The 576,716-nt window shown below is 44.3% G+C and overlaps 5 protein-coding genes and 4 non-coding genes across 14 annotated transcripts; 2 read left to right on the top strand and 7 right to left on the bottom strand.

The window, feature by feature from the left end:
- The first annotated feature begins 16,738 nt into the window (after positions 1 to 16,738).
- Positions 16,739 to 86,350, top strand: MAP6 (microtubule associated protein 6). The gene is made up of 4 exons (XM_060771252.2): positions 16,739 to 19,359; positions 63,174 to 63,387; positions 68,377 to 68,579; positions 86,126 to 86,350. Exons 1-4 carry the CDS (start codon positions 18,539 to 18,541, stop codon positions 86,253 to 86,255), a joined length of 1,368 nt encoding a protein of 455 aa, XP_060627235.2. The 5' UTR covers positions 16,739 to 18,538; the 3' UTR covers positions 86,256 to 86,350.
- A 46,327-nt stretch (positions 86,351 to 132,677) lies between these two features.
- KLHL35 (kelch like family member 35) lies at positions 132,678 to 147,680 on the bottom strand. The gene is given in 7 exon segments (XM_067466460.1): positions 132,678 to 132,989; positions 134,907 to 135,095; positions 138,293 to 138,481; positions 139,306 to 139,362; positions 140,789 to 140,907; positions 143,449 to 143,633; positions 146,752 to 147,680. Coding segments are annotated over 7 exon segments (1,857 nt in total). The 3' UTR covers positions 132,678 to 132,800.
- A 3,954-nt stretch (positions 147,681 to 151,634) lies between these two features.
- TRNAP-UGG (transfer RNA proline (anticodon UGG)) lies at positions 151,635 to 151,708 on the bottom strand. Its single transcript has one exon. It is a non-coding gene; the product is annotated as a tRNA-Pro (tRNA).
- A 7,533-nt stretch (positions 151,709 to 159,241) lies between these two features.
- Positions 159,242 to 459,472, bottom strand: GDPD5 (glycerophosphodiester phosphodiesterase domain containing 5). Of its 3 annotated transcripts, none has more exons than XM_067466461.1 (17): positions 459,176 to 459,472; positions 354,008 to 354,182; positions 260,823 to 260,926; positions 247,870 to 247,963; positions 241,417 to 241,476; positions 235,610 to 235,708; positions 227,931 to 228,024; positions 225,884 to 226,029; positions 205,905 to 205,987; positions 203,007 to 203,157; positions 197,266 to 197,484; positions 191,286 to 191,443; positions 186,684 to 186,831; positions 181,254 to 181,336; positions 174,963 to 174,977; positions 169,302 to 169,414; positions 159,242 to 159,834 (listed from the first exon to the last, which is right to left on the bottom strand). In XM_067466461.1, the coding sequence occupies exons 2-17, from the start codon at positions 354,122 to 354,124 to the stop codon at positions 159,719 to 159,721; spliced, it is 1,800 nt and encodes a 599-aa protein (XP_067322562.1). In that variant the 5' UTR covers positions 354,125 to 354,182; positions 459,176 to 459,472; the 3' UTR covers positions 159,242 to 159,718. The 3 variants fall into 3 exon arrangements, with proteins under 3 accessions (XP_067322562.1, XP_067322563.1, XP_067322564.1); XM_067466462.1 differs by lacking the exon at positions 459,176 to 459,472 and adding an exon at positions 400,796 to 400,869; XM_067466463.1 differs by lacking the exon at positions 174,963 to 174,977.
- Positions 459,473 to 521,031: 61,559 nt separating this feature from the next.
- SERPINH1 (serpin family H member 1) lies at positions 521,032 to 546,046 on the top strand. 4 transcript variants are annotated; one of them, XM_060771254.2, is made up of 6 exons: positions 521,032 to 521,274; positions 530,921 to 530,964; positions 536,468 to 537,159; positions 539,731 to 539,829; positions 540,035 to 540,267; positions 542,957 to 546,046. In XM_060771254.2, the coding sequence occupies exons 3-6, from the start codon at positions 536,490 to 536,492 to the stop codon at positions 543,257 to 543,259; spliced, it is 1,305 nt and encodes a 434-aa protein (XP_060627237.2). In that variant the 5' UTR covers positions 521,032 to 521,274; positions 530,921 to 530,964; positions 536,468 to 536,489; the 3' UTR covers positions 543,260 to 546,046. The 4 variants fall into 4 exon arrangements, with proteins under 4 accessions (XP_060627237.2, XP_060627236.2, XP_060627240.2 ...); XM_060771255.2 differs by lacking the exon at positions 521,032 to 521,274 and adding an exon at positions 524,772 to 524,849; XM_060771253.2 differs by lacking the exon at positions 530,921 to 530,964.
- Positions 546,047 to 547,230: 1,184 nt separating this feature from the next.
- On the bottom strand, positions 547,231 to 564,733 carry RPS3 (ribosomal protein S3). The gene is made up of 7 exons (XM_060771258.2): positions 564,625 to 564,733; positions 560,625 to 560,755; positions 559,870 to 559,963; positions 554,978 to 555,072; positions 551,681 to 551,868; positions 549,288 to 549,485; positions 547,231 to 547,303 (listed from the first exon to the last, which is right to left on the bottom strand). Exons 1-6 carry the CDS (start codon positions 564,652 to 564,654, stop codon positions 549,292 to 549,294), a joined length of 732 nt encoding a protein of 243 aa, XP_060627241.1. The 5' UTR covers positions 564,655 to 564,733; the 3' UTR covers positions 547,231 to 547,303; positions 549,288 to 549,291.
- LOC132772437 (small nucleolar RNA SNORD15) lies at positions 548,665 to 548,813 on the bottom strand. The gene has a single exon (XR_009631171.2). It is a non-coding gene; the product is annotated as a small nucleolar RNA SNORD15 (small nucleolar RNA).
- LOC132772436 (small nucleolar RNA SNORD15) lies at positions 552,229 to 552,378 on the bottom strand. Its single transcript, XR_009631170.2, has one exon. It is a non-coding gene; the product is annotated as a small nucleolar RNA SNORD15 (small nucleolar RNA).
- LOC132772435 (small nucleolar RNA SNORD15) lies at positions 559,664 to 559,812 on the bottom strand. The gene has a single exon (XR_009631169.2). It is a non-coding gene; the product is annotated as a small nucleolar RNA SNORD15 (small nucleolar RNA).
- Positions 564,734 to 576,716: the final 11,983 nt, after the last annotated feature.

Raw genomic sequence — 576,716 nt, 5'->3', positions numbered from 1 at the left:
ATGAAGAGGAAGCAGGCCCACACTTCCCACTAAAATACTAATAAGTTTATATTGGTTAAAATTGTTCTTCATTTTAATTATTGTATTGTTTTAAAGTGTTTCTTGCACTACAACTAAGATATGTGCAGTGTGCATAGGAATTCATTCATGTGTTTTTTGTTTCAAATTATAATCCAGCCCTCCGACAGTTTGAGGGACTGTGAACTGGCCCTCTGTTTAAAAAGTTTGAGGACCCCTGGATTAACTCATTGCGTGACTGGAGGCTGAGGCTAAGGAAGAACAGGGGCAAACTCTCAGGGAGAAAGGAAGGCAGCACTTTTCAGAGACAGCTAGAACCGCCATGTTTTTGGAATGGGGAACCTGTTCTGGGTTTTAGTTCAAATCAGTTGCAGAATAGAGCTCTACTATGGGCCCTTTAATACAAGCCCTGTATCCCAGGATCTGATCTCAGGTTTTCTGCATTAAACTGGATTATATTCGTCCCTACTGCCAGATAAACTGGGATAAACAGAAAAACTGGCAATGCTGCTGCATTTGGTGGTCCCTATGTATCCCTGTCCATAGCTGCATGGTATACAGTACAATAGACTCCTGCAGAGGTGAGAGGATCCCTCTTTTCTTTTGCTGAATGTAGCATTTCTTGGATGTTCTTTGTGCACCTCTAGATAGTTTGTAGGTTGTGTTTCTTCAAGAGCTTCCTGATGTGGTCATTGGTTTTCCTGATGTATGGCAAGAATACTTTTCCTCTGGGTGGATCTTTGCCTTTACTCTCATGGCTTGTTCTTGGTCTTGCAGCTCTTCTGATGTTTGTGGTGGAGTCTCCATTGGCCTGCAGAGCCCTGTTTAGGAACATGAAAGGCATGAACCAAGGAACATGAAAGGTACTGCAGACTACTTCAGTCAGAGAAGTCAGCCATAGCAAAGCACTTAATGAAACAACCTAGACACAGCAGATTATTTGAGAGCACAGAAATGCTGGACCACTCTCACAACCATGTCAGGCTACACAGAGAAACCACTGAAATGCACAAGTTTGTGGATAATTTCGATAGAAAGGAGGAAACCATGAAAATGAACCAAGTCTGGCTACCAGTACTAAAAAAAAACCCTCTAAAATCAGGACAATACATAAAAGACACCACTCAAAACACAGGGGAATTCCAGGCAGGACACATTAAGGGCCAGTTAACACCTCCCAACAAAAGATTCCCCCAGACAGGAAGTAGCCAGGCTTTGAAGCTGCAAGGCTATTCAGTACTAATCAAGATGGCCAACTGCAACATGCACACTTGCTTCAAGTTCTTTCTCTCACCCTGGACATTCCACAGATATATAAACCCCACTTCCCTAGTTTCCAACAGACCCCACAACCTCTGTATCAACAGAGCATTACCTAAGCACTTTCCTATCGAGTTGCACATGATTCAGTTGGCCAACTCTAGCTGGGACCAACATTAGGATTTTCCAAACAACCCTCTGTGCTGGGTTGCTGTGAGTTTTCCAGGGTGTCTGGCTATGTCCTAGAAGCATTCTCTCCTGACGTTTTGCCTGCATCTATGGCAGGCATCCTCAGAGGTTGCATTGAAATGGGAACCCTTTTCGCATTTGAATGGGAAGACTAGCAAGCATACTCCCAGACTGGGTGGTATGGTGCAACTTGCACATATCTAGGTGAAGTTAGATTTCATGACTCAAGTGCAATGTAAGATCTCAAGCACAGCTTTTATCTGTTGCATTTAAGTGTGGAGTTCACACTCCTGCTCAGATGCAACAATGAACATTGTGAAATTGCTGACAATAAAAGGCTGATTGCAGCAAAGCTTAGCTAAGTAACAGTGGTGCTTTCTGATAAGAGGTTGATGACTATTCCTCAGATCCCAAAGTCCGAAGGTTCATCCACTCTGTTCAGTACCATTGGAAGATATGCTCTTGGCAGCAGGCCTACAACTAGGCTTTAGCACAAGGAACCAAAAAAAGAGACAACATTGGAGCGTGAAAGGCAGGTCAGAGGAGCTATGAATCAGTTTCACGCATTCATTGGTCTTAAAGGAGCTGTCCACAGTGCAGGCCCCATTTAAGAATAGGGTTCATAGAATCATAGAGCTGGAAGAGACCTCGTGGGCCATTCAGTCCAACCCCTTTCTGCCAAGAAGCAGGAAAATCACATTCAAAGCACCTCCGACAGATGGCCATTCAACCTATGTTTAAAAGCCCCCAAAGAAGGAGTCTCCACTATACTCTAGGGCAGAGAGTTCCACTGCTGAACAGCTCTCACAGTCAGGAAGTTCTTCCTCATGTTCAGGTGGACTCTCCTTTCTTGTAGTTTGAAACCATTGTTCCATTGTGTCCTAGTCTCCAGGGCAGCAGAAAACAAGCTTGCTAGCTCCTCCCTATGTCTTCCCCCAATTTAAAACCAGGATTATATTTATTTATTTATTTATTTATTTATTTATTTATTTATTTGCAGTATTTATATTCCACCCTTCTCACCCCGCAGGGGACTCAGGGCGGATTACAGTGTACACATATATGGCAAACATTCAATGCCAATTTGACATACAATGTATACAGACATACACAGAGGCTATTTAACTTTTTCTGGCTGCCAGGGGAGCTGTTGCCTTCATCGTCCATCTGCAATGCTGATGAAGTACTTCCGCATTCCCCACATGCTTTTTGCTGGAGTGCTTTGCTGGAGTCTTTTTTATAGCCTTGTAAATTAGTTAATTTAGCCTCCCCGCACAAGGTGGTACCCAATTTTCCTACTTGACAGATGCAACTGTCTTTCGGGTTGCAAAGGTCGACAACAGGCTACACAATTGATTGGAAGCCCACTCCAACCGTGGAGTGGATTGACTGACTCTCTGACATGGGGACAGATGAATGCCACAGGAGGAGGAGAACTACAAGGCAATAAACCAAGGCAGAAAAATTCCCTTAAAATATTTATAGTTGTAAATATTCATGGCAGAATGAAATGAATGAGGTAAACTGTTTCTCTTTGGGGGTTGGTGGCTATCTTTTGGGGGTTCACTAGTTGTATATTCCTTTTGGCAGGAGGTTGGACTAGATGACCCTTTGGGTCCCTTTTAAATCAATTATCCTATCCATGTTTGTTTGAGCACTCTCATTTTGTGGGGAAAAGTTATGTACTTTGACGAATCCAGGGAGTCTTTGAAAGCCTTTTAATAGCATGCTCTTTTATGGACTTTTATCTTCATAATGGATTTCTTTTAACGCTAAAGATAGCTTCACTGCCTTTTAACACTGTCTTTTGGAGTGTTTTTAATTAATTGTTCCTCTGTGCACTTTTATCTGAATATAATACTGGTAAGTGATCTAGCTTACCCCTAGCCCTAGCTTCTGCCAACCTAGCAGTTCAAAAACATGCAAATGTGAGTAGATCAATAGGTACCGCTCCGGCGGGAAGGTAACAGCGCTCCATGCAGTCATGCCGGCCACATGACCTTGGAGGTGTCTGTGGACAACGCTGGCTCTTCGGCTTAGAAATGGAGATGAGCACCACACCCCAGAGTCAGACATGACTGGACTTAATGTCAGGGGACTACCTACCTACTAAGTGATCTAAGTGATCTTGAATCCAGCTTTGGGGCACAAGCAGGATATCTTGGGGATAATAATAACAGTTTTAATTCGTATTTCTTGCATAGCCTTCTAGAACAATAATGAGAACAGTGTGATGTAGTTGTTTGGACACTGGATTATGACCCCGCAGAACAGGATCTGATTTGTTTATTTCATATCAAAAGCATTGCATAAATTAGTATAAAACTGATAAAAATAGAAGGTGCACAAGTGGCTAAGCATCTTTTGACCAAAAACGGGCAATAGCAACTACATCCTCACTACCTCTGAAGATGCTTGCCATAGATGCAGGCGAAACGTCAGGAGAGAATGCCTCTAGAACATGGCCATATAGCCCGAAAAAAACCTACAACAACCCAGTGATTCTGGCCATGAAAGCCTTCGACAATACATTGTCTGTAGCCTCCAACAATTCTTTCTCTGGGTTGTTGTAGGTTTATTCGGGCTATATGGCCTTGGTCTAGAGGCATTTTCTCCTGACGTTTTGCCTGCATCTATGGCAAGTATCCTCAGAAGTAGTGAGATCTATTGGAACTAGGAAAAACCTGGACACAGCATATTATTTGAGAACACAGAAATGCTGGACCGCTCTCACAACCACCATGTCAGACTACACAGAGAAGCCACTGTGATGTGGCGGCAAAAAAAGCCAATGGGATTTTGGCCTGCATCAATAGGAGCATAGTGTCTAGATCTAAGGAAGTAATGCTACCCCTCTATTCTGCTTTGGTTAGACCACATCTGGAATATTGTGTCCAATTCTGGGCACCACAATTCCAGAGAGATATTGACAAGCTGGAATGTGTCCTGAGGAGGGCGACTAAAATGATCAAGGGTCTGGAGAACAAGCCCTATGAGGAGCGGCTTAGGGAACTGGGCATGTTTAGCCTGAAGAAGAGAAGGCTGAGAGGAGATATGATAGCCATGTATAAATATGTGAGAGGAAGCCACAGGGAGGAGGGAGCAAGCTTGTTTTCTGCTTCCTTGGAGACTAGGACGCGGAACAATGGCTTCAAACTACAAGAGAGGAGATTCCATCTGAACATTAGGAAGAACTTCCTGACTGTGAGAGCCATTCAGCAGTGGAACTCTCTGCCCCGGAGTGTGGTGGAGGCTCCTTCTTTGGAAGCTTTTAAGCAGAGGCTGGATGACCATTTGTCAGGGGTGATTTGAATGCAATATTCCTGCTTCTTGGCAGAATGGGGTTGGACTGGATGGCCCATGAGGTCTCTTCCAACTCTTTGATTCTATGATTCTATGATTCTATGATTCTGTTTCACAAGCCACCAGGTGTTACTGGCAGGAGTTTCGGTCAATTGATAATTCAACTGAAACTTTTAGGGATCATAGAGTTGGAAGAGACCTCATGGGCCATCCAGTACAACCCCCTGCCAAGAAGCATTCAAAGCACCCCTGACAGATGGCCATCCAGCCTCCAAAGAAGGAGCCTCCACTACACTCCGGGGCAGAGAGTTCCACTGCTGAATGGCTCTCACAGTCAGGAAGTTCTTCCTAATGTTCAGATGGAATCTCCTTTCTTGTAGTTTGAAGCCATTGTTCTGTGTCATAGAATCATAGAATCAAAGAGTTGGAAGAGACCTCCTGGGCCATCCAGTCCAACCCCCTGCCAAGATGTAGGAAAATTGCATTTAAAGCACCCCTGACAGATGGCCATCCAGCCTCTGCTTAAAAGCCTCCAAAGAAGGAGGCTCCACCACACTCCGGGGCAGAGAGTTCCACTGCTGAACGGCTCTCACAGTCAGGAAGTTCTTCTTAATGTTCAGATGGAATTTCCTTTCTTGTAGTTTGAAGCCATTGTTCCGCATCTTAGTCTCCAAGGCAGCTCCCTCCTCGCTATGACTTCCTCTCACATATTTATACATGGCCCTCTTCATGTCTCCTCTTCTTCAGGCTAAACATGCCCAGCTCTTTAAGCCCCTCCTCACAGGGCTTGTTCTCCAGACCCCTGATCGTTTTAGTCACCCTCTTCTGGGCACAGTAAGATTTCAGGTAATAATGTGGCATCTTCCATCTCTGTCTATATTCATTCATTGATAGGTGTTGTATTGTTGTGTTGTGTTTTGAGGCCTCGGCCTTTGTAAGCCGCATCGAGTCCTTCGGGAGATGCTAGCGGGGTACAAATAAAGTTAACAATAATAATAATAATAATAATAATAATAATAATAATAATAATAATTTGTGTTTTTTTCATTATCAACAGCAACATCATCATTCTAGCCTGGAATTCATGACTCCATCCCTAGAGTTACACACACAAAACTGATTTATATTCACAATCCCAACTTTTTCCAAAAGTGTAGAGAATGCATAGGGTTCATAAAATTTCCCCAATCCAGATGTAATGACAGCAACCACTGTGAGCAAGAGATGTCTGTTCTCCTGTTAAGTGGAATTCAGAAGACTGATATTTCCACCTCCTTCTGCCATTGGTCTCCAATTTGAGAATCAGAAGCAGGATCCCTGTGGAAATCCTCCTTGCACTATGGAGTGTTGATCAAAGGGAGTGGAGACCTCAGCCTGCTGCTCCTTGATTGGCAGGAGAAGAGACCCCCATCACTGTCAGGAGCTCATACCAAGTAAGGCAGGATTGGGAGATGTTTATAATCCCTGTATATTATACACTAGTACCTGATTATGTACCTGAGCAATGACCAATCTTGATAAAATAGTGAAGAGTAGAGACATCACACTGGCATCAAAGATCCGCATAGTTAAAGCAATGGTATTCCCCATAGTCACCTACGGATGTGAGAACTGGATCATAGGGAAGGCTGAGCGAAGGAAGATAGATGCTTTTGAACTGTGGTGTTGGAGGAAAGTTATGAGAGTGCCTTGGACCGCCAGAAGATCCAATCAGTCCATACTTCAGGAAATAAAGCCCAACTGCTCATTGGAGGGAAGAATAGTAGAGGCCAAGATGAAGTACTTGAGAAGAAAGGAAAGCTTAGAGAAGAGAATGATGCTGGGGAAAATAGAAGGAAAAAGGAAGAGGGACTGACCAAGGGCAAGATGGATGGATGGTATCCTTGAAGTGACTAGATTGACCTTAAAGGAGCTGGGGGTGGTGATGGCCAACAGGGAGCTCTGGTGTGGAGTTGTGCATGAAGTCACGAAGAGTCGGAATTGACTGAACGAATGAACAACAACAAACCTGATTTATTGTCGAAGGCTTTCATGGCCGGAATCAGTGGGTTGTTGTAAGTTTTTTCGGGCTATATGACCATGTTCTAGAGGCATTTTCTCCTGATGTTTCATCTGCATCTATGGCAAGCATCCTCTGGGATGCTGCTAACTGTGAGAGAAATAAGGTTGAACCCTGTGAAAGCTACCCACTACATGGCTATCGGCCTCCTCTCAGTAGACTCTAATCAAGGAAAAGCTTCATGAGAACCACCACTCCTCTTGGCATCCCCCCAGCAACAGCAAGAGCATCCCTCTGGGCAGCTCAACCAGGAACCCCAACTGGATGGGGAGGGAGGGTCTTCCTCCAGGGGCAAACCAAGAATGGGCAACTTGGAAACTTTGGAAACAGACTCAGAAATGGAGTGGGCAGATCAAAAGACAAACCTGGCAAAATGGCACTACCTAAAAAAATCCCTCACCTTGTGTGACTGTGGAGCAAAATAGACAATTTCACATCTGTATGCTTGTCCACAATGTTCTGCTTCATGTACAGAGAAAGAATTATATTGTCGAAGGCTTTCATGGCCAGAATCACTGGGTTGTTGTAAGTTTTTTCAGGCTATATGGCCATGGTCTAGAGGCATTTTCTCCTGACGTTTTGCCTGCATCTATGGCAAGCATCCTCAGAGGTGGCGAGGTCTGTTGGAACTAGGAAAAAGGGGTTTATATATCTGTAGAATGACCAGGGTGAGACAAAGGACTCTTGTCTGCTGGAGCTAGGTGTGAATGTTTCAACTGACCACCTTGATTAGCATTTGATAGCCTGGAAGTGCCTGGAGCAATCTTTTGTTGAGAGGTGATTAGATGTCCCCGATTGTTTTCCCCCTGCTGTTTTGCTGTTGTAATTTTAGAGGTTTTTTTATACTGATAGCCAGTTTTAGTTCATTTTCATTGTTTCCTCCTTTCTGTTGAAATTGTCCACATGCTTGTGGATTTCAGTGAATCATAGAATCAAAGAGTTGGAAGAGACCTCATGGGCCATCCAGTCCAACCCCCTGCCAAGAAGCAGGAATATTGCATTCAAATCACCCCTGACAAATGGCCATCCAGCCTCTGCTTAAAAGCTTCCAAAGAAGGAGCCTCCACCACACTCCGGGGCAGAGAGAAAGCAGAATAGAGGGGTAGCATTACTTCCTTAGAAATGTAGTCCTCCAGTCTATTTTTTCAAAAATCCAGTCTAGACAGCATTTATTATGTGAGCTGCATACTTCATTCTTAATAGCTTTTCTACCTCCTTCAAATAGCTTCTGAAGGCTAAAATATGACATTGAGGAATAGAATCTGGTCATTCCCAGAAACACACAGCTCTGGAGACTTTATTTAAACAGATAATGCTTTTTTTTAAAAACGGTTTACAGTATCTCTTTCTAAGACTACCAAGATTTATTCATTCTTCTCAATTCCTTCCTACTTTGCTCTGTGCTGATTTCAGCTGTTTTCCCTCCAGCTCTCCAAGGATCTGTCCAAATTTCTGAGTACTGAAAATGCTTATCAGAGGGGTACAGAACATCAGCAGTTCCAGAGCACTAACTAGCACAGGGGTCCTCAAACTTTTTAAACAGAGGGCCAGGTCACATTCCCTTAAACTGTTGGAGGGCCGGATTATAATTTGAAAAAACCATGAATGAATTCCTATGCACACTGCACATATCTTATTTGTAGTGAAAAAAAACCCACTTTAAATGTTTCTTCATTTTAATTATTGTATGGTTTTTAGCAAATATAAACATTAGTATTTCAATGGGAAGTCTGGACCTGCTTTTGGCTGATGAGATAGGATTGTTGTTGTTGTGTGCTTTCAAGTCATTTCAGACTTAGGTTGACCCTGAGCGAGGGCCACATAAATGACCTTGGAGGGCCGTATCCAGCCCCCGGGCCTTTTGAGGACCCCTGATCTAACATTTGTGTATTTATTTATTTCTCGTGTCAGATTAACCAGTCAATTATATTACATTTCTAACAGAACAAAGCAAACAAACAGATAAAATACAACATTTGTGAATTTGGTAGTTGGTTAGATGTCCTTTGACCAGTATCTGGCCCCTTGGAGTGCTTCTGGTGTCGCTGCAAGAAGGTCCTCCATTGTGCATGTGGCAAGGCTCAGGTTGCATGGCAGCAGGTGGTCAGTAGTTTGCTCCTCTCCACACTCGCATGTCATGGATTCCACTTTGTAGCCCCATTTCTGAAGGTTGGCTCTGCATCTCGTGGTGCCAGAGTGCAGTCTGTTCAGCGCCTTCCAAGTCACCCAGTCCTTTGTGTGCCCAGGGGGGAGTCTCTCATTTGGTATCAGCCATTGGTTGAGGTTTTGGGTTTGAGCCTGCCACTTTTGGACTCTCGCTTGCTGAGGTGTTCCAGCAAGTGTCTCTGTAGATCTTAGAAAACTATGTCTGGATTTAAGTCGTTGACGTGCTGGCTGATACCCAAACAGGGGATGAGCTGGAGATGTCTCTGCCTTGGTCCTTTCACTATTGGCTGCTACTTCCCGGCGGATGTCAGGTGGTGCAATACCGACTAAGCAGTGTAATTTTTCCAGTGGTGTAGGGCGCAGACACCCCGTGATAATGTGGCATGTCTCATTAAGAGCCACATCCACTGTTTTAGTGTGGTGAGATGTGTTCCACACTGGCCATGCATACTCAGCAGCACAGTAGCACAGCGCAAGGGCAGAAGTCTTCACTGTATCTGGTTGTGATCCCCAGGTTGAGCATTTGTGTAGAAGTGTGGTGATGGTGTTGTGGGTGTTACTGTACTTTACTGTGTAGGAAGAAGCTACTGGAAAGCGCTGAAGTTGTGCAACTGATCTGCTGCTGAATTGTGAAATTAATCTCAACAATCCTCAATATGCCCAAATGTGAACACTGGCGGAGTTTGGGGAAAATAGACTTTGGGAGTTGTAGTTACTAGGATTTATAGTTCACCTACAATCACAGAGCCTTCTGAACCCCACCAATAATAGAATTGGGCCAAACTTCCCACACAGAATCCCCATGACCAACAGAAAATACTGTGTATTGTCGAAGGCTTTCATGGCTGGAATCACTGGGTTGTTGTAGGTTTTTTCAGGCTATATGGCCATGTTCTAGAGGCATTCCCTCCTGAAGTTTTGCCTGCATCTATGGCAAGCATCCCAGGAGGTATGCTTGCCATAGATGCAGGCGAAACTTCAGGAGGGAATGCCTCTAGAACATGGCCATATAGACCGAAAAAACCTACAACACAGAAAATACTGTGTTTTCTGATGGTCTTTGGCAATCCTCTGACACCCCCTCACAACCCCCCCCCCCCCGAGGGGTCCTAACCCTCAGGTTGAGAAAGGCTGCACTAAGAGAATGTTGGATTGAGGTCTTTATTGCTATTTAAATGGCATTGAATGGTTGTAGGCCTCTATGGTTCATTTACACCACCTGAACTACCAGAGCTCAATGCTATGATAGTATGGGACTTATTTTCCAAAGCCTTTCCAATTCTCTACAAGAAAAGTGCTGGAATATCACCAAACTACAACTCTCAGGATGCCATAGCATTGAGCCACGGCTTTCTAAAATATTGTCCAACTGCATTAATTCAACAATAGAGATGATGATGATGATGATGATGATGATGATGATAATAACTAGGTTGTTGTAGGTTTTTTTGGGCTATATGGCCATGTTCTAGAGGTATTCTCTCCTGACGTTTCGCCTGCATCTATGGCAAGCATCCTCAGAGGTGGCGAGGTCTGTTGGAACTAGGGAAAAGGGTTTATATATCTGTGGAATGACCAGGGTGGGACAAAGAACTCTTGTCTGCTGGAGCTAGGTGTGAATGTTTCAACTGACCACCTTGATTAGCATTTGATGGCCTGGCAGTGACAGGGGCAATGTTTTGTTGAGAAGTGATTAGATGTCCTTGTTTGTTTCATCTCTGTTGTTTTGCTGTTGTAATTTTAGAGTTTTTTAATACTGGTAGCCAGTTTTAGTTCATTTTCATTGTTTCCTCCTTTCTGTTGAAATTGTCCACATGCTTGTGGATTTCAATGGCTTCTCTGTGTAGTCTTGCATGGTGGTTGTGAGAGTGGTCCAGCATTTCTGTGTTCTGAAATAATCTGCTGTGTCCAGGTTGGTTCATTAGGTGTTCTGCTATGGCTGACTTCTCTGGTTGGATTAGTCTGCAATGCCTTTCATGTTCCTTGATTTGTGTCTGGGCAATGCTGCTGCATTTGATGGTCCCTCTGTAGACTTGTCCACAGCTGCATGGTATACGAGAGACTCCTGCAGAAGTGAGAAGATCCCTCTTGTCCTTTGCTGATCATAGCATTTGTTGGATTTTCTTGGTGGGTCTGTAGATAGTTTGTATGTTGTGTTTCCTCATCAGCTTCCCTATGCAGTCAGTGGTTCCCTTGATGTATGGCAAGAACACTTTTCCTCTGGGTGGATCTTCATCTTTACTCTCATGGCTTCTTCTTTGTTGTCTTGCAGCTCTTCTGATGTCTGAGGTGGAGTCTCCATTGGCCTGGAGAGCCCAGTTGAGGTGGTTCAGTTCATCTTGAAGGAGGTGGGCTTCGCAGATTCTTTTTGCACGGTCTGCCAAGGCTTTAATGGTGCTTCTTTTTTGACTTGGGTGATGGTTGGAGTTTTTATGTAGATATCTATCTGTGTGTGTGGGTTTTCTGTAAATGGTGTGACCCAGTTGTTGATGTGGTGTACGGATGACTAGGACATCTAGAAAAGGCAGTCTTCCTTCATTTTATTTTTCCATGGTGAACTGGATGTTTGGGTGGATGCTGTTAAGCCTTCGACAAAACAATAATAATAATGGCATTATTCGCCGATACATCCCACAGTCCTAGACACTTGGGAAGTGTCCGACGTTTTTAATACTGGTAGCCAGTTTTAGTTCATTTTCATTGTTTCCTCCTTTCTGTTGAAATTGTCCACATGCTTGTGGATTTCAGTGCCTTCTCTGTGTAGTCTGACATGGTGGTTGTGAGAGTGGTCCAGCATTTCTGTGTTCTGAAATAATCTGCTGTGTCCAGGTTGGTTCATCAGGTGCTCTGCTATGGCTGACTTCTCAGGTTGAAGTAGTCTGCCTTTCATGTTCCTTGATTCATGTTTGGGCAATACTGTGTTTGGTTGTCCCTCTGTAGACTAGTCCACAGCTCCATGGTATACGAGAGACTCCTGCAGAGGAGAGAGGATCCCTCTTGTCCTTTGCTGAATGTAGCATTCGTTGGATTTTCTTAGTGGGTCTGTAGATAGTTTGTATGTTGCGTCTCCTCATCTGCTTCCCTCTGCGGTCAGCTTCCCAATGTATCAGCTTCCCAATGTATCCCATGTCAGTGTTTTGAGGAGTCCGCTCCAGGTTTTATTACAGACTCTAAAGGGGCTGGACCCAGCTAACCTGTTCTGGGATTTCAGGACATTGGACAGCTCCTTCAATGTCTATGGTAAAACCTGGAGTGGAATCTCATCATTTCTGAGATGAAAGATGCCGGCTTTCTCTGATAAGTGTAATCTTAAAAAAAAAATCCTACTACAACTGTGAGGTATCTCATCCCTTCAAGACTGTCCTTGTTGCTACTAGTATTTTGTTAACAGCTGCTGTTAAGGGAGAGAGCTGTGCTTGCATTACAGTTTCCTGTCACCGCCTATAAATCGCCCACAAAGCCTGTATTGATCTGCCAGGCTAGACAGCAACGCGGCAGACAAAATGAAAGCTAAAGCCATCATCAAGCCAGATCATTTTATGAGAGGTTCCAAAAAATCTGAGCTATTTTGACTACAGAGAGTGTTCACAGTGCATCCCTCCCATGGCCTGAAGTGGTACAGCCCACAATCACAACACATCCACATCATATCAGTGCAAGGTGGCACAGGCTAAAAGACCATTTCCCCCTGTAGTCTGAAATGGTGCAGCCCACAATGGCATTCACCCCCTGCAGTCCTCAGTGGTCCAGTCCAAAATGGCATCCTGTCAAGAATTCCCCACCTGAGCCCCCCAATAACACCCACCCCCTGCAGTCTGAAGTGGTACAGGCCTAAATAGCAATTACTCCAATCTGTACTGACAGTCCACATGCATTCTTTTGGCAGAGAAGGCTAAAGACCTTGTAAAACTACAATTCCTCCAATTCCATATCATTGAGCCATGGTACTTTTGGCTGTCTCCAGCTGCATTCATTCTACAGTGTAGATCAGGCCTAGGCAAACTTGGGCCCTCCTGGTGTTTTGGACTTCAACTCCCACAATTCCTAACAGCCTACCGGCTGTTAGGAATTGTGGGAGTTGAAGTCCAAAACACCAGGAGGGCCCAAGTTTGCCCAGGCCTGGTGCAGATGCACCCTCCATCAAGTAAACCATGACTACCTTTCAAATAAGTGATGGAAGCTGCCTTAGGAAAGGAGACTTATGAGTGTAACAATGAGCTGGCATGGCTCAAAGCTGTGGAATCCTGGGAGTTGTAGTTTGACAAGATCTTGAGCCATGCCTGCTAAAGAGAGGTGGGGCTTCACCAAACTACAACTCCCACGATTGTGATTGAGCCTTAGCAGTTTTGTGTGTTTGTGTGTGTGTGTCAGGAGTTACTTGTGAAACTGCAAGTCCCTTCTGGTGTGAGAGAATTGGCTGTCTGCAAGGACGTTGCTCAGGGGACACCCAAATGTGATACTATACTGTGGGATGCTACTCTCATATCCCCACATGGGAAGCTAAAGCTTTTTTGTGTGTGTATCAGAAGTGACTTGAAAAACTGCAAGTCGATTCTAGTATGAGAGAATTGGCTGTCTACAGGGACATTGCCCAGGGGATGCCCGGGTGTTTTACCATCCTGTGGGAGGTTTCTCTTATGAGCCCTCATGGGAAGAAGCTGGAGATGACAGACAGGAATTTTTTTTTTCATATCAGGAGTGGCTTGAGAAACTGCAAGTCGCTTCTGGTGTGAGAGAATTGGCCATCTGCAGGGACGTTGCCCAGGGGACGCCTGAATGTTTTAGTATCCTGTGGGAGGCTTCTCTCATGAGCTCTCATGGGAAGAAGCAGGCCCGAACTTTTTACATGTCAGGAATGACTTGAAAAACTGCAAGTTGCTTCTGGTGTGATAGGACATTACCCAGGGAACACTATCCTATGGGAGGCTTCTCTCATGCCCCTACATGGGAAGCTGGTGCTTCTTTCGTGTCAGGAGCAACTTGAGAAACTGCAAGAGCAGAATTCAAAACGATCTTAACAGATTAGAGAGATGGACTAAAACTAACAAAATGAAGTTCAACAGTAACAAATGCAAGAAACTCCACTTACGCAGAAAAAATGAAATGCAAAGATACAGGCTCGAGAGCAGTATGTGTGAAAAAGATCTTGGAGTCCTTGTGGACAACAAATTAAACATGAGCCAATAAAGTGATGTGGGGGCAAAAAGGCCAATGGGATTTTGGCCTGCATCAATAGGAGTCTAGTGTCTAGATCCAGGGAAGTCATGCTCCCCATGCTCTATTCCGCGTTGGTTAGACCACACCTGGAATATTGTGTCCAATTCCGGGCACCACAATTGAAGGGAGATGTTGACTCTAAGCTGGAATGTATCCAGAGGAGGGTGACTAAAATGATCAAAGGTCTGGAGAACAAGCCCTATGAGGAGCGGCTTAAAGAGCTGGGCATGTTTAGCCTGAAGAAGAGAAGGCTGAGAGGAGACATGATGAGAGCCATGTATAAATATGTGAAAGGAGGAGGGAGCAGATTTGTTTTCTGCTGCCCTGGAGACTAGGACACGGAACAATGGCTTCAAACAACAGGAAAGGAGATTCCACCTAAACACGATGAAGAACTTGCTAATGGTAAGAGCTATTCAGCAGTGGAACTATCTCTCTTCCCTGGAGTGTGATGGAGGGTTCTTCTTTGGAGGCTTTTAAACAGAGGCTGTCCGGGCTGCTTTGAATGCAATTTTTCTGCTTCTTGGCAGAAAGGGGTTGGACTGGATGGCCCATGAGGTATCTTCCAACTCTATGAGTCTATTCTATTCTATTCTATTCTATTCTATTCAAGTTGCTTCTGGTGTGAGAGAATTGGCCATCTGCAGGGACGTTGACCAGGGATGCCCATCCTGTGGGAGGCTTCTCTCATGTCCCTGCATGGGAAGCTGGGGCTGACAGTCAGAAGCTCAACCTGCTCTCCCCAGATTCGAACTGCCCCCTTTCGGTCAGCAGTCCTGCCGGTACAAGGATTTAACCCAGGTATGGGCAAACTTTGGCCCTCCTGGTGTTTTGGACTTCAACTCCCACCATTCCTAACAGCCTCAGGCTTCTTCCTTTCCTCCCTCAGCCGGGGGAAAAGGAAGGGGCCTGAGGCTGTTAGGAATGGTGGGACTTGGAGTCCAAAACATCAGGAGGGCCAAAGTTTGACCAGGCCTGGCGTAGAGCCATATAATGCAGCTTACCTGCATTGAACTGTATTATAATGGTCATATTGACCATATAATGCTGTTCCAAACTGTTTAAGCGGCTGAGGGGGAAAAGGAATAATAGAATCATAGAATCAGAGAGTTGGAAGAGACATCATGGGCCATCCAGTCCAACCCTTTTCTACCAAGAAGCAGGAATGTTGCATTCAAATCACCCCTGACAGATGGCCATCCAGCCTCTGTTTAAAAGCTTCCAAAGAAGGAGCCTCCACCACACTCCGGGGCAGAGAGTTCCACTGCTGAACGGCTCTCACAGTCAGGAAGTTCTTCCTCATGTTCAGATGGAATCTCCTTTCTAGGAGTTTGAAGCCATTGTTCCATTGCATCCTAGTCTCCAGGAAAGCAGAAAACAAGCTTGCTCCCTCCTCCCTGTGGCTTCCTCTCACATATTTATACATGGCTATCATGTCTCCTCTCAGCCTTCTCTTCTTCAGGGTAAAGATGCCCAGCTCTTTAAGCCACTCCTCATAGGGCTTGTTCTCCAGACCCTTTGTCATTTTAAGTTGACCTCCTCTGGACACATTCAAGCTTGCCAATATCTCTCTTGAATTGTGGTGCCCAGAATGGGACACAGTGTGATTCCAGGTGTGGTCTAACCAAAGCAGAATAGAGGGGTAGCATGACTTCCCTAGATCTAGACACTCTGCTCCTATTGATGCAGGCCAAAATCCCATTGGCTTTTTTTGGCTGCCGCATCACATTGTTGGCTCATGTTTAACTTGTTGTCCACGAGGACCCCAAGATCTTTTTCACACGTCCTGCTCTTAAGCCAGGCATTGTCCCCCATTCTGTATCTTTGCACTTCATTTTTTCTGCCTAAGTGGAGTATCTTGCATTTGTCCCTGTTGAACTTCATTTTGTTACTTTTGGCCCATCTCTCTAGTCTGTCAAGATCGTTTTGAATCCTGCTCCTGTCCTCTGGAGTATTTTTTTCTGCCTAAGTGGAGTATCTTCCATTTGTCCCTGTTGAACTTCATTTTGTTACTTTTGGCCCATCTCTCTAGTCTGTCAAGATCGTTTTGAATCCTGCTCCTGTCCTCTGGAGTACTTTTTTTTCTGTCTAAGTGGAGTATCTTGCATTTGTCACTATTGAACTTCATTTTGTTAGTTCAACAGCGAAAAATGCAAGAGACTTCACTTTCGATCAGCAGTCCTGCCAGCACAAGGATTTAACCGGGTATGGGCAAACTTGGGCCTTCCAGGTGTTTGGACTACAACTCCCACCATTCCTAACAGCCTCAGGCCCCTTCCTTTCCCGCTTAAGCGGCTGAGGGGGGAAAGGAAAGGGCCTGAAGCTGTTAGGAATGGTGGGAGTTGTAGTCCAAACACCTGGAAGGCCCAAGTTTGCATATACCCGGGTTAACCCATTGCCAAACTGCATTCCTTCTACAGAAAAGGCGCATCCCTGCAGGCAGCAAAGGGTTAAAGCGATGGCTTATGCTCCCCCCCCCCTTTCCAGATACACACACTCCCAAGGGCGCCTGCGCAGTGACGGAGGCACCGCATCCCTCCTCCGCCTTCCTCCTCCTCCTCCTCCTCCTCCTCCTCTCTCCTCCATCCTGGGTGTGGCCGCCTGTTTGCGCTCTGCTGCAGCTGCTGCGGCGATGCCGCTGCTGCCTCTCTCTCCCTCTTCCTCCTCCTCTTCTTCCTCTTCTATCGGCTGAGCCCAATTTTCCTGGATCGGGACCCGGTGCTGCTCCTGTCTTCAGCTTTTCGGGGGGTCCGCTTTCCGGAGAGGGAGCCAGCCGTGCGTAAAAGCGCACCGGGAGACTTTGCCGTGCGTAAAAAGCGCCGAGGGAGACCTTCTCCAACATTGGGGCTGCTTCCAGGCGAGGACCGGGCCCTTCTCCCTCCCCTCCTCCTTCCCCAGGCCCTCTTCCCCTTCTCCGGCCATGAGGTTTCCCCCCTCGCCCCTCTCCCCCAGAAGACGCCACTCGGGAAGCCTCCACGACCTGCCTTGCGCATCCCTCTCTCTGGCCTGAGCCTGGATCTTCTCCTCCTTGAGCTTGCGTCCATCCTCTTCTGGGATTGCGAAAAGAAGGATCAAGGAGCTGCAAGGAGAAAGGGGAAAGCAGCCTCTCCCCATCCCTGAAGACCTTCCCTTTCCTTAGCTCCATTATTGTCCTTCTCTCTTCCCTCCTTCCTCTCCTCCCTTGTTTCTTCAGGAGGCGGAATGGATCAGTTCTGAATCCTTCCCAGAGATTTCTTTGGCCTCCCTTGAAGAACAAAATCCAAGTGCTTGGGGCTTAATTTAAGGGGCTGTTCAGACTTCAGAAGTGGGGAGAGATCTTTCTGGATCCACAATCCCTTATATCTTCTCATAGGAAGAAGGGATACACTCTGAACCCTCCCTGGAGATTGCTAAGGAAGAGGCAGACACATTAATTGCTTGGGTTGCTTGGGTGTTTTGGGGGGTTCCTTGTTGTTCACATTTCAGAAGTGGGGAGAGATCTTTCTGGATCCACAATCCCTTGTATCTTCTCATAGGAAGAAGGGATACACGCTGAATCCTCCCTGGAGATTGCTAAGGAAGAGGCAGACACATTAATTGCTTGGGTTGCTTGGGTGTTTTGGGGGGGTTCCTTGTTGTTCACATTTCAGAAGTGGGGAGAGATCTTTCTGGATCCACAATCCCTTATATCTTCTCATAGGAAGAAGGGATACGCTCTGAACCCTCCCTGGAGATTGCTAAGGAAGAGGCAGACACATTAATTGCTTGGGTTGCTTGGGTGTTTTGGGGAGGGGTTCCTTGTTGTTCACATTTCAGAAGTGGGGAGAGATCTTTCTGGATCCACAATCCCTTGTATCTTCTCATAGGAAGAAGGGATACACTCTGAACCCTCCCTGGAGATTGCTAAGGAAGAGGCAGACACATTAATTGCTTGGGTTGCTTGGGTGTTTTGGGGGGTTCCTTGTTGTTCACATTTCAGAAGTGGGGAGAGATCTTTCTGGATCCACAATCCCTTATATCTTCTCATAGGAAGAAACTATACACGCTGAATCCTCCCTGGAGATTGCTAAGGAAGAGGCAGACACATTAATTGCTTGGGTTGCTTGGGTGTTTTGGGGGGTTCCTTGTTGCCACCTGGTTTGGGGGAGATTATTCCTCCAAAGTGGATGTTTTAGGCCTCTAATGTAAGCTTGGAAGGAGGAGGAGAAGGAGAAGGGGTTGGGTGGATAGGAGACAGAGGGAGGAGGCTCATTGTCTGCCTGGCAGAGAGAAGGAGGGAGGGGAGGGAGGAAGGGCAGGTACTCCGAAGTGGAGGGAGTAGGAGCAGGGCTGGACCCGGCTGACAAGATGGCCTGGCCATGCATCAGCCGGGCATGCTGCATCGCCCGCTTCTGGAACCAGCTGGACAAAGCCGACATCGCCGTGCCTTTGGTCTTCACCAAATACTCCGAAGCCACCGAGATCCCCGGCACCCACTTGGTCCTCCAGCAGCAGCCCGTCCAGCCGTCCTTGGCCCTGCCACGCCCGTCTTCGGCCATCGAGACCCAGCCCTCTGCTGCATCCCATGCGGGTGATGACTCTGGAGCTGGGGAACATGCGGCCACTGCGGGGTCATCCGGGGCGCTCCACAAAACCAGCTCCAAAGAGCCCCTGGCCCCCGACTCGGTGATGCGCCAGGACTACAAGCCTTGGAAAGTCCAGCGGCCTGAGCCCAGCTGCAAGCCCAAAAGCGAATACCATCCGTCGGACACGCCTTTCAATTCGGAGAGCCAGTACCAGAAGGATTTCAGGGCCTGGCCCATCCCCAAAAGAGGGGACCACCCTTGGATCCCCAAGCAGATGCCCATCCCTCCAGTGGACCTGGACAGGGGCTCCAAGGAAAGGTCTGGAAGCCAAGAGAGGAGGAAGAAGGCCTCAGTAGGACAGGAGCCAGAGAAACCCAGCAAAGATGCAGAGGCCAAGCCAAGCAGGCCTGAAGAAGCCAGGGTCAAGAAGGTCAAGAAGCGAGTCCATGTTGTGGAGGATGGAGCTGTCCAGCAGCAACAGCAGCAACCACAGTCGGGCTCCTCCGCACCACCAGAGAGCAGCAAAGGGAGAGCGGCGGTGGATGCCCTCAACCAGCAGATCAAGAAGGAAGTCACCGCCCGGGTGAGCACATCCTCCTACAGGTGAGCGCCATGTTCTTCTCTACTATAGACCCAGTGGGACTTCCAGCTTAATGAATGTCTTCTTCTTGTCTTCTGGGTGTCATGAGGTCCATAGTGTCACAACATTGTGTTGAGGGTGTGGACCACATAGGGTTACACTATCAGGGAACGGCAACCTCAGTGAAGCCACTGAATGAGATAGATATTCTGGAAGGAGCATTGGGTCCTGACCAGAGGTGTGTATGGGCACAATCCACCAAAAAGACCACAAGCTTTGTTGATGGGGTATTTATTCATCGTATCAGAAGCAAACCAAGGGTACAGTTGTAATGTATTTTTAAAAACACAAAGTTTTAAAACTTGGCATTATATTAAATATCCTTTGACCAGTAGCTGGCCACTTGGGGTGCCTCTGGTGTTGCTGTGAGAAGGTCCTCCATTGTGCATGTGGCTGGGCTCAGGTTGCATTGTGGTAGGTGGTCTGTGGTTTGCTCTTCTCCACATTCTCATGTCTTGGACTCCACTTTGTGGCCCCATTTCTTAAAGTTGGGTTTTCATCTCATGGTGCCAGAGTGCAGTCTGTACAGCACCTTCCAAGTTGCCTAGTCTTCTGTGTGTTGATGGGGGTGAAGCTCACCAGAAAGTGTATCTGAACGGTTTGGGACCCGCCTATCTTCGTGACCACATCTCTGTGTACGAACCCATGCGATCTCTTCAATCATCTGGAGAGGCCTGGTCACACTCCTACCTGCATCGCAAGTGCGATTGGTGGGGACGAGAGAGAGGGCCCTTTCAGTGGTGGCCCCTCGACTCTGGAACTCACTCCCTAAGGACATCAGGCATGCCCCAACTTTGGCAGTCTTTAAGAGGAGCTTGAAGACATGGTTGTTCCAGTGTGCCTTCCCAGAATAATGATCCCATAGCACTTCGTCCTTCAAAGCACTTTATATTGTTTCAGGTCTGCTCGTATGTTCCCACAAACTGCCCCATCATTTTCACCCATGCCCAGCATTATTTTTTAATCTTTTAAATTTTAATTACATTTGGCCTACCTATAGATTTTAATGTGTGTTGTCCTATTGGTAATGCTTATGTTATTGTTTTATTGTTTTGTTATTTTAAATTGCTTTTATTGTTATTGTTATTGCTTGTATTGTTGTATTTTGGGCTCGGCCTCATGTAAGCTGCACCAAGTCCCCTGGGGAGATGGTAGTGGGGTATAAATAAAGTGTTATTATTATTATTATTATTATTATTATTATTATTATTATCTACATCACAGAATTAATGCATTGTGACACCACTTTAACTGCTGTGGCTCAATGCTATCAAAGTTTGGGGAGGCACAGGCATTCTTTAGTAGAAAAGACTGAGGGCCTTGGAAAACGACAACTCCCACAATCCCATAGTATCCAGCCATGGCAATTAAATTGGTGTCAAACTGCATTCATTCTACTGTATAGATGAACTTGAAGGGTGCATATTTTATCCAGGGAGGTTCCTGGATTGAGTTACCAGCTTCTCCTCTAAAAAGGAACTTGACTTAACAGCTAAGAAAGCTTTCCAGGGATCTTGGTTTTGTGTATGTGTGTCAGAAGCGACTTGAGAAACTGCAAGTCGCTTTTGGTGTGAGAGAATTGGCTGTCTGCAAGGACATTGCCCAGGGGATGCCCGGATGTTTTGATATTTTACCATCCTTGTGGGAGGCTTCTCTCATGTCCCTGCATGGGGAGCTGGAGCTGACAGAGGGAGCTCATCCGCACTTTCTCCGGATATTAACCTATGACCTGTCGGTACAAGGATTTAACCCACTGCACCACCAGAGGCTCCTAGGGATCTTGGTGAGCCTCTGCTAAGCAGAATAGGTTGCTTTACTCTAGTGATCTGAGAGTAAGTTGGCCATATTGGTTCATGTAAACATACCCCTAGATGCAGGCGAAACGTCAGGAGAAATGCCTCTTGAACATGGCTCTATAGCCCGAAAAAACCCACAAGAACCTAATTCTCCTGCTGTTCATAAATGTGGAGATCACACAGAGATGGACATTCTCTTGGATAGATCCAACTGGACTTGATCCCTTCTATCTACTGATTACTCAGCCTATTGGTAAATCCCATACATTCAGAGTCTCTATTTTGATCTAAAGAACAGGATTTAAGCCACAAATTCCTTATGGATTTTGTCCCTGTTAACAAGTGCCAGGGTGAATGCATTGTCAAAGGCTTTCCTGGCTGGAATCACAAGGCTGGGTTGCTGTGAGTTTTCCAGGCTACATGGCCATGTTCCAGAAGCATTCTCCCCTGACATTGCACCCACATCTATGGCAGGCATCCACAAAGGTTGTGAGGTCTGTTGGAAAATAGGCAGTTGAGGTTTATATATCTATGGAATGTGCAAACACGAATCAAGGAACGTGAAAGGCACTGCAGACTAACTCAACCAGAGAAGTCAGCCATAGCAGAGCACCTGATGAACCAACCTGGACACAGTGTATTATTTGAAAACACAGAAATGCTGGACCATTCTCACAACCACAGAGAAATCATTGAAATCCACAAGCATGTGGACAATTTCAACAGAAAGGAGGAAACCATGAAAATGAACAAAATCTGGCTAACAGTATTAAAAAAAACTCTAAAATCAGGGCAGTAAATTAAGAGCAGCACTTAAACAACAGTGGAATTCCAGATGAGAAACAATCAGGGCCAGGTAACACCTCCCAACAAAGGTTTCCCCCAGGTAGGCAACAGGTAGGCTTTGAAGCTGCAGGGCCATTCAGTGCTAATCAAGGTGGAAAGTGTAAATGTGGCAATTGGTCACCTTGATTAGCCTTGATTGGCATTGAATGCCCTTGCTAACATCCCCCAAAAGGGATTCCCCAGGAAGGAAGCAGCCAGGCTTTGAAGTTGCAAGGCTTTTTGATGCTACTCAAGCTGGCCATTTGCAACATTCACACTTTCCTCCAACAGACAAGAGTTCTTTCTCCCACCCTGGACATTATTCCACAGATATATAAACCTCACTTGCCTAGTTTCCAACAGACTTCACAACTTCTGAGGACGCCTGCTGTAGATGTGGGTGAAATGTCACAAGAGAATGCTTCTGGAACATGGCCATACAGCCTGGAAAACTCACAGCAACCCAGTGTCATGGTGAATTTTGTATTTTTCATCACAGAAACAAATTGGATGGGTGCAAGGCCAGGTCCAAATAACATATTATGGGTTGTTGTAGGTTTTTTGGGGCTATATGGCCATGTTCTAGAGGCATTCTCTCCTGACGTCAGGAGAGAATGCCTCTAGAACATGTCCATATAGCCCAAAAAAACCTACAACAACCCAGTGATTCCGGCCATGAAAGCCTTCGACAATACATTAAACATATTATGGTCTTGTTTACCTGACTTCTAAAATGCAATCAATGTCTTGGTTTCTAAAATAGGAGGTTTAATTCTGAAATTTTGCAGTGAGGATCTGACATTTGGAGTCTTGGCAACCCTGCTCCTTGCAGCATTGAAATACAAACATTTCCACATCTAAATCTGAGAAGGAGTTAGAGCTGAATATTAGTATTTGGAACAACCATCTCCACCTGTTAGCTTTCTCCTTCAATTGTTTTGGCTTACAAATCCCATAACACTTTGTTGGTGTTATTGGTTGGGGATGATGGGAGTTGTTATCTAAATCATTCAGAGAGTACCAAGCTGAGAAAAGCTGATCCAAAGAGGCAGAGATACCTCATATTTGGTATTTATTCCTGGGCTATCATTGTGTCCATTCCAGACGACATTTTTATTGCACTATGATTCCATTATAACTGCCATGGCTGTGTTCTATTGAATTCTGGTGGGTGGTTGTTGTTGTTGTTGTTGTTGTTGTTGTTGTTATTATTACTATTATTATTGTAGTGGCTTGTAGTAAAACATATATTTTAGGCTACAGCAGTGGCAGCTTGTAGCTAATGCTGTGTCATTTAGATGGTCCTGTTGGGCCCGGTCCTGTTCAACATCTTTATTCATGACTTAGATGAAGGGCTAGAAGGCAGGATCATCAAGTTTGCAGACGACACCAAATTGGGAGGGAGAGCCAAGACTCCAGAGGACAGGAGCAGGATTCAAAACGATCTTGACAGATTAGAGAGATGAATGGCCAAAACTAACAAAATGAAGTTCAACAGTGACAAATGCAAGATACTCCACTTTGGCAGAAAAAATGAAATGCAAAGATACAGAATGGGGGACAATGCCTGGCTCGAGAGCAGTACGTGTGAAAAAGATCTTGGAGTCCTCGTGGACAAGTTAAACATGAGCCAACAATGTGATGTGGCGGCAAAAAAAGCCAATGGGATTTTGGCCTGCATCAATAGGAGCCTAGTGTCTAGATCTAAGGAAGTAATGCTACCCCTCTATTCTGCTTTGATTAGACCACATCTGGAATATTGTGTCCAATTCTGGGCACCACAATTCAAGAGAGATATTGACAAGCTGGAATGTGTCCAGAGGAGGGCAACTAAAATGATCAAGGGTCTGGAGAACAAGCCCTATGAGGAGCGGCTTAGGGAACTGGGCATGTTTAGCCTGAAGAAGAGAAGGCTGAGAGGAGATATGATAGCCATGTATAAATATGTGAGAGGAAGCCACAGGGAGGAGGAGTGAGCAAGCTTGTTTTCTGCTTTCTTGGAGACTAGTACGCGGAACAATGGCTTCAAACTACAAGAGAGGAGATTCCATCTGAACATGAGGAAGAACTTCCTGACTGTGAGAGGCATTCAGCAGTGGAACTCTCTGCCCCGGAGTGTGGTGGAGGCTCCTTCTTTGGAAGCTTTTAAGCAGAGGCTGGATGGCCATCTGTGAGGGGTGATTTGAATGCAATATTCCTGCTTCTTGGCAGGGGGTTGGACTGGATGGCCCATGAGGTCTCTTCCAACTCTTTGATTCTATGATTCTATGATTCTATGGTGAATCCACCCTGAATCTCAGTCTGAATTTCAAAGGAGCTGGCCATGGTGCTAATCCGAATGGAGTTTAGTTTTAGCATGTTGGAGAAAGTCTTTCAAATTCAGACTAAACCAAATACAGATAAACAATTTCATTAACATGACAGCTATTAGTTGCTGCTGGACCTTTAAAACCAAAAAAAAAAAAAGGCTAGTTAGTAGCCATAGGAAATACAGATTGGGCGTACCCTTAGATCAGTGGTTCTCAACCTTCCTAATGCCACGACCCCTTAATACAGTTCCTCATGTTGTGGTGACCCCCAACTATAACCCTAACATTATGAATCGCCATGTAAATAATGATCTGCAGGATGTATTTTCATTTACTGGAGCAAATTTGGCACAAATACTCAGTATGCCCAAATTTGAATACTGGTGGGGTTGGCGGGGGGATTGATTTTGTCATTTGGGAGTTGTAGTTGCTGGGATTTATAGTTAACATGTAAACAAAGAGCATTCTGAACCCCACCAACAATGGAATTGAACCAAAGTTGGCACGGAGAACTCCCATGATCAACAGAAAATACTGGAAGGGTTTGGTGGGCATTGACCTTGAGTTTGGGAGTTGTAGTTCGCCTACATCCAGAAAGCACTGTGGACTCAAACAATGATGGATCTTGACCAAACTTGGCACGGATACTCAATATATCCAAATGTGAACACTGATGGGGTTTGAGGAAAATAGACATTGACATTTGGGAGTTGTCAGTACTGGGATTTATAGTTCACCTACAATCAAGGAGCGTTCTGAACCCCACCAATGATAGAATTGGGCCAAACTTCCCACACAGAACCCCCATGACCAACAGAAAATACTGTGTTTTCCGGTGGTCTTTGGCGACCCCTCTGACACCCTTTCGCGACCCCCTCAGGGGTCCCAACCCCCAGGTTGAGAAACACTGCCATAGATGGTGAATCCAGCCTGAATTTCAGCCTGAATTTCAAAGGAGCTGGCCATGGTGCTAAACCCAATGGAGTTTACTTTTAGCATGTTGAAGAAAGTCTTCCAAATTCAGACTAAACTAAATAGAGATAAACAACCTCATTAACAGGACAGCCATTAGTTTCTGCTGGGCCTTTAAAACCAGGAAAAGGCTAGCTAGTAGTCATAAGAAATACAAGTTGGGCGTACCCAAATTCTGGGACCAGAAGTGGTTTGGATTCTGGCTTTAAAAAAAAAACAAACTTCTGGATATGCAAATATAATGAGGTATCTTGGAGACGGGATTCAGAAAATGTATTTATATCTCATATGAGTTTATTTATTGTTTTGTATTACTGTTGCTATTGTTTATTGTTGTATTGTGGGCTCGGCCTCATGTAACGACTGTGAGAGCTGTTCAGCAGTGGAACTCTCTGCCCCGGAGTGTGGTGGAGGCTCCTTCTTTGGAAGCTTTTAAGCAGAGGCTGGATGGCCATCTGTCAGGGGTGATTTGAATGCAATATTCCTGCTTCTTGGCAGAATGGGGTTGGACTGGATGGCCCATGAGGTCTCTTCCAACTCATGGATTCTATGATTCTATGATTCTAAGCCGCACCGAGTCCCTTGGGGAGATGGTAGCAGGGTACAAATAAAGATTATTATTATTATTATTATTATTATTATTATACACATAGCATAAATCTATATAAATAAAAATGTAATGTTAGTTCGTACTACCATCAGAACTCAAAAACCACTGGGGGAATTGACACCAAATTTGGACACAAGACACCTAACAACCCAATGTGTGTCCTCCACTAAAAAAAAAATGATTTTGTCATTTGGGAATTGTCATTGCTGGGATTTACCTACAATCAAAGAGCATTCTGAACACCAATGATGGAATTAGGCCAAACTTAGCACACAGGGCTCCCATGACCAACAGAAAAAACTGGAAGGGTTTGGTGGACATTGACCTTGAGTTTGGGAGTTGTAGTTCACCCACATCCAGAGAGCACTGTGGACTCAAACAATGATGGATCTGGACAAACTTGGCACGAATATTCCATATGCCCAAATATGAACACAGATGGAGTTTGGAGGAAATAGACCTTGACATTTGGGATTTGTAGTTACTTGGATTTATAGTTCACTACAATTAAAGAGCATTCTGAAACCCACAAATGACAGAACTGGGGCAAACTTCCCACACAGAACCCCCATGACCAACAGAAAATACTTAAGGTCATCCAGTCCAACTCTCTTCACCAGGGCAAGAAAATGTAATCAGAGCCGTCCTGACAAAGAGCCATCCAGTCATAAATATAGATAGATAGATATGATTCTCTCTCACACACACAGATATAGTATCATAGATTTGAAAGAGACCTATAAAGAAGGACTATGATATGTTGCATATTCCAGAGTAGGCAAACCAGACACTCTCCACATCAACACTGACAAAGAAACAACAAGAAATACTGTTTACTCACAAGCAGAAAGGAATTGCATATATTAGAAACCAACACTTTCTCATTACTTTATTTTCCAGATCACCAGACTGGGCCACAGCAACGCCTGGCAGGGGACAGCTAGTTTTATATAAGTCTAGCTGTACCTGGAAATGAGTTGCTGTGGCTCAGCCTGGTTAAATGGAAAAGAAAGAATAGAAAGAGCTGGTTTCTAATATATGTAATTTCATAATGCTTGTGGGTATACAATATTTTTGTTGTTTCATTGCCTGTGAAATAATAATATAATGGAGAAAATAATAATAATGCTGGCCTATATCATCTATATAATAATAATAATACTGGGGTATATAATAATGATAATGATAATAATAGCAATGATACTAGTCTATATAATAATGACCAGTGTGTTTTGGGGAAACCCTTTCTTTTCTTCCCCTCCTATCTGTCTCTTCCTTCCTACCATTCAATCCTTCCTTCCTTCTGAGCCTCCTGATGGTGCGGGCATGAGATGGTGCCAGGCTAGGCCAGGCAGACCGTGAGGCTACAGAAACCTGGAGCTGGGCCTACCTCCTTGCCCATGCCCCACTCCTCCCCTCTCCCCAGCCGGGATTTCCCTTCTTTCCCTATCACATTTTTCGCCACTCTTCTTCTCCCGGTTCTCCTCCGGAGAGAGGCAGGCAGGCTCGGTGGGGCGCGACTAAGTCGTGGATCCCTAATCAGCTCCAGTCCTGATGGGTTCACATCGTGATGTGTTGCTTGGACCTCCAGTAGATGGCACTGTTTTTGATGCCAAGCATATTTTTACCTGTCACAGGTGTGACATCCATATATAATAGTAGGTATGTGAATACATAAAAACTTTCAACTGTTCGAATGCTATGTTGTGTCCAAATTTTAAAGCGATCGGTGAAGTATTTTGGAAGTTTTGAAGTCATTCACAAACGGACATTTACATTTACAGCACACGTACTGCCTGGCTCGAGAGCAGTACGTGTGAAAAAGATCTTGGAGTCCTCATGGACAACAAGTTAAACATGAGCCAACAATGTGATGTGGCAGCAAAAAAAGCCAATGGGATTTTGGCCTGCATCAATAGGAACATAGTGTCTAGATCTAGGGAAGTCATGCTCCTTTGGTTAGACCACACCTGGAATATTGTGTGCAATTCTGGGCACCACAATTCAAGAGAGATATTGACAAGCTGGAATGTGTCCAGAGGAGGGCGACTAAAATGATCAAGGGTCTGGAGAACAAGCCCTATGAGGAGCGGCTTAAGGAGCTGGGCATGTTTAGCCTGAAGAAGAGAAGGCTGAGAGGAGATATGATAGCCATGTATAAATATGTGAGAGGAAGCCACAGGGAGGAGGGAGCAAGCTTGTTTTCTGCTTCCCTGGAGACTAGGACGCGGAACAATGGCTTCAAACTACAAGAGAGGAGATTCCATCTGAACATGAGGAAGAACTTCCTGACTGTGAGAACTGTTCAGCAGTGGAACTCTCTGCCCCGGAGTGTGGTGGAGGCTCCTTCTTTGGAAGCTTTTAAACAGAGGCTGGATGGCCATCTGTCAGGGGTGATTGGAATGCAATATTCCTGCTTCTTGGCAGAATGGGGTTGGACTGGATGGCCCAGGAGGTCTCTTCCAACTCTTTGATTCTATGATTCTATTATTTTTATTTATATAGATTGTAATAAGCTTTATACCATATTGCAATAATTTTGAGCATGAAGCAATGTTTGTGAACAATGAGCTATTGGGAAGTCAAGGTTTCACTGTTTCTCAGCCACACAGGTGAAGAAATTTTGGATTTTGGGACATTTTGAATATCAGAAGTTCTAATAAGGGATGCATATCTGTAATGAAAGGACCACATCACAAATGGAGATGATGTCCACTTGGTGGAATAGTCGTTATGCTCTTGGGTAAATCTTTGAGTGTGTTAGCAGCAAGCATTACTATTGTAGTTGCAGTGGTCAAACTGATTTTATCAAGAGGTATATTGGGTTGCAATTTCAATTTTGGATGGAGGCATCTAATGTGTGTAGTGTAACAATACTTGCATGATTGATGGCAAGTTAAAGGCTGAAAAAATGAAAGATGGAGAACATGAAATGGGATTTTCAGTCTGTATGCTTTGAGGAAGTAAGAGTCAGGGTGCTATTGTGGTCTGCAGGTTGGATTAGGATCTACACTGCCATATAGTGCAGTTCGAATCTGCATTATATGGTCAGTGTAGAACAGGCATTGGCAGACTTTGGCCCTCCAGGTATTTTGGACTTCAACTCCCACAATTCCTAATAGGCCCGGGACCTTTCCTCTCCCCCCCCCCCCCCCCCCGTTGTTTAATCAGAAAAGCAAAGGGAAAAGGAAGCGGCCTGAGGCTGTTAGGAATTGTGGGAGTTGAAGTCCAAAATATCCGGATGGCCCAAGTTTGCCCATGCCTGGTATAGTCTCATATAATGCCATTTGAACTGCATTATATAGGTCTACACCAGAGCTTTCCAAACTGTGTGTCGTGACACTTTAGTATATCAGCTGCCCTGTCTAGGTGTGTTGTGCCAATGTAATGAGAAACCTCTGAGAAGTAATTGTTTTATTAGTGTTATAAAAAACCCAAATCTCTGCACATATTTACATTTTGGAAATCTTGGAAATGTATGTTATTATCTTACAAATCATGTATGTGTGTGTATATATGCACACACATACATACACACAATTGCTGCCTTAACAATTTATGTTTTATTGCTGGTTTTAATTCTAGTTGTTATTTTGGAAGATCTGTTTGTTTGTTGGGCATTGAATTGTTGCTGGTTGTGAGGCCACCCTGAGACCTCTTTCATTGGAGTAGCTGAAAACTTCAGCTCAATATTTACAAGTATGCTTTAGGCATTCAGAGAAAAGGGGCAGAAAAAGGGATTGCAAGTTGTAATCATTTGTTTTTATGTGTGCTCGTGTGTGTACACACATAAAAACTATATATGTAACATAAACACATATATGTAACTATATATGTATGTACACCTATATGTGTAAGTGTACACACAAATATGTGTATGTATATATGGTTTTAATGTGTATATGTGGCTCACACATGCATGTAGATAAGGAAATTATATGTATACACACAGATACATATACACACTGCAATGCAAAAAAACAAAATTACAGACTGGAGGAAAATTTACAAACTGAAGGAAACTTTCCATGGAGGATAGAATCTTATTCAGAGGAGCAGTGCACTAATTTTGCCTCTTTCCATGTGGATACCTTCTTCTGGACATATTCCAACTTGTCATCATCTTTCCCAAACTATAGTATCTGGGCTATTCCAGGTGAGGTCTGACAAAGGAGGAGAGAATGGGACTGTGACTTCCTATTGATCAGCCTAGAATCACATTGGCATTTTTAGCTGCTGCATTACACTGTTGACTGATATGCAGCTTGTGTTCCACTAAGACTCCTAGATCCCTTAAACAGATACTGGTTTTGAGACAAGTTTCACTCATCCTATATCTGTGCATTTTGTGTTTATTGCCAGAATAATGTTGGTTTCATTTTGTTAGTTTTGTTCCAGCTCTTTGATCTGCTGTGGTCATTTTGGATTCTGATTGTATTATCCCTCCCTTCCATTTTGGTGCCATCTGCAAATGTTATTGTCTTTATTCCAGTGTTCAACTTCTTGTTGAAGATGTTGAATAGCACCAGGCCTAGGACAAAAACTTGGGGCAGTCTAGTCTGCTTTTGACCAAAGCAAAATAAACTGATACTATTGCTTTCCTTGGCCTGGACACCGTAGTTCTGTTGATGCACAACTCTGCAGCTTTTCTGTCTCTTTTCCATAAAGATTTGTACTCAGCTTATGTTTCTTCTTACCTTTCTTCGTCTGGGTACAATGGGACCAGAGCTGAACTCAAATATCACCAAAGTGCTGATCTTCTGTTTACGTGCTCTTGTTTCCATGGCTGCCCTTGTGATACATTTGAGGATAAGTGAGCTTCTGCTTGGAGAAGGCAATGGGTTTTCTTCCTGCCTTCCGATCAGCATCACATAATGCTTAAAGTGCTATGGAGGAAATAAAGTCTGTGACCTGAAATGGAATTGTAGTTTGTGATTGTATAGTGTTCCATTGGTAGCCATTGGAGTTTGGTTCCAGGATGCTCCATGGATGCCAAAACCCATGAATACACAAGTCCTATTATATACAATGGTATAATAAAATGGCATCATTCATATATATCTATAGCTATCTATCTATCTATCTATACACACACACACACACACACACGAGGCCCCTGGTGGCACAGTGGGTTAAACTGCTGAGGTGCTGAACTTGCTGACCAAAAGGTCACCAGTTCAAATCTGGGGAGAGGGGTGAGCTCCCGCTGTTAGCCCCAGCTTCTGCCAACCTGGCAGTTCAAAAACATGCAAATGTGAGAAGATAAATAGGTACCAATCCAATGGGAAGGTAACGGTGCTCCATGCAGACATGCCAGCCAAATGACCTTGGAGGTGTCTATGGACAACACCAGCTCTTTGGCTTAGAAATGGAGATGAGCACCACACCCCCAGAGCCGGACACAACTGGACTTAATGTCAGAGGAAACCTTTATTCACACACACACACACACACACACACACACATGCATACTCACTTTTGAGGGTTAATAAAATATATATATTCAAGCTGTGTTTGGCTGAATCCGTAGGCACAGAAACTGTGGATATGGGAGGCCAACTGCAATTGTATTTAAATAAAAGGGAAAGTGGGAATAATTTCTCTGATGAAAACAGAGAGAGAGAGAACTGTTGCTCACTTCTATTTAATTAGCTCCGGTTGTGTGCAGTGACATTTTGAACAAATATGTCAGTGTCACCTCCTAATAACTATCAAGGGCACCATAGTGTTTGGGGACAATGAAAGAAAAGCTGAGACAATGGTCCCAGTCATTCTGCATAATTATTGCACATATTCTACTTCAATTTCCATGGCAAAATCCTGCAGAATCATTGGGTTTGGAGTTTCTTTAGAATGTCCTGCTGCTTCCCAAACCCCAGGATGTTTAACCATAGTGCTATAATTGTGACATGTGAAAGGTCTTCCTGTTACTACTCTTCATTCCAATGAATGAAATTAAAGGATGCAGGCAAACTGTACGTTAATGGGTATTTGATTGTTGTGTGGTTGTAAGCACAATGTTGTTATGTGCCTCCATGTTGATCCCATCTCACATCAATTTGAAATATTTCCTTGGCAAGATGCAGTACATCTTGAGGCCCTCCCTGTATTCTCAAAGCCATGATCCTTTTGTAGGGTAGGACCTAAATTATTGAGGAGGAACTCCGTCAGACTTGCAGAATCATAGAATCATAGAATCAAAGAGTTGGAAGAGACCTTATGGGCCATCCAGTCCAACCCCATTCTGCCAAGAAGCAGGAATATTGCATTCTAATCAACCCTGACAGATGGCCATCCAGCCTCTGTTTAAAAGCTTCCAAAGGAGCCTCCACCACACTCCGGGGCAGAGAGTTCCACTGCTGAACGGCTCTCACAGTCAGGAAGTTCTTCCTCATGTTCAGATGGAATCTCCTCTCTTGTAGTTTGAAGCCATTGTTTCGCGTCCTAGTCTCCAGGGAAGCAGAAAACAAGCTTGCTCCCTCCTCCCTGTGGCTTCCTCTTACATATTTATACATGGCTATCATATCTCCTCTCAGCCTTCTCTTTTTCAGGCTAAACATGCCCAGCTCCCCAAGCCGCTCCTCATAGGGCTTGTTCTCCAGACCCTTGATCATTTTAGTCGCCCTCCTCTGGACACATTCCAGCTTGTCAATATCTCTCTTAAATTGTGGTGCCCAGAACTGGACACAATATTCCAGATGTGGTCTAACCAAAGTAGAATAGAGGAGTAGCATTACTTCCCTAGATCTAGACAGTAGGCTCTAGGCCTGGGTAACAACGGAAAAATTTGTTTCTAAAATCGATTCGTTTTTTGGGGGGTTTTGCGTTTCGTTATTTAAAATAATTACAAAATTTTCCTTTTAAAAAGTTCGATATTTACGAAATTTCGTAAATGTGAAAAAAATTACAAAACAATAACGAATCGATTTCCGAAACAATAACGAATCGATTCGTTAATGGCGGACGCGACCGCGCAATACGCTAAAAAACCTCCAAATGGGACAGGGGGAACTTCTGAAGCTTAATTAAACCAAAAACAACTATTAAAACCCTTAGAAAACCAAAAACAACTATAAAACTTGCCTCAGACATGTGGAAATAATAACGAAACGACCTCAAAACGATAACGAAACGAATACAATAACAAAATACAAAACATTTACGAAACGATTTAAAAATTCGTTTTTTAAAAAAATTGCTCCAGACTGGTTTGTTATCGTTTTGTAATTGAAAAATTAACGAATTTTTAAACGAATTACGAATTAACGAAACGAAACCGCCCAGCCCTAGTAGGCTCCTATTGATGTAGGCCAAAATCCCATTGGCTTTTTTTGCCGCCGCATCACATTGTTGGCTCATGTTTATCTTGTTGTCCACGAGGACTCCAAGATCTTTTTCACACGTACTGCTCTCGAGCGAGGCGTCCCCCATTTTGTATTTTTGCATTTTGTTTTTTCTGCCAAAGTGGAGTATCTTGCATTTGTCCCTGTTGAACTTCATTTTGTTAGTTTTGGCCCATCTCTCTAATTTGTCAAGATCGTTTTGAATCCTGCTCCTGTCCTCTGGAGTATTGGCTCTCCCTCCCAATTTGGTTTCATCTGCAAACTTGATGATCCTGCCTTCTAGCCCTTCATCTAATCCACTTATTATAGTTTGGTGTGACTTGGAGGAAATGGAAACATAAATATAGGGTTGCATGCTATCTGGAGTGCTCAAAGTGCATTGCTGGCAGATGCTGCAGACTTTGGTGCATGGATCAGCAAAGGAGCTGGAAAAACTTACCACCAAGAGCTCCTGGCTTGGCACAATGCCACATAAGAAAAATACATTAAGGTACAGCTGGTGAATATATACAGGTTCAGTATCTTTTATCTCGAATACCCAAACCCCAAATCCTCCAAAATCCAAAACTGTCCACATGGGTAATAATTTGCTTCCTGATAGTGCCTTGTACACAAATGTTTTTCATTCACAAAACTGTTAAAAACATTTCACCTGCTGAGAGCTGTTCAGCTGTGGAACTCTCTGCCCCAGAGTGTGGTAGAGGCTCCTTCTTTGGAAGCTTTTAAATAGAGGCTGGATGGCCTTCTGTCGGGGGTGCTTTGAATGCAATATTCCTGCTTCTTGGCAGGGGGTTGGACTGGATGGCCCATGAGGTCTCTTCCAACTCTTTGATTCTATGACCTCCAAGTTATTTGACGAAGATACATAAGAAGCATTACTGAACATTGTGTTTAGACTTGGGTCCTTATATTCAATATATCACATTATGTACATATCTGCAAATTTAAGTATTCCAGAATTCAAAATTGAAAACATTTCTGGTCCCAAAGCATTTCAGGTATGGGATATTCAACCTGTATTTCGAAAACTCTCTCTTTAGCTGTGCTGGTACAGCTGTACCAGGAGCTCCAACTTCATTTTCTTTCTGTTATCTGTTTGCAGTCATAGGGCAGGCCACCTGTCCATCATAATTAAGCTTTGGTTCTGCCCCTTGTTCAGGGCTCTGGGAGGGAAAGGAGCCATTTTTTGGGCAGTCTCACATAAGGAAGCTAAACGATAGGACGTAGACCAGCTCGTCCCATAGAAAAGCTTCTTTTCTCAAGAACATCCGGGGAAACAGAAATTCCAGGGGAAAGGTCCCAAGGCTCTGGCTGAGAGCTCACAGCCTCACAGCCTCACAGCAAACAGAGGGGAAACAGCCCTGAGGTTTTCAAAGAATTCTCGGAGGGAGGACAGCATTACAGATCCACGGACCTCCATCTGAAATATCTACAAGCCTCGGCTGGTAGGTCTACTCGATACCCAGACGCATTTGGAATCGGTAGTAGGACCCACACCAATGAGGCATACATAGTAAACAGCCTGGGAGAGGTTAAAAAGGGTTTTTTCTTACAGAGAAAGTACATTTAATCAAAGTCAGGTACCAGTCCATTGAGGACTAGACTAAGAAAACCTTGAAGTGTTGTTTGAACCATTGAAGATTTGTTGTTTGTTCCATAATAAAGACTTTGTTGTATCATTAAAGACTCTAAAGAATATTACATCAGAAAAATCCCTGAGAATCTCTCTTTGAGGCCCCCTGGCTTTCCGCTGGGCTTAAAGTATACGTCCTATAGAAAAGCGCGCGACTGAACATTAGCTTTGTTCTATCCCAACTTCCAGGGTTCTGATAGGAAGAGATGCATTTATGACACATTTTTGAGGATGTGCATATATCAGTAGGGCTTGAAATCTGAATAAAGTTGAAGTGTAGTACTGCAGAGTTAATCTTGGTTGGCAATCAATTTAATTGCCATGGCTCCATCGAACAGAATTGTAGGATTTGTAGTTTGGTGAGGTCCTTAGAAATCTCTGCTAGAGTGTTAAGGTTTGAATCTAGCTATGAGGGGCGTTCATTAAAAATTTCCCCTGACCCACTCACTTCCTGTGGACTGTGAACAATGAACTTTGGCCCAGTTCTGAGTCCTTCTCACTATGGATGCTACTGAGGGACACACACTTCTCCTATCTTTTTAAGCAACTGTAAACACCTCGCTTGTGGAAGTCAACAGGTTGCTCCAAAAGCCATGTTGTGATTTCGGAATCAGAGTCCCATCATCTGAAAAATGCTTGCACTTCAAAAACAACTTCATTGTTGGAAAGAGGTGGAAATCCGATAATGCAAGTTCAGGTGAATAAGGGGGATGAGTACAATTTCAAAGTCACAAGAGCATGCTTCCATTGGGCAGCATGTGAGTTGTGAACGGGTGCATTGTCTTGCAGAAGGCTGGTGAGCATGTCACGTCTGTCTCTTGGTTTTGATGCCCCCCTGCAATTTCCACAGCCGTCAATTATAGTATACCCCAGTGATCATGGTATTCTTTGCTAGGAAATCCATCAATACTACTCATTGCTGGTCCTAAAATACTGTGAGCATGACCTTGCCTGTCAAGAGTTAGATACGTACCTTCTTTGGAGGTGGTGAGTCATGTTGCTTCCATTGCATCGACTGAACTTTAGTCTCAGGATCAGAGTGATGGACCCAGCTTTCAGCCTGTGTGATCAGTCTGTTGGAAAAGTCCTCCTGGTTTCCATGGCACATCATTGTCAATAGAGCTTGAGAGCATTCGACTCGTTCCTGCTTCTGGGAAGATGTGAGCAGCCAGGGGACCCAGCAAGTGGATACCCTATGCATGTGAAGATGGTCTTGGATGATTTTTACCACAGGCCCCACACTAATCCTGACATTTTGGACTAGGTGGTGAATGGCTAAGCAGTGATTTTCCAAAATGGCAACCTCCATTTGCTGGATGGTGTGTTCATATCAGAATGAGGTCACCCTGGAATTAGAGCTGTTTCCACCAAAGTCCGACCACATTGGAATTGGCAGTGCCAGTTCTTGACTCCATCATAAAGTGGGGAATCATCCCCATCAACCTCTTTCATCTCATCGCATGTTTCCTTTGGTGTGCGGCCTTTCAAGGAAAAGAACTTGAGGACTAATCTGTATTCCACTGGGTCCATGATCAAACCTCACACCAGCACCTGTAAAATCAAGACCATTATCAGTTCTGAGTTGTAAATTGGCACGTAAGCTATAGAGATGTATATCATTACACATGTGCAGTTTCAGCGTCCTGTGATAAATAGAAGCGGTAAGGGGAAATTTTTAATGAATGCCCCTCACACCTTAACTACTTACTTACTTAGGTGATCCCTCGTTGGCCAAGTAGGATAGTCTTCCAGGATCAGTGTTCTGATGGGTCCGTAGGTGACTTTTGGTGCCCTATTCTTGATCTGCATCTTCTCCCGCAGTGAGGGCATTGGTTTCCAGGTGGAAAGCGGTCTCTGTCGGGGTTGGCTTGACGCACCTTCCTCTTGGCATATTTCTCTTTTTTACCCTCCATTCATACCTCTTCAAATTCTGCAGCACTGCTGGTCACAGCTGACCTCCAGCTGGAGTGCTCAAGGGCAAGGGCTTCCCAGTTCTCAGTGTCTATGCCACAGTTTTTAAGGTTCATTTTTCAATCTTTCAATCTCTTTTCCTGCTCACCAACATTCTGTTTTCTGTTCTTGAGTTCAGAGTAGATAACATAGAATAATAAACCTGTTGAGTGAAGAGGGTTCCTAGAATGAAGGCCAGTGGCATCTTTTGAGAAACACCTGATTAACCTTGGAACTCTCTGCCACAAGACTGTATTGTGGAGCAGGATTCAAAACGATCTTGACAGATTAGAGAGATGGGCCAAAACTAACAAAATGAAGTTTAACAGTGACAAATGCAAGATACTCCACTTTGGCAGGAAAAATGAAATGCAAAGATACAAAATGGGGGATGCCTGGCTCAAGAGCAGTACGTGTGAAAAAGATCTTGGAGTCCTCGTGGACAACAAGTTAAACATGAGCCAACAATGTGATGTGGCGACAAAAAAAGCCAATGGGATTTTGGCCTGCATTAATAGGAGCCTAGTGTCTAGATCTAGGGAAGTCATGCTCCCCATGCTCTATTCCGCTTTGGTTAGACCACACCTGGAATATTGTGTCCAATTCTGGGCACCACAATTGAAGAGAGATATTGACAAGCTGGAAGGTGTCCAGAGGAGGGTGACTAAAATGATCAAGGGTCTGGAGAACAAGCCCTATGAAGAGCGGCTTAAGGAGCTGGGCATGTTTAGCCTGAAGAAGAGAAGGCTGAGAGGAGATATGATAGTCATGTATAAGTATGTGAGAGGAAGCCACAGGGAGGAGGGAGCAAGCTTGTTTTCTGCTTCCTTGGAGACTAGGACGCAATGGAACAATGGCTTCAAGCTACAAGAAAGGAGATTCCACCTGAACATGAGGAAGAACTTCCTGACTGTGAGAACCGTTCAGCAGTGGAACTCTCTGCCCCGGAGTGTGGTGGAGGCTCCTTCTTTGGAAGCTTTTAAGCAAAGGCTGGATGGCCATCTGTTAGGGGTGATTTGAATGCAATATTCTTGCTTCTTGGCAGAATGGGGTTATTATTATTATTATTATTATTATTATTATTATTATTATTATAAATTTATTTGTACCCCGCTAGCATCTCCCGAAGGATTCGATGTGGCTCACAATAGGCCGAAGCCCAACAATACAACAATACAATATCTAGCAAATAAAAACAGTTAAGCAGAAAAACAATAACGATAGCAATACGACAAGACATTATTAAAAACTGAGTCGGCCGGAGTAGGGGTACAAGGTTAAAAGTGCTGATGTATCAGAGGGGTGTGGGATTATGATATAAGTGCAGTGTGCAGTGTGCGGTGATTTGGTACTAAAGTGCTTCTGGGATTTGGTAGTGGGAGATTCCTAATCTGAAAAGGCACATTGGAACAGCCAGGTTTTCAAATTCTTTCTGAAGACTGCCAGTGTAGGGGCTTGTCTGAGATCTTTCGGGAGGGCGTTCCAGAGGCGGGGGGCCACCACGGAGAAGGCCCTGTCTCGCGTCCCCACCAAGCGCGCTTGTGACGCGGGCGGGATCATGAGCAGGGCCTCTCCAGATGACCGGAGTGAGCGTGTGGGTTCGTAGACAGTGATGCGGTCACGCAGGTAGGGTGGTCCCAAACCGTTCAGGGCTTCAGGGTTGGACTGGTTGGCCCACGAGGTCTCTTCCAACCCTTTGATTCTATGATTCTATGATTGCTGTGGTTAGTAGTACTGGGGACTTTCAAAAGGTAATAGATAGTGTCACTCTTTGCTAAATTGTGATGGCTGACAGTGAGTCATGGGAGATGTAGTTTTAGATTGTTTGGCCTTCTCTTCCAAAGAGTGTGGGTGCCTCATCAAACTTATTGCATCACGGCACTTAAAATGTCAAACTGCATTAAGTATAGGCACATCCTTAAGTACCTGGCACAATGAAAGGCCTCATAAAACCTTGACATGCACCAAGAATCTGGACCGTCCCTGCATCGATCTTCACTTTTACCTGAAGATGGTTTCTTCGTATCCAATCAGTCATATTCCCAGTGCGTTTCGCTGGATGGCGCTTTCAGAAGTAACCCTTGGTCAAACGCAACATCATGATGAGCCTAATTTACCAGCCTCCCTTATCGATTTCGTGCTTGCGGTGACCTTGACAGTCCTTCCTTCTTCCTCCTCATTCTCTCCAGGGGCATCAAGCAATTATAATTTTAATAGAAAGTGCCCAGTGATGGATGGATGTGAGAGCTGCCCTGATTCAAATTATCCCGATGGCTTTTCCTGCTCCGTAATTATTACGGTCTTTCTCCCTTTTGCCATTCGCTCTGCCCCACCTCTCCAAATGTCGATAAATATTGCAGGAGCCACTCAGCAGGGTTTCTGTTGATATCAGCATCTTCCCGAAAGATCTATAAGCAGCTCTGGACCAGCTGCCTTCCTTCCAACTAGCTGCTGCAGACAGAAACATCTTTGCCCTCCCAGAGGGACCGACTGAGAGGTTTGCCCTGCAATGCCGTAGATGGTAATGAGGGGCATCATGTTTGGAGCACGTCTTTATTGATGCACCGCAGCATTATAATGCAGAGATATCTGATTATAATGCACCAATATAGGATAAGTGGCATCTGGCTTGAAAACAGACCATGTGAGAGGCATCTATCCAATCTAATTACCTCTAGATTGGACTATTGCAATGCGCTCTACATGGGGCTGCCCTTGAAGACGGCCCGGAAATTCCAACTGGTCCAACGAGCGGCCACAGCAGAAACCGCTGCTGCCTCGGAGTCCAGTGGAGTCTCCTTGTTGAGAGGATTTTAAACAGAGGCTGCATGGCCATCTGTAAGGAGTCTCCAGAGAAGGATTTCCAGGCAGCATATTCCATTGCCAAATGATTCTTACCATCAGAAAGTTCTTCCCTGGGAGCAATGGGTTAAACCCTTGTGGCAGCAGGACTGCTGACCCAAAGTCATCAGTTTGAATCCAGGGAGTGGGGTGAGCTCCTATCTGTCAGCTCCAGCTTTATTTATTTATTTATTTATTTCGGTTGCTTCTACCCCGCCCTTCTCACCCCGGAGGGGACTCAGGGCAGCTTACAAAAGCAAGGCACAATTTGATGCCCGCATCACATAACAGCAATAAGACAAAATAACATCAATTAACAGAAAACAGCAATTCTAGCAATAACATCAATTAACAGAAACAACAATTCTTGCAAGGCGGTAACAACCATAAAACCAGTAAAAGCAATAAAACCAATACAAACCATTTCTCCTCATTGACGGTCAGCGTTTCGCAATCTCATAGTTCAAATTCCAATTCCACAATTGTCAGTCCTGTCAGTCCTATCCATCTGGTTGTCCATATCTAGTTGTCATATTGCCCGAAGGCCTGGTCCCACAACCATGTCTTTACCTTTCTCCTGAAGGAGAGGAGGGATGTTGATGCCCTAATTTCCCCCGGGAGTGAGTTCCACAGGTGAGGGGCCACCACTGAGAAGGCCCTGCTCCTCGTCCCCACCAACCTCACTTGTGATAGCGGTGGGGTCGAGAGCAGGGCCTCCCCAGATGATCTCAAACTCCGGGGTGGGACGTAGAGGGAGATACGTTCTGACAGATACACTGGACCGGAACTGTAAAGGGTTTTGTAGGTGAAAACCAGCACCTTGAATTGTGCTCAGAACTGAACCAGCAGCCAGTGGAGCTGACGCAGCAGGGGGGTGGTGTGCTCCCTGTATGTCGCTCCGGTGAGCAATCTGGCTGCTGCTCGCTGGACCAGTTGAAGTTTCTGAACAGTCTTCAAGGGCAACCCCATGTAGAGTGCGTTGCAGTAGTCTATTCAGGATGTAACAAGAGCGTGGACCACTGTGGCCAGATCAGACTTCCCAAGGTACGGGCTTCCCATGCGGGTTACATGAGAGCAGCCTCCCACAGGATTTTGAAACATCTGAGCGTCCCTTGGGCAACGTCCTTGCAGACAGGCAGTTCTCTCACACCAGAAGAGACTTGCAGTTTCTCAAGTCGCTTCTGACACGGAAAAAAAAAATTATTCCCTAATATTCAGGTGGAATAATTTCTTCTGCAGTTGGAATCCATTACTCCATTGTAGCCTGGTCTCTATAGGAACAGAAAACAAGCTTGCAGGGAGAAAAATAGCATATTAGATAGATAGAGAGATAGAGAGATAGAGAGATAGAGAGATATTTTGCGAACTTGACCAAACTTGATGCCATTGACTGTACCTGTCCTGGTTTCCACCTGAGAAAGGTTTGGGACTGTGTTCCATGTTGTTGGGAGAGACTACTGTCCTTCAAGAATCAATGGCTATAGAATCATAGAATCATAGAATCAAAGAGTTGGAAGAGACCTCCTGGGCCATCCAGTCCAACCCCCTTCTGCCAAGAAGCAGGAATATTGCATTCAAATCACCCCTGACAAATGGCCACCCAGCCTCTGCTTAAAAGCTTCCAAAGAAGGAGCCTCCACCACACCCCGGGGCAGAGAGTTCCACTGCTGAACGGCTCTCACAGTCAGGAAGTTCTTCCTCATGTTCAGATGGAATCTCCTCCCTATTTTAAAATGTGTAGAGGAATTTTGTCCCCAAATGTGTGACCCTATGTAGTTAAGCTGCATTATATGAATCTGAACTGAGCAAAGTGGATGGGATCTGTGTCAGTGCAGACCCTTCCACACAGCCATATGACCCAGAATGTCAAGGCAGACACAGTAATCCACAATATCTGCTTTGAGCTGGGTTATTTGAGTCCATACTACCATATAATCCAGTTCAATGTGGATTGTATTTATTATTCATTATTTTATTTACGTCACTTCTATCCAACCCATATCAGCCCGAAGGCGAATCAGGGCGGCATACAAATCGTCAACAATTATTTATTATTATTATTTACAGCATTTATATTCCGCCCTTCTCACCCCGCAGGGGACTCAGGGCGGGTTACAATGTACACATATATGGCAAACATTCAATGCCAATTAGACATACAACGTATATAGACATACACAGAGGCTATTTAACTTTTTCTGGCTGCCAGGGGAGCTGTCGCTTTCATTGTCCATTTGCGACACTGATGAAGTACTTCCGCATTCCCCGCATGCTTTTTTGCTGGAGTGCTTTTTGCTGGAGTCTTTTTATGGCCTCATAAATTAGTTAATTAGCCTCCCCACACATAGATGGTACCTAATTTTCCTACTTGACAGATGCAACTGTCTTTCGGGTTGCAAAGGTCGACAACAAGCTACACAATTGGCCGGACACTCACTCCGACCCAGGCTGGCTTCGAACTCATGACCTTATGGTCAGAATGATCTTAATGTGGAATGTGTCCAGAGGAGGGTGACTAAAACGATCAAGGGTCTGGAGAACAAGCCCTATGAGGAGCGGCTTAGGGAACTGGGCATGTTTAGCCTGAAGGAGAGAAGGCTGAGAGGGGATATGATAGCCATGTATAAATATGTGAGAGGAAGCCACAGGGAGGAGAGAGCAAGCTTGTTTTCTGCTTCCTTGGAGACTAGGACACAATGGAACAATGGCTTCAAACTACAAGAGAGGAGATTCCACCTGAACATTAGGAAGAACTTCCTGACTGTGAGAGCCGTTCAGCAGTGGAACTCTCTGCCCTGGAGTGTGGTGGAGGCTCCTTCTTTGAAGCTTTTAAGCAGAGGCTGGATGGCCATTTGTCAGGGGTGATTTGAATGCAATATTCCTGCTTCTTGGCAGAATGGGGTTGGACTGGATGGCCCATGAGGTCTCTTCCAACTCTTTGATTTTATGATTCTAATGCAGCTGACACTCACCCAGCTGCGCCACAATCCCGGTGCATCGGTTAAAAGCAAAAATCACATCACAATACATTTAAAAACCATAAAAGCAATAAACAATAAAAATTATAAAAACTATGTCTTCTTGCTCAATTCCTCAACCGTTCCATTGTCTTAGCCATTCCTTGTTCATATTCCAATTTGATTTTATCTGGTCATGCTGAAATTCCAAACGCTTGCTCAAAGAGCCAGCTTTTCACTCTTTTTCAAAAGGTCAAGGGGGAGGGGGCCGATCTAATATCCCTAAGCAGGGAGTTCCACAGCCAAGGGGCCACCACAGAGAAGGCCCTGTCTCTCGTCCCTGCCAGACATGCCTGTGAAGCAGGCGGGATCGAGAGCAGGTCCTCCTCAGATGATCTCAACTTCCTGGAAGGTTCATAGGAAGAGAAGGGATCTGAGTGAATGCTGTAAAGAGGTGGTAGTTAAGCCTTGTGCTTCTCCATCTTTCCCTTTTGAGTTTCTTTTCCAACTTTCATGTGTTGTGAACACAATGAGATCTTTGTAAGTTTTTGCTTCTTCTTTATATGTATTTAGTTTGCCATGTTTACCAAACTCAGATAGACTTTAGTGGTCATAACAAAGATAAGTAGATGCATGCCAAGTTTGAAAAAGTTTATAAAGGTGTATTGTCAAAGGCTTTCATGGCTGGAATCACTAGGTTCTTGTGGGTTTTTTCAGGCTATAGGGCCATGTTCTAGAGGCATTCTCTCCTGACGTTTCGCCTGCATCTATGGCAAGCATCCTCAGAGGTAGTGAGGTCTGTTGGAATTAGGACAATGGGTTTATATATCTGTGGAATGGCTGGGGTGGGGCAAAGAGCTCTTCTCTGCTGGAGCTAGGTGTGAATGTTTCAACTGACCACCTTCATTAGCATTTGAAGGCCTGGCTGAGCCTGGGAAAATCTTTTGTTGAGAGGTGTTAAAATGTGCCTGGTTGTTTCCTCTCTGCTGTTTTGCTGTTGTAATTTTAGAGTTTTTTAATACTGGTAGCCAGATTTTGTTCATTTTCATGGTTTCCTCCTTTCTGTTGAAATTGTCCACATGCTTGTGGATTTCAATGGCTTCTCTGTGTAGTCTGACATGGTGGTTGTTGGTGTGGTCCAGCATTTCTGTGTTCTCAAATAATATGCTGTGTCCAGGCTGGTCATGGGGGCTCTCTGTGGGAAGTTTGGCCCAATTCTATCATTGTTGGGGTTCAGAATGCTCTTTGATTGTAGGTAAACTATAAATCCCAGCAAACACAACCCCCAAATGTCAAGGTCTATTTTCCCCCAAACACCACCAGTGTTCACATTTGGGCATATAGAGTATTCATGCCAAGTTTGGTCCAAATCCATCATTGTTTAAGTCCACAGTGCTCTCTGGATGTAGGTGAACTACAACTCCAAAACTCAAGGCCAATGGCGACCAAACCTTATCAGTATTTTCTGTTGGTCATGGGAGTTCTGTGAACCAAGTTTGGTTCAATTCCATAATTGGTGAAGTTCAGAATGCTCTGTGATTGCAGGTGAACTATAAATCCCAGCAACTACAACTCCTAAATGACAGAATCAATTGTCCCCTTTAACCCCACTAGTATTTAAATTTGGACGTATTGGGTATTTGTGCCAACTTTGGTCCAGTGAATGAAAATACATTCTGCATATCAGATATTTACATTACAATTCATAACAGTAGCAAAATTACATTTATGAAGTAGCTACGAAAATAATTTTATGTTTGGGGTCACCATAACATGAGGAACTCTATTACAGGGTTGCAACATTAGGAAAGTTGGGAAACACTGCACTGAGACCTCTGTAAACACAGAATACGCATACATGATGTCACTTATCCAATATCAGGGAGAAAATGTGCTATATCATTCAGGTAGATCTACTATGCTGTCACATGCTGGGCCTATAGCAGTTGGCTTTTGAACAGGACGTGCTCTTTGTGCCCAGCGGGAAGCCGGGGTGCCTCGAGTGAGAGGCCCTAAGGATTTTCCTATACAGAGTCTTTAGAAGCTTGAAAGGTTTAACAAAGTCCTTTATTATTGCTTAAATCTTCAACAAACAATCAAATACTTCTTCGATCTTCAACAAACGAAACAAATGCTTCAAGGCTTTGAATCAACTGGTGGCTTTCTTAATCTTGTCCACAAGGGACAGGCAACTGGCTTCGTGAACTGTTTCTTTTCTTTAAGAGGAAACCCCTTTTGAACCCCTCCTTGGGCAATCTACTTTCTAAACTTTGCTGGTGTGGGCTCTGCTCCCGGCTCCAAACTGCTTCTTGGGTCCCGAGTAGACCTACCAGTCAAGGCTTTGTAGATTCTCCAGCTGGAGTCCTTTGGAATTGTTTTCCCGCGGAATTTCCCCTGGATGCTGTGAGAAACGAAGCTTCTCTACAGGTGGAGCTAATCCACATCCTGTAGCTAAGCTTTCCAATGCAAGAGTGACCTAAAATGGCTCCCTCTCTTCCCAGAGCCCTGGGGAAAGGGGTGGAACTAAAACTTAACAATGATTTTTGGGTCATTGGCCCTATAATTAAAAAACCAAGGGAAGCCACCTTATTGCAAAATGCATGGAACTTTGGAATACATGCAAACACTCAAAGAATGTTGGGGTTCAGCCTGATCTGTGTGAACTGATCTGTGTGAACCTGATTCTTTGATAGTATTTCCAACTGAGCAAGCCACTGAACATGTAGTTTTCCCTGACAATGTGGAAACTGGTGTTGATGCTGAGTTCAGCGGCGGGGAAAACAAAACTGAACAGCCGGATGAAAATGTTTTGGAATTTAGCCGTGATAGCTCTCCACCTGGGTTTTTTTTAATGAGGACCGAAGGGAACAGATAACAAGAGACAGGAGTGATTCACAGTTCCTACGAAGGTCAAATAGATTACAGGAGAAACAGGCTCAGGCTTCAAAGTCAAGGGGCGTTTCAAGGAATAGTTTCTTTGGTATAAGGGCCGCCTGCCGGGTGCCTCCTTAGATCAAGCAACGTTTGTGCCTTGGCAGAATTCCTGTGTTCCATGGCCGGTAATCCCAGAGGTTTCTAGTTTTTCAAGTACATGGTTAGGGAGAGGCTAACAGGTTCCTGGTTCTTGTCTTGTGTTTTTTGGAATTTTGCTCAAGTTCAGAGATTTTCCTGACTGCTGTGTTTCTATGGTGGCTTTTTGACTTTGCATTTGCCTTTCTTTTGTAACCACTTTTTCATCAATAAAAAAGGATTGTTTTTCCTGCAGTCCAGTGTGGTGGATTTAATCTTATGGTCTCGTTCCTTGGTCTGGGATGCAACAAAGAAAGAAAAGGAAGTTGGAGCTTTTGGTGCAGCCGTAACAGCACAGTTTACTTCCCCTTTAAGTTGCCAGGAGGTTGCATTGAATGACCTAGGATTTTTCTCCAATGAGTCTCTACAGTTATGCCTGAATTCAATCATTGTTCCAGCCCATTGTAACACATGTCTTTGAATGAGTCCCAAATTCAAGTGCACCCATAGTTTGGCATTAGATTTCCGATCTCAAATACCAATTTGGACTCGATCTGCAAGAATAGTTTGGCGTCACCTCTGAATAGCATTAGAGATAATGGGTTTATAACTAGTCTAAATTTAGCAAGTCTGCTTTGAGCATCTGCCTCTATAAATGGAGAAGAATGTGTGCGCACGCAATAGCAGAGACATAAATCTTCTGTTTCTTTACTTGCACACAGTCCCCATGTTTTAAATCAGGTCTTGGCACGAAATAAGGAGCTTGCTTTTTGTGACACTGAAACAAATATTTTCACTCTCATTGGAAGGCACTCTTGGGCAGAGAAAGTGAAAGACCTTGTGAAACTCGGAACCGCTCCAAATCGCCTCTGTGGTGAGAGGGGTGGTATATAAATATGGTGGTATATAAATATTGGAAGCTTTTAAGCAGGGGCTGGATGGCCATCTGTCAGGGGTGATTTGAATGCAATATTCCTGCTTCTTGGCAGGGGGTTGGACTGGATGGCCCATGAGGTCTCTTCCAACTCTTTGATTCTATGATTCTATGGTAAATAAATAAATAAATAAACTATACATCTTCACATGTTTTATATTGTAAGTCAGTGGTTCTCAACCTGTGGGTCCTACAACTCCCAGAAATCTCAGCCAGTTTACCAGCTGTTAGGATTTCTGGGAGTTGAAGGCCAAAACATCTGGGGACCCACAGGTTGAGAACCACTGTTGTAAGTTTTTGGACTACATGTGGCTGCCCTTGAAGATGGCCCAGAAATTCCAACTAGTACAACGGGCGGCAGCCAGGCTCCTAACTGGAGGTAGCTATAGGGAGCATACAATGCCCCTATTGAAACAGCTCCACTGGCTCAGCCCCTTGGCCCACCTGCAGATTGGGGAGAGGAGAGGAGGCGGGTGGAGCGCTGGGGGATCGGGAGAAGGAGCTGGTCATGGGGAAGGGATCGAACGTGGAGAACGATTGAGCAGCGGCTCTGCTCGTGTACCCGGTGGCCAGGTGGAGCAGGAACAAGAGGGGCAAAGGCGAGGCTCAAGGGCCCGGCCCCTTTGGGAAGAGGATCGCCCGGCAGCGAGACAAGAAACCCGAGGTTCCCCCTGAACTGTTAGGGCTGTTGTGAGCTGAGGGAGCACTCCTCAAGTGGCGGTCGAGGGGCATTTACAGCGGCACCCTACGCCCCTGGCAAAAAAAAAGTGTTCTGCGACCACTTACTTCGCATAATGGACGAGCCGCCCCTGGTTATACTGCTGTATGGAAAGGCACTCAGAATAAGAGAATAAAAAACATGTGAATATTCTGTTATATGTATTCTTGGGTTGTTGTGAGGTTTTGGGGCTTTATGGCCACGTTCCAGAAGCATTTTCTCCTGACGTTTCACCTGCATCTATGGTAGGCATCCTCAGAGGTTGTGAGGTTTGTTAGACCTCAAACAGACAAGAGTTCTTTCTCCCACCCTGGATATCCCACAGATATATAAACCCCACTTGCCTAGTTTCCAGCAGACTTCTCAACCTCTGAGGATGCCTGCCATTGATGCAGGCGAAACATCAGGAGAGAATGCTTCTAGAACATGGCCATACAGCCCAGAAAATTCACAACAACCCAGTGATTCCGATCATGAAGGCTTCGATAACACATATATACTCTTTTTCTCCAAAAATTGGACTGAACAAACCAACCAAAGCATGAGTCGCAACATCCTAATTTTCAGAAGCATCACCTTTTTGGAACATGGCTCCCAATATCCCTTCAGCAGTATGTGTCTCCTGGGCGAGAGATTCTGGGTGTTATGGTCCAGAATGATTGAAATCCTAAAACCAGGAATTATCCCTCAAAAGCAATCATTGTGAACAAGAATATTATTAGAAGCTTCATTTTGGAATGGAGAACTTTTGAGTGGATTCTGGCTGCTTGGTATATTGTAAGGATTTTACTGCTTTCCGTTTGGCACCACCTGGGATGCTCCAGACTGGCTTTCTGCATCCAGCTTGGCTCCCCGATGTTTTCATCAGAGGACAGCAATTAAAGGAAGCTTCCCAAGCTTTCCATCTGTTCCTCATGTGTCATCCCTGCCCTTCAGACTCCCTTGAGACCCAAAAGGTTGGCCTTGATGTTTTTAAAGTGGCTTGGGACAGCACTGAATTTGTTGTTTACAGGAATCCTTTGGTATAAATTATCAGCAATGTGCAAGGGGAAGAGTGGGGTTAAATGAGAAGGAAGCCCACTTAAAGAGGATTATTATTATTATTATTATTATTATTATTATTATTATTTTACTGACACAAAAGCACAGTATGTCACAGCAAATGAGATCTATATGCTGGATTTTGTATCACAAAATCTCAAGTCTGGATTCGAAAGTCCCACAGTATTTTTGCATGTTCATTTTCCACCACCTTTGCAGGTTTATGATACCACCAATTCTTTACTGCTGGCAATTGGTACATGTGACATAAGCTCCAGTTAATCATTTGAGCCACAAAGTTGTGCCTTTGTTTGTAGTCCGTCTGTGTGATTTTTTTGCAGCAGCTGAGGAGATGGTCCATGGATTCATCAGTTTCCTTGAGCAGTCTGCATTTTGTGTCACCTGCTGATTTTTCAATCCTGGCCTTAATGGCCTTTGATGTGATGGCTTGCTCCTGGGCTGCAAGAATAAGATCTTCTGTCTCCTTCTTAAGGGTTCCATTCGTGAGCCATAACCACGTCTTCTCCTTATCAACTTTTCCTTCAATTTTGTGATGGAACCTCCCATGTAATGCTTTGTTGTGCGAGCTGTCAGCTCAGGTTTGGAGTGCAATTTTCTTGTACTGGTTCTTTGTTTGCTGTGCTTTGAAAAGTTTCTGATTATTGACTTCAATTAAGGCAGGTTCTTGGCTTTCCTTGACATCTTCTGCCAGTGTGTGTTTTACTTCCTCGGCTGCTTGTTTTACTTGTACAAGTCCTCTGCCACCAGACCTTCGAGGTAGATAGAGCCAATCAACCTAACTGTGAGGATGTAGTGAGTTATGAATGGTCATGAGTTTTCTTGTTTTTCTGTTCAAATTGTCGAGTTCTGCCTGCGTCCAGTTTATAATGCCAGCAGTGTTTCTTCTTTTCTCCTTCTCCTTCTTCTTAATATTATTTGAAACGCAGCAAGATTAGTACACAGTAAACAAATTCACTCTGCTGGCTCTTATATTGGATCACACATCAGACCCTCCCCAAGTGTCTGTATGATGTATTGGCGAATCATGTGTGCAGATCCCAGTAGGGTGGCCTTTTGCAGCTGACAGATAGTAATTTTGTCAGCTCCAGTTGTGTTTAAGTGCAGGCCAAGGTCTTTAGGTACTGCACCCAGTGTGCTGATCACCACTGGGACCACCTTTACTGGCTTGTGCCAGAGTTTTTGCAGTTCGATCTTTAAATCCTCATATCGTGTCAGCTTTTCCAGTTGTTTCTCTTCAATCCTGCTGTCAATTGGGATTGCAACATCGACAATCCATACTATGTCTTTTAACATGATCATGAAGTCAGGAGTATTGTGCTCCAAAACTCTGTCTGAATTTGGAAGTCCCAGAGGAGTTTGATGTGTTCATTCTCTGTAACTTTTTCCGGCTTGTGATCCCACCAGTTCTTTGTCACAGGCAGATGGTGTTTGTGGCACAAGTTCCAATGAATCATCTGAGCAACAGTGTTATGCCTCTGCTTGTAGTCTGTCTGCGTGATCTTCTTGCAGCAGCTGAGGATGTCATGTATTGTTTCATCTGCTTCCTTGCAGAGTCTACATTTGGGATCTGTTGTCGACTTTTCAATTCTGGCTTTGATGGTCTTGGTTCGAATGGCTTGTTCTTGGGCTGCCAGAATAATTATTAATCCAAATGATGATGATGATGATTATTGATTGATTGATTGGTCGTGTCAGGAGTGACTCCTGGTGTGAGAGAATTGGCCGTCTGCAAGGACGTTGCCCAGGGGACGCCCGGATGATTTGATGTTTTTATCATCCTTGTGGGAGGCTTCTCTCATGTCCCCGCATGAGGAGCTGGAGCTGACAGAGGGAGCTCATCCACCTCTCCCTGGATTCGAACCTGTGACCTGTCGGTCTTCAGTCCTCCCGGCACAGGTGTTTAACCCACTGTGCCACCGGGGGCTCCGATGATGATGATGAGGATGATGATGATGATTATTATTATTCAGGGTCCTTCCAGGCAGGCCCTATGTCCCAGGATCTGATCCCAGGTTTTCTGCTTTGAACTGGATTATATGAGTCCGCACTGCCACATAATCTGGGATAAACAGAAAACCTTGGATCGGATTCTGGGATATAGGGCCTGTCTGGAAGGAACCCCAGTAGAATCTTATATAGTAATTATAATTACCTCAACAACAACAGCAGCAGCAACAACAACATGAAACTACACTTGACTGGCATATACCAGACCCCAAACCTATGGGTGGGGGATCAGTATATGGAGCATAAATGTAGTTTCTGGTTGTTTTCCTGTTACTATTAAAAATAAGACTAACGAATACTATACTAATTCTCTCGCCTGCGTGCCGAGAGGGGCGGTATATAAAAACCCTATTCTCAATTCCAACTAAAGCAGTTCCACCGATTCTATTCTAGAGTATACTCAATTTGAGATTACCGTATTTTCTGGCATATAAGACTACTATTTAACCCAAGAAAATCTTCTCAAAAGTCAGGGGTTGTCTTATACGCGGGAGTCGTCTTATACATGGGAGTTGTCTTATACGAGGGAGTAGTCCTATGTGTGGGAGTCGTCTTATACGCGGGAGTACCCTTAAACATGGGACTCATATGTGGGAGTAGTCTGATACGCCAGGAGTTGTCTTACAGAGCGGGTACTGAAACTTCCAATCTGGATTGGAGAATCTGTGGTTACTGCATATTGTGGGGGGAGCTCAAAAATAGCAGTGGTTGCATCCCTGCCGTATGCAGTGACTGTATGAACTCATTAAGGGCGACGCTGTACAAGTACGTTTGAAGAAAATCCATTCATCAGGATTCGTGGACTTAATGCGGTCCCGATGGTGAGGTGAACCAGTGTCTCACCGGGGAGGTGTAAGTGAAGGGCGGAGCAAGCTGCAGGTGTCTGGGGTACCTGGAGTATGGAAAAAAGAGAGAGAGAGTGGCTCTGGGCCCAGAAAAAACCCACCTCTTTTACCTGTCTGGCCTGCCCTTGTATTCTATTACTGTCCCTCCTCCTCTGCCTCTCAGATCTCACCCCTGAAGACTGCAGTGAAGTGATGCAGGTGCGCATGTGCGAGATCTGAGAGGCAGAGAAGGAGGGACAGTAATAGGAAAATTACCATATTGAAATCAAATCTGATGCTTTTAAATTTTTATTTGGTGTGTGTTGGAAGAGGGGTAGTCTTATATGATGAGCATAAGACTACCCCTCTATATATTACCTGGAAAAATTAGAGGTTGTCTTATATACCCAGTCATCTTATATACCGGAAAATACGGTAATTTTTATAATCTTTGATTGTGATATCTGTGGGCCCTTCCCCACAGCCAAATAACCCAGAATATCAAGGCAGATAATCCACAATATCTGCTTTGAACTGAGTCCACACTGCCATATAATCCAGGTCAATGTGGATTTTATATGCAAGATACTCCACTTTGGCAGGAAAAACGAAATGCAAAGATACAGAATGGGGGACAATGCCTGGCTTGAGAGCAGTACGTGAGAAAAAGATCTTGGAGTCCTCGTGGACAACAAGTTAAACATGAGCCAACAATGTGATGTGGCAGTAATAAAAGCCAATGGGATTTTGGCCTGCATCAAGAGGAGCATAGTGTCTAGATCTAGGGAAGTCATGCTCCCCATGCTCTATTCTGCCTTGGTTAGACCACACCTGGAATATTGTGTCCTATTCTGGGCACCACAATTCAAGAGAGATATTGACAAGCTGGAATGTGTCCAGAGGAGAGCGACTAAAATGATCAAGGGTCTGGAGAACAAGCCCTATGAAGAGCAGCTTAAGGAGCTGGGCATGTTTAGCCTGAAGAAGAGAAGGCTGAGAGGAGACATGATAGCCATGTATAAATATGTGAGAGGAAGCCACAGGGAGGAGGGAGCAAGCTTGTTTACTGCTTCCTTGGAGACTAGGACGCAATGGAGCAATGGCTTCAAACTACAAGAAAGGAGATTCCATCTGAACACTAGGAAGAACTTCCTGACTGTGAGAGCCATTCAGCAGTGGAACTCTCTGCCCCGGAGTGTGGTGGAGGCTCCTTCTTTGGAAGCTTTTAAACAGAGGCCGGATGGCCATCTGTCAGGGGTGATTTGAATGCAATATTCCTGTTTCTTGGCAGAATGGGGTTGGACTGGATGGCCCAGGAGGTCTCTTCCAACTCTTTGATTGATTGATTCTATGATTCTATATAGCTGTGTGGAAGGGGCCTATGTTTTGGGAATTGCTTTTCAGCATGACCTAGCCTGTCTCAATCCAGGCTTGCCACAGAGGTGTCTCAGTCAAAGTTCAACATAAATGTAGGTTTTGGGGTTTTTTTAAGATGGCTGCGTTTGCTTTTTCTGGGACTTGAACCACAGAGATGCTTGTTCTTGCCTCGGCTGTGGAAGCTCTGCGTGGGTTGCATTTATTCTGAGCTCTTCATGCTTCCCGTTGCATTATTCATACGCCTTTTATCTTTTTACGAGGCTCACGAGATGAAGCTTTTAATGAAGGCACACTAAACGGCACATCTCAGCTGGCACCCCTCCTCTCATGTATTTTTTTTTTTGTTTTTGCATTTGACCCAGACATAGCTAGGAGTTCCCAATGGGAAAAGTAGGTTGCAATTTCTATTGCAGCCTACTGAACTGCTGCAAGCTCAGGCTTAAAACCACTGAGAATAGCCTTCCTCCTTCAGAGCAAAGGTCCAGAAAGTCCTGTGTCCAACCAGACACTGCATGTGGGAATAATGGCTGGGATTTCTAATGGTGCCTTGTGCATAGGTAAAGGTAAAGGTAGTCCCCTGACATTACGTCCAGTCATGTCTGACTCTGGGGTGTGGTGCTCATCTCCATTTCTAAGCCGAAGAGCCAGCGTTGTCCGTAGACACCTCCAAGGTCATGTGGCCGGCATGACTGCACGGAGTGCCGTTACCTTCCCGCCGGAGCGGTACCTATTGATATACTTACATTTGCATGTTTTCAAACTGCTAGGTTGGCAGAAGCTAGGGCTGACAGCGGAAGCTCATGCCACTCCCCGGAATCGAACCTGCGACCTTTCGATCAACAAGCTCAGCAGCTCAGTGCTTTAACCCACTGCACCACCGGGGGCTCCTAATATATATGATATATGATATATTATATATGCCTTGTGCATATATCATATATATTCTCCTCTGTAAATAGCAGTTGGATCTTTATTTTCTGATTCACTATTCATTCTGTTCCATTGGTGATTATCACACAAATCTGTATGCCACATTGAAGGCTCCCGAGACATAAATGAAAACCCTTAGTACTGCACTTAGTAAACTTGTCCCAAACCAATCTTCAAGTTGTTTAAAACTAGTATTTAATGAAAACAGTTTCCTCCCATCTTTTGTCTTCTGAAAGCACTTTCAAAGAGCTTTAGAAAGTGGATTTTACAATATCGTATGCGAAATTCATTTTAGCCACAAGTTTTAGGGGCTGTGACGTCTCTTGTGGTTTATCCTTCTTGGCAACACAAAAAAGACTTAGTTCACATCTACACTGCCATATAATTCAGTTTGAAATGGCATTGTATGGTCAGTGTAGACCAGGCATGGGCATACTTCGGCCTTTCAGGTGTTTTGGACCTCAACTCCTACAATTTCACAGCCTACCATTTTGCTGAATACACCACCATTCCCCCTTGGAGAAAGAGGCGGGTGTCCAGACGCTGCTGTCTGCCACACTTTTGGATAGTAAAAAGATCTCTTAAATTGAATATTTCTTGATATTGTTATTCCAAAAAGTTACAGCTACAACTTCTGATTCCATCAGTTCTGGACAGATGTTGGGTTTTCTTTTTTCACTGATATTGGTTTAAGTAAGGAACATTGTTTGACTTCTTTAACTTAAAGAATCATTGTCTTTGGCTATGTAAACATGTTGTTTTCAACCCAAATGTGAATCATTGTCTCTGGTCATGTCAGCAGTCCAGCAGTTCATAAATTCCTACCGGCTGTTAGGAATTGTGGGAATTGCAGTCCAGAACACAGGGGGGGGGGGGGTGTGTGAAGTTTAACCATGCCTGAGATAGATAGATAGATAGATAGATAGATAGATAGATAGATAAAAAGATACCCCTATTTACTTGAGTCTAATGCGCCATTGAATCTAATGTACACCTTAATTTTCAAAACCCTGCCTACTTATACTTCTTTCTCTAAAAATAAAAGTGTCAGAATACCAAGGCTTTCAGCAATGGAAAAGAAAATATTGGAGTCAGGGCCGTAGCCAGAAAAAAAATTCGGGGAGGGTTGACAATTTCAGGGAGGGTTGAAAATTTTTTGGGGGGGGGGGGGGTTGAAACCTGCCTCCTAGCTCACGCTGAAGCAAAGAGCACAGCAGGGGGCAGAGCAGCCTTCAATAGCCTGCAGCTCTGCCCCTGTCAACCACCTCCACCAAGTCTGGCCTCCTTAATGAGAGCATTCAACACACACACACCCAACTTGGTTGCTTCACTACATCAGCTATTGCTGCAGGTAGTGTGAATAAATTGTCAATATTTGCTTGAGATAGTGCTTACAGTTCTGGAGGGACTCTTAATTTTTTGCATCTCATAGACTTAGCATGGGGATTTGGTTAACCAGTTAAAATTCATGAGTAAACCAGGTTTTTAAAAAAAATCTGAAACATTTCGGGGAGGGTTTGAACCCCTAAAACCATCCCCTCGCTACAGGCCTGATTGGAGTGCATCTGTGCTATAGAATGGATCCTCTTTCACTGCTCTGGATCAATGCTATGGGATCATGAGGGCTGTCGTTTGGGATCATGTGGGCTGCAAAGAATGCTGATGCCTCACCAGACTACAAATCACAGCATTGCATTGAGCCTTGGCAATTAAATTAGAGATGACGTCCCTCAAATAGGAGCTCCAGATGCAGCTCCTGAAGTAGTTTCCCCTTTTGCTTTGGCTTAGTGCTATGATGACCACATTATGCGAAACGAATGCACACCGTAATTTTGGGAAGATAATTTAGCCAAAAAGGGGAGCAGTAGATTTGAGTAAAGATGGTATATGGAGTCCAAAGTGTCCCAGGCAAGACAGCAGAAGCTGTTTCAGGAGATGCATCTTCGATCATCTGGAGAGGCCCTGCTCGCGCTCCCATCTGCATCACAGGCACGATTGGTGGGGATGAGAGAGGACCTTTTCGATGGTGGCCCCTCGACTCTGGAACTCACTTCCTAAGGACATCAGGCATGCCCCAACTCTGGCAGTCTTTAGAAGGAGCTTGAAGACGTGGTTGTTCCAGTGTGCCTTCCCACTTTGTCCTCCAAAGCACTTTACATTGTTTTAGATCTGCTTGTATGTTTTTCACAAACCGCCCCATCACTTTTTTTGCCCATGTCCAGCATTATTTTTAATTTCAATTTACATTTGGCCTTCCCATAGTTTTAATAGTGTGTTGTCTTATTGTTATTGCTTACGTTATTGTTTTATTGTCTATGTTTGATTTTAATTACGTGTATTGTTGTTATTTTGCTTGTATTGTTGTATTTGGGCTCGGCCTCATGTAAGCCGCACCAAGTCCCATGGGGAGATGGTAGCGGGGTATAAATAAATTATTATTGTTGTTGTTGTTGTTGCTATTATTATTATTATTATTATTATTATTATTATTATTATTATTATTATGGGGATCACAACCAGACACAGTGAAGACATCTGCCCTTGCGCTATGCTACTCTGCTGCTGAGTATGCATGCCCAGTGTGGAACACATCTCATCACACTAAAACAGTGGATGTGGCTCTTAATGAAACATGTCGCATTATCACGGGGTGTCTGCGACCCACACCACTGGAGAAATTACACTGCTTAGCCGGTATTGCACCACCTGACATCCGCCGGGAAGTAGCAGCCAATAGTGAAAGGACCAAGGCAGAGACATCTCCAGCTCATCCCCTGTTTGGGTATCAGCCAGCACGTCAACGACTTAAATCAAGACATAGTTTTCTTAGAACTACAGAGACACTCGCTGGAACACCCCAGCAAGCGAGAGTCCAAAAGTTGCAGGCCCAAACCCAGCACCTCAATTCATGGGTGATACCAGATGAGAGACTCCCCCCTGGGCACTCAGAAGACTGGGCGACTTGGAAGGCGCTGAACAGATTGCGCTCTGGCACCACGAGATGCAGAGCCAATCTTAAGAAATGGGGCTACAGGGTGGAATCCTCGGCATGCGAGTGCGGAGAAGAACAAACCACTGACCACCTGCTGCAATGCACCCTGAGCCCTGCCACATGCACCATGGAGGACCTTCTTGCGGCAACCCCAGAGGCACTCCAAGTGGCCAGATACTGGTCAAAGGACATTTAACCAAATACCAAATTTACAAAATCTGTGTGGTTTTTTTTTCTTTTTCTTTTTAATCTCTGTGTTTGTTTTGCTCTGTTAGAATTGTAAAACAATGGTTGCTGATGACACGATAAATAAATAAATTATGCATGGGATGATGTCCATACTATAATGATCTGAAACTACTACAGTTGTCTTTCTATATTTGCAATTCTGAAGTATTCATGGATTTGATTATAATATTCTCTTAAGAATCCCTTGGTCTTCCATAGCAATCAACATATTAATTAAATTCCCAGATAATCCAACCCACAAAGATCTGATTGTACTTTTGCACTTTGAATGCAGTTTACACCAACTGGAGTAAGCTGAAGATGAAGCTGCAAAGTGCGCAGAATGGAGAGAAACTGGGACATTTTGAAACCAGTTGGAAAAGTGGGATGACAGAGGATTAAATAGGGGTGCGTCTACACTGTAGGAGCCCCCTATGGCGCAGTGGTTTAAAGCACTGAGCTGCTGAGCTTGTTGATCGAAAGATCGCAGGTTCGATTCCGGGGAGCGGTGTGAGCTTCCGCTGTCAGCCCTAGCTTCTGCCAGCCTAGCAGTTCGAAAACATGCAAATGTGAGTAGATCAATAGGTACCGCTCCAGCGGGAAGGTAACGGCGCTCCATGCAGTCATGCCGGCCACATGACCTTGGAGGTGTCTACGGACAACGCCGGCTCTTCGGCTTAGAAATGGAGATGAGCACCACACCCCAGAGTCAGACATGACTGGACTTAATGTCAGGGGACTACCTTTACCTTTACCTACACTGTAGACTTAATGCAGTTTGGCACCACTTTAACAGTCATTTACAGGGAGCGGTCAACCCTCCTGTTTAAGGAGCTCCATTGGCTGCCGTTCATTTTCTGGTCCCAATTCAAGGTGCAGGTGCTTACCTACAAAGCCCTGAACGGTTTGGGACCCGCCTACCTGTGTGACCGCATCTCTGTGTACGAACCCACATGATCTCTTCGATCATCTGGAGAGGCCCTGCTCACGCTCCCACCACCATCGCAAGCGCGATTGGTGGGGACGAGGGAGAGGGCCTTCTTGGTGGTGGCCCCTCGACTCTGGAACTCACTTCCCAGGGATATTAGGCAAGCTCCAACCTTGGCAGTGTTTAGGAGGAGCCTGAAAACATGGCTGTTTCAGTGTGCCTTCCCAGAATAGGGAAACTCCCAGCAAGATGTCCTTAAATGCACTTTAATAATGACTTTAGATTGTCTGCACATTTCTTCCCTCTCCAAAACTTTATCCCAATTACATGTTACCTGTCTATGCCCAGCATTATTTTTTAATATTTTAATTATTACATTTGGCCCAGCCATAGGTTTTTTAATGCATTGTGTTATTGTTATTGTTTTTTGCTTATTTTGTTTATGAGTTATGTATTGTTTTTGTATTATTGCTGTTATTGTTTATTGTTGTGTTGTGGGCTCGGCCTCATGTAAGCCGAACCGAGTCCCTCGGGAGATGGTAGCGGGGTATAAATAAAGTATTATTATTATTATTATTATTATTAATGCTATAGATTCCTGGGAGCTTGGCGAGGCATCAGCACATTTTTGGCAGAGAAGGCTGAAGACTTTGGAAAATTACAACTCCCACTATTTTCCAGCACTGAGCCATGGCAATTAGAGTGGTATTAAACGGCCTTATATTTACAGTGCAGAAGCACTCCGGGACTGTCCCAGCTTGGTGCACATTTTCGTCTTATTACCAGATTAGCCGTCCCCTGCCACACATTGCTGTGGCCCAGTCTGTGTATATGTGTTTTGTATGTATATATATATATATTTGTGTATATGTGTATATATGATTGTTTGCATATATGTGTGGGGGCGTGGTTTTGTGCATGTGTTGTAATGTATTTTCTATTTTTTGGTCTTTTAAGTCTCTTCTGCTGTGTTTTTTCAGTGTTTTTATGAGTGATGGTCACTTGTTGGCCTGATAGGTGTCTTGTGTCCAAATTTAGTGTCAATTCAACCAGTGGTTTTTAAGTTATGCTAACCCACAAACGAACATTACATTTTTATTTATATAGACTAGCCATCCCCTGCCACGCGTTGCTGTGGTCCAGTCTGTGTATTTGTGTATATATGTGGTTATGCACATGTGTTGTAATGTATTTTTATTTTTTCGCTTTTTCGCTTTCAAACTACAAGAGAGGAGATTCCATCTGAACACAAGGAAGAACTTCCTGACTGTGAGAGCCGTTCAGCAGTGGAACCAGAGTGTGGTGGAGGCTCCTTCTTTGGAAGGTTTTAAACAGAGGCTGGATGGCCATCTGTGAGGGGTGATTTGAATGCAATATTCCTGCTTCTTGGCAGGGGGTTGGACTGGATGGCCCATGAGGTCTCTTCCAACTCTTTGATTCTATGATTCTATGTCTCTTCTGCTGTGTTTTCCAATGTTTTTATGAGTGATGGTCACTCGTTGGCCTAATAGGTGTCTTGTGTCCTAATTTGGTGTCAATTCATCCAGTGGTTTTTGAGTTATGTTAATCCCACAAACAAACATTACATTTTTATTTATATAGACTAGCCGTCCCCTGCCACACGTTGCTGTGGCCCACATGGGGGTTCTGTGTGGGAGGTTTGGCCCAATTCTATCATTGGTGGGGTTCAGAATGCTCTTTGATTGTAGGTGAACTATAAATCCCAGCAACTACAACTCCCAAACGTCAAGATTCTATTTCCCCCAAACTCCACCAGGGTTCACATTTGGGCATATTGAGTATTCATGTAGAGTTTGGTCCAGATCCATCATTGTTTGAGTCCACAGTGATGTCTGGATGTAGGTGAACTACAACTCCAAAACCAAAGGACACTGCCCACCAAACCCTTCCAGTATTTTCCGTTGGTTATGGGAGAACTGTGTGCCAAGTTTGATTCGATTCCATCATTGGTGGGATTCCGAATGCTCTTTGATTGTAGGTGAACTATAAATCCCAGCAACTACAACTCCCAAATGACAAAATCAATTTTTTTTAGTGAAGGACATATATTGGGTTGTTAGGTGTCTTGTGTCCAAATTAGATGTCAATTCATCCAGTGGTTTTTGAGTTCTGTTAATCCCACAAACAAACATTACATTTTTATTTATATAGATTTTAAGCATTGTCCTGTTCTGCTGGCTGGAAATGATATGACGGCGCGAGTGGCACCACCTATGTATAGAACTGTTAGTTGTAAGATTTAAACTGTTGTATCATGTTTAATCCTGCCCCTTTTTACCCTGCTTATGTATAGTTGTATGGATTGGTTGCTTGTAGCTGTCAATTGGTACTGTTTGGCTCCACCTCTTCCCGCAAGAGGGGAGAACTTTCTTTTTTCTTCTTCATTCTGCCATCAGAGTTCATACCACATGGATATGAGTAAAAGACTTGATTCTAAAGGACCCTGATTTAAGTTACCTCTTAGCACCAGTTCTGAGGTTTTTTACCCCTGGGACTCATGCTTTATGTCCAGATCGTCCTGGACAATTATTATTCAAGCCGGTTCTTTTGGCACCAGAGGAAGATCCTGAGTCTTCAAAGCATAGGCCATCTGAACTGGGGTTGTGGTTTGCTCCGGCATTCACAGCCATTGAGGAAAGAGGAAACTTGGTGAGGCTTCTCAGCTTCAAACCCCTTGGACCCAGGACTAATTGAGACTGTAACGTATGTTTTCCTTCACCCCTCTAAAGTTTTCCAGCTCATTGCTTTGAAGAAATGACTTTGTGATCAATAAAACCTATCTTGAGCTATTTACAGCATTTTGGGTTTTTGGGAGTTCCAGTTTCCTATAGGAGGGCAAGAAGCAATCCCCTGGGGGAAAGGTGCCACATCCATCCCTCCTTTATTGAGAATAATAGCCCCCAGGCGCGACGGCATAAACGACCAGTTTCTGCCTGCAACAATAAGTGACAAAAATAATACAATCCACACCAGCACTTTTAAACTTATTTTCTGGGCTAGAGTTCCAGATTTGTCATATAGGGCTTTCTGGAAGTTGTAGTTCAAAACAGAGAGAAAGGAACTTTACAAAACCTCGGTCTATAGATGTGAAGGACATTCCACAGAGCTTTGCTTCTACTTGTGAATTTCTCTTCCCAGATCAGAGAACCAGCCTGGATACCAAGAAAATTCATTCTGATGCCTGCACAATTTGCCAATTAGTTGCAGCCCCAGAGCCCCTGGTGTTTCTAGGGCAGTCTTCAGTGACGAACAAGCGGTTTGTTGCTAGTCTGGAGTGTGCCTTGAATATTAACGAGCTGCTGGGTTTTAATTAATGGGTGTGTTCCTTCCCGGGGGGGGGAGGGGGAGGCTGTCACATGGGATGACCCATTGATGGCTGTCATTCACATGGACGGCCAAGTCGGTTGACTGGTTAGAATGGAAGGCATTTTGTGGAAGGTTTATGCTGCACCTTTCAAAGTAATGTGTTGTGTGTGCGCGCGTCCCAAGAAAGCTGGAATGCAACAAGTTGAAATAGCCATTGGCTACCGTGCTATTTGACTGAATTTTCCTACATCAATGGTTCTCAACCAGGAGTCCCCAGATGTTTTTAGCCTTCAACTCCCAGAAATCCTAACAGCTCGTAAACAGGCTGGGATTTCTGGGAGATCATAGAATCAAAGAGTTGGAAGAGACTTCATGGGCCATCCAGTCCAACCCCCTGCCAAGAAGCAGGAATGTTGCATTCAAATCACCCCTGACAAATGGCCATCCAGCCTCTGTTTAAAAGCTTCCAAAGGAGGAGCCTCCACCACACTCCGGGGCAGAGAGTTCCACTGCTGAACGGCTCTCGCAGTCAGGAAGTTCTTCCTAATGTTCAGATGGAATCTCCTCTCTTGTAGTTTGAAGCCATTGTTCCCTTGCGTCCTAGTCTCCAGGGAAGCAGAAAACAAACATGCCCAGCTCCTTAAGCTGCTCCTCATAGGGCGTTGTCCAGACCCTTGATCATTTTCATCAACATTCCAGCTTGTCAATATCTCTCTTGAATTGTGGTGCCCAGAATTGGACACAATATTCCAGGTGTGGTCTATGGATTGGTCAATGGCCCAACTTCTTTGCAGTTCCCGGATTGATCCCTTTTCTGACTTCACCCCACTGGAGACTGTTCAATCCAAATTCTTAAGATCAGCTCTCCAGGTACCAAGGTGTGTCTCCAATGCCACCAACTCGAGGCCAGGATTTGGGTGGTAATGTTGACTTACTGGCTCAGACTATCACCCTCTCCTCTGGGCTTTGCATGTCTCATTATGAAGGACAACTTTCAATCCAGTTGGCAAAGAGAGATAGTAGGCAAAATTGCATCTCTGGGTCTATCCCCAGAGATGCAATGAGATATGAGATATGACCAAGCCAAATCCCAGATCAAACACCCCTGTGCTTTCACGCACTGGGCCTATAGCAGTCAGCTTTTGAACAGGACGTGCTCTTTGTGCCCAGCGGGAAGCTGGGGTGCCTCGAGTGAGAGGCCCTAAGGATTTTCCTATACAGAGTCTTTAGAAGCTTGAAAGGTTTAACAAAATCCTTTATTATTGCTTAGGTCTTCAACAAAACAATCAAATACTTCTTAGATCTTCAACAAATTAAACAAATGCTTCAAGGCTTTGAATCAACTGGTGGCTTTCTTAATTTTGTCCACAAGAGACAGGCAACTGGCTTCGTGAACTGTTTCTTTCCTTTAAGAGGAAAACCCTTTTGAACTCCTCCTTTCTACTTTCTACTTTCTACTCCTACTTTCTACTTTCTACTTTCTACAATCTACTTTCTAAACTTTGCTGGTGTGGGCTCTACTCCCGGCTCCAAACTGCTTCTTGGGTCCTGAGTAGACCTACCAGTCAAGGCTTTGTAGATTCTCCAGCTGGAGTCCTTTGGAACTGTTTTCTCCTGGAATTTCCCTCGGAATTTCCCCCGGATGCTGTGAGAAACGAAGCTTCTCTACAGGTGGAGCTAATCCACGTCCTGTAACTAAGCTTTCCAATGCAAGACTGACCTAAAATGGCTCCCTCTCTTCCCAGAGCCCTGGCGAAAGGGGCTGAAGCAAAACTTAACAATGATTGATGGGTCATAGGCCCTATAATTGCAAACCGAGGGAAGCCACCTTATTGCAAAATGCATGGAACTTTGGAATACATGCAAACACTCAAAGAAAGAAAAGGAAGTTGGAGCTTTTGGTACAGCCATACCAGCACAACCCCACTAATCACTTCTCTCCAGGATTGAGAAGAGAGGCCATTGGGAAGCACCCTTTGGGTTCAACCAGCAAACCAATTCCCAATCTGGTCCCTCATTGACTTCCGGGCACCTCTATCTGAACCATAGGTTACCTGGCAACCTTATGTACATCAATAGACGCTTTGTCAATATTTTGCCTGGTTACTAGTGGAATGCAACCTCATCTCCCCCAATCTTAAGGTTTTCCTCCCTCTCTATTTCTATTTTAAATTTTGCATTCTCACCAATCCTTCCTTTCCCCAGAAATGAATTCCGACCCTGGACAGATAGCAAGCCTGCGAAACCCATCAAGGCGAAGCCGCAGTACAAACCTCCAGCAGAGAAGATGCTTCACCAAACAAGCTACAGTGCCCAGTTCACTGCAGAAGGTGCCAAGCCCGGGCCATCGGATAACAAATTCCTCGAACACAGGAGGATACGCAGCCTCTACAGCGAGCCCTACAAGGAAACAACGAGGGTGAGTAACATGGAGAAATAGGGGAAGGGATGATCTGTCTATGGCATTATTATTTCGGCTAAAAATATGAAACGAAAGAGGCTATGTTCAGGAAGGAACCCACTTCCTCAATATGGGTTGTTTAAAGTAGGTCAATGCATCTGTTCTGTGTCAAAGGGAATGAATGGTTCACTCTTCACTCTGTAGGTCACCATGTCCTGAAACCAAACCATACTTTTGAGAGTGTTTCCTGAAAGGCAAGCCATGTTTTTAGGAAGGTTTTTTTTGCAGGAGCTTCTTGTTTGAAGACAAAACTTAGAGTCCTTTTTTCTGGTGGCCAAAACATCATTTTGGAAGGCATTTCTAAGGGATAAACCTTACTTCCAAGAAGCATTTTTGGGAGCTGAACCCCATTCCAGGACTCAACTGCTAAGGGGAGCGCAGGTTCAAAACAAAGGCAGGTGTTCAGGGTGTGTCATGTTTTAAAGCATTGGTTCTCAAACTGTGGCCCATGGACCACCAGTGGTCCACAAGAATGAAAATATGTATTGTCGAAGGCTTTCATGGCTGGAATCACTGGGTTGTTGTAGGTTTTTTCGGGCTATATGGCCATGGTCTAGAGGCATATTATCTTGACGTATCGCCTGCATCTATGGCAAGCATCCTCAGTATGGTAGTCACCTCACTACCTCTGAGGAAGCTTGCCATAGATGCAGGCGAAACGTCAGGAGAGAATGCCTCTAGACCATGGCCATATAGCCCGAAAAAACCTACAACAACCCAATTAAAATATGATCCATGGTCTCACCATTACTACACCATTGCCTCTAAACCATGCAGCAACGAGAGTGACTGATCTTGCAAAACCCTCTTGTTGTGCCAAAGCAACAGGGATTTATATTTATTTGTGTCAGAAGCAAGTTGAGGGTATAGTTTAAATGCATTTAAAAACACAAACAAAGTTTTTTAAAACTTGGCATTATGCTAAATTTCCTTTGACCAGAAGTTGGCCACGTGGAGTGCCTCTGGTGTTGCTGCAAGAAGGTCCTCCATTGTGCATGTGGCAGGGATCAGGTTGCATTGTAGTAGGTAGTCTGTGGGTGCTCTTCTCAGCACCCGCATGTCATGGAGTCCACTTTGTCATGCAAAACCCTCTTATAGTGCCGAGGCAACAGGGAGGTCGGGAGGGGAGAGGCTGACTGCCTACAAAAGATTACTATGACCACATCAGCTCTAAATTATTAAATATGGTTTTCTGTGGGCAAGCAGATGGTGACTACTGGATGGCATATGTTCCCAACTTGTGGTCTGTGGACCACCAGTGGTCTGCGAGAACTAAAATATGGTCCACAGCCTACACCGTTGCAATGAGAGCAACTGGTCTCACGAAACTCTCTTATATTTATTATTTATTTATTTACTTTATTTGTATACCGCTCTTCTCAGCCCTTAGACGACTCAGAGCAGTTAACAACACAGTTTCAATATACATGGTACAAAATCATTGGACATTTAAAGCAATAGTAAACAATTAATTATCCTTATTCTGTGTTCCAATAATTGATTGCACTGCCTAGTCAAATGCCTGTTCGAAAAGCCAGGTCTTCAATTTCCTCCGTAATACCAACAGGGAGGGGGCCGATCTGATCTCTGTAGGGAGGGTGTTCCACAGCCGAGGGGCCACCACTGAGAAGGCCCTGTCTCTCATCCCCGCCAGGCGCACTTGTGAAGCCGGCAGGATCGAGAGAAGGGCCTCCCCAGACGATCTTAATGTCCTAACTTTTATATGGCTTTTATATGGCTTTTTTGGGTGAGCCGATGGCAACTACTGAATGGCATATGTTCTATATCAGAAACTAGAGCTGATGTGGTCTATCCAATGCAATTTTCTGAATCAGCCCCCCAAATAACCAAACCAAATCTAAAGTTGACCAAATACTGATTCATAACCCTTTTGGTACTACTGTTGGAGAGTGGTCCCTGGTCAAAAAAAGTTTGGGAACTACTGGTATATACAATGAGATCTTTTGAAGATGGGACCCAGGCCAAAACAGAACACTTACAGTATATTCTGGCGTATAAGACTACTTTTTAACCCAAGAAAATCTTCTCAAAAGTCAGGGGTCGTCTTATATGCAGGTGTAGTCTTATGCATGGGAGTCGTCTTAACTCTATATTTTAACTGGAAAAGTTGGGGGTCGTCTTATATGCCCAGTCGTCTTATATGCCGGAATATACGGCATGTCTCATATACACCTTATACACATAATTTGAAGGTAATGATATACTATATAGTTATGGATTGATAGGTTAAGGGTCCATAATGGCATAACATTCAGCAAAGCAATGTAGTCTTGTTGGAAAACTACTTGATGTCCACTCCAGCCCACCTTCAGAGACAGCTGCTGATCAGGGAACAAGGAAGAGGATGTCTCCACCTCCTCCTTTAAGGAATAAGGCTGAGACAATCAGAAGCAGGGACCTTATTATAAAACCTTCTTGTAACCTCACTTACTTATGAAAGGGAGCTGGATATATCATCCCAAAATTGAAACCAAACAGGTCTCCTTTTTCTCCTATCTGGCTTCATAGTGGTCCTTGGTCAAGTGGTCCCTGGCCAAAAAAAGGTTGGGAATTACTGCTTTAAAGGAAAATGACGTTCCTATCTACAGTAATTGTAATTTTATTTTGCTGCTGCAATTCTACAATGCAATGGGAAATGTAAGGAGTGGGATGCAGAATTATGAGGAGCTCATGTGGGGAGCAACACATGTGTAAAACTTGTAGATTGCCTACTTTTGCCATAAGTGGAATTGTGAATCAGTGCAGGATCAGGAAGATCTGTATGGGCCACTATAGGTCACATTCACACTCTCCTTTGGTCTTGCAAAGGGATTGCCTTCCTTGGTTTTAGGTGGGTTCAGCTATCTAGGATCAATCATGACCAGAACTCTGGACTGTACTATTTCAAAAAAAGGCCACTATTGATGCCACTAATTTTAAATTGCCCCCAAAATTGATGGAAATGCCTCCCATACGGAGAGGTCACTTTGAAAGAAAAACCATGGTCTGGAGAGGAACAGTTTCTCCCCGTAGAGATGTTCAATGTATTGTCGAAGGTTTTCATGGCCGGAATCTCTGGGTTGTTGTAGGTTTTTTCGGGCTGTATGGCCATGGTCTAGAGGCATTCTCTCAATTACCACTCAACAAAAGTTTGCTCCAGGCACAGTCAGCCCATTGTATGCTAATCAAGGTGGTCAGTTGAAAGATTCACACCTCGCTCCAGCAGACAAGAGTCCTTTGTCTCACCCTGGTCATTCCACAGATATATAAACCCTTTTGCCTAGTTCCAACAGACCTCACTATCTCTGAGGATGCTTATCATAGATGCAGGCAAAACGTCAGGAGAGAATGCCTCTAGAACATGGCCATATAGCCCGAAAAAACCTACAACAACCCAGTCATCATCATCATCATCATCATCATCATCATCATCATCATCATCTCTACTGTTGAATTAATGCAGTTGGACAACACTTTAGAAAGCTGTGGTTCAATGCTATGGCATCCTGGGAGTTGTAGTTTGGTGACATTCCAGCACTTTTCTTGTAGAGAAAGGAAAAGGCCTTGGGAAATGATAATTTATTTATTTATTTATTTATTACAGTCGCTTATACCCCGCCCTTCTCACCCTGAGGGGGACTCAGGGCGGCTTACACAACAAGGCACAATTCGATGCCCGCATTACATGACAACAAAACATAACATCAATAACAATAGCAATTATAACAATGATAACAATTAACCTAAGCAGTCATTATTATCGGCGACACATCCAAAAAACCCATAAAGTAAAAGCAATTAAAACAATTAAAACAGTAAAAGCAATACAAACCTCATTGCTGGACAGCGTTTAACAGACTCATAGTTAGGTTCTACTTTCCGCACATTGTCAGTCCTATCCATCTGGATTCCATATCTAATTGTCAGGATGCCCAAAGGCCTGGTCCCATAGCCACGTCTTTACCTTTCTTCTAAAGGCAAGGAGGGATGTTGATGTCCTAATTTCCCCCGGGAGTGAGTTCCACAGGTGGGGAGCCACCACTGAGAAGGCCCTGCTCCTCGTCCCCACCAGCCTCACTTGTGATAGTGGTGGGGTCGAGAGCAGGGCCTCCCCAGATGATCTCAAATTCCAGGATAGTATAACTCCTATACTATCATAGCATTGAGCTCTGGTAGTTTAGTTGGTGTAAATGAACCCATGGAGGCCTACAGCCATTCAATGACATTTAAATAGCAATAAAGACCTCAATCCAACGTTCTCTTAGTGCAGCCTTTCTCAACCTGGGGGTTAGGACCCCTGGGGGGGAGGTTGTGAGGGGGTGTCAGAGGATTGTCAAAGACCATCAGAAAACACAGTATTTTCTGGGTTGTAGGTTTTTTCGGGCTATATGGCCATGTTCTAGAGGCATTTTCCCTTGACGTTTCACCTGCATCTATGGCAAGCATACCTCCTAGGATGCTTGCCATAGATGCAAGCAAAACATCAGGAGAGAATGCCTTTAGAACATGGCCATATAGCCCAAAAAAACCTACAACAACCTACAACAACCCAGTGATTCCGGCCATGAAAGCCTTCGACAATACACAGTATTTTCTGTTGGCCATGGGGATTCTGTGTGAGAAGTTTGGCCCAATTCTATTATGCAGGCAAAACGTCAGGCAAAACGTCAGGAGAGAATGCCTCCAGACCATGGCCATACAGCCTGAAAAAACTTACAACAACCCATTGGAGACCTCACGCAATCTCACAAGGCCCCACAGATGGCCCTACCTTGTCCATCCCTGACTTACATGAACCTCAGAACTGCTCCACATACATGTCATACAAACGACCGCCTTCTGCTGCTTGGCCATTCCTCTCTAAACCTCCCTTTCCGCTCCCTCCCCGCCTCTCCTTGTGTGTTGTACGTATCTCTCTTTTTTTCCTCGGCGGCTTGTCGGTCGCAGGTGGAGAAGCCGAGCCCGCAGCCTTCCAAACCAAAAAAGATGACCACAAGCCATAAACCGCTGAAAAAGGCCAAAGATAAGCAAGTGGCGTCCAGCCGGGCATCGAAGAAGAAGAGCGCCGAGGGCTCCGGAGGAGCGAACGTGGCGGCCGAGGACAAGGAGAAGAGCAAAGAGATGAACAATAAACTGGCCGAGGCGAAAGAGTAAATTTCACTGCACTTAATTGCTCTCTTTCTCTCTCTCTCTGTTTCTCTTTCTCGCCCCACTCTCCCCCTTTTTTAGTTCTTTTTTTTTCTTTGTGAAAATAAAGGCCACAAAATTAATTAGAGGCTTCTAATCTGCTTGTGTTCTGATTGTATTAGAAGCTCTGGTTTTTAAGGAGGATTAGGAAGCCGAGTTTCAGGGAGTTGGAAACAGAGAAAGGCGTCAGAAAAGGAAAGTGAGGCAAGAACAAAGCATTGCGGATTACAGGGCTTTTCTGTTCAATGTGCACTGTAGGGATTATTAGGAAAGGGATGGAGGCAGACGGGAAGGAAGGGCTTTCAGTTCACTTAGACCCATGCCAGGGATGTTGTCGGAATGATACTTCCAGAAGCGTCAGCCAAGTTAAATACCAGCAGAGCACTGTTGGTGGTGGCTCCCATGTCCCGGAGAGCTGCAAATCCACTCCATGCTTCAGTCCTGGCTTTAAAGGCATTCTCATTATCCCAAATATGAGAGTCATATTTCTTTAAAGCGAGCCGAAAATGGGCATGGGAGTCTTTGGCCACCATCAACACAAAAAAGGCCTGAATACTGCTTTGCTGTGTATCATCTACTTTGTCACTTATAGGATCTCATCACGCTAAAGAATGAATCCACTTTAAATCTCATTTCTATTTCCTGCAGAATTCTGAGGTTTGTAGTTTTGGGAGGAGCCTTTAACAGCCTCACTAAACTACAAACCCCAGAACTCTGCAGGAGGCAGAAACCGGATTTAAAGTGGATTCATTCTCTAGTGTGATGAGGTCCTTGCTGCCAATAAAGATGATGCTTGCAGTGGTCCTCAACCTGGGGTCCCCAGATGTTTTTGGCCTACAACTTCCAGAAATCCCAGCCAGTTTACCAGCTGTTAGGATTTCTGGGAGTTGAAGGCCAAAAACATCTGAGGACCCCAGGTTGAGAACCACTGTGCTAAAGCAATGCTGTGTGTCCAGCCCTGGAACTACACCAAGTTCTGGAACTAGATTAGCCAACAATAGTAACTGGACTAAAATGGAAAAAGCTGGCATAGGTAAGACCAAAGTACAGTTAGACCTCCCAAGCCTTTTCCTTTCCCCTTCAGCCACTTAAAGACTAAGGCTGTTAGGAATTATGAGAGTTGAAATCCAAAACACCCGGAGGGCCCAAGTTTGCCCATGCCCGAGTTAGACCCATTGAATTGCTAGAAGTTACCTAAGTGTTGATTTGTCAACATCCCAGTAATCCATTGGCTCTAGTTGAGCTGAGACTGACAATTGGAATGTGACCCATTATATTTAATTGCTGTTTGGCAATTAAAAAGTACCAATTAGTTTTTGAAATTGCACCAACAACATTGAAAGACCACAAGGGATGGACAGAAGGCCAGGGACCTGATTGGTTTGGAGACGTTTGAGAAAGGAGCCCTGAAAACTTTTCAAAATTCTCAATGATTCTTCTTTTTCTTCTCTCTCTAGATTATAAGATATTTTTTCTCCCCCCTAAATTTTTGGAGATAGTTAAGAAACAAGCAGAAAGGTCATTTGCCAGAATGCCAGGCTTGGGGAACATATCGTAGAAGAAAAAAGAGGGGGAGGGCACGGAGCTGTATGATAAAAGAGGTAGCAAATATTGTTGACTTAATTTAACCGAGCTGAATGCAAACCAGAAAATGTAGTGTATTGTGCGTGATGTGTTCTCTATGGCTCGTGCCTGAATGCTTTTGAACTATAAAGTATGTGTAATGAATTCCGTGGTGTATTTCCAAGTGTAGCCGTGTTAGAAACTGTAGAGTATGAAGTGTAGCCAGGATTGCGTGTTTGTAGGGAGGGGGGAAAACGTAGTGGAGGCGACTGACCTCCAACGCTCCGGAGGAGGAATTCAGGAATAGCTGTCAGGAAGCAGCAGCGTAGAAATAATTACAAATGTGATGCATTGGTTTTTTTCCCCCCCTGCATGCTTTGTGGAAGAGCGCCATCGGTTGATCCATAATTGTCCATTTGCTATTCAGAAATGCTTTTGTTGGAAATTGCACTGCATGGATATTGCTTGATTATACCGTTTTTCCAGCTCTGAAAAGGGGCTGTGTGTGGAATGTCTTGAGATGCTGCAGCTTCCATCCGTGATGTATCCAAGGAGAACTGGACATCCATGAGTTGGATATATTTAAAATTTGGGAGAATTGGTCTTCTCCAGATCCAAACCTACCACCAACCGACCCATGGAATCCCCAAATGTAAAACTGTGGTTTAGTCTGCTCAAATGCAGTTTCGTAAAAGTGGTCCTATTAAAGCAACTTGATCTGCCATCTCCCTGTTGCATTTCCTCCAGTGGGCAAAGCTCCGGCTTTCAACTGACGTAGAAAAGTCCTTTTTCTTGCCATTGTATTTAAATGTGGGGTGCACAGAAAGAGTTTATGAGCATGAGGAATAGGGAGAGTTGGCTGCGTCTGCTCTTGATAATGATGGAAAATGCCACAACCATTGTATTTCTCATTCACATGACCAGTTTCCAGCCTTGTATCTGAACACAGGTAGGATCATTTAAGCTGGAATGAGAATGAGACAACAAAATAAAAGCCTCCCTTCTGGGGAGATTTTCATCAGAGGCGTGGCATGAAAGGAAATCATGAATCCATCTCCGGGACCACTCATGATCAATGACAGCCATGTGAGGGGTCTATGTGAATTCACTTTGATGGCTAATTAGTTTCTGAAGAGCTGTCCAAGGTACTGAATGCCTTTTAAAGGAGCTGTCCATGGTACTCACCACTACCCCTAAAGAGGTTCAGTACCTTGGATAGCTCTTTTAAAAGTTAGATGAAGACTTAGACCCGCCGCAAACTAGGCTCCTGCGGGAGCAAACCTTGCCAGCACGTCCCTGACGTCATGAGTCTCTGCCTCTCGCCCCGCCCCTTTCTCCGTGCCAGCGTGGTTTTTCCTTTGCTAGGGCAGCATTGCCAGCATACTCTCTCAGTTGGCAGAATTCAACTGAGAGAGAACGCTGCAATGCTGCCCTAGCAAAGGAAAAACCAGTGGTTTTCTTCTCTAGCATGGAGAAAGGGGCGGAGAAAGGGGCGGAGAGAGAGGCGCAGTCTCATGACGTCAAGGACGTGCTCGCAAGGTTTGCTCCCGCAGGAGGCTAGATTGCGGCGGCTCTTAGAGCAGTGGTTCTCAACCTATGGTCCCCAAATGTTTTGGCCTACAACTCCCACAAATCCCAGCCAGTTTACCAGCTGTTAGGATTTCTGGGAGTTGAAGGCCAAAACATCTGGGAACCCACAAGTTGAGAACCACTGACTTAGAGTGTATTCATCCATCATAGAACCTACCAGCTGCCATCGAACTGCCTAGAACCCTCTGCTCTTGGTTGAAGTTTCAGTTTCAGTTCCAGAAAGTAGGAACATTATATCCTGTTGACATACCATGGTGTGATATTGATTTACCCTGGTGTGCATCCTTTTGTGGTCATTTTAGAAGGGGGTATTCAGTACCTACTTGCACAATAACCCCACCCATGCATATGAAGAACTCGCTTTCTTCTTGAGGGAACTTCCTAATTGAGAATAAACCTAACTATCATACTTTGCTCCCATATCCGGACACATGACAATAGCATTGCCCTTCAGGATTTCCAGAAGACCCCTGGAATAAGCTCTTGTCAGGATGTGCCATGCATCAGGTTATGTCCCCACAGCCAGACCCAAGGCAATGGCACCAACATCCAGAAGGCCCCTAGAAGATGCCTTTGTAAATATGTGCCATGCCTCCACAGCCAAACACATGAGAAGGGCACCCTCCTCCAGGACTTCCAGAAGATGCCTGGAATAAGCCTTTGCCAATACTGCCATGTATCAGGCTATGTCCCACAGCCAGACACAAGTCAAGGGCACCATCTTCCAGGAGCTCCAGAAGACCCCTTTGTTATCCTGTGCCTAGCTGAGGAAACATAGCTAGATACTCTCTAGCTGCACCTTCTTCTCTCCTGCCTTCTAGATCAGGGGGAGATAAGAGGCATTCTTCACTTGGGAGGAGAAGGAAAGTCCTGCCTGGAAGACCTTCATCCTCCAACAGACAATCCAGGTTCTAGCAAATTGGCTGGCATCCCATTAGTTAGTCTGAACTATAGTAGAACCCTTCAACAATGAATCATCATGTAGGAAAATTCCATGGAATCAATGGGATAACACTAGGATTGGGGCCATTCGATGTACATGTCCCTGAGAAAGAATGACAAAAGGTTGCCCATACTTTCTGCAGAAGTCTGAATTGCCCATTGTGTATGTATTACATAAATGAAGGGGAGCCTCATGGGTTGAAGAAGACGCAATGGGCGTCTGCCAACTTTGTTGTTTTTTTCTCTGGTTAACACCCAAGTGTCTCTTTCGAAACCAACCACCAGGCATTTGCAATCTCTCATTTGTGTTGGATGCCAACATTATTCTTTCAAACCCACAATTCAGATCTGTTCGGAGTGTATAAAGACTTATTTATTTTCCATTTCCTATCCAGATGTGTTTTCTTTTTTTGGTAAACTTGTATAGCACATTTCTTTCGATTCCATGTACAAAACAATGGCTTGCTGGTTTTCTCTCTTCACTGGTCTTTGGAATATTTTGCCTCTTGTCTGCGCCTTTGCATCCCATTCACTGTACCTCCTCCTTGTACTCTTTGCTTTCCCTTCTTTGCAAAACGGTGCTACAAGACCTTTCCACAGCTTGTTTTCTATACCCCACCTCTACTTGGCTTTGCAAAAAAGAAAAAAAATAAATACCACAATCACTTGCTTTGCTCACATCTGTTTCTGTTGGGATGTCTATAAAAAGGGTATATATGTACAAAAGAAAAGCTCTCCTCCATAAATCCATCTATGCTCATAAATCTGGGAGACAGAGGTATGGAAGTGGAGCAAAATGAGGGCATTCCCCCCTCAATAAGGATTCAGCGATATACCCCAATTATATTTCAATTTCTGGATTTCTAGCATTGCAAAGTGACACTCTGAAGTCATTCCCATTTAGAACACTTCTATTTGCTATGTACTTATATCCCCTTGACCACTTTGTCTTTGTAGCGTGCCTTCAAGTCATCTTGAACTAAAGGCAACCCTAAGGCAAAACTGTCATGGCATTTTTCTGGGGCAGAGAGTATACGACTTGCCCAAGGTGGGTTTCCATGGCCAGGTGAGCAATTCAACCCCATGTGAAGACATAGTCTAATACACTAATACGCTGGACACTTGGCTCACCCTTTCCTTGAGCGTCTGGCATTTAGTACAGTCACTCCTCCACATTCACTGGGTTTAGGGGCATAAAACCCCCACAAGAGTGAAAAAAGGCAAATGACGGAATTCAATCAAATCCACAAAAATCAAAATCGCAAATATGAAGGGATGACTGTATATACTAATGGTTCCCAACCTGTGGTCTGTGGACCACCAGTGGTCCGCAAGAACTAAAATATGGTCCGCAGCCTACACAGTTGCAATGAGAGCAACTGGTCTCACGAAACTCTCTTATAGTGTCAGGGTTTATTCAATATGGTTTTCTATGGGCGAGCAGATGGCAACTACTGGATGGCATATGTTCTATATCAGAAACTAGAGCCGATGTGGTCTATCCAATGCAATTTTCTGAATCAGCTCCCCAAATAACCAAACCAAAACTAAAGTTGACCAAAAACTGATTCGTAACCCTTTTGGTACTAATGTTGGAGAGTGGTCCCTGGTCAAAAAAAGTTTGGGAATCACTGGTATATACAATGAGATCTTTTGAAGATGGGGCCTATGCCAAAACACAACACTTATGTCTCATATACACCTTATACACATAATTTGAAGGTAATAATATACTATACGGAGCCCCCGGTGGCGCAGCAGGTTAAACCGCTGATCTGCTAAACTTGTTGACCGAATGGTCGCATGTTCGAATCCAGGGAGTGGCATGAGCTTCCGCTCTCAGCCCCAGCTTCTGCCAACCTAGCAGTTCAAAAACATGCCAATGTGAGTAGATCAATAGGTACTGCTTCGGCGGGAAGGTTACAGTACTCCATGCAGTCATGCCGGCCACATGACCTTGGAGGTGTCTATGGACAATGCTGGCTCCTTGGCTTAGAAATGGAGATGAGCACCACCACCCCAGAGTCGGACATGACTGGACTTAATGTCAAGGGAAAGCCATTATCTTTAATATACTATACAGTTTTGGATTGATAGGTTATGGGTCCATAACGGCATAATGTTCAGCAAAGCTACGTAGCCTTGTTGGAAAACTATATGAGTGTCCAATCCCAGCCCATCTTCGGAGACAGCTGCTGATCAGGGAACAAGGAAGAGGATGACTCCACCTCCTCCTTTAAGGAATAAGGCTGTGACAATGAGAATGGACCTTATTATAAAGCCTTCCTGTAACCTCACTTGTGAAGGGAATTGGATATATCATCCAAAAATGGAAACCAAACAGGACTCCTTTTTCCCTCTCTGGCTTCTGGCTCCCAAGGTGAATTGGAGGGGACAGGCCAGGAAATGTGATTGATTGACATGGTTATAAAGAAGTAGCTGAAGGAGAGTATTCTTGTATATTTATAAATGCTCAAATACAGTTTTACGTTTTCGCAGTGTTAGAAATTTGGGAACTGAAGGAAGGTTTCCATGTGGATCCAGGATTCCTATGTAGGAGACAATGCCTTCATTCTCCCCTCTTTAGTTGCAGCCCTGGTATTTCTGTAGCCAAAGTTCAGTGCCTATCACATTCCCCAGTTGATAATGTCTTTCCTTAAAGATCTAATCCATGCTTGGATTCACCTTCTGTCCTACCAATGCCTTCAATTTTGCTGTTCGTGTGATTCACCACAACCCGGCAAATATCAATGTCATTGTCACCTGCTTGTGGATTTTGTTGCTTAAACCGAGGTCACTTTCTTTCCTGGACAATTATAAATAAACACTGAAGATGAACACCCACGTCCTGGATTTTTTTCTCTCTCACCAACTGAACATGGAAAAAAGGCTCTGCAAATTTAATGCAAGAGGCTCTGGTTGCCTTGAGCGGAAACGACAAGAATGCATTAAAGATCTCTTGAGATAGAATGGGAGTAGAAAGGCTTTGCAAAGCTGGAAAATGAATGAACGGAACGAACCAGGTCACACATTGCTTAGGCGCTTTTTTTTTTAGGATTCCCCCTTTTGATTGAAAGAACAGTCCTGTCTTAACTTGATCCTGTGTCTGTAACGTTAATTCACCTCTTGACTAAAAATCCTAGCGTTGAAAGAGATCCCAAGCCCATCCAGTTTAACCCTCTCCAATGTAGGAATACACAATCAAAGCGCTCCCAACATACAGTCTCTGTTTAAAAACTTATGGTGACCCCATGGATTTTAAAGGGTTTTCTTAGGGGAGGAATAACCAGAGATGCTTTCTCTAGTTCCTTCCTCTGACATACAGCCCACAGCACCTGAGAATATTGGCAAACTCCCATTGAAGTACTGATGAGAGTTATTCTGTTTGGAAGACTCATCGTTTTTCATAGAATCCTAAAGTTGAAAGACACCTCGTGGGCCATCCAGTCCAACCCCATTCTGCCAAGAAGCAGGAAAATTGCATTCAAAGCACCCCCAACAGATGGCCATCCAGCCTCTGTTTCAAAGCCTCCACCACAAAAAAGGAGCCTCCACCACACTCCGGGGCAGAGAGTTCCACTGCTGAACATCTCTCACAGTCTGGAAGTTCTTCCTCATATTCAGGTGGAATCTCCTTTCCTGTAATTTGAAGCCATGGCTCCATTGTGTCCTAATCTTCAGGGCAGCAGAAAACATGCTTGTTCCCTCCTCCCTATGACATCCCCTTATATATTTATACATAGCCATCATGTCTCCTCTCAGCCTTCTCTTTTCAAACATATTCTCAAGATGCCCCTTGCTGCAGCACCAACAAAGCTTACTATTTGAGTTGGAGGTGGCAAATTAAAGAGCAAGTGTCAAGCATTGAAAACAGAACACTACACAATTTGCTTCTACCTCATCACCTTATGGCATCCTTGAAGTGACTGGACTGACCTTGAAGGAGCTGGGGGTGGTGACGGCTGACAGGGAGCTCTGGCGTGGGCTGGTCCATGAGGTCACGAAGAGTCGGAGACGACTGAACGAATGAACAACAACATCACCTTACAAATCAATTAAGACAAGAGAGAACGTTTCTTCATCAATGTATATATTTAAGAACGAAACAAGATATTATCCATGCAATCGTTCCAACCTTTTCACTGGGTGTATCTCTCCACTAAGTGCCATTTACTTTACAAGTGAAGAGCATGCAGAAAAGTTCTGGTATTCCAGATGGAAAAGCTTCTATGGAAGTCTAGGATGACTGTTTCTGGCAAAACTACTCCTTTTGCCTACAAAAGCCCTATAAAATGTATGGGGTCACCATAAGCCTTTCCTCACATTCTCCCAACAGCAGTTGTCATGTCCGGCTTTCCTCTCAATGCAGCCATCTTGCTCCTTCAGTTTAGATTGTCTTCCTCCTGAATAACCTCTACCGTCTTGACCACACTACCTTGCTTGGTCATAAATCTCTCCGATGTCACTTGTGAAATTTTGGAGGGTATCCTTAGACTGTTTAAGCCTAAATATACCCCAAAGGCACCAGGTGGCTAAGCAGAGTCAACCATGATTAGTATTTGGATGACAGGCCACCAATGAATACAAAGTTCTGTAGGCTATATTTCAGAGAAAGCAGCTAGAAAGCCCACTTCTGGGTATTCCTGGCCCAAAAAGCTTCTAAGATAAGTTGTATATAACTTGACTTGAAGTTATATACACTTTTCCATTAGCTCTGCCAGTGATGGCAAAGACTGTTCCTGGGACTTGGCCAGGCCATGGATGTGAATGTCCACTTATCATCCCATGGAAGGTGATCACATGGAAAGTGCTTCCTAGACCTCAAGGTTTTGTCAACAGGACAACTCCTCAATGTATTTTGACTTTACACTTCTGAATGGCTTCTCCACTTTTGTTTTATGAGATCTACTGAAGACGGAAGCAATTCTATTGACGTTTGAAGTTGGCCATCACTCATGGATTGCAACGCCTGGTCAGAAAGAAGACTATGTGAGACTATGTGAGAGAATTGCTGAAATGTTCCACTTGATAACATCTTGCTCTCAACCAGGGATGAGGAACTGCATAGACGGCAGGGGTCAATTTCCACCTCATGTCCCCTTCAGCCATCCACAGCAGTGAGTAGCCGACAACCCAAAAATGGTGTCACTTCTTTCCAGTTTTTTTTTTTGTATAGTAGCTTTTATGGGGTTTGAGAGGTTGTAGGGAGCAAGCAAACTAAATTGGGACAGTTTTGAAGCAGCTTGGATGGTTTTTAAGTTCTGGAATGGATGGAGACTGTTGGGTTGTCCTGGATGGAGACCACCAAAAGAAAGTTTGAGGAGAACATGACTTCATGACTGAACTTTCTCCATTCCTCTTTCATAGATATAGCAACATCAAGTTTTGGACTTCAAAGGTGTCCTTCTTTGATAGAACCTGGAGTCTTGCTGTTACAATTTTCATGTGTAAATATTCCAAAAATCGGTGTCCACGTTCAAAATGCAACATTGTGACCTCAAGATGCCACTGTCTAAAGTTGCCTAGATTTCCCTCTGGACCATTGTTTCACTCTTTAATGGTAAAAAGGGACACCATGGGGTACAAGATCAGAATATAGAAAAGTTGCTATTTTGGACTGGAGTTCCCCAAAGTCTTCAACCAGTATAATCATTAGCTATGTTGACTGGCCCATACTGGGAGCTGTAGTCCAAGAAAGTCAATGTTCCAAACTCTGATTATTCAGAACTCAACTGTTTATGACTTCCCATTCAACTCCAAATTCTGCTCCGAAATTCCCTGATGAAAATCCATTCAACAGTGGAATAGATTGTCCCAGAAAGAATGAATTGGTTGTATTGTCGAAGGCCTTCATGACCTCACTACCTCTGAGGATGCTTGCCATAGATGCAGGCAAAATGTCAGGAGAGAATGCCTCTAGAACATGGCCATATGGCCTGGAAAAACCTACAACAACCCAATGAATTGGTTCTTAAACAGAGGCTGGGTGATCCTTTCTGAGCTGCGGATTCTTGTATCGCCAGGGGTTAGACTTAAGGGCCGTTACGGTTCCTTTCAACATTATAATTCCATAAATCTATGCAAACATCTTCAAGGATAAAAGGGGTTATGATAAATGGCATCAGCCACTTGGGTGAAAAAATTAATAATTCAAAGGATGGGGAGAAAGCGATGTTTGCTGAGGATCAAAAAGGAAATGACTAGCTTCAACAATGTCCAATTGAAGGGAAAAAACCCTCCGATGTAATATTGAAAGAATATGACAACAGAGCCATAGGTAAATTCCATCCATGCAAATATTTATTTTCTTTATAGTTGCATAAATAATATGCAAAAATAATGTAGGCTCAAATTTAAGTCAAATAATTGGTGAACATAGTTGGCCCTCTGTATCCATGGATTTTGCATTCTCAGATTCTGTCATCCATGGTGTCTAGATCTAGGGAAGTCATGCTACCCCTCTATTCTGCTTTGGTTAGACCACTCTTGGAATATTGTGTCAAATTCTGGGCACCACAATTCAAGAGAGATATTGACAAGCTGGAATGTGTCCAGAGGAGGGTGACTAAAATGATCAAGGGTCTGGAAAACAAGCCCTATGAGGAGCGGCTTAAGGAGCTGGGCATGTTTAGCCTGAAGAAGAGAAGGCTGAGAGGAGACATGATAGCCATGTATAAATATGTGAGAGGAAGCCACAGGGAGGAGGGAGCAAGCTTGTTTTCTGCTTCCTTGGAGACTAAGACACGAAACAATGGCTTCAAACTACAAGAAAGGAGATTCCATCTGAACATGAGGAAGAACTTCCTGACTTCGAGAGCCATTCAGCAGTGGAACTCTCTGCCCCAGAGTGTGGTGGAGGCTCCTTCTTTGGAAGCTTTTAAGCAGAGGCTGGATGGCCATCTGTCAGGGGTGATTTGAATGCAATATTCCTGCTTCTTGGCAGAATGGGGTTGGACTGGATGGCCCAGGAGGTCTCTTCCAACTCTTTGATTCTATGATTCTATGATTCTGTATCCACGGATTTTGCATTCTCAGATTCTGTCATCCATGGTTTGAAAATATTCCCCGAAAAATCCACAAAGAAAACCTTGATTTAGCCGTTTTATAGAAAATATGCCCTTTTGTTCTACCACTGAAGGAAATAGGACTTTCGGTATCCAAGGAGAGACTTGGAACCAAACCGTAGTTGATACTTCAACTACGTAGTTGATACTTCAAACTACAAGAGAGGAGATTCCATCTGAACATGAGGAAGAACTTCCTGACTGTGAGAGCCGTTCAGCAGTGGAACTCTCTGCCCCGGAGTGTGGTGGAGGCTCCTTCTTTGGAGGCTTTTAAGCAGAGGCTGGATGGCCATCTGTCAGGGGTGATTTGAGTGCAATATTCCTGCTTCTTGGCAGGGGGTTGGACTGGATGGCCAATGAGATCTCTTCCAACTCTTTGATTCTATGATACTAAGGCTCTGTTGTATTTGAAATATGCATATTTCAGATATGCAGAAGGGGGAAAAAACCATTGTATCATAATAATCATATCTTCTATTTGAAGAAAAAAATAACCCTGAAAGTAATTATTTTGGATATTGTCTTAGACGAGAAATTTAAATCTCATTGGATGGAATTTCCACTTATGATGCTGTTGAAGTTCAACAGTCATAAATGGACCCAGTGCATTGACGCTTTGACAGCTGTCTCCAAAGGGATGCAAAGAGGACGTGGTGCAAGCTTCGTAGTTGATGCCTAATTCCAGGTTCTCCTAAACCGAATATGAGTTCTCCCGTTAACTACCCATGCCTAATAGATGTATTCATGGAGGATGGGCCTATTAAGAATTAATAAGACACATCCTCGACATTACTTCGTACAAGAAATCATCCAGCTGCCCATTTCATGCATCACGCTCACACAACGTTCATACCACAAGAGACGCAATTGCTTTAAGCTTGCTGCTGGAATCTTTGTGGGATCTGGGAGGATGGTTTGGTGTAATTTAATCAAATGAGATGTATTCCCAGAGACCCTGGAGAACTTAACATGGACAACCCCTCCTCTGTGTCGCAGCGGTCCACATCACATCTCTTCCTCCCAAAGCACTTGCTTCTAAGACAAAGAACTTCAAAGAAAAAAGCCCAGAATCCTGATGGTGATTTACATCCATGTAACTTCCAATTTGGGCAGCATAACTATATTCTTAGGCATTGTACAAGTATATTTAGAGTATGGTCTTGGTTGAGCAAGAAGAGTCAGAGATTTCAGGGTTCAGATCCATCCCCACCAAGCCATGGAAGGAGAATATGGCTTCACCTCTCAACAGTAATGTAAATATGGCAGCAGAGATGTATATTTCCCCTTTTATTTTCATGTCAGGAGCAACTTGAGAAGCTTCAAGTCACTTCTGGTGTGAGAGAATTAGCCATCTACAAGGATGTTGCCCAGGGGTTGCCCTGATATTTTGCCCAGGGGTTGCCCTGATATTATATGAGTCTACACTGCCATATAATCTAGTTCAATGCAGATAATCAGGATTTTATATGGCACTGTAGATGGGACCTTAGTTGTTTTCATGGAGTTGTCCAAGTACAGAGTCAGTTGCAACAACATATACGCAAGTCCAAAGCCACATTGATGCAAAACCAAGTAGATTTCTTCTTGCAAATCATCAACACAGAATCCAGTTTCTGTTTGAGAATAATCACCTTCATCTAGTTATGTTGACGTTCCTAGAGGACAAAAATTACTCCTTAGTTGTGCAAAAAGCAGCTTGATAACACAATGATACAACCTTATGGCCAACTGGTTGCCATTTGGATATATACAAAGCCAAGGAGAAATGTTGCCCAAGGAAGTACTGGATCAAGAAGTATAAATATTCATTAATTCCATTAATCACTGTTGTTCTCATAAGGGGAAAAGGAATAATTATTCAATGTTCTCCATACTGCAAAAAAGCCCTTGAAAACTACAGAGTCTTTAAGACATATTTGCACTTTGGGACTCACTTGGAAAAGGGAGAAGGTTGCATAGAAAAATTCTGATTCTGAATAATAATGTTTTCTGTGCAGAAAACTGCTTTCTACATGAAAATTGCATTTAAAAAATCAATTTTCTGCTTTAAAAGCCCACATGGAATATATATTATATTATATTATATTATATTATATTATATTATATTATATTATATTATAATATTATTATATTATATTATATTATATTATATTCCTACATTGGAGTGTTTTACAATCCCCATTTGTATCCATTGTTGCTATATTTACAAATAGTCTTTCCTATTGGGTGTTTCCTTGCCAAGAAAGGACTTATATTGCCATAACCCTGCAAAATGCATCAGTGTAAATCACCATGCAGTTTCTAGACTACAGTTCCTGCAATCTTTTAATATGACTTTGTTGTTTGGGAGGTGACGTCCAAAACATTTGGAGGATCCCAGATTCCTTGCCATTGTTATCTCATACTTTGCAAACTGCAGTTGCTTTCATTGTGATGTGACATTCGCCAACATCTCCTGCTTGCTTTAAGGCATGCTGACTTCTAATTCATCATTCTGCTTCAATTCAAATTCTAGCAAAAATTGAAAATATAGTGCATCTTGGGAACAGACCTATTGTCCACTTGCTATAAAATGTTCATCTGGTGGTCAGAGGCACAGAAAGACCATTTCAACAAATCCCATTGTCCTTCAAAAGGAGAAAGGGGCCCACACGTACCAACTTTCCAGGAATAATTGACTCTTTTAGGAGCAGCCTTATGAATTATTCCATCAAAGGCAACAGTAATTTTGCAGCTTACCATCAAGTCTGTCCTGCTTTTTGATGACCCCATGATTGAGAGGCACCCCAGATCTTGCAATAGCTCACGTCTTGTGGATGCATCTATGTCAGGCATGAAAAAACTTCAACCATCTGGGTGTTTTGGATTTCAACTCTTACAATTCCTAATAGCTTCAGGCCCTGAGGGATCTGAAGCTGTTAGGAATTGTAAGAGTTGAAGTCCAAAACACCCAGATGGCCCAAGTTTGCCCATGCCTGATCTACAAGGTAAAGTTAATGTAGTTTGACACCACTTTAACTGCTATGGCTCCGTGCTATGGAATCATGTAATTTTCCAAGGTCTTTAGCCTTCTCTGCCAAAGAGTGCTGGTGCCTTATCAAACTCTAGATCAGTGGTTCTCAACCTGGGGGTCAGGACCCTGGGGGGGTCATGAGGGGGTGTCAGAGGGGTCACCAGAGACCATCAGAAAACACAGTATTTTATGTTGGTCATGGGAGTTCTGTGTGGGAAGTTTGGCCCAATTCTATCGTTGGTGAGGTTCAGAATGTTCTTTGATAAAATCCCAGCAACTACAACTCCCAAATGTCAAGGTCTATTTCCTCCAATCTCCGCCAGTGTTCACATCTGGGCATATTGAGTATCCGTCCCAAGTTTGGTCCAGATCCATCATTGTTTGAGTCCACCGTGCTCTCTGGATGTAGGAGAACTACAACTCCAAAACTCAAGGTCAATGCCCACCAAACCCTTCCAGTATTTTCTGTTGGTCATGAGAGTTCTGTGTGCCATGTTGGGTTCAATTCCATCATTGGTGGAGTTCACAGTGCTCTTTGATTGTAGGTGAACCCTAATATATCCCGGCAACTACAACTCCTAAATGATAAAATCAATCTTCCCCAACCCTACCAGTATTCAAATTTGGGTGTATTGGGTATTTGTTCCAAATTTGGTCCAGTGCATGAAAATACATCCTGCGTATCAGATATTTACATGACGATTCATAACAGTAGCAAAATTACAGTTATGAAGTAGCAATGAAAATAATGTTATGGTTGGGGGTCACCGCAACATGAGGAACTGTATTAAGAGATCGCGGCATTAGGAAGGTTGAGAAACACTGCTCTAGATGATAGGATCCTATATCATTGAGTAATCAGAGTTAAAGTTGTGTCAAACTGGGTTAACTCTACAGTGTAGTTGCACTCTTTGGCTTTCTCAATTGAGCCAAGCCATCAACAACGTGGCTTTCCTCTTTTCTTCCAGGCTTATCATCTCTTCCACTGAAGAGAGACATGTACCAAAATCTAAAAAAACATATCCCATAAACAAATGCATGCCTTAACAACTTATTATTATTTTCACAGTGCGTATCTGCAACAGTGCCTCTAAAACTCGATCAATCAGGTAATAATGTATTGTCGAAGGTTTTCATGGCCGGAATCACTGGGTTGTTGTAGGTTTTTTCGGGCTATATGGCCATGTTCTAGAGGCATTTCTCCTGACGTCTCGCCTGCATCTATGGCAAGCATCCTTAGAGATACCTCTGAGGATGCTTGCCATGGATGCAGGCGAAACGTCAGGAGAGAATGCCTCTAGAACATGGCCATATAGCCCGAAAAAACCTACAACAACCCAATCAGGTAAAAGTTATTCCCTCCCTACTTTCTCATCCTGGGTGAATGAATGATAGATCACCTTCTCACAACTTGATGTCTTCCAGATATTTAAAACTACAATTTTCTTTATCCCCTGCCATCATAGCTACTGGCTGTGCTGGCAAAGGTGATGGGAGCTGTAGTCAAAATATGTGGATGGTTAAAATAGCTGTTTTATGGGGTCACACTGCAATCAAATCCATTTATGTAACCCCCCCCCCCCATCCAATCACATTATCCATCCTATATGCAGTTCTAGGACCATCTACATCTGCATTAGATGACATTGTAGATGTGGCCATTGTCCTAAATCTGGTTCTTAGTTCCAGCTGAAAGTAAACCTATAACAAAACAGCAGGAACTTGGTAAGTCAAATCTTACGTATGATCCATTGAGTATAAAAGTATACTCTAGCTGGGACCGAAAACTGAATTTCGGGTCTTTGTTTTTCATTTATTGGATAGGTTTAAAAATAAATTATATGCAAGAATTTGGAAAGTTAGTTTTTAAAAAATAGTTCATTAGATAACTCATTACAAGCCTTCCTCTATTGGTGAAATCTGCCTGTCAAGTTCGTTTGAGCACAGCCAAAGGAAGAGATGGACAGCAGATTGGATCTCAACATTTTACTATTTGCAAAATAGTGGTGACAGGTCAGTTCACGCTGAATAAAAGCAACAGTCTAAGAAATCCATGAGGATCCTAATAGTCCCCTCTTCCTGACTTACTGAGATGGGTGATTTGTTCTCCTGTCAATCAGGAACGAGGGATCTCTGATGTGGAATTGCAAAAGAGATCCTGCTTCTGATTGTCAAGCAGAGAATTACAGAACTGTTAGTTAGGGAGACAGGCTCTTTAAAGTACTGTTTAAGGATACTTAACTGGTGGAAAGATGACAGAAACATTAGTCTGCTTGATCCTTTTTAACAGGAGAACAGATTTCCATCACTCGCATCAGCTAATATTCGATAAACCAGATTTGGAAGACTTTTATGATTCTTATATATTTCCTGCACAATTGCCACAATTGGAAATGCTTAGGGATTGTGGCTACAATCCAGTTGTGAATGCTGTTATGCATTCGTAATTGTGATCCTGAACATGCTCAACTAAGTGTGCATCTATACTGTGGAATTAATGCAGGTTGATACCACTACAACTGCCACGACGCAATGCTATGGAATCCTGGGAGTTGTAATCCCATGAGGGACCAGCACTCATTGCAGAGAAAGCTCAAGACCTTGTAAAACTACAACTCCCATGATTCCATAGCATGGAACCATGGCAGTTCGAGTGGTGTCAAACTACATGAATTCCACAGTGTAGATGCACACTTAGTTGAGCATGTTCAGGATCACAATTACGAATGCATAACAGCATAGAATTACACATCCGCAACTGGATTGTAACCATGGTGTAGATACAACCTAAGTAGCTGATCAAGAATCTTGACATTGGCTTGTTATATTATTTCCAAATTCTGGCCATGATGTGTATCCTAGACAATAATGGTTGGGTAAGACAATGCTCAAAAGTCTTACCAATAATGGCCACAGTGTAGATACAACCTAAGTAGCTGATCAAGAACCTTGACATTGGCTTGTTATATTATTTCCAAATTCTGGCCATGATGTGTATCCTAGACAATAATGGTTGGGTAAGACAATGCTCAAAAGTCTTACCAATAATGGTAAAACCTTTGAGCATTGTTTCCAAAATGCCTGGACACAATGCTATGGAATCCTGGGAAACCTTCTATGGAAACCATCAACCAAGAGCCACATTGGAAGCCAGACCCACCCAACAAAGCGGGTCCTATGAATTCTCCATTGGATGCCTCACATACCAACAGACTGCATGACGTAATTCCATGCTAAGCATATGTTTGCATATCCATACAAGTCCTCCGGCTCATGGCTGTAAAGGAGTACATTGTCTATCAGTCTTGTGGAATGACAGCCTCTTTTCTGCTTTCAGGAACCCCGATAAACCCACCGGTGCTACAGCCAAGGAACCTCGTTCCTTAGGACGGGACCAACCTACAGGAATTAATCCCCTGCCCTCCATTCCTGAGGAAGCGGCTGGGACAAGCATGTCACTTGCATGAAAGGTGTAAAGAATACGATATAAAACACACACATACATACATACATATCCACATATAAACTCTCAAACATTCAATAAACTGGTGCTGAATCCTCATTTGTCTCTGGGGTCATTTCTGTAATGCTCCAGTCTGTTTGATAACAGAATAGGCTTGTTCAAATGCATAAGAACTTGGAGAAGCAATTCTTTGGGGCAAAAAAAATCTCCTGGACACCTCTCCAAGACATACAGCTATGCTGATTGCTGGATTTCAATGTGTTATAGTCTGAAAAAGAACTTGGAGAAGCAATTCTTTGGGGCAAAAAAAAATCTCCTGGACGCCTCTCCAAGACATACAGCTATTCTGATTGCTGGATTTCAATGTGTTATAGTCTGAAAAAGAACTTGGAGAAGCAATTCTTTGGGGCAAAAAAAAATCTCCTGGACGCCTCTCCAAGACATACAGCTATTCTGATTGCTGGATTTCAATGTGTTATAGTCTGAAAAAGAACTTGGAGAAGCAATTCTTTGGGGCAAAAAAAAATCTCCTGGACGCCTCTCCAAGACATACAGCTATTCTGATTGCTGGATTTCAATGTGTTATAGTCTGAAAAAGAACTTGGAGAAGCAATTCTTTGGGGCAAAAAAAAAATCTCCTGGACGCCTCTCCAAGACATACAGCTATTCTGATTGCTGGATTTCAATGTGTTATAGTCTGAAAAAGAACTTGGAGAAGCAATTCTTTGGGGCAAAAAATCTCCTGGACGCCTCTCCAAGACATACAGCTATGCTGATTGCTGGATTTCAATGTGTTATAGTCTGAAAAGAAAAGTTCCCAGGCTCCACAGCAAACATAAAAAGCAGTGGTGAGGATGGTGATAGAGTTGTCTCTTTGTATCACCACCTGGAGAAAAATGTCTGACGTCCTTTAAAGAAGAAGAAGGCACTAAGGATCATATTGCAAACATATACTAGATAGTGGAAAGCACCAACTATTTTGGAGGAAATCAATCTGTCCTTGCATTATTGCAAATCCTTTTGCTGCAAATTGTGTGAAATTAATGCTTCGCTCCAAAAGTAATGGAATATTTGATCATCCTGTGCTTTGGAGAACTACTTAATATGGAGAAACAGAATGTTCTCTATTGGCAAAGGGGTCAAAACTGCATTTTATTCCCTCTTATGTAGAACATATTGTATGGGAAGCAGGGTTATGTTTAGAAGGAACAAGCTTTTAAGAAGCATCAACTGTTTGCAGATGACATATTATTTGCAGACAATAACGAAGACTTGCAAAGACTTCTGACGAAAGTTAAAGAAGAAAGAGCAAATGTAAGATTCCAACTAAACAGATTCTGTATCCATATATTCAGCCATCCACTGCTTGGAAAAACATAAACATTCCAACAAATAAACCTTTTGTCATTTTACTTCTGTTGTTGTATGTAATAGGACATGAGCTTCCATGCATGTCCTAGAGTACATCAAGAGTTCACTTGACATAGAATCATCCAATTATATGATTCTAATTATTAAGAAGACAAAACTAATCCCAACAGATTATTTCCATAACTGTATATAGATAAGGAAGATATTAAAATAATTGAAGAAATCCTCAGTTATAAAAACAAAATGGAATGTGCAGACAAGAAATTAGAAAAAGACTAATGCTTAGAAGACATGCAATGGAAGAATTGGATAAAAATCTAGATAAGTGTAAAAATTGGTCAATGCTCTAATAATAATAAGCTGGGAAAAGTTACAGAGAATGAACACATCAAGCTACTCTGGGACTTCCAAGTTCAGACAGACAGAGTTTTGGAGCACAAGACTCCTGACCTCATGATTGTGTTAAAAAACCAAGTATGGATTGTTGATGTTGCAATCCCAAGTGACAGCAGGATTGCAGAGAAACAACTGGAAAAGCTGACACGATATGAGGATTTAAAGATCGAACTGCAAAGACTTCGGCACAAGCCAGTCAAGGTGGTCCCAGTTGTGATCGGCACACTGGGTGCAGTGCCTAAAGACCTTGGCTTGCACTTAAGCACAATTGGTGCTGACAAAATTACCATCTGTCAGCTGCAGAAGGCCACCTTACTGGGATCTGCATGCATTATTCGCCGATACATCACACAGTCCAAGACACTTGAGAAGTGTCCGACGTGTGATCCAATACAACAGCCAGCGGAGTGCCTGCTGTGGACTCATCTTGTTGTGTTTCTAATAATAATAATAATAACAACAACAACAACAACAACAACAACAACAATATCCCAAGTGTAGACTCTGCAAGGAAGCAGATGAAACAACAGATCACATCCTCAGCTGCTGCAAGAAGATTGCGCAGACAGACTCCAAGCAGAGGCACAACACCGTTGCTCAAATGATTCATTGGAACTTGTGCCACAAATACCATCTGCCTGCGACAAAAAACTGGTGCGATCACAAGCCGGAAAAAGTTATGCCAAACTCCTCTGGGACTTTCCGGAATTAGACAGAGTTTTGGAGCATAATACTCCTGACCTCACAATCATGTTAAAAAACCAAGTATGAATCGTCAATGTTGCAATCCCAGGTGACAGCAGGATTGCAGAGAAACAACTTGAAAAGCTGACACGATATGAGGATTTAAAGATCGAACTGCAACGACTCTGGCACAAACCAGTCGAGGTGGTCCTAGTGGTGATCGGCAGACTGGGTGCAGTGCCTAAAGACCTTGGCCTGCACTTAAACACAATCAGCGCTGACAAGATTACCATCTGCCAGCTGATCTGCACATATTATTCGCCGATACATCACAGTCCTAGACACTTGGGAAGTGTGATCCAATACAACAGCCAGCAGAGTGTTTGCTGTGGACTCATCTTGTTGTGTTTCTAATAATAATAATAATAATAATAATAATAATAATAATACACTTTATTTATATTCCACTTTATTTCTGTGGAAGGACTCAGAGCTGATTACAGTTTACATATATAAGGCTAATATTCAATGCCGTTTTACACAGTGAACAAATGACATACAGAGATAAAGGCCTTCCTCTTTCCATCCCCCGCGTCTGAAAGCGATGCTCAACTCTGGCCATGAGAAGGTGCTCTTGTTCCATCTATCCATGCCAAGAATCCTGTTGGCAAAGATATAGACTTTATCATATTGTTGCTGGAATGTCTGCATGGGATGCCTTTTTACCTCCCTGCTGAGGCGGTACGTATTGATCTACTCACATAACATGCTTTCAAACTGCTAGGTAGGCAGTAGCTGGACTGACAGCTGGGAGTTCACCCTGACTTGTGGTTTTGAACAATTAACCCTCTGGTCAGCAGATTTTCTGCAGCTAGTGGTTTAACCACTGCGTTATCACAGATCTAATCAGAATCATCTAAGTAAATCTAGTTTCCATTATGGATATGAAAATCCAGGCTGAAGAAAAATATAAATTTATTTGTTAATAATTTAAAATGTGTTGGAGGAAAGTTCTCTGAACACAATTGACCAGTAATCAGTTGTCGGGGATAATGGAAGTTACATCTCAGCATTCCTTTTGGAACACCCCAGCAAGCGAGAGTCCAAAAGTGGCAGGCCCAAACCCAGCACCTCAATCCATGGGTGATACCAGATGAGAGACTCCCCCCTGGGCACACAGAAGACTGGGCGACTTGGAAGGCGCTGAACAGACTGCGCTCTGGCACCACGAGATGCAGAACCAATCTTAAGAAATGGGGCTACAGGGTGGAATCCTCGGCATGCGAGTGTGGAGAGGAGTAAACCACTGACCACGTGCTGCAATGCACCCTGAGCCCTGCCACATGCACAATGGAGGACCTTCTTGCGGCAACACCAGAGGGACTCCAAATGGCCAGATACTGGTCAAAGGACATTTAATCAACTACCAAGTTTGCAAAATCTGTGTGTTTTTTTTTCTTTTTCTTTTTAATCTGTGTGTTTGTTTTGCTCTGTTAGAATTGTAATACAATGGTATGGTTGCTGATGACACGATAAATATAGCATTGTCTAGACAAGCATTGTCTAGATCTGCTCTAGAATAAAGATTTGCATAAATATTAATTCATCACGCCATTTCCAGACCACCATTCAGCCATATGGATAATGGAATGCAATGAAAAAATAATAATAAAAATCATAAAATTTCCAAATATGACATCAAAACAAAACAATGGAAGAAGAGCCTTTAACCTCACTTTCATTTTGCATACCTTCCTTGGTGACGCTTCCCTTCCTTTTCCATCTCCGTCCTGCCCCATGCATTAGTTATAGATCTACCCCCCATTTTTGCATTAATATTTATGCCAAAAAGGCTTTCCCATTTAGTAACCAACCATCCACCTTTGTGACAGATTTGGGTCACAATCAGGACTTCATCATCTCATTCCTTTCCTTTCCTTTTTTTAAACCTTTCATTTTTAATGCACAATGCATTATTTAAAGAGGGTCATTAAAGATGTATAAACAAGACAGCACCTCGGAGAGAAATGGCTTTCTGGGTTGACTTGTGGAAATGAAATCCGGGAGGGGAATCTCCAGGCTGACCCTTTGTTTGTTTGGATTCTGAAGGACAACTTTCAAAAACTAGATCTTCGCTCATTGCACTTGTTTTGTTTTTAAGTGAGAGCAACCTGGGGATTACAGGAGAACTTCAGAGTTACAGCTTCTTTTCTGAACATGGTGATGATTTCCCATCAATGTTGTGCAGGTGGATTGTGGTACCCAACTTCTGTGCTGAATGGCGACACTGTGCAATTGAATCTGAACATTAGGAAGAACTTCCTGACTGTGAGAGCCGTTCAGCAGTGGAACTCTCTGCCCCGGAGTGTGGTGGAGGCTCCTTCTTTGGAAGCTTTTAAATAGAGGCTGGATGGCCATCTGTCAGGGGTGATTTGAATGCAATATTCCTGCTTCTTGGCAGGGGGTTGGACTGGATGGCCCATGAGGTCTCTTCCAACTCTTTGATTCTATGATTCTATGATTCTATGAATGCATGACTTAATGTACAACAGAATGCATTCATACATGGGTGATCCCTTGTGGCCGAGTCTTCCAAAGGTAGAGTCTAATCTAATCTGGATCCCCATGATCTTTCTTTCACAATGAGGACATACATTTCTAGATAGAGAGTGATCCCGACAAGGGTTTTTTGGAAAATGGAAATCTCCATACCCTGGCAAACAATTAGTCCAATGTGGGCTAGGCAAAACTACGGTGAGGTGGATCAGTAATTGAGTAAATGGACGAACCCAGAGGGTGATTCTCCCCAAGGCTTCCTCTTCATCCTGGAAAGAAGTGACAAGTGGAGTGCCGCAGGGATCCGTCCTGGCCCCGGTCCTGTTCAACATCTTTATTAATGACTTAGATGAAGGGCTAGAAGGCAGGATCATCAAGTTTGCAGACGACACCAAATTGGGAGGGAGAGCCAATACTCCAGAGGACAGGAGCAGGATTCAAAACGATCTTGACAGATTAGAGAGATGGGCCAAAACTAGCAAAATGAAGTTCAACAGTGACAAATGCAAGATACTCCACTTTGGCAGGAAAAACGAAATGCAAAGATACAGAATGAGGGACACCTGGCTCGAGAGCAGTACGTGTGAAAAAGATCTTGGAGTCCTCGTGGACAACAAGTTAAACATGAGCCAACAATGTGATGTGGTGGCAAAAAAAGCCAATGAGATTTTGGCCTGCATCAATAGGAGCCTAGCGTCTAGATCTAGGGAGGTCATGCTCCCCATGCTCTATTCCGCTTTGGTTAGACCACACCTGGAATATTGTGTCCAATTCTGGGCACCACAATTCAAGAGAGATATTGACAAGCTGGAATGTGTCCAGAGGAGGGCGACTAAAGTGATCAAGGGTCTGGAGAACAAGCCCTATGAGGAGCGGCTTAAGGAGCTGGGCATTGTTAGCCTGAAGAAGAGAAGGATGAGAGGAGACATGACAGCCATGTATAAATATGTGAGAGGAAGTCACAGGGAGGAGGGAGCAAGCTTGCTTTCTGCTTCCTTGGAGACTAGGACGCGAAACAATGACTTCAAACTCCAAAAGAGGAGATTCCATCTGAACATGAGGAAGAACTTCCTGACTGTGAGAGCTGTTCAGCAGTGGAACTCTCTGCCCCGGAGTGTGGTGGAGGCTCCTTCTTTGGAAGCTTTTAAACAGAGGCTGGATGGCCATCTGTCAGGGGTGATTTGAATGCAATATTCCTGCTTCTTGGCAGAATGGGGTTGGACTGGATGGCCCATGACGTCTCTTCCAACTCTTTTATTCTACGATTCTATTCTATGATTCTATATGCGAGAAAGGCGGGAGCAAGAGCAGGGCCTGAGGACATACATTTCTAAATGGAAAGTGGTCCCAACAAGGTTTTTTTGGAAAATGGAAATCTCCATAACCTTTTGGAGATTTTATTATCTTTGGAAAGGGGTGACCTATTGGGAAAATAGTATTCATGCAAGGCAATTAGGTTTCTCAGCTGTTAAACTGATATACCTAGGTATGTCTTTGAACTGCTAGGGACAAAGATATGCCAATGCACAAACACACACACATATATAGCAGAGTATCAGATGTGTTATTTTTAGTTGCTCAAAAACATCTAAAAATATATTTGCTTTTAAATCATGCCCTCAAGAGTAAAAAAATAAGCTTTCTTCTTTAAAAGTAACATAGTTGGTTTACTCACAAAGTTCATGTATTCAGCATATTTGTTTTATTTATTTATTTACAGTATTTATATTCCACCCTTCTCACCCTGCAGGGGACTCAGGGCGGATTACAATGTCCATATACATGGCAAACATTCAATGCCATAGGCACACAACATATATAGACAGACACTCAGAGGCTATTTAACATTCCAGCTTTTTCATGAGGGTATTCTGGCCACCAGGGGAGCTGTTACTCATCAATTGTGACACTGATGAAGTACTTCCCCATTCTTTGCATGCTTGCTGGAGATTTTTATGGCATCGTAAATTAGCCTCCCAGCATAAGCGGTACTTAAATTTCTTACTTGACAGATGCAACTGTCTTTCAGACTGCAATGGTCGGCAGCAAGGGGGATCACAATGTGCATATACATATACATGGCAATGCCTTTATTTATTTATTTACCTTGCTTATATACCGCTGTTCTCAGCCCAAAGGCGACTCACAGCAGTTCACAACAACAAGAGACAGCAGAATTCAATGTTACAGTATAAAAGCAGTTATCAACTTAATACAGTTGCACAATTAATAAACAATAAACAATTAACAATTACTACAATAGCTATTCACTATCATCTCATCATCAAAAACATGATCCAGATTCGTCATCCAATGATCCATTCCAGTGTTCATTAACCAATCATTGCACTCATTATTCGAATGCCTGCTCGAACAGCCAGGTCTTCACTTTTTTGCGGAATACCATTAGAGATGGTGCTAGTCTAATGTCGGTAGGAAGGGCGTTCCACAAGAAATAGCTTCCTAACATCTACAGAGATACTTGCAGGAACACTTAAGCAAGCTTCTGATACCATTTGCTTCTGACACGATAAATAAAATAAATCTCAGCAAGCGAGAGTCCAAAAGTGGCAGGCTAAAACCTGGAACCTCAATCAGTGACTAATACCAGATGAGAAATTCCTTCCTGCGCACACAGAAGACTTGGCGACTTGAAAGGCACTGAATAGACTGCACTCTGGCACCACAAGATCCAGAGCCAACCTTAAGAAATGGGGCTACAAAGTGGAGTCCACGACATGCGAGTGTGGAGAAGAGCACACCACAGAACATCTACGACAATGCAACCTGAGCTCTGCCAGATTCACAATGGAGGACCTTCTCACAGCGACACCAGAGGCATTGCAAGTGTCCAGCTTCTGATGAAAGTAAATTTAGTATAATGCCAGGTTTTAAACTTTGTGGTTTTGTGGCATTCTCAATTTGCTTCTGACACAATAAACAAACAACGAATAAAATAATTACTATGTTTTAACCTGAGAGGACACCACAGTAAAACATAATAACACAAATAGCATAAATAATAACAATAACAGTAATCATCATAATCGGTCAGATGATAGCTGAAACTTAATAAACTTGAATCCATTGCTCTGTGTCCTAATCTCTGGAGCAACAGAAAACAAGTTTGATACCTCCTCAATATAATATGGTTTCACTGATATATATTTTCTGTTTGTCGTGGGAGTTCTGTGTGGCATATTTGGTTCAATTCCATCATTGGTGGAGTTCAGAATGCTCTTTGATTGTAGGTGAACTATACATCCCAGTAACTACAACTCGCATATGTCAAGGTCTATTTTCCACCAAGAGAGCCTCAAGAGCGCCCCTGGGCAAAATCAACTCTACTGCAAATGCTTACTTTGCGTAATGGGTTGAGCCGCCCCTGGCATTATCCTAATTGTCCTTTGACCAGAAGCTGGCCACTTGGAGTGCCTCTGGTGTTGCTGTGAGAAGGTCCTCCATTGTGCATGTGGCAAGGCTCAGGCTGCATTGTAGTAGGTGGTCTGTGGTTTGCTCTTCTCCACACTCGCATGTTGCGGACCCCATTTTGTAGCCCTATTTCTTAAGGTTGGCTCTGTCACGAATGACTTTTCAATAACTTTAAAGCATAGGTTCAACTGTTATGTTTACGGCCGACAGGGAGCTCTGGTGTGGACTGGTCCATGAGGTCACGAAGAGTCGGAGATGACTGAACGAATGAACAACAACAACAACATCATATCTTCTCTCCTCCTTCCCTTCTCCGGGCTAAATGTTCCCAGTTCTCTAAGCCACTACTCAGAGGCAGTCATGGTTTCCAGACCTTTGTCCATTTTGCTTGCCCTCCTCTGAAGGCTTTCCATCTTGTCAGCACTGAAGCTGAAATCGACTTGACAGCAATTAAACCACAACAATAGTCCAAGAGGTCTATCCTTCTCCCGTTCTATGGCGCCCAGTTTGGAGGAGTCTGAATTGCTCTCTTTCAAAGCTTTGGCCAATTCTGAAAAAAAAAGCGCATAAGGCATTTTCCAGAAAAAAGGATTGAGTGGGAAAGTTGTGGACGATGGAAAAACCTTCCAGAAAGTGTCACTTTCATAACCAACACAAATTCATTCCCATAATTCTTCTGGCATTCCCTGTGTTTCTCTTAAACACTGCAATTGCTTTCCCTGCAGGGCTTTCCTTTGGTTGGTGTTGTCACAATACCATTAATGGACAGTGACACTCTCCTGTTTGATGTGATTTGCAGAATTGCAGAACCATAGATGGTCAAGCAAACCCAACAGCCATCCAGTTCATGCCAGTATTGTGTTGCTTTTTGGTTTAGTTGTTTGTTTGAAAGGCTTGGGCAGTCTCTTTCTGCATAGCAGAGGGCTAGACTAGATAGTCTCGCCTACTTCCTTTTAGCTTTGTGCTGCTTTGGTTCTATGCTGCTTTGAAGGCAACACTTTTATTCTGAGGCCCCTTCTGCACTGCCATATAATCCAGATTACCAAAGCAGATATATCCATTTATCATAGAATCATAGAATCATAGAATCAAAGAGTTGGAAGAGACCTCCTGGGCCATCCAGTCCAACCCCATTCTGCCAAGAAGCAGGAATATTGCATTCAAATCACCCCTGACAAATGGCCATCCAGCCTCTGCTTAAAAGCTTCCAAAGAAGGAGCCTCCACCACACTCCGGGGCAGAGAGTTCCACTGCTGAATGGCTCTCACAGTCAGGAAGTTCTTCCTCATGTTCAGATGGAATCTCCTCTCTTGTAGTTTGAAGCCATTGTTCCGCATCCTAGTCTCCAAGGAAGCAGAAAACAAGCTTGCTCCCTCCTCCCTGTGGCTTCCTCTCACATATTTATACATGGCTCTCATCATATCTCCTCTCAGCCTTCTCTTCTTCAGGCTAAACATGCCCAGCTCCTTAAGCCGCTCCTCATAGGGCTTGTTCTCCAGACCCTTGATCATTTTAGTCGCCCTCCTCTGGACACATTCCAGCTTGTCAATATCTCTCTTGAATTGTGGTGCCCAGAATTGGACACAATATTCCAGATGTGGTCTAACCAAAGCAGAATAGAGGGGTAGCATTACTTCCTTAGATCTAGACACTATGCTCCTATTGATGCAGGCCAAAATCCCATTGGCTTTTTTTGCTGCCACATCACATTCCTGGCTCATGTTTAACTTGTTGTCCACGAGGACTCCAAGATCTTTTTCACACGTACTGCTCTCGAGCCAGGCGTCCCCCATTCTGTATCTTTGCATTTCATTTTTTCTGCCAAAGTGGAGTATCTTACATTTGTCACTGTTGAACTTCATTTTGTTAGTTTTGGCCAATCATCTCTCTAATCTGTCAAGATCGTTTTGAATTCTGCTCCTGTCCTCTGGAGTATTGGCTATCCCTCCCAATTTGGTGTCGTCTGCAAACTTGATGATCATGCCATGTCAGAAGCGAGTTGAGGGTACTATTAAAAAGAACTTGGCATTATGCAGAGGCGGCCCTAGGTAATTTTCAACAGTAAACGAACAGTATTTTGGCACACACCGCCCCCCCCCCCTTCCCCAACCAATCACTGATATATATTTTCTGTTCGTCGTGGGAGTTCTGTGTGGCATATTTGGTTCAATTCCATCATTGGTGGAGTCCAGAATGCTCTTTGATTGTAGGTGAACTATACATCCCAGTAACTACAACTTGCATATGTCAAAGTCTATTTTCCCCCAAGAGCATCTCAAGAGCGCCCCTGGGCAAAATCAACTATACTGCAAATGCTTACTTTGCGTAATGGGTTGAGCTGCCCCTGGCATTATCCTAATTGTCCTTTGACCAGAAGCTGGCCACTTGGAGTGCCTCTGGTGTTGCTGTGAGAAGGTCCCCCATTGTGCATGTGGCAAGGCTCAGGCTGCATTATAGTAGGTGGTCTGTGGTTTGCTCTTCTCCACACTCGCATGCTGCGGACCCCTTTTTGTAGCCCCATTTCTTAAGGTTGGTTCTGTCACAAATGACTTTTCAATAACTTTAAAGCATAGGTTTAACTGTTATGTTTATTCATATCATGAATTGATCACCATGCTCAGTATATCCCATATGTATGGGGGTATTGGGGTAACGATACAAAAGATTTGCTAGGGTAGACCTTCTTTCACTCAGACTCAGCCCCCCCCCCCCCGAATCAAACTCAGCTTCCCCTGAATCAAAATCCTGGCTACGGACCTGGTCTACACTGCCCTATAATCCAGATTATCACAGTAGGTGAACTAACAAAATGAAGTTCAACAGTGACAAATGCAAGATACTCCACTTTGGCAGAAAAAATGAAATGCAAAGATACAGAATGGGTGACGCCTGGCTCGAGAGCAGTATGTGTGAAAAAGATCTTGGAGTCCTCGTGGACAACAAGTTAAACATGAGCCAACAATGTGATGTGGCGGCAAAAAAAGCCAATGGGATTTTGGCCTGCATCAATAGGAGCATAGTGTCTAGATCTAAGGAAGTAATGCTACCCCTCTATTCTGCTTTGGTTAGACCACATCTGGAATATTGTGTCCAATTCTGGGCACCACAATTCAAGAGAGATATTGACAAGCTGGAATGTGTCCAGAGGAGGGCGACTCAAATGATCACGGGTCTGGAGAACAAGCCCTATGAGGAGCGGCTTGGGGAACTGGGCATGTTTAGCCTGAAGAAGAGAAGGCTGAGAGGAGATATGATAGCCATGTATAAATATGTGAGAGGAAGCCACAGGGAGGAGGGAGCAAGCTTGTTTTCTGCTTCCTTGGAGACTAGGACGCAGAACAATGGCTTCAAACTACAAGAGAGGAGATTCCATCTGAACATTAGGAAGAACTTCCTGACTGTGAGAGCCGTTCAGCAGTGGAACTCTCTGCCCCGGAGTGTGGTGGAGGCTCCTTCTTTGGAAGCTTTTAAGCAGAGGCTGGATGGCCATTTGTCGGGGGTGGTTTGAATGCAATATTCCTGCTTCTTGGCAGGGGGTTGGACTGGATGGCCCATGAGGTCTCTTCCAACTCTTTGATTCTATGATTCTAGGTGATCCACATACAGAAACTGGATAATATTGCAACTTTGAAAAATAGACTAAAACTCAGAGTAGGTTCTCCACCCAATGGCAGCCTCTGTTACTCTTGCTTATTGCATTTAATACAGGAAGAGTTCTTTAAGCAGGTGCCTGCTTTAATGAAAACCACTCATGATACTTGGAATACATTTGACCCTTACTTCATCCTAACCTTTGGTCGTGCAGCCAGGGAAAGAATTTTGGGAAGATCAATTGCATTTTGCCAGTAAAATTGACATTTATAGTGGCTAAATCTCTGGGAAAATAAATACAATACCTCAGCAATGGGAAGGAAAGACTTCGGGACCTCCTGCAACCAAACTAGGAACATTTGCAAAATTGTCACAAGCAAAGCAGTGGATTGGAAAGGCTCTTTTCAAGGGAACAAAGTGAGAATCGCTACCATCCATGCCCATTTCTGCCCCTGGGCTGTTATTTCCCTTTATTCTGTAAGAACAGTTACGTAAAAAATAAACACTGAATTACTTTGAGTGACTGATGCACACTGAAGTCTCTCCATCTCTGCAGCTCTTATGCAATTTGGAAGTTGAAAAGGTCGGGTGCCTAAAAGGAAAGCTGGGTGTTGCCAAACCTTTAGCCCGGCCTGACCCAACGGCTTGCAGCTCCCATGAGCCCCAGACCACGTCTTCAATTATGACAATAAACAAAAGCAGCAACTCAACCAGAGCAGAAGAAGAAAAGAATCAAAAGCACGCCATACTGACTACCAAACCAAGGCCAAGATTCCATACGAACCTCTTATTGTGCATGGATTCAGGGTGGTCAGTTCCCTTCGGCCAATCTGGCATGTTTGGCTTGGACAGATGACCGTATTTATTTATTATTTACTATATATTCTGCCCTTCTCACCCTGCAGGGGACTCAGGACGGATTACAATGTACATATACATGGCAAACATTCAATGCCATAGACACACAACATATATAGACAGACACACAGAGGCTATTTAACATTCCAGCTTTTTCATGAGGGTATTCTGGCCACCAGGGGAGCTGTTGCTTCACCCTCCATTTGTGACACTGATGAAGTACTTTCTCATTCTTTGCATGCTTGCTGGAGATTTTTATGGCGACGTAAATTAGCCTCCCAGCATAAGCAGTACCTAAATTTCCTACTTGACAGATGCAACTGTCTTTCAGACTGCAAAGGTCGGCAGCAAGCTACACAAATTGGTCGGAAGCTCACTCCAACCTGGGCTGGCTTCGAATAGCAGTAATCTTAATGCAGTTGACTCCCAGCCAGCTGCGCCACAGTCCCGGTGCGGTAAGGGCTCAGCCATGATGTTTTCTCATCTGTGATAGGCAAGTCACACTCTCTCAGCCGCAGAGGAAGGCAATAGCAAACCTCTTCTTGACACATCATGCTAAGAAAACCCTGTGATAAGATTGCAATAGGCTAGGAAAATATTGAAGGCGCACAAAAACAAAAGCAGCAGCAACATGCAGATGAGTGGCCCATCCACATAGCTGACATACAGATGTTTGAGGGGAACATAGGGCTGCTTGGGAATCCAATTGAGTCTCCTTTTCTGAAAGTTTTAAAATAGGCTGGATGGCTCTCTGCCAGGAGGGCTTGGATTGTGTCCTCCTGGAACAGAGTTCGACTAGATGGCTCTTGAGGTTTTTCCCAATGCACAACATGCTATCACATGTGAGTTTCAATGCATTATCTTATGCTCAATCATAGAATCAAAGAACTGGAAGAGACCTCATGGGCCATCCAGTCCAACCCCTTTCTGCCAAGAAGCAGGAAAATTGCATTCAAATCACCCCTGACAGATGGCCATCCAGCCTCTGTTTAAAAGCTTCTAAAGAAGGAGCCTCCACCACACTCTGGGGCAGAGAGTTCCACTGCTGAACGGCTCTCACAGTCAGTTCTTCCTAATGTTCAGATAGAATCTCCTCTCTTGTAGTTTGAAGCCATTGCTCCATTGCGTCCTAGTCTCCAGGGCAGCAGAAAACAAGCTTGCTCCCTCCTCCCTATGACTTCCTCTCACATATTTATACATGGCTATCATGTCTCCTCTCAGCCTTCTCTTCTTCAGGCTAAACATGCCCAGCTCCTTAAGCCGCTCCTCATAGGGCTTGTTCTCCAGACCCTTGATCATTTTAGTCGCTCACCTCTGGACACATTCCAGCTTGTGAATATCTCTCTTGAATTGTGGTGCCCAGAATTGGACACAATATTCCAGGTGTGGTCTAACCAAGGCGGAATAGAGGGGTAGCATGACTTCCCTAGATCTAGACACTATGCTCTTCCTCCATCTGAACATGAGGAAGAACTTCCTAACTGTGAGAGCTGTTCAGCAGTGGAACTCTCTGCCCCAGAGTGTGGTGGAGGCTCCTTCTTTGAAAGCTTTTAAACAGAGGCTGGATGGCCATCTGTCAGGGATTCAGCATAAAGAACCCTACTTTACCATCACCTGGATTCAACCATTGTGCAGTGTATACTAATTTTATTCCGGATGTATTACCTAATGTATATCAGTAATATTCATCTTGGTGTACGATCACAACTCATGTCAAAGGACAGGTGAGTGGATGTCCTGTGAAAGAAAATGTACTTTCTTGAGATTCTTCGCTATATTTTCAAGAGGCACACCAATAGGAAAAAGAAGCTGTTGTTTGGCTCTGTTCAATGCGCTTTCTCTCTCCACTGATGCCCACAGGCACATAAGCCATTGTTGCCTGCGTGACAATCCCTCTCATGTTATTGGATAATTCGTTTCCATAGCAAGTGACACTACAATGCCGCTGAAGGCAACACACACACATCCTCCACAACCTCCATTCCTGGCACATCATCTCTGGAAGGAAAAAAGCAAGAGAACCGCTGCATGAAAAATCAAAGGAAACAAAAGCTGGCAGCTGGCAAGGCAGAGGTTGGTTGTATGGCCGAATAAGGAGAAGACAGCGGTTGAATTGCAGGGAATTGGAAAGACTCTGCCCTTCTTTAGCTATTGCTTCGAGTGGGGATGTTTGAGGACATCAGCAGATGGAACTGAACCCAATAGTTGCTCTCCATGGCCCTAGGAACTTTGAACTAATGGGATTTATGTATAGAGATAATTTCCCCAACCAATCCCTAATTCATTGGTTCTGTTCTAGTTGGAAGTACTTACTTACTTACTTAGGCAATCCCTCGTTGGATGAGTAAGATGGTCTTCCATGATGGGTTTCCTTGTGGATTCGTAGGTGGCTGTGGAGCCCTATTCTTGACCCGCATCTTCTCCCACAGTGAAGGCATTGGTTTCCAGGTGGAAGGCGGTCCCGGTCAGGATTGGCTTGACGCGCCTTCCTCCTGGCACGTTTCTCTCTTTCACCCTCCACTCATGCCTCCTCGAATTCTGCAGCACTGCTGGTCACAGCTGACCTCCAGCTGGAGCACTCAAGGGCCAGGGCTTCCCAGTTCTCAATGTCTATGCCAGAGATTTTAAGGTTGGCTTTGAGGCCATCTTTAAATCTCTTTTCCTGTCCACCAATGTTCCATATTCCGTTCTTAAGTTCAGAGTAGAGCAATTGCTTTGGGAGACGGTGGTCAGACATCCAGACAACGTGGCCGGCCCAGCAGAGTTGATGGCAGAGGACCATAGCTTCAATGCTGGTGGTCTTTGCTTCTTCCAGCACGCTGACATTTGTCCACTTGTCTTCCCAAGAGATTTGCAGGATTTTCCGGAGGCAGTGCTGATGGAATCGTTCCAGGAGTTGCATGTGACATTTGTAGACAGTCCACGTTTCGCAGGCACATAGCAGGGTTGGGAGGACAATAGCATTATAGACAAGCACCTTGGTATCCCTACGGATGTCTACTTGGAAGTAACCAGTAGGATCAAGCTATGGGGTTTATGGGTCTCTCCTACCTTTCCTTACTTAATTTGGACACTCAGAACAGGTGGCTAGACCAAAAGTCTCTTATGGTTAGACCAAAAGTCTCTTATGGTTAGACCAAAAGTCTCTTATGGTTAGGTCAAAAGTCTCTTATGACTATCTCTTGGTCAGGAAAAATAATAAGAGAGTGGTTTTCTGAACACATCTGGCCAACAAAAACTTAGAAAAGAGTAGGCAAAAGTTGGGGTCAACTTCGAGGCACATAATGGCACAATGCAAATTAGATTCAAGATCATAGTGTACAAAACTTCACACCTTGCAATATATGTATGTTTATGTTGCTCAGCTGCTCAAGTTTCATCATGTCCTTCCTCTAAAATATCGTCAACAGCATCTGGAGTTGATTGGACATCTTCCATCCATGTAATGAACCAGGGCTGAACCTGCTTAGCTTCCAAGATCAAATGGGATTTGGCTCCTTTGGGGTTTTTAGACCCAGGTTAGGTAATCAGTTCTAAATTCAAACTGTATTCACGAACCTTGAGGATAAAGCTCTACCAAGGGCCCTTCCACACAGCTGAATAAAATCCCACATTATCTGCTTTGAACTGGAATATATGACAGTGTGGACTCAGGGCCCATCCAGACAGTACCTTAATCCCAGGAACGTCCACAGCAAACAGGAGGGTGGCCAGACGCCTTTCCCTGCAAACATGGAAGCAATCGCTACAAAAGGCAAAAATTGCAAGATTTCCAGTGCAGAGTGGTTTTGAGCTGAATATCCGCATCTTCGAATGTCTGTATGTTTTGTCACGCGCTGGGCCTGTAATGAATTGCTTTTAAAATAGGACGTGCAACTTGAGCCCAGCGGGAAGCCAGGGCCCCCCGAAGAGAAGTTCTCAAGGATTTTCCACCACAAATGGTCTTTAGGTGGCTTGTGAAGTATAACAAAGTCATTTATTAATGAACAATCAAACAGAAACTTCTCTTGTCTTCAGAAAGTTAAACAAATGCTTCCAGGCCTTTATGCAACTGGTGGCTTCCTAAACATGTCCATGAGGGACAGGCACTTGTCTTCAATAACTGTTTCTTTACTTTAAGGAAAATCCCTTTTTAACTTCTCCCAGGCTGACTGCAATCTAAGCCTTACTGATGTGGGCTCCGCTACCGGGTCGAACTGCGTCTCGAGCACCGAGTGGACCCACCAGTAAGGCCAGTAGATTCTCCAGCTGGAGTTCTTTGGTCTTCCAAACTGTTTACCCTCCGAAATTCCTCAAAGCTTTAGGGCTGTTTCCCTGGAAATCTTTGGAAATCTGTGGATGCTCTTAAGACTGTTCTCCCCCAGAAAGTCTTATGGGTTGAAGCTTTTGTACAGGAGAAGCTTGAACACATCCTCTAAATTAGCTTTCCTTACTGAGACTAACTAAAAATGGCTCCCTTCCCTTCCCAATTGCCCTGAACAAGGGGCAGAACCAAAACTTAACGATGATGGACAGGTGACTTGCCCTATGACTGCAACCAAAGGAAACCACCTTTCTGCAGAATCCCTGAAACCTTGGACTGCAAGCAAACATTTAATACAAAGCAAATAAAGTTGGAGCTCCTGGTACAGCCGTATCAGCACACTGTATGTCCCTGCAATTGGAAATGACAGGATTTTTATCTGGGTTTGTCCCCAGGTTTTAGATGTTTGTTCCTAAAAAGAAGGTGACAAACATTTTGTGTGTGCCAGAAACTTCATGAAATGTGTGGAGGACATAGTTTCTTTAGCCAAGACAAATGAACTTTTGCAATGATTCGCATATCTGGACCTCCGCATATCCGCATCTCAAGTTTTTTAAAAACCTGCCAAGGTTTCCAGTGGAAGTCCTGTGGTGGTCATCTTGGGAGTCGAAGCAAAACATGAAGTCTGGACAATGGAGGCAGAAATCCCAGGACCAACAGGTCTGTATGTGGACCTCTTCTGAAATCCCGGGACTTTTTGCCCCTCTTTAAAACCCGTGATTTAGTGCTGTCTGGAAGCGCCCTGGCATAACCTAGTTCAAAGCAGAGATTGCGGATTATCTGCCTTGATGTCCTGAGTTATATGACTCTGTGGAAGGGCCTCAAGTCCCCCATACCAATGTTGTTCTGTATATGTTATGCCCATGTTGTGCTGCTTGGTGGCTCCCATTTAGTATAGCAATAAATCCATTCCTGGTTCTAGTTTGCAATGTAAATAAATATTGTATTGTCGAAGGCTTTCATGGGTGGAATCACTGGGTTGTTGTAGGTTTTTCCGGGTTATATGGCCATGTTCTAAAGGCATTTTCTCCTGACGTTTCGCCTGCATCTATGGCAAGCATCCTCAGAGGTAGTGAGGTCTGTTGGAACCCATTTTCCTACTTCCAACAGACCTCACTAGAATCATAGAATCATAGAATCAAAGAGTTGGAAGAGACCTCCTGGGCCATTCAGTCCAACCCCATTCTGCCAAAAAGCAGGAATATTGCATTCAAATCACCCCTGACAGATGGCCATCCAGCCTCTGTTTAAAAGCTTCCAAAGAAGGAGCCTCCACCACACTCCAGGGCAGAGAGTTCCACTGCTGAACGACTCTCACAGTCAGGAAGTTCTTCCTCATGTTCAGATGGAATCTCCTCTCTTGTAGTTTGAAGCCATTGTTCCGTGTCCTAGTCTCCAGGGAAGCAGAAAACAAGCTTGCTCCCTCCTCCCTGTGGCTTTCTCTCACATATTTATACATGGCTATCATATCCCCTCTCACCCTTCTCTTCTTCAGGCTAAACATGCCCAGCTCCTTAAGCCGCTCCTCATAGGGCTTGTTCTCCAGACCCTTGATCATTTGAGTTGTCCTACTCTGGACACATTCCAGCTTGTCAATATCTCTCTTGAATTGTGGTGCCCAGAGTTGGACACAATATTCCATGTGTGGTCTAACCAAAGCAGAATAGAGCATGGGGAGCATTACTTCCCTGGACCTAGACACTATGCTCCTATTGTTGTTGTTGTTCATTCGTTCAGTCGTCTCCGACTCTTCGTGACCTCATGGACCAGTCCATGCCAGAGCTCCCTGTCGGCCGTCACCACCCCCAGCTCCTTCAAGGTCAGTCCACTCACTTCAAGGATGCCATCCACCCATCTTGCCCTTGGTCGGCCCCTCTTCCTTTTGCCTTCCACTTTCCCCAGCATCATTGTCTTCTCTAGGCTTTGCTGTCTCCTCATGATGTGGCCAAAGGACTTCAACTTTGTCTCTAGTATCCTTCCTTCCAGTGAGCAGTCGGGCTTTCTTTCCTGAGGATGGACTGGTTGGATCTTCTCGCAGTCCAAGGCACTCTCAGCACTTTCCTCCAACACCACAGCTCAAAAGCATCTCTCTTCCTTCGCTCAGCCTTCCCTAAGGTCCAGCTCTCACATCCGTAGGTTACTACAGGGAAGACCATGGCTTTGACTAGGCAGATCTTTGTTGCCAGTCTGATGTCTCTACTCTACTATTTTATCGAGACTGGACATTGCTCTCCTTCCAAGAGGTAATGCTCCTATTGATGCAGGCCAAAATCCCATTGGCTTTTTTTGCCGCCGCATCACATTGTTGGCTCATGTTTAACTTGTCAACGAGGACTCCAAAATCTTTTTCACATGTACTGCTCTCGAGCCAGGCATTGTCCCCCATTTTGTATCTTTGCATTTCATTTTTTCTGCCTAAGTGGAATATCTTGCATTTGTCACTGTTGAACTTCATTTTGTTAGTTTTGGCCCTTCATCTCTCTAATCTGTCAAGATCGTTTTGAATCCTGCTCCTGTCCTCTGGAGTATTGGCTATCCCTCCCAATTTGGTGTCGTCTGCAAACTTGATGATCCTGCCTTCTAACCCTTCATCTAAGTCATTAATAAAGATGTTGAACAGGACCGGGCCCAGGACGGAACCACTACCTCTGAGGATGTTTGCCATAGATGCAGGCGAAACGTCAGAAGAAAATGCCTCTAGAACATGACCATATAACCCAGAAAAACCGACAACCCAGTAAATAAATACTCTATCCAGGCCCCTTCCACATAGCTGAATAAGATCCCACATTATCTGCTTTGAACTGGAATATATGGCACTGTGGACTCAGATAACCCAGTTCAAAGCAGGTATTTTGGTTTATTCTGCCTTGATCTTCTGCATTATATGGCTGTGTGGAAGAGCCTCCAGAGTGCTGAACCTTATCTCCAAAAGAGGTTCAGCATCTTGGAAACCTATCTTAAAATTCAAACTAAGGGCCACACAGCCATGTAACCCAAAATATCAAGGCAGAATGTCCCACAATGTCAGCTTTGAACTGGGATATCTTGAGTCCACACATATATTCCAGTTCAAAGCAGATAATCTGGGATTTTATTCATCTGTGTGGAAGGAGCCTGAAACACAACATGGATTCACCACGGTACATTGAAATGGAAGCTAGCATCTGGTTCTCATCTAAAAATGTTGCCAGAGTATATGACCAAGATACATGTCTGAAACCACAGTGGAGAATGAAAAAGAGAAGAATGACTAAAATGTCAGGAGATCTGGAAATCATTAATCTTCTAAGGAGCATCTTAGGAAGCTGGGTGAAGGTGAAGAGGGGACATGAGAGGATATTTAATATTTGAAAGGATGTCACATTGAGGAGAGGGTGAGCTTCTTTTCTACTATTCCAGAGACTAAGACACAATGGAGCCATAGATTCAAAATACAGGGAAAGAGAGTCCACCTAAACATCAGAAGAACTTCCTGATGGTAAGAGCTGGCTGACAGTGGACTATGCTGCCTGGAAGTCTAGTAGACTCTGCTCTGGAGGTTTTTAAGTAGAGGCTGGATGGCCATCTGTCAGGAGGGCTTGGATTGGTGGGAAAATAGGGTTGGATAACCTTGGGGATCCCTTCTGATTTTATGATTCTATGATTCAATGTCTTAATTTAACAGTGGACTATGCTGTCTGGAAGTCTAGTAGGAGGGCGACTAAAATGATCAAGGGTCTGGAGAACAAGCCCTATGAGGAGCGGCTTAAGGAGCTGGGCATGTTTACCCTGAAGAAGAGAAGGATGAGAGGAGATATGATAGCCATGTATAAATATGTGAGAGGAAGCCACAGGGAGGAGGGAGCAAGTTTGTTTTCTGCTTCCTTAGAGACTAGGACGCGGAACAATGGCTTCAAACTATAAGAGAGGAGATTCCATCTGAACATGAGGAAGAACTTCCTGACTGTGAGAGCCATTCAGCAGTGGAACTCTCTGCCCCGGAGTATGGTGGAGGCTCCTTCTTTGGAAGCTTTTAGACAGAGGCTGGATGGCCATCTGGCAGGGGTGATTTGAATCCAATATTCCTGCTTCTTGGCAGGGGGTTGGACTGGATGGCCCATGAGGTCTCTTCCAACTCTTTGATTCTATGATTCTAGACTCTGCTCTGGAGGTTTTTAAGTAGAGGCTGGATGGCCATCTGTCAGGAGGGCTTGGATTGGTGGGAAAATAGGGTTGGATAGGGGGGATGAAATAGGGGGATCCCTTCTGATTTTCTGATTCTATGATTCAATGTCTTAATTTAATTAATTCTTTTCTCCCTATTTGCATTCAAATAAAAGCAACCCGATTCCATGAGCAATCTCCATAAAGCCAGCACTTACAAAGTTCTCTGTGGCCAATTGAATCCTTCCAGATCTACAACTTCAGCACAAACAGTGGTTACATTTGGTATTTGGGAGGCTAGAAAACACAGACACTCTAAGCCAAGCCAACCTGGGTGAGTCAACATGAGCCACGACTTACAAGACACCATTGAGAACTTCAAGCTTGTGATGGAGGAAATGGAGAAGAAAGTGACCGCCATGAGGGAGAGAACGGATGAGGCGTATAGGAAGATCAACCAGCTGGAAGCGCAGAAGTATTCCCTGATGGATACCAACGAACAGCTCAGCCAGGAACTGCAAAACCTCTCCTATCAGGTTGCTCTGTACGAGGACAGGAGAAATTCTTCAGAAAAGTTGGCTCATCATCCCAAGAAAAAGGAAGCCTTTGCCATGCGGAGATGAAGCAGGTGGAGGAGAAAACAAAGGGAAAATCTGGTGGCAACATTTTGCTAAGAAAGAACACAAACAACTACTGGAATAAAGGCAAAGCAAAGGCCAAGATCACAGTTGTGCTTCCATCTTCTAGCCTTGCTTATGTCGCTATGTAGTGGTCTATGAGACCAGCACAAAGTTTGTTTGTTGTTTATGTTCTGTCGCGCGCTGGGCCTGTAAATAATTGTCTTTAAATAGCACGTGCGACTTGAGTCCAACGGGAAGCCAGGGGCCCCCGAAGAGAAGTTCTCAGAGGTTTTCCACCACAAATGATCTTTAGATGGCTTGTGAAGTATAACAAAGTCCTTTATTAATGACCAATCAAACAGAAACTTCTCTTGTCTTCAGAAAGTTAAACAAATGATTCCAGGCTTGTGCCGTCGCGCTTGGGGGCTATTAGTCTTAACGAAGGAGGGATGGACGTGGCACCTTTCCCCCAGGGGATTGCTTCTTGCCCTCCTATAGGAAACTGGAACTCCCAAAAACCCAAAACGCTGTAAATAGCTAAAGATAAGTTTTATTTATCACAAAGTCATTTCTTCAAAGCAATGAGCTGGAAAACTTTAGAGGGGTGAAGGAAAACATACGTTACAGTCTCATTCAGTCCTGGGTCCAAGGGGTTTGAAGCTGAGAAGCCTCACCAAGTTTCCTCTTTCCTCAATGGCTGTGAATGCCGGAGCAAACCACAACCCCAGTTCAGATGGCCTATGTTTTGAATACTCAGGATCTTCCTTTGGTGCCAAAAGAACCGGCTTGAAGGCACCTGGGTCTCCTCAATAATTGTCCAGGACGATCTGGACATAAAGCATGAGTCCCAGGGGTAAAAACACCTCAGAACTGGTGCTAAGAGGTAACTTAAATCAGGGTCCTTTAGAATCAAGTCTTTTACTCACGTCCATCTGGAACGAACTCTGATGGCAGAATGAGAAGAAAAAGGAAGCTCTCCCCTCTTGCAGGAAGAGGTGGAGCCAAACAGTACTGATTGACAGCTACAAACAATCAATCCATACAACTATACATAAGCAGTGTAAAAAGGGGCAGGATTAAGCATGATACAACAGTTTAAGTCTTACAACTAACAGTTCTATACATAGGTGGCGCCACTCGCGCCGTCACAAGGCTTTTATGCAACTGGTGGCTTCCTAATCTTGTCCACGAAGGACAGGCAATTGTCTTCAATAACTAATTCTTTGCTTTAAAGGTAAATCCCCTTTTTTAACTTCTCCCAGGCTAACTGTAATCTAATTCTTACTGACGTGGGCTCTGCTACCGGGTCAAATTGCGTCTCGAACGCCGAGTGGACCTACCAGTAAGGCTAGTAGATCCTCCAGCTGGAGTTCTTTGGTCTTTAGGGCTGTTTCCCTGGAAATCTTTGGAGACTCTTAAGACTGTTCTCCTCCAGAAAGTCTTAAGGGTTGAAGCTTTTGTACAGGAGAAGCTTGAACACGTCCTGTACATTAGCTTTCCTCACTGAGACTAACTAAAAAATGGCTCCCTTCTCTTCCCAATTGCCCTGAGCAAGGGGCGGAACCAAAACTTAACGATGACGGACAGGTGACTTGCCCTACGACTGCAACCAAAGGAAGCCACCTTTCTGCAGAACCTCTGAAACCCTGGACTGCAAGCAAACACTCGATACAAAGCAAATATAAATTGGAGCTCCTGGTATAGGCGTACCCGCACAGTTTAAGATATTGTTCTCAGGGTCTGGCACTATATGTAACTTCTGGTTGGAGGCCCTGGACACATAACAATGCATTTCTAGCACAGCACAAATGACAGAGCTCTGCAGACAATACAGACCATGGAGAGATGTCAGCTATAATCAAAAATGGAGTTGATCTGGTTCAGACGCAGCATACAATCAATTTTTTTTTCCCAACCATCCTTCAAATGAATACTTTTTCATATCAGGAGCAACTTTAGAAACTGCTACTGGTGTGAGAAAACTGGCCATCTGCAAGGACGTTGCCCAGGGGATGCCTGGATGTTTTGATGTTTTTACCTGTGGGAGGCTTCTGTCATGTCCCCGCATGGGGAGCTAGAGCTGAGACAGGAGCTCACCCTGCTCCCCGGATCCAAACCACCCACCTGTCAGTCAGCAGTCCTGCCAGCACAAGGGTTTAACCCACTGTGTCATCAGGGGCTTCCAAACAAATACTGACATTGTGGGACAAATTATGTATCTGGAGTGTCCATGCTAAGAGACATCGGATCATGTGCTTATTGTGTTACAGACTGATCATCCCTTATGCAGAATGCCAAACTCCAAAATCCAAAACAGTCCCCAAAGTTGGCTGAGACAGGAACACCTTTGCTTTCTGATACACCATATTAAATTGCAAGGGTGTGCAAACTTGGTTTCATGTACACAATTATTTAAAATGTTGTATAAAATTACCTTCAAGCAATGTATATAATGTGTTGATGGAACATAAAGAATTTTAATGTGTTATTGAAGATTTTCATGGCCAGAATCAATGGGTTGTTGTGAATTTTCTGAGCTGTATGGCCATGTTCTAGAAACATCCTCTCTTGATGTTTTGCCCACATCTATGGCAAGCATCCTCAGAGGTTGAGTGGTCATGACCCCTCAACGTCTGAGGATGCCTGCCATAGATCTGTCAAAACATCAGGAGAGAATGCTTCTGGAACATGGCCATATTGTCCAGAAAACTCACAGCAACCCATAAAGAACTTTGTGTTTAGTGTTGGGTCCCATCTTCAAGCTATCTCATAAGGTACATATATGCAAATGCAGGTATTCCAAAGGCTTAAGAAATCCAAAACCCAAAACACTCCTGGTCCCAAATATGGCAGATGAGGTGTGCCGTCGTGCCTGGGGGCTATTATTCTCAATAAAGGAGGGATGGACGTGGCATCTTTCCCCCAAGGGATTGCTTCTTGCCCTCCTTTAGGAAACTGGAATTCTCAAAACCCAAAACGCTGTAAATAACTCAAAATAAGTTTTATTGATCACAAAGAGTTATTTCTTTAAAGCAATGAGCTGGAAACTTCAGAGGGGTGAAGGAAAATATATGTTACAGTCTCAATTAGTCCTGGGCCCAAGGGGTTTGAAGCTGAGAAGCCTCACCAAGTTTCCTCTTTCCTCAATGGCTGTGAATGCTGCAAACCACAACTCCAGTTCAGATGGCCTATGTTTTGAAGACTCAGGATCTTCCTTTGGTGCCAAAAGAACCAGTTTGAAGGCGCTTGAGACTTCCAACGCCGTTCTGGTTGGTCTGAACATGAAGCACAAGTCCCAAGGGTAAAAAACCTCAGAACTGGTGCTAAGAGGTAATTTAAACCAGGGTCTTTTAGAGTCAAGTCTCTTATGTCCATATGGTAGAAACTCTGATGGCAGAATGAAAATAAAGGAAGCACTCCCCTCCTGCAGGAAGAGGTGGAGCCAAACAGTACTGATTGACAGCTATAAGTAACCAATCCCTACAACTATACATAAGCAGGGTAAAAGGGGCGGGATTAAGCATGATACTACAGTTTAAATCTTACAACTAACAGTTCTATACATAGGTGGCGCCACTTGCGCCGTCACATGAGGAATACTCAACCTGTACTTTTTTAAATGGGATTACAGAAACAAATCTTATGTGTTCTCCATTATGCGTTGTGCCCGCATACACAAACACAGACACACACACAAACCTGTATTTCTATTATTTCCTAAAACTCTACCATTTATTGCAGGATATTGGGGTGAGTGTACAATGCAGATTTGACATTCCTTATCTGAATTGCTTGGGACCAGAAATATTATGGATTTTGTTTAATACCTGTATTTCCATCATGCAATATCTTGGAGATGGGACCCCCATATCAACATGGAATTTGGTTCTGTTTTATATATACCTTATACATATAGCCTAAAGGTAATTTTATACACCATATTAAATACATTTGGGAATGAAACAAAGTGTGTATACATGAAACCACCAGAAAGTAATGGTATCACTATCTCAGCTACCTATGTGCCGTCGCACTTGGGGACTATTTTTCTTAATGAAGGAGGGATGGACGTGGCATCTTTCTCCCAAGGGATTGCTTCTTGCCCTCCTATAGGAAACTGGAACTCTCAAAACCCAAAACGCTGTAAATAACTCAAAATAAGTTTTATGGATCACAAAGAATTATTTCTTTAAAGCAATGAGTTGGAAACTTCAGAGGGGTGAAGGAAAATATATGTTAGTCTCAATTAGTCCTGGGTCCAAGGGGTTTGAAGCTGAGAAACCTCACCAAGTTTCCTCTTTCCTCAATGGCTGTGAATACCGGAGCAAACCACAACCCCAATTCAAATGGCCTATGTTTTGAAGACTCAGGATCTTCCTCTGGTGCCAAAAGAACCAGTTTGAAGGCGCTTGAGACTTCCAACGTCGTTCAGGTTGGTCTGAACATGAAGCACAAGTCCCAAGGGTAAAAAAACCTCAGAACTGGTGCTAAGAGGTAATTTAAACCAGGGTCTTTTAGAGTCAAGTTTCTTACTCACATCCATATGGTAGAAACTCTGATGGCAGAATGAAAATAAAGGAAGCACTCCCCTCCTTCAGGAAGAGGTGGAGCCAAACAGTACTGATTGACAGCTATAAGTAACCAATCCATACAACTATACATAAGCAGGATAAAAGGGGCAGGATTAAGCATGATACAACAGTTTAAACCTTGCAACTAACAGTTCTACACATAGGTGGTGCCACTCGCGCCCTCACAACCTATGTGAACAATTTTAGATTTTGGAGATCTTTTTGGATTTCCAGATAGGGGCTGTTCAACCTGTCTAAGCAATTCAAAACATCTCCAGACTCAAAGTCTAAATAGAACTGGATGAAAATGGATGAGACACAGTAAAAACTACTCTCAATAATTTTTGCCAAGCATTTTGTTTACCATAAAATGCACCGAGGGACATTACGGACTCTATTTTGGAGTATTCCCCATCGTTGCTTATCTCAAATGAAAGCCCTTAATGTGCATTACTGCATGTGTTTGTGATGTGAGTCATATAAATTCCATGTATAGATGTTCTAGATCTATATAAATAAAAATGGAATGTTCATTTGTGGGATTAACATAACTCAAAAACCACTGGACAAATTGACACCAAATTCAGACACAATGCACATATCAGGCCAACAAGTGACTATCACTAAAATAATACTGAAAAACACAGTGGAAGGGACTTAAAAAGCCAAAAACCCCAAACTATACATTATAACACATGCACAAAACCATGTGTGTGTGTGTGTGTGTGTGCGTGCGTGCGTGCGTGTGCAAACACATATATACACATATACACAAATATGTACACATACAAAGCACATATACACACACTGGGCCACAGCAATGTGTGGCAGGGATGGCTAGTAAATAAATAAATGTCCTGAACCTGCCTTCAAACTATATTACCAGTAAATAGTTAGTGAAGAGGTGTCCCTTGAAGGCTGTAATTCAAAGGCTATATTTTAGGTTAGAAAGAAATCCATGGCACCTTGCACACTTTCAAGGAGTGCCCATTGGGAGTGCCATGACTGAAAATATCCTCTCCTATGTTCTCACAGCTTTTGGATGTTGGGGTCTTATGCTGCAGTGGGGAATAATGTGCAATAACTATTTCTGAAGTCATGGGCAACCAATGGAGGCTTGAGAGATATCCAGAAAGAGTTACCATCCAAGGCATCAAGAAAGGGTTACCACCTGGATCCTATGGGCAATGTCACACACTAGGTCAGGAACACCTTTTAACCTAGCAACAATCAGAGTCCAGTAGTTGCTAACTACAGAAGTTGATTTACAAAAGGCAAATAAGGTAAGATAAAGGTAAGTCCAGTCGTGTCTAAATCTGGCTATTGGTGCTCATCTCCATTTCTAAGCTGAAGACCCAGCGTTGTCCATAGACACCTCCAAGGTCATGTGGCCGGCATGACTGCATGGAGCGCCGTTACCTTCCCACCAGAGCAGTACCTATTGCTCTACTCTCATTTGCATGTTTTCAAACTGCTAGGTTGGCAGAAGCTGGGCCTACCAGCAGGAGCCCACGCCACTCCCTGAATTCGAACCTGCGTCTTTTCATCAGCAAGTTCAGCAGCTCAGCACTTTAACACACTGCACCATTGGGCAAATACAAAAAGGAAAAAGGTATTTCCCAAAAGTCAGCAGAAGAGTGCTGTAAAATAGCAATAGTCCAACATTACAAAGATCAAAAGTCCAAACTGGTAATGTCCATGAAAATCCAAGGTATCAAAATACAATAAATCCAAAAACAAGATACATGGGAGCCAATATAACAAGGTACATGAAAATCCAAAGAGTCAAAGCATAGTCAACAATCCATAGCATGAAACAAGAACTTTAGCAAAGCAAAAATCCTTTCAAAAACATAGGCAAACTTGAGAGCTGGTGATGAATAAGAAGTTGTCTGCTCTGAAGGGCTCACAGAGGCAGAACCTAATTTAAGCTCAAACTTGACTCAACAAACCTGAGAACATCTTTTTTGCACCTGGACTCCAAGGATTGCTTCTCATGGAGTCATTCTAACCTTCTAGTTAACCTTTCTTTGGCTATCTCTGAGCAGAGACCAAGTCTCTTATCATGAAGACCCAATCAACTGATTCTCAGGAAACACATCCTCTATCTCTTCTGGTCCTGGCCTGTCCCTCTGATCTGTGGCCTGCATTTCAACCTGAGGAGACATAGACTCAGTAAAAATCCCATAATCTCCTTCAATCTCTGAATCAGAATTTGCAGAATCCCCAGTATTTTAAGTATCTGGATGCTGAGTTCCAACAGGCGAATCCCAACTCGAGTAAAGCCATTACATCAGTGGTTGAAGGATGAGTCCACACATAAGTAAAAATCCCACTGAATCAGTACTTCTACTCTAGCCAGAACCAATATATAATGCAACAGCTAAAACATAGGACAAGATTATAGACCACCATTTCTCAACCTGGGGGTTGGGACCCCTGGGTGGGGGTTGCGAGGAGGTGTCAGAGGGGTGGCCAAAGACCTCATGTTGTGGTGACCCCCAACCATAAAATTATTTTCGTTGCTACTTCATAACTGTAATTTTGTTACTGTTGTGAATTGTAATATAAATCTCTGATATGCAGGATGTATTTTCATTCAATGGACCAAATTTGGCACAAATACCCAAAACGCTGGTGCGGTTGAGGGGGATTGATTTTGCCATTTGGGAGTTGTAGTGGCTGGGATTTATAGTTCACCTACAATCAAAGAGCATTCTGAACTCCACCAATGAACAGAAAATACTGGAAGGGTTTGGTGGACATTGACCTTGGGTTTTGGAGGTGTCGTTCACCTACATCCAGAGAGCACTGTGGATTCAAACAATGATGGATCTGGACCAAACTTGGCATGAATACTCAATATGCCCAAATGTGAACACTGGTGGAATTTGGGGGAAATAGACTTTGACATTTGGGAATTGCAGTTGCGGGTATTTATAGTTCACGTACAATCAAAAAGTATTCTGAACTCCACCGATGATAGAATTGGGCCAAATTTCCCAGACAGAACCCTCATGCCTTATGCGAGCCTTGTAGGCTCTCCCTTGCTCACACCTGCGCACCACGCTGCCATGTGCTGAGCACGCCTGCTCTCCACTCCCCATTTGGAGTCTCATAAACAGCTCTCCCCTTGGGTGAGAGGCCAGCCAATCACAGCAAGAGGGGAGCTTTTGATTGGAGGATTCACTGTCTGCTTCCAAAAAGAAAGAGAAGAACAAGCAGAGAGCTCTTCAGCTTTCTCTGCCAAAGGGGTTCCTAAGACCATCAGAAATATGTGTTTTCTGATGGTCTTTGGTGACCCCTCTGAAACTCCCTTGCTACCCCCTCCCCCAGGGTACCTGACCCTCAGGTTGAGAAACACTGCTATAAGCCACTCAACAACAAACAATAGAAGATATGAGGAAATACGGGGTGCATCTAAAGTGTGGAATTAATGCAGATTCCTTCTAGGACAGCCATGGTCTGTTACATCATGGGGCTTCCTTGCATCATGATTGGCCAAGGCGTTGCTACGGTGATTGGAAAGATCATCAAATCCAAGATGGTACTTCTCTGCAGGACAGCTAAGCTGAAAACAACTGAATGACAGCTCGGACCAGCAAGGGGTCAGCCACAGACAAAAAAACAAAAAACAACAACAACCAAGGTGTGTTTTATGGCCAGAATCTGAATTCTATTGATTCTAAAAAGCATAGGTTGGACTGAATATCAAAGCAGTTTGCTTCAGAAGGAATATATAGTATAATAACATGAGAATGATGGGTTAGAAAATACTCTTCCAACTTTTTGGTGATGGCCACCCTTGGCGACATAGGAAGTCCCCTTGTTGGGCACAAAGGATGATTAAGTTGGGTTGTTGTAGGGGTTTTTTGGGCTATATGGCCATGGTCTAGAGGCATTCTCTCCTGACGTTTCACCTGCATCTATGGCAAGCATCGTCAGAGGTAGTGAGGTCTGTTGGAAGTAGGAAAATGGGTTTATATATCTGTGGAATGACCAGGGTGGGACAAAGGACTCTTGTCTGCTGGAGCTACGTGTGAATGTTTCAACTGACCACCTTGATTAGCATATAATGGCCTGACAGTGCCTAGAGCAAACGTTTGTTGAGAGATGATTAGATGTCCTTGTGTGTTTCCTCTCTGTTGTTGTGCTGTTGTAATTTTAGAGTTTTTTTAATACTGGTAGCCAGATTGTGTTCATTTTCATGGTTTCCTCCTTTCTGTTGAAATTGTCCGCATGCTTGTGGATTTCAATGACAACAACAGAGCAGCATTCCTGCCATAAGCATAGTTTCTTGCCTTCCAGATAATCCCACCATTTTGGGAAGGTTTTTCCATGCAGAATCCCCCTCCTTATCTCCCTTTATTCTAGGAGTAATTAAAAAACCATCTGCAGTACTGTCCATGTATCAGCAGATGGAGCTTTTGGTTTAAAGATAGGGCAGCAAGAAGCAACACTGACCAAGCTTTTTCCTCATGAAAAAGCTGTATGGAAAGCTGTCTTTCCTCTTATTTGTTGCTTAAGTTGGCGCATGTTGCTTCTGACTCTTCCTGACCTCCTGGACCAGCCCACACCAGAGCTTCCTATCGGCCGTCACCACCCCCAGCTCCTTCAGAGTCAAGGAAGTCACTTCAAGTATACCATCCATCCACCTTGCCCTTGGTCGGCCCCTCTTCCTTTTTCCTTCCATTTTCCCCAACATCATTATCTTCTCCAAGCTTTCCCTTCTTCCCATGATGTGGCCAAAATACTTCATCTTTGCCTCTAATCTCCTTCCCACCAAAGAGCAGTTGGGCTTTAGTTCCTGGAGGATGGACTGGTTGGATCTTCTCGTGGTCCAAGGCACTCTCAGAACTTTCCTCCAACACCACAGTTCAAAAGCATCTCTCTTCCTTCGCTCAGCCTTCCCTATGATCCAGTTCTCACATCCGTAGGTGACTACGGGGAATACCATTGCTTTAACTATGCAGATCTTTGTTGCCAGTGTGATGTCTCTACTCTTTACTGTTGTATCGAGATTGGTCATTGCTCTCCTTCCAAGAAGGAAACATCTTCTGATGTCCTGGCCGCAGTCTGCATCTGCAGTCATCTTTGCACCTAGAAATACAAAATCTGCCACTGCCTCCACGTTTTCTCCCTCTATTTGCCAGTTGTCAATCATTCTGGCAATCTTTTTTTGTTTGTTTTGATTTTTTATGTTTAACTGCAACCCAGCTTTTGCACTTTCTTCTTTCACCTTGATTAGAAGGCTCCTCAGCTCCTCCTCGCTTTTGGCCATCAAAGTGGTATCATCTGCATATCTGAGGTTGTTAATGCTTCTTCCAGCAATTTTCACCCCAGCCTTCCATTTGTCAAGCCCCGCACATCGCATCATGTGTTCTGCATGCAAGTTGAATAGGTTGGGTAAGCGTATACAACCCTGCCGCACGTCTTACCCAATCTTGAATTAGTCTGTTGTTCCATGGTCAGTTCTTACTGGTTGCTACTTGGTTGTTATACAGATTCCTCAGAAGACAGACAAGGTGATTTGGTATGCCCATACCACCAAGAATGGTATAAAGGATGGCCATTTCCACAATGTGTCAGGCACTGAAACCATATTTATGCCAATTGGCAGCAAGTATTTCTTTCTTTCTTTCTTTCTTTCATCATCATCATCATCATCATCATCATCATCATCATCATCATCATCATTTCTTTCATAGCCCCTCTCCAGGGATTGGCAATTGATGATCCATTTAGCAGAACCAATTCATGGACCGCCACTTTGAATAGCTGTGTTGTATGCAACTTTGCATAGGAGCCCCCGGTGGCACAGTGGGCTAAACCACTGAGCTGCTAAACTTGTTGACCAAAAGGTCGCAGGTTTGAATCCAGGGAGCGGTGTGAGCTCCCGCTGTCAGCCCCAGCTTCCACCAACCTGTCAGTTCAAAAACATGCAAGTAGATCAATAGGTATTACTCCAGTGGGAAGGAAACAGCAGTCTATGCAGTCATGCTGGCCACATGACCTAGGAGGTGTCTACGGACAACACTGGCTCTTCGGCTTAGAAATGGAGATGAGCATGACCCACCAGAGTCAGATAGGACTGGACTTAATGTCAGGGGAAAACCTTTACCTTTACCTATGCAACTTTGCAACCCTCCCCTCCTTTACTTCTACAACAACTGTGTGAAATTGGTCAGGAATACAGAGAAAGAGAGAGAAAGAAGAGGATAAAGCACGGGGAAATGCATGGCGAGACCCATCATCCAGTGCACATCATGCATAGCCAATACAAGGCTCTTACATAACAATAAAACATGGCAGCACACATCCTCCTGACAGGCCCAGACTGATGCAGCCCTGGAGAAGAGGCCTCCAGCTGTTCATAAATATTTCACATGACGATCAACTATGAGGCAGTCCCTTGGCTGGAATAAATCTCTCTCATTTGTCCCAATGGGAGATCCAAATGAGAGCCAATCTGTCCCTTTCGTCTGGTCCTTTGGCCAAAGGGCCTTCTTGTCTTCCTGTAGGATATTAACTGCTTCGTAGCCATGTCTGGAAGGAAAAGCAATTTTGAAAATATTTGCAACATGGTGGTCACAAGCAGTAATTTTACTGACAGAGTTACACACAATGTCATTTTGGTAGTGAATTGTCAGGTCACACAACCCAATCTATGCCTGCATGTCCTTGTCCTATGCTTACCATGCAACCATGTGCAAGAAGCATCTATGTGAAATACATATTAATGCACAAAACACATCTATGTGTAAATAAGTGCTATGTGTTATGAGCCATGCATATTCATGTCAGAATACATTGGTGTGCAATGCATGTGTCGTATGCTATGCAATCTTTGTACAATGGGCAATGCGCAATAAATATCAATATGCAATGTGGTGTGCATATTAATTTACTAAGCTCATCTATGCAAAAGAGCACATCCACTTGCAGTGTCCAGCTATGTTCTGGATGACATGTATGTTGGTGTGCAAGGTTCTTCTCTGTGTAATATGCAATGAACATCAATGTACTAGAGACCACACACATCCATGTACAATGTGCAATGCATATCCATGTGCAGTGAGCATATATGGGAAATGTACAACAAGAATGTTGTTGTTGTTCATTCGTTCAGTCATCTCCGACTCTTCGTGACCTCATGGACCAGCCCACGCCAGAGCTCCCTGTCGGCCGTCACCACCCCCAGCTCCTTCAAGGTCAGTCCAGTCACTTCAAGGATACCATCCATCCACAACAAGAATAGCAGAAAGTTATGAGGCTTGGAAGCAGACTAGAAACCAAGGCTTAATGGAGAGAGAGAGAGATTCTCTCTTTCTCTTTCGTCTTCCTTTCCTCCTCCATTTGAAGAATTTCTCCTCCATCTGGAGAAAAGGCTATGGGTCTCTCCTCTGATCTGCTTCACAAAGGAAACCAGACCTGGACAAGTGTTGCCCACCCCCTTAAATGCCCAACATCTCTAAGAGGGGCAGAGAAAGACCACCTTCCTTTTATGAACCATAGCTCCAAGGTGTGACTTTCCCAAGCCCTTGTTATTGCCATCAGGTTGGTTTCACTTTGTTGATGCTGCCAATCCCATTTTATGAAAATATTTTGGTTGCTTTTGTGTGCCTTCAAGTTGTTTCCAACTCTTGACGATACTTAAGGCCAATCTACCACAAAGAATCATAGAATAATAGAGTTGGAAGAGACAACATGGGCCATCTAGTCCAACCCCTTCTGCCATGCAGGAAAGCACAATGATCTTGTATTGTCGAAGGCTTTCATGGCCGGAATCACCGGGTTGTTGTAGGGTTTTTGTTTTTTGTTTGTTTGTTTTTTTTGGGGGGGGGGGTATTTGGCCATGTTCTAGAGGCATTTCTCCTGATGTTTCGCCTGCATCTATGGCAAGCATCTTCAGAGGTCTGTTGGAACTAGGAAAAAGGGTTTATATATCTGTGGAATGACAAAGGACTCTTGTCTGCTGGAGCTAGGTGTGAATGTTTCAACTGACCACCTTGATTAGCATTTGATTGCCTGGAAGTGCCTGGAGCAATCTTTTGTTGAGAGGTGATTAGATGTCCTTGTTTGTTTCCTCTCTGTTGTTGTGCTGTTCTAATTTTAGAGTTTTTTAATACTGGTAGCCATATTTTGTTCATTTTCAAGGTCTCCTCCTTTCTGTTGAAATTGTCCACATGCTTTTGGATGTCAATGGCTTCTCTGTGTAGTCTGACATGGTGGTTGTTGGAGTGATCCAGCATTTCTGTGTTCTCGAATAATATCCTGTGTCCAGGTTGGTTCATCAGGTGCTCTGCTATGGCTGACTTCTCTGGTTGAAGTAGTCTGCGGTGCCTTTCATGTTCCTTGATTTGTGTTTGGACGTTGCATTTAGTGGTCCCTATGTAGACTTGTCCACAGCTGCATGGTATACGGTAGACTCCTGCAGAATTATTTATTTATTTATTTTATTTATTTATTTTATACGCTTGTATACCGCCGATATCTCAGCCTAAAACGGCGACTCATCGCGGTTTACAACAACAATAATAAAACGACAATATTCCAGTTAAAATATAAAAACACAACATGTACATTTCACAGTATTGGGCCACCAATACAGACCAATGCATCTCTTAGTTTAGCCATGATCCTGATTCGTGAGAGGATCCCTCTTGTCCTTTGCTGAACGTAGCATTTGTTGGATTTTCTTGGTGGGTCTGTAAGTGGTTTGTATGTTGTGTTTCCTCATCAGCTTCCCTATGCGGTCAGTGGTTCTTTTGATGTATGGCAAGAACACTTTCCCTCTGGATGGATCTTTGTTTTTACTCTCATGGCTTGTTCTTGGTCTTGCAGCTCTGAGGATGCTTGCCATAGATGCAGGCGAAACGTCAGGAGAAATGTCTAGAACATGGCCATATAGCCCGAAAAAACCTACAACAACCACAATGATCTTCTTGGAGATATTTCTTCAGTTTGCCTTCCTCCAAAGCTTAAGGTACACCTACGCTGTAGAATTAATGTAGTTTGGCTCCACTTGAACTGCCAATAGCAGAATACAATGGAATCCTGGGACTTGTGGTTTTATAAGATCTCTAGCCTTCTCTGCCAAAGAGTGCTGGTGCCTCACCAAATTACAACCCCACCCCACCCCCACCCCCCACCCCCCCAGGATTCCATAGTATTGTGTCATTGCCAATTCAAGTAGATCCAAACTGTATTAATTCTATGGTGTAGATCAGGTATGGGTAAACCCAGGTGCAGGGGCCAGATGTGGCCCCTTGGGCTCTTTTCAAAAGCCCTTCTCTCTCACCATTCTATATTTCCTTCTTTCCTTCCTTCCTTCCTCCTTTCCCCCCTTCTTTCCTTCCTTCTCTCCCTCTTTCTCCTTCCCTTCTTCCTTCTACCCTTTCCTCTCTCCTTCCCTCTCCCCTTTCCCCTTCCATCTTTCCTTCCTTCCTTCGCTTTTGTCTTTCCTTCCCTCTCTTTTCTCCCTCCCATCCTTCCCTCACTCTTTTTCCCTCCTTTCATTCTTCCTTCTCTCATTCATTCCTCTTTCCCTTCCTCTTTCCCTTTCTTCCTTGCTTCTCTCCTTCTTCCTTCCCTTCTTTCCATCCTTCCCTTCCAGACTTTCATCCTTCCTTCCCTTTTCTCTTTCCTTCCTTCCTTCTTTCCTCCCTCCTTCCCTCTCTCCCTCTTTCTCCTTCCATCCTTCCCTTCCTCCCTTTTGTCCTTCCTTCCTTCTCTCTTTCTTTCCTCCTCCCCTTCCTTCTTTCCATCACCGAGAAGCCAGTCCTGTTAGCAGGGAATGTTAGCAAGTGATCCCCAAGTTTGAACGTTTGCCAGTGCCTGGAGTAGGGAGTAGATACAGCCTGAGAGAGTGTGACTTACTCAAGGTCACCTAGTAGGTTTCTATGGCTGAGTGGAGATTCATTCTTAATATTCTTATTTCACCAATCTACCTATCTAAAAATAATTATTACTTTTTGATGTTGATTCTGCCAAAATTCTCAGTTCATTTATCCCAGTCCTCTCTCAATATTCCTTTCATAACCAAACAATCACTGAAACAGGAAGTTCTCCATTTAAGTTTGACATGTTTCTCCCATCAAGATGGGCTCTTACACATTTCATGTAGGCTTTATCTTTCAATTTGCACAAAGTTTGCAGGCTCGTGTGATTTTCTTCTTTGTATTTTTGCAGAATGTTGGCAGTGTTCTAAACTGCCCCTTTGATAAGGTTTACTTTTGTTTCCAGCAAAGGAAGCAAGATAGAAGCAGAAACATTTTGCTAATTTCTTTTTTGCATGCCTTTTGTTGATTAAGTGAACTTCATAAATGTAGATGTAGATACATTTTTAAATCGTATTTCTATTTGCATTTTTTTTTTGTGGAGGAAAGGTAACCAGCTCTGAAGGAACCACTTCATCCTAGACAATGTCGGTGGAAGAGCTGTCCGTGTCGAATGAAAAGCTCCGAAATCAGATTGACGAACTGAAAGAAGAAGTGGCCTGTCTTGATACCGAGAACCGGGAGTTGCTGAAGGAGAACAAATGCATCAAAGACCAGAACCAACACCTGCAAGCGACCGCAGGAAAATTCAAAACCACAATGGAGCAGATGCAGAAGAAGGTGGAAGACATCCGAGAAAGGATGGATGAGGCCCAGATGAGGATCGAAGAGCTGGAAAACCAGAATAAATCCTTGTTGAAAGGCAATGAAGAACTCAACAGGGAGTTGCAGGAAGTCTCCTTCCAAATGGCCCTCTTCCAAGATTACAAAGCGGCTCAGGAGAAGGACCTATTAGAAATGCAGAACCTTTCGACGGAAGTGAGGAAACATCTCAAGACCCTGGAGGACAAGCTGGACGAGACAGAGCGTAACTACCTCAGGGAGAAGAGGCTATCCTGTCACCTGCAGGAGAAGGTCGCAGCTCTTTTGCTCCTCAGAGAGAGCCAAAGGAAGGATATCAAAGATCTCCAAGCCCAGCTAGAGAGCACAGTCCAACAGGCCACCATCATGAGGTTGGACGAAGAGAACAGGGTGCAAGTGGGCTCCTTGATGCACGAAATCGTGGAGGCCAAGCTGGTGGACGTTGCCTTGAACAGATCCAAGACAAGGCGAGTCATGCAGTGGCTCTGGAAACTGGGCAAAATCCTGGTCATTTTGGTGGTGGGCTGCAGCGTCCTCCTTTTCTTGGTCCTTATGTATACCTATTTTTACAATGAAGAGTTCATCTCCGACATGCTCCAGTTGTTTCTCAGTGAAGAGAACATTGCAAAACTTGTGCAAGGGCTTTCTCATTACCTGAGCTGGCGGAACGAAGGTCTCCTGCCATTTTGAGAAGCAGGCTGTCTAGATTTCAACATTACTACAAACTGATGGCAATGTTAGAAATCTATGGATTTTAAACAAAATGTCAGAACATTAATAATTTGATGTTGTTTCTTTTTTTAAAAAAAAAAGTAACTATGTTTTTGCACTTATGCACAGGTTATTCCAGTAATAAACCAGACATATAAATAGATAAATACAAGAATAAATGGTTCAGTTTTTTTAATATGATCCCAAGGGAAAATATACAACTTTTTTTAACAATGTGACATTTGTGGAAGGAGAAGTGAACCAATAGCAGATTGGTTCACTTATCCAATCTGTAATTGGTTAAGTGAACGAACCCAGAGGATGCTTCCCTCTAATGCAGTGTTTCTCAACTTGGGGGTTAGGACCCCTGGGGGAGTCACGAGGAGATGTCAAGAGGGGTCGCCAAAACACCATCAGAAAACATTTCAGATAGTCTTAAGAACACATTTAGCAGAGGAGGCTGAAGATCTCTATGCCTGTCCTCCCAATCTCGAGGTCAATGGCCACCAAACCCTTCCAGTATTTTCTGTTGGTCACAGGGGTTCTGTGTGGGAAGTTTGGCCAATTCTATCATTGGAGGGGTTCAGAGTGCTCTTTACTTGTAGGTGAACTATAAATCCCAGAAACTACAACTCCCAAATGTCAAGGTCTATTTTCCCCCAAACTCCACCAGTGCTCATATTTCAGCATATGGAGTATGTGTGCCAAGTTTGATCCAGATCCATCATTGTTTGAGTCCACAGTGTTCTCTGGATGTAGGTGAACTACAACTCCAAAACTCACAGCCCACCAAATCCTTCCAATATTTTCTGTTGGTCATGGTTCTGTGTGCCAAGTTTGGTTCAAATCCATCATTGGTGGAGTTCAGAATGCTCGGATTGTAGGTGAACTATAAATCCCAGCAACTACAATTCCCAAATGACAAAATCTATCCCCGCCCCAACTCCACCAGCATTCAAATTTGGGCGTATCGGATATGTGTGCTCAATTTGGTCCAGTGAATGAAGATACATCCTGTATATCAGATATTTACATTACCATTCATAACAGCAGCAAAATTAGTTATGAAGTAGCAACAAAAATAATGTTATGGTTGGGGGTCACCACAACATGAGGAACTCTATTAAGGGGTCACAGCATTAAGAAGGTTGAGACACACTGCTCTAATGCTTCCTTTTCACCCTTGAAAGAAGTGACATTAGAGCAGCTTCTCAACTTGGGGTTTGGGACCCTGGGAGGCGGTGTCAAAGGGGGTTTCAGAGAGGTCGCCAAAGACCATCAGAAAACACATATTTCTGATGGTCTTAGGAACCCCTTTGGCAGAAAAGGCTGAGAATCTCGCCACCTGTCCTTCTCTTCCTTTTTGGAAGCAGATGGAGAATCTCCCACCAAAAGCCTTCCTCCGTTGTGATTGGCCAGCCTCTCGACTAGCCTCTCAGTCAAGGGGAGGGCTGTTCCTGAGACAAGTTATGTGTGGCAAATTTACTAGTTCCATCCCCAGTTTGGTACTCCTCTGTTGCGTCAGCTCCACTGGATGCCAATTAGCTACCGAGCACAATTCAAAGTGCTGGTGTTGACCTATAAATCCCTAAACGGCTCCGGCCCAGTTTACCTGTCCAAACGGATTCTCCCCTACGAACCATCAAGGTTGTTAAGATCTTCTGGAGGGGCCTGCTTTTGGTCCCACCACCTTCGCAATCGCATCTGGTGGGGACGAGAGACGGGGCCTTCTCGGTGGTGGCCCCTTGGCTGTGGAACTCTCTCCCGATGGAGATTAGATCTGCCCCTTCCCTTCTGACTTTCAGAAAGCCAGTGAAATCCTGGCTCTGGGACATAGCATTCTCAGAATGATTGGCTGAGTGCTGAGTGTTGGTGAACTACAACTCCCAGAATTAAAAAACAGCTCCACACAACCAGAGGTGGCCCTAGGTAACTTTCAACAGTAAGCAAACAGTATTTTGGCACCCCCCCCCCCCCCCAACCAATCACTGATCTATATTTTCTGTTCGTCGTGGGAGTTCTGTGTGCCATATTTGGTGGTTCATTTCCATCATTGGTGGAGTTCAGAATGCTCTTTGATTGTAGGTGAACTATACATCCTAGTAACTACAACTCGCATATGTCAAGGTCTATTTTCCCCCAAGAGCGCCTCAAGAGCACCCCTGGGCAAAATCAACTCTACTGCAAAGGCTTACTTTGCGTAATGGGTTGAGCCACCCCTTGCACACAACCCCACCAGTATGCAACATTGGCCAGGTACGTAGTGTGCCAAATTTGGTGCAGCTCCGTTGTGGGCTGTGTTTAGAATGCTTTTTGATTGTAGGTGAATTATAAATCCCAGCAACTACTACTCCCAAAAGTCAAGGTCTATTTTCCCCAAACTCCACCAGTGTTCACATTTGGGCATATTGAGTATTCGTGCCAAGTTTGGTCTATCATTATTTGAGTCCACAGTGCTCTTTGGATGTAGCTGAACTACAATTCCAAAACTCAAGGTCAGTTTTGGAGTTGACAAGCGGACAAATGTCAGACAGGTGGACAAATGTCAGCGTACTGGAAGAAGCAAAGACCACCAGCACTGAAGCGATGCTCCTACTCCATCAACTCCGCTGGACTGGCCATGCTGTCCGAATGCCTGATCACTGTCTCCCAAAGCAGTTGCTCTACTCCGAACTCAAGGATGGAAAACTGAACATTGGAGGGCAGGAAAAAAGAGTATTCGTGCCAAGTTTGGTCTATCATTATTTGAATCCACAGTGCTCTCTGGATGTAGCTGAACTACAACTCCAAAACTCAAGGTCAGTTTTGGAGTTGACAGGCGGACAAATGTCAGACAGGCGGACAAATGTCAGCGTACTGGAAGAAGCAAAGACCACCAGCACTGAAGTGATGCTCCTACTCCATCAACTCCGCTGGACTGGCCATGCTGTCCGAATGCCCGATCACTGTCTCCCAAAGCAGTTGCTCTACTCCGAACTCAAGGATGGAAAACTGAACATTGGAGGGCAGGAAAAGAGATTTAAAGATGGGCTTAAAGTCAATCTTAAAAACTGTGGCACAGTCACTGAGAACTGGGAAGCCCTGGTCCTTGAGCATTCTAACTGGAGGTCAGCTGTGACCAGCAGTGCTGCAGAGGCATGAACAGAGGGTGAAAGGGAGAAACGTGCCAAGATTAAGGCGCATCAAGCCAACCCTGACCAGGACTGCTTCCACCTGGGAAGCAATGTCCTCACTGCGGGAGAACATGCTGGTCAAGAATAGAGCTCCACAGTCACCTACGGACCCACCACCAGTACACCGATCTTGGAAGACCGCCTTCCACTTGGAAACCGATGTCCTCACTGCGGGAGAACATGTGGGCCAAGAATAGGGCTCCACAGCCACCTACGGACCCAGCGCCAAGACACTACACTTGGAGGACCATCATCCTCAGGCTACAAGGGATTGCCTAAATAAGTACATAGTACCTGGGCCCCATGATAAGTCATTACCTGGAGATTGGGGAGAGCTATCCCATGGCAGAGTCCAGTTACCATGCTACAGCTTCCAATATAATTACAGTAGCAGAGATTTATATGCCAGTGTCAAATCGGCCACAGCATTGTAGCTTCTCTTGTCTGATTAATAAACGAGCCCATTTTGTGCCGTTGATGCGTTTTGTGTCCCCAAGGCCCATTCATTTCTCACTAAGACGTGTGCCGACTCTATTTAAATCCCTTTCTCTCTCTCATTTAGACATTCGTCAGTTTGCAGGAGTACCACGCTAAAGGGCAGCTAATCTCAACAATTTCCACTCTCCATTCTCCATCCTTTGTAGATTTCATTGTATATGTATGCGCTTTAAAATGAGGTGTGCCTCCGTCTGCTGAGAATCGATAGCGGACGCCTCAAAAGAGCAACAAAGAGCAGCATGGAAGGGCCCCAGCTGAGCCAAGCGATGCCAGGCGATTAACAGAGATTAAGGGTCACCCCCGCCATCTGGGAGCTGCAAAAAAGAGAGATAATGATGGCTAATTTGGGGGCCGAGGACCGTTAAATTGGTCCGCTAGGAAGAAACAGGCCGACGCCGCAGGGAGATAGGGGGTTTTTTTAGGATGGCAAAAATCATAGCCCTGGATGACACTAATACACTAAAACAGATTCCTAAATTTGTGGCTTTAGAGATCGAATATAGGGCTGGGCAACCACGGAAAAATTCGTTTTTAGGGGGTTTTTGCGTTTCGATTTTTAAAAGAATTCCGAAATATTTCTTTAACAAAGTTTGAAATTTACGAAATTTCGTAAATTATGAAACAATTACGAAACAATTACGAATCTATTACGAATCGATTCGTTAATGGTGGACGCAATTGCGCAATACGCTAAAAAAACCTCCAAATGGGACAGGGGGAACTTCCAAAGCTTCCCTCTCCCTCTGTTGTTGTCTGTTGGTGTGATAATTGTATTTTTTTTCACTGATAAAACAAACAACAACTATAAAACTTGCACCAGACATCCGGAAATAATAACGAAACGATTTCGAAACAATTTCGAAACAATTACGAAACAATTACGAAACAAATTGAAAAATTCGTTTTGATTTTTAGTTGCTCCTGAATGTATTGTCGAAGGCTTTCATGGCCGGAATCACTCAGTTCTTGTGGGTTTTTTCGGGCTATATGGCCATGTTCTAGAGGCATTTCTCCTGACGTTTCGCCTGCATCTATGGCAAGCATCCTCAGAGGGTCTGTTGCAATTAGTACAATGGGTTTATATATCTGTGGAATGGTTGGGGTGGGGCAAGGAGCTCTTCCCTGCTGCAGTTAGGTGTGAATGTTAGCTAATCACCTTCATTAGCATTTGAAGGCCTGCCTGAGTCTGGGAAAATCTGTTGCTGGGAGTTGTTAATCTGTGCCTGGTTTCTTCCTCTCTGATGTTTAGCTGTTAAAATTTTAGAGTTTTTTAAAACTGGTAGCCAGATTTTGTTCATTTTCATGGTCTCTTCCTTTCTGTTGAAATTGTCCACATGCTTGTGGATTTCAATGGCTTCTCTGTGTAGTCTGACATGGTGGTTGTTGGTGTAGTCCAGCATTTCTGTGCCCAGAAATGCACAAACGCAGAAACGCAGCGCCCAGACACGCATCAAGGAACATGAAAGGCACTGCAGACTACTTCAACCAGAGAAGTCAGCCATAGCAGAGCACCTGATGAACCAGCCTGGACACAGCATATTATTTGAGAACACAGAAATGCTGGACTACACCAACAACCACCATGTCAGACTACACAAAGAAGCCATTGAAATCCACAAGCATGTGGACAATTTCAACAGAAAGGAAGAGACCATGAAAATGAACAAAATCTGGCTACCAGTTTTAAAAAACTCTAAAATTTTAACAGCTAAACATCAGAGAGGAAGAAACCAGGCACAGATTAACAACTCCCAGCAACAGATTTTCCCAGACTCAGGCAGGCCTTCAAATGCTAATGAAGGTGATTAGCTAACATTCACACCTAACTGCAGCAGGGAAGAGCTCCTTGCCCCACCCCAACCATTCCACAGATATATAAACCCATTGTACTAATTGCAACAGACCCTCTGAGGATGCTTGCCATAGATGCAGGCGAAACGTCAGGAGAAATGCCTCTAGAACATGGCCATATAGCCCGAAAAAACCCACAAGAACTGAGTGCTCCTGAATGGTTCAATATTGCTTCATTATTTAAAAAAACGAATTAATAACGAATTACAAAATTAACGAACGAAACCGCCCAGCCCTAATCGAATACCCTGCAACTTTGGGCAACCCCATTCTGCTGTTCTTAAATGCTATTCTTAAATACTCGCCTTTCAATTCTGACCCAGAATCCACAGGCAACATCTCCTAAAAGTTAAAATAAAATGGTGTTGATGCATCTTTATAATGGGAAGGAGGCCTGACTGGGAACTGTTTTTTGTTGTCATTAGCTGCTTTGGCTCATGGAGACCCCATGAATGAGAGACCTCTAAGGGTCCTTCCAGACAGGCCTTATATCCCAGAATCTGACCCCAGGTTTTCTGCTTTAAACTGGATTAGTCTGCACTGCCAGATAACTTGGGGTAAACAAAAATCCTGGGATCAAATCCTGGGCTATAGTGCCTGTCTGGAAGGGCCCTAAGTCAGTGTTTCTCAACATTCCTAATACCACAACATCTTAATACAGTTCCACATGTTGTGGTGACCCCCAACCATAACATTAGTTTCGTTACGACTTCATAGCGGTCTGGGCACCACAACTGAAGAGAGATATTGACAAGCTGAAAAGTGTCCAAAGGAGGGCGACTAAAATGATCAAGGGTCTGGAGAACAAGCCCTATGAGGAGCGGCTTAAGGAGCTGGGCATGTTTAGCCTGAAGAAGAGAAGGATGAGAGGAGATATGATAGCCATGTATAAATATGTGAGAGTGTTAGAGACCCTTGATTGGGCCTTTCCAGGTCCAGGTCGTGGGAGCGCGGAAGGAAGGAGTCAGTCCCAATGAAAGATAAAAAAACAAGGTTTTTATTTTAGTTTCTTCATGAAGAAACGACGGACAGCCGGCAGCATGCGCAGATGTTGCCCTTCAAAATGACCGCCACCCTTCTCCCCTGAAATCTGCAAACTTTATACCTCAGTACAAACAAACGCATGGGGAAAACCCCTCTTGTGAATAATAATTTTGACCTTTTTGATGGAAAGTATCTTTCTGTACATGCGACCTCTGCGCTTTCAAGAAAAACATTTTTGACCTTTAACAAAAGAAAGTAACAGAAACCACCATTCCTTCCTGTCTGTATTTCCTGCACTCCGTTCCTGCTCAGCTTATTGCGAATTTGCTGATTTGCTGGCTTTTCATTTTAAAGCCCCTTAGCATTTGCAAATTTTGCTCAAAGACCCTTTCAAGAGGAAGTCACAGGGAGGAGGGAGCAAGCTTGTTTTCTGCTTCCCTGGAGACGAGAATGCGAAACAATGGCTTCAAACTACAAGAAAGGAGAATCCATCTGAACATGAGGAAGAACTTCCTGACTGTGAGAGCTGTTCAGCAGTGGAACTCTCTGCCCCGGAGTGTGGTGGAGGCTTCTTCTTTGGAAGCTTTTAAGCAGAGGCTGGATAGCCATCTGTCAGGGGTGATTTGAATGCAATATTCCTGCTTCTTGGCAGAATGGGGTTGGACTGGATGGCCCATGAGGTCTCTTCCAACTGTTTGATTCTATGATTCTATGAGTGTGACGTCTGTAGATAGTCCACATTTCGCAGGCATATAGCAGGGTTGGGAGGACAATAGCTGTATAAACAAGCACCTTGGTATCCCTACGGATGTCCCAGTCCGCAACCACTCTGTGCTTCATTCGGAAGAATGCTGCACTCGCAGAGCTCAGGCGGTGTTGTATTTCAGTGTCAATGTTGACTTTAATGCAACACTGACAAGAAACCAGGCAAAGAAAAATGAGATAGAAGGCAAGGAAAAAAGAATGAAGGAGAAGGGAGTCATAGGATCACAGAGTTGGAAGGAGTCCTATGGGACATCTAGTCCAACCAACTACTCAATGCATAATCTCCAACTGAAGCATCCCCAGCAGGCAGCTGTCCAGAGAAGGAGACCCCTACCATTGGTTTCATTGATGAAGTGCTCTGTCACGAATTTCCTTCTAATGTTGAACTGAAATCTGTCCTTCTCTAACTTCAGAGGAAGGAGGAAGAGGACAAGTAGTGGGAGAAGGAAAAGATGAAGGAGAAAAAAAAAGAGAGGAAGAGAAGAGGAAAGAGGAAGTGGAAGAATAACATAGGAGAAGGAGCAGGGGACCGAGCTGTGATGCAGTTACCTGAGAGCTAGCTGCATTAAATCACTACTGACGAAGAGGTCATGAGTTCGAAGCCAGCCTGGGCCAGTGAGCTTCCGGCCATTCGTCTAGCTTGCTGTTGACTTATGCAGCCGAAAGCTGCATTTGTCAAGTAGGAAATTTAGGTACTACTTATGTGTGTATGTGGGGGGGTGTAATTTAACTAATTTATGATGCCATAAAACCTTCCAGCAGCATGCAGAAGAATGAGAAAGTACTTCATCAAAGACTCGGTGTCACAATGGACGGTGAAGTGGCAGCTCCCCCTGTGGCCAAAATTGAGCCAGAATCCAGAAGTTGGAAAAGCTTGGGCACAGATGGAATGTTAGATTGCCTCTGTTGTTGTTCATTCGTTCAGTCACTTCCGACTCTTTGTGACCTCGTGAACCAGCCCACACCAGAGCTCCCTGTCGGCTGTCACCACCCCCAGCTCCTTCAGGTTCAAGCCAGTCCATCCATCTTGCCCTTGGTTGGGCCCTCTTCCTTTTTCCTTCCTTTTGCCTCTACATCTGTCTATCTATGTTGTATATCTAACTGGAATCGAATGTTTGCCATGTGTATGTGCATTGTAATCTGTCCCGAGTCCCCTGCGGGGTGAGACGGGTGGAATATAAATACTGTAAATAAATAAATAATAAATAAATAAAGTGAAGGAGATCAGCACTCACATAAGCAGTCACAGACCTCAAGACCACACTTGGCACAAAGATTCCCATAATATGTAGGGGAGGAATCCACCTTTTGCAGGGAAGGGGGCATCCCAACTCAGTGTCCTTTTGAGATGGGTTGGAAGTGTCATGGGGAAGAGGGAAGGAGACCAACAGGCACCATGTCATCTACTTGTGTGCCTCAGGATGGTCCCACATCCATGGTAACTGGTGCAGCGCTGCAGAGGGGGCTGTGGTTCTAGGGTGCCTGTTGCCACATCCAAAGCGAAGACCTTGTCAGTGCCTTGCCCGTTCTCATCTCTACCTCCCAGGATGAAGATCTTGCCATGGCAGACGGTGACTCCACAGCTCTCCTGACGGAAGAGAATGAGACTGGTATGAGTACAGAACTTACTTCTAAGTAAACTAACATAACCTTGTGAGTCAACTGAAAGGTCTGGTTGGCAAAGATGGCAGAGCTATTGGTTGTATTAACCCAACACATTTGAACACACATGGTTTTTGGGGTGCTTACTTTTGACACAGCTTTGAATTAGGACTTTTTAAAACAATAACCCCAAACCCTCCAGAATCAGAAGATATTGGGAGTTGTAATCCAAAAATATGACATTTCTCAATCCTTGACTTTTTCCTTTTAATAAGGTAAAGTCCTTCCCCTGACATTAAGTCCATTTGTGTCCACCTCTGGGGTGTGTTGCTCATCTCCATTTCTAAGCCGAAGAGTTGGCATTGTCCATGGACACCTCCAAGGTCATGTGGCTGGCATGACTGCATGGAGCGCCGCTACCTTCCCTCCGGAGAGGTACCTATTTATCTACTCACATTTGCATGTTTTTGAACTGCTAGGTTGGCAGAAGCTGAGGCTGACAGCGGAAGCTCATGCCGCTCCCCGGATTCGAACCTGTGACCTTTTGGTCAACAAGCTCAGCAGCTGAGCGCTTTAACCCACTGTGCCACTGGGGACTCCTCTCCTTTTAGTGGATCACCACAAACTGACAAACATATTTTCAGATGTGCCCTGTTTCTAATCTTTGTCTTTTATACTGGCTTTGTTTGTCAGTTTCCTTTTAGTAGATCACCACAAACTGACAAACAAAGCCAAGTATAAATGACAAAAGGGCTGTTGTAGGTCTCTTCGGGCTATATGGCCATGTTCTAGAGGCATTCTCTCCTCTATATTCTCTCCTCTAGAGGAGAGAATGCCTCTAGAACATGGCTATATAGCCCGAAAAAACCTACAACAACCCAGTGATTCCGGCCATGAAAGCCTTCAACATTACATACATGACAAAGATTAGGAATTCAAAAAGCTCATGAAGCTGGAAAGTTAAAGAGCCTCTGTGTGTCTGTCTATATATGTTGTGTGTCTATGGCATTGAATGTTTGCCATGTATATGTGCATTGTGATCTGCCGTGAGTCCCCTGCGGGGTGAGAAGGGTGGAATATAAATATTGTAAACAAACAAACAAACAAACAAACAAACAAACAAATAAATAAACTTCTGGCCAGAGGTAATATACAAGTAGTCTCCCAGATGTATTGTCAAAGGCTTTCATGGCCGGAATCACAGGGTTGTTGTAGGTTTTTCCGGGCTATATGGCCATGTTCTAGAGGCATTTTCTCCTGACATTTCGCCTGCATCTATGGCAAGCATCCTCAGAGGTAGTGACACCTCACACCTAGCTCCAACAGACAAGAGTCCTTTGTCCCACCCTGGTCATTCCAGAGATATATAAACCCTTTTTCCTAGTTCCAACAGACCTCACTACCTCTGAGGATGCTTGCCATAGATGCAGGCGAAACGTCAGGAGAGAATGCCTCCAGAACATGGCCATATAACCCGGAAAAACCTACAACAACCCAGTCTCCCAGATGTTGCAACTACCAGCATTCTAAACCACTGACTATCCAGGCTATGGATGCTGTGAACTAAAGGACAACACTATCTGGAGAGCCACAAGACATTGAAAAGTCTCCAAGCTGGTGTCCCAAAAAGCAAGTCAAACCAAAGTTGGGAAGAATATGGCCATCTGGATAATGCTGCAGCTCCTAGTATCCCTTGCTTTTAGATTTGCAGGTTGAGGTTGCTGGGACTTGTAGTTTAGCAACATCTGGAACTGTATGAATTTCCACCCTGAGTTAGTCCCACGTTTTCTTTATCTCACCAACCTTGCAGGAAACTGTTCTGAACAATTAAGGTCAGAAATTCCTGGCTGGCATACTGCGATCCTCTTTATCCCCTCCCCTTCCCTCAAGGCATTGTCCTTACTAGAGGTTCAGACAAAGATGCCACTCTGGTCCATGTATCATTCAAGGGATTGTAGCTGAAGACATGACTCAGGAGCCCACCCACGACATAAATCAAGTTGTCCAAACTGACAGCGTTGATGCATCGCTGACCGAAAGGAGCAGGGGACAAAATCCTCCACTGATTTTTCTCCGGGTCATAACACTGGACCTGGAAGAGGAAATAATCAATGATTAACAGATATACAGGTATATAGTAGGTTGTACACTTCAATGAGCATGAAGGATGCAGAACCCACGCAAAAATGATAAAGCCACAGAAAAAACACTTCACTAGGAAGGTTTAGGTAAGCATTTCTCAACCTGGAGGTCGGAGCCCCTGAAGGGTAGTGAGGGTGTGACAGAGAGGTCGCCAAAGACCATCAGAAAACACAGTATTTTCCGTTGTTCATGGGGGTTCTGTGTGGGAAGTTTGGCTCAATTCTATCATTGGTGGCGTTCACAATGCTCTTTGATTGTAGCTGAACTATAAAAAGGTAAAGGCAAATGTTATACCCTGACATTAAGTCCAATCGTGTCCGACTCTGAGGTGTGGTGCTCATCTCCAATTCTAAGCCGAAGAGCCGGCATTGTCCATAGACACCTCCAAGGTCATGTGGCCAGCATGACTGCATGGAGCACCGTTACCTTCCCACCGGAGTGGTACCTTTTGATCTATTCATATTTGCATGTTTTCAAACTGCTGGGGTGGCAAGAGCTGGGGCTGACAACGGAAGATCACGCCACTCCTCGGATTCGAGCCTGCGACCTTTTGGTCAACAAGTTTAGCAGCTCAGTGGTTCAACTCACTGCACCACCGGGGGCAGTGAACTATAAATCCCAGCAATTACAACTCCCAAATGTCAAGGTCTATTTTCCCCAAACTCTACCAGTGTTCATATTTGGGGATATTGAATATTCATGCCAAGCTTGGTCCAGATCCTTCATTGTTTGAGTTCACAGTGCTCTCTGGGTGTAGGTGAACTACAACTCCAAAACTCAAGGTCAATGCCCATCAAACCTTTCTAGTATTTTTTGTTGGTCATGGGAGTTCTGTGTACCAAGTCGGGTTCAATTACATTATTGGTGTTCAGATTGTTTTTTGATAGTAGGTGAACTATAAATCTCAGAGACTACAACTCCCAAATGACAAAAAAAAATCCCCTCCAAACCCACTAGTATTCAGATTTCGGTGTACTGAGTATTTGTGCCAAATTTGGTCCAGTGAATATAAATACATCCTGCATATCAGATATTTACATTACGATTCATAACAGTAGCAACATTACAATTCTGAAGTAACAACGAAAATAACGTTATGGTTGGGGGTCACCACATCATGAGGAATTATATTAAGGGGTCACGGCATTAGGAAGGTTGAGAGCCATTGGTCTAGATGGCTCTCAAGAAGAATTCAAACAAATAGCCAACACCTGTAGGGAAAAGGTCCGCAAGGCTAAAGCAAAAAACGAGCTCAGACTTGCCAGGGACATTAAAAACAATAAAAAGGGCTTCTATTCTTATGTCAGTAGAAAAAGGAAAAACAAGGAGGCGATAGGACCTCTTCGAGGAGAAGATGGGGCAATGCTGACAGGGGATAGGGAAAAGGCAGAACTACTTAATGCCTTCTTTGCCTCGGTCTTCTCACAAAAAGAGAGTCTTCAACCTCAGCAAGATGGAGTGGACGAGGGTTTGGAGGACATCCAACCCCAAATTGGGAAAGAAGTCGTTCAGGAATACCTGGCCGCTCTTAATGAGTTCAAGTCCCCAGGGCCAGATCAACTACACCCCAGAGTATTGAAGGAACTAGCGGAAGTCATTTCGGAACCATTGGCAACCATCTTTGAGAGTTCTTGGAGAACGGGAGAAGTTCCAGCAGATTGGAGGAGGGCCAATGTGGTCCCAATCTTCAAGAAGGGAAAAAAGGATGACCCAAACAACTACCGTCCGGTCAGCCTCACGTCGATACCGGGCAAGATTCTGGAAAAGATTGTTAAGGAAGTGGTCTGCAAACACTTAGAAACAAATGCAGTCATCGCTAATAGTCAACATGGATTTATCAAAAACAAGTCATGTCAGACTAATCTGATCTCTTTCTTCGATAGAGCTACAAGCTGGGTAGATGCAGGGAATGCCGTGGATGTAGCGTACCTGGATTTCAGTAAGGCCTTCGACAAGGTCCCCCATGACCTTCTGGCAAGGAAACTAGTCCAATGTGGGCTAGGCAAAACTACGGTGAGGTGGATCTGGAATTGGTTAAGTGGACGAACACAGAGAGTGCTCACTAATGCTTCCTCTTCATCTTGGAAAGAAGTGACAAGTGGAGTGCCGCAGGGTTCCGTCCTGGGCCCGGTCCTGTTCAACATCTTTATTAATGACTTAGATGAAGGGCTAGAAGGCATGATCATCAAGTTTGCAGACGACACCAAATTGGGAGGGATAGCCAATAGTCCAGAGGACAGGAGCAGAATTCAAAACGATCTTGACAGATTAGAGAGATGGGCCAAAACTAACAAAATGAAGTTCAACAGCGACAAATGCAAGATACTCCACTTTGGCAGAAAAAACGAAATGCAAAGATACAGAATGGGTGACGCCTGGCTCGAGAGCAGTACGTGTGAAAAAGATCTTGGAGTCCTCGTGGACAACAAGTTAAACATGAGCCAACAATGTGACGTGGCGGCAAAAAAAGCCAATGGGATTTTGGCCTGCATCAAGAGGAGCATAGTGTCTAGATCTAAGGAAGTAATGCTACCCCTCTATTCTGCTTTGGTTAGACCACACCTGGAATATTGTGTCCAATTCTGGGCGCCACAATTCAAGAGAGATATTGACAAGCTGGAATGTGTCCAGAGGAGGGCGACTAAAATGATCAAGGGTCTGGAGAACAAGCCCTATGAGGAGCGGCTTAGGGAACTGGGCATGTTTAGCCTGAAGAAGAGAAGGCTGAGAGGAGATATGATAGCCATGTATAAATATGTGAGAGGAAGCCACAGGGAGGAGGGAGCAAGCTTGTTTTCTGCTTCCTTGGAGACTAGGACGCGGAACAATGGCTTCAAACTACAAGAGAGGAGATTCCATCTGAACATGAGGAAGAACTTCCTGACTGTGAGAGCCATTCAGCAGTGGAACTCTCTGCCCCGGAGTGTGGTGGAGGCTCCTTCTTTGGAAGCTTTTAAACAGAGGCTGGATGGCCATCTGTCAGGGGTGATTTGAATGCAATATTCCTGCTTCTTGGCAGGGGGTTGGACTGGATGGCCCATGAGGTCTCTTCCAATTCTTTGATTCTATGATTCTATGATTCTAGATCCTCCAGAATGACATTGGAGGGCTTACAAATGCTTGCTCTTCCTGAGAGTGTCTGATTACCTTGTCTGTGTTAGCAGTGTCATCCAGAGCACCTCCAATCACATAGAGCTGGCCAAGGCAGGAGACCACTGCAGCCGAACTCACAGCCAGAGGCAAAGGAGCCACAGTCGTCCAGCAATTCAAGAAGGAGTCGTAGCATTCCACGCTGGCCAGGCGGTAGACACCATCATAGCCCCCCACTGCATAGATCTGCCAAGGAAAAGCAGAAACCAAGCACTTTGAGATATCTGGAGAACAAGCTCTATGAGAAGCGGCTTAAAGAGCTGGGCATGTTTAGCCTGCAGAAGAGAAGGCTGAGAGGAGACGTGATAGCCATGTATAAATATGTGAGAGGAAGTCATAGGAAGGAGGGAGCAAGCTTGTTTTCTGCTGCCCTGGAGACTAGGACACAATGGAACAATGGCTTCAAACTACAAGAAAGGAGATTCCACCTAAACATGAGGAAGAACTTCCTAACTGTGAGACCTGTTCAGCAGTGGAACTCTCTGTCCCGGAATGTGGTGGAGGCTCCTTCTTTGGAAGCTTTTAAACAGAGGCTGGATGGCCATCTGTCAGGGGTGCTTTGGATGCGATTTTCCTGCTTCTGGACAGAATGGGGTTACATAACAGTTTAAATAATGCACCAGTAAGGCCTTCTTGCGGACCACGATGAGAATTTCGGGGGGGGGGGGCTGAAGCTCCTCAAGCCCCCCCTCCCCCCCTCCCCCCACTGGCTACATGCCAGGATCTGGACCAAACCTGGCATGAATTCTCGATATGCCCAAATGTGAACACTTTTGGAATTCGGGGAAAATAGACCTTGACATTTGGTCTCATCCAACTCTATGATTCTATGATTCTGTCTAGTAATTTCTGTAAAATAAATATTAAGGATTCAGCTGTATGCTAATCCATTTTAGTGAGTTTGATAACCTTGACTTTGACATTAGCTGACGTCTCCCCATAGCCTGTATTGTTTGCTGAGTGCTGCCATTGTAATATGCTAAAAATGCTATAGTTGTTATATTATGTACCCAAGGCTAACAACCAGATATTATGGCTCCATGCAGTGCCAGACCTCTAAGAACAGCCTGTCAAGTCACAAAGAAGCTTTTGATAGATGTTGTGCTGGTCACATAGATAAAGATTATCACATATGCATTAGATATTGCTCTCTCACAGTTTGTCTTTCTCAGTGTAACTCTGAAATACTATAAAATACCAGGGTAAAATACCAGGGTAAACGTTCTCTATCTCAACCAATCATATCACATGCCAATATTACCTTGTATTAGTAAGGAAGTATTGGTATGTGATAAAACTTTGGTGTGTCTTTTCTTTCCCATGAAGTTGTATCACATCTACACTGAAATGGTTTTCGCTGGTTCGTGAAGCAGTAAGCACTGAAGTGTTAGTTCAGCGACGGAAACAGTTAAATAAACATGTGCACAGAGGCAGCTCATCCATTACGCAAAGTAAGCGGTCGCAGAACACTTTTTTTTGCCAGGGGCGCAGAGGCGCCTCTGTAAATGCCCCTCAACTGCCACTTGAAGAGCGTCCCCTCAGCTCACAACAGCCCTAGCAGTCCGGGGGGAGCCTTGGCTTTCTTGCCTCGCTGCCGGGCGATCCTCTTCCCAAAGGGGCCGGGCCCTTGAGCCTCACCTAGCCCCTCTCGTTCCTGCTCCACCCGGCCACCGGGTGCGCGAGCAGAGCCGGCGCTCAATCATTCTCCACATTTGATCCCTTCCCCATGACTGGCTCCCTTTCCCAATCCCCCGGCACTCCACCCTCCTCCTCTCCTCTCCCCAATCCGCGGATGGGCCAAGGAGCGGAGCCGCCATGCCTAGCCCGCTTCAGGTCCGGAGGCGTGTCTGAAGACCCCAGCGTGCGCATCAAAAGTCGCCTCTTCTCCTGACTTTCTCTTCAGCCATTGGGACCAAGAGAGAGAGAGAGAGAGAAAGAGAGAGAGCCCCTCCGGCTGGAGGAATCTCCCACCTCCGCTCCCTCCTTTGTTTTTGCGCCTACCTTCAGGAAAGGTGGGCATCTCCACCTCTGTCTCTCTCTCTCTCTTCAGGCACGCCTCCGGACCCTAAGCGGGCCAGGCAAGGGAGCAAGTGCGGCAAGTGTAGTTACTGGGATGTATAGTTCACCTACAATAAAAGAGCATTCTGAACTCCACCAATGATGGAATTGAACCAAATATGGCACACAGAACTCCCACGACAAACAGAAAATATATATCAATGATTGGTTGAGGGGGGAGGGGGCGCCAAAATACTGTTTGCTTACCATTGAAAATCACCTAGAGCCGCCTCTGCATGTGCAACATGATTTTTTGGAAGCTTTTCTTTTCTGCTTATCTGCCTCCACTAAGGATTACTTGCTCTCTTGCTACAAAGCTTTTGCAAAAAGATTATGTGTGTGCATGCCTCTTTTATCACTAGCTCTGTTCCTACTTGGAGTTGCAGACTACTGGAGTTTCAGGAACAGCCAACCTGAAGAAGTAAACAGAGCTACCTTTCCACAGAGAGCAGTCATTTTGTGCCTCCATCGGCCCTTTTGCAAGCAGGCAACCTTGAGCCAGACGTTCAGCCGGGAGCTCAATAGCCAGACATCTCTGGTGTTGATATGGCCTCCTTTGAAAGCAAAGGCAAAAGGGGTTTCCATAAAGTAGTGTCATGAAAAATGCCAAAGACATAGCTTTGGGAGGAAGGATGTAGTGAAATATTGAAAATAGTTTAGAACTCATTTTTTTCCACTAGCTGTGCCCGGCCACACGTTGCTGTGGCCCTCAGAAAACAGAGGAATTGCAGACATGAAACAGTCTGGGCCAGGTAACACCTCCCAACAAAGGTATCCTGCAGGCAGGAAGAAGCCAGGGTTTGAAGTTGCAAGGCTATTAAATGGTAATCAAGGTGGGCAATTGCAACACTCACACTTGGGTCAAGTAGAAAAGAGTTCTTTCTCCCACCTGGACCTTTTATAGATCTATAAAGAGAAGCCTCCCACAGGATAGTAAAATATCGGGGCACACCCTGAGGAACATCTTTGGAGAAGGCCAATTCTTTCACACCAGAAGCAACCCTGCAGCTGTTTGTTTGTTTTTCCCCCGTGCAAGAGGGGGGCGGGGCCAGGGGGGTCATTTTTGTGCACGTGCTGTAACATCTTTTTGCTTTTGGGGGTTTTCAAGTCCTTGCCGTTTTGTGTTTGGTGTTTTTTTTTTTTTTGAGTGATGGTCACTTGTTGGGTTGGTAGGTGTCTTGTGTCCAAATTTGGTGTCATTTCGTTCAGTGGTTTTTGAGTTATGTGAGTCCCACAGATGAACATTACATTTTTATTTATATAGATGTTACTGAAAAGCCAAGAAGCCAGTCCTGAAAATGCAATTCATTGTCCACTTTTTGGTCCCAGAAGAAATCGTAGAATTTATTCTTTATTTATTTATTTATTGTTTATTTCAAAGTTTTCTATACCGAGCTTCTCACCTCTTAGAGGGACTCAGCCTGGTTTACAACCATAAAAACATACAATCAGTAAAATATCATAGTTCATAATTACAATAACACATTTAAAATAACAACTATATTTAAAACTACGGTGGTCAGTCGTCATATTAAAAACAAGTATACCTCATCTTTCATCCACAATCCTAGGGTGCTGTCTCATTCATCGAAAGCCTGACTCCACAACCACATCTTCACCCATTTTCTGAATGTCAGGATAGACGGGGCGGTTCTGACCTTCAGTGGGAGAGAGTTCCAGAGTCGCGGGGCCACCACCAAGAAGGCCCTGTCCCTCGTCCCCACCAGGCGCGCTTGTGAGGCCGGTGGGACCGAGAGCAGGGCCCCTCCAGACGATCTTAGTGGTCTTGATGGTTCGTAGGGGAGAATACGTTCGGAGAGGTAAACAGGGCCGGAGTCGTTTAGGGCTTTATAGGTTAACACCAGCACTTTGAATTGTTCTCGGAAGCTAATTGGCAGCCAGTGGAGCTGGTGTAACAGCGGAGTGGTGTGCTCCCTGTACCAAGCACCCGTTAGTAATCTGACTGCCAAGCGTTGGACTAGTTGGAGCTTCCAGGCAGTCTTCAGAGGCAACCCCACGTAGAGAGCGTTGCAGTAATCTAAGCGGGATGTTACCAAAGCGTGGACTACCGTGGCCAAGTCAGACTTCCCAAAGTACGGGTGCAGCTGGAGCACAAGTTTTAATTGTACAAAAGCTCCCCTGACCACCGCTGAGACCTGGGGTTCCAGGCTCAGCGATGAATCCAGGAGAACTCCCAGACTGCGAACCTGAGCTTTCAGGGGGAGTGTGACCCCGTCCAGCACAGGCTGTAACCCTATGCCCTGTTCGGCCTTACGACTGACCAGGAGTACCTCTGTCTTGTCTGGATTTAGTTTCAATCTGTTGTCCCTCATCCAGTCCGTTACAGCGGCCAAGCACCGGTTCAGGACTTGAACAGCCTCATTAGTAGCAGATGGAAAAGAGTGATAGAGTTGGACATCATCTGCGTACAGATGACACCGCACCCCGAAACTCCGGATGATCTCTCCCAACGGCTTCATGTATATGTTAAACAACATAGGGGACAGTACTGAACCCTGCGGGACTCCACAGTACAATGGACGCGGAGTCGAGCAGGAGTCCCCTAGAATCCTAATGCTGGAAGAAATCCCCAGAGCCATCCAGTCTAACCCCCTTCTGACATGCAGGAGTATGAAATCAAAGCAGTTCTGACGGATGGCCATCCAGCCTCTGTTTAAAAACCTCCAGAAAAAGAGACTCCGCTATACTCTAGCCAGAGAAATCAAACTAATTTTTATCGAGGGCCACATCAATGGTGGCCTTCCAATCATATCCACAAGCCTTGTATTCAAATTCAAGCCCCTCTCTCTTGACTAAATAGAATAAACTGCAGTCTTCCAGATGTCACTGTGTCACAACTTCCATCAACCCTAACCATGATGTCTAATGATGAAGAATAAGGTGTAGTCCAGCACCTGGAGGGCCACATAATGGCATGGAAAGCTGGATTCAGCCACATGCCTTGAGTATAACACATGTCAAGGCCCAAAGAATAGCTTTGGGGACACATGTGACTGCGCTACTTATCCCACCTCTGCTCATATTTGGGTTCTCTTCCATGGCATCTACTATGATATTCCTTGAGATCGTCTTACCTGAGATATAGACATCATTCTTCAGGGTACAGGCTGCAAACTCCGATTTGGTATATCCAGGCAAGTTGGGGAGTGGCTTCCACTGGCCGCTCTCTGGGTGGAAGGCATCCACAAAAGGGAGCTTCAAAAAGCCTTTCTTGTCACAGCCCCCAATCACAATGATCATCTCAGCTAATTCCATGAATCTGGAGCAAGAAAATATCTTTTAAGCTGTAATAGCTGCTGTGGTATAGTAGTTCAACTTTTGGACAGCACCTTCATACTACATAATGATAGCACTTTGATTACAATGTATTGTTGAAGGCTTTAATGGCCGGAATCACTGGGTTGTTGCAGGTTTTTTCGGGCTATATGGCCATGTTCTAGAAGCATTCTCTCCTGACGTTTTGCCTGCATCTATGGCAAGCATCCTCACTAACTCTGAGGATGCTTGCCATAGATGCAGGCGAAACGTCAGGAGAGAATGCCTCTAGAATATGACCATATAGCCCGAAAAAACCTACAACAACCCACTTTGATTACACTTTGAATGCCATATCTCTGCCTTATGGCATCGTGGGCTCTGAATCCTAACTGTTCTTCTCTGCACTGCAAATTCCAGAATTTGGTGTAATTACTCCCCAGAAGATAGACCAGTGTTTTTCAACCTTCCTAATGCCACAACCCCTTAATACAGTTCCTCATGTTGTGGTGACCCTTCATCACTGTAATTTTGCTCCTGTTATGAATCGTAATGTAAATATCTGATATGCAGGATGTATTTTCATTACTGGACCAAATTTGGCACAAATACCCAATACGCCCAAATTTGAATACTGGTGGGGTTGTGGGGATTAATTCTGTCATTTGGGAGTTGCAGTTGCTGGGATTTATAGTTCACTTACAATCAAAGAGCATTCTGAACTCCACCAATGATTGAATTGAACCAAACTTGGCACATGGAACTCCCATGACCAACAGAAAATACTGGAAGGGTTTGGTGGGCACTGACCTTGGGTTTTGGAGTTGTAGTTCACATACATCCAGAGAGCACTGTGGACTCAAACAATGATGGATCTGGACCGGACTTGGCACGAATACTCAATATGCCCAAATGTGAACATTGGTGGAGTTTGGGGAAAATAGACCTTGACATTTGGGAGTTGTAGTTGCTGGGATTTATAGTTCATTACAATCAAAGAACATTCTGAACTCCACCAACGATAGAATTGGCTCAAACTTCCCACATGGAATCCCCATGACCATCAGAAAATACTGAACTCCACTAATGATAGAATTGGGCCAAACTTCCCACACCAAGCTGCCATGACCAGCAGAAAACATTGTGTTTTCTGATGGTCTTTGGTGACCCATCTGGCACATGTCCTGACCCCCAAGTTCAGAAATGCTGAAATAGGGGGATGAAGAAACCTCTTGAAAAGTGCAATTGCTTGGAAAAGAATTATACAGTTTATACAACTGAATGAGGTTGCCTCTCTTGTGAAATCTTGCAGAAGGCACGTCTCCTTCCATAATAATGTTTATTCCAGAGTAAGGCACCAACCCAGTTCTAGCTACAATTTTGGTTTGTTTTGAATGCCCTTGATTTCATGGCTATAGAAAGCAAGAGGAGAAATGCAATGTGGTTTGAGTATTGGACTAGGACTCCATGAAACCAGGGTCCAAATCCCTCATGCGGACAACACCAATGACACCATCAGTGTCAAAAGAATTGTCAAAACCATTTTGTGCAATGTTTCCCAATGATTTTTTTGTAGTTAGATTCAACTGCAAATATGTTGTCATGTACCTGACTTACCTGTACTACTTCAATATATCTACAAGGCTAAAACTTTCTATTGGTTTGCTTTTTGAATCTTCTAGTAACCATGGGCTTCAGTCAAAGGAATTACCCAATTACAGTGGACTCTCAGTTAACTAGCACCTGTGGGGACTGCTAGATGCAGAATAAATGTAGTTTCTGGTTGCTTGAGAGTAATGGATTCAAATTACAGGAAAGGAGATACCACCTGAACATTAGGAAGACCCTCTTGCCCATGAGAGCTGTTCAACAGTTGAATTCTCCAACTTGGAGTGTGGAGCCTTTTAAACAGAGGCTGCCATTTGTCGGGGGTGCTTTGATTGTGCTTTTCCAGGTGTTGGAGTTAGCATTGCGACTGTGGCGCAGCTGGCTGAGAGTCAGCTGCATTAAGTGTGGTGGGGGCTCCTTCTTTGGAAGCTTTGAAACAAAGGCTGGATGGCCGTCTGTCAGGGGTGATTTGAATGCAATATTCCTGCTTCTTGGCAGGGGGTTGGACTGGATGGCCCATGAAGTCTCTTCCAACTCTTTGATTCTATGATTCTATGATTCTATGACTACTGACTGAAAGGTCATAAGTTCGAAGCCAGCCTGGGTCGGAGTGAGTTTCCGACCATTTGTGTAGCTTGCTGTCAACCTTTCCAGCCCAAAATACAGTTGCATCTATCAAGTAGAAAATTTAGGTACCGTTTATGCAGAGAGGCTAATTTAACTAATTTACAATGCCATAAAATCTCCAGCAAGCAGGCAAAAGAATGAGGAAGTACTCCATCAGTGTCACAAGTGGACAGTGAAGCGATAGCTCCCCTGGTGGCCAGAATACCCTCATGAAAGCTGGAAAGTTAAATAGCTTCTGCGTCTCTGTCTAAATATGTTGTGTATCTATGGCATTGAATGTTTGCCATGTATATGTACATTATAATCCACCCTGAGTCCCCTGTGGGGTGAGAAGGGTGGAATATAAATACGGTAAATAATTAAAAATAAATAGATGGACCATGTATTCTCATTCAACTCTATGATTCTGTGAGAGTAACTATTAAAATAGGCCAACTAATATTGTTTCTATATTACAAAAACAGGTTGGCAAATGCCGTATTATATCTTCATTTCCCCCAGTTGCCTGAGTTCTGGTTAACTGTCTTCTGTGTAATGATGCTTCACACCTTGATGAAACCATCATCAAGGCTTGCATACACTACAAGCACATAATATTTTAGATGTTGGAAGCTTTAGTCTTTGATTTTCTCAAATATTATTATATTTTAGCTACAATGTTGTCATCTGGTTTGGTTCATGTAGTAGGTCCATGGTCGTCTGTTTTGGTCCATGGAGGTGACGCTATGAGTTTCCGCCCTGGGAGACACCAATTCTAGTGATGTCACTGCCGAATACTCTCTGAACGAAAGAAGAAAGCCATGGCAAACTATAGGTTGGAGTCGACTAGAAGACACATAACAACAACAGAAAGCAAGCAGAAATTGTTAGTAATTTTCCCCTTTTACCTTCTGGGTCTACATCGTTGAGAGTTGACCTCTGTTCCCAGGATGTAATATTTGCGAGCTTCTTGCAGCAATGGGAGACACTCCTTGGACTGATGGATGATTCTGTCCACTTCCACCTTCTCCAGGAAGTACAGGGGGTCCAAGAGTGGGAGGCGAACATGTTCCAGAAGGTCCTTCAGAGCCCCTCTCCTGGAAGCCACGTCATGGCGGACCCATCGCATGAGGGCTTCCAAGACCACCTCCTCTTTAGGGACCACCAGCCAGTCACTCGAGAGACATGCTCCAAGTTCCTTGGCATCAAGCTCCAGGAATTCCTCATGATGAGACACCTCCACAAACCCTTCCAGGACCAATCTCCTGCTCTTCTCAGCCAGAGAAGAGATGGAGAAGGAGTTGGCGAACCTCATGATGCCCAAGCAGTTGCGAGGGTGAAGCTGTCTTTCCAAGAAGGCGACGCAGGCATCCTTGAGTCTGGGAATCTGGAGCAAGTTGGACAGCTCAAGGAGGCCTTCTACATTGTCCTCTTGGATGGATACATCCCCACCATACATATAATCCAGGACGAGGCTCATGCTGGGAGCAGACATGGCTTGAAGATTGACAATGCCTTGGCAGCCTTCCTCGAGCCTCCCAGCAAACATGGCCCGGAAATAGGTACTGTTGGCAGACAAGGTGGCCCGGTGGCAAGGAAATCTCTGCCCGCCCATCACCAGCACCACATCTGTGAAGATGCCATCCTGCCGATAGGAGTTGAGGGTCTGAAGGATCTGCTCAGCATGGCAAGACCCTCTGAATAGTTTAATGGGAAGCCTTTTGCTCCTTTGGTCCAGGAGTTTGGTGTTATCACTGCTGTTGGCACTGTAATTGGATTCTTCTTTCATGACTTGGTACATTTTGGTCTGTAGAATAAATATATGCAGGTTGAGCATAACTTATTCAAAAATCTGAACTCCAAAATACTCCACATGGGTGGATGATATATAGCAAAACCTCTATTCCATTATGAATTTCAGATGGTTTCCTTAGGCAGGCAATGTTTAGAGGTACTTTTGTTGGATCCTCCAAAATACAATCTACACCACATGGTATTTGCTGGCAGGTTCTAATCCAAGTTCTAATCAGGGCTGACTCTGCTTAACTTCCAAGAACAGACAGTATCTGATGTTTTTACAGTATTTAGTCCCCCGGGATGATATAGTGGTTTGACTATTACTCTGAAGATCAGGGTTCAAATCCCTGCTTGGCTATTGACGGTAAAGGTTTTCACATGACATTAAGTCTAGTGGTGTTTGACTCTGGGAGTTAGTGCTCATTTCCATGTCTAAGCAAAGAGCCGGCATTGTCCGTAGACACCTCCAAGGACATGTTGCCAGCATGACAGTATGGAGTGCTGTTACCTTCCCACAGGAGCAGTAGCTATTGATCTATTCACATTTGCATGTTTTCAAACTGCTCGGTTGGCAGAAGATGATGCTAACAACAGGAGCTCACCCTGCTCCCCAGATTCAAACCGCTGACCTTTTGGTCAGCAAGTTCAGCAGCTCAGGAGTTTAACCCACTGCTCCACCACACTGGGTAATCTTGTGCTAGTCACACACTCTCAGCCTCAGGCAAAAGCAAAGGCACTCTGAAGAAAGCTTGTCAAGAAAACCCCATCTTGTTGTGTGCCTTCAGGTTGTTTTACGGCAACCCTGAAGTGAACATATAGCATTTTTGAGACTGAGAATGTGTGGCTTGTTTAAAGCCACCAATACTGGCTGCCAGTCTATTTCCAAGCACAATTGGTCTTGGCCTATAAAGCCCTATACGGCTCCTATACGGCTCTGGCCCAGCTTACTTGTCTCCCTCTACGTTCCACCTCGCAGTTTAAGATCCACCGGAGAGGCCCTGCTCTCGATCCCACCAGCCTCGCAAATGCATCTGGTGGGGGCGAGAGACAGGGCCTTCTTGGTGGTGACCCCCCCTTGTGGAATTCGCTCCCCAGCAAGATTAGATTGGCGACCTCTCTCCTTTCCTTTAGGAGAAAACTTAAATTGTAATTTTGGAGCCAGGCTTTTGACTAGCAGGCATAACAGCACTTTGGACATTGAACTGGACCATATGATTGTTATTATAATGGAAATGGTTATATGACTGTATAAGTAATGTTATTTTTTTTAATCTACTGTGTATTTATGGTTTTATGTTGTTGTTATACTGTGATATTGCGGCATCAAATTGTTGCCAGTGCTAGCTGCTCTGAGTCCCCCGCTCAGGGATTGAGAAGAGCGGGATAGAAATGTTGTAAATAAATAAATACATTTCCATGGCTGAGCAAGGATTTGAACCCTGTGTTTTACAAAGATATATTTCAGTGCTCAAACCAGTATGCCACACTGGCTCACCTAAGGTCCCCTTTACAGTCACCATAAGTTGGACATAACATCAACACACACATCAACAGTAACGAAGTTTAACAAGACACTAGCACTCTCTGGCAGAAAAACCAAAGTCCTCTACCAAAATTAAATATCCAAAGATGTCATTACGAAAGAAGCCGGATAGATCCAACTTTTTTCCTAGCTGTGGAGTTCAGAGCAGCTTAAAAAACACACAGAAAAGAATATTGCTAAATTTCCACTTCTTTATAACATTTAAACTATTAAAAAAACAATAATTATTTACAGCAGTACAACACAGAAAAGCTTTTTTAAAAGTCAGTCCTTAAAGTCCTGCCTGAATACAAAAGTTTCCCAACAAAGTGACAAGATGTTCAGCATGGAAGGGAATGTCAAAGTCTGGAGGCAGCTACCAACTCAAAGCCAACCTTAAAAACTCTGCCATAGGCACTGAGAACTGGGAAGCCCTGGCCCTTGAGCGCTTCAGCTGGAGGTCAGCTGTGACCAGCAGTGCTGTAGAATTTGAAGAGGCATGAATGGAGGGTGAAAGAGAGAAATGTGCCAGGAGGAAGGCATGTCAAGCCAACCCCAACCAGGACTGCCTTCCACCTGGAAACTGATGCCCCCACTGCGGAAGAAGATGCAGGTCAAGAATAGGGCTCCACAGTCACCTTCGGACCCACCGCCAGGACACTGATCTTGGAAGACAATTCTACTTGGACAACGAGAGATCGCCTAAGTAAGTAAATAAGTAAGTAACCAACTCAGTCTTCTCTCATATCCCAAATAAATATGAGACTTGGGGCGCATCTACACTGTGGAATTAATGCAGTTTGACACACTTCAACTGCCAGGGCTCTATGCTAAGGAATCCTTGGAGTTGCAGATGTTCTTGAGCCTGCTGTAACATTGAGCCATCACAGTTAAAGTGGTGTCAAACTGCATTAATTCTATAGTGTAAAGATCTTAAAGTTTTGGCAAGCTGTTATGAGCAAATACACCCCTTCTGACAGCTTGATTCTAAGCTTGATGCCTCTCAGTTCTTGTGGGTTTTTTCGGGCTATATGGCCATGTTCTAGAGGCATTTCTCCTGACGTTTCGCCTGCATCTATGGCAAGCTTCCTCAGAAAGGAAGCTTGCCATAGATGCAGGCGAAATGTCAGGAGAAATGCCTCTAGAACATGGCCATATAGCCCGAAAAAACCCACAAGAACTGAGTGATTCCGGCCATGAAAGCCTTCGACAATACCTTGATGCCTCTGTTTGGAAGGGATTTCCTTACCTGCTAGGTCCGGATGAGCATCACTCCGACATTGCAATGATTAACAGCCAGACACTGCTATTCCAAAGAGCGAGACAATCTTCGCCATTCCAGAATGGATGGAAACCCACCATCAAAAGATGGGCAAGGTATCCTTTTTGGCTCGTACAGGACAAAGATTCCCCCAAAGCATCTTTCCTCCAAACCACGCAGCAGAGAGACACGTAGAAGCAGCTTTTGTTCCTCCTCTTATTCTGACGCTTGCTGCCCAAAGGATTGGCGTGGCATTTGCTGCAGCTGTCAATGAATAGTCTCCGCAGGAGGAGGGTCTCTCCTAGCCCCCCTTCTGCCTCTAAAAGGGAGAATCTGAGGACGGCAGGAGAGACAGAGAGGTTTAGCCCAAGGGACAGCTTACAGGCCACGGCCCATCTGGAAAACCGATTGGGATCCCAGCGGGAGCAATTGATTTAATCCATGGCTTTGCATCCAGAAGAAATTAATGGCAGAGTCACCTGGATTAAAGGCTCTATCAGTAGCCTAAGTTCCATCTCCATGAGCTGGACTCCATTGGATATCAATGTATGCCAAATACTATATTCATGCCATCATATTTTCATAGAATCATAGAATCAAAGAGTTGGAAGAGACCTCATGGGCCATCCAGTCCAACCCCATTCTGCCAAGAAGCAGGAACACTGCATTCAAATCACCCCTGATAGATGACCATCCAGCCTTTGTTTAAAAGCTTCCAAAGAAGGAGCCTCCACCACACTCCGGGGCAGAGAGTTCCACTGCTGAATGGCTCTCACAGTCAGGAAGTTCTTACTCATGTTCAGATGGAATCTCCTCTATTGGAAGTTTGAAGCCATTGTGTCGCATCCTAGTCTCCAAGGAAGCAGAAAACAAGCTTGCTCCCTCCTCCCTGTGGCTTCCTCTCACATATTTATACATGGCTATCATATCTCCTCTCAGCCTTCTCTTCTTCAGGCTAAGCATGTCCAGCTCCTTAAGCCGCTCCTCATAGGGCTTGTTCTCCAGACCCTTGATCATTTGAGTCGCCCTCCTCTGGACACATTCCAGCTTGTCAATATCTCTCATGAATTGTGGTGCCCAGAATTGGACAAATATTCCAGGTGTGGTCTAACCAAACCGGAATAGAGCATGGGGAGCATGACTTCCCTAGATCTAGACACTATGCTCCTATTGATGCAGGCCAAAATCCCATTGGCTTTTTTTTGCCGAAAGGGCTCATCCGGGATTTGAACCCGGGACACCTCTCGGACCCAAACCGAGAATCATACCCCTAGACCAACGAGCCAACTGTCATAAGGCAGGCCTCCTATCCATCTTAATTAGTTTAATTCTAAGGCAGCATCCATTGTACAGGCACACTCATTTCGGTTCCACCACCAACAAAAAAATACATAAGATGTCCTTAGGATTTAATTTTTTAAAAATATTTTTATTGATAAGTTTTATAGAATTAATAACTGCTGTGCTGGTCCAGCTGTACCAGGAGATCCAACTTTATTTTCTTTCTGTTATCTGTTTGCAGTCATAGGGCAGGCCTCCTATCCGTCTTAATTAAGCTTTGGTTCCGCCCCTTGTTCAGGGCTCTGGGAGGGAAAGGAGAATTTTTTTTTGGTCAGTCTCTCATAAGGAAGCTAAACTTTATCACAAGTGAGACTGGCGGGGACGAGGAGCAGGGCCTTCTCGGTAGTGGCCCCCCACCTGTGGAACTCACTCCCCGGGGAGATCAGATCAGCGACTTCCCTTCTCTCATTCAGGAAAAAGCTGAAAACTTGGATGTGGGACCAGGCTTTTGGAAACTCTAGCAGCTAAAAAGAAAGACCATAATGATGGGCAAATAATGACGAAACGTAATGGACCTATGGAACTCGAAACACTGACCATGAGACTGTTTACTATTGTGTTATTGTGTTATATATTGATGTTTTTAATCTGTTAATTGTTTAATTATTTTAATTGTTTTATATATGTATGTATTTGGATATGAGCATCGAATTGTGCCTTCTTTTTGTAAGCCGCCCTGAGTCCCCCCTCGGGGGTGAGAAGGGCGGGGTATAAGTAGCAGAAATAAATAAATAAACTATAGGACATAGACCAGCTCGTCCCGTAGGAAAGCTTCTTTTCTCAATAGCATCCAGGGGAAACAGAAATTCCAGGGAAAAGGTCCCAAGGCTCTGGCTGAGAGCTCACACCCTCTCATCCTCACAGCAATCAGAGGGAAAACAGCCCTGAAGTTCTCAAAGAATTCTCTGAGGAGGACAGCACTACAGATCCATGGAACTCCAGATAAAATATCTTCAAGCCTCAGCTGGTAGGTCTACTCGATACTCAGATGCATTTGGAATCGGTAGTAGGTTCCACACCGATGAGGCATAGATAGTAAGCAGCCTGGGAGAGGTTAAAAAGGGGTTTTTCTACAGAGAAAGTTTAGTTAATCAAAGTCAGGTACCAGTCCATTGAGGACTAGACTAAGAAAGCCTTGAAGTGTTGTTTGAACCATTGAAGATTTGTTGTTTGTTCCATAATAAAGACTGTTTTGCATCATCAAAGACTCTAAAGACCATCACTTCAGAAAAATCCCTGAGAACCTCTCTTTGAGGCGCCCTGGCTTCCCACTGGGCTTAAAAGTATACGTCCTATAGAAAAGTACAGCTGTTGCAGGCCCAGCACACGACAGAACAAATGCACTGAAATTTTTAACAGCGAAAGTGGGAGAACATATTCATTGTTGATAGGAAAGCAGTGGAAAGAGAGAGAGTAGTGATTTACTAAAAGAAGAAGAAAAAGAAAAAGAGAAAAAACAGAAAAATTAGCAAAAAAAATAGTAAAAAAGTATTAAAAAATATGGAAAAATTCCAAAAGAAAAAAGAAAAAAAAAGACTTCCATCTGGTCTTTGAGGGTCTTTAGTGTCTTTTTTTTCTGCATTGTGGAATATATTGCTTCCTTGCTGTTGTCTTCTCTGCCTGTGATTTACTCTCTTTAAGTAATAATCTCTCTTTTCCATTGTCTAAAGTACCTTTTTACCGGGTCCCAATTTGTGTGATTCTTTGGAATTCCTTGGTTTGGCGTCAGCCAATAAGTTAATTCGTCCATGTTCATTGTTGTTGTTGTTGTTGTTCATTCGTTCACCTCATGGACCTCATGGACCAGCCCACGCCAGAGCTCCCTGTCAGCTGTTACCACCCCCAGCTCCTTCAAGGTCAGTCCAGTCACTTCAAGGATGCCATCCATCCATCTTGTCCTTGGTCGGCCCCTCTTCCTTTTGCCTTCCACTTTCCCCAGCATCATTGTCTTCTCTAGGCTTTGCTGTCTCCTCATGATGTGGCCAAAGGACTTCCACTTTGTCTCCAGTATCTTTCCCTCCAGTGAGCAGTCGGGCTTTATTTCCTGGAGGATGGACTGGTTGGATCTTCTTATCTCCAAAATTTTGATTTGCTAGTCTTCTTTTTGAGGAATTTCTTTCTGTCTCCAATTCTTAGCGCATTCAATTCTGGCTGCAGTAGTTAGGTAGTTGAACAATATCTCCTTATGATGTCCTTGTGATTTAAGATGCACATTTTAAAGATGTTTATAAGTGTAACAACTCAACAAATATCTTGGTTTGTTTTTTTTTTTTTACTTTGACTATTAATGGCTATTACAGTAGACCCTCCCTTAAACCCATGGGGACTGGCAGATGCCGGGTAAATGTAGTTACCCCTAAAGACACAGGTCCGCAATCTGGGGGTCCTCCTGGACTCACCACTGATGCTTGAGGATCAGGTGTCAGCCATGGCCGGGAGGAGCCTTTTAAACAGAGGCTGGATGGGCATCTGTCAGGGGTGATTTGAATGCAATATTCCTGCTTCTTGGCAGGGGGTTGGACTGGATGGCCCAGGAGGTCTCTTCATAGAATCATAGAATCAAAGAGTTGGAAGAGACCTCCTGGGCCATCCAGTCCAACCCCCTGCCAAGAAGCAGGAATATTGCATTCAAATCACCCCTGACAGATGGCCATCCAGCCCCTGTTTAAAAGCTTCCAAAGAAGGAGCCTCCACCACACTCCGGGGCAGAGAGTTCCACTGCTGAACGGCTCTCACAGTCAGGAAGTTCTTCCTCATGTTCAGATGGAATCTCCTCTCTTGTAGTTTGAAGCCATTGTTCCGCGTCCTAGTCTCCAAGGAAGCAGAAAACAAGCTTGCTCCCTCCTCCCTGTGGCTTCCTCTCACATATTTATACATGGCTATCATATCTCCTCTCAGCCTTCTCTTCTTCAGGCTAAACATGCCCAGTTCCCTAAGCCACTCCTCATAGGGCTTGTTCTCCAGACCCTTGATCATTTTAGTCGCCCTCCTCTGGGCACATTCCAGCTTGTCAATATCTCTCTTGAATTGTGGTGCCAAGAATTGGACACAATATTCCAGATGTGGTCTAACCAAAGCAGAATAGAGGGGTAGCATTACTTCCTTAGATCTAGACACTATGCTCCTATTGATGCAGGCCAAAATCCCATTGGCTTTTTTTGCCGCCAATCACATTGTTGGCTCATGTTTAACTTGTTGTCCACGAGGACTCCAAGATCTTTTTCACACGTGCTGCTCTTGAGCCAGGCATTGTCCCCCATTCTGTATCTTTGCATTTCGTTTTTCCTGCCAAAGTGGAGTATCTTGCATTTGTCACTGTTGAACTTCATTTTGTTAGTTTTGGCCCATCTCTCTAATCTGTCAAGATCGTTTTGAATTCTGCTCCTGTCCTCTGGACTATTGGCTATCCCTCCCAATTTGGTGTCGTCTGCAAACTTGATGATCATGCCTTCTAGCCCTTCGTCTAAGTCATTAATAAAGATGTTGAACAGGACCGGGCCTTCCAACTCTTTGATTCTATGATGTCTAGCTTTTCGGTGCCTAGGAGGTTGTGCTCAAATCCAGCCACAGGGGAGTGCTGTCGCTCCATTCTCTATGACAAAGAGCCATCAGGGCTTCCTCCTTCCTTTTGGTCACCAGCATTTTCTGAACTTTTTCTTTTATTGTGTCATAAAATATCTCCCCCGCTTTTTAGCGATACCTATTTTTTCTTACAGCTATGAGCTGTTTTCAAACTGCTTAGGTCAGTGATGGGTAACCTTTTGAGCTTGGTGTGTCAACATTTGCCAAAAACCTGAGCATAACTTAGGTGGAGTATCACTTTGACAAAAAAACCCCATAATTTTGCAATATTTATAGTTTAAATAAGAAAAATGTATAATCCATGCTGAGTTATTTGAGTGAACAATGCTCAAACGTGCAGATGTTTAATTTGTAGAGCCTTTTACAAACTTAAGGATGGAATTAGATTGGCTCTTATAAGGTGTATTTCTCTGTATGTGGCCACATGTGTCTGTGTGTCATCAAAAATAGCCATGCGTGTCAGTGCTGACACGCGTGTCATAGGTTCACCATCACGGGCTTAGGTAAACAGTGATCTGGGCTGACAGTTAGGTGCTCACCCTGACCCCAGCTTCAAACTGGCAACCTTTCAGTTGGTGGATCTTATTGCTGCTGGTTGTGATTTTACCAAGTGTGCCATAGGACAGTGGACAGTGTTTTGCAAAAATTGTTGTGTAGAGCAGTGGTTCCCATCCTGTGGCCCTCCGGATATTTAGATGCAAGATGTGAATATGATGTCTGTTGTTAAAATGTCCTTTCACCTTTTACCTAACCTCAGAGCTGGAAATGCTATTGGGTTGCAAATCCCATTATCCCTGATCAGGGGCGGCTCAACCCATTAAGCCATGGCCCTGATGCCCGACCACCGTCTCCCAAAGCATTTGCTCTATTCCGAACTCAAGAATGGAAAACGAAATATTGGAGGACAGGAAAAAAGATTTAAAGATGGGCTCAAAGTCAACCTTAAAAACTGTGGCATAGACACCAAAACTGGGAAGCCCTGGCCCTTGAGCACTCCAGTTGGAGGTCAACTGTGACCAGCAGTGCTGCAGAATTTGAAGAGGCATGAATGGAGGGTGAAAGAGAGAAACGTGCCAATAGGTAGGCGCGTCCAGCCAACCCCGACCGGGACCGCCTTCCGTCTGGAAACCGATGCCCTCACTGTGGGAGAAGATGCAGATCAAGAATAGGGCTCCACAGTCACCTACGGACCCAACGCCAGGATACTACACTTGGAGGACCATCATCCTCAAACTATGAGGGATCACCTAAGTAAGCAAGTAAGTAATGGCAGTGAGCCATCAAGACCTTAGCAAGGCTGTTGAGGACAGTGATTTGGAGGTCTCCGATACGCAGGATGATTCCCACCTGTATGCCACACGTTGCTGTGGCCCAGTCTGGTGATCTGGAAAATATAGCAATGAGAAAGTGTTGGTTTCTAATATATGTAATTCCTTTATGCCTGTGAGTAAACAGTATTTCTTGTTGTTTCTTTGTCAGTGTTGATGTGGAGAGTGTGTGGTTTGCCTACTCTGGAATATGCAACATATCATAAGTCCTTCTTTCAGGGTCTCTTTCAAATCTATGATACTATATCTCTCTCTGTGTGTGTGAATCATATCTATCTATCTATCTATCTATCATCTATCTATCTATATTTATGACTGGATGGCTCTTTGTCAGGAGGGCTCTGATTACATTTTCTTGCCCTGGTGAAGAGAGTTGGACTGGGTGGCCTTAAGTATTTTCTGTTGGCCATGGGAGTCCTGTGTGCCAAGTTTGGTTCAATTCCATCATTGATGGAGTTCAGAATGCTCTTTGATTGTAGGCGAACTATAAATCCCAATGACTACAACTCCCAAATATCAAGGTCTATTTCCCCCAAACTCCATCTGTGTTCATATTTGGGCGTATTGAGTGCTTGAGCCGAGTTTGGTCCAGATCCATCATTGTTTGAGTCCACAGTGCTCTCTGGATGTAGGTGAACTACAGCTCCCAAACTCAAGGTCAATGCCCACCAAACTCTTCCAGTATTTTCTGTTGGCCATGGGAGTCCTGTGTGCCAAGTTTGGTTCAATTCCATCATTGATGGAGTTCAGAATGCTCTTTGATTGTAGGCGAACTATAAATCCCAATGACTACAACTCCCAAATATCAAGGTCTATTTCCCCCAAACTCCATCTGTGTTCATATTTGAGCGTATTGAGTGCTTGAGCCGAGTTTGGTCCAGATCCATCATTGTTTGAGTCCACAGTGATCTCTGGATGTAGGTGAACTACAGCTCCCAAACTCAAGGTCAATGCCCACCAAACCCTTCTAGTGTTTTCTGTTGGTCATGGGAGTTTTCTGTTGGTCATGGGAGATGCAGATCAAGAATAGGGCTCCACAGTCACCTACGGACCCAGGATACTACACTTGGAGGACCATCATCCTCAAATGATGGTGGATCACCTAAGTAAGTCAGTAAGTAATGGCCCTGAGCCTTCAAGTCCTGAGCAAGGCTGTTGAGGACAGTGTGCCAAGTTTGGTTCAATTCCATCATGGATGGAGTTCAGAATGCTCTTTGATTGTAGGCCAACTATAAATCCCAGCAACTACAACTCCCAAATGACAAAATCACAGTTTTTTGAGTGATGGTCACTCCTTGTGCTGTGAGACGTTTTGTTGCCAAATTTGGTGTGATTTTGTTAATTGGTTCTTTTGTTTTTAAGGAACTCATTATGCACAGAGCATTTTTATATAGATAGATAGTAATATCCGCTGGAGAATGGAGAAAGGCAGGGAATTTCAGAAAAACATCTATTTCTGCTTCATTGATTATTCTAAAGCCTTTGACTGTGTGGATCATAATAAATTGTGGCAAGTTCTTGGTGGGATGGGCATCCCAAGCCCCCTTCCCTCTCTCCTGAGGAATCTGTACAAGGACCAAGGAGCAACAGTCAGAACTGACCACGGAGGAACAGACTGGTTCAAGATTGGGAAAGGCATATGGCAAGGCTGCATCCTCTCCCCAAACCTTTTTAACTTGTATGCAGAACACATCATGCGAGGATGTGCGGGGCTGGATGAATGCAAAGCTGGGGTGAAAATTGCTGGAAGAAACATTCACAACCTCAGATATGCAGATGACACCACTCTGATGGCCAAAAGCGAGGAGGAGCTGAGGAGCCTTCTAATCAAGGTGAAAGAAGAAAGCGCAAAAGCCGGGTTGCAGCTAAACGTCAAAAAAACCAAGATTATGGCAACAAGAATGATTGACAACTGGAAAATAGAGGGAGAAAATGTGGAGGCTGTGACAGACTTTGTATTTCTAGGTGCAAAGATGACTGCAGATGCAGACTGTGGCCAGGAAATCAGGAGACGCTTCCTTCTTGGGAGGAGAGCAATGTCCAGTCTCGACAAAATAGTCAAGAGTAGAGACATCACACTGGCAACAAAGATCCATTGCCTAGTCAAAGCCATGGTCTTCCCTATAGTCACCTACGGATGTGAGAGCTGGACCTGAGGGAAGGCTGAGCGAAGGAAGATCGATGCTTTTGAGCTGTGGTGTTGGAGGAATGTGCTGAGAGTGCCTTGGACTGCGAGAAGATCCAACCAGTCCATCCTCCAGGAAATAAAGCCCGACTGCTCACTGGAGGGAAGGAGACTAGAGACAAAGTGGAAGTCCTTTGGCCACATCATGAGGAGACAGCAAAGCCTAGAGAAGACAATGATGCTGGGGAAAGTGGAAGGTAAAAGGAAGAGGGGCCGACCAAGGGCAAGATGGATGGATGGCATCCTTGAAGTGACTGGACTGACCTTGAAGGAGCTGGGGGTGGTGACGGCCGACAGGGAGCTCTGGCATGGACAGAGACGACTGAACGAATGAACAACAACAAGATAGTAATAATAATAATAATGACACATCACAAGAATATCACAACATCCATCTTTAAATAAGTTCAGCTAAGAATCGCTGCACCAAAGAGAGGAGGAGGAGAGGAGACAACAGGGTTGGTTCCACCACCGGCCTGCCATGATGCCCAAGACAACTGGGAGGCACCATGTCCGGTCGCCTGTTTTCTCCTCATCGACAGGCCCATCGCTCCCCACCAACCCACCCAACCCACCCCCAGCTGTGGGCAAGAAAAAGGACACAAAAAAAAGGGGGGGGGCGTATTTACAACAACAAAAAGTGTTCTGAAGAAACCCAGCCCAGCTTCAGTTTCTGGAGAGGCACCAGGCCACCCTCACAAAGTCCATTGCATGAAGAGTCGGGGAGAAGGGAGTCCGAGTCCCAGGCAGCTTGCAAAAGAGCCGCACTTGCACCATGGAGTGGGTTGGGGTATTTTTGGATTGCAGGGGGTGTATATAGGGTTATGGAGACCACCAGCTCCTTCCCAAACCGGCAGCCTCAGTCAATGCGGAGCTTGACCTCTCGATGGTCCATAGGGGTCACGACCTCATTGGCGTAGCCGTTGTCGGAGCAGAGGGAGAGCTCGTCCGTCATTTCCACTCCGCTGTTGATTTCTGGAGAAGAACGAACACCAACAAAGACGCAAAACAGAAGAAGAGATTGCATTAAAACACGGATAATGAAACAAAATCAATCACACTCCCCACTCCATGATTAACCATAAGTGATCATTTGCCTCTAAGAATGCTATGATTAATGCGGATGAACTGGATAATATCCACCAGCTGTTTTGTACACTCACTTTGGAGAATGTGCAGATATATGTTCTCATGCATAGAGATTGATCAATGTCCAACACATCTTCGTGTACAGGTATTTTATTTGTCTTTTTAATGCACTTTACTCTCAGTGAACCAGCACCCATGAGGATTTGTTGATGTTGGATAAAGGCTTTCATGGCTGGAATCACTGGGTCACTGTGAGTTTTTCGGGCTCTATGGACATATTCCAGCAGCATTCTCTCCTGACATTTTGCCTGCATCTATGGCTGGCATCTTTAGAGGTTCTGTTGGCAATTAAGCAAGTGGAGTGTATATATACCTGTGGGAGAATATATATCCAGGGTGGGAGAAATAATCCTTGTCTGTTTAAAGCAAGTGTGAATGTTGCAATTAGCAAGCTTGAGTAGCCATGAAGCTGCAAAGTCAGTCAGTGAGGGCATCTGCATAGAGGTAGCTTGTCCTTTGTTGCCTGGAGGCTGCTCTGTTAGAGGTGAGGCAAATTGAATATGTGTGTGTGTATGGATGAGTGTCCACCCTGCAGCTTCAAAGTCAATCAGTGTGGACATCTGCATAAAGGTAGCCTGGCATTTGTTGCCTGGAGGCTGCTCTGCTGGAGGTGAGGCAAATTGAATATGTGTGTGTGTGTGGATTAATGTCCACCCTGCAGCCTCAAAGTCAATCAGTGAGGACATCTGCATAAAGGTAGCCTGGCATTTGTTACCTGGAAGTTGCTCTGTTGGAGGTGAAGCAAGTGGAATGTATAGCAATCTATTAAATATTTATCTCTCTATCTATCTATGGAATAATGTCCAGTAGCCTTGCAGCTTCCAAGTCAACCAGTGAGGGCATCTGCATAGAGGTAGCCTGGTCTTAGTTGCCTGGAGGCTGCTCTGTTGGAGGTGAGGCAAATTGAATATGTGTGTGTGTGGATTAGTGTCCACCCTGCATCTTCAAAGTCAATCAGTGAGGACATCTGCATAAAGGTAGTCTGGCATTTGTTGCCTGGAGGTTGCTCTGTTGGAGGTGAAGCAAGTGGAATGTATATCAATCTATTAAATATCTATCTATCTATCTATCTATCTATGGAATAATGTCCAGTAGCCTTGCAGCTTCCAAGTCAACCAGTGAGGGCATCTGCATAGAGGTAGCCTGGTCTTAGTTGCCTGGAGGCTGCTCTGTTGGAGGTGAGGCAAATTGAATATGTGTGTGTGTGGATTAATGTCCACCCTGCAGCCTCAAAGTCAATCAGTGAGGGCATCTGCATAAAGGTAGTCTGGCATTTGTTGCCTGGAGGCTGTTCTGTTGGAGGTGAAGCAAGTGGAATGTATATCAATCTATTAAATATCTATCTATCTATCTATCTATCTATGGAATAATGTCCAGTAGCCTTGCAGCTTCCAAGTCAACCAGTGAGGGCATCTGCATAGAGGTAGCCTGGTCTTAGTTGCCTGGAGGCTGCTCTGTTGGAGGTGAGGCAAATTGAATATGTGCGTGTGTGGATTAGTGTCCACCCTGCATCTTCAAAGTCAATCAGTGAGGACATCTGCATAAAGGTAGTCTGGCATTTGTTGCCTGGCGGTTGCTCTGTTGGAGGTGAAGCAAATGGAATGTATATCACTCTATTAAATATCTATCTATCTATCTATCTATCTATGGAATAATGTCCAGTAGCCTTGCAGCTTCAAAGTCAATCAGTGAGGGTATCTGCATAGAAGTAGCCTACTCTTAGTTGACTGGAGGTTGCTCTGTTGGAGTTGAGGCAAGTGGATTGTTTGTGTGTGTATCTATCTATCTATGGAATAATGTCCAGTAGCCTTGCAGCTTCAAAGTCAATCAGTGAGGGTATCTGCATAGAGGTAGCCTTCTCTTAGTTGACTGGAGGTTGCTCTGTTGGAGTTGAGGCAAGTGGAATGTTTGTGTGTATCTATCTGTGAAACAATGCCCAATAGCCTTGCAGCTTCAATCAGTGAGGGTATCTGTATACAGGTAGCCTGGCTGTTGTTGCCTGGAGGCACCCTCTCTTTCGCAGGTGTTAACTGGCCCTTGATTGTTTACTTTCTGGAGTTCCCGGGTTTCTGACTGGTGTTCTTTATTTATATCTTGATTTTGGTGTATTTTCAATGCTGGTAACCAGATTTTGTTCATTTTCATGGTTTCCTCCTTTCTGGTTGCTTGAGAGTTACTATTAAAATAAGCCTAAAAATACTATACTCCATACTACAAATATACAGCAATTAAAAACAAATAAGGACCAGATCAATTCAATTTAATAGTTTTACTGTTTGATAAAAACAGCTTTGTGAATGTAGTATGCGATGTTAGTTAAGTGGCAGTTAAAATTTATTTGATTTTTATTTTAATTTCAAGTATCACTTCTTTTTGTTGTTTTAGTTCTGGTTAACTGAGAGTCTACTCTTCCATATATTATTTAAGCTTACACTGTAAGCTCAGCTTGGAAGAAAGGTCTGACAACCAATTAACCAATCAATAATTAATTAATTGTCGTGCCCAATTCTTAGGAATTTTGGATACTAATCAACTAATTTCCCAGATAATATTGAGACGTATTGACAGACCACAAAAACATTAATTAATTTTGTACCTGAAGACTAAACACACCGAACAAGCAATGTGGAAAAAATGTGCAAAAATCCCATTGTGCACAATGCCAAGTCAGTATACACACAACAGCTGATGTTTATCCACATTCCATCTTCGGCTCACATTAATCCCAACGTATGCAAACTAGAAGATTAAAATTCCCCTTGTAAGATCATTTTATGTAAAGTTTAGTATATCCAGACAGGTTGCAGTACAGGAGCGAAGCAAACAGGAAATATCGACAATTGAAAAGATCCATGGTTTTGTGCAGAGGGGAGCTCGAGTCATATATGCAGACTGAGCATCTGTTATTCATAATTCCAAAATACTCCAAAATGGTCCATGTTGGTACCAGAGACAATTAGCACCTTTGCTTTCTAATGTTTCTTTCTTTGCTTCTTGCACAAAATTATTTAAAACATTGTGTGTGAAATGACCATCAGCTTATACATAAACATACATGGATTTTCTGTTTAGACTTTTCCATCTCCAAGAAATTTCATTCTGTGTATGACTTTTGTGCCACCTAGCGGTCCTGAACTGGTGCTTGGCCGCTGTAACGGTCTGGATGAGGGCGAACAAATTGAAATTGAATCCAGACAAGACAGAGGTACTCCTGGTCAGTCGTAAGGCCGAACAGGGCATAGGGTTACAGCCTGTGCTGGACGGGGTCACACTCCCCCTGAAGACGCAGGTTCGCAGCTTGGGTGTGATCCTGGACTCATCGCTGAGCCTGGAACCCCAGGTTTCGGCGGTGACCAGGGGAGCATTTGCACAGTTAAAGCTTGTGTGCCAGCTGCGCCCGTACCTTGGGAAGTCTGACTTGGCCACGGTAGTCCACGCTCTGGTTACATCCCGCTTAGACTACTGCAACGCTCTCTACGTGGGGTTGCCTTTGAAGACTGCTCGGAAGCTTCAAATGGTCCAGCGCTCGGCAGCCAGGTTGCTAACTGGTGTGGCACTCAGGGAGCATACTACTCCTCTGTTGCGCCAGCTCCACTGGCTGCCAGTTTGCTACTGGGCACACTTCAAAGTGCTGGCATTAGCCTATAAAGCCCTAAACGGTTCTGGCCCTACTTACCTCTCCAAACGCATCTCCACCCATGAACCGACCAGGGCACTAAGATCGTCTGGGGAGGCCCTGCTCCCTGCCCCGCCTTCTCAGTGGTGGCCCCTCGGCTGTGGAATGCCCTACCTGCAGACATCAGATCGGCCCCCTTGCTGTTGGCATTTCGGAGGAAGGTGAAGACCTGGCTATTCGAACAAGCGTTTGACTAAACAGTGAAATTGAACATAGGAATATGGAACAATGGATAATGAGAGTGGATTCTGATTTTATTGTTGAGGCGTTATGATTGTTATACTGTTGTTAATTGTTGATGTTATAATCTGTTTTAATTGCATTATACTGTTTTGTGATATTTTGCATTGTTGTGTAAACCGCTTTGAGTCGCCTAAGGGCTGAGAAAAGCGGTATAGAAATAAAGTAAGTAAATAAATAAATAAATATTCTTAAATAATAATATTAATGGAGCACCCAGTGGTGCAGTGGGTTAAACCGCTGAGCTGCTGAACTTCCTGATCGAAAGGTCACAGGTTTGAATCCGGGGAGCGATGTGAGCTCCCGCTGTTAGCCCCAGCTTCTCCTAATCTAGCAGTTCAAAAACATGCAAATTTCAGTAGATCAATAGGTACCACTCTCGCGGGAAGGTAACAGCATTCCATGCAGTCATGCTGGCTACATCACCTTGGAGGTGTCTACGGACAACGCCGGCTCTTCAGCTTAGAAATGGAGATGAGCACCAATCTCCAGAGCCAGACACAACTGGACTTAATGTCAGGGGAACACCTTTATTTTTATCTAATAATATTAATAATAATAATAACCCTAAACAGTTCTGGTCCCAAGCATTTCAGATTTTTTTTTGTCATGTCAGGAGTGACTCCTGGTGTGAGAAAATTGGCCGTCTGCAAGGACGTTGCCCAGGGGCCGCCTGGATTATTTGATGTTTTTATCATCCTTGTGGGAGGCTTCTCTCATGTCCCCGCATGAGGAGCTGGAGCTGATAGAGGGAGCTCATCCGCCTCTCCCCGGATTCAAACCTGGGACCTGTTGGTCTTCAGTCCTGCCAGCACAGGGGTTTAACCCACTGTGCTACCGGGGGCTCCTAGCATTTCAGATAAGGGATATCCACCACAAATACCTAAAAATATTTGGTGTGTTTTGTTGGACACAAACTATATATGCCAGTTAGTTCTTTGGTAGTGAACTTTGAAGCACTGCTGCCTTAAAACCTTTGTCCAATGATGGTAGAGCAGCCATGGGCAAACTTGGGCCCTCCAGGTGTTTTGGACTCCATTCCCACAATTCCTAACAACCTTGTGCCTTTTCCTTTTCCTGAGGGCCTGAGGCTGTTAGGAATTGTGGGAGTTGAAGTCCAAAACACCTGGAGGGCCCAAGTTTGCCCATGGCTGTGATATAGACTAAATATAAGACTTTTATTAGGGAGCAGCTACAGTAATTCTCCTCCTATGTAAACGTGAAAGACTTATTTTCCTGTTAACACAAGGAGGGGTGTCGGAGCATGTAAGAAATCAATTAATGTATATGTGTCAACTGTAAAATAAGATGCATGAAGCTGGTTGGTTGGGCCATGCCTGGGGAGTTGGCTGAGCCTGGGACTTCTGGATACTGTTACATTTTTCAGACTTCATCTATGCAGATGCTCAGAGAGAAGCAGAGAGAGAAGAGAGTTTAGAGTGTACTCTTGCTTCATGGAGGGAGTTTCTCCACATGGACAAAGAAAGACCATTTTAAATCTCTCATAAAAGGACATTGTAAATATGTTGTTCTGAACTACGAAGAGTAAACTACTTGTTCTTTACTGTTCATCTGCGTATAATATTTTCTTTCTCTGGCAAGGCAGTGTGTGGGCTGATTAAATATGAACTACACACGATTTTCATTTCGTCACACAAACAACAGTCCAGGAAGCACTCTCTGACACCATCTACACACTGACCATTCAATGCAGTTTCAAACCAGTATTGAAGAAAGTGGTTTCAATGTGCAAAGGAAATCCTGGAGTCAATTTGATGCCCAGATGGTGATGACACAAACCGCAGAGCATTGATGCGCATTAAGGTGTTTCTTTTGCACACTTTTGTGGGAGTTTGTTCTTTAGCTGCCACTTTGGAGCAAGCCCCAAACTGCATTAAATGATCAGTGTAGATGGAGCTGAGGATAAATTGGTGGATATTGTCCTTCTGGATATTGAAAATGGTCCTCTGAATCTTGGATTCAATCCAGCTCTAAACAGAAGGCATTGAGGTGGAAAGCGTTAGGCGTCTGTGCTGTTAAAAAGTGGGAAACCCTCGCATGGTCAGTGCAGAGAAGCAGTGAGAAGCAGATTGGAGTTAGTGAAACCATTCGTGAGAAGGGAAGCAAGCTGAAATCCACCTGAAATGCACAGGGCTTTCCTGCAACCCTCCACCATGAAGTGTGAAAACTTTCACCAATCTGGCTTTCTTACCTTGCAGACTTAAGAAAAGAAAATGGCAATGGCTTTGGTGCCACTTAGTGGCTAGAACCTGCAAAACACATTTTCACAATATTCAAGCTTCAGATATGGGAGGTTGTCAGAGGGAGAGGAACCATAGAATCATAGAATCAAAGAGTTGGAAGAGACCTCATGGGCCATCCAGTCCAACCCTATTCTGCCAAGAAGCACGAATATTGCATTCAAATCACCCCTGACAGATGGCCATCCAGCCTCTGTTTAAAAGCTTCCAAAGAAGGAGCCTCCACCACACTCCAGGGCAGAGAGTTCCACTGCTGAACGGCTTTCACAGTCAGGAAGTTCTTCCTCATGTTCAGATGGAATCTCCTCTCTTGTAGTTTGGAGCCATTGTTCCGCGTCCTAGTCTCCAAGGAAGCAGAAAACAAGCTTGCTCCCTCCTCCCTGTGGCTTCCTCTCACATATTTATACATGGCTATCATATCTCCTCTTAGCCTTCTCTTCTTCAGGCTAAACATGCCCAGCTCCCCAAGCCGCTCCTCATAGGGCTTGTTCTCCAGACCCTTGATCATTTTAGTCACCCTCCTCTGGACACATTCCAGCTTGTCAATATCTCTCTTGAATTGTGGTGCCCAGAATTGGACACAATATTCCAGGTGTGGTCTAACCAGAGCAGAATAGAGGGGTAGCATTACTTCCCTGGACCTAGACACTATGCTCCTATTGATGCAGGCCAAAATCCCATTGGCTTTTTTTGCCGCCACATCACATTGTTGGCTCATGTTTAACTTCCTGTCCACAAGGACTCCAATATCTTTTTCACACGTACTGCTCCCAATCCAGGCATTGTCCCCCATTCTTTATCGTTGCATTTCGTTTTTCCTGCCAAAGTGGAGTAGCTTGCATTTGTCACTGTTAAACTTCATTTTGTTAGTTTTGGCCATTCATCTCTCTAATCTGTCAAGATTACTGTTGGAAGAAACAACAAGGGCAATGTTTGGGTGGAATCTATTTTCCTGCAATCTGAATGCACTGCCCCATTGTGTTTTGGTCTCCTGAGTGGCATAAAACCTCCTCTTCAATGTGACATCGTTTCAAATATATGAATCTGTCCGTCACGTCCCCTTGTCTAAGCCTACTTTTCTATGCTTTCCGAAATGGCTTCCAAGCATTGAAACATTCAAAAACATGTAATCTGCAAATGTCTTCCTGCATTCACAGCTATACTATGACTCTTTTTTTCAAAGCCAAATCCAATCTAAACATTCCCTATCCCGAAACCTCCAGTCAATCCACTCACAACATGCCTTGCTTATTGTAGGATGGAAAGAGTTCTTGGGATTGTTTATATTATTTATGATATTACTAACATTTCTAGACTTCTAGGACAAGTTTTGGTTCGTATTTATGGCCCCATTAGGCTGCTTGTGGCACAGATACTGCCCCTCCGGATGTTATAACACATTCAGGCACAGACAAGGCAAGAAATGAAAGAGCAGAAAAAAGCCAGCCAAGAAACACAATATACAAGGGTTGAATGAAAAGTAATGCCTCCACCTTCGTAACTCCTCAACAGATGGCAGTAATGGTATGTGGCAGGTACTGGCTTGTTCAGTAGACTTTCCTCTACAGTTCCATTTTGGCAGGAAGCCTTAGCATTGAACAGTTGTATTGTTAAAGTGCGAAGTATGGAACCCTGCGCAGATAGTTTGTCAATGCAACTTAAGCATCATGCGGTCGCTTCTGGAAACGACTGCACGATGCTTAAATTGCATTGACCAACCGTCTGCGCAGGGTTCCATACTCTTAATGAGTGGCTCTTAATGAGACATGCCACATTATCACGGGGTGTCTGCGCCCAACACCACTGGAGAAATTGCACTGTCTAGCCGGTATTGCACCACCTGACATCCGCTGGGAAGTAGCAGCCAATAGTGAAAGGACCAAGGCAGTGACATCTCCAGCCCACCCCCTGTTTGGGTATCAGCCAGCACGTCAACGACTTAAATCAAGAAATAGTTTTCTAAGATCTACAGAGACACTCACAGGAACACCTCAGCAAGCGAGAGTCCAAAAGTGGCAGGCTCAAACCCAGAACCTCAAACAATGGCTGATACCAAATGAGAGACTTCCTCCTGGGCACACAGAAGACTGGGAAACTTGGAAGGCGCTGCACAGACTGCGCTCTGGCACCACGAGATGCAGAGCCAACCTTCAGAAATGGGGCTACAAAGTGGAATCCATGACATGCGAGTGTGGAGGAGAGCAAACCACAGACCACCTGCTGAAATGCAACCTGAGCCCTGCCACATGCACCATGGAGGACCTTCTTGCGGCAACACCCGAAGCACTCCAAGTGGCCAGATACTGGTCAAAGGACATTTAATCAACTACCAAGCTTGCAAACTCTGTGTTCTGTCTGTCTGTTTGTTTGTTTTTGTTAAAAATGTAATACAAATGTCTAGTTGCTGCTGACACATTCTCTGAGGAACCTTCTTTGGGCAGTCAAGTATTCAATGACTGCACGAGATATATATATATATATATATATATATATATATATATCGTGCAGTCATTGAATACTTGACTGCCCAAAGAAGGTTCCTCAGAGAATGCAAGCTATTTATGGTGATTGTGTTGATGTGAGTACTGTGCGTTGTTGGGAGAGTAAGTTTAAAGACGTTGAGTTGGGAACATCTGACTTGCATGACAAACAGAGAGTTGGACGTCCTGTGACAGCAACCATAGAGTTTCACAAACAAAAGGTTGACAGATTGATTCAGGATGATTGTCATATCACTCAGAGAGAAATTTCAAGCATAATCAGCATTTCACAAATGTGGGTCTCATTATTGCTTTGCTTGGCTATCGGAAGATCTGTGCATGGTGGGTTGTGGAAACAGAGTGTCGACTTCTTCTGTGACGGCTTCAGAAAGCTTGGTCATCGTTGGCAGAAATGTATCCAATTGTCTGGTGATTATGTTGAAAAGTGAATAGTGGTAGTTAAAGAGCACATTCTAAGGGTTATTTCTGCGTTCGATTTATTAAAACATTTCCATCCAAACCCGAGTAACAAAGGTGGAGGCATTACTTTTCATTCAACTCTCATATAAATAAAATGGCACTTTGGGGTGGAATTCAAGTTATTGTTCCAGGAGAGCAACAACTTGGGCATCTTACCTGAAAATATGAGCTTCTCTTTCATGATGTTGACGTCCCGGCTGGACCGCCGGACTGCAGCGCTGAGCATGATCTGCTCCGGGTTGTATGTCCGGATACTCCCAAAGCGCCACCTGCAATGGAGGAGGAGGAGGTCAAGGACTGTGCCTCCCAATGAGCCCAATCCTCTTTTCACAGTTACATGGAGTTCAGATGGAGAGCCCTTATTCTGCATTTCTTGCAATGGGCACCCCACTAATAAGAGGAACCAGTACAAATACAGCTGTCATTCGATTGCTATGTACAAAAACATGATTATTATTAAAACCTTTGGGGCTGAACTCATTCTATGCAAATCTTCACACATCCATGGTTTTGTATCATTTTAAGTTCATTCCCAGAGATGGGAATCTTGTGGCATTCCAGATGTAGTTTAACTGCACTCCCAGCAGCCTAGGTCAGCAGAACCAATGGAGTTGCAGTCCAACAACTGCAAGTTCACACAATTCCCATCTTGCTCAACATATTAAGGTCCTAGTAAGGTGGCCTTCTGCAGCTGGCAGATGGTAATTTTGTCAGCGCTGATTGTTTTTAAGTGCAAGCCAAGGTCTTTAGGCACTGTACCCTGTCAGGAGCCGGTTTCCAGGCCTTTGGTTTTGGCGCTAAAAACCAGGATCCTGACATGCAACGCTGATAAGAAATGTGCAGCTGGTGATCTCGGGGAGAGCAGTTGGCATTTGGCGGGAACGTTGGCTGGCGGGAAAGGGGATTTCGAATGTGGGGGAGGGTATATAAGGGTTGACCGGCAGCTGCTAGTCAATCCTGGCTTTCTTTGTGTCCGAACGTCCAGCAGTAAAAGTTTCTGATTGATTACGGATTGGAGTCCTGTGTCATTATTGGGAACGGCTGTTGTGAGCTCACAGTACCCAGTGTGCTCATCGCCACCGTATTGTTGTTGTTGTTGTTGTTGTTGTTGTTGTTGTTGTTGTTGTTATTATTATTATACAATTACTATACTTATCATTATACAATTACTATACTTATCATTATTATTATACTTATCATTATTCGGCCCTCCAGGTGTTTTGGACTTCAACTTCCATAATTCCTAACAGCCTCAGGCCTCTTCCTTAAGTGGCTGAGGGAGGAAAGGGAAAGGCCTGAGGCTGTTAGGAATTGTGGGAGTTGAAGTCCAAAACACCTGGCGGGCCCATGCCTGCTGTAAACAAATAGACAAACATGGTGCCTTGTATATCTCAACACCAGTTCCCCCTTCACTAGGAAAATGAACCATCTCGAACATAACCGAACCCAAACATAGTGTTTCCTGGATAACATATTAATTCCGCAATGCAGGATCACATAGGGGAGATTATGGGAAAGGATCAAAAGGGTCCACAACATGCTCTAGGGAAGCAGGAGAAACCCAAGGTTAGCAAAAGTCTTGTCCCAGTTTGGAGACTGAGCAATTCACACCAAACCTTGACAAAGGAAGAAGAGGAAAAGCATGGATAGCATTCTGCCTACTACTTGGAAAATTTACATTTTTGGACCAAAACTTCCAGATGGCAGGGTGATTCTGGGAACGATAGCCTAAAACTATAAATGCCCCAAGTTTTGATTCTACCATAAAATTGGAAAGGAGATGGTAAAGCAACACAATATCTCATTTCATCAATTAGGAAGAATAGGTGGGTTTAGAGAGAGGAAAAGATATTTGGGTCTCCTTGAAGAATGGAAAGCATGGTATTATTTGTTGTCGAAGGCTTTCATGGCCGGAATCACTGGGTTGCTGTGAGTTTTCCAGGCTGTATGGCCATGTTCCAGAAGCATTCTCTCCTGTCATTACACCCACATCTATGGCAAGCATCCTCAGAGGTTATCAAGTCTGTTGGAAACTAGGCAAGTGGGGTTTATATATCTGTGGAATGATGTCCAGGGTGGGAGAAAGAAGTCTTCTCTGTTAGAAGCAAGTGTGAATGCTGTCATTGGCCACTTTGATATGCACTGAATGGTCTTGCAGCTTCAAAGCATGGCTGCTTCCTGCCTGGAGGAATCCTTTATTGGGAGGTGTTAGCTGGCCCTGATTGATTCACAGAATCAAAGAGTTGGAAGAGACCTCATGGGCCATCCAGTCCAACCCCATTCTGCCAAGAAGCAGGAATATTACATTCAAATCACCCCTGACAGATGGCCATCCAGCCTCTGCTTAAAAGCTTCCAAAGAAGGAGCCTCCACCACACTCCAGGGCAGAGAGTTCCACTGCTGAACAGCTCTCACAGTCAGGAAGTTCTTCCTCATGTTCAGATGGAATCTCCTTTTCTGTAGTTTGAAGCCATTGTTCTGCGTCCTAGTCTCCAGGGAAGCAGAAAACAAGCTTGCTCCCTCCTCCCTGTGGCTTCCTCTCACATATTTATACATGGCTGTCATATCTCCTCTCATCCTTCTCTTCTTCAGAATGCTTGTGGAACATAGCCATACAGCCCGGAAAACTCACAGCAGCCCAGGGTATATTATTATTATTATTATTATTATTATTATTATTATTATTATTATGTGAGTCGCCCCTGGGCTGAGAACAGCTGTATATAAGCAAAGTAAATATTATTATTATTATTATTATTATTATTAGGCTCATATCTGCCTCTCTACAAATTACTAGCAGAAATAATAACTCCATGCTTTCTAACTCTTTCTCCATTCATCATAATGCAGACACTTCAATCTACTAATTTAACATTTGCAATCAATTTCATAGTTATGTAAACCTGGATTGACAATATATGAAACTACATTATATAGTCAGTGTAGACCCATAAAATGCAGCTTCAAACTGCATTATATCGCAGTGTAGATGGGGCTCCAATGATCAAGAAGAAGGTCTTTTCCTAAGATTAAGAACACATTAACATGCAAATATTTTTAGATCTCGTATTATTTTTCCACCCCCAAAGAGGCAGACCACGTTTGATTTTCCATTGCAAGACTGAATACTTGTTTCTTTGGTTGAAGACAGGTCTAAATATGGTTTAGTGATGCATAATTTCTTTGGATTGCATCCTTATGCTTGGGACTAAAAATTGAACCCCAACCTTTCTCATCCACAAACACAGACACCAAAACCACAAAACGACAAAAGGCACACACAGCCCTAAAACAAAACAATGAGACAGCAATAACACAGAAACACATTAAGATTCCATAACACAGATTCCAATAATAGAGCTCCACCTAGTGCTTTATCGTCACAAATGCATTTACAATCAGGCCTCCTCCACCTTTGTCGTTTTGACTTTTGCAATTGCGATTATATTACATCAAACTGCATTATATGGTCGATGCAGACTCATATAATGCAGTTGAATAGAACGATTGTCAAGTATGAAGTGTTGGGCACATCCTTTCCAACCTGTCCCTTCACAAATAATTCCCATTTTTAGGAGACTTGAAGAGCACAGATGGGTACGTTCACCCAATGCTATCCATAGAAAGGCAAAAAAAAGGGGGGGGGGGATTTGTGCTTCATATAATAGCAGCAGGAAAGATAGAGGGTGATGATGATGGAAACACTGGGCTGGTAAAGCACTGATATGTGCAGAAGCAGCTTAGATGAGGCAAAAGAGGGCAAATGGCATCAGCTGGAAACTTGGGTTACTTTCCTGTCCTTCTAAATGGCACTAAGGGAGGGCACGTTTCCAGGCAAACAAGGGTTTCATATTCCAGTATGGGCTTCCCTTATGGGAAATGGCACTAAGACCTCCACAGATGCATTTACACCAAGCATAGGCAAACTTTGGCCCTCCAGGTGGTTTGGACTTCAACTCCCACAATTCCTAACAGCCCCATGGCGACTTAAGGCGGCTAACAATCCCACACTTTGGTCATAGATGTAAAAAGCACAATACAATTTTTTTTTGAAAACAACGTAATAATATAGTGTGGATTGCTGCTCAGCCGTGAAAACTCACTGATGATCTTGAGCAAGTCACACTTTCTCAGCTTCAGGGGAAGGCAAAGGAAGAGGAAGGTCAAGAGTAGATCTTGCCAAGAAAACCCTGTGTTAAGCTCAACCTTAGCATCACCATAGATAAATTGAGGGAACACAACAACACTTGTTTCAAAGCAGATTAATTTCTTTTATCAAAACCTGGGGTATATGTGTATAAGAATTTCTCCATCCAGTATAACCTGATAAGGTAAGTAAAGGTAAATGTTTCCCCCTGACATTAAGTCCAGTCGTGTCTGATTCTGGGACTCTGGTGCTCATCTCCATTTCCAAGCTGAAGAGCTGGCGTTGTCAATAGACACTTCCAAGGTCATGTGGCCGGCATGACTACATGAGAGCACTGTAACCTTCCCACCAGAGCAGTACCTATTGATCTACTCACATTTCCATGCTTTCAAACTGCTAGGTTGGCAGAAGCTAGGGCTGACAGTGGAAGCTCACGCCACTCCCCGGATTTGAACCTGCGACCTTTCTGTCAACAAGCTCAGCAGCTCAGTGGTTTAACCCACTGATAAATAGGTACAAATGGATCACTCCCATAATTTATCTCATCAAACAGGAGATTAACGGCAGTATAACTTGGAACCTTCTGCAAGCAAAGACTTGGGGGAGGAAATCCTACATTTTTGAGAAGTTTTGTAAACTATAATTCCCCAAATCCCCAGTGGTGAAGTGGATGGGGAAAACTGGATTTTTTAGTCCAAAACTATATGCCTCTCACATTCGGTCTGCATAGCTATACAAAGCAAGTAGCAGCTTTTGGGGGGCGTGGGAACACAGTGGGTTAAACCGCCAGCTAAAGAAAATCTAGCCGATCGGAAGGTTGGCAGTTCAAAGTCGTGGGTTGGGGTGAGTGCCCACCATTGCCCTAGCTTCTGCCAACCTAGCAGTTCAAAAACAATAATGTGAGTAGATCAAGAGGTATCGCTTTGGCGGAGAGGTAAAAGACACCCATGCAGACATGCTGGCAATTTGATCAGGAAGGCGTCCACAAACAACAGGATCCTCAGCATGGAAAATGGAACAAGAATACCTCCCCATGGCCAGAGTTGAGCACCGCCTCTAGGAAAAGGGGAAGCCTTTGCCTCTGTGTACTGTCTATCTTTGTTCTTAATTGTATAATGGCATTGTGGTTTTGCCATATATGTATTTTGTAATTTGCTCTGAGTCTCCTTGGTGAGATATAGCAGAATATAAATAAAGTCTATTATTATTATTTATCCCTTTTGGGGAGACATTTATCTCAGGACCAAAGCGGTGGAATATCGGCTAGAATTCCCTCTCCATTAACTAATGTCTTCCCAGGAATGATCATACCACACATGGGATGCATTCTACAAAGGTGATATAAAATAAAATTATGCACATTTCATCTGTATTTTGACCTTTGAGGAATGTATTTTGGGGATCTCTATTTGGTCCAAGGCACGTTTGGAATTCTTCCTTTTTGGTCTGCCTAACCCACTTCATCCCCAAATGAGACACAATCACATTTTGCAAACTATCCTGCCTTTTTGCTCAGATTGTCGGTGGATTTGTCCCCCCTTAAAACAAGTTTCCAGGAAAGCGTCCTGCTTTAACCCAAAATCTGCGGCAATGTTTCAAATGAAAAGGGAAAGGAGGGGAAAAAAAAGGAAAGACCAAAGGTGGATGAGGAAGGAGGCATCAGAAATTACCTGATCATGTGATAGCTGTAAAGATGCCAAAATGCAGCAGCAGAGAGGAAGAGAAAGAGAGAAAGAGAGAAAGGAAGGAAGAGGAACATGCAACAAATGTCAGAGCAGTAAGAAAAATAAACAAGGCAAGGAGGAAAAGAGAGATTCCCTCCTTTGAAGTCACCTTTTGATCCATTATTCCTTTCCCAAAGAGCAAGGCTTCCAGAAAGAGAATCCAAACAAAATTCTAGCTGTTCATTTGAGAAACCAAACTGGAGGGAAAACAGCATCCAACCATCTTCTTTAAATTAGTATAACCTCAATTTTTGCAGGTAGGGAATAGGACCTGGTATATTCCACGTTGTTTCTGGACCCTACAAATCTGCAATCGTGGCTTCCATATCAGTGAATCCACTCCTTATTTGGCCCAGATCTTGTAGGAGCTATCCAAGGTGCTGAAAACTTTTTTGGGAGGTGATTTCGATTTTGGAATTATAAACATTTTTAAGGGCCATATTTTATCCACTCTTGTTAATGTTTTCCCTTCCCATTTCTCTGTTACTTTCCATATTTTCTTATAACATCCCTTAACTATATTCTTTGGGTTGTTGTAGGTTTTTTCGGGCTATATGGCCATGGTCTAGAGGCATTCTCTCCTGACGTTTCACCTGCATCTACGGCAGGCATCCTCAGAGGTAGTGAGTACCTCTGGAGATGCTTGCCATAGATGCAGGTGAAACGTCAGGAGAGAATGCCTCTAGACCATGGCCATATAGCCCAAAAAAAACCTACAACAACCCAGTGATTCCGGCCATGAAAGCCTTTGACAATATATTCTTTGGGTTTTTGTATGAGGGTTGAATGAAAAGTAATGCTTCCACCTTCGTAACTCCTCAACAGACGGCAGTACTGGTATGCGGCAGGTACTGGCTTGTTCAGTAGACTCTCCTCTACAGTTCCATTTTGGCGAGAAGCCTTAGCATTGAACGGTTGTGTTGTTAAAGTGTGAAGTATGGAACCCTGTGCAAACAGTCGATCAATGCAACTTAAGCATCGTGCAGTCATTGAATTCTTGACAGCAGAAGGTGTCACCTCAACATATTTAAACTTACTCACCCAACAACACACAGTACTCACATCAACACAATCACCATAAAAAGCTTGCATTCTCTGATGAATCTCCTTTGGGGTGACACCTTCTGCTGTCAAGAATTCAATGACTGCACATTGCTTAAGTCGCACTGACCGACCATCTGTGCAGGGTTGTATACTTCGGGTTATATGGCCATGGTCTAGAGGCATTCTCTCCTGACGTTTCGCCTGCATCTATGGCAAGCATCCTCAAGGTAGTCTAGTTTTGTCTAGTTCCAACAGACCTCACTACCTCTGAGGATGCTTGCCATAGATGCAGGCGAAACGTCAGGAGAGAATGCCTCTAGACCATGGACATATAGCCCGAAAAAACCTACTACACAATTGTTGCAGTGTTCTGCAAAAATTTTCTCCCATGTTCAATTGCTGACATAATTTAAACAAGAACTTATGATTTATAAAAATCTTTATAGACATCCAATTTAAGAATTCCCAATTTTTTTCTCTTATTTGAATTTGTGGCAATTTCCACATTTTTATTGGATCCCCAATTCTTCTTCCCCAATTCTTGGGAGGTGATTTCAGCACTTTGGATATCTCATTTTTTACTTCTTCAATCCTAATCTCAATCCTAATATTTTCCTAATCTCCAATTGTTCCCTTGGTGGGGTGTTAAGACAACAGTATCTCTAATTTGTTAATGTTAACATATAGTCCTGATAATTTCTTAAATTCCTTCATTTTTTTAAATCATATCTTTCACCACAGATAATGGTTGACTTGTAATAAGCATTGCATCATCCGCAAAAAGATTAGAATCATAGAATCATAGAATCAAAGAGTTGGAAGAGACCTCATGGGCCATCCAGTCCAACCCCATTCTGCCAAGAAGCAGGAATATTGCATTCAAATCACCCCTGACAAATGGCCATCCAGCCTCTGTTTAAAAGCTTCCAAAGAAGGAGCCTCCACCACACTCCGGGGCAGAGAGTTCCACTGCTGAACGGCTCTCACAGTCAGGAAGTTCTTCCTAATGTTCAGATGGAATCTCCTCTCTTGTAGTTTGAAGCCATTGTTACGCGTCCTAGTCTGCAAGGAAGCAGAAAACAAGCTTGCTCCCTCCTCCCTGTGGTCTCGTTCTTAGGTCTCGTTCTTTCCTTCTCTATTTGATAAAAATCTTTATAGACATCCAATTTAAGAATTCCCAATTTTTTTTTCTTATTTGAATTTGCGTAATCCATGGCAATTTCCACATTTTTATTGGATCCCCAATTCTTCTTCCCCAATTCTTGGGAGGTGATTTCAGCACTTTGGATATCTCATTGCAATTTCCAGTTAACACTTGGAGTGGCTTTTCTGCCCCACTGATATGGAAGCTAGCACCACCTCACAACCTCAGCATCATCCTTCTGAACTTTGTGTGTAAATAAACACAAAGGGATTCCTTGAACGTGCTAGGCAACATAGCAAATAGGTTTCAAGTTCTGCCTTAAATTTAACTTGAATTTGCTTAACCAATTCCACATTTAAAAAATACCATCCAGCACATTCCACCTGCATTTCAGATTTCAGAAATCTCCACCTGTCCTCATTTTTTTGTATTCTTCCCTTTTGGGTTGGAGAGCTTTCTTTTTAGCAACCTCCTTAAGTACTAGTGGATTTTACCTGCTATTTCTCTCCCTATTCCCTTAACTCTTCCTTCTTTTCTCTTTGTCAAACATAGACCCAGTTCTTTCAAATATGGACACCATATTACAAAATAGGAACTGGAAACCTTGACATTGGATCCACTCGGCATCCCTTGACCACCTAAGAGATGGAGAAGCTCGTATTTGTTGTCGAAGGCTTTCATGGCTGGAATCACTGGGTTGCTGTGAGTTTTTTAGGCTGTCTGGCCATGTTCGAGAAGCATCCTGTCCTAATGCTTCACCCAAATCTATGGCAAATACCTCAGAGGTTGTGAAGTCTGTTGGAAACTAGGCAAGTTAGGTTTATATACCTGTGAAATAATGTCAGGATGGGAGAAAGAGCTCTTGTCTGAGGTAAGTGTGAATGTTGCAATTGGTCACCTTGATTAGCATTAAATGGCCTTGCAGCTTCAAAGCCTGGGTGCTTCCTGTCTGGGGGAATCCTTTGTTGGGAGGTGTTAACTGATCCTGATGGTTTCCTATTTAGGATTCCTCTGTTTCATGGCTGGAATCACTGGGTTGTTGTAGGTTTTTTTTGGGCTGTATGGCCATGTTCCAGAAGCATTCTCTCCTGGCTTTTCGCCCACATCTATGGTAGGCATCTTCAGAGGTTGCGAGGTCTGTTGGAAACTAGGCAAGTGAGGTGTATATTTCTGTGTAATGTCCAGGGTGGGAGAAAGTCTTGGAAATCAACCCCACACTGCTCAAATCTCAAGCCCTCAATGTGGAACAGTTTAGTTAGCTCAGTGTAGACTAAGGGTTTCCCTTCCCCATGTCTCCTGTATGACAGTTGGAATGTATCTTTTTCTTCTCCGGCACCAGGATTGTGGCGCAGCTGGCTGAGTGTCAGCTACATTAAGATCACTCTGACCAAAAAGGTCATGAGTTCGAAGCCAGTCCGGGTTGGAGTGGGTTTCCAACCAATTGTGTGTAGCCTGTTGTCGACCTTTGCAACCCGAAAGACAGTTGCATCTGTCAAGTAGGAAAATAAAGTGTGGGGAGGCTAAATTAACTGATTTATGGGGCCATAAAGAAGACTCCAGCAAAGCATTCCAGCGGGAAAGCATGTGGGGAATGCGGAAGTGCTTCATCAGCGTCGCAGATGGACGATGAAAGCGACAGCTCCCCTGGCGGCCAGAAAAAGTTAAATAGCCTCTGTCTATGTCTGTATATGTTTATATGTCAAAAATTGGCATTGAATGTTTGCCATATATGTGTACACTGTAATCCGCCCTGAGTCCCCTGCGGGGTGAGGAGAAGGGCGGAATATAAAAGCTGTAAATAAATAAAATAAATAAAATTCTCTCTTTCCACTCTCATTCTTATTTTTTGTTTAAATTGGATATTTTTTTAATGCAAGCTTTTTGAATCTGTCTTCTTGCACTTTAGTAAGGGGTGTATGTGCTGTGTGCTTTGAGCTCTCTCTCTCTGCTTGTGTGTCAGGAGAGATGTCGTGACTGAGTTTTTCCCTCTCTTGAAACCTTACAAGAGATGGGTGTTAGAATAGAAAAGACCCAGTTCTTGATTGATAAGAAATGCAGTTATTTCTTATTATTCTAAATAAACCTTGTTGTGATTGTTAAGATTGGACTCTGCAACTTTGCTTCTCTAAGCTCTTAATTCTTTGTGGCCACATCATATGGCACTTCACGCTCTGCTAGCTATGAGCTGATTGCACAACTTTTTGTATCTTGTTTATGTTTTTGGATGCTCTGCTATTTTAGAGTAGTTTTTCCTAATATAATAGAATCCTAGAGTTGGAAGAGACCTCATGGGTCATCCAGTCCAACCCCATTCTGCCAAGAAGCAGGAAATTTGCATTCAAAGCACCCCGACAGATGGCCATCCACCCTCTGTTTAAAAGCTTCCAAAGAAGGAGCCTCCACCACACTCCGGGGCAGAGAGTTCCTGTAACTTGGGGATGCATTGTGTACTATATTTTGCCAAAGAAGTGGCCCATGGATGCTCTCTAAGCCAACATTGCAAAATATGATCTTCAAGTATAGTAGTTAGACCATGTGTTAGTATAGTGGTTAGACCATGAAGTGGAATCAACCCATCACTTCTATCTAGTATATATAATCATAGAATCATCGAATCAAAAGTTGTGGGCCATCCAGTCCACCCCTCTGCCAAGAAGCAGGAACATCGTATTCAAAGCACCCCCAACAGATGGCCATCTAGCCTCTGTTTAAAAGCCTCCAAAGAAGGAGCCTCCACCACACACTGGGGCAGAGAGTTCCTCTAACTTGGGGACTGCCTGCATACATACATTCTGCAAAACAAGTGGCCCATGGATGCTCTCTAAGCCAATGTTGTAAAGTGTGGTCTTCAAGTATAGTGGTTAGACCATGCAGTGGAATCAACCCATCACTTCTATCTAGTACAGATAATCATAGAATCATAGAATCAAAAGTTGGAAGAGACCTCATGGGCCATCCAGTCCAACCCCCTGCCAAGAAGCAGGAAATTTGCATTCAAAGCACCCCCGACAGATGGCCATCCAGCCTCTGTTTAAAAGCCTCCAAAGAAGGAGCCTCCACCACACTCTGGGGCAGAGAGTTCCACTGCTGAACAGCTCTCACAGTCAGGAAGTTCTTCCTCATGTTCAGATGGAATCTCCTTTCTTGTAGTTTAAAGCCATTGTTCCATGTCTTGTTTGTTAAGAGGCAAGTGTACATGTTGCAATTGATTAGCATTGAATGGCCTTGCAGCTTCAAAGCCTGGCTGCTTCCTGCCTGGGGGGGGAATCCTTTGTTGGGAGGTGTTAGCTGGCCCTGATTGATTCATGTCTGGAATTCTCCTGTTTTCAAAATGTTGCTCTATATTTACTGTCCTGATTTTAGAGTTTTTTTAAAAAAAATACTGGTAGCCAGATTTGGTTCATATTCATGGTTTCCTCCTTTCTGTTGAAATTGTCCACATGCTTGTGGATTTCAATGGCTTCTCTGTGTAATGTGACATGGTGGCTGTCAGACTACACCCACCATGCCATACTACACAGAGAAGACATTGAAATCAACAGCCTGGAATACTCACAGCAACCCAAGCTCCTATCTTTGCAGGTTATTTGCAGTTTTCTGTGTTAGCATGTTGACCTATTGCTCTTTATACACTTTTTACAATCTTGTCACTGGAAAGAACAGCAGCTTTAGGGTTTTTCCCCCCCTCAATCTTTTACTAGCGCTACCAGATTGGGATCCCAGAACTCTATTATGGTCAATCCTCCATGGCTAATGGAAGTCTCTGCTGTAACTTTTCAGACTCTTGCCTTTCAACCATCACCACTAAATCCTTGCTCAGCCTTCACCAGCACTTTGGTGCAATCCTCCACCTCTGTTTTCAATTCCAGTGCAGGATAGACCACCCTATTTGGCTCAGAGAGGGATATGATTGGATTCCTATTACTCTACATAACCTCAGAAAGCATTTGGGGGGTACAAGTTGTGTTTGGCTGGGTGTTTATGACTTCCAGATTCAGGAAGAAGGAACGGCTGACAGCACTATGAAAACATTGGCCAAGGTTACTTACTTCTGGAATATGAACACTCCTATGATGATGAGAAATGAAATGAGATCAGCGATGATCCACATCAGATAGTATTCGTCCGGAGTCTGGGAGACAAAAAGGAAGACAAGAAGAAACCCAATATATGTTGGATTAATACAAAAGTAGAAGACATGAACTGAATAAGGAAGAAGTCATAGAATCTTAGAATCAAAGAGTTGGAAGAGACCTCATGGGCCATCCAGTCCAACCCCATTCTGCCAAGAAGCAGGAATATTGCATTCAAATCACCCCTGACAGATGGCCATCCAGCCCCTGTTTAAAGGCTTCCAAAGAAGGAGCCTCCACCACACTCCGGGGCAGAGAGTTCCACTGCTGAATGGCTCTCACAGTCAGGAAGTTCTTCTGCATGTTCAGATGGAATCTCCTCTCTTGTAGTTTGAAGCCATTGTTCCGCGTCCTAGTCTCCAAGGAAGCAGAAAACAGGCTTGCTCCCTCCTCCTCCCTGTGGCTTCCTCTCACCTACTTATACATGGCTATCATATCTCCTTTCAGACTTCTCTTCTTCAGGCTAAACATGCCCAGCTCCTTAAGCCGCTCCTCATAGGGCTTGTTCTCCAGACCCTTGATCATTTTAGTCGCCCTCCTCTGGACACATTCCAGCTTGTCAATATCTCTCTTGAATTGTGGTGCCCAGAATTGGACACAATATTCCAGGTGTGGTCTAACCAAAGCAGAATAGAGGGGTAGCATTACTTCCCTGGACCTAGACACTATGCTCCTCTTGATGCACGCCAAAATCCCATTGGCTTTTTTTTGCCACCACATAACATTGTTGGCTCATGTTTAACTTGTTGTCCACGAGGACTCCAAGATCTTTGTACTGCTCTCGAGCCAGGCATTGTCCCCCATTCTGTATCTTTGCATTTCATTTTTCCTGCCAAAGTGGAGTATCTTGCATTTGTCCCTGTTGAAGTTCATTTTGTTAGTTTTGGTTAATCATCTCTCTAATCTGTCAAGATCGTTTTGAATCCTGCTCCTGTCCTCTGGTGTATTGGCTCTCCCTCCCAATTTGGTGTCGTCTGCAAACTTGATGATCCTGCCTTCTAGCCCTTCATCTAAGTCATTAATAAAGATGTTGAACAGGACCAGGCCCAGGACGGAACCCTGCTTGTGGCACTCCACTTGTCACTTCTTTCCAGGATGAAGAGGAAGCCTTGGGGAGAATCACCCTCTGGGTTTGTCCATTTAACCAATTACAGATCCACCTCACCATAGTTTTGCCTAGCCCACATTGGACTAGTTTCCTTGCCAGAAGGTCACGGGGGACCTTGTTGAAGGCCTTACTGAAATCCAGGTACGCCACATCCACGGCATTCCCTGCATCTACCCAGCTTGTAACTCTATTGGAAAAAAAGCTCAGCATTACACTCCCAGTCTTATTTCCTTCAGTCAGTGAAGGCTAACATAAAGGCTTATGTGCCTTCTTGTTGCTCTCATTAAAGTATCACTAAAGCAGTGGTTCTCAACCTTCCTAATGCTGTGACCCCTTAATGCAATTCCTAATGTTTTGGTGACCCCCAACCAGAAAATTATTTTCATTGCTACTTCATAACTGTGATTTTGCTACTGTTAGGAATCGTAATGTAAATATCTGATTTGCAGGATGTATTTTCATTCACTGGATGAAATTTGGCGGGGTGGCAGGGGGTTGATTTTGTCATTTGGGAGTTGTAGTTCTTGGGATTTATAGTTCACCTACAGTGAAAGAGTGTTCTGAACTCCACCAATGATGGGAATGAACCAAACTTGGCACACAGAACTCCCATGACCAATAGAAAATACTGGAAGGGTCTTGGTGGGCATTGAGCTTGAGTTCGCCTAACTCCAGAGAGCACCTTGGACTCAAACAATGATGGATCTGGACCAAACATGGCACGAATCCTCAATATGCCCAAATGTGAACACTGGTGGAATTTGGAGAAAATAGACCTTGACATTTGGGAGTTGTAGTTGCTTGGATTTATAGTTCACCTACAATCATAGAGCACTCTGAACCCCACCAACAAAAGAATTGGGCAAAACTTCCCACACAGACTTCACATGACCCTAAACGACTCCGGCCCGGTTTACCTCTCCGAACGTATTCTCCCCAACGAACCATCAAGATTATTAAGATTGTCTGGAGAGGCCCTGCTCTCGGTCCCACCGGCCTCGCAAGCACGTCTGGTGGGGACGAGGGACAGGGCCTTCTTGGTGGTGGCCCCTCGGCTCTGGAACTCTCTCCCACTGGAGATCAGAACCGCCCCTTCTATCCTGACATTTAGGAAACAGGTGAAGACTTGGTTATGGAGACAGGCATTCGACGAGTGAGCCAACACCCTGAGATATGGAAGGAGGAGGATGAACAACGATTTTAGTGTGACGACTGTCCATTGTAGTTATTGATTGTAATTGCTGTTTTAATGTTTTACTGTAATATGAATTATGATGTTTTATTGATTATCTTTGATATTATGGCTGGAAACCGACCTGAGTCCCTCAAGAGAGGTGAGAAGGCCGAGTATAAAACTTTTAAATAAATGAATAAATAATTTTTCTGCTGGTCTTTGGTGATCCCTCGCTACCCCCCCCCCCCCCAGGATACTGACCCCCAGGTTGAGAAATGCCGCACTAAATTGAGTATAGGACTTTGATTAGACTATGTAACATGGGCATGGGCAAATTTTGGCCCTCCAGGTGTTTTTATTTATTTATTTATTTATTTATTTCTGGTACTTCTACCCCGCCCTTCTCAACCGCCATGGGGGGGGGGGGGGCGGACTCAGGGCGGCTTACAAAAAGGCACTATTCGATGCCTACACAAGATATACATGCATACAAAACAGCAGTTAAAACAATTAGCAAGTTAAAACAATCAGTACATAACACAATCAATAAAACTAATCTCATGTTCAGCGTTCATAGTTCCATAATTCCATTCCATTTAGTGAATTCCTGTCCATTGTCAAGTCCTTTCTTTAGCTGCCAGAATGTCCAAATGCCTGGTCCCAAATCCAAGTTTTCAATTTTTTCCTAAAGGAAAGGAGGGATGTCGCTGATCTAATTTCCCCGGGGAGTGAATTCCACAGGTGAGGGGCCACCACTGAGAAGGCCCTGCTCCTTGTCCCCACCAATCTCACTTGTGATAGAGGACGGGTCGAGAGCAGGGCCTCCCCAGAAGATCTTAGACTCTGAGGTGGAACGTAGAGGGAGATGTGTTCGGACAGATACGTATAGGGTTTTGTAGGTCAAAACCAGCACTTTGAATTGTGCTCGGAACTGGATCGGCAGCCAGTGGAGCTCACACAACAGGGGGGTGGTATGCTCCCTGTATGACGCTCCGGTGAGCAGTCTGGCTGCCTCCCGCTGGACTAGTTGGAGTTTCCGAACAGTCTTCAAAGGCAACCCCATGTAGAGTGTGTTGCAGTAATCTAATTGGGATGTAACAAGAGCGTGGACCACTGTGGCCAGATCCGACTTCCCAAGGTATGGGCACAGCTGGCGCACAAGTTTTAATTTGGACTGCAACTCCCACAATTCCTAACCCTAACCTGTTCTTTGAGCATGCACAGGCAACTTTCAGCCCTCCCTCCAGGTGTTTTGGACTTCAACTTCCATCATTGTGGGAGTTGTAGTCCAAAACACCTGGAGGGCCAAAGATTGCCCATGCCTGATGTAACACAATTTGAAAAAGTATTATTTTCTGTTTAAGTATGCAGTGCTTACTTTGAAAGTAGTTGTTCTACTCCAAAAACTTTGTCTTTTTGGCTGTCACAAACTATATTGAATTGGTTGAGACTTGATGAGATATTCATTGTGCTATAGAAGGATGCCCTTCCCGCAAAAACAAAGTATTTGCAGTTTAATAAACTATTTCTATGTTTTTATGATAGAACTGATTAGAAAATGACATGGATAACAACCCAGGAACAAAAATCATGTTACATAATGTTATCTTTCAATGGTTCCACATGCATATTGGGGTGTATAGAGCAAAACGTAAACAAAGCATTGCAGTTTGATAGACACAGAAACGGATGAAGTGCAAATGCTTTAGCAGCCGCTAGATGTTGCTCTGTGCCACTAAATGGACAACGAAAAGGCGGCAGGAAAAGATCCAGCTGTCAATAGAAACAACTTTTGATTGTCAAGGGAACTCTGCATTTCCATACTGAGAAAAAACGAGCATAAGCTCCCAACAGATGAGGCAAACTGCAGGAAAATAGATTCCACATCAGGAAGAGCATCCTGATGGTAAGAACTGTTCAACAGTAGAATATCGTGCTTGAGTGTCTGGTGGAGTCCCGGTAACACCAAGAACTGGGAAGCCTTGGCCCTTGAGCACTCTAACTGGAGGTCAGCTGTGACCACCAATGCTGTGGAATTTGAAGAGGCACAAAAGATAGAAACATGCCAAGAAGAAGAGTCATCAAGCCAACCCTGACTGGGACTGCCTTCTACCTGGAAACTGATGTCCTCACTGCGGGAGAAGATGTGGATCAAGAATAGGGCTCCACAGCCACCTAGGGACCCACAGCCAGAAAAGAGCATAAGCTCCCAACAGATGAGCCAAACTGCAGGAAAAGAGATTTCACCTAAACATTAGGAAGAGCATCCCAATGGTAAGAACTGTTTAACAGTAGAATATGATGCTTGAGTGTCTGGTGGAGTCTCGGTGACACTGAGAACTGGGAAGCCCTGGCCCTTGATGCTCTAACTGGAGGTCAGCTGTGACCAGCAGTGCTGTGGAATTCGAAGAGGCACGAACGGAGAGCCTCTTCGAATAGCAACGAAAATGGCAACGAAAAAAGAAACATGCCAAGAGGAAGGCGTGTCAAGCCAACACTGACTGGGACCGCCATCCACCTCCAAACTAATGTCCTCACTGCAGGAGAAGATGCGGATCAAGAATAGGGCTCCATAGCCACCTATGGACCCACTGCCAAGACATCACATCTGGAAGACAATAATCCTCGAGCTACAAGGGATCACCTAAGTAAGTAAGTAAAAAAAGGTAGAGTCTCCTTCTCTGGAGGTTTTTAAGCAGAGGCTGAATGGTCATCTGTCAGGAGGGCTTTGATTGTGTGTTCCTTCCTGGAAGAATGGGGTTGGATTGAGTGGCCCTTGGAGTCTCTTTCAGTTCTATGATTCTTTGTTCGCTCTGATATTGGGTGGCCCACCAGCAAGAAGCAAGCTTTGTAGGGCAGCCATAGGCAAACTTTGTCTCTCCAGGTGTTTTGGACTTCAACTCTCACAATTCCTAACTGTTAGGAATTGTGAGAGTTGAAGTCCAAAACACTTGGAGAGCCAAAGTTTGCCCGTGCCTTGGGAAGACCAAGGGAAGACCCAAAACCACGTTGAAAATTGCAAACTGTGTGTTCGGTATATGGCATGAAACTTAAAAAGACTTACCATCAGCCAGGAGGGAGAAGACATCTTGCTGAGGGTGGGCACGTTGTCAGAGGTGACCGACTGGACTCCGCTGCACCAAAGGATGGAGTAAAGCCAGGGTTCGTTCACAATGTAAAGATTCACACTCAAGTTCGCAGCTGCGTATTCCCTGTTGAAAGCAGGGACAGAAGCAGGGGGTGAGTCTGAAGGAGAAGCCTGATGAACAACATCACACATCATCATAACTTCTTGAACACACTGATCTCATCTCATTTAGGAAGATCACCAATGCATAACCAGCTGATCCCCAACCCCTCTAAAACACAGACATGTGCCTTTCATCTCAAGAACAGAGAAGCATCCCGAGCTCTGAAGATCACCTGGGAAGGAATCCCACTGGAGCATTGCAGCGCACCCAAATACCTGGGAGTCACTCTGGACCGTGTTCTGACCTACAAGAAGCACTGCCTGAACATCAAGCAAAAAGTGGGTGCTAGAAACAATATCATACGAAAGCTGACTGGCACAACTTGGGGATCACAACCAGATACAGTGAAGACATCCGCCATTGCGCTGTGCTACTCTGCTGCTGAGTATGCATGCCCAGTGTGGAACACATCTCACCACGCTAAAACAGTGGATGTGGCTCTTAATGAGACATGCCGCATTATCACGGGGTGCCTGCGCCCTACACCACTGGAGAAATTGCACTGCTTAGCCGGTATTGCACCACCTGACATCCGCCGGGAAGTAGTAGCCAATAGTGAAAGGACCAAGGCAGAGACATCTCCAGCTCATCCCCTGTTTGGGTATCAGCCATCACGTCAACGACTTAAATCTAGACATAGTTTTCAAAGATCTACAGAGACACTCGCTGGAACACCTCAGCAAGCGAGAGTCCAAAAGTGGCAGGCTCAATCCCAGAACCTCAACCAATGGCTGATACCAAATGAGAGACTCCTCCCTGGGCACACAGAGGACTGGGCAACTTGGAAGGCGCTGAACAGACTGCGCTCTGGCACCACGAGATGCAGAGCCAACCTTAAGAAAAGGGGCCACAAAGTGGAATCCACGACATGCGAGTGTGGAGAAGAGCAAACCACTGACCACCTGCTGCAATGCAACCTGAGCCCCATCACATGCACAAGGGAGGACCTTCTTGCAGCAACGCCAGAGGCACTCCAAGTGGCCAGATACTGGTCAAAGGACACTTAATCAACTACCAAACTCACAAATTTTGTATTTTGTCTGTTTGTTTGCTTTGTTCTGTTAGAAATGTAATATAGAATCATAGAATCAAAGAGTTGGAAGAGACCTCATGGGCCATCCAGTCCAACCCCATTCTGCCAAGAAGCATAATTGACTGGTTGCCCTGACATGACAAATAAAAAATCCAATGCATGGTGATGGAGCTACTGCCTCTTCCACTGCCTTAGAGACTCAGAGTGTATAAGCATTCTCTCCTGACGTTTCACCCACATCTATGGCAGGCTTATATATCCGTGGAATGTCCAGGGTGGGAGAAAGAACTCTTGTCTGCTTGAGGCAAGTGCTAATGTTGCAACTGGCCACCTCAATTACCACTGAATGGCCTTGCAGATTCAAAGCCTGGCTGATTCCTTGCAGATTCAAAGCCTGGCGGGAATCCTTTGTTGGGAGGTGTTAGCTGGCCCTATGCAGTTGTTTTGCATTGATATCCAAAAATGGTTTCCACCTGTTCCGTGGCTGGTTGCAACAAACAAACAAAACAAAGCCTCCCAAGCAAGTTCCTCTAAAGCCATAATTGAAAGCAAGGCAGATTGATTAAGGGTGATTAATGGGCAGGTTATTTCTGTGCATGAAGTAATTTCTGAATTAAATAAGGGAGCTTGGACTCCATTACAGCACCATGGTAACAATAGCAGCCAAAGAAGAGATAAAAGGAGCTGGCAGAAATAGCTCCTGGGTGGCAACCTGAACGCAAAAGGCCTCTTCTATGCCCTCTGTCACAATGAACTCACGCACTTCAGAATTTGCCACTAGGCTACCAAAGATGATTGACACATCTCCATTTCAATTTAGCATTTTAATCATGCTACAGCTCAAACCTGCAATGCTTTTTAATTGGAAATAAGCCCACAGAGTTTGGTACTTATTCCCATGACAGCATACATAAAACTGCAAAATAAAACTAATTTAATGTATTGTCGAAGGCTTTCATGGCCGGAATCACTGGGTTGTTGTAGGTTTTTTCGGGCTATATGGCCATGTTCTAGAGGCATTCTCTCCTGACGTTTCGCCTGCATCTATGGCAAGCATCCTCAGAGGTAGTGAGGATGCTTGCCATAGATGCAGGTGAAAGGTCAGGAGGGAATGCCTCTAGAACATGGCCATATAGCCCGAAAAAACCTACAACAACCCAAAACTAATTTATCTTTTCCATTAAAGGTATATCTGTGGGGTATTCAAGTACTGCAATAAATAATAATAATATGAATTTTTTTAAGTAGCAATAGCTAAGAGATTTACAGTCGACTATTTTAATGACAGCCATTGTAATAGATAACTAGAAAAAATTTGCTATGCATTTAATGAGAGATTTGGGAACTGCGATCATTTTTGAAGCTCTATTTGTAAAACAAACAAACATTGAAGGCTGAACATTAACAACCTATGATGTATTTAAACAACAAGAAAGGAGATTCTTCAAACTACAAGAAAGGAGAACAAGCCCTATGAGGAGCGGCTTAAGGAGCTGGGCATGTTTAGCCTGAAGAAGAGAAGGCTGAGAGGAGATATGATAGCCATGTATAAATATGTGAGAGGAAGCCACAGGGAGGAGGAGGGAGCAAGCTTGTTTACTGCTTCCTTGGAGACTAGGACGCAATGGAGCAATGGCTTCAAACTACAAGAGAGGAGATTCCATCTGAACATCAGGAAGAACTTTCTGACTGTGAGAGCCGTTCAGAAGTGGAACTCTCCACCTCGGAGTGTGGTGGAGGCTCCTTCTTTGGAAGCTTTTAAACAGAGGCTGGATGGCCATCTGTCAGGGTGCTTTGAATTCAATTTTCCTGCTTCTTGGCAGAATGGGGTTGGACTGGATGGCCCATGAGGTCTCTTCGAATGTTTCTATGATTCTATGATCACTTCTCACACTTGGAAAAATTAAAATTACACAAATGACCAGTCACTGCCAGAAGGGCATATAAATGTTGTAAATAAATACATAAATAAATAAATATTAGCCAGTGTCTTCCACGTCAAGAGGACAGTGGGGATTCTATGACACACATATACTATGTGTGCATATGTGTCATATACTATGGGATTTCAATCCCTAGCAGTTACACCTTGTTGCAAATCAGAGCTACACAGAAAGCCTCATTACACTATGTAACAAAATTGGGGGGGGGGGGGAACTGTTCCTGTTTTAAAAGTGTTATTTCCTGTTTAGTTGTGCGGCCCTAACTTTGAAAGTAGCTATTCTACTCCAGAAACTTCATTTTTGTGCCTGCCACAAACTTGGTCGAATTGGGTGAGACTCTAGGACAGCGATTCTCAACCTGGGGTTCGGGCCCCCTGGAGGGGTCACGAGGGGGTGTCAGAGGGGTCAACAAAGGCCATCGGATAATACAGTATTTTCTGTTGATCATAGGGGCTCTCTGTGGGAAGTTTGGCCCAATTCTATCATTGATGCAGTTCAGAATGCTCTTTGATTGTAGGTGAACTATACATCCCAGTAACTACAACTTCCAAATGTCAAGGTCTATTTTTCCCAAACCCTACCAGTGTTCACATTTGAGCATATTGAGTAATCATGCCAAGTTTGGTCCAGATCCATCATTATTTGAGTCCACAGTGCTCTCTGGATGTAGGTGAATTACAACTCCAAAAGTCAAGATCATTGCCCACCAAACCCTTGTAGTATTTTCTCTTGGTTATGGAAGTTCTGTGTGCCAAGATCGGTCCAATTCCATTGTTGGGGGAGTTCAGAATGCTCTTTGATTGTAAGTGAACTATAAATCCCAGCAACTACAACTCCCAAATGACAAAATCAATCTCTCCCCCCCAACCCCACTAGTATTCAAATTTCGGAGTGTCGGGTATTTGTGCCAAATGTGGTCCAGTGAATGAAAATACATCCTGCATATCAGATATTTACATTACAATTCACAACAGTAGCAAAATCACAGTTACGAAGTAGCAACAAAAATATTTTTATGGTTGGGGGTCACCACAACATGAGGAACTCTATTAAGGGGTCATGGCATTAGGAAGGTTGAGAAACACTGCTCTAGGAGATATTCATTGAAGAACTAGAGCAAGATGTGCTGCAGGACATTCCACAAAAACAAAGATTTTGCAGTTGAATAAAGAAATTCCATGTGTTTATGAGAGAACCAATTAGGAAATGACACTGATAACGCAGGAACAGAAATCATGTTACATAGTGTTATACAAGCAGCTGACAAGAGCAACTGCTCATCTTGGGCACCACTCTCAAAAACATGTACAAGAGGCTGGATTTTCCACCCAAGGAAGTTCCTCTAAATATAGACAACGATATGGCAGTTTTCACATTCAGCAGCCATCTCTCCAACATGCTGTTTTTCCAACTGTGATACTGGAAGCAGAGAGGAGCACCTGATATCTTCACCGGTGACCTTGGTGTAGCGCAGGTTCAGCTTCTGGAAACCTCTGTCCCGCAGCTGCTGTGCCTCTCCCTTGGTGCTAGACGTCTGCTGGAAACCGGGAGCAATTTCCTGAACCATCGTCCGGTCTGAATTGGGCAGCCACATTACCTGAAAAGACAGTAAACAAGCAAGTGCCATTACTATCATGAACTACATAGAGGAGAAAATCTCCAAAAACAAACATTAGATCAGTGGTTCTCAACCTGTGGGTCACCAGGTGTTTTGGCCTACAACTCCCAGAAATCCCAGCTAGTTTACCATCTGTTAGGATTTCTGGGAGCTGAAGGCCAAAGCACAGGTTGAGAACCACTGCATTAGAAACAGGATTTAAAGATGGGCTCAAAGCCAACCTTAAAAACTGTGGCATAGACACTGGGAACTGGGAAGTCTGGGCCCTTGAGCGCTCCAGCTGGAGGTCAGCTGTGACCAGCAGTGCTGTAGAATTTGAAGAGGCACGAATGAAGGGTGAAAGAGAGAAACGTGCCAAGAGGAAGGCGCATCAAACCAACCCCAACTGGGACCGTCTTCTACCTGGAAACCAATGCCCTCACTGCAGGAGAACATGCAGGTCAGGAATGTTAATGTATGTGAATGTTTAAATGTAATTTTGTGCAATCCCTGTGAATGTAACCTGATTGCTTGAGCAGAGAGTATATTGACTCTGAAAGGGTTAATCAGTCAAGCCTCTAATGAATTGTGAAGTTGTGACCCTGAGTGTGTCTGGAACACGTAGAGAGGATCCAGAGATAAGGTTCTGTTCCTCCTTCTTACTTCAAAGTTGTTTTTTGTCCTGTTCCTGTCTGTTTGGTTGGATGTAAATGCAAATGTGTGCTGTATATTTGCTCTACTCAATAAAGCTAAATGTTTGCTTTTACTGAAGTCTCAAAGTGTCCATTCTTCTAAGCTTCAAAGCTTCTATTGCACTCTGACAAAGAAGAGGGCTCCACAGTCACCTACGGACCCACCGCCAGGACACCGACTTTGGGGGACAATTTACTCGGACAACGAGGGATCGCCTAAATAAGTAAGCAACGTAGAGAGTCCCTGGTCAAAGTGGTCCCTGGTCAAAAAAAGGTTGGGAACCACTGACATACAGTCATTGTGTATGCGTGACTTTGACCAATGTGTCGGACTTGTCACAGAACAATGGCGTCTCCTATCTATTTATGGAGACCCTTATGAGTTTCAGTGTTATTTTTAGGAATACTCAAAGGAAGTATGAAATACAGCCAGCAGCACCTAGTATCCACCAGCAGTCTCCTGTTGGCAAAAAAAAAAAAAAAAAGCCAATGGGATTTTGGCCTGCATCAATAGGAGCCTAGTGTCTAGATCTAGGGAAGTCATGCTCCCCATACTCTATTCCACTTTGGTTAGACCACACCTGGAATACTGTGTCCAATTCTGGGCACCACAATCAAGAGAGATATTGACAAGCTGGAATGTGTCCAGAGGAGGGCGACTAAAATGATCTAGGGTCTGGAGAACAAGCCCTATGAGGAGCGGCTTAAGGAGCTGGGCATGTTTAGCCTGAAGAAGAGAAGGCTGAGAGGAGATATGATAGCCATGTATAAATATGTGAGAGGAAGCCACAGGGAGGAGGGAGAAAGCTTGTTTACTGCTTCCTTGGAGACTAGGACGCAATGGAACAATGGCTTCAAACTACAAGAAGGAGATTCCATCTGAACATGAGGAAGAACTTCCTGACTGTGAGAGCTGTTCAGCAGTGGAACTCTCTGCCCTGGAGTGTGGTGGAGGCTCCTTCTTTGGAAGCTTTTAAACAGAGGCTGGATGGCCATCTGTCAGGGGTGATTTGAATGCAATATTCCTGCTTCTTGGCAGAATGGGGTTGGACTGGATGGCCCATGAGGTCTCTTCCAACCCTTTGATTCTATGATTCTATGATCCCAACAAAACTGACTTTGCTTTACTTCCAAAATCAGTCAGAATCTGGTGCCTTTATTATAAAATGGAGTCTCGCATGCAGACAGGCCTTCCTGGTTCTATTTGACATTATTGGATTCTTTTCATCTACTTTCCATGTGCAAAAGTGAGAGAAGCCTATAGCAAACCTGACTTGAAAACAGTTTATGTGAAAGGAATCTAAAAGCATTAGTAGACCACAAGCTGCACATGAGTCAACAGTGTGATGCGTCAACTTTTTTTCGTGTCAAGAGTGACTTGAGAAACTGCAAGTCTCTTCTGGTGTGAGAGAACTGGCCATCTGCAAGGACATTGCCAGGGGATGCTCAGATATTTTACCATCCTGTGGGAGGCTCCTCTCATGTCCTCACATGGGAAGCTGGAGTTGACAGACGGGATTCGAACCACCGACCTTCAGGTCAGCAGTTCAGCCGACACAAGGATTTAACCCATGGCTACACCATGGCTCCAGTAAAGCCACTTTGATTCTTTGTGCATCAATAGGATTATAATGTCTAACTCGAACAAAGTCATAGTCCCACTCTCTTCTGCTGTGGTCAATCCTCATCTGGAGTCACTCTGGACCGTGCCCTGACCTACAAGAAGCCTGAATATCAAGCGAAAAGTGGGTGCTAGAAACAATATCATATGAAAGCTGACTGGCACAACCTGAGGATCACAACCAGACACAGTGAAGACATCTACCCTTACGCTATGCTACTTTGCTGCTGAGTATGCATGCCCGGTGTGGAACACATCTCACCACACTAAAACAGTGGATGTGGCTCTTAATGAGACATGCCGCATTATCATGGGGTGTCTGCACCCTACACCACTGGGGAAATTTCACTGTTTAGCCAGTATTGCACCACCTGACATCCGTTGGGAAGTGGCAGCCAATAGTGAAAGGACCAAGGCAGAGACATCTCCAGTACTTAATGTCCCTCGGTGCATTTTATTGTGAACAAAATGCTTGGCAAAAATTATTGAGAGTAGTTTTTACGGTGTGTCATCCATTTTCATCCAGTTCTATTTAGACTTTGAGTCTGGAGAGGTTTTGAATTGCTTAGACAGGTTGAGTAGCCCCTATCTGGAAATCCAAAAAAGATCTCCAAAATCTAAAATTGTTCACATAGGTAGCTGAGATAGTGATACCTTTGCTTTCTGGTGGTTTCATGCATACACACTTTGTTTCATTCACAAATGTATTTAATATGGTGTATACAATTACCTTTAGGCTATACAGCAGCCAATAGTGAAAGGACCAAGACAGAGACATCTCCAGCCCATTCCCTTGTTTGGGTATCAGCCGGCACATCAACAACTTAAATCAAGAAATAGTTTTCTAAGATCTACAGAGACACTCGCTGGAACACCTCAGCAAGCAAGAGTCCAAAAGTGGCAGGCTCAAACCCAGAACCTCAACCAATGGCTGATACCAAATGAGAGACTTCCCGCTGGGCACACAGAAAACTGGGTGACTTGGAAGGCACTGAACAGACTGCGCTCTGGCACCACGAGATGCAGAGCCAACCTTAAGAAATGGGGCCACAAAGTGGAGTCCATGACATGCGAGTGTGGAGGAGAGCAAACCACTGACCACCTGCTGCAATGCAACCTGAGCCCTGTCACATGCACAAGGGAGGACCTCCTTGCGGCAACACCAGAGGCACTCCAAGTGGCTAGATACTGCTCAAAGGACATCTAATCAACTACCAAGCTTGAAAACTTTGTGTTTTGTCTGTTTGTTTGTTTGTTTTGCTAAAAATGTAATACAACTGTCTGGTTGCGCCTGACACAATAAATAAATCTGGAATAATAATCCTGTGCCCAGCTTTGGGCAAAACAGTTCAAGAAGGATGTTGACAAGCAGGGAAGCGTGACCAAAATGGCCACAGATCTGGAAACCATGAATCCGCATTAGGAACTCCAATCAAAAAATTGGATTTCTCCATAGCTGTGCATAAGCAGCTGTCGCTTCTGTTGAAAGAGAAGCCAGAAATAATGTTTGGAGAATGCTGGAGATTGCCAAATTCAGTGCAGAAGGAAAGTACAGTAAGGATAATTGGTCGGGCTCAAGAGGGATGGAGAACCAATGTTTTTATTTCTTTCCATCTTGGCTTTGGCTGGAAAGTATAGAAAACTAAGGCAGAAAACAAACGCACATGGCTGCAAAAGCAACTGGAGGTGGGCAGGGAAGGAAAACATTCAACCTCCCCGCAGAAGTTCTTTGTGGGAGCAGCCGCCTGGTTAATTGAAATCTGGGTGCTGGCATGAGAAAGACAGATGGAAACTAAATACAGAGCCTTCCCTTGAGCTAATTATTCCATATGTGGGATTACGAGGCACTTTAGGTTTTAACACCGCAGTAACAGCGACAACAAAAACTCACAGCCTTAATTAGAAAGGCTCAAAATGCAAACAGAATCCAATCCTGGAAGGGAAAGGCATCATTCAACTTGTGGCTGAAAGCACATCAGAAGACATCCCCTCCATGACCTGCCCAAACATGCCAGGACACCGCAGTCCGCAAATGTCGTTCTGCAGAGTATGTTTATATCTGGGAATAGTTAAAGTGTCCATGCAAGTGGGCACCCAATAACACTTTTGTTTCCCCCATGAAGAAGGTGGAAAAAGTACACAAGAGGTTGTTGTAGGTTTTTTCGGGCTTTGAGATCTTCCGGGGAGGCTCTGCTCTCGATCCCGCCTGCTTCACAGGCACGGCTGGCGGGAACGAGAGATAGGGCCTTCTCGGTGGTGGCTCCTCAGCTGTGGAACACCCTCCCTGTGGACATCAGACTAGCTCCCTCCCTCCTGATATTCCGCAGGAAATTAAAGACCTGGCTGTTTAAGAAGGCGTTTGAACAAGAAGTGCAATGATCGGTAATTGACCATAGGAATGAACAACGGAAATTGATACTGGATTGTGGTTTTGGCGATGAGACGACACGGAATGGCTTTTGTAGTAATGATGATGTTTTTGATGAGGATGTTTTCTGATAATGTTGAATTGTGGATTATTTTAAACTGTGTCTTATATTTTGCACCTTGTTTTTTGCTATGTTGTACACCGCAGTGAGTCGCCCCTGGGCTGAGAACTGCGGTATATAAGCAAAGTAAATAAATAAATTAATAAATATATATGGCCATGGTCTAGAAGCATTCTCTCCTGACGTTTCGCCTGCATCTATGGCAAGCATCCTCAGAGGTAGTGAGGTCTGTTGGAACTAGGCAAAAGGGTTTATATATCTGTGGAATGACCAGGGTGGGACAAAGGACTCTTCTCTGCTGGAGCTAGGTGTGAATGTTTCAACTAACCACCTTGATTAGCATATAATGGCCTGACTTTGCCTGGGGCAAACTTAGATGTCCCTGCCTGCTTCCTCTCTGTTGTTGTGCTGTTGTAATTTTAGAGTTTTTTAATACTGGTAGCCAGATTTTGTTCATTTTCATGGTTTTCTCCTTTCTGTTGAAATTGTCCACATGCTTGTGGATTTCAGGCAGGAACATCTAATTACCTCTCAACAAAAGTTTACCCCAGGCACAGTCAGGCCATTATATGCTAATCAAGGTGGTCAGTTGAAACATTCACACCTAGCTCCAGCAGAGAAGAGTCCTTTGTCTCACCCTGGTCATTCCACAGATATATGCATTATCATCACCACAATCCCCCTTCCTTCTCTTTCTCCTCTTCTCTCCCACTAGGAGGTTTAAAAGAGTCAAATGGAACACCATACGTGGTTTTTGTTAGGCTCGATACATGCGTACTCACTGGCTGGGTTCATTTAACTAACCAGAAGACAAAAAAGTTAAACAAAGAATGGTCCAGAGAGGTAGCGAGGCAAGGGAAGCTTTTGGGAAGCATCCCAGGTGCATCTTCCTCCCCTTGCCTCCCCACCTCTTCCTCCTCTTCCCCCACAACCAAATGAGAGGTACAGAAGAGCAAACTAGAACAACCCCATAAGCTGCCATTTCCAATCATCTACCTACGAAAGTGACGTGGAACTCACAGCCTGCTGAGGGATGCCCGATTCAAGAACCGTTTCCAAAGTGATGTTGATGGCGGAGTTGTAGTAGGGATGGTCCAGGGGCAGGTCCTGGAGGTTGAGGAGGACGCTGGCGTTGCCCTTGACCGTCTCCAGCAGGTCGGCCAGTTTGCAGATGGACTGGTTGGCAGCCTTCACGAAATCAGAACGGGAGAGGGAGCTGGCGGTCCAGAAAGGATCAGTCTGCGGAAAGGAAGGAAGAGAGATCAACATTCCTAGAATCATAGACTCCTAGAATAATATGATTGGAAGAGACCACAAGGACCATCCTGTGCAACTTCATCCTGCCATAAAGGACACCCTCCTGACAGATGGCCATCCAGCCTCTGGTTAAAACCTCCTGAGAAGGAGACTCCACCCAATTCCCAGGCAGCATTCCTTCATGTTTCGTCTACATTCCTTTCCTTTATGTTTCATGTACACCTGAAAGTCATTGTATGCACACTTTTTGTAATAATTCTGTGCATTGAATGACGTTTGTATTTATTGACCCATCAGAAAGCAAAGGCTTTGTACTCTTAGCCACCCACGTGGACAATTTCAAATTTTGGATAATTTTGGAATGGCAGATAAGGGAAGCTCAACCCTTATGTATCCTGTTTTAATCCCTTCCTGCCCATTCTCTCTTTCTTCTCCTCTAGAATGCAACTAGATTAGATTCGCATCCAAAATATTTCTCTGACTTAGAAAGCAGCTCCTATGGTCTGTAGTTTTGGAGTATAAACACAGGTTCTTAATCCAAATCAGATTGTTTAGCTACTTCCCTGTCTTTCTGTTTAGTTTCTAGTCTTTTTGGAAAGTTTACTTTTAATATTTTTTATATATATTCCTCCCTATCTCCCCGAGGGGATTACAGAATGTGGCAAACATTAAATGCCATTATACAATTAACAAAGACAGACAATACATAGACCGAGGCAAAGCTTCCCTCTTTTCATTTCCAGTGTCTGGAGGCTGTACTTGATTTGGCCATGGGAAGGTGCTGTTGTTCCATTTTTCCACGCTAAGGATCCTGTTGTCCGTTGACGTCTTTCCTGATCAAATTGCCAGCATATCTTCAAGGGGTTTACCTCCCCAACACAGCGGTACCTATTTATCTACTCACATTGCTGTTTTTGAACTGCTAGGTAAGCGGACTCTAGGGCTGAGGGCAGGAGCTCACCCCAACCCACAGGTTGAACTGCCAACCTTCTAGTCCGCAAGATTTTCCATAGCTGGCAGTTTAACCTACTGTGCTAACCACAGCCCTCATTATGTTGTTATGATTATTTATACCCCATTTTATGCTCCAAAAAGGAGACTCAAAGCAGCTTCAGGATTATTGTTTTGAAGTCAATAGTTCTATTAAAGGCTGAACACTTTATGTCACAATTATAGAAGAAAAGAAGGAGGGGGGTAATTTGATTTGTAGTTTTAATAATATGCTACCAGCACTGCTATATATACAATATAATAATAATAATAATAATAATAATAATAATAGTTGTTGTTGTTGTTGTTGTTGTTGTTATCCCCCCCTCCCAATGGGTGCCACCTTGTCATGGTGGGGGGGGTTTACTCTTCTGGGGATGCTGAGAGCTATGCTGGTGGTAGTGTAACTACCGGCAGGTCCAACCAAGTCAGAGAGGTCTCAGCCGAGGAGTAGAACCAAGAGCACCTAACCCATTAGCACTATGGAGAAACAAACCAAATCGAAGTCTCTACTGGCTCGGTCGACACCCAGGATAAAAAGGACCCCCTCCCAGTAGTACCACCTGCCAGTCTGTATGCAGTGGATGTCCTGACAGTAGCATCCAGGGCTGTGTTGTAGACCACATGGTACAACCATTTTGTCAACTGGTATCTAATCCTTTCTACCTATATACTGCCCTCTTGTGTTTGCATCTGAGCGCTGCATACATACATAACTAGGATCCAGTAGCTAATCCTTTCTAATCCATCCATCCTGTGGTTGCTTCTGGGCACTGCATACATAGTAATTAGAGGCCAGTAGTTAATCCAATCCATATACTGCCATCCTGTGGTTTCCTCTGAGGACTGCATACATAGTAAGTAGAGGCTAGTATCTAATCCTGTCTATATACTGCCTTCTTGTGGTTGCATCTGAGCACTGTATCCATACATAACTAGAGGCCAGTAGCTAATCCTTTCTATCTATATACTGCCCTCTTGTGGTTGCCTCTGAGCACTGCATTTATACATACACAATTAGTGGTCAGTAGCTAATCCTTTCTATCTATATACCTCCATCTTGTGGTTGCATCTGAGCACTGCATATATGCATACTTAGAGGCTAGTAGCTAATCCTTTCTTTCTGTCTACATACTCCCTTTTAAAAACTTTTCTGGGCCATCATGCCAAAATGGGGTGTATTTTGTGTTTGAAACCCCTCAATTATTTTAAGTAGGACAATGAAGGATCTGTGTGCCAAATCTGGTCTAGATCCATTAAGCCATGGAGGAGCCTTTGTGGTACAAAACAACAAACAAACAGACTTTGACTTTTATATATATCAACAAAACAGCTTCAAGCACCAACCAGGAAATTGCATGAATGGATCTGAGTATGGTATGATAAAAAGAGAACTAAAGATGAGACGTTTCTGCAAATAGATCCACTGAAAGTGGGAGAAGCACTTAATTTCAGGATGTATGTTTTTTAGGCTCGATTAATGAACAGCATTGATTGCTTCCGTTCCTCTGTGACAGTGATATGTTGCTTCGTTTGCTCAATTTGGCATCACCTCCTTAATCTTCCTGGTCTGAAGATTTAGTTCCATTGTTTTCATCTTGCCTTATTAAATTTTTCAATATGCATTTCCTGGTGGTTACTTGAGGTTGTTCACACAATTAGAGACGCACACCATGTATTACCAACCAATCAGTTTATTACATCTCTGAAATGTAATATCCCACATAACATTGTGCAAACCACTGAAAAGTAGACATAGGAGACGCTTGCAAATGAACAAGTATAATATGCTGGAGAGTGGGAGAAGAGAAGCACAAAAAGACGAGAAAGTGCACGGCATTGGGCAAAAGTATTGCCTCCCTAAGCAATCCATAAATATTGCCTTTGGTTGTAGTATAGAATAGGTCACTTGGAAATGACTCAAGTGTTAATGACTCTTCCAAATGCTCTTGAATGAAGAAAATATTCACAAAAAAGGCAAGTTTCATGGAAAAGACCTTCATCCAGTATCTCAAGCCCTGATAGATAAGATGGATGGATGGATGGATGGATGGATAGAGATAGATAGATTAGATAGATATAGATAAAGATAGATAAAGATAGATAGACGGATAGATAGATAGATAGATAGATAGAGATATAGATAGATAGATAGATAGATAGATAGATAGATAGATAGAGATACATAGAGATACATAGATAGATAGAGATAGATAAAGATAGGTAGACAGATAGATAGATAGAGATAGATAGATAGATAAAGATAGATAGACAGATAGACAGATAGATAGATAAAGATAGAGATAGATAGATAGATAGATAGATAGATAGATAAAGATAGATAGACTGATAGATAGATAGAGATAGATAGATAAAGATAGATAGACAGATAGACAGATAGATAAAGATAGATAGATAGAGATACATAGATAGATAGAGATAGATAGCTAGATAAAGATAGATAGACAGATAGATAGATAGATAGATAGATAGATAGATAGAGATAGATAGATAAAGATAGATAGATAGATAGATAGACAGATAGATAGATAAAGATAGATAGATAGAGATAGATAAAGATACATAGATAGATAGATAGATAGATAGATAGATAGATAGAGATAGATAGATAAAGATAGATAGACAGATAGATAGATAAAGATAGATAGATAGAGATAGATAGATATAGATAGATAGATAGATAGATAGATATAGATAGATAAAGATAGATAGATAGATAGATTTGTTGTTTATTTATTCAGTCACTTCCAACTTCGTGACCTCATGGACCAGCCCAGACGAGAGCTCCCCGTCAGCCGTCGCCACCTCCATCTCCTTCAAGGTCAGTCCAGTCCCTTCAAGAATACCATCCATCCATCTTGCCCTTAGTCGGCCCCTCTTCCTTTTTCCTTCCATTTTCCCCAGCATCATTGTCTTCTCCAAGCTTTCCTATCTTCTCATTGTGTGGCCAAAGTACTTTGCCTCTAATATCCTTCCCTCCAATGAGCAGTCGAGCTTTATTTCCTGGAGGATGGACTGGTTGGATCTTCTCGCAGTCCAAGGCACTCTCAGAACTTTCCTCCAACACCACAGTTCAAAAGCATCTATCTTCCTTCGTTCAGTCTTCCTTATGGTCCAGCTATTAGATCCATAGGTTTTTGTTGTTCATTCATTCAGTCATTTCAGACTCTTTTTGACTTCCTGGACCAGCCCACACCAGAGCTCCTTGTCAGCCGTCAACTCCCCCAGCTCCTTCAAGGTCAATCCAGTCACTTCATGGATACCATCTATCCATCTTGCCCCTGGCCGACCCTTCTTTTCCTTCCATTTTCCCCACCATCATTGTCTTCTCTAATTGTCTATCCATAGGTTACTACAGGGAATACCATTGCTTTAACTATGTGTTGTGTTGCCAGTGTGATGTCTCTGCTCTCCACTATTTTATCGAGATTGGTCATTGCTCTCCTCCAAAGAAGGAAACGTCTTCTGATTTCCTAACTGGAGCCTGAGTCTGCAGTTATCTTTGCGCCTAGAAATACAAACCCTGTTACTGCCTCCATGTTTTCTCCCTCTATTTGCCAGTTATCAATCAGTCCAGTTGACAGAATCTTGGTTTTTTTTATGTTTAACTGCAACCCAACTTTTGCGCTTTCTTCTTTCACCTTGATTAGGTTTCTCAGCTCCTCCTCGCTTTCAGCCATCAAAGTGGTATCATCTGCATATCTAAGGTTGTTAATGTTTCTTCCAGCAATTTTCACCCAAGCCCCGCACATTGCATGATGTGTTCTGCATACAAGTTGAATAGGTTGGGTGAGAGTATACAACCCTGCCGTATGCCTTTCCCAATCTCAAACCAGTCCGTTGTTCCATGGTCAGTTCTTACTGTTGCTACTTGGTCCTTATACAGATTCTTCAGGAGACATGCAAGGTGATTTAATATTCCCATAGATACCACACATAAATAGACAGACGCACATTCATGGATAGATAAGACAGATGCTGGGCTTTAGCATAGCACGTTAAACCACCAGCTGTAAAAAATCTTGCCAATCAAAAGGTTGGCAGTTCAAACCTGGTTTGGGGTGAGCTTCCATCTTCTGCCCACCTATCAGATTGAAAATAGTAATGTGGGTAGATAAATAGGTACTGCTTTTAGGGGGAAGGTAATAATATTAAAAATGCCCATAAGAACATGCCAGGGATTCAATCAGGAGGACGTCTACCGACAACAAAGCTCTGCATGGAAGATGTAGCAACAGCACTACCCTGTGGCCAGAGCTGAGCACAACCTCCAGATGCTGAAGATGGAAAAGATGGGAAAGCCTATACCTCTGTTTATGTATTGTCTGTCCTTGTTAGTTGTATAACAGCACTGAATGTTTGCTGTATATGTGTTCTGTAATTCGCCCTGAGTTCCCTTGGGGAGATCGAGCGGAATATAAATAAAGTATATTATTATTATTATTATTATTATTATTATTATTATTATTACATACACAAAAATGCCTACATACCCTGAGGAACCATTCACCAGCATTGAGCACCTCCAAGTCAGTCCAGTTGAACATGGAAGCATGCTCATAAACCAGTTGTGGGAACACTTCTTCCACATTAGTTGTCCTCCGTAGTGTCTTGTCATGCATTAGGAAAGGTACTCCGTCATAACTGTGGAATAGAGAAAACAAGCATCAGTCTTTGACTTAAAGCAGCACATGGAAGAAAAATGACTTAGGTTTTGTCTTCTTTGAAGGAAGATGATGAAGCCATGCTGTTTGCATTCTGGATTTCTCACAAAGTCTATGTAAGTTAGTTTATTTTTATTTATTTTATTTATTTACATCGTTTCTACCCCGCCCTTCTCACCCCCGAGGGGGGACTCAGGGCGGCTTACATGGGCAACAATTCAATGCCATAATATCAATACAACAACATAAAATCAAATACATAGAAAATTAACAATAACGTTAATTAAAATCACATACTCATATGCTAAAATAGTCGCCTAATCAGAATCACATATCCGTTTCCAATTGTTATAATCCTATGGTCCGGTTCAGTGTCTAAATGCTGCTATGTCCACTAGCCAAAAGCCTGGCTCCAAAACCACAACTTTAGTTTTTTCCTAAAAGTGAGGAGGGAGAACGCCGATCTAATCTCACTGGGGAGCGAATTCCACAAGAAGGGGGCCACCACTGAGAAGGCCCTGTCCCTCGTCCCCACCAGATGCAACTCCTGGAACCATTCCATAAGTGCTGCCTCAGGAAAATCCTGCAAATCTCTTGGGAAGACAGGTGGACAAACGTCAGCGTGCTGGAAGAAGCAAAGACCACCAGCATTGAAGCGATGGTCCTCCGCCATCAACTCTGCTGGACCGGCCATGTTGTCCGGATGCCCGACCACCGTCTCCCAAAGCAGTTGCTCTACTCCGAACTCAAGAACAGAAAATGGAACGTTGGTGGACAGGAAAAGAGATTTAACTGAGAACTGGGAAGCCCTGGCCCTTGAGCACTCCAGCTGGAGGTCAGCTGTGACCAGCAGTGCTGCAGAATTTAAAGAGGCACGAATAGAGGGCGAAAGGGAGAAGCGTGCCAAGAGGAAGGCGCATGAAGCCAACCCCGACCAGGACCGCCTTCCACCTGGAAACCAATGCCCTCACTGCGGAAGAAGATGCAGAGCAAGAATAGGGCTCCACAGCCACATACGGACCCACAAGAACACTGGAAGACAATCATCCTCGGAAAGCGAGGGATCACCTAAGTAAATAAGTAAGTAAGTAAGTGACGCCGGTGGGACCGAGAGCAGGGCCTCCCCAGTAGATCTTAAATTACGAGGTGGAACGTAGAGAGAGATACGTTCGGATAAGTAAGCTGGGCCGTTTTTGCGCTGTTTATTTTGTATGCAACACTGCAAGTTTATGTTTTGACTCTGCTGACAAGAGTAAAGTTTTCTGTTTCTTTTCCCTCTTGCCTTTGTGCAAAGTTATTATGCCTTTCGCATTGGACCAGACTAAATTCCGCTTAAGCGTAATAGAATATGCTTCCTTGGAGTCTGACAGAGTCTCCTCCTTTGGCGATTACCAAACAGAACCCGGTTGGCCATCTATTGGGAGTGCTTGGATTGTGTCATAGAATCATAGAATCATAGAATCAAAGAGTTGGAAGAGACCTCCTGGGCCATCCAGTCCAACCCCATCCTGCCAAGAAGCAGAAAAATTGCATTCAAAGCACCCCTGACAGATGGCCATCCAGCCTCTGTTTAAAAGCTTTCAAAGAAGGAGCCTCCACCACACTCCGGGGCAGATAGTTCCACTGCTGAACGGCTCTCACAGTCAGGAAGTTCTTCCTCATGTTCAGATGGAATCTCCTCTCTTGTAGTTTGAAGCCATTGTTCCATTGCGTCCTAGTCTCCAAGGAAGCAGAAAACAAGCTTGCTCCCTCCTCCCTGTGGCTTCCTCTCACATATTTATACATGGCTATCATATCTCTTCTCAGCCTTCTCTTCTTCAGGCTAAATATGCCCAGCTCCTTAAGCCACTCCTCATAGGGCTTGTTCTCCAGACCCTTGATCATTTTAGTCGCTCTCCTCTGGACACATTCCAGCTTGTCAAGATCTCTCTTCAATTGTGGTGCCCAGAACTGGACACAATTTTCCAGATGTGGTCTAACCAAAGCGGAATAGAGGGGTAGCATGACTTCCCTAGATCTAGACACTATGCCCCTTTTGATGCAGGCCAAAATCCCATTGGCTTTTTTGCTACCACATCACATTCCTGGCTCATGTTTAACTTGTTGTCCACGAGGACTCCAAGATCCTTTTAACACGTACTGCTCTCGAGCGAGGCATTGTCCCCCATTCTGTATCTTTGCATTTCATTTTTTCCTGCCAAAGTGGAGTATCTTGCATTTGTCACTGTTGAACTTCATTTTGTTAGTTTTGGCCCATCTCTCTAATCTGTCAAGATCGTTTTGAATCCTGCTCCTGTCCTCTGGAGTATTGGCTCTCCCTCCCAATTTGGTGTCATCCACAAACTTGATGATCCTGCCTTCTAGCCCTTCATCCAAGTCATTAATAAAGATGTTGAACAGGAGCGGGCCCAGGACGGAACCCTGCGGCACTCCACGTGTCTTCCTGCATGACACAAAGGGGTTGGACTGGATAGCCTTTAGAGTTTGTTCCAATCTATGATGTTATGATTCTATTGAATTGTGCCCTGAAAATCTGAAGGCCGCTATGTAGCTCAAAAGTTGACATGCTCTTCAAAGGCACCAGGTTCTCGAATGCTTCACTGCTCTTCTTAAAAGCATCCCTGTCTTATGTAATGGTGATAAACTGCTCCACTTAATAGTGAGGAATATAGACAAGGGCAAGGGACTTTGAAAGCCTAGGAGGAAAAGGAAAAGAGAGAAACTTGCCTTATCACTACATCTGCTTGCACTCCATAGACTTTCTGCTCCACTGCCTTCTGAAAGGACATCAGCGTGTTCTCTGGTGCCAGCTGGAGGAGAGAGAGAGAGAAAAAAAAAAACAGGGAATAAACAATATTATTTATTCATAGGAGCATGCTGCCAAACGAGACACCATCAGAGCAATGAGAACAGTCCGTGAAAAAGCCAGAATGGACTATTGAAACAGCATCACGTAGACGGCATGGAAAACCGGAACAGCGAGTCAACGTTCTCACTAGACTCTTCAGATAAAGTAGAGTCTTGATATGCTTATCTTCATATCTAAGAGAACAAATAGGACAGTTTCTTGGAATCATAGAATCAAAGAGTTGGAAGAGACCTCATGGGCCATCCAGTCCAACCCCATTCTGCCAAGAAGCATCCTCTTCATCTTGGAAAGAAGTGACGAGCGGAGTGCCGCAGGGTTCCGTCCTGGGCCCGGTCCTGTTCAACATCTTTATTAATGACTTAGATGAAGGGCTAGAAGGCATGATCATCAAGTTTGCAGACGGGACCAAATTGGGAGGGATAGCCAATAGTCCAGAGGACAGGAGCAGAATTCAAAACGATCTTGACAGATTAGAGAGATGGGCCAAAACTAACAAAATGAAGTTCAACAGTGACAAATGCAAGATACTCCACTTTGGCAGAAAAAATGAGATGCAAAGATACAGAATGGGGGACGCCTGGCTCGAGAGCAGTACGTGTGAAAAAGATCTTGGAGTCCTCGTGGACAACAAGTTAAACATGAGCCAACAATGTGATGTGGCGGCAAAAAAAGCCAATGGGATTTTGGCCTGCATCAATAGGAGCCTAGTGTCTAGATCTAAGGAAGTAATGCTACCCCTCTATTCTGCTTTGGTTAGACCACATCTGGAATATTGTGTCTAATTCTGGGCACCACAATTCAAGAGAGATATTGACAAGCTGGAAAGTGTCCAGAGGAGGGCGACTAAAATGATCAAGGGTCTGGAGAACAAGCCCTATGAGGAGCGGCTTAGGGAACTGGGCATGTTTAGCCTGAAGAAGAGAAGGCTGAGAGGAGATATGATAGCCATGTATAAATATGTGAGAGGAAGCCACAGGGAGGAGGGAGCTAGCTTGTTTTCTGCTTCCTTGGAGACTAGGACACGGAACAATGGCTTCAAACTACAAGAAAGGAGATTCCATCTGAACATTAGGAAGAACTTCCTGACTGTGAGAGCCGTTCAGCAGTGGAACTCTCTGCCCCGGAGTGTGGTGGAGGCTCCTTCCTTGGAAGCTTTTAAACAGAGGCTGGATGGCCATCTGTCAGGGGTGATTTGAATGCAATGTTCCTGCTTCTTGGCAGGGGGTTGGACTGGATGGCCCATGAGGTCTCTTCCAACTCTTTGATTCTATGATTCTATGATTCTATGAATATTGCATTCAAATCATCCCTGACAGATGGCCATCCAGCCTCTGTTTAAAAGCTTCCAAAGAAGGAGCCTCCACCACACTCCGGGGCAGAGAGTTCCACTGCTGAACGGCTCTCACAGTCAGGAAGTTCTTCCTCATGTTCAGATGGAATCTCCTCTCTTGTAGTTTGAAGCCATTGTTCCGCGTCCTAGTCTCCAAGGAAGCAGAAAACAAGCTTGCTCCCTCCTCCTCCCTGTGGCTTCCTCTCACATATTTATACATGGCTATCATATCTCCTCTCAGCCTTCTCTTCTTCAGAATGAACATACCCAACTCCTTAAGCCGCTCCTCATAGGGCTTGTTCTCCAGACCCTTGATCAGAGTTTTAGTCCAATGACCAAACCACCACATTATGCCGGCTACCCAAGATATCTCCATGAAGATTCAGAATAAAACCTGGAGTGGATTCACTGCCCAATTAAATGAGATCCACCAGCTAGCACTACTTCTTGAATATGTGGACATTCTTAGTGACTTTTGTTACAGTAAGTCGTAACAGGATGGAAGCCATAGGGAAGAAGGTTATTGCTTCCCTTCCTTAGAGTAGCATATTGCTTCACCTAATCAGAGTAGTGTATTGCTTCTCTAAACTGTATTCTAAAATCCATACAGTTATACCCCACCAAGTGTGGCCCAAACATGCTAGCTGACCTACATTACCAGCTGCATATAATAATTAACATCATAAGGTTTTTCTTTAACACACACTTGATCCTGTTGCGACTTACTGTAACAAAAGTCACTAAGAATGTCCAAATATTCAAGAAGCAGTGCTAGCTAGTGGATCTCATGTCAATGGGACATGAATCCACTCCAGGTTTTACTCTGAATGTTCATGGAGATATCTTGGATAGCCAGTATGATGTAGTGGTTTGGTCATTGGACTAAAACTCTGTGGAGACTAAGGTTCGAATTTCTGTTCAGCCGTGGCAATCCATTGGTCATATTGGAAGGGTCACACTGTCTCAGCCTCAGAGGGAAACAATGGCAAAACCCCTCTTGTCACAAAGTAAAGTTGCTTACCTGTAACTATGTTTCTTTGAGTGGTCCAGTGAAATTCGCACCTATGGTATTTCCTGCGACAGGTGTGGATTTCACAGTGATCACACTGAAGAAAGTAAGGTTGCTTACTAGGCAACCAACCTTAAAAACTCTGGCATAGACACTGAGAACTGGGAAGCCCAGGCTCTTGACCGCTCCAGCTGGAGGTCAGCTGTGACCAGCAGTGCTGCAGAATTTGAAGAGGCACGAATGGAGGGTGAAAAGGAGAAGTGTGCCAAGAGGAAGGCATGTCAAGCCAACCCCGACCGAGACCGCCTTCCACCTGGAAACCAATGCCCTCACTGCGGAAGAAGATGCAGAGCAAGAATAGGGCTCCACAGCCACATACGGATCCACAAGAATATTGGAAGACAATCATCCTCGGAAAACGAGGGATCGCCTAAGTAATATGGAGGAGGAGGAGGAGGAGGAGGAGGAGGAGGAGGAGGAGGAGGAGGTGGTGGTGATGGAGGGCTTGATTCTTGTAGCCCAAGAACAAGCAATTAGAACAAATGCCATCAAAGCCAGAATTGAAAAGTCGACAATAGATCCCAAGTGTAGACTCTGTGAGAAAGAAAACGAAATGATAGATCATATCCTTAGGTGCTGAAAGAAGATTGTGCAGACAGACTACAAGCAGAGGCACAACACAGTTGCTTAGAATATCCATGGAACTTGTGCCAGAAATATCATCTGCCTGTGACAAAGAACTGGTGGGATCACAAGCCTGAAAAAGTTACAGAAAATGAACATGTCAAACTACTTTGGGACTTCTGGATTCAGACACACAGAGTTTTGGAGCACAAGACTCCTGACCTCATGATCGCATTAAAAAACAAAGTATGGATTGTCGATGTTGCAATCCCAGGTGACAGCAGGATTGAAGAGAAACAACTGGAAAAGCTGGCACAATATGAGGATTTAAAGATCGAACTGCAAAGACTCTGGCACAAGCCAGTAAAGGCGGTCCCAATGGTGATCGGTACACTGGGTGCAGTGCCTAAAGACCTTGGCCTGCACTTAAACACAATCGGTGCTGACAAAATTACTATGTGTCATCTACAAAAGGCCACCCTACTCAGATCTCCAAACATTATTCACCTACACATCACTCAGCCCTAGACACTTGGGAAGTGTCCAGCGTGTGATCCAATACAACAGCCAGCAGAGTGATCTTGTCTGCTGTGGACTCATCTTGTTGTGTTTCAAATAATAATTCTATTTGTATCCTGCCCCATCTCCGCAAGAGGACTCGAGGTGGTTAACACGCCACATAGTACACAATAAAATACTTGAAATAAATACAAAAATCTGGGTGGAATTTATTTGGAGACCAAGGTCCACCATTGGCTCTGAGAGGCACCGGGCCCCATCAGTGCCAAGGCTGAGAGAGAATTGTAGAGTTGGAAGACTGTAAAAAGGTGTTTTGTTTAATTAATTACAATATTTCTATCCCCACCTTATAATCAAATGGTTCCAGGGCAGTGTACAAATAAAAACAATTTAAAACAAAGCACCTTGACCACTGTTTTTTTAACCTTTTAAACCTGTTTTAACTTGTTAATCGTGTTTTAACCAGTTAAAAGAGGTTTAAGAGATTAAAACAGTTTTTAAAGCCATGGGAATTAGCATCCTGAGATTAGCCCAAGGAGAATCAAAGCCTTTGATGGACAGCCATGTTTTCACCAAGCATCTATATTTTCAGCCATATTTTAATCATTCACAATTTCTCAGTTTTGGGGAAAAGGCAGAAGGTAAAGAAAGACATGGAGGCAGTGACAGACTTTGTATTTCATAGAATCATAGAATCAAAGAGTTGGAAGAGACCTCATGGGCCATCCAGTCCAACCCCCTGCCAAGAAGCAGGAATATTGCATTCAAAGCACCCCTGACAGATGGCCATCCAGCCTCTGCTTAAAAGCTTCCAAAGAATGAGCCTCCACCACACTCTGGGGCAGAGAGTTCCACTGCTGAACGGCTCTCACAGTCAGGAAGTTCTTCCTCATGTTCAGATGGAATCTCCTCTCTTGTAGTTTGAAGCCATTGTTCCATTGCGTCCTAGTCTCCAAGGAAGCAGAAAACAAGCTTGCTCCCTCCTCCCTGTGGCTTCCTCTCACATATTTATACATGGCTATCATATCTCCTCTCAGCCTTCTCTTCTGAGAGGAGATTCCATCTGAACATTAGGAAGAACCTCCTGACTGTGAGAGCCGTTCAGCAGTTGAACTCTCTGCCCCGGAGTGTGGCCTAGGAACAAAGATTATTGCAGATGCAGATTTCACCCTCCCTATTCAACTTGTATGTAGAACACGTCATGCGACGTGCGGAGCTTGACTAATCCAAGGCTGGAGTTAAAATTGCTGGATGAAACATTAACAACCTTGGATATGCAGATGATACCACTTTGATGGCTGAAAGTAAGAGGATCTGAGGAGCCTTCTAACCAAGGTGAAAGAAGAAAGGGGAAAAGCTGGGTTGCAGTCAAACATCAGAAAAACCAAGATGATGGCAACCAGACTGATTGATAACTGGCAAATAGAGGGAGAAAACATGGAGGCCGCGACAGGGTTTGTGTTTCTAGGTGCAAACATGATTGCAGACGCGGACTGCAGCCAGGAAATCAGAAGATGTTTACTTCTTGGGAGCAATGACCAATCTTGATAAGATAGTGAAGAGTAGAGACATCACACTGGCAACAAAGATCCGCATAGTTAAAGCAATGGTATTCCCTGTAGTACTTATTATACTTAGGCGATCCCTTGTTGGACGAGTAAGATGGTCTTCCATGATGCGTTTCCTTGTGGATTCGTAGGTGGCTGTGGAGCCCTATTCTTGACCCGCATCTTCTCCCACAGTGAAGGCATTGGTTTCCAGGTGGAAGGCGGTCTCGGTCAGGGTTGGCTTGACGTGCCTTCCTCCTGGCACGTTTTTCTCTTTCACTCTCCACTCATGCCTCCTCGAATTCTGCAGCACTGCTGGTCACAGCTGAACTCCAGCTGGAGCACTCAAGGGCCAGGGCTTCTCAGTTCTCAGTGTCTATGCCAGAGGTTTTAAGGTTGGCTTTGAGGCCATCTTTAAATCTCTTTTTCTGTCCACCAATGTTCCATTTTCCATTCTTAAGTTCGGAGTAGAGCAACTGCTTTGGAAGACGGTGGTCAGGCATCCGGACAACTTGGCCGGCCCAGCGGAGTTGATGGCAGAGGGCCATCGCTTCAATGCTGGTGGTCTTTGCTTCTTCCAGCATGCTGACGTTTGTCTGCTTGTCTTCCCAAGAGATTTGCAGGATTTTCCGAAGGCAGCGCCGATGGAATTGTTCCAGGAGTTGCATGTGACGTCTGTAGACAGTCCACGTTTCGCAGGCATAGAGCAGGGTTGGGAGGACAATAGCTTTATAAACAAGCACCTTGGTATCCCTACGGATGTCCCGGTCCTCAAACACTCTCTGCTTCATTCGGGAAAATGCTGCACTCACAGAGCTCAGGCGGTGTTGTATTTCGGTGTCGATGTTGACTTTGGTGGAGAGGTGTAGTAACCTATGGATGTGAGAGCTGGACCATAAGAAATGCTGAGCGAAGGAAGAGAAACGCTTTTGAATTGTACTGCTGGAGGAAATTGCTGAGAGTGCCTTGGACTGCAAGAAGATCCAACCAGTCCATACTTCAGGAAAGAAAGCCTGACTGCTCACTGGAGGGAAGGAGATTAGAGGCAAAGATGACATTCTTTGGCCACATCATGAGAAGACAGGAAAGTTTAGAGAAGACAATGATGCTGGGGAAAATGGAAGGAAAAGGGAAGAGGGGCCAACCAAGGACAAGATGGAGGGATGTTATCCTTGGAGTGCCTGGCTTGATCTTGAAGGAACTGGGGGTGGCCACAGCCCACAGGGAACTCTGACATGGGCTGGTCCAGGAGGTCACGGAGAGTCGAAAGCGACTGAGCAAATAAACAACACCAATAAAGAAAGATGGTGTTTCTTTATGACATAGGGATGAGATATATGGGAGCAGAGGCAAAACCGGGCATGGGCAAACTTTGGCCTTCTCGCCAGGTATTTTGGACTTCAACTTCCACAATTCCTAACAGCCAGTAGACCAGTGGTTCTCAACCTGGGGTCTCCAGATGTTTTTGGCCTTCAACTCCCAGAAATCCTACCAGCTGGTAAACTAGCTGGGATTTCTGGGAGTTGAAGGCCAAAAACATCTGGGGACCCCAGGTTGAGAACCACTGCAGTAGACTGTTAGGGATTATTAGAGTTGAAGTCCAAAACACCTGGAGGGCCGAAGCTTGCCCATGCCTGGGCTAAACAATCTCCATTTCAGATCTATGGGTTTATTTTCAAAGCTTCCTTCTAGGCAACGCAGACGTGAAAAAAACTAGCCAATTTTCTCCTCTTATTGAAAAGTAATACTAGGTTCTCATTGGAAGTTTCCTTGGGAAAGTATGTTCTGTAACAATATTGGATTGTTCCCAAGCATTGTGACGGAAGCAAATGGAGAAGCACCAATTGGTTCTGAAGCAAACACACCAAAATTTGACCCGCACTCCTTTGTTGAAAAGTGTTGGAAAGTCTCTTTTTACACTCTTGCAAATGATTGGAGAAGTGTTTCAGACCATTAATGGCAGTTCATATTGCCTCATATTACACATTCTTAATTGCTTATGCAGAAGAATATTGAGCACAAAGCATTCTAAATGGAATATCTGGCCAAATTTGTAGTTTTCTGGTTGTTGTTCTTGTCTGCCTTCAAGTCAAGGTGAATCTAACGCCATGCTCTAGAAGCATTCTCTACTGACATTTTGCCTGCATCTGACCGCATAAGAAAGCTGATGAAGAAACACAACCTACAAACTATCTACAGACCCACTAAGAAAATCCAACAAATGCTACATTCAGCAAAGGACAAGAGGGATCCTCTCACTTCTGCAGGGGTCTACCGTATACCATGCAGCTGTGGACAAGTCTACAGAGGGACCACCAACGCAGCAGCATTGCCCAGACACGAATCAAGGGACATGAAAGGCACGGCAGACTCCTTCAACCAGAGAAGTCAGCCATAGCAGAGCAACAGATGAACCAACCTGGACACAGCATGTTATTTGAGAACACAGAAATGCTGGACCACTCTCACAACCACCATGTCAGACTACACAGAGAAGCCATTGAAATACACAAGCATGTGGACAATTTCAACAGAAAGGGGAAAAAAACATGAAAATGAACAAAATCTGGCTACCAGTATTAAAAAATTCTAAAATGATAACAGTAAATAAAGTACAAAACTCAAACACAAGGGAACTCCAGACAATAAACTATCAGGAAAAGCTAATCACCTCTCAACAAAGGATTCCCCCAGGCAGTAATAAGCCACACCTAAAAACTGTCAGGCCATCAAATGCTAATCAAGGTGGCCAATTGAAACATTCACACCTAGCTCCAACAGACAAGAGTTCTTTCTCCCACCCTGGACTTTCCACCCAATTTTCCTAGTTTCCAACAGACCTCACAACCTCTGAGGACGCCTGCCATAGATGCAGGTGAAATGTCAAGAGCGAATGCTTCTAGAACATGGCCATACAGCCCGAAAAACATGCAACAACCCAGTGATAATGGCCATGAAAGCCTTCGACAATACATTGAATTACTGGGTTGATGTAGGTTTTTTCGGGCTATATGGCCATGTTCTAGAGGCATTCTCTCCTGACGTTTCACCTGCATCTATGGCAAGCATCCTCAGAGGTAGTGAGGTCTGTTGGAACTAGGAAAAAGGGTTTATATATCTGTGGAATGACCAGGGTGTGACAAAGGACTCTTGTCTGCTGGAGCTAGGTGTGAAGGTTTCAACTGACCACCTTGATTAGCATTTGAAGGCCTGGCTGAGCCTGGGAAAATCCCCTGTTGAGAGGTGTTAAGATGTGCCTGGTTGTTTCCTCTCTGCTGTTTTGCTGTTGTAATTTTAGAGTGCAGTGCCTGGGGAATTGAATTAGTTTGAATTAGCTTGTCTCTGGCCAAATGGCTGAGCCCTTCCACGCTCTAAGCATTTACATAATCCCAATAAAAGCTGTGTTCACTTTTCATAATATACAATAGTAGAATAAAATGACAGCCCTTTTATAAAAATATCAAAATCAAGGTTTGCTTTTTGGAATAGTTTAAGTATTTCCTAGTCCTAGGGAGTTGACTCCATAGATGCAGAATCTGTGGTTGCAGAGAGACAAATGTATTTGCTAGCAAATATGCAACAAACACCTTTTATCTTCTAATCCATGAAAGAAGAAAGATAGAACAAAGGAGGGAAGGATTAGAAAGCCTTTGTGACCTGGGGAGAACACTTTCTGCCTGAAAGAAGTCCTTAAAAGCCTCAGTTCCGGAAGAAAGGGATTTGTCTCGTTTAAAAGGCAGAAGTGGGACAATCCATTACATTACAGATTTGAGTAGGTGGCAGAAGGGGTTTCAGAGCTCTCCGTCCTGCTGAGAAGCACTGTTGGTTTCAGCTCCGGAAATCATTTCCAGCCGTGAGATGACACAGGAGGGGCTGCCCAGGAGCGGAGATGCAATTACCTGCCTACTAACACCAAAACTTCAAGGTGCAAGAAACTGCAGGAGGCAAAGGCCAAGCCAAGAACCCAGCCTTGGTTCTTTGAGCATAGAATCATAGAATCATAGAATCAAAGAGTTGGAAGAGACCTCATGGGCCATCCAGTCCAACCCCCTGCCAAGAAGCAGGAATATTGCATTCAAATCACCCCTGACAGATGGCCATCCAGCCTCTGCTTAAAAGCTTCCAAAGAAGGAGCCTCCACCACACTCCGGGGCAGAGAGTTCCACTGCTGAACGGCTCTCACAGTCAGGAAGTTCTTCCTAATGTTCAGATGGAATCTCCTCTCTTGTAGTTTGAAGCCATTGTTCCGTGTCCTAGTCTCCAAGGAAGCAGAAAACAAGCTTGCTCCCTCCTCCCTGTGGCTTCCTCTCACATATTTATACATGGCTATCATATCTCCTCTCAGCCTTCTCTTCATCAGGCTAAACATGCCCAGTTCCCTAAGCCGCTCCTCATAGGGCTTGTTCTCCAGACCCTTGATCATTTTAGTCGGCCTCCTCTGGACACATTCCAGCTTGTCAATATCTCTCTTGAATTGTGGTGCCCAGAATTGGACACAATATTCCAGGTGTGGTCTAACCAAAGCAGAATAGAGCATGGGGAGCATGACTTCCCTAGATCTAGACACTATGCTCCTCTTGATGCAGGCCAAAATCCCATTGGCTTTTTTTGCCGCCACATCACATTGTTGGACTCCAAGATCTTTTTCACACGTACTGCTCTCGAGCCAGGCATTGTCCCCCATTCTGTATCTTTGCAGGCATCAGAAAGTTTTGCCCCTCCCCCAGGTGTTTTGGACTTCAACTCCCACAATTCCTAACAGCCTACTAGCTGCAGTGCCTTTTGTGTTCTTTAATTCTGGGCAATGCTGCAATGTTTGGGGGTCCCCATGTAAACTTATCCACCGCTGCAAGGTATTCTCCCTGCAGTGATTAGTGGATCCCTTTTATCCTTTGCTCAGTGTAACATTTGTTGAATTTTAGTGGGTCTGTAGATTATGTTTCTTCATTAGTTTCCCTATGCAGCCAGTGGTTCCCTTGATGTATGGCAAGGACACTTTTCCTCTAGTCTTTAAACTGCCAACTGAACCCCTGAAGATGCCAGCCACAGATGCAGACAAGACGTTAGCGGAGAATGCTGCTGGAACTTGGCCATACAGCCCAAAAAACTCACAGCAACCCAAGAACAAGTTTATCATTGAAGATCCACCCAGAGGAAAAGTGTTCCTGCCATACATCAAGGGAACCACTGACCGCATAAGGAAGCTGATGAGGAAACACAACATACAAACTACAGACCCACCAAGAAAATCCAACAAATGCTACGTTCAGCAAAGGACAAGAGGGATCCTCTCGCTTCTGCAGGAGTCTACCGTGTACCATGCAGCTGTGGACAAGTCTACAGAGGGACCACCAAATGCAGCAGCATTGCCCAGACACGAATCAAGGAACATGAAAGGCACAGCAGACTACTTCAACCAGAGAAGTCAGCCATAGCAGAGCACCTGATGAACCAGCCTGGACACAGCATATGATTTGAGAACACAGAAATGCTGGACCACTCCAACAACCACCATGTCAGACTACACAGAGAAGCCACTGAAATAAACAAGCATGTGGACAATTTCAACAGAAAGGAGGAGACCATGAAAATGAACAAATCTGGCTACCAGTATTTAAAAACTCTAAATTTACAACAGCAAAACAGCAGAGAGGAAACAACCAGGCACATCTTAACACCTCTCAACAAAAGATTCCCCCAGGCTCAGCCAGGCCTTCTAATGCTAATGAAGGTGGTCAGTTGAAACATTCACGCCTAGCTCCAGCAGAGAAGAGCTCTTTGCCCCACCCCAGCCATTCCACAGATATATAAACCCATTTTCCTATTTCCAACAGACCTCACTACCTCTGAGGATGCTTGTCATAGATGCAGGCGAAACATCAGGAGAAAAATGCCTCGAGAACATGGCCATATAGCCCGAAAAAACCCACAAGAACCTAGTGATTCCAGCCATGAAAGCCTTCGACAAGTTTATCATTGTTTTTTTCTGAGGCTGTCAGAAGAGTGTGATGTTCCCATGGTCCCACAATGGGTTTGCATGGCTGTGCAGAGATTCAAGACCTGCTCTGCTTGAGTCCTAGACCTACATTTAAAGCAGCCCTCCATGTTGTTTCTTGGTATCGTCCCCAAACAGCTGTAAAAACATAAAATCATTACATGCAGCGTCTTTGTTTCAGCTATCTTGAACGCACTACTTGGATGAAACAACAAAGTGATCTCCATACAAACACATGGCAAAAAAATATTGAGAGGTGCAAGAGGATTGTTTTGAATTTTTTTTGTTTGGGAAACCAAGAATGGTTTGGAAAACCAAGCCCTTTGGGCTCAGGTACATGAGGAGCGGGATTTTATGATGCTCTGCCTCAGGGAGCAAAATGCCTCAAGCCATTACCTGCAAAGCTCCTTCCTCTTCTGAGCAAATCACCTTTCCCTAAGCCCTTCTTGAATGACCTTTCTTGTTCCTGACCTTACCTGCCCTCCCCTGACCGTCTGGCTTTCTCCTCTACTTAGCCACCATTTGTATACCAAATAAACAAATCTATATAAATAAAAATGTAATGTTCATTTGTGGGATTAACATAACTCCAAAACCACTGGACGAATTGTCCTCAAATTTGGACACAAGATACCTATCAGGCCAACGAGTGACCATCACTCAAAAAATTGATTTTATCATTTGGGAGTAGTAGTTGCTGGGATTTATAGTTCACCTACAATCAAAGAGAATTCCGAATTCCACCAATGATGGAATTGAGCCAAACTTGGCACACAGTTGGCACTCCCATGACCAACATGACCAAACTTGGCACTCCCAAGACCAACAGAAAACACTAGAAGGGTTTGGTGTGCACTGACCTTGAATTTTGGAGTTGTAGTTCACCTATATCCAGAGAGCACTGTGGACTCAAACAATGATGGATCTGGACCAAACTTGGCATGAATATTCTATATGCTCAAATAGAATGAACACAGATGGAGTTTAGGGAAAATAGACCTTGACATGTGGGAGTTGTAGTTACTGGGATTTATAGTTCACTTTCAATCAATGAGCATTCTGAACTGCACCAACAACAGAATTGGGGCAAACTTCCCACACCGAACCACCATACTTAAGACCATCCAGTCCAACTCCCTTCAAACATAACCAAAGCCCTCCTGACAAAGAGCCATCCAGCCATAGATATAGATAGATAGATATGATTCTCACACACAGAGAGATATATAGTATCATAGATTTGAAAGGGACCCCTAATGGACAATTATATGTTCCATGTTCCAGAGTAGGCAAATCAGACAATCTCCGCATCAACACTGACAAAGAAACAGCAAGAAATACTGTTTACCCACAAGCATAAAGACATTATATATATTAGAAACCAACATTTTCTCGTTACTTTATTTTCCAGATGACCAGACTGGGCCACAGCAATGTGTGGCAGGGGACAGCTAGTCTATATAAATAAAAATACAAACGCAACAGAAGAGACTTTAAAAAACCAAAAAAACAAAAACAAAACACTAACACATGTGCCAAACCACACACATATATATGCAAACATGTTGACCATTTCCACTCCCTTGGCAGTCACCTCTTCACAAAAGTCAACATTTCTACGGAAATGCAACACCGCCTGAGCTCTGTGAGTGCAGTATTCTTCCGAATGAAGCAGAGAGTGTTTGAGGACTAGGCCATCCATAGGGATACCAAGGTACTTGTTTACAAAGCTATTGTCCTCCCAACCCTGCTATTGTTGTTCATTTCCGACTCTTTGTGACCTCATAGACCAGCCCATGCCAGAGCTCCCTGTCAGCGGTCACCACCCCCAGCTCCTTCAAGGTCAATCCAGTCACTTCAAGGATGCCATCCATCCATCTTGCCCTTGGTTGGCCCCTCTTCCGACCAAGGCCCCCCAATTCTGCTACATGCCTGCAAATGTGAACTGTCTAAAGACTTCACATGCAACTCCTGGAACGATTCCATCAGCGCTGCCTCCGCAAATCTCTTGGGAAGACAGGCGGATAAATGTCAGCATGCTGGAAGAAGCAAAGACCACCAACACTGGAGCCATGGTCCTCTGCCATCAACTCCACTGAACTTGCCACATTGTCCGGATGCCTGGCCACCGTCTCCCAAAGCAGTTGCTCTACTTCGAACTCAAGAACGGAAAATGTAATGTTGGTGGGCAGGAAAAGAGATTGAAAGATGGGCTCAAATCCAACCTTAAAAACTGTGGCATAGACACTGAGAACTGGGAAGCCCTGGCCCTTGAGTGCTCCAGCTAGAGGTTAGCTGTGACCAGCAGTGCTGTAGAATCTGAAGAGGCACGAATGGAGGGAGAGAGAGAGAAACGTGCCAAGAGGAAGGCGTGTAAAGCCAACCCCAACCAGGACCACCTTCCACCTGGAAAGCATTGCCCTCACTGCGGGAGAACATGCAGGTCAAGAATAGGGCTCCACAGTTACCTACGTACCCACCGCCAAGACACCGCACTTGGAGGACAATCTTAGACAACGAGGGATCGCCTAAGTAAGTAAGTAAACACTCATATATACACATATATGCACACACATATACACACAGAAAACACATATACACAGACTGGGCCACAGCAACATATGGCAGGGGACAGCTAGTATAATATAAAAGTGCAACATTAAATAAATGGCATTTAGACCTTGCATATTAAAATAATTTGATACAATTTAAATGTAATATAATTAAAACATGTTGGAAATAAACAAGAACGCTATAATCAGATTAGATTAAATTAGATTAGATAAGAGCAATCAACTGCAATATCGGCAATTAAACTTGAACGAGTTTTTGTTGCTGACGGGATGAAAAGGGAGACCTTGAGAGTGACCAAAAAGTCATTATCCAAAGGAGATGGCAGATCTTCCTCAGACCTCTACCTCTGAGGATGCTTGCCATAGATGCAGGCGAAACGTCAGGAGAAATGCCTCTAGAACATGGCTCTATAGCCCGAAAAAACCCACAAGAATCTACTTTCCTGAACCGTTTTTGGAAGGTAAATAAGAACTGATCCCAAGGAGTTGAGTCTACGCCCATAATACAATAAGCAGAAAATACAAAGACAGAAATAGAGAGCCAGAAGAGCATGAGAATAAGTGCTATTGATCACAGATCTAGGCATAGCTTCAAGACAATGGGCTATAAAAGCATCTCAGAGGTCTTCTGGGATCATTTGAAGTGAAAACCCCAGCCTGGAAAACACACAACAACCCTCAAAAATCCCAATACTTTGAACCTGGGGCTAATTTCACACACTCATAAACACAGGCGTCTATGTGCTGTCATCTATCTTTCAACTTTTATTTTGCTTTAGAGATGTTATTTTTGAACTACCACTCTCCAAATCTATTCAAAGTTGGGGGAACCGAGGAGTTGGAGTCCAACGAAATTAGATTTTCCAAGCTCTAAATAAGATAAATGATGCTTCACAATCCAGATCAAACATGAAACAAGGTGAGGTATCTGTCTTATGAGCTAGATCAATGGGCAGCAATTGCAATTGAAATAAAAGTCAACTGCCAGTGTTATGAATAACTTTTCAATAACTTTAAAGCACAGGTTCTTTTCATTGCAATTTTCCAGTAAGAGAAAAGGTATCAGTGTTGGGACTCAGCATGTGTGCGAACCTGAGCCTGAATCTCTGATTGTATTACCTAATGCTGATGCCAATGTTGATGCTAAGGTTGATGGGCCTAGTTTGGATAGTGAGGCTGAAGTGATCAACAAGGACGAGGTTGCACCAGGATTGTGGCGCAGCTGGCTGAGTGTCAGCTGCATTAAGATCACTCTGACCAAAAAGGTCATGAGTTCGAAGCCAGCCCAGGTTGGAGTGGGTTTCCAACCAATTGTGTGTAGCCTGTTGTCAACCTTTGCAACCCGAAAGACAGTTGCATCTGTCAAGTAGGAAAATAAGGTACCACCTTAAAATGTGGGGAGGCTAAATTAACTGATTTATGAGGTCATAAAAAAGACTCCAGCAAAAGCATTCGGAGAATGCGGAAGTGCTTCATCAGCGTCGCAGATGGACGATGAAAGCGACAGCTTCCCTGGTGGCCAGAAAAAGTTAAATAGCCTCTGTCTATGTTTGTATGTCAGAAATTGGCATTGAATGTTTGCCATATGTGTGTACACTGTAATCCGCCCTGAGTCCCCTGCGGGGTGAGAAGGGCAGAATATAAAAGCTGTAAAAAAATAAATATAAATAAGATGGAAACATTTTGGGCAGTAAAAATCCTACAGGCTTTGATTTAGAGACTTCAAGGTAAAAGCCAAGTTCTCATGAGAAAGTTTCTGAAAGACCGAGAGAAGAAAATTCACTCCCTTTTCCTCCTGGCCCGAGCTTGCAAGATAACTTGACAACTGGACGGGTCAATGATAACAGCTGCAGCTCGGAGATAAGGCAGAACCGCAGGGAGGCTCAATGTTTACGTAGGTCTGAGAGAATCCAACAACTGAAACCAAAGATTAGAGTTAGCCAGAATACGTTTTGCAGATTTAAGAGTGCCCGTGAGGGGGATTTCCTCAGACCAAGCATCGTTTAGTATCAAGTACAAACCTCCTGGGTTTTCCAGTTTCCAGTGGTCTGGTCTCTAAGGGAATTTCTGGCTTCAAGTGAGATTAGTAAGGCTAATCTGTACGTGGATTTCTATTGAGAGTTTTCTGGACATAACTGCTTTGGATTTTCTGCAAGCTTTCTGGACATTGCTGTTTGCTATTTCATTCTGGCTTTTTTTTTTACCTTTGGACTTCAATCTATTTTCTATTCATCATTCAATAAAAAGGATTGTATTTTTCCCGAATCAAGGTGTGGTGTATTAATGACAAGAGAGCCCTGTTTCCTGCTCAGAAGTGCAACAATCAGAACTTTATAGGACAACATTTGTTCTGTTGCGCGCTGGGCCTGTAACAGCTGTACTTTTCTATAGGACGTATACTTTAAGCCCAGCGGGAAGCCAGGGGGCCTCAAAGAGAGGTTCTCAGGGATTTCTCTGAAGTGATGGTCTTTAGAGTCTTTAATGATACTACAAAGTCTTTATTATGGAACAAACAACAAATCTTCAATGGTTCAAACAACACTTCAAGGCTTTCTTAGTCTAGTCCTCAATGGACTGGCACCTGACTTTGATTAACTGTACTTTCTCTGTAGGAAAAAACCCTTTTTAACCTCTCCTAGGCTGTCCACTATCCAGGCCTCGCTGATGTGGGACCCACTACCGACCCCAAATGCATCTGGGTATCGAGTAGACCTACCAGCCAAGGCTTGAAGATATTTCAGCTGGAGTTCTGTGGATCTGTAATGCTGTTCTCCCTTCGAGAATTCTTAGAAACTTCAAGGCTGTTTCCCTCTGATGCTGTGAGGCTGAGAGGCTGTGAGCTCTTAGCCAGAGCTTTGGGACCTTTCTCCTGGAATTTCTGTTTCTGTATCCCCAGATGTTATTGAGAAAAGAAGCTTTTCTACGAGACGAGCTGGTCTACATCCTATAGCTTAGCTTCCTTATGTGAGACTGCCCAAAAAATGGCTCCTTTCCCTCCCAGAGCCCAGAACAAGGGGCGGAACCAAAGCTTAATTATGATGGACAGGAGGCCTGTCCTACAACTCCCAGAAACCCCAGCCAGTGTACCAGCTGTTAGGATTTCTGGGAGTTGAAAGCTAAAAACATCTGGGGACCCCAGGTTGAGAACCACTGGTATAGGGCTTTATAGGTCAAGACCAGCACTTTCTCAAGTGGCTCCTGACATGATAAAAAAAGCCCAATTCTGTCCCATTCATACACCTTACATACAATTCCATTCAAACCATATGTCATATTTATTCATGACACCAATCTAATCCATATTTTGCATTTGGAATTGAGAATGGTCACCATGTTGCCCTTTGCCTCAAGCAGCAAAAAGTTTTTGAGGCATCTCAGCACCACATTTGCTGAACATCTTTGGAATTCTACAATCCTATTACTCAAGTTTGCCAGATTAATTGTGAGGCTTTGTCACCTTTACCTTGAAGGTGGGGAAAAAAACACACACACACAATTAAGCCTACACATCTTCTATTTCAGGGCATGACACATCTTTAGGGTTTTAATTAGGGCTCCCTTCTCGCCTTGCAACAGCTAGCAGTACACAACTCCTTTCGCAGAGCATATGTTTGTGTTAAGCCAAAGATCAACATGTATTAGTAGGAGAATTAGCTGCTTTTAACAGACTGCCTTTGGCAGTAAGCATTAAGATAATGAGCGAGGGGAAGTAAACAGACTTGGCTGAGAGTCAGGCATCTGAAGCAGGGCCAGAACAATGTCGCTCCTGTTGGTATTGTTAAAAGCAAAGTGGAGAAAAAGGAGCTGGAGGAAAAGATAGTTTGCGAACAACGTTCCGATGCCTGACAGTCTGTGGGTGAATGCATTTGCCCTTACTTCCTGATCCATTTGACAGATGCTTGCAGAAAACTAAGAAGGAAGACAAAATAATAAAGACTGCAGCTTTATTTGAGGGAAAAAAACAATGATTTATTCAGGTGAGCCAACAATGTGATGTGGTGGCAAAAAAAGCCAATGGGATTTTGGCCTGCATCAATAGGAGCATAGTGTCTAGATCCAGGGAAGTCATGCTACCCCTCTATTCCTCTTTGGTTAGACCACACCTGGAATATTGTGTCCAATTCTGGGTCCCACAATCCAAGAGAGATATTGACAAGCTGGAATGTGTCCAGAGGAGGGCGACTAAAATGATCAAGGGTCTGGAGAACAAGCCCTATGAGGAGCGGCTTAAGGAGCTGGGCATGTTTAGCCTGAAGAAGAGAAGGCTGAGAGGAGATATGATAGCCATGTATAAATATGTGAGAGAAGTCACAGGGAGGAGGGAGCCAGCTAGTTTTCTGCTTCCCTGGAGACTAGGACGCGGAACAATGGCTTCAAACTACAAGAGAGGAGATTCAAAGTGCTGGTTCCGACCTATAAAGCTCTATACAGTTCTGGCCCTGCTTACTTGTCCGAACGCATCCACCCCTATGTCCTATCTTGTAATCTAAGATCATCTGGGGAGGCCCTGCTCTCACTCCCATCAACAGCACAAATATGTCTGGCGGGGATGAGAGACAGGGCCTTCTCAGGGGTGGCTCCCCGCCTATGGAACACACTCCCAACGGAGGTAAGATCAGCTCCCTCCTCCTGGCTTTTTGAAAGAAATTAAAGGTATGGTTTTGGGACCAGGCTTTCAGACAATAGATGTAAGCAGCACTTTAGAGGACCATGACTGGAATGACGATACGGCTGACAAGATTGTTTTATTGTTTTTAATGATTGCTTATTTATTTTATTATTTATTTATTTACTTTATTTCTATACCGCTTTTCTCAGCCCTCAGGCGACTCAAAGCGGTGAACAACATCAGTACAAAATATCACAAAACAAGTATAGGGCAATTAAAAACAATTATCACATAAACCATTAACATCAGTATAACAACCATTAGCGCCTCAACAGTAAAATCAGAATCCAGTCTCGTCATCCATTATTCCGTATTCCTATGTTCAATTACACTGTTTAATCAAATGCTTGTTCGAACAGCCAGGTCTTCACTTTCCTCCGAAACGGCAGCAGGGAGGGGGCCGATCTGATATCTGCAGGAAGGGCGTTCCACAGCCGAGGGGCCACCACTGAGAAGGCCCTGTCTCTCGTCCCCGCCACTTACTTACTTACTTACTTAGGCAATCCCTCGCTTTCCGAGGATGATTGTCTTCCAATATTCTTGTGGGTCCATAGGTGACTGGGGAGACCTATTCTTGCTCTGCATCTTCTTCCGCAGTGAGGGCATTGGTTTCCAGGTGGAAGGCGGTCTCGGCCGGGGTTGGCTTGATGCGCCTTCCTCTTGGCATGCTTCTCTTTTTCACCCTCCACTCGTGCCTCCTCAAATTCTACAGCACTGCTGGTCACAGCTGACCTCCAGCTGGAGCGCTCAAGGGCCAGGGCTTCCCAGTTCTCAGTGCATGCCTGTGATGCAGGCGGGATCGAGAGCCTTCCTCTTGGCATGCTTCTCTTTTTCACCCTCCACTCGTGCCTCCTCAAATTCTGCAGCACTGCTGGTCACAACTGACCTCCAGCTGGAGCAGTCAAGGGCCAGGGCTTCCCAGTTCTCAGTGCATGCCTGTGATGCAGGCGGGATCGAGAGCAGGGCCTCCCCAGATGATCTTAATGTCCTGGTCGGTTCATAGGAGGAGATGCGTTCGGAGAGGTAAGTAGGGCCAGAACCGTTTAGGGCTTTATAGGCTAACGGCAGCACTTTGAATTGTGCCCGGTAGCAAACTGGCAGCCAGTGGAGCTGGCGCAACAGAGGAGTAGTATGCTCCCTGAGTGCCGCTCCTGTTAGCAACCTGACTGCCGAACGCTGGACCATTTGAAGTTTCTGGGCAGTCTTCAAGGGCCACCCCACGCAGAGAGCGTTGCAGTAGTCTATACGGGATGTAACCAGAGCGTGGACTACCGTGGCCAAGTCAGACTTCCCAAGGTATGGGCGCAGCTGGCACACACGCTTTAACTGTGCTTATGTATTGTTTGACTATGATTTATGTTCAATTGTGGTTTTATTATTGTATTTGTTATGTAGTTGCCTCGTAATGGGGCCCATTGTAAGCTGTCCTTTGGGGGTTGAGAAGTGACGGGATAGAAATGCGTGTATGTGTTCTGTGATCCGCCCCGAGTCCCCTTCGGTGTGAGAAGGGCGGAATATAAATGCTGCAAATAAACAAACAATAGGCAGAGCAATACAAGATGCCCACTTACCATGGGTGCTCCACCATGACCAATAATGGCAGGCTTGGGTCCCAGGTCTTTCCTCTCCATTATGCAAGGGGAAGAGATGGTGAGCGGGATAAGGTAGAGAGCAAGGACCACCGCAAAGTAGGCTGCAAATGTCAGCACCTGAGAAGCTGAAGGCGGAAGCAGGATGGAAGGGGGAAACAATTAGATTAAAGACTCCTCCAAAAAGGAGATCAATAAAAGCCACAGCTTTTTCCTGTAACATGCAAAAAGCCTAGGTAATTTTCAACGGTAAGCAAACAGTATTTTGGCGCCCCCCCCCCCCCCCAACCAATCACTGATATATATTTTCTGTTCATCGTGGGAGTTCTGTGTGCCGTATTTGGTTCAATTCCATCATTGGTGGCGTTCAGAATGCTCTTTGATTGTAGGTGAACTATACATCCCAGTAACTACATATGGTTGAGGATTAGTTCCATATGCTTTCCTTCCCACCCATGCAGATCATAGAATCATAGAATCAAAGAGTTGGAAGAGTCCTCATGGGCCATCCAGTCCAACCCCCTGCCAAGAAGCAGGAACATTGCATTCAAATCACCCCCGACAGATGGCCATCCAGCCTCTGTTTAAAAGCTTCCAAAGAAGGAGCCTCCACCACACTCCGGGGCAGAGAGTTCCACTGCTGAACGGCTCTCACAGTCAGCAAGTTCTTCCTCATGTTCAGATGGAATCTCCTTTCTTGTAGTCTGAAGCCGTTGTTCCGCGTCCTAGACTCCAAGGAAGCAGAAAACAAGCTTGCTCCCTCCTCCTCCCTGTGGCTTCCTCTCACATATTTATACATGGCTATCATATCCCCTCTCAACCTTCTCTTCTCCAGGCTAAACATGCCCAGCTCCTTAAGCCGCTCCTCATAGGGCTTGTTCTCCAGACCTTTTATCATTTGAGTCGCCCTCCTCTGGACACATTCCAGCTTGTCAATATCTCTCTTGAATTGTGGTGCCCAGAATTGGACACAATATTCCAGGTGTGGTCTAACCAAAGCAGAATAGAGGGGTAGCATGACTTCCCTAGATCTAGACACTATGCTCCTATTGATGCAGGCCAAAATCCCATTGGCTTTTTTTGCTGCCACATCACATTGTTGGCTCATGTTTAACTTGTTGTCCACGAGGACTCCAAGATCTTTTTCACACGTACTGCTCTCGAGCCAGGCATTGTCCCCCATTCTGTCTCTTTGCATTTCATTTTTTCTGCCAAAGTGGAGTATCTTGCATTTGTCACTGTTGAACTTCATTTTGTTAGTTTTGGCCCATCTCTCTAATCTGTCAAGATCGTTTTGAATCCTGCTCCTGTCCTCTGGACTATTGGCTATCCCTCCCAATTTGGTGTCGTCTGCAAACTTGATGATCATGCCTTCTAGCCCTTCATCTAAGTCATTAATAAAGATCCTGAACAGGACCGGGCCCAGGACGGAACCCTGCGGCACTCCACTTGTCACTTCTTTCCAAGATGAAGAGGAAGCATTAGTGAGCACTCTCTGTGTTCGTCCACTTAACCAATTACAGATCCACCTCACCGTAGTTTTGCCTAGCCCACATTGGACAAGTTTCCTTGCCAGAAGGTCATGGGGGACCTTGTCAAAGAAGGCCTTACTGAAATCCAGGTACGCTACATCCACGGCATTCCCCGCATCTACCCAGCTACCCGTGTCCAGAGGAGTCGCCCTACCCGTGTCCAGAGGAGTCGCTCTCCTCTGGACACATTCCAGCTTGTCAATATCTCTCTTGAATTGTGGTGCCCAGAACTGGACACAATATTCCAGGTGTGGTCTAACCAAAGCGGAATAGAGGGGTAGCATTACTTCCTTAGATCTAGATGAATTGTCCCTTCTCTTTCTCTGTGCATTAAGCCCGATGTAATGTTTAGATTAAAGAAAAACAATAGCACCCGGATCTGTCAAGCTGCTTGAAATCCTACTTAAGCTCCTACCCGAAACAGATCTTTTTCTTCTCCTACATGTCATTCTCACTCTTCAGTGCCAAGTAAAAAAAGAAAGAAAGCTGCTACTCACTGGCTCTTTCAGATCTTGCAAACTGGAGAGAGATCAACCAGGAGAGCGCCGTAACAGCCACGAGGGCCCCGATGTGCAGGAAAGGAGCCGTTGCCTAAAAAGAAACAAAGAGAGTGAAGTGGTTAAAACGCCGTCATATTTACAGCCTAAACAAGTAGTAACCGGAGATAAAAGAGATTCCACCTGATAATGGTTAGAGCTGTTTGACAGTGGAATATGATGCCTCAGAGTGAAGTGGAATCTTCTACTCTGTAGTTTTATAGTCAATGGTCTTGGCCTATAAAGCCCTATACGACTCCAACCCAGCTTACTTGTCCGAACGTATCTCCCTCTACGTTCCGCCTCATAGTTTAAGATCCACCAGGGAGGCCCTATTGGTCCCACCGGCCTCGCAAATGCGTCTGGTGAGGACGAAGGACAGGGCCTTCTCAGTGGTGACCCCCCGCTTGTGGAATTCACTCCTCAGTGAGATTAGATTGGCGTCCTCCCTCCTTTCTTTTAGGAAAGAAACCGTGGTTTTGGAACCAAGCTTTTGGCTAGCAGGCACAAAGGCACTTTGGACATTGAACTAGACCATATGATGATTGTTATGATAACGGAAATGTCTCGGTTCTTGTGGGTTTTTCCGGGCTATATGGCCATGTTCTAGAGGCATTTCTCCTGACGTTTCGCCTGCATCTATGGCAAGCTTCCTCGGAGGGTGAGGAAATGGCTATGATTGTAGAAATCAATGTTATTGTTTTAATCTGTTGTGTATTTATGGTTTTATATTGTTGTTATTGTGATATTGCGGCATCGAATTGTTGCCAGTGTTAGCCGCTCTGAGTCCCCCCGCGGGGGTTGAGAAGGATGGCGTAGAAATGTTGTAAATAAATAAATAAATAAAAACGGCTGGATGTCCATCTGTTGGGAGGGCTTGGGTTGTATATTCCTGCATGACAGAAAGGGGTTAGACTGGATAGCCTTTGGGGTCTCCAGGAAGTTCTCCCTAATGTTTCATCAGAATCTTCTTTCTTATCATTTAAATCCATTCATCTGTCCTCCTGAGCAGCAGAAAATAAGGTCACTTCAACGTCCTTGTGATGGCATTCCTTCAGATATTTAAAATGTTCTGTGTTGCTCTAAAGGGCAGAATTAGAAGTATCAGATGGAGACGGAGGAAAAACACATTCTGCCTCACTATTTGGAAACCCTTTCTGAAGATAAGAGATATTCAGCAATGACTGAAGCAGCCTCAGAAGGCTAAGGTACCAACACAGAGTTACGTTTTGTCGAAGGCTTTCAAGACCAGAATCACTGGGTTGTTGTAGGTTTTTTCGGGTTATATGGTCATGCTCTAGAGCAGTGGTTCTCAACCTTCTTAATGCCGTGACCCCTTAATACAGCCCCCCCCCCCATTTTGTGGTGACCCCCAACCATAAAATTATTTTCGTTGCTACTTCGTAACTGTACTTTTGGCTACTGTTATGAATCATAGAATCACAGAGTTGGAAGAGACCTCATGGGACATCTAGTCCAACCCCCTGCCAAGAAGCAGGAATATTGCATTCAAAGCACCCCTGGCAGATAGCCATCCAGATTCTGTTTGAAATGTAATGTAAATATCTGATATTCAGAATGTATTTTCATTCACCGGACCAAATTTGGCACAAATGCCTGCTACGTCCAAATTTGAATACTGCTGGGGTCGGGGGCTAGATTGATTTTTTAATCATTTGGGAGGTATAGTTGCTGGGATTTATAGTTAACCTGCAATCAAAGAGCATTCTGAACTCCACCAGTGATGGAATTGAACCAAACTTGGCACTCAGAATTCCCATGACCAACAGAAAATACTGGAGGGATTTGATGAGCACGGACCTTGGGTTTTGGAGTTGTAGTTCACCCACATCCAGAGAGTACTGTGGACTCAAACAATGATGGATCTGAACCAAACTTGGCACAAATACTCAATATGCCCAAATGTGAGCACTGGTGGATTTTGGGGAAAACAAACCTTGACATTTGGGAGTTGCAGTTGCTGGGATTTATAGTTCACCTACAATCAAAGAGCATTCTGAACCCCACAAATGATAGAATTGGGCCAAACTTCCCACACAGAAACCTGATGTGTTTTCTGACAGTCTTTGGTGACCCATCTGACACCCCCTCATGACCCCCTCAGGGGTCCCGACCCCCAGGGTGAGAAACACTGCTCTAGAGCATTCTCTCCTGACGTTTCGCCTGCATCTATGGCAAGCATCCTCAGAGATAGTGAGGATGGCAAGCACCTCTGAGGATGCTTGCCATAGATGCAGGCAAAACGTCAGGAGAGAATGCTTCTAGAACATGGCCATAAAGCCCCAAAAAAACCAACAAAAACCCAGAGTTATTTGCCAATAATATTGCCATAAAATGCACAATTCTTGCATTGGATTGGGTGGCCACTAAGGTCCATTGACTTTGATTCTATAGTCCAGGCATGGGCAAACTTCGGCCCTCCAGCTGTTTTGGACCTCAACTCCCACAATCCCTAACAACATCCTGTCCCTTCCTTTTCCCCCTCAGCCACTTAAGTGAAGGGAGGAAGGAGCCTGAGGCTGTTGGGAATTGTGGGAGTTGAAGTCCAAAAAACCTGGAGTGCCAAAGTTTGCCCATGCCTGGGCTATAGCCCCATTAAAGCAGCACTATCTCTTCAATTGCAGTTCTACCACAGAGAGGCTTTTGACTCAACAAAAGATAACACAGCAAGAAAAACAATGTATTGTCGAAGGCTTTCATGGCCGGAATCACTGGGTTGTTGTAGGTTTTTTCGGGCTATATGGCCATGTTCTGGAAGCATTCTCTCCTGACGTTTCACCTGCATCTATGGCAAATATCCTCAGAGGTAGTGAGGTCCTCACTTTGCTCTTGAATTTCCTTACTTTGCTCTTGGAGGAAGAAAGAGTCCTGAGAGCTTTGTAAAAAGTCACCATTTACACTGAGTATTGTGTAAACTAATTCATCCTGCTGCTTTGTTTTGCATTAGCAATAATCCTTCCGGTTGCTCACGTCTTCCTAGATTAGTGACGTTTTAAGGGCTGCAGATGGCATTTGTTTGTAAATACGTTTTATACTGTTACGTATTATATAACAACAATATTTTAAAAAATCAGGCAAAATCTATCCCATTACACAAAACACGACTTATAATCTGCTCAATTTGTGACTGTTGCACTCCAGAGCAGAATCCCCTCTGACTTTAAACATCACACAGATGGGTTAAAATAGCAAGCAGTTTATTGAGGGTAATATAAGCCAAAGCAAATAAAAGCAATCCACAGTAAAAGGTAATTCAATTGATTAGGAAGAAATAGGAACAATTAGTCCAAAGAGAAATAGTCCAAAAAAAGTCCATTTATTTGTCGTATCAGATCAACCAGTCAATTATATTACATTTCTAAATGAACAAAGCAAACAAACAGATAAAATACAACATTTGTGAGTTTGGTAGCTGATTAAATGTCCTTTGACCAGTATCTGGCCACTTGGAGTGCTTCTGGTGTTGCCGCAAGAAGGTCCTCCATGGTGCATGTGGCAGGGCTCAGGTTGCATTGCAGCAGGTGATCAGTGGTTTGCTCCTCTCCACATTCGCATATCGAGGATTCCACTTTGTAGCCCCATTTCTGAAGGTTGGCTCTGCATCTCGTGGTGCCAGAACGCAGTCTGTGCAGGACCTTCCAAGTCGCCCAGTCTTCTGTGTGCCCAGGGGGGAGTCTCTCGTTTGGTATCAGCCATTGGTTGAGGTTTTGGGTTTGAGCCTGCCACTTTTGGACTCTCGCGTGCTGAGGTGTTCCGGCGAGTGTCTCTGTAGATCTTAGAAAACTATTTCTAGATTTAAGTCGTTGACGTGCTGGCTGATACCCAAGCAGAGGATGAGCTGGAGATGTCTCTGCCTTGGTCCTTTCACTATTGGCTGCTACTTCCCGGCGGATGTCAGGTGGTGCAATACCGGCTAAGCAGTGTAATTTCTCCAGTGGTGTAGGGCGCAGACACCCCGTGATAATGCGGAATGTCTCATTAAGAGCCACATCTACTGTTTTAGTGTGGTGAGATGTGTTCCACACTGGGCATGCATACTCAGCAGCATAGCACAGCACAAGGGCGGATGTCTTCACTGTATCTGGTTGTGATGCCCAGGTTGTGCCAGTCAGCTTTCGTATGATATTGTTTCTAGCACCCACTTTTTGCTTGATATTCAGGCAGTGCTTCTTGTAGGTCAAAGAAGGGTCCAGTGTGACTCCCAGGTATTTGGGTGTGCTGCAATGCTCCAGTGGGATCCCTTCCCAGGCCATCCTCAGAGCTCGGGATGCTTGTCTGTTCTTGAGATGAAAGGCACATGTCTGTGTTTTATATGGGTTAGGGATCAGCTGGTTTTCCCTGTAATAGGCAGTAAGAGCACCTAGAGCTTTGGAAAGCTTCTGTTCTACCATCTCAAAGCTCCCTGCTTGAGTGGTAATGCCACAGAAGCGACCAGCAAAAAAGTCCATGAAACTAGATACTTGATTTCAAAGGCAAATATCAACAAAGGCACTTAATTCACCGGGACTGTGGCACAGCTGGCTGAGTGTCAGCTGCATTAAAATCACTTCTGACCAAAGGTCATGAGTTTGAAGCCAGCCCGGGTCGGAATGAGCTTCCAACCAATTGTGTAGCTTGCTGTCGATCTTTGCAACCCGAAAGACAGTTGCATCTGTCCAGTAGGAAAATTAGGTACCACCTATGTGTGGGGAGGCTAATTTAACTAATTTACGAGGCCATAAAAAAAGACTCCAGCAAAGCACTCCAGCAAAAACATACGGGGGATGCGGAAGTACTTAATCAGTGTCACAGATGGAAGATGACAGCTCCCCTGGCGGCCAGAAAAGTGGAATATTAAATAGCCTCTGACTGTCTGTCTATATGTGTTGTGTGTCTTTGGTATTGAATTTTTGCCATCTATGTGTACATTGTAATCCGCCCTGAGTCCCCTGCGGGGTGAAAAGGGCGGAATATAAAAACTGTAAATAAATAAAATTAATTCATGAATCAAACAAAGACAAGAGTCCAAGAACTTGGCATGAAGAACTTAACATGGATTCAACGTTGCTTCATCTGAATCTAGATTCTGTACTTGGCACTTATATCCCTGCCCTATTTCCCAAACAGCTAGGAAAGGGGTTTTTTTCTCAATTTTGGTTTCACTTCTAACTTCTGCTGTAATCTGGCTGAGTGCTGCAATTGCTGACCTGTTTGTCTTTGCTAGCTAAAAACACTTCTCCTATTCAAGGCTTTACTGCAAGGCTTCATTAAAATCTCCACCCGGAGATAACTGACCAGGGAACTGCAGCACAGAGCCTTTCCCGAGCTCAAGGCCTTGAGAATCCTTTTGCAGCAATACAGGCCTCTGTGACCCATCATCTAAACTGCATTCAGACCCCACATCTCCAATGCCAGGCCCAGGAAACAGACCATCATTCCCATTACCTTCAGGAACATCTTGATGAACAGCATCCCCATCTCCATCAGGGAAATCAGGTTGGACATGAACATTGTGCTGGTACATCTGTACCAGAAGCTCCAACTTTATTTTCTTTCTATTAAGTGTTTGCATGCAGGGATTCTGCAAAAAGGTGGCTTCCTTTGGTTTGCAGTCATAGGGCAAGCCACTTGTCTATCATTGTTAAGTTTGGATCCGCCCCTTCTCCCAGGGAGATGGGAAGGGAAGAGGGGGCCATTTTTAGTTAGTCTCAGTGAGGAAAGCTGTTAGAGGACGTGGACAAGCTTCACCTGCACAAAAGCTTCATTTCTTAAGGCCATCCAGGGAAACTGAAGTCTCTAAGAAATTCCGGAGGGAAAACAGCTTTACAGGCCCAGAGAACTCCAGCTGGAGAATCTGCAAGCCTTTACTGGTAGGTCTACTTGGTGCTCAAGATGCAGTTTGAATCCGGTAGTAGGACCCACACCAGTAAGGATTAGATTATAGTCAGCCTGGAAGAGGTTAAAAAAGGGTTTTCCTCTAAAGTAAAGGAACAGTTAATGAAGACAGTTGCCTGTCCCTCGTGGACAAGATTAAGGAAGCCACCAGTTAATTCAAAGCCTTGAAGCATTTGTTTGACCCATTGAAGATTTGAGAAATATCTGTTGGATTTGTTCAATAATAAAGGACTTTGTTACATCATTAAAGACTCTAAAGACTATACAGGAAAATCCTTAAAGGCCTCTTTCAAGGCGCCCCTGGCTTCCCACGGGGCACAAGGTGCAGATTCTATTCCAAAAGTCAATTATTACAGGCCCAGCGTGTGACAGAACAAACATCATTGTCATTCCCATCATCCAAAGCAACCTGACCATCAGACACAATAGCAGGCTGAACAGGCTGATATACAACAGTGACCAAACACCAGCACTTCAATGTAACAAGCAATAGATGGGGAAAACCAACTGTGAGGGAAACGGTGTTCTTGATCACCTTTTCCTTTTCAATTCAGAAAAGAAGAAGGGAGGAAAAAGGGTGCCCAGGTTTTTGAAAATCGAAATACAGGCTGCTAATGGATGACAAAGTGTTTGCCATCCCGCAGACTTTCTGGTACTTGTTTCTATCCATAGCAACCACAGATCCCATCCTCCCAGCTTTCCTTCTTGTGTTTTGCAATGTGCTGGCAAGAAAAAGAGTTTCAAATTCACAAAAGAACCAAAACAGACCAGAGTTCAAATTGGTCCATTCAGGAAAGAAAGAAGCCAGGTACCTGCCAACACAGAAAAGATAGCTAGGCTCAAAGCATTGCCATGACAACCACAGCCAGGGAGGATGAAGTATGCATGTTTCTATTGAAAAGTTAGCCGGTATTGCACCACCTGACATCCGCCGGGAAGTAGCAGCCAATAGTGAAAGGACCAAGGCAGAGACATCTCCAGCTCATCCTCTGTTTGGGTATCAGCCAGCACGTCAACGACTTAAATCTAGAAATAGTTTTCTAAGATCTACAGAGACACCTCAGCAAGCGAGAGTCCAAAAGTGGCAGGCTCAAACCCAAAACCTCAACCAATGGCTGATTCCAAATGAGAGACTCCCCCCTGGGCACACAGAGGACTGGGTGACTTGGAAGGCGCTGAACAGACTGCACTCTGGCACCACAAGATGCAGAGCCAACCTCAAGAAATGGGGCCACAAAGTGGAATCCACGACATGCGAGTGTGGAGAAGAGCAAACCACTGACCACCTGCTGCAATGCAACCTGAGTCCTGCCACATGCACAATGGAGGACCTTCTTGCAGCAACACCAGAAGCACTCCAAGGGGCCAGATACTGGTCAAAGGACATTTAATCAATTACCAAATTCACAATTTTTGTACTTTGTAATTTTTTTTTTGCTTTGTTCTGTTAGAAATGTAATATAACCGACTGGTTGCACTGACACGATAAATAAATATTGAAAGGTTCAGCTTATAGGGAGAAAAATCCCACAAAACTGGCTTCACCCCTAAAGTTATGCCAGGTCAGGGAAAGATGTGGTGTAGCAGGTAGGATGGCTGCCCTGGTATCAACATTCACGTGTCGTTCTTTGGTTCAATGAAAGACACACAAGGAATGGAGATCCAACTCTCTTTTCTTCCTTTCCACAGATGAAAGGCGTTAGGGCATTTTTCCCTTAATTCCCCTCATTTTTCAAGATACTTACCTGTAGTGATATAACCACCATGTCCCACTCATCGTCCCACAGCTGGGCTATCGAGCACATCGTGACGACGGTCGATATCAAGGTTGTCACCAACCCAATCTGCAATTTAAAAAGTGTAAGAGATGTCATTATATTTGTGCTTCTACGAAAATGACCTTTTGATCAAAATGTGGATTGTCATATTGGTTTGTTTTGAGAACACATCAGTTTAAAACTAATCAAGTTTGGCTCTGTTTTGATATGACAATGAACTGTGACAAGCTGGAATGTGTCCAGAGGAAGGCGACTAAAATGATCAAGGGTCTGGAGAACAAGCCCTATGAGGAGCGGCTTAAGGAGCTGGGCATGTTTAGCCTGAAGAAGAGAAGACTGAAAGGAGACATGATAGCCATGTATAAATATGTGAGAGGAAGCCACAGGGAGGAGGGAGCAAGCTTGTTTTCTGCTTCCCTGGAGACTAGGATGCGGAACAATGGCTTCAAACTACAAGAGAGGAGATTCCATCTGAACATGAGGAAGAACTTCCTGACTGTGAGAGCCGTTCAGCAGTGGAACTCTCTGCCCCGGAGTGCGGTGGAGGCTCCTTCTTTGGAAGTTTTTAAACAGAGGCTGGATGGCCATCTGTGAGGGTGATTTGAATGCAATGTTCCTGCTTCTTGGCAGAATGGGGTTGGACTGGATGGCCCATGAGGTCTCTTCCAACTCTTTGATTCTATGATTCTATGATTCTATGTGGGTAACTTAGAGCAGGAAGGAGATTATTTCGGTTTCAGAAAAGAGAGATAAGCAGGAATATTTGCACAGATTTATTCCCATTTCAGACTATTTCTGCTGGGATGGAAGGCATAATTGCAATGGCTTGCCATGGAAGGTAATGGATCTAGACAGGCACGGGGAAACTTTGGCCCTCCAGGTGTTTTGGACTTCAACTCCCACAATTCCTAACAGCCTATCAGCTGCTGTTCATGAATGTACTACAATTATCGCAGTGTTTCTCAGCCTGAGAGTCGGGACCCCTGGGGAGGTAGTGAGGGATGTCAAAGGAGTCACCAAAGACCATCAGAAAACCCAGTATTTTTTGTTGGTCATGGGGATCCTGTGTGGGAAGTTTGGCCCAATTCTATTGTTGGCGGCATTCAGGATGCTCTTTAATTGTAGGTGAACTATAAATCCCAGAAACAACAAACCCCAAATTTCAAGATCTTCCCCAAACTCCACCAGTGTTCACATTTGGGCATATTGGGTATTCATGCCAAGTTTGGTCCAGATCCATCATTGGTTGAGTCCACAGTGCTCTCTGGATGTAGCTGAACTACAACTCCAAAACTCAAGGTCAAGTCCCACCAAACTCTTCCAGTATTTTCTCCCAAAGCAGTTACTCTACTCTGAACTCAAGAATGGGAAATGTAACATTGGTGGACAGGAAAAGAGATTTAAAGATGGGCTTAAAGCCAACTTTAAAAACTGTGGCATAGACACTGGGAACTGGGAAGACCTGGCCCTTGAGTGCTCTAACTTGAGGTCAGCTGTGACCAGCAGTGCTGCAGGATTCAAAGAAGAACGAATGGAGGAAGAAAGGGAGAAATATGCCAAGAGGAAGGCACATCCAGCCAACCCTGACTGGGATCACCTTCCATCTGGAAACCAATGTTCTCACTGTGGGAGAACATGTGGATCAGGAATAGTGCCCCACAGCCACCTTTGAATCCACCGCCAAGACATCAGACTTGGAGGACCATCATCCTTGGGCTATGATGGATTGCCTAAGTAAGTAAGTAAGTTTCTGTTGGTCTATGTGCCAAGTTTGGGTCAATTCTCGTTGGTGGAGTTCAGCTATGCTCTTTGATTATAGGTGAACTACAAATCCCAGCAACTACAACTCCCAAATGACAAAATCAATTCCCCCTCCAACCCCACCAGTATTCACATTTGGGCATATTGGGTATTGGTGCCAAATATGTTGCAGTGAATGAAAATGCATCTTGCATATCAGATATTTACATTATTATTATTATTATTATTATTATTATTATTATTATTATTTGCTTCATTTGTTGACCGCCGTTCTCAGCCCTAGGGCGACTCACGGTGGTGTACAACATATAAAAACACAGTTTACAATAGAGCAATAGCATAACAAAATATCAGCAACTATCAATAATACAACAATCAAATAATTACACTAAATCATCCGCGCCGTCTCTTCATAGAATCATAAACCCATCTCGTTGTTACGATTCATAACAATAGCACAATTACAAAACCAAGGTTACAACAACAAGAACTCCAGTATGCTGATGACAACATCATCTGTGCGCATTCAGAAGAAGATCTACAAGCCACTCTAAACACCTTCGCAGAAGCATACGAGAAGCTCGGCCTGTCATTGAACATCGAGAAAATTGAAGTGCTGTTCCAGCAGACACCAGCCAGTCCCTCTCCAATGCCAGCGATACAGCTTAATGGTGTAACATTAGAAAATGTTGATCATTTCCGCTACCTTGGCAGCCACCTCTCCACCAAAGTCAACATCGACACAGAAATACAACACCACCTGAGCTCTGTGAGTGCAGCATTTTTCAGAATGAAGCAGACAGTGTTTGAGGACTGGGACATCCGTAGGGATACCAAGGTGCTTGTCTATAAAGCAATTGTCCTCCCAACCCTGCTCTACGCCTGCGAAACGTGGACTGTCTACAGGCGTCACATGCAACTCCTGGAACAATTCCATCAGTGCTGCCTCAGGAAAATCCTGCAAATATCTTGGGAAGACAGACGGACAAATGTCAGCGTGCTGGAAGAATCAAAGACCACCAGCATTGAAGCGATGCTCCTCTGCCATGAACTCCACTGGGTCGGCCACGTTGTCTGGATGCCTGACCACCGTCTCCCAAAGCAGTTGCTCTACTCCGAACTCCAAGAACGGAAAACAGAATGTTGGTGGACAGGAAAAGAGATTTAAAGATGGGCTCAAAGCCAACCTTAAAAACTCTGGCATAGACACTGAGAACTGGGAGGCCCTGGCTCTTGAGCGCTCCAGCTGGAGGTCAGCTGTGACCAGCAGTGCTGCAGAATTTGAAGAGGCACGAATGGAGGGTGAAAGAGAGAAATGTGCCAAGAGGAAGGTGCATCAAGCCAACCCCGACCGAGACTGCCTCCCACCTGGAAACCAATGCCCTCACTGTGGGAGAAGTTGCAGGTCAAGAATAGGGCTCCACAGCCACCTACGACCCCAACCCCCGGGACACCGAACTTGGAGGACCATCCTCGGACTACGAGGGATCGCCTAAGTAAGTAAGTAAGTAAGTACAGTTATGAAATAGCAACAAAAATAATGTTATGGTTGGGGGTCACCACAACATGAGGAACTGTATTAAGGGGTCGCAGCATTAGGAAGGTTGAGAAACACTGCTATGTCAGGTTAACTATAGTCCAAAAAGTTGAAACTTCCAAGTCTTTGCAAGCTAAGTCCATACAATAAAAAAAATCCTTAAAAATGAATTTGAAAGCCCTTCGGCTGCGTCTTTGCAGTGAGGAAAAGAGCAGAACGGAAAGATTGATGGGATGACCTCTCTTTTAAAAACACAGGAGGAGAGGGAAGGGGAAATGACATTAAATTATTCTCAAAATTGGCTTTTTAGAGTTCAATAGCAAAGCGCTCGCAATAACTTTCTTTGCACTGGCTTAACCTAATGAGTTTTACTTTGGGCTAGATTCTATCGGGAAGAAAGACATTTTCCTGAATGCTTTGGCAGGGAGGACAGACTGTTTCGCCCTTAACGTCACTCAGAATGAAGGACCTGTCTTGTTCCTTTTCTCTTATCAGCGACTGGATTCCTTCTGTCAAGCAGATATGATTCTCATTTGGAGAGGAGAGCATTGGGAGCAAGAAAAAAACAATCCACCCAGATACACCGGCAGCTTTGAAAGTTGCCGGGCAGCATCCAAATATTGGGAACATCTCCTGTAGAAAGAGATGCTGGAGATGGAAACAAAAGTTAGTGGTAAAAGAGCATTTCTGCATGATTCCTTGGTTCTCATAGCCACCATAGATCATTTCTGGGAAAACTAACACATATGTGCAATTTAAGCCAGTGCACTTTGGCCACATCAGATGGGTGACACCTGGCTTGAAAACAGTCCTTGCGTAAGAGATCTACACGTATGTGCAATTTAAGCCAGTGCACTTTGGCCACATCAGATGAGTGACATCTGGCTTGAACACAGTCCATGCGTAAGGGATCTTGGAGTCTCAGAATCATAGAATCATAGAGTTGGAAGAGACCTCGTGGCCCATCCAGTCCAACCCCATTCTGCCAAGAAGCAAGAAAATCACATTTAAAGGACTCCCAACAGATGGCCATCCAGCCTCTGCTTAAAAGCCTCCAAAGAAAAAGCCTCCACCGCACTCCGGGGCAGAGAGTTCCACTGCTGAGCGGCTCTCACAGTCAGGAAGTTCTTCCTCATGTTCAGGTGGAATCTCCTCTCTTGTAGTTTGAAGCCATTGTTCCATTGCGTCCTAGTCTCCAGGGAAGCAGAAAACAAGCTTGCTCCCTCCTCCCTGTGGCTTCCTCTCACATATTTATACATGGCTATCATATCTCCTCTCAGCCTTCTCTTCTTCAGGCTAACAGGGGAACTCCAGACAAGAAACAATCAGGCATAGCTAATAACCTCTCAACAAAGGATTCCACCAGGCAGTAAAAAGCTACACCCTGAAAACTGCTAGGCTATCCAATGCTAATCAAGGTGGCCAGTTGCAACATTCACACCTACCGTCAATAGATAAGAGTTTTTTTCCCCACCCTGTTCTGTCATGCGCTGGGCCTGTAAAGAATTGCCTTTAAAATGGGACGTGCAACTTGAGCCCAGAGGGAAGCCAGGGGACCCCGAAGAGAAGTTCTCAAAGATTTTCCACCACAAATGGTCTTTAGATGGCTTGTGAAGTATAACAAATGAACAATCAAACAGAAACTTCTCTTGTCTTTGATAAAGTTAACCAAATGCTTCCAGGCTTTTATGCAACTGGTGGCTTCCTAAACTTGCCCACGAAGGACAGGCAATTGTCTTCAATAACTGTTTCTTTACTTTAAAGGAAAATCCCTTTTTAACTTCTCCCAGGCTGACTGTAATCTAATTCTTACTGATGTGGGCTCCGCTACCGGGTCGAACTGCGTCTCGAGCACCGATTGGACCTACCAGTAAGGCCAGTAGATTCTCCAGCTGGAGTTCTTTGGTCTTCCAAGCTGTTTACGCTCCGAAATTTCTCAAAGCTTTAGGGCTGTTTCCTTGGAAATCTTTGGAGATCTTTGGATGCTCTTAAGACTGTTGTCCCCCGGAAAGTCTTAAGGGTTGAATCTTTTGTACAGGAGACGCTCGTACACATCCTCTAAATTAGCTTTCCTTACTGATACTAACTAAAAATGGCTCCCCTCCCTTTCCAATTGCCCTGAACAAGGGGCAGAACCAAAACTTAACTATGATGGACAGGTGACTTGCCCTACGACTGCAACCAAAGGAAGCCACCTTTCTGCAGAATCCCTGAAACCTTGGACTGCAAGCAAACATTTAATACAAAGCAAATAAAGTTGGAGCTCCTGGTACAGCTGTACCAGCACATTCCCCATTTTCCTAGTTTCCAACAGACCTCACAACCTCTGTGGATGCCTGCCATAGATGTGGGCGAAACATCTGGAGGGAATGCTTCTGGAACATGGCCTTTCGGCCCGGAAAACTCACAACAACCCAGTGATTCTGGCTATGAAAGCCTTCAACAATACAGTTTTTGGCTTACAATAGCAACTTACCTTGTGGATCCAGTGCAAGTTCATTTGTTGTCCTACTGCTATGTGGCACAGAGCTAAAATCTGAAAAGAAAATGAATAAGACAGTTTGTTAGTATGCAAAGGGATGTAGCTGAGAGCAGAAAATTGGTAGCACAAGCTTTTGAAGACTAAAGGTGCATCTGCACTGTAGAGTTAATGCAGCTCGATGCCACTTTGACTGCCATGGCTCAATGATATGAATTCCTGGGAGTTGGTGAGGCACCAGCACTCTTTAGCAGAGAAGGTTAAAGAACCTGTAAAAGTACAACTCCAATGTTTCCATAGCATTGAACTTGAAAGTAATGTCAAAGTGCATGAATTCTACAATATAGATCAGGCATGAGCAAACTTTGACCCTCCAGATGTTCTGGACTTCAACTCCCACTATTCCTAACACCCTCAGGTCCTTTCCTTTCCTCCCTCAGCCGGTTATAGTCTAACACACCTACAGGACCCCAGATTTGAGAAGACTTGAGTCCCTGGTGTCTTTGAGCTCAAAATTACATCTGGAAGCAATGGATATTCTACTACAGATTCAGTATCTTAAATGCTTGGAAGTATTTGGGGTTGAGTATTTCTTTCTGGTTTTGGAATACTTGTTTTTGCATATAAGTGCAAAATGAGGTATCTTGGGGACCCTTATCTAAACATAAAATCCATTTATGTTTCATTGATGAATAAGGGCTGCAGTAATACAGCAGATTAAACTGTCAGCTGCAAAAAAATTGACCAAAAGGTCGGCAGTTCAAAGCCACGGGTCAGGATGAACTCCTGCTGTTAGCCCCTGGCTTCTGTCTATCTAGCAGTTCGAAAACAATAATGTGAGTAGATCAATAGGTTGAAATTGTCCACATGCTTGTGGATTTCAATGGCTTCTCTGTGTAGTTTAACATGGTGATTGTTACGAGTGCGCCAGCATTTCTGTGTTCTCAAATAATATGCTGTGTCCAGGTTGGTTCATCAAATGTTCATTGTGACGGCACAAGTGGCGCCACCTATATGTAGAACTGTAAGTTGCAGGATTTGAACTGTTGTATCATGCCTGATTTTGCCTTTTTACTCTGCCTATGTATAGTTGGATTGATTGGTTATTTATAGCTTTCAATCAATGTTGTTTGCACCAGTTGAATTGCTCCTCCTGTTCAATTGTTTGACCCCACTTCTTCCTAGAGAGCAGGACAGTGTTTCCTTTTCCATTCCACCATCAAACTTTCTATCAGATGGACGTGAGAGAGAGACTTGGCTCTGAAGCCCTTGATTAAGTGACCTCTCAGCACCAATTCTGAGGTTCTTACCCTTGAGACTTATGCTTCATGTTCAGATCAACCTGGATGACGTTGAGAAGTCTCAAGCGCCTTCAAACCAGTTCTTTGGCACCAGAGGAAGGCTTTGTGCCTTCAAAATATAGGCCATTGGAATTGGGGTTGTGATTATTCCGATATTCACAGCCATTGAGAAAGAGGGACCTGGAAAAGTTTCTCAGCTGCAAAACTCCTTGAACCCAAGACAACCAGAGACTGTAATGTATATTTTCCTTTACCCTTTGAAAACTTCCAGCTTATTGCCTTAAAGAAATAACTCTGTGTGAACAATGAAACCTATTTTGAGTTATCTACAGTGTTTTGGTCCTTGGGAGCTCCAGTTTTCCTAAAGGGGGGCAAGAAGCAATCCCCTGGGGAAAGATGTCACGTCCATGCCTCTTTCACTAAGAGTTATAGCCCCTAGGTGCAACAGCATATTAATCAGATCCAACAAATGCCACGTTCAGCAAAGGACATGAGGGATCCTCTCACCTCTGCAGGAGTTTACCATATACCATGCAGCTGTGGACAAGTCTACATAAAAGTAAAGGTAAAAGTTTCCTCTGACAGTAAGTCTAGTCATGTCCAACTCTGGGAGGTGGTGCGCATCTCCATTTCTAAGCTGAAGAGCCAGCGATGTCCATAGACACCTCCAAAGTAAGGTGGATTGGCCTGCATCAATAGGAGCATAGTGTCTAGATCTAAGGAAGTAATGCTACCCCTCTATTCTGCTTTGGTTAGACCACATCTGGAATACTGTGTCCAATTCTGGGCACCACAATTCAAGAGAGATATTGACAAGCTGGAATGTGTCCAGAGGAGGGCGACTAAAATGATCAAGGGTCTGGAGAACAAGCCCTATGAGGAGCGGCTTAGGGAACTGGGCATGTTTAGCCTGAAGAAGAGAAGGCTGAGAGGAGATATGATAGCCATGTATAAATATGTGATAGGAAGCCACAGGGAGGAGGGAGCAAGCTTGTTTTCTGCTTCCCTGGAGACTAGGACGCGGAACAATGGCTTCAAACTACAAGAGAGGAGATTCCATCTGAACATTAGGAAGAACTTCCTGACTGTGAGAGCCGTTCAGCAGTGGAACTCTCTGCCCCGGAGTGTGGTGGAGGCTCCTTCTTTGGAAGCTTTTAAGCAGAGGCTGGATGGCCATTTGTCAGGGGTGATTTGAATGCAATATTCCTGCTTCTTGGCAGGATGGGGTTGGACTGGATGGCCCATGAGGTCTCTTCCAACTCTTTGATTCTATGATTCTATGATTCTATAACATAACTGCATGGAGCGTCCTTACCTTCCTGCAGAAACTGTACCTATTGATCTATTCTCATTTGTATGTTTTCTTTTTTTTAAAGTTGTTTTTATTATATATATATAGACATGCATAGAAACATACAATCTTCAAAATTCAGCAGTCAAAATACAAGTATGTTTCCCTAATCCCACCGCCACCACGTCCCCACCCCACCCCCACCCAGGAACAGTTTACTACTCTTGCTATACTTATTACAATTGTTCAATCATGAAGATAGTCTTATTTAACTCCTTATATCTATCTTTCCCCTGGAAATGAGACCCTTCCATTTTGCCGTCTTCTAATAACTTTTCCTTTCACTAATATAATCTTGGAGTTGGTAGTCAGATAGAAATTTATACCAAGTTTTTATATCCCATTTCTTGTGGTCCTTCCAGCCTAGGGCAACTGAGGCTTTGATTGCATCCATCTTGTGTTTTATTATTTCCTCCTGTTCTTTAAATTCCCCTTTACCTTCCATTTTGTGAGTGAAAAATTGAGTCTTGTTCCATTCTATATTTATCCCTAATAACTCCTCAATTTCCTTCTTAATTATTTTATGGAACTTTTACCAGAGCCGTACCTATTTAGCTACTCACGTTTGCATGTTTTCGAACTGCTATGTTGGCAGAAGTTGGGGCTAACAGTGGGAGCTCACCCTACTCCAAGATTCGGACTGCCAACCTTTCGGTCATCAAGTTCAGCAGTTCAGTGGTTTAACCTGCTGTGCCACCAGGGAGTTTACATAGAAACCACCAAAAGGAGCATCCAAACACTAATCAAGGACCATGAAAGGCACTGCAGACTAACTCAACCAGAGAAGTCAGCCAGAGCAGAGCACTTGATGAACACAGTATGTTATTTGAGAACACAGAAGGCCATTAAATGCAAATAAAGCTGGTCAATGGCAATATTCAACAGACAAGAGTTCTTTCTCCCACCCTAGACATTCCACAGATATATAAACCCCACTTGCCAAGTTTCCAACAGACGTTGTGACGGTGCGTGAATGTGAATGTACAGTTGAATTAGGTTCTTGTGGGTTTTTTCGGTCTATAGGGCCATGTTCTAGAGGCATTTCTCCTGACATTTCGCCTGCATCTATGGCAAGCATCCTCAGAGGTAGTGAGGTCCTCTGAGGATGCTTGTCAAAGATGCAGGCGAAACGTCAGGAGAGAATGCCTCTAGAACATGGCCCTATAGCCCGAAAAAACCCACAAGAACCCAGTGACTCCAGCCATGAAAGCCTTCGACAATATAGTTGAATTGTTTGGCTATCTACTGCTTTCTATCAATGTTGTTTTGTACTGGTTGAATTGCTCCCCCAGCCCAATTGTTTGGCTCCACCCCTTCCTGGGGTGGAGGGCAGTGCTTTCTTTTTCATTCCACCTTCGAACAACTCAGCAGATGGATGTGAGAAAGACTTGGCTCTAAAGCCCCCAGTCAAGTCATCTCTTATCAGCAATTCTTAAGTTTGTACTCTTAAGATTCATGCTTCATGCCCAGTTCACCCTGGATGACGTTGAGGAATCTTAAGCGCCTTCAAACCAGTCCTTTGGCATCAAGAGGAAGACTTTGTGCCTTCAATATAGGCCATTGGACTGGGGTTGTGAATGCTCAGGCTTCCACAGCCATTGAGAAAGAGGGAACTTGGAAAGCTTCTCAGCTGGAAAACTCCTTGGACCCAAGACTGTAATGTATGTTTTCTTTACCCCCTTTGAATATCAAGTTTATGCCTAAGGAAGATAACTCATTGTGAACAATAAAGCCTATTTCGAGTTATCTATACTGTCTTGATCCTTGAGAGTTCCAGTTCTCTTAAAAGAGGGCAAGAAGCAATCCTCTGGGGAAAAGATGCCACGCCCATGTTTCTTTCACTAAGAACTGCTCGGAAGCTTCAACTGGTCCAACGTTCGGCAGCCATGATACTAACAGGAGCGGCACTCAGGGAGCATACAACTCCTCTGTTGCGCCAGCTCCACTGGCTGCCAATTTGCTACCGGGCACAATTCAAAGTGCTGGCGTTGGCCTATAAAGCCCTAAACGGTTCTGGCCCAAGTTACCTATCCGAACGCATCTCTGCCTACGAACCCACTAGGACTTTAAGATCTTCTGGGGAGGCCCTGCTCTCGAGCCCACCAGCAACTCAGGCTCGGTTGGCGGGGACGAGGGACAGGGCCTTCTCAGTGGTGGCCCCTCGGCTGTGGAATGCCCTCCCCACAGATATTAGATAGGCTCCCTCACTAATGGCATTTCGGAAGAAACTTAGTTATTTGAACAGGCATTTGAATAGGCAGTGCAATGAATTACAATGAATCATAGGAAATCGGATTAATGGATGACGAACTTGGATTATGATTTCAGTTATGAGATGCTAATGAGTCACTTATTGATGTGATTGATGTTTATGATGTTAATTGCTTAGTGCAGTGGTTCTCAACCATCCTAATGTCGCGACCCCTTAATACAGTTCCTCATGTTGTGGTGACCCCCAACCATAACCCGAACATTATGAATCGCCATGTAAATAATGATCCGCAGGATGTATTTTCATTCACTGGAGCAAATTTGACACAAATACCCGGTATGCCCAAATTTGAATACTGGTGGGGTTGGCGGGGGGATTGATTTTGTCATTTGGGAGTTGTAGTTGCTGGGATTTATAGCTAACATGTAAACAAAGAGCATTGTGAACCCCAGCAACAATGGAATTGAACCAAAGTTGGCACAGAGAACTCCCATGATCAACAGAAAATACTGGAAGGGTTTGGTGGGCATTGACCTTGAGTTTTGGAGTTGTAGTTCGCCTACATCCAGAGAGCACTGTGGGCTCAAACAATGATGGATCTGGACCAAACTTGGCACGGATACTCAATATGCCCAAATGTGAATACTGATAGGGTTTGGGGAAAATAGACTTTGACATTTGGGAGTTGTAGATATTGGGATTTATAGTTCACCTACAATCAAGGAGCATTCTGAACACCACCAATGATAGAATTGGACCAAACTTCCCACACAGAACCCCCATGTCCAACAGAAAATACTGTGTTTTCTGATGGTCTTTGGCGACCCCTCTGACACCCCTTTGCGACCCCCTCAGGGGTCCCGACCCCCAGGTTGAGAAACACTGACTTAGTGTATTACTGCCTTAACTGTTTTTATATGGTTTGTATGTTGTTAGCATTGAATCTTTGCTGCTGTTTGTTGTTAACTGCTCTGAGTCACCTAAGGGCTGAGAGGAGCGGTATATAAATAAAGTAAATAAATAATTAATAAACTATAGCCCCCAGGCACGACGGCATAGACGTCACAACCTCTAAGGATGCCTGCCATAGATGTGGGTGAAACATCAGGAGAGAATGCTTCTGGAACATGGCCAGGCAGCCCGGAAAACTCACAGCAACCCAATCTTTATTTATATCCTACCTCCTCTCCAAACAGTACTCAGGGCGTCTTACAGAAAATAAGTCAGAGTACAAAACCAGAGCAAATATTTAAAAAAACCCATAATGCATAAACAGTAATTTGTTGGGAAATATCAGGCTATGTTCTGTCTCATGCTAATGGGAATCTGTGCATAGAGTGAATGCTGCTGACCTTTTCCTCCATGCTCATTTCAACCCCATAGATTAAAATCTTGCTTGCTTTCTAAAACCTTAAGTCCTCTCTACAGCCCTACAAAACACAACGTTGCACACAAATCAAAGCTGCAGAGCGGCCTCCAAATGCGTTGCATTTGTCCAGAAGGACAAATGCAATGCTGTGCTTCTAGATTTAGCGAGAAATATTTGGTTGGGAATTCAGGTGGCACGGCAGCGTTAAACCTCTTACCAATAAAGCTGTGATATATGTGAAGCCAGTAGCCGTGGTGACGAGGATTGGAATGGTCCAGTCACTCCAGTATCCCATTCTATTGTATAAAAACCTGAAGGATCAAAACAGAGAGAATGGAGAGAAGAGATTAGACACAGGCATTTAATGCTCTCAAAGCTCTGAGAGACTGGGCGAAGGATTAGCAAAGCTTCCTTTTCTCATCAAAAACAAAAGGGAGAAAGGGAATGCTTGAACTGAAACAAACATGGATGGCACATCTTGGAGGACGGAGCATGGGGCACCACACATTTCCACACAATGGAAGACCATATATAAGAGAATACAATTCTTTAGGTAGCCACTTTTATGGCAAACCTATCCTGAAGTGCTATGTGGCTGAGTGTTTATGACTTTCCCATGGTGTGTTTTATGTCAGCCTGTTCAACCAGTGATTGTGTCTGATGTTTATTTATTTATTTATTTATTTATTTACAGTATTTATATTCCATCCCACAGCAAGCTGGTTTCAGGAAAGGCAAAATCTGCACATTGCAAGTGCTGAACCTGACCCAGCACATAGAAGATGGCTTTGAAAGGCAGCAGATCACAGGAGCTGTCTTCATAGACTTGTCAGCAGCCTATGATACTGTGAACCACTGCCTCCTCCTGAGAAAAATGTATAATATCAGAAAGGACTGCCACCTCACCCGCCTCATAGGAAAGCTGCTACAGAACAGGAGCTTCTTTGTTGAGTTCCAGGGCCAGAGAAGCAGATGGCGGAAACAGAAGAACGGCCTGCCTCAGGGGAGCGTGCTTGCTCCATTCATGTTCAACATCTACACAAATGACCAGCCACTGCCAGAAGGGACAGAGAGTTTCATCTATGCTGATGATCGTGCCATTACTGCTCAAGCAGGGAGCTTTGAGATGGTAGAACAGAAGCTCACCGAAGCTCTAGGTGCTCTTACTGCCTATTACAGGGAAAACCAGCTGATCCCAAACCCATCTAAAACACAGACATATGCTTTTCATCTCAAGAACAGACAAGCATCCCGAGCTCTGAGGATTACCTGGGAAGGAATTCCACTGGAGCATTGCAGCGCACCCAAATACCTGGGAGTCACTCTGGACCATGCTCTGACCTACAAGAAGCACTGCCTGAACGTCAAGCAAAAGGTGGGTGCTAGAAACAATATCATACAAAAGCTGACTGGCAAAACCTGGGGATCACAACCAGACACAGTGAAGACATCTGCCCTTGCGCTATGCTACTCTGTTGCTGAGTATGCATGCCCAGTGTGGAACACATCTCACCACACTAAAACAGAGGATGTGGCTCTTAATGAGACATGCCGCATTATCACAGGGTGTCTGCGCCCTACACCACTGGAGAAATTACACTGTTTAGCCGGTATTGCACCACCTGACATCCGCCGGGAAGTAGCAGCCAATAGTGAAAGGACCAAGGCAAAGACATCTCCAGTTCATCCCCTGCTTGGGTATCAGCCAGCACATCAACGACTTAAATCTAGAAATAGTTTTCTAAGATTTACAGAGAAACTCGCTGGAACACCTCAGCAAGCGAGAGTCCAAAAGCGGCAGGCTCAAACCCATTACCTCAACCAATGGCTGATATCAAATGAGAGACTCCCCCCTGGGCACACAGAAGACTAGGCAACTTGGAAGGTGCTGAACAGACTGTGCTCTGGCACCACGAGATGCAGAGCCAACCTTCAGAAATGGGGCTACAAAGTGGAATCCACGACATGCGAGTGTGGAGAAGAGCAAACCACTGACCACCTGCTGCAATGCACCCTGAGCCCTGCCACATGCACCATGGAGGACCTTCTTGCAGCAACACCAGAAGCACTCCAAGTGGCCTGATACTGGTCAAAGGACATTTAATCAACTACCAATCTCGCAGATTATGTATTTTGTCTGTTTGCTTGTTTTGTTCTGTTAGAAATGTAATACAATTGACTGGTTGCCTTGACACAACAAAATACCCACAGGAGACTCAGGGCGGATCACAATGCACATATACATGGCAAACATTCAATGCCATAGACACACAACATAAACAGACAGCTACACAGAGGCTATTCAACTTTCCAGCTTCATGAAGGTATGTTTGAATTCTAGCTGTCAGGGGAGCTGTCACTTCACCATCCACTTGTGACACTGATTGAATACTTCCTCATTCTTTTGCACACTGCTGGAGATTTTTATGGCATTGTAAATTAGTTAAATTAGGCTCCCCGCGTAAATGGTTTCTAAATTTCCTACTTGAAAGATGCAACTGTCTTTCAAGATGCAAAAGTCAACAGCAAGCTAAACAAATGGTGGGAAGCTTACTCTGACCTGGGCTGGCTTTGAACTCATGATCTTTCGGTTAGTAGTGATTTTAATGCAGCTGACTCCCAACCAGCTGTGCCACAACCCGGTTCATGATGGGAATGGGGATGATGTTCCTGATTGTGGGACTGGGTCTGTTGGCAGTGGGAATGAGGGTTTGCCTAGGCCTGAGTTAAGCTCAGATGAGAGGCTCGAGCTGTCTTAGGAAGATTCCCAAGGCCACATTCTTGGGAGAAGCCCTTCACAGTCTTTCTCTGAGCGACTGTCTGAAGATGATTTGTGAGGTGCAGAAGTTAATGAGAGTCAAGATAATGAGAGTATAGATAGAAAGCAAGGCTTTTGTAAACAGAGGCAGAATGTTCAGAGGCAAATGCCAGAGATTGACGATGCCCAGCGGAAGGAATGCGAGAGTTAACAAACCGCAGAGTTTTATATGTTTACTAGAAGGTATGTGTGTGTTAACTTCCTACTTCCTCTGTGTGAGACCGGATGCCTAAATGTGGGAGGTGTGGCTACTTCCAATGAAGAAGGCTGAGAGTTCCCATTCTTGGTTGATGACTTTGCCGGAGCAGATGCTGCAATGTGACTCTGTGTAAATACTTGTAAATAAAGACGATTGATTACTTTATGGCTGCTATCCACCTCAGCTTTATCACCCAGCAATTAATCAACAAGAATTACCCAAAGTGGTAGTTTGTGGACAGTTGCTAGTTCCAAGGAAGTTCCAGTAAATAAAGATGTACAAAGGTGAAGTAAAAGAGATTCCACCTAAACATTGAGAAGAACTTCCTGATGGTAACGGCTGTTCAGCTGCTTTAGGACCTGGCAGAGTCTACTTCTCTGGAGGTGATATCGAGCCGCTTTTAGGAGGATCTCCCCAGCCGAGGAGATCTTGAGGACCGCACCAAAGAGGATCCTGGAACCTTGGTGAGGGCAGCGAAGTCAATTCCAGTAGCGAAAATATTAAAATAATAAATCCCCACCAAAGCGGAAGAAGCTGGCGACCGAGGTGTCTTTATTAGCGATTCAGCTGAGATCGGATGCACTGTGGGAATAGTTCCACCACAAGCATACCAATACAGAATTTACAGGCATTTTTATAGGCAAAATACAGGAAAACATTACAAAACTCCCTCCCTCTTTGGCTCCTTAGCAAATCAGGGAGAGGGAGGCAGGACGGAAGAGGGGCATGGTGTCCAGAGAGGATGATGACAGTCCTGTGCCCGAGAGATCAGCCAGCCAAGGAAACCAGTTTTTTGTTCTTGTGATGGATCAGTGATTAGGGATAATCATTTGATTCAGGTTTTCCCCTTCCAAGATCAGATAAGGTAAAAGGTGAGGCTGAGAAGGATGTTTGTTGTGAAGGAAAACTTGGCAGAGGAAATCACAGACTGATGACCCCCTCCTAAAGTCAAATAATAACTCCAGGTCCCATTGTTCAGGTGTGAGTTCCAAGTAAATAGGTGTTTTTGTGATTCCTGATTGCCTTTTCAGCCCAGCGGCTGCTCCCTGATCAGCCTCCCAAAGGGCAAAAGAGTTCATGGCTGGGTCAGACTTGTGAAGGAAATACATAGAAGAAAAGTATATAGATCAATCACCTCTTCTCCATCCCACCCACCAGAGAAATTTAATAAAGAAATTATTTTCAAGCAATGTGAGTCCATGAGCGGGAAAGATGTCCTTGTGAGTCCAAAACGTTAGGAAGGCTGCCACGCTGGGATCGAAGGCTGCCACCCTGGGAAACTACAACTCTCATGGAGGGCAGAAGTCCCAAGATCCAGCCGTTTCCCAAAAGCCTCGTGGGGTCCTTGTTGTTGTCAGTGCCTTGGCAATGTGACCAAGACTTAACCCTTGTTGCGTAGTCTGGTGCCCTTGCCCTTTGCAGAACTATAAGTCACTATCCCTTATTTTTGGGGGGGGGGGGTGCTCGACATCAGAGGTTTTCTTGGACATCTCAGCGGCTTTCGATACCATCGATCATGGTATCCTTCTGGGTCGTCTCTCTGGGATGGGCCTTGGGGGCACGGTTTTGTCGTGGCTCCAGTCCTTCCTGGAGGGACGAACCCAGATGGTGAAGCTGGGAGACGCCTGCTCTGACCCCTGGCCTTTGACCTGTGGGGTCCCGCAAGGCTCCATTCTGTCTCCCATGCTTTTCAACATCTACATGAAACCGCTGGGAGAGGTCATCCGGAGTTTTGGAGTTGGGTGCCATCTTTATGCGGATGACACGCAATTCTACTACTCTTTTCCACCTAATTCCAAGGAGGCTTCTCAGGTGCTGGACGAGTGCCTGGCCGCTGTGTCGATCTGGATGAGGAAGAACAAGCTGAAGATCAATCCCGACAAGACAGAGGTCCTCCTGGTCGATCGTAAACCGGATCGGGGTATAGGGTGGCAACCTGTGTTGGACGGGGTTACACTCCCCCTGAAGCCACAGGTCCGCAGTTTGGGTGTCCTCTTGGATTCTTCGCTCACACTTGAGGCTCAGGTGTCGGCGGTATCCAGGAGGGCCTTTGCACAATTGAGACTTGTGCGCCAGCTGCGACCGTACCTCGTGAAGGCAGATCTGGCCAGGGTGGTCCACGCCTTGGTCACCTCTAGAATGGATTACTGCAATGCGCTCTACGTGGGGCTGCCCTTGAAGACGGCTCAGAAACTTCAATTGGTCCAGCGGGCAGCAGCCAGGATGCTAACCGGGGCTCATTATCAAGAGAGGTCTACCTCTCTGTTTAAGGAGCTCCACTGGCTGCCATTTATTTTCCGAGCCCAATTCAAGGTGCAGGTGCTTACCTACAAAGCCCTGAACGGTTTGGGACCACCCTACCTGCGTGACCGCATCTCCATCTACGAACCCACACGCTCACTCCGATCATCTGGGGAGGCCCTGCTCGTGATCCCACCCACGTCGCAAGCGCGCTTGGTGGGGACACGGGACAGGGCCTTCTCTGTCGCGGCCCCCCGACTTTGGAATGCCCTTCCAAAAGATCTCCGACAGGCCCCTACTTTAGCAGTTTTCAGAAGGAACCTAAAAACCTGGCTGTTCCGATGTGCCTTCTCAGATTAGGAATCCCCCATCCCAAGTCCTAGAAGCACTTTAGTGCAACCGATGTTACTGCACACCATACCTCTAATCCTACGTTCCTCCTGCCATTTCAGCACTTTAACCCCTGTACCCCATTGCGCCGGCCGAACCAGTTTTAATAGTGTCTTGATGTAGTTATTGTTGTTATTTTGCTTAATTGTTTGATTTGCTTTGCTTATTATTGTGTTATGTTTTATTGTTTTGTGTTTTGAGGCTTCGGCCTGTGTAAGCCGCATCGAGTCCTGCGGGAGATGCTAGCGGGGTACAAATAAAGTTAATAATAATAATAATAATAATAATAATAATAATAATTTTAACTAGAGGCTGGCTATCTGTTGGAATGCTTTGATTGTGTTTTCCAGTATGCTCGGGGGGTTGGACGGGGTGGCTCTTGTGGTCTCTTCCAACTCTATAATTTTTAGGTGCTGGTCCCTGACGCATTCAGAAAAAACAATGTACCATGTTTAAAAGCATTTGGTACACTCATAAATTGGTATCACCATAGGTACCCCTCTCCCATCGCTTCCCAGATGGAAAATGTCAGAATTTGCATTTAAATAGTGAAGCTCAATAAACCCGATATTAATTTGAAAAAAGAAACCTTGCTGAGACCACATTCAGGGGTCAAATCAAACCACAAAAGGGAAAGTTATTTCAGATGTTTGGAGCTGATTGGAGAGAGCCAAGTCCTATGCCTCAGTGGAGCAGATCCTTCTCAGCCTGGGAGACAAGAGTCAGGCCAATGACTTGCTCAGGAGAGGACAGCAACAAGCGGAAGGCAACCGGTGTCACCGCAGGGTGCCCGCTCACACAATAATGAGGCCACCGAGTGCCAGCGGTGTGCACATTTCTGAGACCAACATGGTCTTCATGAAGACACACTGACCTCGTTTTTGACATTATCTTTTCCGTGCCAATTTGACGGAACAGGTGTATCATTATTCCCTGGCTGAAGGAGCAAAGAACACACACAGAGCGATAAGCTTAAACCCCAGAGTTTCGGAGGAAAGACCTCTAAGCAGAATATCAGAGATGGTGCAGGCAATGGCAAGCTGGTGTGTCTGATGTCAGAGAGGTAGTGAATCTTCTCCAACTTCCAGTTCAAATGTTAAAGGAGAAATGCAAAGTGGTGAGACCTGGCCACCCAAAAAGGCGATTGCTCTGACTCCTCCACATTTGCAGCCTGGCTTTTGCAGATTTGATTGCACTATGGAACAAAATTTGAAACATTTCTGTTCCTGGTTTGAAAGTGTTATTTCCTGTTCTACTCCAGAACCTTCGTGTTTGTGGCTGCCACAAACTAGGTTGAATTGGTTGGGACTCAATGAGACATTCATTGAAACGCCAAAGCAAAATGTACTGCAGGATGTCCGACAAAAACAAGGTTTTTCATAATGTAATAAATGTTTTCCATGATTTTATGATAGAACCAATTAGAAAATGGCATTGGTAACCCAGGAACAAAACTTGTATTACTTAGTATTATTTATGGGCCTGATTAATATGTTCTACTGGGGAATATCCAGGCTTTTCAGAATATTTATGAGTCTAAGGTAGAAAAAGTGGCATAATAATAATAATAATAATAATAATAATAATAATAATAATGTATTGTCAAAGGCTTTCATGACCGGAATCACTGGGTTGCTGTGAGTATTCTGGGCTGTATGGTAATGTTTCAGAAGCATTCTCTCCTGACGTTTTACCCACTACTGAGAATGCCTGCCATAGATGTGGGTGAAACGTCAGGAGAGAATGCTTCTAGAACATGGCCATACAGCCTGGAGACCTCACAGCAACCGAAATAATAATAATAATAATAATAATAATAATAATAATAATAATAATAGAATCATAGAATCATAGAATCAAAGAGTTGGAAGAGACCTCATGGGCCATCCAGTCCAACCCCCTGCCAAGAAGCAGGAATATTGCATTCAAATCACCCCTGACAGATGGCCATCCAGCCTCTGCTTAAAAGCTTCCAAAGAAGGAGCCTCCACCACACTCCGGGGCAGAGTGTTCCACTGCTGAACGGCTCTCACAGTCAGGAAGTTCTTCCTCATGTTCAGATGGAATCTCCTCTCTTGTAGTTTGAAGCCATTGTTCCGCGTCCTAGTCTCCAGGGAAGCAGAAAACAAGCTTGCTCCCTCCTCCCTGTGGCTTCCTCTCACATATTTATACATGGCTATCATATCTCCTCTCAGCCTTCTCTTCTTCAGGCTAAACATGCCCAGTTCCCTAAGCCGCTCCTCATAGGGCTTGTTCTCCAGACCCTTGATCATTTTAGTCGCCCTCCTCTGGACACATTCCAGCTTGTCAATATCTAATAATAATAATAATAGGAAGTGATCCAATATAATGTGATCCAATATAATAACCAGCATAGTGATCTTGTTTGCTCTGTAATAATCTTTTGGTGTATCAAATATTTAATAATAATAATAATAATAATAATAATAATATGGTCAACTTCAGCTGGCTGTTGACTACAGAATTGAATTGAAGAGTTTCCTAGAGAGGACAGTTTAATAGTAGTAGTAGTAGAAATAATAATAATAATAATAATAATAATAATAATAATAATAATAGCCAGTTTCATCTCTCTTAAAAGAGAATCAAAGCAAGTAACAATGCTAACAATGCTAAAAACAATACGATCCTAAATTAAGTCTTATCCCAGTTATGAAACTACCAATGTTGCTTTGTACTGTCATGGGAAGATATCCCACAACAACAGTGAGGATTTTTAAAAAGCTTGTAAAAACCAAAAAGGAAGCCAAAAATAAAGAGATTGTTGGGTTCCCAATGCATTCGATTTTAATAAAATACTATGAGCAACTTATTTGTCTATAAACTAGTCTTAGGTTTTTTCCCCTGTAGTTTACATTTATGGGTAAATTAAGTGGTAGCTAAAGGTAAAGTCTCCCCTTGACATAAAGTCTTGTCATGTCCAACTCTGGGGAGTGGTGCACATCTCCATTTCTAAGCCAAAGAGCCAGCGTTGTCCATAGACACCTCCAAGGGTCATGTGGCTTGCATGACTGCATGTAGAGCGCCCTTACCTTCCTGCAGAAGCGGTACCTATTGCATTTGCATGTTTTCGAACTGCTAGACCGGCAGAAGCTGGGGCTAATAGTGAGAGCTCATCCTGCTCCCCATATTTGAACCATCAACCTTTCAGTCAGCAAGTTCAGCAGCTCAGCGGTTTAACCCACTGTGCCATTGGGGGTCTATAAATTAGGTAGTAAATTGTGTGTGTGTGTGTGTTTGTGAGTAATTTTGAATGTATTTGACAATTGTGAATGGGTATTTTCCCATATACATTTCACTCAATTTTATCCTGAAAACAATAGTTAACGATTTAAAGCAGATATGGGCAAACTTCGGCCCTCCAGGTGTTTTGTACTTCAACTCCCACAATTCCTAATAGACGGCTTGGTAAAGAATTTATTTCTGCAAAAAAATGTTTTTCTGCACAAAACCATGCATATATAAAACCTGGTTAAGTTTTGCACAAAACACACTGCACAAAATGCTTGTGGGGTGCCCTAATAGGGCCAGGTATCATCTGAGAGCACACCTGTGAGGTCCTTAACACCTAGGCTCTTGGGAAAGGACATTTCCTCTCTTGCCAAAGATGGGCTTAGTGGTAATTACGGCTCTTCTGCTCCGTTGCTATTTCCTCCCTGATTATCTTACCAGGGACCGCACAGTGCTATTTTTAACGCCAGCCCTGCCTCTGCAGACATCCGATGTCTGATTGCGAAGGCGTGGGTGGCATATTTATTTAGGCTGTCGGCCTCCCCTCGCTCAAAGAGATTCCAGGCAAGTTGTGCAGGTTGTGCAAAGGGACGGAAAAGGCACCCCGGAGAAAATGATAACGCATTCTAAACTAAAAAGGAGCCTTGCTGGCAAAAACTCTGTATCCACAGTGCAGAAGCATGGCATCATAGAACTGGAAGAGACTCCATGGGGCATCCGGTCCAAGCCCTTCTATCAGGCAAGGATACACAATCAAAGCCCTCCTGACAGATGGTCATCCAAAAACCTCCGCAGAAGGAATCATACTGATAAAGTTCTAGGAAACAACCCCCAGAGCCATCCAGAGTCCATCCCTATTCTGCCCGGCAGTGATGCACAATCCAAACCCTCCCAGCAGATGGCCATCCAGCCTCTGTTTGTGCCAGAGGGAAGAGAGAGGGGGGCAGGTGACAGTTCCATCTTGTCTCCTGCATATGTCATCAGTTGGGGACCCCTCCCCACAGCACCAACTGCCCTCTGGATCAGATGAAGAGAGAGGGGGCCAGGGGACAGTTCCACCTTGTCTCCTGCATATGTCTTCAGTTGGGGACCCCTCCCTCCAGCACCAACTGCCCTCTGGATCAGATGAAGAGAGAGGGGGCCAGGGGACAGTTCCACCTTGTCTCCTGCATATGTCTTCAGTTGGGGACCCCTCCCTCCAGCACCAACTGCCCTCTGGATCAGATGAAGAGAGAGGGGGCCAGGGGACAGTTCCACCTTGTCTCCTGCATATGTCTTCAGTTGGGGACCCCTCCCTCCAGCACCAACTGCCCTCTGGATCAGATGTAGAGAGAGGGGGCCAGGGGACAGTTCCATCTTGTCTCCTGCATATGTCATCAGTTGGGGACCCCTCCCCACAGCACCAACTGCCCTCTGGATCAGATGAAGAGAGAGGGGGCCAGGGGACAGTTCCACCTTGTCTCCTGCATATGTCATCAGTTGGGGTCCCCTCCCCAAAGCACCAACTGCCTTCTGGGCCAGAGTGAAGAGAGGGGGTACCAGGGGACAGTTCCATCTTGTCTCCTGCATATGTCTTCAGTTGGGGACCCCTCCCTCCAGCACCAACTGCCTTCTGGGCCAGAGGGAATAGAGAGGGTACCAGGGGACAGTTCCATATGTCATCAATTGGGGACCCCTCCCCACAGCACCAACTGCCGCTCTGGGCCAGAATGAAGAGGGGGGGGGGGCAGGGGGCAGTTCCACTTTGTCTCCTGCACATGTCATCAGTTGGGGACCCCTCCCCACAGCACCAACTGCCTTCTGGGCCAGAGTGAAGAGAGAGGGGGCCAGGGGACAGTTCCACTTTGTCTCCTGCATATGTCATCAGTTGGGGACCCCTCCCCACAGCACCAACTGCCTTCTGGGTCAGAGTGAAGAGAGAGGGGGGCAGGAGACAGTTCCATCTTGTCTCCTGCATATGTCATCAGTTGGGGACCCCCCCCCCCTCCAGCATCAACTGCCTTCTGGGCCAGAGTGAAGAGAGAGGGGGCCAGGGGACAGTTCCACTTTGTCTCCTGCATATGTCATCAGTTGGGGACCCCTCCCTCCAGCACCAACTGCCTTCTGGGCCAGAGTGAAGAGAGAGGGGGCCAGGGGACAGTTCCACCTTGTGTCCTGCATATGTCATCAGTTGGGGACCCCTCCCCACAGAACCAACTGCCTTCTGGGCCAGAATGAAGAGAGATGGGGCCAGGGGACAGTTCCATCTTGTCTCCTGCATATGTCATCAGTTGGGGACCCCTCCCTCCAGCACCAACTGCCTTCTGGGCCAGAGTGAAGAGAGAGGGGGCCAGGGGACAGTTCCATCTTGTCTCCTGCATATGTCATCAGTTGGGGACCCCTCCCCACAGCACCAACTGCCTTCAGGGCCAGAGTGAAGAGAGAGGGGGCCAGGGGACAGTTCCATCTTGTCTCCTGCATATGTCATCAGTTGGGGACCCCTCCCCACAGCACCAACTATCTTCTGGGCCAGAGTGAAGAGAGAGGGGGCCAGGGGACAGTTCCATCTTGTCTCCTGCATATGTCATCAGTTGGGGACCCCTCCCCACAGCACCAACTGCCTTCTGGGCCAGAGTGAAGAGACAGGGGGGCAGAGGACAGTTCCATCTTGTCTCCTGCATATGTCATCAGTTGGGGACCCCTCCCCACAGCACCAACTGCCTTCTGGGCCAGAGTGAAGAGAGAGGGGGCCAGGGGACAGTTCCATCTTGTCTCCTGCATATGTCATCAGTTGGGGACCCCTCCCCACAGCACCAACTATCTTCTGGGCCAAAGTGAAGAGAGAGGGGGCCAGGGGACAGTTCCATCTTGTCTCCTGCATATGTCATCAGTTGGGGACCCCTCCCCACAGCACCAACTATCTTCTGGGCCAAAGTGAAGAGAGAGGGGCCAGGGGACAGTTCCATCTTGTCTCCTGCATATGTCATCAGTTGGGGACCCCTCCCCACAGCACCAACTATCTTCTGGGCCAAAGTGAAGAGAGAGGGGGCCAGGGGACAGTTCCATCTTGTCTCCTGCATATGTCATCAGTTGAGGACCCCTCCCCACAGCACCAACTGCCTTCTGGGCCAGAGTGAAGAGAGAGGGGGCCAGGGGACAGTTCCATCTTGTCTCCTGCATATGTCATCAGTTGGGGACCCCTCCCCACAGCACCAACTATCTTCTGGGCCAAAGTGAAGAGAGAGGGGGCCAGGGGACAGTTCCATCTTGTCTCCTGCATATGTCATCAGTTGGGGACCCCTCCCCACAGCACCAACTATCTTCTGGGCCAAAGTGAAGAGAGAGGGGGCCAGGGGACAGTTCCACCTTGTCTCCTGCATATGTCATCAATTGGGGACCCCCTCTCCTTAGCACCAACTGCCGCTTTGGGCCAGAGTGAAGAGAGAGGGGGCCAGAGGACAGTTCCATTTTGTCTCCTGCATATGTCATCAATTGGGGACCCCTCCCCACAGCTCCAACTGCCTTCTGGGTCAGAGGGAAGAGAGAGGGTACCAGGGGACAGTTCCATCTTGTCTCCTGCATTTGTCATCAGTTGGGGACCCTTCCCCACAGCACCAACTGCCTTCTGGATCAGATGAAGAGAGAGGGGGCCAGGGGAGAGTTCCACCTTGTCTCCTGCATATGTCATCAGTTGGGGACCCCTCCCCACAGCACCAACCGCCTTCTGGGTCAGAGTGAAGAGAGAGAGGGCCAGGGGACAGTTCCATCTTGTCTCCTGCATATGTCATCATTTGGGGACACCTCCCTCCAGCACCAACTGCCTTCTGGGCCAGAGTGAAGAGAGAGGGGACCAGGTAACAGTTCCATCTTGTCTCCTGCATATGTCATCATTTGGGGACCCCTCCCTCCAGCACCAACTGCCTTCTGGGCCAGAGTGAAGAGAAAGGGGGCCAGGGGACAGTTCCACCTTGTGTCCTGCATATGTCATCAATGTGGCATCCTTTCCTAAATTTAAACCTGCCTCTCACATCCCCTTTTCTCAGCCTTCTTTTCTCCAAACTAAGCCTCGTCTGCTCCCTAAGCTACTCCTCAGAGGGATTCATAGTTTCCAGACCTATGACCAATTTGGTCACCCTTCTCTGGAAATGTTCACAAGTTCCTCCTTGAATTGTGGTGCCCAGAATGATGTGGCTTGCAGGATCAACATGGTAGAACTTTGGATAAACAATATTATATCATCAACCTTTGGAAGGAAAAGTGCCCGCAAAGACCCAGTTTGCTCGTTACTCACCAGTTGATTTCATTGTAGTCATTGTGAACTTCCCACCAGAAATAAAACCAGACCAGGGTCAGGATGAAAGAAAAGGTGAGGATTAAGAACCAGAGGCGTTCCCACTGCAAAGGCAAGAGAGAGGGGGGGAAGAACCAAATTAACAGGGATAACAGGGCTGCAAGGCATAGTACAATTATATACACACACACATTCACATTTCCCATAAATCCATTAGGACTGTTAAGTTTACATCTCAAGAGGCTATTTAGATAAGAGTACAACTATTCTGCCATAATCATAGAATCATTGAGTTGGAAGAGACCTCATGGGCCATCCAGCCCAACCCCATTCTGCCAAGAAGAAGTAAAAGAGGAGACATGATGATGGCCATGTCTAAATCATAGAATCATAGAATCATAGAATCAAAGAGTTGGAAGAGACCTCATGGGCCATCCAGTCCAACCCCCTGCCAAGAAGCAGAAATATTGCATTCAAATCACCCCTGACAAATGGCCATCCAGCCTCTGCTTAAAAGCTTCCAAAGAAGGAGCCTCCACCACACTCCGGGGCAGAGAGTTCCACTGCTGAACGGCTCTCACAGTCAGGAAGTTCTTCCTCATGTTCAGATGGAATCTCCTCTCTTGTAGTTTGAAGCCATTGTTCCGCGTCCTAGTCTCCAAGGAAGCAGAAAACAAGCTTGCTCCCTCCTCCCTGTGGCTTCCTCTCACATATTTATACATGGCTATCATATCTCCACTCAGCCTCCTCTTCTTCAGGCTAAACATGCCCAGCTCCTTAAGCCGCTCCTCATAGGGCTTGTTCTCCAGACCCTTGATCATTTGAGTCGCCATCCTCTGGACACATTCCAGCTTGTCAATATCTCTCTTGAATTGTGGTGCCCAGAATTGGACACAATATTCCAGGTGTGGTCTAACCAAAGCAGAATAGAGGGGTAGCATTACTTCCTTAGATCTATACACTATGCTCCTATTGATGCAGGCCATATGTAAAGGGAAGTCACAAGGAGGAGAGAGCAAGCTTGTTTTCTGCTTTCCTGGAGACTAGGACGCAATGGAATAATGGCTTCAAACTACAAGAGAGGAGATTCCATCTGAACATGAGGAAGAACTTCCTGACTGTGAGAGCTGTTCAGCAGTGGAACTCTCTGCCCTGGAGTGTGGTTGAGGCTCCTTCTTTGGAAGCTTTTAAATAGAGGTGGGCTGGCCATCTGTGGGGGGTGCTTTGAATGCAATTTTCCTGCTTCTTGGCAGAATGGGGTTGGACTGCATGGCCCTTGAGGTCTCTTCCAACTCTAGGATTCTATGTAAATTACATTATCCATAAAGCAATCTTTCTGAATGGGTTGGAAGGTGCAAATCCATATATGCAAGTGGGTGACCTTTCAGGATAACCTTGAGCTGCATTTAAAATGCATCCGATTGCAATTTCGCCAAATAAGCCGAGTCAGGCGTTTGTCGAAAAGAGGGGCATTAGCATTTTGCATTTTCAAGGAAGCGCCTCATTCAGTTTTTCCCAGACTTTGGAGGCTGACGGGGCATCCATCACCCTGTTAAGCAGCTGTAATATAAAGGCATCCTGGGACAAGGGAAAGGCTCTCCGTCAGCTTAGTGCTAGGAAGCCAGCTCAAATGTTGCCCAATCTGCATATTTTTTTTTTCGAATTAGTATGCCTCCCATTGCACAAAGCCTTGCAGATGCCCATGGATTTATAGCAATGGCCTGGAGAATTAATGAGAGCTGATATATGTAAGAGATGGATATTGCAAAGGCTCCGAACTGAAATGTATTCCGCCTGGCTTTGAATCAGAAGCATTAACTCTTAGGCCAATATAACCGTGACAGTTTTATGACCGAATAAATCTGAAGACTGAACGTAGTTTGGGTCACGGCATGACAAGCTTCACAGAGCCATGGTTGCCCAGCCTGCCACAAAGTAAGATGTCTCACCCAGCCAGCTAAAAGGATTTAGGAGAATAACACAGGCGGATATAACCATAGAATCAAAGAGTTGGAAGAGACCTCATGGGCCATCCAGTCCAACCCCATTCTGCCAAGAAGCAGGAATATTGCATTCAAATCACCCCTGACAGATGGCCATCCAGCCTCTGTTTAAAAGCTTCCAAGGAAGGAGCCTCCACCACACTCCGGGGCAGAGAGTTCCACTGCTGAACGGCTCTCACAGTCAGGAAGTTCTTCCTAATGTTCAGATGGAATCTCCTCTCTTGTAGTTTGAAGCCATTGTTCCATTGCATCCTAGTCTCCAAGGAAGCAGAAAACAAGCTTGCTCCCTCCTCCCTGTGGCTTCCTCTCACGTATTTATACATGACTATCATATCTCCTCTCAGCCTTCTCTTCTTCAGGCTAAACATGCCCAGCTCCTTAAGCTGCTCCTCATAGGGCTTGTTCTCCAGACCCTTGATCATTTTAGTCGCCCTCCTCTGGACACATTCCAGCTTGTCAATATCTCTCTTGAATTGTGGTGCCCAGAATTGGACACAATATTCCAGATGTGGTCTAACCAAAGCAGAATAGAGCATGGGGAGCATTACTTCCCTGGACCTAGACACTATGCTCCTATTGATGCAGGGCAAAATCCCATTGGCTTTTTTTGCCGCCACATCACATTGTTGGCTCATGTTTAACTTGTTGTCCACGAGGACTCCAAGATCTTTTTCACACGTACTGCTCTCGAGCCAGGCATTGTCCCCCATTTTGTATCTTTGCATTTCGTTTTTCCTGCCAAAGTGGAGTATCTTGCATTTGTCCCTGTTGAACTTCATTTTGTTAGTTATGGCCATTCATCTCTCCAATCTGTCAAGATCGTTTTGAATCCTGCTCCTGTCCTCTGGAGTATTGGCTATCCCTCCCAATTTGGTGTTGTCTGCAAACTTGGTGATCCTGCCTTCTAGCCCTTCATCTAAGTCATTAATAAAGATGTTGAACAGGACCGGGCCCAGGGGGGAACCCTCAGGTAATGCAAGCTAATACTTAACCCATGGCAGCCATAGCAATTGGCAGATGCCAGAAAAATGTAGTTGTCGGTCACTTAAGAGTTACTATTAAAAATAATTCTAACTGATATCATATCATTGACTATGTGTTGAACTTGATATTAATATCAAAATGCAGCCATTAAACAAAATGCAGGAACAAATCAACCTCTGTACATGGCATTCATTGACCTTGCAAAGGCATTCAACACAGTGAATTGCAGCGCTCTCTGGACCATCCTCCAAAACACTGGGTGCCCTGACAAATTTGTGAACATCCTGTGGCTCCTTCATAATAATAATAATAATAATAATAATAATAATAATAATAATATGGCTAGTTCTTGGGCTGCCAGAATTATATTATTATTATTATTATTTAATAATAATAATAATTGACTTGTTCTTGGGCTGCCAGAATTATTATTATTATTATTTTAATAATAATAATAATAATAATATTCTGGCAGCCCAAGAACAAGCCATTGGAACCAATGCCATCAAAGCCAGAATTGAAAAGTCGACAACAGATCCCAAATGTAGACTCTGCAAGGAAGCAGACGAAACAATAGATCACACCCTCAGCTGCTGCAAGAAGATCGCGCAGACAGACTACAAGCAGAGGCACAACACCGTTGCTCAGATGACTAATTGGAACTTGTGCCACAAAAACCATTTGCCTGCGACAAAGAACTGGTGGGATCACAAGCCGGAAAAAGTTACAGAGAATGAACATGCCAAACTCCTCTGGGACTTCCGGATTTAGACAGAGTTTTGGAGCATAATACTGTTTGCATGTAGCAGAGTATCGCAGAAGCTCAGAATAATGGACTCTGGAGTCTCTGGTAAAAGCAGGTTTTCAGCTTTACTTAAGCAGCTCAAAATAGACGACATACACCATCAGCAGACAGACGTGAAGAACACAAACTGAAAGAGATAGGAACTAATACAAACTGCAGCTGGAAGGAAGTTTATCTCTGGCACTCCCTAATCTTTTACAGAGCAAGAACTCAGGGTCACATTCTCACAGCTTGTTACTTTGCTGTTTAACCCTTCTGTGTCAAATTACATCCTGGCAATACAATTCTATTACAATAACAATCCTATCACATAAAATTACATTTAAACACACATCATACATGAATTACACACTGACAAATACTCCTGACCTCATAACTGTATTAAAAAAATGAAGTATGGATCCTTGATGTCGCAATCCCAGGCGACTGCAGGATTGCAGAGAAACAACTGGAAATGCTGACACGATATGAGGATTTAAAGATCGTACAGCAAAGGCTCTGGCACAAACCAGTAAAGGTGGTCCCAGTGGTGATCGCCACAGAGGGTGCAGTGCCTAAAGACCTTGGCCTGCACTTAAACACAATCAGCACTGACAAAATTACCATCTGCTAGCTGCAGAAGGCCACGTTATTGGGATCTGCATGCATTATTCGCCAATACATCACACAGTCCTACATCACACAGTCCTAGACACTTGGGAAGTGTCCGACGTGTGATCCCAAGTACTGGGTTGTTCAGTAGACTCTCCTCTACAGTTCTATTTTAGCAGGAAGCCTTAGCATTGAATGGTTGTGTTGTTAAAGTGCAAAGTATGAAATCCTGCACAGACAGTCAACTCCCACCATTCCTAACACTTCAACTCCCACCATTCCTAACAGCCGGTAGGCCAGTGGTTCTCAACCTTCCTAATGCCGTGACCCCTTCGTACAGGTCCTCATGTTGTGGTGACCCCCAACCATAATATTATTTTCGTTGCTACTTCACAACTGTAATTTTGCTACTGTTATGAATGGTAATCTAAATATCTGATATGCAGGATGTATTTTCAGTCACTGGACCAAATTTGGCACAAATAGCCAATATTCCCAAATTTGAATACTGGTGAGGTTGAGGGTGATTGATTTGATCATTTGGTAATGCTGGAGTTGCTGGGATTTATAGTTCACCTAAAATCAAAGAGCCTTCTGAACTCCACCAATGATGGAACTGAATCAAACTGGGCACACAGAATTCCCATGACCAAGAGAAAATACTGGGAAGGTCTGGTGGACATTGATCTTGAGTTTTTGGAGTTGTAGTTCACCTACATCCAAAGAACACTGTGGACTCAAGCAATGATGAATCTGGATCAAACCTTGCACAAATACTCAATATGCCCAAATGTGAACACTGGTAGAGTTTGGAGAAAATAGACCTTGCCATTTGGGAGTTGTAATTGTTGGGATTTATAGTTCACCCACAATAAAATAGCATTCTGAACCCCACCGACAGAATTGGACCACACTTTCCACACAGAACCCCCATGACCAACAGAAAATACTATGTTTTCTGATGGTCTTTGGCGACCCCTCTGACACCCCCTCACGGCCCCCATGGGGGTCCCGACCCCCAGGTTGAGAAACACTGCGGTAGGCTGTTAGGAATGGTGGGAGTTGAAGTCCAAAACACCAGGAGGGCCCAAGTTTGCCCATGCCTGATATAGATGCACCTTCAGACAGTATGGATACTGGAAGTTGTAGCATGGGAGCCAACTCTATATAACCTTGCCGTTTCCGAGATTTGGATAAGAAAAAAAGCAAGTTTTCTCAAGATGTAAATGATAGAAAGCTCTTTCCTTGAAAAGGAGACCCATCAATTCATATTTTTGCTGGCACAGGAAGGAATTTCAGTCTAGGGTACATACAGCAAAATCCAATATCCTATTCAATCTATCAAACAGGGAGGTGTACATTTGTTTTTTCAAAGCAGGGAGGGAAAGGAAAAGATGGGGGTGAGGGGAGAGAAAGAGTGCAACAAACAAACATTGGAATGAATAAATAACCCGAGAAATAATGAATTGCAAAGGTTAGGTTCATATTTCATGCTTTTTCGGTGATTTATGGGCACGTTTCTGTCTTGCTGTATTTACACAAGCGAATATAGCCACCGTTTAATATTCTGCGATTGATTGCCCCATCTTCTTGGCATTTTAATCAATCAATCTGCTTCCACGTCTTAAAGGAGCAGAAGAGAGGGTTTCTTCTTCCATTAGTTTCCTTGGCTTTATCGTTATGGTGCAGGATCAACATATCCCACATTTAGAGGATACAGGAGAATTCACCCTTACTCAAAAGAGGTAATACAAGGGTTGAATGAAAAGTAATGTCTCCACCATCGTAACTCCTCAACAGTGGATGTGGCTCTTAATGAGACATGCTGCTTTATCACAGGGTGTCTGCGCCCTACACCACTGGAGAAATTACACTGCTTAACCAGTACTGCACCACCTGACATCCGCCGGGAAGTAGCAGCCAATAGTGAAAGGACCAAGGCAGTGACATCTCCAGCTCATCCCCTGTTTGGGTATCAGCCAGCACATCAATGACTTAAATCAAGAAATGGTTTTCTAAGATCTACAGAGACACTCGCTGGAACACCTCAGCAAGCGAGAGTCCAAAAGTGGCAGGCTCAACCCCAGAACCTCAACCAATGGCTGATACCAAATGAGAGACTCCCCCCTGGGCACACAGAAGACTGGGCGACGTGGAAGGTGCTGAACGGACTGCGCTGTGGCACCATGAGATGCAGAGCCAACCTCAAGAAATGGGGCTACAAAGTGGAATCCACAACATGTGAGTGTGGAGAAGAGCAAACCACTGACCACCTGCTGCAATGCACCCTGAGCCCTGCCACATGCACAATGAAGGACCTATTTGCAGCAACACCAGAAGCACTCCAAGTGGCCAAAGGACATTTAATCAACTACCAAACTCGCAAATTTTCTATTTTGTCTGTTTGTTTGTTTGTTTGTTTTGTTCTGTTAGAAATGTAATACACCTGACTGGTTGCCCTGACACGACAAATAAAATAAAATACTCCTCAACAGATGGCAGTAATGGTATGCGGCAGGTACTGGCTTGTTCAGTAGACGCTCCTCTACAGTTCCATTTTGTCAGGAAGCCTTAGTATTGAATGGTTGTGTTGTTATAAAGTGCTAATAAAGAATCTAAAGGTCCTCATATATATTATAAGAGAGTCTAAACAAGGTCGAAGGCTTGCCGGAAAAGCCAGGTCTTTAATTGTGTGTGGAAGGTTTGGAGGGTTTGGTACCCTGTCTTAAACCAAAACAATTGTAAAAAATTGGGATTATAAAATATTTTGTTATGCCTTGAATACAATACTTAAGACAAGGTGTTCCTATATTACTAGGTTCTTGTGGGTTTTTTCGGGCTATATGGCCAAGTTCTAGAGGCATTTCTCCTGACGTTTCGCCTGCATCTATGGCAAGCATCCTCAGAGGTAGTGAGGTCTGTTGGAATTACGAAAAAGGGTTTATATATCTGTGGAATGTTCCTATATTGCTTTCTGGCCTCTGTTCTTCTCCTGAATGGTCATCCCGCCCAGATACCATATCTATCTATCTTACATAAAGGTCTTCCTATATATAGGAAGACCTTTATGTAAGATTATATATAGAATCAAAGGTCACCATCGTTCCTCATGCTGAGAACAGTCAGTAGAATATAATACAAGTCTTAAGTGCAAGAAAGAGTAAGGTGCATTTATATAATGGGCAACTATTGGCCAGTTTCCAACCTCCCTTTTCTAAGCAAGGTCTTGGAACGTGTAATGGCCTTCCAATTCCAGGGATTTCTGGATGAAACATTTCAGTTTGGTTTCAGGTCTGGTTATGGAACAGAAACAGCTTTGGTCACCTTGGTGGATGACCTTCGCAGAGAGCTAGACAGGAGTGCTTACTTACTTTACTTAGGTGATCCCTCGTTGGACAAGTAAGATGGTCTTCCCTGATGACTATTTTTGTGGGTTCGTTGGTAGCTGTGGAGCCCTATTCTTGATCCGGATCTTCTCCCACAGTGAAGGTATTGGTTTCCAGGTGGAAGGCGGTCCAGGTTGGGGTTGGCTTGACGCGCCTTCCTCCTGGCACGTTTCTCTTTCACCCTCCACTCATGCCTCCTCGAATTCTGCAGCACGGCTGGTCACAGCTGACCTCCAGCTGGAGCGGTCAAGGGCCAGGGCTTCCCAGTTATCAGTGTCTATGCCAGAGTTTTTAAGGTTGGCTTTGAGCCCATCTTTAAATCTCTTTTCCTGTCCACCAACGTTCCGTTTTCCGTTCTTAAGTTCAGAGTAGAGCAACTGCTTTGGGAGACGGTGGTCAGGCATCCGGACAACGTGGCCGGTCCAGCGGAGTTGATGGCAGAGGACCATCGCTTCAATGCTGGTGGTCTTTGCTTCTTCCAGCATGCTGACGTTTGTCCGCTTGTCTTCCCAAGAGATTTGCAGGATTTTACGGAGGCAACGCTGATGGAATCGTTCCAGGAGTTGCATGTGACGTCTGTAGACAGTCCACGTTTCGCAGGCATAGAGCACGGTTGGGAGGACAATAGCTTTATAGACAAGCACCTTGGTATCCCTACAGATGTCCCATAGGGAGACAGGAGGAGTGTGTCCCTTTTGGCTCTTCTAGACCTCTCAACAGCTTTCGATGCCATTGACCATGGCATCCTCCTGAGTCATCTCACTGGGATGGGATGCAAAGGCACTGTTTTACAGTAGCTCTGGCCTTTCCTGGAAGGCCGTATCCAGAAGGTGGTGCTGGGGAACTCCTGTTTGAACTCCTGGGGTCGCCAGATGTTTTTGGCCTACAACTCCCAGAAATCCTAGCCAGTTTACCAGTTGTTAGGATTTCTGGGAGTTGGAGGCCAAAAACATCTGGCGACCCCAGGTTGAGAACCACTGGTGTACACTCTGCAAGGAAGCAGATGAAACAATAGATCACATCCTCAGCTGCTGTACAAAGATTGCACAGACAGACTACAAGCAGAGGCACAACACTGTTGCTCAGATGATTCATTGGAACTTGTACCACAAATGTCATCTGCCTGTGATAAAGCACTGGTGGGATCACAAGCCGGAATGTTGACAAGCTGACAAGCTGGAATGTGTCCAGAGGAGGGCGACTAAAATGATCAAGGGTCTGGAGAACAAGCCCTATGAGGAGCGGCTTAAGGAGCTGGGCATGTTTAGCCTGAAGAAGAGAAGGCTGAGAGGAGATATGATAGCTATGTATAAATATGTGAGAGGAAGCCACAGGGAGGAGGGAGCAAGCCTGTTTTCTGCTTCCTTGGAGACTAGGACGCGGAACAATGGCTTCAAACAACAAGAGAGGAGATTCCATCTGAACACGAGGAAGAACTTCCTGACTGTGAGAGCCGTTCAGCAGTGGAACTCACTGCCCTGGAGTGTGGTGGAGGCTCCTTCTTTGGAAGCTTTTAAACAGAGGCTGGATGGCCATCTGTCAGGGGTGATTTGAATGCAATATTCCTGCTTCTTGGCAGAATGGGGTTGGACTGGATGGCCCATGAGGTCTCTTCCAACTCTTTGATTCTATGATTCTATGATTCTATAAGCTGAAAAAGTTACAGAGAATGAATAGGTCAAGCTACTCTGGAACTTCCGAATTCAGACTGACAGAGTTGTGGAGCACAATACTCCTGACCTCACAATCGTCTTAAAAAACAAAGTATGGATTGTTGATGTTGCAATCTCAGATGACAGCAGGATTGAAGAGAAACAACTGGAAAAGTTGGCATGATATGAGGATTTAAAGATCAAACTGCAAAGACTCTGGCACAAGCCAGTCAAGGGGGTCCCAGTGGTGATCGGCACACTGGGTGCAGTGCCTAAAGACCTTGGCCTGCACTTAAACACAATCGGCAGTCACAAAATTACCATCTGTCAGCTGCAAAAGGCCATCCTACTGGGATCTGCACACATTAGTCACCGATACATCACACAGTCCTAGACACTTGAGAAGTGTCCAATGAATGATCCAATACAAAAGCCAGCAGAGTGTCTGCTGTGGACTCATCTTGTTGTGTTTCAAATAATAATAATAATAATAATAATAATAATAATAATAATAATTTCAAGTAACGTAATAGTGGACAGCTTCCAGTGTAAATTGACTACACAATCATGCCGGAAGACCTGGAAAATTCCTAAAGATGTGTTCTTTTAGGTAAAAAAGAAGAAGAAATTTCTTTCTTTGTAGTTTTTCAGGGAATGTGGAAGGCTGACTGTAGAATGATTGATTGCATTACATTTATCTAGTCATGTGTTGACTCACCACTCAACAATGGATTCAATTGGGGAGCTCTAGCCAAGCTGCAAGGATCCAGCCATCCAGTTTGCATGCTTTTTGTTTATTGTTCAAATGTAGATAAGCTACACTTCTCATTGTTAAAATGTAATTGAACTCTTTGCAGATGAAAAATAATTCTAAACAAATCCATTGAAAAGACAACAAATAAATTCAACACAGCACCCTAATGAAGGAGGAGGAGGAATATTAAGACTGAGAGAGAAGAGGAGGAGGAGGAATGTGTGCAATCCAAAGCATTTAATACTGTCAGCTTAGCATTATTGCATGTCTACAAATAATTAGTTCTCTAATGTGTCTGATGGCAAGTGGGAGGACGTTCAGGACAGGATGAATAACAGAGCAAAGATTCATATATTTAGTTATATCCCACTTTTATCTCTTAACTGAGATGAACGGTAGTCCTTTACATCCTCTAGAGCAGTGGTTCCCAATCTGTGGATCTCCAGATGTTTGGACCTTCAACTCCACAGAAATCCCATCAGCCAGTAAACTGGCTGGGATTTCTGGGAGTTGTAGGCCAAGACACCTGGAGACCCACAGGTTGAGAACCACTGCTCTAGAGATTGTTGGAGTGTGTGCGCAAAGCGTATATATTGGGCCATGGTTAGCACAGCTGACTTCCATCTGGAGTGCTCAAGGGCTTCCCAGTTCTCAGTGTCTATGCCAGAGTTTTTAAGGTTAGCTTTGAGCCCATCTTTAAATCTCTTTTCCTGCCCACCAACATTCTGTTTTCCATTCTTGAGTTCAGAGTAGAGCAACTGCTTTGGGAGATGGTGGTTGGGCATCCAGACAACGTGGCCGGTCCAGCGGAGTTAATGGCAGAGGACCATCGCTCCAGTGCTAGTGGTCTTTACTTCTTCCAGCACGCTGAAATTTGTCCACTTGTCTACCCAAGAGATTTGCAGGATTTTCCAGAAGCAGCACTTATGGAATTGTTCTAGGAGTTGTATTTTACATCTGTAGGCAGTCCACGTCTCAAAAGCATATAGCAGGGTTGGGAGGACAATAGCTTTATAAACAAGCACCTTGGTCTCACTACAGATGTCCCGGTCCTCAAACACTCTCTGCTTCATTCAGAATCACCTGGAATCACACTGTGTCCAATTCTGGCCACCACAATTAAAGGGAGATGTTCACACGCTGGAATGTATTCAGAGGAGAGCTGCTAAAATGATCAAGCCCTATGAGGAGCAGCTTAAAGAGCTAGGCATGTTTAGCCTGCAGAAGAGAAGGCTGAGAGGAGTCATGATGAGGGCCATGGATAAATATGTGAGGGGAAGTCATAAAGAGGAAGGAGCAAGCTTGTTTTCTGCTGCCCTGGAGACTAGGACGCAATGAAGCAATGGCTTCAAACTATAAGAAAGGAAATTCCATCAGAAAATTAGGAAGAATTTCCTGACTGTGAGAGCTGTTCAGCAGTGGAACTCTCTTCTCCAGAGTGTGGTGGTGGCTCCTTCTTTGGAGGCTTTTAAATAGCCTTCTTGAGTTCAAAGTAGAGCAACTGTTTTGGGAGAACTGAAACGATGGTCCTCCGCCATCATTCCAAGAGTTGCATGTTACATCTGTAGACAGTCCACATCTCATGGGCGTAAAGCAGGGTTGGGAGGACAATAGCTTTATAAACAGGTACCTTGGTATCCTTACGGATGTACTGATCCTCAAACACTCTCTGCTTCATTTGGAAAAAGCTGCACTCACAGAGCTCAAGCGGAGTTGTATTTCAGTGTCAATGTTGACTTTTGTGGAGAGGTGGCTGCCAAGGCTACCTTGGCAGCCACCTCTCCACTTTTTAACCCTACTCTCCAGAGTTATAGTTCAATACTCAGACAATTATATTATGCTGGAAAGACATATTAAAAAAGCAATTCAAAGTAGCAGTCAAAATTACATCTTATAGCAGTGAGTTCCACAGTTTAATGCTGCACTGTTTGAAGATGTTTTTCCTTGGTCTGTCCTGAATCTCAGCTTCAGTAGATAACCTCAGCTGCTGTATTACAAGAAGAAGAGAAACACACATCATTTTCTCTCCCTCCTCCATGACTTGATGTCCTTGTATTGTCTCTTAAGTCAACTTCCAAGCTTTCAGACAAAGATCTTTTATTCTCATGCCTTTGCACCTCCTGGATTAAACTCCTCTTGAAGTTGGAAAAAGCTAACTTCCTAAAATACACGGAAAGGAGTCGAGGTTTCTCATTTCCAAATCAGACTTTAGCGTGAATGAAGGTTATTACTTTCCTGCTCAGCATGATATGGCCTTAGCAGGCAGCAAGGAAACTGTGTCATGGTTTGCCATGTTCAGGTACAAGCTCCGTTTGTAAGATTATCTCTTTCAAATTAGTTACTTCCCACTGAGTACGGCTTTTATGCTCCTTAGCTTTAATCCGAAGCTGACAGTTTGGAAGCGAGATTTGTGTCTGTTCCTCATGATTCTAGCTTATCGCTTTCAGTCATGGCAGAAACCAATGACGATCGTGGATATTATCTTTTCAAACAGCCAATTTATTTCTTCCCAGCTGTCTTGAGATACAATAGATTATAAATAAATATAAATATATAAGACCTGGCCAGTGTCCACACCTGAAAAAAGTCTGATTTGCTCCCTATTTTCCCAATTCACAAGGATTCTGCATTTCCCCATTAGTGCCATAAATACATTGTGTTGAGTCCATCTTAAGCAGCCACACAAACCCACTACAATATGAGTCTGTTTTCTGAGAATTACTCCCATTCGCACTATTAGTGACCACTTTGCTTTATTTCCCCTTCTCAACAGACAGATGAATAAACATATTTCCGCCCCAGTTTTCTTTAAACATCTTGTAATGTGGAGATGGGAGCACCTGGTGGTGCGGTGGGTTGAACCGCTGAGCCGCTGAACTTGCTGACTGAAAAGTCAGTGGTTTGAATCTGGGAAACAAGGTGAGCTCCTGCTGTTAGCCCCAGCTTCTGCCAACCTAGCCATTCTTAAATAATGTGCTGTGTCTAGGTTGGTTCATCAAGTGCTCTGCTATGGCTGACTTCTCTGGTTGAGTTAGTCTGCAGTGCCATTCATGTTTCTTGATTCATGTTTGGATGTCTTGCACTCCAGAACAGGAATAACCCTCTGACTTCAAAACACCACATGATGAGTAGGAAAACATTTTTTTTTTGTTGTTGTTGTTGAAGGTAAGTAAAAGCAGTAAAGTAGAAAAACACTTTAAGGGAATAGATAAATCCAATTAGGTAAGAAGATAAGCAGGAACAAATTAGTCCAAGGTATGGTTCAGCAAAGTTCAAAAACAAAGTCCAGACTTCCCTAATAAAATCCAAAGAAACAGGGAAACGTTGATCCAAGGCACGAATAGGTAATCACAAGAGACAAAGAGTCAAACCATACAGCAAGGAATCCTTAAACATGAATCTTCCAAGCAAGGCTTTCAAGAGCAAGAACTTCGCAGGAATCTGAAACGATGCTTCATCTGACTATATTTTCCATGTGTGGAATTTTATATCCTCATCAGGCATGTAGCCGACGGGGGGGGGGGGGGGGGGCTTGGGGGGCTTCAGCCCCCCCCCCCCCGAAATTCTCATGGTGGTTTGCGAAAAGGCCTTATTGGTACATTATTTCAACTGTTATGTTTATTCATATCATGATGTGATCACCATGCACAATTTATCTCATATGCATGGGGATATTGGGGTAACAATACAAAAGGTTTGCTAGGGTAGACCCTCTTTCACTCAGACTCTCAGCCCCCCCCCCCCCAATCAAAATCCTGGCTGCGGGCCTGATCCTCACATTAAGCCTATTCCAAGCACTCAGAAATTGGTTTCGTTTTCCCTGAATGCCTCTCACCCTTATCTGTCGAAGCCTGGCAGAATGCCGCAGGCCTTGGTCAAGTTGTCTGTTTTGGCTAATTTCCACCCGCCTGTCTTTATGCTCATTAGTCCCTGCAGGTGCCAAGTTGTTTTCAAGCCCCAAATCCTGGGAACTCTCTGGGAGAGGGGTAACATGACTTCTCTGGATCTGGATACTAGACTCCTCTTTATGCAGGCCAAAGTTCTTTGGCTTTGTTAGCTGTTGCATGACATTGTTGGCTCATGTTCCCCTTCCTGCCCACCCCTTCTGCAACTTATCCAGAATTACAGCCTGATAAACAGCAGATAAACATCAGAGATAACTGGCACTTTCCCTCCCTAGCTGACAAGTAAGCTAGGCAATAGCTGGGCACTTCGTAGTTCAAAACCTCGCTTCTATTATTCCACAGAGTAGCTGTCTATTCCCAATGAAGACAAACCACTTGCTTCCTCTCTCCCACTCTGTTTCTTTTTCTGCTTGAAACCCTAAGCTCCCAAGACTCTTGAATTAAAGCAAAACACTGCAGTAAAGGCTTGTCAAGGCAAAACCAGCTTGCACAGAAGAGTGTATTTGCTGAAGGGCAGAGGGAATAAACACACGAGGGCAAAGGAGGACGGGCTGCTTCTGACAAAAGGGTCTGGCTCATCTTGTTTGTTCTCCTTGACGCTTCCAAGTAGAACTGTCGCCGAAGCAGAACCAGCAGGAGAGGAGGAGAAGGGCGGGAGCAAATTTCACGTCAGATGAACAGGATGAGAAAAGCAAGATAAATCCTCTTCCTGTAGAGTAATAGGAAGGAGAGCGGCACACAGGGCATTCACAATTGCCAACGGAGGAGAAGGAAGAGAAAGCAACATAAACTCTTCAGACAGAACACTTGAATTCATAGAATCATAGAATCAAAGAGTTGGAAGAGACCTCATGGGCCATCCAGTCCGACCCCCTGCCAAGAAGCAGGGATGTTGCATTCAAACCACCCCTGACAGATGGCCATCCAGCCTCTGTTTAAAAGCTTCCAAAGAAGGAGCCTCCACCACACTCCGGGGCAGAGAGTTCCACTGCTGAACAGCTATCACAGTCAGGAAGTTCTTCCTTGTGTTCAGATGAAATCTCCCTTCTTGTAGTTTGAAGCCACTGTTTTGCGTCCTAGTCTCCAGGGAAGCAGAAAACAAGCTTGCTCCCTCCTCCCTGTGGCTTCTCTCACATATTTATACATGGCTATCATATCTCCTCTCAGCCGTCTCTTCTTTAGGCTAAGCATGCCCAGCTCCTTAACCGCTCCTCATAGGGCTTGTTCTCCAGACCCTTGATCATTTTAGTCGCCCTCCTCTGGACACATTCCAGAATTTCTGGCTCTGCTATAGTTTCTCTGATAATCCAACACTGGTGGTATTGTATATTTGTTTGATTTGTCTCGTAACAAATTCCAGATCTTGGTGATTTTGCAGAGATGCCCATTGTGTTCAATTATTGTGATTTATATTGCATTGTGTGTTTACTTCTTGTATTATTATTTTCATTTATTTTATTGATGTATTTTTGTTGTATATTTGCTTTGCTGTAATTATAGAATCATAGAATCAAGGAGTTGGAAGAGACCTCATGTGCCATCCAGTCCAACCCCATTCTGCCAAGAAGCAGGAATATTGCATTCAAATCACCCCTGACAGATGGCCATCCAGCCTCTGTTTAAAAGCTTCCAAAGAAGGAGCCTCCACCACACTCCGGGGCAGAGAGTTCCACTGCTGAATGGCTCTCACAGTCATGTTGGGCCTGCCCTCATGTAAGCCGCCCCGAGTCCCCTTGGGGAGATGGTGATGGGTTATAAAAAAGTATCATCATCATCATCAGCAGCAGCAGCAATCACCGTTATTTTATTTTTTTTTGTTGTGTCAGGAGCGACCTGAGAAACTGCAAGTCGCTTCTTTTGTGAGAGAATTTGCCGTCTGCAAGGATGTTGCCCAGGGGACGCCTGGATGATTTTATGTTTTTATCATCCTTGTGGGAGGCTTCTCTCATGTCCCCGCATGAGGAGCTGGAGCTGATAAAGGGAGCTCATCTGCCTCTCCCCGGATTCGAACCTGTGACCTGTCGGTCTTCAGTTCTGCCGGCACAGGGGTTTAACCTGTGGCTCCCAATAATCACTGTTATAGAAGCAAATTATTCACTCTCCAAAATGAAACAGCACCGATGGAGCTTGTGGGCAGGAACAGAAGGGAGAGCTTTTCTATCCAAAGAACCTCTTCAACTCAACACTACAACAAGTAGGGAAGGGGGGAAATAACATCCCCCTCAAGATGTATCCAATGCATTTTCTGTCCTGGAGAATCACAGACTTGGAAGAGACCTTTGGGCCATCCAGTCCAACCCCTTCTTGGTAGAGGGTTGGACTGGATGGCCCATGAGGTCTCTTCCAACGCTATGATTCTATGATTCCATGATTCCATGATTCTAGCCTGCCACACTAAAACAGTGGATGTGGCTCTTAATGAGACATGCCACATTATCACGGGGTGTCTGCGCTCTACACCACTGGAGAAATTACACTGTTTAGCCGGTCTTGTACCACCTGACATCCGCCGGGAAGTAGCAGCCAATAGTGAAAGGATCAAGGCAGAGACATCTCCAGCTCATCCCCTGTTTGGGTATCAGCTAGCACATCAACGACTTAAATCAAGACATAGTTTTCTAAGATCTACAGAGACACTTGCTGGAACACCTCAGCAAGCAAGAGTCCAAAAGTGGCAGGCTCAAACCCAGAACTTCAATCAATGGCCGAGACCAAATGAGAAACTCTCTCCTGGGCAAACAGAAAACTGGGCGACTTGGAAGGCGCTGAACAGTTTGAAGCCATTGTTCCATTGCGTCTTAGTCTCCAAGGAAGCAGAAAACAAGCTTGCTCCCTCTTCCCTGTGGCTTCCTCTCACATATTTATACATGGCTATCATATCTCCTCTCAGCCTTCTCTTCTTCAGGCTAAACATGCCCAGCTCCTTAAGCCGCTCCTCATAGGGCTTGTTCTCCATGGTCATAGCTGGAAATACAAATAAACTGGTGATGCAGGTACTATGGAAGCCCACAATAATCCAGAAGCACTTTTTTCGTCAGCCATACACAATTCTAAAACCAGCTCTTCCATTCAACCACAGTCAGTGCTAATGCAGAACCACATCTCACAAAGGCAAAGAAAGAGGGATATTTTGATTGGCATTTGCTACCTCTTTCCAAACCTTCCCTGTTATGAGTTCAGTATAATCCATACAGAAGCTGGGCATTAAACACACATTGCTGTCATCTATCTTTATTGCAAGGCTGAGCCAGTGTAACTCGCAACCAAGCACAGGAAAGAAACTTCTGGCCTTTGCACAATCCAAATGGGCTGCTGCCGGGAGAACCAGAGGGTGGCTTTCCTTTTCCACCAAAAATAATGGCTGCATCTATGTATAGCCAAACCCAGGGCTAGAATTAATATCAATGAATAGCTCTGGCTGCATGGAAATGTCACAAGGCAGAAGCATTGAAGTACAACCCTGGAGGGAGCTGCTCAGTCCACAAGAAAGGAAAAGGAGGGGAATCACACTGGTGGGAGAGGAGGAGGAGGAGGAGGAGGAAGAGAAAGGAAAGTTAATTGAGCTTCTAGAATTCTGCGTTGTGGCTTTCATTGGCATGCATTGAAGGGAGAGAAAGCACTTCCAAAATGCACCTCCACATTTTATGAATCAGAGAATCTGTGCTGTCACACGCTGGGCCTGTGCATAAGACTGTAGACAGGACATAGTTTCTGTGTGCCCAACGGGACGCCAGGACTGCCTCAGATTAAAGGCCTTTGGATTTCCTTAAAACAGAGTCTTTAGATTGCTCAAAGGTTCAACAAAGTTCTTTATTAATGAAAACAAACAGGTACTTCAAGGCTTTCTTAACAGTCTATGGGCTCTCTCTCAATCTTGTCCACAGGGAACAGGCACTATCTTCATAACTGTAACTAATGGGGAAATCCTTAACTTCTAATCTGGGCAGTCTGTCTTTGCCTCTGTTGGCGTGGAGCCCCTGCACCTGGTACCAACTGCTTCTGGCTTCCGTGAGTGACCCTTACCAAGCAGATTTTTGTAGACTTCCAGGGGAAAAGGAACTCAGGTTTCTGTGATGGCTGCCTGAAGTCCTTCAGCAAAGGAGCTGTAGGGCTGTATAACCCCGGCCAAGCTGTGGGCTGTATCTCCCCGGTCAAGCCGTAGAAAACGAAGCTTTCTACAGGAGCTCTTGGTATTATGTCTTGTATGAAAGGCTTCTCTGTGTGGACTGAACCCAAACTGGCTCCTATTCCCTCCAAAACCCAAAAAGGGGGCGGGACCAGGGAACCTATAATTGACATGTGGCTTGCCCTATGATTGCAGCCAAAAGAAGCCACCTATCTGCAGAGTCCCTGAAACTTAGGACTACAACAAACATTCAACGCAAAGCAAACAAAATTGGAGCTCCTGGTACAGTTGTACCTGCACTGAATCATAGAATCATAGAGTCAGAAGAGACCACATGGGCTATTCAGTCCAACCCCCTGCAATGCAGGAAAAGCACAATCAAAGCACCCCTGACAGATGGCCATCCAGCCTCTGTTTAAAAGCACCAGGATTGTGGCGCAGCTGGCTGAGTGTCAGCTGCATTAAGATCACTCTGACCAGAAGGTCATGAGTTCGAAGCCAGCCCAGGTTGGAGTGAGCTTCCGGCCAATTTTGTGTAGCTTGTTGTCAACCTTTGCAACCTGAAAGACAGTTTCATCTGTCAAGTAGGAAAATTAGGTACCACCTTAAAGTGTGGGGAGGCTAAATTAACTGATTTATGAGGCCATAAAGAAGACTCCAGCAAAAACATTCCAGCGGGGAAGCATGCAGGGAATGCGGAAGTGCTTCATCAGCATTGCAGATGGACAATGAAAGCGACAGCTCCCCTGGCGGCCAGAAAAAGTTAAATAGCCTCTGTGTATGTCTGTATATGTTTGTATGTCAAAAATTGGCATTGAATGTTTGCCATTCAATGCACTGTAATCCGCCCTGAGTCCCCTGCGGGGTGAGAAGGGCGGAATATAAAAGGTGTAAATAAATAAATGAACAGAGCACTGAAACAGGTTATTTGTGTTCAGTAGCCCCTGCTATAGCCGTACTGGAACCTAGCAATTTCAAAGCTGGGAACAGATCAAGAGGGGAAAACATTTCCATTAGCAATCTGCCTGCCTATATATAGTTTTCACACCTATTAGAATGGGAAGTGAGTCATGTGTGCAATCCAGTTCCCTTTGTTTGGTTCTGCTCTACATAACCACCAGGATTGTGTAGAATTTGCAGCTTAAGGGCCTGATACTACTACTTGCTAAGAAGAGTTGCTGGAAACAGCTAACGAATTGGATACTTGTCTGTTGTAAGCGTTATAAATCGGCCTGAGGCTGCTCCTGAGGCTAATGGGTTCACTGATGATTTAGAGAGGATTGTGAGATTGCCTGTGGGATTTCCTGGGGCACGAAATGATGAAGGTTTAAGTCAAGGGAATTATGCTTCTCTCTGTGAAAAATCTGACTCAAGAAATGGCAGGGCTTCAAAGTCAGTCAGAGGAGCCAGAAACTGCAACATTGGATAAGGAGTTGGGTGGAGACGTAAATAATATAGAAGGTTCCCGAAAGGGGGGGGGGGACACCTGGGAGAACAGAAATCAACAAAGGTCTTCATTTACAGATCGTGGGAGACTAAATGCTTTCATGGTTGGCTATTAATTGGCAAGTTGTTTACCTTAGAGTTCAGGCAACGGAGCATTTTGAGTAAGAAGCTAGGCCTGAATTCTCTGATTCTTGTTTCGAGTCAAGCCTTTGGTTTTGGATTAAAGTATATTGGAAGTTTCTATGTTCCTGTTTTTGTATTTATGATCAAGTTGTACTAAGTATACTTTTTGCTTGTGGACCTAAGCTGTTCTAGTGATTTTTGCCTATTCCTGGACTATATTACCCTTGAATCTGTATGAGACATTTGGATTCCTGTTGGATTATCACTTATAGCTCAACCTTTTTGGATACACATCTTATTCCTAATGCTTTTCCTGTGCTTCTGATGTTTGTGCTGGTCTTAGGGCCATATTCTTGGGAGATGCCCTTCACAGCTTTTCTCAAAGCAACTGTCTCAAAATATTTTTTTTTCTTTCTATGATGTTTCTTTTTAAAAAGAAAAATAGGAATAAAAGTGAAGTGATTACTGTTCATGACCCATTATGAAAAAAGGGTGTTAAAAATGGTTCTGGCCCAACTTACCTGTTAAAACGCGTCTCCTCCTATGAACCAGCTAGGACATTAAGATCATTCCTGGGGAGGCCCTGCTCTCGGACCCGCCTGCATCACAGGTACGTCTGGCGGGGACGAGAGACAGGGCCTTCTCAGTGGTGGCCCCTCGGCTGTGGAACGCCCTTCCTACAGAAATTAGATCGGCCCCCTCCCTATTGGCATTTCGGAGAAAAGTTGTTCAAGCAGGCATTTGAATAGGGAGTGTAATAAACATAGGAATACGGAACAACAGATGATGAGATTGGATCGTGATTTTACTTGAGATGCTAATGAGACGTTATATTGGTGTTTAACTGTTTATCATGTACTCCTGGTCAGTCGTAAGACCGAACAAGGTACAGGGTTACAGCCTGTGCTGGATGGGGTCACACTCCCACTAAAGGCGCAGGTTCGCAGTCTGGGAGTTCTCCTAGACTCATCGCTGAGCCTGGAACCCCAGGTCTTGGTGGTGGTCAGGGAAGCTTTTGCACAACTAAAACTTGTGCACCAGCTGCACCCGTACCTTGGGAAGGCTGACTTGGCCACGGTAGTCCACGCTTTGGTTACATCCCGTTTAGACTACTGCAACGCTCTCTACGTGGGGTTGCCTCTGAAGACTGCCCAGAAGCTGCAGCAAGCACAACGTGCGGCAGCCAGACTACCACTCCGCTGTTACACCAGCTCCACCGGCTGCCAATTAGCTTCCGAGCACAATTCAAAGTGCTGGTGTTAACCTATAAAGCCCTGAACGACTCCGGCCCGGTTTACCTCTCCGAACGTATTCTCCCCTACGAACCATCAAGATTACTAAGATTGTCTGGAGGGGCCCTGCTCTCGGTCCCGGCGGCCTCACAAGCGCGGCTGTTGGGGACGAGGGATAGGGCCTTCTCGGTGGTGGCCCCACGACTCTGGAACTCTCTCCCGCCAGAGGTTAGAACCGCCCCAACAATCCTGACATTCAGGAAACAGGTGATGTCGTGGTTATGGAGACAGGCTTTTGAAGAATGAGACAACGATCTGGATGGAAGATGGTGTATATTCGATATTCGAGTTTAGTATGACGACTGACCACTGTAGTTTTAAATATATTGTATGTGTTTTTATGGTTGGAAACTGGGCTGAGTCCCTCTTATGGGGTGAGAAGCTCGGTATATAAAACTTTGAAATAAATAAATAAATGTTATTATTTGATTCTTTTTTAACTGTTTTTATGATGTCAAGAATTGAATTTTTGCTATTGTTAACCGCTTTGAGTCACCCGAGGGCTGACAAAAAGTGGTATATAAATGAAGTAAGTAAGTAAGTAAATAAATAAATAATATAGTTAAAAAGTTCCTTATGCAAGCCTCTAACTTCCTACAATTGCCCACTGTTGCTTTAAGAAGCAATACTTAATCCTCCTTTTACTTGGCTTACAGCATACATATGCATGTAGATGTTATAGCTGCAAAGTGAAAGCACACAGCCCCGCAAGTGCTATCATCTTTTATTATGCTAGAAGCCTTAATAGGAATGCCAAGCGCAGTGCTCTCTCGCGGATGAGGTCTCCAAGCATTAAATGTGGCCCATTTGCTACTCAATTGAGCGGGTCTGTAGTAAAAAAAAAAAAAGCAGGGAAGATGTAACTCTGGTGAACATTACAACTCCGCTTGTAAGGAAGTGAATTATACTGCCAGCTGCTAAATGGATAGGAAAGTCCCTTCTCCTAAATAAACTCCTGTTATTCGATTTACTATTTACGATCGTTCTGGGGTTATTCAAAGAGGATGTCCACAGCTGGAGCGCAGCCAGAGGAGAAGGGACCAAAATGGTAATGGGATGGAAATCAAAGCCAATGAGGAGTGGCTGAGGGAGTTGGACATGTTCCGCCTACAACGGAGAGGATGAGAGGTGATAGGAGGGCAATCTTGAAATATATTCAAAGGGCTGCTACTATTTATTTATCGTGTCATCAGCAACCAGAACATTGTATTATATTTCTAACAGAACAAAACAAACACACAGATTAAAAAATACAGATTTTGCAAACTTGGTAGTTGATTAAATGTCCTTTGACCAGTATCTAGCCACTTGGAGTGCCTCTGGTGTTGCCGCAAGAAGGTCCTCCATTGTGCATGTAGCAGGTCTCAGGGTGCATTGCAGCAGGTGGTCAGTGGTTTGCTCTCCTCCGCACTCGCATGTCATGGATTCCACCCTGTAGTCCCATTTCTTAAGATTGGCTCTGCGTCTCGTGGTGCCAGAGCGCAGTCTGTTCAGCGCCTTCCAAGTCGCTCAGTCCTCTGTGTGCCCAGGGGGGAGTCTCTCATCTGGTATCACCCATGGATTGAGGTGCTGGGTTTGGGCCTGCCACTTTTGGACTCTCGCTTGCTGAGTTGTTCCAGTGAGTGTCTCTGTAGATCTTAGAAAACCATTTCTTGATTTAAGTCGTTGACGTGCTGGCTGATACCCAAACAGGGGATGAGCTGGAGATGTCTCTGCCTTGGTCCTTTCACTATTGGCTGCTACTTCCCGGCGGATGTCAGGTGGTGCAATACCAGCTAAGCAGTGTAATTTCTCCAGTGGTGTGGGGCGCAGACACACTGTGATAATGTGGCATGTCTCATTAAGAGCCACATCCACTGTTTTAATGTGGTGAGATGTGTTCCACACTGGGCATGCATACTCAGCAGCAGAGTAGCACAGCGCAAGGGCAGATCATAGAATCATAGAATCATAGAATCAAAGAGTTGGAAGAGACCTCCTGGGCCATCCAGTCCAACCCCATTCTGCCAAGAAGCAGGAATATTGCATTCAAATAACCCCTGACAAATGGCCATCCAGCCTCTGCTTAAAAGCTTCCAAAGAAGGAGCCTCCACCACACTCTGGGGCAGAGAGTTCCACTGCTGAACGGCTCTCACAGTCAGGAAGTTCTTCCTAATGTTCAGATGGAATCTCCTCTCTTGTAGTTTGAAGCCATTGTTCCGCATCCTAGTCTCCAAGGAAGCAGAAAACAAGCTTGCTCCCTCCTCCCTGTGGCTTCCTCTCACATATTTATACATGGCTATCATATCTCCTCTCAGCCTTCTCTTCTTCAGGCTAAACATGCCCAGTTCCCTAAGCCGCTCCTCATAGGGCTTGTTCTCCAGATGTCTTCACTGTGTCTGGTTGTGATCCCCAGGTTGTGCCAGTCAGCTGTCGTATGATATTGTTTCTAGCACCCACTTTTTGCTTGATGTTCAGGCAGTGCTTCTTGTAGGTCAGAGCACGGTCCAGAGTGACTCCCAGATATCTGGGTGTGCTGCAATGCTCCAGTGGGATTCCTTCCTAGGTAATCCTCAGAGCTTGGGATGCTTGTCTGTTCTTAAGGTGAAAGGCGCATGTCTGTCTTTTAGATGGATTAGGGATCAGTTGGTTTTCCCTGTAATAGGCAGTAAGAGCACCTAGAGCTTCGGAGAGCTTCTTTTCAACCATCTCAAAGCTCCCTGCTACTGAGATAAAGCCAGTGCAAAGCAAACAAATGGATATTCTAACACCTGAGAAACTCACTGAGAAAACAAAGCTGGCAGCAAAAGCTTCCATAGATTGATTGATTGATTGATTGATTGATTGATTTACTATATTTGTATACCACCCCTCTCAACCCAGAGGCAACTCAAGGTGGTTTACAGTTGGCAGCCAATGCCCGCAACAACATAAAATATAGTTAAAAACATTACATATAATATAAACCATATAAAAGCAATAAAAAATAAGAACCATAAAGCACAAGTCCTCAGTGTCTCATCAATAAAATCATTTTTCCGTCGCATCGTCAAATCGTTCCATAGATCTCAATTAGTCTATTGCACAGAGTCTGCAAATGCCTGCTCAAACAGCCAGGTTTTAACTCTCTTTCGAAATGTTAGGAGGGAGAGGGGCCAATCTGATATCCCTAGGGAGGGTGTTCCATAGTTGAGGGGCCACCGCTGAGAAGGCCCTGTCTCTCGTTCCCGCCAATCGCATCTAAAGTTTTCTTTTTATGGCCCAAAAGAGCTCTTACATTCACCATAACTGCACTGCACTGGATAACATCCGTGAGGCTTTAAAAAATAATAATCTACAAGCCTACATCCTGAAGTACCTGCCAACTAAGGAAAAGGATTTAATTACCACCACGGTGAGCCCATTCGTTTTCACTTTATGCGGCTTTTCTCTTTTCCCTGAGGCTGAGTCTTAAATGGATTTCATTTTTAGCTGGATGACTGGGTTCAAACCTCCCATTTCCAATCTATTGTTACTTCTAGTTTCGTTTTAATGACTGAAGGTGATCTTTTCATTTAAAATAAATATTGATTCATTTAGATTATGCAAACGGAAGCGCTTTTTGAAATAGGATATAATTGAACTGAGGATCAGAGAAGGTTATGAAGGTTAAAGATAACAACTGCTTGGAGCTGTGCGGATTACTATGAGCCAGAGCTTGGATCATTACATTGTGGGACTACAAATTCTAGAAGCCATGGTAGCTGAGACATTGTGAGAATCATCATCTAAAGGAGACCTTCATCCATCAACTTTGCAGCAGGGGAATAAAGGAAAAGATATTAAAACCAGATCAAAACACTGGGGCAAGGTGATTGTCATGCAAGAAGAAGGAAAAACCCACTCTGGATTTTAGTCCAAACTTTAAAGCGGATAGCCAAGGAGCCTATCCACCAAACAGGTTTAGCACCTTGAGGTTCAGCATGAAACTGATAGTTTTACTGACATAACACTTCCTCACACTCAATAAAATCAGTCTTTCTATCCACTCAGAAACCCATGGGTTCCAGGTATATCGTAATTTCTAAAGTGTGGGTTTTCCCCACAATTCCTAAGTCAATTGGTAAGCGACTTATTCCTCGATTCCTCACATAGAGACATGTAAATTTAGCATGTGATGGGAATCCCCCTTGCACGCTTGTAAAGATAACAATGGTGTCATCATGGAGGGAGGAGCCAAGATGGGCAGAATCAATTCCTTTCTGCCGCCATTACCGTTTTGGGACTGAGAAGGTATAGCAAACAAGATATTCAAAACATTCAGGAGAAAATATCAAGCATGCAAATCCTGTGCTTCTTCTAGTGTTTCGGTAACCTTATCAAGCTTTTTCTTTCAACATTCTCAATTGACTCTCTGAAACACCTGCTGTGCTGTCAGGCTTTTGTTTTGCCTATCAAAAGGTTAGCAGAGAGAGGCATATAAGGGAGCTTCTGAATTCTGCAACATAATAATAATATTAAGCCAGAATTGAAAAGTCGATGACAGATCCCAAATGTAGCCTCTGCAAGGAAGCAGATGAAACAATAGATCACATCCTCAGCTGCTGCAAGAAGATCGCACACACAGACTACAAGCAGAGGCATAACACCATTGCTCAGATGATCCATTGGAACTTGTGCCACAAATACCATCTGGCTGCAACAAAGAACTGGGGGGATCACAAGCCTGAAAAAGTTACAGAAAATGAACACATCAAACTACTCTGGGACTTCCAAATTCAGACAGACAGAGTTGTAGAGCACAATACTCCTGACCTCACGATCGTGTTAAAAAACAAAGTATGGATCGTTGATGTTGCAATCCCAGGTGACAGCAGGACTGAAGAGAAACAACTGGAAAAGCTGACATGATATGAGAATTTAAAGATCGAATTGCAAAGACTCTGGCACAAGCCAGTCAAGGTGGTCCCAGTGGTGATCGGCACACTGGGTGCAGCGCCTAAAGACCTTAGCCTGCACTTAAACACAATCGGTGCTGACAAAATTACTATCTGCCAGCTGCAGAAAGCCACCTTACAGAAAGCCACCATGTGATCCATTTTATGTCAAGCCACTTTGAGTCCCCTTTGGGGAGATAAAGTGGGTTATAAAGAATAATAATAATAATAATAATAATAATAATAATAACAACAACAACTGAAAAAGCTGACACAAATTGAGGATTTAAAGATCAAACTGCAAAGACTCTTGTACAAGCCAGTAAAGGTGGTCCCACTCTGTGATTGGCACACAGAGTGGGGTGTCTAAAGACCTTGGCCTACACTTAAAAACAATCGGTGCTGTCAAAATTACCATCTGTCAGCTGTAAAAGTCCACCCTACTCGGATCTGCACACATTATCCACTGATACATCATAGAGTCCTAGATACTTGGGAAGTGTCTGACATGTGATCCAATACAACAGCCAGCAGAGTGATCTTGTCTGCTGTGGACGCATCTTGTTGTGTTTCAAATAATAATAATAATAATAATAATAATAATAATAATAATAATAATATACCTTTATTTATATTCTGCTCTATCTCCTCGAAGGGACTCAGGGCAGATTATTTCTCTCTAATCTTGGGAGTTCAACTTACAGCCCAAAAAACTTAGAAGAATAACCCCTTCTGAGTTTTTTGAGCTGTTAAGTTGAACTCCCAAGATTAGAGAGAAATAATAATAAAAACAGGGGAAGGAGAGTGGAGAAAACAATTCTTTACCATGTGATGGAAAATCAAATGGAAAAAAATCTTAAAGAAAATGGAAAAAAGGATTAGTGTAATGGAGGTAGGAAAATATTTTGTTTAATTTCCGAACGGGGCTTGGCAAAGCTTAAGGGAAAACCAACTGTGTGATGAAGTCCATATTTATTTATTTGGGGTTCTTCTACCCCGCCCTTCTCACCCCGAAGGGGACTCAGGGCGGCTTACAAAGGCAAAGGCACAATTCGATGCCTGCATCATAAAACAATCATAAACAAAATTATATCAATTCACAGTTAACAACTATTCCTGCATTATAACCATAAAATCAATAAAATCAATAAAACCAATACAAACCCAATTTCTCCTCTTACATGGGCAGCGTTCGCTAACTCATAGATCTAGTTTTACGTTCCACTTCATCAATCCTGTTGGTCTTACTCGCCTGATTGTCTAATTTAATTGCCAGAGTGCCCAAAGGCCTGGTCCCATAACCACGTCTTCACCCTCCTCCTAAAGGCGAGGAGGGATGATGATGCCCTGATTTCCTCCGGGAGTAAGTTCCACAGGTGAGGGGCCACCACTGAGAAAGCCCTGCTCCTCGTCCCCACCAGCCTCACTTGTGACAGTGGTGGGGTCGAGAACAGGGCCTCCCCAGATGATCTCAGACTCCGGGGTGGGACGTAGAGGGAGATACATTCGGACAGATACACTGGACCGGAACCGTACAGGGTTTTGTAGGTCAAAACCAGCACCTTGAATTGTGCTCGGAACTGAACCGGCAGCCAGTGGAGCTGGCACAGCAGGGGGATGGTATGCTCCCTGTATGTCGCTCCGGTGAGCAGTCTGGCTGCCGCTCGCTGGACTAGTTGAAGTTTCCAAACAGTCTTCAAGGGCAACCCCACGTAGAGTGCATTGCAGTAGTCTATTCGGGATGTAACAAGAGCGTGGACCACCGTGGCCAGATCAGACTTCCCAAGGTACGGGCGCAACTGGTGCACAAATTTTAATTGCGCAAAAGCTCTCCCGGCCACCGCTGAGACCTGGGGTTCCAGGCTCAGCGATGAGTCCAGGATCACTCTCAAGCTGCACTCCCATAGATGTACCTAAATTCCTTTCGAGAGATTGACAAGATTTATCTGGTAGAGTCTGTCCTAGGAAAGAAGGAAGGAATTCTACAAACACTTCTTTTTGGTGTTACTCCAGCACACATCTGGGCAGCAAAGTCCTAGGCTTATAATGAAACAATAATGCAGCCGTTCCTCCAAGCTCAATGTGGAAACTGCAGGAGAAAGGTTCCCACCTCTTGTGGACACGCTCATTTAACTCCAATTACCATGAACAGGAGATGGATACGCCTAGAAAAAAGTCAATGCCTCCTTTGCTGTGCTCCTGCCAGTCCAAATGCCTAAATTTAGCCTAGACATTTTTCTCTTTCGTGCTGTTCTTTTCTCCTACAAGTTCTTTCAGGAGGGAAGAGAGAAATAATGCCCACTAATGAGAGCAAGGTGCAAACATTGGTGCCCATTAACAGAGCTCACAGAGCAGAGGTCACAAACTACATATCAACTAGCTCATTCAACACTCCCCAGCAGGTTTCATAAGGAGTGTAATAATCGGCTTTTTGTTGTTGTATAAAATCATAGACTCATCTATTTGGAAGAGACCCCAAGGGCCATCCAGCCCAATCCCATTTTGCCATGCAGAAGCACACCAATCAAAGCAGTCCTGATGGATGGCCACCCATCCTTTATTTAAAAACTTCCAGAGAAGGAGACTCTGATCTGGCCGGGGTGGTCCATGCCTTGGTCACCTCTAGATTGGACTACTGCAATGCGCTCTACGTGGGGCTGCCCTTGAAAACGGCTTGGAAATTCCAACTGGTCCAACGGGCAGCAGCCAGGATGTTAACTGGGGCCATTAACAGAACTCACAGAGCGGAGGTCACAAACTAAACATCAACTAGCTCATTCAACACTCCCCAGCAGGTTTCATAAGGAGTGTAATAATCGGCTTTCTGTTGTTGTATGAAATCATAGACTCGTCTATTTGGAAGAGACCCCAAGGACCATCCAGCCCAATCCCATTTTGCCATGCAGAAGCACACCAATCAAAGCAGTCCTGATGGATGGCCACCCATCCTTTATTTAAAAACTTCCAGAGAAGGAGACTCTGATCTGGCCGGGATGGTCCATGCCTTGGTCACCTCTAGATTGGACTACTGCAATGCGCTCTACGTGGGGCTGCCCTTGAAAACGGCTTGGAAATTCCAACTGGTCCAACGGGCAACAGCCAGGATGTTAACTGGGGCTCCTACAGAGAGAGGTCAACCCTCCTGTTTAAGGAGCTCCACTGGCTGCCGTTTATCTTTTAATTTAAGGTACTACCTACAAAGCCCTAAACGGTTTGGGACCACCCTACCTGCGTGACCGTATCTCCATTTACGAACCCATGCACTCACTTCATTCATCCGGAGAGGCCCTGCTCGTGATCCCGCCAGCGTCGCAGGCGTGTTTGGTGGGGACGCGAGACAGGGCCTTTTCTGTGGTGGCCCCCCGACTCTGGAACACCCTCCCAAAAGATCTTAGACAGGCCCCTACATTGGCAGTCTTTAGAAAGAACTTGAAGACCTGGCTGTTCCGATGTGCCTTTCCAGATTAGGAAAACTCCAATAACAAGTCCGAGAAGCACTTTATTAGAACTAAGATTGCCGCACACTGCACTTACCCTATAATCCTTACATATCACCTGTCACATCAGCACTTTTAATCCTGTACCCATTACTCTGGCCTGGCCCAGTTTTATTGTGCCTTGATGTATTGTTTATTGCTTGTTGTTTAATATTGCTTTAATTGTTTTTAATTTGCTTTAGGTTGTGTATTGTTATGTTGTGTTTTGAGTCCTTGGCCTTTGTAAGCCGTATCGAGTCCTTCGGGAGATGCTAGCGGGGTACAAATATAGATAATAATAATAATAATAATAATAATAATAAGCAACTATGCAACACATCAAGAGAGCCAACAATGTTGTGCCATAAGGATGCAGCCAGCATGGGATGAATTCACTGCTATAACAATAACCTGTCGTTCTAGTTTTTTGTAGCTGGAACAGAATCTTATTTAAACTTGATTAAAGTCTCTTGATTGAACTCACAGGATGCCTAGAGAGAGAAAGGCAGGATTTATTTGATAGATAGATAGATAGATAGATAGATAGATAGATAGATAGATAGATAGATAGATAGATAGATAGCTGTCACTAAGGAGGCTGTACAGGTCCTGAATGGGTGCTTGGCCGCTGTGTTGGTCTGGATGAGGGCGAACAGATTGAAACTAAATCCAGACAAGACAGAGGTACTCCTGGTCAGTTGAAAGTCCGAACAGGGGATAGGGTTACAGCCTGTGTTAGATGGGGTTACATTCCCCCTGAAGACACAGGTTCTCAGCCTTCTCTTCTTCAGGCTAAACATGCCCAGCTCTTTAAGCCGCTCCTCATAGGGCTTGTTCTCCAGACCCTTGATCATTCTAGTCACCCTCCTCTGGACACATTCCAGTTTGTCAATATCTCTCTTCAATTGCCATGTCCAGAATTGGACACGGTATTCCTAAGATTCCTATAGATAATGGAAAACATGGATAAAGGCAAAACTTACATTTTGACTAAACTTGGGCTGGGGATCCCACCTAAATATTAGGGAAAACGTCTTGATTGTAAGAACTGATCAACTGTGGAACACGCTTCTGCCTTAATGCTTTGGTATCTAGCAGAGGTTGGATGGCCATCTGTTGAGAGTGCTTTAATGATGTATTGCAGCATAGTAGAATAGGGTTGGATTGGATGGCCTTTGGAGGTATCTTCCAGCTCTATGAATATCTAAAATCTAATTAAGGACCTAGAGAGGCCCACAAACACTTCGAGGGGTGATATTTTGGGTAGTGTCTGTAAGTTACCCAAAATATCAGACTAAGGAAGCTGCACTGTATTGGTTCAGCTGTTAGAATATAATTAATATGAAATGCTTTAAAAGAAAACAATTAGCTGGGTTGTTGTATGTTTTTTCGGGCTATATGGCCATGTTCTAGAGGCATTCTCTCCTGACATTTCGCCTGCATCATTCGCAAGCATCCTCAGAGGTTGTGAGGTCTGTTGGAAACTAGGAAAAGGAGTTTATATATCTGTAGAATGACCAGGGTGGGACAAAGAACTCTTGTCTGTTGGCTCTAGGTGTGAATGTTTCAACTGACCACCTTGATTAGCATTTGCTGTGCCTGGGGCAATCTTTTGTTGAGAGGTGATTAGATGTCCTTGATTGTTTCCTCTCTGCTGCTTTGCTGTTGTAATTTTAGAGTTACATAGATGCAAGCGAAACGTCAGGAGATAATGCCTCTAGAACATGGCCATATAGCCCGAAAAAAAAACTTACAACAACCCAGTGATTCCAGCGATGAAAGCCTTCGACAATACATTAAACAATTAGCTGCCTATTTAAGCTGCTCATTGGCAACAAAGGAATTGAGAGACTGACCTATTTGACTCCTGGACATGATTTTTCAAGCAAAAACATTATCACGGTGGGAAATATTTAGTGGTTCCTTCTTTTCAACATTGTATGGCATAGAACTGCAAGCTGTGCCAAAACTCCAGATCCTATCTTTGCTTTATCGAAGCAGCAACAATATCTCAGAGCTGCGCCAGAAGTATCTGCACTTCGATTGCATGCGCTTAAGTAGCTGACAATTTAATTTTGGTTAAAAGATGGTTATCTTCCTATGAATGCAATCTGTCTTGCTTAAAAGGTATACTGTCACCTTTTCTGTCAGCATGCAATTGCTCTATTTGTTTAATTTATACTGTACAGAGAACATATAAGAAAAGAAGGATTGGATTCAGGGGAAGGAGGCACAAAAACCAGAGGAATGAATATCAACAATTGAAGATATGTAGATGGCGCATATTACAGTAGAGTCTCCCTTATACTACATTAACAGGCCGGCACAACGATGGATAAGCGAAAATGTTGGATAATAAGAAGGTATTAAGGAATTCCTATTAAACATCACATTTATTGTCGAAGGCGTTCATGGCTGGAATCACTGGGTGTTGTAGGGTTTTTTGGGCTATATGGCCATGTTATAGAGGCATTTTTTCCTGGTGTTTCCCCTGCATCTATGACAAGCATCCTCAGAGGTAGTGAGGTCTATTGGAACTAGGAAAATGAGTTTATATATCTGTGGAATGACCAGGGTGGGGCAAAGAACTCTTGTCTGTTGGAGCTAGGTGTGAATGTTTCAACTGACCACCTTGATTAGTATTTGATGGCCTGGCAGTGCCTGGAGCAATCTTTTGTTGAGAGGTGATATCCTTGTTTGTTTCCTCTCTATTGTTGATAGACATTTAGACACTTTATGGAGTCAGATGGATGAAGGGAAACACTAACAGTAACTAACAAGGCTTTAAATCTCAGAACAGCCATTCAAGCTAGCAGACAATTGCAGAGTAAGATAGCCTACACAGACCAGTTCTCTGATAGTAGATCCAGCCTGAGTATCCAAGTAGGACTAATGAAAATGCCTGCCTGAAAACCTGCCAACCAAAGTTGAAGGTATACAGTAGACTTCTGCAGGAGTCTACCGTATACCATGCAGTTGTGGACAAGTCTACATAGGGACCACCAAACGCAGCGCCCAGACACGAATCAAGGAACATGAAAGGCACTGCAGACTACTTCAACCAGAGAAATCAGCCATAGCAGAGAACCTGATGAACCAACGTGGACACAGCATATTATTTGACAACACAGAAATGTTGGACTACTCTCACAACCACCATGTCAGACTACACAGAGAAGCCATTGAAATACACAAGCATGTGGACAATTTCAACAGAAAGGAGGAAACCATGAAAATGAACAAAATCTGGCTACCAGTATTAAAAACTCTAAAATTAAAACAGCAAAACAGCAGAGGGAAAACAATCAGGGACATCTAATCACCTCTCAACAAAAGATTGCTCCAGGCACTTCCAGGCTATCAAATGCTAATCAAGGAGGTCAGTCGAAACATTCACACCTAGCTCCAGCAGACAAGAGTCCTTTGTCCCACCCTGGTCATTCCACAGATATATAAACCCTTTTTCCTAGTTCCAACAGACCTCACTACCTCTGAGGATGCTTGCCATAGATGCAGGCAAAACGTCAGGAGAGAATGCCTCTAGAACATGGCCATATAGCCCAGAAAAACCTACAACAACCCACTGTTAAGGGATTCCTATTAAACGTCAAATTACGTTATGATTTTACAAATTAAGCACCAAAATATCATGTTTTACAACAATTCAACAGAAAAAGCAGTTCAGTACACAGTAACTTTATGTAGTAATTGCTGTATTTATGAATTTACCACCAAAAAATCACAATGTATTGAAACAGCTGTGGATCCGGGCAAGAGGCAGGCTGCGTTGGATAATATAGAAAGTATATTATCTTGGCCACAGTAGTCCATGCTCTGGTTACATCCCGTATATACTACTGCAATGCACTCTACTTGGGGTTGCCTTTGAAAACTGTAATGGAAGCAGCGCTCAGGGAACATACAAGTCCACTGTTGCACCAGCTTCACTGGCTCCCAATTTGCTACCGGGCACAATTGAAAGTGCTGGCTTTGGCCTATAAAGCCCTAAACGGTTCCGGCCCAACTTACCTATCCAAACGTGTCTCCCCTTACGAACCTTCCAGGAATTTAAGATCATCTGGGGAGGCCCTGCTGTCAATCCCATCTGCCTCACAGGCGCACTTGGCGGGGACAAGGGACAGGGCCTTCTCAGTGGTGGCCCCTCAGCTGTGGAACTCCCTTCCTGGGGATAATCTTCTATATATAAAAAAAATGCTCTGTGCATAATGAATTCCTTAAAAACAAAAGAACCAATGAATGAAATCACACCAAATTTGGCAACAAAACGTCTCATAACACAAGGTGTGACCATCACTCAAAAATTATGATTTTGTCATTTTGGAGTTGTAGTTGCTGGGATTTATAGTTCACCTACAATCAAAGAGCATTCTGAACTCCATCAACAATGGAATTGAACCAAACTTGACACACAGAACTCCCATGACCAAGAGAAAATACTGGAAGGGTTTGATAGGCATTGACCTTGAGTTTGGGAGTTGTAGTTCACCTACATCCAGAGAGCACTGTGGACTCAAACAATGATGGATCTGGACCAAACTTGACACACAGAACTCCCATGACCAACAGAAAATACTGGAGGGGTTTGGTGGGCATTGACCTTGAGTTTGGGAGTTGTAGTTCACCTACATCCAGAGAGCACTGTGGACTCAAACAAGGATAGATCTAGACCAAACTTGGCACAAGCACTCAATACGCCCAAATATGAACACAGATGGAGTTTGGGAGAAATAGACCTTGACATTTGGGAGTTGTAGTCGCTGGGATTCACAGTTCACCTACAATCAAAGAGCATTCTGAATGCCACGAATTACAGAATTGGGACAAACTTCCCACACAGAACCCCCATGACCAACAGAAAATACTTAAGGCCATCCAGTCCAACTCCCTTCATCAGGGCAAGAAAACATAACCAAAGCCCTCCTGACAAAGAGCCATAGATTTAGATAGATAGGCAGATAGATAGATATTATTCACACACAGAGAGATATAGTATCATAGATTTGAAAGAGACCCCTAAAGAAGGACAACTATATGTCACATTTTCTAGAGTAAGCAACCTAGACTATCTCCACATCAACACTGACAAAGAAACAGCAAGAAATACTGTTTACCCACAAGCATAAAGAAATTATATATATTATAAACCAACACTTTCTCATTACTTTATTTTCCAGATCAACAGACTGAGCCACAGCAAAGCGTGGCAGGGGACAGCTAGTATATCATAATAGATGAACCAACCTGGACACAGCATATTATTTGAGAACACAGAAATGCTGGACCACTCTCACAACCACCATGTCAGACTACACAGAGAAGCCATTGAAATACACAAGCATGTGGACAATTTCAACAGAAAGGAGGAAACCATGAAAATGAACAAAATCTGGCTACCAGTAGTAAAAAAAACTCTAAAATTGCAACAGCACAACAACAGAGAGGAAGCAGGCAAGGACATCTAATTACCTCTCAACAAAAGTTTGCTCCAGGCACAGTCAGCCCATTGTATGCTAATCAAGGTGGTCAGCTGAAACATTCACACTTAGCTCCAGCAGACAAGAGTTCTTTGTCTCACTCTGGTCATTCCACAGATATATAAACCCTTTTTCCTAGTTCCAACAGACCTCACTACCTCTGAGGATGCTTGCCATAGATGCAGGCAAAACGTCGGGAGAGAATGCCTCTAGAACATGGCCATATAGCCCAAAAAAACCTACAACAACCCAGTGATTCCGGCCATGAAAAACTTCGACAAGTTCTTCCTAATGTTCAGATGGAATCTCCTTTCTTGTAGTTGGAAGCCATCGTTCTATGTCCTAGTCTCAAGGGAAGCAGAAAACAAGCTTGCTCCCTACTTCCTGTGACTTCCACATGTGTGACGGCGCGAGTGGCGCCACCTATGTATAGAACTGTTAGTTGTTAGACTTAAACTGTTGTATCATGCTTAATCCTGCCCCTTTTTACACTGCTTATGTATAGTTGTATGGATTGATTGTTTGTAGCTGTCAATCAGTACTGTTTGGCTCCACCTCTTCCTGCAAGAGGAGAGAGCTTCCTTTTTCTTTTCATTCTGCCATCAGAGTTTCTACCAGATGGACGTGAGTAAGAGACCTGACTCTAAAGGACCCTGATTTAAGTTACCTCTTAGCATCAGTTCTGAGGTTTTTTACCCCTGGGACTCATGCTTTATGTCCAGATCGTCCTGGACAATTATTGAGGAGACCCAGGCGCCTTCAAGCCGGTTCTTTTGGCACCAAAGGAAGATCCTGAATCTTCAAAACATAGGCCACCTGAACTGGGGTTGTGGTTTGCTCCGGCATTCACAGCCATTGAGGAAAGAGGAAACTTGGTGAGGCTCTTCAGATTCAAACCCCTTGGACCCAGGACTGATTGAGACTGTAACCCCTCTAAAGTTTTCCAGCTCATTGCTTTGAAGAAATGACTTCGTGATAAATAAAACTTATTTTGAGCTATTTACAGCGTTTTGGGTTTTTGGGAGTTCCAGTTTCCTATAGGAGGGCAAGAAGCAATCCCTTGGGGGAAAGGTGCCACGTCCACCCCTTCCTCATTAAGACTAATAGCCCCCAAGCGCGACGGCACAACATGGAAATGTATCCCTTGGGAATACGGAGAAATTTTACAAGTGTTAATTAAGGGCAGCAATTCAGAGATGGGAGATTAATCCCTAGAAGTATAGCAGGAAAATAAAAAGGAAAGAAACCCAGCACAGAAAAAGGCAGGCATAATGAGGGCATGTCACAAGAGCCCTAGAGAAAACAAGACCCTTGCATTTTTAACAAACCAAGTCTGTCTTGCATTTGGGGAATCTGCGCCTTTCCATTCTTACCAGGACGCACTGAGGTTTTGGATTCCCCGTGTTTTAATTACAGTTTCTCACACTGTCCCGCCTTCTCCCATAATCAGAGTTTGCTTTGAAGAAGAAGTCACGAGAGCTGTTCCCTTTCTTCGAAGGCATCTGTTTACAAGTGCACAACTGGAGCAGACAAGACGGGGGCACAGAGGATGGCCGTCTGAGTCCCAAAGCACAATCTCAACATCAATTCTGCCTTGCGAGAAATAGATCTGAACTATCTTCAGGCCTCTGTCATATAGCGCTCCAACCAGCCTTGATACTCAGGCATTTCCTATGCAAAATGCTGCAAAAATTATGCTTTCTGTGATCTGCCAGTTCTTGCATCCTTCCTTGAGGGCAGAAATCCACATTTTTATGGAGGCAGAGAGACAGAGAGAATTTTTAAAGCATCAAACAGCATTTCAGAGAAGTCTGTCCTGGATCCCAGGAAAAAGCAGTTAATCACTTAGAACGTATATTTAATAGGATGCCTAACAAAGCAGAAACATTTGAATATTATGCCAAGAGAAATTGGCAGCTGCCCTCTTCAGTGGCTTTGAATAAAAAAATAAGTCATACCCAAGGGAGTGGGGAGTTACAGACTAAATAAAACATTACAGAATGGCTGAACGTGTTAAGAGGGTACTTTCTAGGTAGGGAATGGGGTTGTTGTTCATTCGTTCAGTCGTCTCCGACTCTTCGTGACCTCATGGACCAGCCCACGCCAGAGCTCCCTGTCGGCCGTCACCACCCCCAGATCCTTCAAGGTCAGTCCAGTCACTTCAAGGATGCCATCCATCCATCTTGCCCTTGGTCGGCCCCTCTTCCTTTTGCCTTCCACTTTCCCCAGCATCATTGTCTTCTCTAGGCTTTGCTGTCTCCTCATGATGTGGCCAAAGGACTTCAACTTTGTCTCTAGTATCCTTCCCTCCAATGAGCAGCCGGGCTTTATTTCCTGGAGGATGGACTGGTTGGATCTTCTCGCAGTCCAAGGCACTCTCAGAACTTTCCTCCAACACCACAGTTCAAAAGCGCCTCTCTTCCTTCGCTCAGCCTTCCCTAAGGTCCAGCTCTCACATCCGTAGGTTACTACAGGGAATACCATGGCTTTGACTAGGCAATGGATCTTTGTTGCCAGTGTGATGTCTCTACTCTTTACTATTTTATCGAGACTGGACATGGCTCTCCTCCCAAGAAGGAAGCGTCTTCTGATTTCCGTGCCACAGTCTGCATCTGCAGTCATCTTTGAGCCTAGAAATACAAAGTCTGTCACGGCCTCCACATTTTCTCCCTCTATTTTCCAGTTGTCAATCATTCTTGTTGCCATAATCTTGGTTTTTTTTTTACGTTTAGCTGCAACCCAGCTTTTGCGCTTTCTTCTGGGGTAGAAACAAAGAATTAGAAGGGATCCCAAAGACTATCTATCCCAACCCTTTGTAAGTGCTGTTGTTCATTTGTACCTCCCAACAATTAAGCTAACAACATGTATTTCAACAGGGTGTGGTCTGCAAACACTTAGAAACAAATGCAGTCATTGCTAATAGTCAACACGGATTTATCAAAAACAAGTCATGCCAGACTAATATGATCTCTTTTTTCGATAGTTACAAGCTGGGTAGATGCGGGGAATGCCGTGGATGGAGCGTACCTGGATTTCAGTAAGGCCTTCGACAAGGTCCCCCATGACCTCCTGGCAAGGAAACTAGTCCAATGTGAGCTAGGCAAAACTACGGTGAGGTGGATCTGTAATTGGTTAAATGGACGAACCCAGAGGGTGATTCTCCCCAATGCTTCCTCTTCATCTTGGAAAGAAGTGACAGGTGGAGTGCCGCAGGGTTCCATCCTGGGCCCGGTCCTGTTCAACATCTTTATTAATGACTTAGATGAAGGGCTAGAAGGCACGATCATCAAGTTTGCAGACGACACCAAATTGGGAGGGAGAGCCAAGACTCCAGAGGACAGGAGCAGGATTCAAAACAATCTTGACAGATTAGAGAGATGATGGGCCAAAACTAACAAACTGAAGTTCAACAGTGACAAATGCAAGATACTCCACTTTGGCAGAAAAAAATGAAATGCAAAGATACAAAATGGGGGACAATGCCTGGCTCGAGAGCAGTACGTGTGAAAAAGATCTTGGAGTCTTCATGGACAACAAGTTAAACATGAGCCAGGAATGTGATGTGGCGGCAAAAAAAGCCAATGGGATTTTGGCCTGCATCAAGAGGAGCATAGTGTCTAGATCTAGGGATGTCCTGCTCCCCATGCTCTATTCCGCTTTGGTTAGACCACATCTGGAATATTGTGTCCAATTCTGGGCACCACAATTCAAGAGAGATATTGACAAGCTGGAATGTGTCCAGAGGGCATGTTTAGCCTGAAGAAGAGAAGGCTGAGAGAGGACATGATAACCATGTATAAATATGTGAAAGGAAGTCACAGGGAGGAGGGAGCAAGCTTGTTTTCCACTTCCCTGGAGACCAGGACAAGGAACAATGGCTTCAAACTACAAGAAAGGAGATTCGATCTGAACATGAGGAAGAACTTCCTGGCTGTGAGAGCTGTTCAGCAGTGGAACTCTCTGCCCTGGAGTGTGGTGGAGGCTCCTTCTTTGGAAGCTTTTAAACAAAGGCTGGATGGCCATCTGTCAGGGGTGATTTGAATGCAATATTCCTGCTTCTTGGCAGGGGGTTGGACTGGATGGCCCATGAGGTCTCTTCCAACTCTTTGATTCTATGATTCTATGAATGCTAGGAACTGCCATTCAACAAGACCTGGATGACTGCAAAACCTTCACAGTGTTTTGGGTTAGGTCATAAGGCATTTGCGGATTTAAAGGATGAATCCAAAATGTCTCCTTCTCCTCCTAAAGTTCATGCATCTGATGGGATTGCTATTCCAATCACGACAGCAAGCTTTCATTCACACAAGTACAAATATTCAGTTTGCCATCTATGGCAATGGCCACAACCTTTTGCATCTTAACTCTCATCAATCACTGTCAAAGCCCTTGGCTCTCCATAGAAAGGTCAATTTTGGGAGAAAGACACAGAAATATTTCTGTTGTTATATATTTATTCAATTTTGTAACAATATAAGTTTTGTAATATTGTATACTTTGTCAGCTCCAGCTTCCCATTTGGGGATATGAGAGAAGCCTCCCACAGGATGGTAACACATCCGGGCATCCCCTGGGCATCCAAAACACAGACATGTGCCTTTCATCTCAAGAACAGAGAAGCATCCCGAGCTCTGAGGATTACCTGGGAAGGAATCCCACTGGAGAGTTGCAGCGCACCCAAATACCTGGGAGTCACTCTGGACCGTGCTCTTACCTACAAGAAGCACTGCCTGAACATCAAGCAAAAAGTGGGTGCTAAAAACAATATCATACGAAAGCTGACTGGCACAACCTGGGGATCACAACCAGATACAGTGAAGACATCTGCCCTTGCGCTATGCTACTCTGCTGCTGAGTACGCATGCCCAGTGTGGAACAGATCTCACCACACTAAAACAGTGGATGTGGCTCTAAATGAGACATGCCGCATTATCACGGGGTGTCTGCGCCCTACACCACTGGAGAAATTACACTGCTTAGCCAGTATTGCACCACCTGACATCCGCTGGGAAGTAGCAGCCAATAGTGAAAGGACCAAGGCAGAGACATCTCCAGCTCATCCCCTGTTTGGGTATCGACCAGCATGTCAATGACTTAAATCTAGAAATAGTTTTCTAAGATCTACAGAGAAACTCACTGGAACACCTCAGCAAGCGAGAGTCCAAAAGTGGCAGGTTCGAACCCGGAACCTCAACCAGTGGCTGATACCAAAGGAGAGACTCCCCCCTGGGCACACAGAGGACTGGGCGACTTGGAAGGCGCTGAACAGACTGCGCTCTGGCACCACGAGATGCAGAGCCAACCTCAAGAAATGGAGCCACAAAGTGGAATCCTCGACATGTGAGTGTGGAGAAGAGCAAACCACTGACCACCTGCTGCAATGCACCCTGAGCCCAGCCACGTGCACAATGGAGGACCTCCTTGCGGCAACACCAGAAGCACTCCAAGTGGCCAGATACTGGTCAAAGGACATTTAATCAACTACCAAACTCACAAATTCTGTATTTTGTCTGGTGTTTGTTTGCTTTGTTCTGTTAGAAATGTAATATAATCTGACTGGTTGTCCTGACACGACAAATAAATAAATCCCCTGGGCAACATCTCTGCAGACAGCCAATTCTCTCACACCAAAAGCAACTTACAGTTTCTCAAGTCACTTGTGATACAATAAAACATAGAGGGAAGCAATATTGTTGGGAGCCGAAGCAATATTGTTGGGAGCAAATGCAAGCAAACAAAAACAATAATTCCACCAGCAGCTGGAAACTGTTAATAATACCATTGAGGGTGAAACGTTATTGCTAACAAAGCATGAAGAATATAAATGAAAATTATATCAGCAATATGATGTTTGCAGCTGTGGCTAAAATAACTGAAAGCCCTCAAGATGACTTCTTTCTCTACTGGAGGTACATGCAACAAATTGTAATATGTAGCAAACACAACTGAATGGCACGTGATTTGGAAGTTCAATGTGATTCTAGGCTGCATAAATAGGAGAGTAGTGTCTAGAGACGTCGTAGTCCCATTCCATTTTGCATTGATTAGATCTCACCTGGAACATTCCTATGTCCAGTTCTGGGCAAATCAATCAAGAAGGAGGTGGAAAAGCTGGAATGTGTCCTGAGAAGGGCCACCAAAATAGTCTAAGGTCTGGAAACCATGAATCCCTATGAGGAGCAGCTTAGTGAGCTGGGTACATTTAGCTTGGAAAAGAGAAAAGAGAAAGTTGAGAGGGGATATGATAGCCATGTTTAAATGCATGTCACATTAAGGAGGAGACTAAGTCACAATGGAGCAATGGGTTCAAATGGCAGGAGAAGAGATTTCTGCTCTGATCTGTAAATGGAGACTTTTATTGATCTCCGTAGCTCCAGGTGTTTTCCCATGAGAGCCTTCTGTATCACTTGGGTCTTTGCCTAACTCCTTATCTAATGTTGCAGTTTCTGGCTCCTCTGACACAGCTTGCAGCTCTGCACTTTCTGAGTCAGGTTTCTCACAGAGAGAGGCATCATTCTCCTGGTTAATAACTTTATCAATTCAATCCCCAGGAAATCCCACAGGCAATTTCACAATCCTCTAAATCAGTGCTTCTCAACCTTCCTAATGCCACGACCCCTTAATACATTTCCTTATGTTGTGATGACCCCCAACCATAACATTATATTTGTTTCTACTTCATACTGTAATTTTGCTTCTGTTATGAACCGTAATGTAAATATCTGATAGGCAGGATGTATTTTAACTCCCGGAACCAAATTTGGCACAAATACCCAATACACCCAAATTTGAATTCTGGTGGGATTGAGGCAATTGATTCTGTCATTTGGGAGTTGTAGTTGCTAGGATTTATAGTTAACCTACAATCAAAGGGCATTTGGAACTCCACCAACAATTGAACCAAACTTGGCACACAATACTCCTACGACTAACAGAGAATACTGGAAGGATTGGATGGGCATTGACCTTGAGTTTTGGAGTTGTAGTTCACCTACACCCAGAGAGTACAGTGAACTCAAACAGTGATGGATCTGGACCAAATTTGGTACAAATACTCAATATGCCTAATTGTGATCACTGGTGGAGTTTGGGAGAAAATAGAGTTGCAGTTGCTGGGAATTATATTTCACTTACAATCAAATTCTGAACCCCACCAATTATAGAATTGGACCAAACTTCCCACACAGAACCCCCACAACTAACAGAAAATACTGTGTTTTCTGATTGTCTTTGGTGACCCTTCTGACAATCCCTTGCGGCCCTCCCAGTGGTCCCGACCCCCAGGTTGAGAAACACTGCTCTAAATCATCTACAACACCCTTGGGATCTCTTGCAATTCTAGGGTTATATGATTAGAAAACTAAAACAATCAGCAGAAAGTCTATTGATCCAATCAGGATATTGAATCTTTCTTGAAGGACAAAGTCTGTATCCTTCTCCAGTGCTTTATTCCCAAAGAGTAACTCTCCTTTAAAAGGCACATAAACCAGATTGTTTCTAGATTTCTGGTCAGCCCAAAGGTGTAAGCATAGCAATCATCAAGCCAATGTTGTACCTTTAATACTTTGGGCAGCAAAAGCCACCAAATCACATACCAGCTACATATCCCAACACTTTCCTAATGTTGTGGGTTGCTCCTCTTTGCCATCCCAAGAATGGGAAATTGGACTTGCCACTAAGGTCTATACTGGGATGGTAGGAATAAAGGCCCTGAGATTAAGAAACCATCTCTATTGAGAAGTATCTTTTGAGCCTGGTATTCTTGTCTGAGATAAACAGGTCAACCCAAAAAAAGGACCAAATTTCTTCCTATATAATTGGTCCCTGGTCAAGTGGTCCCTTGTCAAAGTGGTCCCTGGTCTTAAAACACAGAAAAATTCTGAGACCATTCCCCAGGTGACTGAAATAATCCCCTCAAACGCACCACTACTATTGAATTTGAATGTCTTTCTGTCCACTGAAATAAGTTTGACTCTTTCAACAATGTGACTAAAATGATCAAGGGTCTGGAGAACAAGCCCTATGAGGAGCGGCTTAAGGAGCTGGGCATGTTTAGCCTGAAGAAGTGAAGGCTGAGAGGAGATAAGATAGCCATGTATAAATATGTGAGAGGAAGCTGCAGGGAGGAGGGAGCAAGCTTCCTTTCTGCTTCCTTGGAGACTAGGACGCAATGGAACAATGGCTTCAAACTACAAGAGAGGAGATTCCATCTGAACATGAGGAAGAACTTCCTGACTGTGAGAGATGTTCAGGAGTGGAACTCTCTGCCCCGGACTGTGGTGGAGGCTCCTTCTTTCGAGGCTTTTAAACAGAGGCCGGATGGCCATCTGTCAGGGTTGATTTGAATGCAATATTCCTGCTTCTTGGCAGGGGGTTGGACTGGATGGCCCATGAGGTCTCTTCCAACTATTTGATTCTATGATTCTATGACTCAACTCTTTCAACAATGCGACTAAAATGATCAAGGGTCTGGAGAACAAGCCCTATGAGGAGCGGCTTAAGGAGCTGGGCATGTTTAGCCTGAAGAAGTGAAGGCTGAGAGGAGATATGATAGCCATGTATAAATATGTGAGAGGAAGCCACAGGGAGGAGGGAGCAAGCTTCCTTTCTGCTTCCTTGGAGACTAGGACGCAATGGAACAATGGCTTCAAACTACAAGAGAGGAGATTCCATCTGAACATGAGGAAGAACTTCCTGACTGTGAGAGATGTTCAGGAGTGGAACTCTCTGCCCCGGACTGTGGTGGAGGCTCCTTCTTTCGAGGCTTTTAAACAGAGGCCGGATGGCCATCTGTCAGGGTTGATTTGAATGCAATATTCCTGCTTCTTGGCAGGGGGTTGGACTGGATGGCCCATGAGGTCTCTTCCAACTCTTTGATTCTATGATTCTATGACTCAAATGCAGACCTCTTCTATTTGAAATGTCACATTGTCCGCCAAACTTCAACATTTCACCTCTGAACCTTATATATCCATCTCGGCAGCTTCAGTCTCAAAAGCTTTTGGCTCCGGTTCTGTTTGAAACCGATCATCTCATACCCTGACCACAACCTTCCCACTTTTACGTAGTCCATTATCTTCAGGCACTGGGTTTTAAAGTTCAGACTAAAACCCAAAGCAGACTCTCACACATACAGCATGGGAACTACCCGTTATTTAATGACATATCCACACTAACTCTTCATAACTGTTTATAAAAAGGCTCTGGACCCTTGTCTCCTTCTAATTACCTCCCTGAAGTTCCCAACTCTTTCTTTTCTTTGCCTTTCCTCTGTGTGTTTTGCAGCCTTGTGGGCCATAATTGCCTCCTCTCCTCAGTACAAAATGTATGGGAAGGCAGCGAAGAAGACAAAACTGTCCTTGCTGTTATTTACTCTGTCCTTCCCACGCTGGTAATTAGCTTCCTATTGTATGGAATCTCTTTTGTAATGCGCGTTCATCCTTACCAGCAAAATCTCAGCCTCCCCGCACACAAATTGCTGCCCTGATTCTTTTATGATTCTTTGATGAGCCAGGCTCTTTAAAAGGAAAGGAAGATTTAAAAATATATATATGAAGAGAGTTTCATTCCAAAATGGAAAGCAAGGGAGTTATGTTGCAAAAGAGCTTTGGAGCCTGTAGAATCATAGAATCCTAGAGTTGGAAGAGACCTCCTGGGCCATCCAGTCCAACCCCATTCTGCCAAGAAGCAGGAATGTTGCATTCAAATCACCCCTGACAGATGGCCATCCAGCCTCTGTTTAAAAGCTTCCAAAGAAGGAGCCTCCACCACACTCCGGGGCAGAGAGTTCCACTGCTGAACGGCTCTCACAGTCAGGAAGTTCTTCCTCATGTTCAGATGGAATCTCCTCTCTTGTAGTTTGAAGCCATTGTTCCGCGTCCTAGTCTCCAGGGAAGCCCATTTGCATGACACTATTAATTGAATCTGGGTTTTGGAATCATGGAGTTGGAAGGGATCACAGGGGCCATCTAGTACAACCCCTTGCCATATAGGAATATACAAGTAAAGCATTCTGTTTAAGAAACTCCAAAGGAATTAAGCCAGTCTCCCTTTGAGAACTTGGAGCTTTCCAACGCATCTCCATTTTCAGATAAGGTTTAGCACCATTGTCATGAAAGGCATCAGTTGCTCTGAGACCAAGATATCCTGCACTTCCCAAAACTCTTAGACACTGCCTGCCTTTAAACCAGTGGTTCCCAATCTTTTTTTGCCCAGGGATCGCTTTGACTAGGGACCACTCTCCAACATTAGTACCAAAAGGGTTACGAATCACATTTTGGTCAACCTTACATTAGGTTTGGTTATTTGTGATGCTGATTCAGAAAATTGCATTGGATAGATCATATCAGCTCTAATTTCTGATAAAGAACATATGCCATCCAGTAGTCACCATCTATCCGCCCACAGAAAAACGTATTTAATAATCTAGAGTTGATGTGGTGTCATATAGTTGATGGTGGTTGGTGTTGGTAGACCTGGCAGTTGGTGATGGAAGCGTTAATGTAAATCTTGGTTCTAAGGGGCTGAGTAGTTTGTAAGTAACAGTTTACAGGTAAAAGTAATTAAGGGTGGAGGCGTGCAGGGGATAGGTTGCAGCTGGGTGTTACTGGATTTAAGGAGCCAACCTTGGGAGAAAGGTATCTGTTGCATTTTGGTGGTGGGTGCTGCTGTTTTTTCCCCCAGGTCTGTTGGATTTTCGGTATCCTGACCTGTCTCCTGTAATCTTGGAACCTTGAACCTTTGGACTGGCTTTTGACTATGGTATAGACCAGTGATGGTGAACCTATGACACGCGTGTCAGCACTGACACGCATGGCTATTTTTGATGACACGCAGACACATGCAGACACATACAGAGAAATACACCTTACAAGAGCCAATCTAATTCCATCCTTAAATTTGTAAAAGGCTCTACAAATTTAACATCTGCACGTTTGAGCATTGTTCACTCCATAACTCAGCATGGATTATACATTTTTCTTATTTAAACTATAAATATTGCAAAATTATGGTTTTTTTCTCAAAGTGACACTCTACCCAAGTTATGCTCAGGTTTTTGGCAAATTTTGACAGGCCAAGCTCAAAGGGTTGCCCATCACTGGTATAGACTCTTGATCCCTGGACTCTGTTATTGAAGTCTCGGCGTTTGACCACTCGACTGGACCCTTTTGACTATGAAATTATTTTTGCTATCAGTTTTTATTTATTCTGTAGCTGAGTGCTATCCTTGTGTTTTATATTTTGGTCTATTAAAACAGTCAGCAAGTAAGTGCTGTTTTAATTAAACTGTTTGATAAAACTGGGAGTTTGATTCATCTCTACCTAAATAAGGCAGAGCCCTGGCAACATGACATGTGGTCATAGTAATCTTTTGTGGGTAGTCAGCCTCCCACCCATTGCCTCAGCACTATAAGAGGGTTTCGCAAGACCAGTAACTCTCATTGCTACATGGTTTCGAGGGAACAGTGTAGACATGGTGAGGCCATGGACCATATTTTCGATCTTGCAGACCACCAGTGGTCCACAGACCACAATTTGGGAACCACTGCTTTAGACTTTGTAAGGCAAATATTGTTGACACATGGATTCACAGAGTTTGGAAAAGACCCCAAGGACCATCTAGTCCAATCCCCCTTCTGCGATACAGGTGCACACCATCAAAGCACTCCTTCCAAATAGCCATCCATCCTCTGTTCAAAAATTTCCGGAGAAGAATACTCCACCACAGTCCTAGGCAGCAGCAGATTCCACTATCAAGAGGTTTTTCCTGATCTGCTATTCGTGTTCTGATAAGGCAGTGATTCTCAACCTGTGGGTCCCCAGATGTTTTTGCCTTCAACTCCCTGAAATCCTAACACCTGGTAAACTGACTGGGATTTCTGGGAGTTGTAGGCAAAAAACATCTGGGGGGGCCAGGTTGAGAACCACTTGTTTAGATGGATTCTCTTTGCCTGTAATTTGACTTCATTGCTCCATTCTCTCCTAGTCTCTGGAATACACAAAACAAGCCTGCCTTTCCATGTGACTTCCTTTTGAATCTTTAAACATGGCTATCTGGTCCTCTCTCAGCCTTCTCTTCTCCAAGCTAAACATATCCAGTTCCCAAAGCTACTCTTCAAAGGGATGCATGCTTTCCAGACCTTTAACCATTTTGCTCAGCCTTCTCTGGATACATTCCAGCTTACCAATATTCTTTTTGAATCCTGGTGCCTAGACAAGATTGGGAAAGGCGTATGGCAGGGTTGTATCCTCTCACCCAACCTATCCAACTTGTATGCAGAACACATCATGCAATGTGCGGGGCTTGACAAATGCAAGGCTGGGGTGAAAATTGCTTGAAGGAACATTAACAACCTTAGGTATGCAGATGATACCGAAAGCAAAGAGGAGCTGAGGAGCTTTCTAACCAAGGTGAAAGAAGAAAGAGCAAAAATTGGGTTGCAGTTAAACATTAAAAAAAAAAAGATGATGGCAGCAAGACTGATTGATAACTGGCAAATAGAGGGAGAAAACATGAAGGCAGTGACAGACTTTGTATTTCTAGGCACAAAAATTACTACAGATGCAGACTGTAGTCAGGAAATCAGAAGACATTTCCTTCTTGGGAGGAAAGCAATGACCAATCTCGATAAAATAGTGAAGAGTAGAGACATCAGACTGGCAACAAAGATCCACATAGTTAAAGCAATGGTATTCCCCATAGTCACCTATGGATGTGAGAGCTGGACCATAAGGAAGGCTGAGCGAAGGAAGAGAGATGCTTTTCAACTGTGGTGCTGGAGGAAAATTCTGAGAGTGCCTTAGACTGCAAGAAGATCCAACCAATCGATACTCCAGGAAATAAAGTCTGACAGCTAACTGGAGGGAAGGATATGAGAGGCAAAGATGAAGTCCTTTGCCCACATCATGAGAAGACAGGAAAGCTCGGAGAAAAGAATGATGCTGGGGAAAATGGAAGGAAAAAGAAAGAGGAGCCGACCACGGGCAAGATGAATGGATGGTATCCTTGAAGGGACTGGCTTGATTCAGAAGGAGCTGAGGGTGGTGACGGCCGACAGGGAGCTCTGGTGTGGGCTGGTCCATGAGGTCACAATTGAACGAATAAACAACAAACAAGACCTGGACACAGGGTTATTCCAGATGCAAGGCCAGCTATAGTCTCATGATATTGAACACTCAAACCATGACACCTAGAATCATAGAATCATAGAATCATAGAATGAAAGAGCTGGAAGAGACCTCATGGGCCATCCAGTCCAACCCCATTCTGCCAAGAAGCAGGAATATTGCATTCAAATCACCCCTGACAGATGGCCATCCAGCCCCTGTTTAAAAGCTTCCAAAGAAGGAGCCTCCACCACAGTCCGGGGCAGAGAGTTCCACTGCTGAACGGCTCTCACAGTCAGGAAGTTCTTCCTAATGTTCAGATGGAATCTCCTGTCTTGTAGTTTGAAGCCATTGTTCCATTGCATCCTAGTCTCCAAGGAAGCAGAAAACAAGCTTGCTCCTTCCTCCCTGTGGCTTCCTCTCACATATTTATACATGGCTATAATATCTCCTCTCAGCCTTCTCTTCTTCAGGCTAAACATGCCCAGCTCCTTAAGCCGCTCCTCATAGGGAGGAGCGGCTTTTTATGACCCCTTTCTACTAGGATTTTCTCCTCAGAGGCTTTTCATTGCCTCTTAGATTGAGAGACAGCGACTGACCCAAAGTGGTTTTCCAAAGATTGGATTTGAACCTATCTTCCTGTAGTCTTAGAGCAATATTCAAAATACCATACCACGCAAACTCATTACAATATATGAAAACGGAACCCTTGATACTGAATGCAAAATAATTGGCACCCTGACAACTTCCAAGGTTTGGAAAACATGCAAACACAAAAATGTCTAGATCTTCTGGACCACAGGATCCCATTTTGACTTGTCTTAGATGTAAGCAGGCGAAGCACAGACCGTGCTCATCAGGGAATTGTGGAAGAAGGATTTCACTTGTTTATCAGAAATGTTCAAACTCTCATGGGGGGGAAAAACAGTGTCTTATCAGACCACAATACTGTTCAAAGTCAAGAAACAGGCATTTCCGCATCTTTGATTTTTGCCTCCCGTGGGGTCCACCGCAAATGTTTGAAGACGAAAAACTGCCGCCGTTGCTTACATTTTTCAGTTTGCATTCCTAAGATGAAAAGGGGAATCTTCTAAGGAAAGGATCTAACACATGTACTTTCCTGACAGTGCTGCCGGCGCAGAAAGAAACTTCTCCGTGCGGGATTAAATGCTCCACCTCAGGGTGTTTTCTTTCAACAACTAGGCTGCATCCCTCAGGTCTCCAGATCAGCAAGTAGGCTGTGAACTGGCTCCAAAAACTATGTTTCTCTACTATCTCCAAGATGGGAAAAAGTAAGAGAATCAAAGAACTGCCAAGTCTTGAGGCAATGCGATGCCCATAGGACTGCTGCTTTCGGAGTCTCATGAAGAAGGTCAGAAGATGCACTCTGCTCATGCCCTGGGGTATTTTGCCAGATTTTTTCCTCAAAGGAAAAGACCATAAATGCTTTACATTACCAAAAAGCCATGTTTTTTAAAAGTTACACAGTGAGAAGGCAGGGAAAAACAAAATACCCAAAAATGACCCTTGCTGCCTTGAGTACTGACTCCGAAATTCCACAGATATATAAACCCATTTTCCTACTTCCAACAGACCTCACTACCTCTGAGGATGCTTGCCATAGATGCAGGCGAAACGTCAGGAGAAAATGCCTCTAGAACATGGCCATATAGCCCGGAAAAACCTACAACAACCCTCTGAAAGGTTTGCTTCCATCATATTTTTTTTTCATGGACAAAACGCATTGAGAATAATCTCTGCTTTCTATGTGTGTCTGTGTGTTCAGGGAAAGACACATTTAGCAGCAGAAAGTAGCAAGCAGGGTTATCCATGGTCTTTTCTGACTTTATCTTCAATATCTGAATGCCAAGATCAGTGTGGCCTCTGCAAAGAGCTTCCATTGTGGAACACTCCCTTTTTAATGGTCACTCTTCCCTAGGAACTGACCAGATATAGTTTCCAAGCTCTGGCCCTTGAGTGCTCCAACTGGAGGTCAGCTGTGACCAGCAGTGCTGCAGAATTCGAAGAGGCACAAATAAAGGGCAAATGGGAGAAACATGCTAAGAGGAAGGTGCGTCAAGCCAACCCAGACCAGGACCGCCTTCCACCTGGAAACCGATGTCCTCACTGTGGAAGAACATGCGGATCAAGAATAGGGCTCCACATCCACCTACGGACCCTCCACCAAGACACTACACTCTTCCCTGGAAACTGACCAGTTATTGTTTCTAAGCCCTGGCCCTTGAGTGCTCTAACTGGAGGTCAGCTGTGACCAGCAGTGCTGCAGAATTCGAATTTCTCCCAAAGCAGTTACTCTACTCTGAATTCAAGAATGGGAAATGTAACATTGGAGGACAGAAAAAGAGATTTAAAGATGGGCTTAAAGCCAACTTTAAAAACTGTGGCATAGACATTGAACTAGGAAGACCTGGTCATTGAGTGCTCTAACTGGAGGTCAGCTGTGACCAGCAGTGCTGGAGAATTCGAAGAGGCATGGATGTAAGGCAAAAGGGAGAAATGTGCCAAGAGAAAGGTGCATCAAACCAATCTTGACCAGGACCACCTTCTACCTAGAAACTGATTTCCTCACTGTGAGAGAACATGCGGGTCAAGAATAGGACTCCACAACCATCTACAGACCCACTGCTGAGACACTACACTTGGAGGACCATCATCCTCAGCTATGAGGGGTCGCCTAAGTAAGTAATTATTTCCAACAGCCTAGAATATTTTTCTCCAGTTCAAAACTTGGGAAGGCTTGGCTGTTTGTACCTTTGCATGGCAATGCAACCAGCCCCTCACCTATAGGTAAAGGAAATCATCACTTGGAGAAAAGCAGAGAGGAAAACCTGCACCCGATCCAGCCTCAACACCATCGTTCACTAGCCACCACCCAACAGTTGGAAAAGTCCTCAAAAATAACTGTATTACCAAGGCAGACTGGAAAGTGATAATTTAAAACTTTCTGAATACAAAACATGAAAATGTATGTATGTATCCACCATCCTTCAGGGCTGTTTATTCCACCCTTCCACTCTTCAAAAGCTATAAAACTCTAATGTTTAATGCTTCCAAGCACGTAGGTTAGGATGCTTTTGGTCTGCCAATGCGGAAATTTATGCCAGTGCTGAAATCTAACTTTCTGGAACTGGTAAACTGTTTGACATTCTTAAAGGAGTCCTACCATTTATAGTGGTCTTCTACAATCAGTACTCTCTGGATATGATGAATTATAGCATAAATGGCTAGGGATGATGGGAGTCCCTATTAAAGACTCAGAAACAGGATCTGAAATGGGATGAGAATCCTGAAGACCTCCAGATGTTGTCGGACTGCAACTCCAAACGTTCCTAACCATTGGCTGTGTTGGCCAGCAATATCATCTGGATGGTCATATAATTTCTATCCCTGATTTTGTGACTCTAAGAGAGAATTCTGGAAGGTACAGTCCAAACAGGTAATTTCTCCCAAATTCTATTCCATTTTCAAACATGAGACTGACACCACAAAAGAGGGAAATACAATTGGCAGGTTGTTTGCCTGTAGCGTCCAGGTCTTCTCTCATCGTCATCATCATCATCATCATCATCATCATCACCACCCACATTATGGCCATCCTCTTGAATGATGGACAGGGACCCATTTTCAGAGAAAGGTAGAACTCCTGTATGCCGATGACAATGTCATCTGTGCGCATTCAGAAGAAGACCTACAAGCTACCCTCTAAACACCTTCTCAGAAGCATACGAGAAGCTCGGCCTGTCACTGAACATCAAGATCACCAAAGTGCTCTTCCAGCAGTCACCAGTCAATCCCTCTCCAATGCCAGAAATACAGCTTAATGGTGTAACATTAGAAAATATTCTGTTCTCTTGGCAGCCACCTCTCCACAAAAGTCAACATTGACACCAAAATACAACACCGCCTGAGCACTGTGAGTGCAGCATTTTTCCAAATGAAGCAGAGAGTGTTTGAGGACTGGGACATCCGTAGGGATACCAAGGTGCTTGTTTATAAAGCTATTGTCCTTCCAACCCTGCTATACGCCTGCAAAATGTGAACTATCTGCAGACATCATACGCAAGTCCTGGAACAATTCCATCAGCGTTGCCTCCAAAAAATCCTGCAAATCTCTTGGGAAGACAAGCAGACAAATATCAGCGTGATGGAAGAAGCAAAGACCACTAGCATAAAAGTGATGGTCCTCCGCCATCAACTCCGCTGGACCGGCCACGTTATCCGGATGCCCAAGCACCATCTCACAAAGCAGTTGCTCTCCTCCAAACTCAAGAATAGAAAATGGAATGTTGGTGGACAGGAAAAGAGATTTAAAGATGGGCTCAAAGCCAACTTTAAAAACTCTGGCACAGACACTGAGAACTGGGAAGTCCTGGGCCTTGGGCGCTCCAGTTGGAGGTCAGCTGTGACCAGCAGTGCTGCAGAATGGAGAGTGAGAGAGAGAAACGTGCCAAGAGGAAGGCATGCCAAGCCAACCCAGACTGGGACCACCTTCCACCTGGAAACCAATGCCCTCACTGTGGGAGAAGATGCAGGTCAAGAATACGTCTCAACAGTCACTTACGGACCCACCGCCAGGACACCCCTCTTGGAAGACAATCCTACTCGGACAATGAGGGATCGCCTAAGTAAGTAAGAAAAGGATTCATTTTCAGCAACTGGCTCTTCACAGCCCACAGATGTACTTGCCAAGATCAAAGGCTGTGGCATTTTCTCTGAAGCAAGCAGCTTGTCCTCGATTTCTTCCCAGATTCTATTTTTCTTTTCAATCCTACTTGTCAAGATGAGGAACAGCTTCACAGGCATCACAACACAATACGTGCCACAATGAAAGGGGCCCTTTGGGTGCTTAGAGGCAGAGTTTAGATGCCATACAAGTTCAGATCACAAGCCCCCAAATCCCTCAGCTTGCCATATCGGCTAGATCCTGCCCCTCCTTGTCCTCCCTGCAATAAAAGCGAGAGAAAATGGCCCCAAAATAGAGTAGCATGCCAAGGAATGTGTCAAGCTGCTTCTTCAGTCTTGCAACCATGACAGTAGGTTACTTTGTGAAATACTATAAAGAGGCAGAATCCTAGAATCGTAGAATGGACTTTAGCGCAGCAGGTCATAGTGAGGAGGGAGCAAGCTTGTTTTCTGCGGCCCTGGAGACTGGTACGCAATAGAACAATGGCTTCAAACTACAGGAAAGAAAGTAGATTCCACCTGAACATTAGGAAGAACCTCCCAACGTTGAGAGCTGTTCAGCAGTGGAACTCTCTGCCCCAGACTGTGGAGGAGGCTCCGTCTTTGGAGGCTTTTAAACAGAGGCTGGATGGCCATCTGTCAGGGGTGCTTTGAATGCATTTTTCCTGCTTCTTGGCAGAACGGGGTTGGACTGGATGGCCAACAAGGTCTCTTCTATGATTCTATGATGCTAGGTTAAACCACCAGCTGCAGAAAATCTCACCGATCAAAAGGTTCAAATGCAGATTGGGGTGAGCTCCCAAGCGTCAGCCCAGCTTCTGCTCACCTAGCAATTCAAAAACAGCAATGTGAGTAGATAAATAGACACTGCTATGACGGGGAGGTAATAAAAGGCACTCTTTCAGATATGCTGGCGAGAGTGTCTAAGGACAATAAAGCTCCACAACATGGAAGATGGAGCGAAGATGTGTGTGTGTGTATCTGTGGAATAATGGAGGATGCCTCCAGGCAACAGAGGTCAGGCTACCTCTATGCAGATACTAGTTCACTGTGCAGTTTCATGGTTACTCAATGCTATTCAAGCTTGCTAAATGCACCGTTCACTCTTGCTTCAAACAGACAAGGGTTTTTTCTCCCCCTCCTGGACATTATTCCACAGATAGATAGATACTAGATAGATAGATAGATAGATAGATAGATAGATAGATAGATAGATAGATGGGTGGATGGATGGATACACACACACACACACAGGAGCCCCTGGTGGTACAGTGGGTTAAAGCGCTGAGCTGCTGAGCTTGTTGACTGAAAGGTCACAGGTTCGAATCCGGGGAGCGGCGTCAGCTTCCGCTGTCAGCCCCAGCTTCTGCCAACCTAGCAGTTCGAAAACATGCAAATGTGAGTAGATCAATAGGTACCGCTCCAGTGGGAAGGCAACGGCGCTCCATGCAGTCATGCTGGCCACATGACCTTGGAGGTGTCTATGGACAACACTGGCTCTTCGGCTTAGAAATGGAGATGAGCACCAACCCCCAGAGTCAGACACGACTGGACTTAATGTGAGGGGAAAACCTCTACCTAAACCTTTACCTATACACACACACACATACACATTCCACTTGCCTCATTGCCAACAGAACTTCTGAAGATGCCAGCCACAGATGCAGGCGAAACGACAAGTGAGAATGCTTCTGGAACATGGCCATTCAGCCCGGAAAACTCACAACAACCCAATTTAGGGAAGTGCTACTATCATCAATTTTTAGTTCATGCAAGTAACATTTGGTTAGCCAGAATAAAGCAAATGAAACCAAAAGCAAAAAGCTTGGGAAAGTTCCATTTCTGGACTGAAGCTCAGAGAATCCTGCATCTATCAGGATTTATTTTTTTTTTGTCATGTCAGGAGCAATTTGAGAAACTGCAAGTTGCTTCTGGTGTGAGAGAATTGGCCATCTGGACATTGCCCAGGGGACACCTGGATGTTTGGATGTTTTACCATCCTTGTGGGAGGCTTCTCTCATGTCCCCGCATGAGGAGCTGGAGCTGATAGAGGGAGCTCATCCGTGGATTCGAACCTGCAACCTGTTGGTCTTCAGTCCTGCCAGCACAGGGGCTCCATCTATCAGGTGGGATGATGGGAGCCATCGTTCTCAATGTAACTTTTCTAAACTGTTGGGCCCTTACCACGGCTTAAATGGAGGGACGGTACAGAGTCAATCCAGGGGGCTGAAGCGTAGTCCAATTATATAAAAGTTGCAAAAACCAATCTCAAGAGAAGTTGCCTTTCTGTCGCTGATGGAGTTGACATGTTATTCCCTGTCTTTCCTTGCTCTTTGTCCTTGCAAGACCAAATAAAGAGAATGGCATCAATGTGCATCAACTGAAGCAAATTGAGGAAAAGTAAGGAGAAAGAACTGGGACAATTTAAAAGCAGCTCAACAAGTGGGATGACAAGAGGCTCAATTGGGACAATCAGTATAATTGGTGGGTTTGGTGTCTTCTATAATTGGCACATTGGGTATAGAACACTTGGATTCTGAGCAGCTGAAGGAGGCAGAAGTCGAAATGTCTTGCTGTATAGTGCTTCAATCTTTCTGTTTGTATATACACAGAAACCATATGCACACTTACATATATATGTGCACTTGGTATGACTCAGAGAAAAGGATACCAGTTTATATTTAACTGCACACATTTTGGAGTGCTAACATGTAATTGTTAGAAACCGAGATGTCAGAACATGGGTTTTAAATGTAGTGAAATATTGTTTGTAGTTTAAACGGCGTTGATGTAGTAATACAGGAGTTAAATATACAGAGCAGTGATATATTGTAGGCATTGTTAGTGTTCTGTCGCGTATAAAGAATTTCCTTTAGAACATGACGTGCAATCTTTGCCCAGCGGGAAGCCCAAAGAGTTCTCAGAGGTTTTCCATCACAAATGATCTTTAGATGGCTTGTGAAGTATAACAAAGTTCTTTATTAATGAACAATCAAACAGAAACTTCTCTTGTCTTCAGAAAGTTAAACAAATGATTCCAGGCTTTTATGCAACTGGTGGCTTCCTAATCTTGCCCACGAAGGACAGGCATCTGTCTTCAATAACTTCTTCTTTACTTTAAAGGAAAATCCCCCTTTTAACTTCTCCCAGGCTGACTGTAATCTAACCCTTACTGATGTGGGCTCCGCTACCGGGTCGAACTGCTTCTTGAGCACCGAGCGGACCTACCAGTAAAGACTTGGATATTTTCCAGCTGGAGATCTTTGGTCTTCCAAACTGTTACCCTCTGAAATTCTTCAGAGCTTTAGGGCCGTTTCCCTGGAAATCTTTACAATCTTTGGAGGCTCTTAAGACTGTTTCCCCCTGGAAAGTCTTAAGGGTTGAAGCTTTTGTACAGGGGAAGCTTGCACACGTCCTGTACATTAGCTTTCCTTGCCGAGACTAACTAAAAATGGCTCCCTTCCCTTCCCAATTGCCCTGAGCAAGGGGCAGGACCAAAACTTAACGATGTTGGACAGGTGACTTGCCCTATGACTGCAACCAAAGGAAGCCACCCTTCTGCAAAACCCCTGAAACCTAGGACTGCAATCAAACATTTAATACAAAGCAAATAAATTTGGAGCTCCTGGTACAGCCATACCATCACAGTTAGGTTCAGTCAGAATCTTCGTAATTTGGAATAAATTCAGAAAGATTTGCTTTTTGAAGCAATTTCGAAGTTTTTAAGGAAACCGGAAGTCTCTTTGCCCTTCCGAAGCTTTTTCCACCATTTCTGTTACGAAGCAGTAAGTGAGTCGGAAATGATTCAGCTTTTCCCCGCTTCTGGTCTCAAGCCTGGGAAGCGTTTTAAACCAGAGTGGATGAATTTCCTCCCTTTGCTTCCCCCCACTTCTGGAGTAAAACAACTACTTTCAAAGTAAAGACCACCCTATGAAACAGGAAATAATACTTTAAAACCATTAAGAAAGGATTCGGAAGTCTCGGAAGTTTCAAAAAGTTTTGAACATTTTTTTCTGTGAAAATCGGAATTGACTTCCGAATCGAACCACCATTGTCCCCTACAGCCAAAATGAGTTTTGAACCTTTTTTTATCAAACAAACCTAATGTGTGGCTAGAGCGTAACTTTGGACTGATAAGCCAGGAATGTGTACTTCCAGCGGTGTATGGCAAAGTGATCCAACGTGATTTACTCCACTCCTGTATATAGTTTAGATTGTATATTGCAATAAAAATAAGTAAGTCGCTCCAGGCTTTGGAGCTGATTTAAGTAGCACACTTTGTTATTTTTCCTTTGTGCTTCCAAGCAGATGCATGTGAGGTCAAAGAAGTATTGAGATAAGAGAGGTGATTTATCTCAATATATCAACACAAGACACATCAACACTTACATACAGAGAGTAACTAGGAATAGTGTCCCAATAGCACAGTGGGTTGAACCATCAGCTGCAGAAAATCTTGCCAACCAGAAGGTTGGCAGTTCAAAGCCACAGGTCAGGGTGAGCTCCCATCGTTGCCTTAGCTCCTGCCAACCTACCAATTCAATAATGTGAGTAGATCAATAGGTACTAATTTGGCAGGGAGGTAAAAGGCACCCATGCAGACAATTTCATCAGGAAGATGTCCACAGAGAACAGGCTCCTCGACATGGACAATGGAACAAGAGCACCTCCCCATGGAACATGAGCACCTTTCCTATCATAAACACACGTGCATGCTTCAGGCTGTTAGGAATAATGGGAGTGGAAATCCAAAACACCTGGAGGGGCCAACGTTTGCCCGGGCCTGGTTTAGATGCAGCCATGCCACAGTTCAATGTTATGGAATCCTGGGGTTTGTACCATGCAAAACTACAGCTCGCAGGATTGTGTAGCATTGAGGCAAAGCAGTTAGAAGTGGTTCCTCGATAAGATCTGCCTGATCCACCTGAAGGGAGGCAGGCAGGAGAGGGAATGAAGGAAGAAAGGAGGAAGTGAGGGGTAGGGAGGAAGGAAGGAAAATATGAGTAGATCAATAGGTACTGCTCCAGCGGGAAGGTAACGGCGCTCCATGCAGTCATGCTGGCCACATGACCTTGGAGGTGTCTATGGACAATGCCGGCTCTTTGGCTTAGAAATGGAGATGAGCACCAGCCACCAGAGTCAGACATGACTGGACTTAATCTCAGGGGAAAATCTTTACCTTTACTATAGTGTTAGTAGTAGCTATGCTTCACTGTGCAATAGAGAGCAAATATCTCTACATCTGGTTACTTGGAGGGTTTAGCACATTGCATTGAGGGTGGCTGAAGCAGGCAGAAGCTGAAATGCCTTGCCGCATAGGGTTTTAATAGTTCTGTTTTGTATATACATAGAAACCATATGCAGATATAGCTATAGATAGATGTAAACATGTGGTAAGACTCAATTTATAATGAAGCTCACAAAGATTTGAATGTGATCACGTAGCTTGGGAGTATTTTTATCCTTGCTTGGCAAGGGGAGCAATGTGCCTGGAAGGTGATGGGAAAAAGCCACTGGGTTGGATGGAAGCAAGCAAGGTGCGCTGGCCGGATGCCCAGAAACAGTCTCCCTGGTATAAACATCTCCAATGCGATGGCAAGGGCTCATTGGCATGCAAAGCGCATCCAGCCCCAGCCCCCTCCATCCCTCCCTTTGCTCATTTAAAGGAGGTGGGACAGCTGCCAAAGCCTTTTCCTCAGCCAGCTGATGTTTCTTGGCTTTGAAATATGCAAATCATATTCCTCAACAACATCAGGGGTGGCATTTTTAGAACAGGAGGTGAAAGCGGGCGCGTTGGTCACAGAAAGATAGCAGACACAAAGCAAGTCGGGGCAGATTTTACAATCGGCTTGATCATCCGTCCACTTCAGTCCAGGAAACCTGTGTGTATTGCTCACGTTTTTCAGTTTCAGGATGCTATCATGTGAGAAATTCCTACAGTACTGGCAGGCAGGTGTCTGTCTACTACACATCTGTTGGAAATTCATTTGCACTGGGAATTCCCTTGGGTCTCCTTGGTTTACGATTATATAAAGATCTTGTTTGAGTCCAGGCACAGCATGTGGTCCCAAACAACTTTTATTTTGAGTTGTAGGTTTTTTTGGGCTATATGGCATGTTCTAGAACTGTGTTTCTCAACATCATGTTGTGGTGACGCCCAACCATAACATTATTTTTGTTGCTACTTCGAAACTGTCGTTTTGCTTCTGTTATGAATCGTAATGTAAATATCCAATATGCAGGATGTATTTTCATTCACTGGACCAAATTTGGCACAAATTTTTCTGCAGTTTGAATCTATTACTCCATGGTGTCCAAGTCTCTAGACCAGCAGAAAATAAGCTTGGTTCCATTTAAAATACTTAAATATGGCTCTCACATCCCCTTCTTTCAACCAGCCTTTCTCCAAGATGCCATAGTTATGGGTGAAATGTCAGGAGAGAATGCTTCTTCAACATGGCTATACAGCCCAGAAAACTCACAGCAACCCAGTGATTCTGGCCATGAACGCCTTCAACAACATGATGCCTGCTTTTCTTATGTCTTGCCAACTCAGGGCAGCCATGGCTCCCTTCATTGTATCAATCCACTTGTATTGTGCTCTTACTTTTTGTCTAATGCACACATGTTGCATCTGGCCACCTTGATTAGCACTGAATAGCCTTGCAGCTTCAAAGCCTGGCTGCTTCCTGCTTGGGGGAATCCTTTGTTGGGAGATGTTAGCTGGCCTTGATTGTTTCCTGTCTGGAAACACCTCCTAACAAAGGATTCCCGCAGGCAGGAAGCAGCCAGGTTTTGAAGCTGCAAGGCTAATCAAGATGGCCAATTGCAACATTCACACTTGCCTCCAACAGACAAGAGTTCTTTCTCCCACCCTGGAATTTATTCCACAGATGGATGGATAGATAGATAGATGATAGATAGATAGATAGAAACCATTTGCCTAGTTTACAACAGACCTCTCACACCTCTGAGAATGCTTGCCATAATGTGGGTTTTTTGGTCGTGTCAGGAGCGACCTGAGAAACTGCAAGTCGTTCCTGTTGTGAGAGAATTGGTCGTCTGCAAGGACGTTGCCCAGGGGACACCCAGACGATTTGATGTTTTTTTATCATCCTTGTGGGAGGCTTCTCTCATGTCCCCGCATGAGGAGCTGGAACTGATAGAGGGAGCTCATCTGCCTCTCCCCGGATTCGAACCTGTGACCTGTCGGTCTTCAGTCCTGCCGGCACAGGGGTTTAACCCACTGCGCCACCGGGGGTTCCGGTGTGGGTGAAACATCACTAGAGAATGCTTCTGGAACAAGGCCAGACAGCCCGGAAAACTCACAGCAACCCAGTGATTCCAACCATGAAAGCCTTTGCTCATGTCTTGCCAACTCAGGGCTGCCATGGGTTCTTTCATTGTATCATTCCACCTGTATTGTTCTCTTCCTTTTTGTCTAATACACACATACACACATGTTGTAATTGGTCACCTTGATTAGCATTGAATCGCCTTGCAGCTTTAAAGCCTGGCTGCTTCCTGATTGGGGGAATCCTTTGTTGGGATGTGTTAGCTGGCCCTGATTGTTTCCTGTCTGCAAACACCACCTAGCAAAGGATTCCCCCAGATAGGAAGCAGCCAAGCTTTGAAGCTGTAAGACTAATTGCAACATTCACACTTGCCTCCAACAGACAAGAGTTCTTTCTCCTACCCTGGGCATTATTCGACAGATGGATGGATAGATAGATACCCCACTTGCCTAGTTTACAACAGACCTCACACCTCTGAGGATGCCTGCCATAGATGTGGATGAAACGTAAGGAGATAATGCTCCTGGAGCATGGCCAGACAGCCCAGAAAACTCACAGGAACCCAGTGATTCTGGCCATGAAAGCCTTCGACAACACAATGCCTGCATTTCTTACGTCTTGCCAACTCAGTGCAGCCATGGCTTCCTTCATTGTATCATTCCACCTGTATTGTGCTCTTCCTCTTGTCTAGCACACACATACAGACACATACTCAATTTTGTATGTCCCTCTTGCACTAATAGCTAATCTTCCGCAATCTATAAATCATTCTTTGAGGCATTTGGTGACAGGTAATTTTGCCAGCAAACAATGCTCCCAATGTTTGTCTGAGTTTTTTTTTTAAACAGGTTTGCCCAGGAAATAGCTAAGACTAAAATTACAGGAGCATCGAATTACCAGATCCTGTCCCTTCCAGCAAGAACCAGGATTTTAAAGATGAGCACAAAATAAACACTGACTTGCACAACTTCTAGACAGTGGTTCAGTCTAAAAAGGATCAGAGGATCTGCAGATATTTGTTTTTTAATAACAGAGCCTGGGTAGCCAACCGCCGTCTGGCATACTTTCCAACATTTCTCAAATGGAAAAGCTGGACATGTATTACTGAACAACAGCAAAAATGGTGGAAGTTGTTGGAGTTCAGCCTGTGATTGTGTTTCAATGATATGGGTTAAACCTTGCTCTGTAAAGGCAGCTTACACACCTGCAAAGTGCACCAATGTGTTTCAAAATACATAACAAGAACAGGTTTCCCTTCTGAAGCTGCAACCATTGTGCTGGTACAGCTGTACCAAGAGCTCCCACTTTATTTTCTTTCTGTTATCTCTTTGCAGTCATAGGGCAGTCCTCCTGTCCATCATAATTAAGCTTTGGTTCCGCCCCTTGTTCAGGACTCTGGGAGGGAAAGGAGCCATTTTTTGGGGCAGTCTCACATAAGGAAGCTAAACTATAGGACGTAGACCAGCTCGTCCCGTAGAAAAGATTCTTTTCTCAAGAACATCCGGGGAAACAGAAAGAGAAATTCCAGGGAAAAGGTCCCAAGGCTCTGGCTGAGAGCTCACAGCCTCTCAGCCTCACAGCAATCAGAGGGAAAACAGCCCTGAAGTTCTCAAAGAATTCTCTGAGGGAGGACAGCATTACAGATCCACGGAACTCCATCTGAAATATCTACAAGCCTCGGCTGGTAGGTCTACTCGATACCCAGACGCATTTGGAATTGGTAGTAGGACCCACACCGATGAGGCATAGATAGTAAACAGCCTGGGAGAGGTTAAATAGGGTTTTTTTTTCCTACAGAGAAAGTACAGTTAATTAAAGTCAGGTACCAGTCCATTGAGGACTAGACTAAGAAAGCCTTGAAGTGTTGTTTGAACCATTGAAGATTTGTTGTTTGTTCCATAATAAAGACTTTGTTGTATCATTAAAGACTCTAAAGACCATCACTTCAGAAAAAATCCCTGAGAACCTCTCTTTGAGGTGCCCTGGCTTCCCGCTGGGCTTAAAGTATAGAAAAGACAGCTGTTACAGGCCCAGCGCACGACAAAACAACCATCAATTGTAAGATGTACCCCATTTCTGGGGCTCCTAAAATTGGAATAAAGTGCACAATAATTATGGTGTAATTTATATAAAACGGTATTTTTGGATGTAAAAAATATTTCCAAGTTGTGAATGGTTGGATCCATGGAGACAGAACCTGTGTATACTGTCGAAGAAACAACATTTGAAAGGTTTTGTAAGACTTCTGATGGGGAACCCCTTTCATACTAAGAGGGATTGGCCCTTGTCAGGAAATACAACTAATGGCTCCATTAAAGTAGCTTTTAAAGAAAAGGACAGGGCAGTTTTCAGTCGCTTTCCTATTCCCTGCAGCAGGAAATTGCACATTATCGAGTGCTCAACCCACAGGCTGATTCACGGAGAGGCACTCAAGAGGTGGTGACGCTCCTATAAGATAAGATGTAATTTGCTACCTACAAAAGCTGCCAAGCAGCAGAGAGTGGAAGTGTGACTCAAAAACAAAACTTTAAAAAAAGGAACATAAGTCTGAAATCTGTTGAATCAATGAGAATATATTTTATGTTGACTCATAGTTCAACATCTTGTTCAGTTGCATCTACTTTAGTTGGAATCAACCAGCTGATCCCCAACCCATCTAAAACACAGACATGTGCCTTTCATCTCAAGAACAGACAAGCATCCCGAGCTCTAAAGATCACCTGAGAAGGAATCCCACTGGAGCATTGCAGCGCACACAAATACCTGGGAGTCACTCTGGATCGTGCTCTTACCTACAAGAAGCATTGCCTGAACATCAAGAAAAAAGTGGGTGCCAGAAACAATATCATACGAAAGCTGACTGGCACAACCTGGGGATCACAACCAGACACAGTGAAGACATCTGCCCTTGCGCTGTGCTACTCTGCAGCTGAGTATGCATGTCCACTGTGAAACACATCTCACCATACTAAAACAGTGGATGTGGCTCTTAATGAGACATGCCACATTATCACAGGCTGTCTGCGCCCTACACCACTGGAGAAATTACACTGCTTAGCCGGTATTGCACCACCTGACATCCGCTGGGAAGTAGCAGCCAATAGTGAAAGGACCAAGGCAGAGACATCTCCAGCTCATCCCCTGTTTGGGTATCAGCCAGCACGTCAACGACTTAAATCCAGACATAGTTTTCTAAGATCTACAGAGACACTCGCTGGAACACCTCAGCAAGCAAGAGTCCAAAAGTGGCAGGCTCAAACCCAGAACCTCAACCAATGGCTGATTCCAAATGAGAGACTCCCCCCTGGGCACACAGAGGACTGGGCGACTTGGAAGGCACTGAACAGACTGCGTTCTGGCACCACGAGATGCAGAGCCAACCTCCAGAAATGGGGCTACAAAGTGGAATCCTCAATATGCGAATGTGGAGAGGAGCAAACTACAGACCACCTGCTGCAATGCAACCTGAGCCCTGCCACATGCACAATGGAGGACCTTCTTGCAGCAACACCAGAAGCACTCCAAGTGGCCAGATACTGGTCAAAGGACATTTAATCAACTACCAAACTCATACATTTTGTATTTTCTCTGTTTGTTCGCTTTGTTCTGTTAGAAATGTAATATATTTGACTGGCTGCCCTGACACGAGAAATAAAATAAAGTTGGAATCAGCCAACTATAATGTGCAATATCATCCTAGAGCAGGCCTGGGCAAACTTCGGCCCACAAGTCCATATCAAAATCATAACTTGATGGAGGAAGAAAGACCCCTATCTTTGTTTTACCACTTTCTTGGTCGAATTTCAGCAAATTGTTTGGATTGTTCCCAGAATCGCTAAGACAAAATGAGCAGCAGATACGCTGGCTGGAGGACTTGCAAAATAGTGGTCCAGAAAAAATATATATATTTCCCAAGTTCTGATTCTATGATACTAGCCGTTCCCTGCCACACGTTGCTGTGGCCCAGTCTGGTGATCTGGAAAATAAAGTAATTAGAAAGTGTTGGTTTCTAATATATGTAATTTCTTTATGCTTGTGGGTAAACAGTATTTCTTCCTGTGTCTTTGTCAGTGTTGATGTGGAGAGTGTTTGGTTTGCCTACTCTGGAACATGCAACATACATGTATAATTGTCCTTCTTTAGGGGTACCTTTCAAATCTATGATATTATATCTGTGTGTGATTCATATATATCTATCTATATCTATGGTTGGATGGCTCTTTGTCAGGAGGGCTTTGAGAAGAGAACAAGCCCTATGAGGAGCGGCTTAGGGAACTGGGCATGTTTAGCCTGAAGAAGAGAAGGCTGAGAGGAGATATGATAGCCATGTATAAATATGTGAGAGGAAGCCACAGGGAGGAGGGAGCAAGCTTGTTTTCTGCTTCCTTGGAGACTAGGACGCGGAACAATGGCTTCAAACTACAAGAGAGGAGATTCCATCTGAACATTAGGAAGAACTTCCTGACTGTGAGAGCCGTTCAGCAGTGGAACTCTCTGCCCCGGAGTGTGGTGGAGGCTCCTTCTTTGGAAGCTTTTAAACAGAGGCTGGATGGCCATTTGTCAGGGGTGATTTGAATGCAATATTCCTGCTTCTTGGCAGAATGGGGTTGGACTGGATGGCCCATGAGGTCTCTTCCAACTCTTTGATTCTATGATTCTATGATTCTATGATTACATTTTCTTGTCCTGGTGAAGGGAGTTGGACTGGATGGCCTTAAGTATTTTCTGTTGATCATGGGGGTTCTGTGTGGGAAGTTCCCCCAACTCTGTTGTTGGTGGGGTTAAGAATGCTCTTTGATTGTAGGTGAACTACTTTTATTTATTTAACACAAAGTTTGCAAGCTTGGTAGTTGATTAAATGTCCTTTGACCAGTATCTGGCCCCTTGGAGTGCCTCAGGTGAAATATAAATCCCAGTAACTACAACTTCCAAATGTCAAGGTCTATTTTCCCCAAACTCCATCTGTGTTCATATTTGAGCATATGGAATATTTGTGCCAAGTTTGGTCCAGATCCATTATTGTTTGAGTCCACAGTGCTCTCTGGATGTAGGTGAACTACAACTCCCAAAGTCAAGGTCAATGCCCACCAAACCCTTCTAGTGTTTTCTGTTGGTCATGGGAGTCCTGTGTGTCATGTTTGGTTCAATTCCATCATTGGTGGTGTTTAGAATGTTCTTTAATTGTAGGTTAACTACAAATCCCAGGACTACAAATCCCAAATATATTTATTTATTTATTTGGTTTACTTTTACCCCGCCCTTCTCACCCCGAAGGGGACCTAGGGCGGCTTACACATCCAAGGCACAATTCGATGCCCATAGCATACATCAATAATAAACAATAAAGCAAAATAACACAAATTAGCAAACAACAACAATACATTGCATCTAAACCCGTTAAAACCAATAAAACCAATAAAATTTCATACAAACCGATACAAACCGCTTCTTCCTTATTGCCAGTCAATGTTCGCTATCTCATGGTTCAGTTTTCTTCCACATTTATCAGTCCACATATATCAGTCCTGCCGGTCCTAATTGCCTGGTTGTCCTATCTAGTTAGCAGATTGCCCGAAGGCCTGGTCCCACGACCACGTCTTTGCCTTCCTCCTAAAGGACAGGAGTGATGTCGATGCCCTGATATCCACTGGGAGTGAGTTCTACAGGTGGGGGGCCACCACTGAGAAGGCCCTGCTCCTCGTCCCCACCAGCCTTGCTTGGGAAAGCGGTGGAGTCGAGAGCAGGGCCCCCTCAGATGATCTTAAATGACAAAATCAATTTTTAGTGATGGTCACTCCTTGGGTTAGTAGGTGTCTTGTGGCCAAATTTGGCATCAATTCGTCCAGCGGTTTTTGAGTATGTTAATCCCACAAACGAACATTACATTTTTATTTATATAGATTGCCTTCAAACATACAACAATTGGAAATATTGGGAACACCCCTCACAGCAAAGGTTGTTATCAATGTATATTATACACATCCATATTTCTCCTCAAGTAAAAAATATCCAGTCTGTTTCAAAACCTTCAGAGAAAGAGACTCCATCATTGTCCAAATATCTAAAAAACTGTATTTGACCAATAACAATAGCAGAAGGGGGGATAAAGAAATGCAGACGGGAAAATTCAAAGAGCTCTTTCTTTCATTCCTGTTGGAAACAGCTATCTGTCTCTCCTGTTAAGAGAAACGCAATCTCTTAAAGGAAGCTAATGAGTTACCTGCATTCATCTGAAAGCTCAGGAGAAGGTGAACCTCTACTGTTACGTTTCAAGGCTGCGTGACACACAAAGCACCAACTCAAAGGCTGAGCGAGACAAGAGCACCCTCTGTTTCAGGTTGAAAGGCGATATGAGTAAGCCAGCCATAAGAGCGGAGATGCAGCTCTGCGATGAATGGGAACCATCCAGGCCAAGGCTGTGAGAATGCCGAGCAGCGGAGAAGCTGGAGATTATATCAGAATGAGGAATACAATGGTTGTGTATGGGACTGCCACAGAAAAAGATTTAGTACAGGTAGATTTGAACAGAATCATGGAGATGAAAGAGTCCCCAAGGGCCATCCAACTCCCTTTCTGCATGGCAGAAAGACACAATCAAAGCCTTCCTGACTGATGGCCATCCAGCATCTGTTTACAAATCTCCAGAGAAAGAAAGGAGCCTCCACCAGATTCCCAAGCAGCAGCTAAAAAAGCCAATGGGATTTTGGCCTGCATCAGTAGGAGTCTAGTGCCTAGATCCAGGGAAGTCATGCTCCCTATGCTCTATTCTGCCTTGGTCAGACCACACCTGGAATCACATTGTGTCCCATTCTGGGCACCACAATTGAAGGGAGATGTTGACAGGCTGGAATTTGTCCAGAGGAAGGTGACTAAAATGACCAAGGGTCTGGAGAACAAGCCCTATGAGGAGTGTCTTAAAGAGCTGAGCATGTTTAGCCTGTAGAAGAGAAGGCTGAGAGGAGACATGATGTGGACCACGTATCAAGATGTGAGGAGAAGTTATAGGGAGGAGGGAACAGGCTTGTTTTCTCCTGCCATGGAGACTAGGACGCAATGGAGCAATGGCTTAAAACGACAGGAAAGGAGATTCAACCTGAACACGAGGAAGAACTTCCTAACTGTGAGAGCCGTTCAGCAGTGGAACTCCCTGCCCCGGAGTGTGGTGGAGGCTCCTTCTTTGGAAGCTTTTAAACAGAGGCTGGATGGCCATCTGTCAGGGGTGATTTGAATGCAATATTCCTGCTTCTTGGCAGAATGGGGTTGGACTGGATGGCCCATGAGGTCTCTTCCAACTCTTTGATTCTTTGAATTCTTTGATTCTATGATTCTAAGAACTTCCTAATTGTGAGAGCTGTTCGGCAGTGGAACTCTCTGTCGTAGGGTGTTGTAGAGCCTCCTTCTTTGGAGGCCTTTAAACAAAAGCTGGATGGCCATCTGTCAGGGGTGCTTTGAATGCCATTTTCCTGTTTCTTGGCAGAATAGGGTTGGACTGAATGGTCCACAAACGTCTCTTCCAACTCTAGAATTCTATGATTCTGTGCAATCATAAAATTCAACGTATAACAGACAGCAGCACAATAAAAAAAAATTGACAAGCTAGAACAGTTTCCCGAGAAGGGTGACGAAAATGATCAATGGTTTGGAAGTTAAGCCTTTTGAGGAGCAGCTTAGAGAGCTGGATATGTTTAGCTCATGGAAAAGAAGGTTGAGGGGGGAAAGAAGGAGAGCCATGTTTAAATGTTTGAAGGGATGTCACATTGAGAAGAAGGAAGTGTGTTTTCTGAAGCTCCGTGTCGCAACCCTGCACAGCGTCTCTCAGGATAAACAATCACTCACTATTCCCGTCGTCAGCCAGTCCGGGATCCAAGCCAATGCAGATTCAAACAACAAACAATACAGGGATAATCCAGAAGCCATAGTCAAAAGTCCAAATGTCCTCACCAAAACATCCAAGAATATGCATAATCCAAAGTCCAGGGCAAGGTCCAAAACACGATAAGGCACTCAAAGTCATCCAACAGAGCTCCAAGCTGTAGCATAGAATCATAGAATCAAAGAGTTGGAAGAGACCTCCTGGGCCATCCAGTCCAACCCCCTGCCAAGAAGCAGGAATATTGCATTCAAATCACCCCTGACAGATGGCCATCCAGCCTCTGTTTAAAAGCTTCCAAAGAAGGAGCCTCCACCACACTCTGGGGCAGAGAGTTCCACTGCTGAACGGCTCTCACAGTCAGGAAGTTCTTCCTCACGTTCAGATGGAATCTCCTCTCTTGTAGTTTGAAGCCATTGTTCCATTGCGTCCTAGTCTCCAAGAAAGCAGAAAACAAGTTGCTCCCTCCTCCCTGTGGCTTCCTCTCACATATTTATACATGGCTATCATATCTCCTCTCAGCCTTCTCTTCTTCAGGCTAAAGATGCCCAGCTCCTTAAGCCGCTCCTCATAGGGCTTGAGGAGGTTCCAAACATTGCTCCCAGTAAAGATCAAATCCAAACTGCCACTCTTTATGCCCCATAGCACAAGAGCTCTCACCTGTTTACCTTTCTCTGTGCCAGCCTGGCAGATCTACACAGCTGAATAGCATGAGTCCTCAGTTGCAATCTTACAGAGATACTTAACCCTGCCTCATTGCTCTCCCAATCCTGAGTTAACCAGGACTCCCACTTGCCTGAGGCACTTGGTCCTGCACTGCAGGAGTAGCTTCCTCAGTGTTACGCTGGAGCTGTTGTTGTTCCCTACCTGCTACTGACTCAGATGCTGGGCCTGGCAGCCCTTCATCTTCGTCTGTATTGCAGATGCTGACACTCTGGAGACTAGGACACAATGGAGCAATGGATTCAAACGATTCTGGCCCAGCTTACCTGTCCGAACGCATCTCCCCTTAAGAACCATCCAGAACCTTAAGATCATCTGGGGAGGCCCTGCTCTCGATCCTGCCTTCGTCACAAGTACGTTTGGCGAGGGACAAGAGACAGGGCCTTCTCAGTGGTGGCCCCTCAGCTGTGGAACACCCTCTCTAGGGATATCGGATTGGCGCCCTACCTTTTAACATTTCATAAAAAAGTCAAGACGTGGCTTTTCGAGCAAGCGTTTGCAAATGCAGAGTAACTGACATAGGAAAATGGAATGACTAGACAATGGAACAGGACAATGTTTTAACAAGATGCTAATGAATTATGTTTTACTAGCCGTCCCCTGCCACACGTTGCTGTGGCCCACATGGGGGTTCTGTGTGGGAAGTTTGGCTCAATTCTATCATTGATGGGGTTCAGAATGACCTGTGATTGTAGGTGAACTATAAATCCCAGCAACTACAACTCTCAAATGTCAAGATTCTATTTTCCCCAAACTCTACCAGTGTTCACATTTGGGAATATTGAGTATTCATGTAGAGTTTGGTCCAGATCTATCATTGTTTGAGTCCACAATGCTCTCTGGATGTAGGTGAACTACAACTCCAAAACCAAAGAACACTGCCCACCAAACCCTTCCAGCATTTTCTGTTGGTCGTGGGAGTCCTGTGTGCCAAGTTTGGTTCAATTCCACCGTTGATGGAATTCAGAATGCTCTTTGATTGTAGGTGAACTATAAATCCCAGCAACTCCAACTCCCAAAGGACAAAATCAATTTTTTGAGTGAAGGACATACATTGGGTTGTTAGGTGTCTTGTGTCCAAATTTGGTGTCATTTCGTCCAGTGGTTTTTGAGTTCTGTGAATACCACAAACGAACATTACATTTTTATTTATATAGATTGATTTTGTTGTGGTTTTATATTACATGTTAATGTTTTTAAATTGTATTTATGGTATTGTGAGCATCGAATTGTTGCCCTGTAAACCACCTTGAGTCACCTGCGGGCTGAGAAAGGCAGTCTACAAATACAGTAAATAAATAAATAAGCTTCAGGGGAAAAAAGATTCCATCTAATCATTGGGAAGAACTTTCTGACGATAAGAGCTTTTTGACAGTGGAATACGTTGGCCATCTATTGAGAGGGCTTAGATCAGTGTTTCTCAACCTGGGGGTCAGGACCCCTGGGTGTGTCATGAGGGAATGTCAGAGGGGTCACCAAAGACCTTCAGAAAACACAATATTTTCCGTTAGTCAAGGGGGTTCTATGTGGGAAGTTTGGTCCAATTCTATCATTGGTGAGGTTCAAAATGCTCTTTAATTTATTTATTTATTTGCTTTATTTTTATACCGCATTTTTCAGCCTAATTCAGCGACTCAATGCAGTTTACAATGCAATTTATAACAATAACAATTAGTTAAAACACAACATACTCGACAGACAATACAAGACAAACAACATGGTCATCAACGCCTCAGTAAAAATCAGATTCCATTCTCATATTCCTTCTACCATTCCTTTGTTCATTTATACCGTCTTCAAGAGTTCAGTTGCCTTGTTGACCGAACGCCTGTTCATAGAGCCACGTCTTGACCTTCCTCTGGAACTCCAGCAACGAAGGGGCCTGCCTGATGTCTACGGGTAGGGCATTCCATAGCCGAGGGGCCACCACCAAGAAGGCCCTGTCCCTCGTCCCCGCCAGCCGCGCCTGCGACGCAGGCGGGACCGAGAGCAGGGCCTCCCGGACGATCTTAACATCCTCGTCGGTTCATAGGTGGAGATGCGTTCGGAGAGGTAAGCAGGGCCAGAACCGTTGTAGATGAACTATAAATCCCAGCAACTACAACTCTTAAATGTCAAGGTCTATTTTCCCCCAAACTCCACCAGTGTTCACATTTGGGCATATTGAGTATTCATACCAAGTTTGGTTCAGATCCATCATTGTTTGAGTCCACAGAACAATCTAGATATAGGTGAACTATAACTCCAGAACTCAAGGTCAATGCCCACCAAACCCTTGTAGTGTTTTCTGTTGGTCATGGGAGTCCTGTGTGACAATTTTGGTTCAATTCCATCATTGGTGGAGTTCAAAATGCTCTTTGATTGTAGGTGAACAATAAATCCCAGCAACTACAACTCTCAAATGACAAAATCAATCTCCCCAACCCCAACAGTATTCAAATTTGGGCGTATCGGGTATTTGTGCTGAATTTGGTCCAATGAATGAAAATACATCCTGCCTATCAGATATTTATGTTACGATTCGTAACACTAGCAAAATTACAGTTGTGAAGTAGCAACGAGAATAATTTTTGTGGTTGGGGGTCACCACAACACGAGGAAATGTATTAAGGGGTCACGGATTAGGAAGGTTGAGAAACACTGGCTTAGATTTATGCTTTATGGCAGAATTGGACTGAATGGTCCTTGTGGTCTCTTCCAATAGTATGATTGTATGAATCTGTGAAACCTTTATATATGTGTTCATTCTCAATCCTGCCATGTCAGTGAAACTAACCAACTGGTCCTATGCATTTACTCTCAGTGACCAAAATAATATTTATGCGACTGTGTGCTGGTACGGCTGTACCAGGAGATTCAGCTTCATTTTCTTTCTATTGAGTGTTTGCATATATTCCAAGGTTCCATGCATTTGCAACAAGGTGGCTTCCCTTGGTTTGCAATCATAGGGCTAGCCACCTGTCTATCATTGTTAAGTTTTGGTTCAGCCCCTTTCCCCAGGGCCATGGGAAGAGAGGGAGCCATTTTTAGTTCAGTCTTATAGTGGAAAGCTAAGCTACAGGACATGGATTAGCTCCATCCGTAGAAAAGCTTCATTTCCTACAGCATCTGGGGTAGAAATTCTGGGGGAAAACAGTCCCAAAGCTCTGGCTGGGAGCTTACAGCATCTGAGGGGAACAGTCCTAAAGTTTTAGAAGAAAACAGTTTTGCAGACCCAAAGAACTCCAGCTGGAGAATCTACATAGCCTTGACTGGTAGATCTACTCGAGACCCAAGACGCAGATTGGAACCGGTAGTAGAACCCACATCAGCAAAGCTTAGACAGTAGATTTCCTGGGAGGGGTTAAAAAAGGGTTTTCCTTGTTAAGAAAAGAAATAGTTCTCCAAGCAAGGTGCCTTTCCATTTGGGGGCAAGTTAAGAAGCATTGTTTAATCTGTTGAAGATCCAAGAAGTGTTTGTTGTTTTATTGAAGACCTAAGCAATAATAAAGAACTTTGTTAAACATTTCAAGCCTTTTAAAGACTATCCATACTAGCGAAAGGAGGAAACTTTGCTGTAACCACCACCAGGATCCCAGTAGAAAACATCATTGCCAATGTTGAATCAGCAATTTATCGCCTCCCCGAGGAAGAAGCAGAAGAAGTAAGAGCAGAAACAGCAAGGATCCTAAAAAAGGCAAAACTTCCCTCCAGTAATATTGCAAGGAAGGAAAGACAAGCCATCAGAGACCTCAATTCAGATCCTGATATCCTCATTATGCCGGCAGACAAGGGGAATGCCACAGTAATCATGCATACAGAACAATACAAGGAGAAGATCAGAAAACTCCTGGACCCTACTATATACAAAAAACTCAAGCAACACCCAACTTCCAAAATAACCAGGAAAACCAACACTCTGATTAAGAACTCCTCAATCAACTTTGACATACGACAACAGCTATGTAAATCGGAAGCCCTTCCACCCAGGCTTTATGGACTCCCAAAAATCCATAAGGACTCCACCCTCCTCACTACCTCTGAGGATGCTTGCCATAGATGCAGGCAAAACATCAGGAGAAAATGCCTCTAGAACATGGCCCTATAGCCCAAAAAACCCCACAAGAACCTAGTGATTCCAGCCATGAAAGCCTTCGACAATACTTTTAAAGACTGTGTATCGGAAAATCCTTGAAGGCCTCTCACCCGTGGCACCCCGGCTCCCCACTGGGCACAAAGAGCACGTCCTGTTTAAAAGATCAATTATTACAGGCCCAGCGCATGGCAGCACAGACTGGATCTTTTGAAATGTTGGGAGACCAGGTAAACAAAACCACTGAGCTCTTTGGCCCATGAGAGGGGCTTGGAGCAATTCCTCCAACCGAACCCCGAATAATCCAGCCCAATTTTGTAAGACAGGAGCTCTGACCAGACCCAGAGAGACAGACCAATGCGCTTCCAGGCCATATGTTCAAATTGCACAGTAGAACAAGAAGCAGAGAGTTAAAGCTCATGCCTTCCCAATGCTGCCTTTAGCAAGCAGAACCAAAAAATTATGCAGCTGGGAAAACGAGTTGTCAAGTAGATGCCAAGCCATTAGCATACTTGTGCAGCAACACAGAGAAACGGTCCCTTCGCCAGCCGGAGCCAGCGAGGCACACGCCGAGGATAAGACAGCCGTGCAAAATTAGCACATGGCATCTGCTTTAAACTTGGAAGCGCACAGAGGGCATCAAGCAGCTTCCAAGGGAGGTGTTGTGGTTTTTGTGACACTTCTCTGGGCTCGGAGCCTGGAACAGGAAGACGTGCCCACAATGTCCGCCTCACAAAGACATTACAGTGCTGGCAGCTGGTGGCTTCCATGTCAGTGGGGATGATAAAAGCCATTCTGGAGTTTCCTCTGAGCTTCCAGTGAACTGTCCAAAGTGCTGAGCCTATTTCGGAGATAGGGCAAAACAACTTGGCCAATTCTTCTCACATTCAGATTTGCAGCGCAGCCAGCATGTAACTACAGCTACACAAACACAGTATAAGATCTTAGCTGGGTGTTCTCTGTGTTGTAAACGTCAGGAGAGAATGCCTCTAGAACATGGCCATATAGCCCAAACCTTACTTACTTACTTACTTACTTACTTACTTACTTAGGCGATCCCTCATTGGACGAGTAAGATGGTCTTCCATCATGGGTTTCCTTGTGGGTCCGTATGTGGCTGTGGAGCCCTATTCTTGCTCTGCATCTTCTTTCGCAGTGAAGGCATTGGTTTCCAGGTGGAAGGCGGTCCCGGTTGGGGTTGGCTTGACGCGCCTTCCTCCTGGCACATTTCTCTCTTTCACCCTCCACTCGTGCCTCCTCAAATTCTGCAGCACTGCTGGTCACAGCTGACCTCCAGCTGGAGCGCTCAAGGGCCAGGGCTTCCCAGTTCTCAGTGTCTATGCCAGAGATTTTAAGGTTGGCTTTGAGCCCATCTTTAAATCTCTTTTCCTGTCCTCAAACATTCCGTTTTCCATTCTTAAGTTCAGAGTAGAGCAACTGCTTTGGGAGACGGTGGTCAGGCATCTGGACAACGTGGCCGGCCCAGCGGAGTTGATGTTGGAGGACCATCGCTTCAATGCTGGTAGTCCTTGCTTCTTCCAGCACACTGACGCTTGTCCGCTTGTCTTCCCAGGAGATTTGCAGGATTTTCCGGAGGCAGCGCTGATGGAATCGTTCCAGGAGTTGCATGTGATGTCTGTAGACAGTCCATGTTTTTCAGGCATATAGCAGGGTTGGGAGGACAATAGCTTTATAGACAAGCACCTTGGTATCCCTACGGATGTCCCGGTCCTCAAACACTCTCTGCTTCATTCGGGAAAATGCTGCACTTGCAGAGCTCATGTGGTGTTGTATTTCGGCGTTGATGTTGATTTTGGTGGAGAGGTGGCTGCCAAGGTAGCGGAAAAAAAACCTACAACAATCCTATATCTTTGTATTTCATTTGTTCTGCTTGAGCCCCTGGTGGTGCAATGGGTCAAACTCTTGTGCCGACAGAACTGAAGACCAACAGGTCAAAGTATCGAATCCAGGGAGAGCACAGATGAGCTCCCTCTGTGAGCTCCAGCTCCCCATGCAGGGACATGAGAGAAGCCTCCCACAAGGATGGTTAAACATCAAAACATCTGGGCACCCCCTGGTCAATGCCCTTGCAGACAGCCAATTCTCTCACACCAGAAGTGACTTGCAGTTTCTCAAGTCGCTCCTAACACACATACGCAAAATGTTCTGCTTAAGTATAGTTGAAATTCATTTTGTGAGTTTTGAACCATCTCTCTAATCTGTATATAGATGGGACCCATCCACAGGCTTCTAACCACTTCTTTTACCATTTTGCAATGGTACATAATGCCAAAGCCTTCCATGTCCCTCTTGACGTACTGGGATTGCAGATATAATTAACCAGCCACCATGCATTATTTCCTATTGCTTGTTATCATCTGCCATCAAGTCAACTTCTGATCCATCTGCAAAAGCATGGCTTCCTTGATGGATGCAACCCACCCATGTAGCAGTCTCTCCCTTTTCCCACCTTAGCATTGCAAAAAAAAGACAATAAACAGACACATTGGCAGATATACAACAAGTAGTTACACAAGTGCAGCGCAGCCAGCATGTAACTACAGCTACACAAACACAGTAGAAGATCTTAGCTGGGTGTTCTCGGTGTGTGGTCCTCTAGAATGAATAAGCAGGGTTTATTTATCTATGTTTTACTACCTCCTCCTTAGGAATGTACTAAAGAGATTTAGTGGTGGCTCCCCAACATGGCTATTCAATCCCCATCCCTCTCTTTCACATCAGCCATTACCAGGTTTGCAAACAGGGATTCAGCGCAAGAAAGAGGCTCTTAAAAAACCATCAGTGGCTAAGTGTATGATACACAGGCTGCTATTATTTATGTATTTATTTATTTACTATGACATTTATAGCTGCATTGTCGAAGGCTTTCATGGACGGAATCACTGGGTTGTTGTAGGTTTTTTCGGGCTGTATGGCCATGGTCTAGAGGCATTCTCTCCTGATGTTTCCCCTACATCTATGGCAAGCATCCTCAGAGGTAGTGAGGTCTGTTGGAACTAGGAAAAAGGGTTTGTATATCTGTGGAATGACCAGGGTGGGACAAAGGACTCTTGTCTGCTGGAGCTAGGTGTGAATGTTTCAACTGACCACCTTAATTAGCATATAATGGCCTGACAGTGCCTAGAGCAATCTTTTGTTGGGAGGTGATTAGATGTCCTTGTTTGTTTCCTCTCTGTTGTTGTGCTGTTGTAATTTTAGAGTTTTTTAATACTGGTAGCCAGATTTTGAAGTAGTCTGCAGTGCCTTTCACTTCAACCAGAGAAATCAGCCATAGTAGAGCACCTGATGAACCAACCCGGACACAGCATTTTATTTGAGAACACAGAAATGCTGGACCACTCTCACAACCACCATGTCAGACTACACAGAGAAGCCACTGAAATCCATAAGCATGTGGACAATTTCAACAGAAAGGAGGAAACCATGAAAATCTGGCTAGTAGTATTAAAAAAAACTCTAAAATTAGAACAGCACAACAACAGAGGAAACAGAGAAGGACATCTAATCACCTCTCAACAAAAGATTGCTCTAGGTGTAGCAGCAGGTTTGTTACCCAGGATCAGATGAATGCAATCAGGAAGGAAGAGAAGGGAGACAGCAACAGATTCCAGGCTTTTTATTCAATCAGGCCTGATCGGGTGTTCAGAATACAATATCTGACACACACTGGAAGTCAGATTTGCTCCAGCATTTATAGCATGATTCTCAGGGTTACACATGCGCAGAAAAGTCCTGACATTTACACAATCTAATCAACATCCGTTTGTCCTCGAGGAATCGCAGCCAAGAACATTTGTTGGCAAGATCCACTATTTTCCCTTCCATCAGCTGACTACATTCCCAGAGGACTTACATAATCTTTAGAATGAATCATCATTTCATATATTTCTCTTCATACATATGTCTTCATATATATCTCTTCAATTTATCCAAAACAAGCATTTTCCTTATTAATTCTCCTTAATTTCCCCCATAATACATTCATAATATATTAGTTTTTTTCAATTGCTCCATTTAAAAGGTGTATTTAATTGCCTGCTATTTACATCAACCAGACAGGAGGTGGCGCTGTTATACCATATCTTCAGATGTTCGCTTCTTCCCTGGATTAATAATTATTAACTTTGTACTTGGCACTAACCCTAGTAACACATTTAGCTTCAGCCTTGGCTTATTCAAATATTGACACAAGATAAACCAGCCTGAAAGGTTTCTGAGTCATCTGTAAAGTTTCCCTTCTACCAAAGATTCTGCTTTCCTTCTCAGACAGGTAACCCCTCACTTCTCATTATTTTTCTTCATACAGCCACCACATTCCCCCCTTTTTGCGAGCGAATGTTCCACAGTAGCATCGCAAACTCAGGATGTCAGATCCTTATTTTAAAGCAAGAAAAGAACAACAACAATTTTAACATAATCAAACAAAATTATTTATCACAATTATTGAAGAATGTCCCATACACGTTGGCACTTCCACAGTGCTCCTCAATCTTCTGTCTGATTTATTTGACCAGCTTCCAGGTATGTGGTCAAAACCAGAGCCGTAGTCCTCTTTCTGGGTCTCATGGCGCTGTTGGTTTGACGGTATGAAGTCTCAGGAGATCTTTCTGTTCAGGAGTTGCAGTCCACTCAGGTGGTGCCTTTTTTATTCTGGTGTAATGGATCCAGGCTTTGATTCCTTCCACTTTGACAGCTGTGGGAGTTGAAAGCAAGACAGTAAAAGGCCCTTTCCATTTTGGTCTTAACGGTTCTAGTCTCCAATCCTTAATCAGCACTGAGTCCCCCGGGCGGAAGGAGTGTAAAGGAGTAGCTGGCCAAGGTGGTCTTAGTTCTTCAGTGTATTGTTGAAGTTGGGCTATGGCCAGCCCTAATGCTTGAACATCCCTTTTTAATGCTTGCTGTCCCAATTGATTAATATCTCCTTGAAGATGCCTCAATCCAAGGGGAGGTCTTCCATACATAAGTTCAAACGGGGACAGGCCCAAAAACTTAGTAGGAGTACATCTAATATGGAGCAAGGCTATAGGCAGTAACCTAGTCCATGGCAAGCGAGTCTCTTGACACATTTTTGATAATTTTCCTTTTAGAGTTTGATTCATCCTTTCTACTTTTCCTGAGCTCTGAGGTCGATATGCACAATGCAACTTCCATTTCGTCCCCAATAGTCGGACCAAGGACTGTAAGACTTCTGATACAAAAGCTGGTCCATTATCTGAACCAATGTGCAAAGGAATCCCATATCTTGGGATGATGTCTCTAAGAAGTGCCCTTGACACTTCAGCCGCCTTTTCAGTTCTAGTTGGATATGCTTCAGGCCATCCAGAATGAGTACATACAAACACAAGCAAATACTTATGAGGCCCACACTTTGGCATTTCAGTGAAATCTACTACTAAAGATTCAAAAGGTGTATTTCCTTGATATTGAACCCCTGGAGGTGGCAGTGGTCCTGTTCTGGGGTTATTTTCAGCACAAATATGACATCTGGCTGAGGCTATTCCTGTTAGGGCAGTGAGCCCATTTATGTAAAGTTGTCGTCCCATTAGTGAGGCCAAAGCTGTTTTTCCCATATGGGTTTCCTGGTGTGCCTCCTTAATCATTTCCCAAGCTATCTGTCTGGGTACAAACAGCCTCTGGTCAGGCAACACCAACCATCCATTTTTCCTTACAGCTTTCTCACGCTGGGCCCATTGTTCTTCCTCTGGAGTATATAACAAGTCATCTTTCCTTAACCAGTCTCTTACCTGCAAAGGGGCCATGACCGGCTCTTGTCCTCGTCCCTTCCGGGCCGCGGCCTTTGCGGTAGTGTCAGCATATCGGTTTCCAAAGGTCACAGGATCCTCGCCATATTGATGTCCTTTACAATGCATCACTGCTACTTTAGCAGGAATCCAGACAGCATCTAACAATCTCAGAATGGTCTCACTATGTCGTATTTCTTTCCCAGCAGAATTTAATAGACCCTTTTCTTTATATAAAGCTCCATGTGCATGCAGAGTAGTAAATGCATATTTTGAATCTGTATAAATGTTGACTGTTTTTCCTTCTGACAATTCAAGAGCTCTAATTAGGGCTATCAGTTCTGCCTTTTGAGCTGAGGTGTTTAGAGGAAGTGGTTCTGCTTCCCACACAGTGGTTGCAGTTACTACAGCATATCCAGCATACCTTTGTCCATTTTCAACAAAACTGCTTCCATCTGTAAAAAGAGTAGCATCCGCCTTAGGCCAAGGTTGATCTTTTAGGTCAGGCCTACTGGAATATATCTCATCCATAGTTTCCAAACAATTATGTTGAAGTAATTCTCCTTCAATAGGCAGGAGTGAAGCAGGATTTAAGGTACTGCAAACCTGTAACTTGATTCGAGGGTTCTCACATAACAAGGTCTGATATTTCAACATACGGCTATTTGTGAACCAATAATGTCCTCTATATTCCATAATAGCTGTTACTGAGTGAGGAACCATAACTACCAATTCTTGTCCTAAAGTCAACTTATCAGCTTCTTGAGTCAGCAAGGCCGTAGCAGCTACCGCACGTAGACAAGATGGCCAACCCTTTGCTACCTTGTCTATTTGTTTGGACAAGTAGGCTACTGGTCTTGCCCAGGTTCCTAGTAGCTGGGTAAGCACCCCCACTGCTATTCCATCTCGTTCACCAACATAAAGGGTAAATGGCTTCTCCAAATCTGGCAGGCCCAATGCAGGTGCTTGCACCAGAGCTTGTTTTAACTGGGCAAATGCTTGGGCGCATTCGGGGGTCCAATTAAATGGTTCCCTTTCACCCCCCTTTGTAGCTTCATAAAGAGGTCTTGCCATGATAGCAAAGTTCGGTATCCAAATTCTGCAAAACCCCGCACTCCCCAAGAATTCTCGCACTTGACGCCTACTGGTGGGGGTGGGGATGGCACAAACTGCTTGTTTCCTTTCAATTTCTAATTGTCTCTTTCCTTGTGACACACGAAAACCCAAATATTTGACATCAGTTTTACACAGCTGGGCCTTCTTTTTAGAAACCTTGTATCCTTTTTCATAAAGTAGATGTAATAGTTCCTTAGTCGCCCTGTAACACTCTTCTTGTGACGTGGCTGCCAAAAGAAGATCATCCACATATTGTAAAAGCACCCTATTTTTAGGGTCAGATGGGAACCCTTGTAAATCCTGAGCCAATGCAGTTCCAAATATCGTCGGGCTGTTCTTAAAACCTTGAGGCAAACGAGTCCAAGTATATTGGACTTTTGCTCCGGTTGTAGGGTTTTCCCATTGAAAAGCAAAAATGGGCTGACTATTGGTTTCAAGGCGTATACAAAAAAATGCATCTTTCAAATCCAGGACTGTAAAATGGGTAGCAGCTGCTGGTATTAAACTTAAAAGTACATATGGATTGGGCACTACAGGATGTATGGTTACTGTAACTTGATTTATAGCTCTTAAATCCTGCACCGGACGAAAGTCTTGTGTTCCTGGCTTTTGTAATGGTAAAAGAGGGGTGTTCCAAGGAGACCTACATTCTCTTAGGATCCCATATTCAAGTAACTTATTCAGATGCAAATTGATCCCTTCTACAGCTTTTCGAGGTATGGGATATTGTCGAATAGCCACAGGTCCCATCCCTGGTTTTACTTCTATCTGTACAGGTGGAACACACCGGGCCAAGCCAGGTGGATTGTCTTCTGCCCATACACCTGGAACTCCATATCTCTTCCATTCTTCAGTACTTTCCTCACAAACAGTAAATATTCTCCATTCCTCTGACATAGGACAAATCAAAGTATAAAGTCCCTTTCTAACAGTCATTTCCATTGTCCCATTGTCTTCAAATGCTAATATTGCTCTCATTTTGCAAAGCAAGTCTCTTCCTAATAAAGAGATTGGGCATTCAGGTATATATAAGAATTCATGCATCACTTGTTGGTTTGCTAAATCACATTTTCTGCTTTGTAACATAGGATAACTTTGTCTTTGACCGGTGGCTCCAACCACATTAAGTTCTAGTCCATTTTCAGGGGCCACTGGCTTGGTTACCACAGAGTGGTCAGCTCCCGTATCTACTAGAAAAGTCATTTCCTGGCCCTCAACATTCATTTTGACCAGTGGCTCCCCCGGGCCTAGGCATAAGGGGGCCGGTCTGTCCTATTCCGTCCAGTCTTCTCCTAATCCAACCATCCCAACAAATTCTTCTTCTCTTTTTTCTCCATATCTAGCCCCAGGAACCAGGTTAGCATATCCCCCTTGGTGGCCTCCTCCCCGGCCTCTTCCTCTCCAATGTCCTCTCTGGGATGGCATTCCCCTTTGTATTCCTACCGTTCCTTGAGCAGATGGGCACTCGTTCTTCCAATGACCTTCTTGACGACAAATGGCACACTGGTGTCTTCCCAGGGGCATCCCTCGTCCTCCTCTTCTTTCCTTCTGCCACATTCCTCTTTTCCTTCTGTTTCCACTTTCAGATTCTTTCAATTTATCTCTTTCATCTAGAAGGTTCAAAAAAATCTTATGATCCTCCTCTCTTATTTTCTTTCTCTCTCTTTTTTCTGCTTCGTCCCTATGGATGAATACTTTGGTAGCTATTTCAATTAACTGGGACAGATTCATCCCTGCAAACCCATCTTGCTTCTGCAACTTTCTACGGATGTCTGGGGCTGATTGAGTAACAAATGAAGTATTTAATAATGCAGATCCATCTTTTGATTCAGGATCATAGGGACTATACTTTCGGTAAGCTTCCAATAATCTCTCTAAATAAGCACCTGGACTTTCATCTTTTCCTTGCATTACTTCCTGTATCTTCTTGAGGTTGATCACCTTTTGGGGTCCCTTCTTCAAAGCTTCCATTAAAAATTCCCTGTATCTGACTATATATTCCATCTCTCGGCTTATATTAGGATCCCAGTTTGGATTTGTCAAAGGAAATGCCCCTGCAGCCCATTCAATGGGATTATAACTTGTCTTTTCAGCAGCATATATCTGTGCTAGTTGGGTTCCTTGATTAAGGATTCTTCTTCGCTCTTCAGATGTGAAGAGAGCCTGTAATAGCTGTTGGCAATCTGCCCAATCTGGCTGGTGGCTAGCCATTATTGTTTCGCACAAATTTATAAGTGGCTGAGGGTTTTCAGTATAAGGAGGATTATTAGACTTCCAATTTAACAAATCTGAAGTGGTAAAAGGCACATGCTGGTAAGTGGTTTTTGGAGTTAGGGTTAATTCTCCTTTGTTATCTATCTCTTGTACATATTGGACCATTGATCTTAAAGGCAATTGAAAAGCAATCTTTGGGTTTGGATTACTATGGCTTCTAGTTCTTCCAGCTATGGGACTATCTCGCAAAAATTCTTCTGTTATATTCTGAAGCCATCTGCTTGCAGATGCTAGATCTATTAAAGGTGACTTTTTAGATTCCCCAGGAGAGGTATCAGAAGCTTTTGGTGTGGTTAAAGAAGTTGCCTGAGGAACCAAAGTTGCCCTTTCATTGTCAATGGCTTTTAACTGTGGGTACATAGGAACATAAGGAGGAGGGTTACTCACTTCTTCCTCAGGACAAGGAAAAATTCCAAATCTTCTTTTCTTTTTATCTGCCTGAGGCTTTTTCAAATTAGTTAAAGCTACAAAAACAGCACATTCTTTGTTTTGACATTTCTTTAACCATGCGGGCTGTGTAATGATAGCATTTTCCCATGCCTCTGCATATGGAAATTGATCCGGATGAACCTCTGCTGTTATTCTCACAACTGTTCTGATATCTTTTAAATCATAACTTCCTTCACCTGGCCACCCGGTATTAAATTGCACCCAGTCTAGTTCACAAAGAGATCTCAATTTCTGGGGGCTATTACATCCTGGTGTTTGAGTTAATTCCCTAAATTTTGAGAAATTCTCCACCATGCATTCAAGAGCAGTTAAAGACTTTTTACTTGGTATACCACCCATTTTCTATATTTTTCTCCTTTTTTTTTCTTTTTTTTTAAAACAAAGTATTAAGCACAGAAAGCATAAAGAATGGAAAATACAGAAGCAAAGAAGCAACAACACAATATTTCATAAACCAAAATACACACACAAAACAACCTTATCACTTTCCCCTGAAAGTGTGTTCCTTTAACCTGTGAGTGCGATTTCTGTGCGAAAACGTCACTCGAGGGGTTTCACTTGATTTCTGCAGTAATCACACAGTGAAATATTCCCCAGGTACTTCCCATGTACCTCCTTTTCCTGTTCCTTTAAGGCTAGCCTTTTTCCTTTACCTGTGCCGTGGAATCAATATACCCCAGTCTCAATATACCCCAGTCTGAAGGGCAGGGAAGGCGAGGATCAGCCGGGTCTTTTCTTTCAATGGGTACCCGTTTCGCCCCTTCTGATCGTCGTCTTACCTGGCCCGCTGAGTGGTGGCAATCAAGTCCTCAAAAGACTTCGTTTCTGTTCCTTCACTGTTGATTCAGATCCCGGACGAGCCCCCATTTGTAGCAGCAGGTTTGTTACCCAGGATCAGATGAATGCAATCAGGAAGGAAGAGAAGGGAGACAGCAACAGATTCCAGGCTTTTTATTCAATCAGGCCTGATCGGGTGTTCAGAATACAATATCTGACACACACTGGAAGTCAGATTTGCTCCAGCATTTATAGCATGATTCTCAGGGTTACACATGCGCAGAAAAGTCCTGACATTTACACAATCTAATCAACATCCGTTTGTCCTCGAGGAATCGCAGCCAAGAACATTTGTTGGCAAGATCCACTATTTTCCCTTCCATCAGCTGACTACATTCCCAGAGGACTTACATAATCTTTAGAATGAATCATCATTTCATATATTTCTCTTCATACATATGTCTTCATATATATCTCTTCAATTTATCCAAAACAAGCATTTTCCTTATTAATTCTCCTTAATTTCCCCCATAATACATTCATAATATATTAGTTTTTTTCAATTGCTCCATTTAAAAGGTGTATTTAATTGCCTGCTATTTACATCAACCAGACAGGAGGTGGCGCTGTTATACCATATCTTCAGATGTTCGCTTCTTCCCTGGATTAATAATTATTAACTTTGTACTTGGCACTAACCCTAGTAACACATTTAGCTTCAGCCTTGGCTTATTCAAATATTGACACAAGATAAACCAGCCTGAAAGGTTTCTGAGTCATCTGTAAAGTTTCCCTTCTACCAAAGATTCTGCTTTCCTTCTCAGACAGGTAACCCCTCACTTCTCATTATTTTTCTTCATACAGCCACCACATAGGCACTGCCAGGCCATTGGTGGCTAAGTGTATGATGCACAAGCTGCTATTATACCAACCTCTCCTTCTTTCTTCCCCATCAATCAACAAACGTACAGCTCAGAGACAAATTCGAGATGCACCATTTTCTAGCCAATACTTTGAAATTTTAATTGGCTTTTTAAGAGATAAGGAAGACATGTAAACTGGGATCAAGAGAAAAATGAGCCTTCATACAAAAACTTAAAAACACAAAGAGGGGCCGTAGCTGCCGTTGCTCTTCAAAGCCAAGAAATCTTAGGCAGAAGAAATGTATTCTCCACACCTTCTCCTCCCACTCTACCCACAAGTTACAGAAAATATTGGATCATTATAATTCCAGGGAGGCTTCTTTCCTTTCTCTTTCTTCCCCTCAATGCTTTGTGCTGAATTAAACAGTTCATTTTAAAGCAGATTTGTCACACACAGAGACACCTGACATAAAGGGCGGACAAAGTCTTGGCAAACTATGAGGAATCCTTGCTAAACCAAGATAATCCTTCAGCATGCCTTAAAATTGGACATACAAGTGTACTTCAGTTGACAAAGTATGGTTCAAGAAGGAATGTTCCTGAGCATTGCTTCTTTAAAAGAAAATTTGGTAACAGAGGCAGAAATAATAAAGAAAGAATAGAGATGTTTATTATCATTATTATTATTATTATTATTATTTCCAACATTTGTACCCTGTCCTTTTCAACCCCCGAAGGGGGAGTCAGGGCGGCTTACAATGGCAACAATTCAATGCCAATACATACAGAATACATACACAATCTTCTGCCAACCTAGCAGTTTGAAAACATGCAAATGTGAGTAGATCAATAGGTACCGCTCCGGCGGGAAGGTAACAGCTCTCCATGCAGTCATGCCGGCCACATGACCTTGGAGGTGTCTATGGACAAGGCTGGCTCTTCGGCTTAGAAATGGAGATGAGCACCACACCCCAGAGTCAGACATGACTGGACTTAATGTCAGGGGACTACCTTTACCTTACCTACATACACAATATATCACATTACACATCTCATGTGCCTTTCACCTTAAGAACAGACAAGCATCCCGAGCTCTGAGGGTTCCCTGGGAAGGAATCCCACTGGAGCATTGCAGCACACCTAAATACCTGGGAGTCACTCTGGACCGTTCTCTGACCTACAAGAAGCACTGCCTGAACATCAAGCAAAAAGTGGGTGCTAGAAACAATATCATACGAAAGCTGACTGGCACAACCTGGGGATCACAACCAGATACAGTGAAGACATCTGCCCTTGCGCTATGCTACTCTGTTGCTGAGTATGCATGCCCAGTGTGGAACACATCTCACCACACTACAACAGTGGATGTGGCTCTTAATGAGACATGCCGCATTATCACAGGGTGTCTGCGCCCTACACCACTGGAGAAATCACACTGCTTAGCCGGTATTGCACCACCTGACATCCGCCGGGAAGTAGCAGCCAATAGTGAAAGGACCAAGGCAGAGACATCTCCAGCTCATCCCTTGTTTGGGTATCAGCCAGCACGTCAATGACTTAAATCTAGAAATAGTTTTTTAAGATATACAGAGACACTCGCTGGAACACCTCAGCAAGCGAGAGTCCAAAAGTGGCAGGCTCAAACCCAGAACCTCAACCAATGGCTGATACCAAAAGAGAGACTCCCCCCTGGGCACACAGAAGACTGGGCGACTTGGAAGGCGCTGAACAGATTGTGCTCTGGCACCACGAGATGCAGAGCCAACCTCAAGAAATGGGGCCACAAAGTTGAATCCACGACATGCAAGTGTGGAGAGGAGCAAACCACTGACCACCTGCTGCAATGCAACCTGAGCCCTGCCACATGCACAATGGAGGACCTTCTTGCGGCAACACCAGAAGCACTCCAAGTGGCCAGATACTGGTCAAAGGACATTTAATCAACTACCAAAATCACATATTTTGTATTTTGTCTGTTTGTTTGTTTGCTTTGTTTCTGTTAGAAATGTAATATAATTGGCTGGTTGCCTTGACACGACAAACAAATAAATTACACATCTAATAAAACCATTTTATTACAATCCATTTTAAAAACATTATTGACAACCATTTAGCCAAATCCAATCCAATTCAGCATCCGAAGACTTTGTTAGATCCTGTTCACGTAAACATTGCAATCGCTATCAAGCCTGCTCCCCAAATGCCTGGCCCCAGAACCGTGATTTAAGCTTCTTCTTGAAGGAAAGGAGAGGTGGAGCTAACCTAATCTCGCTAGGGAGGGTGTTCCAGAGGTAGGGGGCCACCACCGAGAAGGCCCTGTCTCTCATCCCCACCAAACATTTGCAAGGAAGGCAGGACCGAGAGCAGGGCCTCCCCGAATGATCTTAAAGTCCGAGGTGGGACTACAAAAAGTAGAACTGTTCAAAACGTGTTTCAGTATACTTTTCATTCAAAGGAGGAGAAATAGAAGAGAAAGGAGAAGTAAAATCCAAAATGAAAATAGTACAGTAGATTGTTGTGAGTTTTTCAGACTGTATGGCCATGTTCCAGAAGCATTCTCTCCTGACGTTTCGCCTGCATCCATGGCAGGCATCCTCAGAGGTTGGGAGGCCTGTTGGAAACTAGGAAAATGGGGTTTATATATTTGTGGAATGTCCAGGGTTGAAAAAAGAATTCTTCTCTGATTGAGGCAGGTGTGAACCTCTGAGGATGCCTGCCATAGATGGAATAACATAAAGTGCATTGTTGTAGGTTTTTCGGACTATATGGACATGTTCTAGAAGCATTCTCTCCTGACATTTTGCCTGCATCTGTGGCAGGCATCCTCAGAGATAGTAAGGACCTCATAACCTCTGAGGATGCCTGCCATAGATGCAGGCGAAACATCAGGAGAGAATGCTTCTGGAACATGGCCATACAGCCCGGAAAACTCACAACAACCCAGTGATACCGGCCATCAAAGCCTTCAATAATACATTGAAAATTGTACACATGGAGGAGAAAAACCATCAGGTCATGTAAGCCTCGTATTAACAAATGAGAACAGCTTGAATTTTTGAGGGACCACCTGAAAACTTCTTCCAAAATGCACCCCACAATTACTGTGCCTTTCAACAGCCTTATGATTTCCATAAGGTTTGAGGATGGGGACATCCGTAGGGATACCAAGGTGCTTGTCTATAAAGCTTTTCCCCTCCCAACCCTGCTCTATGCCTGCGAAACGTGGACTGTCTACAGACGTCACATGCAACTCCTGGAATGATTCCATCAGCGCTGCCACCGGAAAATCCTGCAAATCTCTTGGGAAGATAAGCGAACAAACGTCAGTGTGCTGGAAGAAGCAAAGACCACCAGCATTGAAGCGATGGTCCTCCAACATCAACTCCGCTGGACCGGCCATGTTGTCCGGATGCCCGACCACCATCTCCCAAAGCAGTTGCTCTACTCCGAACTTAAGAATGGAAAACGGAACGTTGGTGGACAGGAAAAGAGATTTAAAGATGGGCTCAAAGCCAACCTTAAAAACTCTGGCATAGACACTGAGAACTGGGAAGCCCTGGCCCTTGAGCGCTCCAGCTGGAGGTCAGCTGTGACCAGCAGTGCTGCAGAATTCGAGGAGGCACGAGTGGAGGGTGAAAGAGAGAAACGTGCCAGGAGGAAGGCGTGTCAAGTCAACCCCGACCGGGACCGCCTTCCACCTGGAAACCAATGCCTTCACTGTGGGAAAAGATGCGGGTCAAGAATAGGGCTCCACAGCCACCTACAAACCCACAAAAAAGTCAACAAGAAAGACCATCTTACTCATCCAATGAGGGATTGCCTAAGTAAGTAAGTAAGTAAGTAAGTAAGATTTCCATATTGGTAAACAAACATAAATATGATTTTCAACATCCCAAGACAGATGGTGAAGCAGGTATTTGCCTTTTTCTTTCTGCTTTGTTCCCCATCCTTGGTAAATATGAGATCCTGGAGGCAGTTGCTGTTTACTTTATCTATTGTCGGTACGTACACAGAGCGACAGTGTGATCTCTTAAGAGTAGAATCCCATTCTTTCCCAGGTCAAGCTTTATTTAACTGAAAAGGCTACTGTCTTTCTCCAGACCTCCTTCACCACCTTCCCACTGCCGACACTGACTGCATCTATACCAGAGCTTTCTTTCCAAACTGATTGTCACAACACATTTGTGAGTCAGCTGCAGTGTGTAGGTGTGTCATGAGAACGTAATGGGACATGTCAAAAATCTTGGAAATGTATGTTATTATCTTAGTTGACTAGAAGTTGACTGGAAGTTTACATTCAATACCTGTTCCGAACTTGTCACCAAACTCAGTTGGTTTTGGCTGAGTTGACCTCTCTGGATTCACTGACTGCATTATATTTTAATAATTATTTTAAATGACTGTTACCGCACTACCTCTGAGGATGCTTGCCATAGATGCAGGCGAAACGTCAGGAGAAAATGCCTCTAGAACATGGCCATATAGCCCGAAAAAACCTACAACAACCCAATGTTAAGCGTTGTTTATATAACTGACTAGCTGTCCCCTGCCACGCGTTGCTGTGGCCCAGTCTGTTGATCTAGAAAATAAAGTAATGAGAAAGTGTTGATTTCTATTTATTTTATTTACTGTCCTTGTATACCGCCGAACTGGCGACTCAACGCGGTTTACAACAAAATATACAGTGCACAGTATACAATTAAAACCATAAAAACATAATACACAATATTACACGTAAATCACAATCCAATACATCTCCTAACTAAAATCCTGGTCCAATTTCATCATCCATATTACCAATCCGTAATCAACACATTCATTGCACCGAATTAACCAAATGCCTGCTTGAACATCCAAGTTTTTAGTCTTCTTCGGAATATCATCAGCGAGGAGGCTGATCTTACCTCCATGGGAAGGGCGTTCCAGAGCCGAGAGGCCACCACAGAAAAGGCCCTGTCTCTCGTCCCCGCCAGCCGCACCTGTGAAGCAGGCGGTATAGAGAGCAAGGCCTCCCCAGAAGATCTTAGGGTCCTGGTGGGCTGATAGGCCGAGATATGTTCGCATAGGTAGGTTGGGCCAGAACCGTTTAGGGCTTTAAAGGCCAACGCCAGCACTTTGAATTGAGCCCGGTAGCAAATCGGCAGCCAGTGGAGCTGGTGCAGCAGAGGAGTTGTGAGCTCCCTGCGCTCCGCTCCAGTTAGTATCATGGCTGCCGACCGTTGGACTAATTGGAGCTTCCAAGCCGTCTTCAAAGGCAACCCCACCTAGAGAGTGTTGCAGTAGTCTAAACGGGATGTAACCAGATTTCTAATATATGTAATTTCTTTATGCTTGTGGGTAAACAGTACTTCTTGCTGTTTCTTTGTCAGTGTTGATGTGGAGAGTGTCTGGTTTGCACATCCTGGAACATGCAACATATCATTGTCCTTCTTTAAGGGTCCCTTTCAAATCTATGATACTATCTCTCTCTCTCTGTGTGAATCATATCTATATCTATCTATCTATCTATCTATCTAATCAATGGCTGGATGGCTCTTTGTCAGGAGGACTTTGATTACGTTTTCTTGCCCTGATGAAGGGAGTTGGATTGGGTGGCCTTAAGTATTTTCTGTTGGTCATGGGGGTTCTCTGTGGGAAGTTTGCCCCGATTCTGTCGTTTGTGGGGTTCAGAATGCTCTTTGATTGTAGGTGAACTGTGAATCCCAGTGACTGCAACTCCCAAATGTCAAGGTCTATTTCCCCCAAACTCCATCTGTGTTCATATTTGGGCGTATTGAGTGCTTGTGCCAAGTTTTGGTCCAGATCCATCATTGTTTGAGTCCACAGTGCTCTCTGGATGTAGGTGAACTACAACTCACAAACTCAAGGTCAATGTCCACCAAACACTTCCAGTATTATCTGTTGGTCATGGGAGTTCTGTGCGCCAAGTTTGGTTCAATTCCATCGTTGATGGAGTTCAGAATGCTCTTTGATTGTAGGTGAACTATAAATCCCAGAAACTCCTCCCAAATGACAAAATCATAATTTTTTGAGTGATGGTCACTCCTTCTTTAGTGAGACATGTTGTTGCCAAATTTGGTGTGATTTCGTTCATTGGTTCTTTTGTTTTTAAGATACGCATAATGCACAGAGCATTTATATAGATAGATAGATAGATTGGATCTGGCGCTGAATGTTTGCCATCTTTTGTTGGAATCTGCCCTGAGTCCACTTGGGGAGTGAGTGCAGAATATAAATTGTTGTTGTTGTTGTTATTTTACTGACACAAAAACACAGTATGTCACAGCAAATGAGATCTATATGCTGGATTTCATATCACAAAAGCACAAGTCGAACACTTCCCAAGCGTCTAGGACTGTGAGATGTATTTCCGAATGATGCGCGCAGATCCAAGTCAGGTGGTCTTTTGCAGTTGACAGATCCTGATTTTGTCAATGTTTATTGTTTCCAAGTGCCTGCTGAGACCTTTTGGCATGGCACCCAATGTGTCGATGACCACTGGGACCACCTGGACTGGTTTATGCCAAAGCCTTTGCAGTTCGATTTTGAGGTCCTGATAACAAATGAGTTTTTCCTATTGTTTTTCCTCAATGTGACTGTCACCTGGTATGGCGACACCAATATTCCCAAATTTTTTCTTTTCCATGATTGTGATGTCTGGTGTATTGTGTTCCAAAACTTTGTTAGTCTGGATTCGAAAGTCCCACAGTATTTTTGTGTATTCATTTTCCACAACCTTTGCAGGTTTATGATCCCACCAGTTCTTTACTACTGGCAGGTTGTACTTGTGACATAAGTTCCAATGAATCATTTGGGCCACAGAGTTGTGCCTCTGTTTGTAGTCTGTCTTTGTGATTTTCTTGCAGCAGCTGAGGATATTATTATTATTATTATTATTATTATTAATCATATATTTTTTTAAATTGGGTCAGTACATCGAATCATAGAATCTAAGAGTTGGAAGAGACCTCATGGGCCATCCAGTCCAACCCCCTGCCAGGAAGCAGGAATATTGCATTCAAAGCACCCCTGACAGATGGCCATCCAGCCTCTGTTTAAAAGCTTCCAAAGAAGGAGCCTCCACCACACTCAGGGGCAGAGAGTTCCACTGCTGAACGGCTCTCACAGTCAGGAAGTTCTTCCTCATGTTCAGATGGAACCTCCTCTCTTGTAGTTTGAAGCCATTGTTCCATTGCGTCCTAGTCTCCTATCTATCTATCTATCTATCTATCTATCTATCTATCGATTTATTTGACTTTACAGTGGTTTACAGCAGTAGATTAAAACAATACAACCAACTTTAAAATACAATAAAACGAGAACCGACATAGTCCCGAGTTATTCACCCATCGAAAGCTTGTCGGAAAAGAAAGGTCTTACAGGCTTTCCGAAAAGCAAGTAGCTCTCGGATGGTTCGGGTTTCAACTATCTCCTCTCAGCCTTCTCTTCTTCAGGCTAAACATGCCCAGCTCCTTAAGCCGCTCCTCATAGGGCTTGTATGTACATAGAATCTAAGAGTTGGAAGAGACCTCATGGTATATGTCCATCTCTCATTGGATTAACTTCTGGACATTGGATTAACTTCTGGTTTGCTAGTAAAGCTGAATTACTGTGTCACGAAATGATGCCTTTTTAAAATGTTTGGAAAACTCTGATCTATACTACATGCAATCCCTGAGTTACAAATATCCAACATACAAAAGACTCACAGTTAAGAGTGACAACAATCAGTGAATGAAATTGGAATTGTGTATAAAGGAAAAAGATATTAAGATGGTATCCTTCCACAGTGCAAATGTGATTTCCAAATTCTTCCCTAAGAAATATATTACAGTCTCACAAGAATGGCATAATGTGGCATAACGGAATTAGTCCTAGACTTTTTATCTTAGTTGCTAGGGCTGAAAAAAAGTACTACAGCACATATTGATGAAGGTCTCACGTAGGGGTCATAACCACCATGTAGTTCATATGGTTGGTAGAACTATCCTCCATTAATGTGTCTGTGCTGGTACGGCTGTACCAGGAGCTCCAACTTTATTTTCTTTCTGTTATCTGTTTGTAGCCATAGGGCAGGCCTCCTGTCCATCATAATTAAGCTTTGATTCCGCCCCTTGTTCAGGGCTCTGGGAGGGAAAAGAGCCATTTTTGGGCAGTCTCACATAAGGATGCTAAACTATAGGACGTAGACCAGCTCGTCCCGTAGAAAAGCTTCTTTTCTCAAGAACATCCGGGGATACAGAAACAGAAATTCCAGGGAAAATGCCCCAAGGCTCTGACTGAGGGCTCACAGCCTCTCAGCCTCACAGCAATCAGAGGGAAAACAACCCTGAAGTTCTCAAAGAATTCTCTGAGGGAGGACAGCACTACAGATCCACGGAACTCCAGCTGAAATGTCTACAAGACTCGGCTGGTAGGTCTACTCGATACCCAGACGCATTTGGAATTGGTAGTAGGACCCACACCGATGAGGCATAGATAGTAAACAGCCTGGGAGAGGTTAAATAGGGTTTTTTCCTACGGAGAAAGTACAGTTAATTAAAGTCAGGTACCAGTCCATTGAGGACTAGACTAAGAAAGCCTTGAAGTGTTGTTTGAACCATTGAAGATTTGTTGTTTGTTCCATAATAAAGACTTTGTTGTATCATTAAAGACTCTAAAGACCACTGCTTCAGAAAAATCCCTGAGAACCTCTCTTTGAGGCGCCCTTGGGCTTCAAGTATACCTCCTATAGAAAAGACAGCTGTTACAGGCCCAGCGCATGACAGAACAGTGTCTTTTAAAAAACACTATGTAATTTCTTTCTAAGCTATAATGCCAAACATTCACTTAAAACAACTTAAAAAGATAACAGAACCTCTTTGTGTACAATAATCACACAAAAAAACAGTTTTGCAAGCCTCATATAGATATGCCAGACAATGAATTAAAACCATGCTTAGATCAAATACTGCATATTGTGATGTTGTATATAATGTGGAAATTAAATACAGAATTTAAAATGGGAGGAAAGTTCTGCAAGCATAGACATCAACAAGAAAATGGGAAGACTGTACTCACAACAATTGCTTCAAGTAATGCCATTTCTTTGCTCTGGTTCATAAAGAATATATTTTTATAGAAGTCGCAAGTTTTCATGGTCAACTCAAGATTTGGCCTCATCCAATTCAAGACAAACCCACCTGTTTGGACCCCAGACAATTCCAAAATGGAGTCATCCCATAAAGTCACAACTCACCTTGGTGGTGTCATCATGTGACCGCTGGTATCTTTTCCAGCGGCAGCCATAGATCCCCGTCAGACATGACAAACATAACTGTGGCTCGTAGTACTGTAGAGGCTGGTGTTTGACCATGCTCTTCCCAGCTTGTCAGCAGGAGACCATCAGAAACCCATCAGGCCGTGGGAGCACCCTGGAAATAAACATTAAGTAAAATTAATGTTAAGGCAGAAGAGTGATAAGTTTTAAAATAGTCAAAATCCCACTACTTAGTCCCCACTGAATCCACTGTTAAATAATAATATAGTACGATCCCTGCATTTGCATGGAATGGATTTCCAGGCTTCTCCAGGAATATTCCACATTCAGTAGAATGCTGAGAGAGACATTGAGAAGAGACATTAGGTGAAACCATGGATAAGTAAAACCATTTGTACTGCAATCATCTCCATCTCTCTATCATCAACTACATTGTGATCTCTATCATGATTTCCACCATCATTTCTATCACAATCTCCACCTCCACCTAAACATTCATCTTGGTCATAATCTCCACCATCATTTATACCATCATTTAAACTTCCATCTCCATCATGATCTCCACCATTATCTACACCAAAGGTCCTCAAACTAAGGCCCGGGGGCCAGATGCCGCCCTCCAAGGTCATTTACCCGGCCCTTGCTCAGGGTCAACCTTAATCTGAAACAACTTTAAAGCACACAACAACAACAATCCTATCTCATCAGCCAAAAGCAGGCCCACACTTCCCATTGAAATAATAATAAGTTTATATTTGTTAAAATTGTTCTTCATTTTAAGTATTGTATTGTTTTTAAATGTCTTTTGATCTACAAATAAGATATGTGCAATGTGCATAGGAATTCATTCATATTTTTTTCAAATTATAATCCAGCCCTCCAACAATTTGAGGGTCTGTGACCTGGCCCTCTGTTTAAAAAGTTTGAGAACCCTTGGTCTATACCATCATCTATACCATAATCTAAACTTTCATCTCCATCATGATCTCCACCATCATCTACACCATCATCTAAATGTACATATGCATCATGATCTACACCATCATCTACATCATCATCTAAACTTTCATCTCCATCATGATCGCCACCATTATCTACAATGCTGCTGCATCTGGTGGTCCCTATGTAGACTTGTCCACAGCTGCATGGTGTACGGTAGACTCCTGCAGAAGTAAGAGGATCCCTCTTGTTCTTTGCTGAACGTAGCAGTTGTTGGATTTTCTTGGTGGGTCTGTACGTTGTGTTTCCTCATCAGCTTCCCTATGCAGTCAGTGGTTCCCTTGATGTATGGCAAGAACACTTTTCCTCTGGATGGATCTGGTTGAATACTGGTGGAGTTGAGGGGAGGATTGATTTTGTCATTTGGGAATTGTAGTTGCTGGGATTTATAGTTCACCTACAATATCAATGAGCATTCTGAACTCCACCAATGATGAAATTGAACCAAACTTAGCACACAGAACTCCCATGAAAGCCTTCGACAATACAGAAAATACTGTGTTTTCTAATTGCTTTTGTCAACCAATCTGACACCCCCTCGCAACCCCGCCCCCCAGGGGTTCAGACCCCCAGGTTGAGAAACACTGGCATACAAGGAGAAGGAAAAGAGGAAAGTGACAGTAAAAACTGTCACTATCAAAACTGAAAAACCACACAACAATATCATTAATACAATGGCACAACTAACAGCAACAATAAATGTAACTGTTACATATTTTAAAAGCAGGCAGGAAACAATAGTTCAAAGCAATGGGCTGGAGCTGCTAAGGAAGAGGAAATTATGTTTCCGCCGTCGTGTGATGAGACAGGTCTTGCACTTAAGAGACGAAAAGACAGCTTTCCTTCTAGGAAGCCATGGATGCAATGCTTGTGCTCCATTCTGGAAAGTGATCGGCTCAAGCCCATGTGCTGGGCATATTAAGGTCAAGGTGGGATTTGATACAGCCCTTGTAATCAGGAGGCAGCTTTGCACCACAAGCATATGCAGTCCTCAAACAATACGTCTCGATTTAAGCAGAGGCTGAAACATGTACTGTTTTTAGATCAGTTGAGCCCCAACTTCCCAAGCATCACAATCACCCTGGCAAGGATTTTCTATATTTAATTATCCCCCTCCCTTTAAAAAGTAACTTTCCCAAGCTTTGTAAGCACCCAAACCACATCCTTCGGCAAAGGACACTTGGTTGAATCAAAAGATGATTACTTTCAAAGCAACGTCACTGCAAATCCCCTGAGCCATCTCATTGCAAATTCTCTTACTGAATATGCATAAAAATGCTTGTTTAATACTTTCCAAAGCAAAAGCACTCCACATATATCATCTTCTTCCAAGATATGCATATTTCACTGCTATGCTGCAAAGTAGATCTATATTGGAACTTGGAAAAAAATTGCATTTAGGGTGATTAGAAGACTTAGAGCCCTATGAGCACGGTGCCTGGGATTTCAAGTTTGAAAATCTAACTTTTCCAAGCTTCTGTATGTCTTCCGTCCCCAGGCTACATACACATATTGCTGAGGTTTCTGCAAGTTTGCATTGACAATTAAATGTACCAATGTCCCAAGGTGATATTTGAACTCAGCCTTCCTACTTTGTAGCTCAGTATTTCACCACTTTGAGTCACCTGAAGGCTGAGAAAAGCGGTATATAAATAAAGTAAATAAATAATTTTAGCCCTGTTAGGCTCAGGAAATCTTGAACATGTTTCTCTCAAACATTTTCTCCAGCCTGCAAAAAAGAACCAAGCCAAACTTTACTAGCAGCTGATTGCTTTCATGATTCTTGGGTGGCAAATCTGTTTCAGCTTTTCATCTGAAATTTAGAAAAGATGGGGTTGAAACCTATCCCTCAAGGTAATGGATTCACTATCCACTGTGTTAGGGATTCCTCATCTTCGGAGGAGGAAAGGGAGCAGGGAAGTGCTCAGGAATTGGAGGGAGAAGAAGAATCAGAAAATGAGAGTTTGAAAGTGCCCACATTTCTAGAAAGACAAGAGACAGAGCACAGATAGCGTTCTGCTAGGATAGCTGCTAAAAACGCTGAGCTAATTGGGAGACGCCCTAGCACCTCCTGCGCGGGGAATGCAGGGGTATAAATCGGTAGCAGAAGCTTTCGCTGTTAACAATGACCCTGTTTTCACTCCAATGGAATCTGCTAAGAACTTAGTTCATCATCCGTTGTCTGATGAAAGACTGCTGTTTCTTTTGGGACCTTGTAAGAAACTTTAATTTGTGTCTGGATTAAGACTTAAAGGAGGAAACATGAAAATGAACAAAATCTAGCTAAAGGTATTAAAAAACTCTAACATTAGAACAGCACAACAACAGAAAGGAAACAAACAAGGACATCTAATCACCTCTCAATAAAAGATTGCTCCAGGCAATGCCAGGCAATCAAATGCTAATCAAGGTGGTTATTTGAAACATTCACACCTAGCTCCAGCAGACAAGAGTTATTTCTCCCACCCTGGTCATTCTACAGATATATAAACCCTTTTTTCCTAGTTCCAACAGACCTCACTACCTACGTTTGCCATAGATACAGGCGAAACGTCAGGAGAAAATATCTCTAGAACATGGCCATATAGCCCGAAAAAACCTACAACAATCCAGTGATTCCGGCCATGAAAGCCTTCAACAATACATCTTCCTTGTTTTCTTTTGCACTTTTCAATTACATTTGCTTATCCTTTGTGTTTGCTGAAGTAAAGCATTTTTCTTTTACTTTCAACATTGTCTAAAGGCTGTTTTTGAAGGGCAATTCAGGTCACGCTGTTATGACAACCAGCAGGAGAAGGCAGGCAAAGTGAGCATGGTTTCCAGACCTTTGACCATTTTGGTCACCTTTCTTTGGAAACATCCAGCTTGTCCATCTCCTTCTTGAATTTTGATGCCCAGAACTAGTCACAGGTGAGGTCTGACTAACACCGAACAGAGTGGGATCATGACTTCCTTTGGCCAACACTACACTTCTATTGATGCAGCCTAGAATCGAGAATTGAGGTCATTCTGGATCCTGATCCTGTCCTCTGGGGTATTAGCCAATAGCCTTCGCTCTGAATTTGGGATCATCTGCAAACTTGATTATTGTCTCCTTATTCCAATATCCAATTCCAAAAGAAAGAACACTGGAAATGCATTGACAACCAATAGCCTACTTGCCATAAAGTAGGCTGGAACACTTTCCCTCTGAGCTTAGCACTGTTGTAGATCAGCCAGAGGTTGGTAATTTAGAGAGGAATTAGGGCTTTCCTGTGGCACAAAGTGAAGAGGCCTCAAGTCTGGGGAATTCAGGACTGGGAAATGATGTTTCTCTCTGTGAGAAAACTGGCTCGAAAAGTGTGGGGCCTCAAGGCCAGTTCAAGGAGTCAGAAGCAGCAACAGCAGATAAGGAATCGAGTGAAGAACTGAGTGATAAGGAGGCACAGCATAAGTCCACAACCAAGAAGCTATCACTAGTAATACTTGAAGAGGAGTACATGAACAGGAACATAGAAAATGTCCAGGATTAAAATCCAAAACCAAGGCTTAACTTGAACCAAGAAGCAGAGAACTCAGGCTTAGCTTCTCACTCAAATGCAGTGTTGCCTGACCTGACCTTAAGGTAAACAACTTGTAGCTATGGAGATCAACAAAAGTCTTTGTTTACAAATTAGAGCCAAACATAGATTACTCCAGTCTGAGTGATTACATGGGGAAAGTTGGAGAGAAACTTCACGGGAGACGTAATGCATTCATGGGTGTCTATTAAACAACAAGTTGTTTACCTTAAGGTCAGTTCAGGCAACACTGCATTTGAGTGAGAAGCTAAGCCTGAGTTCTCTGCTTCTTGGTTCAAGTTAAGCCTTGGTTTTAGATTTTAATCCTGGAAGTTTTCTATGTCCCTGTTCATGTACTCCCAATCAAGTTTTACTAGTGATAGCTTCTTGGTTGTAGACTAATGCTGTGCCTGTGATTTCTGGCTATTCCTTGATTGTCACCTCTGGAACATTATGAGACATTTGGATTATTGGGTTGTTGTAGGTTTTTTGGACTATGTGGCCATGTTCCAGAAGCATTCTCTCCTGACATTTCGCCTGCATCTATGGCAAGCATCCTCAGAGGTAGGTCTGACCTCACTACCTCTGAGGATGCTTGCCATAGATGCAGGTGAAACGTCAGGAGAGAATGCTTCTAGAACATGGCCATATAGCATGAAAAACCTACAACAACCCAGTGATTCCGGCCATGAAAGCCTTCGACAATACATTTGGATTATTGTTTGATTATCACCTGTCACTAAACCTTTTTGGATTATATATTTTCCTTTCTAATTCCTGCTTTTTTATATGCTTTTTGTGTGTTTTACAATAAACTGTTTGATTATATTTGTGCTGGTATGGCTGTACCAGGAGCTACAACTTCATTTTCTTTCTATTAAATGACTGCATGCATTCCAAGGTTTCAGGTATTCTGCAAAGGTGACTTCCCTTGGTTTGCAATTATAGGGCCAATGACTCATCAATCATTGTTGTGTTTGTTTCTGCCCCTTTCCCCAGGGCCCTGGGAAAAGAGGGAGCCATTTTTAGTTTAGTCTTACAGAAAGAAATTAAGCTACAGGACGTGGACCAGCTCCACCTGCAGAAAAGCTTCATTTCCTATAGCTTCCGGGGAGAAATAGTCCCAAAGCTCTGGCTGGGAACTTACAGCCTCTCAGTCTTACAGCATTTGGAGAAAACAGTTTTGCAGACCCAAAGAACTCCAGCGGGAGAATCTACAAAGCCTTGACTGGTAGGTCTACTCGGGACCCAAGAAGTAGTTTGGAACAGGTAGTAGGACCCACATCATCAAAGTCTAGATAGTAGATTGCCTGGGAGAGGTTAAAAAGGGTTTTCCTTTTAAAAGAAAAGAAACAGTTCTCAAAGCCAGTTGCCTGTCCCTTGTGGACAAGATTAAGAAAGCCACCAGTCATTTGTATGATTGTCGTTGAAGATTGAAGAAGTATTTGTTTAATTTGTTCAATAATAAAGGACTTTGTTAAACCTTTCAAGCCTCTAAAGACTCTTCCAAAGGAAAATCCTTAGGGCCTCTCTATCGAGGCACCCTGGCTTCCCGCTGGGCAGAAAGTGCACGTCCTGTTCAAAAGACAATTATTACAGGCCCAGCGCGTGACAGCACAATATTCCTGGTCTCTTGTGTGGTGCGGTGGTCATAGGTGTTTCCAGGCCTGGGGTGCAGCAAGCACATTCCCAAGGATTGTGGCCTTTCTCCCTAAGGAACAGATTCGCAGGCCTTTCTCTGTTCCAAAGCATCTCCCCCGAGACACTCCTTTTCTTCTGGCCTCCTTTGCCATGAGAAAAGTGGGAGCGAAGCCTATGAATGATTCAAGCCTCCGGTGGTTAGCATTACACAGACAGAAATAAAACAGGGAGAAAAACAAGGGGGGAATTAATTATTCACATTTTGCAATGTGCACCGGGGGTGCGGGGGGAGTGTGTGTGACAAAAATAAGAATAAGGAGGAGAGAAAAATCCTCGCCACCTTATCAACAATATATAAATATATACAGCTTCATCTCCCAGGAGATTCCCCAGATCATTTTTGCTGAATGACAATACAAATGCTGGCAAAGTAGTACATGAATTGAAGGAGCACAGGATGTTTCCTGCCCTCATTTCATGATTTTGCATCATCATCAGGAACCAATATCAACAAAGCTTTTTTTAGTCACACTTCACTCCAATTATAGACACCAGTGTCATTGAGCCAGAGTTTGCATAATAATCAAAACTCCAGGACTTTGTGAAAAACAGGGGCTGTCACATCTAGACATCTCATTTCCCTTAAACCAAGCCTGGATCTACACTGCCAAACAATGCAGTTTGGAAATTGATTTATTTATTATTTACTAGCCGTCCCCTGCCACGCGTTGCTGTGGCCCACATGGGGGTTCTGTGTGGGAGGTTTGGCCCAATTCTATCGTTGGTGGGGTTCAGAATGCTCTGTGATTGTAGGTGAACGATAAATCCCAGCAACTACAACTCCCAAATGCCAAGATTCTATTTTCCCCTAACTCCACCAGTGTTCACATTTGGGCATATTGAGTATTTCTGTAGAGTTTGGTCCAGATTCATCATTGTTTGTGTCCACAGTGATCTCTGGATGTAGGTGAACTACAAATCCAAAACTCAAGGTCAATGCCCACCAAACCCTTCCAGTATTTTCTGTTGGTCATGGGAAAACTGTGTGCCAAGTTTAGTTCAATTCCATTCTTGGTGGGGGTCTGAATGCTCTTTGATTGTAGGTGAATGATAAATCCCAGCAACGACAACTCCCAAATGACAAAATCAATATTTTTTTTTAGTGAAGGACATACATTGGGTTGTTAGGTGTCTTGTGTCCAAATTTGGTGTCAATTCATCCAGTGGTTTTTGAGTTCTGTTAATCCCACAAACAAACATTACATTTTTATTTATATAGATTTATTTCCAATATTTCTATCCCGCCCTTTTCAACCCCCAAGGGGGGGGGGGGGGCTCAGGGCGGCTTACAAACCGGTCACAATTCGAATCCTCAATATAATACAAATGTAAACACAAATAGCAACAGTTTAAAGCAGTAATTAAAATATTAAGTTAAAAACATGTCTAAAACATTGTCATCAACCATATAGCCAATTTCAGTCCAGTTCAACATCCAAGGTGCTGTCATGCTTACTGTCCAAAGGCCTGGTTCCACAGCCATGATTTAACCTTCTTCCCAAAAGAAAGAAGGGAAGAAGCCAACCTGATCTCGCTGGGGAGCAAGTTCCACAGGCATGGGGTCACTGTTGAGAAGGCCCTGTTCCTTGTCACGCACTTGTGGGACTGAGAACAGGGCCTCCCCAGACGATCTTAAGCTACGAGGCGGGCGTAGAGGGAGATACGTTCGGACAGGTAAGCATTAAATAGTCAGCGTAGATCCATATAATGGAAGTTGAACTGCACTGAATTGCATTATATGTGTTCTGTTGCCGCTGGGCCTGTATTTGGTTGGCTTTAAAATAGGATGTGTAACCTTTGCCCAGCGGGAAGCCAGGGGGCCCAAGGAGAAGTTCTCAGGGACTTCCTCTACAAGAGTATCTTCAGATGGCTTGAGAAATACAACAAAGTTTTTTATTAATGAAATCAAACAGGAACTGCAAGGCTTTCTTGATAAAGTATTGGTTCTCTCAATCTTGTCCACAGGGGACAGGCATTATCCTCAATAACTTTTCTTTAAAGGAAATTTCCCCCTTTTTAACGTCTCCCAGGCTGACTAAAATCCAACCCTCGCTGATGCGTGCTCCGCTACCGGGCCAAAATGCTTCTTGGACGCCGAGTGGACCTCCCAGCAAGGCAGTGGATGTTCTCCAGCTGGAGTTCTTTCATCTTTAAGGCTGTTTTCCTGGAGTCCTTAAAGCTGTTCTCCCCTGGATTGCTTAAAGCTCTGGGAATGCTTCCCAGGCATTCTTTCCCTGGGGATTCTTAAAGGTTGAAGCCTTTGTACAGGGGAAGTTACACACATCCTATACATTGGCTAACCTAGCTTAGACTAACTAACAAAATGGCTCACTTCCCTCCAAAGCCCAAAAAGGGGGTGGGACTAGGGAACCTAATAATAATTGACAAGTAATTGACCCAATAACTTAATTACTTACAAAGGAAAGCCATCTAACTGCAAAGGCATAGAACTTTAAAATACATGCAACACTCAACAAATAGCAAGATAAGCTGGAGCTCCTGGTGCGGCTGTACCCGAACAATATGGTTCTATACCAGGCATAGTCCTCCAGGTGTTTTGGACTCCCACCATTCCTAACAGCCCCAGGCCCTTTCCTTTTCCCACTCAGCTCCTTAACAGTTATCTTCTAATTAATCCAATACATTAATAATTGCAATTCCCACTATCCCCAGTCCACATGGGGCATAATCAAAAGTGATGAGAGCTTTCATTCAATAACATCTGGGGACCAAATTGGGTAAAAACTAAAGAGCACTAGCAACAATATGAAACACACACACACATATATAAATGTAAAGTGAGGGAACATTGCACACTTCAGCCATTGGCTACATCTGTTGAAACTAAATATGTAAACAAACGCATTGCAATGTGCATAAACGTCAGTGAGGGAAAGAAAAAGACAACACCTGACAAATTGGCATCGAACAAGAGCAAGAAGCAAATGTCAATGCGATTCTGAGAAATGTAACATAATCAAGAGTTGAGATGTTTTCATTTCCCTGCAGTCTATTCATTCTTCTCAACAAGCGATAAATACTCTCTATGCGAGTAGTACATCTTGACCATGGGAGAGAAGGTGTATATACTATGATGTTAAAACCACGCATATGCTTTCCTACCAAATGGGTTCACCTTCACCCCGGTGTGTTTCAGAACCATCTTGCTTCCCAAATAAGCAATATTAATTCTAATATTATCAAACATACAGACACTAGGAAACTCATTCCAAACGTCTCCCCCTTGCCAGCTCCTCTATTTGCAGCCCACACACACACACACACACACACACACACACGTACGTGCCTCGCAATCACAAGTACAAAAGTGTTTTCACAACCACTGCTCTAAAAAGCGTGTTTTCCTTTCTGCTAAGTTCTTCTGCATTTTAAAATATGAGATTTGGTGAATTTCCCTGGCAACAGAGCTTGGGGCAGATTAAGGGTGCATCTACATTGTCATCTAATCTTTTAAACCTAACACATATGTCAGGTAGAAAAATGCTATATTAGATAGGAATGCACTGCATGCACTTCCAGAGTGTGGAAAAATACAGTTCTAATGCACATGTGTTCACAGCACAGTCCACCAAAAGAGTTAAATCAGTAGAGATGTGTATTGTTGAAGGCTTTCATGGCTGGAAACACTGGGTTGTTGTAGGTTTTTTCAGGCTATATGGCCATGTTCTAGAGGCATTCTCTCCTGACATTTTGCCTGCATCTATGGCAGGCATCCTCAGAGGCGGTGAGGTCTGTTGGAACTAGGAAATCACCTCTAATCACCTGTCAACAAAAGTTTGCTCTAGGCACTGTCAGGCAATCAAATGCTAATCAAGGTGATCAGTTGAAACATTCACACCTACCTCCAACAGACAAGAGTCCTTTGTCTCACCCTGGTCATTCCACAGATATATAAACCCTTTTTCCTAGTTCCAACAGACCTCACTACCTCTGAGGATGCTTGCCATAGATGCAGGCAAAACATCAGGAGAGAATGCCTCTAGACCATGGCCATATAGCCCGAAAAAACCTACAACAACCCAGTAGAGATGTGATTCTTGAGGTAAGAATGAGAGTGGCTTATATGTGAATTTCGTCTTTGCCATGTGCTCGCTCTCAGCCATCGTAGATAGTTCTCTTTGTCTCTATAATTCATCGTCATCCTCGTTGTGTGAGTGTCTTGCTATGTTTGTGAGTATCTTTGTATACTAATAGCAGACCTGTAAACAGTTGTATGTAGCAACGGTTGAAGAATAAACTGGTTTGCTTTCCTATTCTGACTAATAGCATCCCATCTATCTACTCACTCATTCATTTCTGCAACTGGCCCAGGTGTCGAGCTATTTTCAGGCTCCAAATCATGGGAATTATCTGGTAGCAATTCAGGAAGCACACCATCATCCCCAAACCCTCCAGGAATATTCTCATCAGAAAATACACTTTGAACAGGGGTCTCCTGGCCTGTCACGTTGCCAGGGCTCTGCCTTATTTAGGTAGAGATTAATCAAACTCCCAGTTTTGTCAAACAGTTTAATTAAACAGCACTTACTTGCTGGCTGTTTTAATAGACCAAAACATAAAACATAAAGAGAGCTCCCAGCTACAGAATAAACAAAAACTGATAGCAAAAACAACTCCGTAGTCAAAAGGGTCTAGTCCAGTGGTCAAACGCCGAGAGTTCAATAACAGAGTCCAGGGATCAAGAGTCTATACCGTAGTCAAAAGCCAGTCCAAAGGTTCAAGGTTCCAAGATTACAGGCAACAGGTCAGGATACCAAAAATCCAACAGACCTGGGGAGAAAACCAGCAACATCCACCACCAAAATACAACAGATACTTTTCTCCCAAAGATCAGTCTCAAGGTTAGCTCCTTTAATCCAGTAACACCCAGCTGCAACCCATCTCCTGCACATCTCCACCCCCTAATTGCTTTCACCCATGAACTCCCACTTACAGATTACCAAACCCTTTAGAACTAATACTTACATTAACCCTTCCTTCACCAAGCACCACCAACTGCAGAACGTATGACATGGCCATTCTCTGCATCAATAGCCACCTCATTGGAAACACCATTACCTACATGAACCTTATTGTCATCATTCCCAACATCCAAAGGATCCTGATCCTTAACCACAATCACAGGCTGAACTCCAACACCTGGCTGCCGCCCACTGGACCATTTGAAGCTTCCGAACAGTCTTCAGAGGCAGCCCCATGTAGAGCGCGTTGCAGTAGTCTATATGGAATGTAACCAGAGCATGGACTACTGTTCTGTTGCGCGCTGGGCCTGTAAAGAATTTCTTTTAGAACAGGACGTGCAACCTTTGCCCAGCGGGAAGCCAGGGGGCCCAAGGAGAAGCTCTTAGGAATTTTCCACCACAAACAGTCTTTAGAGGGCTTGTGAAATATAACAAAGTCTTTTATTGAGGAACAATCAAACAGAAACTTCTCTTGTCTTCAAAAGGTTAAACAAATGCTTCCAGGCTTTTGTGCAACTGGTGGCTACTAACTGCTACTTTACTTTAAAGGAAAATCCCTTTCTAACCTCTCCCAGGCTGACTGTGAACCTAAACCTAACTGATGTGGGCTCCACTACCGGGTTGAACTGCGTCTCAAAGCTCTGAGTGGACCTACCAGCAAGGCCTGTAGTCTCTTCAGCTGGAGTTCTTTGATATTCAAAGCTGTTTTTCCCTCTGAAATTCCTCAGATTCCTGGGAATCTTTGGATACTCTTAAGACTGTTTCCTCCCGGAAAGTCTTAAGGGTTGAAGCTTTTGTACAGGGGAAGCTTGCACATGTCCTGTACATTAGCTTTCCTTGCTGTTGTTGTTGTTGTTGTTCATTCGTTCAGTCATCTCCGACTCTGCGTGACCTCACGGACCAGCCCACGCCAGAGCTCCCTGTCAGCCGTCACCACCCCCAGCTCCTTGCTAAGACTAACTAAAATGGCTCCCTTCCCAATTGCCCTGAGCAAGGGGCGGAACCAAAACGTAACGATGATGGACAGGTGACTTGCCCTATGACTGCAACCAAAGGAAGCCACCTATCTGCAGAGTCCCTGAAACCCAGGGCTGCAAGCAAACATTTAATACAAAGCAAATAAAGTGGGAGCTCCTGGCACAGCTGTACCAGCACAACTACCATGGCCAAGTAAGACTTCCCAAGGTACATGCACAGCTGGTGCAGAAGCTTTAACTGTGCAAATGCTCCCCTGGTCACCGCCGAAACTTGGAGTTCCAGGCTCAGCAATGAGTCCAGGATCACAACCAAGCTGCAAACCTGCATCTTCAGGGGGACGCAACCCCATCCAACACAGGCTGTAACCCTGAAATGCATGTTTGGGTTCAAAATGGATTGCTTGCCTAAGAAGATGAATGCTGCTTACCCTAAATCCAGCCAGTAGCGGTAATTGTGGCCAATATCTCAGCATGGTTAGTTTACTTGGCATGAAATCGTTTGCTGAATAGAAGCTAATAAAACACTCCAAATAAACACAAGCGTCAAGCTTGACTATGTAGGAGGGGAAAACTCTGCCAACTATTGGGAAAGAAACACAAGATTAGAAAGACTTGCTATGTCTGTGGCAAGTTTGAAGAAATCATTTTTTAAAAAGGCAAATTAATCTTCGAGGGAAGAGACAAGGCGACTCGCAGCCAATTAGCCAGATGCGTTCTGCATGGGTAACCATGGCATCTTTTAAAAACAGAGCCACAAAACTTGGTGCCAGGGTCTATTAAAGATCCAGATAATTGGGTGAGAAACACATTTGCAATTGTTATGGACTCATTAGAAAATTACTTCCCATCACACACGCTGGGGAGCAGGGCTGGGTGACCCAAAATAAATCTTTCTTTATTTCCTGCAGAAGAGTTTAAAGCTTTCCAGAAACCGTATTGCTGGAGCTGCCAGCATTCCTAGAAACACCTCATTAATTCCTTTCTGAGTAAGTTGAGAGGCCAGTCCAGAATCCATGGAAGCCAGGGAATTAAAAGATCACCTAGACAAAGTGAAATGAGATCCCATTAGATCGCCATGCCATTTATCCGAAAATATCTTGAGCACAAGTATCAGCTGCCACCAAGCTCAGAATATGGAAAGGCTATTTATGTGGACTTTGTATTTCTAGGTGCAAAGATGACTGCAGATGCAGACTGTAGCCAGGAAATCAGTAGACGCTTACTTCTTGGGAGGAGAGCAATGTCCAGTCTCGATAAAAAAGTGAAGAGTAGAGACATCAGACTGGCAACCAAGATCCATTGCCTAATCAAAGCCATGGTATTCCCTGTAGTAACCTACGGATGTGAGAGCTGGACCTTAGGGAAGGCTGAGCGAAGGAAGAGAGATGCTTTTGAGCTGTGGTGCTGGAGGAAAGTTCTGAGAGTGCCTTGGACTGCGAGAAGATCCAACCAGTCCATCCTCCAGGAAATAAAGCCTGACTGCTCACTGGAGGGAAAGATACTAGAGACAAAGTTGAAGTACTTTGGCCACATCATGAGGAGACAGGAAAGCCTAGAGAAGACAATGATGCTGGGGAAAGTGGAAGGCAAAAGGAAGAGGGGCCGACCAAGGGCAAGATGGATGGATGGCATCCTTGAAGTGACTGGACTGACCTTGAGGGAGCTCTGGCGTAGGCTGGTCCATGAGGTCACGAAGAGTCGGAGACGACTGAACGAATGAACAACAACATTTATGTGGACTATATCTTCCAAAGTCTCCCTAGCCAGAATGATGACTTTATGCCAGGGATTTGTCTATCTAGTGCAGTGCTCTTCAGCCTGTTGCCTCCTTCCAAATAGAGTATTTCTTCAAGTCCAAAGTGATTGAGTGATATTTGTGAAGTCTTGGTTCTGCCTTCTCCTCTCCTCTGCTTTAGCTCCCCCTGTTTATAGGCCTTCCCAATAGTGTAGATGTCTTCCTTTGTATTAGTTTTTGGGTGGAGCTTAAAATCCCCCCAGAGGCCAGTCTTAGTTGGTCTATTCCATTTCCCTATATAGAGCTCTTGCTAGACTCCTCCTTTTTTCTACATCAAAGCTACAGTTAACAGAGCTACAGATTGTCTGGTAATCCTGGCCCAAGCAATTCAAAGAGGCATCATTAGCACCTGCATTCAGCATTATTTTTATACCATCAGTCCAAAGGGCAACAGAAGCTTATAGCCAGCCTAAGCTTCACAAGGCAGAAGATTGAGACAGTTTATAACCATCGCTTTGCACCAGAGGCAGAAGACTCCAGAGAGATGACCTTATGATAGTCCCAGGTGGAGTTAACCCTTTATTCATCTTGTTTGCAGTAAACTCATTTTGGTTATCTTTTCACCTTGCCTAAAGTGCCTCTGTCTGCTAAGGGTCTTAATCTTAACAGAAGGTATACAGATAGCCCCCGAGTAAAGTCCGACACTATAGTTTTCCCAAAGGCTCTGGCGTGCCATCGTAATATCTACAGCCAGACTGGATTTTAGAATACAGTTTGGAGAAGCAATATGCTGTAATGCTGCTATGCTTTAACAGCGATGCTCTTTGCTATGGTGGAATAGCTATTTACTCAAGGTTTATGTTTTGCTCTCTCATTTGAATGAAGATGAAGAAGCCTTATTCTGTGTTATGTACAAGGACTATGTTAGTTTGTTGCATCATTTGATTTTGTATGCAACACTGCAAGTTTATGCCTCTGCTGATAAGAGTAAAGTTTTTCTGTTCCTTTTTTCCTCTTGCCTGTGTGTCTTTTGCATGGGACTTGGCTAAAATCCACTTCTGCGCAACACTCTTGACCGTGCTCTGACTTACAAGAAGCAGTGCTTGACTATCAAGCAAGAAGTGGGTGCTAGAAACAATATCATACGAAAGCTGACTGGCACAACCTGGGGATCACAACCAGACACAGTGAAGGCATCTGCCCTTGCGCTTTGCTACTCTGCTGCTGAGTATGCATGCCCAGTGTGGAACACATCTCACCACACTAAAACAGTGGATGTGGCTCTTAATGAGACATGCCACATTATTACAGGGTGTCTGCGCCCTACACCACTAGAGAAATTACACTGCTTAGCCGGTATTGCACCACCTGACATCCACCAGGAAGCTGCAGCCAATAGTGAAAGGATCAAGGCAGAGACATCTCCAGCTCATCCCGTTTGGGTATCAGCCAGCACGTCAACGACTTAAATCTAGAAATAGTTTTCTAAGATCTACAGAGATACTCGCAGAAACACCTCAGCAAGCGAGAGTTCAAAAGTGGCAGGCTCAAACCCAGAACCTCAACCAATGGCTGATACCAGATGTGAGACTCCCCCCTGGGCACACAGACGACTGTTTACACTGTTTAGCCGGCATTGCACCACCTGACGTATGTCGAGAAGTAGCAGCCTGTAATTGTTTATTTATTTATTTATATACTATATTTGTATATCACCCTTCTCAGCCCGCAGGTGACTCAAGGTGGTTTACAGAAGCAACAATTCAATGCTCAACAACACCATAAAAGCATTTTAAACATTAAAAACATTAACATATAATATAAAACCATAACAAGATCAATAAAATATAAATTATTTGCGCCTCCTAGTTAAAACATTGTCCAATCTGAAAGGACCAAGACAGTGACATCTCCAGCCTATCCTCTGTTTGTATATCAGCCAGCACGCCAATGCCTTATATCAAGAAATAGTTTCCCAAGATCTACAGAGATACTTGCAAGAACACCTCAGCAAGTGAGAGTCCAAAAGTGGCAGGCTCAAACCCTCAATCCATGGCTAAGACTGGATGAGAAACTTCCTCCTGGGTACACAGAAGATGGGGCGACTTGGAAGGCGCTAAACAGGCTGCGCTCTGGCACCACAAGATACAGAGCCAACCCTAAGAAATGGAGCTACAAAGTGGAATCCTCGACATGCAAGTGTGGAGAAGAGCAAACCACTGACCACCTGCTGCAATGCAACCTGAGCCCTGCCACATGCACAAAGGAGGACCTTCTTGCGGCAACACCAGAGGCACTCCAAGTGGCCAGATACTGGTCAAAGGACATTTAATAAACTACCAAACTCACAAATTTTGTATTTTGTCTGTTTGTTTGCTTTGCTCTGTTAGAAATGTAATATAATTGACTGGTTGCCCTGACACGACAAATAAATAGCCTGAGCCCTGCCACATGTACTATGGAAGACCTTCTTACAGCAACACCAGAGGCACTCCAAGTGGCCAGCTTCTGGTCAAAGGAAATCTAGCATAATGCCAAGTTTTTAACTTTGTTTGTAGTTTTCCTATACATTATAACTGTATTTTCAATTTGCTTCTGGCACGATAAATAAAAAATGCAATGGGGGGACTTTTTGGCTTTGCTCTCTTCTCCAGAAATACAGCAAGGCAGTGAAGCTATGGAGAAGGAAGCACAGCGTTTGCCGAGGGCACTCGCCAAAGCTGTCCAAAAGCTTTCCTGAGTTGGAAGCCAATTATTCCAGTGGAAGCAAAATCCATAATCCTACCACATATACACATACACAATACGAAAATCAATGAAACAAAACACATTGAAGCTGGTCAGGGGATATCCAAATAAGAAGGCAGCTGTTTTAAAAAATGGGCACTTTATAAAATGCAAATAACTCTGCAAAAAGATCGATAACAGCGAACGAGCTTCGCTTAAAAGCAGCTCGCCCTCCATTATCGATCGTCTCCTGCAGGGCACAACGGCAGAAACTGGGTAGGCCATCAGTTAATGCAACTCAACAATCCCAGGTGGAGGTGAGAAGGCAACAAGGCATTATTTTCCATCTAACAAGCACAAAATCTAGAATAAACTGGGCAGAAGATGGCAGGTCCAGTTGTACTAATAGATGACTGCATTAAATGCTACAACAATAGCATTGAAAAGGACTCACAAACACACAATTACTGATTTTGTACAGGTGACAAACACTACCATTGACTATAAACTTGTAATGGAAAATATTGGGAATTCTCACACAACCACTCTCACAACCACCATGTCAGAGTACACAGAGAAGCCATTGAAATCCACAAGCATGTGGACAATTTCAACAGAAAGGAGGAAACCATGAAAATGAATACAATCTGGCTACCAATATTTAAAAAAACTCTAAAATTACAACAGCAAAACAACAGAGAGTAAACAATCAGGCACATTGAATCACCTCTCAACAAAAGATTCCTCCAGGCACTGCCAAGCTATCAAAGGTGGTCAGTTGAAACATTCACACCTAGCTCCAGCAGACAAGAGTCCTTTGTCTCACCCTGGTCATTCCACAGATATATAAACAATTTTAACATAAATCATTAAACATCCGTATAACAATCATTAGCGCCTCAACAGCTTCCTCCTTTTTGTTGAAATTGTCCACATGCTTGTGGATTTCAATGGCTTCTCTGTGTCACCTGACATGGTAGTTATTAGAGTGGTCCAGCATTTCTGTGTTTTCAAATCGTGTTCTGTGTCCAGGTTGGTTCATCAGGTGTTTTGCTATGGCTGACTTCTCTGGTTGAGTTAGTTTGCAATGCCTTTCATGTTCCTTGATTCGTGTTTGGGCAATGCTGCTGCATTTGGTGGTCCCGATGTAGACTTGTCCACAGGGACAATCAGGGACAGCTAATCACCTCTCAACAAAAGATTCCCGCATGCAACAAGCCACACCAAAAAACTGCCAGGCCATCAAATGCTAATCAAGGTGGTCAGTTGAAACATTCACACCTAGCTCCAGCAGACAAGAGTCCTTTGTCCCACCCTGGACATTCCACAGATATATAAACCCATTTTCCTAGTTCTAACAAACCTCACTACCTCTGAGGATGCTTGCCATAGATGCATGTGAAATATCAGGAGAGAATGCCTCTAGTACATGGCCAAATAGCCCGAAAAAACCTACAACAACCCAAAGAAAGGAAAGAAAGGAAAGAGATTGAAACAAAGTGGATGTAGGAAAGGGAGGAAGAAACGAAAGAGCCACAAAGAATATGCAAACCCAGGCAATATACACTAGTCCAATGGTTCTCAACCTTCGTAATGCCACGACCCCTTAATACAGTTCCTCATGTTGTGGTGACCCCCAATCAGAACCCTAACATTATGAATCGCCATGTAAATAATGATCTGCAGGATGTATTTTCATTCACTGGAGCAAATTTGGCATAAATACCCGGTATGCTCAAATTTGCCTACTGGTGGGGTTGGCAGGAGGATTGATTTTGCCATTTGGGAGTTGTAGTTGCTGGGATTTATAGTTAACCTGTAAACAAAGAGCATTCTGAACCCCACCAACAATGGAATTGAACCAAATTGGCACACAGAACTCCCATGACTAACAGAAAATACTGGAAGGGTTTGGTGGGCATTGACCTTGAGTTTGGGAGTTGAATTTCGCCTACATTGAGAGAGCACTCCAACAATGATGGATCTGGACCAAACTTGGCACGGACACTCCATATGCCCAAATGTGAACACTCATATGCCCATATGCCCAAATGTGTGGCGTTTTGGGAAAATAGACCTTGAGATTGGGAGTTGTACTTGCTGGGATTTGTAGTTCACCTACAATCAAGGAGCGTTTTGAACCCCTCCAATGATAGAATTGGGCCAAACTTCCCACACAGAGACCCCCATGACCAACAGAAAATTCTGTGTTTTCTGATGGTCTTTGGCAACCCCTCTGACACCCCTTCGCGACCCCTCCAGGGGTCCCGACCCCCACGTTGAAAAACACTGCACTAGTCTAAATTAAAAACCAGGCTGCTAAAGACTAGACCAATATCTACACTGATTCCAGAATCTTTTGCAATACTCATGCCAAAAAGCCACTTTGCAAGGAATTAAGGATCAAGTTTTATAACTTCTGCTTTAAGCCAGGACTGGCCCTTGCTGGCTGTGATGACAGGATTGCATTGCTATTCTAGACCAGAAATGGAAATGGTATACACATAAACCCCAGTGCTGATGAACTGCAACTCCCAGTATCCCCAGCCATCAAAGCTAATGGTAAACAACACTAGGAGTTGTAGAGCAAGGGAGAGAAAATGGCTTGAATTGCAAAAAGCTTCACGACTCAGGGAAACCCCAAAGAGACAGAGAGAAAGCGGAGAGACAGAGTGACATCCTGCACTATATTTGAAAATCCCATGAGGTGACTGGCAGGTTATATTGGAGCCTGTGAGAGGGTGAGGGAAGAAATATAAAAAGCTATTTGCAAGCTCTTTTTATTAGCAGCCATTCTATCTGGCCTCCATAAAGGGAAACCACGAGGGACTCGTGAAATCACTTATTGGATGACTCCAGCATCTTTTAGCCAAAGTGCTTTCAAGGCATTTGGGGAGGGGAGGAGAGGAGAGGAGAGGAGGGGGAGGGCATCCATTTGTCATTCTGAACTCTCAAGGGAGTCTGCTGCACTGACCTCCCACCCTCTCATAATATTATTTTTTTTCTGCCAAGGCCTGGATTCTTCTTTGTATCTCCATCAAAGTCGCACAATGCTCTTGCTGCACTATCCCAATTTTCTTTCTCCAGAATGTTATGAAGCAACATCAAACTCTAGCTCATAAACATAGAATCATAGAATCAAAGAGTTGGAAGAGACCTCATGGGCCATCCAGTCCAACCCCATTCTGCCAAGAAGCAGGAATATTGCATTCAAATCACCCCTGACAAATGGCCATCCAGCCTCTGCTTAAAAGCTTCCAAAGAAGGAGCCTCCACCACACTCCGGGGCAGAGAGTTCCACTGCTGAACGGCTCTCACAGTCAGGAAGTTCTTCCTCATGTTCAGATGGAATCTCCTCTCTTGTAGTTTGAAGCCATTGTTCCATTGCGTCCTAGTCTCCAAGGAAGCAGAAAACAAGCTTGCTCCCTCCTCCCTGTGGCTTCCTCTCACATATTTATACATGGCTATCATATCTCCTCTCAGCCTTCTCTTCTTCAGGCTAAACATGCCCAGTTCCCTCTCTGAATTGCTTGTTGCTATTGTGTACCTTCAAGAGAGGAGATTCCATCTGAACATGAGGAAGAACTTCCTGACTGTGAGAGCCGTTCAGCAGTGGAACTCTCTGCCCCGGAGTGTGGTGGAGGCTCCTTCTTTGGAAGCTTTTAAACAGAGGCTGGATGGCCATCTGTCAGGGGTGATTTGAATGCAATATTCCTGCTTCTTGGCAGAATGGGGTTGGACTGGATGGCCCATGAGGTCTCTTCCAACTCTTTGATTCTATGATTCTATGATTCTAAGTAGCTTCTGCCTTGTGGTGATCATAAGACAATCTTATCAGACAGAGGGTTTTCTGGGGCTGAGAGAGTGTGACTCGACCAAGGTCAGCAATGGATTTCCAGGGCTAAAAAATTAAGATCCAACATTCAAACTGTGGAATTATTGTATTGTCGAAAGCTTTCATGGCTGGAATCACTGGGTTGTTGTAGGTTTTTCGGGCTATATGGCCACGGTCTAGAGGCATTCTCTCCTGACGTTTCGCCTGCATCTATGGCAAGCATCCTCAGAGCTCACTACCTCTGAGGTATGGCAAGCATCCTCAGACCTCACTACCTCTGAGGATGCTTGCCATAGATGCAGGCAAAACGTCAGGAGAGAATGCCTCTAGAACGTGGCCATATAGCCCAAAAAAACCTACAACAACTCTGTGGAATTATTGTAATTGATTGCATAATAGTCACACTTTCCCCCTTATTAAAAAAGGGAGGAAACGTGACATTTACACGAACAGAAAAAACATATGTGTTGTTGAAGGCTTTCATGGCCAGAATCACTGGGTTGCTGTGTGTTTTCCAGGCTGCATCGCCCAGAAGCATTCTCTCCTGACATTTCGCCCACATCTGTGGCACCTATCCTTAGAGATTGTGAGGTCTGTTGGAAACTAGGCAAGTGGGGTGGATATGTGTGTGTGTGTGTGTGTGTGTGTGTGTGTGTAGTGTATATATGTGTGTGGAATAATGTCCAGAAAGAACTCTTGTCTGTTGAAGGCAAGTGTGAATGTTGCAATTGGTTATCTTGATTAGCTTTGCAGCTTCAAAGCCTGGATGCTTCCTGCCTGGAGGAATCCTTTGTTAGGAGGTGTTTCCAGACAGGAAACAATCAGGGCCCAGCATTTTTAAAATTTTAATAATTACATTTGGCCCTGCCACAGGTTTTTAAATGCGTCGTGATAATAATATTATCACGACGTTTTGCTTTATTGTTATTGTTTTGCTTTATTATGAGTTATTTATTGTTGTATTGTTGTTGTTGTGTTTATTGATGTATTTGGGCTCGGCCTCTTGTAAGCCGCACCAAGTCCTGCAGGAGATGGTAGCGGGGTATAAATAAAGGATTATTATTATTATTATTATTATTATTATTATAGCTAACACCTCCCAACAAAGGACTCCCCCAGCAGGAAGCAACCAGGCTTCGAAGGTGCAAAGCTAATCAAGATGACCAATTGCAACATTTACACTTGCCTCCAACAGACAAGAGTTCTTTCTGGACATTATTCCACAGATACACACATAGGGGGCATCTATGTCAGATATATGTTTTTCATCTTCATGGTTTCCTCTTTTCTGTTGAAATTGTCCACATGCTTGTGGATTTCAATGGCTTCTCTGACAGTCTGACATGGTGGTTGTGAGAGTGGTCCAGCATTTCTGTGTTCTCAAATAATATGCTGTGTACAGGTTGGTTCATCAGGTGTTCTGCTGGGAATTCCAGACAAGAAACAATCACCTCTCAACAAACGATTCCCCCAGGCAGTAACAAGCTACACCTAGAAACTGTCAGGCCATCAAATACTAATCAAGATAACCAATTGAAACATTTGCACTTGCCTCCAACAGACATGAGTTCTTTCTCCCACCCTGGACATACCACAGATATATAAACCCAAATTTTCCTAATTTCCAACAGACCTCACAACCTCTAAGGATGCTTGCCATAGATGCAGGCAAAACGTCAGGAGAGAATGCTTCTAGTACATGGCCATACAGCCTGAAAAACCTACAACAACCCATAAATGAATTTTGTGTTTAGAGTTGCACCTCATCTCCAAGACATTTCATTACGTATTCATATGCAAGCACAGGTATTCCAAAATCTGAAAGAATCCAAAATCCAAAACAATTCTGGTCGCAAGCATTTCAAACAATGGATACTCAATCTGTGCAAACAAATTCCTTGCAAGATAACATTTTTTCCAATTAAACCTCTTTTAATAGAGCCGCAAAGAACACAAAAGAGTCACGGCTGATGTATTAAAACATGTGTAATTCCCAGTCGAAGGCAGCGTAAATATATTGCAGAATTTTAATCACCTCGCCGCTGCTCCTTTGTGTTTAATCTGCTAGTTAATCGCGTTATCTCTATATATTGTATTTTGACATCCCGATAAGGCATTTACAGGCTTCGGCAAAAGACAAAAAGGAAGATGTAATCACACTCAAAACAGGTAGAAAAGTCTAGGCGATTCACCATGTGAATCGTTGGAAGCAAAACCAAAATAACCTTGTGGTACCTTACAGATTAATTCTTGAAAAGTTCCACAAAACTCCTTAGAATCATAGAATCGAAGAGTTGGAAGAGACCTCATGGGCCATCCAGTCCATTCCCATTTGGCCAAGAAGCAGGAATATTGCATTCAAATCACCCCTGACAGATGGCCATCCAGCCTCTGTTTAAAGGCTTCCAAAGAAGGAGCCTCCACCACACTCCGGGGCAGAGAGTTCCACTGCTGAACGGCTCTCATAGTCAGGAAGTTCTTCACCATGTTCAGATGGAATCTCCTCTCTTGTAGTTCGAAGCCATTGTTCCGCGTCCTAGTCTCCAGGGAAGCAGAAAACAAGCTTGCTCCCTCCTCCCTGTGACTTCCTCTCACATATTTATACATGGTTATCATGTCTCCTCTCAGCCTTCTCTTCTTCAGGCTAAACATGCCCAGCTCCTTAAGCCGCTCCTCGTAGGGCTTGTTCTCCAGACATTTTATCATTTTATTCTTGTGGCAGCTGTTTTGATAATGTTGCCAGAGAGAAAAAGAACCCGTTCCGAAGGCATTAAGGAAAGAACAAAAGGCTCCGGTGTATTTCTCTATACATTTCACAAAACGTAAGACTGATATGTCTCAACTTTATTGTCTGCCAATCACTCTGTCAATTCAATTCCATTTTTATCATTTGCGCACAAAGACCCTAGAGAACAACAGAATATATTACAGTACAACAAAGCACAATTAGATTAAAATACAGAAAATTAAAATACATGGACCCATATAATTTCTTTCACTCATTTGTATGCGTGCCGCATTCAAGTTACCTGTGTGTTTATCGTGAGCCCATGAACTTGATAGGTTTTTCTTAGGCAAGGAATAGTCATTTCCTGCATACACCTTATTCCTTTCCTTTTCTTTCTTTTCATAGAATCAATCCTAGAGCTGGAAGAGACCTCGTGGGCCAGCCAGTCCAACCCCATTCTGCCAAAAAGCACGAAAATTGCATTCAAATCATCCCCGACAGATGGCTATCCAGCCTCTGTTTCAAAGCCTCCAAAGAAGGAGCCTCCACCACACTCTGGGGCAGAGAGTTCCACTGCTGAACAGATCTCACAGTCAGGAAGTTCTTCCTCATGTTCAGGTGGAATCTCCTTTCATAGAATCATAGAATCAAAGAGTTGGAAGAGACCTCGTGGGCCAGCCATTCCAACCCTATTCTGCTTAGAAGCATGAAAATTGCATTCAAAGCACCCAGATGACCATCCAGCCTCTGTTTCAAAGCCCCCAAAGAAAGATCCTCCACCACACTCCAGGGCAGAGAGTTCCACTGCTGAGCAGCTTTCACATTCAGGAAGTTCTTCCTCGTGTTCAGGTGGAATCTCCTTTCTTTCCCTTAGATTGAAGCCAAAGGTTTAGCACAGCTGGTAAATCACTAGCAATTATAAGAGCTATCAAACAAAAGGTTGCAAGTTCGAAGCCCCGGGTCAGCGTGACCTGCCGTCAGCCTAGTTCATTGTTTACCTAAGCAATTCAAAAACAGCTTTAGCTGAAATTAGATACTGCTAAAAGCGAAGGAGGTGTTTTACGACGCCATAAAGAAAAAAGACAAGTGGACTAGAAGGCAGGATCATCAAGTTTGCAGACGACACCAAATTAGCCAATAGTCCAGAGGACAGGAGCAGGATTCAAAACGATCTTGACAGATTAGAGAGATGGGCCAAAACTAACAAAATGAAGTTTAACAGTGACAAATGCAAGATACTCCACTTGGGCAGGAAAAACGAAATGCAAAGATACAGAATGGGGGACGATGAGGCCTGCCTCGAGAGCAGGACGTGTGAAAAAGATCTTGGAGTCCTCGTGGACAACAAGTTAAACATGAGCCAACAATGTGATGTGGTGGCAAAAAAAGCCAATGGGATTTTGGCCTGCATCAAGAGGAGCATAGTGTCTAGATCTAGGGAAGTCATGCTCCCCATGCTCTATTCTGCTTTGGTTAGACCACACCTGGAATATTGTGTCCAATTCTGGGCACCACAATTCAAGAGAGAGATTGACAGGCTGGAATGTGTCCAGAGGAGGGCGACTAAAATGATCAAGGGTCTGGAGAACAAGCCCTATGAGGAGTGGCTTAAGGAGCTGGGCATGTTTAGCCTGAAGAAGAGAAGGCTGAGAGGAGATATGATAGCCATGTATAAATATGTGAGAGGAAGCCACAGGGAGGAGGGTGCAAGCTTGTTTTCTGCTTCCCTGGAGACTAGGACGCGGAACAATGGCTTCAAACTACATGAGAGGAGATTCCATCTGAACATGAGGAAGAACTTCCTGACTGTGAGAGCCGTTCAGCAGTGGAACTCTCTGCCCCGGAGTGTGGTGGAGGCTCCTTCTTTGGAAGCTTTTAAACACGGGCTGGATGGCCATCTGTCAGGGGTGATTTGAATGCAATATTCCTGCTTCTTGGCAGAATGGGGTTGGACTGGATGGACTCTTCCAACTCTTTGATTCTATAATTCTATGAAACGTTGGGGATTGCGAGAATGCAAAAGTTTGGGGACTAAAACTTTCCCATCCTTGCAATAAGTGGTATGCGATAGTGAGCCATTTCCTTTAAAGCAAAGTTTCAAACTTTGTTCCTGCCGTCAAAGCAAATGATACCAGGACCTCAGCTTTAGATCTGGCTTCTTTTATTAGCATCGGGCAGGAAGCACAGAAATAACTTCCCAAGAATTTGGGTTGGTTACTTCTTTAAAGCCCATTTCAATATTGCAAAAAATAGACTTTAAAGGCCAGGAGCTGAACCTGCTGAGATCTCAGAAGCCAGAGAGTTTGGTCCATGGATCAAGAGGTAGAACTTCAGTTGCTCTATCAAAGTGTTCAATATTTAGTTCTTGTGGGTTTTTTCAGGCTATATGGTCATGTTCTAGAGGCATTTCTCCTGACGTTTCGCCTGCATCTATGGCAAGCATCCTCAGAGGTGAGGTTGCTTGCCATAGATGCAGGCGAAACGTCAGGAGAAATGCCTCTAGAACATGACCATATAGCCCGAAAAAACCCACAAGAACTTAGTGATTCCAGCCATGAAAGCCTTCGACAATACATTGTTCAATATTTAATTCAATGAGCCATTCAACCAGCATGACCAGGGACTCAACCTTAGGTACATCTGCACAGTAGAATTAACTCAGTTTGGGACCACTTTAATTACCATGGCTCATTGGTATGGGATCCTGGGAGTATTATTTGGTAAGGTATTCTTTGTCGGAAAAGGCTAAAGACCTTGCCAAACAAAGTCTTTCGATTTGTTATTATGTTATTCTCACAATAACATGGAACCAATCCATAGAAGTGGTATCAGACTCTATTAATTCTACAGTGTAGACCATGCATGGGCCAACTTGGCCCTTGAAGTGTTTTGGACTTCAACTCCCATCATTCCTAACAGCCTCAGGCCTCTTCCTTTTCCCCCTCAGCCGCTTAAGCGGCTGAGGGGGAAAAGGAAAGGGCCTGAGGCTGTTAGGAATGATGGGAGTTGAAGTCCAAAACACCTGGAGGGCCAAAGTTGGCCCTTACCTGGTGTAGATACACCCAGAGTTGTTTCCCAAGGACTTACAAAGGGCAACTTTCATGTCAGTGGAGAAATGAACCTATCCAAAGCTATCCAAAGTCCTGAACCCTGCTCACAACATTGGTTCAGCACATTGGACAGTTCCTTTGAAACGGAAATGGCAATTTGGGGACGATTCATCTCCGCACTGACATTCCAATCCTGCTCTTGCCCTGACTGCGTTTTCTTATTATTTCAGCAGATGAGGTTCTTTTGACCTTTCCTTGGGGTTAATTGTTAACGCAAGGTTAAGTGTGTGTTGGTTAATTAAAGTCTCGAAAGTCAGTCGCAGGCACGCAACCATTTGTCAGTGTTATTAGCTTTTGTCCAGACAGCTTAGCAAAGGAAAATAAAGTTAGGGAAGACACGAGAAAGTGATTGTGAAAAGTATTTTCTCATTATAAAGGGACCTGTGGGAAGCATCTTCTCTGATGTATCGATGAGGTCTGGTTTAGTGGTGGCTGGTGGCTTCCATGTTGGTGGCTTCACCAGTCTCCATTGGTTGGATAATGAACCCATTCTGAGTTTTAGTCTGAATCATAGAATGATGGAAACATCGAGTTGGAGAGACCTGGAGAGCCATCCAGTCCAACCACATTTTGCCAAGAAGTAGGAAAATCACATTCAAAGCACCCCCAACAGATAACTATCCAGCCTCTGTTTAAAAGCCTCCAAAGAAGGAGATTCCACCACACTTCAGGACAGAGAGATCTACTACTGAACAGCTCTCACCATTGGGAGGTTTTTCCTAATTCAACCTGGACACAGCATTTTATTTGAGGACACAGAAATGCTGGATCTCTCCAACAACCACCATGTCAGACTACACAGAGAAGCCATTGAAATCCACAAGCATGTGGACAATTTCAACAGAAAGGAGGAAACCATGAATATGAACAAAATCTGGCTACCAGTATTAAAAAAAACTCTAAAATTATAACAGCACAACAACAGAGAGGAAACAAACAAGGACATCTAATCACCTCTCAAAGAAAGATTCCCCCAGGCACTTCCAAGCCATTAAATGCTAATCAAGGTAGTCAGTTGAAACATTCACACCTAGCTCCAGAAGACATAAGTCCTTTGTCCCACCCTGGTCTTTCCACAGATATATAAACCCTATATCCCTAGTTCCAACAGACCTCACTACCTCTGAGGATGCTTGCCATAGATGCAGGCGAAACGTCAGGAGAGAATGCCTCTAGACCATGGCCATATAGCCCAAAAAAACCTACAACCCAGGGATTCCAGCCATGAAAGCCTTCGACAATACATTCTTCCTAATGTGCACACACAAAACACATATATACAGACTGGGCCACAGCAACGTGTGGCAGAGGACAGCTAGTCTATATCAATAAAAAATGTAATGTTTGTTTGTGGGATTAACAGAACTCAAAAACCACTGGACGAATTGATACCAAATTTGGACATAAGACTCCTATCAGGCCAGCAAGTGACCATTACTCATAAAAACACAGCAGAAGAGACTTTAAAAGCCAAAAAACAAAAAATACCTTACAACGCATGGGCAAAACCACATATATACATAAACACACATATATACACATATACACAAATATATATACATACACACATTCATATATACACACACAAAACACATATACACAGACTGGGTCACAGCAACGTGTGGGTAGGGAATGGCTAGTATACTAATAATATTACAATATAGTGGTATAGTACAATATAGTCTATATATAAATAAAAATGTAATGTTCATTTGTAGGATTAACATAACTCAAAAGCCACTGGGTGAATTGACACCAAATTTGGACACAATGCATCTATCAGGCCAATGAGTGACCATCACTCATAAAAACACTGAAAACCGCAGCAGAAGAGACTTAAAAAGGCAAAAACCAAAAATTACATTACAACACATGCACAAAACTACATATATACACAAACACACATATACATACGAAGATATATATATATATATATATATACACACACACACACACACACACACACATATATACACACACAAATACACAGACTGGGCCACAGCAACACATGGCAGGGGACGGCTAGTAGTAATATATAATACTAATATTGTGCTGTGCTAATATTATAATATATTGTTTGTTGTTGTTCATTCGTTCAGTCGTCTCCGACTCTTCGTGACCTCATGGACCAGCCCATAATATTATAATGTAATACAATATAATACAAATGATAATACAATATAATAATTATATGTTTCATATTACATATAATATTACTAGTATTACAATATAGTGGTAAAGTATACTATAGTATATAATATAATACTAATATTGTGGTGTGCTAATAATATAATGCACTGTATTTACATATGACTTATATGCCGCTCTGAGTCCCTTTCGGGGTGAGAAGGCTATCATAGAAATGTCTTAAAGAAATAAATACTGAGCATAGAGATAAGCTATAATGTATAATGGAGCAGATTCAGAAACTTCTCATGAACTAGGCAGACCTTTGGACAGTTCGTCTTCTACCTCACTACTCTAAGATAGACGACTTCTGGGGAATATACCTCCCACAGGCCTTGTTGGCTGGCAGCTTTAGTAAGAAAGCAATTTTGTCAAGTTCCAGCAGCGGGACTGAATAGAATTTAGAACTGGAATGGAACTTTGAGGCCACTTATTCCACAGAATCACAGAATTGGAAAAGACTACCAGTCCCATCTTGCTGTGCAGAATGACACAAGCGATGCACTCCATCCAGCTTCTGCTTAAGATACATCCAAGGCAACAGCATATTCCACTATGTACTGAACGTCTCATAGAATCATAGAATCATAGAATCAAAGAGTTGGAAGAGACCTCATGGGCCATCCAGTCCAACCCCCTGCCAAGAAGCAGGAATATTGCATTCAAATCACCCCTGACAAATGGCCATCCAGCCTCTGCTTAAAAGCTTCCAAAGAAGGAGCCTCTACCACACTCCAGGGCAGAGAGTTCCACTGCTGAACGGCTCTCACAGTCAGGAAGTTCTTCCTAATGTTCAGATGGAATCTCCTCTCTTGTAGTTTGAAGCCATTGTTCCATTGCGTCCTAGTCTCCAAGGAAGCAGAAAACAAGCTTGCCCCCTCCTCCTCCCTGTGGCTTCCTCTCACATATGTATACATGGCTATCATATGTCCTCTCAGCCTTCTCTTCTTCAGGCTAAACATGCCCAGTTCCCTAAGCCGCTCCTCATAGGGCTTGTTCTCCAGACCCTTGATCATTTTAGTCGCCCTCCTCTGGACACATTCCAGCTTGTCAATATCTCTCTTGAATTGTGGTGCCCAGAATTGGACACAATATTCCAGATGTGGTCTAACCAAAGCAGAATAGAGGGGTAGCATGACTTCCTTAGATCTAGACACTATGCTCCTATTGATGCAGGCCAAAATCCCATTGGCTTTTTTTGCCGCCACATCAAATTGTTGGCTCATGTTTAACTTGTTGTCCACGAGGACTCCACCATCTTTTTCACACGTACTGCTCTCGAGCCAGGCATCACCCATTCTGTATCTTTGCATTTCATTTTTTCTGCCAAAGTGGAGTCTCCTACCATTAAGAAGTCTAGTGAAGGCATGGGCCAACTTTGGCCCTCTTCCGGGTGTTTTGGACTTCAACTCCCACAATTCCTAACAGCCGGTAGGCTGTTAGGAATTGTGGGAGTTGAAGTCCAAAACACCCGGAAGAGGGCCAAAGTTGGCCCATGCCTGGTTTAGCTGGAACTTTGTATTTTGAGTTAATTTTCCATGTCCTGGTCTCTGCAGCAAAAGAAAACAAGCGTGCGCCATCTCCACTATAATATCCCTCCTTATATTTTTAGGTATTGCTATCATGTCCTCTCTTAACCTTCTCTTCTCCGAGCTAAACATACCCAGCTCTCTAAGTGGATCCTCAAAATGGATTTATGGTTTCCAGACCTTGGTTCATTTTGGTCACCTTCCAGCGTCTATTGGTGCAAGCCAAAATCCCATTGGCTTTTTTGCCGCCGCATGACATTCCTGGCCCTTGTTTAACTTGTCCACAAGGACTGCAAGATGTAGACATTAGACTCCTCACTTAAATAACTATTGCAGGAATCTGAAGTCATTACACCATGTAACACAATTTTTTGTTCCTAGGTTACAAACATCATTTCCTAATTGGTTCTATCAGAGAAACATGGCAAATGTTTATTAAACTGCAAAAATGTTGTTTTTGTGGCACATCACGCAGCACATTTTGCTGTAGTTTTTCAATGGATATATCTTAAAATCTCAAACAATTCAACGTAGTTTGTGGCAGCCACAAAAACAAAGTTTCTGGAACAAAACAACTACACTCAAACACAATTAAACCGGAAATAACACTTTGAAACCAAGGACAGACCATTTTTCAAATCTTGTTGTTCATTCATTCAGTCATTTCTGACTCTTCATGACCTCATGGACCAGCCCACGCTAGAGCTCCCTGCCAGCCTTCACCTCCCCCAGCTCCTTCAGAGTCAAGCCAGTCACTTCAAAGATGCCATCCATCCATCTTGCCCTTGGTCAGCCCCTCTTCCTTTTTCCTTCTCTTTTCCCCAGCATCATTCTCTTCTCTAAGCTTTCCTTTCTTCTCATGATCTGGCCAAAGTACTTCAACTTTGCCTCTAGTATCCTTCCCTCCAATGAACAGTCTGGCTTTATTTCCTGAAGTATGAACTGGTTGGATCTTTTTGCAGTCCAAGGCCGCAAGAACTTTCCTCCAACACCACAGTTCAAAAGCATCTCTCTTCCTTCGCTCAGCCTTCCCTAAGGTCCAGCTCTCACATCCGTAGGTGACTACGGGAAATACCATTGCTGTGACTATGCGGATCTTCGTTGCCAGTGTGATGTCTCTACTCTTCACTATTTTATCGAGATTAGATATTGCTATCCTCTCAAGAAGTAAGTGTCTCCTGATTTGGAATCTACAAGAAAGGAGATTCCATCTGAACATGAGGAAGAACTTCCTGACTGTAAGAGCCGTTCAGCAGTGGAACTCTCTGCCCCGGAGTGTGGTGGAGGCTCCTTCTTTGGAAGCTTTTAAACAGAGGCTGGATGGCCATCTGTCAGGGGTGATTTGAATGCAATCTTCCTTCTTCTTGACAGGGGGTTGGACTGGATGGCCCATGAGGTCTCTTCCAACTCTAGGATTCTATGATTCTATGATTTCCTGGCTGTAGTCTGCGTCTGCAATAATCTTTGCACCTAGAAATACAAAGTCTGTCCCTGCCTCCACGTTTTGTCCCTCTATTTCCCAGTTGTCAATCATTCTTGTTGCCATAATCTTGGTTTTTTTAATGTTTGCGCTCCTCAGCTCCTCCTCACTTTCGGCCATCAGAGTGGTGTCATCTGCATATCTAAGGTTGTTAATGTTTCTTCCAGCAATTTTCACCCCAGCCTTGCATTCGTCAAGCCCTGCATATCACATAATGTGTTCTGCATTCAAGTTGAGTAGGTTGGGTGAGAGTATACAACCCTGCCGTACGCCTTTCCCAATCTTGAACCAGTCTGTTGTTCCGTGGTCAGTTCTTACTGTTGCTACTTGGTCCTTATACAGATTCCTCAGGAGAGAGACAAGGTGATTTGGTATCCCTATACCATTAAGAACTTGCCACAATTTATGATCCACACAGTCAAAGGCTTTAGAATTGTCAGTAAAACAGAAATAGATGTTGCATAGTGTTATTTAACATTGCATTGAGGGAAAGCTGCACCTGCAGAGCCTCAGCCTGCCTTGTGGTTATTACAAGCATGGGGACACTGAAAGGATGAGTTATAACTGGAAACCTTCTTTCACATCATAAACATAGGTTTCGATTGCAGTGTGAAGAGCTACTTTCGGAAGCTTCAGAAGAGAGTTTTGTCTGGGAGCCAAAACCTCATCCGTTGAGGGACCCTAGAAAACAAACACCCTTCATCAGAAGTTCATGCATCTCTTTCACTTTTTAAATAGAAGTCCCTATCTCAAGAGAAAAATGAAATGCCAGGGAATTGAAGAAGATGACAAGAAAAAGTCGAATAGGGGCAAATACTGTACAATGGTAATGGCCTACTGTGCTTATGTGTGCACTTTCCTAGATAGGAATAAACCCTCACCTTGAGCTTCTCCTTCCTAAAGTACATGTGAAAAAGGTATTGGAGTCCTCATGAACAACAAGTTAAACATGAGCCCACAATGTCATGTAGCGGCAAAAAAAGCCAATGGAATTTTGGCCTGCATCAATAGGAGTCTAGTGTCCAAGGAAGTCATGCTCCCCATGCTCTATTCTGCCTTGGTTAGACCACCTGGAATATTGTGTCCAGTTCTGGGCACCACAATTCAAGAGAGATATTGACAAGCTGGAATGTGTCCAGAGGAGGACAACTCAAATGATCAAGGGTCTGGAGAACAAGCCCTATGAGGAGCGGCTTAAGGAGCTGGGCATGTTTAGCTTTAAGAAGAGGAGGCTGAGAGGAGACATGATGGCTATGTATAAATATGTGAGAGGAAGCCACAGGGAGGAGGGAGCAAACTTGTTTTCTGCTTCCCTAGAGACTAGGATGTGAAACAATGGCTTCAAAATACAAGAAACGAGATTCCATCTCAACATTAGGAAGAACTTCCTGACTGTGAGAGCTGTTCAGCAGTGGAACTCTCTGCCCCGGAGTGTGGTGGGGGCTCCTTCTTTGGAAGCTTTTAAACAGAGGCTGGATGGCCATCTGTCAGGGGTGATTTGAATGCAATCTTCCTTCTATTTGGCAAGGGGTTGGACTGGATGGCCCATGAAGTCTCTTCCAACTCTTTAATTCTATGATTCTAAATAGAAAATATAGTGATATGGGTAGACCATATTTTTAGATTTTGTAATATTTCAGATTTTGGAACATCAGATAAAGGATTATCTGATATTCCAAAATCTGAAATATTCCAAAATCCCAAAGTATCCACATAAGGGGCTAAGATAGCAACAACTTTGCTTTCTGACTAGTCATTTTGGAAAATGGAAAATCTCCAGAACCTTTTGGAGATTTTATGATTTTTGGAAAGGCATGACTTTGTTAGAAGTCATAACCTTTTGGGAAATGATGCCATAAGCTCTTGGTAAAAGCATGACCTGTTAGAACAGTGTTTCTACACCTGGGGGTTGGCACCCCTAGGCAGATCATGAGGGGGTTTCAGAGGGGTTGCCAAAGACCATCAAAAACACATATTTCTGATGGTCTTAGTAAACCCTTTGGCAGAGAAGGACGAAGATCTCCCCGCTTGTCCTTCTCTTCCTTTTTGGAAACAGGTGGCGAATCCTCCCACCAAAAGCCTTCCTACACTGTAATTGGTCAGCCTCTTAGCCAAGGCGAGAGCGGTTTCTAAGACTCCAAGCAGGGAGGGGAGAGCAGGCATGCTTGGCGCATGGCAGAGTGGTGTGCATATGTGGCCGAGGGAAAGCGTGCTAGTCTGGAGAGAGGCTTGCACCAGTGAGTCCCTTCAAGGCATGGGGAGTGTGAAGATCCCTTACCTTGCCAGCCAGGGTGGCAGGGCCTAAGAGAGACAGGCTAGGTAGTTTCAGCTTAGAAGGCCTGGCAGGGAGCGGCAGGAGCCATTTTGGTTTAGGGAAAAACTCCAGTTCAGAGAGGGGGAGTGGCCTAGGCCTGGGCCAGCCCTGAAACAGCCAGGATTGGTTTGTTAAAGGGGGGCGGAGTTAGCCTGTTGGAGGGAAAGTAAGAAGCTGTTTTTAGTCAGTTCAGTTCAGTTCTGGTTGATGTTAGAGATAGAGCAGGGTTAGAGAAGCTACTAGGAGTTCGTGATTAGACTAGGCAGTTTGCCTGTAGTTTGCACAGCAAAGTAGGCTGTGGCAGACTGGTTACAGCTATTTTAGAGAAGAAATAGCTGGGTTGTGTATAGGAACTGTAACAAAGATAGAACCATTCTCTCATGCAACCGATACGCTTTTAAGAACAAGAACACTTTAATTGTAACAGCCAAGCCTATTCAACTGCATTCGCTTTATTCTGTAACTTCTATTCAATAAACCTTTCTTGTTATTTTTGAAACTTAAGCCTGAGTCAAGTGCCATTTGTGGATTTAGTCCCTTTTCTTTTTAATTCAACCTCATCTGTTTTCCTACAAAGAAGCCCTTTTAATAGACAGTACTTGGTGGTGTTTTAAACAACCTTTTTAACATCTTAAATAGCTAGAGGGTGCCTGTTCATTTATTCTTATGGTGGCAGCAAAGGTTTAAATAAAGAGACATCCCCTCAAGTGTTATCTAAGTGCCAAAGTGGTGTGAATTCCTTATTAAAGGAGGGACAGTGTTGGGATTGTGTGACCCCCTGCCCAAATAGCATAAAGGAGCCTTTATAGGGAGCTATTCAACAGTGAAATATGTTGGCCATCTATTGGGAGGGATTGGATCAGTGTTTCTCAACCTGGGGGTCGGGACCCCTGGAGGGGTCGTGAGGGGGATGTCAGAGGAGTCACTGAAGACCATCAGAAAACACAGTATTTTGTGTTGGTCAGGGGGGCTCTGTATGGGAAGTTTGGCCCAATTCTATTGTTGGTGGGGTTCAGAATGCTCTCTGAATGTAGGTGAACTATAAATCCCAGCAACCACAGCTCCCAAATGTCAAGGTCTGTTTTACCCAAACTCCACCAGTGTTCACATTTGGGCATATTGAGTATTCGTGCCAGGTTAGGTCCTGATCCATCATTGTTTGTTTGTGTCCACAATGTTTCCTGGATATAGGTGAACTACAACTCCAAAACTCAAGTTCAATTCCCACCAAACCCTACCAGTATTTTCTGTTGGTCATGGGAGTTCTGTGTGCCAAGTTTGGTTCAATTTGATTGATGGTGGAGTTCAGACTGCTCTTTGATTGTAGGTGAACTATAAATCCCAGCAACTACAACTCCCAAATGACAAAAATCAATCTCTTCCTGCAACCTCACCAGTATTCAAATTCGGGCATTTCGGGTATTTGTACGAAATTTGCTCCAGTGAATGAAAATACATCCTGCATATCAGATATTTACATGACGATTCATAACAGTACCAAACTTACAGTTATGAAGTAGCAATAAAACTAATTTTACGGTTGGGGTTCATCCAAATCTTCCTGCAAGAGGCATGTACCAAGAAGCAGTATAATATCATCATACCATAGCATAATAATAGGATAAATCTTAATCGTTGATTATCTTTCTAATGGCACACTAGTGGCTGGGGATGATTGGAATCATCCTTCAAAATATTTGAAGGGAACCAGATGGGAAAGGTCACCCTTAATCATTGCTTCCCATTAATGAAACCATTCCTGGATGGTTTCATGGAGCCATTTATAAAGGTCACAAAGATCTGTTCTTCTGTAGAAGATTCAACATCTCTTCCAGAAAAGACTCAAAAAAGACATCACCCCTCCTTGAAACCCAACCACTCCGTTTCAGGCCAAATGAAAGAAGAATTTGTTAGTGACGCTAAAGGAGACAGGAAATTGGGGTTTACTTCAAAACCAGAGAAAAGGCAAAAAGAAACAATGTGGTAGTATAAAAAATAACCATCATGTATACTTGGAGATGATATACACTTGTTTCTGAGAGCTAGTGTCAGGCTAAAGATGCATCTACACTGTGGCGCAGTGGGTTAAACTACTGAGCTGATGAACTTGCTGATCGAAAGGTCGCAGGTTTGAATCTAGAGAGCAGCGTGAACTCCTGCTGTTAGCCCCAGCTTCTGCCAACCTAGCAGTTTGAAAATATGTAAATGTGAGTAGATCAATAGGTACCACTAGGGTGGGAAGGTAAGGGCGCACCATGCAGTCATGCTGGCCACATGACCTAGGAGGTGTCTATGGACAACGCCAGCTCTTTGGCTTAGAAACGGAGATGAGCACCAATTCCCAGAGTCGGACACAATTGGACTTAATGTCAGGGTAAACCCTTTATCTTTTTTACACTGCAGAATGAATGCTGTTTGATAGTACTTTAAGGCACAATGCTATGGAATCCTGGGAGTTGCAGTTTTGCAAGGTCTTTGGCCTTCTCTTCTGAAGAGTGCTGCTGCCTCGCCAAACTAAAACTCCCAGAATTCCATAGCAATGAACCATAGTAGAAAAAGTAGTGTTAAACTGTATTAATCTGACAGTATAGATCAGTGGTTCCCAACCTGTGGTCCATGGACCACCATATTTTTGTCTGCAAGAATGAAAATATGATTCGCGGTCTCATCATGACTACGCCATTGTGTCAAAACCACGCAGCATCAAGAGTGACTGGTCTCACAAAACCCGCTTATAGTGTCGAGGCAAAGGGGATGTCAGGTGGAGAGAGGCTGACTACCCATGAAAGATTACTACTACCACACCCCCAGTGGCACAATGGGTTAAACCCTTGTACCGGCGGGACTGAAGACCAACAGGTTGGAGATTCAATCCAAGGAGAGCAGGTGAGCCCCCTCTGTCAGCTCCAGCTCCCCATGCAGGGACATCAGAGAAGCCCCCCACAAGGATACTAAAATATCAAAACATCTGGGTGTCCCCTGGGCAATGTCCTTGCAGATGCCAATTCTCTCACCCCAGAAGCAACTTGAAGTTTTTCAAGTAACTCCGGGGAAAAGAAATGAGCTCTAGGTTATTAAATATGGTTTTCTGTAGGCAAGCAGATGGTGAGAACTGGATGGCATATGTTCTGTATCGGAAACTAGAGCTGATGTGGTCAATCCAATGCAATTTTCTGAATCAGCAGCCCAAATAACCAAACTGAATCTATGGTTCAGATATGTGGATGACACTTTCACAATTTGGAGCCATGGAGAAGAAGAACTAAACAGGTTCCTGGACCATCTTAACAGCATCCACCCCAACATCCAATTCACCATGGAAAAAGAAAATGAAGGAAGACTGCCTTTTCTAGATGTCCTAGTCATCCATAAACCAGATCGACAGTTGGGTCACACCGTTTACAGAAAACCCACACACAGAGATAGATATCTACATAAAAACTCCAAGCATCACCCAAATCTAAAAAGAAGCACCATTAAAGAATCTGCGAAGCCCACCTCCTCCAAGATGAACTGAACCACCTAAACTGGGCTCTACAGGCCAATGGAGACTCCACCACAGACATCAGAGGAGCTGTAAGACTGAGAACAAGCCACGGGAGTAAAGACAAAGATCCACCCAGAGGAAAAGTGTTCTTGCCAGACATCAAGGGAACCACTGACCGACCACATAGGGAAGCTGAAGAGGAAACACAACATACAAACTATCTACAAACCCAAGAAAATCCAACAAATGCTATGTTCAGCAAAGGACAAGAGGGATCCTCTCACCTCTGCAGGAGTCTACCTTATACCATGCAGCTGTGGACAAGTCTACAGAGGGACCACCAAACACAGCAGCATTTCCCAAACACAAATCAAGGAACATGAAAGGCACGGCAGACTACTTCAACCAGAGAAGTCAGCCATAGCAGAGCATCTGATGAACCAACCTGGACACAGCATGTTATTTGAGAATGCAGAAATGCTGGACCACTCTCACAACCACCATGTCAGACTACACAGAGAAGCCATTGGAATCCACAAGCATGTGGACAATTTCAACAGAAAGGAGGAAACCATGAAAATGAACAAAATCTGGTTACCAGTATTAAAAAAAAACTCTAAAATTACAACAGCACAACAACAGAGAGGAAACAAACAAGGACATCTGATCACCTCTCAACAAAAGATTGCTCCAGGCACTGTCAGGCCATCAAATGCTAATCAAGGTGGTCAGTTGAAACATTTACACCTATCTCCAACAGACAAGAGTCCTTTGTCCCACCCTGGTCATTCCACAGATATATAAACCCTTTTCCCTAGTTCCAACAGACCTCTGAGGATGCTTGCCATAGATGCAGGCGGAACGTCAGGAGAGAATGCCTCTAGAACATGGCCATATAGCCCGAAAAAAACTACAACAACTAAGTGAATCTAAAGTTGTCCAAAAACTGATTCGTGACTCTTTTGGTACTAATGTTGGAGAGTGGTCCCTGGTCAAAGTGGTTCCTGTTCCAAAAAAAAGGTTTGGAACCACTGATGTAGATGCACCGCTAGACACTACTCAGCCATAGAAACACATTGGGCGTCCTTGGGTAAAACACACACTCTCATCCTCAAAGTGAAGCCAAGGCAAATCCCCTCTGAACAAATCTTGCCAAGCAAACCTCATTGCCCCAAGTCGAAAATGACTTTAAGGCATGTAATAACAAGCACTGAATCTCGCCCAGTGCATTTTTGCTTTACATTTTATTGCTAGCCTTAACTAAAGTAAACTCAGTGAATCAATTGTGTAAGTAAACATTTATCTAAATCAAAGTTAGCTTCTCTAGTTGGCGCTAACAGTAAAAGAAAAATGTACCGGAAACTCCACTGAGCATTGCCAAAGCATTAGTCATAATAACAACAGTTGCTTTTTGGAAACTAGATAGAATTTCCTCTTCCAATAAAGAGATCACAGGTTTGTGTCTGTCTTCTGTTCAACTTGCATTTTTTGCTTGGCTTTGTGTGGTTTTTGCAGGCAAACATCTCACCACATTTTTTTAAAAAAAAAAACAATTTCTCCCCCAGCAGAAAACACCTTCTCTGTGAGACACATTTAACCAGCTATAATTTCCATCCGTAGCCGGCTGAGCTGTAAAACTGAAGGGCAATTACTCGCACAGATGTTCATTACCGGATGTAAACACTGCCCTGGCATGACCTGCCAGCGGCTGACATTCAGAATGTGCTACCCTAAGCATTTCTGGAAGTTCACAAAGGAAGCCACAGATCGGTTGTCTATCTATATAAATAAAAATGTAATGTTCGTTTGTGGGATTAACGTAAGTCAAAAAACACTGGACGAATTGACACCAAATTTGGACATAAGATACCTACTAACCCAAGGAGTGACTATGGTGAAGTGTAAATTTTAATCTACTATTATGTATAATTGTAGATAGGCGTCTGAGAGGAGTGGCTGGTTCTGTAGTAGTGAGAACCAGGAAGGTAATCTGTAGTTTAAAAACTACAGGGTAAGGCTGATTCCATTGTAGTGAATCACAGAATCATAGAATCAAAGAGTTGGAAGAGACCTCCTGGGCCATCCAGTCCAACCCCATTCTGCCAAGAAGCAGGAATATTGCATTCAAATAACCCCTGGCAGATGGCCATCCAGCCTCTGTTTAAAAGCTTCCAAAGAAGGAGCCTCCACCACACTCCGAGGCAGAGAGTTCCACTGCTGAACGGCTCTCACAGTCAGGAAGCCTCCCTGTGGCTTCCTCTCACATATTTATACATGGCTATCATATCTCTTCTCTGCCTTCTCTTCCTCAGGCTAAACATGCCCAGCTCCTTAAGCCGCTCCTCATAGGGCTTGTTCTCCAGACCCTTGATCATTTTAGTCGCCCTCCTCTGGACACATTCCAGCTTGTCAATATCTCCCTTCAATTGCGGTGCCCAGAACTGGACACAATATTCCAGGTGTGGTCTAACCAAGGCAGAATAGAGGGGTAGCATTGCTTCCTTAGATCTAGACACTATGCTCCTATTGATGCAGGCCAAAATCCCATTGGCTTTTTTTGCCGCCACATCACATTGTTGGCTCAAGTTTTACTTGTTGTCCACGAGGACTCCAAGATCTTTTTCACACGTACTGCTCTCAAGCCAGACATTGTCCCCCATTCTGTATCTTTGCACTTCATTTTTTCTGCCAAAGTGGAGTATCTTGCATTTGTCACTATTGTACTTCATTTTGTTAGTTTTGGCCCATCATCTCTCTAATCTGTCAAGATCGTTTTGAATACTGCTCCTGTCTTCTGGAGTCTTGGCTCTCCCTCCCAATTTGGTGTCGTCTGCAAACTTGATGATCCTGCCTTCTAGCCCTTCATCTAAGTCATTAATAAAGATGTTGAACAGGACCAGGCCCAGGACGGAACCCTGCGGCACTCCGCTCGTCACTTCTTTCCAAGATGAAGAGGAAGCATTAGTGAGCACTCTCTGGGTTTGTCCATTTAACCAATTACAGATCCACCTCACCGTAGTTTTGCCTTGCCCACATTGGACTAGTTTCCTTGCCAGAAGGTCATGGGGGACCTTGTCGAAGGCCTTACTGAAATCCATGTATGCTACATCCACGGCATTCCCCGCATCTACCCAGCTTGTAACTCTATTGAAAAATCAGGAATCAGGAAGGGTTTGGCTTTCAGTCTAGGTACTTTTTGATAAGTCGAATTGACTTATTTATATTAGTATTTAGTGTATGAGTAGAAGGGGTGAGAGAAACCCAGTGAGAATCTTTATTGCAATAGAAATATTACAAAGATAGAATAAGCTTGTATCTGAAGTAACCTAGAAAGGAAAGAAACACAGTTTGAAGAAAAATAAGTTTGAAACCTGTTTAGTAGAAGGAAGAGTTCTTTCCAGAGTTGTTTTAAAGAATGTTATAAATGTAACCTCTGAAGATACGTGCCTCTAAGAGTCAAGAAACATTGAAACCATCAAGCTTCAGCTACATTTCAAAAAACATGCCAGGTTAACCTCAAAAAACTCACATCCCTACTTAGAGTTTGTTATGTTGGGCAAGTTTGCTCTAAATACATCATGCAACCAGAGCAGAGTAAACTACAAATCCCACTATGGTGAGTCGGTACCATCAAACCCCTCCAGTAAGTTGAGTTGGGTTCTGTGTGCCAAGTTTGATCCAGATCCATCATCGGTGAAGTTCACAATTTTTCTAGTTGTGGGTGAACTACAACTCCCAGAAAGGAAGGTCAGTTCCCCCCAAACCCTTCCAGTAATCAAATTTCGGCATATCAGGAACATGTGCCAAGTTTGGCCCAGGTCCATCAGTGTTTGGGTTCACAGTTCTCTCTAGATTTAGGTGAACTACAACTCACCAATTCAAGGTGAATTTCCCCCAAAGACCTCCAGTATTTTTTGCTGGTCATGGGGGCTCTGTGTACCAAGTCTGGTCCAATTCCATCTTTGGTGGAGTTCAGAGTGCTCACTGATTGCAGGTGAACTATACATCCCAGGACCTACAACTCCTATAAATCATGGTGACCAAAAACTGATTCGTAACCTTTTTGGTACTAATGTTGGTGAGTGGTCCCTGGTCAAAGTTTGGGAACCACTGCACCATTAGACACCATTAGATGCATCCATAGTCCTCCAGAGTAAAAGGAAACAGATGCCATTCATTCCACACATTGCTCCAGAGCCAGCCTTGATTTCGCTCTCTCTGGTTTGCCCCAGGATAGGACATTCTTGTGGTTGCTTTTCCAATTCACTTTTTTTTTTTTTACAACCAAAAGTCAGAAGAATAAACTTTCAGAAATTAGGGCAACAGTTCCAAAACCCACAGATTTTAAAAGACACGGGCGGTAAATGAAACTCATTGAAATCATTTGTACCAATTAAATGTAAGTTTAAATCCATAGGTAAAAACTGATTGGGTTCTGATAGGCTTTTAACTCTGAATTGGCATTAGGATGTCAATGGAATTAGCTGGAATGTGTCCAGAGGAGGGCGACTAAAATGATCAAGGGTCTGGAGAACAAGCCCTATGAGGAGCGGCTTAGGGAACTGGGCATGTTTAGCCTGAAGAAGAGAAGGCTGAGAGGAGATATGATAGCCATGTATAAATATGTGAGAGGAAGCCACAGGGAGGAGGGAGCAAGCTTGTTTTCTGCTTCCTTGGAGAGGACGCGGAACAATGGCTTCAAACTACAAGAGAGGAGGTTCCATCTGAACATGAGGAAGAACTTCCTGACTGTGAGAGCCGTTCAGCAGTGGAACTCTCTGCCCCGGAGTGTGGTAGAGGCTCCTTCTTTGGAAGCTTTTAAGCAGAGGCCGGATGGCCATCTGTCAGGGGTGATTTGAATGCAATATTCCTGCTTCTTGGCAGAATGGGGTTGGACTGGATGGCCCATGAGGTCTCTTCCAACTCTTTGATTCTATGATTCTATGATGTGAAAGCTATTGCTTTCATCCTTTCTTTCTATTTCTTTCCTTCCCTCCTCTCACACCTTTTCCAATACCTTTTCCTTCCTTTCTCCTTTCCTTTCTTTGCCTTCTTTTTCTTTCCTTCCTTTCTCCCTTTCCTTCATACACGTCACCTGTTTATTTATTTATTTATTTATTTGGTTTACTTTTACCCCGCCCTTCTCACCCCGAAGGGGACTCAGGGCGGCTTACACAACCAAGGCACAATTCGATGCCCGTAACATACAGCAGCAATAAAACAAAATAATGCAAATCAACAATCAGCAGCAATACATTACATCTATACTCACTAAAAACAATAAAACCAATAAAAATGTCATACAAACCGATATAAACCAATTACTCCTTATTGCCGGTCAATCTTCGCTATCTCTTAGTTCAGAGTTTCCTTCCACATTTATCAGTCCTGCCGGTCTTATTTGTCTGGTTGTCCTTACCTAGTTAGCAGATTGCCCGAAGGCCTGGTCCCACAACCATGTCTTTACCTTCCTCCTGAAGGAGAGGAGGGATGTTGACACCCTCATCTCCACTGGGAGCGAGTTCCACAAGTGAGGGGCCACCACTGAGAAGGCCCTGCTCCTCGTCCCCACCAGCCTCGCTTGGGAAAGCGGTGGAGTCGAGAGCAGGGCCCCCACAGATCTCAAAGTCCATGGTGGGACGTAGAGGGAGATACGTTCGGACAGATATGCTGGACCGGAACTGTACAGGGTTTTGTAGGTTAAAACCAGCACCTTGAATTGGGCTCGGAACTGAACCAGCAGCCAGTGGAGCTGACACAGCAGAGGGGTGGTGTGCTCTCTGTATGTCGCCCCGGTGAGCAGTCTGACTGCTGCTCGCTGGACCAGTTGAAGTTTCTGAACCGTCTTCAAGGGCAACCCCACGTAGAGTGCGTTGCAGTAGTCCATTCGGGATGTAACAAGAGCGTGAACCACTGTTGCCAGATCAGACTTCCCAAGGAACAGGCGCAACTGGTGATGTTTATCCCAGTAACATCACAGAGGGCCACTTCACCCAGCAACAGCCAATCCAGTGACATCACAGAAGGCCACTTCACCTAGCAACAGCCAATCCAGTGACATCACAGAAGGCCACTTCACCTAGCAACAGCCAATCCAGTGACATCACAGAGGGCCACTTCACCTAGTAACAGCCAATCCAGTGACATCACAGAGGGCCACTTCACCTAGTAACAGCCAATCCTGTGACATCACAGAGGGCCACTTCACCTAGTAACAGCCAATCCTGTGACATCACAGAGGGCCACTTCACCTAGCAACAGCCAATCCAGTGACATCACAGAGGGCCACTTCACCCAGCAACAGCCAATCCAGTGACATCACAGAAGGCCACTTCACCCAGCAACAGCCAATCCAGTGACATCACAGAAGGCCACTTCACCCAGCAACAGCCAATCCAGTGACATCACAGAAGGCCACTTCACCCAGCAACAGCCAATCCAGTGACATCACAGGCCACTTCACCTAGCAACAGCCAATCCAGTGACATCACAGAGGGCCACTTCACCCAGCAACAGCCAATCCAGTGACATCACAGAAGGCCACTTCACCTAGCAACAGCCAATCCAGTGACATCACAGAAGGCCACTTCACCTAGCAACAGCCAATCCAGTGACATCACAGAGGGCCACTTCACCTAGCAACAGCCAATCCAGTGACATCACAGAGGGTCACTTCACCTAGCAACAGCCAATCCAGTGACATCACAGAGGGCCACTTCACCTAGCAACAGCCAACCCAGTGACATCACAGAGGGCCACTTCACCCAGCAACAGCCAATCCAGTGACATCACAGAGGGCCACTTCACCCAGCAACAGCCAATCCAGTGACATCACAGAAGGCCACTTCACCTAGCAACAGCCAATCCAGTGACATCACAGAGGGCTACTTCACCCAGCAACAGCCAATCCAGTGACATCACAGAGGGCCACTTCACCTAGCAACAGCCGATGCAGTGACATCACAGAGGGCCACTTCACCTAGCAACAGCCAATCCAGTGACATCACAGAAGGCCACTTCACCTAGCAACAGCCAATCCAGTGACATCACAGAGGGCCACTTCACCTAGCAACAGCCAATCCAGTGACATCACAGAGGGTCACTTCACCTAGCAACAGCCAATCCAGTGACATCACAGAGGGCCACTTCACCTAGCAACAGCCAATCCAGTGACATCACAGAGGGCCACTTCACCCAGCAACAGCCAATCCAGTGACATCACAGAGGGCCACTTCACCCAGCAACAGCCAATCCAGTGACATCACAGAAGGCCACTTCAACTAGCAACAGCCAATCCAGTGACATCACAGAGGGCTACTTCACCCAGCAACAGCCAATCCAGTGACATCACAGAGAGCCACTTCACCTAGCAACAGCCAATCCAGTGACATCACAGAGGGCCACTTCACCTAGCAACAGCCAATCCAGTGACATCACAGAGGGCCACTTCACCTAGCAACAGCCAATCCAGTGACATCACAGAGGGCCACTTCACCTAGCAACAGCCAATCCAGCGACATCACAGAGGGCCACTTCATCTAGTAACAGCCAATCCAGTGACATCACAGAGGGCCACTTCACCTAGCAACAGCCAATCCAGTGACATCACAGAGGGCCACTTCACCTAGCAACAGCCAATCCAGTGACATCACAGAGGGCCACTTCACCTAGCAACAGCCAATCCAGTGACATCAGAGAGGGCCACTTCATCTAGTAACAGCCAATCCAGTGACATCACAGAGGGCCACTTCACCTAGCAACAGCCAATCCAGTGACATCACAGAGGGCCACTTCATCTAGTAACAGCCAATCCAGTGACATCACAGAGGGCCACTTCACCTAGCAACAGCCAATCCAGTGACATCACAGAGGGCCACTTCACCCAGCAACAGCCAATCCAGTGACATCACAGAAGGCCACTTCACCTAGCAACAGCCAATCCAGTGACATCACAGAGGGCTACTTCACCCAGCAACAGCCAATCCAGTGACATCACAGAGGGCCACTTCACCTAGCAACAGCCGATGCAGTGACATCACAGAGGGCCACTTCACCTAGCAACAGCCAATCCAGTGACATCACAGAAGGCCACTTCACCTAGCAACAGCCAATCCAGTGACATCACAGAGGGCCACTTCACCTAGCAACAGCCAATCCAGTGACATCACAGAGGGTCACTTCACCTAGCAACAGCCAATCCAGTGACATCACAGAGGGCCACTTCACCTAGCAACAGCCAATCCAGTGACATCACAGAGGGCCACTTCACCCAGCAACAGCCAATCCAGTGACATCACAGAGGGCCACTTCACCCAGCAACAGCCAATCCAGTGACATCACAGAAGGCCACTTCAACTAGCAACAGCCAATCCAGTGACATCACAGAGGGCTACTTCACCCAGCAACAGCCAATCCAGTGACATCACAGAGAGCCACTTCACCTAGCAACAGCCAATCCAGTGACATCACAGAGGGCCACTTCACCTAGCAACAGCCAATCCAGTGACATCACAGAGGGCCACTTCACCTAGCAACAGCCAATCCAGTGACATCACAGAGGGCCACTTCACCTAGCAACAGCCAATCCAGCGACATCACAGAGGGCCACTTCATCTAGTAACAGCCAATCCAGTGACATCACAGAGGGCCACTTCACCTAGCAACAGCCAATCCAGTGACATCACAGAGGGCCACTTCACCTAGCAACAGCCAATCCTTTGACATCACAGAGGGCCACTTCACCTAGCAACAGCCAATCCAGTGACATCAGAGAGGGCCACTTCATCTAGTAACAGCCAATCCAGTGACATCACAGAGGGCCACTTCACCTAGCAACAGCCAATCCAGTGACATCACAGAGGGCCACTTCATCTAGTAACAGCCAATCCAGTGACATCACAGAGGGCCACTTCACCTAGCAACAGCCAATCCAGTGACATCACAGAGGGCCACTTCATCTAGTAACAGCCAATCCAGTGACATCACAGAGGGCCACTTCACCTAGCAACAGCCAATCCAGTGACATCACAGAGGGTCACTTCATCTAGCAACAGCCAATCCAGTGACATCACAGAGGGTCACTTCATCTAGTAACAGCCAATTCGGTGACATCACAAAGGGCCACTTCACCTAGCAACAGCCAATCCAGCGACATCACAGAGGGTCACTTCATCTAGTAACAGCCTTTGTGGTACCAACAGACATGTGTACAAACATACTTTAGATATAGAAGATAGATAAATAAAGCTTTTTTTTCCTCCTGGTGGTACTGAAAATAGTGTGTGTCTTAACTATCGATGGTATCTTAGAATGGAAGAAATGCAGCAATAACATAATACATTTTCCAAAGTTTGTTTCTTTTATACAGTCATTCTACACACACACACACACACACATACACAATATTAGAGGTAGGCACACAAACAGGCTATTCTTACCGCATCAGCAGGACTTCCTTCCTGAATCCTGAGATTCAAATGTGGTCTTAAATTCTGCAAAAACAACACCACTTTGCCTTTGACCCAACCAGGCGGCCCGGTGGTTCTTGCCTAACGCCCGTCTGGCCCTCTTAAGCCCCACAAAGCTCTCTATTATTAGCAAAGGCCAACCTGCTCTCCCTAACCGCAAAGTATTAGCCTGGATCAGCCGGCTATTTCCAGCGGGACAAAAATCCTGTGCCTGCCAATGCAACGCCTTCAGCCTCACGGCATCAACAAGGCCAAAAGAGTGAGCGAAAAACGGGATAAGCTAAACACGTAAACAAACAGTACAGTGGAGACGCCACTCATAAATATTGTCATCATCGGTACATCTTTATTGATGCAGATTGAGCATCCCTTTCCCAGCAAGCCAAAATACTCCATATGAGTAGCCGAAATAGTGACGCCTTTGCTTTCTGGTGGATCAATGTACACAAACTTTCTTTTACACACACAATTATCATAAATATAGTGCATAAAATTACCTCCAAGGTATATGTGAAACATAAATGAACTTTGTGTTTCAACTTTGGTCCTGTCTCCAAGACGTTTCATTACATACACATCCGTAGGGATACCAAGGTACTTGTCTATAAAGCTATTCCCCTCCCAACTGTGCTCTATGCCTGCGAAACGTGGACTGTCTACAGACGTCACATGCAACTCCTGGAACGATTCCATCAGCGCTGCCTCTGGAAAATCCTGCAAATCTCTTGGGAAGACAAGTGGACAAACGTCAGCGTGCTGGAAGAAGCAAAGACCACCAGCATTGAAGCGATGGTCCTCTGCCATCAACTCCGCTGGGCCGGCCACGTTGTCCGGATGCCTGACCACCATCTCCCAAAGCAGTTGCTCTACTCTGAACTTAAGAACGGAAAACGGAACGTTGGTGGACAGGAAAAGAGATTTAAAGATGGGCTCAAAGCCATCCTGAAAATCTCTGGCATAGACACTGAGAACTGGGAACCCCCGGCCCTTGAGCACTCCAGCTGATGGTCAGCTGTAACCAGCAGTGCTGCAGAATTCGAGGAGGCACGAGTGGGGGGTGAAAGAGAGAAACGTGCCAGGAGAAAGGCACATCAAGCCAACCCTGACCGGGACCGCCTTTCACCTGGAAACCAATGCCTTCACTGTGGGAGAAGATGCGGGTCAAGAATAGGGCTCCACAGCCACCTACGAATCCACAAGGAAACCCATCATGGAAGACCATCTTACTCATCCAACAAGGGATCGCCTAAGTAAAAGTAAGTACAGGTATTCCAAAATCTGGGTGGGAGAGGGGAATCCAAAATCCAATATATACATCTACATATACATACACACACACACATACACACCTACAAATACACACACAGGTTGATATCCCTTAGTAGGAAATCCAAAATATTCCAAATCCCAGCACTGTCGACATAGGTAGCTGAAACTGTGACCCTTTTGTTTTCTAATAGTTCAATGTACACAAGCTTTGTATTGTCGAAGGCTTCCATGGCTGGAATCACTGGGTTAATGTAGGTTTTTCAGGCTAAATGGCCATGTTCCAGAAGCATTCTCTCCTGACGTTTTGCCTGCATCTATGGCAGGCACCCTCAGAGGTTGTGAGACCATCCACCTTTCTCTTGCCTTTGCGTCAGCCAAATCTGCTCTGCATTGTAGCAATGGAGGCGCCTTAAGCAATTATCAGTGAAGACTCTCAACTCAGGAAAACCCTGGGCTTCATCAATAATTTCTGCCTTCTGTCTCCTCTATTGTGGACTCAATTTTACCCACAGGCTTCTGAACGCCTTGCTATTGACTGAGAATTATGGGCCACTTCCATTAGATGTTATAAAGGAAGGAGGTCATCACCTTTCCGAGAAATGGGAGGAACAATTCAACACAAAGCCCCGCATGTGTGCATCAAGACCTTCTACTAATACCTAGAGGACCCACAGTTACAACCAGGGTTAAACTCTTGTGTTGGCAGGACTGATGACTTGAAGGTTGGGTTGCTGACCTGAATGTTGCCGGTTTGAATCCAACCCGGGGAGAGCGAAGATGAGTGTTGCACTCCAGGACAGGAATAACCCTCTGACTTTAAAACACTTTATGTTGAGTAGGGCAAAACAATCCTTTTATTGAAAACAAGTAAAAGCAGCAAAGTAAAAAAGTATTTTAAAGGAATAGGTAAATCCAATTAGGTAAGGAGACAAGCAGGAACAAATTAGTCCAAGGTAAAGTTCAGCAAAGTCCCAAAACAATGTCCACACTTCTCTAACAAAATCCAAAGAACCAGGAAACGTTGATCCAAGGCACGAGTATGTAATCACAAGAGACAAAAAGCCAAACCAAGAAACAAGAAATCCTTATGCATGAGTCTTCCAACCACGGCTTCCATGAAACAAGGGCAAGAACTGAGCAGGATTCTAAATGATGCTTCATCTGGCTATATTTCCCATGCTTGGGAAGCACATGGGAACTGGTTTTGCTTTCCTTGAGTGGCCCTTATCTTTTTCTGTCGGAGCCTGGCAGAACGCTGAAGGCCTTGCTCGACCTGTCTGTTTTGACTAATTTCCACCCACCTATCTATGTGCTCATTAGTTTCTGCAGATGCCAAGTTGTTTTCAAGCCCCAAATCCTGGGAATTCTCTGGAAGCAATTCAGGGAGAAAGCCATCATCCCTATGCCCTGTAGGAACATTCTCATGAGAAACTACACTCTGAACAGGTGTCTCTATGTCATTCTCTGCATCAACATCACTGACCAAACCATTGCCATCTTGAACCTCATTTACATCATTCCCCACATCCAAAGCACCCTGATCCTGAAAAACAATCACAGGTTGAACTCCAACAATGAGGTCCCTCTGTCAGCTCCAGCTCCCCACAAGGATAGTAAAAACATTAAAAAAAAACATCAGGGCGTCCCCTGGGCAAAATCCTTGCAAATGGCCTATTCTCCCACACCAGAAGCAACTTGCAGTTTCTCAAGTTGCTCCTGACATGAAAAAAATAGTCAGCAACAACAAAAATGCAGTTCAGTAAGTAGTACTATATGCAAGAAGTGAACATCTTAATTTCTGATGCATAGAAAAATCCTTTCTATATTATATAGCTCTCCCTTCAGGAAGAAGGCATGCTTCACAATAGTTCTGCACGGTAGAATGAGCTAAGAGATATTAGGTAGGGAAAACTGTCTCCCCAAATTCCCCTAAGCCAAGGATTTGAACTCAGAGCTCCTCTGCCTCCATCCCAACACTTTTCTCACACAATCTCTTATGCACTCATCCCTTCTCCCCCTCTCATCCAATGCTAAAGAAATGCAGGCAAAACATCAGGAGAAATGACTCTAGAACATGGCCCTATAGCCTGAAAAAACCCAAAAGAACCTAGTGATTCCAGCCATGAAAGCCTTCGACAATACACTAAAGAAAACAATTTAATGATTGGGTTGTTGTAGGTTGTTTGGGCTATATGGCCATGTTCTAGAAGCATTCTCTCCTGATGTTTCACCTGCATCTATAGCTAGCATTCTCAGAGGTTGTGAGGTCTGTTGGAGCTAGGAACAGACCTCACAGCCTCTGAGGATGATTACCTCCTTTATAACATCTAATGGAAGTGGTTCCTAGCGCCAACAGACCTCACAACCTGCTTCTAGAACATGGCCATATAACCCGAAAAACCTACAACAACCCAGTGATTCCAGCCATGAAAGCCTTCAACAGTACAATTAAATGATTGATCAATAATAGTTTTAAGCAACCTGGAAGAAGTTAACCATACAGTCACACTGATGGAGCTAGAGATTGCTAAGATGCATATGAACTATTAGAATTAATGCATTTTCGCACCACTTGAACTGCAAAGGTAAAATCCTATGGAATCATAGGAGTTGTAGTTTGGTAAAGCACCAGCAGTCTTTGGCAGAGAAGGCTAACGATATTGCAAAGCTACAACTCCCAGGATTCAAAAGCATTGAGCCATGGCAGTGAGGGTGGAGTCAAACCAAACTAATTCTACAGTGTAGATGTGCCACTAGGTAAAGGTAAGGTAAATGTTTTCCCCTGACATGAAGTCCAGTCATGTCCGACTCTGGGGTGTGGTGTTCATCTCCATTTCTAAGCCGAAGAGCCGGCATTGTCCGTAGACACCTCCAAGGTCATGTGAATGGCATGATTGCATGGAGTGCTGTTACCTTCTCGCCGGAGCGGTACCTATTGATCTACTCACATCTGCATGTTTTTCAACTGCTAGGTTGGCAGAAGCTGGAGCTGACAGCGGAAGCTCACACCGCTCCCCAGATTTGAACCTACGGCCTTTCAGTCAACAAGCTCAGCAGCTCAGCGCTTTAACCCACTGCACCACTTGGGGTTCCTATGATGTGCCCTTAGAGATAGCATATTAACCAAGTAGTCAGGTCTACAAAAGTTAAATCCAAAAAATGTAGGGGATCAATTACATTTTGAGAACCCAACAACTTTACTTCCTACTAAAAAAACCTCTGATGGTGGTGGTACACAGAAAAGCCCCCTTCCCCTCCAAAACTGACAATTCTAGCAGGTTTGCATAGAGTTCTATTGCCTGGCTGGACTACAACTCCCATTATCCTCTATCAGGACTCTTTCCGAAACCCCACCAGTATTTTAAGTTGTATCACAAAGGGTATGTGTACCAAGCTTGGTTCAGAACCATCACGATTAGGAGGTGCATGGCTCTCCAGATGTGGGTTAATGACAATTACCATCATCCTTTGGCATTCTCCCTCACACTGCACCAGTATTTTAAGGAGGATTGGGATGGGTTGATGTGCCAAGTTTCATCCAGTTTCATCAAGCCATGTAGGAGCCATCCTGGAACATACATACATACATATTTCCAGGTTTTAATATATAGAGATATAGATGAGCAAATCCATGGCTACAGAGACATGGAAGTCTCTGCTAAGTGCAATAATCTCCATTGTGAGGCCTGCCAGGAGAGAAGGAAGGGAAATATCCCCCCAACAGAGACATTCTGGACAATGCACTCCAAGGCCCACACATAACACGGGAGGCATTGTGTAGCATGGTCTCAAGGGATGCTCCAAATGACAGGACAAGACCTTCCCCATCAATAATGTAGAGTGTTCCATGAATAATAAACAAGAGTATTTCAATGCCTGCCCCCCCCCCCCCCCCAACAGGCTTAAGGCTTTCTGCATCCAGTCTATTAAAGCACCGGAGACCTGTAACTACTGGGCTATAATTTGCTATTACACAAGCCTGCAAAATGTCTGTTAGAGTTAACTTATTTGCTGGAACTGAGTTCCTTCCTCCCTTTCTGGCATTGGCCTCACTTCCTTACAAGGCTCTTGGCGACTGATGCATCTTGGGTGCTCCCTTAACACAGCAATGTGGTTTTAACAACATGTTCTTGCTGATTTATTGTACAAAGCAGCCTGCAACCCTCAAGCATTTGCATCAGAAGAGGAGAAATAATGTGAGTGCACAACAGGATGCTCCTCATTCTATTCCCTTCTTTGAACTTCCATAGAGAGACACAGAGAAACCATTGTCCCAGAAGTCTCCCTTCAGTTCATGATTAACTGTTTCCTCTTCTGGTTTGCCCCTTTGTGCCCTTTTGGGGGTCTTTCTGATCTTTAAACTGCTTACATTCAGTGCAACTCTTTCCTCTCGTTGGCTTAGAATCATAGAATCAAAGAGTTGGAAGAGACCTCCTGGGCCATCCAGTCCAACCCTATTCTGCCAAGAAGCAGGAATATTGCATTCAAATCACCCCTGACAGATGGCCATACAGCCTCTGTTTAAAAGCCTCCAAAGAAGGTGTCTCCACCGCACTCTGGGGCAGAGAGTTCCACTGCTGAACAGTTCTCACAGTCAGGAAGTTCTTCCTCATGTTCAGATGGAATCTCCTTTCTTGTAGTTTGAAGCCATTGTTCCACATCCTAGTCTCCAAGGAAGCAGAGAACAAGCTTGCTCCCTCCTCCCTGTGACTTCCTCTCACATATTTATACATGGCTATCATATCTCCTCTCAGCCTTCTCTTCTTCAGGCTAAACATGCCCAGCTCTTTAAGCTGCTCCTCATAGGGCTTGTTCTCCAGACCCTTGATCGTTTGAGTCACCCTCCTCTGGACACATTCCAACTTGTCAATATCTCTCTTGAATTATGGTGCCCAGAACTGGACACAATATTCCAGGTGTGGTCTAACTAAGGCAGAATAAAGGGGTAGCATGACTTCCCTAGATCTAGACACTATGCTCCTATTGATGCCGGCCAAAATCCCATTGGCTTTTTTTGCCACCATATCACATTGTTGGCTCATGTTTAACTTGCTCTCCACGAGGACTCCAAGATCTTTTTCACACGTACTGCTATCGAGCCAGGCTTCGTCCCCCATTCTGTATCTTTGCATTTCGTTTTTCCTGCCAAAGTGGAGTATCTTGCATTTGTCACTGTTGAACTTCATTTTGTTAGTTTTGGCCAATCATCTCTCTAATCTGTAAAGATTGTTTTGAATCCTGCTCCTGTCCTCTGGAGTATTGACTATCCCTCCCAATTTGGTATCATCTGCAAACTTGATGATCATGCCTTCTAAGCCTTCATCTAAGTCATTAATACAGATGTTGAGCAGGACCAGGACGGAACCCTGCTGATGGCACTCTGCTCGTCACTTCTTTCCAGGATGAAGAGAAAGCATTAGTGAGCACCCTCTTTGTTCATCCATTTAACCAATTACAGATCCACCTCACCGTAGTTTTGCCTAGCCCACATTGGACTAGTTTCCTTGCCAGAAGGTCATGGGGGACCTTGTCAAAGAAGGCCTTCCTGAAATCCAGATACGCTACATCCACGGCATTCCCCGCATCTACCCAGCTTGTAGCTCTATCGAAGAAAGAGATCAGATTAGTCTGGCATGACTTGTTTTTGATAAATCCATGTTGACTATTAGCAATGACCGCATTTGTTTCTAAGTGTTTGCAGAGCACTTCCTTAACAATCTTTTCCAGAATCTTGCCTGATATCGACGTGAGGCTGACAGTCCAGTTCTCCATCCATCAGTAACCAACGGCTCGCTCCCATGTCCAGGGAGAGGATAATCAATTGTGGGTTTCAATCAAACTTTAAGGAAATGATCCAACAGTACAGTGAGCTATTGGTATCCAATATGGATTGGTTCCAGGACCCCACATGGATACCAAAATCTGTGCTTTCCCAAGTCCCATTATATGCAATGGACACTGGGTTATTATTCCAGGTGATCAAAGCAGAATAGAGTAAGGCGATGACTTCCCTCACTCTAAACACTTTGGTCCCGTTGATGTTCTGGGTGGCCCTTGTGGTCTCACTCTAAGATTCTACTATTCTATCCCATCAAATATGAGTTCAGCACCTTGGATAGTTCATGTAAGGATCAGATTAATATCCAGAGTGGATTCACTTTCCTCCCTGGCATTGTTGTAATTTTAGAGTTTTTTTAATACTGGTAGCCAGATTTTGTTCATTTTCATGGTTTCCTCCTTTCTGTTGAAATTGTCCACATGCTTGTGGATTTCAATGGCTTCTCTGTGTAGTCTGACAACAACAACAGAGAGGAAACAAACAAGGACATCTAATCACCCCTCAACAAAAGATTGCTCTAAGCACTGCCAGGCCATCAAATGCTAATCAAGGTGGTCAGTTGAAATATTCACACCTAGCTCCTGCAGACAAGAGTCCTTTGTCCCACCCTGGTCATTCCACAGACATAGAAACCCTTTTCCCTAGTTCCAACAGACCTCACTACCTCTGAGGATGCTTGCCATAGATGCAGGCGAAATGTCAGGAGAGAATGCCTCTAGACCATGGCCATATAGCCCGAAAAAACCTACAACAACCCAGGAAATACAATGGCATGGACACCTCTCAGGATGCTTGCCACAGATGCTGGTGAAACGTCAGGAGAGAATGCCTCTAGACCATGGCCCAAAAAAACCTACAACAACCCAGGAAATACAATGGCATGAACCCCCCTGATACAACAATACAGGTTGCTCATCACAGGTTGTGGCAGTTTGCACTTTTAACACACACAGGCCTTATGCTGGGATGCTTTTATCATATATTTGTACTAAGATGGAAAAGCAACACCTTGATGTGCTTTTACATCCTACGAATTCACTCAGTTTACTTTTCCTTGAAACAGAACAACCCAGAGTGATGAAGTGGCCACACTCTAAAGCAAGCTTTTTGATGTCTCTTTGCCTTCAAATGCACTTGAAAACAGCTAAGCAAGCAGCAGCATGCGCCTTGAAAACTCATCTCAAAGACTCCGGCACAAAAACGCAAACACATACACATTTCTGCTTTGTGTTCAGGAGCTCCTTTGAGAGGGGGGAAAATCCATACTTTGTTGTAAAATCCTCCTGCCACAAGAGAACAGGAGAAGAGGGGGAAAGAGAGAGAATGACATGACTCAATCTGTAATTATGTCGGCTTGTAACCTCTGGGCAAGGCAGGAACAGTTCAACCGCCTAGTAATTAAAGCATCATCCAGAAACCACACCGCAAAAAACAACATATTCTCATTCATTTTCCACAATATCTTCCATGCTGTTATTTCTTACAAAGGAAGAGAGCCGAGGCATCTTCTAAGTGACAGACGACAAATCAAGGTGATTACACAGGATACAATGTGAAATAGCCAAAAGTCCAATAGCAGTAACTGCAACATCCAATAGTCACAACATCTAATAGCCACAAGGTGAAATAACCACAAAGTAAATAGCTACAACTCCCAAATGTCACAATGTCCAATAGCCAAAATGTGAAATAGTTGCAAGTCCAATAGTCACATCCAGTAGCCACAAGTTGGAATAGTTGCAAAAATGACCAATAGTCACAATGACCAATAGCCATAAAGTCCAATAGCAACAAAAGTCAATTTCTGCAACATCCAATAGTCACAACATCCAATAGCCATAAGGTGAAATAGCCACAAAGTAACATAGCTGCAACTCCCAAATGTCACAATGTCCAATAGCCACAAGGTAAAATAGCTGCAATGCCCAATAGTCACAATGTCCAATAGCCACAATGTCCAATAACCACAAAAGTCAACATCTGCAACATCCAATAGTCACAACATCCAATAGCCACAAAGTGAAACAGCCACAAAGTAACATAGCTGCACCTCCCAAATGTCACAATGTCCAATAGCCACAAGGTGAAATAGTTGCCCAATAGTCACATGCAGTAGCCACAAGGTGAAGTAGCCACGATGTGGAATAGCTGCAATGCACAGTAGTCAGAATGATAATAGCCACCATGTCCAATAGCCACAAGGTGAAATAGCTGCAATGCCCAATTGTGACATCCAATAGCCACAATGTGAAAAATCTGCAATGCACAATAGTCACAATGTTTAATAGCCACAATGTCCAATAGCCACAAAAGTCAATAGTTGCAACATCCAATAGTCACAACATCCAATACCCACAAGGTGAAATATCTGCAATGCCCAAAAGTCACATCCAGTAGTCACAGTGTGAAATAGCTGCAATGCCCAATAGTCACAATGTGAAATAGCCACAAAAGTCAATATCTGCAACATCCAATAGTCACAACATCCAATAGCCACAAAGTGGTTTAGCAACAAAGTGACATAGCTGCAATGCCCAATAGTTATAATGTCCAACAGCCTCAAGATCCAATAGCCACAAAGATCAACAGCTGCAATGCCCAATAGTCACAATGTTTAATAGCCACAATGTCCAATAGCCACAAAAGTCAATAGCTGCAACCTCCAATAGTCACAACATCCAATAGCCTCAAGGTAAAATATCTGCAATTCCCAAAAGTCACACCCAGTAGTCACAATGTGAAATAGCTGCAATGCCCAATAGTCACAACGTGAAATAGCCACAAAAGTCAATATCTGCAACATCCAATAGTCACAACATCCAATAGCCACAAGGTAGCTTAGCAACAAAGTGACATAGCTGCAATGCCCAATAGTTATAATGTCCAACAAAGTCCAACAGCCACAAAGATCAACAGCTGCAATGTCCAATAGTCACAGCATCCAATAGCCACCAGGTGAAATAGCCACAAAGTAAAATATCTGCAATGTCCAATAGCCACAATGTACAATAACCACAATATGAAATAGCCAAAATGTGAAATAGCTACAACATGAAGTACCTGCAATGTCCAGTTGTCTCAAGACACCATAGCCTCAAGGTAAAATAGCCACTAAGTCCAATAGCCATAAGATGTAATAGCCACTGGGTCCAATAGCCAAAATGTGAAATAGGCACAGGTTTCTAGTCTTCTTCAGACTTTCCTTGGAACAGAACGTGTATCTAGTACTGCCACAGTCCATTGTTGCTTTCCTCATGTGGAAAACAAAGGTATCTGGTTCATATTGCAACTTTCCTTGTGAGCAAGAACCCTGAGCTTCCAGACAGGTTTACACAACTTGAGTCTAAAAAGTAGGAAAGAAAGGATAAGGCAAACTGAAGATGAACTATGGATGTTTATACTAAATCCCATTTGTTTTATAGTTCAAGACAGCATGCCAAAGATGTAAGAGTGCAGAGGAATTCATTGTTCTCTCTTCAGAAAAGAGCAGTTAGCTTTGCACAGGACAGGGTTATCTGGATCTCAAGAGAAGATACTTCCCTGTAATGAATTGAGTTGACATTTTATTACCCGTCTATTATGGTTCTTTGTCCCTCGTCCTCCTCAGAAGGCCAATAAGGGGAGCAACTGCTTGCATTGCAACGTCTCAATACTATGTTAACTGACAACACATCTCAGGCAAAATGCCTTTTTTGATGAGGTCAGTTTTAATTGTGTTATTATTTTTTATTTGCATCCAGAGGAGAAGAATCCAGCATCCCATTGTTCAACATAGGAAAGTGAAATCATCAGCTCCGGTCCAAGATCTCCGGCTGCCAAAAAAGCAGAGACCAGGAAGCCAACCAATTACTGGAAAGCCTCTCCGTTTACTGGAAAGCATCTACAGCTCATGGCGCAACATTAGCGGTAACCAAATCCATATTTCCAGTTAGTTAGGGAGCTTCCAGCCAACCTGGACCAACACACCTTGGCTGGCCATGCAAAGAGGAAGCAAGGGAAAAGGGGTGTCCATCAAGCTCAAATGAAAGTAGTTCTGTGCCTTCAAGGTGCTTTTGAATTTTAGAGACTCTAAGGCAGTGTTTCTCAACCTGGGTGTCGCGACCCCTGGAGGGGTCGCAAGGGGGTGTCAGAGGGGTCACCAAAGACCATCGGAAAACACAGTATTTCCTGTTGGTCATGGGGGTTCTGTGTGCCAAGTTTGGCCCAATTCTATCATTGGGGGAGTTCAGAATACTCTTTGACTGTAAGTGAACTATAAATCCTAGTAACTACAACTCCCAAAGGTCAAGGTCTATTTCCCCCAAACTCCACCAGTGTTCACATTTGGGCATATTGAGCCAAGTGTGGTCCAGATTCATCATTCTTTGAATCCACAGTGATCTCTGGATGTAGGTGAACTACAACACCCAAACTCAAGGTCAATGCTCACCAAACCCTCCCAGTATTTTCTGTTGGTCACAGGAGTTATGTGTGCCAAGTTTGGTTCAATTCCATCGTTGGTGGAGTTCAGAATGTTCTTTGATTGTAGGTGAACTACAAATCCCAGCAACTACAATTCCCAAATGACAAACTCAATCACCCACCCACCCCAACCCCACCAGTATTCAGATTTGGGCGTATCTGATATTCAGATTTGGGCGTTTGGTCCAGTGAATGAAAATAGATCCTGCATATCAGATATTTATATTATGATTCATAACAGTAGCAAAATTACAGTTATGAAGTAGCAACGAAAGTAATTTTATGGTTGGGGGTCAACACAACATGAGGAACTGTATTAAGGGGTCGCGGCATTCAGAAGGTTGAGAACCACTGCTCTAAGGTAACTCTATCATAGGGTTTCTATGGAAAGATTTGTTCAGAAGGGGTTGCTTTAGCCCAGTGTTTCTCCACCTTCCTAATGCTGCGACCCCTTAATACAGTTCCTCGTGTGATGGTGACCCTCAACCATAACAATATTTTAGTTGCTACTTCATAACTGTAATTTTGCTCCTGTTATGCATCGTAATGTAAATACCTGATATGCAGGATGTATTTTCATTCCCTGGACCAAATTTGGCACAACTACCTGATATGCCCAAATTTGAATACCGGTGCAGTTGGGAGGGATTTATTTTGTCATTTGGGAGTTGTAGCTGCTGGGATTTATAGTTCACCTACAATCAAAGAGCATTCTGAACTCCACCAACGATGGAATTGAACCAAACTTGGCACACGGAACTCCCACAACCAACATAAAATACTGGAAGGGTTTGATGAGCATTGACCTTGAATTTTGGAGTTGTAGTTCACCTACATCTAGAGAACACTATGGACTCAAACAATGATGGATATGGATCAATCTTGGCACGAATACTCAATATGCCCAAATGTGAACACTGATGGCATTTGGAAATAATAGACATTGACATTTGGGAGTTGTAGTTGCTGGGATTTATAGTTCACCAACAATCAGAGAGCATTCTGAACTACACCAACAATGGAATTGAACCAAATTTGGCACACAGAACTTCCATGACCAACAGAAAATACTGGAAGGGTTTGGTGGGCATTGACTTTGAGTTTTGGAATTGTAGTTCATCTATATCTAGAGAGCACTGTGGACTCAAACAATGATGGATCTGGACCAAACTTGGCACAAATTCTCAATATGCCCAAATTTGAACACTGATGGAGTTTGGGAAAAATAGACCTTGGCATTTGGGGAGTTGTAGTTGCTGGGATTTATAGTTCACCTACACTCAAAGAGCATTGTGAACCCCACCGACGATAGAATTGAGCCAAACTTCCCACACAGAGCCCCCATAACCAAAAGAAAATACAATGTTTTCTGATGGTCTTTGGCAACCCCTCTGACACCCCCTCACAACACCCCAGGGGTCCCAACCCCCAGGTTGAGAAACACTGCCCTAAAGCAACCCCATCACAAGGTTTCAGAGGGGGTTGCTTCAGCCCTTCTCGGAGGCAGAGAGAGTGTGACTTGCCCAAAGACCATGGCCAAACAGGTATCTGGACCTTGGTCTTCAGAGTCCTAGGCCAGCATTCAGATCAATACATCCCTCTGGCTCCCTCCAAAAACTTTTCAATTTACAAAGGTTGTGCCTGTGGATCTGCTTTCCTATGACAGGATAGACAGCTTCAATTTGTCAAATGTGAATAACTGTTGTGTATTATTTTAAAATTGATTATCAAGGGGATGGAGCCTGAATACTCTAAATACACCAACTGCTGTACAATCTTGGCAGCTTAGCCGGGTCGGCTCAGGTTGCTACTTGGATGGGAGACCATCAACAAATGACAGGGCTTTGTTTCTCCAGGCTAAATGTGCCCAGTTTCCTAAGCCACTCCTCAGGTTTTCCAGAGGGATTCCTGTTTTCCAGACCTTTCAGAAATTTGGTCACATTCTAGCTTCTCAATATCTTTCTCTTGTGATGCCAAAAACATGATACAGTATTATTCCAGGTGAGGTCTGACCAAAACAGAATAGATTGGGGACTATGACTTCCCTAGAGACCCTAGACACTAGACTCCTATTGATGCAGCTTAGAATCACGTTGGCTTTTCTAGCTGCCGCATCATACTGTTGACTCTTGTCCAAATTAGGGTCTCCGAAGACTGCGATCCCTTTCACAGGGACTGTTTCCAAGACAGGTATCAGCCACCCTATATCTCTGCATTTCTGCCTAAGTGGAAAGCACCTTCCATTTCTCCCTGTTGAAGTTCGTTTTGTGAGTTTTGGCCCAGCTCACCAATCTGTTAATGTCATACATTCCGATCTGATAACCGCACAATGCACCCTGGTTGACATGTACAAGGGAGGAAGGAGGTTTCAAAGAACAAAGTCATCAAACATCCTGAAAAACATGCAGGGAATAGAAAGGCAATCATAACAAGGGGACAAACTCCAACTGTGACGAGGCAGGTCCATGGGTCAGAGGAAGGGAGATATTGGACAGCCAGCGCATGACCTCATCCCACTCCCTGCCACATTGCAATGTGCTGACAGAATCCATCTGCCCAACAGGTTCCATTGGGAGCTGATCTCCCTCCCACATTTTCCTTCCTGCTTCTGTGAAGAGCTTGCTAATCATTGCAAAATAAAGCTATCAAGATAATAATGGGGAGGAATAAAACAGTTGAGGAACACAGAGAAGCAGAAATAACCACACACAAAAAAATACTTTTCTGATGTAAGGAAACTTTACCTCCCCTCTCATACAAAAAAAACCCCTGTATATTTAGAATAGATTGTTTCCAATATCCATTAATTTCTGGGAGTGTACTAACTTCCGTACAATGGCACTTATTTCACATACCAGTAAGGTCATGCTCAAGATCCTGCAAGGAAGACTCCAGCAAGACATGGAGAGAGAGAGTTTAGTTTAGAGTTGGGTTTAGAAAAGGCAGAGGAACCAGAGGCCAAATTGCCAATATCCGCTGGATAATGGAGGAAGGCAGGGAGTTTCAGAAAAAACATCTATGTTATGGTGACAATTTTTATGCTTATATTTTGTTAATCTTATGGTTATGTTGTTTTTTACTTTGTATGTTTTGTGATGTTACCTGGGAACCGCTCTGAGTCCCTTCGGGGAGATGGAGCGGTATATAAATAAAGTATTATTATTATTATTTCTGTTTTATTGATTATATTTTCTAAAGCTTTTGACTGTGTGGATCATAATAAATTGTGGCAACTTATTGGTGGTATGCATGCGGAGACCAAGTGTCACCTTGACTGTCTCCTGAAAAATCTGTATAACGACCAAGTAGCAACAGTCAGAACAGACTACAGAACAACCAACTGGTTCAAGTTTGGGAAAGGAGTCCGGCAGGGCTGAGTACTCTCCTCTGACCGATTCAACTTGTATGCAGAATACATCCTGCGATGTGCAGGGCTTGAGGAATCCAAGGCTGGAGTTAAAATTGCTGGAAGAAACATTAACAACCTTAGATATACAGATGATACCACTTTGATGACTAAACGCAAGGAGGAGCTGAGGAGCCTTCTAACCAAGGTGAAAGAAGAAAGGGCAAAAGATGGATTGCAGTTAAGCATTAAAAAACCAAGATGATGGCAACCAGACTGATTGATAACTGCCAAATAGAGGGAGAAAATGTGAAGGCAGTGACAGAATTTGTATTTCTAGGTGCAAAGATGACTGCATACGCAGACTGCAGCCAGGAAATCAGAAGACATTTACTTCCTGGGAGGAGAGCAAGGACCAATTTTGATAAAATAGTGAAGAGTAGAGACATCACACTGGCAAAGAAAATCCACAGAGTTAAAGCAATGGTATTCCCCATAGTAACTTATAGACGAGAGAGCTGGACCATAAGGAAGGCTGAGTGAAGGAGGATAGATGCTTTTGAACTATGGTCGTGAAAGAAAATTCTGAGAGTGCCTTGTACCGTGAAAAAATCCAACCAGTCCATACTTCAGGAAATAAAGCCCGACTGCTGATTGGAGAGAAGGATACTAGAGACAAAGTTGAAGTACTTTGGCCACATCATGAGGAGACAGCAAAGCCTGGAGAAGACAATTATGCTGGGGAAAGTGGAAGGTAAAAAGAAGAGGGGCCGACCAAGGGCAAGATGGATGGATGGCATCCTTGAAGTGACTGGACTGACCTTGAAGGAGCTGGGGGTGGTGACGGCCGACAGGGAGCTCTGGCGTGGGCTGGTCCATGAGGTCACGAAGAGTCGGAGACGACTGAACGAATGAACAACAAGAGACATCACACTGGCAAAGAAAATCCACATAGTTAAAGCAATGGTATTCCCCGTAGTAACCTATAGATGAGAGAGCTGGACCAGAAGGAAGGCTGAGCGAAGGAAGAGAGACGCTTTTGAACTGTGGTATTGGAGAAAAGTTCTGAGATTGCCTTGGACCATGAGAAGATCCAACCAGTCCATACTTCAGGAAATAAAGCCTGACTGCTCACTGGAGGGAAGGATAGTAGAGGCAAAGATGAAGTACTTTGGCCACATCATGAAAAGAAAGGAAAGCTTGGAGAAACCTGGAGAAAATGGAAGGAAAAAGGAAGAGGGGCCGACCAAGGGCAAGATGGATGGTATCCTTGAAGGGACTGGCTTGACTTTGAAGGGTGATCACAGCCGACAGTGAGCTCTGGCCTGGGCTGGGCCAGGAGGTCACGAAGAGTCAAAAGTGACTGAACAAATAAGCAACAAATTAAAGAAGTGCATTAATTGCAATACTGATTTGTGTTAGGCTTTCATGGCTGCTTCAGGCAACATAAAATCCAAGAGTTGAAATAGATGCCAAGGACTATCCAGACCGATCCCCTTCTGTCAGGCAGGAAGGCACAATCAAAGCCCTCCAACAGAGTGACCAAACAGCCTCAGCTTAAAAACTTCCAGAAAAAGAGACTCCACCAGACTCCCAAGCCAGAAGTTGAGCGTAGGGTCACATTGGAGTTATCAAGGTGTTCTGTTTGGTGAAAAAAAATGTTTGAGCACATTTTCTCCTTTTTGCAAAGGTCCTGCACCTCTCACCCCAGCAAGTACGCAGAGCTGACACTAAATAGCTGGTATCTCTCTCTACCTATGAAACATTATCAATTTGCTCTTTTGACACAACCATTCAGAAAAATTGCCTACTCTCACAAAGGAGTGTGCGCTTTAAAATCACAACAATGACTCATCCAGATAATGCATAGAACAAGCTCTTCTGAGAAGCAATGCTTGCTTATAAAAGCCCTTCCAAGCTTTTTCTATACTATTGTACATGTTGCTAATTTATTTCTTTGTCGTGTCAGGGCAACCAGTCAACTGTATTACATTTCTAACAGAACAAAACAAACAAACAGACAAAATACAAAATTTGCAAGTTTGGTAGTTGATTAAATGCCCTTTGACCAGTATCTGGCCACTTGGAGTGCCTCTGGTGTTGCTGCAAGAAGGTCCTCCATTGTGTATGTGGCACGGCTCAGGTTGCATTGCAGCAGGTGGTCAGTGGTTTGCTCTTCTCCACACTTGCATGTCGTGGATTCCACTCTGTGGCCCCATTTCTTGAGGTTGGCTCTGCATCTCGTGGTGCCAGAGCGCAGTCTGTTCAGCGCCTTCCAAGTTGCCCAGTCTTCTGTGTGCCCAGGGGGGAGACTCTCATTGGGTATCAGCCATTGGTTGAGGTTCTGGGTTTGAGCCTGCCACTTTTGGACTCTCGCTTGCTGAGGTGTTCCAGCAAGTGTCTCTGTAGAACTTAGAAATCTATTTCTAGATTTAAGTCGTTTACGTGCTGGCTGATACCCAAACAGGGGATGAGCTGGAGATGTCTCTGCCTTGGTCCTTTCACTATTGGCCGCTACTTCCCGGCGGATGTCAGGTGGTGCAATACCGGCTAAGCAGTGTAATTTCTCCAGTGGTGTAGGGCACAGACACCCCATGATAATGCGGCATGTTGCTAAAGAAAAACTGCCAAATTGTTTCAATGTCTATCAACATTGCCTGTTGATTTACAGCAGCCCTATGAATTTCAGAAGACTGTTCTTAGGCAAGGAGTACCCAGGGGTGGTTTGGTCAGTTCCTTCCTCTGAAATATAGCCTTGTTGTTCATTCGTTCAGTCGTCTCCGACTCTTCGTGACCTCATGGACCAGCCCACACCAGAGCTCCCTGTTGGCCGTCACCACCCCCAGCTCCTTCAAGGTCAGTCCAGTCACTTCAAGGATGCTATCCATCCATCTTGCCCTTGGTCGGCCCCTCTTCCTTTTGCCTTCCACTTTCCCCAGCATAATTGTCTTCTCTAGGCTTTGCTGTCTCCTCATGATGTGGCCAAAGCACTTCAACTTTGTCTCTAGTCTCCTTCTCTCCAGTGAGCAGTCGGGCTTTATTTCCTGGAGGATGGACTGGCTGGATCTTCTCGCAGTCCAAGACACTCTCAGCACTTTCCTCCAACACCACAGCTCAAAAGCATCTCTCTTCCTTCGCTCAGCCTTCCCTAAGGTCCAGCTCTCACATCCGTAGGTTACTACAGGGAATACCATAGCCTACAGTATCCAATATCCATTGGTGGCTTCCTACTAACCAGGGCTGACTCTGCTTGGCTTCCAAGTTCAGCTTAGATCTGGTGCCTTTAGGGTACTTAGTATTTTATCCAGCTACTAAATCCCACAAGGATTTCATGAGCACAACAGCATCTTTCAATTCATATTCCCCAGCTACTGCCATTCAAAAGTACACAGTCACATCTCTTAAGTATGCTCCACTACAAGACACACACATGCACACCCTGCATTTACCCAACAACACTCTGGTGCAATGTGCAAATGCTCACAACCGAAACACTTCCACAACAGGAGAGGAGAGCTTGCAAATGTATTCCCTGCAGGGCATCAAAGAGAGCAGGCCTGCCATTCTTGCTCCGTAAACTCTGAAGTCCCTGAGCTGCAAAAGCCAAGCTGTCAAAACAGCCGGAATAAATACTTAAATGCATGAAAAGAAAAAGGGAGAGGCTGTCAAGTCATGCTTGCCACTGGAAAGGCTGGTTCCAACGGGATGGCTCTCCGTAAAGCTCCAAAGGATGCCTGCATTTGATGAATCTGCTGGACCATTTGCTGCCACATCTCCGGTCAGCATGAAGTCAAGCCAGAAAGAATGTCATTCCAGCACCTCTGAAGCCAAGGTGAGAAAACCCATCACATTTATATGGGGAACCATTTAACCATTTCTGTGGAAAGAGGGGGGAAATGTGGCTATACGTTGTTTATGTGCCTTGCGTTCGTCTGCTAACTTATGGCAACACCTTGAATTTCGTTGGGTTTTCATAGACAAGAAATACTTGGCTTGGCCAGTTCCTTCCTCTGAAATCAACCAATAGCAAGTTTTGGACTTGGGGAGGTTCTTCTTTTGGGACTATCATTCCCAGAATCCCCCAACCAGCGGTTTTGGGAGTGAGAGCCCCAAAAAGGCACATTTTCCATGTTCTGGAAGTTTTAGCCTACAGCATTTGGGGAATGGCCCAAGGTTAGATCTTTTGTGTGTCTTTTAGACCACACCTGGAATATTGTGTCCAATTCTGGGCACCACAATTCAAGAGAGATATTGACAAGCTGGAATGTGTCCAAAGGAGGGCGACTAAAATGATCCAGGGTCTGGAGAACAAGCCCTATGAGGAGCGGCTTAAGGAGCTGGGCATGTTTAGCCTGAAGAAGAGAAGGCTGAGAGGAGATATGATAGCCATGTATAAATATGTGAGAGGAAGCCACAGGGAGGAGGGAGCAAGCTTGTTTTCTGCTTCCTTGGAGACTAGGATGCAGAACAATGGCTTCAAACTACAAGAGGAGATTCCATCTGAACACGAGGAGGAACTTCCTGACTGTGAGAGCCGTTCAGCAGTGGAACTCACTGCCCCGGAGTGTGGTGGAGGCTCCTTCTCTGGAAGCTTTTAAACAGAGGCTGGATGGCCATCTGTCAGGGGTGATTTGAATGCAATATTCCTGCTTCTTGGTGGGGGTTGGACTGGATGGCCCATGAGGTCTCTTCCAACTCTTTGATTCTATGATTCTATGATTCTTCAATGATTATTGTTATTGTTGTTTGTTTGTTTGTTTGCTTGCTTGTTTTCTTTGTGTCAGGAGTGATTTGAGAAACTCCAAGTCGCTTCTGGTGTGAGATAATTGACCGTCTGCAAGAACATTGCCCAGGAGATGCCCGGATGATTGATGTTTTACCATCCTTTTGGGAGAACTTCTCTCATGTCCCTGCATGGGGAGCCGGAGCTGACAGAGGGAGCTCATCCACGGTCTCCCGGATTTGAACCTTTGACCTGTCAGTCTTCAGTCCTGCCAGCACAAGGGTTTAACCCATTGCACCGCCGGGGGCTCCACGTTGTTTATTTATACCCTGCTTTTTCTCTCCACAAGGAGACTCAAAGCAAATTCAAGTCATTTGTTGACAACCCCATTAATTTTAGGTTTCCTCAGGTAAGGATTCCTCAGAGGTGGTTTTGCCTGTTCCTTCCTCTGAAGTGCAGGTTATAGCAACTGGCATTTGTGGGTGGCCTCCCATCCAAGCACTAACCAAAGCTGACCCTGTTAGATAGATAACGCATTGTTAGACAGGAATACAGGAATACCTATCATGCAAAACTGGTGGAAAATACAGTTCTAATGGACATGTGGTCGCACACCTGCTGAATGATTAAGTAGGCAATGATGTGTAACTTAAGGGACATGCTGGAAAAAGAGGAGCCATGACCATGTGACATTCATGACGAGGGCTGCATCATTCACTTTTATCCCTGGCTGATGACAAGAAAGCAGTATATGAGAGAAGCATCCCACACGGATGGTAAAACATCAAACTTCCGGGCATCCCCAGACAACATCCTTGTAGACCGCCAATTCTCTCACACCAGAAGTGACTTGCAGTTTCTCAAGCTGCTCAGGACACACACAAAAAGCAGTGGGTATAAAAGAGGGCAGGACGTATGTGTTCTGTCTCTTGCTTCTTGCCACAAGAAATCTCTTGCCATACATCTGTTGCTAATATAGGCTACCTACATTGTGAGTATATCGCTGTGTATGCCATTGTCTGATAGGAGGTCAGAGAATCCTGATCTGTGTGTATATTATGTGCATAGAGCAATGTGTCAAGATTGAAAGCCTCCTGTGAATTTGGCTGAAAACTGAATCAGTGAGTTTTCTTAAACAGTGAGCAGTACAAGGTCAGAGGGTGCAGTTATACTCTGCTGACAACTTGTGCTGGTACGGCTGTACCAGGAGCTCCAACTTTATTTTCTTTCTGTTAAAGTTTGCAATCATAGGGCAGGCCAGTAAGGCCAGTAAGCTTTGGTTCCGCCCCTTGTTCAGGGCTCTGGGAGGGAAAGGAGCCATTTTGGGCAGTCTCACACAAGGTAGCTAAGCTATAGGATGTAGACCAGCTCGTCCCATAGAAAAGCTTCCTTTCTCAAGAATATCCGGGGATACAGAAACAGAAATTCCAGGGGAAAGGTCCCAAGGCTCTGGCTGAGAGCTCCCAGCCTCTCAGCCTCACAGCATCAGAGGGAAATAGCCCTGAAGTTTTCTAAGAATTCTTGAAGGGAGAACAGCATTACAGATCCACGGAACTCCAGCTGAAATATCTACAAGCCTTAGCTGGTAGGTCTACTCGATGCCCAGATGCATTTGGAATCGGTAGTAGGGTCCACATCAACGAGGCCTAGATAATAGCCTAGGAGAGGTTAAAAAGGGTTTTTTCTTACAGAGAAAGTACAGTTAATCAAAGTCAGGTACCAGTCCCTTGAGGACTAGACTAAGAAAGCCTTGAAGTGTTGTTTGAACCATTGAAGATTTGTTATTTGTTCCATAATAAAGACTTTGTTGTATCATTAACAATTCTACAGACCATTACTTCAGAAAAATCCCTGAGAACCTCTCTTTGAGGCACCCTGGCTTCCCGCTGGGCATAAAGTATATGTCCTATACTAAAAACAATTGTTACAGGCCCAGTGTGTGACAGAACACAACTGATAAGGACTCTGCTGTGTATGGGTTCATTTCAGCTTGCCTCTGAGACATTCAGTCCATTGCGCAGCATATCCATAGAGGGCATGATTGGAAGGAAAACTATAAATCTCGCACCTATCCCACCCCCCACCCCCCTCAACAGACCCTGCTTATCTTCCAAGATCAGACTGGATCAGGTGCCATAGCAGTCGTTGCAGAAGGAAATATTAAGTGCACTAAAATATTCTGAAGGAGCAAGAGGAAAGTGAAGTCTTAAATTATACTAACTCAGGACAAGCAGACAAGGAGAAAACAGGCAACATATGCTCATTACTCAGTACATTGACACAATTATGCTTTCCTTGGCATCGAGTGCAAATTGCCTGGATGCACACCATTCTGGAACACTTCCCTCTTTGCGGAGCAGCCTCTGGCAGGCAGCTCTGGCTCCGAGGCCAAAAGTTCTTCGATCAGCCTTGGATGACGAACAAAACAAGACATCCCTAGGCATGTGCTTCCCAAATAGCTACTAGACCAAAGATTCATATCCTTGTAACGCAGGCTCTTTCTCTTACTGGTTTCATAAGACTCTTAGAATCATAGAATCACAGAAGCATAGAGTTGGAGGACATCCCAGAGGCCATCCAGTCCAACCCCTTTGCTGTGCAGGAACATGATTCCGTAATATTGAGCCATGGCAATTGAACTGGTGTTTAACTGCATTGATTCTACAGTGTAGATACACAGCCGCCTAAGTATTTCTACGTCTTCCAGCATGATAGGATCAACTGCTGTCAAAGTACCAGGAAAACATTAAAGAGTCAAACAAGAACAAGAAATCCTTAACATGAATCTTCCAAGCAAGGTTTCCATAGGACAAGAACAAGGATTCTGAAACGATGCTTCATCTGACTCTATTTTCCATGGTGGGAACTTTATATCCCTCCGTTAGGCTATTCCCAGCACCCAGAAACCAGTTTTGTTTTCCTTGACTGCCTCTCCCCCTTATCTCTTGAAGCCTGGCAGAACAGAGAAGGCCTTGGCTGAGCTGTCTGTTTTGGCTAATTTCCAGCAGTCTGTCTATTTGTATTTATTTATTTATTTATTTATTTATTTACAGCATTTCTATTCCGCTCTTCTCATCCCGCAGGGGACTCAAGGTGGATTACAATGTACACATATATGGCAAACATTCAATGCCAAAGACACACAACAGATATAGACAGACAGTCAGAGGTTTTTTAACTTTTCTGGCCGCCAGGGGAGCTGTCGCTTTCATCGTCCATCTGCGACACTGATGAAGTACTTCCACATTCCCCGCATGCTTTTGCTGGAGTGCTTTGCTGGAGTCTTTTTATGGCCTCATAAATTAGTTAAATTAGCCTCCTCACACATAGGTGGTACCTAATTTTCCTACTTGACAGATGCAACTGTCTTTCGGGTTGCAAAGGTCAACAACAAGCTGCACCATTGATCAGATGCTCACTCCGACCCGAGTTGGATTCAAACTCATGACCTTTTGGTCAGAAGTGATCTTAATGCAGCTGACACTCAGCCAGCTGCACTACAATCTCACAATCTATCTGCTCATTCGTTTCTCCAGGTGCCAAGTTGTTTTCAAACCCCAAAACCTGAGAACTTTCAAACCCCAAAACCTGTAGGAACATTCTCATGGGAAACTACATTTTGAACCAGTGTCCCTATGTCATTCTCTGCATTAATATCATTGACCAGACCATTGCCATCTTGACCCTCAAGTGACATCATTCCCCACATCTAAAGCACCAAAATCATCTTGAACACAATCACAGGCTGAACTCCGACAGTGGGGTTTATTCGGCACTAAACAAACACAACCGCAGGCTGAGATTGCATCTTCCAAGCACAGAATTGCAAAGAGCTGCCATAACACACACACACACACAAACCCATTTCACAATTTTGAATGTAATCTGACAGACAGAGGCAAGAAAACCCGTGCCTCCAATTTAAAAACAATAAAGATAAACTTCCTCATAAATCACAGCCTCTCTTGCACTTCTTTCCCTTTCGCTTAGGGTTAAGCCTCACAGACAGACAGCTCATTTCCTAAAATGGAGCTCCCAAATGAAATCAACCACACCACAAAACTCACCAGAGAAGCCCAAGGCAAAGCCGAATAGATGGGTCAGAACATCAAGGCCTGAACGAAGGAGACAGCCACATGAATGAAAGAGAGAGGCGGAATGATAAATGTCATTTAGAGAAGAGCAGATACAAAGGGATGGACTCGCTTTCCATGCTTACAAGATGCAAGCAGAGAATCATCCATACTCGGCTTCTTTGCCTCTCAATAAAGAGATAAAAGCATGATGATGATGATGATGATGATGATGATGGTGATGATGATGATGATTCTATGTATGCATATGAAACTTGACAGACAAACAAACATTTGAAAAATTATGCTTTCAGAGGAGTTCTACAGAGAACATGGGCTCCAAACACCTGAGACAACAGGAAATGAGGGAAATCTACTCTTTGATAGGGAAATTCACTCTTGGAAGAGTTGTTATCCTGGGGAAAGGTGTCTCCTCTGAAACTTTGTCTCCAATCCTTGTTTTCACAACAAGCCAATTTTTTCAAAATCCAATTATTACAGGGACAAAAAGTGTGGTGAAATCATCTGAACAGGGGCACAGACAACAAACACCGCAGGGGTATCAACCCTTCCCCATGCTGTCCAAAGCCTTCAAACATATTTTTAGCTGGAGTTATACTTTAAAAATGTACCTGTTTCAACTTATAAACAAATTCACCTTAAGAACAAACCTACAAAACCTATCTTGTTTGTTCTGTCCCGCGCTGGGCCTGTAAAGAATTTCCTTTAGAACAGGACGTGCAACCTTTGCCCAGCGGGAAGCCCAAGGAGAAGTTCTCAGAGGTTTTCCACCACAAATAGTCTTTAGATGGCTTGTGAAGCATAACAAAGACTTTTATTAATGAACAATCAAACAGAAGCTTCTCTTGTCTTCAGAAAGTTAAACAAATGATTCCAGGCTTTTATGCAACTGGTAAAGAAGGACAGGCAACTGTCTTCAATAATTTCTTCTTTACTTTAAAGGAAAATCCCCTTTTTAATTTCTCCCAGGCTGACTGTTATCTAACCCTTACTGATGTGGGCTCCGCTACCGGTTTGAACTGTTTCTCGAACGCCGAGTGGACCTACCAGTAAAGGCTTCAATGTTCTCCAGCTGGAGTTCTTTGGTCTTTAGGGCTGTTTCCCTGGAAATCTTTGGAGACTCTTAAGACTGTTCTCCCCCGGAAGGTCTTAAGGGTTGAAGCTTTTGTACAGGGGAAGCTTGCACACGTCCTGTACATTAACTTTCCTTGCTGAGACTAACTAAAAAAATGGCTCCCTTACCTTCCCAATTGCCCTGAGCAAGGGGCGGGACCAAAACTTAAAGATGATGGACAGGTGACTTGCCCTATGACTGCAACCAATGGAAGTCACCTATCTGCAGAACCCTAAAACCTAGGACTGCAAACAAACATTTAATACAAAGCAAATAAAATTGGAGCTCCTGGTACAGCCGTACCAGCACATGTTCATAATGTGAGGACTGCTTGTAAATGGGTCTAAATGAAAATCAAGCCTGAACTCTCAATAAAAGCCAAAATTAATAAAGTAGTGCTGCTATGCGTTAGATAAACGTCCCTTATCTGGAATTCCAAAATACTCCAAAATCATCCAATGGGTGACATTTTTGCTTTCTAATGTTTCATCAATGTACCCAGCAGGAGCGCCCAGTGGCACAATGGGTTAAACCCTTGTGCCGGAAGGACTGATAACCAAAAGGTCAGCGCTGCGAATCCGGGGAGCAGGGTGAGCTCCTGTCTGTCAGGTCCAGCTTCTCATACCGACACATGAGAGAAGCCTCCCATAGGATGGTAAAACATCTGGGCGTCCCCTGGGCAATGTCTCTGCAGACGGACAATTCTCTCACACCAGAAACAACTTGCAGTTTCTCAAGTCACTCCTGACATGGAAAAAAATGTACCCAGTCTTTGTTTCATGCACAAAATTATTTTAAACGATTGTATAGAATTATCTTCAGGGTATGTGTATAAGGAGCATAAATGGATTTAATATTTATCCTTGAGCCTCATCTCCAAAACATTATGTGTCTATGTCCAAATACAGGCAAAAACCCCAAACATTTCTGGCCCCAAGCATTTTGGATAAGGGCTACTTAACCTATACCATGAGATGGAATGGCTCATTACAATATGTGTGTGTGGCAAAGTTGAAATAACTAGTGGGTGCATCTACACTGCAAAATTAATGCAGTTTGACACCACTTTTACTGCCACAGCTCTGTGCTGTGTAATCTTGGGTATCTTTGGCAGAGAAGGCAATGAATTCAAATAGCAGGAAAAGGCATTCCACCTAAACATTATGAAGAACTTCCTGACAAGAAAAGCTGCTTGACAGTGGAATTAGTTGCCTGGGACTCAATTGAGGTCTCTTTCTCTCTAGAGGTTTGTAAGCAGAGCTGAATGGCCATCTGTCAAGAGTGCTTTGATTGGGTATTCCTGCATGGAAGAAAGGGACTGAACGGGATGGCCCATCTCTTCTAACTCTATGATTCCATGAAGGAGCACTGCAAGTGTGCAGGTACAACTGTACCAGGAGCACCAATTTTGTTTGCTTTGCATTGAAAGTTTGTTGTAGTCCTAAGTTTCAGGGGCTCTGTAGATAGGTGGCTTCTTTTGGCTGCAATCATAGGGCAAGCCACCTGTCAATTATAGTTAGGTTCCCTGGTCCCGCCCCCTTTTTGGGTTTTGGAGGGAATAGGAGCAAGTTTGGGTCCAGTCCACACAGAGAAGCCTTTTATACAGGACATAATACCAAGAGCTCCTGTAGAAAGCTTCGTCTTCTATGGCTTGGCCGGGGAGATATACAGCCCACAGCTTGGCCGGGGTTATACAGCCCTATAGTTCCTTTGCTGAAGGACTTCAGTCAGCCATCATGGAAACCTGAATTCTTTTTCCCCTGGAAGTTTACAAAGCTCTGCTTGGTAAGGGTCAATCGTGGAAGACAGAAGCAGTTGGTACTGGGTGCAGGGGCTCCACGCCAACAGAGGCAAAGACAGACTGTCCAGATTAGAAGTTAAGGATTTCCCCATTAGTTACAGTTATGAAGATAGTGCCTGTTCCCTGTGGACAAGATTGAGAGAGAGCCCATAGACTGTTAAGAAAGCCTTAAAGTACCTGTTTGTTTTCATTAATAAAGAACTTTGTTGAACCTTTAAGCAATCTAAAGACTCTGTTTTAAGGAAATCCAAAGGCCTTTAATCTGAGGCAGCCCCAGCGTCCCGTTGAACACACAGAATTTATGTCCTGTCTACAGTCTTATGCACAGGCCCAGCGTGCAACAGCACAGAAAGTCTCTCTCACACTCAGGAATGCCCCAGAAATAGAGTTTCTTAGCAAGTCGCAACCCATAATTATGCCCCTCCGCTTTGCATCGCTTCCTTCCCTTTCCCCCCCACAAAATTACAGCATACACACCCTTTTACAGTGATTCACTCCGAGCTTAAATCTGAAAGGGAAGCATATTTTGTACATGAAAAAAAAAACCAGTCTTTAACATCTCCATTTTTCAACTTTGCATCCCTTTCCCACTGCAGGAAGCTAATATCCTATATCTGCTTCGTCCAGAAACCTATCATAATCTTCCTGCTTTGGGCAGAGAGGCTCCACTTTTCCCCTGCAGAGCCTAAAACAATGGAGCGCAGCCAAGGCTGCTGAATGCAAACACAATGAGAAAAATATCCCCTGCCTTCCAACATCTCCGTCAATTCAGCCCAGGACTTGCAATTTTACCCTTCTTTTCCTCTCCTCCAGAGAGACATGATAAACAGACAGGATGTGTCGGAGCACTCGCATGTTAAGTAAGCTTTCTTCTGCCCCTAAAAATAGGAAGCGCTTCAAATCTGAAGAGGGCCAGCTTTCAGCTGTAGAAGGATCCCAATTTACCATCTGGTCAGAGATGCGAATTCCTGCTGAGGCCAACAGCGGAGGAGAGCCAAAATAGGCTTGTAGGAGTGGGGCGAAGACGTTCCTTGGCAAAGGCTGTGAGTCAGGACTGCTTAGTAGAATAACTGAATCCTAGAGTTGGAAGACAAAGTTGAAGTCCTTTGGCCACATCATGAGGAGACAGCAAAGCCTAGAGAAGACAATGATGCTGGGGAAAGTGGAAGGCAAAAGGAAGAGGGGCCGACCAAGGGCAAGATGGATGGATGGCATCCTTGAAGTGACTGGACTGACCTTGAAGGAGCTGGGGGTGGTGACGGCCGACAGGGAGTCTGGCGTGGGCTGGTCCATGAGGTCACGAAGAGTTGGAGACGACTGAACGAATGAACAACAACAAGAGTTGGAAGGGACCTCCAAAGGCCATCCAGTCCAACCCTAGCAATACACAATCTGTGCTGGTATGGCTGTATCAGGAGCTCCAACTTCATTTCTTTCTATTGCAGTAGTTCTCAACCTTTCTGATGCCGCGACCCCTTAATACAGTTCTATATGTTGTGCTGACCCACAACCATGAAATTATTTTCGTTCCTACTTCATAACTGCAATTTTGCTACTGTTAGGAATCATCATGCAAATAACTGATATGTAAGATGTATTTTAATTCAGTGGATCAAATTTGGCACAAATACCCGATATGCCCACATTTGAATACTGGTGGGGTGGGGTGGGGGGACTGATTTTGTCATTTGGGAGTTGTAGCTAGTGGGATTTATAGTTCACCTACAATCTAAGAGCATTCTGAACTTCACCAGGAATGGAATTGAACCAAATTTGGCACACAAAACTCCCATGCCCAGCAGAAAATATTGGAAGGGTTTGGTGGGCATTGACCTTGAGTTTTTGAGTTGTAGTTCACCTACATCCAGAGAGAACTGTGGACTCAAACAATAATAGATCTGGACCGAGCTTCACACGAATACTCAATATGCCCAAATGTGAACACTAGTGGAGCTTTGTATTTGGGAGTTGTAGTTGCTGAGATTTATAGTTCACCTACAATCAAAGAGTCCCTTGAACCCCACCAATCATAGAATTGATCCAAACTTCCAACACAGAACCCCCATGACCAACAGAATGTAGTGGAGGGATTTGGGATGAATTGACAGTGATTTAGGGGAGATGTAGTTCACCTTCCACCTTTCTGATGGGTCTTTGGCGACCCCTCTGACACCCCCTCGTGAACCCCCAGGGGTCTGGACCCCCAGGTTGAGAAACGCTGTTCATGCATTCCAAGGTTCCATGCATTTTGCAATAAGGTGGCTTCCCTTGGTTTGCAATTATAGGGCCAATGACCCATCAATCATTAAGTTTTGGTTCCACCCCTTTCCCCAGGGCTCTGGGAGGAGAGGGAACCATTTTAGGTCAGTCTTGCATTGGAAAGCTTAGCTACAGGACGTGGATTAGCTCCACATGTAGAGAAGCTTCGTTTCTCACAGCATCCGGGGGAAATTCCAGAGGGAAGCAGTTCCAAAGGACTCCAGCTGGAGAATCTACAAAGCCTTGACCGGTAGGTCTACTTGGGACCCAAGAAGCAGTTTGGAGCTGGGAGTAGAGCCCACACCAGCAAAGTTTAGATTGCCCAAGGAGGGGTTAAAAAGGGTTTTCCTCTTAAAGAAAAGAAACAGTCCATGAAGCCAGTTGCCTGTCCCTTGTGGACAAGATTAAGAAAGCCACCAGTTGATTCAAAGCCTTGAAGCATTTGTTTCATTTGTTGAAGATCTAAGAAGTATTTGATTGTTTGTTGAAGACTTAAGCAAAAATAAAGGACTTTGTTAAACCTTTCAAGCTTCTAAAGACTCTGTATAGGAAAATACTTAGGGCCTCTCACTCGAGGCACCCCGGATTCCCGCTGGGCAGAAAGAGCACATGGGCCATCCAGTCCAACCCCCTGCCAAGAAGCAGGAATATTGCATTCAAAGCACCCCTGACAGATGGCCATCCAGCCTCTGCTTAAAAGCTTCCAAAGAAGGAGCCTCCACCACACTCCGGGGCAGAGAGTTCCACTGCTGAACGGCTCTCACAGGAAGTTCTTCCTCATGTTCAGATGGAATCTCCTTTCTTGTAGTTTGAAGCCATTGCTCCATTGCATCCTAGTCTCCAGGGTCTGCAGAAGAGGAGGCTGAGAGGAGACATGATGAGGGCCATGGATCAAGATGTGAGAGGAAGCCACAGGGAGGAGGAGGGAGCAAGCTTGTTTTCTGCTTCCATGGAGACTAGGACGCAATGGAACAATGGCTTCAAACTACAAGAAACGAGAGTCCACCTGAACATGAGGAAGAACTTTCTGACTGTGAGAGCTGTTCAGCAGTGGAACTCTCTGCCCCGGAGTGTGGTGGAGGCTCCTTCTTTGGAGGCTTTTGAGCAGAGGAAGGGTGACCATCTGTCAGGAGTGCTTTGAATGCAATTTTCTTGCTTCTTGGCAGAATGGGGTTGGACTGGATGGCCCACGAGGTCTCTTCCAACTCAAGGATTCGATGATTCTGTGACAGGAAATATATATATTCTTCTTTTCGATCCCTGATTTCAATCTGCCATCACCCATGAATCAAATAAACTGCAAGTCATTTTGCATACCATCTGCTCTCTGCACATACATGGAGGGGAAAGTGGTGGCTCTAAAAATATGGAATTTATCCTTGAGTCACCGGGTTTATTTATTTTTAAGGTTTACTGTTATCAAAGCTTTCGGTTTCCAGGGAATCCTTTCATCACAAGACGGAAGACTGTGTGCCTGTTTTGGAATTCTTAGCATTTAGTCCAAGTGTTATAGGGCAAAGTTGAGGGGAAAGTTACATTTTTTGGACTATAATTCTCCAAACTCCCCCTCATCCACCAGGGCTTCTGAAAGGTACAATCTCTCATTTTTACAATACAGATTTTCAGTTAACCGGAACTCAAATTACCAGAACTCTAAAGCAACGTGATATCAAATTGCAATAATTCTACAGTGCAAATCAGGTATTGGAAAGTTTCAGCCCTCCTGGTGTTTTGGACTACAACTCCCACAATTCCTAACAGCCTACCATATTGTGTCCAATTCTGGGCACCACAATTCAAGAGAGATATTGACAAGCTGGAATGCGTCCAGAGGAGGGCGACCAAAATGATCAGGGGTCTGGAGAACAAGCCCTATGAGGAGCGGCTTAAAGAGCTGGGCAGGTTTAGCCTGAAGAAGAGAAGGCTGAGAGGAGACATGATAGCCATGTATAAATATGTGAGAGGAAGTCACAGGGAGGAGGGAGCAAGCTTGTTTTCTGCTTCCCTGGAGACTAGGATGCGGAACAATGGCTTCAAACTACAAGAGAGGAGATTCCATCTGAACATGAGGAAGAACTTCCTGACTGTGAGAGCCGTTCAGCAGTGGAACTCTCTGCCCCGGAGTGCGGTGGAGGCTCCTTCTTTAAACAGAGGCTGGATGGCCATCTGTCAGGGGTGATTTGAATGCAATATTCCTGCTTCTTGGCTGGGGGTTGGACTGGATGGCCCATGAGGTCTCTTCCAACTCTTTGATTCTATGATTTTACGATTCTATGAGTTGTAGTTCAAAACACCTGGAGGGCCGAAGTTTGCCCATGCCTGGTGTAAATACACCCCCAACTATGGTGCCAGATTACTAGCATTTTCACATATCTGCACATCGACCAAGGGGGAGGTCTTTCACTGTCAGTCATCCTCTCATCCTACGAGGGTTGAATGAAAAGTAATGCCTCCACCTTCGTTACTTGAGTTTGGATGGGAATATTTTGATAAATCAAATGCAGAAATAATCCTTAGAATGTGCTCTTTAATTACCACTATTCACTTTTCCACATAATCACCAGACAATTGGGTACATTTCTGCCAACAATGAACAAGTTTTCTGAAGCTGTCACTGAAGAAGTCGACGCTGTTTCCGCAACCCATCGTGCACAGATCTTTCGATAGCCAAGCAAAGTAATAATGTGACCCACACATTCTTGTGAAATGCCGATTATGCTTGAATTTTCTCTCTGAGTGATATGACGATCGTCCTGAATCAATCTGTCAATCTTTTGCTTGTGAAACTTGGTGGTTGCTGTCACAGGACGTCCAACTCTTTGTTTGTCATGCAGTGTTTTGTCGCATGTTGGGCCTGTAAATAGTTGTCTTCAAAACAGGACGTGCAACCTTTGCCCAGCGGGAAGCCAGGGGGCCCAAGGAGAAGTTCTCACAGGTTTTCCACCACAAATGACCTTTAGATGGTTTGTGAAGTATATCAAAGTCTTTTATTAATAAACCATCAAACAGAAACTTCTCTTGTCTTCAATAAAGCTTTCAAGCTTTATGCAACTGGTGACTTCCTAATCTTGCCCACGAAGGACAGGCAACTCTCTTCAATAACTTCTTTACTTTAAATGGAAAATCCCCTTTTTAACTTCTCCCAGGCTGACTGTAATCTAACCCTTACTGATGTGGGCTCCGCTACCGGGTCGAACTGCATCTTGAAGCACCGAGTGGACCTACCAGTAAAGGCTTAGATACTCTCCAGCTGGAGTTTTTTGGTCTTTAAAGCTGTTTTCCTGGAAATCTTTGGAGACTCTTAAGACTGTTTTCCCTCGGAAAGTCTTGATGCTCTTAAGACTGTTTCCCCCCGGAAAGTCTTAAGGGTTGAAGCTTTTGTACAGGGGAAGCTTGCACATGTCCTGTATATTAGATTTCCTTGCTGAGACTTAACTAAAAAATGGCTCCCTTCTCTTCCCAATTGCACTGAGCTAGGGGCGGAACCAAAACTTAACGATGATGGACAGGTGACTTGCCCTACGACTGCAACCAAAGGAAGCCACCTTTCTGCAGACTCCTTGAAACCTTGGACTGCAACCAAACATTTAATACAAAGCAAATAAAGTTGGAGCTCCTGGTACAGCCGTACCAGAATATGCAGGTCAAATGTTCCCACATCAACATCTTTAAATTTTCTCACCCAACAACACACAGTACTGACATCAACACAATCAGCACAAACAGCTTGCATTCTCTGATTAATCCTCTTTGGGGTGACACCTTCTGCTGTCAAGAATTCAATGACTGCACGTTGCTTAAGTTGCACTGACCAACATTCTGTGCAAGGTTCCATATTTCACACTTTAACAACACAACCATTCAATGCTAAGACAATTATATGTTGCATGTTTCAGAGTAGGCAGAGTAGGCAAACCAGATAATCTCTATATCAACACTGACAAAAAAAAAACCCAAGACTATTGTGGGTACTATTTACCCACAAGCATAAAGAAATTACATGTATTACTGTTTACCCACAAGCATGAAGAAATTACATATATTACGAGGGTTGAATGAAAAGTAATGCCTCCACTTTCGTAACTCTTCAACAGGTGGCAGTACTGGTATGCAGCAGGTACTGGCTTGTTCAGTAGACTCTCCTCTACAGTTTCATTTTGGCGGGAACCCTTAGCATTCAACGGTTGTATTTGTTAAAGTGTGACGTATGGAACCCTGCGCAGACAGTCGGGCAATGCGACTTAAGCAACGTGCAGTCATTGAATTCTTGACAGCAGAAGGCGTCACCTCAACATCTTTAAACGTTCTTGCCCAATGATGCACAGTACTCACATCAACACAATCACCATAACACTGACAAAAAAACAAGAAATACTGTTTACCCACAAGCATAAAGAAATTACATATATTACGAGGGTTGAATGAAAAGTAATGCCTCCATCTTCCTAACTCCTCAACAGATGGCAGTACTGGTATGCGTCAGGTACTGGCTTGTTCAGTAGACTCTCCTCTGTAGTTCCATTTTGGTGGGAAGCCTTAGCATTGAATGGTTGTGTTATTATACTCACATCAACACAATCACCATAAAGAGCTTGCATTCTCTAGTGCAGGGATCCTCAAACTAAGGCCTGGGGGGTCAGATGCGGCCCTCCAAGGTCCTTTACCGGGCCCTCACTCAGGGTCAACCTACGTCTGAAATGACTTGAAAGCACACAACAACAACAACAGCAACAGCAGCAACAACAACAACAATCTTATCTCTTCAGTCAAAAACAGGCCCACACTTCTCATTGAAATACGAATAAATTTATATTTGTTAAAATTGGTTTTTGCACTACAAACAAGGTATGTGCAGTGTGCATAGGAATTCATTCATGTTCTTTTTCCAATTTATAATCTGGCCCTCCAACAGTTTGAGGGACAGTGACCCGGCCCTCTGTTTAAAAAGTTTGAGGATCCCTGCTCTAGTGAATCTCCTTTGAGGTGTCAAGAATTCAGTGACTGCACATTCCTTAAATCGCATTGACTGACCATCTGTGCAGGGTTCCATACTTTGCACTTTAACAACACAATCATTCAATGCTAAGGCTTCCCACCAAAATGGAACTGTAGAGGAGAGTCTACTGAACAAGCCAGTACCTGCCGCATACCAATACTGCCATTTGTTTAAGAGTTACGAAGGTGGAGGCATTACTTTTCATTCAACCCTCGTACTAAGGAATCCCTGATAAGGTTCTGGGAACCCCTGCTGTCTCCCTGAACAGGGCTTAAAACCCATTGAGATAAGGAGAATAAACACAAGTCAAGTAGCTGAGCAGGAACTCAAACCTAGTTCAATTGAGTCTTAGACCAACGCTACATCCCAGCTCCCTCTCTCGCTCTCTCTGCTTTCCGCTTCTCCAAGCATCGTTCTCTTTTCCAATGAGTCATGTCATCCCATGATGCGCTCCAAAGTACAATGGGTTCACTTTAGTCATTTTGGCTATTAGGGAGAATGTAGGCTCGACTTGTTCCCAAACACATTCATTTGCCTTTGGGACAGTCTGTAACATCCTCACATTTCAAGGGAGCTGATGTTCTTCCTGTCAGCTTTCTTCACTATCTAGCTTTCCGATCCGTAAATAGAAACTGGAAATGCTATGGCATGGGTGACCCTGACTGAGCTAGCATCCGACGGCACAAACAGGGCGTCTACACTGCAGAATTGATACAGTTTAGCACCACTTTAATTGCCATAGTTCAAAGCTATGGCATAATGGGAGTTGTAGTTTGGTGCGGAACCAGCATTCTTCAGCAGAGAAGGCTAAAGACCTTGCAAAACAGCAATGATTAAGTTACAGCAGTTAAAGCGATGTCAAGCTGCATTAATTCTATGGTGTAGATGCAATTTTAACTAAGGGACGAACAGGAAGAGTTGTATTTTCCGCTACACTAGATTCATCAGATCGGAATAGCCAATAAGCCATAATACACAATGTGTCCTCTGCTTACAAATATATTATAATTACATGCAGTAATTAATTATTTAACAATGATTATTGATTATATTTTAATATAAATGTTTTCACTGTGTGTTTAATGTCTCGCCAAAAGGTCTGCTGCTGTATTTATCATTACATTACCAAATGCTTTCCAATATACAATACACACATACATTGTATTGTTGATGAGTGTGGCAAATTTAAGAAAATTCATCTACGAGGGTTGAATGAAAAGTAATGCCTCCACCTTCGTAACTCCTCAACAGATGGGAGTACTGGTATGCGGCAGGTACTGGCTTGTTCAGTAGACTCTCCTCTATAGTTCCATGTTGGCGGGAAGCCTTAGCATTGAACGGTTGTGTTGTTAAAGTGCGAAGTATAGAACCCTGCACAGACGGTCGGTCAATGAGACTTAAGCAACGTGCAGTCATTGAATTCTTGACAGGAGAAGGTGTCACCCCAAAGGAGATTTGTCCCTAATGCACTTTATGAGAAAGTTAGAATTGTCTGCACACCCTTCTATTCCCAAAATATTCTGTCTACCTCACCTGGACATGCCCAGCATTTTTAGAATTTTTACTACTACATTTGGCCCTGCCACAGGTTTTTAACAGTGTCGTGCTTTTGTTACTGTTTTATTGCTTGCTTATTATTGGTGCATTGTATTGTTGTCTGTGTGTTTTTGTTAATGATGTACTTTGGGCTCGGCCTCTTGTAAGACGCACCAAATCCTGCGGGAGATGGTAGCGGGGTACAAATAAAGGTTTATTATTATTATTATTATTATTATTATTATTATTATTATTATTATTCAGAGAATGCAAGCTGTTTATGGTGATTCTGTTGATGTGAGTACTGTGCGTTGTTGTGCGAGTAAGTTTAAAGATGCTGCGGTGGGAACATCTGACTTGTGTAACAAACAAAGAGTTGGACGTCCTGTGACAGCAACCACCGAGTTTCACAAGCAAAAGGTTGACAGGTTGATTCAGGATGACTCAGAGAGAAATTTCAAGCATAATCAGCATTTCACAAGAATGTGTGGGTCACATTATTGCTTTGCTTGGCTATCAGAAGATCTGTGCACAATGGATTGCGGAAACAGAGTGTCGACTTCTTCCGTGACGGCTTCAGAAAATGTGTTCCAACGTTGGCAGAAATGTATCCAATTATCTGGTGATTATGTAGAAAACTGAATAGTGGTATTGTATTGTCGAAGGTTTTCATGGCCGGAATCACTGGGTCGTATCACTCAGAGCGAAATTTCAAGCATAATCAGCATTTCACAAGAACATATGGGTCACATTATTGCTTTGCTTGGCTATCGGAAGATCTGTGCACGATGGGTTGCAGAAACAGAGTGTCGACTTCTTCTGTGACGGATTCAGAAAACTTGTTGATCGTTGGCAGAGATGTATCCAATTATCTGGTGATTATGTGGAAAAGTGAATAGTGGTAATGTATTGTCGAAGGCTTTCATGGCCGGAATCAGTGGGTTGTTGCAGGTTTTTCGGGCTATATGGCCATGTTCTAGAGGCATTTCTCCTGACGTTTCACCTGCATCTATGGCAAGCATCCTCAGAGGTAGTGAGGTCTATTGGGACTAGGAAAAAGGGTTTATATATCTGTGGAATGACCAGGGTGGGACAAAAGACAAGCTGTGGACAAGTCTACAAGTCTACATAGGGACCATCAAACGCAGCAGCATTGCCCAAACACGAATCAAGGAACATGAAAGGCACTGCAGACTACTTCAACCAGAGAAGTCAGCCAGAGCAGAGCACCTGAGGAACCAACCTGGACACAGCATTTTATTATTTGAGAACACAGAAATGCTGGACCATTCTCATAACCACCATGTCAGACTACACAGAGAAGCCATTGAAATCCACAAGCATGTGGACAATTTCAACAGAAAGGAGGAAACCATGAAAATGAACAAAATCTGGCTACCAGTATTTAAAAAACTCTAAAATTAGAACAGCAAAATAACAGAGAGGAAACAAACAAGGACATCTAATCACCTCTCATCAAAAGATTGCTCCAGGAACTGCCAGGCAATCAAATGCTACTCAAGGTGGTCAGTTGAAACCTTCACACCTAGCTCCAGCAGACAAGAGTCCTTTGTCTCACCCTGGTCATTCCACAGATATATAAACCCTTTTTCCTAGTTCCAACAGACCTCACTACCTCTGAGGATGCTTGCCATAGATGCAGGCGAAACGTCAGGAGAAATGCCTCTAGAACATGGCCATATAGCCCGAAAAAACCTACAACAACCCAGTGAATAGTGGTAGTTAAAGAGCACATTCTAATGATTATTTCTGCATTTAATTTATTAAAATATTCCCATCCAAACCCAAGTAAGGAATGTGGAGGCATTACTTTTCATTCAACCCTCGTTCCATATAGTGTTACAGGCCCCCTGGTGGCACAGCAGGTTGTACTGCTGAACTTGCTGACCAAAAGATCGGCAGTTCCAATCCGGGGAGTGGGGTGAGCTCCCACTGTTAGCCCCTGCTTCTGTCAACCTAGCAATTCAAAAACATGAAAACGTGAGTAGATCAATAGGTATCGCTTCGGCGGGAAGGTAACGGCACTCCGTGAAGTCATGCCGGCCACATGACCTTGGAGGTGTCTATGGACAACGCCGGCTCTTCGGCTTAGAAATGGAGATGAACACCAACCCCCAGAGTCGGACACGACCAGACTTAGTATCAGGGAAACCTTTACCTTTACTATATAATGTTATATTATTTTGTTTTGAAGTCAACGCCTATATATTTCTATAAACTCCAAATCTAATTCCACCCAAAATTATTTCCGACTCCATAACTCTGGATTCACAACTCTGATTTCATCATCTACCCAAAAAAAAAAAAGACATTAACCTATTGCTACATACAGGGTGCATCTACACTGTGGAATTAATCCTTTTAATGGCCACGACTCAATACTATTTAATCATGAGAGTGAAGATACAGTGAAGACATCTGCCCTTGCGCTGTGCTACTCTGCTGCTGAGTACACATGCCCAGTGTGGAACACATCTCACCATGCTAAAACAGTGGATGTGGCTCTTAATGAGACATGCCGCATTATCACGGGGTGTCTGCACCCTGCACCACTGGAGAAATTACACTGCTTAGCCGGTATTGCCCCACCTGACATCCGCCGGGAAGTAGCAGCCAATAGTGAAAGGACCAAGGCAGAGACATCTCCAGCTCATCCCCTGTTTGGGTATCAGCCAGCATGTCAATGACTTAAATCAAGAAATAGTTATCTAAGATCTACAGAGACACTCGCTGGAACACCCCAGCAAGCGAGAGTCCAAAAATGGCAGGCTCAAACCCAGAACCTCAACCAATGGCTGATACCAAATGAGAGACTCCCCCCTGGGCACACAGAGGACTGGGCGACTTGGAAGGCGCTGAACAGACTGCGCTCTGGCACCACGAGATGCAGAGCCAACCTTGAGAAATGGGGCCACAAAGTGGAATCCACGACATGCGAGTGCGGAGAGGAGCAAACCAATGACCACCTGCTGCAATGCAGCCTGAGCCCTGCCACATGCACAATGGGGGACCTTCTTGCAGCAACACCAGAGGCACTCCAAGTGGCCAGATACTGGTCAAAGGACATTTAATCAACTACCAAACTCACAAATTCTGTATTTTGTCTGTTTGTTTGCTTTGTTCTGTTAGAAATGTAATATAATTTGACTGGTTGTCCTGACGCGACAAATAAATAAATGAGAGTTGTCATTTGGGCACCATTTGGGCAGTTTAACGCCACTTTCATTTCCAAACTTCAATGTTATGAAATCGTGGGAGTTGCAGTTTTACAAGGTCTTAAGCCTTCCTTGCCAAAGAATGTGCCAAACTAGACATCCCAGGATCCTCACCAAACTAGATATCCCAGGATTCCATCGATTGGGCAGCTAAAGTGGTATCAAACAGCACTAATTCCACAGTGTAGATGCTGTAGCCTAAGAGGGACAATTCCCCAATTAGCCAAAGCAATCGAGAAAGTGGGAAATTGTGTTTACAAGTGGGAAATGCTTATTTCCTTTCAGGGAACTTTTGCTCCTATGCTTCTTGAGAACTGCAAAACCCAACTTTGCTGCTTTTTTGATGACTCCTGTGGAATCCCGACTGGAATTTTTATGAGCCAGCCAGAGAAAAACACAGAAACAGATGGACTTTGTGACCTGTTTCCTTTAAAAAATTTGACAGACAAGAGGGAGGAAAAACGTGTATAAACAAGATAAGTGTGCAAAGTGGAAGGTTTATATTACATGATGAAGAACCCAACAAAGCCAACTACATACAGCACCTTCCAAAGAAATCACTGAATTATGAACTTCAAAATAATACCTTTTTTACAATCCGAGGTTGCATCTACATTGTAGAATTAATGCAGTTCAACACCACTTTATCTGCATTGACACAATGCTATAGAATCACAGGAGTTGTATTTTTACAAGGTCTTTAGCCTATTTCAGCCTACTTTGATGACTCACCAAATTACAAATATCACAATTCTGTAGCATTGATCCATTGCAGTTAAAGCAGTGTCAAACTGCATTAATTCTACAGTGTAGATGCACTCCAGGACGTATTTTCAGATTTCACGGGTCCATGATGACAGTTTCAAAATAAAGTAGAAGCAACTAGAAAGTGGACAATGTGATGGCATGCCCGAGCCTATGGGAAAAACTATAATAAGCTGTCTCAATCCACTTTCTTGTGAAGCTTAAGCTGGTCAAAAGCTTCTGTTGTCACTGGGACTGCTGGTATAAGAATACTATTGAATACAGATGCTTTCCTTGGGGGCTATCATAGAATCAAAGAGTTGGAAGAGACCTCATGGGCCACCCAGTCCAACCCCCTGCCAAGAAGCAGGAATATTGCATTCAAATCACCCCTGACAGATGGCCATCCAACCTCTGTTTAAAAGCTTCCAAAGAAGGAGCCTCCACCACACTCCGGGGCAGAGAGTTCCACTGTTGAATGGCTCTCACAGTCAGGAAGTTCTTCCTCATGTTCAGATGGAATCTCCTCTGAACATGAGGAAGAACTTCCTGTTAAGAATCTTCTGTTAAGATTGAGACCCCTAATACACAGGACACCTTAGGCAAGGTGAAAAGATAACCAAAATGAGTTTACTCAAAACAAGATGAATAAAAGGTTAGCTCCACCCGGGACTATTATAAGGTAACTTAAAATAGTAGATTACAAAAGGAGCCTTTGCTGGCTGCAGTCATCTCTCTGGAGAAATTACACTGCTTAGCCGGTATTGCACCACCCGACATCCACCGGGAAGTAGCAGCCAATAGTGAAAGGACCAAGGCAGAGACATCTCCAGCTCATCCCTTGTTTGGATATCAGCCAGCACGTCAACGACTTAAATCTAGAAATAGTTTTCTAAGTTCTACAGAGATACTCTGTAGAACACCTCAGCAAACGAGAGTCCAAAAGTGGCAGGCTCAAACCCAGAACCTCAACCCATGGCTGATAACCAATGAGAGACTCCCCCCTGGGCACACAGAAGACTGGGCAACTTGGAAGGCCTTGAACAGACTGCAGCCAGACTGCACCACGAGATGCAGAGCCAACCTCAAGAAATGGGGCCACAAAGTGGAATCCACGACATGCAAGTGTGAAGAAGAGCAAACCACTGACCACCTGCTGCAATGCAACCTGAGCCCTGCCACATGCACAATGGAGGACCTTCTTGCAGCAACACCAGAGGCACTCCATGTGGCCAGATATTGGTCAAAGGACATTTAATCAACTACCAAACTCGCAAATTTTGTATTTTGTCTGTTTGTTTGTTTTGTTCTGTTAGAAATGTAATACAATTGACTGGTTGCCCTGACACAACAAATAAATAAATAAATAAATCTCTCTGGAGTCTTCTGGTGCAAAGTGATGATTTACAAGCTGTTGCTTATAACCTGTCTCAATCCTTTTCTTGTGAAACTTAAGCTGGTCAAAAGCTTCTGTTGTCACTGGGACTGCTGGTATAAGGATACTGTTGAATACAGGTGATAAGGTTGCCTGTTTTGGACTGCTTCTGCCTAGGATTACCAGACAATTCCCAAGTTAGAAGGCATGATTATGCCTTCTAACCCTTCATCAACATCTTTATTAATGACTTAGATGAAGGGTTAGAAGGCCTGATCATCAAGTTTGCAGACAACACCAAATTGGGAGGGATAGCAAATACTCCAGAAAACAGGAGCAGAATTCAAAATGACATTAATAGATTAGAGAGATGATGGGCCAAAACTAACAAAATGAAGTTCAACAGGGACAAATGCAAGATACTCCAGTTAGGCAGAAAAAATGAAATGCAAAGATTCAGAATGGGGGACAATGCCTGGCTCGAGAGCAGTACGTGTGAAAAAGATCTTGGGGTCCTCGTGGACAAGAAATTAAACATGAGCCAACAATATAATGTGGCGGCAAAAAAAAAGCCAATGGGATTTTGGCCTGAATCAAGAGAAGTCTTGTGTCTAGATCCAGGGAAGTCATGCTTCCCATGCTCTATTCTGCCTTGGAATATTGTGTCCAATTCTGGGCACCACAATTCAAGAGAGATGTTGACAAGCTGGAAAGTGTCCAGAGGAGGGCGACTCAAATGATCAAGGGTCTGGAGAACAAGCCCTATGAGGAGCGGCTTAAGGAGCTGGGCATGTTTAGCCTGAAGAAGAGAAGACTGAGAGGAGACATGATAGCCATGTATAAATATGTGAGAGGAATTCATAGGGAGGAGGGAGCGAACTTGTTTTCTTCTTCCCTGGAGACAAGGACGTGGAGCAAAATGGCTTCAAACTACAAGAGAGGAGATTCCATCTGAACATTAGGAAGAACTTCCTGACTGTGAGAGCTGTTCATCAGTGGAACTCTCTTCCCCGGAGGGTGGTGCAGGCTCCTTCTTTGGAAGCTTTTAAGCAGACGCTGGATGGCCATCTGTTGGGGGTGCTTTGAATGCAATATTCCTGCTTCTCAGCAAGGGGTTGGACTGGATGGCCCATGAGGTCTCTTCCAACTCAAGGATTCTAAGCCTCTATTCTCTGTAGGAGAGGAGTCCAGCAAAGGAGCTCAATACAGGCAAATAGGATAGACCAAGTAACACTGGCTTCTAGGGGTTTTTTATGCTCCACCCAAAAGTAATACAAAGGAAGGTATCTTACACTATTGGGAAAACCTATAAACAGGGGGGAACTGAAGCAGAGGAGAGGAAAAGGCAGAGCTAAGACTTCACAGACAAGGATATTATAATGGAAGTAGGTAACAATAATGAAAAGGTTGGTGCTTTCAAGGTAATATGTATAAAGATACCCAAAACAACCACTAAATGAGCTCTATGTTTTCAGCAGCATGTAAACAAACGGGGGGGCTGCTTTGAACCCTCTTTGATTTAAAAAAGTATTTTCCCCAGGCTTTTTCCCCCAATCATTGCTAAATAATATTTGCAACATGAACATCAAAGGTCGTGTGCATCTATGCTGGAAGAAGCACATTCTTCCGCTTCGGCAGGGTTGACACTGCCACACATTGCTGGTCTTTCTCAAAAGCTTACACAGGAGGCAAAGTCCAGAAAATGTATTGTCGAAGGCTTTCATGGCCGGAATCACTGGGTTGTTGTAGGTTTTTTCGGGCTATATGGCCATGTTCTAGAGGCATTTTCTCCTGACGTTTCGCCTGCATCTATGGCAAGCATCCTCAGCGGTCGTGAGTCCGGTTTTTCTTTCCCAGTCAACTTACATGCAATGAGCAGAAAATCTTCAGCACTGGGTTCAAATTCTGCATCAGAAATCTATATGTACATATCTAAAAATAAAGCTACTGTGTTTTCTTGTAGATGGAATAGGTGACGGTGCAATTTGGAGATGAGAAAATGCCCCCAAATACCCTCCAATTTTTGTGTATGTGCCCTAAGTTTCATTGGGGTTTCTTGGCCAAGGAATACTCAGAGGTGGATTCATCAACTCCTTCCTTTGAAACATAGTCTACAGCACTCAGTATTCATTAGCGGTCTCCCATCAAAATCTCAACCTGAACTGATCCTTCTTAGCTTCCAAGATCCCCAAGATCAGACAGCATCTGGTGCCTTAAGAGTATCTAGGCAATGTTGTTGTTGTTGTTTACCATCTAGCCTGATCAAGAGTTCTGAGTAAGTCAAAAGCTCATTTGCAATATTTTAGCAGTTTCATCTATGCTGATGATCATGCCATCACCGTTCAAACAAGGAGCTTTGAAATAGTTGTACAGAAGCTCTCCTAAGCTTTAGGTGCTCTTACTACGTATTACAGGAAAAACGAGCTGATTCCTCATCCATCTAAAATGCAGATGTGTGCTTTTCATCTCAAGGACAAAGAAGCGACTTGAGGTCTGAGGATGACCTGGGAAGGAATCCCACTGGTGCATTGCAGCACACCTAAATACCTGGGGGTCACTCTGGACTGTGCTTTGATTTACAAGATGACCTGGAGGGCCAAAGTTTGCCCAGGCCTGTGTTAAATATACCCAGGTCTGTTTGAATCCAGGGAGAGCACAGATGAGCTCCCTCTGTCAGCTTCAGCTCGCCATGTGGGGACATGAGAGAAGCCTCCCACAAGGATGGCAAAACATCAAAACACCCGAGCATCCCCTTATTTATTTATTTATTTATTTATTTCGGGTACTTCTATCCCGCCCTTCTCTACCCCCGAAGGAGGACTCGGGGCGGCTTACAGAAAAGGCACAATTTGATGCCTATACAAATTACACATAATATACAAAACCATAGTTAAAAACAGTTATCACAGTTAACACAATCAACAACAAGTACATAACACATCATATAAAAACTACTCTCGTGATCAGCGTTTCGTCTTTCAGAGTTCCATAGATATAATCCATTAATCATTTCCTAATCATCATCAAAGTTCTTTCTTTATCTGCCCGCTTGTCCGACTGCCTGGTCCCAGAACCATGTCTTTAGTTTTTTCCTGAAGGAAAGGAGCGATGTTGCAGATCTAATTTCCCCGGGGAGTGAATTCCACAGGTGGGGGGCCACCACCGAGAAGGCCCTGCTCCTCGTCCCCGCCAAACTCACTTGTGATAGAGGCAGGGTCGGGAGCAGGGCCTCCCCAGAAGATCTTAGACTCCGGGGTGGGACGTAGAGGGAGATCCGTTCGAACAGATACACTGGGCCGGAACCGTATAGGGTTTTGTAGGTCAAAACCAGCACTTTGAATTGTGCTCGGAACTGGATCGGCAGCCAGTGGAGCTGACACAGCAGGGGGGTGGTATGCTCCCTGTATGTCGCCCTGGTGAGCAGTCTGGCTGCCTCCCGCTGGACTAGTTGGAGTTTCCAAGCAGTCTTCAAAGGCAACCCCACGAAGAGTGCGTTGCAGTAGTCTAATCGGGATGTAACAAGAGCCTTGGCAATGTCCTTGCAGATGGCCAATTCTCTCACACCAGAAGCGATTTGCAATTTCTCAAGTCACTCCTACCACACACACACACACACACAAAACCATCTTGGCTGGCACATAACACTGCAAATTGTGGATAGATTGAGAGTGACTTGCTTCCATCCAAGAAGATCTTGATTCAATCCCTGGCGGAGAAGTGAGACGACAACTGGGTCAAAGGGACCCAACTCCTCCCACATTGCATCTTGCTTCATGCAAAAGCAACACAGACTGAAGCTGCCTGAAGACTTAAGAAGGAAGCACTGAAGTGCGTTGACTCATCCAGAAATGCATTTGTCTTCCTTAAGAGCTGCAGAAGAGCTTTGATGGACCAGAGAAAAGCCTCTTTTCTCTTGGCAAGAATCTCAGAAACTAGCAGAAACTGATTCACGCTGGCAGAAATGGTCAGAGGTCCACAACCCACCTTCTGTCTAAACCAGCCTTGAAAGAGTTTGCAAAGTGATTACAACAAACAAATATAATACACCATCCAAATCTCCACAAGAGAAGAACGATACTCCAAAAATCCATAGCACCATCCCAACCTGTTTAGCTATGTATGGATTTAGCACACCATTATTCTCATTCCTTTCAAAGAGTTATTAGCGAGGAGCCAGGGACTGCCTCATACATCCCATTATGCAGCTTTTCCCATAGCTGCTGCCTTGAATCTCTTTTGATCATTTCGCTCCAGGAAGCCTAGCAAGTCATCGCTAAGTACGTGGCCAAGTTTTTTGAATTTGCGTATTCTTATCAAATTGGTTATGACTGTGCCATCATTATAACATTTAATTGCCATTTTTATTAATCGTTGAATTGCTTTCAGATGGGTTATTATGTATGGCAGTCGGCCCTCGGTATTTACAGATTATGTAGCCATGGATTCCACCGTCCACACCTTGGAAATACTCCCATTTTATATGAAGGGACACAATTTTATTATAGAATCATAGAATCGTAGAATCATAGAATCAAAGACTTGGAAGATACCTCATGGGCCATCCAGTCCAACCCCATTCTGCCAAGAAGCAGGAATATTGCATTCAAATCACCCCTGACAGATGGCCATCCAGCCTCTGCTTAAAAGCTTCCAAGGAAGGAGCCTCCACCACACTCCGGGGCAGAGAGTTCCACTCCTGAACGGCTCTCACAGTCAGGAAGTTCTTCCTCGTGTTCAGGTGGAATTTCCTCTCTTGTAGTTTGAAGCCATTGTTCCACGTTCTAGTCTCCAAGGAAGCAGAAAACAAGCTTCCTCTCACATATTTATACATCGCTATCATATCTCCTCTCAGCCTTCTCTTCTTCAGGCTAAACATGCCCAGCTCTTTAAGCCACTCCTCATAGGGCTTGTTCTCCAGACCCTTGATCATTTTAGTCGCCCTCCTCTGGACACATTCCAGCTTGTCAATATCTCTCTTGAATTGTGGTGCCCAGAATTGGACACAATATTCCAGGTGTGGTCTAACCAAAGCGGAATAGAGCATGGGGAGCATTACTTCCCTAGATCTAGACACTAGGCTCCTATTGATGCAGGCCAAAATCTCATTGGCTTTTTTTGCCGCCACATCACATTGTTGGCTCATGTTTAACTTGTTGTCCACGAGGACTCCAAGATCTTTTTCACACGTACTGCTCTCGAGCCAGGCCTCGTCTCCCATTCTATATTTTTGCATTTCGTTTTTCCTGCCAAAGTGGAGTATCTTGCATTTGTCACTGTTGAACTTCATTTTGTTAGTTTTGGCCCATCTCTCTAATCTGTTAAGATCGTTTTGAATCCTGCTCCTGGATTATGCCACTGTATATAATGAGATTTGGGCATCTATGGGTTTTAGTATCCACAAGGGTCCTGGAACAAACCCCCAGCAGATACTAAGCACTTCCAGTTTTTGATGGGGTTAACAAAAACTGTAGCTTATTATTATTATTATTATTATTATTATTATTATTATTATTATTATTAGAAACACAACAAGATGAGTTCACAGAAGACAAGATCACTCTGCTGGCTGTTGTATTGGATCACACATTGGACACTTCCCAAGTGTCTAGGACTGTGTGATGTATCGGCGAATAATGTGTGCAGATCCCACTAAGATGGCCTTTTGCAGGTGGTAATTTTGTCAGCGTCGATTGTGTTTAAGTGCAGGCCAAGGTCTTTAGGTACTGCACCCAGCGTGCCGATCACCACTGGGACCACATGTTGTTGTTATTATTATTATTATTATTATTATTGACACAAAAGCACAGTATGTCACAGCAAACGAGATCTACATGCTGGATTTCGTATCACAAATTCACAAGTCGAACACTTCCCAAGCGTCTAGGACTGTGTGATGTATTTTCGAATGATGCGCGCAGAGCCAAGTAAGGTGGCCCTTTGCAGTTGACAGGTCGTGATTTTGTCGATTTTGTCGAGCATCAATAGGAGCATAGTGCCTAGAACTAGGGAAGTAATGCTACACCTCTATTCCGCTTTGGTTAGACCACACCTGGAATATTGTGTCCAATTCTGGGCACCACAATTCAAGAGAGATATTGACAAGCTGGAATGTGTCCAGAGGAGGGCGACTAAAATGATCAAGGGTCTGGAGAACAAGCCCTATGAGGAGTGGCTTAAGGAGCTGGGCATGTTTAGCCTGAAGAAGAGAAGGTTGATAGGAGATATGATAGCCATATATAAATATGTGAGAGGAAGCCACAGGGAGGAGGGAGCAAGCTTGTTTTCTGCTTCCTTGGAGACTAGGACGCAATGGAACAATGGCTTCAAACTACAAGAGAGGAGATTCCATCTAAACATGAGGAAGAACTTCCTGACTGTGAGAGCCATTCAGCAGTGGAACTCTCTGCCCCGGAGTGAGGTGGAGGCTCCTTCTTTGGAAGCTTTTAAACAGAGGCTGGATGGCCATCTGTCAGGGGTGATTTGAATGCAACATTCCTGCTTCTTGGCAGAATGGGGTTGGACTGGATGGCCCAGGAGGTCTCTTCCAACTCTCTGATTCTATGATTCTATGATTGTTTCCAAATGCTGGCTGAGATCTTTTGGCATGGCACCCATCTGGAACCATCTGTACTGGTTTATGCCAGAGCCTTTGCAGTTCGATTATTATTATTATTATTATTATTATTATTATTATTATTACTATTTACCCACCTCTCCTCAAGGTGGAGTTCAACATAGTCAAAATACATAGATAAGACCATTAAAACACATATATTAAAAGGCATAATATTAAAGATAGTATGATATTGGCACAACTTTTGAAGTCATGGCACATGGAGGAAATCAGCACTTTCCAAAGCCAAGCCAAGCAGTATCTTCTAGAAATCTGTTTTAATTTGAGAAGCTACAGGAACAGAATTAGTTGGTTACTTTGCATCTTTCCTCCATCCCTCTTTGACCATTCAATGTGCGAGACGCAACCTATAAACAGGTATGTTGAGCATCAGGGCTAGACAACAAGACACAAGTCCATCCGGAGAAAGTGTCTCATTCGCCACTGCGATTCAGGATCTCTGCCCGAGCGTTTTAATATGATGCTTTAATGCTCTATTGACTTCAAATAAAGAGGATAACGATACTCGTTCTCTTAAAGAGCACTTTCTTTCCAGGGCCTGAGTCAATGACGCTGATGTACAGCCAACACAAAGCCCACGGAGTCGGTGTTGTGAGCCGTTTTGAGTGGCGCTGGAAGCGGCTGAATGCGCCCACTCCAACTCCAAAATAAAGTCTTATTTTGGTAGAAGGGGAATTTAGGGAAGCATTCTTGTTCAGGCATTCTAATCAAGTAAATACATTGTGGGCTCTATCCACCTAAGCAGCCGAGTTATTAGCGCAGCAGTGATGGATGTCTTGCATTAATGTTTTCCTCCAGTAAGTGTGTTACTACTAATCTAAATGCATTTGCCATTTAGGAAGGAATCAGATCCAGTTGGCATCAGAGATCAAAAAAAGAAGAGTTGGAGATGAAAGTTTGGCATACCAATTCCACAACACTGGTTGCTTATGATAAAGGATGGGTCCTATTTAAGTCTCAGAAAGCTTGTCCTATATAGGGCTGAGAGTTACTCCTTCTTATATGTGGCGGAATCTCCTTCTCTGGAGATTTCTAAGCAGAGGCTAGATGGCCGTCTGCTGGGAAGGTTTTGATTGTCACTTTCTACCTGGAAGAATGGGGTTTGGAATAGATGGGCCATGGGGCCCCTTCCAACTCTAGTTTATATTATTCTAAAGAGTGTTTTAGTTCACCTACATCCAGAGAACACTGTGGACTCAAACAATGATAGATCTGGACCAAACTTGGCACGGATACTCAATATGCCCAAATGTGAACACTGGTGGAGTTTGGAGAAAACTGACCTTGACATTTGGGAGTTGTAGTTGGTGGGATTTATAGTTCACCTACAATCAAAGAGCATTCTGAACTCCACCAGTGATGGAATTGAACCAAACTTGGCACACAGTTGTCCCATGACCAAAAGAAAATAATAGAATGGTTTGGTAGGCATTGATCTTGAGTTTTGGAGTTGTAGTTCACCTACATCCAGAGACCACTGTGGACTCAAACAATGATAGATCTGGACCAAACTTGGCACGGATACTCAATATGCCCAAATGTGAACACTGGTGGTGTTTGTGGAAAATAGACCTTGACATTTGGGAGTTGTAGTTGGTGGGATTCATAGTTCACCTACAATCAAAGAGCATTCCGAACTCCACCAACAATAGAATTGAACCAAACGTGGCACACAGAACTCCCATGACCAACAGAAAATAATAGAATGGTTTGGTAGGCATTGATCTTGAGTTTTGGAGTTGTAGTTCACCTACATCCAGAGACCACTGTGGACTCAAACAATGATAGATCTGGACCAAACTTGGCATTAATACTCAATATGCCCAAATGTGAACACTGGTGGAGTTTGGGAAAATAGACTTTGGCATTTGAGAGTTGTAGTTGCTGGGATTTATAGTTCACCGACAATCAAAGAGCATTCTGAACCCCACAAATGATAGAATTGGGCCAAATTTCCCACACAGAACCCCCATGACCAACAGAAAATACTATGTTTCCTGATGGTCTTTGGTGACCATTCTGACACCCCCTCACAACCCCCCGGTGGTCCCAACCCCCAGGTTGAGAAACACTGCCCTAAGGCAACCCCATCATAGGGGGTTACTGTGTTTTCTGATGGTCTTTGGTGACCCTCCTGACACCCCCTGGCGACCCCTCCATGGGTCCCGTCCCCAAGGTTGAGAAACACTATTCTAAAGAGTAGCTCTTATTAAAAAATGTCCCATATTCTGCATAAAGGGTGCATCTAGACAGTAGAAATAATCCAGTTTGGCACCACTTTAACTGCCATTAGGGATGACTATGGAATCATGGCAGTTGCTGTTTTGCAGGCTCTTTAGTCTACTCTGCTGGTACTTCGCCAAACTACAAATCGCATGATGGCACAGCATCAAGCCATGGATGTTAAAGTGGCACCAAACTGCAGTGTAAATGCACCCAAAGACAGAAACACGTGCATCCTGGAGTGTATGATTGTTCATACACGACTAGGCAAACTGAAATCAATACTTTCCTTTGGTATTTGGGCAGAGCGCAAGCCTGTTAATCCCTGCATGTCATGAATTCCAGCTGTCCATTATTCTGATTTTCGAAATCCCGGCGACACTAACCCAGAGGGACATGGACGCTTCTGGATCGAATGGAAATTTCTGTCCTAATCGGCGACAAAGCATCCGAGCTGCAGTTCCTTCTGGCCTCGTTTTTGCACATTTATCAACAGCACGTCATGCAGAAATTAGTTCAATAAACATCATTCGGAGAGACAGGGAAATGCAGGGAGGAGCAAACGCTCCACGCGCTTCCTTTCGGCACGTCAAGTTCCTGTCAAAGGTGCAGGAAGAACTCAAAACGTGTACGAATTGCTCAAAAAGAGCCGACTCCATGCAAAAGTTTTATTTACGGTTGTGAATGTACATATTTTTAACGCAGATCAAAATTAGAAAAGGATAAAATTACACACACACACACACAAGCTGTACCCACCATGCGTTGCTGTGGCCAACCTTCCCCTTTCTCTCCTTTCTTTCTCTCCTTCCTTCCCTCCCTCTTTTCTTCCTTCCCTCATTTTCTTTCCCTTCTTCTTTCTTCCTTCTCTACCTGTTTCTTTTCTCGCTTCCTTTGCGCTTTGGTTCTATCCTTCCTTGCCTCTTTCCCTCCTTCCCTCTTTCATTCCTTCTCTCCTTCCTTCCCTCTTTCACTTTTTTATTTCCTTCTCTACCTTTCTCTTTCTTTTCTCGCTTCCTTTACTCTTTGGTTCCATCCTTCCTTGTCTCCTTCCATCCTTCCTTCCTTCCTTCCTTCCCTCTTTCTCTCTTTCATTCCTTCTCTCCTTCCTTCCCTCTTTCACTTTTTTATTTCCTTCTCTCCTTCTTTTCTTCTCTTCTTTTCTTGCTTCCTTTGCTCTTTGATTCTATCCTTCCTTGTCTCCTTCCTTCTTTCCTTCCTTCCCTCTTCCATTTTTTATTTCCTTCTCTCCTTCTTTCCTTCTCTACCATTCTCTTTCTTTTCTTGCTTCCTTTACTCTTTGGTTCCATCCTTCCTTGTCTCTTTCCTTCCTTCCTTCCTCCTTCCTTCCTTCCCTCCCTCCCTCTTTCTCTCTTTTGTTCCTTCTCTCCTTCCCTCTTTAACTTTTTTATTTCCTTCTCTCCTTCTTTCCTTCTCTTCTTTTCTTGCTTGCTTTGCTCTTTGATTCTATCCTTCCTTGTCTCCTTCCTTCTTTCCTTCCTTCCTTCCTTCCCTCTTTCACTTTTTTATTTCCTTCTCTCCTTCTTTCCTTCTCTACCTTTCTCTTTCTTTTCTCGCTTCCTTTGCTCTTTGGTTCCTTCCTTCCCTCTTTCTCTCTTTTGTTCCTTCTCTCCTTCCTTCCCTCTTTCACTTTTTTATTTCCTTCTCTCCTTCCTCCCTTCTCTACCTTTCCCTTTCCTTCCCTCCTTCTTTCCCTCTTTCTCTTCCTTTTTCTCCTTCCTTCCTTCCTTCCCCCTTTTTGTGTGTTTTGTGTGTGTATATGTGTCTATATATTTGTGTATATGTGCATATATGTGTGTTTGTGTATATATATGGTTTTGCGCATGCGTTGTAATGTATTTTTCCTTTTTTGGCTTTTTAAGTTTTCTCTGCTGTGTTTTTCAGTGTTTTTATGAGTGATGGTCACTCATTGGCCTGATAGGTATATTGTATCCAAATTTGGTGTCAATTCGTCCATTGCTTTTTGAGTTCTATTAATCCCACAAACGAACATTACATTTATATATATATAGATATATATCTTTGCTTTGGAAGCCGACTTCTGCCGACTCCAGCAAATAACATCAAACCATTTCTAAGCGCAGGATCCAGCTAATTAACATAGAAATATATTCAAAGCCAGATGGGAATGCACAGACAAAAGCAGCAATGAATAATAACTCGCCAATACAATCAAATTCCTTGGGAAACAGATGACTAATCAAGAATAGACAGTTTGTAATTACATACTTCTGGACTATCAAAACGCCTTGCATTTGAGTATATTGTTTGAACGTAAAGGCTTGAATGTTGGACCAGGACTCTGAAGGCCAGGGTTTGAATCCTTGCTCAGCCGTGGAGATCCACTAGTTACACTCTCTCAGCCTCAGAGGAAAGCACATGCAAACCTCTGAATAAATCTTGTCATTTCCAACCCTTGTCATTGCTTTTTCCTGTCTCAAGGCTAGGCAACACTGTTTCCTATTTCTATTGCTAATTGCCAGGCTCAATGCTTTAGAAGTTGTAGTTTTACAGGATATTAGCCTTCAGGCTAAACCGCTGAGCTGCTGATCTTGTTGGCTGAAAGGTTTGCGGTTCAGAGCCGGGGAGTGGGGTGAGCTCCCACTGTTAGCCCCAGCTTCTGCCAACCTAGCAGTTCAAAAACATGCAAAGCTGAGTAGATCAATAGGTACTGGTCTGGTGGGAAAGTAAGGGCGCTCCATGCAGTCATGCTGGCCACTTGACCTTGGAGGTGTCTATGGACAACACCAGCTCTACGGCTTAGAAATTGAGATGAGCACCAACCCGCCAGAGTCGGGCACGACTAGACTTAATGCCAAGGGAAACGTTTACCTTTAGTCTCCTCTACCAAAGGATGCTGGGGCCTCACCAAAATGCAACTCCCAGGATTTTATCACAAAGAGTCATGGAAGTTCATAGAATCATAGAGTTGGAAGAGACCATGTGGGCCATCCAGTCCAACCCCCTGCAAAGAAGCAGGAAAATCGCATTCAAAGCACCCCAGACAGATGGCCATCCAGCCTCTGTTTAAAAGCCTCCAAAGAAGGAGCCTCCACCACACTCCAGGGCAGAGAGTTCCACTGCTGAACGGCTCTCACAGTCAGGAAGTTCTTCCTCATGTTCAGGTGGAATCTCCTTTCTTGTTCCATTGCATCCTAGTCTCCAGGGCAGCAGAAAACAAGCTTGCTCCCTCCTCCCTATGACTTCCTCTCACATATTTATACATGGCCCTCATCATGTCTCCTCTCAGCCTTCTCTTCTTCAGGCTAAACATGCCCAGCTCCTTAAGCCACTCCTCATAGGGCTTGTTCTCCAGACCCTTGAACATTTTAGTTGCCCTCCTCTGGACACATTCCAGCTTAGAGTCAACATCTCCCTTCAATTGCGGTGCCCAGAATTGTACACAATATTCCAGGTGTAGTCTGACCAAGTGGTCTCAAACTGCATTTATTCTTCAGTGTAGATACACCCCATTTATCACATCAGTTCATAAACCAAGTGCCTGTTCAGCTGACACTTGATTCTGTTTGCTACCAGTATGGATGGGTCTTTTTTCCCCTTCTAATCCAACTTGTCGGTCTACCAATTTGGCCTGGAATCAAGGGAGAAATCACACATCACCCTCTTCTCTCTCTCTCTTTCTTTTCCAAACAATAAGGAACCAATTCCAAGAAGCACGTTTGCAGACTGATCCCAACTACAATGCCTACTTTGTTCAAAAGCTTTCAGCTAGAGCCATTTAAATACAGAATAGTAATCTGCGGGCAAGTAAGAAGCCTGCAAGCCAGTAAAAGTCCATAAGTCAACTCCCACGATTCCACAACACTGAGCCACAGCACTTAAAGCGGTGCCAAACATCATGCCATGTAGATGCACTCTTGGAAACGTAACAGGTCCCCAAAGTCCAACGCACAACCATTCAGCACACAATCCTTACTTTCCTTGGCTGAACATGCAAAATATTCAGCGAGGTAGATTTTCCTCCATGAGGATGTGGGTGTGCAAGGGGAAACACCCCCTAATGAATACCAACCTGCTCTGCAGCACATCATCCCCTCGATGGAAAACCAAAGTGCTCTTCCAGAAGTCACCACTCAATCCCTCTCCAATGCCAGAAATACAGCTTAAAGGTGTAACATTAGAAAATGTTGACCATTTCCGCTCCCTTGGCAGCCACGTCTCCACAAAGGTCAACACTGACACTGAAATACAACACCGACTGAGCTCTGCGAGTGCAGCATTTTCCCGAATAAAGCAGAGAGTGTTTGAGGACTGGGACATCTGTAGGGATACCAAGGTGCTTGTTTATAAAGCCATTGTCCTCCCAACCCTGCTATATGCCTGCAAGACATGAACTGTCTACAGATGTCAACATTGACACTGAAATACAACACCGCCTGAGCTCTGTGAGTGCAGCATTTTTCTGAATGAAGCAGAGAGTGTTTGAGGACTGGGACATCCATAGGGATACCAAGGTGCTTGCTTATAAAGCCATTGTCCTCCCAACCCTGCTATTTGCCTGTGAGATGTGAACTGTTGACACTGAAATACAGCACCGACTGAGCTCTGCGAGTGCAGCATTTTTCCAAATGAAGCAGAGAGTGTTTGAGGACTGGAACATCCGTAGGAATACCAAGGTGCTTGTTTATGAAGCGATTGTCCTCCCAACCGTGCTATACGAGATGTGAACTGTCTACAGATGTCAACATTGACACTGAAATACAACACCGACTGAGCTCTGCGAGTGCAGCATTTTTCCAAATGAAGCACAAAGTGTTTAAGGATCAGGACATCCATAAGGATACCAAAGTGCTTGTTTATGAAGCCATTGTCTTCCCAACCCTGCTATTTGTCTGCAAGACATGGACTATCTACACACGTCACATGCAACTCCTAGAAGAATTCCATCAGCGCTGCCTCCGAAAAATCCTGCAAATCTCTTGGGAAGACAGGCGGACAAATGTCAGTGTGCTGGAAGAAGCAAAGACCACCAGCATTGAAGTGATGGTCCTCCACCATCAACTCCGCTGGACTGGCAACGTTGTTGGGATGCCCGACCACTGTCAACATTGACACTGAAATACAACACCGCCTGAGCTCTGCGAGTGCAACATTTTTCTGAATGAAGCAGAGAGTGTTTGAGGATCGGGACATCCGTAGGGATACCAAGATGCATGTTTATGAATCCATTGTCCTGCCAATCTTGCTATACGCCTGCAAGACGTGAACTGTCTACAGATGTCAACATTGACACTGAAATACAACATTGACTGAGCTCTGCAAATGCAGCATTTTTCTGAATGAAGCAGAGAGTGTTTGAGGATTGGGACATTCATAGGGATACCAAGGTGCTTGTTTATGAAGCCATTGTCCTCCCAACCCTGCTATTTGCCTGCGAGATGTGGACTATCTACAGACGTCACATGCAACTCCTAGAACAATTCCATCAGCACTGCCTCCGTAAAATCCTGCAAATCTCTTGGGAAGACAGGCGGACAAATGTCAGCGTGCTGGAAGAAGCAAAGACCACCAGCATTGAAGTGATGGTCCTCCGCCACCAAATCCGCTGGCAACATTGTTGGGATGCCCGACCACCGTCAACATTGACACTGAAATACAACACCACCTGAGCTCTGCGAGTGCAGTCCAACGTTGCTGGACTGGCATCATTGTTGGGATGCCCGACCACCATCTCCCAAAGCAGTTGCTCTACTCCGAACTCAAGAATGGAAACGGAATGTTGGTGGACAGGAAAAGAGATTTAAAGATGGGCTCAAAGCCAACTTTAAAAACTCTAGCATAGACACCGAAAACTGGGAAGCCCTGGCCCTTGAGCGCTCCAGCTGGAGGTCAGCTGTGACCAGCAGTGCTGTAGAATTTGAAGAGGGCGAAAGAGAGAAATGTTCCAAGAGGAAGGTGCGTCAAGCCAACCCCGACCGGAACTGCCTTCCACTTGGAAACCTATGCCTTCACTGCCGGAGAACATACAGATATAGAATAGGGATCCACAGTCACCTATGGACCCACCACTTACTTACTTAGGCAATCCCTCATTGGCCGAGTAGGACAGTCTTCCAGGATCAGTGTTCGGGTTATCTTGAAGTGCGGTCTCGGTCGGGGTTGGCTTGACACGCCTTCCTCTTGGCATGCTTCTCCCTTTCGCCCTCCATTCGTGCCTCTTCAAATTCTACAGCACTGCTGGTCACAGCTGACCTCCAGCTGGAGTGCTCAAGGGCCAGGGCTTCCCAATTCTCAGTGTCTATGCCACAGTTCTTAAGGTTCGCTTTGAGCCCATCTTTAAATCTCTTTTCCTGTCCACCAAAATTCCATTTTCCATTCTTGGGACCCACCAGTACACTGATCTTGGAAGACAATCCTACTCGGACAACGAGGGATCGCCTAAGCATGCAAGCAGCACATAAAACACAACAGCACTGGGGGAGAGGGTAGCAGCACTTCAAAGCCTTATTATGTAAGGTGGACACAATTGCTGTGAGCCTACAAATGGGTGGGTACCAATAGAAGGAGGAATAGGACAATTCTCTGCACAGAGCTCATTGCATATCCCACGTTCTGGGTGGACAACCACCAGGCAGTGCATGCAATGATGGGCATTTCTATGGCTTAATAGGCAGTAATACTCTAGTACATGAACTTATGAACAACAACAAAGAAACAAGTCCCTCAAAATGGTGAAATTCAAGGTTTGTTTTTGAGTCAACCTGCATAGGATCTGGATGAATGGAGTGCAGAGGGGAAAGTCATCACCTGGGACTCTTCCCAGGTCACTCCAGGATAACATTTGGAGGCGGGTTCATGACTCCAGGACCAGAATTTGGCACTTGAAAAGCTTGTAGGTGTTTGTGCACACCTTGCAGTCATCTGTATGCATTTCATAGGGTTTTCTTGGACAAGGAATATCTTTTCTCATGCTCTGGAAGTTCTAGCATGCTACATTTGGGACCAAATCTTGTGTATGTGCCTTCAAGTCACTTGTCAACTTACGGTAACCCCATGCATTGCAAAGGCAAGGGAGATTCTGAGGTGCTTTTAGCCATTCCTGCCTTTGAAACGTAGCCCACAGCACATGGTATTTATTGGCGGTCTCCCCTCCAAGTATTAATCCAGGGCTGGCCCTGCTTAGCTTACAGGATCAGATAGGACCTGGTGCATTTTGGGTATTCATTTTGGGTATTAGTAAAGGTAAACGTCTGGATCATGGCCATACAGCCCAGAAACCTCACAGCAATCTAGTGATTGGGTTGTTGTAGGTTTCTTTCGGGCTATATGGCCATGTTCTAGAGGCATTCTCTCCTAACGTTTCGCCTGCATCTATGGCAAGCATCCTCAGAGGTAGTGAGACCTCACTACCTCTGAGGATGCTTGCCATAGATGCAGGCGAAACGTCAGGAGAGAATGCCTCTAGAACATGGCCATATAGCCCGAAAAAAACATACAACAACCCAGTGATTCCGGCCATGAAAGCCTTCGACAATACATTAAAGCCAGTGATTCCAGACATGAAAGTCTTTGACTTTGACCCTTTGTTGTCGTGTTGTCGAAAGTTTTCATGGCCGGAATCACTGGGTCGCTGTGAGTTTTCTAGTCAGTATGGCCGATCCTCCAGTAGCATTCTCTCCTGACGTTTTGCTCACATCTATGGCAGGCATCATCAGAGGTTGTGAGATCTGTTGGAAACTACCTGGACATTCCACAGATATATAAACCTCACTTGCCCAGTTTCCAACAGACCTCACTACTTCTGAGGATGCCCGCCATAGATGTGAGTGTAACGTCAGGAGAGAATGCTTCTGGAAAATGGCCATACAGCACGGAAACCTCACAGCAATCCATTGTTGTTGTTGTTGTTTATTTTATCTCTATCCTATCTTTCTCCCCATAGGGCAGGCCTGGGCAAACTGTTTGGAATTGTGGGAGTTGAAGTCCAAAATACCTGGAAGGCCGAAGTGAGCCCAGACCTGCCATAGGGACTCAAAGTGGCCAACAATCATATAGCGCTGCCTAATACAAATGTAGGGGGGCGCTGGTGAAGAAGTGGATTAAATCATTGAGCTGCTACACTTGTTGACCAAAAGGTTGGCAGCTCAAATCCAGGGGGCATGGTGAGCTCCTGCCGTTAGCCCCAGCTTCTGCCAACCTAGCAGTTCAAAAACATGTAGATAATAATAATAATATGATATTATAATTATATATTTATATTATATGTAATATTACTAATAATATTACTATATAGCGGTATGGTGCAATATAGTAATGTTTAATGCTGATATTGTACTATGGTAATAATGTAACATATTGTATGTAATATATACCTTGTACGCCGCTCTGAGTCCCCTTCGGGGTGAGAAGGGCAGCATATAAATGTCGTAAATAAATAATTAATAAATAAATAGATGTGAGTAGATCAATAGGTACCACTTCTGTGGGAAGGTAACGGCACTCCATGCAGTCATGCTGACCACATGGCCTTGGAGGTGTCTACGGACAACGCCGGCTCTTCAGTTTAGAAATGGAGATGGAAGACCACCCTTCAGAGTTGGACATGACTAGACTTAATGTCAAGGGAAACCTTTACCTTACTTTATACAAATGTAAAGAGAGACAAGCACAAAAATTAGAAAGCTTTCTGCAAGAAGATGCCAAGAAAGATGTCCTTACCTGGATGATGGAGCCAAACTTCCTTTGGGAGAGTAATGGAGGAAAAGGGTGCCTTGGCTGCTTGGATGGGTCTCCCTTCGCCCTTCTTTAGTCCCACTTCCAGGGGTCAAAAGAGGAGTGGGATAGAAGTGGGGTCCTTTAGGTTGCCTCCAAACCAACGCAGTGAGACTTGGACTCAGCGGAGGAGAAAAGAAGGCAGGTGGGTCCAAACTCCTTCCTTCTGGGTTGCGTCCAAGCTCACTTCAGCGACCTCAGAGCTTATGGAAGGAGACCCAACACAGAGAGGAAGAGGAAGGCGTCTGAGTCCAAGCTTTTGCAGCTTGTGTAATTGTGCTTTGAAGCTTCTGCCTTAGAGAGAAGAGAGGGATGAAGGTGGTTTGCCCGCACTTTCCACTCCTGGGTTGCCTTTCCCAGCCAGACCCAAGGCTTGAGGAAGGGGCTTGAGGCAAGAAGAAGAGGAGGAAGGTGGTGGGTCCAATCTCTTGCCTTCTGGGCTGCCCCCAAAGGTTCTAGAAGAGGAAGGGGTCGGATCTCCCGACTTTAGGGTTGCCTCTAGTCCTGGGCTTGAATCAGCTTCTTGGTAAAAGAGGAGAAGGAAGGCTCTTGTCCCTTGGGCTGCCTCCAAAAGATCCTGAAGAGGAGGAGGAAAAAGGAGAAAAAAAGGAAGGCAGCGAGGTCGGATCTCCCGACTTTGGGGTTGCCTCAGGTCCTGGGCTTGTGTCAGCTGCTTGGGAGAATATGAGGAGGAGGAAGGCTCTTGTCTCTTGGGCTGCCTCCAAAAGATCCTGGAGAGGAGAAGGAGGAGGAAGAAGAGGAGGAGAAGGAGGAAGGGTCTCTCCAAGGGTTGCCTCAAGTCCTGGGCTTGTGTCAGCTGCTTCAGAGAAGAAGTGGAGGAGAAGAAGGAAGGCTCTTGTCTCTTGGGCTTCTTCCAAAAGATCCTGAAGAGGAGAAGGAGGAAAAGGAAGGTGGCAGGGTCGGATCTCCTGACTTTGGGGTTGCCTCAAGTCCTTGGCTTGTGTCAGCTGCTTCAGAGAAGAAGTGGAGGAGAAGAAGGAAGGCTCTTGTCTCTTGGGCTGCCCCCAGAAGATCCTGGAGACAAGGAGGAGGAGGAAGGTGGCTGGGACTTTGGGGTTACCTCAAGTCCTGGGCTTGTGTCGGCTGCTTGGGGAGAAGGAGGAGAAGGAGGAAGGCTCTTGTCTCTTGGGCTTCCTCCAAAAGATCCTGAAGAGGAGGAGGAAGAGGAAGGCGGCAGGATCGTATCTCCCGACTTTGGGGTTGCCTCTAGTCCTGAGCTTGTGTCAACTGCTTCAGAGAAGAAGAGGAGGAGAAGAAGACTCTTGTCTCCTGGGCTTCCTCCAAAAGATCCTGAAGAGGAGAAGGAGGACGAAGAAAGAGAAGGGGTCTCTCCGAGGGTTGCCTCAAATCCTGGGCTTGTGTCAGCTGCTTCAGAGAAGAAGAGGAGGAGAAGGAGGAAGGCTCTTGTCTCTTGGGCTGCCTCCAAAAGATCCTGAAGAGGAGGAGGAAAAAGGAGAAGAAAACGAAGGCAGTGGGGTCGGATCTCCTGACTTTGGGGTTGCCTCAAGTCCTGGGCTTGTTTCAGCTGCTTCAGAAAAGAAGAGGAGAAGAAGGAAGGCTCTTGTCTCCTGGGCTTCCTCCAAAAGATCCTGAAGAGAAGAAGGAAGAAGAAGAGGAGGAGGAAGGGTCTCTCCGAGGGTTGCCTCAAGTCCTGGGCTTGTGTCAACTGCTTGGGAGGAGGAGGAGGAGGAAGAAGAAGAGGAAGGCTGCTGGGTCCACTCTTCCTCCTCTCTTCTGGGCTGCCTCTAGTCCTGGGCTTGTGGAGAAGGAGAAGAAGAAGGCTGCAGAGTCGGGAGAAGAGCCACCGCGAAGCCTGCCTCCCTCCTTGGCTCGCTTTGCAGCCCACGCCGAAGGTGGAGGGTCCACGAGGAGGAAGCCCACCCTCGGGGGCGAGGAAGGCCTCCCCCTGCTCTTCCTCCTCCTCCTCCTCCTCTCCTTCCTCTTCCTCCGCCCGCAGCTCCCAACTCGGCTGCCAGAAGAGAAGCAAAGGCGGAGCCTTCTTGGCCAACCCTCCTCCGCCGGGAGAAGGAGAGGCCAAGCCACGCAGGCGAAGCCAAAAATGAGCCCTGGTCCGCTTCAGGAGCCCAACTTGGAGTCCACCTTGCCCGCTTCCCCTCCAGGCACCCCGAGCGCCTTCTCTCTTCTTCAGCTCCTTCCTTCCTTTCTCAGACAGGGAAAGAGTTAACGCCCCGCGCGCTTCTCATTGGCGGCCCCGGAAAGGGGGCGGAGTCTTTGCAATAGCCTTGGCCCCGCCCCTTCAGGTGAGACCAGGTGAATTAGCAACCCATTTGCATTGCCAGAAATAGAGCTTCATGGTGTAACGTTAGAAAATGTGGACCATTTCGGCTCCCTTGGCAGCCACCTCTCCACAAAAGTCAACACTGACACTGAAATACAACACCACCTGAGCTCTGCAAGTGCAGCGTTCTTCCGAATGAAGCAGAGAGTGTTTGAGGACCGGGACATCCGTAGGGATACCAAGCTATTGTCCTCTCAACTCTGCTATACACTTGTGAACTCCTGGAATGATTCCACCATTGTTGCCTCTGAAAAATCCTGCAAACAACACCACCTGAGCTCTGTGAGTGCAGCATTCTTCTGACTGAAGCACAGAGTGTTTGAAGACCGGGACATCCGTAGGGAGACCAAGGGGCTTGTTGATAAAGCTATTGTCCTCCCAACCCTGCTATATTCCTGTGAAACGTGGACGTCACAGGCAACTCCTGGAATGATTCCACCATTGTTGCCTCTGAAAAATCCTGCAAACAACACCACCTGAGCTCTGCGAGTGCAGCATTCTTCTGACTGAAGCACAGAGTGTTTGAGGACGAGGACATCCGTAGGGAGACCAAGGTGCTTGTTTATAAAGCTATTGTCCTCCCAACCCTGCTATATTCCTGCGAAACGTGGACTATCTACAGACATCACAGGCAACTCCTGGAATGATTCCACCATTGTTGCTATTGAAAATCCTGCAAACAACACCACCTGAGCTCTGTGAGTGCAGCATTCTTCCGAATGAAGCACAAAGTGTTTGAGGACCGGGACATCCGTAGGGAGACCAAGGGGCTTGTTGATAAAGCTATTGTCCTCCCAACCCTGCTATATTCCTGTGAAACGTGGACGTCACAGGCAACTCCTGGAATGATTCCACCATTGTTGCCTCTGAAAAATCCTGCAAACAACACCACCTGAGCTCTGCGAGTGCAGCATTCTTCTGACTGAAGCACAGAGTGTTTGAGGACGAGGACATCCGTAGGGAGACCAAGGTGCTTGTTTATAAAGCTATTGTCCTCCCAACCCTGCTATATGCCTGCGAAACGTAGACTATCTACAGACATCACAGGCAACTCCTGGAATGATTCCACCATTGTTGCTATTGAAAAGCCTGCAAGCAACACCACCTGAGCTCTGTGAGTGCAGCATTCTTCCGAATGAAGCACAAAGTGTTTGAGGACCGGGACATCCGTAGGGAGACCAAGGGGCTTGTTGATAAAGCTATTGTCCTCCCAACCCTGCTATATTCCTGTGAAACGTGGACATCACAGGCAACTCCTGGAATGATTCCACCATTGTTGCCTCTGAAAAATCCTGCAAACAACACCATCTGAGCTCCGCGAGTGCAGCATTCTTCCGAATAAAGCACAAAGTGGGTTGTTGTAGGTTTTTTCGGGCTATATGGCCATGTTCTAGAGGCATTCTCTCCTGACGTTTCGCCTGCATCTATGGCAAGCATCCTCAGAGGTAGTGAGGTCTCTTGGAACTATGGCCAAGTTGCACCAGATGTTGTCAACAGAACTGTTCGCTCTAGACATCTTTAGGTCTTCCGGTACAACTCTCTGGTCAACATCTGTTGGAGGTTGACCACAGAGTGGCACTGGTGGACCTAGAAAATATATTAATCTAATATGAATAATCCTATCTATAAGTGGGGAAGACCATCTGTACTCTGCTTTCCCCCCACAGATCCAAAGTAGCTTATAATTTCATTTATATAATATACTAGCCGTCCCCTGCCAGGCATTGCTGTGGCCTGGAACGGTGATCTGGAAAATAAATTAATGAGCAAGTGTTGGTTTCTTATATATATAATTTCTTTATGCTTGTGAGTAAACAGTATTTCTTGTTGTTTCTTTGTCAGTGTTGATGTGGAGAGTGTCTGGTTTGCCTACTCTGGAACAGGCAACATATCATTGTTCTTCTCTAGGGATCCCTTTAAAATCGATGATACTATATATCTCTCTCTCTGTGAATCATATATCTCTATATTTTCCATTCTTCTGGTGGACAGGAAAAGCGATTTAAAGATGGGCTCAAAGCCAACCTTAAAAACTCTGGCATAGACACTGAGAACTGGGAAGCCCTGGCCCTTGACCGCTCCAGCTGGAGGTCAGCTGTGACCAGCAGTGCTGCAGAATTCGAGGAGGCACGAGTGGAGGGTGAAAGAGAGAAACGTGCCAGGAGGAAGGCATGTCAAGCCAACCCCGACCGGGACCGCCTTCCACCTGGAAACTGATGCCCTCACTGCAGGAGAACATGTAGGTCAAGAATAGGGCTCCACAGTCACCAATGTACCCAACCACCAGGACACAGCCCTTTGAGCTCCCTTCGGATGTCCCTGTCCTCAAACACTCTGTGCTTCATTCTGAAGAATGCTGCACTCGCAGAGCTCAGGCGGTGTTGTATTTCAGTAGTCTTGGGAGTTGTAGTTTGTGGAGGCACTGGCATTCTTCGACTGAGAAGTCTGAAGAGTTTGGGACACTATATTTCCCCCTTTTTTTTATTCTTGTTTACTTATGCCTTGCCTTTTTCCTCTCAACAAAGGAAACTCTAAGAGGCTTATATTAAAAGCATGTCAATGCAATTCAAAATACACAAATATACAAACATTGCAACAGAATTAAATACCAATGGTCCATCAAAACTGATTGGAAACGTATTCATTTCCCTAGAGTGCATTGAGCCATGGAAGTCATCGCAGGGTCAAACTGTTATTAATTCCTAGATGCAACCTTTAGCAGAGAAGGCTAAAGACCTTGTCAAACTACAACTCCCAGGATTTCATAGCATTGAGATGTGGCAGTTAAAGTGGGGTCAAACTGCATTAATTCTGCAGTGTAGATGCACCATTGGGAGTCCTCATTCAAGTTCAAAGAGAACCCCAAAGGCCATCCAGCCCAACTGCCTTCTCTACCATGCAAGAAGACACAACCAGAGCCTTCATGACAGATGGCCATGCGGCCTCTGCTTAAAAACCTCCCGAGGAATTAACTGCATTAATTCTGCAGTGTAGATGCACCCTTGGGAGTCCTCATTCAAGTTATAAGAGAATCCCAAAGGACATCCAGCCCAACTCCTTTCTCTACCATGCAAGAAGACACAACCAAAGCCTTCCTGACAGATGGCCATGCGGCCTCTGCTTAAAAACCTCCAGAGGAATTAACTGCATTATTTCTGCAGTGTAGATGCACCCTTGGGAGTCCTCATTCAAGTTCAAAGAGAACCCCAAAGGCCATCCAGCCCAACTCCCTTCTCTACCATGCAAGAAGGCACAACCAAAGCCTTCCTGACAGATGGCCATCCAGCCTCTGCTTAAAAACCTCCAGAGGAATTAACTGCATTAATTCTGCAGTATAGATGCACCCTTGGGAGTCCTCATTCAAGTTCAAAGAGAACCCCAAAGGCCATCCAGCCCAACTCCCTTCTCTACCATGCAAGAAGGCACAACCAAAGCCTTCCTGACAGATGGCCATCCAGCCTCTGCTTAAAAACCTCCAGAGGAATTAACTGCATTAATTCTGCAGTATAGATGCACGCTTGGGAGTCCTCATTCAAGTTCAAAGAGAACCTCAAAGGCCATCCAGCCCAACTGCCTTCTCTACCATGCAAGAAGACACAACCAGAACCTTCCTGACAGATGGCCATCCGGCCTCTGCTTAAAAACCTCCAGAGGATTTAACTGCATTAATTCTGCAGTGTAGATGCACCCTTGGGAGTCCTCATTCAAGTTCGAAGAGAACCCCAAAGGCCATCCAGCCCAACTCCTTTCTCTACCATGCAAGAAGACTCAACCAAAGCCTTCCTGACAGATGGCCATCCGGCCTCTGCTTAAAAACCTCCAGAGGATTTAACTGCATTAATTCTGCAGTATAGATGCACCCTTGGGAGTCCTCATTCAAGTTCAAAGAGAACCCCAAAGGCCATCCAGCCCAACTCCCTTCTCTACCATGCAAGAAGGCACAACCAAAGCCTTCCTGACAGATGGCCATCCAGCCTCTGCTTAAAAACCTCCAGAGGAATTAACTGCATTAATTCTGCAGTGTAGATGCACGCTTGGGAGTCCTCATTCAAGTTCAAAGAGAACCTCAAAGGCCATCCAGCCCAACTGCCTTCTCTACCATGCAAGAAGACACAACCAGAACCTTCCTGACAGATGGCCATCCGGCCTCTGCTTAAAAACCTCCAGAGGATTTAACTGCATTAATTCTGCAGTGTAGATGCACCCTTGGGAGTCCTCATTCAAGTTCGAAGAGAACCCCAAAGGCCATCCAGCCCAACTCCTTTCTCTACCATGCAAGAAGACTCAACCAAAGCCTTCCTGACAGATGGCCATCCGGCCTCTGCTTAAAAACCTCCAGAGGATTTAACTGCATTAATTCTGCAGTGTAGATGCACCCTTGGAAGTCCTCATTCAAGTTCAAAGAGAACCCCAAAGACCATCCAGTCCAACTCCCTTCTCTACCATGCAAGAAGACACAACCAGAGCCTTCCTGACAGATGGCCATGCGGCCTCTCAAGATGCACCCTTGGGAGTCCTCATACGAGTTCAAAGAGAACCCCAAAGGCCATCCAGCCCAACTGCCTTCTCTACCATGCGAGAAGAACAACCAAAGCCTTCCTGACAGATGGCCATGCGGCCTCTGCTTAAAAACCTCCAGAGGAATTAACTGCATTAATTCTGCAGTGTAGATGCACCCTTAGGGGTCCTCATTCGAGTTCGAAGAGAACCCCAAAGGCCATCCAGCCCAACTCCTTTCTCTACCATGCAAGAAGACTCAACCAAAGCCTTCCTGACAGATGGCCATCCGGCCTCTGCTTAAAAACCTCCAGAGGAATTAACTGCATTAATTCTGCAGTGTAGATGCACCCTTGGGAGTCCTCATTCGAGTTCAAAGAGAACCCCAAAGGCCATCCAGCCCAACTCCTTTCTCTACCATGCAAGAAGACACAACCAAAGCCTTCCTGACAGATGGCCATCCAGCCTCTGCTTAAAAACCTCCAGAGGAATTAACTGCATTAATTCTGCAGTGTAGATGCACCCTTGGGAGTCCTCATACGAGTTCAAAGAGAACCCCAAAGACCATCCAGTCCAACTGCCTTCTCTACCATGCAAGAAGACACAACTAAAGCCTTCCTGACAGATGGCCATCCAGCCTCTGCTTAAAAACCTCCAGAGGAATTAACTGCATTAATTCTGCAGTGTAGATGCACCCTTGGGAGTCCTCATTCGAGTTCAAAGAGAACCTCAAAGGCCATCCAGCCCAACTCCTTTCTCTACCATGCAAGAAGACACAACCAAAGCCTTCCTGACAGATGGCCATCCAGCCTCTGCTTAAAACCTCCAAAGGAGGAGGCTCAATAAATAAAACTCATCTCTTATGAGGGGAAAAACTCATTACGCTAGTGATGCATAAGCTGCTCACTCAGATGGCAAACCGACCAGCTGAGCTGGACCACAAAAACAGATGCTTTGTTTATCTTGTTTTAATTCTGCGTCAGCTGATGTTGGAGGAGCTGCTAAGGGAATCCGACTGCATCTGCCCATGCCTTGCAAGCTGGAAAACCCCTCTTTGCAAAAGCAATCCATTGCCATTCCCTTCGGGACTGATCCCCATATGGGCGCAGTGCTTCCTCCAAACCTTGCTTGTGTCCCAAAGCATCGAGCCTGTCTGCTTTGACATCCTTTTCTTCTGTTGTTCTCTGCAGCTGTTTCTTGCATCCCTGCTTTGGAAGTCGCATCAGCAGGTTGACAACACCACTTTGACTGCCACATCTCAATGCTATAGTACCCTGGGATTTGTAGTTTGGTAATTGACAGATATTGACAAACTGGAATGTGTCCAGAGGAGGGCGACTAAAATGATCAAGGGTCTGGAGAACAAGCCCTATGAGGAGTGGCTTAAGGAGCTGGGCATGTTTAGCCTGAAGAAGAGGAGGCTGAGAGGAGATATGATAGCCATGTATAAATATGTGAGAGGAAGCCACAGGGAGGAGGAGGGAGCAAGCTTGTTTTCTGCTTCCTTGGAGACTAGGACGCGGAACAATGGCTTGAAACTACAAGAGAGGAGATTCCATCTGAACAAGAGGAAGAACTTCCTGACTGTGAGAGCTGTTCAGCAGTGGAACTCTCTGCCCCGGAGTGTGGTGGAGGCTCCTTCTTTGGAAGCTTTTGTACAGAGGCTGGATGGCCATCTGTCAGGGGTGCTTTGAATGCAATATTCCTGCTTCTTGGCAGAATGGGGTTGGACTGGATGGCCCATGAGGTCTCTTCCAACTCTTTGATTCTATGATTCTATGGTCAGGGTAGAGATTTTGTAAACCTAAGAAGGGTTGTAAAACTACAACTCCCATGATTCCTTAGCATTGAGGTGGCAGTTCAAGTGATATAGCATTAAAGTGCATAACTTCTCCAGTGGAGATGCACCCCGATGAGACTAAAAACTAAATTATGGAGCAGTAGTGTGTGTAAAGTAGTATGCTCTATGTACATGCATGTATTATGACAAATGTACAGCATCTAAAACTGTTTCAGTCATTTTTTAAATAAATAATAAACACACAATAGCATATTCACACTCTCTTTCAGAATACATCTCCCAGCATCCCCTAGACCAGGCCCTTTAGGAGAGGAGGATGATCCAAATGCACTGCTTCCAAGATGCAAGCTGTCTGTTCCATCTACACTGTTGTCCTCATGATGTACTTTCTCCCATCCTTAAGGAAGGCCTAACCCCACTATTCATCCTTTTGGGGCTTCTCCCTCACAAATACACTTTTTCCACCCAGGGTTTTATCATTTTATCTTGTGCATTTGGCCCTCACATTGTGTTTGACTTTCTATTATGTTATTTTTCACTGGGTTTTTTTGCACTGTTTATTTTATGTATTTTATTGTGATGTTTTGTATTTTATTTTGCTGTATTGTATCTTCGGGCTTGGCCTCATGTTAGCCGCCCCGAGTCCCTTTTGGGGAGAAGGTGGTGGGGTATAAATTATTATTATTATTATTATTATTATTATTATTATTATTATTACACAGCCTGGAAAACACACAACATCCAAATAAAATAAAATCATGTTTCATATAAAAGTATGTACAGCCCAAGAAAGTAAGCAGGATATGTCTCTGGTGTTTTCCAAGCAGAGGCTGGATGGCCATCTGTCAGTGTGATGGCGCGAGTGGCTCCACCTATGTGTAGAACTGTTAGTTGCAAGATTTAAACTGTTCAATCATGTATTGTCGAAGGCTTTCATGGCTGGAATCACTAGGTTCTTGTGGGTTTTTTCGGGCTATAGAGCCATGTTCTAGAGGCATTTCTCCTGACGTTTCGCCTGCATCTATGGCAAGCATCCTCAGAGGTAGTGAGGTCTGTTGGAATTAGGACAATGGGTTTATATATATCTGTGGAATGGCTGGGGTGGGGCAAGGAGCTCTTCCCTGCTGCAGTTAGGTGTGAATGTTCAGCTGATCACCTTCATTAGCATTTGAAGGCCTGCCTGCGCCTGGGAAAATCTGTTGCTGGGAGGTGTTAATCATTGTTCAATCATGCTTAATTCTGCCTTTTTACTCTGCTTATGTATAGTTGGATTGATTGGTTATTTATAGCTGTCAATCAGTGTTGTTTGCACCAGTTGAATTGCTTTCTCAAGCTAAATTGTTTGGCTCCACCTCTTCCTGGAGGAGGGGAGTGCTTCCCTTTTTCATTCTGCCATCATAGTTTCTATCAGATGAATGTGAGTAAGAGACTTGACTCTAAAAGCCCCTGCTTAAATTACCTCTCAGCACCAATTCTGAGGTTCTTACCCTTTATTATTATTATTATTATTATTATTATTATTATTATTAACTTTATGTGTACCCCACTAGCATCTCCCAAAGGACTTGATGTGGCTTACATAGGCCAAGGCCTCAAAACACAATACAACAATACAATACCTAAAGCAAATTAAAACAGGTAAGCAGTATAACAATAAACAATACATCAAGACACTATAAAACTGGGCCGGGCCAGAGTAATGGGTACAAGATTAAAAGTTCTGATGTGGCAGGAGGTATGTAGGATTATAAGTAAGTGCAGTGTGCGGTGTGCAGCAATCTTAATTCTACTAAAGTGCTTCTAGGACTTGGTATTGGAGATTCCTAATCTGAGAAGGCACATCGGAACAACCAGGTCTTCAAGCTCTTTCTGAAGACTGCCAATGTAGGGGCCTGTCTAAGATCTTTTGGGAGGGCGTTCCAGAGTCGGGGGGCCACCACAGAAAAGGCCCTGTCTCGAGTCCCCACCAAGCGTGCTTGCGACACAGGCGGGATCACGAGCAGGGCCTCTCCAAATGACCGAAGAGAACGCGTGGGTTCGTAGACAGAGATGCGGTCACGCAGGTAGGGTGGTCCCAAACCGTTCAGGGCTTTGTAGGTAAGCACCTGCACCTTAAATTGGGCTCGGAAAATAAACGGCAGCCAGTGGAGCTCCTTGAACAGGAGGGTTGACCTCTCTCTGTAATGAGCCCCGGTTAACATCCTGGCCGCTGCCCGTTGGACCAGTTGGAATTTCCAAGCTGTTTTCAAGGGCAGCCCTTCATAGAGCGCATTGCAGTAATCCAATCTAGAGGTGACCAAGGCATGGACCACCCCAGCCAGATCAGCCTTCGCGAGGTACGGTCGCAGCTGGCGCACAAGTCTCAATTGTGCAAAAGCCCTCCCGGACACCGCCAATGCCTGAGCCTCAAGTGTGAGCGATGAATCCAAGAGGACTCCCAAACTGCGGACCTGTGGCTTCAGGGGGAGTGTAACCCTGTCCAACACAGGTTGCCACCCTATACCCCAATCCGGTTTGCGATCGACCCTTGAGACTTATGCTTCATGTTCAGACCAACCTGAATGACGTTGGAAGTCTCAAGCGCCTTCAAACTGGTTCTTTTGGCACCAGAGGAAGATCCTGAGTCTTCAAACATAGGCCATTTGAACTGGGGTTGTGGTTTGCTCCGGCATTCACAGCCATTGAGGAAAGAGGAAACTTGGTGAGAGGCTTCTCAGCTTCAAACTCCTTGGACCCAGGACTAACTGAGACTGTAATGTATATTTTCCTTCACCCCTCTGAAGTTTCCAGCTCATTGCTTTAAAGAAATAACTCTTTGTGATCAATAAATCTTATTTTGAGTTATTTACAGTGTTTTGGGTCTTTGGGAGTTCCGGTTTCCTAAAGGAGGGCAAGAAGCAATCCCCTGGGGAAAGATGTCACGTCCATGCCTCTTTCACTAAGAGCTATAGTCCCCAGGCGCGACGGCACAGTCATGAGGGCTTGGATTATGTCTTCCTGCCTTTGCACAATGGGGTTGGACTGGATAGTCCTTGGGGTCTCTTCCATTGCAGCATCACATTGCAAAATGGAAAGGAGCGCTTTGGAGGACAAAAGCCTCTTTCTCCAGTCACAATCAATCTGTTCCTCCCGATGTGTCCCGTGGCACATGAGCGATGGGTGCGCAGCTGGCACAGTGGCATTTGAGCCTGTCTCTGCTGCCCATGTGGCACACAGCGTGGCCACAGAGGAGGAAGCAAAGCGATTAAGCTCATCTTCTCCCTTTGAAGCACGTTCGACTGTCGGCAAAGCAATTACCGGCGCACAATAGAAAGATTTCAGCCTCCCGCCAGCTAGTGTGCAGATAATGGGATCCTCCATCTCAAGCACCTTCCTGTGCAAAAACACCCACTGACCCAGCTTTCCATGTGTGGCTGAGATTTGCCTGCCTAAATGTGTCAACAGCAATCATGGCTCTCAAAACTAAACTAAACATGTAGCCACAGCAAGGCAAAACTCTGGCCCACAGCCTGATTTTTCAATGATGTGGAATACAACATTTCTTCTCCACCCAGCATATTATTACTACCTGCAGTCATATACTTGCAGACAATTGATGCATTAACATATGGGAAGGAATCTCTTTTGGCGTCTTAGGGTGCATCAACACTGAAGAATTAATTAGTTTGGCTTCACTTTAACTGCCATGGTTTAGTGCTATGCAATCCTGGGAGTTGTGGTTTTTCAAAGGCCTTCAGCCCTCTCTGCCAGAGTACTTGTGTCGCATCAAAATACAATTGCCATAAATTGATTAGTGGCAGGTAAAGAGGTGTCGAACTTTCCATCCTTAGAGAGCTTTGAACTACTTCAAGGAGTGTTCAGAGTGTTGTAGAGTCTCCTCCTTTGGAGTCCTTTCAACGGAGGTTGGATGGGCATCTTGCAAGAGTGCTTTGGTTGTATTTTCCTGAATGTAGTTAGATTGGATGTCCCTTTGAGGTCCCTTCCCAAGTCTATGGTTCTTGTTATGTTGTGTGCCTATTAGTTATGGTAGCCCTAAACTTATCATGAGATTTCCTTGGCAATATTTGCTCACACTTGGTCCTCGTTAGTTTTTCTTTGAGGCTTTGTGTGTGTGTGTGTGTGTGTGTCAGGAGCAACTTGAGAAACTGCAAGTTGCTGCTGGTGTGAGAGAATTGGATATCTGCAAGGACATTGCCCAGGGATCATGAGATTTCCTTGGCAAGATTCGCTCACACTTGGTTTGCGTTAGTTTTTCTTCGAGGCTTTTTTGTGTGTGTGTCAGGAACAACTTGAGAAACTGCAAGTCGCTTCTGGTGTGAGAGAATTGGCTGTCTGCAAGGACGTTGCCCAAGGATCATGAGATTTCCTTGGCAAGATTTGCTCACACTTAGTTTGCGTTAGTTTTTCTTTGAGGCTCTTTGTGTGTGTGTATCAGGAACAACTTTAGAAACTGCAAGTTGTACCAGTGTGAGAGAATTGGCTGTCTGCAAGGATGTTGCCCAGGGATCATGAGATTTCCTTGGCAATATTTGCTCACACTTGGTTTGCTTTCATTTTTCTTTTAGGCTTTTTTTCATGTCAGGAGCAACTTGAAAAACTGCAAGTTGCTTCTGGCATGAGAGAATTGGATGTCTGCAAGGACGTTGCCCAGGGATCATGAGATTCCCTTGGCAATATTTGCTCACACTTGGTTTGCATTCATTTTTCTTTGAGGCTTTTTTTTTCATGTCAGGAGCAACTTGAGAAACTGCAAGTCGCTTCTGGTGTAAGAGAAATGTCTGTCTGCAAAGACACCCGGATGTTTTGATGTTTTATCATCCTTGTGGGAGGCTTCTCTCATGTCCCCACATGAGGAGCTGGAGCTGATAGAGGGAGCTCTTCCGTGCTCTCCCCGGATTTGAACCTGCGACCTGTGGGTCTTCAGTCCTGCTGGCACAAGGGTTTAACCCACTGCGCCACTGGGGGCTCCATGTAACATTTGTAACATCTGTTGATGTGTGAGGACAACTTATCTGGATTAGCTACACTGCTCTCTGAGGCTTTTCCATCAATTCCTTAAGGATTGTGTTGGGCAGCCTTGGTGGCTCTGGTCCCCATCACAAACCTTCATTATAATTGCACTGCCAACAAAGTCTGTAATTGAAAACTACACAAACTGGCAAACGATCATGTCTGACGATTTTAATGATTTTAATTTATAGTTATATGTTATTGTTTTAAGATATGTAATATACTAGCTGTCCCCTGCCTGGCGTTGCTGTGGCCCAGTCTGTTGATCTGGAAAATAAAGTAATGAGAAAGTGTTGGTTTCTAATATATGTAATGTCTTTCTGCTTGTGGGTAAACAGTGTTTCTTGCTGTTTCTTTGTCAGTGTTGATGTGGAGAGTGTCATTGTCCATCTTTAAGGCTCCCTTTCAAATCTATGATACTATATCTGTGTGTGTGTGAATCATATCTATCTATCTATCTATCTATCTATCTATCTATCTATCTATATCTATGGCTGGATGGCTCTTTGTCAGGAGGGCTTTGTTTACGTTTTCTTACCCTGGTGAAGGGAGTTGGATTGGATGGCCTTAAGTATTTTCTGCTGGTCATGGAGGTTCTGTGGGTGGGGGGTTTGCCCCAATTCTGTCATTTGTGGGGTTCAGAATGCTCTTTGATTGTAGGTGAACTATAAATCCCAGTAACTACAACTCCAAAATGTCAAGGTCTATTTCCCCCAAAGTCCATCTGTGTTCATATTTGGGCATTTTGAGTATTTGTGCCAAGTTTGGTCCAGATCCATCATTGGTTTAGTCCACAGTGGTCTCTGGATGTAGGTGAACTACAACTCCAAAACCCACCAAACCCTTCCAGTATTTTCTGTTGGTCATGGGAGTTCTGTGTGCCAAGTTTGGTTCAATTCCATCGTTGGTGGAGTTCAGAATGCTCTTTGATTGCAGGTGAACTATAAATCCCAGCAACTACAACTCCCAAATGACAAAATCATCATTTTTTGAGTGATGGTCACTCCTTGTGTTGTGAGACGTTTCGTTGCCGAATTTGGTTCTTTTGGTTTTAAGGTACTCATTATGCACAGAGCATTTTTATATGTATAGATTGTTTTTATTTGTATGTGAGGCATTGCATTTTTGCCAATTATTACGCTGTACACTGCTTTGAGTCCCCCAGGGGTGAGAAAAGCAGTATAGAAATGCAGGAAATCAATAAATAATAAAGATGTTTTGATGTTTTACCATCCTTGTGGGAGGCTTCTCTTATGTCCCCGCATGGGGAGCTGGAACTGACAGAGAGAGCTCATCCACACTCTCCCCGGATTCGAACCTCTGACCTGTCAGTCTTCAGTCCTGCAGGCATAAGGGTTTAACCCACGGCACCAATGGGGGCTCCTTCCTAGTTAAGTAGTCCTAGTTAAGGTTGGGAATCACTGTCCTAGAGCATTGTAATAATCATGAATGGCACACAAAAAGCCCTGGGTGTGCAGAGGACCTGAGCCTGAATTCCTACATCAGCCAGGAATTGCACCATTGCATTCCGCTATATGTGTTGATGAAGGCATGACAGCCTTGGTATGACGTCTCTCCCTCCGGAGCGCTTGGCTTTGGACGACCTGGCACAGAGATAACCCGGAATGTGATCCCGGGGCAGAATAAAAAGTCCTATTGTTCGGAGGGAACAACGTGAGCCCGTGGTATGATGCATTGGGAGTCATTCTGTCCAGACTGTTGGTGAGTGAGACATGGGAAAAGAAGGATGTGGCAGCACTGTCGCTCTCTGGGGAGGTGAAAACATATGAACCCAAGATATCACTTATCAGGAATCTGACTATTGAGGGACTGAACAGTGAAAGGGATTGATTGTTGTGCACAAGCCGGGCATCCAGGATTTAATGAATAGCGAGCCTTTATTGATTATTATGACTGAGTACGTATCTGTGGCTGTCACCAAGGCCGGCTGAAAGGACTAGGTTGTTCCTGGCTGGTTTGGACATAATGCGCCGAAAGTGACATAACTCTATATAACATAAATAGAGGGGAAGCAGCCCCCATATGTCATACGACAGTTCCAGTTGTTGCTGAATGGTATTGCCAGAGTTGCTTGCATGCTGGTCGCTTCCCACTGGAGCATTGCAGCACACCCAAATTCCTGGGAGTCATAGAATCATAGAATCATAGAATCAAAGAGTTGGAAGAGACCTCATGGGCCATCCAGTCCAACCCCATTCTGCCAAGAAGCAGGAATATTGCATTCAAATCACCCCTGACAAATGGCCATCCAGCCTCTGCTTAAAAGCCTCGAAAGAAGGAGCCTCCACCACACTCCGGGGCAGAGAGTTCCACTGCTGAACGGCTCTCACAGTCAGGAAGTTCTTCCTCATGTTCAGATGGAATCTCCTCTCTTGTAGTTTGAAGCCATTGTTCCGTGTCCTAGTCTCCAGGGAAGCAGATAACAAGCTTGCTCCTTCCTCCCTGTGGCTTCCTCTCACATATTTATACATGCCTATCATATCTCCTCTCAGCCTTCTCTTCTTCAGGCTAAACATGCCCAGCTCCTTAAGCCGCTCCTCATAGGACTTGTTCTCCAGACCTTTTATCATTTTAGTCGCCCTCCTCTGGACACATTCCAGCTTGTCAATATCTCTCTTGAATTGTGGTGCCCAGAATTGGACACAATATTCCAGATGTGGTCTAACCAAAACAGAATAGAGGGGTAGCATTACTTCCCTAGATTACTTCCCTATGCTCCAGGGAAGTCAATCTGGATCGTGCTCTGACCTACAAGAAGCACTGCCTGAACATCAAGCAAAAAGTGGGTGCTAGAAACAATATCATACGAAAGCTGACTGGCACAACCTGGGGATCACAACCAGATACAGTGAAGACATCCACCCTTGCGCTATGCTACTCTGCTGCTGAGCAGGCATGTAGTTGGGGGGGGGGGCTTGAGGGGCTTCAGCCCCCCCCCCCCCGAAATTCTCATGGTGGTTCGGGAAACGGCCTTACTGGTGCATTATTTAAACTGTTATGTTTATTCATATCATGATCTGATCACCAAACTCAATATATCCCGTATGCATTGGGGTATTGGGGTAATGACGCAAAAGGTTTGCTAGGCTAGACCCTCTTTCACTCAGACTCAGCCCCCCCCCCCGAAACTCAGCCCCCCCCCCCCGAAACACCCCCTGAAAATTTTTTAGCCCTCCCCCCCCCCCCCCCGAAATGAAATCCTGGCTATGGGCCTGCTGCTGAGTATGCATGCCCAGTGTGGAACACATCTCACCACACTGGATGTGGCTCTTAATGAGACATGCCACATTATCACGGAGTGTCTGCGCCCTACACCACTGGGGAAATTACACTGCTTAGCCAGTATTGCACCACCTGACATCCGCCGGGAAGTAGCAGCCAATAGTGAAAGGACCAAGGCAGAGACATCTCCAGCTCATCCCCTGTTTGGGTATCAGCCAGCACGTCAATGACTTAAATCTAGAAATAGTTTTCTAAGATCTACTGAGACACTCGCTGGAACACCTCAGCAAGCGAGAGTCCAAAAGTGGCAGGCTCAAACCCAGCACCTCAACCAATGGCTGATACCAAATGAGAGACTCCCTCCTGGGCACACAGAAAACTGGGCGACTTGGAAGGCATTGAACAGACTGCGCTCTGGCACCACGAGATGCAGAGCCAACCTCAAGAAATAGGGCCACAAAGTGGAATCCTCGACATGCGAGTGTGGAGAAGAGCAAACCACTGACCACCTGCTGCAATGCACCCTGAGCCCTGCCACATGCACAATGGAGGACCTTCTTGCAGCGACACCAGAAGCACGCCAAGTGGCCAGATACATCTAACCAACTACCAAATTCACAAATGTTGTATTTTATCTGTTTGTTTGCTTTGTTCTGTTAGAAATGTAATATAATTGACTGGTTAATCTGACACGACAAATAAATAAATTGCCAGAGTTGACTGGGATGGGAGTTACATTTACAGGGAGCGATCAACCCCCCTATTTAAGGAGCTCCATTGGCTGCCATTCATCTTCTGGTCTCAATTCAAGATGCAGGTTCTTACCTACAAAGCCCTGAACAGTTTGGGACCCGGTTGTTGTAGGTTTTTTCAGGCTATATGGCCATGGTCTAGAGGCATTCTCTCCTGACGTTTTGCCTGCATCTATGGCAAGCATCCTCAGAGGTAGTGAGGTCTGTTGGAACTAGGAAAAAGGGTTTATATATCTGTGGCATGACCAGGATGGGACAAAGGATGCTTGTTTGCTTGAGCTAGGTGTGATTGTCTCAACTGACCACCTTGATTAGCACTTGATGGCCTGGCAGTGCCTGAGGCAATCTTTTGTTGAGATGCAGAGGCGGCCCTAGGCAATTTTCAATGGTAAGCAAACAGTATTTTGCCCAACCCCCCCCCCCCCCCAACCAATCATTGATATATATTTTCTATTCGTCATGGGAGTTCTGTGTGCCATATTTGGTTCAATTCCATCAGTGATAGAGTTCAGAATGCTCTTTGATTGTAGGTGAACTATACATCCCAGTAACTACAACTCACATATGTCAAGGTCTATTTTCCCCCAAGAGCGCCTGAAGAGCACCCCTGGGCAAAATCAACAATACTGCGAATGCTTACTTTGCGTAATGGGTTGAGCCACCCCTGATTAGATGTCCCTGATTGTTTCCTCTCTGTTGTTTTGCTGTTGTAATTTTAGAGTTTTTTAATACTGGTAGCCAGATTTTTCTCATTTTCATGGGTTTGGGACCTGCCTACCTGCGTGACCTTGAAAATCCTGCAAATCTTTTGGGAAGACAGGTGGACAAACGTCAGTGTGCTGGAAGAAGCAAAGACCACCAGCATTGAAGCGATGGTCCTCCGCCATCAACTCCGCTGGACCGGCCACATTGTCCGGATGCCCGACCACCGTTTCCCAAAGCAGCTGCTCTACTCCAAACTCAAGAACAGAAAATGGAATGTTGGAGGACAGGAAAAGAGATTTAAAGATGGGCTCAAAGCCAACCTCAACAACTCTGGCATAGACACTGAGAACTGGGAAGCCCTGGCCCTTGAGCACTCCAGCTGGAGGTCAGCTGTGACCAGCAGTGCTGCAGAATTTGAAGAGGCACGAATGGAGGGCGAAAGGGAGAAGCGTGCCAAGAGGAAGGCGTGTCAAGCCAACCCCGACCGAGACCACCTTCCACCTGGAAACCAATGCCCTCACTGCGGAAGAAGATGCAGATCAAGAATAGGGCTCCACAGCCACCTACAGATTCACAAGAATTCTGATCCTGGAAGACTGTCCTACTCGGCCAACGAGGGATCGCCTAAGTAAGTAAGTACCTGCATGACCGCATTTCTGTTTACGAATGCACACGATCTCTTTGTTCATCTGGGGAGACCCTGCTCTCACTCCCGCTGCCTTCGCAGGTGCAATTGGTGGGGACAAGGGAGAGGGCCTTCTCTATGGTGGTCCCTCGATTCTGGAACTCTCTACCTAAAGATATCAGACAAGCCCCCCTTTCCTTTTTTTCCTTTAGGCGATCCCTCGTTGGACGAGTAAGATGGTCTTCCATTATGGATTTCCTTGTGGGTCCGTATGTGGCTGTGGAGCCCTATTCTTGCTCTGCATCTTCTTCCGCAGTGAGGGCATTGGTTTCCAGGTGGAAGGCGGTCCCGGTCGGGGTTGGCTTGACGCGCCTTCCTCCTGGCACGTTTCTCTCTTTCACCCTCCACTCGTGCCTCCTCAAATTCTACAGCACTGCTGGTCACAGCTGTCCTCCAGCTGGAGCGCTCAAGGGCCAGGGCTTCCCAGTTCTCAGTGTCTATGCCAGAGTTTTTAAGGTTGGCTTTGAGCCCATCTTTCAATCTCTTTTCCTGCCCACCACCATTCCATTTTCCGTTCTTGAGTTCAGAGTAGAGCAACTGCTTTGGGAGACGGTGGTCAGGCATCCGGACAATGTGGCCGGCCCAGCGGAGTTGATGTTGGAGGACCGTCGCTTCAATGCTGGTGGTCTTTGCTTCTTGCAGCACACTGACGTTTGTCCGCTTGTCTTCCCAGGAGATTTGCAGGATTTTCCGGAGGCAGCGCTGATGGAAATGTTCCAGGAGCTGCATGTGACGTCTGTAGACAGTCCACGTCTCACAGGCATAGAGCAGGGTTGGGAGGACAATAGCTTTATAAACAAGCACCTTGGTATCCCTACGGATGTCCCGGTCCTCAAACACGCTCTGCTTCATTCTGGAAAATGCTGCACTTGCAGAGCTCAGGCGGTGTTGTATTTCGGCGTCGATGTTGACTTTGGTGGAGAGGTGGCTGCCAAGGTAGCGGAAATGGTCCACATTTTCTAATGTGACACCATTAAGCTGTATTACTGGCATTGGAGAGGGATTGGCTGGCGACTGCTGGAACAGCACCTTGGTTTTCTCAATGTTCAGTGACAGGCCAAGCTTCACTTTGGCAGTCTTTAGGAGGAGCTTGAAACCGTGGCTGTTCCACTGTGCCTTCCCTGAATGAAGGAAATAATGCCTGATCTGTCCAATTTCCCAAGATATGAAACAGAGGCAGCCTGCCGCCTCACTGAACTCACTAGCCCTACCTTGGCACTTCCTATTACATAAGATGTATTTCCCCAATATAATAGCTTTGCCCAGAGTGGTTAACCTCCAGCATTCACAGGTATTCCCACAAACAGCTGAAAAGCAATGGGCGTCATAACTCCTTCCTTGTACACATTGCCTCAAATCAGCAGTGATAGCCTTGCAGTCATCATGACCAAAGAACACTCTGCTGTGGGTTCATATTTCAACATGAACCCTTGGAATCTGTAGACTATTCTTGGAAGGAATCCCCTTGCCCATTAACTATAGGGCTTTAAAGGTGTATATCAGTGTTTCTCAACCTGGGGGTCGTGACCCCTGAGGGGGTCGTGAGGAGGTGTCAAAGTGGTCGCCAAAGACCATCAGAAAACACAGTATTTTCTGGTGGTCATTGGGATTCTGTGTGGGAAGTTTGACCCAATTCTATTGTTGGTCGAGTTCAGAATGCTCTTTGATTGTAGGTGAACTATAAATCCCAGCAACTACAACTCCCAAATGTCAAGGTCTATTTTCCCCAGACTCTACCAGTGTTCACATTTGGGCATACTGAGTATTCGTGCCAAGCTTGGTCCAGATCCATCATTGCATGAATCCACAGTGCTCCTCTGGATATAGGTGAACTACAACTCCCAAACTCAAGGTCAATGCCCACAAAACCCTTCCAGGGTTTTCTGTTGGTCATGGGAGTTCTTTGTGCCAAGTTCGGTTTAAATCCATCGCTGGTGGAGTTCAGAATGCTTTTTGATTATAGGTGAACTATAAATCCCAGCAACTACAACTCCCAAATGTCAAAATCTATTTTCCCCAGACTCTACCAGTGTTCACATTTGGGCATACTGAGTATTCGTGCCAAGTTTGGTCCAGATCCATCATTGCATGAATCCACAGTGCTCCTCTGGATATAGGTGAACTACAACTCCCAAACTCAAGGTCAATGCCCACAAAACCCTTCCAAGGTTTTCTGTTGGTCATGCGAGTTATTTGTGCCAAGTTCGGTTTAAATCCATCGGTGATGGAGTTCAGAATGCTTTTTGATTATAGGTGAACTATAAATCCCAGCAACTACAACTCCCAAATTACAAAATCAATCCTTGGATGATCCAGCAGACCATCACCAGCATTCACATTTGGGCATATTGGGTATTTGTGCTCAATTTAGTCCAGTGAACGGGGAGGTCAGTTGAGGCGTTCACGCCTGGCTCCAGCAGACGGGAGTCCTTTCTCCCACCCTGTAAATATTCAACAACAGAGGCTGAGTCTCTGGGTTAGAGGCAACCTCCAACGGGGACCACTGGCCCAATGGTTCTCAGCCTGGGATCCCCAGATTTTTTGGGCCTACAACTCCCAGAAATCCTAACAATTTACCAGCTGTTAGGACTTCTGGGAGTTGAAGGCTACCCCTCTATTCTGCTTTGGTTAGACCACACCTGGAATATTGTGTCCAATTCTGGGCACCACAATTCAGGAGAGATATTGACAAGCTGGAATGTGTCCAGAGGAGGGCGACTAAAATGATCAAGGGTCTGGAGAACAAGCCCTATGAGGAGCGGCTTAAGGAGCTGGGCATGTTTAGCCTGAAGAAGAGAAGGCTGTATAAATATGTGAGATGAAGCCACAGGGAGGAGGGAGCAAGCTTGTTTTCTGCTTCCCTGGAGACCAGGACACGAAACAGTGGCTTCAAACTACAAGAAAGGAGATTCCATCTGAACGTGAGGAAGAACTTCCTGACTGTGAGAGCTGTTCAGCAGTGGAACTCTCTGCCCCGGAGTGTGGTGGAGGCTCCTTCTTTGGAAGCTTTTAAACAGAGGCTGGATGGCCATCTGTCAGGGGTGATTTGAATGCAATATTCCTGCTTCTTGGCAGAATGGGGTTGGACTGGATGGCCCATGAGGTCTCTTCCAACTCTTTGATTCTATGATTTGATTCTATGAATGAAAATATATCCTGCATATCGGATATTTACATTACGATGTATAACAGTACTAAAATGACAGGTATCAAGTAGCAACGAAAACTATATTATGGTTGGGGGTCACCACAGCATATGGAACTGCATTAAGGGGTCACGGCGTTAGCAAGGTTGAGAACCACTGGTGTATATAGCATGCAAAAGACCTTATAAAACTACAACTCCCAGGATTCTATAGCATTGGGTCATGCAAGTTACAGCAGATATGGTCAAACTTCAGCCCTCCCTCCAGGTGTATTTGGACTTCAACTCTCACAATTCCTAACAGATGGTAGGCTGTATTGTCGAAGGCTTTCATGGTTGGAATCACTAGGTTCTTGTGGGTTTTTTCGGGCTATATGGCCATGTTCTAGAGGCATTTCTCCTGACGTTTCGCCTGCATCTATGACAAGCATCCTCAGAGGTAGTGAGGTCTGTTGGAATTAGGACAATGGGTTTATATATCTGTGGAATGGCTGGGGTGGGGCAAAGAGCTTTTCTCTGCTGGAGCTAGGTGTGAATGTTTCAACTGACCACCTTCATTGGCATTTGAAGGCCTGGCTGAGCCTGGGAAAATCTTTTGTTGAGAGGTGTTAAGATGTGCCTGGTTGTTTCCTCTCTGCTGTTTTGCTGTTGTGATTTTAGAGTTTTTTAATACTGGTAGCCAGATTTTGTTCATTTTCATGGTTTCTTCCTTTCTGTTGAAATTGTCCACATGCTTCTTGTGGATTTCAATGGCTTCTCTGTGTAGTCTGACATGGTGGTTGTTGGTGTGGTCCAGCATTTCTGTGTTCTCAAATAACATGCTGTGTCCAGGTTGGTTCATCAGGTGCTCTGCTATGGCTGACTTCTCCGGTTGAAGTAGTCTGCAGTGCATTTCATGTTCCTTGATGTGGTATCTCTATTTACCATGGTCCCGGTAGCAGACACCATGGCACTCATCAACCAGAGGTTCCCAGAAGACATCACGGCTCTGTTTCACCATTGCCTCACCGCCAGTTATTTTCAGTGGGACAATGAATTCTACGAACAGAAAGATGGAGTAGCTATGGGGAGCCTAATTCCAACAGACCTCACTACCTCTGAGGATGCTTGCCATAGATGCAGGCGAAACGCCAGGAAAAATGCCTCTAGAACATGGCCCTATAGCCTGAAAAAACCCACAAGAACCTAGCTGGTAGGCTGTTAGGAATTATGGGAGTTGAAATCCAAAACACCTGGAGGGAGTGCCGAAGTTTGCCCTTGCCTGACCTACAATGTAAATGCATTGTAAGCCTGCTTGCAAGCAACTCCTGCGTGCCCTGTTCTCTCTGCTGGACCATCCGAGGATAGAAGGCATCTGCAGCACAGACAAGGCTAAACTAAACATGCTATTTAGGGCTTGCCTCGGACGCAGGTTTCGTAATCTATCTCATTACAGGCCAATTCAAGTCGTGGGAGGATTAGCTCCCTCTGTCTCCCATCTGATTAAAATGTTCCAGGCCTGCCAGCTTATCAAAGAGGATGGATTTATAGCCTGCCTCTCTCATTTCAACCATCAGCTCAAGCCTCAGCCTATAATGGTACCAGTGTCTATCAATGATATAGCCAAACAGTCTTGCATATAAAATATGAAATTGAGCAATTTCAAGCAGCTGCGGATAGTGAGATCCGGACCGCGGATAGCGAATCCCAAAGCACAGATAAGTGGATGAGAGGTACCAGCAGTGGGCCGCCTGTGGATCCATGCCTGGCGAGACTAAGAAGCTATGAGGGTTGAATGAAAAGTAATGCCTCCACCTTTGTAACTCCTCAAAAGATGGCAGTACTGGTGTGCAGCAGGTACTGGCTTGTTCAGTAGACTCTCCTCTATAGTTCCATTTTGGTGGGTAGTCTTAGCATTGAACGGTTATGTTGTTAAAGTGCAAAGTATGGAACCCTGCGCAGACGGTCGTTCAATGCAACTTAAGAAATGTGCAGTAATTGAATTCTTGACAACAGCAGGTGTCACTCCAAAGAAGATTCATCAGAGAATCATCGAGTTGGAAGAGACCTCATGGGCCATCCAGTCCAACCCCCTGCCAAGAAGCAGGAATATTGCATTCAAATCGCTATGAGGAGCGGCTTAAAGAGCTGGGCATGTTTAGCCTGAAGAAGAGAAGGCTCAGAGGAGACATGATAGTCATGTATAAACATGTGAGAAGAAGCCACAGGGAGGAGGGAGCAAGCTTGTTTTCTGGTGCCCTGGAGACTAGGACGCAATGGAACAATGGCTTCAAACTACAAGAAAGGAGATTCCATCTGAACATGAGGAAGAACTTCCTGACTGTGAGAGCCGTTCAGCAGTGGAACTCTCTGCCCCGGAGTGTGGTGGAGGCTCCTTCTTTGGAAGCTTTTAAACAGAGGCTGGATGGCCATCTGTCAGGGGTGATTTGAATGCAATATTCCTGCTTCTTGGCAGGGGGTTGGACTGGATGGCCCAGGAGGTCTCTTACAACTCTTTGATTCTATGATTCTATGATTCTATGACCATCACTTCAGTGCTGGCGATCTTTGCTTCTTCCAGCACTTGACATTTGTCCGCCTGGCTTCCCAAGAAATTTGCAGGATTTTTCGGAGGCAGCGCTGATGGAATTGTTGACTTTGCAACTTCATGGCTACTCAATGCTAATCAAGCTTGCTAATTGCAACATTCACACTTGCTTCAAACAGACAAGGGTTCTTTCTCCCACCCTGGACGTTATTCCACAGATACATATACACTCCATTTGCTCCAATCCCAACAGACCTCTGAAGATGTCAGCCACAGATGCAGGCTAAACGTCAGGAGAGAATGCTACTAGGACATGGCCATACAGCCTAGAAAATTTACAGCAACCTATTTTGAGGACAGTTGTCTTTCCTTCCACCGCTTTGCAATCATTTTATCTTTTCCCGGGCCCAACTATTGTGAAAAACAGCAAGTTCCTTGCAAATTTGCTAATTGCATTTTCCTCATTTGCCGCGGCAATTTAATTCCGAGACATTAAAAATTAAACGGCGAGGTCACCAACTGAGCTGCCGGAAGAGCAAATGCCGAACTCGCTGATGGAGAGCGTGAGACAAAAGCCCTCGGAGTCCCCTGGCATTACGGCTTGCTCTTTCAAATTGGCCGTGACAGATTCACAGGCAGCAGCTCTCAGAGACATCCCCAGCACCGCGGGTTTCTGAGAGGTTTCTGTGGCTGTGAAAAGGTAACTTTTCCAAGCATGGGTGTCTATGTTTCAGAGTGGCTTGCTGCAGTTGTACAGCCTGTAGATATGGCACTATGCAATGTAAGCAGTTCAAACCCATTTTTGCAGCCATGGCTCCAATGCGTGGAATTTATGGTTTTATAGGACCTTGGAATTCCATGCCAGAGTGCTCTAGTACACCATCCTAACCTTTTATCCACCACGCTAAAACAGTGGATGTGGCTCTTAATGAGACATGTCGCATTATCACGGGGTGTCTGCGCCCTACACCACTGGAGAAATCACACTGCTTAGCCGGTATTGCACCACCTGACATCCGCCAGGAAGTAGCAGCCAATAGTGAAAGGACCAAGGCAGAGACAACTCCAGCTCATCCCCTGTTTGGGTATCAGCCAGCACGTCAATGACTTAAATCTAGAAATAGTTTTCTAAGTTCTACAGAGACACTCACTGGAACACCTCAGCAAGCGAGAGTCCAAAAGTGGCAGGCTCAAACCCAGAACCTCAACCATTGGCTGATTCCAAATGAGAGACTCCCCCCTGGGCACACAGAGGACTGGGTGACTTGGAAGGCGCTGAACAGACTGCGCTCTGGCACCACAAGATGCAGAGCCAACCTCAAGAAATGGGGCTACAAAGTGGAATCCTCAACATGCGAGTGCGAAGAAGAACAAACCACTGACCACCTGCTGCAATGCATCCTGAGCCCTGTCAAATACGCAATGGAGGACCTCCTTGCAGCGACACCAGAGGCACTCCAAGTGGCTAGATACTGATCAAAGGACATTTAATCAACTACCAAGCTTGCAAACTTTGTGTTTTGTCTGTTTGTTTGTTTTGGTAAAAAAATGTAATACAAATGTCTGGTTGCTCCTGACATGATAAATAAACAAACCTTTTATGATGTTAGCTAGAATCTTTGAAAAACAGAGGGAGGGAGGGGCAGGGAAGGAAAAAGAAGAAGAGATGGAGAGGGGTAAGGAAAGAAAAGAAAGGATGAAAGAAGGAAGGAAGGAAGGAAGGAAGGAAGAAAAAGAAAAAAGATGTAAAAAGAACGAAAGAAAGAGGGTGAGGAAGAAAGAAAGATGTAGAAAGAGAAAGAAAGAAAGAAAGAAAGAAAGAAAGAAAGAAAGATGTAGAAAGAGAAAGAAAGAAAGATATAAGAAGAAAGATAGATAGATGTAAGGAGAAAGAAAGAGAGAAATAAAGAAAGAGGGAGGGAGAGGGAGGAAGAAAGAAGAGAAAGAAAGAAAGATGTAAGAAGAAAGATAGATAGATGTAAGAAGAAAGAAAGAAAGAAAGAAAGAAAGAAAGAAAGAAAGAAAGAAAGAGGGAGGGAGGGGGAGGAAGGAAAGAAGGAAGGAAGGAAGGAAGGAAGGAAGGAAGGAAGGAAGGAAGGAAGGAAGGAAGGAAGGGGGGAGGGAGGGAGGGAGGGAGGGAGGGAGGGAGGGAGGGAGGGAGGGAGGGAAGGAAGATAAAAATAAAGAAAAGTCAAGAAGGGGGAAGGGAAGGGAGGAAAAATAGGGAAATGAAAGAAGGGAGGTAAAGAGAAAGAATGAATGAAAGTAAGAAAATGGAGGGAGAGGAAGAAAGAAAGAAAGAAAGAAAGAAAGAAAGAAAGAAAGAAAGAAAAGGCAAAGAGAAAAAAAGCTAAAAAGGAGGGAGGAAAGGAAGAAAGAAGGAAGAAAAGAAAGAAAGAAAGAAAGAAACAAAGAAAGAAAGAAACAAAGAAAGAAAGAGGGAGGGAGGGAGGGAGCGAGGGAAGGAAGGAAGGAAGGAAGATAAAAATAAAGAAAAGTCAAGAAGGGGGAAAGGAGGGGAGGAAAAATAGGGAAATGAAAGAAGGGGGTAAAGAGAAAGAATGAATGAAAGTAAGAAAATGGAGGGAGAGGAAGGAAGGAAGGAAGAAAGAAAGAAAGAAAGAAAGAAAGAAAGAAAGAAAAAAAGAAAAGGCAAAGGGGAAAAAAGCTAAAAAGGAGGGAGGAAAGGAAGGAAGAAGGAAAGAAGGAAGAAAAGAAAGAAAGAAAGAAAGAAAGGGCAAAGGAAAAAAGCTAAAAAGGAGGCAGGAAAGTAAGGAGAGAAGGCGGAAAGAAAGAAAGAAAGAAAGAAAGAAAGAAAGAAAGAAAGAAAGAAAGAAAGAAAGAAAGAAAGAAAGAAGGCAAGTGGGTGGCTGGACTGACGGCCCATCCCTGGAGGCCAAAGGGCAGCCTGTCTTGCCCAGAGGGAGCTGTCAATTCATCTGAAACAGACAGCGCTGGCCTTGAGGTCTCCTCTCTGTTCCATCTGTCAGGAGCTGAGCAGCGAAGCCTCAAGCGCTGGCCTTTGTGTCAAAGCTGACATCAGGCTCCAGGACTCAGGAAGCCAAGCCCAGGGATCGAGAAGGTGGTTTGGCCCAGTGGTGAGAGGCAAGGAGTCTGCTTCGAGAGAGGCAAGGGCCCCCATCCTGGCCTTCACCCAGCTGTCACAACAGATGCCTTGTTTGCTCTCTGGCCCTCCAGGATGAGAGCTTGCGTCACCATTTCCACCCATGTTTTCAACCCGGGAGGAAGAGGCCAATGAGAATTTCTATACTGAGACGTAAATAAAATAAACGTCTGATTGTGACAGCAGGCTCCAGCTTGGAAAAGTTGCTTTGTTTAGCCCAGGAAGCTGGGCATGATATGCATGCTTGTTCTCTCTCTTCTTGTATGTCATGCCTTTTTCCATTTTTTTATTTCTTCTATCTTTTTCCCCCAATTGAAATATCCTTTAATATCAGTGCAAGGAAAATACAATTATAGCCATGGCACACTTTCTCTGTCTCTACCCAGCATTTTCCAGTTTGCAATTTTCCCCTATGCGTTGTGTGGTGATGCAATGAAATTTCCAACTCCCAGGTAAACGTGCAGAAAATTGCAGCCTTAAGCGCATTTAAGTACACCTCCGGCTTTCCTCCTGGGAAGTGTCAGCAGAAACTGGTGCCTCTCTCGGTAAACAGAAACTGCTGGAGCCAAAGCACTTTCCCTCTTGTGAATGATGAAAGAGGCAGGGCCAAAAAGAGAAAGCAAGGGAAGGACTAATGTACCTTAGAAGTAATGCAGACTGCCAGGGCTCAAAGCTATAGATTTCTGGGAGATGTAGTTTGGTCAGGGGCGGCTCGTCCATTACGCGAAGTAAGCGGTCGCAGAACACTTTTTTTTGCCAGGGGCGCAGAGGCGCCTCTGTAAATGCCCCTCGACCGCCACTTGAGGAGCTCCCCCTCAGCTCACGACAGCCCTAGCAGTCCGCGGGGAGCCTCGGCTTTCTTGCCTCTCTGCCGGGCGATCCTCTTCCCAAAGGGGCCGGGCCCTTGAGCCTCGCCTAGCCCCTCTCGTTCCTGCTCCACCCAGCCACCAATCATTATTTATTATTTATTTATTATTTACATCACTTATATCCTGCCCATATCAGCCCGCAGGCGACTCAGGGCGGTCTACATATCGGCACAATTCGATGCCATCAATACAATACAAAAGCAAAAACAATTAAGTGCATTTAGACAAAAAAGACAGTGCAATAACAATTTAAAAAGAGTTCTTGTGGGTTTTTTCGGGCTATATGGCCATGTTCTAGAGGCATTTCTCCTGACGTTTCGCCTGCATCTATGGCAAGCTTCCTCAGAGGGTTATCCTCTCATTCCAATCCTCGTCCGTTTCATCGTCTTGGCCGTTCCTGGGTCATTCTCCATCTCAAGCTTGACTATCTATTCCGGGGTTCCGAATGCCTGCTCGAAGAGCCAGGTTTTCACTCTCTTACGAAAGGTCAGGAGGAAGGGGGCTGATCTAATATCCCTAGGCAGGGAGTTCCACAGCCGAGGGGCCACCACAGAGAAGGCCCTGTCTCTTGTCCCCGCCAAGCGGGGATCGAGAGCAGGGCCTCCTCAGATGATCTTCAATCGTTCTCCGCATTAGATCCCTTCTCCATGACCGGCTCCCTTTCCCGATCCCCCAGCACTCCACCCGCCTCCTCTTACCTCCTCTCTATCTCTTCCTTCCTTCCCCTCCTTTCTTCTCTTCCCTTTTTCTTTATTTGTTTCTTTCTCATTCACTCCTTCCTACGATACCTCTCTTACCTTTCCTTACCCTATCCCTCCCTTTCCCTATTCCTTCCTCTCTTTGTTTTCCTTCCTTCCCTTCCTTCCTCCTTATTTGTTCTTCTCCCTCCTTTTTTCCTACCATACCCTTCCTTCCTTCCTTCCTTCCTTCCTTCCTTCCTTCCTTCCTTCCTTCCTTCCTTCCTTCCTCTTCCTTTCTGGTTCTCTTCCTTCCCTCCTTCCTATACCATACCTTCCTTCTTAGCCTTATCCCTCCCTCTTTCCCTTCTCCTCCTTTCCTTTGTTTTCCTTCCTGCCTTTCCTTCCTCCTTATTTGTTTTTCTCCCTCCCTCCCTCCCTCCCTCTTACCTACCATACCTTTCCTATTACCCTTTCTTACCCCTATCCCTTCCTCCCTCCCTTTCTTCTCCTCCCTCTCTGTTTCCCTCCCTCCCTCCTTTCCTTCCATATCTTCCTTCTTACTCCTCCATCCCTCCATCCCTTCCTTCCATACCTTCCTTCTTACCCCTATCCCTCCCCTTCTCCTTCCTCTCTGTTTTCCTTCATTGCCTTCCAACCCTTCCCTCCCTATCTCCCTCTTTCCTACCTACCATAACTTTCCGTTTACCCTTCCTTACCCCTATCTCTTCCTTTCCTTCCTCCCTTTCCCTTCCCTCTCTGTTTCTCTTCCTTCCTACATAGCATACCTTCCTTCTTACCCCTATTCTTCCCTTCTCCCCCCTCTTTGTTTTCCTTCATTCCCTTCTTCTCCTTCCTTCCTTCTTATTTGTTTTTCTCCCTCCCTCCCTCTTACCTACTTTTCCTTTTACCCTTACTTACCCCTATCCCTTCCTCCCTCCCTCCCTTTCTTCCCCTCCCTCTCTGTTTTCCTTCCTTCCTACCTACCTACCTTTCTTCTTTCCTTCCTTCCATACCTTCCTTCTTACCCCTATACCTCCCTCCTTCCCTTCTCCTTCCTCTTTGTTTTCCTTCATTGCCTTCTAACCCTTCTCTCCCTATCTCCCTCCTTCCTACCTATCATACCTTTCCGTTTACCCTTCCTTACGCCTACCCCTTCCTTCCTTCCTTCCTTCCTTCCTTCCTTTCCCTTCCCTCTTTGTTTCTCTTCCTTCCTGCATACCATACCTTCCTTCTTACCCCTATTCTTCCCTTCTCCTTCCTCTTTGTTTTCCTTCATTCCCTTCTTCTCCTTCCTTCCTTCTTATTTGTTTTTCTCCCTCTCTCCTTCCTTCCATACCTTACCTTTCTTTGCCCTTATCCCTTCCTATCTACCTATCATACCTTCCATCTTTCCTATCCCTTCCTTCCTTCTTTCCTTCTTTTACCTTCTTCTCTCTCTTTTTCTTCCCTCCTTCCCTCCATGGCTTTAAAGTGTTGCCAAACCGCATTCATTCTACAATGTAGATACACTCAGAAAGAAGATATCCCTCCCTATCATTCTGGGAGGAAAGAAAAACATGTTTAATTCCCACTTACATGGAAGCCAATCACACTATTTCGACTGCATTCCCCTTTTCCTCCTTTCTAAAAGAATGCATGTCATCAGAAATATAATTCCTTTAATGAATGTGCAAAGAGATCAATCAGCTGACCGGGTGGTGTGTGTTGTCTCTGCAAAGCCGGGCAGGTCACAAGGGGTCAAACGCTGCTGCTGCAGTCGCGGATGGATAATCCCATCCTTTTTTAGGGCCAGAAGCAGCAGCCGAGCGATTTCATGTGAGCAAAGGAAGTCTATAGGAAACAAAGAGGACTGGGTTGGGTTGGGGATGCTATTTGGCCTCTTTGGATAGACCTGGGTTCAAAAAGGATAGCCTTTGCCACTGCTCCATCCTTGTGTCCTTTAGCCAAGTGTTTCATTGAGAAAGCTGCTTTGCTGGGTTTGTCATTGAGAAAGCTTCAGCTTCGAAAGATCAGAAGCTTCGAACAGTTATGTAACTTTCCAGGGAGGGAGAGAGAGAGAGCAAAGATAAGGGCTGGCAATTGGGAGGAACGCAAAAGCTCAGCCTATTATGTCAGATTGTATTTTTAACAAGGGCAGTCACCTCGAAGCAGGCGAAATCGTTGCTAAAGCCCTGTCGGAACAAGCCAACAAGAGAACGAAACGGTGGGCTTTTGCACAGAGAGAGTATTCATTCCCCAGATCTCTTTTCCACCACCTTTTCGGGAGTCCGAAGAGTCCGCAGGAATGAATACACGTCTGATTTCAAGAGCTTGTGAACACAGCTTCAGAAACCGCCTGAAATCAAAAGATATTTCAAGGAAGTGCTGGATGCCTTTTCAAGGTCAGATCTGTTATTAGAAAGTTGCCACTCCTCAAGGCTACCGGGAAGGACCAAACAAGAGCATTGACCCTTTGTAAATTTATTATTTATTTATTTCAGAGTTTTATATACCGACCTTCTCACCTCTTTTGAGGGACTCAGACCGGTTTCCAACCATAAAAACACATACAATCAGTAAAAACATCATAGTTCATATTACAATAACACATTAAAACAACAAATATATCCAAAACTACGGTGGTCAGTCGTCATACTAAAAAACAATTATACATCATCTTCCATTCATGTCTTAGGGTGTTGTCTCACTCATCAAAAGCCTGTCTCCATAACCACGTCTTCACCTGTTTCCTAAAAGTCAGGATAGAAGGGGTGGTTCTGATCTCCGGTGGGAGAGAGTTCCAGAGATGCGGGGCCACCACCGAGAAGGCCCTGTCCCTCATCCCCACCAGACGCGCTTGTGAGGCCGGTGGGACCGAGATGGTTCATAGGGGAGAATACGTTCATAGAGGTAAACAGGGCCGGAGTCGTTTAGGGCTTTATAGGTTAACACCAGCACTTTGAATTGTGCTCGGAAGCTAATTGGCAGCCAGTGGAGTTCGAGTAACAGCGGAGTGGTGTGCTCCCTGTACCCAGCACCCGTTAGTAGTCTGGCTGCCGAGTGTTGGACTAGCTGCAGCTTCCGGGCAGTCTTCAGAGGCAACCCCATGTAGAGAGCATTGCAGTAGTCTAAACGGGATGTAACCACAGCGTGGACCATCGTGGCCAAGTCAGACTTCCCAAGGTACAGGCGCAGCTGGCGCACAAGTTTTAGTTGTGCAAAAGCTCCCCTGACCACCGCCGAGACCTGGGGCTCCAGGCTCAGCGATGAGTCTAGGAGAACTCCCAGACTGCGAACCTGCCCTGTGAATTATTTTTCGCCAAATGACTCTTTTTAATTCAGTTCCCAAATTTCTAGCACTACAAACATGTAAAACTTCAGCTAAGACTTTAGAAATCATGTTAGGACATGTAAAAAATCAGTTGGTGAATGTGTTCACTGAAAATGCAAACATGAAGCCGATTAGTTGGGCTATATCCAAGAAGCTAGCTGAGCCTGGGAGTTTTGGCAACAGTTACATACAATAGAGTTTAGCTTATCCAACGAAAAAGGGCCTGCAGAACATTGGATACACGAAAATGTTGGATAATAAGGAGGGATTAAGGAAAAGCCTATTAAACATCAAATTACATTATGATTTTACAAAGTAAGCACCAAAACATCATGTTTTACAACAAATCGACAAAAAAGCAGTTCAATACACAGTTAAACAGCTTGCCATCTGTCCAATAGATGATTTCCACTCCGGTGGGAAGCTTCCCATCAACACGATGAAGTATCATAGCGATGAAGATGGAAAATAAAGTTGGGGCAATAACACATCCCTGTTTGACACCTGATTCCACCTTAAATGGGTCACTTTGGGAGCCACTGTTGTCCAAAACTGTTGCCATCATGTCATCATGGAGGAGCCTCAGGATGTTCACAAATTTGTTTGGGCACCCAATTTTTTGGAGGATGGTCCAGAGGGAGCTGCAATTCACTGTGTTGAATGCCTTTGCAAGGTCAATGAATGCCATGTACAGAGGTTGATTTTGTTCCCTGCACAGCACGGATAATCCCATCTTTGGTGTTTAATGATCATAGCTCTGCATTTTGGGGATCTCATTCAATTCATTTCAAAGCTGCCCTTCGAAGTTTTAGTCACCAAGAGCATAGCAAAGCCGGGGCTGAAATCATAGAATCATAGAATCAAAGAGTTGGAAGAGACCTCCTGGGCCATCCAGTCCAACCCCATTCTGCCAAGAAGCAGGAATATTGCATTCAAATCACCCCTGACAGATGGCCATCCAGCCCCTGTTTAAAAGCTTACAAAGAAGGAGCCTCTACCACACTCCGGGGCAGAGAGTTCCACTGCTGAACGGCTCTCACAGTCAGAAAGTTCTTCCTCATGTTCAGATGGAATCTCCTCTCTTGTAGTTTGAAGCCATTGTTCCATTGCGTCCTAGTCTCCAGGGAAGCAGAAAACAAGCTTGCTCCCTCCTCCCTGTGGCTTCCTCTCACATATTTATTTATACATGGCTATCATCTCTCCTATCAGCCTCCTCTTCTTCAGGCTAAACATGCCCAGCTCCTTAAGCCGCTCCTCATAGGGCTTGAACATGAGGAAGAACTTCCTGACTGTGAGAGCCATTCAGCAGTGGAACTCTCTGCCCCGGAGTGTAGTGGAGGCTCCTTCTTTGGAAGCTTTTAAACAGAGGCTGGATGGCCATCTGTCAGGGGTGATTTGAATGCAATATTCGTGCTTCTTGGCAGAATGGGGTTGGACTGGATCGTCCATGAGGTCTCTTCCAACTCTTTGATTCTATGATTCTAATTCCTAACAGCTGGTAGGCTGTTAGGAATTGTAGGACTTGAAGTCCAAAACACCTGGAGGGCCCAAGTTTGCCCAGGTCTGGTCTGGACAATGGTTCCCCAAGTAAGCCTTAGGACTAGCTAGGGTGTTGTTTGCCATTTCTTTTGTTTACCTGGACATTCCACCAGTTTTAAATAGGACACAGCACCACATTTCAAAAGAGATAGTTTTCTTCCTGTCAACCATACACAGAAATCAGAAATGCTACAGCATGGATAATACCTTCTTTGGTGTTTAATGATCATAGCTGTGCATTTGGAGATCTCATCCAAAGCTGCCCTTCCAAGTTTTAGTCGCCAAGAGCCTAGCAAAGCCGGGGCTGAAATGAAGTCTGTAAGATTACAATGCTGTACCAGGCTCAGCTTTGCCCTCGGAATTGCTCCCTTAATGCAACAATTAATTTTTTTAAAAATGGACCATAATGTACTCTTGTCTGAGTCCATGGATGCTCTTTCTTTCATCTGTTACGACTCCATTACTCCCACTCCAGGACGCACGCCGGGTTTCGATTATACTGTTCCTGTATTAGCCAGAGTGGGCTCTTATCTAAGTTTTTGTCCATCTAATTTATTATCCAGACTGAACGAATTGAATGAGACTAAGAGAGCCACAAAAGCCACATAATGCTTCTTTGTGGGCCCCATAATACATTTGGAAATAACATGATGCAAGGGCTTGCTTTTCTTCTCTTTTTTTCTTCCTAAGCTCCAATCTATTGCTAAGTTCCCTTTGTGAAAGCCTGCCTTCTCTCCCCATTTCTGTGGCCGGCTACATTCCCTCTTTTTCTCTCCCCAGCCCTCCCATTAGACGAGAAGATAACAAATATACAGCTTGGATCTCTGTAATGGATTGTCTAGACCAGTGTTCCTAATACATGTTCCTCATGTTGTGGTGACCCCCAGCCATAACATTATTGTCATTGCTACTTCATAACTGTAATGTTGCTACTGTTATGAATCGTAATGGAAGTATCTGTTAGACAGGATGTATTTCATTCACCTTGTCTGTCTCCTGAGGAATCTGTATAACGATTCCTCAGGAGTGTGAAAAAGATCATGTGCAGTACGTGTGAAAAAGATCTTGGAGTCCTCGTGGACAACAAGTTAAACATGAGCCAACAATGTGATGTGGCGGCAAAAAAAGCCAATGGGATTTTGGCCTGCATCAATAGGAGCATAGTGTCCAGATCTAGGGAAGTCATGCTACCCCTCTATTCCGCTCTGGTTAGACCACACCTGGAATATTGTGTCCAATTCTGGGCACCACAATTGAAAAGAGATATTGACAAGCTGGAATGTGTCAGAGGAGGGCGACTAAAATGATCAAGGGTCTGGAGAACAAGCCCTATGAGGAGCGGCTTAAGGAGCTGGGCATGTTTAGCCTGAAGAAGGCTGAGAGGAGATATGATAGCCATGTATAAATATGTGAGAGGAAGCCACAGGGAGGAGGGAGCAAGCTTCCTTTCTGCTTCCCTGGAGACTAGGACGTGGAACAATGGCTTCAAACTACAAGAGAGGAGATTCCATCTGAACATGAGGAAGAACTTCCTGACTGTGAGAGCTGTTCAGCAGTGGAACTCTCTGCCCCGGAGTGAGGTGGAGGCTCCTTCTTTGGAAGCTTTTAAGCAGAGGCTGGATGGCCATCTGTCAGGGGTGATTTGAATGCAATATTCCTGCTTCTTGGCGGGGGGTTGGACTGGATGGCCCATGAGGTCTCTTCCAACTCTTTGATTCTATGATTCTATGACCACGTAGCAACAGGAAGAACTGACCATGGAACAACAGACTGGTTCAAGATTGGGAAAGACGTATGGCAGGGTTGTCTACTCTCACCCAACCTATCCAACTTGTATGCAGAACCCATCATGCAATGTGCGGGGCTTGACGAATGCAAGGCTGGGGTGAAAATTGCTGGAAGAAACATTAACAACCTTAGATATGCAGATGATACCACTCTGGTAGCCGAAAACGAGGAGGAGCTGAGGAGCCTTCTAACCAAGGTGAAAGAAGAAAGGGCAAAAGTTGGGTTGCAGTTCAACATCAGAAAAGCCAAGACTATGGCAACCAGACTGATAACTGGCAAATAGAGGGTGTGCTGTTACATGCTGGGCCTTTGCATAAGACTGTAGACAGGACATAAATTCTGAGTGCCCAACGGGACGCCGGGGCTGCCTCAGATTAAAGGCCCTTGGATTTCCTTAAAACAGAGTCTTTAGATTGCTTAAAAGTTCAACAATGTTCTTTATTAATGAAAACAAACAGGTACTTCAAAGCTTTCTTAACAGTCTATTGGCTCTCTCTCTATCTTGTCCACAGGGAACAGGCACTATCTTCATAAACTGTATTTTAGCTAATAGGGAAATCCTTAACTTCTAACCTGGGCAGTCTGTCTTTACCACTCTTGGCGTGGAGCCCTTGCACCCGGTACCAACTGCTTCTGGCTTCTGCGAGTGACCATTACCAAGCAGAGCTTTGTAGACTTCCAGGGAAAAAGGAGTTCAGGTTTCACTGATGGCTGACTGAAGTCCCTCAACGAAGGAGCTGTATATCTTCCGGCCAAGCAGTGGGGCTGTATCTCCCTGGCCAAGCCGTAGAAGACGAAGCTTTCTACAGGAGCTCTTGGTATTATGTCCTGCATGAAAGGCTTCTCTGTGTGGACTGAACCCAAACTGGCTCCTATTCCCTCCAAAACCCAAAAAGGGGGTGAGACCAGGGACCCTAACTATAATTGACAGGTGGCTTGCCCTATGATTGCAGCCAAAGAAGCCACCTATCTGCAGAGTCCCTGAAACTTAGGACTACAAACAAACATTCAATGCAAAGCAAACAAAATTGGAGCTCCTGGTACAGCTGTACTTGCACAGTTTAAGAGTAAGTCGTAAATGAATAAAGGCACCCAATGATCTCAGCCATTAGAAGGCAATTTCCTGTGTTCTGCATCGTCCAGTAAACAACCACAGCCGATCCCAGTTGGTTCTCAATGTATAAAGGTACACAAATTAGGCACACCCATGCACTATGTTTTTTAAGTGTTTTACCCATAACATGTTTTGCACGCACAGATTACAAAAGCAAATGGTCTTCTTTGGTCCTATTTCCAGGAATAGAACTGAAATCTCAAGGCATGAATGGTTCTCGAGTGACACTCAGTGGAAGGTGCATGCTATTGCTTTTGGAATTGATTTAATAGTATCCTTAAATGACCACTGTAGAATGAATGCAACTGGATGGCACCACTTTAACTGCCATGACTCGATGCTATGGAATCATGGAAGCTGTAGTTTGGTGGCATCCCACCACTCTTGGGCAGAGAAGGCTGAAGACCTTGTGGAACTACATCTCCCAGGATGGCATAGCATTGCGCTGTGGCAGTGAAAGCTCCCTGCCTAGCGTTCTTCTCAAATTAATGTCAGCGTGTCCTGGTTTGCCCTCTGTCTTCTTCCCATTGCTTCCCACTGTAACAGAAGGGATTTTGCGATTTGGCTGAGCTTTGCTCTGCTTGAGCTTCTCCTCTTGCAGCCTAAAGAGGCACCTGCACAGTCGGATTAAGGCACACTTCGTTACGCATTCATAATTAAGTAGTGAATGTATAACATCCTCCTGCTTCTCCTCCTCCTGCCTTTTTCCATCCCTGGTAAGCTTGGTGCTACTATTTGCCATCAATTAGACATCGACTTGATGCAGTTTGACGCCACTTTAGCCGCCATGGCTCAATGCAATGAAGTCCTGGGATTTGTAGTTTGGGGAAGGCTCCAGCACTCTTTGGCAGAGAAGGCTGAAGACCTTGCAAAGCTACAACTCCCTATTCAAGTGAGTCCTCAGTCTTTCCCCTCCTGATGATGATGATGATGGTGATATTCTATTTCAGTGGTTCTCAACCTTTCTAAAACCGTGACCCCCAAATACAGTCTTAGATCTTCAACAAATCAAACAAAGACCTTGGCCTGCACTTGAACACAATCAACTTTGTGTTCAAGTGCAGGCCATCTGTCAACTGCAAAACGCCACCCTACTTGGATCTGTGCGCATTATTTGCCAATACATCACACAGTCCTAGACACTTGGGAAGTGCCCCATGTGTGATCCAACACAACAGCCAGCATAGCGATCTTGTTTGCTGTGTACTCATCTTGTTGTGTTTCAAATGGGCCGGGGTTTAGCACAGCTGGTAAAATCACCAGCAATTATAACATCTACCAACTTAGGTTCTTGTGGGTTTTTTCGGGCTAGATTTTGTTCATTTTTTAATACTGGTAGCAAAATGAAATGAACAAAATCTGGCTACCAGTATTAAAAAACTCTAAAATTACAACAGCAAAACAGCAGAGAAGAAACAACCAGGCACATCTTAACACCTCTCAACAGGGTATTTTCCCAGGATCAGACAGGCCTTCAAATGCTAATGAAGGTGATCAGTTGAAACATTCACACCTAGCTCCAGCAGGGAAGAGCTCCTTGACCCACCCCAGCCATTCCACAGATATATAAACCCATTGTCCTAATTCCAACAGACCTCACTACCTCTGAGGGTGCTTGCCATAGATGCAGGCGAAACGTCAGGAGAGACTGCCTCTAGAACATGGCCCTATAGCCCGAAAAAACCCACAAGAACCTAGTGATTCCAGCCATGAAAGCCTTCGACAATACATCTACCAACTTATTTTGTCGTGTCAGGGCAACCAGTCAATTGTATTACATTTCTAACAGAACAAAACAAACAAACAGACAAAATACAAAATTTGGGAGTTTGGTAGTTGATTAAATGTCCTTTGACCAGTATCTGGCCGCTTGGAGTGCCTCTGGTGTTGCCGCAAGAAGGTCCTCAATTGTGCATGTGGCAGGGCTCAGGGTGCATTGCAGCAGGGGGTCAGTGATTTGCTCCTCTCCACACTCGCATGTCATGGATTCCACTTTGTGGCCCCATTTGGTTCCGGCCCAAAATACCTTGCGGACCGCATCTCGGCCTATGAGCCCACGAGGGCCTTGAGATCGTCTGGGGAGGCCCTTCTCTCGATCCCGCCTGCTTCACAGGCACGTCTGGCGGGGACGAGAGAGAGGGCCTTCTCGGTGGTGGCCCCCCGGCTGTGGAGCACCCTCCCTGTTGACATTAGACAAGCGCCCTCCCTTATGTCTTTCCGTAAGAGCCTAAAGACATGGCTATTTGAGAAGGCATTTAACTGAGTGCTACATTAACTGGTAACGACAACTGGAACGGAATATGGTTTACGAGATTGGTTATGATTCTACGATATGACGGAGCGGATCATTTAGTGTAATTATATTATTGTGTATTAGTGTTATTGCTTTATTGTAAATTGTTTTTATATGTTGTACACCGCCGTGAGTCGCCCTAGGGCTGAGAACGGCGGTCAACAAATGCAGCAAATAAATAAATAAATAAATAAATTTCTTAAGATTGGCTCTGCATCTCGTGGTGCCAGAGCGCAGTCTGTTCAGCGCCTTCCAAGGCGCCCAGTCTTCTGTGTGCACAGGGGGAAGTCTCTCATTTGGTATCACCCAGGGATTGAGGTTCTGGGTTTGAGCCTGCCACTTTTGGACTCTCGCTTGCTGGGGTGTTCCAGCGAGTGTCTCTGTAGATCTTAGAAAACTATTTCTTGATTTAAGTCGTTGACATACTGGCTGATACCCAAACAGGGGTGGGCTGGAGATGTCTCTTCCTTGGTCCTTTCCCTATTGGCCGCTACTTCCCGGCAGATGCCAGGTGGTGCAATACCGGCTAAGCAGTGTCATTTCTCCAGCACAGACACCCCGTGATAATGCGGCATGTCTCATTAAGAGCCACATCCACTGTTTTAGCGTGGTGAGATGTGTTCCACACTGGGCATGCATACTCAGCAGCAGAGTAGCATAGCGCAAGGGCAGATGTCTTCACTGTGTCTGGTTGTGATCCCCAGGTTGTGCCAGTCAGCTTTCGTATGATATTGTTTCTAGCACCCACTTTTTGCTTGAAGTTCAGGCAATGCTTCTTGTAGGTCAGAGCACGGTCCAGAGTGACTCCCAGGCTGCTAGTTCGAAGCACGGAGTCAGTGTGAGCTGCTGACTATCACGCCCAGCTTATTGTTGACCTAAGCAGTTCAAAAACAGCTTGTGCTGTAATTAGAAAAATTAGGTACCGCTAAAACAAGCGAGGGAGATATATTGCGACATTATAAAAAGAAAAAGACCAGAAAACGCCGGGGACCAAAAAGGAAACATGAAGTCCTGATGGCTCTACATCATAGAGGATGGAGTGACAGCACCCCCAGTGGCTGGATTTTGAGCACAACCTTCTAAGGCATTGACGTCAATACAACACAATATACCTCCTTTCTGTCTGTTCTGTCCTTGTCTGTCCAAACGACATTGAATGTTTGCCGTGTATGTGTACTGTGATCTGCCCTGAGTCACCTTGGGGAAATAGGATGGAATATAAATAAAGTCTTATCTTATTTTATAACAACAACAATAACAACGCTTATCCTCCTACCAACCCCAGAGATTACTTCGGTCCGAGGACCAAAATTTGCTTGAAGTCCCCAACATCCGGACTTATCATCTGTCCTCTACTAGGCAGAGGGCCTTCTCGATTGTGGCCCCTTATTTATGGAATGCCTTACCTGTTGAAACCCGAACCATTCGAGAGCTACTTCGTTTTCAGAAAGCCTGTAAGTCCTTTCTTTTCCGACAAGTTTTCAATGGGTGAATAACTCGGGACTGTGTCAGTTCTTGTTTTTATTGTATTTTAAAGTTGGTTGCATTGTTTTAATCTACTGCTGTAAACTGCTCTGAGCCAAATTGGGAGTGGCGGTATACAAGTCTAATAAATAAAATAAAATAAAAAATAAAAAATAAAAAATAAAAATATATATTCTGCTCTTCTCCCTGTGGGGACTCAGAGCAGATTAGAGTGTAAACAGATACCGGCAAACATTTAATGCCTTGTTACAATACAATGAGACACACAAACAAAGGCAAAGGCTTCTTCTTTCATTTCCGGCTTTGGAGGCGGTGCTCATCTCTGGCTCTGGGAGATGAGCTGGCTGATGGTAATTTTTCAGCACCAATTGTGTTTAAGTGCAGACCAAGGTCTTTAGGCACTGCATCCAGTGTGCCAATCACCACTGGGACCACCTTTACTGGCTTGTACCAGAGTCTTTGCAGTTCGATCTTTAAATCCTCCTATCATGATGAGTTTTCCAGTTGTTTCTCTTCAATCCTGCTGTTGCCTGGGATTGCAACATTGACGATCCATACTTGGTTTTTTAACACAATCGTGAGGTCAGGAGTCTTGTGCTCCAAAACTCTGTCAGTCTGAATTTGGAAGTCCCAGAGGAGTTTGACGTGTTCATTCTCTGTAACTTTTTCAAGCTTGTAATCCCATCAGTTGTCGCAGGCACTTCCCAAGTTTATCGACTGTGTGATGTAGCGGCAAATAATGCGTGCAGATCTGAGACGGGTGGCCTTTTGCAGCTGACAGATGGTAATTTTGTCAGCGCCAATTGTGTTTAAGTGCAGGCCAAGGTCTTTAGGCACTGTACCCAATGTGCCAATCACCACTAGGACCACCTATTATTATTATTATTATTATTATTATTATTATTATTATTATTATTAAACACAACAAGATGAGTCCACAGCAAACAAGATCACTCTGCTGGATGTTGTTTTGGATCACACGTCGGACACTTCCCAAGTGTCTAGGACTGTGTGATGTATCAGCAAATAATGTGTGCAGATCCCAGTAAGGTGGTGTTTTGTAGCTGACAGTAATTTTGTCAGCGCTGCTTGTGTTTAAGTGCAGGTCAAGGTCTTTAGGCACTGCACCCAGTGTGCCGATCACCACTGCGACCACCTTCACTGGCTTGTGCCAGAGTCTTTGCAATTCGAATAATGCGTGCAGATCTGAGTAGGGTGGGCTTTTGCAGCTGACAGATGGTTATTTTGTCAGCACCGATTGTGTTTAAGTGCAGGCAAAGGTCTTTAGGCACTGCACCCAGTGTACCGATCACCACTGGGACCACCTTCACTGGCTTGTGCCAGAGTCTTTGCAATTCAAATAATACATGCAGATCCGAGTAGGGTGGGCTTTTGCAGCTGACAGATGGTAATTGTGTCAGCGCTGATTTTGTTTAAGTGCAGGCCAAGGTCTTTAGGCACTTCACCCAGCGTGCCAATCACCACTGAGACCACCTTTACTGGCTTGTGCCAGAGTCTTTGCAATTTGAATAATACATGCAGATCTGAGTAGGGTGGGCTTTTGCAGCTGACAGATGATAATTTTGTCAGCGCTGATTGTGTTTAAGTGCAGGCCAAGGTCTTTAGGCACTGTACCCAATGTGCCAATCACCACTAGGACCACCTATTATTATTATTATTATTATTATTATTATTATTATTATTATTTGAAACACAACAAGATGAGTCCACAGTAATCAAGATCACTCTGCTAGATGTTGTTTTTGATCACACGTTGGACACTTCCCAAGTGTCTAGGACTGTGTGATGTATCAGTGAATAATGCGTGCAGATCCCAGTAAGGTGGCCTTCTGCAGCTGGCAGACAGTAATTTTGTCAGCGCTGATTGTGTTTAAGTGCAGGCCAAGGTCTTTAGGCATTGAACCCAGTGTGCTGATCACCACTGGGACCACCTTTACTGGTTTGTGCCAGAGTCTTTCCAATTCAAATAATGCATGCAGATACGAGTAGGGTGGGTTTTTGCAGCTGACAGAAGGTAATTTTGTCAGCGCTGATTGTGTTTAAGTGCAGACCAAGGTCTTTAGGCACTGCACCCAGTGTGCCGATCACCACTGCGACCACCTTTACTGGCTTGTGCCAGAGTCTTTGCAATTTGAATAATATATGCAGATCCGAGTAGGGTGGGCTTTTGCAGATGACAGATGGTAATTTCGTCAGCACTGATTGTGTTTAAGTGCAGGCCAAGGTCTTTAGGCACTGCACCCAGTGTGCCAATCACCACTGCGACCACCTTTACTGGCTTGTGCCAGAGTCTTTGCAATTCGAATAATGCGTGCAGATCCAAGTAGGGTGGGCTTTTGCAGCTGATAGATGGTAATTTCGTCAGCGCCGATTGTCTTTAAGTGCAGGCCAAGGTCTTTAGGCACTTCACCCAGTGTGCCAATCACCACTGGGACCACCTTTACTGGCTTGTGCCAGAGTCTTTCCAATTCAAATAATGCATGCAGATACGAGTAGGGTAGCATTTTGCAGCTGACGGAATGGGAATTTTGTCAGCGCTGATTGTGTTTAAGTGCAGGCCAAGATCTTTAGGCACTGCACCCAGTGTGCCGATCATTGGGACCACCTTTACTGGCTTGTGCCAGAGTCTTTGCAATTTGAATAATGCTTTTGCAGCTGACAGATGGTAATTTTGTCAGCCCTGATTGTGTTTAAGTGCAGGCCAAGGTCTTTAGGCACTGCACCCAGTGTGCCGATCACCACTGGGACTTATTATTATTATTATGTTTATGTTTATGTTTATGCTTATTTATATCACTCCTAAGGAGACACAAAGCATCTTTAAAGAATCATTGCTTTATATTCATATATATTTAGGCCAGGCATAAATATCTCCGTGTACAATGGGAAACTGAATCAAAGTTTTCTGATTTTTCCTGAAATCTAGGAGACTGTGTTACGCAGCTTTGAATTGCCATGTTAGCATGGGAATGATGCAATGTTTTCCCCGTTTTACTTTTCCTCTTTCCTGCCTTAGGCGTTCCTCTCGTTAAAATAAACATTTTAATGCCGGAATGCCATAGGATCTTCGCCCTGAAATGAATGTGGCATTCTGAAATGGGACAGGAGTCAAATACAAAGCTCACCGTTTTCCTTCCTTGGAAATGCAAAACCCAACCGAAGGCGGGGGAATAGCAGAAAGAGACCTTTCACAGCTGGCCCGGGCTCTGAACATCTGGTTTTTTCTCTCTCCTCCCTCTGCAACATTTTTCCAGAGTTGCATCATGCCGACTTCCAGACTTTTCGAGAAAAATCCTCCCTCTGACTCTGCAGAAACTTGGAGTTAAAACTGTCTATGAGTTGGCAATGGACACCGGCAATTTTCTTCTTCAAAGCCAGGAAGAGTTTGACCAAAATTAGAAGTTGCATAGATCTTGGAATGATCCAAGGAGTCTATTAACACGGACTGGGCAAACTTGGGCTCTCCAGGTGTTTTGGACTTCAACTCCCACCATTCCTAACAGCCTCAGGCCCTTTCCTTTTCCCCCTCAGCCGCTTAAGCGGCTGAGGGGGAAAAGGAAGGGGCCTAAGGCTGTTAGGAATGGTGGGAGTTGAAGTCCAAAACACCTGGAGAGCCCAAGTTTGCCCAGGCCTGGTCTAGATGCAGGGCCGGCCCTAGGTAATTTTCAAGTGTAAGCAAAGATGGTTGTTTATATTTGTCGTGTCAGGGCAACCAGTCAATTGCATTACATTTCTAACAGAACAAAACAAACAAACAGACAAAACACAAAATTTGCAAGTTTGGTAGTTGATTAAATGTCCTTTGACCAGTATCTGGCCCCTTGGAGTGCCTCTGGTGTTGCTGCAAGAAGGTCCTCCCTTGTGCATGTGGCAGGGCTCAGGGTGCATTGCAGCAGGTGGTCAGTGGTTTGCTCCTCTCCGCACTCGCATGTCGTGGTTTCCACTTTGTGGCCCTGATATCGAGCTACTTTTAGTAGGGTCTCCTCAAGAGAAGAGAACCCGAGGACCGCGCCAAAAGGGCCCTGGATACCTTGGTGAGGCCAGCGAAGCCAAATTGTGGCAAAAATATTAAAATAATAATGCCCCATCAAGGTGGAAGAAGTTTCCAGCAACCGAGGTTTATTTGTGATTCAGCTGAAATCAGATGCATTGCAGGAATCATTCCGCTGCAAGCATACCAATACAAAGAATACAGACGTATTTATAGCAGAAGAACAAAGGAAAACATTTCAAAACTCCCGCCCTCCCTCTGCCGGCCGGCTTCACGCTGATTGGCTGAGGCTGGAACAGCTGGGAGGCGGCTGGGCAGCCCGCCCCTGCTCTGGACCAATCAGCGTGTTTCCTCGCCTCTAGGGGGCCAATGAGCGCCCTCCGCTCGCCTCGCAGGATGGACAAATCAGGAGCGAGGGAGGCAGGACGGCCGCGGACAATGGGGGAAAATGATGGGATTAGAAGTTTCCTGCCCGCTGGAATGCGGGCTTTGTTTCTGGCAGGCAAGGTGTGGTCTTGACAAACAAAGGCTTTTCCTGTCCTTGATGAGCTTTGGAGGGGGATATGAATGACTATTTCGGCGTCGGACCTCAGGGGGGATCAACGATACCTTTATGCAAATACAATCTTTTATTCCGAGTGGCCATAAGTCCCCTAATCCCATCAGACATGCTCAGAGAATGGGGCAGGGTCCATTATGGCTATGGTTCCATGCAGGGTGAATTAATCAAGGGTGAGTCTTGGGAGATGTAGAGATTCTCCCTCAGGCAGTTCCTGGTCACAGTATTTTGTGGGGCAAGGGTCGAGAGGGCAAGGGCACAAGGGGAATCCATAAGGGTTACATATATGACATTTTCTTATACATAGTTCACAAGGGGAAAACCCCATCCCCATCCCAGGAAAATTTATTACAATATTTGATCTTTAATATAACGCAAACTGGAGATCTCATAGTCCTCTGGCAAAGGCACGTGGAAACGGAGGCTGCTTGCATTTCAAGGCAAGCATCACCAGAAAGTTCGTGGCCAGGGATATGGTAAACAGTTCAGTTCATGAAGCAGAGAGTCAATAAGAAAAGGCAGAAGTCCAGTGATGGGCGCTGGGTTGGGTAGTAACAGAGTCCATTGCCCGGCCCTTGGCGAACTAGATCTCCCGTGCTGGGGCCGGGGTCCCCGCCTGGCCACTTCTCCAGGACCTCCTATGGGTGTCCACAGCAAGCCCCTGATGGCGGGACCGAGCAGGAACGAGCGGCAGCAAAGGAAAGCAGGCTGCTTTTGCCGAGCCGGCACAGTCTTGACAATCAGCTGTTTGCTGTCAAATAATAATACTTTAAACCAAATGATTATTCCCCGAGCGCAGGAGTCCAAAATGAGGAAAGCGAGATGGCAGTTAGTCTTAGAATTAATAGCAGAAAAATACAAAATTAGAACGGCGTCAATCCGCCATTTTACTGTTTTAGTGGTTACTGGGGTCCAAAATGGCGGTTTCGGTATCCGTGATTTTTCCAAATGCAGATCCGGGGTCCGGGGGGGGGGCAGTAGGCGCCCCCCAGCAGGCTCACGGCTCTCCGGAGCCTGGGAAAAGGTTTATTTTAATGTTGAATTAGTCTGAGGCAGGGAAAGATACAAAAGTATCAAGCGGAGAGATTAAATGTTGCAAGTTTCAAGTACTTTTATTAGGGCTTGTTACAAGGTAGGGAGAGGGGAAAGCAAAGAAAGGCTGCAGGCATTCTTATTATTGAGCTGCCTGCTGGGGCACATTTCATCAGTTTCTTCCAATTGTGACAACCAGGAACTGCGGAACTCTCCGCTGCAGTGCAGGCCAATCGTTGGCGAGGGCCCTCCGCCATCAGCCCCATTTCTTGAGGTTGGCTCTACATCTCGTGGTGCCAGAGCGCAGTCTGTTCAGTGCCTTCCAAGTCGCCCAGTTTCTCATTTGGTATCAGCCATTGGTTGAGGTTCTGGGTTTGAGCCTGCCACTTTTGGAGGTGTTCCTGCGAGTGTCTCTGTAGATCTTAGAAAACAATTTCTAGATTTAAGTCGTTGACATGCTGGTTGATACCCAAACAGGGGATGAGCTGGAGATGTCACTGCCTTGGTCCTTTCACTATTGGCTGCTACTTCCCGGCGGATGTCAGGTGGTGCAATGTGGTGATCGGCACACTGGGTGCAGTGCTTAAAGACCTTGGCCTGCACTTAAACACAATCAGCACTGACAAAATTACCATCTGTCAGCTGCAAAAGGCCACCCTACTCGGATCTGCATCCATTATTCCAATTGCAAAGACTCTGGCACAAGCCAGTTAAGGTGGTCCCAGTGGTGATCGGCACACTGGGTGAAGTGCCTAAAGACCTTGGCCTGCACTTAAACACAATCAGCACTGATGAAATTACCATCTTTCACGGCTAAGCAGTGTAATTTCTCCAGTGGTGTAGGGCGCAGGCACCCCGTGATGATGTGGCATGTTTCATTCAGAGCCACATCTACTGTTTTAGTGTGGTGAGATGTGTTCCACACTGGGCATGCGTACTCAGCAGCAGAGTAGCATAGCGCAAGGGCAGATTTCTTCGCTGTGGTCGCTTCTGGAGTGAGAGAATCAGCCATCTACTAAGACGTTGCCCAGGGGATGCCTGGATGTCTTGCAATCCTGCGAGGAAGCTTCTCTCATGTCCCCCAGCAAAGACGGTAAACAATAACAACAACAATAGGCATCAACTTCCAAAGCATGGTTACTCCCATCTTGAGTATTATCCTTGCCTCAGAAAACCCTGTGAAATGTACGGGATTGCCATATGACAACTTGAAGGCGCATAGATACAAATCCACAAGGTCTGGATTCAGCCTTCTCCTTGAATTAAGAGATTGAGGATAGTCAAGCGTTTCCACCTCTTTGGAAAAGGCAATTTCCCTGGAAGACAAATTTCGGAAATAATCAAGCGCGACAGCTTTTCTCTCCTCATTAGCCCAAACGAGCCAATTCTGTTCGTTTTTGCTGAGCTAATAGGCAACCAGGGATTTGACTAACTGTGCCATTCCTAACCGTCAGCGGGAGCGATGGAGTTTAGAGTTGTGATGTGTTGGGGAGTTTCTTTTGGGTAAGGAGCCATGGTGGTGCAGCAGGTTAAACTACGAAGCTGCAGAATTTGCTGACCAGAAGGCCGGCGGTTTGAATCCGGAGGAAGGGGTGAGCTCCTGTTGGTAGTCCTAGCTTCTGCCAACCTAGTAGTTTGAAAACATGCAAATGTGAGTAGAATCATAGAGTTGGAAGTCACACTCTCTCAGCCTCATGCCCCATATATACTGCGATATAATCCAGTTTCTGAATCATAGAATCATAGAATCAAAGAGTTGGAAGAGACCTCATGGGCCATCCAGTCCAACCCCATTCTGCCAAGAAGCAGGAAAATTGCATTCAAAGCACCCCCGACAGATGGCCAGCCTCTGTTTAAAGGCCTCCAAAGAAGGAGCCTCCACCACACTCCAGGGCAGAGAGTTCCACTGCTGAACAGCTCTCACAGTTAGGAAGTTCTTCTTAATGTTCAGATGGAATCTCCTCTCTTGTAGTTTGAAGCCATTGAGTATAAATGAGTATAAATTTGTACTTTCTGTTCTGATTCCACCATGACTGGTTTCTTCCTAGGGAAGAGTTTGCATGGGGATATCCCCCCCCCCCCAACCTTCTTGCACCTACTTCATAAGGTCATGCATCTGTTGGCATTAAGGCATTTATTTTTAAACCAAGGAGCCACTGCAGAAACTGATATCATTTCCTTGACCTGCTTCCTTTTCACATTTGATACAAGCAGGGCTTGCGATGGTGCTCAATGGTCCAAAGAGACAGGGACATTAGTACGAGGACTGAATGAAAAGTAATGCCTCCACCTTCGTTACTTGGGTTTGGATGGGAATATTTTAACAAATCAAACACAGAAATAATCCTTAGAATGTGCTCTTTAACTACCACTATTCCCTTTTCCACATAATCACCAGACAATTGGATACATTTCTACCAATGATGAACAAGTTTTCTGAAGCCATCATGGAAGAAGTCAGCACTCTGTTTCCGCAACCAGCATCTCACAGTTCTCTCATGCTGGGTACCCATCGTGCACAGATCTTCCGATAGCCAAGCCAAGCAATAATGTGACCTACACGTTCTTGTGAAATGCTGGTTATGCTTGAAATGTCTCTCTGAGTAATACGACAATTGTCCTGAATCAATCTGTCAACCTTTTGCTTGTGAAACTCAGTGGTTGCTGTCACAGGACGCCCAACTCTTTGTCACGCAAGTCAGATATTCCCACCTCAACATCTTTAAACTTACTCGCCCAATGATGTACAGTACTCACATCAACATACTCATCATAAACAGCTTGCATTCTCTGATGAATCTCCTTTGGGGTGACACCTTCTGCTGTCAAGAATTCAATGACTACACGTTGCTTAAGTCTCATTGACCGACCACATGCGCAGGGTTCCATACTTCGCACTTTAACAACACAACCGTTCAATGCTAAGGCTTCCTGCCAAAATGGAACTGTAGAGGAGAGTCTACTGAACAAGCCAGTACCTGCCACTTACCAGTACTGCCATCTGTTGAGGAGTTATGATGGTGGAAGCATTACTTTTCATTCAACCCTAGTAGAAGAGGATTAATAGAGATGGATAGATTTTGAGGAAGCGATTGATAGATTCCAAGGGGCTGCACTGGGGCCATGGCAGTGCAGTGGGTTAAACCACTAAGCTGCAGAATTTGCTGATCGGAAGGTTAGCGGTTCGAATCCATGGAGTTGGGTGAATTCCCATCGTTAGCCCCAGCTTCTGCCAACCTAGCAGTTTGAAAACATGCAAATGTAAGTAGATCAATAGGTACTACGTAGTGTCGAAGGTTTTCATGGCCGGAATCACTGGGTTGTTTTTCAGGCTGTATGGCTATGTTCACACCCAAAATCACAACACTTGCCGAAATATACAGTATTTTAGTGCTTGCTATTAGATGTTTGATCTTAGAATACAAATTGGTGGTCTCTTCAAGAGGAAGGATAAAAGTATCCCCAGTATGATCTCTTTAAATACAACCCTTTACGCCCTTTAATTATGTCTATTGGCAATATACTTTCAACAATTACTCTTTAGTGGGTTGCTGTGAGTTTTCTGGGCTGTATGGCCAAGTTTCAGAAGCATTCTCTCCTGATGTTTCGCCTGCATCTGTGACAAGCATCCTCAGAGGTTATGAGGATGCTTGCCACCTGTAAAAATGCTTGCCACAGATGCAGGCGAAACATCAGGAGAGAATGCTTCTAGAACAGTGGTTCTCAACCTGGGGGTCGGGACCCCTGCGGGGGTTGCCAGAGAGTGTCAGAGGGGTCACCGAAGACCATCAGAAAACACTATTTTCTGTATTTTTCTAAGGGGGGGTTGTGTGGGAAGTTTGGTCCAATTCAATAGTTGGTGGGGTTCAGAATGCTCTTTGAGTGTAGGTGAACTATAAATCCCAGCAACTACAACTCACAAATGTCAAGGTCTATTTTTCCCCAAACTCCACCAGTGTTCACATTTGGGCATATTGCGTATTCATGTCAAGTTTCATCCAGATCCATCATTGTTTGAGTCCACAATGTTCTCTAGATGTAGGTGAACTACAACTCCAAACTCAAGGTCAATGCCCACCAAACCCTTCCAGTATTTTCTCTTGGTCGTGGAACTTTTGTGTGCCAAGTTTGGTTCAATTCCATCGTTGGTGGAGTTCAGAATGCTCTTTGATTGCAGGTGAACTATAAATCCCAGCAACTACAACTCCCAAATGACAAAATCAATCAACCCCCCCCCCCAACCCCATCACTATTCAAATTTGGGCATATTGGGGTATTTGTGCCAAATTTGGTCCAGTGAATGGAAATACATCCTGCTTATCAGATAATTGCATTACAATTAATATCAGGAGCAAAATTACAGTTATGAAGTAGCAAAATAATGTTATGGTTGGGGGTCACCACAACATGAGGAAATGTATTAAGGGGTCGCGGCATTAGAAAGGTTGAGAAACACTGTTCTAGAACATGGCCATACAGCCCGAAAAACCTACAACAACTCAATAAGTACTGCCTAGGTGGGAAAGTAACATTGCTCCATGCAGTCATGCCGGCCACTTGACCTTGGAGGTGTCTACGGACAACGCCAGCACTTTGGCTTAGAAATGGAGATGAGCACCACCGCCCAGAGTCAGACTCAACTAGGCCTAATGTCAAGAGGAAACCTTTACATTTTTATTCCAAGGGCTGCCCAGTCCAACTCCTTCTGCCAGGCAGGAAGACACAATCCAAACCCTCCCAACAGATGGCCATCAGGCATCTGTTTACATTTATTTATCGTGTCATCAGCAACCATACCATTGTATTACAGTTCTAGCAGAGCAAAGCAAACACACAGATTAAAAAGGAAAAGGAAAAAAAAAAAACACAGATTTTGCAAATTTGGTAGTTGGTTAAATGTCCTTTGACCAGTATCTGGCCACTTGGAGTGCCTCTGGTCTTGCCGCAAGAAGGTCCTCCATTGTGCATGTGGCAGGGCTCAGGGTGCATTGCAGCAGGTGGTCAGTGGTTTGCTCTTCTCCGCACTCGCATGTCGTGGATTCCACTTTGTAGCCCCATTTCTTAAGATTAGCTCTGCATCTCGTGGTGCCAGAGCGCAGTCTGTTCAGCGCCTTCCAAGTCGCCCAGTCCTTTGTGTGCCCAGCGGGGAGTCTCTCATTTGGTTTCAGCCATTGATTGAGGTTCTGGGTTTGAGCCTGCCACTTTTGGACTCTCGCTTGCTGGGGTGTTCCAGCGAGTGTCTCTGTAAATCTAAGAAAATTATGTCTTGATTTAAGTCGTTGACGTGCTGGCTGATACCCAAACAGGGGATGAGCTGGAGATGTCTCTGCCTTGGTCCTTTCAATATTGGCTGGTACCTCCCGGCAGATGTCAGGTGGTGCAATACCGGCTAAGCAGTGGTGTGGGGCGCAGACACCCTGTGATAATGCAGCATGTCTCATTAAGAGCCACATCTACTGTTTTAGTGTGGTGAGATGTGGTGATCTGTTTACAAAACCTCAGAGAAGCAGGCAAGAGAGCTCCATAGCAGAGGTTAAAGAAAATCACTCTTAAAGTGAAAGGCAAATCCAGCTTCGTTCCACTCCATGAAAAATAGCAGTTGAAGCGCCAGAACACAGACCTATCCCTTGATGTCCCCCAGTCACTTTTTCTGAAACGAATTGCCTTTGCAAAGGCAGGGTTGCATAAGCCCATCTGGAAAAGGCCCAGCTCCGTTGCCTTTTTTGGAGAACATCTTAGCTGGAAGCCACGGATTGGTCCTTGGTTTGTCTCGTAGCCTGGCCTTCGAGGATCTATCCACACAGGAAGAAAGAACATGGGAAAAATCCCAGATTCTTTTCCACTTTAAAATGAACTCATGGGAGAGAAATCCAAGCTGAGAAAAATTATTTTTCATCAAATACCCAGGCTGGGGATAGTTTGTGAGCAATTATACTATTTAACATGATTTTTGTTCCTGGGCTATAAATGTCATTTCCTAATTGGTTCTATTATAATTAAACTGCAAAAACTTTGTTTCTGCAGGAGGGACATCCGGCTATTATTATTATTATTATTATTATTATTATTATTATTATTATTATCAGATACACAACAAGATTAGTACACACTATGCTGGCTATTGTATTGGATCACACGTCGGACACTTCCCAAGTGTCTAGGACTGTGTGATGTTATCAGTGAATAAGGCGTGCAGATCCCAGTAAGGTGGCTTTCTGCAGCTGGCAGATGGTAATTTTGTCAGCGCCGATTGTGTTTAAGTACAGGCCAAGGTCTTTAGGCACTGCACCCCATCAACTCCGCTGGACCGGCCACGTTGTTCAGATGCCCAGCCACCATCTCTCACAGCAGTTACTCTACTCCCAACTCAAGAACGGGAACCGTAATATTGGTGGACAGGGAAATAAATTTAAAGATGGGCTTAAAGCCAACCTTAAAAACTGTGGCATTGAAAGAGGCCTCAAGGGTCTCTGAGTAAGGGGCTTTGAATGAAATTAACAGCAAAAGAGAGACATACCCTTTCTCTGACTTAAAAAGAGCAATACGGAAGAAAATGTTTTTAAGTACAAGAGGGAATTTTCTTACACAGGATGCTTGTGGTTAACTTCAAATGTTGTTTTTGAAGCGCAGAGCCTGCATGTACAAGAAGGTACTTTCCATCAAAAGGTCAAGAGAGGGGGCTGGAAAGAGAGTACTTTTCCATGACAAAAAATGTTCTTGTTTACTTGAGGTTATATATTTGGTGGTCAAAAGCCAAGGGGGCACAGCAGTCATTTGAAGGGTAGCATCTGTGCATGCTGCCCGGCTGTCCGTCTTCTTCATGAAGAAACTAAAATAAAATCTTGTTTTTTGATCTTTCATTGGGACTGTCTCCTTCCTTCCGTGCTCCCGCGACATGCACCTAAAAAGACCCAATTTAGGGTCTCTAACAGCATTGACACTGAGAACTGGGAAACCATGGCCCTTGAGTGCTCCAGTTGGAGGCTCGCTGTGACCAGCAGTGCTGCAGAATTTGAAGAGGCACAAATGGAGGGTGAAAAGGAGAAATGTGCCAAGAAGTAGGCGTGTCAAGCCAACTGAGACCGTCTTCTCCCTGGAAACTGATGTCCTCACTGCGGGAGAACATGCGGATCAAGGATTATTTATTTAATTATTTACAATTTTTATATTCCACCCTTCTCACCCCACAGGGGACTCAGGGCAGATTACAGTGTACACATATATGGCAAACATTCAATGCCAATTTTTGACATACAACGTATACAAACATAGACAGAGGCTATCTAACTTTTTCTGGCCGCCAGGGGAACTGTCGCTTTCATCGTCCATCGTTCCAAAGCTCTAGGTGCTCTTACTGCCTATTTCAGGGAAAACCAGCTGATCCCCAACCCATCTAAAACACAGACATGTGCTTTCATCTCAAGAACAGACAAGCATCCCGAGCTCTGAGGATGACCTGGGAAGGAATCCCACTGGAGCATTGCAACACACCCAAATACTTGGGAGTCACTCTGGACCGTGCTCTTACCTACAAGAAGCACTGCCTGAACATCAAACAAAAAGTGGGTGCTAGAAACAATACCATACGAAAGCTGATTGGCACAACCTGGGGATCACAACCAGACCCAGTGAAGACATCTGCCCTTGCACTGTGCTACTCTGCTGCTGAGTATGCATGCCCAGTGTGGAACACATCTCACCACACGAAAACAGTGGATGTGGCTCTTAATGAGACATGCCGCATTATCATGGGGTGTCTGCGCCCTACACCACTGGAGAAACTACACTGCTTAGCCGGTATTGCACCACCTGACATCCGCCAGGAAGCTGCAGCCAATAGTGAAAGGACCAAGGCAGTGACATCTCCAGCTCATCCCTTGTTTGGATATCAGCCAGCACGTCAATGACTTAAATCTAGAAATAGTTTTCTAAGATCTACAGAGACACTTGCTGGAACACCTCAGCAAGCGAGAGCCCAAAAGTGGCAGGCTCAAACCCAGAACCTCAACCAATGGCTGATACCCAATGAGAGACTCCCTCCTGGGCACACAGAAGACTGGGCAACTTGAAAGGCGCTGAATAGACTGCGCTCTGGCACCACGAGATGCAGAGCCAACCTTCAGAAATGGGGCCACAAAGTGGAATCCTCGACATGCGAGTGTGGAGAAGAGCAAACCACTGACCACCTGCTGCAATGCAACCTGAGCCCTGCCACATGATGCACCATGGAGGACCTTCTTGCGGCAACACCAGAGGCACTCCAAGTGGCCAGATACTGGTCAAAGGACATTTAATCAACTACCAAACTCACAAATTTTGTATTTTGTCTGTTTGTTTGTTTTGTTCTGTTAGAAATGTAATATAATTTGACTGGTTGCCCTGATACGACAAATAAATATCGTCCATCTGCGACACTGATGAAGTACTTCTGCATTCCCCACATGCTTTTTGCTGGATTGCTTGTTGGAGTCATTTTTTTATGGCCTCATGAATTAGTTAATTTAGCCTCCCCACACTTTTCCTACTTGACAGATGCAACTGTCTTTCGGGTTGCAAAGGTTGACAACAGGCTACACAATTGGTTGGAAACCCACTCCAACCCGGGCTGGCTTCGAACTCATGACCTTTTGGTCAGAGTGATCTTAATGCAGCTGACACTCAGCCAGCTGCACCACAATCCCAGTGCTCCACAGCAACTTACAGACCCACCACCACTTGGAGGACCATCATCCTCAGGCTATGAAGGATTGCCTAAGTAAGTAAGTACATTATGGGCCTTTCCACACAGCCACGTAACCCAGAATATGAAAATACCTCAATATGTGCTTTGAACTGGGTTATCTGAGTCCACACTGCCATATATTCTATTTCGAAGCAGAAAATGTGGGATTTTATTCAGATGTGTGGAAGGGGCCTATGTTGGCTCTCTGGTGCCCTTGCAGCCAAAGATCTTGGAGCTGCATAGAAGCAAAACTGCAAAATAAAAACATAAAAATAAATAAATTCAAACAAACCAAAAAGATACGTAATGTTGAGCCTGCATTGCTCAGAGTGCAACATGCCCTGGCAAGGTAGTTTGGTCGGTAGCACCAGAGGAATGTGCCTTCAGGGCACAAAAACAAGAGGGAATGGTGTGGTTTTATGCATTACTTTCCGCATGGCTAAACCAGCAAGAAAAGCAGACACTGAGTCTCCCTATACACTGCCATATGAAATCCAGATTATCTGCTTTGAACTGGATTATAGCGCAGTGTGGACTCCTAATCCAGTTTGAAGCAGAGGATGATCATTGTCTGCATTGATAATATTGGTTATATGGCAGTGTAGATCCAGACTAATTCCTTTTTGCCGCAATGGCTTGAAATCTGAGAAATATGAATGGAAGCAGGCGTGGCTCTCTAGCCCTGCCTCTTCTGGTGAGGCGGCCGCCTCATTCCCCCTTTGATTGCATCCCCCCCCCCCCCCCAAATGCCACGCTGGCTGATCCGCAGCAGCAGGCCAAAGAGGAATTGGATGGAGAGGAGTGAAAGCAGGAATGGTTCATGTCTTTCTGGTGATAGGTTTTGGCAGCTCAGAGATTGCTCTCCTTTTGGAGTTCATGCAGGGAGGTAGAAATAAACCCATTCAATTCAGAAGGAGGAGCACATTTTATAGTCCTACATTTTCCCCTCTTGTTCCCTTTGCAAGGATCTGCAACAGGCATGGGCAAACTTGGGCCCTCCAGGTGTTTTGGATTTCAACTCCCACAATTCCTAACAGCCAACCTGTTTCATCTGTTCCTGGTAAGAGCAGCTCATTACAGTTAAAGCAGCAAATGCGGTGTCACTGGAATACACACACACACACACACACGGAGCCATTGAAGTACACAACATTGGAGGCATTAATGATAGGGCAGGGATGTTTGTTAGAGAATTTGCACACCGAAAACTACAAATGAGAGACTCCCTCCTGGGCACACAGAAGAATGGGCGACTTGGACAGACTGCGCTCTATCAGAAATCTATCTATCTATCTATCTATCTACATCTACGTACCTATCCATCAATCCGTCTACCATGTCTTTCTGTCTGTCTCTCTCTCTCTATCATCCACCCACCCACCCATCCATCCATCACACTGTCTGTCTCTATCTATCCATCTATCTATCTTCCATCCATCACACTGTCTGTCTCTGTCTGTCTGTCTGTCTGTCTGTCTATCTATCTATCTATCTATCTATCTATCTATCTATCCGTCTGTCCATTCATCCATCCACACACCCACACATCCACCATGTCTATATAGTGATTTATCAATCCATCGATCCATCTATCCATCCATCACCATGTTTGTCTCTGTCTGTCCATCTGTCCGTCTGTCTATCCATCCATCCATCACTCTATCTATCTATCTATCTATCTATCTATGATTTATCAATCTATCCATCTATCTATCCATCACCATGTCTTTCTCTATCTATCATCTGTCCATCCATCGCTATCTATCTATCTATCTATCTATCTATCTATCTATCTATGATTTATCAATCTATCCATCTATTTATCCATCACCATGTCTTTCTCTATCTATCATCATCCATCCATCCATCCATCCATCCATCACTCTATCTATCTATCTATCTATCTATCTATCTACCGGCTGTTAGGAATTGTGAGAGTTGAAGTCCAAAACACCTGGAGGGAGGGCCGAAGTTGGCCCATGCCTGATCTACAGCAATCTATTTTTGTGTGTTTGTACCACAAAGACTCCTCCGTGGCTTGATGGGTCTGGACCAGACTTGGCACACAGACCCTTCACAATCCAACTTAAAATGACTAAGTCTTTAAACATAACTTTTGGAAGGCCCAGAGCAAAGGGAAAGAAAAGGAACAAGGCAGGTTGGCTGTTGCTAGGTGAAGTGGCCCTCTGTGATGTCGCTGAGGAAGAAAGGGAGTCAAGTGGGTTGGCTGCTAAGAGGTGATGTGTGCCTTGGGGTGGGGGGGGGGGAAGGGAGTGAAAGAAAGAAAGAAAGAAAGAAAGGGAGATGGATGGACAGATAATAGAGAAAAACATGGTGATGGATAGATTGATTGATTGATTGATAGATATGGTGGATAGATAGATGGAGAGAGAGAGAGAGAGAGAGAGAGATGGACAGATGATAGATGAAGACATGGTGATGGATGGATGGATGGATAGATAGATAGATAGATAGATAGATAGATAGAGTGGATGGATGGATGGATGGATGATAGATAAAGACGGTGATAGATAGATAGATAGATAGATAGATAGATAGATAGATAGATAGATAGGCAGATGAAAGAGAAAGACATGGTGATGGATAGATGATTGATAGATATGGTGGATGGATGGATAGATGGATGGATGGATAGATGGATGGATAGATGGATGGATGGATGGATAGATAGATAGAGTGATGGACGGACGGACAGACAGACAGATAGATAGGATGGATAATAAGATAGATAGATAGATAGATAGATAGATAGATAGATAGATAGACGGAGGGAGGAAGGGAGGGTTAATAGATAGAGAAAGACATGGTGATGGATGGATGATTAGAGAGAGAGAGAGAGAGAGAGGGAGGGAGGGAAGGAGGGAGAGTTAATAGATAGAGAAAGACATGGTGATGGATGGATGATTAGATAGATAGATAGATAGATAGATAGATAGATAGATAGATAGATAGTGGATGGATGGTAGATAGACAGACAGATAGATAGACAGATGATAGATAAAGACAGTGATGGATAGATGGGTAGGTAGATAGATAGATAGATAGATAGAGTGGATGAATGGATGGATGGATGGATAATAGATAGGCAGATAGACATGCTAGATGATTGATGGATAGGAAGATAGGTAGAGAGATAGATAGATAGATAGATAGATAGATAGATAGATTTCTGTCTTGTATAAGTATCTTTCGGTGTGGAAATTCTCTAATAAACCTCCCTGCTCTATCATTAATGCCTCCAATGTTGTGTACCTCAATGGTCCTGTGTGTGTGTACTGTGTGTGTATATATATATATATTCCAGTGACACAGCATTGGCTGCTTTCACTGTAATGAGCTGCTATTACCAGGAACAGATGAAACAAGCTATTTCGCTCACAGCAGGGTTCAAAAATGGGCAGAAAATACAAGCAGTGCCATCCTCATCACATACGGCAATAACCATTAGCAAAGGCTGGTTGGAGGCAAAACGAGGGGAACAAATCATTCTGTGTGCATGAGAGGCAGAGAGAGAGAGAGAGAAAGAAAAAGAAAGGATGAATCCACAGTACAATCTTGTTACCTGCCCCAATTTTTTTTATGTTTCAATGGTGGAACCACCTGTTCAGAGGTAAACACAGATGGAGCAATTTATTTATAGTATAGCACAGTATGACCCCCATATTCCTATGGTTTAATTCATCCAGAATATGTCCCCTCCAGGCATTTTTTAGGTCCTCCAATACAATTCTATGCCATTCTTTTTCTGGAAGTTGTTCATTTCAATGGGATTTACTATTACCTGTGGTTTTGCATAGTCTTGAAATGTTAGGTAATTTATCCCTAATCTGATATTCTGCCACTCACACCCAAAAATGCAGCTAGGAGGCTTGAAATCTTAAGAGATCCAATCTGAGCCAAAACACACATACCTGAGCTGGATGGCCTTGGCACACCTGGCAGCTGAGTCCGGTCCCATTCAGGTGGAAGCCACAGAAATGTTCACGGAATCATAGAATCCAAGGGTTGGAAGACACTCCAAAGGCCATCCGGTCCAACCCCCTTCTCTGAAGCAGAAATACACAACCAAAGCACTCCCAACAGATGGCCATCCAGCCTGCTTCAAAACCTCCCAAGAAGGACACCTCCGAACTCCGAGGCAGCAGCAGATTCTACTTTCAAACTGTAGGTTCTTCTTAATATTTAGGTGGAATCTCTATTCGTGCAGAGAAAGACATGGTGATGGAAGGATAGATAAATAAATAAATAAATAGATAGACAGAGAGACATGGTGATGGATTGATGGATGGAATGATGATAGACAGATAGACAGACAGACAGACAGACAGACAGACTGACAGACAGACAGACAGACAGACAGACAGACAGACAGATAGATAGATAGATAGATAGATAGATGTGGTGATGGATGGATGGATAGATGGATGGATAGATAGATAGTGGATGGAAGGATAGATGATCCTACAGGAAACTACAGGAAAAGGAGATTCCACCTGAACATTAGGAAGAACTTCCTGACTGTGAGAGCTGTTTAGCAGTGGAACTCAAGGTTCTGGAGAACAAGCCCTATGAGGAGTAGACCACACCTGGAATATTGTGTCCAATTCTGGACACCGTAATTCAAGAGAAATATTGACAAGCTGAAATGTGTCCAGAGGAGGGTGACTAAAATGATCAAGGGTCTGATCAAGGGTCTGGACAACAAGCCCTATGAGGAGCGGCTTAAGGAGCTGGGCATGTTTAGCCTGAAGAAGAGAAAGGATGAGAGGAGATGTGATAGCCATGTATAAATATGTGAGAGGAAGCCACAGGGAGGAGGGAGCAAGCTTGTTTTCTGCTTCCTTGGAGACTAGGACGCAGAACAAGGGCTTCAAACTACAAGAGAGGAGATTCCATCTGAACATGAGGAAGAACTTCCTGACTGTGAGAGCCGTTCAGCAGTGGAACTCTCTGCCCCGGAGTGTGGTGGAGGCTCCTTCTTTGGAAGCTTTTAAACAGAGGCTGGATGGCCATCTGTCAGGGGTGATTTGAATGCAATATTCCTGCTTCTTGGCAGAATGGGGTTGGACTGGATGGCCCAGGAGGTCTCTTCCAACTCTTTGATTCTATGATTCTGTAGACACTCTGGCGCTATTGGGTAAGGATGGTCTGCTAATAGCAGCAGCTCTTTAGATAAAGCTGCTTAATGGAAGATTAAAGGTGTTGAAGTTAAAATATGCTATTGAAGACAATGTAAAAGTGGAATTTTGTGATGCACATTGTGATGCTTGTATGATGCATGCATATTATTTTAAAGGGCATATAAATCAAGGCAATTCTTTTGTTCAGCACCCTGTTTTCTGGAATACCAGCAGGGTCCATATCCGGTTGCCGCCAACCAAGAATAAACCATACTTTTACAGACCTCAAGAACTCTCTTTTGTCTCTTCCTCAAACCTTCTCCCTGCCATTTCATTTCCATGCTATGGAATTATATAGCATCGAGCCATTACACTCTTAAAGGAGACAGTTTGTGTGGATGTGGGAAAGAAAATGATGTGAAAATGTATTTATAAGTGTGCAAGAAAGTGTTTGTGTGTGTGTGTAGAGAGATCCAAAATATGAAACACAAAGACTGAATGCATGACATATGTATGAGAATGTATGTGGGTGTGAGATGCTATGTGCGTAAATATACACAAGGGAGCGTGGGTGTGCAAATGGATGCAAGGTAGACAAAAAAATGCAAGCGAATGTGTGGGAAAAGAGACAAAACAGACAGTCTGCACAAGCCTGCAACTAATTATTTCCAGTGTGTTGTTGTAGGTTTTTTCGGGCTATATGGCCAGGTCTAGAGGCATTATATCCTGACGTTTCGCCTGCATCTATGGCAAGCATCCTCAGAGGTAGTGAGGTCTGTTGGAACTAGGAAAATGGGTTTATATATCTGCAGAATGACCAGGGTGGGACAAAGGACTTTTGTCTGCTGGAGCTAGGTGTGAATGTTTCAACTGACCACCTTGATTAGCATTTAATGTCTTGGAAGTGCCTGGGGGAATCTTTTTTTGAGAGGTGATTTGATGTGCCTGATTGTTTACTCTCTGTTGTTTTGCTGTTGTAATGCTCTGAGGATGCTTGCCATAGATGCAGGCGAAACGTCAGGAGAAAATGCCTCTAGAACATGGCCATGTAGCCCGGAAAACCTACAACAACCCAGTGATTCCAGCCATGAAAGCCTTCCACAATACATTAATTATTTTCAGTATTGTAGATAATTTTAATGTATTTTGGGTGCTGAATGTGACAAATCCCAATGAAAACTTTTTAAAATCTCTTACATTATTATTATTGCAACATAAAAGTATCATTTTACAATATATGTATATGTATTTTGCAGTTATATGATGAGAAGAAGTTGCTGGGAATATGGCTATTCTTTTCCCAGAGGGAGAAATGCAAAGAGAGTGAAGACAAAAGGCAGAAAATTGAGAATGACTGTAAAGTAGCGGGCGCTAGGACCCAGCGGCGTCCAAAATCAAGGCGGAGGCTGCTGCAGCCTGCCTTTGCCTTTGCCTCTTTGCCTCTGTTTTTGCTCCAATTTAAAGGCGCCGTTTGGGAAAAAAATTCCTCCTCCTCCTCTTCTTTTTCCTCCTCCTCCTAACTTTCTAGAAGTTTCCCTGGAGGGCTTATATAGCCCCCTCTTCTGCAGCCGCTTTGCAGACAGGGCAAGGCGTTGATCCGGAGTGAAACCGCTTTTGCAGCTTGCTTTTTCTGGTCTGGTTTGGAATTCTTTGCATTCCTCTTTTTGTTTTGCTCCAGGAATCTCCTTAAAGGTGAGGCCTTTCAAGTTTAAGGGTATTGGGGGTGGCTTTGGAAGCAATCTGGGGGATAAAAAAAAGAATATAACAGGAGTGTCGTGTGGACGCTGCGGTATAGATGCGCGTTAGATCCGGATTAGAGAACCAAGTGGGCTTCCTCGGGAGTAAGTCTACCAGATTTAAATTATGGACCAAAAATATGGACCTTGGGAAAGATATACACACACACACACACACACACACACATACACACACACTCTACATTATGCTACTTCTTTGGAGTCCAATGGAGCCTCCTTCCTTCTCTGCTGGATGGTCATCTGCCAGGAGTGTTTTGATGGTGTCTCTCCTGCTCATGTGGTTGGACTATCCCTTAGAACTCTACATTATGCTACTGCTCTGGAGTCTAATGGAACCTTCTTCCTTCTCTGTTTTGAAGCAGAGGCTGGATGGCCATCTGCCAGGAATGCTTTGATGGTGTCTTCCTCATCTGGTTGGACTATATGGCCTTTGGGAATCCCTTATAACTATATATTATGCTATTGTTTGGGAGTCCAATGGAACCTCCTCCCTTCTCTGTTTTGAAGCAGAGGCTGGATGGCCATCTGCCAGGAATGCTTTGATGGTGTCTTCCTCATCTGGTTGGACTATATGGCCTTTGGGGATCCCTTATAACTATATATTATGCTACTGCTTTGGAGTCCAGTGGAACCTCCTTCCTCCTCTGTTTTGAAGCAGAGGCTGGATGGCCATCTGCTAGGAGTGTTTTGATGGTGACTCCCCTGCTCATGTCGTTGGGCTAGATGGCCTTTGGGGATCCCTTATAACTCTATATATTATGCTAGTGCTTTGGAGTCCAGTAGAGCCTCCTTCCTTCTCTGCTTTAAAGCAGGCTGGACGGCCATCTGCCAGGAGTGCTTTGATGGTCTCTTCCTGCCCATGTAGTTGAACTAGGTGGCCTTTGGGGGGCCCCTTCCAACTCAAGTATCCTCGACCCATATATTCAATAGCATTTACCTAATTGTGGTCAATTCATAGAGATATGAAATAAAATAGACCCCAAAGGCCATCCATCTCGCAAGAAGACACCATCTAATCCCTCCCGACAGATGGCCATCAGCTTCTGCTTAGAAACCTCCAGAGAAGGAGACTCCACCAGACTCCAGAGAAGTATAGTCAACTGTGGAATATTGGTTGAGACTCACTGGAAAACTAGAGCAGAGGTTGAATGGACGTCTGCCAGGAGTTCTTTGATGGTGTCTTCCTGCTCATGGGGGTGGACTGGATGGCCTTTGGGGATCCCTTCTAACTCTATAGATTATGCTACTGCTTGGGAGTCCAATTGAGCCTCCTTCTTTTTCTGCTTTGAAGCAGGCTGGATGGCCACCTGTTGGGGGTGCTTTGATGGTGTCTTCCTGATCATGGCATTGGATTAGATGGCCTTTGGGGGTCCCTTCCAAGCATCCTCAGTCCATGTATTCAATGGCATTTACCTATGTATGGGAAATTCATAGAGATATGCAAATGGAATGGATGCCAAAGGCCATCCATCTTGCAAAAAGACACCCTCAAATCCCTCCTGACAGATGGCCATCAGAGAAGCAGACTCCACAAGAAGTATAGTCAACTGTGGAATATTGGTTGAGACTCATGAAAAACTAGACCAGAGGCTAGATGGCCATCTGCCGGGAGTGCTTTGATGGTGTTTTCCTGCTCATGTGTTTGGGCTAGATGGCCTTTGGGATCCCCTTAAAACTCAAGCATCCTCGACCCATGTATTCAATGGCATTTACCTAAGTATGGGAAATTCATAGAGATACGAAATAGAATAGACCCGAAAATGCCATCAATCTCCAAGGACACTATCTAATCCCTCCCGAGAGAGGGCCATCGGAGAAGGAGACTCCACCAGGCTCTAAAGAAGTATAGTCAACTTTGGAATATTGGCTAAGACACATTGAAAAACTAGACCAGAGGCTGGATGCCCTTCTGCCGGAAGTGCTTTGATGGTGTTCTCCTACTCATGGGGTTGGGCTGAATGGCCTTTGGGGATCCCAACTCTATATATTATGCTATTGCTTCAGAGTCCAATTGAGCCTCCTTCCTTTTCTGCTTTGAAGCAGGCTGAATGGTCATCTGTTGGGGGTGCTTTGATGGTGTCTTTGGAGACTCCACCAGACTCCAAAGAAGTAAAGTCAGATGTGGAAGGCTGGATGGCCATCTGCCAGGAGTGCTTTGATGGTGTCTTCCTGCTCATGGGATTGGACTAGGTGGCCTTTGGGAAACCCTTAAAACTCAGGCATCCTCGACCCATGTATTCAATGGGCAATTCATAGAGATATGAAATGGAATGGATGCCAAAGGCCATCCATCTTGCAAGAAGATCCCTCCTGACAGATGGCCATCAGAGAAGGAGACTCCACCAGACTCCAAAGAAATATAGTCAGATGTGGAAGGCTGGATGGCCATCTGTTGGGAGTGCTTTGATGGTGTCTTTGATGGCTCCACAAGAAGTATAGTCAACTGTGGAATGTTGATTGAGACTCATGAAAAACTAGAGCAGAAGCTGGATGGCAATCTGCCGGGAGTGCTTTGATGGTGTCTTCCTGCTCGTTGGATTGGACTAGATGGCCTTTGGGAGATCCTTAAAACTCAAGCATCCTTGACCCATGTATTCAATGGGATGGGATATTCCTAGAGATATGAAATGGAATAGACCCCAAAGGCCGTCAGTCTGGCAAGAAGACACAATCTAATCCCTCCCGAGAGATGGCCATCAAAGAAGGAGACTCTACCAGACTCCACAAGAAGTATAGTCAACTGTGGAATGTTGATTGAGACTCATGAAAAAGTAGAGCAGAGTCTGGGTGCCCATCTGCCGGGAGTGCTTTAATGGTGTATTCCTGCTCATGGGATTGGACTAGATGGCCTTTGGGAGACCCTTAAAACTCAGGCATCCTCGACCCATGTATTCAATGGGCAATTCATAGAGATATGAAATGGAATGGATGCCAAAGGCAAGAAGACACCATCTAATCCCTCCCGACAGATGGCCACCAGACTCCAAAGAAGTATATTGGTCTGTGGAACAGCTTTGATACACTATGTGATAAAATTTGAAACTGTTCCTGGTTTGGAAGTGTTACTTCCTGACTTTGAAAGGAGTTGTTATATTCCGAAACTTTGTTTTCGTGGCACGAACTTGGTTGAGACTCATTGAAAAACTACAAAAACAAAAGTTTTTGCAGTTTGATCAACTTTTTTTCCCATGTTTTAAAGGACAGAAGCAATTAGGAAATGACATTGACACATATAGTGCTAGATATCACAATTTTCCTAGTGTTTAGGTGGGATTCCCTTCCCTGCCGTGAGCCTAAGAGGGACCGCAAGGCTCTCCTGGAGATCAGGCCAAAGAAGGGAGGCGAAAAGTAAGTTTTCCTGGAGTTGGATGCGGCCTCCCATCTCCTCTTTCCTTGGCCTCCTTCCCAGGCTATTCTTAGCCAGCATCAATTTCCCCAACTAGATTTCAGCCGGGTCCTTTTGGGGCACGGCTTGCTCCAGAAAGCATGGGACGATCGCTGGAGGAAGAGGTAGGGTTGCTTCGTCTCTCTCTTGGCATTTTGGAAAAAGCAGGAATTGGGGATTTTGCTTTATTTCTGTGTTGTTTTCCTCCCAATATAGGGAGCAACAAAAATGCAAACATATATTCGAAAATCTTTGGACAGGGCAGCCTATAAAGCAAGTATGGGCAAACTTGGGCCCTCCAGGTGTTTTGGACTTCAACTCCCACAATTCCTAACAGCCTACCGGCTGTTAGGAATTGTGGGAGTTGAAGTCCAAAACACCTGGAGGGCCCAAGTTTGCCCATACCTGCTTTAGATATTCCCAGAGTCCTCTTTTAGAATTGGAATGGGGGGACCTCAAAGGCCATCTAGTCTGACCCCATTGTGGACTCCACTCCAAAACAAGGCTGATGAGGAATTCTAGTCCAAAAAAAGTAACTTTTCCTGAAGTTTGGCTGCATCTCAGCCCTTGAAAAGCATGCTTCTGGGCTGCTGTTATGTCTTGGTGGCGATCCAAAGAGCTTCAGGCTTATTTGGAAGCAAATCCCAAACAAAATATGTTCTCCAGAAGAAAGGGGGGGATCTCAAAGGCCATTTAGTCTGACCCCATTATGAACTCCACCCGTAAGAAGGCTGATGAGGAATTGTAGTCCAAAAAAGTAACTTTTCCTGAAGTTTGGCTGCATCTCAGCCCTTGAAAAGCATGCTTCTGGGCTGCTGTTATGTCTTGGTAGTGATTCAAAGAGCTTCAGGCTTATTTGGAAGCAAATCCCAAACAAAATATGTTCTCCAGAAATGTGAGTTTTATATAGGATACAGATTATATTCAAAGACATAACCGTATCACTATATATAAAGGGATATTGGGAGAAAGACATTCGCTTTCATAGCATTTCATCACACCAGAGAGAAAAAAATCCACTTAAAATCTGATTTCTGTCTCCTGCAGAATTCTGGGGTTTGTAGTTTAGTGAGCCTGTTTATTATTATTATTTTACAGACCCAAAAGCACAGTATGTCACAGCAAACGAGATCTATATGCTGGATTTCGTATCACAAAATCACAAGTCAAACACTTTCCAAGCGTCTAGGACTGTGTGATGTATTATTATTAATAATAATAATTATAATTATTATTTATTATTTATGCAAAGACTCTGGCACAACCCAGTAAAGGTGGTCCTAGTGGCGATCGGCACACTGGGTGCAGTGCCTAAAGACTCTGGCCTGCACTTAAACACAATCGGTGCTGACAAGATTACCATCTGTCCACTGCAAAAGGCCACCTTACTTATTTGTATCTCATAGTATCTCAATACTATGGAATAATAGGAGCTAGTGTGATGGGGCCCATAGACTCCCAAGTTCATCTACACTGCAGAATTAATGCAGTTTGATACCACTTTAGCTACCATGTCTCAATACTATGGAATAATAGGAGCTAATGTGATGGGGCCCATAGGCTCCCAAGTGCATCTACACTGTATAATTAATGTAGTTTAATACCACTTTAACATAATAGGAGCTAGTGTGATGAGGCCCATAGGCTCCCAAGTGCATCTATAATGTATAATTAATGCAGTTTAATACCACTTTAACTACCATGTCTCAATACGATGGAATAATAGATGAGGCCCATAGACTCCCAAGTGCATCTACACTGCAGAATTAATGTAGTTTGATACCACTTTAGCTACCATATCTCAATACTATGGAGTAATAAATAAGGCCCATAGACTCCCAAGTGCATCTACACTGCGGAATTAATGCAGTTTGATAACACTTTAACTACGATGTCTCAATACTATAGAATAATAGATGAGGCCCATAGGCTCCCAAGTGCATCTACAATGCAGAATTAATGCAGTTTGATACCACTTTAACTACCGTGTCTCAATACTATGGAATAATAGGAGCTAGTGTGATGAGGCCCATTGATTCCCAAGTGCATCTACACTGTAGAATTAATGCAGTTTGATACTACTTTAACTACCATGTCTCAATACTATGGAATATTGAGAACTGTAGTCCATAGCTTTCTCTACCAAAGAGTTCCGCCTCCTCACCAAACTACAAATCCCATGATTGCATAGCACAAGCCATGGTGATTAAACTGCATCAATTTTACAGTGTAGACGGACCCTTAATCTAATTCATCAGATGCAGAATTGGAGTAGAATGAGTCTTGTTTTGCAAACTTGTAGCTCAACAGTATCGATTTGAAAACTTGGTCCCTCCAGGTGTTTTGGACTCTAACTCCCACAATTCCTAACAGCCTACCGGCTGTTAGGAATTGTGGGAGTTGGAGTCCAAAACACCTGGAGGGACCAAGTTTGCTCATGCCTAGTGTAGATGAACCCTTAATCTAATGCATCGGATGCAGAATTGCTCCACTCCATGGAGTAGAATGAGTCTTGTTTTGCAAACTTTTGCAAACTTCTTTCCTATCTCGCACAGTATAAATTTTGGGAGGGTTTTATGTTTGCTAAGCCAAGCTTAAAATCGCTTTCCCGTGTCTGCAGCGTCAGGGATCAACTCCTGAAAAGCTTGCTTCCATCACAAGAGGGCGAAAGCCTGCCTGAAAGGCCAGTTCCAACAGGAGAAATTCCTCTCTGTCTGCTGCAAATGGCTGTTCTATGACTTAACGCCCCATGCTATTTCTGGCCTTCCTTTTCCGCCACGGGAGTCTACAACTCCCAAAAACAAGAAGGTTGGAAAAAGCAAGATCCTTTGCTGAAATGCAGGTTTATACCATCATCGCTGCTCCCTCTGTTACTCAAAAATACTTTAATTCACCTCACTACCTCTGAGGATGCTTGCCGTAGATGCAGGCGAAACGTCAGGAGAGAATGCCTCTAGACCATGGCTATATAGTCCGAAAAAACCTACAACAACCCTCTGTTTTAAATGTTTGCATGTTGTGTTGTGAGCTGCTTTGAGTCTCAAATAAGAGGGGAAAGTAGGATATTATGGAAATAATAATAATTTGTGAGTTGCTTTGAGTCTCATTTTGAAAGGGAGGATATAAATAAATATAGAAATATTTTTTTGAGTTGCTTTCAGCCTTGATTAAGAGAGGAAAATAAGATATAATAATAATAATAATAATAATAATAATAATGGGTTTCATTGAGTCTCATTTAAATAATAATAATAATAATAATAATAATGGGTTGCATTGAGTCTAATTTTAATAATAATAATAATAATAATAATAATAATAATAATGGGTTGCATTGAGTCTCATTTAAATAATAATAATAATAATAATAATAATAATAATAATGGGTTGCTTTGAGTCTCATTTAAGAGAGGAAAGTAGGACATAATTTATAACAATAATAATTATTATTTCTGGGTTGCTTTCAGCCTCATTTAAAAAAGGTAGGATAAAAATAAATATAAAATATTTTTTCAGCTGCTTTGAGTCTTGATTAAGAAGAAAATAGGATATAATAATAATTATAATAAGAATAAGAATGAGTTGCTTTGAGTGTCATTTAAGAGGGGAAAGTGGGATATAATTTATTATCATTATTATTATTATTTGTGGGATAATTTATAATAATAAAGATTATTATTTCTGGGTTGCTTTGAGCCTCATTTTAAAAAGTAGGATAACAAGAAATATAAAATATTTTCTGAGCTGCTTTGAGTCTCGATTAAGAGGAAAATAATAATAATAATAATAATAATAATAATAATGAGTTGCTTTGAGTCTCATTCAATAGAGGAAAAGAGGATATAATTTATTATTATTATTGTTATTTGTGGGTTGCTTTGAGCCTCATTTAAAAAGTAAGATAAAAATAAATATAAAATATTTTCTCAGCTGCTTTGAGTTTTGATTAAGAGGAAAATAGGATATAATAATAATAATAATAATAATAATAATAATAATAATAATAATGAGTTTATTTGAATTTCATTTAAGAAAGGAAAGTAGAATATAATTTATTATAATAATTTGGGGGTTGAGCCTCATTTAAAAAGTAGGATAAAAATAAATATAAAATATTTTGTGTCTTGATTAAGAGGAAAATAGGATATAATGATGATGATGCTTTTAGTCTCATTTAAGAGAGGAAAGTAGGATATAATTTATTATTATTATTATTATTATTATTATTATTATTATTATTTCCGGGTTGTTTTGAGCCTCATTTTAAAAAGTAGGATAAAAATAAATATAATAAATTTCTGAACTGCTTTGAGTTTTGATTAAGAGGAAAATAGGATATAATAATAATTTGTGAGCTGCTTTGAGTCTAATTTAAGAGAGGAAAGTAGGATGGTGATAATAATAATAATAATAATATAATAATAATAATAGAGTTGCTTTGAATCTCATTTGAGAGAGGAAAGTGGGATATAAAGAAATATAATAATATTTTGCAAGTTGCTTTGATTCTCGGTTAAGAAAAGAAAAAATGATATAATAATAATAATAATAATAATAATAATTGTAAGATGCTTTGAGTCCCATTTAAGAAAGAAAACTGGGATATAATAATAATAATAATAATAATAATAATAATAATAATTGTAAGATGCTTTGAGTCCCATTTAAGAAAGAAAACTGGGATATAATATAATAATAATAATAATAATAATAATAATAATAATAATAGCAGCAGCAGCAACAACAATTTATGTGATTTGCTTTGGGTCTCATTTAAGAGAGAAAAGTGGGATACTACTACTAATAATAATAATAATCATCATCATCATCCACTATTCCAAAACATGGGAAATAATGCTATATTATTAGGTTGTTGTTGTTGTTATGATGCTTTGGGTGTAGCAAGCTGTGATAGCCAAAGAAATAGTGTGTCCACATACCGTACATTCATTCAACTCCAAATTCCAGCACAGAATATACAAACTGTTATCTCTAAAAAGGAATGCAAGTTCTCATTCCTTTAGCAAAGGAAAAGAAAAACAAATGGGGAAAATTGTCGAAGGCTTTCATAGCTGGAATCACTAAGTTCTTGTGGGTTTTTCCGGGCTATATGGTCATGTTCTAGAGGCATTCTCTCCTGACGTTTCGCCTGCATCTATGGCAAGCATCCTCAGAGGTAGTGAGGTCTGTTGGAACTGGGAAAAAGGGTTTATATATCTGTGGAATGACCAGGGTGAGACAAAGGTGTGAATAGTTGAAATATTCACACCTAGCCCAACTGACAAAAGTCCTTTGTCCTTTGTCTCACCCTGGTCTTTCCACAGATATATAAACCCTTTTTCCTAGTTCCAACAGACCTCATTACCTCTGAGGATGCTTGCCATAGATGCAGGCGAAACGTCAGGAGAGAATGCCTCTAGAACATGGCCATATAGCCCGAAAAAAACCCACAAGAACTTAAATGGGGAAAATCTCATCAGAGTGTTACCGAAGGCTCAGAAAGAATAGGAAGTTCTGTATTTCCTGCAACCTCCATTTCCTTCTCTAGATGCCTTTAACAAAACCAACCAAATTGCAAAAATAAAAAGGCTAAATCTAACAGTTGAAGCCTTTTGCATTAAGTAAACATTGCAACCAGTATTTGGTGTGCATTTTACCATTTTTGAGCAAATTTATTGTGAATCTATAGCATCTTTTGTCCAGGTCTTGCTGACGTGGCATTTGCAAGGCAGCTGTGAAAGAAGGGGGTCTTTTTGTGCCATTTTTCAACGTACAGAATGGGTTTAATTATTTTTACTATTGAAAATTGCAGGATAAGCACCCCATGCTTTCCATATTTAAAGTATCATCTGATTAGATTTTTTAAAATTTAAATAATATTCATACATACCAATAATAATAATTCATATGGCAATGGATGGAGCCATGCAAAACGACCAGAAAAGGAATCCAGCCAATGCAACGATCTCCAAACGGACGTGTTCGGTTGTGATTGGTTCCCTCCTTTAGAAGGATGGAAAATATCTATTATTTTTCTTGGTTTAAAGCCAACAATTACTGGTCCTTCCAAGGCCATGAAACATGAAGTAACTTTCCTTCCCCTTCCGTGCCATTGCAAATTGTTGAAACATCCCTATTGCATTGATCTGGATCCTTAAGGGAAGGAACTACCTGATTTATCTTGTTTTTATTTCAGAATGAAAAAGGGAAACGTTGACCACACTAAGAAAAAGTTTCCAGGTATATTTAGAAAAAAAAATTCCAGAAATTATGCAACACATCCAAAAAGGAACTTAACTGTACTAAGTGTTTTAAATCCTATTTATTTAATTGTTTTGTTTTGACCCTTCTATAGGGACTCAAGGCAGCTCTATCCTATTGCGTTCCCTTTGAGCTTGAAGGATATCTATACATGCAAACTTAAATTAGTTGCAAAAGTTGCAACTTCCCATCCATTATTTAATAATAATAATAATAATAATAATAATAATAATCTATTTGCAAAAGTTGCAACATCCCCTCCAATATTTAATAATAATAATAATAAAGTCTTTGCAAAAGTGGCAACTTCCCCTCCAATATATAATAATAATCATCATCATCATCATCTATTTGCAAAAGTTGCAACATCCAATCCAATATTTAATAATAATAATAATCTATTTGCAAAAGTTGCAACATCCCATCCAATCTTTAATAATAATAATAATAATCTATTTGCAAAAGTTGCAGCTTCCCCTCCAATATAATAATAATAATAATAATAATAATAATAATAATCTATTTGCAAAAAGTTGCAACTTCCCCTCCAATATTTAATAATAATAATAATAATAATAATAATAATAATAATACACTATTTGCAAAAGTTGCAACTTCCCCTCCAATATGTAATAATAATAATAATAAACTATTTGGATGAGTTGCAACTTCCCCTACAATATAATAATAAATAATAAATAATAATAATAATAATAAACTATTTGCAAAAGTTGCAACTTCCCCTCCAATATTTAATAATAATAATAATAATAATCTATTTGCAAAAGTTGCAACCTCCCCACCAATATTCAGTAATAATAATAATAATAATAATAATTGCAACTTCCCCTCCAATATTTAATAATAATATTAATAATATAAACTATTTGCAAAAGTTGTAACTTCCCCTACATTATTTAATAATAATAATAATAATAATAATAATCTATTTGCAAAAGTTGCAACCTCCCCACCAATATTCAGTAATAATAATAATAATAATAATTGCAACTTCCCCTCCAATATTTAATAATAATAATAATAATAATAAACTATTTGCAAAAGTTGCATCTTCCCCTCCAATATTCAGTAATAATAATAATAATAATAATAATAATAATAAACTATTTGCAAAAGTTGCAACATCCCCTCCAATATTCAGTAATAATAATAATAATAATAATAATAATAATAATAATAATAAACTATTTGCAAAAGTTGCAACATCCCCTCCAATATTCAGTAATAATAATAATAATAATAATAATAATAATAATAAACTATTTGCAAAAGTTGCAACATCCCCTCCAATATTCAGTAATAATAATAATAATAATAATAATAATAAACTATTTGCAAAAGTTGCAACTTCCCCTCCAATATTTAATAATAATAATAATAATCTATTTGCAAAAAGTTGCAACTTCCCCTCCAATATTTAATAATAATAATAATAATACTTGTGAGCACATTGTTCTCCAATAAATAATGGGGTACTTTTGACTTACAAATTGCACTCATTATCATTGCGGTGCTGGCAGGACTGAAGACCGACAGGTCTCAGGTTCGAATCTGGGGAGAGTGCAGATGAGCTCCTTCTGTCAGCTCCAGCTCCCCATGTGAGGTCTGTTGGAAACTAGGCAAGTGAGGTTTATATATCTATGGAATGTCCAGAGTGGAAGATAGGAAACAGTCAGGACCAGTTGACACCTCCCAACAAAGGATTACTCCAGGCAGGAGGCAGCCAGGCTTTGAAGCTGCAAAGCTTTTCAATAGTAATTGAGCTGGCCAATTGCAGCATTCACACTTGCCTCACAAGATGATTTAAAACATATTAATAAACATCTGAAACAATTAAATCCTATATTAAAATGTTTTGTGTCTCTGGGTGCATCTACACCGCATAATTAATGCAGTTTTACACTACTTTAGTTGCTATAGCTCCATACGAAGGGATCCTGGTATGTTTACATGTTCCTCCTTCTCTGCCAAAGTGTGCTGTACTACAAGTACCACTCTAGATGTTGGACTGTAGCTCCCAGCATCCCTCACCATTGGCTTAAGCTGTCTGTGGGCAATGGGAGTTGCAGTCCAACCACATCTGGAGAGTAATGCAATCCCAGGACCAATTTGATAGGAAATCATACCCTTGCCTGTTTGCCTTTCATCTATTCTTGCTAAGTATTGGTGTGTCAAGGAAACCTGCAATTTAACCCTAATCTGGAGGCGATGCAGAGCTTTTTTGGGAGGCTTTCAATGGCAGAGTGGGCTTGCCCATAGCCAGGCGCCTGCTGACGTGGCAGCATTGCTTCCTGTCCTTTGCTCCAGGCAGGGAACAAAGCAAATGCCAGCTGTGGAGCCATTGGCAATGAACTGGGATGCATCAGAGGGGAAAAATGCACATCGGATGAGCGGCACTGAGCAGCTCGGCATCAGAATCAATAGCAACAACAATAACAACAATCACTCCGAACTAAAGGGGACTCAGGGCAGATCACAGTACACATACACAACAAACATTCAGTGCCATTTGTATAGACAGTACACAGACAGAACAGAATCATAGAATCAAAGAGTTGGAAGAGACCTCCTGGGCCATCCAGTCCAACCCCATTTGGCCAAGAAGCAGGAATATTGCATTCAAATCACCCCTGACAGATGGCCATCCAGCCTCTACTTAAAAGCTTCCAAAGAAGGAGCCTCCACCACACTCCAGGGCAGAGAGTTCCACTGCTGAACAGCTCTCACAGTCGGGAAGTTCTTCCTAATGTTCAGATGGAATGTCCTTCAAAGCACCCCCAACAGATGCCCATCCTGCCTCTGTTTAAAAGCTTTCAAAGAAGGAGCCTCCACCACATTCCAGGGCAGAGAGTTCCACTGTTGAACTGCTCTCACAGTTAGGAAGTTCTTCCTAATGTTCAGATGGAATCTCCTTCAAAACACCCCCCAACAGATGGCCAACCTGCCTCTGTTTCAAAGCCTCCAAAGAAGGAACAATGGCTTCAAACTACAAGAGAGGAGATTCCATCTGAACATTAGGAAGAACTTCCTGACTGTGAGAGCCGTTCACCAGTGGAACTCTCTGCCCCGGAGTGTGGTGGAGGCTCCTTCTTTGGAAGCTTTTAAGCAGAGGCTGGATGGCCATTTGTCAGGCGTGATTTGAATGCAATATTCCTGCTTCTTGGCAGAATGGGGTTGGACTGGATGGCCCATGAGGTCTCTTCCAACTCTTTGATTCTATGATTCTAAGGAGCCTCCACCACACTCCGGGGCAGAGAGTTCCACTGCTGAACGGCTCAAAGTCAGGAAGCTCTTCCTCATGTTCAGATGGAATCTCCTCTCTTGTAGTTTGAAGCCATTGTTCCACGTCCTAGTCTCCAAGGAAGCAGAAAACAAGCTTGCTCCCTCCTCCCTGTGGCTTCCTCTCACATATTTATACATGGCTATCATATCTCCTCTCAGCCTTCTCTTCTTCAGGCTAAATATGCCCAGCTCTTTAAGACACTCCTCATAGGTCTTGTTCTCCAGACCCTTGATCATTTTAGTCACCCTCCTCTGGACACATTCCAGCTTGTCAATATCTCTCATCAATTGTGGTGCCCAGAATTGGTGGTCTCCCATTCAAAAACTAACCAGGATATGGCTCTGCTTAGTTTCCTAGATAAGACAGAATCAGGAGCCTTTAGTAGTTGAATGAACTATATTCAGAAATTCCTGGGACTCCCAAGAGCTCCACCTGGTGGTGCAGTTTGGTAGAGCAGACACTCCCTAAAATATAAATACTTATAGATTACACAGCCCAACACATAATTTATTGATGTCTTTGTTTTTTAAGCCTGCATCTGACTTTATTTGGGGCACAGATTCAGAAAATTGCATTGGATAGACCACATCAGCTCTACCTCCTTAGATATGGTTATCATGTTTTTCTATGGGCGAACAGATGGCGACTGATAGATGGCATATATTCAATATCTCAAAACCATAGCTGATAGGGGAAAAACTGTGCCATTTTTTGGAAACAGAACATCAAATATATGTAGAAAAAAGCAGCTCTAACTTCCGAGGCCCCAAAACGTATGTTGGCCAGTGTTATCGTTGCATTGCTTCATAAGAGTGACCCACAACAACTACAACTTCCATTATTTGTTTATTTATTTACACATTTCAGCTTTTCTTGAGGGTATTCTGGCCACTAGGGGAGCTGCCCTTTCACCGTCCATTTGTGACACTGATGAAGTACTTCCTCATTCTTTGCATGCTTGCTGGAGATTTTTATGGCCTCGTAAATTAGTTAAATTAGCCTCCTCACATAAAGGGTACCTAAATTTCCTGCTTGACAGATGCAACTGTCTTTCGGGCTGCAAAGGTTGACAGCAAGCTACACAAATTGGTTGGAAGCTCACTCCAACCCAGGCTGGCTTCGAACTCATGACATTTCGGTCAGTAGTGATCTTAATGCACTGACTCCCAATCAACATATACACTGGTCAGGACACATGGGAGATACTATTCAGCAATAGGTGGGAGGCTGCTTGTTTGACACCTCAAGTCTGCAAGCATGAGAAAGGTGTTGCAACCCAGAGCAGGAAATTGGACCCTCAGACAACAATCCACCACACTTGACGTCAGGAAAACAATCCTTTTTTATTGATGAAAGATGAATACAAAATAGAGGAAATATGCAAAGGTAAAAAGTCACGGTAAAAATCAGCAACAAGAAATGTCCATAAACAAGATCATAAAACCCACAGCAAAACTGCTGAATCCTGGAAGCTGTTAGCAATCCACTAACCGTACTTGGAACAACTAGAAAACCTCAGAGGAACAAGGCCACTTGAATCAGGAGACCTGCAAAAGCTTGCACATGAATCTGGAACGATGCCTGGTCTGAAGCTGCATTCAGGCCAGGCATACTTAAGGCCGAGAAATCTATTGTGAGACACACCTGAAGTTTTTGTTTGCATTTCTCTCAATCTAGCTGACCTGCGTAAACTTTGTGATTCTCACCGGCTCTGCCAAATCTGCCCCCGCCTATCCTCATTAGGCAGGCCAGGTGTCAGATTCTCTGGAGAACTAGGACTGGGAGGAAAAGGGAATGAAACTTCTCCGCTCAGCTCAGAATGCATGCTCTCATGGGAATTTTGACTTTCACTTTCCAAGGCTGTAGAATTTTCACTACTCAAACCGTCATCATCTAAATTGGCCTCAGAATTCACATTGACATCTACATTGGCATCAGGAAATACAATCAGAGAATCAGGTTCAGGTTCACACACAGGCTGAACTCCAACAAAAGGTATGGTTCTTCAAATGTTGGATTATAAATCCCATCATCCCTAGCCTAGATAGTAAATGGTGAGGAATGCTAGGACTTGTAATCCAGATTCAGTCTGCTTATTGCTTTTGAGACTGCTCTGTGTCTGCACTAGCGGTTGGCAAACTTACTCTCCCTCTGACCAGTCGTTGTGCTTCCTTGCAGATCTAGATTGGTGCTACATTCAATGGAAGCCATGTGGCTGATCAAACTCCTAGCACTTGTTGCTCTCGTCGCCGCCGTCCCTCCAGATGCCAAGAAGTCAAGTGAGAAGAAAGCAGCTACAGGAGAGAAGAAAGCAGCTACAGGAGAGAAGAAAGCCGCTCCGGGGGAGAAGAAGCTGAGCGAGAAGGCCACCGCTTTGGCGGACCGTAGCGCCACCCTCGCCTTCAACCTCTACCACGTCATGGCCAAGGACAAGAATATGGAGAACATCTTGGTCTCTCCGGTGGTGGTGGCCTCTTCCTTAGGGCTGGTGTCCCTTGGTGGCAAGGCCACCACCGCCTCCCAGGCCAAGGCCTTGCTCAGCGCCGACAAGCTCAACGACGACTACCTCCACAGCGGCCTGGCAGAGCTCCTGAGCGATGTAAGCGACTCAGAGGCACGCAACGTCACCTGGAAGATGGCCAGCCGCCTCTACGGCCCCAGTTCCATCAGCTTCGCCGACGACTTCGTCAAGAGCAGCAAGAAGCATTACAACTGCGACCACTCCAAGATCAACTTCCGGGACAAGCGGAGCGCCCTCAAGTCCATCAACGAGTGGGCCGCCCAGACCACCGACGGCAAGTTGCCGGAGGTCACCAAAGACGTGGAGAAGACCGACGGGGCCCTGATTGTCAATGCCATGTTCTTCAAACGTAAGTTCAAGTTGGTATTGTTGAGTGGGGAGCTTTGGCCATGGATTACAATCTGAAATGCATTATAGAGTCATAGAGTTGGAAGAGACCACAAGGGCCACCCAGTCCAACAAGAATATGGAGAACATCCTCCAAGGTAGGAAGATTATAATCCAAGCACTCCCAGGAGATGGACAGCCAGCTTGTTTCTTCTTATCCTGATCACTACCACTACATTTCCCAACTTTACTACCTTCTCATGTTCCAAAACTATCTAGACAAGCAAAGGAGAGGTTCCTAACTGCCTACTGCGGCGGAAAAAAGGAACTGGGGTGGTAGCCCTTCCCATTGATGATATATACCACAAGCGGTGAGGGCGGAGTCACTACCAAAATGCATCTCTTAAGAACTTCTAGAGGGTTCCAAAACTCGGCATGGGCGACCCATATGTGCGTATTTCACAGGGACCATGTAGAAGAATCAGAATCCTAGAGCTGAAAGATACCATAAGGGCCACCCAGTCCAACCCCATTCTGCAAGGCAGGAAGATATAATCCAAGCACTCCCAGGAGATGGACAGCCAGTTTGTTTCTTCTTATTCTGATCACTACCACTACATTTCCCAACTTTACTACCTTCTCATGTTCCAAAACTAGCTAGACAAGCAAAGGAGAGGTTCCTAACTGCCTACTGTAGCGGAAAAAAGGAACTGGGGTGGTAGCCCCTCCAGTTGACGATATATACCACAAGGGGAGAGGGCGGAGTCACTACCAAAACACATCTCTCAAGAACTTCTAGAGCAGTGATTCTCAACCGTCCTAATGCCTTGACCCCTTAATACAGTTCTTCATGTTGTGGTGACCCCCAAGCCATAAAATTATTATTGTCACTACTTCACAACTGTAAGATTACTACTGTTATGAATCGTAATGTAAATACCTGATATGCAGGATATATTTTCATTCGCTGGACCAAATTTGGCACGAATACACTCAAATTTGAGTACTGATGGGGTTGAGGGGAGATTGATTTGTCACTTGGGAGTTGCAGTTGTTGGGATTTATAGTTGACCTACAATCAGAGAGCATTATGAACTCCACCAACAATGGAATTGAACCAAACTTGGCACACAGAAAACACTGAAAGTGTTTGGTGGGCACTGACCTTGAGTTTTGGAGTTGTAGTTCACCTACATCCAGAGAGCACTGTGGACTCAAACAATGATGGACCAAACTTGGTATGATTACTCAATATGCCCAAATGTGAACAGTGGTGGAATTTAGGGGAAATAGACCTTGACATTTGGGAGTTGTAATTGTTGGGATTTATAGTTCACCCACAATCAAAGAACATTCTGAACCCCACCAATGATGGAATTGGGCCAAACTTCCCACACAGAACCCCACATGACCAACAGACAATACTGTGTTTTCTGCTGGTCTTTCGTGACCTCTCTGACACCCCCTTGTGACCCCTCTAGGGGTCCCGACCCCCAGGTAGAGAAACATTGTTCTAGAGCAGTGTTTCTCAACCTGGGGGTCGGGACCCCTGTGGGGGTCGCGAGGGGGTGTCAGAGGGGTCACCAAAGACCATCTGAAAACATAGTATTTTCTGTTGATCATGGGTTCTGTGTGGGAAGTTTGGTCCAATTCTATCGTTGGTGGGGTTCAGAATGTTATTTCATTGTAGGTGAACTATAAATCCCAGCAACTACAACTCCCAAATGTTAAGGTCTATTTTTCTCAAACTCCTTCAGTGTTCACATTTCAGCATATTGAGTATTTGTGCCAAGTTTGGTCCAGATCCATCATTGTTTGAGTCCACGGTGCTCTCTTGATGTAGGTGAACTACAACTCCGAAAATTCAAGGTCAATGTCCACCAGATCCTCTCAGTATTTTCTCTTGGTCAAGGGAGTTCTGTGTGCCAAGTTTGGTTCAATTTCATCATTGGTGGTGTTCAGAATGCTCTTTGATTGTAGATGAACTATAAATCCCAGCCACTACAGCTCCCAAATGACAAAATCAATCCCCCAACCCCACCAGTATTCAAATTTGGGCATATTGGGTATTTGGGATTTGAAAATACATCCTGCATATCAGATATTTACATTACAATTCATAACAGTAGCAAAATTACAGTTACAAAGTAGCAATGAAAATGTTATGGTTGAGGGTCACCACAACGTGAGGAACTGTACTAAGGGGTCGCGGCATTAGAAAGGTTGAGAACCACTGTTCTAGAGGGTTCCAAAACTCAGCATGGGCGACCCATTTGTGCGCATTTCACAGGGACCACGTAGAAGAATCATAGACTCCTAGAGCTGAAAAATACCCTAAGGGCCATCCAGTCCAACCCTCTGCCATGCATGGATACACAAAGTGTTCCTTACAGACAACTTGATCTGTTTTGAGTCTCCTTGAGAAGAGAAAAAGCAGGGTATAAATTAATAAACCTCATCATCATCCAGCCTCTTCTCTAAGAGAAACAGGTTCTGCTGGACTCTGAAGTAGGAACATACTTAATTTTTGTAAACTCCAAGAAGCATCTCAAGGATAATCAGAGTGTCTACTCTATGCTATTTATTTTTGTAGCTCACTGGGATGAGAAATTCCACCACAAGATGGTAGACAACCGTGGCTTTATGGTGACTCGGTCCTTCACAGTTGGCGTTCCTATGATGCATCGCACAGGTAAGTGAGCCTGAAGACAAGGGAAATTGCAGTTGACATTATAGTTTGGAAAAGTTATTTTTATAGAACTTCTGATATTCCTCTGAGTTGCAACCCAGCGTGTGTGGTGGACTCCTGGTGTGGGACAGGCTGGAAGTTCTCTCCCAGCATCTCCTTTTGTTTCCAAAGAATTGTACAACCAACCTTTGCATTTTGTTTCCAAAAGGGTTGTACAACTACTATGCTGACGAGGCGGAGAAGTTGCAGATGGTGGAGATGCCGCTGGCCCACAAGCTCTCCAGCATGATCTTCATCATGCCGAACCATGTGGAGCCCCTGGAGCGTCTGGAGAAGCTGTTGACCCAAGAACAACTGAAAACCTGGCTGGGCAAGATGAAGCAGCGGGCAGTGGCCATCTCTTTGCCCAAGGTCAGCCTGGAGGTTAGCCACGACCTGCAGGTGAGTTGGGTCTGGACTCATAGTAGTTTTGGATGCCAAAGATTGGAGGGCATGGATCCACTCTCACATAGGATGGGCATATCAAAGGAGAACTAGGAGTCATATCAAAGGGGAACTAGGAGTACATATCAAAGGGGAACTAGGAGTCTTTTGAGATGAGAAGGTTGAGAGGGGACATGGTAGTCATTTTGAAATATTTGAGAGAATTATCATATTGAGGAGGAGGACAAGCTTGTTTTCTGCAGTTCTAGAAATTGGGGTGTGGAGCAATGGATTCAAAATGCAAGAAAAGCAACTCCACCTGAACTTCTTGAAGATAAAACTTCTTGAAAATAGAACTTCTTGAAGATAAAAGCTGTTTGTCAGTGCAATATGTTGGGTGAGTGGGCTTATCAACAGAAGACCCTCCCCATAAACGTATAGCAGAGTAACTTAGCAGCAGCGTGACCCAGCATCAGTAGCCCAAAGTGATAAAAAGAACGAAACACACAGACCGATAGTATCTCTTCCATAGGAGGCTTTTCTTTGTAGTAAAATAATAATTGCACTATTTACAACAACAAGGTTTCCATAATGCAAATAAACAAATACACAGTAGTTTTACACACAGCAGCCTTTATACACTGGAGTTTTACACACAAGACCTTCAACCTAGGGCTTCTTTCACCGAAGCTTCTCACACCAAGCCTTCCTCATACTTGGCTTTCTCATAGACTAAGGCCCACTTCACAGATTGAGACCTTTCTCCCACTGTGGTGTTCTCTCACACAGAGGTTTGCCTCACACTCTTCAGATAGAAACTATCTTTGGCCGACTAACTCTTAGCTGGCTTCGGCCAACTAACTCTTTCAGTGCTTGACTCAAACTTTTGTAATAAAAAATACCTCGCTAATTTTTAATATTTCTGACATAATATGCTGCTGCCTAAAAGTCTGGTGGAGTCTCCTTCCTTTGAAAGTTTTTCAGTGGAAGCTGGATGGCGAGACCTTTCTCCCACTGAGGCATTCTCTCACACAGAGGTTTACCTCACATTCCTCAGGACTACACTAGCTTTGGCCGACTAACTCTAACTGGCTTCGGCCTATTAACTCTTTCCGTGCTTGATTTTTGTAATAAAAATACCTAGCTAATTTTTAATATTTCTGACATAATATGCTGCTGCCTAGAAGTCTGGTGGAGTCCCTTTCCTTGGACGTTTTTCAGTGGAAGCTGGATGGCGAGACCTTTCTCCCACTGAGGCATTCTCTCACACAGAGGTTTACCTCACACTCCTCAGGACGACACCAGCTTTGGCCCACTAACTCTAACTGCCTTCGGTCTACTAACTATTTCAGTGGCAGACTCACACTTTTGTAATCAAAAATGCCTAGCTAATTTTTAATATTTCTGACATAATATGCTGCTCCCTAGAAGTCTGGTGGAGTCCCTTTCCTTGGACGTTTTTCAGTGGAAGCTGGATGGTGAGACCTTTCTCCCACTGAGGCATTCTCTCACACAGAGGTTTACCTCACACTCCTCAGGACAACACCAGCTTTGGCCCACTAACTCTTAACTGGCTACTAACTATTTCAGTGGCAGACTCACTTTTATCATCAAAAATATTTAGCTAATTTTTAATATCTCTGACATAATATGCTGCGGCATAATATGCTCCCCAGACATGGTGGAGTCTCTTTCCTTGAGAGTTTTTCAGTGGAGGCTGGATGGTGAGACCTTTCTCCCACTGAGGTGTTATCTCACACTGAGGTTTACCTCACACTCCTCAGGATGACACCAGCTTTGGCCCACTAACTCTAATTGGCTTTGGCCTACTATTTATGTGGCAGACTCACACTTTTGTCATCAAAAATATCTAGCTAATTTTTAATATCTCTGACAAAATATGCTGCTACCTGGATGTCTGGTGGAGTCTCCTTCCTTGGAAAGTTTTTCAGTGGAAGCTCGATGGCGAGACCTTTCTCCCACTGAGGCATTCTCTCACACAGAGGTTTACCTCACACTCCTCAGGACGTCACCAGCTTTGGCTCACTAACTTTTTCAGTGGCAGACTTGCACTTTTGTAATCAAAAATACCTAGCTAATTATTAATATTCCTGACATACACTGCGGCCTGGATGTCTAGTGGAGTCTCCTTCCTTGAGAATTTTTCAGTGGAAGCTGGATGGCGAGACCTTTCTCCCACTGAGGCATTCTCTCACACAGAGGTTTACCTCACACTCCTCAGGATGACACCAGCTTTGGCCCACTAACTTTAACAGACTTTGGCCTACTATTTCAGTGGCAGACTCACACTTTTGGAGGCGTCTCATTCTTTGGAAGTTTTTCAGTGTGTCAGGAGTGCTTTGATTGTATTTTCTTGCATGATAGAAGAGGGTTGGACCTGGTAAACTAGCTGGGATTTCTGGGAGTTGAAGGCCAAAACATCTGGGGACCCACAGGTTGAGAACCACTGCCTTAAGGTTTCTTTCGGTTCTGACTAACTTTCAGTGGAAACATACCATAGAATCAACCTTAAGATATTTCAAGAGAGAAGTCCTTTTGTCAGATGATAATAGTAATAATAATCTTTATTTATACCCCACCACCATCTCCCCAAGGAGACTTGTGGCGGCTGCAAAGATGTGTGTGTGATACACACGCACACACAAATACTTTGGACTATGTGATGTGTGTCTCTCTCTCTTTCCAGAAACACTTGGCCGATTTGGGTTTAACTGAAGCCATTGACAAAAACAAGGCCGACCTCTCCAAGATTTCGGGCAAGAAGGACCTCTACCTCTCCAACGTCTTCCATGCGGCGGCTCTGGAGTGGGACACGGAAGGGAACCCCTTCGAGGGGGACATCTACGCCCGGGAGGAGATGAAGAGCCCCAAGCTCTTCTACGCCGACCACCCGTTCATTTTCGTCATCAAGGACAATAAGACCAATTCGATCCTCTTCATTGGCCGGCTAGTCAGGCCCAAAGGAGACAAAATGCGGGATGAGTTGTAGTGGTAGAGTAGGTTGCGCATGGAGAGATGCATTTGTTGGTTTGTTTTGTAGAAATCGAGGCGGTGGAAATGATGCTGTGTGCCTTTTTATAAACTGGTGCTCGCAGGCCGTTTACTCACTAAGGTCGCATTGGCACAGGAATAAGCCCTGCTTAAGTCAGCAGGACTTACTTCTGTGTAAATCAGGGGTATGAAGTGCCCAACCATGCATTAGGAGCCCCGGCTCAGATGGCAGCCTCCATGTCAGGAAGCAGTATTGTTATTATTATGCTTATTTATGCCCCACTTTTCTCTCCCGAAGGAGTCTCATGCTGTCCTGTATCTTGCCCACCCTCAGGACCTCAGAAGAAGCAACTGGATGGTCCATCTGGCATTAGTTTGGGACTTGATAGATGATCTAACTCATAGTGCAGTGAGAGAGCAGTCCTCAATAGCTCTTCCCATGAAGCCAGAGAGATTGAACGGTGAACGTCTTCATAGAAATGGAGGAATCTAGCAGGCTCCCCATCCTCTTTGCAAATCTAAGGGTCAAGCTATAACAGTGAAGTGCAGTGGTTCCTTCTTTCGCCCTCAAAGGCTTTTGACTTCAGCTCTCAGAATTCCCAACAGTTGGCCAAGACAGCTGAGTCTTCTGAGGTGGAAGTCCCAAATACGTGAAGGATTAGAGTTCAGGAATCGCTGCTCTGGGCAGAGCTATCACTAGATGGCATGGGTTCAAGAGCAAACATATGAGGGTCCTATGTGTTGTTGAAGGCTTTCATGGCTGGAATCACTGGGTTGCTGTAAATTTTCTAGGTTGTATGGCAGCATTCTCTGCTGACGTTTCACCGACATCTATGGCAGGCATCCTCAGAAGTTGTGAGGTCTGCTAGAAACTAGATATATAAACCCCACTTGCTGTTGAACTCCAGAACAGGAACAATCCTCTGACTTTAAACACCAAACATTGAATAGGAAAAAACAATCCTTTTACTTAAGATAAGTAAAAAGCACTTTAAAGAAATAGGTAAATCCAATTAGGTAAGAAGTTAAGCAGGAACAAATTAGTCCAAGGTAGAGTTTCAGCAACATTCATAAAAGCAAAATCCACACGTCTCCCAATATAATCCAGAAAATTAGGAATATATTGATCCAAGGCTTGGGTAAGGAATCATGAAATCCAGGAATCCAAAACCATGAACAAGAAATATCTTAGCATGAAACTTCAAAGCAAGGTTTCCATAAAACAAGGACGAGAACTTGGCGTGATTCTAAATGATGCTTCATCTGACTACACATCTCAAACTTGAGACTTTTATCCTCTCGTTAGCTAGGTCACTAGCGATCAGAAATTGGTTTCTCTTTAGTTGAGGCTTTGTTATTGTTTTCTGTTGAATCCTGGCAGAGCGCCGAAGCCATTGCTCAGCTCTCCTGTTCTCGTCTACCTCTCGGCTCGTTATCTACTTGCTCTACTTGCTCATTAATTTCTGCAGGTGCTGAGCTATTTTCATGATCATCCCACCTCTCCGGGACATTCTCATGGGAAACTACAGGGATCTCCTGGTCATTCTCTGCATCAGTATCACTGACCAAACCATTGCCATCTTGAAACTCTTCTTGAACCTCATTAACATCATTCCCCACATCCAAAGCACCCTGATCCTTTTTTTTTTTTTTGTCGTGTCAGGAGCGACTTGAGAAACTGCAAGTCGCTTCTGGTGTGAGAGAATTGGCCCTCTGCACAGACGTTGCCCAGGGGACGCCCGGATGATTTGATGTTTTTATCATCCTTGTGGGAGGCTTCATTCATGTCCCCACATGAAGAGCTGGAGCTGATAGAGGGAGCTCATCCGCCTCTCCCGGGATTCAAACCTGCAACCTATCTGTCTTCAGTCCTGCCGGCACAGGGGTTTAACCCACTGTGCCACCGTGATCCTGAAACACAATCATAGAGTGAACTCCAACACTTGCCTAGTTTCCAACAGACCCCTCAACCTCTGAAGATGCCTGGCATAGATGTGGGCGAAATTTCAGGAGAGTGTGCTTCTGGAACATGGCCATACAGCCCAGAAAACTCCAGGCAACCCTGTCCTATGTTCCCTTTCCTGAAGCTGATGGGGACTGTTAGTCCAGCAATATCTGGAAAGCTAGCTCTAAATTGTGGCTTCTGCTCTTGCAAAATTGGTAGCATTGTTTTTAAGGTGACCAATGCAAACCTAGCCTCATTCTGATCACTATTGGGATTGCAATTGGTGACCCTTTCCTATGTGGAACAGAATGGGGTTGGATCTGATGGCCCTTTTGCTTGCTTCAGACATGGATTCTTTTTAATTTTCAATTTTACTTCCTTCTTAATAGCGCTGCTCAAGTCTTGCAGACTCATGGCTCTTGTTTCTCTGACCTGCCTTAAAGTTACCTGGTGCCAAAGACCTTCTGCCTCCCAAGTTAACATTCCTGCTTTGCCAACTCCGACTGTGTTGTCAAATCAAGGTCAAGGGAGGGCTGGACTCAGGAAAAGCCTTTATAAATGTGAAATATGGATGCAAAACCTAAATCCCCTGGACTGCTGCTTTTGGGAGCACGGCCTCAAATACATTTCAAGGTGCGGCACATAAAAGTGGGATGCTAGCACAAATGCAATCCCCACACCGAAGCTTGGTGCTATGTATTTTGCAGGGTAGGGAGCGGGAGGGAGAAGAGGGCGGAAGCGTCTTCCTGAGATGATGGCTGCTAATGGCCAGGTGCCTCGTTTTGTTACCCCACAAGCATTTTTTGTTGTACAATTTTTGCAATAAAATGTTTTCCAAAATGTTGGTCTTGTTTGTGATTTGAGTCCTTGGCTCAGAAAGCGTTACCAGTGGCAATTCAAGTGGGAACCAGATTTCCCCAAAGGTAAAGGGGTCTGCAAAGGTATAACTCATATGGACAACTTCGGATTTTTGGAGTAGTCTGGATTTCGGAATTAAGGTCCTCCATTGTGCATGTGGTAGGGCTCAGGCTGCATTGTAGTAAGTGGTCTGTGGTTTGCTCTTCTCCACTTACTTACCTGCATGTTTGGGTATCAGCCAGCACGTCAACGACTTAAATCCAGACATAGTTTTCTAAGATCTACAGAGACACTCGCTGGAACACCTCAGCAAGTGAGAGTCCAAAAGTGGCAGGCTCAAACCCAGAACCTCAACCAATGGCTGATACCAAATGAGACTCCCCCCTGGGCACACAGAGGACTGAGCGACTTGGAAGGCGCTGAACAGACTGAGCTCTGGCACTACGAGATGCAGACCCAACCTTCAGAAATGGGGCTACAAAGTGGAATCCTAGACATGCGAGTTTGGAGAAGAGCAAACCACTGACCACCTGCTGCAATGCAACCTGAGACCAGCCACATGCACAATGGAGGACCTTCTTGCAGCAACACCAGAAGCACTCCAAGTGGCCAGATACTGGTCAAAGGACATTTAATCAACTACCAAACTCACAAATTTTGTATTTTGTCTGTTTGTCTGCCTTGTTCTGTTAGAAATGTAATATAATTGACTGGCTGCCCTGACACGAGAAATAAATACCTGCATGTTCTCCCACAGTGAGGGCATTGGTTTCCAGGTGGGAGATGGTCCTGGTCGGGGTTGGCTTGACGTGCCTTCTTGGCACGTTTCTCTCTTTTGCCCTCCATTCGTTGGACTGGATGGCCAATGAGGTCTCTTTCCAACTCTACGATTCTAAAGCCCTGTACTCTGGCGCTAGTGCTCCCTCTGGCCCTAGCTCTTAACTCAAAATGCTGCTTGTATGTCAAAGCAAAACATGGGCAGTGATGGCTTTTAACTCAAAACGCTCTTAATTTGGGACACCCTTAGGTCAAGGTTTCACTACTTTTTTTATCTGTTCTGCTTTTGATGAGGGGGCAGAACTTTTAACTGTCTAGTGGAAACTGATGATCTTGATCAGTAGTCAAAGCAGATCAATTTAAATCACCAAAAACAGCCTTTACCAAAGTTGTCTTTTTCCAGATTTTATTAAGAGATATTTGTACAAGACATCAAGCTCTTTCTTCCAGACACTGGAAAACCTGTGAGAAAAAAAATATAGATCATTTCATGATTCTAATACAGGTACGAGCAAACTTTGGCCCTCTGGGTGTTTTGGACTTCAACCCTCAGAATTCCTTTTTTAAAAAAATCATCTTTATTGTGAATTTTTCTTACAATGATAAAACGTACTTGGAAGGGAAGTTAGGGGAGTGGAAAGAGAGGGATAAGTAATGGGTAGGAGTAGAGGAGGGGATGGGGGGAGGAAGAAAGAAAAATCTATCGATCGATCCGTCCATAGCTTGTTTCATCTGTTCCTGGTAATAGCAGCTCATTACAGTGAAAGCAGCCAATGCTGTGTCACTGGAATACACACACACACACACACACACAGAACTATTGAGGTACACAACATTGGAGGCATTAATGATAGGGCAAGGAGGTTTGTTAGAGAATTTCCACACCGAAAGCTACTTATACAAGACAGAAATCTATCTATCTATCTATCTATCTATCTATCTATCTATCTATCTATCTATCTACCTACCTACCTACCTACCTACCTACCTACCTATCCATCCATCAACCATGTCTTTCTGTCTGTCTGTACCTATCATCCATCCATCACACTGTCAGTCTCTATCTATCTATCTATCTATCTATCTATCTATCTATCTATCTATCTCTCTCTCTCTCCATCCATCCATCCATCCATCCACACCCACCGTGTCTGTATAGTGATCTATCAATCCATTGATCCATCTATCCATCCATCACCATGTTTGTCTCTGTCTATCTATCTATCTATCTATCTATCTATCTATCGATCAATCAATCAATCAACCATCTATCCCTCTATCCCTCCATCCATCCATCACCATGTCTTTCTCTATCATCTGTCCATCCATCCATCCACACACCCACCATGTCTGTATAGCGATCTATCAATCCATCAATCTGTCTATCTATCCATCACCATTTTTGTCACTGAATATCTATCAACCATCTATCCATCTCTCTATCCATCTCTCTATCCATCCATCCATCCACCCACCCACCCACCCATCAATATATCCATCACCAGGTCTTTATCATCTGTCCCTCCCTTCCTCCATCATCCATCCATCCATCCATCCATCCATCCATCCATCCATCCATCCATCCATCCATCCATCCATCCATCCATCCATCCATCCATCCATCCATCATACCTATCTATCTATCTATCTATCTATCTATCTATCTATCTATCTATCTATCTATCTTGTGGATTAAAAAAGTAAAATAGTGGGTGGACTTCCAGTCCATTCTGCAGGGAAATTTATGAATTTGTATATGTAAATCTTCTTGATTTACTTAATTGCAACAAAATGCTCAAGACTAATGATTTTGGCACAGCATCCCTTCTCAGACAAATGCCTCAGGATCATCCAAGGAAGAGGACACCATTGACCAGAGCAACAAACAGAGAGCCACAGAACGTGGCACAATGTTGTTGACGCTGGGCAGGAGGGTGGCCATTTCTGACTCGTCAGCGTATCATCACTGAAGGGATTTGTTGCACGAGGCCACAAACAAGTGTGGTAAGAACCAAAGTTACACAGAAGCACAAAGCAGATAATTAATGTATTGTCGAAGGCTTTCATGGCCGGAAACACTGGGTTGTTGTAGGGTTTTTTTGGGCTATATGGCCATGTTCTAGAGGCATTCTCTCCTGATGTTTCGCCTGCATCTATGGCAAGCATCCTCAGAGATAGTGAGGTCTGAATTCCACTGCCCACTTTGTTATCTTTGATTAATTCTGTCTTGGTATCCCATTCCAAATAGAATCTTTATTCATTTTTCCCCATTAAAAAAGCAGCTGAGGGAGGAAAGGAAGGAGCCTGAGGCTGTTAGAAATTGTGGGAGTTGAAGTCCAAAACCCCTGGAGGGCCAAAGTTTGCTCCTGCCTGCTCTAATATAGTCAACCCAAGAGTTCCCTCAGAATATTTTGGCCAATGTGTGGACAAGAGGAAGGCCACTCACCCGTCTAGGCGGTGGGGACCGGCTGCGGCATGGGGGGCTGCTCTGGCTTGGTGCCCTTCTGCTCCGAGATGGGGGTGGTGGGCAGGATCTCCTCCTTTGGCTCCACAATGCTGACGTGGTCCGGCAAGGGCTTCTTGGGGCCGATCTTCCCACTCGGGTCCCAGGGCAACATGATCTTGACCTTAATGCCCAGCACACCTAAGGAAGGAAGGCACAGGGTCAGGGGATGGGCTATTGTCTCAATAGCACTCCTTACACATCTTCACGCTTGCAATCTCTCTTGGCAAAATCAAGACCTTTGAAAACATTTCTAAAAGACCTCCCTGACGGGGGATATACTCCAGATGTCTCTCATCATCCCTAGCCAACATGGCCAATCTCAACAGTCTATTTAAGCTAGGCATGGCAAACTTCAGCCCACCAGGTGTTTTGGACTGTTAGGAATTGTAGGAAGACCTAAACACCTGAAGGGCTGAAGTTTGTTACAGTAAGTCGTAGCAGGATCAAGTGTGTGCTAAAGAAAAACTGTATGATGTTGGTTATTATGTGCAGCTGGTAATGTAGGTCAGCTAGCATGTTTGAGCCACACCCAATGGGGTATAACTGTATGGATTTTAGAATACAGTTTAGAGAAGCAATGTGCTACTCTGAGGAGAAGTAATATGCTGTAAGGCTGCTATGCTCTTTGGTATGTTGGAATAGCTATTTACTCAAGGTTTTTGTCTTGCTCTAATAATAATAATAATACTTTATTTATACCCCGCCACCATCTCCCCAAGGGACTCGGGGCGGCTTACATGAGGCCAAGCCCAACAACACATCAATAAAAACAACAAGCAATAAGCAAAATAAACAATACAGTTAATATAACTCACACAAGGGTTGAAAAACCTATGGCTGGGCCAAATGTAGTAGTTAAAACTTTAAAAATAAATGCTGGACATGAACAGAGGATGTATCTAGTAGGAGGGTTTTAAACGAAAAGTAGAGAGCAACCCAACGGGTCATCAAAGTGCTTCTCAGGATATTTTGCAGGGAATTGTTTCCTTTATTCAGGGAAGGCACACTGTAACAGCCACCTTTTCAGGCTCCTCCTAAAGACTGCCAATGTGGGGGCTTGTCCGATATCCTTGGGGAGTGAGTTCCAGAGTCGGGGGGCCACCACAGAGAAGGCCCTCTCCCTCGTCCCCACCAATCATGCCTGCTCTCTCATTTGAATGAAGATGAAGAAGCCTTATTCTGTATTACTTACAAGGACTATGTAAGTTTGTTGCACAGTTTAATTTTGTATGCAACACTGAAAGTTTATACTTCTGCTGATAAGAATAAAGTTTTTCTGTTTCTTTTTCCTCTTGCCTGTGTGTCTTTTGCATGAGACTTGGCTAAAATCTGCTTCTGCGCATCAAAGTTTGCCCATGCCTGATTTTAAAGTAAAATTTCAAACTATTTAGAAACAAGAACTCTATGGACTCTTCCCCTACTTTGACAGACACAATATATTATATTATTAGCATAGTACAATATCAGTATGATACATCACTATATTGTACTATACCATTATATTGCAATATTATTAGTAATATTACATGTAATATAAATATATAATTATAATATATTAGTAATATATTGCATTAAAATATAATATTATAAATATATGTATATACAATATATTACATTACATTATACCATATTAGCATAGTACAATATCAGTATTAAATATTACTATATTGCACTATACCATTATATTGCATTATGATTACTAATATTACATTATATTCCATTAAACTTTGTAACGTTTCAGTTGGTATCTTTAACTTACAGTCTCTTCAAAACTATATTGAACTTCCAGTGAGAGCCGTTCAGCAGGGGAACTCTCTGCCCTGGAGTGTGGTGGAGGCTCCTTTTTTGGAGGCTTTTAAAGAGAGGCTGGATGGCCATCTGTCAGGGGTCATTTGAATGCAATATTCCTGCTTCTTGGCAGAATGGGGTTGGACTGGATGGCCCGTGAGGTCTCTTCCAAGTCTAGGATTCTATATTGTTCTGTACAGCTTTCTTTCATAACAGTCTATTTCCAAGGGACTCAAGCCTCAACAGTTTTCTAACGTCCTACACTGACTTCTGTATGCAAACTGACTCAAGGCTCAACTATCATGCTTTTAAATGGCATTCTAAACAGTCACATGGTCTGCAGCCCCTCCCACTGCCTCATGTACACAGAGCTAAGGAAACCTGCAAACCAAAGAAGACATACACTTTAGGAAATAAAAAACACATTATAAGCAAAACATTAAATAGAGGAGGCTTGAGAAGGTTGCAATCTTCAACAATTTTTACCATAAGCTCCTACACGACATTGCTCTACGAAAGATACCAAATATCCCTCCACTGCTTACCCTGCCTAAGGAGGACGTGGCGCACCGCAGTGTCAACGTAGTAGTTGACGGGGTCTCCACTGTGGATCATCAGGCCGTCTACAAACTTCATGGACTTGGCTCGCTGGCCTCGGAGCTTGCCGGAAACCACCACTTCACAGCCCTTGGCTCCGCTCTCCATGATGAAGCGAAGGACACCATAACAGGCCCTAGCAAGGGGGAAACAAGAGAGACGTGTAAATCTTGTATTGTCGAAGGCTTTCATGGCCTTAATCACTGGATTGTTGTAGGTTTTTATGGGTTGTATGGCCATGTTCTAGAGGCATTCTCTCCTGACGTTTCGCCTGCATCTATGGCAAGCATCCTCAAAGGTTGTGAGGACCTCACAACCTCTAAGGATGCTTGCCATAGATGCAGGCGAAACCTCAGGAGAGAATGCCTCTAGAACATGGCCATACAGCCCGAAAAAACCTACAACAACCCTGTGTAAATCTTCTTGTTTCACTTGATTACAAATAAAAGAGGAAGGACAACAAAATGCTCAGCTCTAATGATTTTGGCACAGCATCCCTTCTCAGACAAATGCCTCAGGATCATCCAAGGAAGAGGACACCATTGACCAGAGCAACAAACACAAGAGCCACAGAACGTGGCACAATGTTGTTGACTCTGGGCAGGAGGGTGGCCATTTCTGACTCGTCATCGTATCATCACTGAAGGGATTTGTTGCACGAGGCCACAAACAAGTGTGGCGAGAAACAAAGTTACACAGGAGCACAAAGCAGATAATTAATGTATTGTCGAAGGCTTTCATGGCCAGAATCACTGGGTTGTTGTAGGGTTTTTTCGGGCTATATGGCCATGTTCTAGAGGCATTCTCTCCTGACGTTTCGTCTGCATCTATGGCAAGCATCCTCAGAGGTAGTGAGGTCTATAAACCCTTTTTCCTAGTTCCAACAGACCTCACTACCTCTGAGGATGCTTGCCATAGATGCAGACGAAATGTCAGGAGAGAATGCCTCTAGACCAGTGGTTCTCAACCTGGGGGTTGGGACCCCTGGAGGGGTCACGAAGCTGTGTCAGAGGGGTCACTAAAGACCACCAGAAAACACAGTATTTTCTGTTGGTCATGGAGGATCTATGTGGGAAGTTTGGCCCAATTCAGCTCTTTGATTGTAGGTGAACTATAAATCCCAGCAACTACAACTCTCAAAATGTCAAGGACTATTTTCCCCAAACTCCACTGGTGTTCACATTTGGGCATATTGCGTATTTGGTCCAGATCCATCATCGTTTGAGTCCACAGTACTCTCTGGATGTAGGCGAACTACAATTCCAAAACTCAAGGTCAATGCCCACCAAGCCCTTCCAGTATTTTCTGTTGGCCATGGCTGTTCTGTGTGCCAAGTTTGGTTCAATTCCATTGTTGATAGAGTTTAGAATGCACTTTGATTGCAGGTGAATTACAAATCCCAGCAACCACAACTCCCAAATGACAAAATCAAGCCACCACGCCCCAACCCCACTAGTATTCAAATTTGAGCGTATCGGGTATTTGTGCCAAATTTGGTCCAGTGAATGAAAATACATCCTGCATATCAGATATTTACATTACGCTTGATAACAGTAGCAAAATGGCAATTATGAAGTAGGAAGGAAAATAATTTTATGGTTGGGGGTCACCACAACATGAGTTATTGTATTAAGGGGTCGCAGCATGAGGAAGGTTGAGAACCCCTGCTCTAGACCATGGCCATATAGCCCAAAAGTGTGGTGAGAACCAAAGTTACAACTGAGCACAAAGCAAATAAGTAATGCTCCAAGCAAATAATAATAATAATAATAATAATAATAATAATATGAAATCCAGCATATAGATCTCATTTGCTGTGACATACTGTGCTTTTTTGTCAGTAAAATAGCAATAGTAATAATAATAATAATAAAAAACTTTATTTACACCCCACCACCATCTCCACGAGGGGACTCGGGGCGGCTAACATAAGGCCAAGCCCAACAAATACAACAAGACAAAAAGAATACAAACATATAATCATACAGTAATACATCAAATAAAATACAACAAAATGTATCAAAATAAAATAATACAAAATAAACACACAATGTAACATAAATAACAGAAAAATTGAGCGGAGTGGGCAGGGGTGAATAAAAGAATAGGATGAGATGGGTGAATAAGATAATGTATCTAGTGGGGGTTCAGATGGGACAAACAATGGGGTTTAATTTCACTGGATGGTGAGATAAAGTGCATCGCAGGGCGTTTTGTACTGAGTAGGTCAAGATACGGGAATTTGTTGTTCATTCCTCGAAGACATACCGGAACAGCCAAGTTTTTAGGCTCCTCCTGAAAGCTGCCAGGGTGGGCGCTTGCCTAATCTCTCCGGGTAGCAAGTTCCAAAGTCAAGGGGCCACCACAGAGAAGGCCTTCTCCTTCGTTCCCACAAGTAGTGCTTGCTATGGAGGTGGGAGCTAGAGGAGGGCCTCCCCAGAAGATCGAAGGGACCATGCAGGTTCATAGAAGGAAATGTGGTCACGAAGGTAGGCAGGTCCCAAGCCATTCAGGGCTTTGTAGGCAATAAGCTGCACCTTGAATTGGGACTGGAAAATGAATGGCATCCAATGGAGCTCCTTCAACAGAGGGGTAGACCACTCCCTGTAATTCACTCGTTAGTAATCTGGCTGCCGATCATTGGACCAGTTGAAGTTTCCGGGCCGTCTTCAAGGGTAGCCCCACGTAGAGTGCATTGCAATAGTCCAGTCTAGAGGTAACTAAGGTGTGGACCACCATGGCCAAATCAGACTTCATGAGGTATTGTCGCAGCTGGTGCACAAGCTTTAATTGTGCAAAGGCCTTCTCAGCCACCGCCAACACCTGAGCATCAAGCATTAGTAATGTTTCCACTGCAAATTGTAGTCCCTGACTTTTGTAAACCCTTGTAAAAATGGAAAAACAATGAATAAAAACAAGGGCATCTACTGAATGCTGGCCATAGAATCATTCTAGAGGACCTAGAAATGTCCAGAGATGTGTTCTCACTAGGAATCATAGGTCCTCCATTGTATTATTGGGAACTAGCTGTACTTTCAAGCTTATGAAGTGCAGATGAATGACATCTCTCCTATGTAAAGATTTCTCAATGCAAAGATACAACTGATCAAAGCAAGACAATATTGGAAGGAAATTCAGTATTTCAGTTACAAAAACATAAAAGGAGAAAAAAAAGGGAATGTGGCAGCAAATTTACACTAAGTTTACCACTTGAAATATTTTCAATAAAGAGTGTGGGTACTTACCTACGTACTGCGAGCCCTCCCAAAAGCTTGTAACGCAAGGACTCAGCTTGGGCAATCGCACACAGTCCCCTTGTGGCCACCTTCTCTGCATAGAGCTGGGAGAGAAAGCAGAATACAGGCATGACTCAGGTATCAAGCCTCTGACCAAGAAACTCCTTTTAACCTCTCTAGTAAGGTATTTTGCAAAATAAGCACCACGAAGATGGTGAAAGGGAGCTGGAGAAAGACACTACTGCATTCCAACATCCAGGCAAGCAAATTGCTGCCTCCCTAATTACTTGCTGAGCATGTGTGAAGCACCGGGACGAAGAGCCAGCGTTATCCATAGACTCCTCCAAGGTCATGTGGCCCGCATGACTGCATGGGGTGCTGTTACCTTCCCAATGACATGGTACTTATTGATCTACTCACATTTGCATGTTTTTGAACTGCTAGGTTGGCAGAAGCTGGGGCTGACAGCAGGAGCTCACTCCTCGGATTCGAACCTGCAACCTTTTGGTCAACAAGTGCACTGGGACTGTGGCGCAGCTGGCTGGGGGTCAGCTGCATTAAGATCACTACTGACCAAAAGGTCATGAGTTTGAAGCCAGCCTGGGCCAGAGTGAGCTTCCAACCATTTGTGTAGCTTGCTGTCGACCTTTGCAGTCAAGTAGGAGCATTGATGGAAAGGAGTATATTAAATATAATGGGGGGCATTTTTAAATACACAATTCCCATCTTATTTAGTAGAGGTAAAGGTTTCCCCTTGACATTAAGTCTAGCCGAGTCCAATTCTGGGAAGTGGTGCTCATCTCCATTTCAAAGACGAAGAGCCAGCGTTATCCATAGACTCCTCCAAGGTCATATGGCCCACATGACTGCATGGGGTTCTGTTACCTTCCCAATGAGACGGTACCAATTGATCTACTCACATTTGCATGTTTTTGAACTGCTAGGCTGACAGAAGCTGGGGCTGACAGCGGGAGCTCACGCCACTCCCCGGATTCGAACCTGCAACCTTTTGGTCAACAAGTGCACTGGGACTGTGGTGCAACTGGCTGGGAGTCAGCTATATTAAGATCACTACTGACCAAAAGGTCATGAGTTCGAAGCTAGCCTGGGTCGGAGTGAGCTTCCAACCATTTGTGTAACTTGCTGTCGACCTTTGCAGTCAAGTAGGAGCATTGATGGAAAGGAGTATATTAAATATAATGGGGGGCATTTTTAAATACACAATTCCCATCTTATTTAGTAGAGGTAAAGGTTTCCCCTTGACATTAAGTCTAGCCGAGTCCAACTCTGGGAAGTGGTGCTCATCTCCATTTCAAAGACGAAGAGCCAGCGTTATCCATAGACTCCTCCAAGGTCATGTGGCCCACATGACTGCATGGGGTGCTGTTACCTTCCCAATGAGGCGGCACCTATTGATCTACTCACATTTGCATGTTTTGAACTGCTAGGTTGGCAGAAGCTGGGGCTGACAGCGGGAGCTCACGCCACTCCCCGGATTCGAATCTGCAATCTTTTGGTCAACTGGGATGTGGCACAACTGGCTGAGAGTCAGCTGCATTAAGATCACTACTGACCAAAAAGTTATGAGTTCGAAGCCAGTCTGGGTCGGAGTGAGCTTCTGACCAATTTGTGTAGCTTGCTCTCGACCTTTGCAGTCCGAAAAACAGTTGCATCTGTCAAGTAGGAAATTTAGGTACCACTTATGCGGGGAGGCTAATTTACGACGCCATAAAAATTTCCAGCAATCATGCAAAGAATGAGGAAGTACTTCATCAGTGTCACAAATGGACTGTGAAGCAACAACTCCCCTGGTGGCCAAAATACCCTCATGAAAAAGCTGGAATATTAAATAGCTTCTGTGTGTCTGTCTATATACGTTGTATCTCTACGGCATTGAATGTTTGCCACGTATATGTACACTGTAATCCACCCTGAGTCCCACGCGGGGTGAGAAGGGCGGAATATAAATACTATAAATAATAAATAATAATAAAAATACAAAACAGAAGAGTAAATGTACCTCTATTTTTCCATTTCTGCCTCTAGCCCCAAAGTTTCTATTAAAGTAAAGCCCAGGAACACACCTTCTTGTGAGATGTCATTTCACATATTTGATTGTTAACTCAAATGTCAGTTTTTATGAATGCTATACACAAAAACAGTCAAGCTTGCTCTGTCTCTGTTGCGCTGGTTTTCCCTTTGTTTGGGGATCAACAAAGCCATGAAAATACTTACATGAGACAGGATTTGTGACTGACACGGGGATCCACCGGACCTTCCCAAGGCTTGAGGGGTTGACCTCTACGCCACAGGCTGCATCAAGGCATCCCATAAAGGCATGGACACACCATGTCTCAACGAGGAGCCCGCTGGGGCTGTGCCTCGTGCAATATCAGGAAGGTGCTTCCTTAACCAAAGGTCCCAAAACAGCAGCTCAACCTGGAGATGCAGCCATGACAACACTTCAGTGTTGGTGGCAAGCCCAACCAGGTGACCCCTTCTGCTTGGCCTATTTGGAAGGAAAGCATCCTTCTAGACATGCCTAGCACAAGGGGGCAAAGTCTCAGAAGCTTTAATGGAAGAGGAGAGGATGCGGTAAAAATGGAGGCATCACAGGAAAATACCGACGCAACAGCTCATAAGAAACCACCAGATATCAGGGTTGTGGTTGGATACAATTTAGCGTGGAGTCATCAAAAATGTACTGACTGATTTCATAATAATAACGTACACAATTGAAACAACATCTAGTTAATGTTGTCATTACATTCCTGCATTTCATCACTAATCAAATCAATATATTGTATGTTCTATTATTGCATGGAGCCTGCAGATTCACAAGGTAGTATGTCTTGTGTTGCCATTTAGTACAGCCAATTAGTTATTACTAATACATACATTTTAAGCTGTTTTGTTGTATTTATACTTGAATTGTTCAATTGACATATCATGTTTATTACTGTAAGTTGAAATTGATATGTCACGTCCTCACTGGCTTCACTGGCTAAGTTGCCGAGCCAAATTCAAGGTGCAGGTCATGACCTATAAAACCCTAAACGGTTCGGGCCCTGTCTACCTCCGCAATCACATCTCCTTCTATGAACCGGCACGAGCTCTAAGATCTTCTGGGGAGGCCCTCCTCTCGGTCCCACTACTGTCTCAAGTACGGTTGCTGGGGACGAGAGAGAGGGCCTTCTCAGTGGTGGCCCCCCATCTCTGGAACGCCCTTCCAAGGGAAATAAGACAGGCCCCATCCCTCCCCTCCTTTCGTAAGAACTTGAAGATCTGGTGGTTTCAACAAGCATTTGAAAATGACCGGTTCTAACTCAGCTCCACACATTGTCTAATACGGCATTATTCTTCCTACCAGTTACCCAGATTCTTTCCTCTAATCGGCCCCGGAATGAAGAGCCACAGACCCGTACCTAATATTATTGTTGCCTGCCATAGAATTGCACTTAATTCCCAGGCCCCCTAGAATTTTTGGGCTTGCACAAATCTTGGCCCGGCCTTTTAAATGTTTAATTGCCTTGAAAAGGCAGGATTACTTTTAATATATGTGTGTTATGGCAACAATTTTTATGCTTATATTTTGTTTGTTAATCTTATGGTTATGTTGTTTTTACTCTATGTTTTGTGATGTTACTTGGGAACCGCTCTGAGTCCCCTCGGGGAGATTTATTTATATAAATAAATTATTATTATTATTATTATATGTAATGTAGCCATGGTTTGTAAGCTGCCCTGAGACCCCATTGGAGTGAGAAAGGAAGGGTATAAATGTAAAATAATAATAATAATAATAATAATAATAATAATAATAATAATAATAATACACACCTCACATACAAATTAGATATGGCCTCAGTACTATATATTGTTACTTTAAAGTTTTTTTTTTAATTTGTAACTCAATTGTGTGGTTCACAAGCACAAGTTTTGTATATAACAACAGCACAGAATAATCAGAGTATGCTATGTCTACAAAATTTGGAGTATTATCTGTGATTTGCATTATAATTGCAAAGGTTTGGACAGAAGAAACAAAACATTGTTATATTAATGTATTGTCGAAGGCTTTCATGGCTGGAATCACTAGGTTCTTGTGGGTTTTTTCGGGTTATATGGCCATGTACTAGAGGCATTTTCTCCTGACGTTTCGCCTGCATCTATGGCAAGCATCCTCAGAGGTAGTGAGGTCTGTTGGAATTAGGAAAATGGGTTTATATATCTGTGGAATGACCAGGGTGGGACAAAGAGCTCTTCTCTGCTGGAGCTAGGTGTGAATGTTTCAGCTGACCACCTTCACTAGCATTTGAAGGCCTGGCTGAGCCTGGAGGAATCTTTTGTTGAGAGGTGTTAAGATGTGCCTGGTTGTTTCCTCTCTGCTGTTATATTAAATTGAATTATAATTTAAAATATGTTGCAATGTTGCATAAAATGAATCGTGAAAAAAAATCAGAGTGTGTATTCTGTACTAGGCATAGAGCCGCTGCATACCATATCCTCTCGCTATTTGTGGCCCAAGACAGCAATGAGTGTGGCCCAAAACAAAATCATAGCTTCAGTTTTACTGCAGTGCGTGGCTCAAGACCATTCTTCTTCTTCCAATGATGTAGTCCAGGACAACCTTGGACTACATCAAGCTTAAATTCAGACACAATTTATTTTATAGGGCGCAAGCCCAAGATCCACCCTTCTCAGACAAATGCCTCTAGATCATCCAATGAACAGGACACCTCTCCCAGAGCAGCCAGGCTCAGCACCACAGAACGTGGCACGGAGCTGTTTGCTCTGGGCAGGAGAGCATCCTTTTCTGACTCGTCATCGAATCATCACTGAAGGGGACATAAACAAGATGGCCAGAACCAAAAAGAGCAGAAGCCACAGTAGCCCCTTACCTCAACGCTTCCTTCGGGAAAGCCAAACCGCTTCTGCACAACAGCTGTCAGCTCACGGATACGGCGCCCTTTTTCTCCCAGAACATTCTGAGTCCTGAAACAAACAACAACAGAATGATACTTGGAGAACAATGTATTTATTTAGCATGTTTATTTATTTAGAACTTTTACATCCCGTTCTCTACCTCCGTGGAGGGACTCAGAACAGCTAACAACAGCAAAAATTCAATGCTACTAAATAAATAACATTTTAAAAACAACATACATAATAAATGGATTATAAAATACATATAAAAGACAGTTCGGTGAGTTAAAAACATCATCCAGATTAATCAAAACATTGTGGTTCAACAACTCTTAGTTTTTACTGGTTCAATCCATCAATCTGCAAATGCCCGATTCCAAAGCCAGGATTTCAGTTGCTTCCTGAAAGTAAGGACCTAACCTCATTGGGGAGAGAATTCCATAGCTGGGGGGCCACCACAGAGAAGGCCCTGTCTCTCATCCCCACCAAGCGCGACTACGAAGGTGGTGGGACCGAGAACAGGGCCTCTCCGGAAGCCCGCTGTTAGGAATTATGAGAGCTGAAGTCCAAAACATCTGGAAGGCCAAAGGCTGCCCATGCCTGCTCTAGTATCTTGAGGGAAATCCTGATTATCTATCGGGCTTACAAAATAAGCTCTGCTCGCTCTCCTCACCAAACACAAGGGGAATAACTCTTGCAGACTGACAGAAACCCTGATGAGGCAAGTCACCTGGTGGCGAGGATGATGATTTCTGTCCTGGTTGGGGTAACTCGGACTTCCACCCCGGAGTAGCCATCTTCAGCCAGCTCACGAGTCAGAAATTCATTCAGTTCTGCTTTGAAGATACCATCGGCCACAAACTGAAAAAGATCGAACCACAGGATTAGACCCCAGAAACAACCTTCATAGAATCATAGAATCAAAGAGTTGGAAGAGACCTCATGGGCCATCCAGTCCAACTCCATTCTGCCAAGAAGCAGGAAATTTGCATTCAAATCACCCCTGACAGATGGCCATCCAGCCTCTGTTTAAAAGCTTCCAAAGAAGGAGCCTCCACCACACTCCGGGGCAGAGTTTTCCACTGAACGGCTCTAACAGTCAGGAAGTTCTTCCTCATGTTCAGATGGAATCTCCTCTCTTGTAGTTTGAAGCCATTGCTCCGCGTCCTAGTCTCCAAGGAAGCAGAAAACAAGCTTGCTCCCTCCTCCCTGTGGCTTCCTCTCACATATTTATACATGGCTATCATATCTCCTCTCAGCCTTCTCTTCTTCAGGCTAAACATGCCCAGTTCCCTAAGCCGCTCCTCATAGGGCTTGTTCTCCAGACCTTTGATCATTTTAGTCGCCCTCCTCTGGACACATTCCAGCTTGTCAATATCTCTCTTGAATTGTGGTGCCCAGAATTGGACACAATATTCCAGGTAAAGTGGTCTAACGAAGGCGGAATAGAGGGGTAGCATTACTTCCTTAGATCTAGACACTATGCTCCTATTCTGCTTGTTAGTCTTTCCCTCATGGGTGCTGTCAATGGGCTGTTGAATCTATGAATGGAGAATCCATGAATACAGACATATAATTATTTCAATAGCCGTTGTGCACTTTAGTTTTTACCCATTTTGAGTCCCCAGATATTGTTGTATGACAACCGGGATTGTGGCGCAGCTGGCTGAGTGTCAGCTGCGGTAAGATCACTCTGACCAAAAGGTCATGAGTTCGAAGCCAGCCCGGGTTGGAGTGGGTTTCCAACCAATTGTGTGTAGCCTGTTGTCGACCTTTCCAACCCGAAAGACAGTGGCATCTCTAAGTAGGAAAATAAGGTGCCTCCTTAAAAGTGTGAGGAGGCTAAATCAACTGATTTATGAGGGCATAAAGAAGACTCCAGCAAAAGCATTCCAGCGGGGAATGCGGAAGTGCTTCAGCAGTGTCACAGATGGACGATGAAAGCGACAGCTCCCCGGGCGGCCAGAAAAAGTTAAATAGCTTCTGTCTATGTCTGTATATGTTTGTATGTCAAAAATTGGCATTGAATGTTTACCATATATATGTACACTGTAATCCACCCTGAGTCCCCTGCGGGGTGAGGAGAAGGGCGGAATATAAAAGCTGTAAATAAAATAATAATAATACACTCCCATCACTTTTGATTATCTGCCATGCATTCTGAGGTATAATGGGAGTTGCAACCTGACAGCCATTGTGCTCTGAGTTTGGGGAAAGGGAAAAGGACATTTCAAAGCCCAACATCGTATCCAAAAGCCCTGTATCCGATTCCAAATCCCTCTCTCCTGACTAAACAAAACAAACAGCAGCCTTCCGGATGTACCTGTATCACAACTCCCATCAGTTCTAGTCAGGATGTCTAATGAGGAGGAATACAGGAGTTATAGTCCAGCATTTGAAGGGCCACATAAAAGGATATAGATTTCTGGGAGTTGAAGTCCAAAACACCTGGAGGACCAACGGTTGGAAACCACTGGACTAGATGTAACACTACCAACAGATCAATCAATTAGGACTTGATTGCTAATGCCTCACAAGCAATGAAACTCAGGGCCCCCTTCCAGACAGGCCCTATATCCCAAGATCTGATCCCGGATTTTTATTTATCCCAGATTATCTCGCGGTGTGGACTCATATAATCCAGTTTAAAGCAGAAAACCTGGGATCAGGTACTAGGATATAGGGCCTGTTTGGAAGGACCCTTAGGTTATCTGATTCAATAATATAGATTCTCAACTTGGGGGTCAGGCCCCTGGGGGGTTGCGAGGGGGGGTTAGAGGGATTGCCAAAGACCATCAGAAACTACAGTATTTTCTCTTGGCTATGGGGGTTCTGTGTAGGAAGTTTGGCCCAATTCTATCGTTGGTGGGGTTCAGAACACTCCTTGATTGTAGTTGGACTATAAATCCCAGCAACTAGAACTCCCAAATGCCAATGTCTATTTTCCACAAGCTCCACCAGTCTTCCCATTTGGGCATATTGAGTATTCATGCCAAGTTTAGTCCAGAGTTGTAGTGCTCTCTGCATGTAGGTGAACTACAACCCCAAAACCCAAGGTAAATGCCCAGCAAAGCCTTCCAATACTTTGTTAGTCATGGGAGTTTTGTGTGCCAATTCCATTCGTTGGTGGAGTTCAGAATGCTCTTTGACTGCAGGTGAACTATAAATCCCAGCTACTACAACTCCCAAATGACAAAATCAACCCACCCCCAACCCCACCAGTATTCAAATTTGGACCTATTTGTGCCAAACCTGGTCTAGTGAACGAAAAAATATATTTACATTACGATTCATAACAGTAGCAAAATTCGTTATGACGCAGCAATGAAAATGATGTTATGGTTGGGGGGCCACCACAACATGAGGAACTATATGAAGGGGTCGCTGTATTAGGAAAGTTGGGAATAACTGCCCTGGAGGTTTCTAAAAAGAATCCGTACGGCTATCTGTCGGGAGGGATTGAATGCTATCTTCCTGCTTGGCAGAATGGGGTTGGATTGGATGTCCTTTGGGCCCTCTCATGATTGGATGCAAACCTTCTCTCCAAGCTGTTACTTTGCAATTGTGCCCTGGAAGTCTCTAAGCAGAATCCGTATGGCCATCTGTCGGGAGGGATTGGGTGGTATCTTCCTGCATGGCAGAATGGGGTTGGATTGGATGTCTTTTGGGGCTTCTCTTGATTGAATGCAAACCCTTCCCTCAGAGCTGTTACTTTGCAATTGCGCCCTGCAAAGGAAACACTGCCCTGGAAGTCTCTAAGCAGAATCTGTATGACCATCTGTCGGGAGGGATTGGGTGGTATCTTGTGCCCTGGAAGTCTCTAAGCAGATTCTGTATGGCCATCTGTCAGGAGGGATTGAATGCTATCTATGCCATATGTCAGGAGGGATTGAATGGCCATCTGTCAGGAGGGATTGAATGCTGTCAGGAGGGATTGAATGCTGCCTGGCAGAATGGGGTTGGATTGGATGTCCTTTGGGGCCTCCTTTGATTGAATGCAAACCCTTCTCTCCAAGCTGTTACTTTGCAGTTGTGCCCTGGAAGTCTCTAAGCAGAATCCGTATGGCTATCTGTCGGGAGGGATTGGGTGGTATCTTCCTGCCTGGCAGAATGGATGTCCTTTGGGGCCTCTCTTGATTTAATGCAAACCCTTCTCTCCAAGCTGTTACTTTGCAATTGTGCCCTGGAAGTCTCTAAGCAGAATCCGTATGGCCATCTGTCGGGAGGGATTGGGTGGTATCTTCCTGCCTGGCAGAATGGGGCTGGATTGAATGCAAACCCTTCCCTCCAAGCTGTTACTTTGCACAGTTGCGGCCTTGCAATAATAATGCAACAAGAAGCCTATCTTCTGTGCTGCTTGTAAACAAGCCTTTTCTCAAACAGGACCTTTTTGGCCCTTCTCTCTCTCCTTACAAAGGCTTGTCTTCTGTGCGGTTTGTAAACAGACCTTTTTCCCAAACAGAACCCTTTTGGCCCTTCTCTCTCTCCTTACAAAGGCATAGGCTTCCTTTCCTTCTCCGCCATGTTGGTCCAGTAAGGCAGAGCCAGGCTTGGAGAGACGGGGCTAGGCCTCAATCCGCGCCCATCCTCCGCCATCCTCGCCCGGAAAGAACCACCGAGCCGCCCGAATCGTTCCTCCCGCCTTGCGGTTCCTTTTCCCGCCGCCATTTCCCGTATTCCGCCTTCCCCGGAGCCCCCGCGAGCCCCTCTTTCGCCTCAAACCGGCCCACCTTTCGCTTCTTGGAGATTTGGACCGCCATCTTGAGCCGCGGCGCTCAGGCGAAAAGGAGGTCGCTTCCGCTACCGCAGAGGAGTATAGGGCCGTTCCGCCGCTCCCGATTGGCTCATTAGACATCACGTGGAAGCGAAGACTCACCTCTAGGCATGCCGGGAAGTGTAGTTCAAATATAGTCGTCTCGTCTTCGCGGTGATCTGCGAGAAAGGCCGCTAGAGAAGAAGTGCATGCCGGGAAACGTAGTCTTGTCGCCCTTGAAACAGTATTGCTGTGTATCCCAAAGTGTGGCTTATTGGACTACAACTCCCAGAAGGTCACGAAGCCTAAGAATCCCTAGGAATTGAAGTCCAAGTTTGATCGGTAAGTAATACAAAACTGAATGTTGTTGTGTTCCATTGAATACAAACGTAATGTTAATAGCTTGGCGATAACATTAATTACTATTATTTAATTATGGATTAGTATTTCTATTAATTGTTAATTTCATATTAATGCAGTTTGGCACCTCTTTAACTGCCATGGCCTCAACCAATTAATTACCATTAATTAATATAAATGTTAACTAATTGAGATCAATTAACTAACGTTAATTAATTGATATAAATTAACAGTAATTAATTAGTATTAATTAACTAACATTAATAGTAATTAATCATGAATATTAATAGTAATTAATAATTAATATTAATTAACGTTAATAGTAATTACTATTAACAGTAATTAACTAACATTAATAGTAATTAATAATTAATGTTAATGTTAATTAATCGATATCAATTTACTAACATTGTTTAACATTAATTAACATTTATAGTAATTAATAATTAATATTAATGTTAATTAATTAATATCAATTAACTAACATTAATTAATTAATTTACATTAATTAACATTTAGAGTAATTAATTTACATTAATTAACAGTAATTAACTAACATTAATAGTAAATATTAATTAATAAATATTAATTAATGTTAATAGTAATTACTATTAACAGTAATTAACTAACATTAATAGTAATTAATATTTAATATTAATGTTAATTAATTGATATCAGTTTACTAACATTGTTTAATTAACATTAATTAACATTTATAGTAATTAATAATTAATATTAATGTTAATTAATTGATATCAATTTACTAACATTAGTTAATTAATTTACATTAATTAACATTTAGAGTAATTAATTACTATTAATTAACAGTAATTAACTTACATTAATAGTAATTAATAATTAATATTAATGTTAATTCATGTTAATTAAACAACATTAGTAAATTGATATCAATTAATCAATATTAATATTAATTAGTAATTACCATTAATGTTAGTTAATTACTGTTAATTAATAGTAATTAATTACTATAAATGCTAATTAATGTAACCCATTTCCCCCAGGATCATTGTCTTCAGAAGTAGAGTATGTTGTTGTTATTTATTCATTCATTTGATTCCGACTCTTCGTGATCTCATGGACCAGCCTACGCCAGAGCTCCCTGTCGTCCGTCACCACCCCCAGCTCCTTCAAGGTCAGTCCAGTCACTTCAAGGATGCCATCCATCCATCTTGCCCTTGGTCGGCCCCTCTTCCTTTTGCCTTCCACTTTCCCCAGCATCATTGTCTTCTCTTGGCTTTGCTGTCTCCTCATGATGTGGCATTCAAAGGACTTCTTCTTGGCCTCTACTATCCTTCCCTCCAGTGAGCAGTAGGGCTTTCTTTCCTGAAGTATGGACTGGTTGGATCCATACTACAGTGTGCATACCTGTAGAATCCATAGTTTGAAACCAACGGGGTTTTTCAAAGATGCTTTTCAAAGGGATGTTGAATTCTCAGAAGTGGCCGCACGGGGGCATGTGTGCCTTATAAGATGGATCACAACACTTCCCTGGGATGGAGGTTTTCCCAAACCATTCAACCAACTGGAGAGCCCTGCATGAAAGTCAAGTACATCTACACTGTACGACTGATGCAGTTTGGCACCACATTCACTGCTATGGCTCGGTGCTATGGGAGTTGTAGTTTGCAGAGTTCCCCCAGGGATTTCGTTTTATTTATCGTGTCATCAGCAACCAGACATTTGTATTACAATTTGAACAAAAACAAACAGACAAAATACAGAATTTGCAAGCTTGGTATTCTATTAAATGTCCTTTGACCAGTATCTGGCCACTTGGAGTGCCTCTGGTGTTGCCGCAAGAAGGTCCTCCATTGTGCATGTGGCGGGGCTCAGGGTGCATTGCAGCAGGTGGTCAGTGGTTTGCTCTCCTCCACACTCGCATGTCGTGGATTCCACTTTGTGCCCCCATTACTGAAGGTTGGCTCTGCATCTCGTGGTGCCAGAGCGCAGTCTGTTCAGCACCTTCCAAGTCTGTGTGCCCAGGGGGGAGTCTTTCATTTGGTATCAGCCATTGGTTGACATTCTGGGTTTGAGCCTGCCACTTTTGGACTCTCGCTTGCTGAGGTGTTCCAGCGAGTGTCTTTGTAGATCTTAGAAAACTATTTCTTGATTTGAGTCATTGACGTGCTGGCTGATACCCAAACAAAGGATGAGCTGGAGATGTCTCTGCCTTGGTCCTTTCACTATTGGCTGCTAAATCCCAGCGGATGTCAGGTGGTGCAATACCAGCTAAGCAGTGTAATTTCTCCAGTGGTGTGGGGTGCAGACACCCCGTAATAATGCGGCATGTCTCATTAAGAGCCACATCCACTGTTTTAGTGTGGTGAGATGTGTTCCACACTGGGCATGCGTACTCAGCAGCAGAGTAGCATAGCGCAAGGGCAAATGTCTTCACTGTGTCTGGTTATGATCCCTAGGTTGTGCCAGTCAGCTTTCGTATGATATTGTTTCTGATAGTGTAGACACCCCGTGATAATGTGGCATGTCCCCAGGGGTGAAGATCTTGTAAAATCATTACTCCCGTATTTATTTTTCTAAGTTTGATGTCCCCATCCGTCACTGACAAGTTGCAGGCATTTCCATCTCTATGGAGAGCCCACAACCCAAAATTCATGGTTTTGGGCACAGGGCGGGGGGGGGGGGGGGCTCTACAAGGGTTGAATGAAAAGTAATGCCTCCACCTTCATAACTCCTCAACAGATGGCAGTACTGGTATGCAGCAGGTACTGGCTTCTTCAGTAGACTCTCCTCTACAGTTCCATTTTGGTGGGAAGCCTTAGCATTGAACGGTCGGTGCAGTCATTGAATTCTTGATAGCAGGAGGTGTCACCTCAACATCTTTAAACTTACTTGCACAACAACACACAGTACACACAATCACCATAAACAGCTTGCATTATCTGATGAATCTCTTTTGGGGTGACACCTTCTGTTGCCAAGAATTCAATGACTGCACGTTGCTTAAGTTGCATTGGTCGACCGTCTGCACAGGGTTCCATACTTCGCACTGTAGCAACACAACCATTCAATGCTAAGGCTTCCTGCCAAAATGGAACGGTAGAGGAGAGTCTACTGAACAAGCCAGTACCTGCCGCTTACCAGTACTGCCATCTGTTGAGAAGTTACGAAGGTGGAGGCATTACTTTTCATTCAACCCCTTGTACAATAATGTGGCATTCAATGGTGTGGCTGAAAAAGAGATGCAGAAGTCTTCTATGGCCATGTTATTGGGCTTTTTAATGAAGTCACCTCTGCACGAGCAACTCATTAGCTCATGTGGTTGATGATGATAATAATAATAATAATAATAATAATAATAATAATAATAATACACCTGTCAGAGGTGCTGAGAATGCCTAACATAGATGTGAATGAAATGTCAGGAGAAAATGCTGATGTAACCTCACAACCTCTGAGGATGCTTGCCATAGATGCAGGCAAAACGTCAGGAGAGAATGCCTCTAGAACATGGCCATATAGCCCGGAAAAACCTACAACAACCCAATGCAACTGTTCTGATTTTGGCCTGCATTAATAGGAGCATAGTGTCTAGATCTAGGGAAGTAATGCTACCCCTCTATTCTGCCTTGGTTAGACCACACCTGGAATATTGTGTCCAATTCTGGGCACCACAATTCAAGAGAGATATTGACAAGCTGGAATGTGTCCAGAGGAGGGCGACTAAAATGATCAAGGGTCTGGAAAACAAGCCCTATGAGGAGCGGCTTAAGGAGCTGGGCATGTTTAGCCTGAAGAAGAGAAGGCTGGGAGGAGATATGATAGCCATGTATAAATATGTGAGAGGAGCCACAGCGAGGAGGGAGCAAGCTTGTTTTCTGCTTCCTTGGAGACTAGGACGCAATGGAACAATGGCTTCAAATTACAAGAGAGGAGATTCCATCTGAACATGAGGAAGAACTTCCTGACTGTGAGAGCCGTTCAGCAGTGGAACTCTCTGCCCCGGAGTGTGGTGGAGGCTCCTTCTTTGGAAGCTTTGAAACAGAGGCTGGATGGCCATCTGTCAGGGGTGATTTGAATGCAACATTCCTGCTTCTTGGCAGAATGGGGTTGGACTGGATGGCCCAGGAGGTCTCTTCCAACTCTTTGATTCTATGATTCTATAATGTGGCATTCAATGGTGTGGCTGGGGAAGAGATGCAGAAGTCTTCTATGGCCATGTTATTGGGCTTTTTAATGAAGTCACCTCTGCACGAGCAACTCATTAGCTCATGTGGCTGATGCTGAAACGCCGGGAAAATCGGTGCCCGTCCTTCCCTGGCCTCCCTTCCTGGGAACAGCCTTCTTGGGCCGTTTCCATGAAAGGTCACTCTCGGCTCAAAGGCCAGCGCGGCCTATCAGGCCCAACCATCTGGAGCCACAAAGGTCCTTTCCTCTGGGTCGTAATTCTTCCTGTTGCAACAGGGATGCCGTCCTCCCTTTTGCTGCGCTTTCACCGGAAAAGCTTGTGGCGGGTTGATCGAAATGCCAAGAATGGCATCGATATCAATCATTCTCCATCCAGACGTAATGAGGTGGAGTTGCAGATTTTTAACGAAATTACACTCTGTTTCTGGGCTATAAATGCCATTTTGTAATGGGCTCTATCATAAACATATGGAAAAAGTATATTAAACTGCAAAAAAACTTTGTTTTTGTCGGACGTCCTGTGGCACTTTTTGCTCTAGTTTATCAATGGATATCTCATAGAGCCTCAACCAATTGTGCCAACCACAAAAACAATCTTTCTGGAGTATAACAACTACTTTCAAAGTAACTCCTGCACAATTAAACAGGAAATAACACTTTCAAACCAGGAACAGAATGTTAATTTTTTTTTGTTACATAGTGTTATTCAAATGTTGCTTCTATTTTCCCAGACATTATGAATCTCGCAGGGTATTTTTAGGCTAGGAATGTTCTCAGGGCTTTCCCCCCCTCTACTTCCTTCCTCTGAATATTGCCTATAGCACCCAGTATTCCTTTTGGGCTTCCTATTAGTTTGTGACTTCTAGAATTACCCCTGCTGTAGGAACCTTGAGGGCATCTAGACCAAGTTTGGGCAAACACAGGCCCAGGGACCGGATGTGGCCCCTAGGGCTCTTTTCTCAAGCCCTCCTATCTCACATCATCCTATCCCATCCATCCTTCCTTCTTTCATTCTTTCCTCCTGCCCTCCCTCTTTCTCCTTCCTTTCCACCCTTTTGTCCTTCCTTCTCTCCATCCTCCCCCCTACCCCCCTTCCCTCCTTCTTTCTCTTCCCCTCTTTTGTCCTTCCTTCCCTTCCTTCCTTCCTTCCTTCCTTCCTTCCTTCCTTCCTTCCTTCCTTCCTTCCCTTTTCCCTTCCTCCCTCTTGTCTTTCCTTCCTTCTCTCCCTCCCTCTTCCCCCTTCCATCCTTCCATTCCACCCCTTTGTCCTTTCCTCCTTCCCTCCTTTTTGTCTTTCCTTCTCTCTTTCCTTCCTCCTTACCACCCTACCTTCCTTCCCTTTTTCTCCTTCCATCATTCCCTTCCTTTTGTCCTTCCTTCCCTCTTTCCTTTCCTTCCTCTCTCCCTTTCTCCTTCTTTCCTTCCTTCCTTCCTTTCTTCTCACCTTTCTTTCTTGCCTGCTTGCCTTCCTTCCTTCCTTCTCGTCTTTCTTTCTTGCCTGCTTGCCTGCCTGCCTTCCTGCCTGCCTCCCTCCCTCCCTCCCTCCCTCCCTCCCTCCCTCCCTCCCTTCCTTCCTTCCTTCCTTCCTTCCTTCCTTCCTTCCTTCCTTCCTTCCTTCCCTCCCTCCTTCCATCCCTCCATCCATCCATCCATCCATCCATCCCTTCCACCCTTTTCTTTTCCCCCTTCTCTCCCTCCCTCTTTCTTCTTCCATCCTTTCGTCCTTCCTTCCCCCTTTCCTCTCTCCCTCTTCCTCCTTCCGTCCTTCCTTTCCACCCTTTCGTCTTTTCTCCCTTCTCTCCCTCCCTCTTTCTCCTTCCACCCTTTCATCCTTCCTTCTTTCCCCCTTTTCTCCCTCTCTCCCTCTTTCTCCTTCCTTCTTTCCTTCCTTCCTTCCTTCCTTCCTCTCTCTCTCTCTCTCTCTCTCTCTGCTTAGTTTTCTCAGTTTTATGTATCCATCCCTTTGGAATTGCTAGATGTTCAGTGCAGTCTCTTGTTGTTGGAAGAGAAAGCACCAGAAGGTTTGCATGTCTTGTTGGCTTGGAGTGCATCTACACTGAAGAATTAATGCAGTTTGACACCACTTTAAGTGCAACGGATCTGTGCAATGGAATTATGGGAGTTTTAGTTCCAGAAGACCTTTGAGCCTTCTCTGCCAAAGAGTGCCGCTGCCTTGCCAAACTACAGATTCCCGGGTACCATGGCAGTTCAAGTGGTGTCCAACTGTGTTAATGCCATGGTGTAGATCCACCTTAGGTTTGCCTGCATGCAACCACATACCCTGTGACCAGTACTTTGCAGGGCCTTTTTCTGGGCATGGCTTAACCCCCTCTTTCCCTTACAGATGGTACAGGGTCTCTTGCCCTGTCCATCATCCCAGGAGGGAAACTGCCTGCACGGTGAGCTTGGGTGCAAAGCTCTCCTCCCTCTCTCTGGAATGCTTTTCATTTCCTGCTGGGTTTAAATAGTCTCCCTCCCTCCTCCTCCTCCTTCTTCTTCTGCAATTCAGAAACGCATTCTTGTTCTGTTAGCAGCTTTCAATCACGTTTTGTCGTCTCTCTGTTTCCCTGGGTTTGATTCTCAAGGGGAGAGGAGAGCGGTGCATTTTGCAAAGCCTCTTTTGAGATATTTTTGGAAGAGATCTCCTTCCAACCCTTCGACTTGCGGTAGCATTTGTTCCCAACTCAAAGGCAGATGGGGGCTGATTTCCACATTGTGTGTTGACTAACTCATTGTATATACATATATTAAAAGAAACAGATTCCTGGATTTTGTGTGTGTACCTATCTATCTACCTATGGGGTTTGGGGGGGATTGACCTTGGATTCTGGGAGTTATAGTTCACCTACATTCCAAGAGCACTCTAAACCCAGCTGAGGATAGATCTGGACCAAACTTGGCACACACACCAAACACGACCAGCTTTGTAGGGATTGCCCCATGATTGTGGGAGTTGTAGTTCACTCACAATCAAAGAACACTGTGAACCCTACTGACAATCGATCTCACGTAAACTTAGCATACTCATCCTAACATGACCAACATTGAATGCTGGTGGGGTTTGGAGGAAATTGACCTTGGATGTTGGGAGTTACGGTTCACCCACATCCAGAGAGCACTGTGAACCCAAACGACAATGAGACTGGACCAAATGTGGCAGACATTGTCAGGTCCATTACTTGTCCAGATTCATTGTCATTTGGGTGAACAGTTCTGTATGTGGGTGAACTACATCTCTCTCCCCCCCCCCTCTATATATAGAGAGAGCGCCAAAATGGGGGTAATGATTCCATAATTTTGAGACCTGGATTAAAATCCCCTTGGCCATGGAATTGGAGTGGGGCGATCTTAGCACAAATCTTACTCATTTAGCCAAAAATATTTCAAAAGGAGCTGAAAACATCTGAATAAAACATGCCAAGAACACCCTAAGAGAGGGTCACCAGTAAGTTGGACTCAACATGAGGGCATATAAGGCAAACAGGGACCATATATAATAAATTACCACTATCTCTGATGGATATGTTCCTGGAGTTGACTTGGATAGAATTTGGGGGCAATGCCTTTTGGCATCCCTCCCCACACCATAGTGACCTCTCTGGATGCTCCCTGGAAGGAAGGAATGGCCTCCCGTGTTCATTAGCACATGGCATCAATGCTTCAATGCTTCAGAGGTCTGCCCTGGCCTCATGCTCCTTTCTCCCGCTCCCTTTAACCTCGTCAGCTCAGTGGCTTCTGTGTGAAACTGGCTGGAATTCACTTCTCACCATCTTTCCGTCACTGTTTCTGATCCCGAAGGTAATCTATAACCAGTGACAGTGGATATTCCATGTGGTCCAAGGTTTGGAAATTAAGCCCTATGAGGAGAACCTTAGCTTGGAGAAAAGAAGGACATGAGAGCCACATGTAGATATTTGAGGAAGCAACCAGTGGTGGTGCAATGTGTTAAAACCTTGTGCTGCTGACCTGAAGGTTGGCTGAACTGCTGACTTGAAGGTCAGCAGTTCAAATCTGCAAGACGGGGTGAGCTTCCATTTGTCAGCTCTAGTTTCTGCCAACCTATCAGTTTGAAAAATTGCAAATGTGAGTAGATAAATAGTTACTGCTTCAGCAGGAAAAGGCAGAGATGCTCCAAGCAAACTTGCTAGTCTCACAACCAGGTGAGAGCTTTTGGCTATTAGTCTAGCTTGCTGTTGACCTTTGCAGCCCGAAAGACAGTTGCATCTGTCAAGTAGGAAATGTAGGTACCACTTTATGCGGGGAGGCTAATTTAACTAATTTATGATGCCATAAAACCTTCCAGCAGCCTGTGTAAGAATGAGGAAGCACTCCATTAAATGACATGGTGTCACAAATGGATGGTGAAGCAGCAGCTCCCATTGTGGCCGGAATCGAGCATACCCTCATGAAAGCCAGAAAGCTGGAATGTTAAATTGCCTCTGTATCTGTCTATATATGTTGTATGTCTAATTGGCACTGAAGGTTTGCCATGTATATGTGCATTGTAATCTGCCCTGAGTCACCTGTGGGGTGAGAAGGGTGGAATATAAATAATGTACCTTGGCAGCCACCTCTCCACCCAAGTCAACATCGACACCGAAATACACCGCCTGAGCTCTGTGTGTGCAGCATTTTTCCGAACGAAGCAGAGAGTTTTTGAGGACTGGGACATCCATAGGGTTACCAAGGTGCTTGTTTATAAAGCTATTGTCCTCCCAACCCTGCTATATGCCTGCGAGACGTGGACTGTCTACAGACGTCACATTCAACTCCTGGAACGATTCCATCAGCGCTGCCTCCGGAAAATCCTACAAATCTCTTGGGAAGACTGGCGGACAAACGTCAGTGTGCTGGAACTAGCAAAGACCACCAGCATTGAAGCGATGGTCCTCCGCCATCAACTCCGCTGGACCAGCCACGCTGTCCGGATGCCCGACCACTATCTCCCAAAGCAGTTGGGAGAATGGAAGAATGGAAAGAGAACTCAAGAACGGAAAATGGAATGCTGGTGGACAGGAAAAGAGATTTAAAGATGGGCTCAAAGCCAACCTTAAAATCTCTGACATAGACACTGAGAGCTGGGAAGCCCTGGACTGTGAGCGCTCCAGCTGGAGGTCAGCTGTGACCAGCAGTGCTGTTGAATTTGAAGAGGCACGAATGGAGGGTGAAAGATTCTCCATTCTCTGGCATGATTATCTGGCATTGCCGCCTGGCAGGTCTGACTCATCCGCTACCCACCTTCGATGGTGCCGCCCTATCTCTATCGACCACTGTTAAGAGCTTAGGTATCGTCCTGGATTTGCAGCTGACAATGGAAGCTCAGGTCACTGCTGCCAGCAAATAGGCCTTTTTCCATCTACGACAAGCGAGGCAACTGACACCCTACCTATCTGACGAGGCTCTGGCAACTGTCATCCATGCCACGGTCACGTCTAGGCTGGACTATTGCAACACCCTGTATGTGGGCCTTCCGATGTCTACGACCCGAAAGCTTCGTATTGTTCAGAATGAGGCAGCCAGGCTACTCACAAGAACGCCCATGAAATGCCATATCACACCAGTGCTGCAACATTGACATTGGCTTCCAACTGAGTACCGTGGCCTGTATAAGATGCTAGTTCTGACCTTTAAAACACTTTATGGCCAGGGTCCATCATACCTTAGGGACCGCCTCTCCTTCTCCCATCATCAGAGGTCGCAACGACCAGCCCAACGTGACTTACTCCATATACCGGGTCCTAGAGAAGGGCACTTGGAAAGTACTAGACACAGGGCTTTTTCTCTTTCTGCCCCTGCCTTTATGAATTCCTTGCCGCCCTATGTGAGAGCCATGCGTGACTTAGGACCTTTTACTCTCGCACTTAAGACCTGGCTTTTTACTAGAGCATTCGATCTCTGTTGATTTTTAAATTCTGTATGTATGTATTTTATCTTTTACAATTTAGCTGTAAATCGCCTGGAGCATTCTTGGATGGAGGGCGATTAATAACTAATTTTATTTATTTATTTATTTATTTATTTATTTCGGTTGCTTCTACCCCACCCTTCTCACCCCGCCGGGGACTCAGGGCGGCTTACAAAAGCAAGGCACAATTTGATGCCCGCATCATATAACAACAATAAGACAAAATAACATCCATTAACAGAAAACAGCAATTCTACCAATACATCAGTTAACAGAAACAACAATTCTTGCAAGGCGAAAACAACCATAAAACTAGTAAAAGCAATAAAACCAAGACAAATCATTTCTCCTCATTGACGGTCAGCGTTTCGCAATCTCATAGTTCAAATTCCAATTCCACAATTGTCAGTCCTGTCAGTCTTATCCATCTGGTTGTCCATATCTAGTTGTCAGATTGCCCAAAGACCTGGTCCCACAACCACATCTTTACCTTGCTCCTGAAGGAGAGGAGGGATGTTGATGCCCTAATTTCCCCCGGGAGTGAGTTCCACAGGTGAGGGGCCACCACTGAGAAGGCCCTGTTCCTCGTCCCCACCAACCTCACTTGTGATAGCGGTGGGCTCGAGAGCAGGGCCCCCCCAGATGATCTCAAATTCTGGGGTGGGATGTAGAGGGAGATACGTTCGGACAGATACACTGGACCGGAACTGGATGATGATGATGATGATGATGATGATGAAAGAGAGAAACATGCCAAGAGGAAGGTGCGTCAAGCCAACCCCGACTGGGACCGCCTTCCACCTGGAAACCAATGTCCTCACTGCGGAAGAAGATGCAGAGCAAGAATAGGGCTCTACAGTCACCTACGGACCCATCAAAACACTGATCCTGGAAGACTATCCTACTCGGCCAGAAGGGATTGCCTAAGTAAGTAAGTAATAAATAATATAGATAAATAAATAAAATAACTATGATAGACACAGTAAACAAATAAACTGTCCCTTTTTGGAGCAACTTATTGACCGATATTCATATTCATACCCACTCCTTAAGAAGTCTTCCCTTGACTCTACGGTGCTGAACAATTACAGGCCGATCTCCAACCTCCCTTTTTTGGGTAAGGTGCTGGAGCGGGTGGTCGCCCTTCAGCTCCAGGGTTTCCTAGATGACATCAATTACCTAGATCAGTCACAGTCTGGTTTCAGGCCTGGTCACGGCACCGAGACAGCCTTGGTGGCCTTGGTGGATGACCTCCGTAGAGGACTGGACAGGGGGAGTGTGACCCTGCTGGTTCTCTTGGACATCTCAGCGGCTTTCGATACCATCGATCATGGTATCCTTCTGGGTCGACTCTCTGGGATGGGTCTCGGGGGCACGGTCTTGTCGTGGCTCCGGTCCTTCCTGGAGGGTCGAACCCAGATGGTGAAGCTGGGAGATGCCTGCTCGGATCCCTGGCCTTTGACCTGTGGGGTCCCGCAAGGCTCCATTCTATCTCCCATGCTTTTCAACATCTACATGAAACCGCTGGGAGAGGTCATCCGGAGTTTTGGAGTTGGGTGCCATCTCTATGCAGATGACGCACAACTCTATTACTCTTTTCCACCCAATTCCAAGGAGGCCTCTCGGGTGCTAGACGA

The sequence above is a fragment of the Anolis sagrei genome, chromosome 3 (genome assembly GCF_037176765.1).
Source record: "Anolis sagrei isolate rAnoSag1 chromosome 3, rAnoSag1.mat, whole genome shotgun sequence".
NCBI lineage: Eukaryota > Metazoa > Chordata > Lepidosauria > Squamata > Dactyloidae > Anolis > Anolis sagrei.
The sequence above is the reverse complement of the archived record's forward strand: the minus strand, read 5'-3'. Positions and strand labels throughout refer to the sequence as shown.

Bases quoted from the DNA above. Each gene is read 5' to 3' on its own strand.
- MAP6 (XM_060771252.2), top strand. From the start codon at position 18,539: ATGGCCTGGCCATGCATCAGCCGGGCATGCTGCATCGCCCGCTTCTGG. The intron at 19,360-63,173 runs GTGAGCGCCATG...TCCTTTCCCCAG, and splicing joins GTGAGCACATCCTCCTACAG to AAATGAATTCCGACCCTGGA. The intron at 68,580-86,125 runs GTAAATTTCACT...TTCTGCTTTCAG, and splicing joins AAACTGGCCGAGGCGAAAGA to GAACCCCGATAAACCCACCG.
- GDPD5 (XM_067466461.1), bottom strand. From the start codon at position 354,124: ATGGTCAAACACCAGCCTCTACAGTACTACGAGCCACAGTTATGTTTG. The intron at 247,964-260,822 runs GTGAGTAACGAG...TTGATCCTTCAG, and splicing joins GACTACAATGAAATCAACTG to GTTTTTATACAATAGAATGG. The intron at 203,158-205,904 runs GCAAGTTTCTCT...TCTATTCCACAG, and splicing joins CAAGCAGATGTAGTGATAAG to TTATGACGGAGTACCTTTCC.
- SERPINH1 (XM_060771253.2), top strand. From the start codon at position 536,490: ATGGAAGCCATGTGGCTGATCAAACTCCTAGCACTTGTTGCTCTCGTC. The intron at 539,830-540,034 runs GTAAGTGAGCCT...TGTTTCCAAAAG, and splicing joins TCCTATGATGCATCGCACAG to GGTTGTACAACTACTATGCT. The intron at 540,268-542,956 runs GTGAGTTGGGTC...CTCTCTTTCCAG, and splicing joins AGGTTAGCCACGACCTGCAG to AAACACTTGGCCGATTTGGG.
- RPS3 (XM_060771258.2), bottom strand. From the start codon at position 564,654: ATGGCGGTCCAAATCTCCAAGAAGCGAAAG. The intron at 551,869-554,977 runs GTAAGTACCCAC...CCCCCTTGCTAG, and splicing joins GGAGGGCTCGCAGTACGTAG to GGCCTGTTATGGTGTCCTTC. The intron at 549,486-551,680 runs GTAAGCAGTGGA...TTCCTTCCTTAG, and splicing joins CCACGTCCTCCTTAGGCAGG to GTGTGCTGGGCATTAAGGTC.